The sequence below is a fragment of the Simochromis diagramma genome, unplaced genomic scaffold (assembly GCF_900408965.1).
Source record: "Simochromis diagramma unplaced genomic scaffold, fSimDia1.1 OVJJ01000802.1, whole genome shotgun sequence".
NCBI lineage: Eukaryota > Metazoa > Chordata > Actinopteri > Cichliformes > Cichlidae > Simochromis > Simochromis diagramma.
Genome location: NW_024387492.1, coordinates 2,183,008 through 2,737,213, shown reverse-complemented (window position 1 = coordinate 2,737,213; position 554,206 = coordinate 2,183,008). Strand labels below are relative to the sequence as shown.

At 41.9% G+C, this 554,206-nt stretch overlaps 4 protein-coding genes and 4 long non-coding RNA genes across 19 annotated transcripts; 6 read left to right on the top strand and 2 right to left on the bottom strand.

Moving 5' to 3' along the window:
- Window positions 1–30,958: 30,958 nt before the first annotated feature.
- On the top strand, window positions 30,959–34,028 carry LOC120725287. Of its 2 annotated transcripts, none has more exons than XR_005694079.1 (2): window positions 30,959–31,259; window positions 33,409–34,028. It is a non-coding gene; the product is annotated as an uncharacterized LOC120725287 (long non-coding RNA). The 2 variants fall into 2 exon arrangements; XR_005694080.1 differs by having other exon boundaries at window positions 31,246–31,342.
- Window positions 34,029–37,112: 3,084 nt separating this feature from the next.
- Window positions 37,113–38,535, top strand: LOC120725548. Its single transcript, XR_005694138.1, has 2 exons — window positions 37,113–37,618; window positions 37,755–38,535. It is a non-coding gene; the product is annotated as an uncharacterized LOC120725548 (long non-coding RNA).
- A 101,513-nt stretch (window positions 38,536–140,048) lies between these two features.
- nrxn3b (neurexin 3b) lies at window positions 140,049–471,593 on the top strand. Of its 5 annotated transcripts, none has more exons than XM_040017562.1 (29): window positions 140,049–140,331; window positions 144,338–145,449; window positions 150,543–150,560; window positions 150,956–150,982; window positions 153,212–153,223; window positions 214,219–214,520; window positions 215,910–215,933; window positions 217,539–217,700; window positions 231,012–231,450; window positions 235,984–236,367; window positions 265,927–266,130; window positions 267,713–267,739; window positions 268,886–269,005; window positions 269,396–269,508; window positions 270,290–270,558; window positions 270,926–271,116; window positions 271,563–271,736; window positions 272,523–272,549; window positions 274,619–274,738; window positions 373,768–373,949; window positions 406,943–407,114; window positions 416,557–416,646; window positions 418,240–418,550; window positions 440,429–440,507; window positions 450,870–469,074; window positions 469,431–470,917; window positions 471,097–471,262; window positions 471,375–471,457; window positions 471,556–471,593. In XM_040017562.1, exons 2-25 carry the CDS (start codon window positions 144,753–144,755, stop codon window positions 451,850–451,852), a joined length of 5,127 nt encoding a protein of 1,708 aa, XP_039873496.1. In that variant the 5' UTR covers window positions 140,049–140,331; window positions 144,338–144,752; the 3' UTR covers window positions 451,853–469,074; window positions 469,431–470,917; window positions 471,097–471,262; window positions 471,375–471,457; window positions 471,556–471,593. The 5 variants fall into 5 exon arrangements, with proteins under 5 accessions (XP_039873496.1, XP_039873497.1, XP_039873500.1 ...); XM_040017563.1 differs by having other exon boundaries at window positions 215,910–215,954; window positions 451,209–469,074; XM_040017564.1 differs by lacking the exons at window positions 450,870–469,074; window positions 469,431–470,917; window positions 471,097–471,262; window positions 471,375–471,457; window positions 471,556–471,593 and adding an exon at window positions 448,680–449,147 and having other exon boundaries at window positions 140,051–140,331; window positions 215,910–215,954.
- Window positions 180,541–206,165, top strand: LOC120724992. The gene is made up of 2 exons (XR_005694031.1): window positions 180,541–184,840; window positions 184,904–206,165. It is a non-coding gene; the product is annotated as an uncharacterized LOC120724992 (long non-coding RNA).
- Window positions 471,594–474,268: 2,675 nt separating the features above from the next.
- On the top strand, window positions 474,269–477,225 carry LOC120724991. The gene is made up of 7 exons (XM_040017567.1): window positions 474,269–474,584; window positions 474,689–474,757; window positions 474,851–474,945; window positions 475,364–475,490; window positions 475,647–475,758; window positions 475,843–475,919; window positions 476,057–477,225. The coding sequence occupies exons 1-7, from the start codon at window positions 474,561–474,563 to the stop codon at window positions 476,168–476,170; spliced, it is 618 nt and encodes a 205-aa protein (XP_039873501.1). The 5' UTR covers window positions 474,269–474,560; the 3' UTR covers window positions 476,171–477,225.
- Window positions 477,226–479,675: 2,450 nt separating this feature from the next.
- On the bottom strand, window positions 479,676–523,773 carry LOC120725090 (centrosomal protein of 128 kDa-like). Of its 7 annotated transcripts, none has more exons than XM_040017751.1 (25): window positions 522,897–523,770; window positions 522,070–522,156; window positions 521,178–521,298; window positions 520,907–521,025; window positions 517,988–518,088; window positions 517,019–517,091; window positions 516,304–516,426; window positions 513,685–513,771; window positions 513,106–513,180; window positions 512,813–512,942; window positions 510,454–510,647; window positions 509,131–509,202; window positions 508,723–508,920; window positions 505,179–505,367; window positions 504,457–504,918; window positions 502,628–502,792; window positions 501,052–501,216; window positions 494,976–495,035; window positions 492,827–493,019; window positions 489,380–489,429; window positions 487,911–487,934; window positions 485,687–485,764; window positions 483,694–483,807; window positions 481,563–481,671; window positions 479,676–480,884 (listed from the first exon to the last, which is right to left on the bottom strand). In XM_040017751.1, the coding sequence occupies exons 1-25, from the start codon at window positions 523,137–523,139 to the stop codon at window positions 480,811–480,813; spliced, it is 3,306 nt and encodes a 1,101-aa protein (XP_039873685.1). In that variant the 5' UTR covers window positions 523,140–523,770; the 3' UTR covers window positions 479,676–480,810. The 7 variants fall into 7 exon arrangements, with proteins under 7 accessions (XP_039873685.1, XP_039873688.1, XP_039873689.1 ...); XM_040017754.1 differs by having other exon boundaries at window positions 510,454–510,593; window positions 512,795–512,942; window positions 522,897–523,769; XM_040017755.1 differs by having other exon boundaries at window positions 510,454–510,593; window positions 522,897–523,769.
- A 188-nt stretch (window positions 523,774–523,961) lies between these two features.
- On the top strand, window positions 523,962–550,441 carry tshr (thyroid stimulating hormone receptor). Its single transcript, XM_040018200.1, has 10 exons — window positions 523,962–524,560; window positions 531,561–531,632; window positions 532,428–532,502; window positions 536,830–536,904; window positions 538,178–538,252; window positions 538,885–538,962; window positions 539,549–539,617; window positions 543,909–543,986; window positions 547,767–547,955; window positions 548,315–550,441. The coding sequence occupies exons 1-10, from the start codon at window positions 524,010–524,012 to the stop codon at window positions 549,768–549,770; spliced, it is 2,718 nt and encodes a 905-aa protein (XP_039874134.1). The 5' UTR covers window positions 523,962–524,009; the 3' UTR covers window positions 549,771–550,441.
- LOC120725357 lies at window positions 540,825–545,103 on the bottom strand. The gene is made up of 2 exons (XR_005694101.1): window positions 544,736–545,103; window positions 540,825–544,633 (listed from the first exon to the last, which is right to left on the bottom strand). It is a non-coding gene; the product is annotated as an uncharacterized LOC120725357 (long non-coding RNA).
- Window positions 550,442–554,206: the final 3,765 nt, after the last annotated feature.

Below are 554,206 nucleotides of genomic sequence, written 5' to 3'. Positions count from 1 at the left end.
TATGTCTAACGCAAAGCAGTAACATAATTTGCTGCTAAAAAAGAAAGAATGAGCAATACATGATGCATTTCAAATGAGTACATATATTCTGATTTGGCAGTAAATGTGTGCTTTGAATTTTTAAAGACAAGGCTGTTTTAAGTGTGAAATTGTTTATGAGAGGAGAAAAATTGTGCAACGATGCCTTGAAAATGTCTAGGTTTTATGTCCCAACTGATCTCTACTCTTTACAACTTCAAACATAAAAATATCTCTCAGAAATAAATGATGAGACGCTCCTCTTTTTTTCCACGCCTCTGAGATTGCTAACACGCGTGGCCTTGATTTCTTTGGTTGTGTCTTTTAGCTAGCTGATGACACATTCTCACATGATACACGTCGCTATCATAAAGGACATCTTTATGGAAGTCTTCAAGGACAGTGACTCTGCAGGATCTGTCTCGCTCTCTGTGCATGACTTTCGTTTCAGGTGTAATTCCCTCAGCAGGCTTTCGCGAGATCAATGCATATAGTTACACCCACTGCTTTTATGCTTTATGTTCTCATGTGATGCAGCTACACCTGGGTTGAAGTAACATTTTCTATCCCCCACACCACAAAAAAAGCCCATGGAAGAAAGGAGTCACTCGACATTGACTCAATTGACCTGGCTCTCCCACTGGAATGAGGTGTTTTTGGCTGAGTGAACAGTGTTTCAAGGTTATGGCGAGAGATGCAGTCAAACGTAATGGCAGCCTGTAATGAGTGTTTTCCTGTGGGATGGACGGTGACTTTGTGGATGGCAGGTGATTTAAGGCCTGAGGGAAAAAGGATTAGAGAGTCTTCTGCCATCTCAGGGTTCAGACTAATTTAAACTGATAAAGCACAGTTTGTTAATACCTGTCTTTCTGTTTGTGCTTCTGCACCCCTTTTGCTCCGCGTCAGTCAAATCTACGTCTCGTTTGTGTTTTTTCTGAATGAAATGTTTGCCTGTGCAGCTTTCTCTCAAGCCTGTTTGCCTCCTTTCGTGCTTGGCCTTTGTGATTGGGATATCCATTACATATTTTTGCGGTGCCTTAAAACGACGTGGCATGTCAGGTGCAGATGAAGCATTGTCACTACAGGGAACCGCTGGCATTGTGTTCAGGATGAAAACAAGTCAGTGTACGATGGCTTGATGCATGAGCAAAACATTTGCCTAAAATTTTCAGCTTAGCAATAAAGACCAACTCAGCTGTACTGAATACACAATATACTTATTGCCCACAGGTACATTTAAAGCAAATGTATGTGTGGGCTGGAAAATAACGTCCCTGAAAACTGCATCTTTTCTAATGGCCACTTGAGGCCAGCTTAAAAAACCTGAGTCAATCCCCCCATATAGCATTATGGGTCATTCCATCTCCAATTATTGTGGGCCTTCTGCTCAGCCGTCTCTGATTTCCCTGCAAATTAATAGTCCAAAGTTTGGATATGTGTAAAGATTTCTGTGAAATTTTAGCTTCATATATCAAATTTTTTTTTTCAAGATATATGCATATATATGTTTATTTTTGCATTTTGAAATCTGAGGCAATAATTCAACATGAGTATATCAAGAACTGTTAAAGGTAAGCCAGACATTTTCACTGGCTTTTATTAGTATTGGCTTGATCACTCCTGCGATATTATAAAAGGCATATAGTTCTAGTTCACAATAATGCAAAGTGAAACATGTAAAACACCTTTTGAAACGAAATTCTTAGTCATAAAAATGAAGAAAATGCTATTTTTATTCATTTTTGCATGTTGGATTGAACATTTATAACAACTTGTACCACAAAAACCAAAATATTAGTAGTAACCCAAATATATGCATATTTTACATTTTGGGACCCACTTTGTAAGCATGCACGTCCTATAATTTTACGTTTAAAATATACAAAGAAGCATTAAAAAAGCAACAATTTAACTGTTTTATTTTTATTACAGCTTGTGCAGCATTTATTCAGCAGTTGGCGTGCTGACTGCCTCAAGTTTGCTTGCATGTAGCAGTCAAGCCATCAGGGTTATGGTTAAGGTTGGGCTGCCAATCATACCAATGCATCATGTGGACATTGCAACATGGCTTTGCAAGACTCCCATGAAATGAGATGCTAATCCCTTTTTCACTACTTTTAATTGTTTTACTATGTTATTTGTGTTTATGAAAAGTTTTGTTATATATATATATATCTTGGGGAACATTGCTTCTAATTCTGCTCTTTAGGTATGGCTCAATGGATTGGCCATGCAGCACATATTTATATATTTCGTTATAGTTTCATAGCATGACTGTTGAATAATAATGGCATTTTCTTCATTTTACTAAGAATTTCATGTTAAAAAGTATCCGAGATGTTTTATTTTGCTTTATTGTATAATTCAGCTGTATACTTTACTTTTTTTCATTAGTATGTGCTCTGTATATTATATATGTTGTATTTCATGCCTGAAGATGGAATGACCCCATGTTAAAAAATTTTACAGGAGAAAAAACATTTATTGCTACCAAGGGTTTAAAAAAAATGAATAATTGAAAATGAATTAATTGGCTGTGAGTGACAGACGGATGTTACACAGTGAGCTTGACTTTATCTCAGCTAATTTTGTTTACTGAGCTGAACTGAACCTCTTGCTTATGTTTGTGGTGTTGTTGCCGTTTGCGGCATTTTTAATCCAATCCTGAGAAATATGATGTTTGCTGAGAGGTCGAATGTAACAGAATGCCCCAAAAGAGATTTTTATTTCTCTATAATTAACAGCTGGCTATGTGGTGCATACATTCCACAGTCTTGTGAAGCTTGCTAGGAAAAATGAACCAATAACTTTAGACTCTATTTAATGTGGCCACAAGGTTTGCAGAACTTTAATCTTCAGCATGGGACTCCTCCACTTATATACTGCATGTAAAAGATTAATATATTAATAATGATAGCTGAAGTGAAATAATATTTCAGGCTGTTAATCTAGGCTTAGGCATACAGTATGTATTATTTAGGGTTTTCACCATATCATATTTTCTCTATGTGATTAAAGTAATTAACTTAAAGGTGCTACTAGATGTCTAGTATAGACTAAAAAAACAGTGAATCGGCAAGCTGAGCGTTTCATCTCTTTTTGGAATCAAACACTGAGGTCACATGTAGAGCACACACAAATGTAAAGATAAAGACACTGACATACAAAAGTGATAGTGAGACACAGACTTAGATTAAATTTTCTAATGAATATCGTTTTATTTAAGCTTTAGTCAAATTTTTAGAAAATGTGCAGGTGTCTCAGATAATGTTTGTGATGCTTTTCATTTTTTCTCTTTCACTTCCATATTTCCTTTATCCATCCATCCATTACTCTGGCTACACACTCCATGCCTCACCAAGAGAGAGGAGGGCATGTGGTACTGCATCAGTGTGTGTCACTGTGCATGCCACTGCATGCTATGAACACTGAGGTGAGAGGAGGAGGGTGACAAAGTTGTGCCTTGTAGCGCTGTCAAAAGTCTTAAGCCACCCCTCATTTCTTTATATTTCACTAGGAAACTGGGAAATGGGTGCAGTGATTTATTGAAGCTTGTACAAACATACATGGAAATACAGTATATGAGGCAAAAACAGAGTCTGTACAACTGTAACAAGCTTGAAAGACAATATCTGGTACGACCACCAGATATTTAGTCTTCAGCCTTTATTCTTCCTTTGTCCTTTATTCTTGGCTGCCTTTTGTTCTGTTCCCTGTTAAGTTGATCCCACAACGCTTCAACTGAGGTCCAGGCTCTGGAGAGGCCAATCTATGACTGATAGTACACCACTGTGTGTTTTGCTATCCAGGTATGTTTTTACAGTGTTAAAGTGTGTTTGAGATAATTGCCGTGGTGGAAACAATGAATCTGTTCCCAATCGGATGCTTTCCATGGATACCATCAGAAAATACCATCAGATTTGGATGAAAATCTGTGTTTTACAGATGGCTGCAGACACTGGTGCACCTCCTCTGTATGTACTGATGATGATGCTCTGAAACAAAAAGTTCCCATTTGGATTCATGACCCTGTAAGTCCTGTTTTCCATAACTTTAAGTCCAGTTCTTGTTTAATTTGGCATAACTCAGCCTTTTTGCAAACAGGGAGATATGCTTCTTGGCACCCACCCTTCCCCAGAGACCATTTCTGATGAGGCCTCAGTGAACAGTTGATGTGTGCACATGAATTTCAAATACTGTTCACGTGCTGGTTTTTTTAGGCCTGCCACTTCTCCTCTGGTCCTCCACTCTCCCAGTTTCCTTAATTTTTTTAAAGACACAATGAACAGCATGTCGGGATACGTGTGTGTTTTCAGTTATTAGCTTTTTTTGTTTGATGCAAAAATACTTTTTTATGCCTGTCAGTCTGTGCGGTCTTTGGAGTTTTTCTTAGATTCATTTCAAGAATTGGAAACAATATGAAAGCTGAAACTGAAGCACAAATAACTTGGATGGTCTGCAACGCACCGCAGGCACTTGTTATTTGTGAGATATATCCACTAAAATTGCTCCAAAAGGTGACAGCACCACAGGTGCTGTGGAGCGGTCCAGTTCCAGGACTTGAATTAGTGGAAGTGAAGTCTAGCACACAGTGATCAGCTACAGCTGTCTGGCACCTGTCATTTGCTATGGAGGGGAGGATTACAGGGCTTCAAATCAGCTGTAAGCATGTATTTTTAATGCTGTTAGGGTGAACATTTTAATGTGAAATAGTCTATGGTGCACTCACATACAAACCTATGTGCCTTTTGATCTTAAAGAAATATTTTGCATTTCCTCAAGCTCAGATTCTTACATTATTTTAACAACCTTCCATACACACACGGAGCCTGCATCACTAGAAATGACACATCGCCCTCTCTGCATGTGAGACATACGCCGTGGCAGTAAACAGTGCAGAATACGATTTATGTGCCTCAGCGCTGTGGCAGGAACAAGTGATAAATCATGGAGTATTGTGAAGTGGACACTTCATCAGGCTATGCATTTTCTGAATATGTCTGCTGTAATTCTGAAGCAATGAGTGCTATTACTTTCTCCTCATTGTAATTAATGTCACCACAGAGAGAGAGACAGATAGAAGTATAGAGGGAGAAAGACAAAAATAATACAGAGACAGGAGAGGAAATGAGCAGCTAGCAAGCCCGAGAGGAGAACATAATTCAGGGCTGGACCGAGAGCCTCGGCTGTGAGATAACGGTGATAATACAAGAATTGGGGCTGTTGTTTCAGGGATAAGCTAACAGTGTTAATTCCTATAATTCTTAAAATTAGAGTTAAATTACTCAATGCATTACTGATTTAGCAAATATGTATTTGGAGCCTAACTGGGAGAAAATGTGAAAGTAATGTTTAGCACCTACTGGATTTTTGACCATTCAGGGGGAGTAGTGTCACACAGATCACATTTATAAACTACTGTTTTCACTATAAAGTTGGTAAGGCTGATGTTACCGACAAGCAGTTGCGTATTAAAAACCCAGTAGATACAAAAAAAAAGTTTAGTGAATTTTTGTTCTTCTTTGAGTCCCTCTCAACTTTAAAGGTACAGTTAGTGATTTTTGTAAGGTTATTTAACAGAAAAAAGGATACTGTACTCATAAATATACAATGAATACTGTGTAATTACATCTTCCAACAAACTGATGCATTCTCATAAACTTATGCATTGTTTTACTATTTCTGGAAAGAAACTGGCCACATAAGTGGAGGAAAAGAGAAGTCGCAGGCATTTGCTTGCCATTGAGAGACATGTAGATTAATAACTGAATCTTTGGACTCTAAATATGAATATGTCATACCTATGTTTTATCATCTGAGAAGGGATCGCCTTCACCAAAGAAGGGAAACGTGAAAAAAAAAGAGACAACACTACTGGCATCTTAATCAAATATCATCCTCTTCCTTCTCACCCCAAGCCTCATTTCCTGAACTGAAATCAGGGATCTAACACATGAAAATGTGCATAAACATGCTCATTTTTCCTGAAAATGTCACAGTTACTTATTGTCAGCAGGTTAGATATGTGACCCTGCCATCTCCTGCAGCTGACAAGAACTGGCTGGACAACAACAAGTGGCAATAAGCGAACATTATGCTAGCTAATGTTGGGCTGAAATCACACTTTCTCTCTGATAAACATTTTGATTAAATTCTCACATTGTATGACAGTGTATTTGCTAACCCTCAGAATCCAGCAATGTTACATCCACTTCAAAAAAGCTTCACAGCAAACAGCCGCTAACAGAGGCTAACAGCAGCTAAAGGAGGCTAACAGCAGCTAACAGAGGCTAACAGCAGCTAACGGAGGCTAACAGCAGCTAACAGAGGCTAACAGCAGCTAACAGAGGCTAACAGTAGCTAAGAGTGGCAAAAACAGCAGTGCTCACTAACAGTTCAGCATATCCTCAACAACTCACCACAGTATCTTTATCATTGATCAGAACTGAGCTTCTCTGACTAACTGACGTGTATCAGACTCCTTTCCCAAAGTTTCACAGCCTCTTTCAGAGTAAATAAAGGTGGACGCTGCTCACCTGGCATTGACGGCTGAGGTAAAAGTGGACTCACAACCTTCAACAAAAAATGGATCTGACCAGTTTATACTGGTAGCAGTATAAACATGCTGATTGGAACTGGCTGTTATAGGCTGTATTTTGATATAATGTTTTTGATCTCTCTTGACTAAAACCTGTTTGTCCTGTAGCTAGGATCATGCACCTAACTGTGATGGGTAAGAAAACAGACCTCAGATGACTACAGTCTGAAGCTACTGACAACTAGTGGTAAAAATTGTAAACACCATAACTCTAATTTGAAAGTCCAGGGTGACTGTCAGGCTAACATGTGAAATATTTTTTGGCAATAGTTAAAAATAGCAATATTGTTAAATAATATTGGGTTAAATAAAACCTTTCTATTGAACAAATGAAAAACCTGATGACCGCACTGGCATTGTGACCATAAACTTACAACTGTACGCCCACGCAGACTCACAAACCAAAAGAAGGTGACTGTGGAGTTACTACAGCCTTGAAGTTTAGAAAAGCCACATTCAGTCAAGAGACACTCTGTGAGAAAACCAGCAACACCCAATTCAGAAAAAGTACAAAGATGTAAAAAAAAAAAAAGAATAAAGAGATAATGACAACATCAAAACATCGATTGCTTGGTTTAAAGTGCTCAGGTGTTAAAGTGAAAAATAAATCAGACAAGGCAAATCTTCCACATGAACTATTATCGAACTAATTACAGTGAAAAGAAAAGTCTCAACAGCAGTGGTATAAACACCACACATACACGCACACATATCTTTCAGTTTAGTCTTTCACCTCCTCAAATTCCTTTCTGCAATTGTTATTTGCTATTATTACAAGCAGTTCATTTTATTAACAAACATGCATAAAAGGCTGTAAAAAATACAACTGTTAATTGGAAATTTAAAAAGTAAAATACCTTGCATCGCCCATCGGGCCAATTGTTCACAAATAATATGCACCAATAATTCTTTTTTGAGAGCTAGAATGTAAATGTGCCTGTCTCTAAAGCACTCTGGGTCAACTTCTGTTGTTTAAATGTGCTACAGAATTTAGCACATGAAACAGACGTGACAGTCAACGTATATTTTTTCATTTCCCCCCCAAAATTCAACACAATTCAGTGGATTACATAATAAACTTAGCAGATAGAAACAAAGTATCAAGCCTATCGCTCTTGTATCGATCCGATACCAATGCCTGCATTGGTATGGACACTATTGATATTTAGATCAATCTGCCCAGCTCTACTTCTTGTGGTGCCCAATTATTCCATAACATGTTTCATATATGTGTAAAAAGATGTGCTGTTTTTTTTAAAAAAAAAATCTACTTAATGTAAAGAAAATGCTTTCTAAAAGTCTTTTCTGCAAGCTGAAATGTTCACAGATGCATACTTGACACCTCTCCCTGACACTGTGTATTTTTGACTGCTCCATTTTGTTTTCGAGATGTATTTTGCTTCGGTCAGCCTTGGAAATGAAAAGCTGACTGAGTGGCTGTGTATATTACAGGCCTCCAGGTGAATTTGAGAGAGGAGGGAGCAGCAGAGACCAAAAGCAGATGCAGGAAGCAAGACCGTCTGTCTGAGAAAGCGTGAGCAAAAACAAGGTTTTTGTGCTATTATTTGAAGTTTTATTATCAATTAAAGATGTTCTTAGACAAAGGGGAACATTACTTCTAATTCTGCTCTTTAGGTATGGCTCAATGGATTGGTCATGCAGCACGTGTGGACTGTTACGAGTACGCATGCTTCCACTTGGAAAGATTAAAGATTAAATACTAAGAGTTTTTAATCAACTCTGGAAGAAGAGAGCAGTTTGAGAAGTCATAGCCTGTACTACTGGAAGAAAAGATTGATTTGTCGCTTCACTTTACTCTCGGTAATGAAATACGATAAAGACTTTAAAGATCTCATTTTATTGTTGCCAAAGGGCAGAAACAGAGAGGCGAGTGCACTTCGACACTTCATAGCTGCTGTGATCTGCAGTACCTGCATGGCCAAATCCACGCTGCATACATCATCCTGAGCATACAAGGAAAAACAAGATGCATGTCAATGCTCAAAAAGGCTTACTGATGCAATATTGTTCTGTTGGAAAAACACCTGGCGCAATTTCTTCACTCGTCGCCCCAAAGCTCAGCAGTGTTTAAAATCCAGCACACCTTTGATCGGCACGCGTGATGCATTTTCTCAGCCCCTCTAAACCGAAAGCGACAATGCATACTAAAAAACCTTGGGGAAATGCTACAAATTAAAAATCGAGTTGGAAAAACAAACACACACACACACACAAACGCATGCTTGCATCCAGCATTGCTCTCACGTCGCCTTCTCTCTCGCTGCTGTTGCGAGTTTCTGTTTGCTTTAAACACAGATATCCCTCCAGTCCCTCACGCTGCTGCACACTGTAGCAACTCAAGGCCTGTTGATCAATGCAGCCTTAATTTGAGAGCATGGATTATAATAGAGGCATTAGCATCCATTGATTGGAGCGCAGAGGGTCAGTTGCAGTATGAACGGAGAGTCGATAGAAACATCACTTACATTGACCAATACTTGCAAAAAGCCCCTCGGGGTGGGGGGATTTAAATGTCAAGAACAAGTTTGATGTGGGGGAGATTTGACCGGGCTCTATATTTGGTTTGTTCAATTTTTTTAAATGTTTTTTTTAATTAGAAGAAGAAGCAAAGTCCTGTGATCACGTCAAATAATTTAAAAGTGTTAGAAAAGCTGCTAAGGGGAAAGAGTTAAATATTTTAGATATGAAAAGTAGCGTTGATGAAGACACTAACTGTTCGTGAACTGGAAGATTGGTGCTGGGCTAGCGTATGGTAATTTAAGGGTACATCTGCAAGGTTAGGAGGAAAATTACAAATTGATTTTGGCGATTTCACAGGGTATTATAAGCTCAACTTGTTGCGTGCATTTAAAGATCCACACCGAGCGATTAGGGAAATGAGAGCACAAGTTCAATGAAAGTAAAAACACTTCATCTTGGAAATGTCTGTGGAATCAGTGCAGGCTTCAAAACGTCTGTTTTAGAACACCATCTAGGTGCCCGGGGCTGTCCACTGCAGGTATTTGTGGGTGATAAAAAAGTGTTTCTACATACTAATAAACATCATGGCTTCTTTATTTTGCATGCAAATTTCAAACACTTTGCTTGTACTGTTACATTCGGTCTGTGAGATAACATACATTTCTCCCCTGTAATATCCCATAATATCCTAACAGAGATAACAGGCAGTCTGGTCAGTAATCGGATTAATGAAGCAATCTGGCAATCAGTATTAATTAACCAAATGAGCCTAAGAATGAGTTTTTTGGGGGAGAAAAAGGCAAAAACAACAATAAGTAGAGCCAATCGTCTTTATCTGTGAGAACCACATTGCTCATCCACACTCTCTGCAGCCAATCATTCGAACCCTAATTAACTCTCTGGAATTGGCTCTGTGTGTGTGTGTGTGTGTTTTGGCCTAAATGTTCCTTCCCACTATTTACAGTGCAGGAGATTATCTTTTTGGTTGTTGTTGTTGTTGGTTGTTGATAATCTGAGTGTGCTGCAGGGCTAGCAAAAGCATGCCAGGGGCAGCAATATTTCCTCTCTGCTTGCACTTTTGTTGACTGTGCCCGAGTTGACAGAACCTGTCCAACAGTCAGTCACAGAGAGGTGTCCTCTGCTGCTTGTGTCAAACTACACCTAATCCTTTATATTTTGGTGGATAGAATACCTTACGATGTCCAAATGCTTACAAGCCCAGAGATGGAAAGGTGTTTGACCGTGGAGAGCGTGCACTGTCTGTCTCTTTTGCTGCACAGATTCCCAGCTGATCTACGGCATTGTTGTGCTCTCCATTCCTTTGAAGGCACTATCCTCCTTCCTCCTCCCTCTTCATGCTCCTCTTGTGAAGCATGAAGTAATAGTGGCTCAGTGAAACTGCTGCGCTAGCTCTTTCATCTCCCCATGGAGCATCTGGTTGGTTTGAGCCATGTAGTTGCGAGTACACACACCCCTGGCCCCAGTGTGAAACTTCACCCGCTAACACACTCTGATGGCGTCCTCCGACGGAACCTTTTTTGATTTTCACGGCTTATGCTAAATATGGCTCTCTCGTGCAGCTGGAAGTAGCTGCTGGAGACAGAGAGCGAGCAAGAGTGATGGGAGTGGTGGAGGGCAGGGTCGCAAATGGTGATGTGGGCACATGCGGGGCTTGCGAGAATGAGGGGCATGACAGAAGAGATGAGCTCGGGCAGGTGAAGGGGTGAATCATGTTGTTGTGTTTTGCAGCAGCTAGGGGTGGGGCAGAGGCTGATTTGGAAGCCCAGAGGGGAAGGGGGTCGGAGAGTGAATGCATTGAGGCTAATGTGGGGAGATACGAAGGGGGAATGAGCTGAACAGTAGGCTCAGTCAAGCAGGCAAGTTCACTCATTCAACGTATTCCCACAGAAAGCTAATGTACAAGAGAGGCAGACAGAGTGGGTGGGATAGAGAGAGTTATAAAAACGAGAGAGGAAAGAAGTAGAGAAATATGAGCTTAGGGCATAAGTAGGAGTGTTACATCATGGAATAGTAAAAGATTGGGTCAGGTGGGAGTTTGTCTCCTCTAGGACTGAATTCGAAATCTCTCTGCTGCCTTTTCAGCGTGCAAAAACAGCCAGCCCGATAACTCAGAGAGCTTATTATCTCACAGTCCTCCACTGCCAGGTCAAACAACAGTCTGCACCTCTGAGCCCCCAGGATGGAGCACTGCACCACAGGGGACCCAGGGCTGCTGCTCTCCCCCCTGCTGGTGGAACAAACTACACAGTCACCCAGGAGCACTTCCAACTGCGGAGACTTTTAAAATACAGACCTTGAGCCCTTTTGGTTTTAGCCATGTTTTTATTTTTTTAATGATTCATTAGGAAGCAGCTTGCCTCTTTTTGGCTTTGCTTTTAATCATTGGTCCTGTTGGGGTTTTCCTGCCCCTGCTCACGGTCTTGGAAGAATGATCCAGATGCTCCATTACAATTAAAAGTCACTTACACTAACAATTATTCTCAAATCAGAGCTTTTGGCCACTTGGGGGCAGCGTAAACAAATTGTCAACCTGTCGTCTTTTATGTCACTAAACTAAGAATCGGTATTTCTTTGTAGTGATGCTGCTGGTCATCTGCTGAAAGCCTTTATTGCCTTTTTGGTTTGTTTTCAGTTACCTACATTCTGAAAACAAAAAACAAAAACAACCGGCTTTTCAGATGCTAAATGCTCCTCTGTGTTTGCTGTCCAGGCACTGGCTTTTCATTTGGCGTTGCAGAACTATGCAATAGTTACATGCTAAGACCAAGAACAAAAGAACAGCCGGGCTGAACCAAAGCAATAAAATGGTCATCCAATGGTGTGAGATGGCTTTTCTATCACGAGCAACCCTTTATACATTTTTATCTTACGCTGTGTGTTTAGGTAAAAAAAAAGATAAACTCTTGATATTCTCTTCTATCTGCTGTGGCGTTGTTATACAATGTCCCTTGCGGGGTTCCGTAATACTACACATATATAGAAATAATAATAAAAAATTATATTTATTTATTTCAGTGTAACACATGCTACCTATGCCTGAAACTGTAGTTTATATTTTATTTGAAATGTTTATAACAACAACAACAACAACAACAATAATAAAAGTGTTACTATAATCATCGACTTTATAAACTTAAGGCAAATGATCACTTCTCTGAAGTGAAATTAAGATTCTAATTGATTCAGGATCAGTGTGTGGCATTATTGATCATATATGTAGATCTAAAAATTACTCTCTTTGTCTGAAGACAGATCTCAGAAAAAAAGACTCCTAAAGACACCAGGATACATCAAACTAAACTCAGCTCAAGTTAGCATTCGTCACACTCTTGATTATAATAATTGTCTAGTTTAGTTCATTTCCCTTCAAGGTGAATTTTGTAGACATTTCAAACGGCATTAAATGTGAAAACCGAGAAAATATTAATGTTCTGCATTACTCTAAATGGTTATGTGGACATCTTTAGTCTTTATATTACTTTAAAGTATTCCCTGGCAGTATTTTCTAAAGCCTGAAATAGAACTGAGAGTTGGTTGGTTGGTCTAGTCCTCCTGTGGGCCTCTTGAATTACAATATTGTGAAAGATTATCGTTGATTTTTTTAGCCAAAAACATCATATTTAGTCTAGAACACAGGTGTTTTTAAAAACATAAAGGGCTGTCAAGTGCATACCATAGACAATAACCTAACCATGGAGGTATGTTGGCCATTAAATGGCCAACAAACAACCTGGCGCACAGTCTGATGTCCAAAAAAAGAGATAAAGATGTACGTCTTTCAAAATTCTTCACCCTGTGTGAGTTTTCCAAAAACTACAGTAACCCAAATCCCTGTCTACATGGGAACGTAGCCTAGGTTTAAGTATTCACACTCAGGACATAATTGTTACCTAAATTAGGAAGTTTAGAAAGGTAGCAACAGCTGGTAAACCATCTCCACACAGGAACTCTGGTCTGGATTCAGGACGAATGGACCGGTTGACTAGATATTAATAAGTTGCTGCCTTGTTCATTAAATGTATTGTTCTTATTTTACAAATATGCAGTGTCAGTTACTGTTTCAAACAAGCAATGTAAGCAATGATTTTACAATGAACCAAGGTAAAATCATATAGTGTTTTGGGATGTGGTTGCTAGCGTAGCAGAAACAGTGGTTGCTGCTAACGCTATTAAGGTTAGCCAAAAAAGCCACACATTTCAGTTACATCTGAAACATGATTCTATAAATGGTTTCATATAAAATACTCACAGAATAGTCTGTTCAAGGTTTTGAAGGTTTTCTGGTTTTTAGTCAACTTTTACATTTTTTTTCTCTGCTTTAAACGATTAGCAACTTAGTTGCTAGGAACATCTCTCATCAAAGTTGCGCTTTCTTACATGCAGCGCACAACGGGAGATGTTACAGATACATTCTCACTACTCAAGTATTCCCTTTGGGCTGCGTAATGGCACCGTGGTAGAGTGTGCCCATATCGCTCAGCTGTTTCCTTTGAATTCTCCAGCTAATTACCCACTTTTTTTTTTAAATATGTGCTCAATCAAACTACTGAACAGCTGGGAGGGTTTAAAAAAAATACTTCATGCCCTGTGTGCCTAATTGGTTATTTATTTTTCATCTGATACACCTCATCATGGTGTGTTTGGCTTCATCTTCTCTATATATTAAAAAAAATAAATCTTCAGAAAAAAAAATGATACATTGAAATTTACTGGACTATAAAGGAGCATAAAATGTAATTATTCAAGTGCCACAACTCTGCTTGAAAGAATGTGACTAAGAAGGAAGACTACACAAGCTGTAGTGACAGCCAGACAACCGGCCAGCATACCAAACAAAGACAGGATCCCTTGCGAGCTGCTGGCGGGGCTGCTTTGTTGCATCCTCCAACCTGCTCAGGTGTGCTGCATCCTTAACTAGGCCAGCTTCACCCATCGGTTACCTTGGAAAAACTCCAATCAACAACCCTGTGGCCGTCACACAAGTAAGCCTAAAAGTTAGATGCAATGGCACCATTGCCTACTCGAAATCAGAGTTAGTGCATTATGAAATGGCTCATTACTAATTTAGCCTGCTTGTTGTTCAATAATTTGTGCTATTCATACACGCGCTTTCTCTATGCACTCAAATTCTTCTGAGCTGCAGACAGCCAAAGTCAAATACTTTATCCACACTGCTGCAGACAAAAGGTTACTCTGATTCTCCCTCTGTCATATCTGCTCACCTCTTTTCTCTCTCACTCCATCTGCCTCCATCTCTCTTCTTCAGTCTGTCTTTTCTTTTTCTCCGGAGAGCTCATTCTTCCCGAGCTTATTTCCCACGAGCCGTCGCTGATTGTATGATTGCAATCACCCCACGCAGCTGCCATGGTGACAGGTAGAGCGTATTCTTGCTCTGAGCGCAAATTTAACACCACATTTGATGACATAAGCAGAATGAGGTGTACCAGGATGTGTCCCTGTATGTGTGGGTGCCTGCTTGTGCAAGTGAGGCTAATTTATCTAACGGACTTATACCCATCACAAAAAGCCACAGGCGTCAGAAAGTCTTGTGACAGTGTGTTGTGTATTTCTCATTTTCTTATTACATCAGAAAATGAGAAATACCAGCAGATAGTGTGAAGTTATATGTCAATTTGTAAGCATTCTCTCCTAAGGGGCATGAGGTTTGTCAGTGAATTGGGGTTTTTATGAGTGTTGTCTGTCTCTACATCTTTGTAGCTTCTATGAAACCTCTCTGAGGGGTGGAGGGTGCCCTTGCTTGTGTCAGAGAAATCTGTTTTGACAGGCTCGGGGTGATGTTTGATGGTAAGGTGCCTTTTCTGTTGGAAAAAAAGAAAATTGTTTGGTCTGTGTCATACATGCCTCCCTAACTGGCAGAGTCATCGCGAGCAGAAAAAAAAAATGGTTTGCATTGTGTGACAGTCCTTGAGTAAATTATGGTGAATGTGGGGAGAAATAACACCTGGAAAACCCTATTTCACGGCACATAAAACTGCACATCAAGCAGCTAATTTCCATTCTGAATGTATTCTCTTGCATTTGTCGGCAGAGGCAGAGAAAGCCGGCGCAATATCACAAGTTTAAGGGCTGATGTCACCCAGTTATCCAGTTATGTCTGGCTTTTATATCTGCGCCGCCGCAGTAATGTACAGAAAGCTCCACTATAGCTCACCAGGTTGAGTGGGTGACCCCACAGACTGAAGGGTTAGTGTAGATGCCTGTGTTGTTTCGCTCTTCTTCCCTTGTCAGAAAATTAATTAATAAAAAAATTGTTATTATTAATCTGGTTCTGCTGAAGGCTTCTTTTATTACTGTGCTGGTATTAATCTGATACCAAATAAATACAGGGCTGGTATTTCCAATGCCGATACCACTACCAAAAGCTGTATTTTTAACCCATGTTAGCGGATAGCAGTGTGTCATCATTTATGAGATGACTTTTCATTCATTTTCCAAATTCTGAACACAATTTAATGACCAGTAAATCACTGTTTGTTTACTTTCCACAATAGTCAGGTAACACAGTAAAACACATCTTTCTGCTTTTCATGTATTTTTAAACTGCATTTTTTTGAGGTCACTGAGGCAGTTAAACAACTCCTTGGTGTCAGGGTTCTTGGGGTGGATGAGGTCTGCCCTAAGTTCCTAAAAGCTCTGGATGTTGTAGGGCTGTCTTGGTTGGCACACCTCTGCAATTTTGCATGAAGATCAGGGGCGTTACCTCTGGATTGGCAGACCAGGGTGGTGGTTACCATCTTTAAGAAGGGGGACTGGAAGGTGTGTTCCAACTGTAGGGGGATCACACTCCTCATCCTCCCTGGAAAAGTCTACATCAGGGTGCTGGAAAGGAGAGTCCTTTAGTTCGGCTATCAGGGAGGGGCTCGCAGTAGAGCCGCTGCTCCTCCACATCGAAAGGAGCCAGTTGAGGTGGTTCAGGCATCTGACAGGATGCCACCTGGGTGCCTCCTGGGTGAGGTGTTCCAGACATGTCCCATTGTGAGGAGGCCCCATGGCATGACAGTGTGTCCAGGACACGCTGGAGAGGTGATATTTCTTGGCTGGCCTGGAAACACCTTGGTGTTACCCCTGACAAGCTGGAGGAGGTGGCCGGGGAGAAGGAGGTCTGGGCTTCTCTGCTTAGGCTGCTGCCCCCACGACCCGGCCTCGGATAAGATGAAGAAAAAGGATGGATGGATTTATTTTGCAGACCTGGAATGTAAACATGTCTGTCTCTAAAACATTTTTGGGCAATTTCGTTTGTTTAAATGTGATATAGGCTATAAAAAATAAATGTGACAGTCAACAGATTCAGACATTTTTCATACTACAGATTTAAAAAAAATACTGACATTGGTATCAATACTATCGATATCAGTCTGCCCACCTCTAGTTTCTTCCTGTTAAAGGGCAGTTTGTCTTTACCACTGTAAATCTTAGATATCAGCTTAAATCACTTATTAAGTCATTAATTAGCAACAGGAAACCATCTTTTTAATCCCCATCCCATCTCTTCCCTTTTGGCTTTTCTTACATATACTCCTGATTTTTTTCTAACCTGCAGCTCTCGATCCTTTTCTCTTTTACATTCACACATCATCTCTCCTCTTACTTTGACTTTACTCTGTTCATTTCCTTCTTCCACCTTCATCTTACTCCCCTTTTCCCCCTGCCTGATGATGCTTTCACTCCTCAGGTTCATACTTCATCTCCTCCTTTCTTTCACTCTACCCTCCAATTTGATTTAATTTCCTTCTCTTTCACTTTAGTCTCCCCCCCCCCCACTAGTTTTTAATACCCATCTGGATATAAAAAGGACACCACGGAGCATAGCTTCAGCCAGGCTGAAGGAGATGTGCAAATGTGTTTTATTATGAGTAGTTTAGTAAATCTATTTAGTCACAAATAACAGATAACAGTTATACAGGAAATATAATTAAGAACTTAACTTGACTATTTTAATATTAATAATTCAAGCTTCTTTTGAATTACTTTTAGGGAAAAAATACACTTAATGGCCACTTTATTAGGTACACCTTTCTAGGCAGGTTGAGCCCACTTTTGGAGGCCGTTTGAGAAGAATGAGTTCACCTTTCTGTCATGTTCAAGGAACCAGTTTGAGCTGATCTGAGCTTTGTGGTGTGTTATCAGAGGATGGGTTATCCTGTAGTTATAAAGGATGGGCATTGTCGGCCACAATACTCAGTTGGGATGTTTTGTTTAAAAATGTGGTGTTAATAGCCAAGAATATATCTCGCACACTCTTAAACCACCAGCAGCAGCCCGATGCAAAGATTGAGTCAGACCGTCATGTTGTTTATGTTGTTTATGCCAGATTCTGACCCCTAAATCCAAATGTTGTAGCAGAAAGCAAGACTCATCATACCAGGCAATGTTTTTCTTTTATCATCCATTATATATTTTTTAACTTTATTATTACTTTTATGAACTCGAGCAAACTGTTTCCTGTTTATAACTGACAGGAGTTTCTCATTCTTGATTGGAAGTGGCAGTTTCTGGAATCCATCCTTAATGTTCAAGCCAGACTATAAGAGAGGGCAGCATCAACGCTAACAGCAGGATGTCTCTGTTTGGCAAAAACTATCCAAACTATTTGCTTAGGGTAGCACATCGTGGTGGATTTAGCGTTCCGGTCGCAGGTTGTTGTGGTCGCAAGTGACTCAATTCAGTTATCAGTACAAACATTTCAGTTGTACAATCTTTCTAATAGCTTATGGTTCTGCCTCCTTGACACTGGCCTTGTAACGTGTAGCAGCCTGTCTTTTAGCTTGGCTGTATAAAATTCAGTTTCAAACTGAGCTTTGTTGAGAAGAGTCCTCTGTGAAATGGATTGAATGAACAGACATGTTTGCTGTTGGCTGTTGTTGAGCTGAAAAAAGACACCATATCCACTGTTGCTCCGTGCTTTTCTTCTGTACAGAACCCAAATGAATTTTACTTTTCTTCACAACAAGAAATGCATTCTGAGCCAATAGTGAAATAACAATTCTGAGAGTGAGCAGGTGGATGGTGCTGCCGATGTAGGAAGAGGATGCGGTAGAAGACCAGTTCAGATATAGGCGACCCTGCTATAGGGGGCAAATGGTAACAGCTTTAGTGGTGTTTTAACTAAATAGTTTTATTGATTCTGAATTTATGTATAAAATAAAATCCCCAGCTGCTGCTGTTAAACTTCAAATGGCATTTCTAATTATATGTGGGGATGAATCCAATCTCAAAATGTCAAGTGTTAAGTGTAGAGAAAACAGAAATGTCCAAGGTTTGGTAACACCTCAAATAAGATGAGGTCTGAGTGACTGATACTGCTGTAATCTGATCATATTTTATGGAAGTTGTCTTTTTAAGAAGAGAGCCACTAGATTAATGAAACACACACACTTATAAGTCCACTGTTTAAAGAAAATCACTCAAACACCTTGCTCTCTATCAGTTACAGATTATTTTTGCGCACATAGCTGCTGTTAAAATAATGAAAAGAGTCAGTTTTATAACTTCTAGTTCATGGCACTCCCTGCAATGTCAGAATCCTGCTGCATAAATGTTTTGGAGGTGAGAATATTTCAACTGAAAGGTAAATTAATCGCAGTAGAGCACATGCAGCCACACTCTCATTATTGTAGAGCATTCATGGTGTCCACAAAGCGATGCACTACCCTTGCTTTATAGACTTTGATGTGTTGCACAGATCGGGGAGTCGGCCTAAACCCAGAGGCTCGTTCTCCTGGTATAGCAGTGTCATGAGAAAGCCTTTAAATTTAAACAGTCACTGTATCCAGACCTGATACACTGGGAGTGGACAACAAACAGATGTGGCTATTAATAACAAACAAACAACAGTCACATCGCCTCGGTTATTTTCTCCAGAAGATACAGAAGTCATCAAAGAATGTCTTCATTGACTCTTCGCTAAAATAGTCCCAGTTTGTGCTTCTCCCCTAGCATAATCTCCATCTATTCTGAATTTGGCTACTCAAAGGAAATTTGATGATCGCTCTGGCAGCTGTGAATGAATTTTGTACTTTCATGTATTATGCTATAGTGCTCTAGTGTGTTTGTCTCATCATGCGTGTGAATTAAAAGCTGATTCTCTGCTTGACTGCCACTAAGAGCCACGTTGTAATGAATGAATGAATGAATGAATGAATGAGAGATTTAAAATCTCTCATTCATTCACTACAACTTGGTTGTAACTGCTGAGCCAGGAGCACGACGGGCATCAGAGGCAAGGAGTGACTGAGCTGGTGAGTGAGGTTGTGGTTCACACAGGTCAAGTCTCCATCTTGCTAAATGAAAGACGCATATGCATAGAGAGGGTGTGTGCCATAAACTGGCTGTGTGAAGGCAGATGAGGACCCAAACGCAAAACTCACGGAGACAAAAAGCTGAACTCAAAATCACTGCTTTATTGCAGGCTTCACAAAGAAACAGAACTAAACTGGGAATGCTAACTGAGGACCGAGGGAACACAGAAAAGCACACAGGTTCAGGGAGGAGACATTGACGACGCGACACCGAACTGAAGGAGACATGCACATAAATACACAGAGGGTTAACGAGGGAAGTGGGAGCACACGGGAAACACAGCTGACACAGATAATCATAACGAGACACTGCAGGAGTAACACAACACTGACGGGAGACTGTCAAAGTAAAACAGGAAGTACACAGAGGTGCAGACAGGAAGAGAGAGAGAGACAGAAGAGCACAGGCATAGCGGGCTGGGGAAACATGGAATAAAACACAAGGAGGGGAGACGAGGGCTCACAGATACACAGAGGGGCACACAGGGGGTAAAAGTCACAAGGGGGAAATCAAATAAGGAACAACTTAACAGAGCAACCCAGGAACCATGGCCTAAATAAAGAACAAAATACAAAAATACATGAAAACTAAGAATGCTGGGCCAACATGGCCCAGGATCATGACAGTGTGATTTACTGGTGTTAATATTTAAAATGTTTATTATTATGTGTTTAGAATATAAATACTATCTGATAATATTATAATATTGTCTGTTTCTGGTCTCTTTCTCTAACCCGTATACTCATTAAAAAGAGACCAAAGTACATATACAAAGCTAAAGATGAATTTATGTGATGACAATACTATTATTTTATTTATTATTTTACAAACTTCCATTGGTATCAAGACATCAATATTTCCGATTCTTTGGAGAACAGTGTTGTAGCAGCCTAATCCCATGTTGCGACAGCCCTGCTCCAGACACTAGTCGATAGGAGAAGAACACTTTAGTTTTGGATTAACAAGAGTTCAAAGAAAACACAAAGTGCTGCTTGGCACAGCATTGCATGCATGCAGAAAGATGCTTGAAAGTTAAATGTTTGCTAGCTGGTAAGCTTCTTGCAAGCTGTGGGCACTGGCACACACACAGCAACAAGCAAGGAACGGCACGAGCTGTGTCATGTGATTTGATTCTGAGCGACGGATCCTCGCAATAAAAACGTTTCACACAGCTTTTCAATACTGAAAGATATTGGAGGTTACCTTACCTGCCCCTAGAGTGAGACGACTACACAGGTGTAGCGAGTTGAAGAAGTTTTGTTTCTCCTTTTTCACAAAACACAATATATCTAAAGCTGGGAGGAAGTCTCAGCATGACCTCTGTGTCATGTCAGTCATTGCTAACACTGGCAGCTAGGACTGTGATATTAAGTGACAGAGACAACCTGCAGTCTCCAAAGGAGTGATCTGCTATATGAAGTCTCTTCTCTCGAGTTTGCCAGGTCCACAAAAGACGGGAGGAGTGAAGGCTGGCGTCGCCCCTGATGATTCTGAAACACGAGCACTCCTGCACCGCCGTGCACTTTGCAAGGCTGTTGCTTTTGTTGAATCGATTTTATTTATTTTTATTATACGTGTGTGTTTAACACCACATGAAAGGCCGAACAAGGAGGGGTCTTTAGTGACCTTTTTGACTTTTTTATTAAAAGATGCAGCGAGGCTGTGTTTGCGGTTCTATGAAGCATATTTTTTGATAGAGATGTTCTGCTGTGCCACATGAATTTTAAATGGCTCAATAACAACCTTGTAAATGTCAAACGTCTTACTCCCATCTTGCTGTTTACCCCCCCCCCTTTTTTTACACGCTTTCTTCTTCATCCTTCGCTCATGTGTGTGTCTCGCCCATCCTATCCTGTCTTCCTCTCTCTTCTCTAATTGTCCCCTATAGCCGAGGGGACGGAGCCAGACAGGGAGACAATTATACAGAAGTTGCTGTTATGTAATTCATTATCCTGCTCCGTCTTGATTGGCTCACTTGGGTGAAGTAAGGGTAGGAGGGAGGGAAATAAGGCAGTTCATGCATGGCGCACAGAGTAAAAGGACGGCCGGGTAGTGATGTGCCTGGCACAGCATTCTTACATGCCTCAGCGCTTTCCATATATACACATATATAAAGAGAGATAGAGATTGGTGGAGTTTGGCTTTATCAGGCTGCACTCAGGCCAACTGCCCCTCCTCCTGTTTCCTCTTATCACCACGCCGCTCTGAAGGTCAAATATTACTCCGATGTTTGCTCAAAATGCTCGAATGAACACGCAGGCACAAGTACAAATCTGTCCAATTTATTACAAACCAGAAACACACTTGTTCATTATCCGTATGTCAGGAGTTGTAGATATGCAGAGTCCAGAAGAGCACTGAAGGCAGCTTTTTGGGGCTTACATGTAAATTAAATAACCGTTTCTTCACTCCAACATCATAATGCACGACTTCACAGAGCCTCTATCGCTATCCAGTGACACATTGCTCAATGAAGCTGTTCATTGTGCTTGCAGCAAACATAAAGTTAATCAAATTACGGGTGTTCTTCATTTTTCTAGGACACTTCAAAAGCACCCGTGGTGCCACTTTGGCCATTTCCTTCATACAGAAGACAACAGATGGGACAAAGGAGTCGTTTCATTTCAAGGCCGAGGACAGGGGCTTGATTGTCTCCCAGACAATTTTAGGCTTATTTGCAATAAAAAAAAAAAGAGAGAGAAAGTGGGAATGACTTTCAAATGCAGCTCTGCATCGTTAGGAAAAAAAGCAGTCTAGTTTCCTCTGTGCTGCTGACTGGATGCCTAACATAATGGACGGACACCTGTTTGAATTAACCAAAACGTTGCAAGGTTGCTCTGACACTATAGACATTGCATGGTGCATTTAAACAAAGGCTGTCTAAAAGAAATGATGCAGTGATTGAGGAGTGAGAGAAGAAGGGATAAAAGGAACAGGAGAAAGAGATGGAGGAGGGAGAAACAGAACAAGGAAGAGTCACACTGACGGGCGTCTTATAGCAGGGCCGATGTCCTCAACATTGTGCGTCTGTCATAATCTCCCTAATTCACCACTGTATTACATAATGCCAGGCAGGAGGCCTTTTTGTACTACAGGAAATGCCCGAGTCAGTGTGTGCTATTTAGTTTTGTATTCGGACTCGAGGAGCAGAGAACGGAACTTGGAACGTATTAAATGACCGTTCCACAGGCAGCACCTACGCAGCACCTACGCAGCGACACTCAGCCTCGATCTCTCACTTCAGGAAATAATCGCTGTGTTTTGTTTTACTAACATATTTACTTGAGCATTCCTGTGCACGGACAACTTGACACACAGTGCCGGTGTGTTCAGATTTCCATTATTTTTGTTTCTCCTATGTAATCTGAAACATTTATCCGTGATGCAAGGAGTCATCCCGGCAGCGTAGCTACAGAGATCGGTGCAGACTCAGTAAGTTGTCAGAATTGCTATGACACTTTATACTGACATTCATTGTCCCGACATCATCTTAAAAGCTTTGATAGTACCAGGATCTTTCCCCCTCCTCCATCAGGAGCTTGACATATGCAGTTTTGAGTAAAATATGTTGACATGTATTGGATGGACTGTCTTGAAATTTTTCCAGAGACATTCATGATCCCTTTGGATGAATATATAAACTTTGGAGATCTCAAGGCTTTGACTTTAGACACGCCTGGCATCAGGCAGTGTGAGGGGGCTCTGTGCTTTGGGAGAACATGCACATGCGTATCATCAACAGTGACAAGCAAATTCTTCCCTCATATAAAGGCCTGCATTTCAATCCAAAACCTTTTAAAGATGTTGAAGAGCTGGCCTCATTTGGCAGACTGTATAAACTGTAACAAGATCTGATGTGCGCTGACAAGCCTCTGCTGTGGATGTGGGCTTTGTGCAAAACTACCAGCTGTAAAACCGTTCTGCAAAAAGATGTACCAGGCTACCTTGAAAGAGTACATTAATTTGAGTAGTAAGATGCAACTAATGCAGTCCTGCTGCATCCTCTTTTCCGTAAGCCTTATTTACTGAAAACAATTTATACGAGCGTCTTAATTGCTATTGTATTTTTAAAGGTAAAGCACGTCTCTGGTGTTTTATCTCCAAGTTCCCTGCTAAATCTACAGGCCTGGCTTACATTTTAACACCTAGTGATTATAGCCAAGATGAGATGGCAACTTTTTTTCCTGTCTGGAGCATAGATTGCACATAAAATATGGAGGTATAGATGCCTGGATCTTAAAAGTGTAGCCAGTGCTGTGTCTTAAAACTCTTTCCAGTGGTTGTTGGGAGAGGTTTATTTTTATTTTATTTTGTTTTACAAAATACGTTGTGTATGTATTCAAATTGTTATGTATTTATACAATTATAACCTGTTACTATAATGTGCATGACACAGTCATTATAAATAACACGACATGCGGAATCACGATATGCCTGTATGTTGTCAAACAATGGCAGTAAGAAACATGGTTTTAATAGCTCCGAATAGCATTATTTTCACCTTGACACTCAGATTCATCTGTTGACGATGAAGGAGAGGTCAAAGGTCAAATGCAACATGCTAGTTTTAAATCTTTATACAGTACTTTCTACATATTGACAACACACGCCACACTTGTAGCAATCACGGCGTCTAAGTTATAAGGCTTTCTGACCATTTTTGACTAATAAATGATTAAACTGACTTTGAAGAGCTTGGTGGAAATAAGCAAAGGTGTAATGGATGGTTACCATGACTCCACTCTACAGCCGTACATGCAAAATTATTGTGTTCACAGAAGAAATGATGGCAAGCAATCAAAAATATAAGCTCCTTGGCAGCTGTAATTATCTATGGAGAAGTGACCCTTCTTCTCAGTTTATGATCACAGAAGATACTTTTCTAATAAGTTTAAAGTCTTAATCGCTAGTTTTAAACCCCCAACAAAGACCAATTTCCTTTTTATAAATCATGATCACATCCAGACACAAAAACTGACAAAAGACAAGAAGCCAATCCTGCATGAGTGTGCAGTGCTCTCGATTCCTCAGTCAGATCCACCCCTTGCTTCCATCGGTATAAATTAAGATACCGATGGACAAACTGATGAACTCATGGCTTCAATATGGGGTCTGCCACACACGAGGTGATGTCATCTTGCTCACGTCAACTTTTAACATACAGCCTATGATCAGGAGCTTGTCAACATCAAACAAAGTGTCCAGAGCTGATCTGTTTGTGCAGTCGACTACAGCAGCTTCACTGTGTACTGTGGGTGGGGGAAATGAATATGTACAAACCATCAGTGGGCTTTGCCAGAATTTGTCTCCTGACACCTTGTGTTTATCTCTTTGAATGCATTACATCTTGTTACTTCAGATAATCAAATTTGAATGTGAGGCGCCGATTAAGCAAAGCTCACACAAATATACACATTGCACTCAAATATTCATGCACACACACACACACGCGTGCATTTATTCTTGACCGTTTGAATTGCACCATTATGGTGATTGCAGTTTACATCCATCTTCTCTTTCTCTAGACAGCCACAGTCAAACCTAATGAGCTTTGCTCAGACGGAGCTCGTGGCTCTATTCAGGTTGTGCAAAATGTGTGGAACCTAATCCTTTCTTACACAGATCGCTAACTTACACTGATCAGCTAATAACTCTGCCAACTCTCTCATTAACCACTCTCAGTGACTCTGGTCCGGCGCCCATGAACTCACAGACCTGGCACACACACTTTTTTCCTCTCTCTTCCATACATGTAACAGTGCTGGGTGATAGCAAGCAGAGAGCTATATTTTAGGGTGCAGTTAATCCTTTACATACATAATGCAAACCAAAGACATTTTTATCACTACACCTGTAAGGCCTGGAAGCCTTCTCAATTTTAAGCTACTTCGATTTGGTCAGAAATGATCCAAATGTAAACCTGAGTGAGAGCTTACTGCAGCATCAATGTATCTTTAAACATTTTCAAATGTTGAACAAAGCTTTAGGCACAATGGTCACTGTCAAAGGCCTCTTCATAATGAATTTATGGTACTAAGAATGCAAAATGGATAACTGTTGGTATTCTTATCCGAGGTTTGGATCAACATTAGGGCACTGCATCGTTTAGCGCTGTTGCATTGGCTCAAGAAGGTCCTGGCTTCTGTGTGGAGTTCACATGTTTTCCCCACATCTGCTTGGGTTCCCCCGAGTACCCCGGCTTCCTCCCAAAGACAGAGCTCCTCCCATTCCTCCCAATTATTTGGTTTACGGTAACTGGTGATTCTAAATTGGACATAGGTGAGAATACGAGTGTGAATGGTTGACAGAGAAACATTCAACCAGGGTGTACCCCACCTCTTGCCCTATGGTAGCTGTGATCGCCTCTAGATCCTCTTGTGATCCTGCGTCGGATAAGTGAAAGAAAATGAATGGATGGATGGGTCAGCATTAATGAACGACTGCTACTTTGGAACCTTAGAGAAAATATATCTACATACAAACATATGTGCACATGGAGAGATGACACAGCTAGCTTTTAACATGGCGTCCTACAGCTCTTTGTAGCCAGTTCTTTACCAGTGCCAGTATAGTGTCACTGATTTATTATATATTTGTGATAAAGAATGCAATGTTGGGGCCAGTATGTAATGCTGTGTTTAACTTCCAAACCTAATGAATTATGCAGGCTGTGGCTGAAAAGTAGCCTGAACAGTAATGTAATATATATATATATATATATATATATATATATATATATATATATATATATATATATATATATATATATATATATGTACAAGAAGGCCTATCACGCAAGACCCCAGGTGCAGGCTGTGTAAAGATGCCCCAGAGACAATCCAGCATATAACAGCAGGGTGCAAGATGCTAGCAGGCAAAGCATACATGGAACGCCATAACCAAGTGGCCGGCATAGTGTACAGGAACATCTGTGCCGAGTATAACCTGGAAGTCCCGAGGTCAAAATGGGAGATGCCCCCAAGGGTGGTGGAGATTGACCGAGCTAAGATCCTGTGGGACTTCCAGATACAGACGGGCAAAATGGTGGTGGCTAACCAACCGGACATAGTGGTGGTAGACAAACAGAAGAAGACGGCCGTAGTGATCGATGCAGCGGTTCCCAATGACAGCAACATCAGGAAGAAGGAACACGAGAAGCTGGAGAAATACCAAGGGCTCAGAGAAGAGCTGGAGAGGATGTGGAGGGTGAAGGTAACGGTGGTCCCCGTGGTAATCGGAGCACTAGGTGCGGTGACTCCCAAGCTAGGCGAGTGGCTCCAGCAGATCCCGGGAACAACGTCGGAGATCTCTGTCCAGAAGAGCGCAGTCCTGGGAACAGCTAAGATATTGCGCAGGACCCTCAAGCTCCCAGGCCTCTGGTAGAGGACCCGAGCTTGAAGGATAAACCGCCCGCAGGGGCGTGCTGGGTGTTATATATATATGTATATAAAAAAAAACCCTAATGTTATTGGTTTACCACACTGTGTATGTGTGCAAACTTGAACAGAATAGCAATGACTGCTGAGATGTCAGTAGTTTTCCCTCACAGTGACACCTGGAACTGAAATGACAGTGAGGTTGGGGAGCTGTTTACTACTCACATCAAGACAAATGCAGTTCTTCACTTTAAGACTGTGGCCGTTTCCTTGTCATTCACCACAGTGGGTGTGACTTCAGAGAACAGAAATATGTTAATTTTCTAATGATATCATATATGACTGTAATGAACTAATCTGTCAAACGTGTGTTGCTCCTATCTGCCAATCGTCTTTCATCAAATGAAGTGTTTGGTAGGTGGTTATGTTGGTAATCTTTATAGCTATTTTAATAGCTCCCATTATTCCCCCGTTCCACTGCTTTCACAGTGATTCAAAACCTGCTGACAGCAGCAGCTGCCTGGGAAGCAGCAACTGGCGTACTCATTATTTCACAATCAGGAGTCTTTTATTTACCTCCATTCCCTCTCATGGTCTCTATGGGAGCTAATGGGAGGAGGAAATGTTTTTCTTATTAAAATGAGACCAAGATGGGATGAACTGACTGGCAGTGAAGAACTTGAGGTGTGGCTTCCGAGAGAAATCTAACACTGGTCGTTTTGTAAATAATAGCAAATATTTTTTGAGGTATAGTAGAAATTGTTTAAGTTGTTGCAAATTAAGACTGTTATCTTAAGCTTTTACATACTGAAAAGTTGGAATAAAGTAATGAACCTGACTATGAAGCTGGAGAAGTTAAGGGTTTAAATTCCACCTTCAGAATAACTAAAGTGATCTGTCAAGAAGTCTAAGGAGCTTAAAAAGAAAAGCGTCTGGACTTCTTTAAGTTGCTTGAAGATGTTTCACCTCTCATCTGAGAAGCTTCTTCAGTTCTAGGGTCAAATGTTGGGACTCCCCACCATAGCTTCTCAGATGAGAGGTGAAACGTCTTCATGAAACTTAAAGAAGTCCAGACGCTTTTCTTTCCAAGCTCCTTAGACTACGATGACCTGGATGACTGAGAACCTTCACAGACATCTGTCAAGAAGCCAATCTTAAGGAGGGGGAACGGGGAGAAAAAGTTGAAGTATGCCAACTTAAACAAGAACTGGACTTAAAATCAGTGGCAACCGATCTTATGGAGTAATGAATGTAAGTTTGAAATTTCTGGTTTAAGGTAGTGTCAATATCTATGGAGGGGGTCAAGAGAGAAGTGCAACGGTGAGTGTCTACAGCCTCTAAAGCACGGCGGAGGCTCAGTCATGATTTGGGGCAACATCTCAGCCAGTGGAATTGTGAACACAGATAATTACACTCAGATCACCATCTGACATCTTAATTTTTCAACACGACATTGCTGTAGTTCCATTTATTTTTGCACACATTTCAATAAATCACTGCTTGTATTTTCCAGACTTTGCAAACTGTTGTATAAGTCATGTTTCAGCTATACAAACAAGGAAAAAATAAAAATGAAAGAAAATGTTGCAGAAAGCATGAATGACTCTATCTACCTGTGAACTCAGAAAGTACCCCTACATCCTACCACTTTACTTACAAACTTTCTATTTGCATGTGTTTTAAGGTAAGTGAATAAGCTTTAATTTTATGGGGTGTGCATGCTGCAGTAACCAGAAAGAACCAGTAAACCGTCATTATGGATCTGAACGTCTTATTTCTTAAATCTATCTTTTAATCTTCTCCATGTAGAGATAGATGACTGCATCACTTTAGAAACAGAACCTGTTGCATACTACTGTCATTTGTTATCTGTGGTGCATGTCAGACTAATTATGAGAATAAATTGTGCAGCCTGGTTTATTTTAAAAAAACTGGCCTGCAAGAAGAAAACGTGTCTTCCTTGCTGAATAATGCACAGCGTTAAAAAAAGAAATCCATATGATCCTTGTAGGAAAAATGGGTCCTTGTAACATTTAATTATTAGAAATTGCTGAGTAGAAAGGTTTTGTAATAATAGCCCTTCAGAGAAATACATAAGCATTTATCCTGTAAGGGAGAAGGCCTTTGGTTGTTTGGTTTGTAATTAAGGACGGTACAGCTCCTGCAGCTAAACAGCTCTCTCCTCCTCTTCCTCCTCCTCCTCTCTTCCTCCCCTCTTGTCGGGAGCAGTGTTCAGTGTAATCTCTGGCCTTAATAAACACATGAAGATACATGTGTGTGCACACACCAACACACACTGACACACACATATTCTCTGTGAAATCCCTTTAGCTGGAAGAGCACGCTGTCTTAACAGTGGAGGCCTTCACCACGCGCGGCAGTGGCTATATATAGAAGTCATCATAGTCGGCTTTCAGGCCCCCTCATCTATTTCCCCTCTTCTTCTTTTCTGTATTAACCGCACCACTGGTTTTCTTTTCCTAAAGTGCTTTCTAGCCGGACAGCCCATCCTCACTGCTGTCCTTGAAAAGGTTGCACACATGTTTCATTCTTCTCCATTTTGACTGTCTCCTGCAGAGAAATCGGCGAAGGGCGACGGCAGAAGAGACGGAGAGCGGGAGACAGTCCCTTCTGATTGAGAATGATTAAAAGCAGCGGGATGTCACACCCTGCTGGTGCTGATGACACGACAAAATTACAGTGTGTTAAAGACAGTAAGCTGAGGAGGACGCCCGGAGCAGGAGGGAGAAAACGCTGGGAACGAAATTGCGATCCAAAATCAGTTTTGACAAATTGATGTTGAGGTGAGCCTGAAATCCCACACGTCTTGCCGTCTCAAACCCAGTCACCCCCCCACCCCCCCAGTTCAGTTGCCTCATTATACAGAGAGTGACCTCATTATTTCCTACAGAAACAAGCATTCCCTTTCACGACCCTTATATGAGGTGCCCCCAGGATCCCATTAAAGCGACGCTCTGTTTGAAGACCATTCGGAGACCGACACTGCTCCACTTGAATTGTTAATGTACCAACTGGTGGAGTGCAATGGCTCTGAGCTGCTTGTGGTGGTGTTGTTAAAGTTAATGTTTGATTATGGGGTCTCTGATTTGCCATCTGGACTGCATGGGAGGAGAAATTAGCACCGTTACAGAACTGTCGCTTCCTATGCTCATCAACAGCTCTGGCTTTAGAAGATATTTGAGGTTTTTTTTAATAAGGTGCAAAGCAAAACGTGGATTATCACTTCATTACAAATGTAGAGATCTGGTATTTCAGTGGAGACTGCAAAGTGTACGGTCTTTAATACCATGTAAAAAGTTTTATCAGACCAGCAACAGCCCTTTTTTTATTAAAGAAAAGATACTAAATAAATAATAAAATAATAAAAAAAAAAGAGCTCTCACATTAACAGTCTGAGACTGAATGCTTCCAGCGAGGACGGAGGTTCCCTTCCACACCATACAGGAAATGAGTGTCGTTCCAGAAAATTACCTAGATTTGGATTAACTTGTGATATTTTCTTGAAAATGAAGTATTTAGGGCTGTCAACGTTAACGCGGTACCGCGGAAGGATCCGTCATCGAGATTAACACAATTAACCCATCTGGAGTGCAGAATGACTCAAAATCCCTGAAATGTCTCTGTCAACACATTTTGGGCAGTTTGTCCATTTTGCGCTCCAGTTAAAATTGTTAAAAAATTTAATTACGTTAATCGTGATGACGCGTTAATGTTGACAGCACTAGAAGTATTGATGTAAATTACAGAAAGAATAATTATAAAAATTCCTGGATCTGGACCAACCTCCTAAGTTAAGCTGGGCCAAGCCTTATACATTAACTCATGCAAATTCGTCCTTAGGATAAACTGAAAAATCACATTTTCGTGGATTTTTGTTGGTTTGAGTCTTTTTTTTCTTCTTTTTCTAAGTTCTGCATCCTTGTAGAATGCAGAGATTTCCACCTCTGTTGTGCATGCCTGTGAGGTAGCATAACATAAACAGCAAGGCAGGTGATAAGTAGACAGCATCAGCAAACTAGTCATGTTTCTTTTAAGTATTCTTTATTTCTGGTATCTGCATTCTGCCATAAAACAACCAACCAGGTAGGCAATACACACACCTGAACCTCATTAGTCTCTACCATTGAAAAAATAGGTCAGACCAAACAATGCGATTCTAAACAAAGAACAGGAATACGATTATGCATCAAATTGACTCATTTACTCAGCTAAATGGTCTGAAAAGTAAAACACTGCATACAATACAACTCAAAAGGCTACATTAAAGAAAATAAACAATACTATACAAAATGAAAAACCCTTCATCTGGTTGCACCCAGTGATGCGATCGATGACCTCATGACCCTATATAAACAGGAAGTACTGGAGCAGCTCCTCCCACACACCTGTTTTAGATATAGGACCTGACTAAATAGACAAGTATGGTAAGTATAACCAAAGCAGCATAAAGAAACATAATTTTCTAGACATTTGCCTGTGAACAGAAGAAAATTGAAGTGACCTGATGGTTAGTAGTAATTGCTTTAAAAACATGTGCGTGGGTGTAATGGATGTAACTACTGCTACCACAAACAAACCTGGTATAGTATGTTAAGCAAAGTTACACCAGCAATGTCTAAATTAAAGCATTATGGTCAACTGCAAAATAACAAGGAATAGATTATCAGTATGGTTAATATGGTTTTGGCAAAGGTCTGGTGTTCATGTTTTTAGCATGATTTGTGGTATTTCAATGAAATCTTTCTCTCTCTGACCTTATTAAGCACTACCTCACCTGAGGTCAAAGTGCCAAAGCTACAGTTTGCCAAATAACGTGTGAAGATGCGTAATGGTTGCTGACACAGAATCTGCTAAATGGACCTCTTGATCATGTCTGTGGTGCTTTTGGAGCAGTGTTGCTTTAATTATCTGATTTGTGTGTGTGTGTGTGTGTGTGTGTGAGGGAGGGATATAATTTTTCTAGTTTTGGTGACTAAACTATAATGTAACTTTCCGTGTGGAGTTTGTTCTCCCTGTGCCTCTGTAGGTCCTCTTCAGGTAGTCATCCTTCCACACACATGCGTGTTAAATAAACTGGTGGTTTCTAATTGGTGATAGGTGTAAATGCTTGTCCATCTCCTTGTGTTACTCTGCAAAAGACTGGTGAGCTGTAAAGGGTGTACCCTACCTGTCAAGCAATGACAGCAGGGTCAAAGCTCATCCCATCTTGGCTGACGTGGCGAATATTAATGCAGTGATATTCCTTTGGTAAACATCTTGTGGAAGCCTTACATTTAGCACCGTCATTCTTTCCTATCATGAAAGTTAACTTTAGATTAACATTAGCTGTGTTACACTGGCAGTGATAGATTACCATCAAGTTACAGAAATCCTATGTGCACGCTGCAGGCTCGTGGTTTGTTTTTCCTGTTTTGTTGCTGCTTTTTGCCAGATTGTAATTATAATTTGTATAACGAAAGTTGACTTCAGTTTCTTGTGGTAACATAAAACAGCATTACTGACATCTACATAAAGATACTGAATACAAAATACCTCTAATTAACAGCAGTACAACAACAGACATGTGGCTAAATATACTTTGGGGAAGCTGAGGAAACTTGTACTAATTAGGAGCTGGAGTGTTATCATTTAGTTTTTACTCACTGATGAACAAAATGTAAATATTTCATTATAGTTCTTTTCTTGAAATCCCCCCCCCCCCCCCCCCCCCCCATGTTTTAGGTAAAAAAATAAACAAGTAGTACTTTTCATCAGTTTATAATAATCAGATCTTAGGTAACGTTGCACGATGTGCGAATCATTTCTACATGTTTCAGGATGGTGGCTGATGTCGCACTTTTTGTGGAGAAGACAAATTTGGTTTTAGTTTTTAATGGTTTATCAGACGACAAAAAGGTTAAATTTAGAAAACAAATTACTGAAAAATAAGTACAGAACTCCCGGCACTTTCAGTCGGTTCTTAAAAACAGAATGAATGCTTCTGGCATAACTGCACTTAATTCCATGGTTGGTGTGAACGGCTGCATTAGGAATAAGTGAGTCCGAAACTTGTATAAGGAGCAGGTTTATTGCTTGACCAACACATTTTGGCCCGTGGCCTTCATGACCCTGCTAAGGCCTCACAAACTTTTTCTTGCAGCTACCTCAGTTTAAAATGTATAAAACCAAAAAGTTCCCTTACAATGGAGAGTTCTTAAAAATGCAAAGTTTATAAACACTACAAATGTAAGATATCGGTGAAGTCCTTTACACACTTTGCAAACTTAATCTATTTGTTAGATTCCTGAGTTGTCATGTAACAACATGACAACTGGGAGTTCAGGTGTGCACACAGGGAGGGACTCGCTTATCATTCATGTCTTTGAAGCTGACAGCTGATCACTTACAGACTAGGCTCCAGTTGCCTTTATAACCCTCTGCTATATTTACTACCCTGTCATATTCAAACAATAGTATCCTGTAGTATCTTAAGACCTTTACACATAGGAAGGGTAAAATCTGTGTAAATATTTTGTGCATTAAAAATATTTTTGAGACTCTCCTATCCAATCAGATCTCATTGGTTTGCTCCAGGTCAGTCAGCTCTCTGAAATGATTTGGCCGGATCCTGAGATGTGCTCCCAACTCTGCCAGCAAGAACTCAAACTGCCACGCTGACATCCTGAGATATGTAAGAAAGTGGTCATGAAACAGCTTCAACTCCTGGATCAAACCATGAAATCCTCCCTGCTGCTGCTTTCTCCTAAGAATCTGCAGAATCTCTGTTTCTTCCTAGAAGATAGAAAAACACACGACAGAGCACCATCAGTCATGGATTGATCTCCCCAGAACTTGAACCTCCACATTGTTAAATAAAGCGTGATATCATCTCAACACAGAATGGGACAAAGTACAGTCAACATCCAAAGAAATGTTTGCACTGTTACTACTCAGCCATACCCAAAATTGACTTGGCAAGAACTGTACAAAAATATTTCAATAAATCACTCCACCTGCTATTTATTTTCCCAGCAAAATATAAGAAAAGAGTGACAGTTCAAGAATATTCCACAATACTGCGTAACGCAACCATATTTATTGTTTTAAGATGTTTTAGCTGCTTTGGAGTGATATATGAATGTATACAAAAAAGACTTTGGAGTCCTTTCAATGCAACTCTCTGATAAATGATTGCTTGCTGTGCACTTAATTGTGCTAATAAACTGTGCCCAGGACTTCTGGTAAGTGAACCTAAAGTAATTTTTATTTACCACTTATTATCAGGAATCAATGCCTGTGCTATCCTCCTGCACAATTTAGGAATGCAGTTTGCCAACAGTGCCCCCCACAAAAGCGTTCTAGCGAACAGTGTTGGGGAGTAACGGAATACATGTACTGCCGTTACATATTTAAAACACAAAATATGAGTAACTGTATTCTGTTACAGTTACCGTTTATAAGGGTGGTATTTAGAATACAGTTACTTTGTTGAAATAAAGGGATTCCACGGCGGTCTTTTCCTGTTTCATATGTTCGGCTCTGCCCTCTCTATTTTTGGTAATTCCACGCCGGTGGAAACCCAAACAAAACATTAAGAGGCTCAAAGTGTCTCAATCTCGCGTCTCATAATGACGTGAAGAAATATTTTTTAAAATGATTTAATATGAAGGCATGAAGGCAAAGTTACAGGCATCGCCCTAAAGCATGTAGCCTGATGGGCAGTGTAGTCCGTCACTGTCATACCCGTTATGTGTCTGTGAGCGAGGGAGAGAGAAAAAGGAGAGTGGAAAAGTACGAGCTGTCATCGAGCAGAAACGGGAGCTGGAAGCATGTAAATATAATAATAACCACTGCAGCCAAACAGAGAGCCTGACGAGCCCAGCTGTAAGTAAGCTGTTAAGACTCAGCTGTACACTGTGTTCCTGTTTTCCTCCGAAACAATAAGTTCCATTGAAGCAGCCTTTCAATGCCTCTCTCTGTCTCTCGCTAGCAAAGTTGACCCAGACAACAAAGTAAAGCTAGTTTTTGGCTACGAGCCCGACACGAACCCGACGTATTAGCCAGAGGTCCTTTACTACGGTTCAGAGCCACAGACATGTTTTATATACGCGCGGAATAGTTTTCTATACGAGATCGCTGCAAAAAGTGCAGCCTTACCTAATGTCCACCTACTGTTACTCATTTATATTAAGATTTAAACATCTGGTTGCTAATGGTATGGTGAGTAGCCTTCAGTAATAGTAATAAATCACAGTAATAGGACATTCATGTAGTTGTAAAAAGCATGATAATATATTAAGTAATCCAAAGTATTCAGAATACGTTACTCTCATTGAGTAATGTAACGGAATACGTTACAAAATACATTTTGGGGCATGTAATCTGTAGTGGAATACATTTTAAAAGTAACCTTCCCAACACTGCTAGCGAAGACTGTAGATTGTTATGATAACGGAAGCGATTTATCCGGACGGCTTTTCAAATGAGCAAATGGAGGCATAAACTCCTCGTTGACAGACAAGCGAAAGGTGGAAGGAGAGGAATGGGTTTTTCAGTCTAAGAGATGACGTGTCTACTTTGCTGTCCTGCCAGCGCTACCTGTTCCCTGGTAACATTTAAATTGCTACCTTGCTGCAGGCCCAGAGATGAGCAAAAATGTCAGTGTGTGATGACAAACAAACAGTGCCTCTACCATGTCTTGATTCTCTCTTTATTAGACAGAAACGCGGTAAGGTTCATTTGCATCGAAAAGAAATGTGGGCGAGAAAACCTCAGGCGCACACAAAGAACTGCCGGTGTGACGCTGCGAAATATGACATCGTGCCACAAATAAAAGTCAATCCCTCAAAGGCTACATGCTTTTTTTCTTGCTCTTGCTTTCTGTGAACAGTCTCTCTCTCACACACACAGGCCCAGCGGCCATTCGTTGTTTGAGCAGCATGTACCCATCAAATCCTACCTCCCCTCCCATCCCCGCCACCTCTCTCTCCAAGTGTATATCACAGGGCTGACAGACAGCGCTGGGGCTGAATCGCTCCCTCAGCTTCGGAGGTCTGCTCTAGTGTGTAATACTGATCTGTGTGCCATCAGCCACCATTGGCTTCACTTACACACCGCCTCACAGAAGCAAATTTTGCTTCAAAGGGAGAAACTATTTATTTTCTAACATTTGTACCAGAGAAGCACACGACTAAGCTCGCCAAGGATTGCTTTCTTTTTCCAGGTTTAAATCCAGGACATTAAAGCTGCTCAAATTGCCTTCTCAAAGCTTTCTTGGTTATCTGTCGACAAAGCAGTCCAACTCAGTAGTGCAGCATAAACAACATCTCATTTATCTTCGTTTTAGTCAACAGCAAACGTCTTGCTCTTCGATTCAATTTGCTTCACGCAGCTCCAATGATCAGAAATATAACTGCCAGGCATGTGAAGGAGAGCTAATCCAGAAATGTTTATTAGTGTAGCAATTGTACCTTTATGAGCTTTCAGCACCACACATCACTACACTAATCCAGATGCAGGACTCGCTGTAAATGAATGCTGCCTGAATAGCAGCCATTCATTTATCATGCAGGGAAAGATAATGTTTAATCTGTAAAAGAAAAGATATTAATCTGTTATTTATGTTGCTGACTTGCAGTCCCAGCTGGATCTGCTTTACTATTCATAGAGTTGAGCCTGAGCCTCGCTGCATGGGCCGTTAAGGCCGTGATTTGCACGAGACATTGCCCTGTGCGTATGTGTTTATACAATCATGCATGCATGCATGCACTTGTGCTTGAATGCATGTCCATGTGTGCTTGACCCAGCTCTATACATGCAAGGCTGGCTTTCAGCACACACAGGCATGTTTTTTTTTCCCCTACACAGCATATTTTTCTCTCTTAACCTCTGCAATCCAGCTGATTTGGTGACTCAACACTTTTGTTGCAAAAAGAAACACTTACAGTCTTCACAATAAAATGCAGTGCATCTCGAATTAAAAAAATAAATAAATGTGTGGACTATAAGCTAACTTGTAGGAATTTAATAAACCTTGTGAATAAGTAAAAGCCACCAGTACCAGTAGGTTTGATGGTGAAGTGCATAAATGAGGTTTTTTACAATAGCACAGTTGTATTGAATTGTCATCTAATATTCAATCAATCTGCTCTGCATGAAATTTTTGGAAATGAAACCTTAAACTATGACCTCAAGAGATGGTGCCTTTAGCAGATCCGGGATTAGCTATGTTGAGTGTACACAAACCCATAGTATGGTTAACTACTATATACACTGATCAGGCATAACATTGTGAGCAATGACAGGTGCAATGAATAACACTGATTATCTCTTCATCGCAGCACCTGTTAGTGGGCGGGATTATTATATTCGGAAGCGAGTGAGCTTTTTGTTCTAAAAGTTGATGTGTTAGAAGCAGGAAAAATGTACAAGGATTTAAATGAGTTTGACAAGGGTCAGATTATGATGGCTAGACAACTGGGTCAGAGCATCTCCTAAACTGCAGCTCTTGTGGGCTGTTCCCGGTCTGCGGTGGTCAGCATCTATCAAAAGTGGTTCAAGGAAGGAACAGTGGTGAACCAGTGACAGGGGAGACAAGGCTGAGGCTCACCGATGCACGTGGGAAGTGAAGGCTGGTCTGTGTGATCTGATACAACAGATGAACTACTGTAGCTAGTTGACGCTGGTTCTGATCAGAATACACAGATCATTGCAGTTGTTGTGTTTTCGGCTATACAGCCACAGACCAGTCAGAGTGCGCATGCTGACCGCTGTCACCACCACCAAAAGCACCGACAGTGGGGATGTGAGCATCAGAACTGGACCACAGAGCAACAAAAGAAAGCCTTCTCATCTAATGAATTATTTTTTGTTTTTGTTTTTTGTACATGTGGATGGTGTGGTGCATGTGCATCGCCTACCTGGGGAACACTTGGCACCAGGATGCACTATGGGAAGAAAACAAGCTGGGGGAAGCAGTGTCATGCTTTTGGGAAAGTTCTGTTGGAAAGCTTTGGGTCCTGGTGTCCACGTGGATGTTACTTTGACGAGCACCACCTACCTAAGCTTTGTTGCAGACCATGTACACCCTTTTACGGAAGCAGTATTTCCTGATGGCTGTGGCCTCTTTCATGTGCCCCGCCACAAAGCAAATATAGTTCAGCAATGGTTTGAGAATAGAATTTTTTTAAGGATATTTTTTTTTAGTTTTAGAATAGAAGAGGAGCACAAGATTCAGTTTGAGGTGTTGACTTGGCCTCTGAATTCCCGAGATCTCGATCCAATCGCACATCTGTGGGATGCACTGGTCCTGTTGCTTTCCTGGTCATAATGCTATGTCTGATTAGTGAATATGATTAATGCACTCTTTATCCTGATTTGCATTTCCCCCCCGCTGAGCCATGCTGGATGATTTTCACGTACATGTATTTAACCCGGGCTACAGTCTGCGCTGTTATATCTTGGATGGAAATTCAGGCAAATTACCTTAACATTTCCACTTCACTGCTAACTGGATATGTATTCTAGCTGGTCTCATAAAGTGGCGAGGAAAGTGGAAGGTGAAACTGATTTTTATTATTTACCCCTGCAGGCATCATTTCACACAAATCATGCACTCACTTTTCCTTTCCTTCAAAAGAATCTTAAATCTTTATTTTTCTTTTTTAACCCCCATGAAGATTGTTGTAGAGGGAAAAGCTAAACATATTCCCCTGACATCAATTCCAATTCCCTCAACTGTACTGTAATATCACTGCATATTTCATAATTAAATATTTTTGTTCGTATCACTAGTGATCTGTGCAATGAAAAACAGACAGGCAGCTGAAGCTCAAAGCAAAGTGTCAACCCTCTGTGTGGTACTTTTACCTTTACTTCCTGTTTTATTTTATTTTATTTTATTTTATTTTACTTTATTTTATTTTATCCAGAAGGCATGCCATTGCAGAAATTATAAAATCAATGCAGATATAATAAAAATGAATATAAATTATTAAAAAAAACAAAAAAAAAAAACAAGTCAGAGTCAACAAATACAATATTACAAAAACATAAAGTCAGACTTATGAATATTAATTGCACCAAAGTTTTTATAAAAAGTAAACTCGCCCAGGGAGGCAAAAGCATTCGGCTTCAGTGTAAAGTTTATTCCAAACAGAAGTGCAAAATAAGACAAAGCTGTTCTACCGAGTTCCCAAAAAGACACCCTAAGGAGCAGCCATCTAGACAAGTGCAAATCATAGCAGCTATCTGTAAGTTGTAAAGGATTGCACAGATAAGGAGTTTACCCAATATAGCACTGTACTGGGGAAAGCGCTGTTGTCTCCTTAGACCTAAAGAAGGCCAGAAAAAAGTGTGATGTTTTTGTTCTTAAAGCGACTCATGGACCGGGCCGCGAGAGTTGACGCTCGGGTGTGAAATTGATGGTTTTCAGGGTTTTATTTTGTTGCATTTATCTGCGACACCTTAAACGCCGGTCTGTGAAAACATTGTCAGACATAAATAAAAAGGTTGGGGACCGCTGTGTTAGACAACTAAATTGATGAGAAGCTTAAAGAGTTGTGATACGCAGTCCAGACAATGTAGTGTAGAAGAGGTAGTTTGCATGTAAGTAAAGTCACCATGAATAGTAACATTTAAGAATGTAGCCAGTACGTGGATTTTCTTAACTGGTAAATTAAGGCAGTTTTTCATTAGTCTTTCAATAAAACCTCCTCCTAGATTACGAATGCCAGCATTAACTAAGTTATTTGTGGAAAACATGTTGGCATTTAGAACCTAATTGAAAAGATGCTGTGATGCCTGAAAGGCAGTCTGGAGCTCCTTAGTTTCCTGACTCAGAGTAAAGTATTGTGTCATCTTCATAAAGGTGCACTTTAGCTCAAAAACATATTATCCCAAATTTTATTTACAGAAATAGATTTTTTGTTTGTTTTTTTAAAGAGAGGGCCTAAAATGGAACCAGGAGGGACTCCTTTGAAGAGATCCAGGAATTTTAACTGGAAATCCTTTCACGGATACACACAAGGTTAAATCTGCAAGGTAGCTCCTGAAGCACCATATTACCCCCTCACTCAAACCAGTATCAATGAGTATGCCTAACAACAGGTCATAGTCTTCAAAAGGTAAAGCTGCTGCTATACTGGGACCCACTCTAAAGCCAGACTGAGTTTTGTTGTCAGCCCAATACTGTTTTATTTCATACAGAGAGGCTACAGAAGTATGCTGTAGCCTCGGTGTTACCCACGGTGTTAATTTATCACTTTGAATTACAATGCTACAACTGTACACTGAACCACACGACATACACACTCACACATCCATTAAGTGGCGTGTCGGATATCCAGCCGTGAAATCAACCGCTGAATAAGGAGTGCTTCCGTCCGGGGAAAGAGATCCATCGATCGCTGTCTCCAGACATAAAAGAGTGTCTTGATGCAATACCCCACAAGGATTTGTGCTAGACATGCAGACAGAGAGGAATCTCATACTGTACTCTGCGATGGATCTGACCTGAGTGACTCCTCCTGCTCCTATCCTACCTAACAACTTTCTACTCAGACACGATTTCTGTTGTGTGAAGTTCATTGCATACCTCAAGTGATAAAGCTCATACCAAACAAGTGAAACATCTGACACAAAACCTTTGTGAAATTCCTTACAAGGAAAACTGATTTTTCCAGTCACTTCCACTTCCTCCACCCTTTGAACTATTGTAACATGATCTTTTTGGGTACTTTTTTCCTCTCTGTCTGCTAAGGGACAAGACCAAGAAAACCTGATCTGAATGAACCAAGTGTGTGATAATGAGGCGTATGATAATAGCCACGCTACACTGTGACCCTTAGCTCCTTATTCAAATTCAGTGTGATGATGGGATTGAATTTCTTCCAGCCTGGCCCCTGAAATAGAGCGAATAACCATGGTCATTAAAACAACCTTATCCAGTGGAGACCCATGAGAAAAATGACCTATTTGAGTCTAAAGTATAATAACTTAAAAGAGCCAAAGTATCCAACTGTTACGCTGTAAGATCCAAATAATTCATCTATAACACAGTGCTGCTGAAATGCTATGTATTCTTAAAAGAATAGATATTTTACTGGTATGACTAGTCTAGTGAATCTAAATCTATATTTAATAGACTTGCAATGTGGGCTTCAACTCCTATAAACTGAATTTATTAGTGAGGAAACAAAAAAGACAAAAAAAAGACTTGCTAAATATTGTGCCCACAAGCAAAGGATGTGAGTCAGTTTTCATGTTACACATCCCCAGTGGAACATTGGCTTATAAAGTGCTCCTCCATAAAATGTCTGCTGTTACGCCGTTCTGGCAGCCTCCAGGCAAAAGCTGTAGAGGTAGCTTGATCTCCTTAGACATTTAATTTTCTTCCGTGTAGGACAGAAAAACTTGTTAATGTGCTCTTATATGAGGTTTTTAGGCGCAAATCATCTACATAATCTGTTGTTTTTGTCTGAGGTTTGCAGGTTTTTGCGCTACATAGTCTCCTTTTCTATTTCAGTATGAAATTTGCAAGTAAGATGTTCTCTCCAACAGTCTGTCCGTCACTCAATTATCACCCCAGCACATGTTGTATACGTTTTAAGCAGGCAAGCTGCGATAACACGAGAAGTAGTGTCGTTTTTAAGAATCACTTTATTCGTCGTGCATTTGCACGGTATGTTGTGACACACAACACACAGGTGTCTGCACGGAGCAGAGTCAAAAGCAGCTGTGTTACTTCCTGTGGAGTGGGTTCTTGATAGCTGTCTGTCTACCGGTCTGTGTGAACACACATCAAAGCCTCCTGTCAAAAACTTCTGATGGAGTTGGAACAGTGACATATTTCAGAGCTATAATCAGTCACAATATGACAGAGAAATTACCACCTTCCCTCAAGAGCAATCAGTCAGTTCCAGTGCCAATCAGCTCATCTGATGCTCACACAAATAGACATGTCAAAAAAAAGAAAAAGGATACCACTCCCACTCTGCTGTAACGCTAGTTCTTTCCGTTTGTGGAGCTCCGAGGAGAACCGAAAGAAGCTTTGCACTCCAGAGATGTTTAAGTCGTTCAGCGAAACACCTGTGCTTGTTTCATTAAAACCCATTTGATTGTCAAAATAGGTGCACACACTTGGTGGTGCTATAAATTCTTTCAGTTGGTGTCTGAGTAACTTGTACGCAAGTGCGCGCAAATGATCGCAGCCGCATCTTTGTCAGCTCGCCTCGCTGTGCGCAGCAGGCCGGTGCACCTAGTCAGTGTTAAATGATCATGTTCCAGTCTGATGGTCTAACCAAGCTCTGCTGTGCAACCACGATGCCTGGAGAGACGAGGCTCCATTTGAGCAGAAAGATAAGACGGCCTCCTGCCGGTCTGCCAGCGCTTGGAGAGTGCAGCAGGGGGTGGGAGAGTTTGACGGTGGAGGAGCGGGGATGCATAAAGTGGGAGTGAAGAGTTTGTAGGGAGAATGTTTTCTGTCTCTTCCTCTGTAATCTGACCAGAGTAAAGAGAGGGACTGGAGGGTGAGGTGAGGTGAGTAGTTGTAAAGCAAATGTGCCACACTGGCAGGCCCCTGGGAAGACCCTGTAAACACTGCTCAGTCACAGCTCTGATTACAAAGGCAGAGAGGGGAGGGTTATAAAAAGAAGAATGGAAAACAAGGGGGAACTGGGAGGGTGTGACAGCAGGAGGGAAGGTGGGATGAAACCAAAGGGACAGAAAAGGACGTGGAAAACAGAAGAGGAAGGGAGAAATGCTAAGTGGATGGAGCATGAACTAGAGGTGGCTGATGAAAGAGTGGAGAAAAAAAACGTCAGAGAGAATGAAATCGATATCAAAACCCTTTGTTATTTCTGTTTAGCCGGAAATATTTTTCTCTACAGGTTGAATTGTTTGCTTCTATAGGAAATCATCCAGCCTTGTTGTGCAGCGTATAACTCCATCACAAAGTCAACACATGGATTTACCTTCTGGAGTCGATACTGCAGCTACATCTAACTCTGTTTCATTTGCATTTCTTTAACCGTGACTTTTGTGCTCCCCTCTGTGCTATTGATCCGCGCAGCCCGTGCAATATGAGGATTTGAAATGGCGGAGGAGAAACGTTTGATATAATTTTCCTTTAAGCCACAGCGCCTAATTATGTGGCATGAGCATGAACACTGACAAGAAAGCAGGAAATTGGCCTCGGCTTCTGAACTGGCAATCAGTGCTCTTTGATAGAAAGCCATGGAGTCATATCATTGCATCAATAATTACAGCTGTGGATAAGCCCCAAAAACAAGCACCAGCAGAATAGGAACCAACCAATAAAGAGAGGCAAAACAAAGTGGGCCAATCAAAAGGCGAGAAACATTCAATATGTCAGCGTTAAGCCAAAGAGGCACAGCAAGAGGGATTTTGAGACTGAGTAATGAAAGTCGGTGTTCGTCTGTGAGGTTGTTTGTGGTCCTGATAGCTATCTGTGACGTGGGGCAGATGGATTAGTTCAATATTGAATTAGAGCTGTCTTTTTAGAATGCCTCTCCGTGTTCACAGTTAGCCTGTTTAATGTCTCGTGCCATTCATCTGGAGCAGACTTCCTGCTGGTTCAACATGAGATTGTGTTCTTTTCTTTTAATGCATCCTAATACAACTTTAATAAAGTGATATATGGAAGTCTGTCGATTTCAGTTTTAAATTTCAGGTGCCTAATATGTGTTTAAAGTTACTCTAAGAAACAAAAACAAAAAATAAACTCACTTAGTATGCTCATAAATCATGAGCACACAGATGATAAGACACGGTGTTAGTTTATCAAATGTTCAACATTATTAATATACATACACTGGCCCCTTCAGTAGACCTTATGCGTCAGAACTGGCTTAAATTCACCAAGGTGCTGGAAACATTCCTCTGAGATTTTAGTCCAGCGTGATAGCAGTTAGTGCACGTTTGTCAGTGTCATGATCTGGAAAATTCCATCAGGCACCTGAGTTTCCTTGGTCTCCACCCCTGGGCGGAGCCATCATTGCTCCTGCAGTCCTGCACACCTGAAGCTGATTCTGGGTAATCAGGTTGAGGATTTAATCTCCACTCAGACTCTACTTCACTGCCAGTTTGTCAATGACATCATTTTCCCTGGACCTTCTTCACCACTTGCCTTCAACCTCAGCTTTTCTCGGGTTATCGCCGCGTTCCGGAAAATACAGAAAACCTCACCTGCCTGCCCTCCAGCTGTCGCTCACCACCTCGGACGCAGTGGAACTCAGGTCAGCCCTCTTCAGTACTCACCCAGATTCTCGCTGCCGCTCCCTCAAAGCCAAACTCACTCTGGCTATCAGTAAGCAATATCAGTCATACTCACCTTCCCTAAGTGTCCTGCACCCGCCACCTTTCTAACCTCATTCTTTTCTCTTCCCAGTCGCACCCGCTCCATTCCTGTCCCACCTGTCAATTCCCAGTTCACCCTCACTGACCCACAGCTGCATCGCTAGTAACACTTTGCTACGAATTAATCTGTTTTCTTAATAAAACACTAAAACGTACATGCCATCTCTGTGGTTCTCTGCATTTGACTTCAGTTTAGCTATCGGCCTCTGACCGTTGTGACAATCAGCTGCGTATTCATGATGCAACTGTCCCATTGTAACACATCCCAAAGCATGTGTGTGTGTTCTGTTGAGAGCTGGTGACTGTGGTGGTACGATGACCTTATTGCCATGATTAAGAACCAGTCAGAGACAATCTAAGATGATTTGAGGTTTGTGACAAAGCATATTATCCTGCCATAAGCAGCCATCAGATGTTGGGCAGTTTGGTAACAAAGGGGTGGACATGGGCCATGACATTTAAATAATACTCAGTTGGTACTAAGGGTCCTGAATTGTACAAAGTATCCTCCACACCGTCCCGAACCACTGATACAGGTCATGCTGATGTCGATGCTTTAACCGTGTATCAGCAGAAATCAAGACTCATCGGACCAGGTAACATTTTTCAAATCTTCTATTGTCTTACGTTGGTGAGCATGTGTGAATTGTAGCTTCAGTTTTCTTTTATCTGACAGGACCGGCATCCAGTGTGGTCTTCTTCTGCTGTAGCCCATCTGCTTTGACACATTGTGCATTCAGAGATGCTCTTCTGCATACCTTGATTGTTACAAGTGGTCATTTGAGTTACTGTTGCCTTCCTATCTGAGCTCTGGCATCGAAAGCATTTTTGCTGTTTTGCATTTTTCAGACCATTCTCCGTGAACCCTACAGATACCGACGTGGAGAAATCTTAACACGTTAGCACAACTACGTAACATTCAAAATCATTTTCTTCCCCATTCTGATGATCGATTTGAACTTGGTCCTCTTGACCTGATGTGTACATGCCTAAATGCTGTCAGCTGTTGATGTAATGAAGTGGCCAGTAAGTGTAACTGGCCTCGTATACATTAGTATCCTGTCCTGATTTAGTGTGCGAGTTTTTCTTGTACTTTGTTTGTATGCATCTAAAGTAGATTGCTTGTTTCTTATCCAAAAGGAAAAACTTCATGATGCACTGTTTTCTAACTCTGCTGCACTGACTGTGGTCAAAAAATCCAGAATAATTTTGTTCTTTTGTCACTAGAAAAACAAGCTGCACTGCATCTGTCAATCAAAAAAATGTGTGAAAAGCACTAGAGCACATTAAAGAAAAACTAAAAGTTTGACCAGGTACAAGACCTGAGCATCATTTTGTATGTCTTCTACAAGCTCTCATAGTCTAACTCAAACTTGTTAAGCGCAGAATTGCTAAAGAAAATGCAGGAACCTGGACTGTGTGTACTTCTGAATGTCATTTGTTTGCGCCTATTTTTTGGGGGGGGGGTTATAACTTAAGGCATTTCAGTTGCAGCCATCCTGTTTAAAATATATCCTTAAAACAAGCACTAATCAGGGCCAGTTGGATGTTCAGAAAACATCTGACATTTCCATGGGGGGGGGGGAAACAAAAAACAAAAAAAACACAAAACTGCTGCATCATGACCCAAATAAGTCACACATGAAAAATGGTTTGACGTACATGACAGATGTTAGGGGAGGGGAAAAAAAGGGCGAAGAAATTAATTAAATTAAAACATAGAACGCATCTATCTCTGTCTACGTCTGTGGACGCTCCACTTCTTACAGTCATCGCACAAACACACGCACCCTTTCCATTTCCTCCATTCCCCTTCCCTTAGCTGACTCCCCCAGAGTGACAGCCTGGATGATTTCTCTTGTCAGTCTAAGTGTGCGCTGTCACACCATAGCTGCTCCTGCCTCTCTCCACCGCAGCACTCCCTCTGCCCTCACCTTCTGTGCTGGCTGCTCTTTCCCCAAACTTTCTCCTCCTCCCTCTTGTTTTGCTTACATCTTCTTTTATCCATCCTGCAGACTCATTTGGTCTCAATTCACTGCTTAACATCTTCTTTCCTCGCAACACAAACCTCCTATCCATGTGGGCGTAGGGGATGGAAATGGGAGTGATATAATTGACTTTCGGGTAAAGCTCATCCTCTGATGGATGTGTTAATATAGCTGCAGTGACCTCAGATCAGTGTTTGGTGTTCTGATCTTATCTGCTAATAAGTGGGTTAATTAATCTTAATATTAACTTTGACCCATTGGAGGGGAAAAAAGATATATGTTCATAGGTCTCTGTAGGGACTAGTTCACAGATATGAGTTTCCATGCAAATGCTGAAGTTGAGCCTATTAATTAATGAAGCAGAGAAAATGAAACAACTGCTGCATCTAAATGTGAAACTGTGGGGAAAACATACCCATCTCTGTTTTTAAGCTGAGGCGGAAGGCAGGAGTCGGTGAAAGAACACTACGTGTATATTTTAAATGCCAAGTTTAAATTAAAGCCCTGCAGGTAAAATTAATGTAGAATATTTGAGAACTATAATAGACCGAAAGCAAAGGAACACTCATTCAAAGACGATAACTGTCAACATCTCAGTATCCCCATGTCTGTGATCGTTGGAGGCTAGTAACGTGCCTTACTGTCAGCCGCAGTCTGCCTTAATTGATAATCACTGTCAAACATGTAGAAATTAAAATTCAGTGACGGATTTCTTTTCTAGGATGGAGTCAGTATAGCTGCATTAAACATTTAAACCTGCTTTTCCTACAACCACGAGCGAGTATTAATCTATATATTTAAGGTCTTATCTCGACCTGTTCTAAGGAGGAAGGTTTATTTTATTTTTTTAAAAGTATAGTGCTGTCAGTTTGATTTGCAGCATGTTTGATTTTGTTTGGTCTGTTTGTGCTGGTTCTCCACACCTTACTGTGGTTGAGGGGCTTGTGTGTCTCAGTGATCCCAGGGGCTTTGTTGTTAGGGGCTTTTTGCCTCTGATTTCCCAGGAAAAATTGGGTAAGGGACCACAAAGAGTAATTCACTCCTATGTATATGGGGGGGGGGAATCAAGGGGCAAAATTACCCAGTCTGGAATAAGTTTACCAGGGCCCCACCCTGGAGCCATGCCTGAGGCAAATCGCCTACCTGATCTGAACCACAGTGCCGTTCTATTATTGGACTTCTCATCACATGATAGTTTGTCTATAAAGAGGACAATATCTGAACATAAGGGTGTCTGTAAGTGCATGTGGCACCAGGACAGCCTAGGTCACAGGTTTAACTCAGCTCCCAACTAATCATTATCTAGGATCCACCTGATCTTCAGTTGGATGTCTTCAGTAGAGGAACCAGGTTCTGGGGACGAGGGGGACAATCCACCCATCACTGGGGACGAGGTAAGTGGATTGGTTGTTATACAGCACTTTATACAACATGGCTCATTTACCTACTCACACACATTAATACAAGCACTTTATTCTAAAGAGGATTTAATAGTTGATTTATGTTCATCTATGGTCAAAGCTTTGTATAGTGACCAAAAGAATGAGAACATGGATCCAAGTGACAAAAGTGAGCTTCCTTTGAAGGGTGTCTGGCATCGAGGGGTCCCTGGGATAGAAGGACATGCTGGAAAGATTCAGCTGGTCTGGGAACGCCTCATTGTTTCCTGGATGTTGGAGGAGGTGGATGAGGAGAGGGGAGGGTATTCTGGGTTTCTCTCGTTAGGCTGCCCCTGCAACCTGGCCCCAGAAGGGGAAGAAAATAGATGAATTGTTCGTGCTGTTGGAAACTGATGTAATTAATCAAATTTAGAAATGTAAAAGGAAAAAAAAAAATCAGTGGTAGAAGTTGTAATTTGTTTAAAATGGGAACACCATTGTAAGGTGGTTATTAGGAATCTGTAATTCAACTTTTGTAAAAATAAATGAGATTAGCTGAAATTAAAATAAGATGTTTTCATAAGGTGTAAGTGCATAAACCCTAAAGATTTAAATATGAGTCATTTAGCCCATTGCTAAGTGGTTACCAGGCAACATGTTGTGTTATATATCATATGTGATCGAATGTTACTGCAGTGAAATAGAAATTATATACTTTTATAAGGTGTTAGAGGTGCATCATTGTGGAAAAACAGGCCTTTTTAAACCATTGTGACATGGTTGCTAGGCATCCTAATGACCTCATTACTATACAATATAGATAAGAACCTTCAAGAGCCCAAGATATACCTGTGTATCAAGTTTGGTTGCTCAGATCCTGATTGTGTAGAAGAGGTTTGTAGACAGGAGAGTGTGTGCATACTCTACCTCCTAGATTAGGCATGGGTTTTCCAGACTCAGGCTCATCTGTATGTCATTATCACTTACCTGCAGAATTCAACCCCAGCTCAGGTTTCCACTCATCACCAGATCGCTGACCTACTCAGTGTGGTGAGAAGTTGAGTTAAATGAGTTGCTCTGGCTCTTGCAGGATCTAGCTTTGATGCTTGCCTTTTTCACTTATGTACCTGCCTTGTCCTCCTCTTGCTGTGTGTTATGTGAACAAACAAAATGGCCTTGCAAGTTTGAATTTATTTTCTAAAACACGAGGAGGAAGCGCAAAATCAGTGGAAAGCAGGCTGCTCTTCCCATCCCAATACTGGGTCTGTCTAACTTTGGCTAAGAACCAAATGTTCCCAGCCGCCATGTCCCATGGATTAATCTCTTACTACAGCAACACATGGAAACTTAATATTACGAAGAAACTTCATATCAAGAGTTCTACAGTCACTTGTCATGGCTCTTAGCAGTGCCAGAAGGCTAATAACAGGATCTAATAGGTTTTAGACCCTGCTAACCATCTGCCTGCCCCAGCTCCAGCCCCTGCTCTCTTCTCACACTGCCTACTCCTCTATGAGTGGAACCAGCACTCAACACAAGCACAGCTCAGTTCAGCTCCCTGCTCTCTAGATTTTGCTCTGTCTGGCTTCCTTCAGGAAACCACTGATCCTGCTCTACTCTTCCTAACATTCACTCTAAGCTCAATCCAAACTCTCTAACTTCTGTTCTGAAGTACTCTCGGGTCATTTTGCTATCTTCTTTTACAATAAAAATCATATTAATTACAGCCTCCCCTTGGTGGATCTGATTTATCCTTACTTGTAATATATGTAGCATAACCATTCCCAGTCTGATGGGCAATGATCTTAAAAAGGAAAATTAGCTTTTCTAAGACCATTGCACCTGGATACTCCAGACCAGCAGACTTCTGCTCTTACAGAGATGCTCACATGCTAATATTCATTTAATCAAGTTACCCTCAATTCCTATGGAAGCAGTAATGGTGTGCTTAGTTTTTCACACACTGATTCTGCATTTAGCTTAGTTTTTAAGTAAATGTTACGGTGTAATCTAGTGTGCTGTTCATCTGAGGCTGAACCTAGCAGTGACCAAAATGGTTTGTTTGGTTTTTTGATAATCCTGACGCGTAAACCCTTAGGCTCAAAAGAGCATGTACTTTCCTTTTTGCATGACCGTATATAGGGGGGAAAAAAAAAAAAAACCTTGGTAAATATTTTTCAAAACAGGGCTGATGAAAAACTTATACCTATCACATCAGACAGAAGCCTCACCAGAATCCAGCCAAGGTTAACCCCTGGGCTAAACACAAAACTGACTTTGTGATCTGCACTGCGTCAGACTTCAAAAACTACCTTCAACACCTTTAAAGCAGCTCGGTCTCATGTGATTTGTTTCTGCAAATTTAGAAATATTTTTCCCATACCGTGTCTTCCCACAGGAGAAGCAGCATTAACATAAAGGAACAGTTGAAACTGGCTTCATTTTATGTCGATGGCACACTTACACAAGCTTGCTGCCATCAAACACTGCTACTTATATTTTCTAAATGTTCTCCCTTGAGTGCTACAATATTTGGATTGCAGCTCAGCAAACACCAAATTTTCAAATGCTTTCATTGTAAGCAGGTGAAACGGGGGAAAAACAAAACTGTGCTAAAAGAGACAGGATGGTGGAAAGGAATGAATAATGTTCAACAACTGAGGGGACAAAAGAAGAGCAGAAGCTGGCATAAATTGGCTTGCAAAAGCAGCGTACAGTCATAACGTACGTGTGTATCTAACAGAATGCGGATTCATTACTGGAAATGTTTGCGAGAACCTGTGCACTTATGGTACAACTGATACAGAAGCAGAAAACCCAAGGTGGTTAGAGTTTTTAGGTTCGCAGGCAAACCAACACAGATGAAGAATCAACACAAATCGAAGACCCAAACTTAACGACTCTGCAGGGTGTTTTGTTTTTTTTATATTTTCAGTTCAGTGCAGAACTAGGGTTACTGAGTGTTGAGGTACTATATATATATGGCTTTAATATCCTCTGTCTGATCACTTGTTAGGTCAGAAAAGATGATCCATGGCTATTCATTCTTATCACGGCTGCTTTTGTCAATTTGTCGTATTATTGATTGGACCTGGAAGCGAAATCTCTGCAGCATCCGAACAAAGATGAAAGAGGAATAAAGATGGTACATCTGCAGTTTGACCGTCACACAAGATGGCTTAGGCCTGCACCTCTGTCCTTGTGTGCGTGATATGTGTGGAAGAACACTTCTGGGGTTCGCCCCTTGATACATCCACAACATAGATGGATGAGGCACACCAAAACAATATACCCTCTGACCTAGATACTAATAGAACGGCCCCGGCCTTCAGTCGCTCGCTGCTGTTCATACCACACGGTCTCTCACGAGAATCTACACAGTAAGAGAAGGATTACTGTGTTCCTTATATGGAGTAAACATTTTTAAGTGGTGTGTTGCTCCTGGTTTTGTGGACATAACTTCCTCTTGGGGAACAAAGAACCAAGTCCCTGAAGATGTTCAGCCTTAGGGTCACAAACTAGTTTACTCCTTCAGCCAGTCCTTAGTTTCTTCTTCTTTGTCGTCGTCTTCTTATAAAAACATGGTGTGTGTGTGTGTGTGTGTGTGTGTGTGTGTGTGTGCCAAAAAGCCATTTTTGTCCATTTCATCCCTTTTCATTTGTAACACATGCCTTCATGCACGCTGTCCACATAACCTAGAGTAGTTGGCTCAGTGCATGTTTTCTCACACTGTGTTTGTGTAAATACCGGCATTCACAGTGAGACTGTTTGCCGTTATTAAATATTAACTATGGGAGTGTTTGCTCTGTCTGACAGACCAGCTACTGCTAATGGCACTGTGTGAGTGTGGTTTATTTGTGAGATGAGGTTCTGTGTTGCAGGAGCTGCTCCTCAACTTATTGACAGAGGGAAACAGAGCTTGGTGAGGGTGGCTTACCCCTGAATTATCTCTGTCTTGCCTTCACATGCAGGCTCTCACATCCTCAGCCGTCTCTCCTTCTGGTCAGGTCTTAAGAATTGCTGCCTGCACTTGACCCTCATTGGGGTTTGCTGGGGTAAAGAGGGGAATAAGTTAAATCCCATTGCTGAAAATGAAGTCCACTTTGTTCTAAGGTAGACTTTAATCAAAAAGATGGATGTGGAAACATTACAGTATCCATAGGTTTGTGGATTCCCAAGATTTTACTGATGTTGTTGTCATTTTCTAGAGACATAGGTACTCCACGGTTTGTGACCTCCCATTTTGAAGCCTCGAGTCAACCAAATATATTTCAGCATCTTCTTAACATCTTGATAACTCCATGGGAACTCTGAGTCACCGTGAGTTTGTTCAGAGGGACGTTTTGTCAAACAACAGAGGAGTTATCAGATGGAAGGACTGCTCATGCTCAACAAGGAAGAGACAAGAGGAAAAAATCCAGTGGTGACATTTAGCTGCGAAGCACTGCCCTTTAACAAAAGTCAATTGAACAGGAACACACAAAGGTCAGTGTGTTATAAACTGCAGCACAGCGATGACACGCAGGTGATTCACCTGTAAACAACACTGTAAGAGCTTCTGTTGCAACAAAATGAGGGGAAAACGGTTCACACAGTGTGGGCACATATTCCATATACACTGAAATGAATGTCAAAATCTTCAGTCGCTTTTCTCATTTAGGTCACCGGTCTGATGCTCTAAACTTTTGATCCAATCTAGTTTTGAAACCTTGCATTCCACGATTGATGCAATGTACACAGCAGTCTTTGTTAGCGCTTCTTTTCAGTTTCTTTCCACTTTAAGCTCCAGCAAAATGTTTGGTGTTTTTTTTTTTTTTTTTTTTTTTTTTCCCTTTTCATAGAAAACCCATTTTCAGAGGCTAGATGTCAGTATAAAACATGTTTTTACTGTAAGTGTTTGGCATGTGTTCTTGAATAGTAAACTTGTCTCACTTTGTCAGATGTATGATGGGAATTGTAACTGTTACTGGAAATCCACATTAAAGTGTTTGGTCCTGTTAACACTCAAACCTTCACTAATTTACTTTACAAAGGTTGTTTTCAAGAAGGCTACACATCCGCCTTGGCAGGCCAGAGAGACCTGGGAGGATACAATGAAACAGGAAAAGTATTGCTGACACTGGTTTAGGAGTGTTGTGCATTCACTTAACAATCACTTTTTCCTCTTTTGTACAAATGAAGTAATCATGCTAGAAATTTCAACAAAAGGTTTCTTTATAAATTCTTTCTGAAATTTCAAAGAGTCTCCCAGTGTTTTACATTGTATTAGATGAGGGGTGATTATTGCTCATGAGATCAGTTTGCAGTATCCAACACCTCCAACAATCGTCTTTGGCCCTGCTTTTTCAGGGAAACGGGGAATTTTTATTTATTTTTTTTTATTTATTTTTTTTCTGTCAAGTGAATGCATGATACTTTCATATACTTAGTCCGAGTGTATCTGTAAAGCTTCTAATATAACAGTGGAATAAGTCCCACTGTTAGAGATTTTGCCCCACTTATAATGTAAAAAAAGCGTTATGCATTGAGTAATCCACTCTGACTCGATGCTCTACAATGCAGACTGCAGACTGAACGATTAACTGTAATTTCTGTGAGACAGACGAGGAACAGACAGCTTTTTGTGTGGATTGATCCTTTTATGTGGCCTGATGGCTCACATTTATGTTTGTGGATTTTACTGCTTGTTTTGTGCTTTTCCTCCCTATTAAAGCAATAAAGTTTTTCTGTGTACTAAAGGTGAAACTGAAAATTTGGCTTCTTTAGAGTGTCAAACGTCTTCACAATTCTGAAGTTACCCGAGGCATCTGGCTGTAGGGTTTCTATAATTATGGATCATTGTCTTGCATATGTTTTGACATGCATCATATTTTCCAATGATATCTGTTCTAAAGTTTTATTTATTTTTAGTTTTTTATTATTTTAAAATAAGTGCTGCATTTTCAGGATCTGTGGGGAAAAGAAACTTTGTTCCTTCCACTGGCTTCTACCTGTGCAGAGACAGGCGGACACAGCGCAGTTAAACTGCTGCAAATCAGCAGTTTAACTTCAAAGATAATCTCATTTACACAACTTTTCACCTCAGGTATGCCGATAGAGGCTAAGCATCATTTCATCTGCAGCCAACACCTCCTCCTTCAGTTGACGAGCGATACGTCCTATTCATAGATGCTTTTGCAAATAATGATAAATAAGGTTTACATTAGCATACATTGAGCAGAAGGGAAATATAAAACACTTTCACCATAGAGCTGAAAAGCAATTTTAATTAACAATGTTTTACATTTCCATACTGAATACTTCCATTAATGTTCCAGCTATGGCAAACATTCGTCTGGGGCTTATTCAATCAAAAGTTAATTAAGTTTTGTTTGAATTAATATAAATGCATTACAAATAAAGGATTAGCATCTCAGATACCTACCACTTTTATCAATTACAATACTTTAGAAGCACAGAAATTTAATTGGAAACTAACCGGCTCTGCTGGTAAAAGCAGAAAACAACAAAGCCTTTATCGCACAGTGAAATGGCCTTGGTTTCAGAGTATGAAAAATGTTTTACAGCTCAAATTATCACTGCATAACAGTGTTTAGGATAATTTTCCCCAGAGGGTTAAACAAAACAGGTTCGTGACAATTTATCATAACACAATTTTTACGCAGGTTTGAACATAGCTTAAACCTTGACAGTACACGCTCACCATTACACACATTTGCTTTCCCCCATTTCACCTTTTTTGCCTCATGTGATCTGTCTCCTGTGTGGATCTCAGAAGTTTGACTCAGACTTACGGTTTCCTCAGCCTCCTCTCGCTTCTATCATCCGACTCTCATGCCGCCTCCTTTCTCTCTGCCCCACCTCTTCCCCATCTTCCTTTTCCTTTCTCCTTGTCTGCCATTCTTGCTGGTGATGAGAAGCATTATTTCTCAGAGCTTTTACACCCAGGAGGCCGCTGCCTGGCTTTTGGCAGACGTTGATAAGGGATGATGCTGCGGTTGCCAAGCCATACAAATTATTTCAGGAATAAAGAGATCAATAGCATCTTTTAGCAAATCCTCCCCCTTCCCAGACCACCGTTCATCCTGAGTTTATTTTTCACTGGCAGAACAAAAGTTAGAGGAAACAAAGAAAAAATCTGAGGGAGGCAAGTTTTAAGCTGCGTAGTGCACCAGAGGTCATTCATAAGAAGGAAAGGAAAGAAACAGGAAAACCAAATGTCAGCTTTTCTGTTTGCTGAAGGTGCCAAGCTACAACTCACACATGTAGACACAAAGGTGTGTTTCTGTTCAGTGTGACTGACAATGTAAGGATGCTGTATGTAATAATACTGTTAGGTTTATCTAAGTAAAACCCTTTGCTTAGATAATACACTTATATTTTTTTTAATATTATGTTATTCTTTAAGCCTTTTTGTGAATGAATTAGTGTAAATTATTTTGATATTTGTTTGTATGATATATTTGCAGGTTGTTGTAGCCAAGCTTAGTTTAAACAATGGAAATTATGGGCTTGGGTAACTGTTAAGCAAAGGATCAGGAACACATGGGCATGTCGATTTTTCAAACAAGCTTTCATGAGTGAATCATGGATCCTACAACTTTTCCGAATGTGTTCATATGTCGCCTACAGTAGTCCTACCACCAGTGTTGGGTCCGTTACTCAAAAGTAATGTATTACACATTTCTCCTTACTTTAATTAAACACAATGCCGTACATTGCTTAATTACTTGCCACAGAAAGTAATTCATTACACTACTTTGATGTTTGTATTACTCTGTAAAATGACCTGAAGGACACTGTGACAAAATTATCAGTTAGCAATGTAAACCTGAAGCTACAGGTCCACACAAAGACACAAACACAAAATTGACAACACAACAACGTTCAGCCCTGAAAGCTCATCACTGCCTTTGTTAGCTTTTTGTAGCTGCTGTTGGCATGTACTAGCTTTGTGTTAGCATGCTCTCTGTGCAGATGCTTGTAATATTCATGTGACTGCAGTAACATGTTACTGCACCCAACCCTGCTCACCACCAGTTTGATACTGACTGCTTGTGCATGAACACTAACGTTTCTTGCCTCTGGCTGAGAAAAAGTTTCTGTTCTCTACTTTTACATCATTTCCTCTGGGATTAATAAAGTATTCTGATTCTAGGGTTTCTGTTACTTTGTTTGGTTTTCCTTCTGTTTCCTTCTGTCAAAATGCTGCAGCATGAAATAGCGCAGTGTGCTCAGTCTGAGGAGACAGCTGCTCGAGCATAAGGCGATCAAGGATCTAATGCAGTTAGCTAGCAAGCTAAATGAATCAGTGAAATCCAGAAATATATTTTCATAGAGCATTTTTATTGTTTGCTCAAAATGTGGCCCAGATGTAAGATTTATACCCAGTCATGGCATTAAAAAAAAAAAAATATGATGGGGAATTGGAGTTTTAATTGATGCAGATATCACGGGAAACTGAACTGTGAACCCATGTATGTATTTTATTTAAATGAACTATTTATTCCACTTGTAAGACAAAACTAGTCAAATATGTTTGAGGGACTGCAGCTTACAGGCATCAGAGCATATATGTGTGTGTGTGTGTGTGTCAAGCAAAACAGACGAGACGGGTAAGTATTTCAACTGTGAGCTTTGTTGTTGTATAAGAGTATATATTCCTCCTTTAAATACGTGTAAAACTTTTTATTGATAGGATTAAAAAAAAAATCACAAGTTCTTGTTTTTAATGTCATGACTTGTTTACATTTTTAATAGAGCCTCCTAATATATCACATGTATAGTATTATTGTTGTAGTATTGGCTTTTCTAAAATAATATACCAATACTATTGTCTACATTGTGCTATGTAGCAATATGACAAACTGTTCAGCATCTCGGACGGACAAGACTGTGGGCTGATGGTTTCTGATGAGAGATTAGTAAGACATCACATTCAGTCAGAAAATACTATATATTGTTATACTATGCAGGTCTATAATTATTTTTGCTTAAACAAAAGGCACCAGTTTCCCAAAGGTTTATTCTATACATTTGTAATTGATTCTTTAAAAGTTACAATCTGCAAGTTCAACTTGCAGATTGTAAGGTAAGTCATCAGGTAAGGTTACACTGTCACGTGTGCACATATGCAGTAGCTGTATGATTTAGTGAAGTCTAAAGAGAGTGCACCTGTAGCTGTTTACCTGTTTAATGATCTCATCAACCAGCCTGAAGTGACATTTGCAATAATACTGTAGCTCAGTCAGATTTCTACAGCAGCAGATGCCTGCGACTACACAAAGTCAATTCTGTTTGTCATTATAATAAGAAATGTTTGGTCTGGTTACAGATTTTTCTTATTCTGGCATTTAAACCTATTATGTTTGAACAACAAACTTGGCCACAATAAACCGGAGTAGTGGCTGTCTGCACATTTCCACCAGTCGAGCAATGTGACACATTTCCCCCAGGTGTGAGAACAAAACCACTGTGAAACAATCAGGAAGACATTTCATCTCTTTCTGATTAAATGCTTTGTTCTAGCTAAACCCTCTACTCCACATCACTCACCCAAACACTGGTTCTTTTTATCTCTCCCATTGTTAAGTTATGAAGGAGGGATAAACATTTGCACAAGCTATTATTATTATCTAAACCCACTTGCATTATTAGGTTGCTAGTACGAGGTTGGGCCCCCGTTTGCTTTCAGATCTGCCTCAGTTCTACATGCCAAGGTGCTTGAAACATCCCTTGAAGATTGTAGTCCATGTTGGAATGAAAGCATCACACATGTGCTGCAGATTTGTTGGCTATATATGCATGATACAAATCTCCGATTCCTCCAGGTGGTCTATTGGATTGAGCTCTGATTGAGAACCAGCCATCAGAAGATGGACATGGTCAGCAGCAGTAGGGAGATGCAAGGCAGGTTCGATCCCTGCTGTTTACATCTCGTGTTGTGTTTTCATTCAATTCTGACCCTACCATCTAAATGTGGCAGCAGGAAAAAAAAAAAATCATCAGCTCAGACAAGAATTTTTCAATCTTCTATTTTCATATTTTCCCAAGCACATGTTAACTGTAGCCTCTGTTTCCTGTTCTTGGCTGACAAGATGAGCAGCCAGTGTGGTCTTCTGCTGTAGCTGATCTCCATATGGTACCATGTGCTATACATTCTGCATGCTTTGATTGTAATGAACGGTTATTTACTGTTGCTTGCCTACTAGCTTGAAACAGCCTGGCAATTACCACCTGAATTCTGGCATCAAAAGAACATTTTAGCCTAGAGATCTGCAAGTAACTGGTTATTTTTGCTTTTTTTGGACGATCCAGTGTAAACTCTAGAGATGGTTGTGTGGGAACATCCCAGTACATCAGTTTCTGAAATACTCAGACAAACCGTGCAATTTTTAAAGTTACTTGAATTACCCTTCTTCCCCATTCAGATGCTAAGTTTGAACTCCAGCAGATCATCTAAACCATGTCTACATGCCTAAATGTAGGGAGTTGTTGTCATGTCGTTAATGTAGATTAAATATCTACATTAATGAGCAGTTGCACAGGTATACCTAGTAAAGTAGATGGTGAATCTATAGTTAAATTTTAAGTTTGAATGACCTGTAGTAGCCTAGTGTGGTTAAAAAAATAAATTAAAAAAAAGTGCTGATGTCATTACCCTAAATGGGTGAAATGTAAAGAATTGCACTTTCTAATGTTTTATAATGTATTTTGCCCCTAAATGGGGCAAAATACAAACCAGGTTTTGTTCTTAAGTCTAAATAATCAGTAAGAGGTGGGAGGCTCATTAAAAAGTAACATTTGTTAACTCTTTAATTAAACATGATTCAAAATAAACAACTTCACATTCTGAGATTTATAATGATTTTTTGGAATTCATATTTCCTACTTTACAAACAAATCCTGCAGCAGTTAACAGTTTTGTTTTTTAATAATGAGATTTTTTGTTTCATTGTCAGTGGCACCAAATATTTGCTGAACTTTTCATCCAGCTCTCATAAATGGTTTATTAGTTAAGGTCATTCTGGTGCCAGTAGCACTATATTTCTACATATATCCTGCTTATGTGCCACGGATAATGATCTACAGAATCTCTCATACATCTTTCTGTGTAAATGAAAGAAACGGCTGGACATGATGGGATTTCTACAGCCCTAAATGAGACATGGGAATGAATGATGGAGCATTAGGACTGTAGTCTTTGTCATCTTCGGCCATGTTGCAGCTTCATATCAATGTGCTAAATGGCCCATTACTCATCATTGGAAATCAGTGAATGCGTGGGTGTATATGCAAGTGCGTGTGTGTGTGTGTGTGTGTGTGTGCAGAGAGACATAGAGATGCAAACAAAATGATGCCTAGCCTCTATGCATGCCTGAGGTTTCTGTGTAGGCAGGCTTTTGTAACGAAATACTGTACAGGAACTTATCAAATCACCCACTCTGGTTATTAGATTGCTACGTTTCCCTTTTCTTGTTACCTTTAATAAAAAAAAAAAAAAGTGAAATAAGAGACAGAATGGTATCCTTTGCAGTTTTAAAAATGAATGTTGACAAGTGAGGGCTTGGTATTCTTTTATTTTTCTGAGAAAAATCTTACATTGTGACAAGATACGGAGATAAGTGTGTGTTCTGTTTTTTAATATATCCATGTCTTTTTGTTATGTTTGCTACAATCTAAAAGAATAGTTATTGTGTCAAACGCACAGTCTGACAGTTTCATTACAAAAGAACAGCTTCTGGCAAGATGCCCTTGAAAATGGCAATTAACCCCTAGCTGCTGCAGTGGTGTTGAACACAACTCGAAGTGAAAAGTGTTAATGAAAAATATTAAGTCAGACCTAGGCAGCCTAGAGGTTGGATAATGACTGAAAGGTTGCCAGTTTGGGTTGAGAAAAGAAATAAAAAGAGCTCCCTGCTCCCTCAACAACTGTTGCAATTTGTCCTTGAGCTGAGAAGGAAACCCCAAATGGCTCCAGTGGAACTGCTCAGCAGCTAATGGCAGAAGATTGGTGACTGTTGTGGGCAGCTCCCAGATGGGGATGTAAAATGTGTGCTTGCTGCTGTGCAACACTTTACTGAAAGATTTTGCAAGCTTAGTCAAATTTCTACAACATATTTGAACAGTTTATGTAGAACACAGTGGAGTGTTTACTTGCAATTTACTAAAAACTGTATTATTATTTTGTCTGTAAGCAGCACAGTATAGAATTACAGAAATAACGTTTTAACTACCCATCCATCAGTTTTCTTCCACTTATTCAATTTACTGGGACCAATACAGTTTTCACTAACAAGTGGTATTTACCAAGTGTTTGGTCTCTAAAACCTGCACGATTGGGGCTTTAGTAGCCGATTTCACAGCAACTGCGAGTAATCTCGGCTAACAACTCTCAACCGGTCATGGAATACACATTATTTTTGTAGAAACTGGTGGTTGTGACAAACTGGTCTCATGGCCCATGTGACTGGCGTCACTGGTCTTGTTCCTGACCTGATGCGGCATCTTTTGGCTTGATCGCCACCAGAGATCCTCAACTATGAGATTGTGCCAGTTTGACACAGAATTTTGTGCTTTGTTACAGTTTTGTTTGGGAACACTGGTCAACAGTGGCAATAGTAGCAGCTGAGTTGAAACTAAGAAGCAACCCCATGTGTCTCCAGTAGCAGTGCCCAGCAGCTAATTATGAAGCTGGAAATTTACTCCTGCTAGTGGCAAGCACAACATTTCTGTGGAGCAGTCAAAGCTTATCCGTGGAGACAGGTGCAGCAGTGCACAAGGAGATTTGAAGGGGGAAACAACAAAATTTAAAGAATGTTTTACTTTTTTAAAAAGAACTACATCCTATATAATTTATTTCTATATTCCAGCATGGTGAAATCCAACTGGTGAAAACACACGATTTACAGATAACATGTATGCTTGTTATTTTGGCTTGTAAACACAGATGCTAACCCTAGCTTTAACCTTTTAATATGTCATTTTAATGCTGTGTAGTAACAAATAACCTCAAAATGCAAAATGCGCCTAACGGGCATATTATTCATAAGTTATCCCATGTTGTACAGACAAGAGTCAATTGTTAAGTCCTGGGGCGATCGTGGCTCAAGAGTTGGGTGTTCGTCTTGTAATCGGAAGGTTGCCGGTTCGAGCCCCGGCTAGGACAGGTTCGGTCGTTGTGTCCTTGGGCAAGACACTTCACCTACTGCTTACTGGTGATGGCCAGAGGGGCCGATGGCGTGATATGGCAGCCTCGCTTCTGTCAGTCTGCCCCAGGGCAGCTCTGGCTACAACTGTAGCTGCCTCCACCAGTGTGTGAGAATGAATGAATAGTGGTATTGTAAAGCGCTTTGAGGGGTCCTGAAAAGCGCTATATAAATGCAATCTATTATTATTAATTAGTTTAGCTTCACATAAGATGGGAATTGGGAGGGTGTGTGTGTGTGTGTGTGTGTGTGTGTGATTAACACACTGTATTTAATTTGTTTTGTCCATAGAAAAACTAACCTGTATAAATGACAGTTTTCCTAGGCGGAGCTGTCTGGCTTTTGAAAATGTTTCTCACAGAGCAAAGAGGGTGTTTTTGCCGTTTTTCTGCCTAAACCCATAATTTGAGGTGCAAAGCCCACTTGTCAAAGCAGACATACCTATGACCTTTCGTATGATTGAAACCAGCCATGGTAAGGCACATCATATTATTTGATGTCCTTGCCTTGATCGGTGCAATCATTCAAGCATTAAATGTCTACTTTATAGCTATTCTGAATGTCACTCTCCCTAGTTCATCTTTTTGAAAAGGAAGGTCTTCAGTTTTGAGTGAGCAACCCTGCGAAGCAGAGCACAACTCAATCCAACCTGTTCTACACAATTTCACAGCACAAAAAGAGATGAAATGGTCTGATTGCTTTCTCTACATTTTTGATTTACTATTAAACCAAACAATTGCTAACAGACGGTGTCACCCACTGTCTTGGTAAAGATAGCAGAGCACTTTCACAGGAGGCATAAGAGGTGAATTCAGTTCAAAGTCTATCATTATTTGATGCATTTGTCTCTTACAGCTTCTGCTGTAAGCACCTGTAGTGCTTTTTTTTTATGTTGTCAGTGCCATCTTAGTTCTTTAAATTCATTTCTTGACCCACTGTGACAACAAATTAGTGTCATCTAATGTCGTCGAATTAGACGAGTGTCGTCGAATGTTCAGTTCTGACACGATGACCATAAAAATAACAAATGAAGATAAAATACTTTTTCCTCAAAATTCAAATAAGAGTTTTAAAATTTGAATAGCTAAATTTAGAAATAACTCAATGAAGTAAGTTATTCATGATGTACAAAAAGTACAGTCAGATGACTGTAATAAACACCTTGTATTAGGTCAACTGACTCATTTCACTGGAAAAAAAATCTACATGAAATTTGTGAAACTTCTAAGCCAGAAAGATCAAAAACAGCACAGTGCAAAACACATGCACTACTTTATATGTATAGAAAAGCACCTCCAAGTCGCATTTGGCATTCATTGGAAGGCTGCGTAAAGCAGACGGGATAAGTGCCTTTTTCTTCTTCCAGAACCATGACAGCAGCGATTTATATCACCTTAGGATGTCTGCTGCAGGTATACTGGAGAATTAGTACAGGTAGAGAAAGATTACATTGACGGTCATTGTTTTACTAATTAAAAAGTACATTAGAATATTGGTTCATGGTAAAAAAAAACCCTGTTTGTAGTGTGTGGCTTTGCTATACTAATTTGTTATATGACTGTGTGTAATATGAAAGGATAAAGGGTATCATTTGTAGCTGTAGTCCTTCTCAGTATGTAGCATGCCTCGGCTAACTGTTGTGATTTTACAGCTCACATTTTTACTTTTTCTTTTGAATCTTCCGGTTCTATTTTTGGCCACAATACACATCCCACTGGATGCTGTCTGCTCAGCACTAGTTAAAAACCAGCTGATGAAGATGGAGAACCAGCTAGCACGAGCTAGCACCAGCTGGTTAGCTGCTAGGTGCTTGTTAGCTGCCATGTGCATCCGCTGCCAGGTGGTTCCCCGGAATTGGGCATTCATCTGATTCTGTCACATTGCAAACTAAATAGCTGTTATCATTTTATCCTTAGGTTATCTAAGTGTTTGTGACCTGTTGTTGTACATAACAGTTGATTATTCATGACCTTTGGAAAAATAGTTTGAGAAACAAATCTCAATTATTTTAACCCCAAAACTGGTTGATTTTTAAAGAAAAATAACTGCAATGTAACAGAATAAGAAGTTTTAAGTTACTGTCAGAGTTACAACCTTACCCTGGTTATTATTTCTGACGTTTTTCACAGCGGCTTTTTCAGATCTGGTATCACCAGTGTGGGTTTTTTATTTTTTTTATTTTTTATTTTATATCTTTATAAACACACCTATTGTATGTCCATCTGGCAAACAAGAATACTTATTATTCTTCCTTTTCAGCTCAACACTGGCAACTGGAATTATCATGTTAAGGACACAGCTGCTGCTGGGCAAAATGAGCCAAATGCCTGAAATGGTGCAGCGTCAAACCTTCTATTAAAACAAATGCAGAGAGTGGGTGGTTACACTTAGCGCTTATTCACCATCTGAAAATATAATTATAACAACAGCTGACACCATTGTTCTCACTTTAAACTTTTCTTTGAGGCTGCCAACACCTGCCGGGGTGAATTATACTAATGATGAGCACTCACAGTCACAGTGATTGACATTTATCTGAGTTCACTTCCACTACACATGCGTTTTATTTTTTTGTCTTCTTCTCTCCCACCCTTAAAACCTGGGCCTTTTAGTTTGCTTTCCTTGCGAATTTATTTATGCATCTCCAGGTGACTGTGACTGGCAGAGAGCAGAGGCTGTGAGACAAAGAATTAGAAAAGCCACAGTGAGAAGAAGAAAAAGTTGAGAAAGGGAAAGCAGAGGGGTGTGAAGTCTCATTTAGCTTCAGCCGCAACAGAATCTTTCAGCTTCACTGGTTGGTTTTGATAGAACAGGAACAACCGGGCTCCCCCACAGAGAAAGGGACCAGCACAGTGAGATGAAATAGCTTTTTCTAAACACCCTGATCACGCATTACAGCAAATTACTTCCCATCACACTGGGAAAAAAAGAAATAATAAATAAAAGAAATCAGTGTGCATATTCAGTGAACCATGGCACTACAGTCTGTGATGGTGCAATGTGGAGGCTGATTTGTACTATACAAATGAGGATCCGGGAAATGTGTGTGATTGTAAAGCAAAACTGCATATGTATAAGTTTTAAGAAGGGACTTCAAATAAAAGTTGCATTTAATAGACACGTCTATGGCTATTACGTCTTGCGATGCACTTCATGTATTCATTAAGCCTGATCCATATTGCTAATTAACTTCCCCTGTGTGAGGCTTATCTCAAATTGCCTGTGTGCTGCACAGCTGTTCAAGAAGCATCTTTAAAAACTCTACGCTTTGTAAGAAAGTCTCCTAAAAAATATCCTGCCTCGTGGAATTTTTAATTTTTTTATTTTTTCTACACCATGCAGTGACTTACAAGAAACTTGGATGAAAGCGGTGAATGTCAACTGTTCCAAAGTTATGAGTGGAAATTATGCATGCGTCAATGTGTCTGTAACTGGCAATTCAGGAGGCTCAAACTGGAAGGGGCTCCAACATTGACACGGCACTCCTGGTACTCACCCAAATAAGCATCCCCTGTTTTTGTGTGTTTTGCTTAATTTTATAGTAATGTTATTTTTCAGGGCATCTAAGAGGAATGGTTCATGTTAGCGCCCCATTCAGTCTTTGTTTCAATTTAGTGCATAATGCTTACTTAAATAAAAAAGAACAAAATTAAAGAGACCCAAGTGTTTTGTTCAGTTGGCATGTTGGTGCAATGGTTAGCACTGTTGTCCCACAACAAGAAGGTGAGCTGGTGTTCTCCTGTCTGCATGGGGACTTTGGCTTCTTCCTGTCTAACTGGTGATGGGTTGTTTTGGTCTCTCTCCATTGGCCCTGTGACAGACTGGTGACCAGCACACGGGGTATCCCCCTTCTTAAGAACTGGGATGAGCTCTGCATTAGTGTAAAAATATGAATGGGTGCTCTGTTTCTTAAATGCTCATATTAATTATGGCCAAATATTTGAATAATTAAAAAACTTAAACAGTAAAAAATGAATTGAACAGTGTATATCCAACAATTTGCTGTCAGCTAGAAAGCTGATTCTGGCTTTTTATGGTGTCCGACTAAAAACAACCATTTTTCTTTTATTATTAGGACTCTTTCTTGTTCAAAATTCTAAGATAAGAACTAATGCAAAAAACCCCAAAAGAACAACAACAACAAAAACCCTTTTTTCCATCTGAATTCATTTTTTAGTAATGAATCTTTCAGCTCATAATAACAGCAGCGATTATTGGACGTTATGTGACAGTTTTTGTTAAATTTGAATATTTGCTACAAAAACATGTTAAATAAGAAATTTATATACATTTGATTTATTTAAAATGAATGTTATCATGAAATACTGTTTTCTGTTACACTGTCACTTTGTGGTTAAGCATTGTATTATATATGATGGGTAAGTGCACATAAGCTGCTGATTGTGCCTACACACTGTCTAAAATATAGTCGGGCTTTCTCTCTCTCGCTCTCTGTTCTTTATCTTTGACTGACTGAATGTCAATGAGAACAGATGAATTTTAATGCGATCATCACAGCTACACACCTCAGTCTATTAGCCCCACCAACACTTGAATTTTTTTTTTTTTTTTTTTTTTTAGATTGCAAGGACCAGTCAAATGGCATAAAAGGCAGGTAAATGGGAACTAAAAACAACTTTTTTTCTTCTTTTTTTTTCAGACAATAGAACCTGCACCAACGCTCAGTATGAGATGAACAAGGATTGTCTTGAAGTGTTAATTGTGCAAAGCTACTCTAGTCGAGTCCCAAAATAAAAACAGCTGGGGGATGAGAATAATAATAATAATAATAATAATGATGATAATAATAATAATAATAATAATAATACACTTTTTCCTTTTTTTCCCACTAATTCTTCACTAAGTTTACCTTCTACAGTGTAAGAAAAAAGTCAGTGGATTCCCGTGCGATATAAATATCAATCGATAAAAAAATATTATCACTTCTTAGTATTTAAAAGGTACCAAACTCATATTTACATATTTGACTTTGCATTTTCCCTGACACCACACCAAAAGCCTCATAGAATAGAATAGAATAGCTATGTGCTTTGCAGTATATACATTTAAATCTAAATGAACAAAATCCTAATAAATGTAAATATTTTGCCAGGTTTGGGACACTTGTTTGCTTCACTCATGTATAAACACGTGTGTGTGTGTGTGTATGTGTGTGTGTGTGTGTGTGTGTGTGTGTGTTTTGTTTGTTTTTTATTTTTAGTCTTCAATATATCAGTCTTTATATCAGGTTTAATAAATGACATCTTTCAGGCAGATGAGTTACTGAAATTGGTTTCAGTTTTGGACATAAACCAGCAGGTGGCTCCATAAAAGCTGAAGGATCTATTGTGTTGAATCTACACAATCCTCTGAGCACCCTCTGAGAGAGCAGGTGAAAGCAAACGTCAGACTGCACTTGCACATTCAAACGAAACAATATTATTAATATCCACCAATAGTAGCGCAAATTGTTTTGTAACAAAGTATCATAAATATAAGCAGAAAAAAAGTAAAACCATCTATTTAAACAGCATTCGAGACAGAAACCTCTGGCTTACACCTCTGACTGAGCTGTGGCTTACACCTCGGTGTAAAGTAAAGGGAGCACTCAGACTGCCATTAATCTTTAGTGCTCTCTGAACATCTCCTCGAAAAGCCTTCATTATACCAATGAGGCTCGATTTTAGACCAAAGTACTCAAAAAACTTTTTAAGATAAAATGGTCAGCACTGTCAAATAGTTCTATTTGGTCTAATGAATCCAAACTCTGTTCCCTAAGTACCAGAGGAATCCAAACATTGCTGATTAAAGGCATAGCAGCCCTGTGTATACTTGGTTTTAAAATGTTTCTTGCACAGGCGGATTGTAAGTGGACCATCATGCAGAGACATAATCGTTCACACTGCGTCTCAAACTAGACTTGTCCAGTTGAGATTTCATCACTCAAGATGTCTTTGAAAAGCAAATATAAATGTGGCCAGAGCCTTACCAACCAGTCTGAGCCCTGAAAAATGCTTTGTAATGTAAACAGAGATGGGCCAGACAGTTCCTACTGTCCTCAAAGTCTTATTTCTTCAGAAGCACAGTTATCACAGCTCTTCTGCTCATCAGAGGTAGAATCAGCTATTCAAAGCTTTCACTGTAAACATCAATAGGATCTGGACTGAATTCACTGAAGAAGTTCTTCTAAAACTCAACTTGGAAGATCAGGGCTCAGAACAGAACTCGCAACATCCTTCCACAAGTCTCACAAGTTTCTGCGATTTCTTCTCCAATAGCAGACCAGAAAGAGGTGATGTGCTAACTCTATATATTCCCAATCTCTAGTCCCATAAAAAACTTGGACGGAGCATGTATCTGGTTGATGGTCTGGATTCATCAGCAAGGTCTAATAATGAACTGTTGACCGAGCTGAACTCTCTCTTGTCCCACAAGTGTCATAAAGAAACAAACTGTTCTTTTAAGGCTTTTCCTTTCAGAATATCTAAAATACTTTTTTTCTGCCAAACAATTAGTTACCTGGGAAGGGGAGTAAATTCTCTTAAATGAGACGTTACTTTCTGTCTTCACTATATAAACTTTTCCACTAATTCCTGTATTTCTACAGGGAGTGCAGAATTATTAGGCAAGTTGTATTTCTGAGGAATAATTTTATTATTGAACAACAACCATGTTCTCAATGAACCCAAAAAACTCATTAATATCAAAGCTGAATGTTTGTGGAAGTAGTTTTTAGTTTGTTTTTAGTTTTAGCTATTTTAGGGGGATATCTGTGTGTGCAGGTGACTATTACTGTGCATAATTATTAGGCAACTTAACAAAAAACAAATATATACCCATTTCAATTATTTATTTTTACCAGTGAAACCAATATAACATCTCCACATTCACAAATATACATTTCTGACATTCAAAAACAAAACAAAAACAAATCAGCGACCAATATAGCCACCTTTCTTTGCAAGGACACTCAAAAGCCTGCCATCCATGGATTCTGTCAGTGTTTTGATCTGTTCACCATCAACATTGCGTGCAGCAGCAACCACAGCCTCCCAGACACTGTTCAGAGAGGTGTACTGTTTTCCCTCCTTGTAAATCTCACATTTGATGATGGACCACAGGTTCTCAATGGGGTTCAGATCAGGTGAACAAGGTGGCCATGTCATTAGTTCTTCTTCTTTTATACCCTTTCTTGCCAGCCACGCTGTGGAGTACTTGGACGCGTGTGATGGAGCATTGTCCTGCATGAAAATCATGTTTTTCTTGAAGGATGCAGACTTCTTCCTGTACCACTGCTTGAAGAAGGTGTCTTCCAGAAACTGGCAGTAGGACTGGGAGTTGAGCTTGACTCCATCCTCAACCCGAAAAGGCCCCACAAGCTCATCTTTGATGATACCAGCCCAAACCAGTACTCCACCTCCACCTTGCTGGCGTCTGAGTCGGACTGGAGCTCTCTGCCCTTTACCAATCCAGCCACGGGCCCATCCATCTGGCCCATCAAGACTCACTCTCATTTCATCAGTCCATAAAACCTTAGAAAAACCAGTCTTGAGATATTTCTTGGCCCAGTCTTGATGTTTCAGCTTGTGTGTCTTGTTCAGTGGTGGTCGTCTTTCAGCCTTTCTTACCTTGGCCATGTCTCTGAGTATTGCACACCTTGTGCTTTTGGGCACTCCAGTGATGTTGCAGCTCTGAAATATGGCCAAACTGGTGGCAAGTGGCATCTTGGCAGCTGCACGCTTGACTTTTCTCAGTTCATGGGCAGTTATTTGGCGCCTTGGTTTTTCCACACGCTTCTTGCGACCCTGTTGACTATTTTGAATGAAACGCTTGATTGTTCGATGATCACGCTTCAGAAGCTTTGCAATTTTGAGACTGCTGCATCCCTCTGCAAGATATCTCACTATTTTTGACTTTTCTGAGCCTGTCAAGTCCTTCTTTTGACCCATTTTGCCAAAGGAAAGGAAGTTGCCTAATAATTATGCACACCTGATATAGGGTGTTGATGTCATTAGACCACACCCCTTCTCATTACAGAGATGCACATCACCTAATATGCTTAATTGGTAGTAGGCTTTCGAGCCTATACAGCTTGGAGTAAGACAACATGCATGAAGAGGATGATGTGGACAAAATACTCATTTGCCTAATAATTCTGCACTCCCTGTACTGTTAATCGCTCTCTCAAAGCCAAAAAGAAAAGAACTGCTAGTAAAAGTGTCACTTACATACTATCATAATTTAGACTCTAGAGGTAACAGTTGTTTTGCACTTTCTGTGACTGCAGATTTCTTTTCACATTACATCATGTCTGTATCTGCTCTTTCTGCCAGAATTAACTCTACAAGACATTGTCAAGTCCTTGTTGTAGTAGTTGTTCCAAACTGTGGATAACTCCTGTGAGACACTGCATGTTTAAGCAGAGGAGCTTTACTTTCTGATAGGAGTTTCTCGCTCTCTCTTTTTAAGCTGGGTACTAATTTTTTAATGTCTGGTAAAAGTGAGGGTGTGAGAGGGAGCAAGACAGAGGAGCCAAACCCAGATACATGGGAGTTTACTTTCTAATAACACAAGCCCATAATTCCTGGGAATGAGAAAACTGAGGAGTGCACAAACACACACAACATGATAAATATACCTTAACGCCGTACGGCTGTGTTCATCTGCATTGCAGGCTGACGCTAATGGCAACTGTCAGGGATGAAGGTGGCTGTGTTATAGGAGACAATGATCTTTGATGTGCCGTTAAAAACACCTGCTAGAGATGCATATAGCTGGAAAAACAATTTTCAGGTGACTCCAAAGCAGGAGCGCTTTATGGAGATGACTTGATATTTTATGCTGTGTATTGCTATGAATAGCATAAAGCTAGATAACTTTGCAAATTAAGAGTAATTATGATAACAAAATGACTTGATTGTTGACTATTTACTATTTAGTCTATAAATCTAAACTTAAAATATTTTTCAATTAATTGAAAATTAACTCAGGATTGATCACAAATTGATTACATAAAATTTTTTTTTGTAGATGTACCTTAACAGCATATTTGTCATGTTTTAATGTTCTTATCATCATGGGAGCATGTGCTTTAAAACAATGCCAAAAGTTATATATACTACCACACAGTGTAACTGTGTTTAAACTGCCACAGGGGGGAAAATTAAGGCTCACAAAACATCCTCTTCTAAGTTGGATTAAAACAAAAACAGAAATTAAAAACCATAAATAAAAAACGCATGTAAAAGTGGGGAGTGTAATACAAACTTAGGACTCAGCATAAAGTGCAGTTTGGTTAAAGCTTATACTTTAATAAAAAATTAAAATAATTATTTGATCCCCTGCTGAAAGAATCTCTAATTTTTATGGTAGATTGATTTGAATGGAAATCAAGTATGGATAGGGGCTCCATGACCTTAATGTGCTTCTTTTTTAGCCACACCTTTGCTGCCTTGGAAGTATGTTTTGGCTGATTGTCATGCTGGACGACCCATCGGCATTGCTCTAGCTGAGGAAAGGAGGTTCCTGTCCAGGATGTTATGGTACATGCCCTGTATAGGGCCATGTACTATACACTACCCTCTATTCTACGCAGTTAAGCCATGCTGGCTGTTCCCTTAGCAGACAAACAGCACCAAAGCATAATGTTTCCATCTCCATGCTTGACTGTGGAGGTGGTGTTCTCGGGGTCACACTCTGCATTTCTTTTCCTCCAAATTCTTCTTTCTTGTGTCCTTGTTGTTTAAAATGAATACTGCACAATCATTCCACATCCTTAAACGCATTGAGTTGCTGCCTTTTGACTGGCTAATTGGATATCTGCATTAATGAGCATTTGAACACGTGTAGTGGCCAATGAGTATTAAGATATTTTCACCGGAAATTTTGCCAATGACATTGTTTGCAGAGTTCTTATCAATTAGGTTAATGGCGTTTTAAAAGAAAGGCACTGTGTAAATAAGCCATTGATTTTTGAGCAATGGTACGTGCCCTTTTCCCAGTGCAAAGCAGTGTTTATTAAACCTACATTAGACCTTACTGAATAATTGATCTGTCTGTGACTAACGTGTCACAACATTTTAACTGTGCTTAGCTCTGCAAACCTGTTCAGAGTTCTACTGAAGGCTGTTTGCCCCGGTGAAGTGTGGGATCCCAGGAGATTCACCTCAAGGCTTGAAACATAAGCATTTCAAAATGCCCACGGCTTCTTTTAAGGTGTTTGTTGCTGTTGAAGTGAGAGTGTTTTAAAGTACCGAGGAAAAACAGATGGCTGCAACAGATTTGAGCCAGCAGCTGGGCATCACATGCCATTAGCTTTAAGCTGCCCTCTCTTGCTGCAGCACTGATCATATTGTCTCACCCCATCTTGTACATACAGATGTCTTCCTGCAGTACCAATAAATCCTAGACTCTAGCCTTAGCCTTCTGCCTTTGTGCGTGGTGTGGGGAGATGTTTCACTAACATTTTCTCAGTGTGCTGCAATATCTGCACAATTGTATTGGATGTACAAACATGGCTGATGATAAATGTGTGTATGTTGAAGTGCAGGTTCAAAAAGCACGTGTTAATCCGACAAAGCTTTTTCCTCCCACTCCTGTGGTGTCAGTTTGTCTGCTTTGAGAACATGTCTCCTGTTTTTCCATTGTGCTGTTTTTCACAGGCAGAAAAGCTACCAAACAAAACACAAGTGAATAAGCAATGCCAGCGACTACAAGCAGAACCTTTTAGAGTAAATAAAGATTTTTTTTGTGTCTCCAGTAATAATTTGTAATGAAGAAATTATGCATGTTTGAACCTTTTCCTCCAACTCACATGTGCACAGTCATCAGGCTTATGAGTGGGATCTTGTCAGCTCGATGCATTTAAAGACACACACAGCAGGGAACTCTATCAGCATTTCCCACTGCTGGTGTTTTTGCCAGGAAAAAAAATGATTTGGCAAGTTTTTTTTTTTTTGGACTCTGTAGGAAAAATATATTCTGATGAGGAAACATTGACCGAGAAAGAGGTGGAAACCAGCCGGTGGTAAACACAGAGATTCTGAATTTAAGTAGAAGTATAGATATAAGTGTTTAAAAATATCCAGTAAAACGTGAAGTACTGATTCAACAACTTTACTCAAGTAAAAGTAAAAAAAGTACAGTGAGAAAGTAAAAGTAGTTTCTTGAAGAATATTTCTACCAGCTATTTTCATGCAAAGCCAACCGAACCTTGTTCTATATTAATGTAGTAATAAAATATTAATAGCTTGCAACTTTATTTCAGTCTAAATTTTAATTCTAATAAAGGTACTCAGCTTGAATCAAGAAAATAGAACATGAGCAGAGAAAAAAATTGGAAAATTTAAAAAAAATAGCTCAATTATTTTGCCTACATTATACAGCATGACTTTGCCAATAAACAGGAACATGAGCAGGGAAGAGGGTAAAGTGGCATTCAGCAGGTCTGAGATCAGTTGTAATGGCTCAGTGTGTGGAAAGGGTCATAACTCACAATAATTTCTATTGAGAGCTCCGGTAGATTTTCTTTGCTCTTCTCTGCATCTGCACAACTGAATTCAACAAGACGTCAGCAGATGTTTCCTGAACTGTCCTGGCTGATTTCCATCCTCTACACTGACAGAATACTGTTTATGCTGTCTTTATTCTAGACATTATAAAGTTGGTATGAATTCAGCGAATGAATCTCAGCATCATCAGCTTAACTTCAAATTCATTGATGCAACCTAACTCTGACCATGAGCTCCACAGCCGCTGTGCACCAGTCACACACTGTTCTTTACTTTAAACCCATCACAGTGCACTAAACTGCAGAGTTTGTTCATACAGCTTTTAAATAGCTGCGTTTGTTTTACAGCACGTTTCACAGGGGGTACCCCACATTTATAGCGGTGCAGCACAGACAAAGAAAAGGGTGAGGAGGGGTTCTAACTAATGAGGAGGGAAACCGCAAACTTGGAGGTTCTAAGAGTCAGATATATCAGGATCAGTTTGTGGTTTAGAACAGAGTTTGTGTAATTATAAAACGATGTAATTTATAACCTGGCTACATTAGCTCACTTTCTTCTCTCTCCGTGTGAAATACAGCAGCTGTACTTCTAGTTAGCAACACACTGTGCTACAAACTGCACACAAACACTCTGTGTTTGCTGATGTTTGTCGAGCTGATAGGAACACTGAATTTGAAATTACCTGACGCCTAAACAACGTCACTCCCTTTATGTTCGCTCCTCTTCTCTATGGCTAGCTAGATGCTGAAGTACCGACACCTGCAGTCGATCCAGTGTATGATTTTAAAACACACACACGCCCACTGTAACCCCTGACTATGGCACACAGTTTTGCCTCTCTCATCTCTTTTTATGCGACATCCTCTGTTGATTTCTACATGAACAGGATTGCCTTTCATGTCTTACTGTTTAGCCTCAAATCGGTTTGATTTGAGACCCTGATTGACAAATAATAACTCTCCTCACATCTGTTAACCCAAAAATAACAAGCCTGTCTTGAAAATGTAAGAAGTAGAAAGAAAAGATATTTGTTTAAAAATGTAGGAGTAAAAAGTCGTCAAAAAAATAAATACTCAAAGTACAGATACCTCAAAATTCTACTTAAGTACAGCAACAAAGTATTTGTACTTCATTACTTCCCACCCCTGCCCGGGAGGATATGATCCTAATTACTTAGAGAAACAAGTACTGCATCTTCTTGTCTGCCACAATGTTTTTGAAGGAGGTAGACAGTGTGCACTTCAAAAAAAGGGTTCTTGGGTTCATTAGGGGCTCTACACAGATCAAAAGGGATCAAGTAAACAGTCTCTGTGTGCTGTGTTCTCACACACTTTGCAGCGTAGTGAAATCTCATTTTTGCATATATATACATATATACATGACCAGGGTTAATTCTTGCCTGCTATGTTAGGATGTTCTGCGAGAAATAAAATGTGGCAACCTTGTCATAAGCAAAAAGTTGTTGGTTTGAAACCAAATTCAGGTGCTGATATCTCCTCTCAGAGTTGGATTTATGCTCAAAGCTGAAGTACAGCCTCTGAGCATAAATGCATATGCACCTGCATATTTAGTCAGCATAGTTAGACTGCCTGATATTGTTTGTATGTACTTTCTTTATACTTTCACAGAAAAGCCTGTCTAGCTTTTCTGTTTGTCAGAATGCATGTAACAAAATACTGCTTTAATTCAACACACAGGCACCCCAAAAGAATCAATGGCCTCAGAGGAGAGGTAAAAGCCAAAAGAAAATAATAACGGTGTAAAAATGACATCCAGTGAAACAAAATTCAATGTCTTTACTAAATGTCTCACACACTAGTTTTTATGTGAATGTAATGATCTCTTCAGAGGATGACATAATGCTCATTAGGTCAGATAAAAGATACAAATGGAGGTAGATTTAAAAGAAGTATCATGCCTTTTTATCGGACAAAAGCCACCACGAAACACATGATTGTCTGCTGCTGCGCTAAACGTGCTGCCAGTGCTTAACCAGTGGAGGGAGACTTTAGAGTTTACCTGTAGAAAACATACTACAAAAATAGCTACACAGAACATACAGTAAAATTAGGGCAGAGTAAAAATACCTTAAACAATAACATATCAACTTAGAGTGTGTTTTGTTATAAATGCAGTGAGATTGTCCGTTCATAGTTATGAACAGACAAAGTCGCTTTTCTTACTCAATCATTTCTCCATCAATTTGCCTTAGAAAAGAAATGTTAATAAAACATTCAGGAAGGGGTTTTGTAATTGAACCTGTGTTGATAATGCCTATGAAGAAATAACAAATGTTTCTTGGCTGCCCCTAATTAACAGTAACTTTCTGACGGCAAGTGTAAAAATAATGTCTCAGGACTGGAACCTAGCCCAGGAACCATAGATGAGAGGCGGGGTTTACCATGGACAGGTGGTTGTCTGTTGCAGGGCTAGCACATATCGTATTCTATTATTCTGCCATGCCTTATTGTCTCTGTTTGGATTGCATGTTGAACAAGGCTCCACAGGGCTTGGGCTGGTCCAAAAGGACATTGAGAGACTGTCTCAAAGTCATTTAAGTGTCGTTGCTCTCGTCATTGTGCTGACAGACCAGCTCATGTCTCATAACTGTGTTGCAGCATTTTTCCATGTAGGTCTGCCCAGTCCACAGAGAAGAGATCAGTTTCCCTCTCTAATGTCATTTGAAAGGAGCTCCCCCATTTAAGATTTGTCACCTTTGAAATAGATTTGTTTTGCTTTATGATATAATAGCCTGCAGCACCACATTTTTACTTTTGCATATTTAAAAATCCCATTAGTTCTCATTTAAAATTCCCTGAATACTTCATTAAATTATGCTTTGTTCTTAGGATGAGATGAAATCGAGAACAAATGTTTTGCTTCCATTAATAGATGATGGCATTAAAAATTCTGTTTTATATTTTCACTTTATTGTTACCAGATGCCTTTCCAATTATTTGCACTCACTTTACATTTGGTTTCCGTAAATATCTGAACGAAGATATTTTTTTAAAATGATATGTTGGGGTTTATTTGGGGGGGGTTCGTCCAAAAGCGGTGCTCCACACTTAAAACTTTGCACACTGCATGATACACTTACGCACATAAACAGCTGTGGTTGAGTTTAGCTACTTTGCAACCAAACTAGAGCTGCTGTTTGAACATTCGGTGACCCCCTGAAGGAAGGAAGCCAAAGAAACGAAGGCAAAGGACTACTATCAATTGATCCAGTTTTTGCTTTCGGAAGTGCTGTAGGGACAAAAAGGTTCAGAGATAGTGTAGATCTAATGTCCCATTAGGACACAAAGTCTTTCCACATCACGCCCTTAGATCTGCTGTTTTAGACCTTCAGGATGGACTGATGCATCAGGCTCCCTGACTGGCTATCTCTCCATCTCACAGTTATCCTTCACTGAATGCCTCTGGATTCAGCTGGCTCTCTGATGCCTCTGATCAAGTGAGCAACCATGCTCACACTCTCAGGGTGAAAGCATTTTTATTTTTGGTTAGACATATTGTGAAATTTAGCCCCACAGATTTACACGACATGTAGCTCATCACTCACACATTAAAAAAAAAGAAAAAGTGTCACTTCCAGCTCAGATATGTGACCTTGATTAATGTCATATTGAAGGAGTGATGGTGGTGGGTCAGTGCAGAAAAATAGAAGACATTACTGTTGTTGCATATACAGCAAAAGCAAAAATGTATTTATTTATTTCCATGGAAATGAGCCGACTTTAATATAGAGTTGACATATCTGTAGCGTATGATTATTCTCCTGATTTTTGGTTAATAGCAACTTAACATACACATAAACAGGATAAATTTCAGTGGATACATGGCATATAGGCTTGTAAATTACACAATCTCCAAAGGCCAGACACTACCAGCTACTTTGTATTTGTGGTGAACGCAATTAAATGACAGGTGCAGTCTCCAGGCATCCTGCAAGCAGTTAAATGTGTGTTTTTCCCTTCTCTTTGGAGTAACATATGGATGTTATATCTGACATCAAAGTTTAGGCAAATCTGTTTTGCTTGGGTTTTAGAAATGTACCCACCAGCAATGCAACTTCATCTGGGATTGCATCGCATTTGCCAAACACATAGGTATGATTTTTTTTTTTTTTTTTTTTTAAAGGTATGGCTGAATACCACACTTTCATTTCTTTTACCAATACCACAGCCTTGATCTGCCAATGCAAGTATCAATCTTTCTCCCCTCTTGTAAACAACTGGGCTGTTAATAATTCATTTGTCTGGACATACGCCAGAGCTTAAGGTATCAGCTGTGCCTTTGAATCCTCATCTGTGTTATATTGTGGCAGGTAGAGGTTTAGATTTAACAAACGGTAACAATTTTGTTTTAATGGATTTTTCTCCAATATCTGATCCATAGCCAGATTTTAGTCAGTATCTGAGTCTAGTGAACAGTGTACTGTTTGTCATTGCTGTAGTATTATTGTATTGCTGTAGTATAGTAACGGGTACTCCGGCATCCTCCCACACTCCAAAGACAGTCAGGTTAGGTTAATTGGAAACTCTAAATTGCCCATAGGTGCAACTGGTTGTCTGTGTCTGTGTGTCAGCCCTGCGAACTGTCCAGGGTGTACCCTGCTCCGTGACAGCTGGGATAGGCTCCAGCCCCCCCGTGACCCTGAAAAGGATAAGTGGAAAAGGATGTTTCAAAGATGAATGAGTAATACCTGGATCTGCAATTTAGAGTTTTGCAGAAACTGTTTGTTGGTTGTGATTCAGATTGTGACCTTCAGATAAAGCAGCCTCATGTGCATTAATATGCATTAACATGCAAATAGCTCAGGGTCTGAGAGAAAGTAACATTCTGTGACCCTACAGGTGAGCTGTAAAACTCAGTTTATATACAGTAATTAGGTTTTGTCAGTGTGTCTGATGTGTGTTCCACTTAAACAGTATTTATAAATGTTGAGATTTATAAAACATCAGGATCAAAGAATCATTGCAGTTTGGTGGTGTCATGTAGGTAATCTGTCCCTGTACCCAAAGTTTTTACACAAACACAAAGCCTTCTTTTGGTTACCTCCATCTGAAGCAGTTTGAAAGATTGCAGAGAAATCAGATAATAACTCTACTTTCATCATCAACCACTGCAACAGTAACTAAGAGATGTGAGGCGCATCTAAAAGTCCATTAAGAACTTACGCTTCTACATCTTCCACCAACCTCTTGGCATACATCACTCCTGCTGAACATTTCCAATTTAAATTTAGAGTAATGGTTTGCCCTTTTGTTTATAGAAGTTGCACCGGTGAGGTTCAGGAGACAATTAGAGTTCAAGAACTCAATGTTCCACTTGACTGAGGACAAACAGACACTGAAACCCAGCGCCATGCAAATGAGTCCAATTAGCTGTGATATCACTGCATCGGGTCTGCCTCTTAAGCAAAGCAGTCTTTAAAGGATTTTGGCTCTTCTGCACAACACTGTGTACAAGTAGAAGTGAGAGCTCCCCTTAAAGCAGAGTCAAATATTTGCGCAGCATTTTATTTTTGTCACGATTTACAACTACCCAAAAAGCCTCCTCTTCCTCCTTTTTCTTTTTTTTGCCTGTCCCGTTTGGATCTTTAGCCATCAGAATTGTTGTCTTAAGGCCAAGAAAGATGCCAAGTGGATCATCATGGCCTTGCCATATTGGTCCATTTGATTGACCTTTATTTTAATTATGTATTTATTTTATTTTCGTTTTTTAAAGACGGGACAGACATGACTGGGGATAGGACAGGGAGAAAGAATGAAAGAAAGAGAGGGAGAGAAAGAAAACTAGAGGGGAGAAGAGACGGTGAGAAAGGGGGGAAGAAGAAAAAGAAAAACAAAAAAACACCTGGATCACCTGTATGGAGATAAAAAATAAAAATAAAAAAAAACCGAAGAGAAAACAAACAACAAAGAGCAACATAATAAAAACAACACCATCACAATAAACTAGCTAACAATAGATAACAGTAGATACTTTTTTAATTTCACCTGTTGAGAATGAAAAAAGAAAACAAGCAGAAGAAAACGAGAGCAACATAATAAACAACATCACAATGATATATGGGAATATAACGGTAAATACTAAATATTAAACATTATTGTGCAGCACGTAGGATCGACAGCGCACAGTGTGCTTTGAGGTAGGAGCCAAAAAGGGTGTCGTTTGTGCGTTTGAGCACCCGTGTGTACACCTGTGAGCATGAACGCGCTTGTTTTTAAAAGGTTCCTTCATGTAATGATCTGCTAGAGGGTGTGGGGGAGCACCTGGTGTGTACCTGGACGCCCACTCCTGGACACAAAGAACCACCAACGCATCGATGTCTGAGGGCGTCTGCCACTGGTAGGGGAAGTGGTGGGGGGAGATAGGCCTCCATACCTTGAAGGACCTGGGATGTCCCCAGAGAGGTGGTGTCTGGTACCCGACCTGACATATGGACACAGACAAACAGGCACACACAGATACAAACATCCATCCCCACCCTCATGCTCTCATATGCAATTACTCAACACTCACCCAACGTGGAGACAGACATAGAGACACTGTACACACAATCACACTCCCCAAGCGTACTCTAAGCCCCGGGCCTAGGTACCCTTTTGCACATTATCATATTCTAGTATGCCATTGTGGTGATGGGAAATGTAGTTCTCTTCTTGCAATAGCTGTCAGTGTTGTTTTCCTGCAGCAGCTCTCAGACAGCTTTGTTTACCAGCGTTAGCCCTCTTGACATCACAAGCTATAAGCCCCATTGTTTTGCTCATGGGGGGAAGGAGATGTAGACAATAGATCAGGCAGAGGAGAGAAATGAAGGCAGGAGTTTGACTATAGGGGTGGTGCGGGGAGGTGAAGACCGAGCTGAGTAAGGTTGTGCCACTGAAGAGAAAAGGTGAGAGAGGGAGCGAAGGGTGAGAAGTAAGAAGAAAGCTGGCAGGGTGAAAAGGATCTGAGAGGGGATATAGACTGAGGCGTGTATCCCGGTGGCTTTTGAAGTGGGTTATGAAAGTAGGCCTAGAATCCTGTGGAGCGTGTTCTTATACTACAGAGGAGGACAATAGGGGGGCTCAACACCTTTCTGACCGAAAAAACACACAGTCGGAGGTTCCTCAGAACATTAAAATACAACATAAACACTCGTGTATTCCAGTGTACATTTCTCCGTGTATGTGTGCTTATGTCAATATTCATCTCTCTCAAGCCTTTTAGTGAGTGTTTCCTTGTCTTTCAGTGGGTTTGCAGTACATACGTGTGTGTGTGTGTGTGTGTGTGTGTGTGTGTGTGTGTGTGTGTGTGTGTGTGTTCCTAGCTGCAATCTCTGAGACTCATCAGAAAGCAAAGAAATGAGGTAAAGAGATGAATATTTTCTAAAGCTGTTGTCTTGTGAACCCACTACAATCTGCCCACAGTAACTCCCAAGTCTGAGAAAAAAAACACGGTTTGTTTTCATTACACATGAGAATACGTTTCCATATGTGTCAGCACAACTACATCTCCAGCCAGCCAATGGATATCTATATGTAGGCCTAATTAGCCCAAAACTCTGATGGAAAGAGCTTCCCTGAGTTGCACTTTGTTTGCCAAGAGCTGATTGGATTGAATCGCCAAGCTGGCTGAACTTCACAATAGCACTAAATCAAACCATATTTTGCTGGGGACCTTTCCAAGTAACTCTCCCACCACCCCTCTGTTTCTCACACCTATTTCCCACTTTTCTTATGTTCATTTTCCTCCGATGTTTTTGTATCTGTTTCACTCACCACGCTTTTCCATCTCTCTCTACCTGATGTTTTCTGCCTCTAACTGTGCCGGCATTTACATGTCTTTTTGTTTGTGTTCATGCGTGTGTGTCTGCCTGTGTTTGTGCACGCAGCTCATTGCTTTGCATAATTATATTATCTTATTTTCCATTATTCTTTACAGTTTCTTCCCACAGGCGGTAAATATAGGGAACCTGTTATTCTTTGTTTTATTTTTTTAAGATTTAATTTCTTCGGGGAAGAGAAGGTGTAGGAGTCTTTCTCTATGGTTTAGAGATTCATTGTTCAGGTTATAACTGTCTCCTTAGGGTGTGAAGTTGGGAGCTTACGTCCACAGTTTCTGCTGATGGATGCAGTGTTTGTATCCTGGTATTATAATAATAATAATAATAATAATAATAATAGATTATTTATCTTCACTATGCTTTATACTGCAAGTGATTTAGGCAAAACTTTGATATATTATATTTGATATTAATAACAACAGCATCAACTTTTCTATTTATATGACACGGTTCCTAAAACTTGCAGAAAGTTATTAACAAATTACAAATATTAACAAAAAAAGAAGAGCAAGAACACAAGTTCTTAAAAACAAATAGATACAAAATAGACAGAAATAAAAGCCATATCAAGACTTATGATCATAAAGTGATTCAAGAATTAATTTAAAATATGATAAAGATGTTGCTGGTTTGTTCTCAACAGGCAAAACGCTCCCCAGTTTGGGGGCTTTAATGGAAAATGCCTGGTCAGATAGCCATGACCTATAAATAACCAGCAGGGCCCAGTGAGTGTCGCATAAGGGGTTAATGAGTCCATGATGTAATGTGAAGCAAGGACATTTAATGCTTTAAAAGGCACAAAGAGGTTCTGTTTTAGAGGTCTGAAGGACAGAACAGGTCACTAAAAACCGGCACATGGTGCAGGAAAATTAAGCTCAATTGTGGCCAACACGATGGTTACAACCAAACCAAAAATGAGAAAGCACTACCTCTCTGAAAGAGTCAAGGAAATGTTACAATTCAGGCTGCGGAGATATTCCATGTCTCAAATATAAATTAAATACATTTAAAAATTTCTTACAAAGCATCCTTACATTCATCTGTTGCACTTCATTCTGTGTTTCGGGGAGTATTACGTGGAGAGGATACAAGCTTAGATGTTACCAGCTCCCCACAGAGAACACCAAGAATACCATGTCCTGTTGTTGGAAATGGGATTCTAGAGGCAGGACACAGATACATGTGGGGGACTATCTACAGGTGTGACACTGACATGCAGAGTTCAAGTCCAAAATAATTATTGTCCAGTTTTTGACAGAAATTCTGACTTTTTCTGGAATGCACCGATACAGTCTTGCATTCCCAGAAGACTTTGATATTGGCTACACATTGACTGATGCATGCTGGGTCTCTGGAAACCACAAGTGGGATCAGGGAGTAAACAGAAAGAGCAAAACAAATGTGCAAAGATTTTTGGAGGAGTTCAGAGCGTTCTTTACAGATATCACTTGAATGTCTGGTTCATTTTCAAGGATCTGCTCTGTTTTGCCAACAGTGATAACTGGGAAGCAACTCGTTAATGCTGAACCTGTTTGAACATTATTGAAGATGGTATCACTAATCATCAGAGCTGTACCTTTGACATGGTTGTTTATTTGTGGATTTGTGAATTTGTCTGCATTGGTCTGGGTGAACTGGTGGGAACCAGAACCTTCAGGTCTTGAGCCTTTTCATCTGGGTATAAGAGTTAGCTCCTGTACACTGCAGGCAGCAGCACTGAGAGCTCAAGGTCACATCAGCCCTGTGAGCCAGCTGGATAGACCAGGATTCCAAACTGTGGGTAAGAAAATGATCATAGCCTTGCTTTGGGCAGCGGTTGTGCATGTGGATTTATATCCACTGTGGCTCTGTGGAATGAAGAGCAAGGGAAGAGCAGTGAATGCAAGTCCTATATATCTAGCAATTATGGGAATCCCTAATTTTCTAGAATCGGGTCAAACTCGGAGATCTGCTGCTCAGTATTGCTTCTGTTCACCCAGCTGATGGCATCCCGAGCAGGCTCAAATAGAGGTGAGTGGAGGCATTGATTTTAAAAGGAACTGCAGTCTAAGTTATAAACTACAGCTAGTAGTAAACCAGAGTGCCGACACGACCAGCATCTCATGCTCATCCCACAAGAGCACTGAACAAATCGCTGGGGCTGGCGTGTGATTTTAACACATTATGTGCCAGTGCAGAATGCAGTGTTAAGAGGTCGTACTTTTTACTTTTTTTTTTTCATATTTCTGCGAGACCAGGCTGAAATTGACTGTTGTGATAATGGCATAGCTTGGAGAGTGACAAGGTAAAATGTCATTCAATGTGTATGTTTATCTCCAACCGAGGTTGGAGCTATGTTTCTGTCTATCTCTCCACACGGAGCTGTCTTTCTGAGAAGAGCTCTGAGGGACTTTATGCTTGGTAATCCATTAAAAAAAGGCAGGCACATTACGAGGGCATATTAAATCTCACGCTTAAATTACCCCCTATCACAACCTCCTTCTTTTGCTTCTTGAGAGCAAAATGTAATGCATTCTCAGGCTGTTTTTCAGGGGGGGCTGTTGGGTTTTTTTTTGTTTTGTTTTTTTTACACATAATGAAACCAATTTACAGGTAATTGCCTCCTCTGTACTCCTTGTCCAGTGCCTGGTAATGACAGTGCTGTGTGTGTGGAGTGATAAAAACGCAGGAAAACATGAGCCAGAGTGTTGTCATGGGGAAAGCAGGGATGTCACACTTTACCGCGTAATTCCATGAACTGTACACACAGAGAGGAAACAAAATGCCTGTTTTGACATGTGTCTGGGTCTACTTTCAACTGATAAACAGGTCAATTTTTTTCATCCAATACACTCTGATTTGTGATTTTCTTTTGCCACCACAATAAAATTTAGCATATTTGTTTGCCTTTAATTACACATTTTATTAAAAAACAATTGTGAAACCATGGTAACTATGTAAATGTATTATATGTTTACTACATTGGATATCCCTTTACCTGTTCAGCCCCTGCTAACATAAATATCTAATGAGCCAGCTATACTGCAGCAACCCAACCCATGACCTGCTTAAGTTCAAACCGAGCATCAGAATGGAGAAGGAAGGTGACTTAACTGAATGTCGTTTAGCTGTTGGAGCCAGACGGGCTGGGCTGAGTATTTCAGAAACTGTGGCTCTACTGGGATTTTCCCACACAACCATCTTAGAGTTCACAAAGAATGGTCTAAAAAAAAAGAAAATATCCAGGGAGTGTCAGTTCTCTGGCCGAAAATGCCTTGTTAATGCCAAAGGAGAATGACCAAACTGCTTTGAGCTGATAGGAAGGCAGCAGTGACATCAAATGACCAACTTTTAAATCCAAGGCATGCAGAAGAGCATCTCTGAATTCACAACACATAGAACCTTGATGGACATATTGGCTGCAACATTGGAAAAACATTGCCTGTTTTGACGAAACTCGATTTCTGCTGCAGAGTTCAGTAAGTGTGGTCAGAGTTTTGCATAAACAGCATGAAATCATGGATCCATCCTTCCTTCTATCAGGTGTTCAGGCTGCTGCTGTTAGATTGTTATTGCTATCATATCGATATGGACTAAAATCTTTGAGGAATGTTTCCAGCACCTTGTTGATTCTTTGCTCTGAAGGCAAAAGGGACTCTAACCCAGTGCTAGCAAGGTGTTCCTAATGAGGTGAACAGTGATTGGAGTTATTTAAAAAATATATATATAATATTTTTAAATAAAATAATTCAACAGTGAACCAGTTACCAGTCCCATAACATTTAAAGTGTGGATTTAATACACTAGTAATAAGTTTTTTTGTTTTGTTTTTTAATACCACAGCTGAAGTCATTTTTATTCGCTGCTTATTTTCGACTACTGTTCCTCACAACAAGCAAGTAGATGAAAATATTGCTTTGTTTGGGTTTTTAAAGGGAAAAGGCTCAGGGGCTTCTGTCCGCTGAATGTTAGTCAGTGAGTCAGTGAGTCAGTCTGTCTGACTGACTGAACCACTGAACCAACCCCCAGGTGGATTTTCGAGGTGGCTATAAGTGATCACATCTCTTTGAAATTATATTTATATACCTCTAATTTTTAAAACAGTTTTCAAATGCAGGGGTTATGCTTCCAGAGAACTGCAGCTGCTTTCACACTCGCTACCCTCCTGCTAGATCAACCCAAAGACCTATATAAGCTCCCTTAACTGATGAGCAGTGTAATTAACCAAACGTTGCCCGAGTTGCAGGGACGACCCAGACATTTAAAAGCAATTTATTTTTGACTATTTTTCTACCTTACAGTTCTAATATGCACACACACTTAATCATATTAATACCGCACACATTACACTGATGAATGTTAATGGCTTTTTTGCTTCACGTCATCAGGGATTAATTAAAGTAGCAGAGGTCACTGACACAGCTGCCTGAGACAAAGATTTTGGGCGCGTTTATGTCTATGTGGGCGAGCATGAGCGCATGCAATTGCAACACTGCTTTGTTTTACTCGTCTTATCACTGTCAGAGCAGCTCTCTAACCCCCACCCCGCACCCCCTAAAAAAATCCACCAGCATAGCAACTGAGCTAAATACTAACCTCCTCCCATCCTGTCACCACACACTCCTCCTATCCCCGCCACTCACACATTCACCACCTTACTCTGTCACCAAAATGTCCTAAATTAGCTCTGACCTTCTCTAATGAAAAGTGAAAACAGCACCGTGGCTTATTACGGTAGCAGGGCTGTGAGCCCGTGAAATAGCATGCTGTTATTTACCAGCCCCCCAGTGGCAATTATGAGTCGCACCCAGGCTTTCCACGACACTTCCCAGCTAGCAGGTGGTCCTTTTAGATACAATAGACACAAATGACAATGAAGTAAACAACTCCTATTCAGCTTCTCTTGCTCTGAGGTAAATGGCAATGCCACTGCACCGAACGATAAAACCCATAAGGGGGGGAAAACATTTATGAGAAAACGCTACCTGATTTTATTTCCTTTAGCGATAAGATTACTAAGTATATGGAGGTTAAATATACTAGAAACTTCACTGTTTTCCAACAAAGAGCCAGGGTCTTCACTAGATAGATGCAGACTTGAGTGATGGGAAAGGTGCGGTTCAGCAATCTGTAAGAGATTCTGTAATCACATTTATTTGCATTTATTTTATTTATCACTCTACTTTTTCAATATATGTGATCAATTATTAGAAGTAAACGACAAAAATATTCTGAAATGACAAAACACAATGAACAAAATGTGCATTCGTCTTTTGACTTTGCAGTAATTTTCTGTGCAATCACTCCAAATCTTTTTCTAAGCCAATGGAAGGATTAGTGTATAAAGACAAAAAATATCGAATCATTTGTGAAGAAAAAATGCAAAACATTCTCTTCTCTTCTAGTTTTACTATAATTAAACATCTTTCTGTCTGTATATGAGACAAAGCAAACTGAAGACACCCAGACTCTGTGAAGCAGTGATGACTCTGTGTTCACAGCATTGTTATAGATTAAACTGTAAATAAAAAATACATTTTAATTAATATTGACAGTAATTTGTTTCCAGCCCAATTTTCTAAACTGCTTGACATAGTTCAGCCTGCCAGCACATGGAGATGGATTATTAGATCAATGAAAAATGTGCTGAGGTCGTATCCTAACACGACTATCTTCAACAGGGCACCAGAGTCAGTTAGTGGATTACATTAATTGGCTGTTCTAGCCGGCATTTGAAATATGGCAAAGGCTCAGAACATGGCTTCTTTGCAAGAACATAACTTGAATGCTAAACCGATTGACAAATTTATCTTGCTTACTAGTTTCTAAAGGTTCCACTTTGTATTAGTATTATTTCTTGTGGTAATGAACACTTCAAAACCCTCATAGCTTTATTCAGTGCATGTGCATAGTATGTGTCTCAAGGGATAAGAGCAAATGAGAATGTTTTAAGATCTTTCAGATCTTATGTCATTCCACCAAACAGCTGTCTAGCTTCGCTGAAGGAATAGTACTGTACCCGTTTCATCACCTTTTTAAACATTATCCTTGTTTCAGTGCTGCAATTAATTAAAGACGAGGGCCTTCTGGAACAGATGTATTCGGTGTCTGAATACATTTAAGCGTGAAAGCTGATTTGTTCAGTGTGTCGCAGGTAAAGAGGGTTTGCATTAGTGCTGTTTGCTTTCAGATCAGCTCGTGTGAGAGTGGTCATGAAGTCACTGTTGTAAACTGACTCTGCTCTTTCCCAGCAACGATGCACTTCTCTGCTCCTCGTCTCTTACGTTACCCATCTGTTGTAGCAAATTCTCATAGGCCCTTTTTGAGCAGCATTTCCACACAGCTCACACGTTTCTGCTCAGTATTGAGGGCAAATATAATCACCTAAATAAATCTGAGTCCTCTTGATGGCACTCTTCTTCTGAAGAACGAAACCGCTGCCACTTGAAAACACTCCAGCTAGTCTTGGTAACTTGTTTCTTGCAAGATACATTCTACTCTCCTAGATCTTGCTTTATTCAAGCATTCTAAAGGATTTGATATATAAGTTATAATGAAAGTAATGCTTACTGGGGATTTCCAGTCCCCTTTAGAGCAAGTGCACTGTTTCCTGTAGAGTTAGCAAAGACCTTGCATGAGCAGCAGGTCCCCATAGTAGATGACTTAAACTTTTAACAGTGTAGACCTTACACTTTATTAAAACTTCTAACAATAAAAAGAAAACAAAAAAATTGGGAAGCGTATCTGTAACCGGAAGGTCGCCGGTTCGATCCCCGGGCTCTCTGTCCTGGTCGTTGTGTTCTTGGGCAAGACACTTTACCTTACAGCCTACTGGTGTTGGCCAGAGGGGCCGATGGCGCGATATGGCAGCCTCCCCTCTGTCAGTCTGCCCCAGAGCAGCTGTGGCTACAACTGTAGCTGCCTCCACCAGTGTGTGAATGTGAGAGTGAATGAATAGTGGCATTGTAAAGCGCTTTGGGTGCCTTGAAAAGCGCTATATAAATCCAATCTATTATTATTATTATTATTAATGAAGCCAACAGAACCACATCATCTACGAAAAGCAGGGACAAGATGCTGAGGCCACCCAAGTGGAAGCCTTCTGCCGCTTGACTATGCCTAGAAATACTGCCCATAGAAATTCTCCAGAACATTCAATTCAATTCAGTTTTATAAGGTAAAGAGGTTCCCACCCTCTGAAAAGGAAAAAACCTCAGGCAGAACCAGACTCAGGGAGGAGCAGCCATCTGCATCGACTGGTCGAAGGGGAGGCAGATAGGATAAGGCATGGGGTAGAAGAGAGCCAGAGGTATTTTTATAATAAATAATGAGTAATTGCAGGGTGATGAATAAATCCACAGAGAATAAAGAGGTGCACTGAGTGTTAGGTGAGTGAAGAAGAGTGTTTCTTTTTCACTCACCTCATACTCAGTGCATCTTTAGAAGCCTCCAGCAGTCTAGGCTGCTGCAGCATAACCAAGGGAGGATTCAGGGTCACCTGATCCAGCTCTAAGCTTTATCAGAAAGGAAAGCTTTAAGCCTAAAGTAACAAATGTTTTGTGTTTGTCTCAAGTTTTCCTGTGTTTCAACTAGTAAATTAACATCACTATCTTTTGGAAACTGACTTGGATGAGACATCGCTTCAAACTTCAGTCCATAAAAATAAAACAAAACTCTGTCCTTATTTAAAAAGAAGGATCCTAAAATGTAAACGAGGCAATGTTTTTCATTTTTATGTGTAGAACTTTTTAAACACATATACTTCAGCTGCAGTTCAAAGCAGTGTAGCTACACGTCTGTAGGAACTAAGTATAAAATGCTAATACACTTAGTTCCTACAGTAAAATTGCAATGGTGTCCGTCAGCTCAAATCAGTATATTTTGTCTCTTTATTTACCTGTCAGCCAGTACCTTATCCTCTGTTTCAGATAATTCCACATCCAAAGTCACCCAATGAAACTCTCCAGAAACATACAACATATGCATCACTGTTTCTTTTAAAACAGTTTCTTTGGAAAACACATTGTCTGCACAAAAACTGCAGTGTACATTTCTGTTGCAAGAAAGAAGGTAATAAAATAGGGAGGTGCTTGGGTGGATGGATAGATAAGAACAATAGTAAACTTCAACACAAGAGAACAAGAGATGTGCTTCTTTTGTAGCTTAACCAAAATTCAAAGTTAAGAAAAAAAGAAAAATGAGTACAATGTCCTATCTTTAAGTCTGCTGAAGAGGGTTAGTAGTGAGTAGTGGCCTTGATCTCTTGGTATTAAACTCTCAAGATAATTAATTTGGAAATGTGAGATGCAGGTCATGGGAATATTGTGATTGGAACCAACCCTTGTACCAAAAGTCAGCAAAGTAATCAAATGCATTTGTTTAACTGATCAGTGTGAGCACCTCTGTACAAGCAGAAGTTTGAGCAGTTTGCTGGTCTGCTGTGTGTTAGCTCAATCCCACCCCTCCCAGGAGTGCTTTTCCCAGCAAAATCCCTGAAGGACTGTGTGAGAAATGGAAAACAAACAAACAAAACAAAAAAACAACATGTCTCAAAAGCCCCTTGTCCATTAGTACCTACTTGGATCGACTCAGTACAGTTCAGCATGGCATTCAGGATCCAAGCATATTTTAGAATATGCTCGGATCGCTTGTAACCCTCTACTGGGGCTACAAGCGATCCAAGCATATTCTAAAATATCTTTTCGCCAGACTGCATGTCATCGATTGGCTGGTCAGCAGTGTTAATTGATGAGTCATGAGAGCATCTCATTCAGGTATGCCCTATGGTCAGTCCAGCTATGGTCGTGCCATCAGTTAACCCTTCGCGTGCCAACTGTGGCACACGTGCCTAGGGTTGCCGACCCCTTTTCTTGACTCTAATGTGAAGCCATGCAACAGGACAATGATCTCAAGCACAGCAGCAAATCTACAACAGAATGGCTGAAAAAGAAAAAAAGATCAATGTTTTTCAATGGCCCAATCAAAGTCCAGACCTCAACCTATCAATGCCGTGATGAGAGCGATGCTTAAATGAATGACAGCAAACCTCAAGCAATGTTGAAAAGTAGAGTATGAGAAAAATAAAAACGATGTAGGAGATTGACAAAGTCATTCAGAAAATAATTACTTCAACTTGTTGCTGTTAAAGGATGATTCTACAGGCAACTGAATCATGGGATGTGCAGACTGGATTAATCCTGTGAACTCTCTTTGTCACCTAACTGAACACGTTTCCTTATTTTTAATTTTCCCTCTAGCAAACACACAAGCGTATTTTATTTTTGCCTTGTACCCCAAGGTTAAAAGCCTTTTGCCTTCATTGTGCTTGTCCCTTTTGATTTTGCTTTTTGGAAGTTTGCACCTGTGCCTGTCTTGATCAGGTAAACGGTTGTCAAACTCTCTGTGTGCCTCATCAAATTAGTGAACTTTGATTATAATTAATCTGCCTTGTCTATGATTCATGATTGCACTGGTCTAAATCAGAAGACTGAAAAAGGGGACGGCATTTGGAGTTTTTGGTTTTGTTTGTTTTTGGTTAAAAAAAATAAATTGTATGTTGTATTGTTGGAGAATAACAATTAATGCAAATATAATTTGTCACCGAGTGCTATATTTGCTCTGCTTTGATGTTTTACTTTGATGTTTTTGTTTTTTATTCATATTTTTATGCTGTATTTACTGGTTCAGTTTGTAGAGACTGACTTTTTTTTTGAACCAATGTCATAACAATTAACACCAGAAACAAAAGCACAATGTGGCAAAAGCACTTGTGTCATAAAGATTTGTTTGTTTCTTATAACTTTTTCAGCAGTTGCTATTTGAAATTCTAGGCTCTAGTTGATCAGGTACAGGGCCGTGCAGAGAGGTTTAAAGGGGAGGGTGCTCAAGCCCCTCTAGCCCCCCCCTCTGCACGTGCCTGATCAGGTAACCCTCGTTTATATTTCCAATCCTGTAACAGGTTTGTTAGCCTCTTAGCTGCAAATATGGGGAAAGACTATTTCGGTTCCTTTCAGTTGAACTCAACACCTGTCTATTATTTTGCAAGTCATTGTTTCAAATTGCCAAACTTCATCAATATTCCCGACTTCTTCCCTACACAGTTACAATTCTTTCTCTGTGTCTATTTGGGAAGCTCCGCTAGCCAGATTAAGAATTTTTAATTTAACTGTAATTTTAAATGACAGTACTACTGAGGTACCTGCACCGGATAGGCTGAAAATAGGGCAAGATATTGTTGTTATTGTAGCATCTGAAATGGGTACCCTCCCTCTGGCAATATCCATCTTTATCAAAGCCAGTACAGCCCATCTGAATTGCTTCCAAATGGTTACGACCAATGACTGAGGAGAAATACTCAGTTTTATGGAGGTGATATAGACATTGTAGTAAATGTAATGCCACACTAACACCACGAGTGTGACCTCTACCCATTCTTTTTTTATTTTTTATTGCTAATGTCTCAAGGATATGGGAGAAGCCTGAACTCAGATAAAAGTCGGCCCTGCAGTTATTGAGTGAGAGCGAGAACATGCCCGAGAGCAAACAAAGGGAGCGCATTTCACTCAAACTCTCTCTGTTTTTAATCTCATACAATACAGAGGTGTTTCTGACCCCCGTCCCCCCCGAGCCACACCATTACACCGTCAAGAATGTCAAAGAACTGCTGACAGGCCAGACTGCAAAACCACAGAATTTACATCAATATAAAGTACGTATAAAATATTGAGACAATGAAGTAGAGCAGCTGGAAAAAAGTGCTTCATACCTACCCGGCAAGACTGTATTAAGTGTGGCTCTAAATGTAGCATTGAACAAGTGTAAATCCCTTTTAACCCTGCAGCTGTATCATATTTGTTCCATGAGTTTTTGAGGCCCAGTTTTCTTTTCTGAAAACCCTGAATTCATTGCACAATACATTTGAAAGCAATAAATTGTGCATAAATGTCACATTTGGCCAAAATGATACAAATTAAAACTCAAATAGACAAAAAGCCTTTTTTTTTTTTTTAAATTGTCTGAAAGTTCAATAAACTCCCATTTTTTTAAAATAGTCCAATTTTCTGGCAATTATTTGACTGAACATGAGCAAATTGGACTATTTTCTTTTTTCTTATAGGAAATCACAGACTCAGTTGTGTAAACTGTTTCTACATGTCAGTCAACAAAACTCAATAAATGTGTGTACTTCTACAAAGGAAAGAAGTCTTTTTGTGGTTCTTGTTCTGAGAAGCACCTGATTTCGGTACATACTGTCAGAAGCTGTGCAAAGTAACTGCTTTCATCAAATCACTTGCACTCTGAGTTGATTCCCTGGAGCTTACTGTACATGTGTTCTCTGTCGCTGACATAGTTTTTTGCTTGTTGCAGACAGAATGCCTTGCCTTGAGTGCTTTTTTTCTTTCTTCCCCCTTTCTTTAAAACCAACACATGCAAGTTGATGAAAAGACGATCTATATTTGAATGGATTAGTTCTGTTTTGTGACTTCCACATCCACGTACAGTATAAAAAGCAGGGACAGCAGCAACCGCCTTTTTCAGACCAGAGTATCAGTGGCCATAGATGTGACATTGATTAAATCAGATAACATGAGAAGGAGGAGCTGGTGTAGAGGTGGGTTGCAAAGCGACCTGCAGATGAACAGCAGGTTAACAGGCTAAAGGAGCTTAAAGAGTGCACTCTATATGAGATTTGCCCCTGGGGTGCATAAAAGGAAATCAGCTGAGGGATTATCTGCTACCCTTCTATGCAGAGCTCGTCTGCCATGAGTGCAGCTGAGCTTGACCTCGTGGCCCGCCTGAACAAAGAAAAGCTGGATTTGTGTGATCCACAAATATATTAACTGATTAAACTGTTTTGATTATGTGGATTTTATGAGAGCTGTCAGTGCCAGCATAAAAACTAATCCGATGTTTTGGCTCAGATTTGATGAGACAAGAACTGTGAAGTGTATCCAGGAGACCTATTTGAACTATCTGCATCCTGTGGAGCATGTAACACTCCAACCAAGGAGGACTAAATATCAGTGAATTTGCAACAGAGCTAATAAGCAACTAAAGCTTCCGTCCATTATAGACTCTCCCACCCTTAAAGGTCAGCACTGTCAAGTTGATTTTCGATGGCTGACAGAACACTATGTGGACACCACAAATTACAGTTTTATTTAGAGACAGAATATCAACCAAAGAAAAATAACAAAAAAAAAAACCCAAATATGTTACATAAAAGTTATAAATTGAGGAAAACCCAGACAGAATTCTGGCCCTTCACAGATTAGCTATTATATTCAATCAGTCAATGACAGATACTCCTGAAATCAACTGTGTATAATGCGCATCTGTGCACAGACAGGCATCCACATTTCTCCACAGACAAGCTCTAAGAGCTGGGAAAGAGCGTCAGGGCCAAGACTGTAGACCTGCACAAGGCTGGAATGGACTACAAGACCATCGGCAGCAAACTTGGTGAGAAGGTGGCAAATGTTGGTGCGTTTGTTCAGAAATGGAAGAAATATAAAATGACCACCAATCACCCTTGGTTTGGAGTACTGTGCAAGATCTTGCTTCATGAGGTAAGAGTGGTCATGAGAAAGGTGGTGGTTCAGCTCAAAACTACATAGGAGGAGCTTGTTATTGATCTGATGGCAGCTGGAACAGTCGACAGGAAACGTTATGCTTTGGGGCCGTTTTTGTGCTAAGGGTACAGGACAACTTCACCACATTGAGGGACCAGTGGAAGAGGCCATGTACTGTAAAACCTTGGACCAAAAGCTCCTTCTGTCAGCCAAAACACAGAAAATGGGTCATGGTTGGGTCTTCCAGCATGACACTGAGCCAAAACATACCAAAGCAACACAGAAGTGGCTAAAAAAGAAGCACATTAATGTCATGAAGTAGCCTAGTTAGTTTGAGATGCTCATACCTGGAAATCTGTGGAGGGAGCAGAAGCTTTGAGTTAGCAAGCGGCAGCCAAGAAACCTAAAGGATTTAGAGAGTTTATGCAAAGAGTAGCTTGCAAACCACGTACTAAGCCATGCTTTGCTTGAGGATCATTTACTTTTTTCATTCAGTGACCTGCAATTTGTAACTTTTATGTAATGTATTCTTTCAGAATTTGTGATTGATATTGTCTCTCGTTAAAATGAAACTACCATAGCAACTGTACAATTCTTTGGAAGTGAGCAATCTTATAAATTCTGCTGGGGATGAAGTAATCATTTCTCTCACTGTACATAAAAAATAGCCACAACACAGAAAAATAAATAAATATTGGATAAAATATTGAATAGCAGCTTGATCACATGCTTTGATATACTTTCAGTCATACGCATATCATCTGTTATAGACAGTAGGATCAGTTTTCCCCCTTTGATTTGAGTCTGATTTGAGATTAGTTAGTATCCAACAGTGTATCATCATCACACAGTAATTTATTTCCAACAGGTCTACTGGAGCACTCACTGGGCAGTGACATCCATCTGCATATCTGCTTGGGTTTGATCTCTTCAGGCAGTGAGAGACAGTCAGGGAAGTGGCAGCTTTCACAGCATGGTGGCTCAGACTCACCATGCTGTGAGAAGGAGGTGCAAGTAGAACCCGTCAATCCCCAAAATCACCCAGCATAACACTTGCATCCAGTGTCAGGTTGCCATTCACAAACTTGCAGAAGTGTATTTTTACCTCATCATACTTTGATGATTCAAACTAAGCTAATACCGAGTTGGTTCAGTCGTGGGGGGGGGTTTCTTACTTCTTTAAATGATCCAGACTCCTCCTTTTGTTTTCACTTCATTTTTCAGCCAATTAGCTCTCTCTCTCTCACTTATATTCCGCTGGGATGGTAAGTGACACAGTCCAGTGGAAGCTACGTTACAGAGGCTGTCGACACCATCCAGCAGTCCTGACACATCACTGCCCAGCTGACAGGTGAGCTTCTCTCACAGAATGGGAGTAATGAAGACTCAGTTTTTATGCCTGGAATGGCTCCATGGTCTTACATGGTAAAACTGCGTTTTCACATGATAAGTACTAAACTTTTTATTCTCTTCACACTACTCTACTTCTTCTCATGGGTTTGTTTGACATTACTTTGAGTTACTCAGGAGTACCAGTGGTATTTAACTAGATTTTCACAGTCAAATAATAAAAGAATCCAGCAGGTAAGGACAGATGGAAAAGAATTATTTGCACACTATTTATTTAATTCCCGTGGCTTCACCTCACGTATTTAGAGTTGATGAGAGCAGGCGAAGGAATACTTGCACAACATTTTATTTTGCAAGACTACATTCAGACATTATACACATCGCAACCTTTAAATGGGGTTTTAGTGCAACATTTTGTTTTAAAAAGCAGCACACTAACAATAAATCTGTGCAAAACAACTTTATTTGTTCATATTTTCTAACTCTCACACACACACACACACACACACACACACACACACACACACACACACACACACACACACACACACACAGCTTTGGTTTTGTGCACAGATCTAGGCTTAAATCCAAAAACCCAAACGCAACAACTTGGTGCACACAACTGCACCTTACCCTAACCCCCACCCTGCATACACACACACACCACGACACACAACATTTTCAAACACACAATCTACTTAATATGCAAAATATGCACTGCAGTAAAACACTAGGGTTGAGCTAATCAAATTGTAATGATTTTCCCCAGGAAAACTAATTATAAATTCTTCAACTCCACTCATTCAATAACATAGCCATTAAATCATAATAGCAGGGGAAGAGTCTTATTGATATTTTCCTCACATGAGGAGGCAACATGCTCTCTTGTAAGAAATGAAGCTTTGATGCTGGTCTTTGAGGTTTACTTCAAAGAAAGCATACAGGCTAAATGATAGTGGTGCCGAGTTGAAGAGAGCACTCCAACAGGGCAAAAACACTGAAATACTGACGAAAAAAAACACGCATGTTGTATGTAAACATATGAACGTCCGTGTACCATCCATATGAAAACAGCAGTAAAAGCAGGCACTGCAGTACAAATGTAGCACACGAAGCCATAGTGACACAGACATACACACTGCTCTAAAAGTCAGAACAAAATGAACATTTGGGGAAAATATGTCGTGAAATCTTTTTCCTCATTAATAACATCAAAACCAGTGTGGGAAAGTGGAATTCTATTATTGTCTTTGGAAAACATATAGAAGAAAGCATGACTTCTGTAGTTTATTCTGAATTTTTCTGAATTGTTATAATAGAAGCCAAGAATAAGCAACTGCTTGTTTGCATTGTTTTGCTATACTAACAATAGAATGAATTATTATATTTTTCTTCCTGCCTGGGATCACAACATCAAATGAGAACAAAACAAAGAGTTTTGTCAAGTCAGTCATAGTAGTTGCAAATGAGAATTTGCATAATTCAGGCAGACATCATGTTCATTTATGAGTTACTGTGCTAATAATGTAGTCACAGTACTCAGTAATATTAGTACTTATGTAATATTATATAGGTTCATTATAATGAAAGTAAGAATTGTCAAAGAAGACCTTGTTCACACAAGCCTGGTTGGTCACAAGGGAAAATATTTATTCTACAACCAGTTGAAAAGTGGTCAAAGGAGCTTGACTAGCCTGCAGTTGTTGGAGACTGCAGGCTAGTCAGTCGCAAAGATGGTGCTGCACAAAAAACCTCGCTGCAATAGTTTTTTTGGTGTTAGCAGATTCCTGGGGTTGCCTGTAGTTTGCATGAAAGCCACCAAATGCCACCATTTAGTCTATGAGATGGACTGAAACTTGACAAAATTCACCTTCCAAGTAAAAGTTGCATTTCAATAGGCACAATTTTAACTTTGAAGGAATAGGTTTGGCTTGCGCTTTTCATAGCTTCACTAGTATTTTGCAAATGTTTGCAGAAAAGTCAGCTGTGGTAGCAGGGTGTGGTTTTTAGCAGGTTTTTCCCTACTGACTGGCGGCTGCCAGATTGTTCCAGAGTGGTCGAGACGCTAACTTAAGATTTAATGAGTCACCTGCCAGTGCTGAAGCTACCTGCAAATTTAAATGTGGGCTAGATCAATGCTTTCAAGGCTGTCAAGGTCCAAAACAATTAGACCAAAACTATTAAGAGGGTGAGAGCGTTAAGCATTACTGTTGTGTCTAATAATATTTATGCACTGTACTGTATGGTGGCATGAGTACAAGTGGACTTTTTTATTGAATATTTTCATAGATTTCTCTGGGTTTAAACAAAGTTCACTAAGTTGGAATGACAACAGAACAATGTTAATGTTTACTTAATGTAGGTTGACTTGAATCCAAGTGTGAAGAAAGATGAAATAATTAGCACAGCTGGCAACAAAGAAGACTCTTCCTTAATGTGATATTTGTCTTTTCAACATTCTTCTTCCATATTAAACTCATAGTGATGCTTGCTTTTAGCTTTATTCGATACATCCATTGTGTTCATATATGATAATTTTTATAACATGAAATGTTTTTTAATGTGACATGATGAAAGAAGACAGTGGGGAAGTGCTTACAACCTGCTGGCGTCTCAGCGATGTGCACTGGGTGCCCTTCTGCATCAGTGCCTTGATGCAGTGGCTATAGCATTTTGCATTTTTAGATGCAGAGCGATAACAGCCTTCTTTTGAAGAGTGAAAAAGTCTGTATAATGAGGTTGGAGAAGGTCACGGGTTCACTGGAGACCGTGGTTCACGTCCTGTTTGTGATCTATGTTTTTTTTCCCCACTTTTTTTCCTTGTTTCAACTCGATTTCTTTCTCTCTTTTTTGTTCTTTTTTTTGTATGTTGTTGCACCAAAAATTGTTTCACTAGGTTTAGGGAAAGGGTTGGTTTGACCCTGCATGTTGAAACAAGATGCTTATCCTGTGTGTTTATGTTACTAATTGGGAATGAGAATTCTTTCAACACCTAACCCCTAACCTGTCTCACTATTACCTACTGTGTCAGCACAAATGATCAAGGACACTGTGTGTGTAATTTTCTGATGCCAGCGGCTTTGACCAAACAGTAGAATTTAATTCCACGAGAAACAGGCTACACATACAATGCAAATCCTAAAAAAGACTAAATGTGAAACTCCACCAGCCAATGTGGTCTTTGCAGACATGTCTGATCAGATAGTGTTTTAAGTGCAGAGGCATTTGTGCCGTCTGAGTAGGTAACCTGAACCAACAACTTACACTGACACCATTCCCAGTTGGTTTCACACCAAGTCAAACCTCGATCTGTGATTCACAGCACTTCACTACAACACTTTCCCACCTGCTGTGTGACCTAAGTAAGAACATTCTGAGAATGGTGTCATGACTGTGAACAATCAGAGATGTTTTCCCACTACTCCCCACCTGATAACACAAACCGCAATGACCTGTGAGGCAATCAGATTCAAGTCTCCAAATAGTAGTTTCAAGCAGGCCAAAGGAAATATGAATGTGGAAGCTTAAAAGGTGGTTCTGTACACCTTACCCACAGACGTTACACCTAAAAATGAGACGTGCAGTTTAGACTAGTTGCATTCGCAAAAGACTCCAAAAATAATACTGCAGTTGGCAGCAGAATATTATGGCAAGAGCTGAATTCAATAATATTAAAAAAGGCATTAAGAGCATCCAGGGAACTCATTTTACTGAAGCCACTAACGCTAATGCCAAACATATTATTTGAGCACAATACACACACACACACACACACACACACACACACACACACACACACACACACACACACACACATTAAACAAGCTTTGTCGAATGTGGCAGTTATTTATCTAAGGATCTAGCCACAGTACACATGTTTATGCCAAACACAAACTGCACAATCCGTCTAGTGATTCCCTGAACCACTAGACTGTCAGATGAGTGTCAGGTGCGTCTCTTAGCAAAACAATGACACTTAATACCAGCATATAAACGGCAGGTTCCTTGTGTAGTGACGCACAGGGAGATGATGCACAAATTATAGCAGTGGCACTTTAATAATTCCCGCAGAAAACATCTATTACGTGAATGTGTGTTTTAAAAATTCAAGGACAAGAGGGAAATGTAGAAGAACCCGCTCTCTTTTTTTCTGTTTTCTGATCAATTATCGTGCATGTGTCAACCAAACAGCCAATAATTGTGCCAGTCTCAGACTGTCATCTCTAATCACTCATTGCTTACTTCCTCGTCAGTTTTGCGTTTCCAAGCTGTTTTTACCCCAAATGAGAAAATCAGTGCACATAATATTAATCTTAGCAAAAATATTTAAACTGGTCTGAGGAAGCTGACGATGGTAAAACGCATGTTTCTTAGAGGTTTGCATCTGTTTTCATTCCTCTTTGGTCTGGTTTGTAGTTCCACTTCACTCAATCCTCTGTACGTGTGTGTGTGTGTGTGTGTGTGTGTGTGTGTGTGTGTGTGTGAGAGAGAGAGAGCCAGTGTATGCATTTATTAATATTGCTGCAGCCTGTAAGTCGCTTACTCACAAATGTAATTTTTGAGCGCTTGATTTCAGATCTTCACATTTGGCTGTTTGTGCAGTTCGACAATCTGTGCTCCCTTCGGCCTAATTTGCACCTCACACTCTCAAGGCTTCTTGCCACTCACCTGCTTTTTCACACATTTTTCTTTGGCCCTGTGAACCTGTTAAGTCTGTTGCTGGAACTGGTGCGTGACTCTGCCACGATCTAACGCCAAAGGGACAGATATGAAAAAGTGGGGGAAAGCAGTGGGATAAATACAGCATAGCGTTTGAGTGTTGCAGGCAAGCTTATAGTGCATGGTTGTACTCATGGTGCTTGCACTGTCACTGTATAAGCTCTGACACATGGTAGCTGGACCGTGTTAAGCAAAGGCAAAAAAAGAAGAAGAAAAAGAAAATCAATATTGTAATCCACTACTTGATTGCATGAATACAGAATTGGAAGTTGAGGCTCCTGTGCCATCTGTATGGTGGTGCACTAAGAAAATAATCTATTTAATTTCCCTGGTGGCCACAGGTGCTATCATTTATCTCATCCAGAGAGACTTCTAAAGTAGATAAATGCACTTCTTAGAATGAGATAAATCTACCTTACCATATGTGCCCCGCTGTGCTGCCTTATGGGAAAGGCGGGGGGTTGTGTTCCCTCAGCCATTTAATACTCAAGACGCCAAACCTTGGCCAGACGAAATTCATTTCGATCAGTTTCAGTGGGAAACTGTTGCACGGCGATCTGTAACTGCAATTTAATACCACCACAAGAAATAAATGAGAAAGCAAAGTGGAAAAGTCTGCGCTTAAATGGGGTATTTTTGAAAGAACATCACATCATGTTAAAAGATTTGCAGCCATATCAGTTCTTGAGGGCTAATGAGCGTATATGTAGTCTATCTGCATGATCCGAATGAGGCGCTGGACAGCTAACATAGCCTGACAACCCTCTGCATGTGTGCTCGTGCATATACGCGGTACGTTTGATCCAGCCGCACAGAGATAGAGTCGTGATTCTGTCCTACGCTGTGCACACACCCCCTGGTGTTTTTGAGTTGACATTTTAATTCCTACTTGCGTGACTGTGCTAAAGACTCTCTGCCCCTCCTTTAACGTCACTAATGTTCTCTGTCTTTGTCTCCTCCTATTATTCCTCCCTGTGCAGAACTTTCCTTCTTTACTTGTCCTTTGTTTCCTTTTCTGCAGGGCTGTCAACACTCCTCACCCTAAAATCGTCTTTCCTCCTCCTCCTCCTCCTCCTCCTCCCCCTCCTCCTCCCTGAGGACTTGCATCTTGCCTATCACTAACATTTTCTGGCAATACTATGTACCTGCACTTGAATCTTTTGACCCCTCACCCTTTGGGACTATGAAGTGCTCTATAACCACTCCAGATCCTCATTGGTCACAGATGCTCATGACAGTTTTAGCTTATATTCTGTAGCTGAATATGAGCCTATGCATAATTCATAGAGTCAAGTCCTATGGCCTTGAGTGATGCTGCTGAGAAAGTTAAGTGTAGAAAGCACCCAACCATGGGGGGAGGTCTGTGTGCAGCTGCCAGCGCAACAGTTTGCGCGTCATAATATTTGATCTTGGAGCTAATTGAACTTGACATGCATTGGGGGAAAAGTGCATCATGGTGTGTAGTAAAGAGAAGTAGGACTGCTCTGGGTTTGAGCTTGTTCCTGAAATAAAAAATGCATTATTTTTTTTAAAGGGAAAATCTGGCTGCTCCAAGGGATTTCTAATGGGTCTGGTGTGTGAGTAAGTAAAGGTGGGCTTGCCTGTCGCATTCAAGTATGAACCTTCTCTCTGTTTTTAATGTGTTTTTGTTTTTTTTTATTCCTGCTGTAATACATTTCTATGTCTGCATACCTCACCCATACAACCCACTGTTTGACGGAGCAACAAATTTGCAGCAGAAGGCAAACAAAGGGAAGAGAAACAAATCACGTGGAGCTAAAGGGGTGCAGTGGTTAAATCAGGAGTCGGTACATGAGCTCTGGCATTGGATGTTGGGTTTTTTTTTTTCTCCCAAGCCAGTGGGCAGAAAGAGTGGGGTGAGAAGGGGAAGAAATTATTAAAATGTGCCACAGCCACAAAGTGCTCTTGGAGTAATTAAGTCGACAGCAGCTTGGCTTGCTGCTCCATTTTGAGTGTGTAATGTTTTTCAATAATGACAGAGCACGGCGGAAAACTGGCCTGTCGTCACGCTCTCTCTCCCAGCTAATCCTTTTACTGCTGACCACTCTGACGGGGTGTGAGTCCAGCCTTGCTGCCTGCCTGCCTGCCACTTTTCTGGGGAAAGAGAAAAAATAAGGGCGGATGGGGGAGGAGGGATGAGAAAAAGCAGCCTGTTTTCCAGTGTAATGTTTCACTGTGTGTGTGTGTGTGTGTGTGTGTGTGTGTGTGTGTGTGTGCGCGTGCATGTGTGCGCGTGTGTGTGTGTGTGTGTGCACACACGCTTGGGTTAATGTAATGTTTAATTTCATTTTGAATGTGTGAGATTTCCATTGCTTGCCTGTGGGGTTACGTGCCAGCAAAGATGTTGGTGCATATCTTGGGTAAATGTTTATTCGGTCCACAGTGAATACACTCCAGCCCCTTGTTACTTACAGAGAGGGTTTTTAGCATCATCTCAGGCTCCGAGCCCATCCACTCTGCTCTGGCCACAATGGCTAATCCTGACATAGGCAGCAGCGGCAAGCAATCAGCACTCGCGGCCCAAAACATAATGGAAGCCTGCCTGTCTGGCTAGATGTCTGTGTGGATGACTGGCAGGCCAACCCCCTCGTCTGGATGCTTGCCTTTCGTACCTCTGTGGCTGTGCTGATGGCTGAGTAGACAGTGTGTTAGACAATGTAAAGTTATTCTGTCAATAAATAAGAAGTCGAGCGCATCCCAGAATTGAAGTAATCAGCTAATTACAGAAAAATGTAAGAAAAGCTTTGGCATCTCTCAGATGGTTTGAAACACTATCTAATGAATACAGAGGGAGATTTAGTACGCAGCATTTCCATATGTATGTCTTTCTTTCTGCCTTGCTGCATTTTTTTGAGTTTCCGCAGGGCTGATGTGCTGAGCTAAGACAACTGGTCAGTCCAGTATTCCTAGTTCAGCATCTCTCAGGGATAATTCATGCTTATAATCTTTGAACGGTTAGGCGAAAAAAGAAAAAAAAAAGTAGTTACACATTTCAACAACATGGTCGGTTTATTCTCCTGTATCACAAAGCACTGATTTTCAGCATGCTAGCATCGTTGAAAGGATATCAAAGTCAGTAAATCCATCAGACTGAAATATCTCAGCAGCTGCTTAATGGATTGTCATGAAATCTGTTACATATGACAAGCATATAATCTTTAAAATGGTACATGTGATAATTGCTAAACTTGGTTTATGACCAACTTCCAGTGTAATGAAAATGGGTTTAATGCTGATTAACAAATATAAGCTAACACACAAAAATAAGATGGTGCTGTTAGTATCTTTTTGCCTGCTAACACTGGAAAGGTGTTCTTTTGAGAATATTAGCATTGTTATGCTACTTTTTTTATTGTCACAACCAGTGTTGGTCAAGTTACTTGAAAAAAGTAATCAGTAACTAATTACTGATTACTTCCCTCAAAAAGTAATCCCGTTACTTTCCTGATTACTTATTTTCAAAAGCAATTAATTACTTAGTTACTTAGTTACTTTTTAAAAACACGATTTACAACCTGAATAGGTGATAAAGCGATAGATCTTTCAGCCCAATTCTACTTTTTCTACATAATCCATCATACAAAATGTGATCAAATGGAAAAGTCTCCTTTTTTAAAACTTGTTTTATTAGTTTTAATCTTTTAACTTTATGCATCAAGCAAAAATTTAATTATATGCAACATTCTCTGACTGGAAGAAAGTTGTTTAATATTTAAACCTATTTTCTGCACATTCCAGCACATAAAATAAAATATTTTTTTGTGTTTACACTCAGTCTTTCAAATAGATGCAAGTAAAACACAGCAGAAAATAAATAAAGTCAAAGACTCAGCGGTCCTGTTGCTCTATTTTCACCTGTAAAGCAGGAGTGGGGTAGGCGGAGGTTTACCCTGGTGCAGGTGAGCCGCAGCGGTCAGTGGAAGAATCCGCGAGTTTCTCTGTGAGTTTCCCATTACGTCGTAGCTACTCGGTGCTTGTTCGGAAGTTTAGGGGTTTTTTTCGGTGTAAAAAGAAGTTTTCTTCCCACGCACAGCGGACACTAATGTTTTTGTCACTTTTTATGGAATCAAACTCAAAGTAAGGTCAGTACTTCCATGCTTTAAACGCTGCATGCTCATACTCTCTCCGCACTCATATATGATCCATTGTTGATCTGCACACAGCTGTTGTCATTAACGTTGCACTCGCTTACGTCACTGTCATGAGACATTCTCACAAAAAAATCACGATTTTAGTAACGCAGCGTTCCTACGGGAAAGTAACGGTAATCTAATTACCGTTTTTGCAATAGTAATCCCTTACTTTACTCGTTACTTGAAAAAAGTAATCGGATTACTGCCCATCTCTGGTCACACCTTTCCACATGCTTACTGAACTGAAGTTGCCTATTCCTGCAAACGCACCTATAGTCACATGAAGAAGAAAAAAACCTGTGCTCTTTCAATTTAAAGGTTATTCAAATTAGGACCTAATAAGAAAAAATGATCAGGTCCTTATCAGGTTCAAAAATTAACCACTAAAATGGCAGATATGGTATATGGTACATACATACATTTTTAAATCCTGACTTCTTTCATACAAAGCAGTGTATGAAAAACTGAGTACGTGCTTTCTTCTTCCATGGGAATCAGGAGGGCAGCAGTAGTAGCAGAGTAAGAGCCAAGTACTGATAATCAAATATACTTGATTAAAAGATCATCAGCAAGTGTGAGCACCGCTATAAAACCAAGGTTTGGCAGTTTGCTGGTCTTTAGGATTTAGGTGTGTGTTAGCATAAAAGCAAAAAGCTCTTTAGGAAGCACTAATTGCTGCCTATCTGTCTGGAAAGGCCTATAAAGCCATTTCCAAACGATCTGAAGTCCATCATTCTACAGTGAGAAATATTATAATACACAGCACAACATTTGGCAACAAAACCATATGAGCGCAAACACCTCATACCAGCTGTGAAGCACGGTGGTGGAGGGCTGAGCTTTTGGGCTTGCTTGAGCACTTTGCAGCAATTGAGTCGACCATGAATACCAAAGTATTCTTGAGGTGGATGTATCTGACAGCTAAAACTTGACCTGAAATTGAGATGTGGAGCAGGGCAAGGACAAGCACAGCAGCAAATCTCTAATAGCTGAAAAAGAAAAGAATCAAGGTGCTGTAAGTCCAGACCTCAACCTGATTGAAATGCTCTGCTGGGACCTTATTGGAGCTTTATTGGCTTTTATAACTGAAGTAACTTTGTAAAGAAGAGTGGTCCAAAATTCCTCCACAATGATGTGAGAGTGATAAAATCAAAAACAATACAATTACTTGAAGTTATTGCTGCTACAGGTGGTACAAGCTACCGATTAATGAGGTGTAATCACTTTTTCACACACTGCTCCTGTATTTTTATTAAATAAATACGATTTAAACTATGCTGTGATGATCTATGTTGTGAGGGAAGCAGTCAAAAAGCAGGGATGCCCAGACTTACCCTTTCCCAGAGTCTCCTCCCTTCAGTGTTTAGGAGTAGTGGCTCTAGTCGGAGCCCTTCTCACATTACATGAAAAGCTAATTTCTGCCATTTGCTCACACTGTCTTATCTTTTGATCACCACCCAATTTGCAGTCATAGGAATGTAAAATGACCAGCAAATCACTTAGAGCTGCTAATTCTCACTGCCCTGGTGCACATTGGAGCGCATCACTCAACTAAGGCATTAAAATGTCTCCTAAAATAAAGCGGTTTTGAGATTAGATTGCAACGCTCATTTCAGCACACATAAAATGAATAAGTGCTGAATTTTATTCAGGTGCTTCAGCTCCAAGGCCCTCACAGTTATGCAAAAACATGCAAGACCAAGGCCCGTTGTTCACAGTCAGTGTGTAGAAAGGCAAATTTTATGTCTCCAAGCCAAATGCATTCTCCATGTGTAACAAACCCTCGTATGGCTCTTTTTACTTCAAACACAAGCTCCTGGGTAATATTGCCTTTAACTTGTTGTGTTTTGCTTTAAAACACTGTAAAAGACATTTTTACCAGAAAGCTGAGCTGAATTATAGTAGATGTGTTTTTCCTGCAGTACCTTTCAAATATTGGATCACTGCAAATAGTCGTTAATGGGAGGAAATAGGTCTCTCCCTAGGGCTTGTTGCACTGAAGCAGCCCCAGTGCCTCAGACCTCTCTCTCTCTCTCTCACTCTTATTCACCCACTCTCATTTTCCTGTTTTGTCTCTCTCTATTATGATGCACTTTGATGCTTAGACTCCACTGCTGTTTGTGAGAATGCACCATTGTGCACACTGAAGCTTTCCCATAATGAGGCCAGAGGTTGTCAAGGGGAGGGGCAGGGCGGGGAGGGGGATAAATGGAAAGATGTGAGAGATTCCGGAAGAGGTGGATAAAAGGGAAGAGAGGCAGATGAACTGGCAAAAGAGCAAGAGCTGCGAGTGTTTATCGGGGAGCGGTTAAGAGCTCTGCTGCGTGCCCAAGGTCTGCTGTCACAGCTTGAGAGAGCCCAGCCAATAGGCACTGCGGTTGCACAAACTTAGAGTTCAAGGGTCGCCAAATCCTATTTAACCTTTCCATCTAAAAAGTGACATATTATTTAAGGCTCGCATCGCATCACCTGAGACGTCTCCATTCTCAGGGATTTAAGATGACTGTGTAGCTTCAAGGGTGAGGCCACAAAACAACACAGCGGTACACTCGGCTTCTTTGCAGAGCCACAAACAAAGATAAAGTCCTTTCATGCCAAAGATCTCTATTCCTGTCTTTCGTCGCTCAGAGGTGTGTGAAAAAGATACTGTGCATAATCCAGTCGCATCCGTATGCAGCCAGTTTCAGAGCGATAGAGCGGGAGTAAACAGGATTCCCTCCGGCTGTTGCTTTCACCTGCTGGACGTGGACTGTAAAAGAAAAACAAGGCCACATTCACAGAGCTAAAGGCTTTTCATGCAAAGGACCGGCTTACAGCTGAAAAACTTACAGAGGGATGAATTAAATATGACTGGATGAATACCACATGACTGTTTGTGCAAAGGATCCAAAATATTTATGAAGGAGAAAAACAACAATCGTCACACTTTTTGGTGATTTGTTTCTATTTTTTTTTAAGAAATAGAAACAAGTTTGACATGGATGGAGCTCACTTGTTGTTGCCCCATCCGTGCATGTGAAGTCTTTTTTACAAAGGCCATTGAAAGCTCATCGTTTGTTCATTTTATTTATTTTTTAATTTGTGGATTTGTTTTTAAAAATTAATCTGCAGTTATTAGATTTTCATGCTGGCTTCACAAAAATATTTCATTCTTGTCACATCAATTCTTCCTGTCATGCTGGCTTTAATTATGGATTTAGATATAAATGTACACATATAACACACACACACGTTTACCCCTTTTCCAACTTGTTTTTTCATTTATTTGCACTTTAGCAAGCTTCTGCCTTTCCTCCAGCTGACCATCTCTCCTGTATACCAATCTCTAACTACACGCCATCAACAGCACCCAGAGGGCTTCTACATGCAATATTGAAGATTTCCATTAGAGCTGAATTGTTTGTGGGGTGGGGTGGGGTGGGGGGGGACCTTCAAGAGTGTTTTGTGCATCAGGAAACGGACATGAAGCTTCAGCATCCTCACAGAAAGGAGAGATGTGTAGTACGGGAGGAGGAGGAAATAGGGAAAACCTCAAGGGTTTGATAAAGGAAACAAAAAGCAAAAAGATCAAAATTAAATAAAACAGAATGCAGTGTAACAGTACATAAAATATCAGCATGCGTTGCTCCCATTTCACTTTTATTCTCAGGTTTAAAGTGAGTTGTCTACCCGTGAGAGTGACGGTGAGGGAAAATCCAGCACAGCGGGGAACGAAACTCATCCTTTGTTTATTTGAATGGCATAAAAAGATTCAAATACACAGAATTATACTTGAACATATTGTATACTACTTAGTACAACTACCTGGTGATATATCTCTGGGGAAGAAAGGTGATTTAAGTGACTTTGAACGTTGCATGTTGGTAAAAGAAACTGTTGATGTGCTTGCTGGGTGAAAATGTCTTATAGATGCCAGAAATCAGAGGAGGATGGCCTGATTGCTTTGATCTGACAGAAACAAAGAGAAGCTCAAATACTTCAAAGAACTATTAAGTTAGAACCAAGGTATGCAGAAGAGCATCTTTGAATGCACAACACATTGAATCTTGAAGCAGCTACAACAGCAGAAGACCACACCATGGCATGACCTTAAATGAGGCGAGAATAGGTGAAGAATCCACCAGACTGTCTGTGGGCAGAGCCCACAGCAGCACCAGCCCAATACTCCACCTGAGAGTACAGAGAGAGGATGAGAGCAATAGAGGGTGGAAGTGGGAGAGAGGGCAAGAAAATCAGGCCTGCCTGGACCATGTCAGGTTCAATCTGGTAATAGCAAGGTGTGTCTAATGAAGTGGCTAGTGATTGTCCACGTTCAGCAAACACTGACCATTTTCATATCCAGTATCCACGTGGCACACAAATTACAGTCAATCAATTACAGATACTCCTGATCTCAACTCATTATGCATTTAAAGCACACCTGTCCAGCTTCTCCACCACTGTGGGCAAGACCAAAGAGCTGTCAAAGGACAGACCTCCACAAGGCTGGAATGGGCAACTAGACCATCAGTCACAAGTTTCGTAAGAAGGTGACACCTGTTGGTGTAATTATTCAGAACTGAAAGACATATCAAAGGACGATCAGTCGTTCGCATTCTGCATTGCATGCATTCTTGCATGTACAAGTCTTCAGCTTTCCAAATAATTCAGAGAAGGCTTTGGAAAAAGTGCTGTGGTCACATGAAACCAAAACTGAGCTCTTTGGCTTCAACTCAACCCGCTGTTTTTAGAGTAAGAGAAATACTGTGTATGACCCATCGAGAGAACACCATTGTCACAGTCAAGGATGGAGGTGGAAACATGCTGTCGGGCTGTTTTTCTGCTAAAGGTATAGGATGACTTCACTGCACCGAGGGACCAGAGGAAGAGGCCATGTACTCTAAAATCTTGGATGAAAAAATCCTTTTCTCAGCCATAACACTGAAAATAGGTCATGGATGGGTTTTCTAACATGACAATGTAAAGCTTATTTCAGTGGTTCAACCCTATAGGAAATGTGGAGGAAGCTGGAGCAGCCAAGAAATGTAGATTTAGATTTAAAGAGTTTCTGTAAATAGGAGAGGTCCAAAATTCCTCCTGAGATGTGTGCAAACCTGGTGACCAACTACAAGAAATGTCTGACCGCTGTGCTTGCTAACAATGATTCCTCCCCAAAGTTATAAATTGATTTGCAGGTCATTAGGCAAAGGAAATATGTGATCCCCAAGCAAAACATAACTTTAATGTAATGTGGTCTTTCTGGATTTTTGGTCGATATTGTCTCTCCATTAAAATGAAACTACAATAAGAATTAGAGACTGTTCCTTTCTTTGGAAGAGAGCAAACCTACAAATTCAGTGGGGGAGGGGTGTCAAATAATTATTTTCCCCACTTTAAGTGTTTTACTACCAGACAGGTGCTCAGTTTCTCTCTGTGCCCACTGATTATCAGCATTTTCCTGCATAAAACTGCATGCTGCTGCAGCTGGACACCAAGCTGAATGTTGTGAAAGGAAAACCAATTTGCAGTAAATTTGAGGTGCGCACAAAAAACAGAATGATTGGCTAAAAGATGCTAAAGCTAAGGAAAAATGCACTTGGAATTGGATAGTACTTTTCATTAATATTTTTCACATTACATTGCATAACTACATTGCATTTGCATTACAGCCATTTGATTAATGGCTGTAACAATTCTAACATTGTTAGAAATGTTATATACGTAATTAATCAGATGCAGACGGAACGTCCCCCAGGTCACAGTACATTAATCTCATTCATCAGCTGACTCATATAGCTCTCTTTGATTATGTTTGTATTTGAAACTCCAATATTTATACCTTCTCATTTCTGTTTTTATCTACACTTACCTCTGAGGAAAATCTGACTCTTAAGAAGAAGTGCTCCACTAATGGTTCATCTGTCTGCTGGCTGGTGAGTAGAGATTGTGTATTCTGTTAATCAGTGATTATATGCTTAAGTAGCAACCTGCAACCAATAGAAACAAGGCTAACGAAAGGTAACCAAAACAATGAGCTGAAAGACACTAAAGCTGCAACGACTGCAAAGTCAGGTGATATTTTGATACATTTGTCATCTTTCTTTTTTTTATCTTTTACACAGTCATTGTTAATTTAAGACGTATAAGTGAAACAGGCCACTAAATTCAAACAAATTATGGGTCAAGCAAATACTGATCAAACCAGTTGGGAATAAAGCCACGGGCCACGTCTTGATCTACAGAAAACAGTGAATTAAATTCAAACACAACTGGTACCTGTGCAGAAAAGGAAGCATAATAGTGAAACTTGCCGGAGAAAAACAGTTTAACACTGTGTACTTTTCACGCTTAATTCCAATGTTTCAGGGTTGGAGTGTCTTGCAGAACTTATTCCATCAAAGGCTTTAGACACAGTTATCTAACGAAATCAGCAATTAACTGCAAAGAAGCAGAGACAATTCAGTGAATAAAGCAACCTAATTAACTTCCACCATGTGAATGTTTTTTCCAGCAAAACACTTTTGATAGTCGAGCAGATTCTCTAAAACTGTGTGTAGATGTAGCGCGAGGCAATGTGCTTCTCTCTTTGTGTGTCTGCAGATTTTGCTGTTTTCATTAGACACATAAGGACTCACCACGTCCTCTGTCCAGCTGTGAAAGTAGAAACTAAGAAGCCTCCAGGTGCATCGATGTGCAGTTAATTCTGTAGCTAAATGCTCTTTCCTGCTCATACGGACGCACACACACAACCGCCTCCACAAGCACACACATAAGCGTGAAGGCAGTCTTTCCATTTACTAGCAGTATCAGCTCCTGAGAGGCACTTTCCTTGAATGCCTGAAGTAAAGTGTGGGCTTCTTTTCCCTACCATGTTGGAAGCTGGAACAGCTGCCTGTTTTTGCCCATGCATAATCACATAATGCATGTTTATAGTGTTGTGCAGTGAATTTGAATCTCTCACTCGACTCATCTAGCTTTCTTTGAATAGATTCAAACACATCCTGTCCCAGGCACACACACACACATCGGTAGTCATGCATTTAGCTGTGGCCCTTTAGGTGGATACCCATCTCAGCAGGTGACAGCTATCAATCGAGCCCCAGGGTCAATGGAGGGATAGAAGAAAACCCCTTTCATCTTCCTTTTGACTTCTACTCAGTCCTCTGCGCTTGCTCTCTCTCCTTGCTTTTAACTGCACCTTCTTGTGTGTGCAGAATTCTCAAAGCTCTAACACACTTGTTCAAGATTCTTCAAACCTTTTTACAATAGGTGTGCCGGCATGTCCTTGTTTTGCTCTCTCTTCTGCCCTCTTTCCACTATCACCTTTCATTCACTCAGATTTGTTTGAATTCTGGGCGAGGGAGCAAAATCCCCAGCAGATGATAGACTCGGGCCTTAGAGGGAGCAAGTCACTGGCGCCATGCCTCCTGGACCAAAACTCAGAAAGAATTCTCCAGTGATACTTATTCTGTGCCGTCGAGTACTTGTTGAATGTTTTGGCTCTGTGCATGGGCAATCACGCAAATCTGCTTTCCGCTGGGGCTCTGCGGGAGTCTATTTATGGTTGGCCTGATTGGAGAATAATTCTCACTCTTAAAGGGGTCATTTCAACTATTTGTGGTCTGTGACAGTTCAATCAATATGTGGAAATATGAGCAACTCATTCTCAGAGTAAGAATGCCTAAACAGAATGCCCTCCACAACGGCATATTTTTGCTCACATTTGAAAAGCACGGAGGGTTTTCGGATATTGAAAAACTTTTCTTTTAAACGTTGTACAAATCGCATCTCCATCAGTGCCTCTCTCCTGCCCTCATGAACAAGACAGTATCCAAGTGTTTTTCCTCCTCTCTTAGTCCCTGGGGAAAGGAAGCCCATTCCCACCCACGCACCCCCCCCCCCTCACCAGTTCATCATCCATCTGGGAGGCAGGATAAGCACTGCATGGGACATTAGGCCCATTACCCAATCACAACATGTTATCAGCCCCGGCCCACCAACTCTCCTCTTGCTCTCACACCGTGCTCAGATTTACTGGAAAGGACACTGTGCTTAACACAAGCTGCGAGGGAGCATCGGGGCTGTATCACACCACTAGATTGTCTTAGAAGTCTCTCCATGTCAGATGTGTGTAGCTGTATTTCTGCTTTCAATTTGAAAGTCAGATTATCTTCATGAATGTATAATGACATTTCTAACCCTCCAAAGGGTAAGCGAGTATAGCTAATGGCTGGATGGATGCATATAAATAATGAAAATAGGCACAAGCTTATATGTTTCCATTTGTAATGAGATCTTGAGAGGTTTAAAATACTTTTTTTGGAGAGGGGGCGGGGCATTTATAATTGCAGGCCTCTACATGTATGAAAGATTAGAGTGAGCAACTCTATTACATAAGTGAGTTTAATATGCAGAAATATGCCATGTATGCCAAATAGCAAGCGTTCCAGAATAAAGTTGATGTATGTAAGATCATAAAAATGCCAGTAGAAATTGCTTACCTGTTTACTTGTGGCCCGCTCTTAGCACCCAGCTGGTAGCCTGGACTAAAAAGTAAATTGACCTGCCTATTGTGACTTTTACATAATTTCCACCATGGCTGAAAGAGTCCAATAATTATTAGTATAAATGACACAAGGGGAGGATATAAAAAGCTTAAGATTGGGGTTAAAGAAACACACACACACACACACACACACACACACACACACACACACACACACACACTTTTTTCTTATCTCTTATTACTTACAGTTTGTAATATATAATTGCCCTCAAACCCGTCAACTGAATTTCTTTTCAGAGGCACAAAGTTTTCAAATCTGCAGAGAAAGTTTAGTACAACAATTCCTTCTCCTCTTAAATGTCCCTCATTTACTTAGTTATACATTATAAATTTAAATAGAAATTGCAAATATACTTTGCAGAATATGGGGAACGGACAGAGTGAGATTAAGTTTAGACAGGTTGCCCTGGCAACAGACCTTAGAAAGGGGAAGTTCTTGCAAGCTGCACAGGAAGTTTTAGTGCACAGGCATATTAATAAATAAGACACAGAAAAGAGGAACTTTGCCATATAAGGAATGTTGGTATCGAAACTGTGTGGCGTCTGAAGTACAGAAATAACACCATATAAGACACATGTTGAGATTCTAATGTTAGAGATCCTGCAACTGGCGTTTGGGCGGTGCAGGGGTCTCTCTCTTCCGGAAGATGATTGAATAAAAAGAAATATAAAATGTTTTGACCACTATGAGTCGGGTTTTCTCTGTTCTATCACGGGGACAAAAGAATCGGGGTTTATAGAATAGTAACAACAGCTAGATGTCTACAGAAATGTTCAATTGTAGCTGCTGCAAGAGCTGAATCGCAGTTTGTTTTTAATACTGTTAAAAGTGCAATCGCTATAACAACAGGGAGCTTCAGCACATCAGCAGCTGTTTTCATTATCTGCAGCGCTGCAAGATGCTGATGTTGGTAAGGATTGTCTTCCTGGTGCTGAGGCTGCTATATAGCACCGCATATGGTTGGAAATAGTGTTCCCAGTATGGGGAATGGCTGTTGCACGTTAACCAAGAAACAAGAAAACCCAAACAAAAAAAACTATTTGGTTTTTTTGTAACAATTTTGACACACAGAAAAAAAACTGTTTCCATAGAAAAAAAAAGTGTAAACACATTTTTGACACATTACATGACTCTGGTGTAGCTAATTATTTAATAGTTAACTAAATTAACATTTACATTTGTGTTGATACACACACAGGCACAGCTACAGTGCTTCATGATGATTTATACTGTAATGTACAGACCCTAAAACATACAGAGAAAACAATCAGATGACCCCCTCTGAGCAAGCGTTTGGCGACAGTGGGAAGGCGAAACTCCCCTTTAACAGGAAGAAACCTCTGGGAGGTGAAGCAACCAGTCCAGAGGTTAAAGAAACTTTGTTCAACATTTTATATTTTAATCCAATATTTAGGTCAGTTCAAATGTAATAAATTAACAAATCTTTTGCTAACGTTATCTCAGAACTCATTTCTGCACAATCCTTCCAAAAAGTTTTGTTTTTTTTCAATTGTCCATTCTATACCTTCGACAATGATTTCAATATTAACTGCTTGGAATTTTCTAAAAAAAAAAAAAAAAATTTAAATAAATAATAATCAAATAAATCCACTTAAAAGATTTGAATTCTTCCCAAAAACACATAGTGTGCAGTAGTCTGCCAGAGTGAAAAAGGATGGTCACAAAAGAAATGCATCAAGTGAAAAGATGAAAAGATACCTCCTACAATACATTAATTATTTAGACCTTGGCTAATGTCAGGGAAGAGAACACACAGATAAAGCTGAATAGACCCTGTTAATAAGAGTAAAAGACTAAAAGAGGACAATTTACCACACAAGTCCTTTAAGTTCCTGCTTTCTTCAAAGTTAGATTTTACTGTCGGACTGTGGGACTCTGCAGCGCTGCTCCCAAACCAAGAGATCCTGCATAGTCTGTTCATAAAGCTGACAGAAGAAGTTGTATCCATGAAATATTGGCTATCAACAAAGCTTACAGTAGGAACAGTGTTTATCAGCGTATCTCAGTGTGTATTTGTGTCTGTGAGTAGTGTGTCTGTGTCGGTTCTCGGGGGTGGGGATCCGACTGTCACTCTCTGACATTGTAGCCTAGATCTAGCGGGGATTTAGTGTTTTTGATTCCATAGTATGAGTGACCGTTGGGCACACAGGCAGGACAGAGGGTGTAACCGGCCTCAAACCTCCAACTAATCTACTCATGGAATTATCTCCTGCTAAAGGAGCTTATAGAGCCACTGTTTACCCCAGGGGGGACCCCAGATGTACAGTAGACTCCACAAACACACATTGATAAGGGAACCCGATGCGACTTGCTCTCAGAATTATAGCCTGGGATTTCATTTACCTATCCAAGACAAGCCAACAAGCAGATTTGGGTAAAAAAAAAATAAAAATAAATCAGATCTTCTTACATGTTTTAGCAGAAAAATAAGGAACCAAGGAAATCTGCACAAGTTCAGCTGTGCTTCTCACATACAGCCCCCTCCACTGCTGGATATTTAATACGTTAGTTCTTTAATGCATTAAAAAATAAATATTCTGTCCCACTTTGCATGCTGAGATGGTTGTATTGCAGTAAGCTTGTGTAAGCACAAGGCACACCAACTGAGTGCTGATTCCAGTTTTGCCTGTCCAGTATGTTAACCGGTGGCTAAAACACGGGCTAAATGAATAAAGTCTCACAATGGATTTGAACAAATTGCATATTTTGGGATTTTGCAAAAAAAAAAATTATCAGCATTTTTTGGGGTATCAGGCGATACAGCAGCAGCATTGAGCACTGACCTGATAATCCTTAAAACCTTCACATTTCAGTTAAAGGTTTAAAAGATAACAATGGCTCTGGGGATGGTAAAGTCTATTTCTCAGTCTACTGCTTTGCTCGGGATTGAAATATTTCAACAATACCTAAACAACTGAAACTTGGTATAGATGTCCACGGCACACACAGAAATAATGAATTTAACAATCTCCTGACTTTCACTCTAGTGTTACCATGAGGTCTTAGATCCCTTAAATAGCATCATGAAGGGAAATGTAATTTGAGCAGTAGACAGTAGCGGTTTTTGATACGGGCGGTTGCCCGGGGCGGCATCGTGGTGGGGGGCGGCATCACGGGCATCGGCCAAAAAAATAAAAAATAAAAAATTGCTCGTACTCATGCTGCCCCGACATCATGCCAGCGCATATTGGGAATGGCATAGGCACCGATCGGTTTTCTATCACCCATTTGCTGGGAGTAAGGGCGCCCTCCGTTTGCGAGGTGCGCAGGGAGGAGAGGGCAGGGCGGCGGGGGATTCTCTGGCTGGCTGGAGCAGCATCTAATAACCAACTCGTAAAATAAAACAAAATAAAAACAAACCAACAAACAAGAAAACAAAAATAAATTTAAAAAAATAAACTGCCCTCTAGTGACACTACACTACACAGGTATAGCATGAAGAACTACAGGCATCTACAGGCTATTGCACTGTCATGGTGGCACCTTCATGCAGAGGCTGAGTACCCTTGAAGTCCTTAAAGAAGCCAAATGCTGATTAGCTGGAATGTTGATATGGAAAGGAAAGGGCACAACCAAAGAGGAAGGAGAGGAAGAAGAAACAAACAATACCTTAATGACACTCAGTTTTCACTACTTTTTAAAGTAATTCTTTGTTCATTATAATTTCTGCATTTTTCATGACAAAAAAAAATCTCAGCGAAAAGACCAACAGCAGCACAAACATAATCAAGGGAAGCTTATGTTTTTGGCTGACATTTTTTTGACACCGCCTTTGAGCGGGGGCAGACAGCTACAACATGTAGACACGTGTAACACCAGTGCAGTACTATTGAAGATGCTGACTAGAGCTTTTAAGCCTAAGCACTGCTGTTTGTGGCTCCAGAGAGTCACTAGCATGGCTCTTCCTGTAGCAGGGTTAGTGGTGTGAAGATGATAGCATCTTATTAGTCTTTGTGCATTACCTACCCACTCTCTGTTCTTTCTTTATGATTTATGTTGTTATTGCTTATTGATCTTTTGTATGTTGTGTGCATGTGCATTTTGGGACAAATAATAAATAAATAAATAAAAGATCTTTTCAGTTTAGTTAATTTTCTCAAAATGTCAAAAAAAAAAAAAGAGTCTAAAATAAAAGTCACACTTATAAATACTTGCAATCTCACAGGTTCAACATTGCGGTTTTTACACAACATGTCTGTTGTGCCTTCTTCCTGGCAAGCTCCTCTCCTTCCCTGTAGTTTTCACACTGTGATTCAGCCAATTGGCCAAGGTGTTGATATGAGCCACGACAGCATATGAAAGCATGAGGTGATGAGAGCACGTGGGAGGCTTTGAGATCCAACATGAGCTGTTCATGGGTGTTTTCTGGCTGTTTTTGCTGAGTCCTCACTCCCACCCTTTGGAGGTGAAAGCCAATGAGTAAGAGGGAGAGGAGGGGGGAGAGAGAGAGAAAGAGTAAGCCAGGCAGGGATGACTCTCTTACATAATGTCTGCTGCTGCTGCATGACACGTTTGGTCACGCTCCGAATCACTACTCCCAAGTCCATCACCAAGAGGTGTGTGTGTGTGTGTGTGTGTGTGTGTGTGTGTGTGTGTGTGTGTGTGTGTGTGTGTGTGTGTGTGTGTGAGACTGACAAAGAGAGATGATGCTGAGAGGGTGGTCCGCAGTCCTGCCCGCGGCTGAATGTAGGGATTTGTTATTGATTGCACAGCTGTCTTCTTTAATTATGTTTCCATCCAATCAATGCAAAAGGTGACGAGAGCCAAAGTGACATTTCTCCACTCTGATTACTTGTGTCTCCTTTGTGGCTATTCTGTCCTCTGCTTTGACTTAGTGCCACACTGCACCCATCTGCAGTCATTTCACTGGACATTTTAGCTAGTGCGAGCATACGCTTTCATTCGTTTCGGGATGCACAATGGCACAAGTGAGATAAACCAGGAGTGTGTGCAAATACTTAGGCTGATCTATCTAGGATAAACAGTTAAGCCGAGAGGAGACGCTGTGCAGTTATCACCAATGGGGCTGTGAAAGGAGAACTCAGCTTTATTTTCCATTCACACCATGTTAGAGGACTGACTGGGACAGCATTCAGCGCTGCTGTTTGTATAATCAGTCGAAAACGTGACAAACCATGTTAGAGAATGTGATTCTTTGACAAACTTGCTTCTGGACATAAATGACAGAAGTCAGTTGTGATTCTTGTGTTTTAGAGGCTATTTTTAAATTCAGTGACAGGCCAGAGCTAACGATTATTCTCAGCAAACCTGGAAAATGCTTTCAGCTGTTTGGACACTCTAATTCTAAAAATAAAGTGTTGGAACGACACTTTAAGTATAAGTATTATCAGAGTATTTAGAACCACTCTTTTTTTTTTTTTTTTTTTTTTTTTTTACATCAAGACCCATAACAAATGTATTTATTTACATTTACTTTTTAATTTAATGCATAATTTATAATAATTATGAACTAAATAATGTATCTGCTGCATTTTAACACGTGCAAATATTAAACCCATATTCCATTAATTATTGGAAACTTTAATCTCATATTCTTGGCTGTGCGCTGCCCTGCATTTCACTAAAGACTTCCCGTATTGTGCTAATAATTACATGGAATGATTTGATGGGGACTGTATCAAAAGAAAGTCTATTTTCTTTATAAATAATGCCAAATCACATTATTCTGCCAAGCAAACTTTTTTGGAACATTATTCAGAATTATGCAAATTGCTGTGGCAAAAAAATGCATTGGAACAGGCAGCCTCTTCCACTCTGCAGCTTCAGTACTGTGCAGTGCAGCGGGTGTATTTCGAACACAAAAGTGCTTGGGTGTTCAAATGCTCAAGTTGGTTCAAACTTCATCAGCCCTGCTCTTTGGGCAAATACTGCAGATAACATAAGAGATATTAATGGATCTGTTCCTGGATTGGAAGCATATTTGACTATCCGCCTCCTAAAATCCTCTTCATATCAAAGCAGCAGTTGAATTAAATTTTATTTATATCCCACCAAATCACACCAATGGTCATCTTGAGGAGCTTTATATTGTGAGCTAAAGACCCTACAAACAGTAAAGAGAAAGTGCTTTGAGATACTGGAAAGCAAAGACTCCCTTTAACAGGAAGGACCCTCTGATAGAACCAGAGGAGGGGCATCCATCTGCTGCGATGCACTGGGGGTGAGGGGAGGGAGACAGGTCAAAATGCACAATTTAATAATAATTAATGATTAAATGCCGAATGGTGTATAAACACATGGTGAGTGAAAAGGAAAAACTCATTGCATCAGGAAGCCTAGACCTATTACAGCACATCTAAGGGATGGATCAGGGTCATCTTGTGCAGCCATAAATATAAGCTTTATCAAAAATGAAAGCTATAAACCTCACCTTAAAAGTAGAGACAGTGCCTGTCTCCCAAAGCCAAACTGTGAGCTTGTTCCACTGGACAAGGGCCTCCCAATCGACTAGGCCACCCCACCTAAACCAGCAGTCTGAAAGCAAGTTGCTCTATTTGGGCTGATATGGTACCATAACAAAGTGTATAGAGTGTTCACAGAAATCCCTTTGTGCATGGGAAAACACTATCAATGTAATTTCTATTGAGTATTATCAGGGCTTCAGGGCTTGTGCATGTAGATACCATGTCCTTTGAGTGGCAAAATGAAACTGACCTCCGCAAGCCAAAAACAAATTTAGCGAAAGAGGATTCACGACAGCAGTGTGTTTGTAATTGTGACTTTTAGTGTTTGCCCTGTTAAAATTGAACGTGGCACTAAATCAGATGTTCCTCTGAATAACAAAAGCTCAGGACATATGAAATGGACACGGCTGGATTGAGCAAGCAGTAATTGAGGTGGTTGCAGGCCTGAGCTAACAATGGAGACGGTGCAATGCGCTACTGTCCATCAAAATTAATGACAGCGCCCGCTGATTAATTCCAGGTCAAAGAATATTACAAACAAATTTCTGCAACCACCAAAACCTGTCTTTCATGCTCTGCCTCTCTTTATTCACGATTTATTACAAGCTCTCCTTGTAATGCTGTCTTCTTATTACTTTCCATCTTTTCTACTTGCTTTCCTTTTCTTTGTGCCCTCGGAATGAGTGAGGTGTAGAGGTAGCTGCATCTGAAAGGCATAATTGAGTCCTTGAATTCTTTATGGGAACAATATTCCCCTCTGACTCACCGCATTCCCACATTAGCGCCACAGGATTCTAAGAGCTTTTATATCGGTTAGTCTTTAATTTCCACGATATTAAATTGCTTCACAGCTGTTGGCAATTCATGTTCTGGCAGTATACATTCAGAGCTCAATTCATCACTCAAAGCAATTTGAAATTAGCTGAAGCATGTCTCCGTCTACAAGGGGAAACCACATAAACACCTGTCCAACACTTGAGACACAATCTTGACACTATTTATCCCATTGCGCTCGTTAATTTCATTTGTCTTGTCTCGTACAGTGGGGGGAAAAAAAGAGTATGTCTGGTGGAGCTGTAAATGTGAGAACAAAAAAAAAACAACTGAGGGACACTTTAAAATTCTTCTTCCTCAGCTGGAAAAACAGCGTGTTCTCCGAGGAGTGCCATGCTCCCTTCGTCTCAGCCATTTTTGTTGTTTGGGATCTCACCGGGACAGCGGCTAACTGACCCCCATCCGTCTCCATGGGGACAGAAAAGCCATTTCTGCTATTACTGAGATTAGAGTCTTATCTGCTTCTGTTCTATTTTGGAAAAGCTCATGTAGACTATCAGGGGACCTACTGCTGCTTCTCCAACAGCTATTATCATATCCACAATATCTACATCTCACATATCAAACATCAGTACCTATACCACTACTGCTAAACCCCAGAGATGCACTTTCTGGCATCACAGTTATCTGTTTTCCACCACTGCCGAGCCAGCGTGTAAGCAGTGTTCCCACAGTGACAACCAACCCACCTTTCAATACATTTGGGAGGCCCACTCCCACCCGATGTCAGTTGTTCCAACTTTGGCCCGAGCAGTTTTGTGAGGTCTCACTGGAAAAGGAATGGATTTAAATTTACATTTAAAATGATGCAGCTGAGTAAATGCGTTTTAAGGAAAACTGTGAATAAACAACAAAAAATAAGATTAGTCCAGTTACTCAATCTTTGGACATGTTACACCCAAAAATGACAAACAAATGCACCCCCCTCTTTAAATCCTGTTGTTTGGGCACAGAGTGCATTTCAATTTGTCACTTTTCATGGGCGGAGCAGTAACCAAAATTACATTTTGACCAATAGTGTGAAACGACACATTTAATCCCTACCAACCCAATTTTCCACATCAGTATGTTGGTTGAATGCATTCCTCTGCAGCAGGCCAGTGCATATGTTCTTTTAATTTAAAGCCACGGCCAGTAGAATATAAAATGTCTTGAATTTACCTCTCCCTCTGCAAACCGAGCCCCACGGTACGCCTGCTCTATGCAGTGATTTGAAAGATGACTCACCACCACTTGTTTCCCCTTTTGCAGACTGCAGAGTGGAAAGTCATTCTGTACAGTAAAGGCACAAAGGGGGTGATGCAAAGACGTTATTATAAATATTGAATACAGTGACTGAAATAAACTTGCACAAATATGAATTCCTTTTTTTTTCTCCTCACACTTTCTGCGAGCTTACTCACCAGCAGTGGTCAAGAGTCTTGACTTGGCCTTTTTGTGCGGAGGTTGCATGTTTGCACAAGTTTTCTCTTTGCTGGAAGTGTGATTGTGTTGCTTTATGTGCAGTGAAGATGAGAGGATATAAAAACTATGATTTCCAGTTCAATATGAGAGTAATTATGGTAATAAGTTATGACATGGTGTCATCATACTAGAACAATACTATCACCACTAAATTTGGTCTCTTCTTAAATGATATAACTCTTTCTGCCTATGTGAAAAAATTGATGTTTGGACATATAACATGTGCCAGACGTGTTAAACTGTATTCTGCCATCAGAATTCTTCTTCTTTTTCTTCTTCTTCTCTCACATCCTCCCTTCATGGATTGTCACAGCGGCTCCATCAGCCTCCATCTCACCTTATCCTTGGCATCTCCCTCTGTAACACCAACCCCCTGCATGTCCTCCCTCATGACACCCATGAATCGTCTCTGAGGTCTTCCTCTTTTCCTCCTGCCTGGTAGCTCCATCTTCAACTTCCTTTGTCCAGTCTCCACTCTCCCTCCTCTGCACATGTCCAAAGTGTCTCAGTCTGCCACCTCCAGCTCCGTCTCCTGTCCTTTTGTTAAGGGCCACCATCTCCGAACCATACATGGTTTTATTTTTGTAGCAACAAAAGGTGCCACTTGCCCTGCTCTGATAGAACAAGCTCATTACTGTGCCCTCTTATGTGACCATGGTAGCTTAAATACATATTTGAACAAGGGGTATGTTGATCAAACACTGGATAATGAACACCACCACACATCCTGGAACTGTGAAATGTGAATAGAAAATATGTATATACAATGTTATAATTAAGAACACCATGAATAGTCTTGTAGCTGGGGATTGTAGATGGTTATATGTGCTGCCCTCATTTTTACAGCTACTAATGACCTCCTCTTCACTCTCACTGCTCTCTCCTTCCCTCGCTTTGTAGACTGAGTTCTCACAATCCCCCGGGGGGCCCGAGAGAGAGTCTGCGTGCTCCGAGTGATGATCAGCAAGTCTTAGAGAGATCCCGACAGCCAATCATCTGTCTTCCAGTGGCGGGCGTCCTGCTTGGCTTCACATTTCAGGATGGTGCCATTTCTTATATTCCTGCCCGGAGAGCTGTTTCATATTTGGAATGGACTGGTGGTTTTTCTTTGCCCTGACGTGCCGCTGAATGTGACTCTGATAGATCTGTACTGTGTTTATTAGGGGGAAATCTGCAGAGCTTTGTCTGCAGCCATCTATGCATGCACAAAGTGTAAAAGAAAATGTTCACCCGCGCTTCCAGAATCAGGATAGATTAGTTACACAAGAAGTATTTCTTGTACTGCCCCCCCACCCACCCACCACCAGTGTGAAGAGGAAAGTTTCCCATTAAAAATCTTCCCAGACCCAGCTCAGTTAGTGTGGAAAAAATACATTAGGAGAGTTAATGTGATTTTGGCTGAGCAGATTAGAAATGTCTTTCATGGTCACATTCCAATATTAGTCCAGAGCTAAGCCTCAATATGTGTTTCTTTTGTGCTTAACCTCATAATGTCAAGAGACCCATAGTCAATTCTGGCATGGATATTCTCTACCGCTAGCAGCAAAGTTAGCTGCTCTACTCGTCTAAATCCGTGTGGAAAAGGAAAAGTTTGGGGAATAGCATGTGGCAAGGAGGAACACGAAGTGTGAAAACGGACGTTTTGATAGACAGCAACTGTCAAACACTAACCTCCGCAAAAGCCACAAGTGACGCAGCATTGTCACGTACTGTAGTGGACGTGTGCGCAAAACAAACAGGCATGGGAGTCGATGGCCGCGCTGATGATCTGTTCTAACAGACCGAGAGTCCCGACTGTCAGCGGGAGCCAAATCCACAGAATAAACACGAGCGGTGACTGATCCACTTTCAATTTAAATGACCTCCATGCTGCCCGACGCAACTCACTGAAGGAATCCAAATGCCTCAATCACGCCACACTCCCTCCCCAACTCAATCCAAGAGGGATTAAACAACCAAATCAATTAGAAGCTGCGGCTAAGAAGCAGAAGTCTGCAGCTATCTCTTCCTTACTTTCACTCGCCCTTCATCTCTCCGCATGCAGCTCAAAACAAAAGATGCTTAAGTACATTATGTATATTTGGTGTGGTCACTGCCTCGGAGCTGAGTAATTGGAGCTACTTTTAAATATGAACTTCTTTTCGGTGCCACAGAGCACATGTGACGCACAACCAAATGTCGATTTAATTCTATTAAAAGAAACACTTTTAACTACTACTTAGACAGTGCACCAAAGACTCGAGCGGCGCTGTTCAAAATCTCTTCTCGTGTTTAATCCCTGACTTTTCTACCCTCTGCGTGGCCCGCTTTTTCTCAGCGAAATCTTTGCATGCAGAGCCTCTCGTTGCACCTTTCCCTCCCCACCTCCGTATCTCTCCGGCCCTGGGAAGAATACAAAAGTTCTGAGGGAAACAAGTGTGCAGGATGAGAGGACCGGGGCTGTTGCTGAGCGATTCCTCCATTTCTCTCTCACACACAATCTGGCTACCCCCTCCTCTTCCACCCCCTGTCTGTCTCATCCTAGTCCATGTGAATCAAAGGATATCAGCTATCTTATAGCCCTGTCTTAGAGGGGTTTGACTACAGAGGAAAGAGAGCGAGGAAGTGGGTTGGTGGGGGTGGGGGCACTCTTCCGATAGAAGTAACTCAGAGGGCAACACGGAGAACATCAAATAAATGCATTGAAAATATATTCAGCCTTTTGTGTCATTTTTATTCTTTTTTTTTATTGTTTGTACATCTGTAGAAACTTTAAAGCAGTTTGTATTGTGTGTCTGTGTTTTGTTATGCACCCCTGCCTGTCAGGATATCTTAATAATGACTTGAGATAAAGAGAAAATCTTGGCTGAATTGATTTTACCACGGTTTATGGTTTTCCTCTTTATTTCCAATCACGTATCTGGTTGGGGTAATCATCTTACTCCGCATTGTCTGGCTTATGTATTCTATTAAAGCTTGTCCCGGCTCTTTATTGGAGCTACGGTAAAGGATGTTTAGCCACAGTGAAGTATTAAAACCCACAGTTTTCATCAATACACAATTCAATCAAATGGAAATAATCTTTCAAGGTTTTTTCTCACGTTCACTTTGACATATTTGATATCTTTGGAATTCGTTTGAGTTTAACAAAAGTTTAGCTCAACATCTCAGTCTTGTTAAGAAACATAATGGGGGAAGCTGGTTTTGAAAACTTGCTTGGAGTCATCTTGAGAGGTACATTCCATACATACCCATTTTTTTTTCTTTCCTTATCAAGTTCAAAATCATGCTGCCCATCTTGGTTGATGTAGCTTGCATATCTTTGAACTGCAGGAGGAAGCTCGAGCACCTGAAGAGTACCCATGTACAGGGAACAAGAACAGGGAGAACCACATGGCATCAGATGACTGTTGGATTCGAATCCAGGACCTTCTTTCTGTGAGGCAACAATGCAAACCACTCTGCTGCCACCCCGTCCAGGTTTTAAACGGTTAAATGTCTGTTTAGTGATCGTATATACTAATACGTATTAGTTAACAAATGTTCAGATTTATACTCACAGCTCTGTCAGGCTGTAGTTAATAATGTTAGCTTAAAGCTAAATGCTCAAGTTAGTATGCTAATATGATGGGGATGGCACAAGGTGTTCCCTATATATTATTTTTTATATCTTAAAAAACAGGTCATGCCTGCCATGCTATGTTATGTTACTTAGTGTAGTTCAGAGAGTATGCATGTTAACAAGCAAAGCATATCAAGAGCTATGGAGGATTTTGTCACTAACATATTGGATAAATAAATGTAACACTTACACTTAGACAATACCAAGTTTTTTCTGACTGTAATGCATCACTCGAATTTCCCTTTGCAAAAGATGCATTTTGTCTCATGTGTAAAGTTATGCGCATATTTTGTAGATTCCCTTCGAGGGCAATGTAGGTGAAGCAAAGCATTTTGCATAATGTTGGTTGTTAACCAAACAGATACTTTATAAGACAGAAAAGCAAAATACGTAACAAAGCTCATGTCCAATGAGGCCTTGGTTTGTCACAGGGCAAATGCTTAGGCTTTGATTCATGGTCTTACTGTGCTCAAGCCACAGTAAGCTTGTGCATTAAGGCACTAGTGCTCAAGTGCTGCTGAAGCCTCTGCAAGAACGTTTCACTGGGATTCTTGGCTCTGATTCCACACCAGCAGGAGTCTGCCATAAAGGAGGCAAGTGCTCCACTGGTTCCTAAATCACCGGCGCAGCTTAGTCCTTTTTTCAGAACCTAGTACTCCTATTGATGAGGTTGTCATTGCGAGGGCCAGTCGAGCTCTAACAGGAGCCTCTCCCTGTCATGAGTTGGCAGAACGTGCAGACGCAGTTTTACGTGGAGGACCAAAATGCAGGAACACAGAGGCAGGTAGAGTTGAACTGCAGCTGAATGGCTTGTTGTAGAAAATCAGAGAAACACAAAAGTCATGAAGGAGTAACCAAAAAACAACTGAAAAGTAAACAAGAGATACCTGCAAACTGAAACAAACCAGCCAGACTGGAGCTAAGAAACATTAAATGCCTTTTCAACAAGGACAGAGACAGACGATCTAACAAAGAACATGGAGAAACAGCGAGAACATACACATGAAGGAAACAAGGGAGGAGGAAACAAGTGGGAACACAGCTGACAGTAATCACAGAGACATGGGAAGGATGAGACTAAAGACCACCAAAGTAAAACAGGAAGTAACAGATGTCAAACTGACAACGTGTGAAACGACAGAGTCCAAAGGTAAACAAACACACAGGGGATGAGACTGAGGGGACAGGAAGGGAACACTAAAGGGCACTAATATACCAAAAGTCATCTATAACTAAACTAGAGACACAAACAATATTAAAGGAAACCAGTTGAGGGATCAGAAAATCTTATTAATACGAACTAGGAACATAAACCACTTTTCAAAATCCAAAACAATAATGAATTTGCACAAGTCCAAACACAGAAACTCTTGGTCAAAGATGAAAAACCATAACACTCCCAGCGCCATTTAGAAAGATCAACATGATATACACATTTAATCTAATAAGAAACACATTACATTTATGGAGGTCAAAGGAGCTTGCAAAGAAAAGCGTCTGGACTTCTTTAAGTTACTTGAAGACGTTTCACCTCTCATCCGAGAAGCTTCTTCAGTTCTAAGGTCAAATGGTGGAGAGTCCCAGATTTAAACCTAGTGGGAGAGTATCCCCCCACAGAGGGACAAAAGGACCCCCTGATGATCCTCTAATCGCCTGAGCCAAGGTGTGAAAATGGGTGTGGGTCCCAATCAGCCAGGGTTTCGGGTGAGCTCATTGTGAAACCTGGCCCCACCTTATCATGCAAATTCCTGAGGTCAGACTACGATGACCTGGATGACTGAGAACCTTCACAGACATACATTTATGGAGATTATGAAATGGCATCTATCCAGAACTGACCCCGGTGGCATTTTCTGGTGACCTTACCTCCTGTTTGTGTGGACTGCTGTCATCTGTCAGAGACCAACATCATTTCTTCAAGACCTACAAGAGATTGTTACCCGACTGAAGTACAACCATCTCTGTCTTCCACACTCATTCAAACCCACAGATGCTCTCTCTATATATCTCTCTCCCTTTCACACACACACAGACATATACTCTCTTGCTCTTCAAAAGCTGTATTTGAAACAGCTCATTCATTCATAATGCAAGGACTTCCATTCATGTTGGACTCACGGCTGTGTAAACTTAACAAAGAAAAAAAAGGCACATCACCTTCCTGCTGAGATGGAGGAACATATTACCGGCTGCCTGGTTCTCAGAGTGCTACCACATTAAGTGTCCAAAACATTCACTGTAATAATGATGTACAATATGTGGGAAATTGTTATTGTTAATCAACTGCAATCATTTACCAAAGAGCTGGAGCAGCTGCTTCGGGTAGGTTCGGTTGATCGTTAATTTAAAGCTGGTTCATTGGAATAAGCAGCTCCCCAGAGATCTGGGGGTTCTGGGTTGGTGGTGGATTTAGATAAAGGCTAAATTTAATTAATAATAGTAAAAAAAAAAAAAAAGAACATATCAAATGCAGAAACTGAGATATGAAAGGTTTCTGTGTTTGTTCGTGTTTTTTTTTAAAATGCTCATTTTGAATTTGATGCTAGTAACAAGTTTCAAAAAGTTGGGATAAAGGCATGTTTACCTCGGTGTTACATCACCTGTTCTTTAAAAAAAGAAAGCAAGAAAGAATAAAGAAAGTAGTTTAAATGTGAAATGTTTTCCCATTCTTGCCTGAAATAGAATTTTAAGGCCTCCTTTGTCATCTTTTTCATTTCACAACGCACCAAATATTTCTCACTTTCAGCACTGATATGTTGGCTTTGTACTTTTTTCAATTTCATATCATGCCATCCAGCATTTACTCACATATTACAGAAGTGCCCTAAAATTTTTAGATACAAGGTAGTACGCAGTTTACATATTCCTACATGTCTACGCGTGCTCTTGTTGCTGTGCCGGGTTTCATTTTTCTTTTTCAATGACTCAATCGTGCTGTTCTAGGTTAGTGTGTCTTTGAAAAATGTTACTTTAGTACTTTACATGTTAAATTTAGTATTATTTTATCATCTCGCTCCTGCAAAACCCAAACCAAAGCAAACAAAACACATTCAAAGAAAAAAAGGTTGATGTGAATGCTGAAAGAAATAAAGCAAATAATAAAAACCAAACTTTTTTTAAAACACAAAATACATAAAAGTTATCAGTAATACAAGACTTATGAAAAACAACCTTCACTCACCAGTTTATGGAGATACCAAACCAGTAGCTCTGCTTACTTTACGTCACTGTAGTGCTTCATTGTCTGCTGTACTACTGTCACCACACAGATGCAACTGCTTTAGCAGCTTTGTATCCATTACTAAGTAACACAAATCATCTCCTGATGGACATAAAGCACTGCACTGCTTATGCCCATATCATATCTTACTCTCAGAACCTTGAGAGAAAATCTGTGATGTACAAAAGTGTAACTTCACAGTGAAAATCAACTCAAATTTCAAATCTATAAATATGCGATTGGAGGACTGTGAAGGGTAATTGCAATGTTGTCGACAGCCACATCAGCCACTTCTTCTATCTGCAGGTGGCACATGCCATGCGGGGGCCTGTTCTCCCATGCTGGTTCCCACCCCTGCTCATCTTTTGTGCCGGGTTTCTGCTCTACATATTTTAGCTTTCCACTGAGGTGTCCATATGTCCATATGTCAGGCCTTGTTCTGTTTGAACAGGAGAATGAAATAATCGGGCTTCTTTTTTTTCTTTGCAAAATTTGAATTTGCAAATATAGCCATTATTAACAATAATCATTCTTCTTAATTATCACGAAACATTGTTTTTGGAAAGGAATGAGATGTAAACACACAATATGAGACACAAATATGATTTTTTTTAATGACCCTGTTTTTTTTTTCCCCCTGAAATTTGGCATGGTTCAGATGCAGTATGTAAAAATTGATTTGCCTTTCATTTTTCCATCTTGATATGATCCCTCCAACATACACTTTGGCTCTCTGCCTGTCAGCCTGTCTGTTGGCGTCGGGTCATCTCTCTCCACGCTTTGCCTTGTTTGTATGTTTATTCCACTTTTTGTCACAATTTCTCTGTTCATCTGTCTGTCCATCTGTCTAGCTGAGTAATCAATAGTCTTTTATTACACAAATGGAAGGAGATGGGAGGAAACTACATCAGGAAGTCAATCAGATAGCGTAAGAGGCAGGGAAGGACATTTCAGATTCAAATCAGCTGAAATGAATCACAAGGGCACAGCTGATTCATAGGGCAAGGCTTGATTTAGGGCTTCATGGGCGTGATTCAACAACAAACTGGCTCTGTTTTCTACCAAACATGCTTGTGTGTTTGACATTTACTAATAGTTACAAACTTTTGTGTTTACACATACACATTTGCTGCACATGGGCCCACACTTGTGGACATGTGCTAAGCAACAACCACCCACATTTTACATTCCCTGCTGGAGGTGTTTGGATGGGGAATTGTAAAGGTATGTGCATTGCATACTATGCAGAAATGTGCATAGTACAGTATATGCTTAAATACTGTACTTGTATACTAAATTGTTGCCACGTCTAAAAGTGTTATATCTGGATTGTTCCCTGTCTCGAACGTGACAGCTTACTTGGTCCTCTGAATTTGTTCGTTTAGCCTTTCGTTAGGTTTGCAGTGATAACTCTGTTCATTGATGAATGCATGTATGTGAATGGTTTTCCAGGTGGAGGCCACTGACACATTACCCCCCTCATCTTTTATTTGGCTAGATAGGGTGTCACTGCTGTTAGCTTGCGATGATACCTGCACCCTGCAGAGCTGCGCAGGTAGTCCAACTCCTCCAAGATGGCACATCAATACGTGTAATATGAAGCTTATCTGTAAGATCTGTAATCATTCATCTGCTAGATTTCCTTAGTGCTCGCCTGCTAGTCCATTCTTTACATCTCTACCACTTTCCCATGCTGTCAAAATCAATACTGCCATCATTACACTTCCACGCTGCGTGGTTTAAATTTCAGGGAGAGTGACAGTGCTCTGTCATTCTCCCTTTCATGCTCTCATTCCTACAACCCCCCTCCTCCCCATCTCCACCTCACTCTAGTCACTCACAGCTCCACGCAAGCCTCCGTCTTCGTCTTCACCACCACCAATGCCTAGAGTCCAGGGGCTCCTGTCCTAAATCATATCACTGCTTGGACACTGTTCTGCCATGATGGGTCATCAGTTTTATTGCCAAATAAGTTCATTTCTCTACCATAATAAATCATGTCCAGTTCTTCCAAATGATCACTCCTTTTGAATGCTAGAAGGCTTGCTGTGTCTCCCAGCAGAGTCTCAGGAGCATGGAGGAGATTTCAGGAGACAGGCAGTTACTCTAGGAGAGCTGGACAGGCCCGTAGAAGGTCAAACCTTCACAGGCTTGGCAGTGACACCTTAACTGCGTTAGGTATCGGGAGGAAAACCTTGGACCTTCTTTTAGACCCTACACTGGCAGAAATATGAAGATAGCTCCTGAAGAAATTGACAGATTACCACACTGGCCTAACCTAAATCCAATAAAACTCCATGGGGACATTATCTTTCGATCCATCTGACGCTGCCAGGTCCAAATCTGGGAACCATCTTTCATCCTTAACACATTACCAGTCCATATCACTACAGATACCCCCCCCCCCCCCCCCCCCAAAATAAGTTGTTTTTTTCCCAAAGAGCTCAGATGTGATGTTCCTTAACTTTTTTGAGCAGTGTATACAGCATGTACATTATACTATTCCTCACCTCCTCCACTCTCTCTCTACTAGATTGTACTGATTGCAGGAGGCAGATGTTCGAGCCTATCGTCTACATTTTTCTTCAGTGTACATTTCCTCTTTAGTTAAAGAAGTCCTCTGTTTTTGCCCCAGATTTCCTCTTTGTGCCAACCAACATTCTGTCAGCTCCTCTAATGTCAAGTGACCGACAGAGACAGCAGGTGGTTTAACAATATTTATTAGACTTAAGCTCTTGAAACGTGGCAAAAACAAAGCAATAGAAAGTGGAGCTTGACTTGGTGTGGCCGGGGAGACGTGGCTAGGGAAATGCAGAACTAGGGCGAGGGAACAAGGCCTGAGATGCAGAGTGAAGCTGGCCAGGAATCGGTCACACTGAAGGGAGAAGATAGAGTTAGGGAGGTAGTGGAGGTAGCCTTGAAGTGGAAAGTAGTAAGTGTAGCAATCTTACTTGCAGTTAGGGACACAGAGTGTTGGGGGGGGGGGGGGGTCCAGGGGTGCTGAATGGCGTGGCAAGGGCTGACCTGAGATCTATTTGATAGTCCCTCGCCTTGTGTGCTTTATGATCAGTTTGGATTCCCCTATCTCTTTGTGTCTAATTTGTCCCTGCTGTGTCTTTTGTATTTTCATGCTCAGCTTTTGGTTTTGATAATCCTGTCTCCAAGCGTCTGCGTTTGGGTCCTACACATCACGCACAGACCTGTGACAAGTGAGGTGAGGTGCAACATCCAGATTCAGCCTGTCTTTTGGTGTCACATTTGGAAAGGCTGATATAAAGCTCCTATACTGTATACAGACAACAGAAGTAATTACAGGGAGAAGCAAACATGTTATAAGTACGACGTCTGTGTAATATATGAAAAGAGACTTACACACTGAAACATATGAAGACATTCTTCTTTTCTGGCTCCTCTCCTTCTCTGCATCCGCTTCATTTAAATGCTGAGAAGTCAGCAAATCCACAGAGGAAGAAGGATCACAGCACATAAAATACCAAAGGAGGTGAACCCGAGCCCTCGTCGGGGAATTTATCCACGGGAGATGAAAAATGGCCGCTTCCCAGACTGCATCGCTTGTTCCCACCTGGAGTCTCTGTGGCTTAGTGAAGCGCTTCATCCCGAACTGCTCCATTTTGAAAGTCACTGCCTGGTTCCATATTCATAACTATTCCTGTATGAATGTTCAATTCCATTACAGCCTATTGACAAATCACCTGCTTAGAACTACCATTCCAGCCCCGTTCTCTATGCAGTGATTGATCTCTCTCCTATCTCCCGGCAGCAGCTTTATTTCAAATCTGAAAGCAAACATTAGCGGGCTCAAACATTACCCTTCTTCCTTATATTCTGTGCCTTTCTCCCTCTCAACATTACATCTTTCTCTCACCATTCTCTCGCTATCTCATCCAGAAATCATCAGTCAGCGCAATGAGGGAATAATAGGAGCTCCCCTTGCTAGGTCGAAGTGACTGCTCCATCTTCCATTACAACTGAGAGATGAATGATGGCCTTGAAGATAGAAGGTGGGGAATATGAATTAACTGATCGACGTTAGGAAGAGAGAGGGTGGTGTCGGGATTGCTAGCGGCTACTTTGTTTAAGGCTAGGAGCTGTGGGATTTTTCACACTACACATGACGCACTATATCTCCAGCTAAGCCCAGCATATTCCAGAGCTTTGATATAAGATGGGGCCTCTTCTTCTTCTAATACATATTTGCTTTATCTTCCAAAGGGGGACAACTTTGATGAAATGTGCCCGTTTCCTTTCTTCTTTCTTTGGCATCATAGCTCTTTTCCAAGGAGCCCCTTAAAAAAATAATACAAATTGTGTCCCCTCTTGAAAGCATACAGCAGTAGTGTTGCTTGGTGGAAAGAAAGAAATGTCCACATGATTTATGTGCCATATGATTTCCAGTACAATTGCGGGGAGAACAAAAGAAAAAATGACTTGCGCTTCGGCATTGTATTGCATGTTGCTTTGATAAGCAGGCATTCTTTCTGCAAATGAAAGAAATGTGTCATCTTTTTCAAAATTCTCGGAGCTTTCATCACTTTGTTTGTCCCTCCGTGCCTGCTTTTGTTTCACCCATTCTGCCTCTGAAGTAGTTTTCGAGGGGCAGAGGGCTTCATTGTATCTTTTTGTGTCTGTCCTTTTCTCTTTTTGTCATTCTTCCTTATTCAGAATCTAGAGCCTGGCCTTTGTCTCTGTTCCCACATGAAAATTTTCACTCTGACTACAACAAGGCAGGGGAGCAAATCTTGATGGATCACATAAGCTACCACATTTTCACGGCCTAAAGCACTATCCAAGTACCTGAATACATTACTTTTAAAAAGTTTGGGGTCACTAAATGTCCTTATTTATTTATATGTTTTGCGTGTTTGTTTTCATCTAATTCGACAGAGTTTTTACACCGGATGCCTTTCCTGACATAACCCCCACAGGGGTTTGTGTCTCCTCCTGGGATCGGACTGGGGTTCTTTTCCTTGTTAGGTGAATGTGTAAACCACTACGATATGGAGTGATGATGCCTGGAATCAATCAAAAATGAATTATTTCTAATGGAGTATGTTGGAGTACACAGGCCTATTTCCAGTGGAACACTGTGTACCTAATGCAGGTTTATCATGTTAAAGGCCTTCCTGATTCATCTGTTGACGAGAGAAGCAACAAAATCAAATAGCTGCGTGTCTGAAACATCAGTCTCAAAGCAGCCCTAAAGTAACTTTCACATAAAAATATCCATCCACCCACCCACACATGCTGCTAATCCAGCAGTCTAACTGGCAACACCCAGACTTCCCTCTCCCCAGCTACCTCTTTGAGCTTTTCTGGTGGGACACCAGGCCAGTGTTAAAAGCACTGCCTCACCTCAACTGGCTTCCTTCAAATTGGAAGAGGGGTGGCTCTGCTACGAAGACCCAGCTCCTCACTGTATCTCTAGGCGAGAGCCCAAACACCCTCTGGAGGAAGCTCGTTTCAACCACTTGCATACTCTCTCATTTTTATGGTCACTACCCACAGCTGGTAGTCATCGTAGTTGCATTTGGAATGCACAATTGATGGCTGCTGAAAGTAAGCCTCTGTGGGCCGTAGCATATATTCCATTAAAAGTCATTAATTATTTATGATACTTTATTTCATTAATCATAAATTGTCACTTACAGCATTTCCAGGTTTCATGATTTATTAGATAGACTTTTCTTCTTTTTTGTTGTTGTTGTTTTCCCAAAATAAGAACTTTGTCTTTGACTTTGTCCAGACTTTTGAGCAGTGCTGCAAATATATCATGTGAAATAGAGTAATTTAGTAGGTTTGGTTCATTTTATTGGCTATGTCAAGAAAGCAAGCAAACAAACAGGTGCATGTTTTGAAAAACAAAAAACGGTTACAGCTTAGGAAAGGCACGTTTTCTGTTCCACCCTTTATGCTAGCTGATAAACTGTCAGCCTTCAAGATAACATAAAACCTGAGCTACAAACTCACGTGTGGTATCGAATGCAAAACCCTTTCACCTTCCCATGAAGACACAAGCAAGCACAAGCGAGGAACATGAGCAGTATCTGTTTCTATGCATGTGTTTAAGACTGCAGATCTACAGTGCATCTGGCTCACATGAATAATTTGTGCGAGCAACTGTATGCCGATGTGTCTGCGGGTAAGCGTTTGTCTGCATGTGTGATCTCCCTTCACGCAACCATCTGGCCAGAGTCTGAAACGCTTAGGTAACACACGGCCGATCGTGCCAGGTGTCAGGGTGTCCTGGTGCCCAGGTGGCAGGGGTGTCTTGCCAAGCCCTTTGCCTGTCTGGATCTGTGATGTCAGCAGCAACAATTAAAGCAATATTTCACTTTTGATGTCAAGCTTTTTATTTTATGTTAGACTCACCTTGACAGAACTTAATGAGTAGTTTACCTTTCGCCAGCAAGCTCTGTACGCTCTTGACTTTCATTTCAAATCAGTGCCCAAACATGTGACTGAATAAATGAATAAAGTTTTCCGTTTCTGTAACAACAACGGTTCAAGTTGCACGGCACAGAATCATTGCAGGATGTAGCTCTGCGCTGTAGCATTTCAGCCGTCATGATACCCAATACATTTTTCATTTTATCAATGTTCCTGAAATCTGTGGTGGAGGTGGTGAAATATCAGCAGTCCATACAGTAGGTCGACTCCGGTTTGAAAACATGTATTTCCTGTTTGTGTGCGGGCAAAACTGAATCCTTAAGTTGGAAAGTTTAGTTGTGCTAATGAAGGAAAAACAACTGACATATTTATTCCACAGATGCTATGAGTTATAACCTTTGCGATTTGTAAAAAGTTACATTATTTCCATTTGCTTTACTGCAGTAACTTTTCAAACTCTTCTACTGTCTTATACACACAGCTATTTACTCAGTAAAACAGGGCACAGAAAGCTCCGGTGGGCTCCCACCTGAGGTTAATGGGGTTGCACTTGCTTTCACGCAATTCACAGCTCACAGTTTTCACAGGAATCATCCGAGCAGCAGAAAGACTACTTGAAATACTGTAATAAGCCTCAACGAAGGACTTTTGAACAAAAACATTTGCTCAAAAAGCTCGAGCTGTGCTTTGTGTTCTTCAAATGGCACATCTCAAAACTCTTCTGATCTAAGAGCCGCAATTTCTCAAGGTGGGGGTAGTGATTGATGCAGCATTACGGCACCAACACCTCTCTGGTGATTGTCTATTCAAGCTCCGAGGAATGTGGTTAAAAAAAACATGCAGGTACCCTGCAGTGCGGTGAGTGTGCTCTCGGTCTCTTTGTCTCTCCCTCGCCCTCCCTTCAGATGTATGTAGGTGTTAGGACTACAGTCCATGTGTCAACATAACAGAGTCTGACAGGTGCTTCTCCTCGTTATTCAAATAGATTCTCAACAGTGGGAGAGGGAGTGATAGATGATGTGCCCTCTTGTGTCGTGTTCTATAAGTTCCTGCATATACAGTATACTGATGGGTTTGTATATGTGTAGAGTCGGATGTGTATGCATTCCCCCCCCACCCTGCGCATTGATGGTTACATTAGACTGACATTTACAATGAAATATCACCCTCTTATCATCTGTATATCATCACATTTTTCCCCATAAGCAGGACTTATCGATCTAAATATCACATCCATCCTGCTTAGCACCAAAGCTGTGGACTTTGCACGCAACAGTTCCCAAACAACAGGAGATAAATGAGTGTCCATTAAAGAGGTTAGCTAGGACTGTTTGAGGACCCAACCTGGCCGAATTAGATTCTAATAGATGTCCTTGATAGCGTAATCACTTTGACCCGCTAACAGCCTCTTTACTGACCGGCTGGTCAGCGTGCAGGTGTTTAGGTAGCGGGGATTTGAGGTAAAATAAGTACAATTAGGATCAATCAGCAGCATCACTGTGTGCGTGTCATTTTTGTACGTGTGTGCGGGAGAGAAACATGTGACCTTCAGTGTGGAGGTGGCAGCATTATTAGGACCCTCGTGGATTATTGATAGCACTGTGGCAGGTGGCTCCCGCTGGCAGGAGGCTTGTTGAAATGTTTTGTTTTGGAGTAGCATTAGTGGAAACAGCACAGACATCCACACAACTTAATCAGATACATCGTATTAGCTTAGCTTAGCTTAGCTTCTGTCATAGCATAAAGATAGAAATAGGTGAAAGCGCTAATTTGTGCCTGAAAGCACATTTTGTGAGGTATTTGCACATTTGTCATGAAATATTATGACACATTAAATACAAAACATTTAATATTTATACACATATTTATATAATTGCAAGCTTAAGAGGTGCTCTGTTACCTTTATCTACTGCTTCCGCACAAACGATCGACCTTATGGCTGTCAGCCTGGTTTGATTTGTTGGCTGTTTGTCTCGGTATCATTCGCTCAGCAGAAATTAAAAAAAGCTTGGTTTATTATTTTGCATGCTGTTCATGTAAAATATCGCTTCACATCTTATCTAACTTCTTTGTGAGCGTGGGTTCAAAGACTGCTTTAAAAAAACACTATGGCTGCAAAGAATAATTGCCCCCCATAGGTTGTAAGTTGTTGTCAGTGATCTTTCCTGTCTTCTTTGATACGATAGAAGATGATATGATTTGATACTCTTCAAGCTTTTGCAATGACCAGGTTTGCCCTACAAAAGACATCCACGTGTCACTTCTCAGACACATTTAATAATCTGAAACTACTGAGCAGCAGTTACTAGATGAATATAAGGCAATAGGAACAGTAAATAAAGATAATGGATATTTTCAGCGTGCACAGTGCACACACACGCACACGAACAGCGGTGGCACAGTGTCATCTTTGTGTGGCTTAAATATAAGCCTTGTGCAAACTAAAGGCTAATAAGTCCATAGCTCATCTGCTGTATCGGTGGTAAGTGGAGGCTTAGCACTTCGGACTGCAGTTAGTATCATGCAGGGAAAAGTCAGCTAAGGATCAAACTCCGCTCCGAGTCTCCCGCTTATAGGGGCAGCTAGCCGAGCCAGGAGGCCACTGATCTGGCAAGAAAGCTGGACAGTAAAAGCCCTGGAAGCAAAGATACTACATTTTCTCTAGAAGTGAGTGTGCTTGTGTGCATGTCAGGAGAAACAACCGTTCTCTGAAAAGCGCACGGAATAAACCAGGGTAAAAACTAAGACAGAGATGTGGGATTAGTCAGGGAAAGAAAGAAATCTGAGAAGATGCTCTCTTTTCTCTGTGTGATGACTAAGCATGCTTCCAAAACATCTCCATGCAGGAGGGGAATTCTTCATCCATGATTAATGTGTTTTTGCATCATGGCATATATAATACATTGTGAATATTACAACAGTTGTTGTGGCAGCTGGAAATTCATTTCAAGATTTCAGAACAAGTGGCTGGGGTGTTATTAAAGTATGCCAGAAGCTTTTGCGCTGAATTCGGTTTGAAGACAGTATCCAATGGTTAGAATTCATTTATTATGCTTTTTTAGTACAGGGGACAGCAAGATAGAGAACCCTGCCTGGGAAACCCGTGACACTCGGGGCACTTCCATCTTTGATTCTAGGAAATATATTTGTAGAATGAACACTTCTGTTTGTCATTCTGTTTGCATGTATGTTTGGCAGTTTAGCAGCTCATGAATGTTTGTTCCATAATCCATCTTCCTTTAATTCCCAAGGGATGTAGCTCTGTCCGCTGCCTGTCTGCTCTTTGATTCAGCTCTACTGTAGCCAAGAGAGAATCGGTAATCTCTCATCACCCCAAAGACCTAATTAATGTGTCAATACATTCTCTTTAATATGAAACCCCTGGACGAGCCCCTGCAGGTGACAGTTTGGCAGAATATAACAGAATAATATGTGACACAAATCAAAAAAGACCACAAGAAAAAGCAACGTTTCATAGGTGAGTTTAACAAGGGGAAAATGTGTAGAGCTGTCTGCTGGATGGGCTATATTAAAATCGCTTTAATCATATTTTATAATATCCATCTTGGTGGTAATGGTTAGCTGAAGCTCGATGGGGTCTTTATTTTATCGAGCAAATAGGTGAGATGCACTCATCCCGGAACCATTCGATTCAATCATTCCTTCATTCTTTTCTCACTTTATCCAGGTCAGGGTCTCAGTGGCAACTGGGCAGCAAGAGTGGCCCAGATGTTGTTTTAGCCTTGCAGCCCTATTCAAAGTAACAAATGGCCTCAATTTTACAGCAGCAGCAGGAGATTGTTTCATTTACTATTAGACTTCAGTGCCTCATTTAACGCTGTTCGTCCTGCAGTCGTAATTCACCTTCTCTACCAGTGGGTTAATGTCTGTGGCTTTCTGCTGCTTTGACTAACACCTCGCCTTTGTTACAGAACGTATCCCTTTGCTACAACTAGTGCTGCGTGTTCAGACATCAGAGTCCCTTATGTTAATGCCACCATGCAAAATACAGCACTCTTTTAGGTTACTCAGACCATAACATTTGATCTAAATATGCATATAAATGTGCCAAAGGTATTGTCAGCTTACTCAATGTCAGGGAAATGGTTTTAATAATATGGCTGATCGCTATAGATGTCTTTAATTCTGTAAAACAACATTAGCTAAAATGCTGAAAACATATTGGGGCATATAGGTCCTTTATGAGCTACTTTGCATAGAGCAAGTTTCATATATCTCAGATCGTGTCACAGTTCTCGCATACACAATTGTAAATACATGTTTTTTTTCTCTACCACCTCTACAAATCCATAAATCTCACTTGTGTCTCCAAGTTCTTTTATTCTTCACAGAACAAGAGAAGGTCACCGATGCTTTTCTGCTCATCTCCCTCCAGTCCTGCCATGTGTCAAAAGCCACTTTCATGCCTTGAGCTATTCCTCAGTGCAACAGCTAAGATTTGAGCTGGTGCCAAAGACAGACAGACCACATATCTCTGGATTTAGCTTCCTTCCACTGGCTGAAAGTTCTTATCATGTTTAAATTTGGTCTGATGCCCAGATATGTATAAAATGACCTGATAGTTCAGTGTAAGGGATTAGGTGAAGACTCTCAGGTAGCTGATCCTGAGTCTAGACCTGCACTTGAGATCCCTGAGCCCTTCAGCAACACGCGCCCTGAGGAATTTTCAGTATGTACGTTTTACTTTGATGCAACTGTTTTATATCTCCTTTGGGGGTTTTTCACCCAGTCCAGTGTCTTGCTGTATTTAATGTTTCTTAAATACTATTGTTATTATTATTCAAGTAATTCATTTATCCTGTGACAAATATAACATTTCTATTCCCTTACAGGATGGCAACACCCTCGTTGCCATATCTGCCCTGCCAAACACGCATGGGAGATTTTTCAGCAAATGTGCTAGAAATATGGAATGGTGCTGAGTCAGTGCTTGGTCAGGAGGTAGAGCAGGTCATCTACTAATCTGAAATAGGATGGTTCAATCCCTGGCTTCTCCAGTCTGCTTGCCAAAATGTTGTTCTTAGACAAGAGTGAATTCCAAATTCACCTAATTGTAAATGTTAGATAAAAAGCATAGAAATAAGTGTTGTATGGATGCGTGCATCAGTGGGTGAATGACGCTTGTAGTATAGAGTGCTTTGAGTGCTCAAGCAAGGTAGAAAGGCACTATATAGGAATCAATCCATGTACCACATCATAATAAAAAAACTCCCAAAACTCCAGTGTTCATAACTCCATTTGAGTTGCAGAGATTTGGAGAAGCAGCACCAAGCACGGTGGCCAAACAGCCTACTACAGCAGCAGCTACTGTATACCTGTGGAAGAAATGCTACAGAATATGATGGCTGGTGGTGTACAGGTTGAGTCAGGTTGCACTACTCTTGCAAAACATTAATTATCAAATGAAGAATGCACAAAGTGAAACACTGTGGATCATTACCTGTATTGACAACACCTGGGTCCCAGGGCCTCATGGGAGAGCCCCTTATCACATTTTCCAAAAACAGTGCCAAAATATGTCAAACCAATAAAGCTACACAGAGCCTCTTTCAGCTGCTCCTTGTTTAACAAGGGGTCACCACAGCCGGCAGCTACACATGTTTTATTTAGCAGATTTTCCCACAGGTTGCCCTTCCTGAAGCAACCCCAAAGGGATTCGTGTCTCCTCCTGGAACCAACCAGGGATCTTTGGCTTGTTAGGTGAAAGTGTAAACCACTCCACCGTGGAGCCACAAACCAGTACAGCTGTTTGAGCATGTTAAATCCACACTACTACTAGCTGCATAATAGCTTGCTATTATGACTACTTAGTAGCAGGTGTAATTAGTAGTATCAATAGTGTGTAGAAAAGAGACTAGATTACAATAAAAGGAGCCAGTGACAGGCCGAACGGTCATCTCTCTAGTTTTCCTCTCTTGTCTGAAAGGCTTTCTCTCTTTTCGCTCTCATTTACGCCTGACAAGCCTTCAGGACCTTGGACAGCACCCTGGCATCAGAGCTGCTGAGGCAACACGCAAAAAAAAGAAAGATTTCCCCTCTGCCCAGGGTGCGGCTCGTTGGGATTTTGCACGTCGCCCGTAGCTGTCTCAAGACCGGGGGGTGCTGTCCAAGGTGCTGAATTTAAGCTCTAAACCCCTATGGTGAAAATTAAAAACAAAACGTCACATTTTCACTCTGTGCTCTCTTTTCGCCTGGGTTTGAAAAACTGCACTGAAAGAAACCAGACCTTCTGCCCGGAACAGCCCCCAGGAACATTTAGAATTGTGTGTATTAAACAAACACACACACACACACACACACACACACACACACACATACATATATATATATATATATATATATATATATATATATATATATATATATATATATATATATATATATATATATATATATTACATATTACATATTAGGTGGGCATGCCATGCACTACTTTTGCAGTACGTAATTTGCTTCTCGTAATGTCTCCTAAGCGCGCAAGCAGCCTGAATTACATAAAAGCCTAGCTTAAAAATAAGGAATAAATAATTTTCCTTATTGGTAATTTGTCCCGAGGGGCTGTTGTCTCTGCAAATGGAGTAACCCCCCCACCCACTGTGCTGATTACTCTGAAGAAGGCGGGTCAGATCGTCAGTGTGGGAGAAATCCAGGGGCCCATCAACAGTAGCGCTGAGTGAAGCAGAGCTGAGAGATGCGCGTTCACTGAGCCGGAGGAAGGAGCACGGCTGCCTTTTCCTCCACCGCGCCTCACTTATAATAACCGCCTCATCACCACCATCAGCATCCCACTCTCATCAAGAAAGGCTCGGGTTTGTGGATGGGATTTTGGTCTGGATTACTATAATTTGCAATATTTACGCGCGGGGCTTTTGTCCGTCCGGAGTCTCTGCGTGGAAAAAAAAAAGGTAGGAGCAGATTAAAACTGGTTTAGTCCTGTTTTATTTTAATTTTATTTATTTTTTTATTCTTTCCCTCCCCACCACCATCTTAATACGTTATTTGTTTCTGTGAGGATGCTTAAGTTGCGGGATTCTGAAGTTTTTCTGAAAATATTCTGCGAATTTGATGTGACTTTGAGCTGAGATGAGGAATTAGGCGCAGTGGGATGGCTTGGATCGTTAGAATTTTGAAAAGCCTTCACCCGCAGTTTAACACTAAACAGTGGGTAGGTCTGTGACGTGAGGGAGATAACGTGGACTTATTAGAGTTGATTTTTTTTTGTTGTTGTTGTTGTTCCTTTTTAAAGCAAACAAATTCGTAGGGAATGAGCGAAGCGCGTAGAGATGGAAAGTTTTAGCTCACCGAATCGCGTCTCTCGGTCGGAGAGAACAGCGAAGGAGGAAACTACCCCGAACTATTCCCGTTTTCTCGACAACTTCACCCACGAGTCCTGTTCAAATTTCGCTTCGTAATTTCCAAAAGCAAAGGTTCGTAAGCCCTCGAGCCACAGTCAGACTGCCACCGTGCGAGAGGCAGAGGGAAAGCTTGAGCGCGGCTGGGGGGGAACATGTAGCCCGCTGTTTTATTCATCCGTGCGGGCTTGCGGGTTGGGTTTCTGGCAGGTTTTAAATGTTTCCTATCATCTGAAGGTTTAAAATATTCCATTAAGGGATGAAATTACTCATGTGATCGATAGCATCATTTTCTGTTGCACTTACATTGTGAAAGCTCGGCCGTGCGGAATTGAAATGTCCACCGGGGCTTTCAGCAGAGACTACAGCATCCCTCTAATTTAATATTTCTGCGAGAACTTGTGTCTCTAAGCTGACTGCAGAGTTACCGCTGATCCCGTCTCTGTACCTTATTTACTCTAAATTATTGCCGGTGTTTTATAAAAGTCTGTTTACTGAAGCCCACGTTGGATTTCGTGATGCATTTAGGGGCCATTTGCTCATCTAAAATCTAAATACTGGGCTATTTTTTTCTTAACTGCAACATCTGGAGCCCTGCACAGATGTTCAGCGGGAGCGGAAAGAATCGTGTCCGTTCCTGCTGGTGCCAGATTGAAGTTTATGCTCTCAAGTTTTGCACTGAAGCTTTAAATGACTTCACTTTATTCCCGGTTCACCCTAAAATTCCCCTTCTGCTCCCTGCGCCCCACTTCCTCTTACCAGCAGTGGACTTGGCAGGTCCGGACACGCTTCTAATGCAGCATACCCTCGTCTGCTGTGACTGCTGTCGGATTAAATCGCTCCTCCGGGCTGCAGCTTGTGATGGACAGGGAGCACAGCAGGGGGCTGAGGGGGTCTCCAGTGCGTGATAGGGGCTCGGCTACATTACAAAACATGCCTATAAATCTGCTGCACCGAAGCCGGACCTGTCAATGCATCATTTATGGGCAGTCAGTGAAGGTATCCCATACAGGTCATCTCATATCCTGCACTATTTAATAATTCAATGTGTATATCCCGGAAAATATGTGCTTATTCTAGCAGAGCAAGGTAGCTATTTAGAAATTATTCCTATTTGTTTAACAGGAGGCAGAAAAAAACAGGTTTGGGTTTATGCTAGTTAAACAGAGTACTTAATTAAGAAGCCCAAAACAGCTTGTTAATTTTTCCTTTTTCGCCCTGTGGAGTGAGGACTGCTGGGTGCTCTCAGGCATGCTGTTAGCTGAAGGGCATCTTTCATAACAAGCCTGCGAGGAAAAGTGTCAGTAACATATTCTGGGTAAAACTCAACTTGGCACTACGTTAGCTTCATTTAGCTTAGCTTTGAGGTGGAAAGATTTGGATTTTGAGCAGGGCTTATAGTCAGTCGAATGTTAAGTAGTTAATGTCATGGTGGGCAAATGTTGTTTTTAAAGTCAGAATCAATTAAAGGTGGAAAAAACCCCTATTGTAAACAGCTGAGTTTAACACAATGATATCTCCATAACTGCTTGAAAGAGAATATGTTAGCATTGTTAGCATTCAGTGTTAAAACCATGGTTTGCAGGCTATAGGGACACCCGATATCGCAGTTAAGCAACACACACACACACACACACACACACACACACAATAACTCATGTTAATTGAATAGAGTCCAGGGCCATTTTTTTTATACCAGGCAGGCATCTCAGATTTCATGGGCATATTGAGCCTTGCTTAGTCAAGGGACACAGCACATAACACTCTTTTATAGTTGGTGGCTTGGGTTGATGCAGTAGCGTTCAGGGTGATTTCACCACACAGAACCTTTTAACCTCTCTGCTGTCTCACAAAGGCACTTTTAAGACAAAGACAGTCGTCCAGCCAGGCAACCCAGCGTTGTCAGAGAGACAGAGTCAGGTACACTCCTGCACAGGGACACACATGCATGTGTACACGGTGCATTAGCATAGGTATCAGTTTCTACAATTCAATAGCTTGCCTGCTGCAGCAAGATTAACTATTCAGGGCAGGTGGTTAAAGGGCCTATTGTGTTGCATGGGTCTGTGCTACTGTCATGATTGGACAATGCGTTTGTCTGGTGGGCAGCCCAATACCAAAACAATTGCAAGGGCAAAGGGCTGGAAGAGTACACACACGTATAAGGTTTCACCATGTGAATCATTCCTGGCTCTGCAGAGCAAAATCAAACAGAACTAGATGAGTACAGGTGTAGCGTACAAAGGCCAGTGAGCTAGTTAATATTCAGTACCGCTGTCATCTGGGTTTGGGTGATGTGAACAAGTTAAAAACGTATTCACTGAAGGAAATTTAGAAAAAGAATGCTAGTGGTGGGATTTGGAAATGAAGTAGCACCATCGTAACATCTTTCTGTTTATGATTGCAATCCCCCAAAGATACGCAAGTGAGAAAAGGAGAGTGGCGGCAGATAATTAGTCATATTTATCAGGATCCCAGCAGGCCCTTACAGACAGCAGGCTAACGTCTGAGGCTAAACACATGCTCCGGCTCACCTCCATGGATTTCCTCTCATCGTGGAATCAGCAAGGCAACCCAGCCCAGTAGATGGACTTTATTTATTTGTGTATTTTTGGGAATTCATCTCTCAAACGAAGGCTTTACAACTATAAATGATTATTTGAGTGGACCTTCAAATAAAATGAGTAATTGGCAGAAATAGAAAAGTGCATAAAATGGTTGTAAACCTTTAATGGGTGTTCAGTAGATATTTAGTGCTATTTAATGGCCACCTAGAGAGTCAAATCCGCATTGAATGGTGCTCTCAGTATCCCTTCTAATTCATCTAAACTCATAGGCACAATTTGCCTAATTGCTGTTTTCCCTATTCCACCTCCTCTGAGTGCTGTTTTACATCTGAACCAGCTTTATAACTCTAGTTTAGGTTGGCATATTTTAGCAACACTAAAGAAAATCCCTACAGTTAAGCCAAAAGCTCACAGACAGTGTTAGTTTGACAAATGATGTTTCCAAAATTCTACATTGTGTTGGCTAACTAGATATAGAACATTACAGGGTTTGTCAAATGTCTACAGGCAGGGGATCTCTTACAGAGGGGGTCATTTTCCAAGGACACCCCACCCCTCGTTGTCCTAGCAGTGATTTAGCTGGTCAGGGATTAGGGGTGTGGATCATTTGAAATATTTCCTGCATAGCTAACTGGCTAATAAACCAAAGTACACTACAACAGGAATGGTTGATTGTAGCCTAAGAGGAGTGAGTTGTTTCATGACAGATTGTCATGATGTGTCACAATCATATTAATTTCTATGGGCCCTAATAGGATGATGGAGTGGACACAACATGCTTGGCATGAATGGGTCTCATTTGTACAGACTTAATTGATACAACATTTTATAACCTTTAATAAGAATCTCTGGACTCCTCTTTGTTATGTTTCATTGGGTCACATATTTTATTTGTGTCACACATCCCCTTGCAGGTGGTTGCTTTGTTTTGCTAGAAAATAGAGATTCATCTTAAAGAAATGCATTCAGTGCTGTCTGTTCTTTCCCTGCAGTTTAAACCATGGGGCGTGGAACCGGACCAACGATGACTGTTCTGTGCTTCAACCCAGGAAACCGCCTTAAAGAAAAATCACAAGACACAGCTCTGAATCACTGACAAAACACGCTACGGCTCACCTTTACCATAGCAATTTTACGCGTTTATGTGGAAAGTGGATTTTTTTTCCTTTCCTTTTTTGCACAATTCTCCATAGATTTGGCAGTTGAGATAAGATCCTTTATCAACGTTAGATCTGCCTCTCAGATAAAAAAAAGGATATTGCGCTGTCTGCCTGACTAAGATTATCTATGTGGAATATAACATTCAGCAGAAAAAGCCCGGAACTAAACCATTATCAGATGTTCATATCACTTTGAGGATCTGTCCCCAGTTCTCACCCTCTTCTGAGCTCCCTGTTATTCTCTACCATGAATCCAAACAGCCTACCTGGATTTTTCCTTATGCTGCTAAGTACCATGCTGGGCCTAAGCATAGGCCTGGAGTTTACTGGCTCTGAAGGTCAGTGGGCTCGCTACCTGCGCTGGGATGCCAGCACCAGAAGCGACATGACGTTTCAGTTCAAGACTTCAGAACCAGAGGGCCTGATGCTCTACTTTGATGATGGCGGATATTGTGACTTTCTGCTTCTCGCTGTATCTGAGGGTAAGCTGCAGCTTCGCGTCAGTATCGACTGTGCCGAGACCACCATCACCTCAGATAAGATGGTTAACGACAGCCGCTGGCACTTTGCAGCCATCAACAGGCACAATTTGCGGACTGGCTTGGCCTTGGATGGCCAAACCAAGACGGAAGAGGTGCGGCCTCAGCGGCAGTTCATGAATATTGTCAGTGACCTCTTTCTTGGAGGCCTCCCAGGGGACATCCGCACGTCTGCCATCACCCTGCCCTCCGTCCGCGAGCTAGCGCCATTCAAAGGAATTATCACAGACCTCAGTTATGGGAGTAAGCTGCCCACGCTTATCAATAGTCAGAAAGTCCGCTTGGAGATGATGGGCCTATGCACAGAGAACCCCTGTGAGAATGGTGGGATCTGCTCACTGGCAGACGGAGAACCCTACTGTGACTGCTCCAGAACTGGATATGTAGGTCGATACTGCACTGAAGGTAAGAGGGCTGGCTCCAGAACCTTTCTGTGTCAAGCACGATTGCTGGTTAAAATTTTGAAATAAAAATTCAATGGGATTCCTTACAAATGCAGACTTCAACTAGCATCACATCTGCTGTCTGCTTCCAGGTATAGCGAAAAAAAAAAAGATTATATGATTACCCTTCATATTTGCTTTTTTGTTTTTTTGCATATGTTGCATCATTAAAATCATCTCATACCATGTGGCTGTAAGCAACGCAATAAATCTCAATACAAGCCTCTGAAAATTAGATTCAATTTCCATAACTGTGTTGCTATTCCCGCTGCACCTAATGCGATTTGTGCCACACCAAACTTCATTTATGAAATGCCTCGAAAAATGTGCATTGATTGCACAACAGTGTAATTTATATAAAGCAGGAGCATCTATACTCTGGTGTGTTTGAGCGGTTTAATGCAATTCATGCAGGACACCCAATGAAAATACCGAGGGTTTTGTTGCTCTTACGGCTTCTTTTAGAACGTCTTCGTATTTCACGTGGGAGTTAAATTGGAGATGATGTTCTCAGCATTTCTTCTCCCTTCACAGTTATTACTTTTGATCAGGCAGTGGTGGATATGGTATTAGCTGATATGACTAAAATTACAATACTGAGTTCTCTTTTTTTCCCCCTATTAAATGTATTCAGATTTTGCAAGGACCTGAAGGTACACAAAGTTTGGTTGAGAAATAACTTCATGTGTTTTTCTTCTGCTTCTGTGCCAAGGCCATCGCTTTATTTGGAGAGTGTAATGAGATCCAGCTCTTTGAGGATATTCCACCTTATTCTATCATCTTCACACCCTAAAAGCTTTAGTTATTAAAAAAAGTTGTTTTTTTCTAATTGATACCTACGTGATCTGACAAAACTTGCCACTGGTCTTTCCCTTTCTTTTCAGGAAATATATATATATTTAAAAAATAATTTCACTATAGACCAAGCTTGCTGCTGCTGCTATTTCATGTTAAAATCTCTCATTGTTCAGAACACCCTGCTGCTTTACAGCCTTGAGATCAGTGCTAGCTGATGCCAAAAATAAGTTGCTCGTTTTTTTGCTATTCCATTCACCACAACACAAAATTTTCTCTTTTTTTCCATATTCAAGAAGGGTAACCTTTTAAATACACAGTTTCACCATAACCTTACTCGCTTAACTATTTGTTTACGTGTATGGATTGCAGGAGATCCCTTTGTGTGAACAGACCCATGTCAAATTTCCTCCCCTGCTGACCCACTTCCTGCCTGTCTAAATCAAACTGACACGACTGAGGGATGACTCCATTTTGCCCGAAATCAGAGGAATGCTCACTGAACGCTAGAGCGCTAATGACGAGCTATTTTAAACTGTATCTAATACAATTAAAATGTTTGTTTTTTTAAATGTCATCACTGCAGCGTGCCTTTAAAATGTGATATTTTTTTTGCTGTCTTTTGCTTCCTAATATGCACCAAAATTTGCTGATCAAATGAAGCTGTTCGGACGTCAGATCACGAGTGCTAGCCTGTGGCGTTGTTGAGGACAGCACGCGATGTGCTGGTTGCAGAGCAGTCGAGCAAACGGGCTGGACTTGACCTCTTTTCGCTTCATCCCATTTGCCCGCTGCCTGTGTCGAACAGTCGATAGAGGAGGAGCAGGAGGCCTGTTGGTCTGAGGGCTGACGGTGGAACTGTGACATCTTTGTGTTAGAAAGGCCGAGGTTTTAAGACGACTCAGTCGGGCGGTGGTCATATCTTAGCTGCAGGGCAGAACGAGTCCAATGTGTGAATTTACCACTGGCCTGTTGTACCCTAATTTGTCACAGGAAATTAGCTGTTGGACAACAAACCAACTCATGCTTACTTCCTTCTTCGTCCTTCTATCCTTCTATTCAGGCATCTGTTCTTCATTTTCCTCCGATTTCAGGCTATAAAAAAAGGGGAGCTAGGGGAGGGTAGTCAAGTTAATTCCCCAGCTGAACTGACTGCTGCTCTTTTCTGCTCTCCCATTAACTGATGTGGCTGATTGTTGATTATGCCACAGAGACTGGGAACCATAATTAGGAGGATAATGAGAACAGAGATGGCTAATTTGCCTGGAAAATGCCTGCGCAAACACTGCCGTCAATTCAAACTGTCTGTCGGCAAACTCGTGAAGAGTTCTTTTACTGTTATGGCCACATGTCCACAAGTGGGCAAAGTACTTGTTGTTCATGCGGCGCTTGAGCACAGAATGTTTTCAGGGGATGTTCGCACACCTGTCCCGTCAGTATACTGTGATCATGCCGTACATTAATGAGCAATGAAATTAGCAATTTGTCAAATGTGTGAATATGTATATGTTACATTGTCAGATGCAGGAGTCCGGATGCATTTGCATTCACAGGCATGCGCGTGAATGCACGCGGATGCAGGCGAGGCCCTGGAGCTGCTCGTTAAAACGGGCAGATGGCTGACTGGCTGAGTAGACTGGGCCTTGGAAGAGTTTTCCCAGCCGTGTTTTTAATGGTAGCCTGCTAGCCGACTGGCCTGGAAGGGAAAATACAAGGACTGGGCAGAATTCACATGTGTGATGAGAAATGAGCAAATGGGAAAAGTGGGATAAAGCTTCTGTTTGCCACTTCACTGAAAAACATCCTTCTTGTTCCCACACTGGTATACCCCCCCCCCCTCTTTTCTCATCTGTCATGAATTAGTGGGGGTCAACCTTCTGCTAAGGCATCATCATTTCACCGCAGTGATAATTATGAAATGGTTCCGTTCTCTGAACGCCTGCAAGCCCTTCAATGCTTTGCACCATAAACAGTTGGCCATAAAACACATGCTCAGTCTCGCCTCCTGTGTGGATCAGGATGTATCAGTGTGGCTAACTGCGTCATGGCGCATGGAGTGAAATTAGACAGTACTCGCTCTCTGCATGCGTCGACCTTAGTGTGCAGATCTGTAGCTGTAGCTTTAGTACTTGACCTTGTCATTGATCATTCTTAAACTGCTTCTTTAAGCACAGCCATCGTTATTATTCTCCTGCTATTCCTTGTGCAAATATCACTGTCTTTAATAGAAACGATCTGGATGTGATATCTCTTTCAGTTCAGCTAACTTAGCAGCGGTGACATTATGAAATCTCTTGAATACCTTGTGGTTTTTCTGGTTACATAAAGGTATGCAGAAGGTCAAGGTTGTTAAGAGCTGCACAGGATTGTTTAATGAATATGTAAAAATGATCATCCATGTCCTCTTTCAGGATTCCACATCCTGCATTTGTAATGAGCAGTTTAAGGACCTCCTTTTTGCTTAAACAAATATGCAGGGACTCGGTGGAAGGTTAGTAATTGAAGGCTAGGGCAAGCAAACTGTTAAGTAAGTGCTGAAATGGTGCCTTCGGGCTTAGCTTTGGGGATTAATAAACAGACATGGAAAAAATGACAGTTACAATAATCTTACTATAAAAAGTAGGTCAGCGAGAAAAAAATGGTGCAGGGACTTGCCTGATGCCAGTGCACGGGGCATTTGTGTCTAGTGCCCATGCTGAAAATTATGCTTGGATTTGAGTGGTGAAGCTGCTGGTAAAATAGAGCCAGGGATTACGCTCGGACCACATGTCCTCCACAGCACATTGGCTTGTTCTGAGCACCGTCGCGACAAGAGAAAAGGTTTTATCTACACGGAAACTGAGCATTTAACACACGCGCACGCACCATATCTGGACACAAGCATTTGCACAGTCAGGGAAAAAAAATATGTGTACCTGCTGATTCAGGCACATAAATTCAAGCATTAAGTTCCCCCCCCAGGATCATCTCCTGAGAACTGGAACAGTGCTGCCGTCCATCAGCTTCTACCCTCCTTTCCCACACTTCCACCCATCGCCCTTCCCTTTCCTCTTCCAATGTCATTTTTCTTGTGTGGGAGGAGAGGCAGCATCCATTTTAGACTCCCTAAAGGAGACAGGAGGAAATCTTCACCTCGTCTTCACCATCCCCTGCTGCAGAATTTGCCTCCCTACTCCTCCTCTCAAATGATATATCTGTCGTGGGTTGAGTTTGTTAAATTTAACATTAAACAAGGACTTAAAGCTGTCAGGGAGGCGGGTGGGAAAAAAACGAAACACGGAAATCCCTGGATGTATCTAGTAGTACGAAACAGGCCACTCCTCTTTGTAGACTGGGCAGAGATCAAAGCGCATCGCTAAGTCACATTAATATCTGATATCTCGCGTTAGAGCCGATATTTAAAATGTCTGATGTAGTCTGTCTTAATTAAGATGTGTTTAATTTTCCTCTCATCAGTTTTTGATGCTCTTTGGGGGGCACCGATTACAAGCGCGAGTATTCCTATTAGGATGCGAGCTTCAGGTTTGTGACTAAAGAAGAATAATAAATATATAACAGACTCAACTGATGTTGAATCCACTCAGTCATCTGTAATGTTGCCTAAATCACACTGGCATGTCTGAGACCCACAAGGTGTCACTGACGGGTGAGCTCTCGGTGAGGATGTTTGCCGCGAGCGATGAAGCTTAACGTGCGGCTTTTTTTCTTCTGTTTTTGTAATGTTGCCGTGCTCCACTATTAGCTACACCGGGACTCCCACTGTGAGCATTCTTCTGAGAAACCACAAGGGGCGTGTGATTGTGGGTGAGCGATAAGTTGAAGAAGAGGAGGTGGAGGAGAAAGGCATGGGTCTGAGAACAAGCAATCCTGCAATCCATAAAACTCACACCATAAATCCTCAGCAGCGTGGATTTATGCATCATTTTACGTGTTCAAGGGACTCTGTGTGATGCGGAATATTATGCTACAATGACAATATTCGAAATGTGGAAGAGTTGTTTGCACAAATGTCGATCTGGATCCCGTGGGGGCGGGACAGATTCAGTTTTATGCCTTTTTCTTTCCACAGGTGTTCACACTGAAATAGTTTACAATCAGACATGTCAAGAGGGCGCCTCTTTGCTCCTTACATGATCGCAAGTGTGTTAGGGGTTTGGTTTTTTTGCATGTGCAGATGCAACATGCAAAAGTGGTTGTAGAGTGTTGCTAATGCGATGCTTCTCTTTGCTCTCTCTCTCTCTTTTCCTGACGTTTCCACAGCAGTCCTGAGAAAACCAGGTGAGTCTCCAGGCAAATGAGGTCACAGCTTCAGTTTAACTGCTGCAGCCATTCACGTCCCATCCAGTTATAAGTTATTTATGCATTCACCTTTAAAACGCAAGCAAATTTTTTTACCACAAGTTCTGTTTTAACTCTTAGATTTGACCTTTATTCAGCAAACACCCTCCACAGTTACTTTACATTCATGCAGACTGTTCCTCGTATAAGTCATTTGTCTGTTTCAGTGGAAAGCTTTCGAATGCACTTTGGGAAGCTTTGCCTTTAGTGTGATAGCCATTCTTTGCCATTATGCAAAGCATGCACAGTGACAATACAACTGTGGTATTGGCGTGTTGTGTTTTTTCTCAATTTTTCCTCTCTGTTCTCCTGTCTGTTTGATTTTTCTCTTCAAGGCCTCGCACACCTGAAGGCAGAGCAAGGTACTCTTTCCTCTTTCTTTGTAGATATCTCTTTTATTTATTTGTTTTTTAGCTCACTAACCCCTGTGTTGGTTGTGAGCTGTAAATTTACAGTGTGCGCCTGCACTACCTGTCCGTTTGCATTTGCGTGTTGCTGTGCGGCTACTGCAGAGAGGTGGGGTGGGGGTGGGGGGATGACTGTGTGTGTGTGTTTGGCGCAGAGGGGTGCACAACAGCATGGCATGTCCCACATCTCACCTTTGTGTCTCTCTCGCTGTGCTCGTGTGTGTCCTCAGCCTCGTTTCATCCAGGTCTCTGTGTATTACATAATTGTGTACTACTCTCACTTCCACAGCAAACAAGCAGTGACACGGTCCACTGTGTGGGAGCGGGGATGGTGGGGATGGGGTGAAAAAAACAGGGAAGCTCGGGGGTGGGGTTGGGGGTGGATAAGGAAATCACTGGAATTTGGGGAGACAGCTCAGAGGAGGAAGAAGCTTATCTGGGATAGAGAGGGGTGAAAGGGAACAATAAGGATCAAAGAGTGTCAAGGTAAGGTGCATGTAGGAGAAATAGTAGCAGGGTTTGCATTCATATTTGATGAATCTGCAGCAACACAATTTACACTCTACATCCACTGCCAGTGTAAGATAATATTGAAGTCTGGGTGGTGGATGGGTGAAGACAGCAGAGCCCATTTCTGAAGTGGCACATTCATGGAATGTGAATTACTATTACTATGATTAAAATGGACGGAGCCGCTTCCTTTCTGTCGGATCAAATTCAGTAAAGCTGCATTTGAGAATTTATTTTTTGGAATAAGCTTAAAAATCTCAGCGTTCACAGGCTCTTAGTTACTCTGCAATTTAGATTTTTTTTTTCAGATCTCGCTGGCTTGTTGAAAGGGAGTCTGAGACTTATTGTATTTCAAAATCAAATTCAATCTAGCTCTCCAGGAGTCCAAGGTTATTAAGTTTGGCATAAAGTAACTGTGACTTTTCTCTAATTGTGCCCAAGTGTTTTCAGCCTTCTCTTACCTAAACCGAAGTATAACTGTGTGCCGATATTACAGAGAAAGGATGTTCGTTCTTGTTCTTGGAAACAACATTTGGCCATGGCTTCCAGTCATATGACGAGTTTGGAGTTTGCTCAGCTATCATGAGCAAACTATGGCTTATTTACAGTACCGTGCAAAAGTCTTGAGCCACCCATCATTTTTTGAATATTTTGCTTCCAAAGAGCCAGACTTGTCATTTTTAACCTCCTAAGACCCGAACTCCTCCACAGCATGCATTTTTAATTTCTCTTGGATATTTGAGCTGATTGGGTCCTGATGAATGTAAAAACAGAATTACCAGATTTTTTTTTTTTTACCAAATTTTTGTTTCTAAGAAAAATGAGAGCCACATATGAGGATATTTGTTTCAAATTTCAATAGAACAGTAGCAGTATAATGTCCTCGTAAGTGGATATCAGGCCCTTGTAGAGCAAAATTGAGTATTTTGGTCTAAATAACCCAAAATGTGATGTCCACATATGTGGACGCAGGTCCTAGGAGGTTAAAGTAGTCTTGAGCAATAGTTCTCCAGGTCTTTCTTTGGACAATAGCTGCGTTTACACCCAGTTTCAGTCCAGTCCTTGTACCTGAGCATTTTCACAGCAATGTTTTTTGTTTGTTAATCCACTTAACAAATCTATGGACCTGAATGAATCATTCAAACATAAAAGCACCTCCTGACCTGTGTTGTGTCTGCACATAATGAATAACTTAGCAAACAACCCATTTTTAACTCTATTAGCAGCAGTTTAAAACACAAAAACATACATTTTTTTGAGAGTTTAGACACTCTTGAGGAAAAAAGGTAGTTTTCCCAAATAGTGACTTAGAAAAATATAAAGAAATGACTTTTGCACAGTTCTGTATATATACTTCAGCCAAAACTATGACAAATAGCCAGCGAAAACCTTAGCCGTAGACCTCAACTCTATTAAAACAACACACAACGGCATAAACAAAATGAAATCTAGAAAAAGAATTGTTGAGATTTTGAAGTGTCAGTTGTGTGCTGCCCGTGTGCGCTTCTCCCATTACTGCACAATTTGCATGATTGTCAACATGTTGCATGCAAGTGTCACAGGCTTTATGTAGACTAACAATAGCTTAAACCTACTTTTTGTTGTCTTTTTCTGGTGCTCTGCCTTGGATGACACTCTTCCTTCTTTTATCTCTACGGATCCTTTCTCCTCTAGGTAGAAGCAAAGGTACAGCAAATCCTTTTTTCCCTACTTTTCTTTCATCTAAGCTGCGAGAGCTCTCTCTGTGTGTTTACATTTATGGGCTGAATTTTCACTGCCGCTTATTTTTAATTCACTTTGAGTGATTATTTAACATATTCATTTGCTCATCGTGGGAGGGAGCCAGGAAAGTCACAGGACCTGATGCTTTCCAGCTAACGAGCGGCCACAGTTATCGTTGCGTGAACGATGAATGAGTGAGTGGAGAGATGAGAGAGGGTGGAAAGAAACACAGTGTCAGTATCGCATACTAAATGAGTCTCTCTTAATTATCACGTTAAATATAAATGATGAGAAAAAATGGATTAATCATTGTCTTAGCAAGCAGTAAATATTAATAATAGCCTGTCTGTGTAAAGATGCCTGTGTTGTGACAGTTCTGTGTCTCGGAAAAAAAAGAGTAATTGGTGAATTTGACCTAACATTTAACTTCATTTAAATGAGGCCATAGAAGCAACCTCTGTGTAGTGCAATTGTGCAGACAATATTCTCATTCTACACTGATCAAAGCCATGTGGCCCGTTTTCGTTAGTTGTGTGTGTTTGTGCGTTTTTACAGGATGTCCTGCCACGTTTGTGTGCTTCTCAGCGTCATCTTGATTGATATCAGTTTTAATGAAAATAGCATATTTCCTCATTTAAAGTAGCTTGCATGAGATGTAGTCATGTGCACAAGTGTCCCATGTTCACAACAGTGGATTGGTTTGATTGATTGTGAGCCCGCCTTCTTAGCTACTGTTGACAAACCTTATCAGTCTTTCTGTTCTTGCACGTTGCATATTGCTGTTTGCTCTAATAACGGGGGCGACTTTGACACTTGAAACTTCGAGTTATTTTGGAATCAGTCACTCCTTGCTTTCAGCAGAGGTAAGCAACAGCAGGTTTTCTCATTTTTAGCCTGCAGTCATTCAATTTACTGACTGAAATGACTGCAGGCAATTTGATCAGCTTAGTAGATTTGATCAGCACTGCTTGGCTAATTAAGCTAATGGTAGCTCCTTGTAATTAACACGGGTTCGTGTTAAAATTTCATAAAGAGAGTCTTGTAAAAAGGATCTGAAAGAAGAGCTATTTTGCTCATTTGCACCTTCAAATTTTCGTTTGTAGCTTTGCATGGTTAACAGTTCAAAAATAATCCTCATTTCTCTTTCACTGGGTTTTTGTGCAGTCCCATAGTTCATCCTCTGTTTTAGTTCCTCTCCCTCAAAGCCTCTGCTTTCAGACAGCACACACAAACACAGCTGTGTGCCATGTTCAATATGAGCATCCACCCTTTTAACAGTATATGTACTATACTGGTACCCTTTATATTTACCCTTGGCTTCATGTATCATATGGTCAGTCTGAGGCTACGCGTTCCTAAAGACAGTAGGCAAAAATATAGCATCCTACATGAAAAAGGCTTTCTGGATGAAACTTTGACAAATTTGACACAAACGTCCTCAGATCCATCAGTTCAGTCTGTCTCCTAAACTCTGATAGCGGTCAGGATCGGTTTTCACACGGTGGAAAAATGTTACAGTGGATGTGAACAACCTGTAATCTTACAAAGTGATGCAATCTAGTGATTTCCTTGGTCTTGGATACGACGCTGGGTTTCTGCTCTATGTAGTAAGCAGTCAAACACACTATATACCATCACTTATATTTTGCTTTTGTCTTTTTGGGCCACAGTAAACTCCATACCCCCCACTGTTTTGATACAGAGGTGATAGTTCTGCAACTTCCATCACATCGTTAAAAATCCCAATTCCAATAAAGTTAGGACACTCTGTAAAATTTAAAAAAGAAAAAAAAGACCTCAGAAATCCATAGTTTGTTCAACTGAGCTGACAGATAGTGAATTTTGAAAGTTTGCCTGAGCCAATGCAGAGATTTCCAGGACAGAATCCTCCCCGTTATCTATACAGTGCAGTCTGACAGATAATAGGCATCTAACATTGATCATTACTGTCCACTGTGAACAGAGATTCCTCCAGAATTTCTGAACCTTTTGATTAAATTATGTTCTGTATACGATGATATAGTCAAAGTCGTTGCAATTTCACGTTAAGGAACATTTTTCTAAGGTTGTTTTATAGTTTTGGATGCAATTTTTTCCCCCAGATTGGCGAACCTTTGTCCATTTTTATGTCAAGGGGTGTGCTGTGGCAGGCAGGAGGAAGGACCCAAACGCAGGACTCGTACACGAAGGAGTAAACTCCAAATGGCAGCTTTATTGCTGGAGAAACATGTAATACAAGAAAACTAGACTAGAAACTCAAAACATGAAGCCCAAACTAGAAAAACAAAACCGGGAAACAGAGAACCAGAACATTGCCAGAAGCATGGAAGAAATACACAGCACGGTGAGGGGATGACACAACAACAGAGAGCGGGGAAATAAAGGGCTTACATACACAAGGGACTAACGAGGGAATTTGAAACAGGAGGGAATCACAGCTGGGACTAATCAGATATCACGAGATGAGGAGGAAGCAAAACTGAATGCGCTGACATAGGACTATCAAAGTAAAACAGGAAACACAAGACAGGCACAGAGACACGGACTTGACGCTGAAACATCAGGAGCAGAAGGACAGGAGAAGAAAACTGCGACATGAGACACGACTGACTGTGGAACATGAAAAGAAACATGAAGACAGAACTAAACATGGGGGGCACAGGAACTAGAACCCAGAACTAGAAACCACGAAACACTGAAGAACTATAGAGCTAGAAATTACAAAAGACAGAACAATGAGAAAACTAATAAATTACGATATATAAAATAATTAAAACATAAACACTGGGTCACCAGACTCAGGACCATTACATTTTACCTCGGAGAAGCTCTGCTTCTCTAAGATACTCTTTTAATACCATATCACATCATATTACTGATTGTTGGAAATTAACCCATATGGAAAAGATATATATAAATCTTATAAAGTTTGTATCTGTCTTGTGTGAAACTTGAATGAAAAGCATACAAGAGTGAAAACAGATATAAGATCCCTTGAAAAATTCTATGAAAATGAAACTTGTATGTTTTGGATACTTAATAAAACAATATATGAAAGTAATGAGAAAGTGGCCACTTTCATGAGTAAATCATATGATTTATGATTCACTATATGAAGTAGGCCACATCTGATGCAAGTCTTTTATAAGCTTTTACTATTTCTTTTCCATATGGGAACCTAATTAGTTGCTAAATGTGTCTCTGTTGTTTTTTAATCTTTCCATCCTTTTGTCGCCCCATCTCAACTTTTTTTGAGACATCAAAGTCAAAAAAACTTTATTTATCCCCAAGGGGCAATTAAGATAGACATGTTGCTGTTATCAAATTCAAAATGAGCTAATAATTTTTTTAAAATCAGAATTTATGTTTTCTATGTTCTGTTGTGAGTAAAATATGGATTTATGAGATTTGCAAATCACAGTATTCTGTTTTTTCTTACAGTTTACACCGGCTCCCAACTTTTTTATATCTGGGGTTTTATGGGAAGACGTCTACTGCCTGCAGTGTCTAAATGATAGTTCTGATTGGGTAGTCATTGTTTTGATGTGACTCTATGTGAGCAGTTCAATATCACCAATTTCCCGGGACAGTAATGTATCTGCTGACTTTTTACACAGATGGAATTACAATGAAGCTTCACTGTAATGTGTTTGATTTACCCATTGCCTATCAGACTGACTTTTCCCTGTGTATGGGCTAAAACTGAATTCCCCTGCATTTATATCACTTAAGCAAAATAGGTTGTAATGTCTATGTAGTTAGAAATCCTAAAGCTCTGTTGCACAACAGAAGGAGCCAGATATGATACACGGGACTTTCTATGTAACTCCCTTGGGGATTTTATTTTCCTCCCACAATCTGAGTCAGTCAGATGGACTGATGATTTAAAGTTACTAATAGGTGTAAGTGGGACTATTGTCTCTAGACTTGTGTGACATATGAATCAATATGTAGCCTTTTAATCAAGGAATGCTTAAACATGATACAATATAACTCTAAAACAGAGACAGCAGCCAAGCCAGTGTTCACATTACACTGTGATGAGTAAAATGAGGACATGCCACAGTCCCAGTGTTATTAGATCCATGTCTCTGCAGTAGTGTGTGTGTGTGTGTGTGTGTGCTGTAAATGGCACAGCGGTCAAAGGGCACAGTAAACAGGAGGCTGGGGAAAATAGACTACACAAAAGACCCGAGTCCACCACAGAAAAAAAGGAGTAAAAAAGAAAAATGATAGCTGCAGCCAAAGGGCCAGGCGAGAGTGTCAGTGTTGCAAGATTATATATTTGTAATGAAAAATGTGGAGCACCTTGTCATCCCTCTACTCAGATCTGGGGCTGATATTGCACGTAACCGTTAAGCCATCTATAGGGAAAGTTTTAGTCGCTTGTAATCCAAGAGAACCCCATTGTTCTTGGCTCAGAGATGCAACTTTTTGATGCATAGCATAAGTTGACATGGCAAACTTTTTTACAAGCTATGGCAGTGGACTGTGCTCCAGTTAGTAACATTGCTCTAGTTAGCAAAATGCTGAACTTCAGGCTACAGATATTTTCAGATTTGAGTGCCTCGTTTATCTAATTAATGTAAATGTGTGGTGAAGATTTATTCTTATGAGCAACTTTATTACTGAATTTAACCTATTTTGTCTTTGGGAGATGGAAAATAGGGCAGCATTTATAACAATCCAATTTCAGTCATACTTTTATGTCTTTTATGTCAAAGGAGACGCCATAATGTTCATTGTTGGTTTCAATATTTTGAGTTTGGTTATCTGTAGATAGTAACTGTGCTTCAGCTGCCAGACACATCAGCTGTTACATGTATCACATCCAACACTTGAGGTGTTAATGTCAATCACAGATTGAATGTGCGCTATGTTTATTAACACGTCGAATTAACACGTTGAAACAAGGGTTATTTTCTACTGTGTTACTTTAACGCTTAGCTGTACAATGAACAAAATTTATACCCTTAATGGTAATTATTCCACAAGATCCTATTTTTAACAGAGAACAACCACTCAGTACATTCAGTTCCCTTTTACATGATGATTTTTCCCCCTATGTCTCATGAGAGGTGTGCCTCCATCCAGACATCTGGTGTTCATCTGGTGGTAACAGTATCAATATCAGAGATGAGACTGCAAGGCAGATTGCACGTTTCACTACCTGGCTTTTCTCTGAGTTTTAAGAATGTTAAAGCCCAAATGAATTGTATTCGAATCCAGGCACACACTTACGAGAGACAGAATATTTTCACAGTTTGTAATAAATGCAATGTAAAGTTGATTCTGTTCACACATAGTCAAAGGGTGGAAGTTGTCTGATACAGTGACCTTAAGAGCTCATCTCACCTTTATGGGGATGATGTGGTTTTGTTGGTTTCACTGGGCAGTGACCTCCAGCTCGTACTTGGGAAATTGATGCTTGAGTTTGCAGCAGCTGGAGTGAGAATTAGTACTTCAACGTCCAGGAACTTTGAAGTGCTAACTTTGAGGTCAGGCACGAGTTACTGTTCTAGTTGGAGGACTTGTTGATGATTGAGGGGAGAGATGGAGAAATGGATTGGTGTGGGGATCAGCAGTGATGTAGACTTTGTACTGGTCTGTTGTGGTGAGTTGAGCTGATGGTGAAAACAAAGCTGTCGATTTACCGGTTGATCTACTTTCCTACACACACCCGTAGTCGTGATCTCTGGGTAGAGACCGAAAGAAGAAGATCATGGATCCAAGTCACTGAACTGAGCTTCCTCTGAAGGGTGGCTGGGCTTCATCCTATATGGACAGGGTAAAGAGCTAGGTGTTTGGGAGGGACTCAGAGTCGAGCCTTTAGCCTTCCACATCGAACGCAGCCAGTTGATGTGGTTCAGGCATCTAACCAGGTGTCTCTCAGGAGCTGGTGTTGTAAGCATCTCGCACGAGGAGAAGGCCCTGAGGCAGAGCCAGGACATGCTGCAGAGATTACATCTCTTGGCCGGCTTGGGAATGTCTTGGTGGCCCCCCTGGAAGAGCTGAAGGAGGTAGCTGGGGAGAGGGAGGTCTGGGCATTTCTGCTTACACTGCAGCCCCTGTGACCCTGGACCTTGGTAAGTGGCAGAAAATGGATGGATGGCAATCCAAAGGTGGTAATAATACATCCGACATTACTACAGGCTATTGGACAGAACTGAAATGTGCCAGATTTCTTTTTCTATAATTGCACTCCCAGTACTGTGAATGATCCTGAAAAGGCTACTGGCTTTTTCTGTAATGGAACAGTATGGACAGAGCGCAGGCACAGCTACAGTAGCTTGTCCCCATTGCCAAGTTGTCAGCGGTCCACTTTAGAGAGCAGTTAGTCCTTGGAGAGCGGGAGAGCGAGAGAAAGGAGTTCAGCCCAAGTCTAATCCCTCAGCATGAAGGCTTAGGACTAAGAACTTATTCTCCACTTCTGGAGTCACTCTCCCTAATTATCCCCTCAAAGTCCTGCCGCAGACTTCCAACTGACAAGATTTTTGCTTTCTGCCTCTGCAGCACTCATTCTGTTTCTGTCTCCTCTGTATATACGCTCTCTCCCTGCACGTCACCGTTTACTTGATTCCTTCTTTCTCAGTTGGCCTCTCTGCCTTTGTCCCACCCCATTCATCTCTGTCTGCCTCGGTATCCTAGCCTTTCTCACTTTTGCTCTCCTCATCTTCCTCTTAGCTTTCTCTTCTGTTTCTCTACTTCAAAGTCATGTGGGCGTCACGTGTCTCAAATCACAGTCAGGCTTAAGATGGGAGTGCTTACTGCTGCCCACAGATGCTGCCAGGCTTCAGTGGCATTTATGAAGAGCTCTGTCCATACGCCTCTTAGCTTTTTGGTTTGGTCACCGGACTCGGACAGTACTACACCAGAGTACTCTAGTAGTCGCAGTGGTTTCAGAAAATACTGTAACTATACCTTCAGCACTCATGTAAGATTTATTTTAAACGTTAAAGGGCAGAAAAAAGATTGTATTTTTTGCTTCAGAACAAATTTGCAGCGTATGTGTTTTTTTTCTATTGCTGTGTTGTGTTGCATTACTTGATATGTCAATCCAAGGAATGATTACATTTCTCCACTTCTGAGTGGTTGATGTGTGTTGATGCTTGAAAATTTGTGAGTGACATATAATTCATGTCAGGATGTTAGCGAGTTAACACAGTGGGTGCTGGTGTTTTGAGACAAGTCATGAGCTGCCACTGAGTGCCGGACTTCACTGGCTCCAGCATCAGCTCTCAATCGCTGTCACCTGAATCAGTGCTGGTTAAGCATGAGGGGCAATAAGGCTAGCAGGCTGTGGCTAAGTAAGCCGCTGCAAGCCGCAACCTGTGACGCAAGGGAGTGTAGATCTGAGGGTAGTGTCGGCACAACTTAAGTTGTACGTTTGCAAGAAATTTTATGCTGAAATAATAATAGCAGACATGGAACCAATGGGCTAACATGCACCTGCTCTTATTCATGTAATTCCCAAATCGAGAACTATATGAATTAATTATCCCAGTATAAGTGCTATTAGGGAATGACATTAACAGTACCCGCTGTTTTCATAAAAAGACAGCTGCTTTTACTGGTGGAAGCTTGAGTCATTTATTTTTTATATTAAAGCTATTATTGATATAATCACACTCAAATTTGTCAGCGTTAAACAGGAAAGATTATTCTGATGTAGTTAGGTTAGCTTAATACTTTTAAATAATGTGAAGTGATAAATACTGTTTTACATCTTTAAAAATACAATCATGTGAAAAAGAAAGTTTTTCACTGGACTCTGTGAACTCTTGCTGCTTCCATAGGAATGAGAAGAGTAAGGAGCAGCCAGGTACTGCTAATCAAATGTACTTAATCAAATGATCATTAGCAAAGAATCTAGCAGTTTGCTGGTCTGGAGCATGGAGCAAGTGTCTTCAGTGCCACAGTCTTCCCAGAAATGACATGCCAGCAAATTTAACTCAAAACTGTACTGTGCAATGCTCAGGGAAACTGTAAAAACAAAACAAAGAGCCACGTTTCAGTCTCTACACACCTCACTTAGCATGTTTACTGTTAAACGTTAAGGCAATACAACGAAAAAAGACTGAACAAGTGACTTGTTTGGAAAGGTTGCCAGGAGGAGACCAGCAGTTCTCAAATGATAAATATAAAATATTGGCTGAAAGTGATTGAAATGACAAAAAAAGAAAAGAGTCAAAATGTTGTAATGGCTCAGTCGAAGTCCAGACCTCAAACTGATTAAAACGCTAAACTGGGACCTTAAGAGAGTTGTGCATAGATGAATATCTACAACCTTCAAGTGCAGGAGGTGAAGGAACGTTATACAGAAGAGTGGACCAACGTGCCTCCAGTGATAGTCAAACAGGAAACAGTTACTTCAAGTTATTGCTGCTAAAAGTGGTTCTACAAGACACTGACTGATGGATCTACTTAGTTTTTCACAGGACAGGAGTCACTGGACAACATACTGTTTAACATGGCTGTAACTTACAATCCAAACTACTGCAGTTGGTAAAGTTGGCCAACTACGGCGATTATTAAACCCCCGAGAATGTTGTTCAATGGGAACATAAGAACCAGTCCACTTGGAGTCTGTAGATAAATCTGATTTTCTGTCATTGATCGATATCCTTCTTAGCGGTCTATCTGTGGACTGTTGAGATGAAAGTTTAGACGAGGGTTTTCCATTAAAATTTAATCATATTTTGTGTTTGCTGTCTAAAAATGTGTTGGATTAATTTTTCCCCTTGTGAAATATCAAAGCTCAAGTTTTGGACAAATAATTCAAAACGTGCATTGAAAATTCATTAGACAGATGAAGTTTAACTAAAAGATTTTGGAATTATTGTGGTGTTGGCACATGTGTGAAAAATGTGTTAAGAGAACTTATGTGCTAAGAGCTGGGAAGGGAATATTACTGTATTTTACAGTCCTTTTTAGGGAAACACTTTGGGGAGCTAGGAGAAAACTCTGAGGAGATCCCTGAATGCTATATTTTACTGAAGCAAACTGACATTAAATTGATTTTCTGCTTCTAAAAAAAGTAAGGCAGAAAACTTGACCTCACTTTATTCAGTCCTTTACTGACTGATGGCACGTTTGAAATGAAACACTTGTCCTTTCTTGTCCTTTGTAATGCATGGCACCAACAGGCAATGCATGTCATCGGAGGCCTGGTTCATTCCCATCCATGCCACATAGACAACGGCTGGGAGTTTTCCTGTCATGCTTCAGACGCTGCATTCAGAGCACCAGCTGTCACTTATTGGCCTTGGCATGCGTTGGCTGTTCTGTTGATAAATAGCTATTTACGGACAGACGCTCACCCTGAAATTGAGTTTAACTTTGCCCATCCTCATTACTCAATCCAAAACTACACCACAACCCTCAAGGTGGGTTTCAAAGTTGCTACAAATTGAGGCCACTGGTCCAATTAAATTTCAGCACTGACCGGCTGCTCCTCAAAGCACTCAGGAAATATGAGTAGTAAATGGAGACCTTCTCTTCTATACCTGTGGCTTTCCTCCCGCAGCCCATTGTTTCTAAAAGAGGCTGATTGGCTGGGCTAAAACCAAAGAAATATCTGGGAGTCGTAACATAAATGGCTCAAAACTCCAACTGAAAGTGGAAGCAACAAGCAAATTCTGTTCAAGGATCAAAGGCATTAAAGGATTTGTTTCTAGAATCTGAGAGCATTGATTGTGCCTTCTAATTTCCGTTGCATGTTTTCTCCCATGTCTCTCCACATATCATTTTCTATGCTTTGCCATTTGCTTCATTTCTCTCATACTCTTGTTTCACTCTGTTACTTTGGCCTTTTGTTTTCCATTTAGTTTAAATCATCCTCTTGTCGTTTTATTTCTCCTCTCTCGCCCTATTTTTCCATTTCCTGCATCTCCGGTTCCCCCGGACGTTGGGCAGAAATAAAAAAAGTCAGCTACAGTGCAAACTTCTAACTCACTGATGTCATTACGATATTCGGTAGCCTTTCCCTCCTTCTCTTTGCTTTCCTCTCTGTCTCTCCCTGCTGCTGACCTCTGGGATCAACCGAGCAAAACTGATTCCCACTTTTTCACGGATCACCAGTACGTCAGCGGTTACACAACAGCGAGCGAGAGAGAGTGAGAGAGAGTGAATGCAAATATGCAACTGACGTATTTGTCCATCTTTATTTGTGTCGCTGTTTATCACCGTGAGAAATTTGCTTTTGGTTAAGCCTCGCTCTCATCACAGTAGTTAGTGAATTGTGATTATTAGCTGGCACGTGCAAAATGTGCACTGTTTCCTCTCCGTGACCAGTGAAAGATCAGCTGACACGTTACATAAATTCAGTACAACACATCTGCAAATATATACATGCAAATTGAAAACATCCTTATCATTCTTCCAAAGTCCGATTCGTCGACCACGTGATTTAACTTAAACTGCTTGTCCAGCTCAGGCAATCTGTCAGAAGTAGGTCAAATCATATCTCGTGTAAAATGAATAAATAAATAAATACTGGAGTACGAGTTCACATTGGGCTGAAATCTAGGAGATGCTGTGCATTGTTTGTGAAGTGCATGAGATCTTACAAGTGGGATTTATGCGAAGAACTAGGTTAAGATGTGGCTTGAAGGGCTGTATTGTGAGAGCGTAAGTATGAGTGCAGGAAGGCTTAGCAATATGCAGGAGCAAGTGCGTCTGTGCAGAGCGTTGTGTGATCGTGCAGACGGGTGACATGTGTAGATGTGATGGCTGCAGCCATGCATAGATGTTCACACCAGGGAGAAAGTAAACAAACATGGCAGCAGAACGGTTTACGAAAGCAGCAACCGCTGCTAGAGCACGTCACCTCTTTCTTTCCCTTCTCCCTCCTATTATTGTTTAATTCTTCCCCCCGTTTCCGGTTGTCCTTGGCTCAGGAAGTCATTTTTTCATGTGTTGTTTGTTAGTTTGTAAAAATCACAAGGTTAAGAAACTGCTAAATAAAGATTTCAGGTAAAATATTTAATTGAAAACCGCAGTGTGTGAAAAATTTGAGTGGTGGTTACAAACAGCTCTTTTCTGCTTTGGTTCTTTGATTTATTATTTATTTTTGGGGGGGGGGATGAAGAAAACAGGGAATAGATTTTCCAAAATGCAGTTTGGAAACCACCGGCTATCAGTTGATGATAATTTGCCTTTTAATTAGCTTTCTGCATTCATAAACTGCTATATGTAACTAGTTCTTAAGTTTCTTTTTGAAAACAACAACAACAAAATTCTCACTGTGCCCTATTTTAGGTTTGATTGCTGTAATTTAAGATTACAACCAAATTTAGAGTTCTTGTGCACAGACCATGACTCAAACATAGCTCACTCTGCTTTATGTGGTGCATTGGATTAACGAGGAACAGGTCTTACCACATGCAGTTATATGAAAGAAAACATTTTCAAAGGACTCTCTGCAGTCTTCTGAGAAACAAAGTATTCCCCGTGATTTAATAGCTTCTAGAACCACCTTTAACAGCAATAACTTGAAGTAATATTTTCTGTATGACTTTATCAGTCTCTCACATCGTTGTGGAGGAGTTTTAGCTCACTCTTCTTGACAGTGTTGCTGTAGTTCATTCACGTTTGGGAAAATCCATGTATACACAGCTCTCTTAAAGTCCCAGCACTACATTTCAGTCAGGCTGAGGTCTAGAGCATCACAACACTGTGATTCTTTTCTTTTTCAGCCATCCAGTTGGAGATTTGGTGACCCAGTATCAGCCGAGCTTTAGCTGTCAGACGGATGGCCTCACATTTGGCTCTAGATTACCTTGGTACACAGAGATGTTCATGGTGGACTCAATGACTGCAAGGTGGCCAGGACCAGCGGTTGCAAAACAAGTCAAAATCAATACCCCTCCAATATTGCTGAGAGTTGGCTTGATGTGTTTGGGCGGATATGCTGTGTTTGGCTTTTGCCAGATGTGGTGTTATGCATTATGGCCAAATGTCTCCAGTGGGGCCATGTTTGTGTTTTTTAAACACAAAAGGGGCTTTTTCCTAGCAGTTCTCCCAAACAAGCCATACTTCCATACAGACTGTACATGAACGTTATCATTTAACGTCCTCACTGAGGCCTGTGCAGTCTTCTGGTCACACTTGCTGATGATCAGTTAATCAGTTGCATTTGATTAGCAGCGCCTGGCTGCTGCTTACCCTCTTCATTTCTGCATCATATGTGTCCTAGCTTTCATAAGTACGTATGAGGTATAGATTTTTATGTTATGTCAATACTGGACTTTTTGGCATGTTTTTAAATCATTTTCTTTCTGTTTCTTTCTTTTTTTCTATGTATAACTCATGGCAGTCTTTACGCCTATGAAATGTAGTCGATTTTTCATGATTTCAGAATCATATTTGCACGTATCTGTATGAACGCTTATGTGTGTGTGTGATGATGAAGTGTAGTGCTCATGCAGTGTGTTTCCTGCAGTCTTCTAACACAGAGGAGTCTACAAAGGCGCTGTCTCAATTTAAAAACATTTTCTATCCTGGCTGGTGAAATTTTGACCCATGAACCATGAAGGCAGAGAGCTAATGGAAATGTGACTTCTATTAACTGCGGAGTTACAAAGTAAGCGATATGAAATGTTAAAAAGGTGAAATGAAAGAACAATTTTTTATACTAACCAAGGGCATAGTTATTTTAGATTAAGAATAAAAACCTTTAAAGTGACACCATCTGGAGACAATGAATATTCTGAGAGTCTTGATAATATCTGATGTCTTTTTAGGCCAGTGTGTCTGAAACGAAATACACGACACCGGTGACGCCCTGCTCACCCCTTTTCTGTGACAAAATAAGCAAATTCCAGTTGATTCGATTAACCATACCACCGGTTTGTTACGTAAGCGGATTCCAAGAGAAAGGTTCAGAGTGCTGAAACAGAAAAACTCAGGCAGTTAATATTGGCTGCGCAAACATCCGTGCCCACGTGTTTAATTTGCCTCCGAGACGACGATAATTGACTATACAGTAACTCCAGAGATTGTGCACAATGCAGAGAAATTATCTTCAGTCACATTTTTCTTTTATAATCATGCCCTCAATTAACCGGGCTGTTGAGACGTCTAAAGGAGCCATGTGACTCAACAAAGACGTCCAGCATATGCTTAGAACAGAAATGAAAGAGGATCTCTAACCCTCCACCACCACTACCCCCCCTTCAGAATGAGACATGGTAGAAGCCATGTAGCAGGCAAATGCCCTTGCTCTGGTTGAGCCATTATGCAGATGATATGCTAATGAAGTCATCTGATTTGATTCTGCTTAGGGTGTGCTGCACTGGGGGGAAGATAATCAAGCGTTGATCAGCTCCCAGTACTGCACTCGCTGTGTGCTCATTTGTGTGTGTGTGTGTGTGTGTGTGTGTGTGTGTGTGTGTGTGTGTGTGTGTGTGTGTGTGCAGTCCTATGCTGGTTGGCTTCAGGAGAGAGAAAATATAGTTGGTTACACGTTAAGTTTATGTAATTTTTTTTGTCCTTTTATGTACGCTTACTACACACACTGACTGCTTTACTGCATTTAAACACATCAGTGTACTTTTTGGTTGGATGTTGCTGCTGCTGGAAACTGCACCGTCAGCGGGGCTGTGGGTAGGACGGCAGAAAATCTTCAGTGCTCACAACCTGTATGTGTTACTTACATTTTTCTTTTGCTATATATTTATTCAGCTAGTTCCATGCTATTTACTAAAAGTCTAAAGGTTGTTTCATAGCCTTTTCTGAAGTACAATCTAAAAATATATATTTTAGTGGAATGGTAGCTATTTCTGGAGGACTGTCAAATCTCAAAATATTGCAAATGTCAACCAAAATAGAGTACATAAAGCTTTGCGAGACGTTTCCAGATTCAAATTTAGGAGCTAACAAAATGCTTTGACTTATAAATGTATAAACTTAAACGTATACACATATACGTTTAAGGATGCAGTCTCCATCGCACTGCACTCTGTCCTCTCACACCTGGACAACAACAACACCTACGCCAGAATGCTGTTTATAGACTTCAGTTCAGCGTTCAATACAATCCACCCCTCACAACTCATCAGGAAACTGACAGACCTGGGCATCAGTTCCCTCATCTGCAAATGGTTACTGGACTTCCTGACCAACCGCCCCCAACATGTCCGGCTGGATAACCGCTGCTCATCTACAATCACGATGAACACCGGTGTACCACAAGGCTGTGTGATGAGCCCTTTCCTCTACTCCCTCTTCACCCACGACTGCAGGCCTGCCGATGGTTCCAACACCATCATTAAGTTTGCAGATGACACCACGGTGATTGGCCTCAATGACAACGATGAGGTGGATCGTCTGGCTGAGTGGTACGAGACAAACAACCTGCTGCTCAACACCGAGAAGACCAAGGAGCTCATCGTGGACTACAGGAGGAATGCTGACCCACATCCACCCATCCACATTAAGGGGACGGCTGTGGAGCGTGTGAGCAGCTTCAAGTTCCTGGGAGTCCACATCTCCGAGGATCTCATCTGGACGACCAACTGCTCCAAGCTGGTCAAGAAGGCTCACCGGTGCCTCTTCTTCCTGAGGAAGAACCACCTGTCCTCAGACACCCTGGTGAACTTCTATCGCTGCACCATCGAGAGCATCCTGACCAACTGTATAACAGTCTGGTACGGGAACTGATCCGCCTCGGACCGGAAGGCGTTGCAGAGGGTTGTGAAAACTGCCCAGCGCATCGCCGGAGCACCACTTCCTGCCATAAAGGACATCTACAGGAAGCGGTGTCTGAAAAGGGCTGAGAAAATCATCAGAGACCCCAGTCACCCATCACATGGACTCTTCACCCTCCTGCCCTCTGGGAGGCGCTACAGGAGCCTCCAGACTAAGACCACCAGGTACCCGAACAGCTTCTTCCCCACAGCTGTCAGACTCCTGAACTCTGCCTCCTGACATCTGACCCACGTTAAACTCATGGACTGAACATACACCCACAACCACTAGCAGTTTATATAGCCTCTGTAGAAAGTAGGCACATATTTCACTTATCTTAACTGCACTACTTAATAATTCTGTATAAACAGTCATTCTGTACAATATGATAATTATAATTCTACAACTGTTTACAACTGTTTACAACTTGCATATTTCTGTATAGCTTTATATTTATGTCCTGTTCATAGCCTGTACAAAGCTTGTATACCCACTACAGCCTGTACATACTTATAGTTATAGCATATTCATAACATACCTTCATACTGTGTACATTGTAACATACCCATAATAAACCTATTTTTGTACCCTCATACCTATAACAGACCCATTTCTGTAATATATCTATATTGCTAATATATATTTTGTAATATATCTACATCATGGCTAAAGCACTTCTGGATGGATGCACACTGCATGTTGTTGCCTTGTACTTGTGACATGTGCAATGACAATAAAGTTGAATTCTGTTCTATTTTATTCTATTCTATATATCAGCTGAAACATTCCAAATTCTGATGGGTGTTGTGAACAACATCGATCATCTTGTTGCGATGCAGTGTTGTGCTGTAGTCTGGCATTATGTTGCTGTTAGTCTGACACAGCTACGCTGCAGAACAACTCTAGGAACATGACAGAGAGCCCAAGCTGTCTGCCTGCCCTCCCAGCTGCACAGTTTCCAATCCAGTTAAACAGCCAGACCAAGTTCTGGTGCCCAGAGGTCTGAGCTGTTTTTCTCGCATGGGCACACCTAAGTAAGTACGTAAGTAAGTCAAATTTGTGTTGCTGAAAAAAATATAATGAATATTTTAAAACCACATCAGATATCAATGGGAAAAAATAATGCTGCATGTCTATACTGATATGGCCTCGGTTGTGTGTTGGGAATGGAAGGATTCTGGAAGGATGGAAATGATACAGAGGGCTGAATTCAATACACTCAGAAAATCAAATTGGACAAATAATGTGGCGAGCTAGCCAAGTTTACCTGCAGCAACTCAAAATTGTACTCAATATTTTGTTGGGCCCCCACATGCTTGTTTTTATGCCTGACAACATTCGTCCCAACACTGTCCCAATGTTTCATTCATTGTTGGGGCAATGAATCTGGACATTGTCATGCAGGACACACTGCACCAGCTTATGCTCTGACAATGGGTCCAAGGATTTGATCCTGATAACTAAAGGTAGCCTGGGTACCTTCGCCGAGGCCTTAGAGGTCTGTGTGTCCCTCCATGGATAAGCCTCCCCAGACCATCACTGACCCACCACCAAACTGGTCTGGGGTGGCTGTAGCTCAGGAGGTAGATCAGGTCATCTACCGATTGGAAGGTTAGTGGTTCAATCCCTGGCGCCTCCTAGTCTGCATGCCAAATATCCTATTAACCCCAAGGTGCTCTCCATCAGAATATGAACGTTAGATATTAGAAAGCACTTGAAAGCATACAAGACTGTTCTTGTGTGACTGGGTGAATGTGGCATGTTGCTTGGAGTACTCCAGTAGAAGTAGAGTAGAAAAGCGCTCTATAAGAATCAGTCCATTTACCATCAAGCTGAACGATGTTACAGACAGCATAGCAGCTTCTCGAGACCCTTTCATGTCTGTCACATGGTCTCAGGGTAACCTGCTCTCATCTGTGAAAAGTGGCCTGCTGGAGGTTATTTTGTACCTCTGGCAGTACTTAACCTGTTCCTCCTTGCACAGTGGAGCAGATACCGGCCCTGCTGATGGGTTACGGCCCTGTCCAGCTCTCTTAGAGTAACAGATTGAGATTGTGTTGGGAGACACAGCAAACCTTCTGGTAATGTTGTGCCATCCTGGAGGAGTTGGACTATCTGTGCAACCTCTGGTCCAGGAATCACCTCATGCTACTAGTACTGACATTGACCCTACCAAATGCAAATCTAGTGAAGAAACAGTCAGAAAGGAGAAGTAGGGAAAAATGTCAGTTGCCTCCTCCTGTAAAACCATTATTGTTTTGTGAGTTGTCTAATTGTTGGCCCTCTACTGCACTTGCATAATTTCGTTTACACCAAAGCAGCTAAAACTGATCAACAACCCTCTCTGCTACTTAACGGACCAGATCAATATCCCAGAAGTTGAACTGACTTGATGCATTACTCTGATTAAAAAGTGTTCCTTTATTTGTTTATTTATTTTGGGCACTATATTAGGAGGGTAGTTTCTTTTTAAAAAAAATCATCTGTGTACTTTAGTATGCATGTTGAGAAATACAAATCTGTAGCCTTTCACAGGCTATAAACTTTGATTTTACAAAATACTGTTAGATTCATCACTTAACTGCTATTTTCTATTTTGATTGATTGTCACGTCGAACCTATCCTGAGATTAAAATCCAGCATGTGCACCAAATTTTAACCATAGGACATGAACTCCCTCACTATCATTGATGCATTCGAATTTCTAAAAAATACAGCGAGCATGACTTTCAGTGTCCTCAGTGGTAGCTACAGCCCTAGTGCTGTCACAGCAAATGTACTAAGAGGACTCGACTGCGAGGCTCTGGTCTTTATTTATTTCTTACAGTTCAGCTGCTTCAGCTTCTCCTGTCTCTGAATGATTTTTCTTACTTTTGCTTCGGATTTCGCTGTCTTCTTTCCCTTCCCGGTGCTCCGTTCACCTCTGCAGTTCCTCCTTTTGTCTGTCCTCGCTTTCATCTCTGCATCCCTTTTCTCCCGCTCGTTCTCTTGTCACTCTTTCACCCTCACTCATTAGTCACACACCCACCTCCACAATTCCTCTTGTTCGGCTGTCAAACACTCATCAGTTCACTTTGTGTTTTTCACCCCCACACGCGTCTCTCGTTCCACCCCGTCTTTTTCTTCATCACCTCTTTTTTTATATAAAATGTGAAAATAGCAATTAAATCATCCATCTCATTCTTTAAAAATCTATTTTCGTGATCTCCCACTTTAAAAACTATTACTTTTCCAGTTTAGCTAAAGTTCAGCACCAGTTTGCAACACTCCTCTATCTCCCCCTGCCACTCTTTCCCGTTTCCACTGCACTACCTGTTCCCAATCCCGTCTCGTCCTAGCTCTGATCCTGCCCCGAGCCTTAAGTAAACATAACATCCTTTCACTCTTTCATCTTTTCTCATTTTTTTTTCCGTTTGAATGTCGCTGAGCAGATAATGGATTCAACTTGCATGTTCTCGTAGGCGAATCTCAAAGCGCCGCAGCGCACCCATTAACCCCGATTGCCTCAGCGTCTGACTCGGGGTCCTCAAAGAGACTCGCAGACGGATTTGATCCCATTTGAGCATCATCTTCCCTTTCAGAAAAGCGCGTGCTGCTCGGACGAACACATCTTATTGATCTCCACTGCCCTGCGCTCGCACGGCGTGACAGATCTGTAAGAGGCAATAATCGCTCTGGTAATTGGCTGATCAGTTACATGGAAATTTGCTGAGCTGACACAGTTACTGGAACATGTTTAAACAGGTGTGGGTCTTTGAGGGCTTCCTTTTATGTGAGAGATGACACGCTGGGGATTCTTTCTAATTTCAGATCACACACTATAACATTCATTAAAAGCACAGTTTGGGGGTGATTAATAGAAATATTGAATTATATTTTGCTTCTTAATGAGATTTACTGTTTCGCATATTTTCTTTTTCTTTCTTGGGAGCAGGTGCTGCTCTCTCTTCAGGTATTTGATGAAATTCTTTTTTACTTGTTTTCAGTGGAAATCGATGGGGGCTGCAGTGTGTTTAAAGAATAAGCGCAATAATATTTTGTGTGCCTCTTGCAATGAACAATCTTTAGAAAAAAACAAATCCCAAACCAGCAAGTTCATCAAGATTCAACTATGTAGCCAAAGCTTAATTGGAGCTTAAATTGGATTTCTCTGTGCCACAGAGTTTCATTGTTATGCAGCAGCTATTAAAACTACACCACCTGAGCCACACAGTTGCACAGTGACATGTCCTTTTCTTGTATCGTAAACACACTCTAGTGTTTCAGACACATGGCTGAAAGTAGTCTCTGACAAATACACTCTTTTGTTCTGCTTGAGTAACACTAGCTTAAAAACTCCAGTCCAGCTGGTTCAGGAACATATTCAACCTTATTAAAAAATAAAAGCACATAATCGAGACCAAAGCTATTTAGCCATTTAAGCAATCTTTTCTCTCTAGGCTGAGCACATTCAATTTGAAGTAAAGTAATGGATACGTGAATAGTGTAAGTGAATATTACGTTAAAGGGTTCGATTTAACTTTAATAGACTTTAAAGTATAATCTGTTATTTTACATTATTGGACCAAACGTGCATGGCCGCACTTGTGAATCTTAGAATTCAGTTAGTTTTAGTCCTATCTACATAGGTGTGTAAAATAAAGCTCCCAGTCATGCACTCTGCTTTTACAAACATTGGTGAAAAAAAGGGTTTGAGCGTGATGTTATCACAGGATATCACCGTTTTAACAAGTTAAGTGGTGACATTTGTTTCCTCCTACATATTCTGCAATCAGCTTTAAGTGGCATTAATGCAAAGTGGAAGTTTGCTTTGTAAAAGGAAAAGTCACCATCGCTCTGCTGCTTTAATATCTGCAGAGTTACAAACATCGGCACAGAAACCGTGTGCCGTGAGTTTCTATGCCCAAACAGCTCAGTTAGCTGTAATGTGTAGGTGTGCCTGTACTTTTATGCATGTAGCGTGCTTTACTGGACATTTGCAAACCATTTTATACTAAACTTTTATTTTTTTAAATATGATTTTCCGTGCAATTTTTGTTACATAAGTACAGATCAGAAATCTGTGAAATTTCCATGATTGGTATATATTCAGTTTATACCAAGCATATTTTTCCTAATTACTAATTACTTGAAAAGATAAATCCTTGATGTGATATTTTCACTGCATTTTATTAAAAATTATTGAGGACACAGAATCGTTTCTTGAATGTACAGAAAAATATTTCTATGCTGTTATAACAGCCCCATCGCCTGCGTGCTTTTATTTATGTCCTGTTCTTGTAGTGAAATGAAATAAAAAGGGTTGGTTATAGCCTCACTGGTAAACGCACTACTGAATACCACTGGTGCTTATCGCCTGTCAGAACAAAGGTTCACCCACAGGCTTACTTCTAATGTAACAATCATGCTTTCTCCTTACATGTCGTCAGTGCTACTGTTGTTCCACGATTGTTATTTCCTCACCTTTAACACTGCCGGATGGCTCTATAGATACATGTGACGATGCTGGTGTAGCTCTGTGAGTTCATGAGTGTAAACAGCAGAGCTCGTTCTTGTGAGTGATCAATAACTCTTTAAAGCATAACAGCATCACTATGCAAGTGAGTGTGTGCGTGCATGTGTGTGTGCGTGTGTCTACAGAGACATTAGAGGCTAAAAGTAGGTGATGGACTCATGAAGGGAATACTTGTCTCTAACAGTGGCTAACAGACCTGCTGGGTGAGGCACTGGAGAACAGATCTGACCTTCTTCTGACCTACGCTGTGGAATGTTCACACCATTCAGTGATGAATGACGTGTGCACAGACGTGTTAACTTGTCAAAGTATGATCATCTATGTCCTTGAACATGCTAGGCAGAGAGACGTCTGCTTATGCGTATGTATGACTGAGCGAGCGCCTTGCTGAATTATAGAGTATGTTTGCTTTTTAACAGATCAGCAGAAGAGGTGATGCCACAGTCAATGTCACAGCCTTCATGCATAATTGCTCCACTTTGTCATTGCCAAGGGCTGGGCAGAGCCACATCTGATTGCTTCCCCCTTTTCTCCTTCCCTTTGTGTCTTTTCATCTCTCCCCTTCAGTCTGTATTCTCATTAGGCTTATTAACTTATCCTGCAGAGACAGACAGAGCGAGACAGACAAAGAGCGAGCATATTGAGTACACTGGAGTCAAAACGAGTAGTCTGCACAGGGTGTCTTTTAAAGGTGCTCTACAGAAAGAGATACGTCACAGCATAAACCAAGAATAGCATCTTAAATCTAAATTAAGTCATGTATGACCTCATGTCTGCTACAGCAGACCTAGTGTGTGTGTGTGTGTGATAGAGCGGGCATAAGCGTGCGGGTGCAGCGGTGTTTATTTGCGAGAGCTTACCTGTTGGCACGGGAGTGATGATAGTAAGAAGACACTGAGCCGCAGAAAGCTTACCCCATCTGTGGTGCTGAGAGGTCACTGTTAGCCGCTGACTCACTGTCTGCCACTGGTTAAAAATGAATAAGAAAAAAAAAGAAAGCGCAGTGCAACTTTCTGGAATGACTTGATTTGGTAACATTTTATATTTATATATTTCCGCATGAAAGATAGATGCCTTGCTTTCCATTAAGGTACTGATGTGCTTCATATGAATGTGTCATATGAAGCTCAGATAACAGGTACAAACAGATGATTTTTTTCAGTGTGTATCTGTGACGGGATGACCCAGCTCTGAAAGGCCGGCAATGAGTGAAGTTGGAGTGTCTCATAGTTAAATGATGGGCCCCTTTCGGGTACTCGGAGGGCTTTGAAACACTAAGTAATTGGTTTTCCTGGCAGAATGGGGCCACAGCTATGGCTTTGGGCCAGTGTGAGCTCCACTGTAGCTCAGTACTTGTCAGGGACTAAACACAGGGTAGAGGTTCAGTAAGAATTGGAAAATATAAGTCATGTAAATACCTAGATTAAAAAAAATTGAATAAATACTTACATATCTGTTCAGTATTAAGAAAAAGACCTAATATTAATAGTCTAGGATTTGTTGTAAGTTATTACAAAGCATTTACACTTACTAAGCTTTACATATGATCTAAAAGTGTGGATGATGGACTGCCTCTGGTCTCCTGTGTGCCTCAGGACTGCATTACCACGACACTGTAACATGACGAGTGTGTGTGCACAGTAATGACTGAATGCCAAGAACATGGCTCGGATATGCACACACACAGAAACACATGCACACAGATTTAGCTACTCAGTGTTTGTCCCTAAAAAGTCCCAGTTCAGCAGGCTTCTCTAACATTCACTCTGATAAACACACACACACGTACTGTACTTACATCCCCAGGTCTCTCAGCTGATAAATTTTCCCATACTTGTGTGTGTGTACACATGTTCATTTTTGTATGTTTGTGGGCAGATGCAGTGGAGCTGGCTGGCTGCAGCTAAAGGCTGGCTGGCCTCAGGCACAGCAAAAGCTTAATATATAAACTGGCCTACATGTCACGAACTCTGCTGGGAGACTGTCAAGGGCTAATTTTTGAGACTGATAGAGTTGTGTGGTAAAGATATGGGGAGGGGCACTATAAAGCTTTTTATGAATTGCACTCATCTCTTTTTGCTCTTCTGTTTCTGCATCGGTGCTTTTATAATTCAAAAAAGGATATATAACACAATGCATATATTCTTCTTTCAGTTGCCACAGTGGATAGATCTCTATGTTCGATTTGTGGGGTTTTTTTGTTGTGTTTTTTTTTTTTCTTGATGCAACCCTGTGAGGAATTTGTGTCTCCTCCTTGTCCATGGAAAGTAAATACAATGCCCTAACATGTATTTTTATGCTATGGCTTTAAAAGCTAAAGAGAAGATGGATTTCAATGCAAACCACCTGATCTTTGGTGTGTACCATCATGCCATTGTGAACCTGCTCGCAGTGCGTTGAAGGGCAGAACATTTTTAAGCGACGCCAAAACAGCTGTCCCTTACCACCTGAGCTACCAGCCGAATAAGTCCCCGCAGAAGGGTCCAGCAGTCATGCAAATATGAATCAGAATGGGCCTTCCAGACAGCAACGCAAACATATTAGGCATGTTGGCAGTGGTGCAACACTCCATAAAGAGGTAGCCAAATATGAATTGGATATGTTGGCTCTTTATATTTTCTGTGTTTTCTCACTGATTAAGAAAAAAATGTTTATACATTCATCAAAACGTTGAACATGATCAGGCTTTGCACGTTTTTCAGTCAAATATTGCAAATAGGAAGTCAGCGTATTTCTACATGTGCCCTCCAAATCCTTGAAATGAAGGGGAAATCACTGTCCTCACTGACCTTTGGCACTGACAAAGCTTGGTGTGATTTAACCAAGTATTGTGTAGTGTCATCTTTAAAGGGCTTGTGAAGCTCTGATTTTCCTCCATGACTTTCAGCCCTTGGTTACTAATGGGTTGTCTGTCAAAATCTCACTTTGAAACATTCTTTCAAAGCGTTTCCAAATTGATGGAGCTTTTTAGTGGAAGGCCTCCGTTTAATCCACAGGGTTGTAGCTAATTTGTGCAAAAAGTTGGGAAACTTAGTTATTTGATGTGCAGCAGTTACACTTTTAGCTTTGGATCCCTTCTCGACTTTACCTTTATCCCTTTCAACATTAATGCTGTCCTGTAAAGTGGAAAAGGTGAATGTCTTCACATTGAATAGAGAAAGAATGCACATATGTATGTGCTTTAAAAGTTGTCTCAAATGGGCAGCTGATTTGCCTCCTTAATGCCTGTCGGAATGGTGTTTGTCTCTCGCTAGGAATATTTGATGAAAGCTGCATTTCTAACTTACCTAAGCGGAAGAGTGAGTGAGAAGTATGTAGACGATCATCATGGGACTGTGTGGGAGTGCAGTTTGTAATATAAAGTGGTCCAAGGCCATTTAGAGCTCCATATAGTGTATGTAAGCAGAGGAACTTGAAAATCAATTCCGAAATATACTGGAAGTCAGAGCAGTCTGACAATAACTGGCCTCACGTGATCCCTGTTTTCTCTCGGCTAGTTGGCTTTCCAGAAGCAAAGTTGTGAATCAGCTGAAGGCATCAATAGAATGTTTTGGAAGGAGTGTGAATAATTTAGTCTGTTTGACATAAAGGTGTGACTTATTTTCTCTGCAACATCTCAGATAAAAAAGGTCAAACTTTCAAGGATTTTCTAGTAGGTTTCACAGTCTGAGCTGTATTCATCGGCTCACGGCGTAACACACAATCGCAACTACAACTCTTAGCCTGCAATGCAAAGCACTGATCTCATGAATGTGTTTCACCATAGATCAGCAGCCACACAAATACCCACTCCTCAGATTATTTTTTTACAGTTTGTAGAGGGATGATCTCTAGCTCAAGGCTTTTTCTGGTGCAAACGTTTAAGCCGCGTCTCACCCCGTTCCAAATTTTCTGAAAATCCTTGTTTTCCACAGTGGATAGAAATAGGAGACCTCTGGCAATATAAGGGACGAAGCTGTCAGTTCAGCTTGACGCCTGTCAGATGTTCCCTGTTTGGGGCTTGAGGAGGAACAGAAGCTGCTTGACAACAGATTCCCACTCTTGACCGTAAACTGGTGTCTTTGACTGGAAAAGCAGTACAATGGATGAATTTAAGTGGCTACACTAAGGTCAATCAAATTATCTGTGTGTATATATATATATATATATATATATGTTACAAGTTACAAGTACCTGGGGATCCCACAGGCAAATGGGAATCATGAAGAGGTCGCTAGAAAAGCTGCAACCACCAAATACCTGCAGAGGGTCAGGCAAGTCCTGAGGAGTCAGCTGAACGGTAAGAGCAAGATCTGGGCTATCAACACCTACGCCCTGCCCGTGATCAGGTACCCGGCTGGGATAATATGGTGGATAAAGGAGGAGATAGAAGCCACTGACATCAAGACCAGGAAGCTCCTGACCATGCATGGAGGGTTTCACCCCAAGTCCAGCACCCTGAGGCTGTACGCTAAGCGGAAGGAAGGGGGCCGGGGACTGGTGAGTGTCAGCACCACAGTCCAGGATGAGACAACGAACATCCAAGAATACATTGGGAAGATGGCCCCAACTGACCGAGTGCTCAGTGAATACCTCAGGCAGCAGAAACCCAAGAAAGAGGAGGGAGACGAGGAACCACCATGGAAGGACAGGCCCCTGCACGGTATGTACCACCAGCAGATAGAGGAGGTGGCTGATATCCAGAAATCCTACCAGTGGCTGGACAAAGCTGGACTGAAAGACAGCACAGAGGCACTAATCATGGCAGCACAGGAACAAGCTCTGAGCACAAGATCCATAGAGGCTGGGGTCTATCACACCAGGCAAGACCCCAGGTGCAGGCTGTGTAAAGATGCCCCAGAGACAATCCAGCACATAACAGCAGGGTGCAAGATGCTAGCAGGCAAGGCATACACGGAACGCCATAACCAAGTGGCCGGCATAGTGTACAGGAACATCTGTGCCGAGTATAACCTGGAAGTCCCGAGGTCAAAATGGGAGACGCCCCCAAGGGTGGTGGAGAATGACCGAGCTAAGATCCTGTGGGACTTCCAGATACAGACGGACAAAATGGTGGTGGCTAACCAACCGGACATAGTGGTGGTAGACAAACAGAAGAAGACGGCCGTAGTGATCGATGTAGCGGTTCCCAATGACAGCAATATCAGGAAGAAGGAACATGAGAAGCTGGAGAAATACCAAGGGCTCAGAGAAGAGCTGGAGAAAATGTGGAGGTGACAGTGGTCCCAGTGGTAATAGGAGCACTAGGTGCGGTGATTCCCAAGCTAGGCGAGTGGCTCCAGCAGATCCCGGGAACAACATCGGAGATCTCTGTCCAGAAGAGCGCAGTCCTGGGAACAGCTAAGATACTGCAGGACCCTCAAGCTCCCAGGCCTCTGGTAGAGGACCCGAGCTTGAAGGATTGACCGCCCACAGCGTGAAATTTTTTATATACACACACATATATATATATATATGCACAGTTTATTTCGTTCTTTCTTGTAGTCACAATAAAAAAAATATGGAGTTTCTCTTAAACTAATGGGATTTGGATACTTTGGCTCCCAATTGGAGCAAAGTAAAAATAACGGAGCCTTTTAAAAGCTGAGTACCTTTGCAAAACTGACAACACAGTTTCATTAAATGCAGAGCGAAGTTATGAATTCAGCTGTTTCAATTAAGTTTAATTGAAATTTTCTTTTTTTGATGCTTAAATTGCTGCTTCGAAAGTCCAAAAGAAACACTTCAAAGATTTTTGACATTGCATAACCGTATTCACATAATCAGATGTGGGGGCTTTAAAACACAATGCTGCCACTGAATTCTTGTGTTTTTTCGCCACACTTTCAGTTTGCCTGTATCTGTCCATTCCTGCCCCCCTCTCCCCAGTTCTCCGCTCTGTGCCTGGTGGTAATTGAGTCATTTTCTCCTCATTCGAGTACTGTCTCCGGCAGGCAGCTGTATCAAGGTGACCTCCCGCTATTGTTTGGGCCGCTGTGTTTTTGTCTCGCTAGCTCACCAACATAACCACTGCCTTTCAAGCAATGTTATGGGTCAGCTGTGGCAGTGAGACATCATTTCTGACCCTGGATACCTTGCTTCACAGTTGGAAATGTCAGTGAAGAGACAAGCAGGTACGACAATGAATGTAGTGATGTAATACTGCAGTCAAACCTTACCTTTCTTATGTATCCCTCTCCCTCAGAGCACACTGAGGTTTTTCGCTCAGCGTCTCCCTCGTCAAAACAGCCAAAGGGAACGTTAGGATCTGTGTGGAGTTGGTCCTCTCCTTTCCTCTCCTTGGAACACAGTTGCTCAGAGGAATAATCTCTGTCTGTTTAAAGCACTAATCCATCTGTCAATTCCTGTCTATTAATTGTACGGTTAGTGTTTTGTAGGGGAAGCTGGACAGGCGGGGTAATTAAATTGATTTCACTGCTACTTAACCTTTCCGTGGCCGCATCTTACTCAACAACAACATTTCAATGACACAACGTCACATTTATCATCACCATCAGCTCGAGTGCACATGACTTGTGATGTTTTTGAAAGTGTAATCTCTTATCCTGTACTGGGTATCCTTCTACTTCACATCCATAAGTTCTTCTCTAACTGGGACATAGTTCAGACAGCAGTGACTGTGTTCCACTGCCTCAATGTCATGCCGTCCTTTCTGAGGATTAACGATTTCTGAAGACTAAAGAGGAATCTATAGACTGTTGCAGGATTACTGATCATGAGGCGGACAGATCTTTACCCTCAAATCCTTTGAGATGCTCTCGATAGGGGGCCGATCATTATGTGCAAGTTAGAAAACATACTTTGATACCACGAACACGATACACATAATAAATGGTAAATGGCCTGTATTTGTATAGCGCTTTACTAGTCCCTAAGGACCCCAAAGCGCTTTACACATTCAGTCATCCACCCATTCACACACTGGTGATGGCAGCTACATTGTAGCCACAGCTGCCCTGGGGCGCACTGACAGAGGCGAGGCTGCCGGACACTGGCGCCACCGGGCCCTCTGACCACCACCAGTAGGCAACGGGTGAAGTGTCTTGCCCAAGGACACAACGATCGAGACTGTCCAAGCCGGGGCTCGAACTGGCAACCTTCCGATTACAAGGCAAACTCCCAACTCTTAATAATAATAATAATAATAATAATAATGAAAAACGTTCATGTAAATGCTGTTTTGGTAACTCTGTTTTTGATAACACATTCATGAAGACTCATGAAAAGAGCAGTAATTCATTTACATGTCTTTGCTTCTCTTGCACAGCATCAACAAAACAAAAGAAAAAATGAAACAGGTGAAATCAGCATTGCTTTTGGTTGGCAGCAGTTAGATAATTTGGTATTTCAAACATCTATATTGGCTCAAAATTTTGCAGCATCACAGAAAATTGTTGCACTCCTACTAAACACTTTGATCAGACTGGGCTTCTGTTTGCCCACAGTGTCCAACAGTTGTCTTAACTGCTTGTCCAGATCAGGGCCCCTGGGGACCTATGCAAGCTGCAGTAGGACGAATGGCATGGACATCATTTGTGATGACCCTAACCATAAAAATATTCCATCATCCATCCACCTTCTTCCGATTATCCGGGGCCGGGTCGCGGGGGCAGCAGCCTAAGCAGAGAAGCCCAGACCTCCCTTTCCCCAGCCACCTCCTCCAGCTTGTCCAGGGGAACACCGAGGCATCCCCAGTCCAGCCAAGCGATATAATCTCTCCAGCATTGGAGACGCTGTCATGCCACGGGGCCTCCTCCCAGTGGGACATGCCCAGAACACATCCTTGTCCAATGCCTGAACCACCTCAAATGGCTCCTTTCGATGTGGAAGAGCAGCGGCTCTGCTCTGAGCCCCTCCTGGATGGCTGAATTTCTCAGCCTATCTCTAAGATAGAGGCCAGCCACCCTTCAGAGGAAGCTAATTTCTGCTGCTTGTATATGTGATCTCGTACTTTCCTTCACTACCCACAGCTCGTGACCATAGGTGAGGGTAGGGACTATATAAAAACATCAAATATTCTTATTGCGCAGTGTCAGGTTAGGGAGTAGGTGGTAGAGGTAAGACAAGAGAAACTGACAGATCAATTTTGCTATGATAAATTGTTTGCGTTCATGTCAACATAGTTATGTTAATATTGTTTTTCTTAAATGTCATTTTACCAAGAACGATTCAAGTTCCAGATAAACACGACAGAGTTTGAATTCAACAAAAATGATAAAAGCATGGAATGAAATATACAGTGAAATTCAAAGAGTTTTCTCAGCAGCCTTCGGGAAACACCTCTAAAACTTAGACCTCAGAGGCTTAAGAATCATTTTGTTCTTAAATGTTATTAGCAAAACGAAGCCCCGATCTGCAGTTGGGGCTTATGATCTGATTCAATTAAAGAAATGAAACAATCACCCTTACACTTTAAGCTGTTGGCTACGCCAAATTAAAAAGCGGTAAAGCGGTTTGGATGATGGAGAGACCACACTGCCTCTGGCTAAGATTGTCTCTGACCTGGAAATTCACCCCTGCCTTCTCTATTTAAAAACAGCATTCAGGTTAGGAGTCACAACAGCTACAGTTAAACCATACAGTAAGGCTGTTTGATGGGAGGATATAGCGCTGTAAAGCCCTACACAGTATGGTTGCTCATGTCCACTAACACATGTGTCACCGACTGTTGGCGAAATACATGATCCCTCACTGGTCAGTCATGTAACCTGCAGTGTTAAAGATGATGTGCTGTGCACCCTAAACATCTGATAGTGCTTAGGATATAGGGAGGGAAAAATAAAGGCGGCGATTCATAACAAGTGCAGTTCTGAACTTTCCATTGGATAGTCCGTTATCATCAGAGGAGTGAGGACACGGAACAAGAAACGTGTTTATTAAGAACAAAAGAGAATAAATGGATTACTGTCACAGGCTTTCTACAGCTGAGGAAGACTCACAGTTTGAAGGCGTAACTCACGAGCCCTAAGAAAAATAGTCCAGCCTTTCAAATAACCTGTATTGAAGTATTGTAATTCGCATTCGACTTCAGTGAGTGATATGTGATCGCCAGGTGAGCACGAGTAAGCTGGCTGTGACAGAGTGTGAGGGATGCTTTGTAAGTGAAGCTGAGCCACGGGTGGCAGTCAGAGCTGCGTTTACAGGCATTAAGGATGAGAGGCACTTGTCTCGTTCTGTCACTCCCTCATTTCTTTTCTTACCCCTTCTCTCTCTCGCTCTCTGTCTTTTCTTTTTTTCGGTCTTGTGACTGATTTGGCTCATTAAGATCGGGAGAAGGAGAATTAATTATTGTCATTAAATGAAGCGTGTTTCTCCCCCTCTTTCAAGCACTCCAGGGTTAGTGAAGTGTGGACAGCAGTGAGGGAATGAGGAAGGAATAGAAAGTAAAAGGATTGGGGGGGGGAGTAGGGAGTAATGGAGACTTACGCAGCAGATGTAAGGGAAAAAGAAAAAGGGTTCGAGAAAAGGAAGAAGAGCGAAAAGGAATGAGACGAGAGAGTTTAAGATGGTGAGAAGAGTGGAAAGGGTGGATATGATTGGATGGAGGCCTCGTGGATAAAGAGAAAGGGACAAAATGGAGAGTGACCAGAAAGCACACATGAGAGTCAGGCATCATAAGATGGAAGGCTAAGGCCGCAGGAAAGGAGAGGAGAGGAAAGGGGACAGATACAGAGAGGCGGAGCCTGAGCAGGATTTCATTTTTTTTTTCTTTTGGCTGGGCTGCATGCTAATACGCTGGAGCGTATTGTTCAGCTCAGGGAGCTGAAAAAATGTATAATCCAGGTCAGGCAGGGATGGAGAAGGATGGGGAGGGGGGATGGGAAGAGTGGGAGGAAGGGAAAAGTGCAACAGAAAGACAGAGCAGAAAAAAAATACAAGAGGAGGTCAGAAAACCCAAACCCAAGAATGCAGAGAGGCAACAGAAATATCACGCAGGAGACGCTAGTCACCTCCGTAATTAACGGTACGGCGGCTGCTGTTTCTGTAATCGCTGAAATAAGCAGGGAAGTGAGACAAAAGCATCAAAGAACAGCGGGCGAAGTTTAGTTTGTGCTCGCTCTCACTCGCCTGTCACCTGCAAAAATTACATTCAGATTTTTACACGAGAAGCCTCCAGTGGCTGCTGCACTGCCTGTGTTTGTGTGTGTGTTTGTGTTAAAGCTAATATTATTGACTGTTGAGGAGGAAGCTTGAATGCACAATGCCTAAGGGCAAAGCCTCTCAAGAACATCCCCTGCAATTCAAGTGACCTGCTTTCCTGATGCTGGCTCGTTCCCCATTACCCAGAGTGGCATTTCATTTAGCCTGTGTCATTCATCTTTCCTTTTCCAGATGGGATAGGGACTCTTGTGTTGCTGACACCTCCCCCCTCTGTTTTTTGTTTTTATTGGGGGGATGTTTTCTTTTTAATTTCCCTATCGCTGCCTTCCTCTTTGTCTTGCTTTACGTTTGTTTGCTCATCAAATGTGGTCTTTTTCTCTCCATCTATTTTTAAAAATCACGAGCTTCATATATTTAAGCAGTTTTCCATGCATGGAAGCTATTTGCCACACAGAGTAGAAACACACAGCTTAGGGCGCACGTACGCAGCCAAATTCGTTACACCACAGTCGTGCACCTGGGAGGGAATGGTATTTGAGGTGAGGTTCTATTGAGTGCTGCAGTTAGCATGACTCAGCCGACAAATATCCCTAAGCGATAATCTCTGCTGCCCTTAAAGTGTTTGTGCTTCAAGACCAACTAATGCTGACAACCATATACATTCAGATGGAATTTATTAAGTTGACACACTTGCTCTAACATCAGCAATAGGCAATGGTGAGAATGTGTTCTGTTGATACTGTGTTCATATTGAAATAGACGAGAAGATAACAAAATGATTTTATTGGAGAAAATTAGTCGGGAGTTGCCAGGATCAGAACAGCAGTGCCAACAGTTGAAAGTTGGGGTATGCTGTTATGTGTAAGGTACAGGTGTGCGCAGCGATAGCGATTTGTCTCTATTCTTATGTTATTTGGCTCTAGTCAAGGAAGCGTGTCTTTTGTCTCTTTTTGTTTAAGTAAAATGAAAAGAAACTTTCAAAAGCAAGATTTAGATTTTGCACACTAACAAACTGAATTGCAATACAAGCATTCTGGGATACACCAGAGCTGGATAAAATCAGACAGACAGACGGTATTAATGAAAGTGGTATTGCCTAGTACTTCTATCTCCACCACTGAATATCTTAAAAACTGGAAAGATTGCCTTGAGATTTTGTGCGGACATTTATGGCCGCTTTAATGATGAACTGTAATACTGTTGCTGATCGTTTTCACGTACAGCTATTATCAGTTCAGGATTTTAATTTATCTGCTGCTTTCCAGAAAGCTATTGTGGTTGCAGGTTGGGCTCAAGGCTAATTAGCCATTGTTGCCATGCTAACACTAAAGAGAGTTGAGAGACTGTCCTCCCCCAGAAAGCAGCTTAATACATTGTTTTGTGCAAGCTGTAATTATGATGTGTCCGTTTTAATGTTAAACAGCCCTTCAGAAACTAAGTGCTGCATGTAAAATACAGACTGTTGTGCTTTACATGTAAATGAACTACATGAACCTTTAAAATTAAACTTCTTCTGTTCAACAGATGCAATTAAACTCAAACCACTCTAATCTTTTTCTGACCCTAATCAAGACGTTTTTGTGCCTGATGGGAAGAAAACAGCGAATGCGGTTCAGGTGTCCCGTATGAGGTCAGGTGCGTGTTTGCGTCACAGTAACGTCATCTCCACCCTTCCTTTTGTTTCAGGAACGATTACAGGGGGTGTTATCACGACTGACGTCGGTTTAGTTCATGGAAGTCGTTGTAACATTGTAAAACTGGTCCTGCTAATTATTATGTTTTACCTAAGAGAAGTACATACACTCACCAGATGTTTCATTAGGTATACCTATCTGTTCCACTCGTTAAATCTCATATCTAATGAGCCAATCACATTTCACCAACTCAGTGAATTTAGGCATGCAGATATGGTCAGGTTGGCCTATTGAAGTTTAAACCAAGCATCAAAATGGGGAACAAAGGTGATTTAAGTAACTTTAAATATAGTACGGTTGTTGGTGCCAGACAGTTTGGTATTTCAGACACTGCAGGTCTGCTGGGATTTTCCCACCCAGCCGTCTCACCAGTGAAAATGTCCTGTGCGCGTCCGTTCTCTGGGTGAAAATACCTCGTTGATGCCAGAGGTCAGAGGAGAAGGGCCAGACTGCTTTGAGCTGCAAACAATAGTAACTCAGATAACCACACTTTACAACAAAGGCATGCAGAAGAGCAGGTGGTGATGGTGTAATGGTGTGGGAGATATTTTCTTGGCACACTGTTGGCCCCTTTGTAGCAGTGGAGCATCATTTCATTCCCTTTATGATCACAGAGTACCCATCTTCTGATGGCTGCTTCCAGCAGGATAACACGTCATGTCTCAAAGCTCAGATCATCTCAAACTGGTTTCTTTAACGTGGCAATCAGTTCGCTGTACTCAGATGGCCTCCACAGTCGCCAGAGCTCAATATAACAGAGCAGCTTTGGGATGTAGTGAAACAGGAGACTGACATCATGGATGTGATGCTGTCATGTCAGTCAAATCTCTGAGGAATGTTTCCAGCACCTCGATGAATCTATGCTACAAATAATTAAGACAGTTCTGAAGGCAAAACCCAGTGCTAGCAATGATGTAGCCGCTGAGTGTATAAACACAAGCAGAAATCATTGCAGTGCCTCTAACTGACAGCAGGTCGCTAGTCAAATCTAGTCCATTAGGGTTATTCACTCAATACCAGGATAGATAGATGGATATCAATGGAAAGAGCAAAACGAGGGAGAAATACTGATTTCTGGAACATTTCGTCATTTGCTGTGATGGCATTAATAGGTTTCTTCACTGTATTTTTATGATCTGAAAATACAGGATGTAATAGTACTTTTAACCTCCAACCAATGGCACAAGTTTTAGTAGAAGGCACAAACCCAAAAGCAGACTAAAGAAACCTTTGACCATGGATCATCTCAGGCAGGTCTTGCCCAGGGGTCTGTATGGGCAGCTGCTACAAAGTTTGAAAGAGAGCTTCCTCTTTTTAAGATCTGACATATAATTTGACCTGAGTGGGGTACATGAATACACCAGCAGTTGGACTAAAACTGCTTTATCTACTGTATGCCTGAGGCAGTCCATCATTGTCTACTGCAGAAGACATATCATTTTATACACCATTACACAGCAATAAATGGTAAACCATTATTTTCTGGCAACAGCAATCCAGTTGAATTTTATATTTTGTGTACTCATCTGAGATATTATCCTGCAACACTGAAGCAGCGTGCACCATCTCACATTTGTAGTCGTCTCAGCCATTATTCTGCAGTCAATACCACTAAAGATCTAAGTTTTCAGGCAAAACTTACTTCACAATTCAAACCTTGAGTCAGCAATGAGCAGTGAAAGTCAATATTTATTTCTCACCTTCAGACTCTCCTCTCCGTCTCCCATATCTGTCTCTTAGTTCATTCATCTCTTTAGTTATGTAAAAAAAAAGAAGAAGAAGAAAACAAGGCAGCGGTTTTACTGTGTGCCATCGCCTTTTTATAATATAACACTGCGGTTGTGCAGACAGTCACCACAGGTGTCTCTGGAACCAGTGCAATCTAGAGATAGAGATGTAACCACACAAAGCGGAAAGGGAGAGACGGGAAGAGATGGGGAGACAAAATTGAGTAGAGCAACCAGAGGGAAAAAATAATGACACCAAGCCGAAGAGGGAGGGGGTGAAAACAAACAACGAGAGCAAAGATCAAGAGAGAAGAAAGATGGCAGCGAGCTAGAGAGAAGAGTTTGTGCTTTAGTGGCTCTGGGGCTTTGTTTGCTACGTAGATGCTCATATATGCCAAAGGTGCGCTCAAAGTCATGCTAATAGGTGCAGCGTATGCGAAGATGAAACAGTGGGAGAACAAACACTCGTAGCTTTAGCACGCCTTGTGCCAACATCTGTGAGAGAGCTGGGACTTTGGTATGAATGCAAATTATCGCTGCTGTCCTCTTCTGCAGTCTCCCTGTGCAGAAATAGAGTGGGATTGTCTGAAGTGTCTCAATATTCTGTTTCTTTTGTGGGTAGAGCATCTGTGAAAATAGCATGCATTATACCTACCAGAGAAGGACACACACTTGCACGCTTTACACCATCTGCACCCAGAAACAAGCTTAATGTGCTACACACGAGCTCACAAACCGTCCTCCACGTACACAAGAGCTCATAAAATTACTGTTTCCACACACAGACACACACACACATGTGCGCACACTCCAGGGTGGAACTTAATGGAGTGTGATTTGGTCTGAAGTCTCGGCGTTGGGTCCCTCATCTGCATGCAGGCGGTATTCGCCAACGTTCCACGGCCCATGATAATAATAATAAATCCAGACTGAGGAATTGGCACACCTAATCTGACAGGCCTTTATGGATCGTCTCATTCATGTAGGACCGGCGTCACACTGTATTATGGTTCTGTAACTCTTTCATATACCCTGCACATCACCAATTGTTGAAAACTAAAGATTAATGATTTGAGGGAACATTATTTCGGAAAATTGGATAAATCATCTTTGACACATATAGATCACATAGTGAGATTGGGGGAAGTGGGGGAAAGAGTCGATAGCGAACAAAATGAAACACCGGCAACGCACAAAGCCAAAGATTTGATGCGAGCGCTCGCATTATTGGATCAAACCAAATCTTTAGAGAGGCTGGTGTTTTGTTTGACTTCACATAATAAGTGGAATAATTTGCTCTTTGATGAAAGTCTGTCTGGACCGAACGCGCTGAATTAAAAAAAAATCTCTTAACAGAAAAGGCACTCTTCAAAGTTAATGATCTCCCCGATACCACATCTGCATGAAAGCTACACAATGGTGCAAATGATAGTGTGTGTATTAGGCGTATATATTTATAACCTGGTCTGGACTTTGCATTGCAGCACCTTGAGTCTCTTGTTTTTCTGCCATCCTGTTGGAGATTTGCTGCTGTACTTGGGCTCATTGTCCTCGAGGTTTAGCTGTCAGATGTCATATTTGACTCTGGAATACTTTGGTATGAAGAAGAATTCATGGCCGAATCGATGAGTACAAGGTGCCCAGGCGGCTGTAAAATGGACCAAAAAGATCACCGCTCCAACACTGAGCTTGAGGTGCTTCAGCCTTTAGCCTTTCATTTACACCTTGTTCATGACAGTCATATGACCCCCCTATGTGCAAGCACTTTGGCGACAGTGGGAAGGAAGGAAGAAAGGACAATTCCTGGGAAGATTTGCAGCTGTCTCTCACCATGGCTGCTACCTATCCTCGTAATTGCAATGGAAGCAGTAAAGCATGTACAGTACGCCGTTTGTGTTGTGGTTTGGTTTTTCTTAAATGCATTTATGTCATGCTATGTCATTTATCTGAGATTCTATTTACATAATTTTAAGAAATAGATGAAAAAAAGATGGAAAACGATGTGCATTCAAAGTGCATAGTCTTACATTTTTAGGCCTGCTTCATAAGTTTTATTACTGTTATTATTTTGCAGATATAGTCAGCATTAACATTTGGGGATCCATAAGCCATTAATTTTCATGATGTCATTAAAAAAAGGAATTGAGTTCAAGTAGCATCCTGTTTTTCTCTAAGCGCTGTTGCTGTTGCATATTAGTGATGCATAAACATCATTTCTTAGAGACAGAGTTGCTGCAAACACCCGCTCCCCAGCTTTCGCTTATACAATGCACGAGCCAAATGCTGTGAGATTTAATGTCACACCTGGGTGCTGTGTTAGATAATAGTGTGTGCGGGTAATGAGATATGAAACATCTTTCTATATGTACGCCTTGTCGCAGTTAACGCTCAGTGTACTTTTTTTTCTGGCCATTGACTCGGTATATTCATGCCACTTACAGTGGAAAATATATATATATATATTTAAAATAATATATAACGTAGAAAAGGAATTGAGTTTCTGTGGTTAATCTATCATCCTTTTCATCATCGGCTTCATCGTTATCTGCAGTCCCTCCTCTTTAAAGTTGCCGACCCGCAGGACAAGCTTTGACCTTGGAGCGACAGCCGTGGCTTTCTCCGATGTCTCCGGGTCTGGTTGGTAACAAAGTCCCTCTCCGACAGATCCACGGCTTAATGAACTTCACCCAGATGCTAAGGGGAGGAAGAGCCTCCCAGTAGCCCACAGTCCCTCTCCAATCTCCGCCTCATCTCCCAGTCCTCCCTGTTCGAGCTGTCTTCTAGCATTTCTCTCCCTCTGTCTTTGTCTCATTCTCGACTGGAGCTGGTTGTCATTTTGATTATAAATGACTTCCATTACCCGTTTCCCTCCTTTCCCTTTGCACAACTTTCCCCGAGAACCGTCTTCTTTCTTCTTGTCAGGGGTGTTAGGGAAGACGGGACAGTTTTCTACACATATCCATGTGTGCGCCGTCACGGCACGCATGCTGTAATAAAGACTTTCCCCGCCCCATCTTTGTATTCTGAAGAGAAAAGGTAAATATTAAAAGGCTTTTGTAGTGCCGCGAGTCTGCGAAGAACAAAGTCATTTATCTTCTAACATCGTCCCTCTCTCCACCAGCAGCCAAAACATCGAGCGAGCGAGCGTTTCCATTCGCCTCGCCTCGTCTCCCCCCGCAGCAAAAATAGCTGAACTTCTCTTAGCTCCCGTGAAGAGGGAGGGCTATAAAAACGTTTGTTGTTGGAATTTTTCCCACACACTAAAGCACAAAATGGATTCATCTCCTTTTAGCACAGGGGAGCGGGGGGGGAAATACAAAAAACAAAAAAGCAAATAAACAAACAAACAGACACAGAAGAGTAGGCCAACCAAAAAGAAAGGAGGAGAAAAAAGGAAAGAAAAAACAGGAGCATGACAAATGGTTCTTCTGAAAGCTGCATAATTCTCCCGTTCCTCTTTGCCTGGGAGCGTTAGAGCTATTATGTCACTCAAATAAAACATCTTCCAGCGCCTTGACCCTTGTTCATAATGGACTCCATATGCCGACGGTGATATAAATAATGGGGAGACGGCTATGGGCTCAAGAAGTCTATAAGAAGAGGTGTAAGTACATTACCTCTGCGTATGCGTTTTTTCCCAGCTGCCATACGTGATAATCATTCGCCCATTTTTCAAAGGGAAAACGTGCATCTTTAAAGTCAGCACATTTGCCTCGAGGTCTAATTTGTGATTCAGTTCAGCTGAATGACTCAGTAAACAAAACCCATGTTGGCATTTTCAAAGAAACCCTCACCGTGTTCTGACGTTTTCTGAGGCCATTTCGATTGTATTTACTGACCCTCGATGGCCACTCATCACACACCGGGCAAAACGTACCGCTGCAAAACCAATGTGACACAGCGCGGTCCATGCTGTGCTAATTAATATCCTCCTGCTCTCATGCTGTTTTGGATATGCTGCAGAGTGCACTAGCTGAGAAAGAGTGCCAGAGACATGAAGTGTTGGTTTATTGAAAAAGGGATTCCAAGTCTCTTTGCTGTCAACAGGGGTTGAGCCCGTGTTTCTCCTCTTATCTCGCCTCCTCTGTCTCTAGTGCTCTATTTGCATTCGGGTGTGCGACTTTTGTGCACAATGCATGTGAGTACACAGGCATGTCTCCCTGCATGTGCCTTCCGTGTGTACATATCCCTATGTACAGGCACAGATGGACCTGGGATTCACCATCCATTCCTTTCCAGGGTGTTTGCATGGTGCCTGCCCACCACAGATGGTCTTAATCATCGGCCATTTTGAGCGTGACGTGGCACTGAGAGCGTGGGTACGTGGGAAATCAGAGAGCGAGCGGATGGACAGAAGTCGTGGCAAGAGTTAGATAATGGCAAAATGGCACATGGCACAACTGAAGAAGTGTCAGTTACTCTGTTACTTTTTTTGATAGATTAGACAGTAGGATGTGATGGGATGAGACTGTTTACACAATTGACCATTGAACCAGTGATGCTTAGTAGTTGGCTGGCCTTCAAAGAGAAGATGAGACCTCTTCTCTTGAGGCACAAAGTCTGCCAGCTTTCAGCTCTTAAGACCACACTAGCTGCCAGGAAAAGCCATCGTTTGTCCTGCACACTGTGCGAATCGCAGAGGTGACAAATTAAAGGAAAACATGAACCCTTGATATCCACGGTGAGATGATCGAGCAGCTCTGTTATTCTGTGAGCGCCGTTTGGCTTCACTTGCTCTCTTAAAGTAAAGGGTTGCTGTGTATCCTCACCGTGCTGTACTGAGTGATCAACAGTCATAGGATCTCAGCACCATTAAGCACCTTTGGGAAATATTGGACTGACGCATTAGGCAGTGCTCTCCACGGTTATTCACAATACCCTGTATAAGAAGAATCATATCCCTCGAATTAATGCCTAAAGTAAAGTCATGCATTGAAGTTATACGGTGATCTGGGATTCTTTTTTATGAAACAGTTGCAGTCTCATGCCAATGTCAGTGTAGTGAGAATGACTTGAAAAGGGGACAGACTGAGATTACTTTCAAAGGAATGAAATCACTTGGCTTCAGAGATGGTTGGTCGGCGTCTTTATTACAGAGTGAACTATTTAAAGAGCTTTTTTTAAAAGACATTCATAGGTCCCATAGGATAATGCTATTAGATACAATGTAGAGCTATAGTAGTGGATGTGGTCTAATGTTACTACCATTACTACTCTTGGATTTTATGATGCCATTGAGAGGGGATATCATATATATGCCCAATCAACAGGTAAGTGGGGCCAATAAAAGGGAAGCTGGTATAAAGAGGCGTGGCATTAAAGGGAAAGGCGTTAAAACGGTTCATTTCGTACCGAGGGCCGTCCCCACGGAGCAGCATGAGATAAGTGAGGATAATTTTGAAGTGTAAAACATGCACAGCTGCTCTAGCAAAGTAGCTGCATATGAATAAGAGATGCACTTTAATGATACGGAAACTTTTCCACTTTAAAACTGGAATTTTGTGTTTTTTACCACCATCTAGTCCAAAATTTGAGAACGCTTTTAAAAATAAATATCATTATTTATGACTCATGTTGGAAGAGTCGTGCACAACATTTGTACAGTTGCACAACAGCGTGATTTAGATCCAGGTTATGGTAAATGCTCAGTAGCGCACAGTGCGAAAACATTATCGCCAACACTGTGGAGCTGACCAAGGTGCTGAAATTTCATATGCAGTTCTCTGCAACATAGTTGGACTTTAATGCTGGACGTTAAAGATCCCACAAAAGCAATGAGGGTGGTGGTTGTTTAAACTGTCGGTGAAAAACAAGATCAGAGATTTTATGGATGCTTGAAAACTGTTGTTCAGTTACACGGAACAATTGGAATTGTGATTATGACACATTTTGGTAGCGACTTCAACACATCCAAGAAAAGTAACAAGTTTGCTACATAATATGCGTTTTCCCTCTGGAAAATGTAATGACAGCGTGTTAAATCCTTGTGCTCTATTTTAATCCATCTGTTATATATTTCGAAGCCCCGTCTGAGTCGGCGTGAGTGAATCTAACGCTAGAAAAATTTGCTGTTAGGAAAAAAAGTGCAGAAAAGGAAGCTGTCGGAGTCACCTGGCATCATTTTACAGAGCAAATGGTCTCGCTGAAAATGTCAAACAGGTGCCAAAAGCATCGCTTAGGTTAGAACTCTTTTCGTTTGTAGATTCAATGCATCTCAATTTTTGCAGATTAATGAAACATGCACTGCTGTTGCCCATTTGCCCTGAAATCCCCTCACAGCTTTCCAAAACAATAACCCTTACAATTTTACTCGGCATTCTTCCAATCCACCTTTTTTTTTCTTGCAAACCCTGCACTTAATTTTAACTGTCTTTTCTGTCCGCTCGCATTCAGCAATATTCTACTATGTGGAGCAAGAGAGGGACATAGACCGTGGGTCTTAAATTATCCCTGCTCTACATTGGCTCTGAAGCCTCTGAAGCAATGTGGGTGGACTGATTTTATGAGTGCAATGATGGTTTGACGTGGCGTAATCCTCTTTCGCTGATCTCCTCTCGTCCATCTGCTCCATCTTCATCCCTCTTTTCTCTCCTCCCTCAACATTTCATCTCTCCGTTCAGATGCACACGCATGTAGATACTCTAACATAAGCGTGTGCGTACACATGCACACATACCCTGCATATGCACAGCATTCAGCAGATTACATTTGGATGTTTTCTGCCGTCCCGGGGCAGCTCTGCGAAGTAATCATAGGTCAGCGGAGCAAATTTCCATCCGTCTCATACTCCATTGGCACCCTTGTGTTTTCTGATGTTTCTGCTCCATCACTGTCGCTCCAGTGAAATTGGTAAAATAAAACTAAGTGTTCCTATCTGATGAGTCTCTGCACTCGTGTGCCTCTATTTTTTTTGGCCAGAGATTGTATCACCTTCTATCTTTTTTTTTAGATAATCCTATCCACTGCTAAACAACACAAACAGTCTCAGAAGAAGCCACTTGCACTGGCAACATGTAATTTGTCTGACAAGTGGAACACTTGGTTTTCTGGTATATTTCTGGTGGCGTGGCAGGGACTTTCTTCCTAAAAGACAGCCAAGAATATCCTCTTTCACCCTGTTTAAAACAGTCTCAGAGCCCCTTGTTGTAATTTGATGTGTTTAAAAGAGATAAATATAAACCGAGGGCAGCATTTCCATAATGCAAGGCTTATCATTTTAACAGAAATTACATTTTAAGAATGACACGTTCTTTTAAGTTTTCATTTGCTATCACTGGAGAGATTGCTTTTTCATGTACGCACAGATATTTGCATTCATGAAAGTTAATATTTCATGCGTCACTTCTGCTACTTGATTTCTTCTGACTTGGGTGGAAGTCTGCATTTGGTGGCAGGGAATACTCACAACTCACAAACTGCACAAGTTTGCATTGAAATTCTGAATTTCACACACTACCTCCACTTACTCACCTTTGATGATTCCTTTGGCAATTTTCCCCATTGTCTCTCACCTCCCCCCTTAATCTTTTTTCTTTTCTCATAGCTTTTATCTTCCCTCAGTTTCTCTTTATCTTTCTTTCTCTTAGCCTCCCTTCTCATCATTCTTACCCCCACCCACCTCATCTTCTCCTCTCCTTTTCCCTCACTCTCTCCTTGCCATAGCAGTGGGTGTACTAAGCAGGGATTAGGCGTGATTGAAGTGCTGACGTGAGAGTTCTTCCGCCGGGGCCTCTTATCCTCTGCAGTTCCCCAGAGAGACCTCTCATTGCTAGGCTTCAGTAGCAGGTTGGGTCTGGCCTCTCCAAGGACTCCCCATGGAAATAGCCTCTCTTCATGCCTCCGTGCTTTATCCCCAGAAGCCTTAGTGCCTTTTTCTGATAGATGTGTGGCTTGGCCCTGATAGAGCTCTCTGCCTGCCCGACTCCAGCTTCTAATTTATTTATTTATTTCTCTCTCTCTCTTTTTATTTATTTTTTTAAAGAGAGAGGCCATCCCTGCCACTGTATATCAAAGCCTGGACTGGAAGACTTGTCTTCCTGTCCTTCCCCGTCCTTTTTTCCCCTGTGCCTGCTTTGCTTCACGGTTTAGATGGAGCCACATGAGTGACAGTTGCTGAACTTACTCAAAAGACCCACTAGTTGAGTTTTCATGGAGGTGCCCAGCTTACCCAGCTCATCGTACCATTTCAAGATCAAGCTCGAAAGGTCAGAGTGTTTTGCTTTAATGTGGCATATGCCCGCAACACTGTGTGATAGTAGCAGAAGTAAACTCATAATGTGGAGCAAGCAGATGCCAGAGAGTCGGGGTTGGGTGAGAGGTTGTGCGGTTGCTGGGGTGGGTGTTACGCCAGTCACTTCCCACGACCTAAATCTTCATTACATTCTCATTCGTCTTCCATCTGCTGCTGTGCTGATGGTGATTAACACATAAAAGAGTGTGAGATGTGTGATATGGCATACACTCAGCATATTGTGTGCGCTTTACCCCCCACCCCCCAACCTGACTTGGATTCTGCAAGAGCGCTAGCCTTTGAAGTTGAGCTGTAGAGAAGAAGAGAGGGGAGCGGGCGGAAAAAAGACTCCTATATTCAGAATGTAGTGTTGCCCTCAGGGGCGGACGGGAATATTCATGGAGCCACTTGTTTCAAGTTTGTTGATTTAGCCAGTATTTGATTTCCCCTCTTTGCTTTTTCTTTTCTTGGCAGTGTTTTTACACGGCTTGTGTTTGCTCAAGAAAATGCTGTGATTACCTCTTTAGCCCAGAGTAAGACCCTCATCATCATTTTCGCATAGCAATCTGTGGCAATCGCAAAGCTCCGCTTTTGACCTTTTACGCCATCAGCTTGTGTCCTGTTGGGCCGCCGCGTTTAGAGGCGATGGTTACTGCGCTTTTTGAAATCACGGTGAGCAAGTCACAGTATTACTTTTGACTCGTTGCTGTGATTGATGAGAAGAAAAGGCAGAGCCTAATGTGAGCACAAGCATGCGTAAACTGAAACGCTTTGCAGCCAGGCGACTCAAGTTTGAGATGATGGATTTATCCCAGCAGCAACACTCCCCACAAACATGCTACATATAAACCTGGGGAGTGATTAGTTAAATATTCCCCCTGAGCTTGCAGGTGAATCCAATATAAGAGCTAAATAATGGGCTAATTTCAGCCTGGTGTTCATCTATTATATGTTCACTGTTTGGCTTTTGGGGCTTCGTGGTAAGGCTGAGAATGTTTTTTTTCTGGCATCCAGGTTTAAGTTTAAAGAGGCTGCTAATGACATCTCAGCACACTGACTTGGACACAGTGTGTCTTTTGTCCTGTCTTCCTCCCCTCAACACCAACCAATCACAGCAGATGGCCCCGCCCCTCCCTGAGCCTGGTTCTGCTGGAGGTTTCTTCCTGTTAAAAGGGAGTTTTTCCTTCCCACTGTCCCCAAGTGTTTACTCAAAGGAGGTCATTTGATTGTTGGGGTTTTTTCAGTCTTATCATAGGGTCTCACTGAATTGAACTGACCTGAGTAACCTATGCCCATCCAACACCGTGCACGCACTTCCTGTAGCAGGAAATTGAGGCTCCTCTCCTCACTGCTGTGGACTGTCTTGGCACATTAACCCTTTGAATCAGAGTGTGCAAGAAATCCTGCTCTTTTTGCAGAAACACCTTGGAAAAGAAACACAGCAAAAGAACTGTCAAACAGCTCACCGTTCTCTCCCTATGTTCTTTCAGAAATAAAGCTTTAAAGGAAAGAATCACTGTCTTTTTCTCCTTTTTTTTGAAAACCTCTTCCTCAATACTGCTGAGAGGAAAAAAGGCTGCTCACAGGCAGCGTTTCTCCAGCTTGTATTGTGGTTGGGGGTCAATTGTATGTCCACAAATGAGTAGGTGAGCTGCAGTGACACTGCAGGAATGCCTCTGTCTCTGAGAACTCGAGTTATTTATTGGTTGCTTTGCTGCTCTCTGAGTCAACGAAGACTCAAAGGACAATTTTGACTTGTTTACGAAGAATGAAAAAAAAGGACTGGTTGAGCACTGTGTTTGAAAATAGGTGCCCACATGCACACGTGTAAAAACTGCTTGTTTACTACGTGGAAACGTCGATGTTACACAGATCCATAGGGATGGATTGACTATGCATCCAGCATGATGGGACTGCTGGATGAACCTCCACTCTATACTAAAGCGGGTGTCAGCTAAATGCCACATCATAGACCGGAACCACACTAATCGCTGCATTGTGTAGCTGTGTGGCCGACTTCTAAACGCCCTTTCCCTTCTCCTTCTCACTCTCCTTGCTGTTGATTCTCAGGGCAGCCGGGAACGTATGGCACTTATTACAAGTTAATGGATCATAAATTGAAACTGAAAGTTCTATAAAAGAGCTCCAATTCTATGCGCATGTACTCACAAACACACACACACACACACTGCGCACGCTGAGACTTCTTCCAAAGAATCCGACCTCAGTCTTACTCATTTGTTATGCCCAGCCGATGCCTGGTTTGAGGTCATCGTTTATGAATTACCAGCCTAAATTTACAGCCTAATAGGTTTTGGAGCATTTATGTGGTGCTCTGCCCTTCATGTCCTCTACAGGGAAGTGCTAAAATAGGCGTCAACCTCCGGAGATTTTACTTAATGGACTGTTTCAGTTACTCCTTGCTGGTGATGTCATCTGGTTGTGGTCTGTGAGCATGTCGTGGTTGATATGTGTTTATGGATGCACATGGAGTGGCACAGTGCGGCAGCGGTCCCAATTTGCGGGTGGCGCTGTCGTGAGGATTTGATTTGAGTCCAGTGAAATGGGGAAAAGGGTTTAATGTTGAGGTTTGATGTGGATGACTATATCAGCTAATAGTGAATGACTGAGTTCATTGATCTTTACCTCTCAGCCATGAAAGATTGATGGGCGAGTGTGTGGCGTGGACACCCAACTTTTTCAGTTTGATAATTCGAGAACGAGGCAATGTAGGATTTTCACATTGATGCCATACCTGCACCTACTAAACATCCACTAAAAATCTCTGACCTTGACCTCAGAAGCTAGATCAGGTCATTTACTAATTGGAAGGTTGGGGTTTGATCCCTGTTCCAGCTACAGTCTTCATGCCAAATATCTTTGGGCAAGACACCCCAAGTTACTCTCTGGTGCATTCGTCAGAGTGTGTGTGAATATATATAATATATATTAAATAAAAAATAGCTAATAGATAGGAAAACGTGATTGCATGAATGGGTATGAATGGGTGTAAATGGGTGAATGAGGCAAAGATGTATAAAGCCGTTTGAGTGCTCAGTTAGAGCTGAAAATATAGACGAACCAGTCCATTTAGTGGAAACCAGTCCATTTCGTGCTGTTGGACTGTCGTTGTTGTCGGTGGAGAAGTCGCACACCTCCACAAACATATCCACAGCCAGACGTTGCTTTTGTTTGAAAATGTTAAAATATTTAAATATGCATTTAAAATATGCAAATATATTTTCACGTGGTTTATCTCCGTGCAGTTCAAGAGGAAACTCAAGCTGAAGCAGCTAGCCCATTTGTAGCTCCGATTGAAAGGCCACAATTCCCTGGATCATCAGCTACATCACATTAAATGTGTCTCTGTGAATAATTGCAAATCACCAGTGGTCATCATGATGGTTCAGTGGTGTGTGGTGTTTACAACATGTCCGATTAGATGGGTTCTTTTGGTTCCTCCAGCTGTCTCATTAGATACGTGATTTGAAAGCTGCTTTCATCTTCAGTGACATCCAGTGAGGCACGCAAGGGTTCCCTATGATTCGCTCAAGTATATACCCGAAGTATAGCTGAAGGAGTAACAAACTGATGACCAAGCAAGTGGACAAATGAGTGAACGCACTGAGACGAGTACTGTGGTTTTGACTGAGATGCATCATGTGCTGGTGAAGCATAGCCACCGAACAAACTGCTGAAAGAATCTGAACGAATATTTTACATCAACAGAAATGTTGAAATAAATCAACTGTGTCCAAAATATTTTGCTCATCACTACTCCCCTTCTCCCCAGTGCTCATTAATGTTTCAGATATGGCACATGGATGTTCAGCGTTCGACAAAGTACATAAGAACACGCAGATGCGCAAATGTCCAATAAACATGAACCACGAGGACTCGTGTTCGTCTAATGGCGATTTCATGAGCTCATTGGAATACTTTAAATTCCCCCAATGAGATTAAGAAACCAAAAAAAGCATTGCACCCCTCCTTCGTGCTCCTTTTTTCATTTTATTTTACCCTCCTCCTTGGCCGGCGTCCTCAGCGTAAATTAGCTTCTTGACACGAGCTCTCTCACATAATTCCACAGACATTTAAATAAATTGTCATAGCCATCACCATCATCATCATTCCCATCGCTATCCACTCACCCAAATAATGGAAGTGTGTAAAATGTGTGTGTGTGCACATGGATGTCTTTATTTGTTCTCTCACCACATGGCCATTGTGGTACAATAGTCAATTAACAATCTGTGAAGTGGAGGAAGCAGTAGCATAATAAAGCTAGAAACCACTTAGGTGGATACGACACTAAAGCTAGCTCATATTCTTTCTGGACTATCAATTCAGTGAGCGTGCATCACTCTTAGCTCTGTAAGTGCCACCTCACATACACGCACCATTGTACTAAACCCAGCTGTACTCAAACCTCTTATCCATCTGGGTTAGCCTGTGATCGAGGAAAAGAGTCATACTCACCACCGGCTCTAACTGGTCAAACACAGATGCGCGCGCTCATGCAGATTCCAGAAATAGACATGTGGAGTGATAGCCTGCAGATTGGAGCTGACCAGTCTACCATACAGGCAGCTGTCCCACAGGAATTGGCATTTACTTAGACTGGTGCACACACAGTCGCACACACACACAAACATACACTTGTGTTTGCATGAGTCACGTGAGTTTCAAGTCTTATGATGACAGCTTGTTCTGGATTGGTGTTAAAACAATACTGAATCCCCAAAGTAAATAATATATAAATAAAGCTATTAGAGCTGTTCCTCATCGTAGAACTCTTTTGAAATGTTTTTATTAAGAAGTAGAAGCTAAAGAGTGTCAAAACTGAAACAGTATTTAAGTATTTAAGTTTTCTATATGTGCTAATGGTAAGGCTTCAATTGATTGTAATGACAAGTAGTTGAATTTATGTCTTTAATGATGAATAGAAACTACACTTGCACTTGTCTTTTTTAATCATTTGCACTGGACACTACACAAAGTTATTTCAAATGTGATATTAAGAATAGTAAATGGACATAGTCTCAGGATAAAGAAGGCTTGAATGTTTTGCTGACTTTATGACAAAATGTTTTGCTGTCGTTAGTTAAAAAACCTGAAAGTTTTAAATGACACTCGTGCTTTTTCTGACAGAGCTAGCCGACTGTGCAGCTGGCTACTCATTCCCTTTTTGTTTTTGCTGTTATTTTTTTTTCTTGCGCCATGACACGATGTTGTAAAAATAAATAAAATATGTCAAAATTAATAGTGCTGACATTCCGAGTCCCAAATTTTGTTCTTTATCTATTTTTCTGTCCTCATTGGTAAGAAATTAACGACTGAGTTTGTGAAGTGGCTCCAAGGCTTGAGAGGATCCTTTTCTCTTTAATTTTAGAATAGACCGGCCCTTGCATACATAACATGGCTTCTCCCTCTTTAGACCGAAAGCTGTTAGCCTTATCTGTGCTGATGAGATATAGATGTACATGTTGTTTTTGTGCGTGCACCTAACCCATGCTTGTCCCATCGTTAAACTGAAACATGTTTGAAACAAGGATCTGCAACTGTGCTAGAAGCAGACAGACTCCTCCCTCTAACAGGGGGATCTGATCAAAACAACGGGGGGTCTAAACAAAGATGTAATTTGTTGGTTAACTTGAATGATTTCTCGAAAATTCGATCAAGTGAGTAGCCAAATGAAGCCAAACACCAGGTGTACGCTGATGTCTCAGTAAAAGTGCCTTTACTTTCAGTTCAACTCTAAAATACTTTATTCAGGCTTGTCAGTCAAAGTTCTGGGCTAAAACACAAGGACACTTAAAAGAAATAAAACAATTCAGATGCAGAGATTCAATAAGCTTCGAGCTATAATTCATATCATGGAAATATAAATGCTAATGCAATCTCTTTTGTGCATGCAATGTGAAACACAAAGCACTGCAGTGAGTCATTCCTTTCTCAAATTTCTGGAACCAGCCTAAAGTTGTTGATGTAATGTCCTTAGCCCAATGAAAATAGGCCACTGAAGTCCATGAGGTGTTCACTAGTGTGTTATTCAACTAGCAGTAGGCCTTCTGGCGTTTGTTCCTCTCCTTGTATTTTGAAGGGTCCTGTGGGAGAGTGAGCCGGTGAAAACGGAGAGAGGAGTTGGTGGCGGGGTGGGGGGAGACAGCGACAAAGAGGATGCTTTTAGTGTACCGGGCCAAATAAAGCACCTTTTCTCTGATAAAGCAGTGATGAAGCTAAAGAGAAGGAGACTGTGAGTGTAATAGAAGAGAGAGAGAGGGGTTCAGGGGTTTGGTGCGAAGAAACAGGAAAATTAGCTAAACCTCGTGTTTCGAAAAGACGTGTCTTCGGATCATTTCTAATGTAGTGTAGGAAAAGAAAGTCATACAACCTTGACTAAGTTGTCTCTCTGAGTATTCTTACTCTCATTCATATTCCCTCTCACTTCTCTTTGCACACTCATCCTTTCAGTGTGGTGATTTATCCCTTCATCTCCAGAGTGTCACTGAAGAGAGCCGTTTGGCTCTCCAGACTAATAACCGTCACTGAGATGGAGAGAGGATAATGTTATTGACTTCCAAGCTAGAAAGCAGCTGGCAGTGTGTGTGTGTATGTGTGTGCGTGTGCGTGTGTGTGTTTCCATGTGCCATGTACTGTCATTCTGGGTTGTATTTTTCCGTGTTGTTTAGATCTGGTGTGCGTATTTAAAATTTGTGAACATCCGTGTTGTGAAAGCTGCTTCATTCACCAGTACACCAAACAGTTAGCTATGCTGCTGCAAGCTTGCATTAGCATCGTTGTGCTAAATGTAGGCAGACCTTGCTTCACAAATAGTAAATACCGCTTTCCTCAATGACAATAATTCTGTATTTACCTCCGCATGTCAGGATCAGTTGATTTGATTGCAGCCAAACAGGATTTGCTAAAGCGGCTGACATTTGTTTTTCATAAAACACCCACTCATGTTGCCATATTTTTATTATTATCACGTGCAGGAACCTGGATCACAAAAGTTTACAGCATGTGTTTATTAAAAAAAAAAAAAAAAGCTATGTATGAAACAATGATGGTCCAGATGATATGGTGGTCACACTCAAAGCACTGGAAAATCTATGTAGGCAAGGCAAGAAAGAAGAAGAGAGATGGCAGAGTTCAGAGTGAAAACTGATGCAGAGACACGGTGGCTGGGCATCCAGCATCATGTTTGCTTCCACGTGATAAAGAAAGCAGATGTGAGAGTGTGAATGCGTCAAAAAAATCCAAGCTCACCTTTTGCCTGTTGATGCTTTTGTGCATCTTTTTTATATATATGTCTGTGGTTGTAAACTGAGACGTACTGCATTGTAGCTTATTTACCTTCATGCTTAAAGTTTGCAATCAGCCCTGCAGTAAGGTTAAAAGGAGGAAGCTCAAGGAAGGTGAGGGTAATCCATCGCTACTCTTATCTCTTGAAGGAGCAAATCGTTGCAAATGCTTGCACACACTAACACACAAACACGTGGGCGTGCACGCACACACACACGCTACCGAGTGAGAATCACATATTGTTTTGGCTACGGGCTGTAACTGGTTCTAGCTGGATTTAAAGCTACAGAAGGGGTTTTTTTCTTCATTTTGTCAAGCTCAATGTTAAATGTGCTTCCCTGACTCGTCTCCAGCTTTGTCCCCGAATCTCATCTGCTCTCCAAGAAATAATTATTACACTCAGCCCTCACATATATTTGTAAATGAGAAGGGATATACTTCTTAGTTATCTTGCAGCCCGTGTTTCATGGTTTGGCTTGAACTAAATACTCGAATGTCTGCGTGTAACCAAATTGCTGTTTCACCGCCTTCTTAAAGCGCCACTCAACAGGATTGGCTGTTGAGATTAGGTCACAGATCGAGCCTGAGGTTTGGCACCTTGCTCTTCCTCGCCATCCAAATTATATTGGCTTTGAGGGCTCTTTCACAGTGAGTCATGTTTATTTCATTGTCCCTTTTATGGCACCGCTGTTCCCCTTTTAACCCCTCGCCTCCCTGCGTGCAGCTAAATGTTCTGGCAGTACACAGGAGAGTAAGTTATGGAGGTAATAAATATTAGAAGACCTCAGCTCCGACTAGGAATGTGTGCTAATCTGTTTCAAGTGCTGTAGAGGGACTTTGCCTCTCGCCTGCTCTCATCAGTTTCATCCAGGAATTGCATTAATGCTATATTAAACAATTTAATATGTTATTTAAAAACTGTTTAGTTTTTTTTAAGGAACAAATGCAATGACCGGGAGCTGTCTCTGCTGTTTCTGGTTCCCAGTGCTGCTTCAGATCTGTGCGTCATGTCATGTTTAAAATAACAGCACAGACAAAGATCTTAAAAGCACCACCCAGTTAGTTTCTTTATAGCTGATTCTTTTTATAATGTAATTTCATGTATAAATGCAACTGTGACAGTTCATCAAACGTCTGTTTGCTTTATTAGCATGTCATTCCAACAGCAGCGGTAAGAGCTACACAAATCTACTTTTCTAATTGCGTATGCTGTGCAATCTTTAATCGGCGTGTCACGTTATCGCAACTGCACACGTTGACTCGCATGCAAACTGCAGAAAAAAGCCTTCACATTAAGCGCACAGTGTTGCTGTAATTACAAGTGTGAATTTTGATGTGGGCCCACAGATTTCCCATGTGGCATTGCAAATTTAGAAACTGTGTCAATATAAGCAGTAAACATACTGAGGAATCCATGAATGTCCTCGTAAATCAAAATTAACTTGCGGTGGGATTTTATTTTTGTTGTTCTCTTTTAATTTGAACGAGTACCATTTTGCAAGTGTTGACTCTCTTGAATGAAAATAACTTCTTTTTCCTTAAAGGTCTGATGTGTAACTGCTAACTGCCATTCCTGCGATGTAAAAATGATTCAGGTGCGGCTGGTGACATGTGCTGCAGTGTGAATTCACTTAATTAATCGAGGTTCTCCTGCATGTGGACAGGAGCAAAACGGCATGCCGCAGCTGTGTCATTTTAAATAGTAGCGCTCAGAATATCTACGTAGCTGTCCCACTCGTTAAACAAGTCAAATGATTTTATTAGCAAAAGCCTCAAAATAAGAGGTGACATTTGGGTTTGGAGCTGAAACCGAGAAGTGGCAGTAAAACTAATGATAAGAGTAGCGTGCAGCTTCATGCTCCGTGGCTCTATCCACAGGCAGGTTGGAAACTGACAGAGACTGATGTGGTGAGGTGGAGACACAGCCAGGCTTCTGACAGGAAAGATAATAGCCAATAAGGCAACGCCACTCTGGATGACTGACAGGCTCCAGGGAAGGCCTTGCCTTCCCGCAGTCCTGCTCCATGGAGCAAGTCTCTGCTTAGATATAAACATGATGAGTAGACACACATGCACAAAGGCACACGCTGAGGACTTCTCAATCCAAAGTGACATTTCACCGACTACACAAATTACCGAAGGACAGCTTATTATGAGTTTGTAGTACTAGGGCTCAGTCTATAGTGTACATACAGTGATCCCAGTATGCTTTTATTACTCATTTTAAATTGAATTCAATTTTAATCTGATGACAATACAAAAGAAAAAGCACTATATTAACGACATGAAAGAAAAAACACTCAATTTTGATCAAACAGCATTTTACATCAAATTAGATCACGGACGGCTTTTAGTTTTGGCTAAACTTTAGTTTGTAGAGATAAAAATGTCGTGATAAAAAACATAAATGATTGTTGACATTTACTAACAAATTAAATATGTATAATGAATTCACAAAATTGAACTATGTCACCAACTAAAACTAGGCTGCAGAACTTGGGGGCTATGAAACAGGCCACTGAATACTGAGCCGCAGATGGATATGGAAATGAGACAAAATCTGATTGGATGACGTGTAAAGCGTAGAAATCTGTAAGAGTTAGCGATACTGCCATGTGTGCACAATCTAAAGGATTCTTTCATTGTCACAACAGTGGATGGACGTGCTGAAGTTCCTACCTCGATTACATTGAGGACCTCTGAATTCCAGCTTCAGACATTCTGCATGTTTGCTTGCTCACATTTGTGGTGATTCTCATGAGCGAACAACAACCCCTACACAGAGGAGCAACGGCTTTGCTCTTTTATGTAGCAAAGCCATTTGATTTTAAGATAAAAGGGTTTGAGTGGACTTAGAATAAAGTATGTGTTAATTAGGGATTCCCCTACATATTGCCTAATTAACACATACTTGGCTTTTTCACTAATATCAGGCTGCTGGCATAGATGATGGCTTATAGACAAGAAGCTACTTTTAGCTGCTCCCTCATCACAGAGGACGGCCACAGTGATAGCTCCACATTTTTTTGATTTGGCAGCGTTTTATGCCCAAAGGGCGTTTGTGTCTCTGGTTGGAATTGAAATAGCGACCTATTGACCTATCAAATGTGTTTGCTGTGAAACATTTATAAGAAAATCAAGACATTCTTACAGTCTACAAATCTTTAAAATAAGCTGAATGTCAAATAATCTAAGTGAAGGATGGATTGTAGTCCTTTTACTCTATTTATATCCAACAGTTTTAATCCCAAGCAGAAAACCCCTCCTAATTTTTACGGTACATGTAGCATATAAAACATATGTCAAACCAACACAGATGCAGAGTGGTGAAAGTTTATAAAGACGCTGCCATGCAGAGCAGCGGAGAATATGAAACCAATGCAACGTGCTCACTGCCGTCACTTTCCATTTGGGTTCAGGATGGCAGCTGTCAGGCTGACGCAAGAGTCGGCATTGGAGAGACACTCTGTCAAAGATCGTTTGATTGTTAAAGGAATAATAGCGATTGCAGATGACGCCATAGTATCATAACACACACTTATAGACATTAAAAAAAACGGAAACAAAAAACCTGCAGTGCATAAAGATTCAGTCAGCATGTGACAGTATTAACCAGATGCTAAAAACACACAAGTAAAGAGATAATGACATCAGCTAAATGTAAAACCTCAAACTGTGTCAGGATGTCAGGACTTTGAATGCATATTGCACATTTAAAGTCAGAAGCATGGCTCAGGTGTCTTTCTCTTTTTGTTTGTTTGACTAAGGTTTCCACCGTTTGCAATTTCTGTTCAGTTTCTCAATAACCATCACTGTCTGTTATGCTCTGTGTGCACGTTATAACTGCATTATGCTGTCACACTCGGCACAAAAGTTGAAAATTAGCAAAAGGTTAAATGTGCAGCACATCTATTGAATGTTCTGCACAGGAATTAAGAAAAACAGTGCTAACTAACAGTTAATGTAGCTATCTTAGCAAAGCATTGACATTGATATATTGCTTACAGAGGCCACTATTTACTGCTTTGCACTAAATCCTTCAGTAGAACAGAGTCGTGTTTTACTTACTTTTTTAAATTTAAATTTAAATAGCTTTTAACAAAGTCAATTAACTCTTATCAGTACATAAGGCTTCCCCGTGATTTTAGCCAGTTAATGCCGACATATAACTTTGGAAAGCCAACGTTAAAGGGGGGCGCCATGTTCTGAGATTTCTACTCTTTATTGTATACTATCACAGACTCGTGGTGGTACTTAATAATGGGAATGCAGGATTTCTCCCTTTCTCCCCTTTGCAAGCTCATCTTCAACCTCCACCTCCTCGCTCCAGCATTCGCTCCGCACAATTGCCTCAGTTGATGGGATTGGACCTCAGGCGCCTGCCCCCATTCTTCAGACACCCTCCATCCCTCCATCGTTCACTCCCACCATTCGCACCATCCCCCGGCTGTCATTCCAGACCTCATCGCTCACTCCATGGAGACTTCACCATCAGGAGCCAATAAGGAGCTTCACACACACACACACACAGACGTAGAAAAACACATTGAAGGTGACAGTGACTCTTTCAATCGGTAGCTGGAAAGAAGCCTCTGGCCATGTCTAAACTAATGCAGATAAATTAAACAATAAAATGTATCTGTCCAAACATTTTCAGATCCTTTTCCTTTGGACACCCAGTACAAAAGTGAAATCTTTCACATTCTTCTTTTGCCCATTTCACTGCAGCTCTGTGTTTTTTCTGCAGTTGCTTGAAGAGTAGCTGCATGTCATTCTCTCGTGGTATCATATCAAAGTCCACGGGAGAAGTAGCATTTTTAAATGTTACGCTTGAATAACTCACCCCTTTGTGGGCATGAGAGACATTTTTAATCATCGTTAACAATTAAGTCATTATAAATTCAGAAGACACAAAACGGCACAGTATGTGTGTGCACGTGATTCATTTCAGTGCCATATTCCCTCTCCTCCTAGTGCTGCTTTTTTGACTTTACTGAATCCTGAGGGGACAAACACTTCTCTATATCTGGTAACGCTACATTATATTTATCATCTAATTTAGAACTTTTTCAGTTGCCCTTTGACCCTTTAAGCATAATTTATACAACTATGTCGAATCCCTGCATCGTTGTTGCGTGCATTTCTACGTATGCCCTCTTGTGTCTGCGCTGCTCGGCCATCATGAGTGAAACTGAGCTGTTGATGTTGGCACTAATACACTTTGAAGTTAGTTGTTACTTTTACTGAAAAGCAGTATACTGTCCATGGCTAGTAAAAGAAAAAACTCCAGAACGCTCACTACTTCATGGTGTAATAATCAAACTAGATTCTGTACAATTACAACCTATTCGATTTTTTTCAATAAAGCCTTTCTGCTTTTGCCAATCAATAATATGATCCATAAATAAAGCATTGATGCTAATGCTGTGTTTATGGACCATATTACCAAACAGTCTGATTATGGTTGACTTCAGTGTCACTGCAACGTTAAGTTACATTTCTGGTAAGCTGCTCGTCGTAGCTTTAGCTCTATGTCATAGATTTAATGCAGCACTATTAATCAAACATTAGTGCTTCCGGAAGTGCTACAGAGTAAGTTTGCATGTATATTATTAAAATAGGAAATGCTAAATCTAGCTCACATGCAATAAGTGAAGTGGTATAGTATAGTGGTAAAATATAAATTAGTTTTGCTGCTACTAATTAAAGGCATGTGGGTGTTTAAGCAAATAAGACTAAGGCCTCGCCCATGCATCCTGTGTATTTTATCATCATCATTTGTAAAGTGTGATAGATAATCTGCTGTTATTTTATTATTTTTTTTATTATTTTCATAAAAATAATCAAGAACATGTCCGACAAATGGAATTTGCACTCTCATGCAGACACTACAGAACAGGGGGAGTAACTCCAGGCCTCAAGGGCCGGTGTCCTGCAGGTTTTAGATTCTCACACCTGAATCAAATGATTAGTTCATTACCAGGCCTCTGCAGCACTTAATTTAGCCATTTAAATCAGCTGTGTTGGATCAAGAACACATCTACAACCTGCAGGACACCGGCCCTTGAAGCCTGGAGTTCCCCCACCCCTGCTACAGGACCTTGAGGGTAAATAATTGAAATAGCCCTTGGCACTGACCGCTAAAGTACTGGACTTCTAGACAGCCAAACCATGGATACACACATGACTTTATTCTTACATGAGTCTCTACAAGTAGTTTAAATGGTTTAGTATGCATATCACCAGCCAATAAAGAGAAACACCAATATCATCTCGAGCTTGCTCTCCTGGCAGTTTGTGATAATGAAATTGCCCGTCCACTGAGAATAATATGGTGTCCCGCTTAAGTGTAATATAAAAAGGAAGTTGTTTGCTCTGCTGCCATTCCATGTGCATTACTTGCCTTCCTACCAATAATGAGCCACATGCTCTCACAGTCAGGATGTTGCATTCTTTTAAGTCTGCCTCGTTTCTCCCTTCAGCAGTTTCTATTGCGTGAAGCATTTTGAAGTTGAGAGGGGTTTATTTTATTTATACTACGTGGTAAATATTGCAGTAAAATGAGCATGTACTGCTGTATAAGTAATGATGGTTTTGAAACTCTAAATGAAACATGGTTTTTTTTTGCAGTGGGAGATCTTAGATACTAATTTAAACAAGCCATTCATTGGGGACTGTACTTTTGCAGGGATGATCTTCCGAGTGTAAAAGGCATCGTGGAAAGTGTTGGATTGGCGGAGTTATTTGTGTTTTCTGAGAGGTTAAAGGAGGTAAGGAGAGACGGGGATTTGGTGATGTGTTATCAGGTGCAGTAATGAAGAATCGCAAGCCGGAGGGACACCTCCTCACTGCTAGTCTTAACACACAGTGTCACTTTGTTTCTCTGGAGAGCCATTGGTAGCGTCTCTGTCTCTCCTTGCTTCCATCTGCCAGTCTCATTCTCCTGCTCTGGCTCTCTCCATCTTCCAATCTCTGCGTCCTTTTTTCTTTTTTTCCCATCTCAGTCTCTGCTTCCATCTCTCACATCCTTTTGTCCTAGACTCTTTTTGCTTCCGCTGTGTCACTTCTGTTTATGTTTATCTCTCTCTTTGTCTCGCTCTTTGTCAGTCTTCCTTTCTCAATCTGTGAGCGCAGACATCAAAGGCAGTCTCAGACAGGCCGTCTGCCACGGCTTCACAAGGTTACATGAAATACGAGATGAGAAAAGAAGTGTCAGGGTGACAGTTCAGTTTAACCTCTTAGATATGTCGTGTGGCATCTTTAAAGCTGTCATGAAAAGGACACACTAAATGATTTTTATGTGTAGTTTTTGTCTTGCAGATAAATCCCTGAAATCTCTCATGTGTTGCTTTTTTCACTGCATTTTTGTATTCTGAATGAATGTAATTGTTGCAGAGAGTACGTCGGTCATAATTGGCCGGTAAAATATTAGCAGGGAACACATTTCCCACCAAATCTCCCTCCAACATAAGCCTTTCTGACAGTGCTGCGTGCTTTTGAAGAGAGACATCACCCATGGTGCTCCAAATTCATTTGACATGTGATGGCTCACCACTGAACCAGAGCCGCACAGTCGCATAGTTAGCATTAGCCTTGCATTGCAGTAGAAAACCATATGGTTCATATTGTTTGGGGTTTTCTGGCTAATTTGGGCTAAATGTAGTCTTTTAGCAGTTTTCAAGTGATCCTGTTCTCACATATTAGGGAAGGAGGTACAAAGTGGTGATGATTTTTAGGCTCATTTTCTTTTGAGTGGATGCAACCTTGGATAATCCCTAAGAGTACCCCACAAATGCTAGCAGCAGATACTTAAATCTTCTACGTTTAAGTTTCAATCTTCAGGCTTGTTTATCTGAAAACACAGTGCGAACATGTATTTGATGTGTCGCACATCCTGTTCACTTTGCCAGTAAAGTGTCCTTGGGACTGGTGGTCATGCTTACTACCCAGCTCGCTTCCTTGTGAGGTTTGGGGGTTTGGTGGCTCTGCAACTGTAAGTGAGGATTTTTGCCACAATCACAAAGTCTCAAATCTGATTAACATCATCTTGTTTCCCTTTTATATGTTCCAAGTCTTTTTGCCAACAAACGATAAAGGGCAGTTTGGTGTCTCGCAGCGATCCTGAGTTGGCTGAAGGTTGTGGGCAGTTGTTTCATAAGACCCTTGAGGTCAGACTGGAGTGAATTCAGCGCGTGTGACAAGAGGAAGTGGAAGAAAATGGGAGATGGTAATGAAGGAGCTAATTGCTTCCAGTGGATTTTGAAATCGAACGCCAACCCCCAGTGCATACACCAGGCATCACACAAATGGAATATTGATGACTAAGGCGAAAATAAGAGAAAATGACCCCGCTATGTGATCAATATGAAAGCCACAGATCTGTGCAGAACATGTCTCAACAGGCAATACATTTCCCCTGGTCTTTATGGATCCGTATACACTTACCGCAAGCTTTGTATTGCTGAAGTGCACAAATAATGCATATCAATTTGCACTCTCTGTTATTCAGAGCAACAATGCTATATTAATGGCTTTTTACAGCTCTACAGAAACTTTGTAATTACATCATTGTAGATAACGCTGTAACACATCATAGTAAGCTTCTATTTGGAATTTACTGTCAGTGTAATTTATGATAAACTAGCTTTGACATACACATATATACATTTCCATTCATTTTCTTTTTTGCTAGCTGTAGATTCAAACTATATAGAAATTTGTTTAGCTTTAAAAAGAAACACAACACCTAAGCTGTAAACCTTTGGTTTGATATAAACATAGAATACTGTTGGTATAATAATAATGTTGACCTCTAATTTTAAAAGAGACATTTAAGGGACACAGTACATATATTTTGACAATAATTTTAGATCCTAATATGCATTGTACCCTACTGGATTCACATGTCGGTCAGGCTGATCATTTAACCTCAAACTTCTGCCTCCATAATTATTCATTCATAATGTAAATTAAAAAGAAATGAAACTTGCACATAAGATGATGAGCATGATCACATTTTATCTGCCATCAGTCGTTAGCGACATTAACATGATGAACATTTTGGTTGACATTAAAATGTTGACCAAAAGTTTAGGAATTGGCAACATTATGTCAATATGATACATCCAAGGCCCCTCGGTTTCCCTCATTTCTTTATATATTACTAGGAAAATAATAAAATAGATGAGAAAGTTTAGCGATTTATTGAAACGAGGGATAAATGGAAATAAATAAATTGAAGAAAAGAAAAAGCTGATTCTAATGAGCCAAGTCCATTATTTGTTATGATCACCCTTATTGTTCAACACAGCCTGACTTATTATAAGCAAGCTTTCTTGTAATTTCTTTAAATAGGTTTCAAGAATAGTTTTCCAGGATTCTTAAAAAACATTTCAGAGCTCTTCTTTGCACGTTCGCTGCCTTTTGTTCTGTTCTTTGCCAAAATGATCCCTCATTAGTAATCAGCAATGCTGAGGTCCGGGTTCTCAGGAGGCCAATCCATGACTGATCATTGTGGATGTTTTTTCATCCTGGTATACTTTCACTGTCGTGCTTATATAATAGTCCGAACAGGTGCAAAGAAACAGTCTCTCTAGGCTTGTTGTGCAATTTGAGCAGCATTCCTGAGATAGCCAACCTAATTAAAGTGTGCTGTATAGTAGAGGGATGTTGCCATGACAATAACCTTTCTACCTTAGGTCAGGGGAGAGCATACTAGATCAGGTGTCTGGAGATGATCTAAAGGATAACACTGCTGCATGCCTACAAAGAAAGCTTGTACACAGAGGTAGTTTCCGTGTACCTTTCGGTTTCAAATCACAAGTGTTCTTCGTTTAAATGCGTTCATTGCTGTGTATACAGTAGAAAGGTTGCTTAGTATTCAAGCGAGAACAGCTTCAAGGATAATTGATTTGGAAAAGTGAAAGACGCAGCATTTTATGCGTCTCAATCAGTTGGGAAAATTCAGCCCTGTAACCATTTTTGCTGTCAGTTTGCCATGCAAGAGGCCTTCAGGCAAGATGTGACAGAAGGCCCACAGAACATATGGCGCTGGCTCTCTCTGATGCTAGTGTTAATGTTCAATAAAGCCAACCGGAGTGAGGGGCTAGACTCTCATTTTATTGCTGTGGATGTAAAAATCAATATTTTATTAATAATCTGAAAGTGTTTTGAAAGAAATTACGGCCCTTTCTGGGGGAGCTTTTGGATGCGACATGCCGCTGTCTGTTTTTCTTCAGTTATTACAACACTATCGTTTTGATTTTGATGCCCAGCACAGTGTAAAGCTTTTGCGAAGAACAATATTACATGAATATACAATCAGGCGAGCTTCTCCACGCTGTCAGTGCTTGTGTAATTTCTAAGATGAGATGCATAAAATCAGTAGAGATGGGAGGAGGGCTTTTTTTTTGATCCTCCAATGTATATTCTTTTAGCTCTCTGTGTTGTGCTGTCTCAGTGGTAATAATGGGTTTCTATTTATTCCCCCGGCACATGGATGAGGGCTTTCACAGTTCCTTTGTTTCCTCCCATACTATTTCCTCCTGTTTCTTCGCGCAGTGCAAAGACACAAGTTTGACATCCCACAGCCTCGCTCCCCTTTTTCATTTGTTTCTATCTCAGTATTGTCGTTCTCATCCTTCCCTCCTTTCTGCCAGCTTCTCAGCACCGCTCCCTCATGTTTACATATTGCCTGATCCGAAACAACAAAACTGAAGCTCGCAGCGCTCGTGTTCTCCCCCTCTCTCCCTTTTCCTTTCTCGGCTTTCTTCTTCCACATTTGTCCATCATGACTTGTCTGCGAGTAACACAAAGGAAGAACCGCAGGACAGTGAGGAAATGAAATGACACATTGAAATGCCTTTTGTTGGCAGGTAGCATTGTAGTTACCGTCACAGCAGTGCCAGAGCAGTTAGTAGGTTTGGTTCATGTTGTTCTTGAGGTTGAACAGTGCGCCTTCGGAGGAGGAATTATGTAGTCGCTGCAGGTTGCTGTTGCCAGCTTAACAGAAATGATAGTGAGGGTGTCTCTATTAGATTCACCCACACCCACATTGACCATGCAGCACAGAAAGCTACACTGAGAAACTGGGAAAACAGATTTCTAGAGTCCTCCCTTTCCCCGTCTCCAGCTGTCTCACCTTACTTATAGCGTCAATTTAAAAAAAGGGGCTCAGGAAGTCACTTTGCAACAGCCGAGTGACATAAAACTGTAAAATCAGACTAAGTTTGATTTATGCGCCCCATTAGCGGGGAATAGTGTTCCATCATAAGTAGCCTGTCTGTCTGGAGGCTGTACGCGAAACCCAAACCCACGGTCGTACAGATAGGATTTTATGATCTCAGCTGAATGATGGGATTATCATAGCTGTAATTATAGTGCATTGTGTATGTGTGTGCTTGCCTGATGGAAGCTTTTGTGCAACATGCAGCGGTTCCCTGTTTACTCAGGCTGACTCACGATGAATGAAGAGAACAACACTCATGCTTGTTTCATGTTTAGGAGATTTTATAACAAACGGCAGAATAAATGCGGTAACGACCGGCTGTGGTCTTGTGGAAGAGTGCGATGAATCATAGCACGGCACCGCAGCAGGGGGCTTAGCTGCTAGACGTTAATGCCGAGCCTCGTCGTCTGTCGGAAGATGCATAACGCCCTGAAAGTAACACTTTGCTTCTTTTCCCTTTCCCATTCAGCGAGGGAGGAGAACGTGGCCACCTTCCGCGGCTCGGAGTACTTCTGCTATGACCTGTCACAGAACCCCATCCAGAGCAGCAGCGACGAGATCACGCTGTCCTTCAAGACCTGGCAGCGCAACGGCCTCCTCCTGCACACGGGGAAATCCGCAGATTATGTCAACCTGGCACTGAAAGACGGGGCAGTCTCGCTCGTCATCAATCTAGGTTCTGGCGCTTTCGAGGCCATCGTCGAGCCGGTCAATGGAAAATTCAATGACAACAGCTGGCACGACATCAAAGTGACACGCAACCTGAGACAGGTAATCGGGGGTAGCGGCGATGGACGGAGTTTGGAGACAGTTTTGTTTTGTTGTTTTTGCTTTAGATAAGCTGCTTCTGAGAGCTTCTGAGAGGGAGCTGGGATTAAGAATGTCACTTTGTTCTGATTGGTTGTCATTCCATTGCTACAATTCAGACAGATGCCATTATACTTTTACAGAGATATCTTTTATTTTAATTCAATGTCATTGTCTAATTTCTTTCTTTCTTAGCAACTAGTCAATAAGAACATGGAAAAGCAGTTCGCAGCATATTCTAGGTACCGTCTTTCTAGGTGTTTTCCTCTCTCCTGTTTAGCGGCGTATTGAACTTGAGCTCCCTGTGTTGTCAAATTAAAGTTATCAGATATTTCTGTTTTGCTTCACATTCCTCTAAGATGACACTTCTGTCAGGCACTGTCACTATCGCTTTCCTTTGGGAAACTGTTCGTATGCTTGTGTAGACCACACACTTCCACTTTAAAGGCAGACACAGTGTTTGCCTTTCAGCCGTCCATTAGCACTGTATTTATAGCACAGATGATCGTCGGGCTTTTTAAAGGCAGAGATACATCTGTATGGCATAAACAGAATTAGTAATGCGACATGTATTGTTTCCTATCATATTGTAGTAATTTATAATTAGCTTTTCTTACTGTTAAGTGCATACATTAGATCTGTCTACAGGCAGCTATATAAAGAGTGGAGGTAGTAGTAGCGACACGTGTGCGTTTGCTCATTGTGTCGGCCGACCTTTAGTTTGTCGGCAAGGTGACACAGCCTTTAGTGTTGCTCTCAGAGCAGCGGAACAAGTAAGTGTTGATTTTCTGACCCTCCCTGACAGTAAGCTTTTGTCCCACAGGTTAGTAAATAGTTGTTGCTGAGAATCCCAACAGGATAGCCCGTAGTTTAGAGGTTAGAAGCTAAGAGTCAAGGGCTGCTGGCCTGCTTTCTCTCTTTCTTTCTCTCAACAGATCTGTCTTTCTATCATTTTCTTTCTTCTTCTTTGAAAGGCACAATTTGTTAGACTACAGGTGAAAGAAACACTGCAAGATTTGTGGGATTTAAGCCGTCCTACACAAATTTGATGTGAAAGTCCTCTCTGTGGTCCTCGTTGATGTTTTCATGTAGGACTCTGGTGTCGAATATTTGGAAAGGATGGCACGATGCCTCGGATCTCTGGCAAATCGCACAGTGTTTATTCACTGTAACACTAACTCATCCATGATATAAGTCATTTTTACTACTAACCAATATCTAACCAACTAATGTACTAACTAACATCCTAATTCCTCATCGTTGGTTTTGGTTTTTCTTTTCTGTCCATCCTTATTAACAACCTTTTTTGTTCACTATTCTTTTGATTTCCTTTCTTCCCCTTTTTCTGGAAAGCAATCAGGCATTGGACACGCTATGGTAAACAAACTACATTGTCTGGTAGATATCATTCTTATTGTCTTTTTTTTGGGTTTGCCGTGTGTCCCCCCCCCTCTCTTCTTTTATTCGTTCTCTTTGAGTTCCATCCTAGACACTCTTATCAAAAAATGAGGAGATGGGTTTGTATTACCAGGCAATTCTTTCTTCGCTTCTTCTCAATTTCCTCCCTGACCTGCCAACAACCTCCTTCTTTACCCCACAATCCCCATCCTGTTTTTTTTCACTTTGGCTTTTACTTTTTTCTCTTTGTTTCTTCCACATTACTGCAGATTTACGACAAATAAAAATAATTGACTTCTTTGCCTTTGTCAGGGCAACTTACTTTTTATTTTTATTTTTTTCACACAAAAAGTCCCCATTTTTTGTGAGGACTGTCGTCCAGAACTGACAGAAGCTTGCCACAATCCCAAAGATGGTGACCTCGACAACGGGCCCTAAAAGAGAAACTATCAAAAAATGGCAACCCCTAACCTTCATTGCGGGAGCTCTGACAGTTGTTTCCAACACACAGTGACGCATGGCATGCCCACACCTCATTGACCTGTCACCACCCAAAGTCATATAACAAACATGTCACCCAGAATAACCACTAACACTCTAATTCATCCGCTCACCTTCCACCTATCACCTTCTCATTCACTTTGCCCTCCCCGTGTGTGTTTTCGTAGCATGCTGGTGAACGTGACGTTCTGTGTGTTTTGACTAACTCCGATCACCCTTGCCCCCGGGCCCATATGCGTAACATATCCAAGAATAAGCAAACTGATCTAGGATTATTGGTCTGGTGTAGTGACACGGGCACTGCAAAGCATGACACCTGAGCTAAACCTGATCAAAGATCAGCATGAGCTATTCTGAGAGTGTATATGAATATGGGCTCTGGTCTTGATTGTGCATGAGCGCAGCAACCTGTGTGGCTTGCTCCAGCTTTGTATGGCACCATCGATCCACTTACCCCCCTTACATGTCCAGTTAAGTGTGTTTAATTTGCCTTCTAACAGTGATGACCTTGGTTTGCACATGGACGTGGTGTGAAAAGCCTTCCCTTTGTTTTGCATGTGCGTGGGTATATACATGTAGTCGTCTGCAAGAGAGGCGAGAATGTGAAGATGGTTGGTGTGAGAGAGAACGTGTGGAACAAGTGAGGACGTGCGTGTGCACGTCTGTGTGTTTAAGTGCAGTCACATAGTGTACTGTAAATGTCTGTGTCTGCAGTTACAGATAAATCCCGAAACCTAAGACAAGTGGAATCAATTTGTCCTTGGTTTGAACATTGTACTAACCCTCCCCCAACCTGAAGTTTCAGAACCAAACCTAGAATCCATTCTCTTACTCCCATCAAAGATAAAGAAAATATGCCTCTGCCATATTTTCTTTACCTGTCCTGTGAATCCTATGGCAAAAATTCCATTAACAAAATCAAAAAACGCTGTCTTATCCAAAGGTTCAATGAAAAACCAACCTATCGTCAGGAGTCTTATAGCTCGTTTTGAATGCAGACCAAGGAAGGAGGTGTGTTGTATCCGCAGCATAGAATCCCAGAGTGTAATAGCTTGGCTTTGGCTATGTGTTGCCCCTCAACAGGTCACAATCTCCGTCGACGGGATCCTCACCACCACTGGCTACACCCAGGAAGACTACACCATGCTGGGATCCGATGATTTTTTCTACGTGGGTGGGAGCCCCAGCACTGCAGACCTGCCTGGATCTCCAGTTAGCAACAATTTCATGGGCTGTCTGAAAGAGGTAGGAGGGGCTCGAATGGGAAAATAGGTGCATTATCAATTAGCGTACCATGCTGGTACTTCACGGTCACGCTCTCTCAATCTGTGCAGTTGTTTTCAAAGTGTACAAAATAATAATCATTATACTGGCCCTGAAAGGAGAGAGAAGAAGAAAAAAGAAAATTACATTATCAATTAAAGCTGCTGAGTTGGCAGAGGGAGTATCAGACTTTCAATATTCGCCCCCTTAATCTAATTCATAACACTTACTGCAGTTTGTATGTGAGAAAATATTCCAAAATTGCTTCTGTCACATGTAATTTGCAGCATCAGCTTGAGTGCGCTGCTAAAACGCCTCTCAATAGGCGGCAATCTGAAAGAAATATTTGCTTATGATGAAATACGAAAACGCATTGTTGTTTTGGGACATTTAGAATGTATTTGCTGGCTCTTTGAGTTTGTTAGAACCAGAAGACATATAAAGTACCCCATTATTTTTATTCTGCTCACCATTACTTATCCTGCAGCCAGTAATAATAATAATAAAGTGCGGGCTGGTGGCTCTTCATGGCTGTAAAAAAGTCTGCATTGATTCCTGCACTTCAGCAGCACCGTCAGGAATAACCTTCGCGTTTTACTTGTGATTCAGTTTGTCTTTATATAATGATACTTCTTATTATAAATTATATTTTATTGCTTTTTTAAAGGTATTTCTGAGCTCTTACTGGGCGGTTACACTATTCTGTTTGAAGGCTGTACTTTTCTACACTTAAAATATCTTTTTCTGTTTTCATATGATAACATTAAAGCTGCTGCTTTAAACTGTTGAAATGACAGAAAACCAACTCCTCATGATGGGAATCCTACCTGAAAACTGTTGCCATAGTTATAGCACCAGTGCTGAAAACGTGAATAACAACAGTGGCTCTGAAAAGATGCAGGCAGTCGTTCAGTGGGGGATATAATTATTTAATCCCCTGCTGAATTTACAAGTTTGCTCACTTACAAATAAATGAACAGTCTCTCATTTTTATGCTAGTTTCATTTTAATGGAGAGAGACAGAGGGCGCCAATATGGAGGCCGAATTCTGGCTGTGATATAGGGGATCAAATACTCAATAGATGTTTCTCTCCATTAAAATAAAGCTGCCATAAAAATTAGTGAATGTTCACTTATTTGTGAATGTGTGAAAGTGAGAAAACTTACAAATTCTAGCAGGGAGTCAAATAATTATTTCCCCCACTGTACATAAAGCGCTAATTGTGGCTCCACGGTGTAGTGGTTAACACACTCTTCATCTTAGACATAAAAGAGACACATTCCCAGTGTCGGTCCCTTCCCTAGATGAACGCGAGGGTTGCATTAGGAAAAACATCTGCCATAACGACTGTGCTGAATCTAACATGTCCAAAATGTCGATAGGGCTGATTTCTAGGCCAATATTAGCCATTTCCTGGTGTGTTAGTATTTTGGATTGTTATCTGTGTATCTGTGGTTTGCCATAACATGCAGTATTTCAATAAGAGGTAACTATTAGCTGGTATTTTATTATTGTATCTATTGGTATTACTGTTTCTAATGGCAGATGCATGAAAATTAAAACAATAAAGAGGACAGGAGAAACACCCTTCAAACGTGTTAAGAATGTTGACATTTCCCAGTTTTTCCACCAGGGGGCACTCTGTAACATCCCTGCTGGCAACGTGTGTTTGGAAGCCACACACAGCGGACACAAACACAACAACCAGCTAACTCTACTTGGATAAACAATGACACATAAAACTGTTTTAGGAAATCTGGTTATTTTTCATGGTTCTGATATATCCAAGTGTCAGGTTGTTGTTTCTTGGTCCAAAAAGAGATGCCAATGGAATAGTGACTTAAATTGGAGTTTATAAAGGCCAGCAGGGAGCGACTCCTTCGGTTGCCCAAAAAAATACAGTCGTATAGAAGACTATGAGTCATTTGGCCTACAGCTCATTTGACCTGTGAACCTAATGAATTTTTTCGGTGAGTTTATGATCTCAATTATGAATTTTAAGCGTTATTGAACACATCATCATGTCCATTTTGTAAATGATGTTCTCATTAGTGTCCAAAAGGATTATAAAGCAGAGCATGCTTTAGTTCTATGATTGACAAGTTATTATGTGAGAGTGCAGTGTGCCCTCAGTTACCCAATCAGATACATCAGTCCCTTGTCATATCCTATTTCAAAGCACCAAGATGGCGAGAACCAAAATATACAGCTTTAGACTAGAAAGTGAGGTCTCACTAACCAAAGGGGACCTCCCCGTGGCTATCTCCATCAGTTTTATCCAGTTTATGGAAATATTATACAACCTCATTTCTCACAGGACTCACTCTATCCTCTCATCCAGGCTGTTTTTCTCTTCCATTACAATCTTCTCAATTTTGACAAGGGCTAGTAAAGTGTATGATGTGCTGGCAAACTCACTGGGCCACTGTCCAACTTGACACACACACGCGCAGGTTTGGGTGACGGTTAAGGGGAAGGTCACCTTGTCTGGACTGTTGTATGTTTCGACTGAGTGGCTCAGATTGCTGTTCCTTTAGTCATTACCGCCCTGGCTAATGCATCCCTCATCAGCCCTCAAAGTGCCATGACCCTTTGTGTGTGACTCTCACACACACAGATACATGTTTATGGAACATGCTGTGTGATTAAATAGTTTTCAAGCTTTTGATTGATTGCCAGTGTTTGTTTTAGCACCAATGTGCCAAAACGATACACAGTAGAGAGAAGAGGACTTATTCTACTTTATTTTTATAGATTAATTAATGCATTAATGGGCTACCTGGCATGAAGCAAGAAGGAGTGATCCAAATAACCAAAGCACACATCCTGTTATAAAAATTCTCTTCCTAGCTGCGTCGTGTTTCCATGAAAAATGAGCATCAGTATGTATATTGTCTTTTTTGCAGCCTGTGAAAATCTGTTGATGTTTAGTTCTTGACAGTACTTTACAAAGCATGAAATATAAATGAGCAGTTTGGCCAGTTTGCTGCAAAGCAAGTCTCTCTACAGCGTTACCGGTAGTCTAAATACAGTTCGAATTTTTTGTATCAAAGCAACACAAAGTGGATAACAGTAATATCTGACCTGTGTGATGGATATCAGGGAATGTACCTGGACCCACTGTGTTTTTTCCAAAGCTTGCAGTTCAGTGTTTGACTCATTAATTGAATATTGATTTGTGAACACAAACGTGTCTCCTGTGCTCTGCAAGTTTGGCATAATTGTTTGGATTTCAGTCAGGACGGCTATAATCGAAAGAAGAAGACGAGTATTTGGCAAGAGCTATGACACTGATTAAGTCAGGAGGAGCATTAAAGAGGAGCTGGTGTGGATGTGAGCTGCAAAGTGGCTTGCAGTTGCGCAAATTGCTAAAGCAGCTTAAATGTTGCTCTTTATAAGATTCGTGAGATTTGCAGAATGGATGTGGGAGCTGATGTGGCTGTCACCAAGATCAGCTGTGCTCCAGGATTGCAGCTGAGTTTGGTTTTGTGTTTTTGCTTAATCTGATTGTAGATTTCTGGGTATATTTCATTACCATTGGTGCATTACCTTGAGAGCCAGTACACAGAGGTATTCAGTAGGTACACGTGTGCATTCTGAGTGGCTGCTGGCAGTTTGTAAGTGAAATAAGGTGACAGCACTGTACAAAGCATGAAAAGAGCTATTCAGTGTTCAGTGACAAAAACCTTATGATTGCTTCAGAAACAGAGAACGTTCACCTTCAGAGTAAAACGTTGTGACTTACTGCTGCAAACTAATCTGCCATCGTCCAAAAGTTGATTCTGTTCATCTGGACGTTTTCAGTGGGAGAAACGTTTCGTCACTCATCCAGGTGACTGCAGGTTTCCCCAACCTTATAAACAGTACATCTGCATAATGACTGAAACCCGCCCACTGAAGGAACAATAGGCTGGGAGGTCAGTTCCTTCATCATGATTATGCAAATTGTCATGACCATTGATCAACAACCACTGATCAAAGTCTTACAGTATTGTAAGATGGCGATCTGCCAGTGACCAAAGCAATCACCAGGAGGTTTTTGGTGCAGCACCCTCTATGTGACCTCCTGCAACCACTTGCCAAACGGTTGGGGAATGCACATTACTAGCAGCAAGTAGCTGTCAGGAACGCGATGACTGGTCTCTACATCTTTGCCACTGAGGTCACACCAAGTCAGCAAAGGTTTTCAAACAAGTAATACAGCAAGTGCTGGAGCCGTGCTACCTAAGCGTGCTTACCCTTCTTCAGATGTAGGCAAAAATGACAAGCCCACAATACTTTATTAATAATGTATACTTTATTAATCCTGTAGGAAAATACTTAGTCCTCTGCATTTAACCCATTCACTCAGTGGGCGGCTACCGGGGAGTAGTGTAAAAGCGGTACCTTGCTCAAGGGTACTTCAGGGTAGCCGTTCGCTCATGGGGCAGACACTCCACCTACTGAGCTATCCCTGCCCCCTAAAACTGAAGGGCCACGGGTAGGAGTTGAACCCGCGCCGCCCACTGTCAGGGCGCCTGCTCATCTTGCTTGAGCTAAACCGGCGCTCATTAACCATGTGTGTTATGATAACTTGTCGTATCTCAAACCTCAGTCAATCATTTATTTATTTCCCAAAATTGTCCACCCTGCTTAAAATTATTTATACATTAAAAAAAATAGAAAAGTATATGAATGAACTGTGTAGTATAATAGTGCTAAAGCGTGAAAGAGTTCCCCCGCCCATTTTAAATAAAGTGATTAATGACAACGAGCAATACTTACTACTTGAAGCTGGATCACTCTGTTTGGGGGGTTTGGCCTCTACATAATAATAATAATAATAATAATAATAATAATAATAATAATAATAACTTTTTTATAGGCACTTTTGAGACCCTCAAGATCACCTTACAATAGTACAATAACAGTAAGAACAATATAATATAATAAAATATTGTACTCCATAGCAAGATTGGATTTCGGAAATATTTTTGCCCTTTTTAGAAAATAAAATAAATAAAACCTACACGTTTGCTAGGAGGTCCTTCTTGGTACATAAAGAGACAAGGATCCATTTAAAATCTTAACACGGACAATGCAAATCTATTATTCTCTGTCCTTCCACCACTTGTCGAGGAAATATCTTTTTAGCTGTTAAATCTTCATCAGCGGTCATCGGCTAGTTTCTAATTGGAAACACCCCAAACACTGTCTCTGAAAAACGCCACCGAGCTTTTAAAGAAGCAAATTTGAGCCGATAAATAGCTTGCGTGTTTCCTGAGCCACGACGCGGAGACGGTTGTATAAAATGTTTGTTTCCATTATTATCTCAACAAGCGTGACTCAGCATTAGCTGGCACTTGAGTGTTAGGTGCACAGAATCACGAAGTGATTCACGGTGTGTTTGGTTAGTGGTAGTGTCGTGTGATGCTCAAGTGTTCATCATACATAGCTCCATTAAGTGGGCACGATGCCAGCTGCTACTCAGCACCGTGCAAATTGCTCACAAGTGGCACCCTGATCTCCCTTTCATACTCTTATTTATTAAAGGTATTTCTTTGATTGTTCCATTAGTCCCACATTGTACGCATGTGTGCATTTCCCCTGCGTGTGCTCCCTGTGTATCATCCCTTTGTCTCTCAGCCTCTCTCTTGTTGTCCGTATTTATTCCTTCCTGCCCCCTCCGCCTCTTCCTGTGGATTCAATATCCCCACATAATGAGCGAATGATTCAGTTGAGTTTGGCCCGCTGCTCAGATCAAGATGCGTCAGTGTTTCTGTCTGCGTGTGTAATGTCTGGCTCGAGCACTTTGAAATGCTGGTGAAGCAGGAATGTTGGTCTCTGTTCATTCTGAGACTTTTTAGAAATTTTTTTCAAAGAACACCTTTTTAAGCTGATGAATACGCTGGTGGAGACATGTGTCGCCACAGCGAGCAAATGCTTCCTTTTCTTGTCTGATAACAAAAGAGATGCCTGCGTGCTGCCATCACAACCCCTGTCCTGTTCAGTCTTCGCTGCACTCATCTGCGCCCGTAGGCTACATAGGATCTCATCCATACACGATGCAAGCACACATGTCCCACCCACACTCGTGTTCCGCCATGTGGGCTGCGGTGTATCACGTGACCGACTGGCCAGCGGGCACACTCTGGTCAGCCTGATGTTTGGTAGTGCCGTGCAGTCTGTGCCTTCTGCAGCCCCTTTGAACTCTCACTCCAGGCCCCTTCAAGCACAGGGCGGCACTGCGTAGTGGCAGACTATGGGGGCGGCTGGGGAATACAGTGTCAACCCTGTCAGGAGAGGAGGAGCAGGATCCAAGAGGTGGAAGCAGAGAAAGAGGATGTTGAGTAACAATCAGGGAAGCGAGTATGTCAGGCTAGAAAGTGGGAGTGTTAAAAAAAAGAGAGGAGGTGGGTGACAGAGTGTAGGAGAACAGAAGTGAAGTGCAGGTGGAGAGGAGAGAAAATCAGGATGGATGGACATGGAGAGTATGATGAGTAAGTGAGAAAAAGAGAAGGGGCAAGAGACCACTATTTGACATTTGAGAGAAACGATGTCGTCATCAGTTTTGTGTTATTCACTGCTGCATGTTCAGGCAGTGCTTCTTTCCCTTTATTACAAATGCAAATGTCACCCTGTCCTTTTAATAATTTGACTTTTTTTTTAATATCTCCTTCGAGGGGAACACAATGATGGATGGGTGCAAACAGAAGACTTTAATGGAATACCTTCACCTTTCCCATCACCCTCCCCCACAGGGCTAAGCTGTGCCACTGGTAAACAGTTTCTGTTTAGAGGATTTGGCTCCAGGTGACACCTTTTGTACAAAACACCTTATGGGGCCGAAAACACAGGCTACCTGTAAATCTTATATAATGTGATAAAAATAAAATTGCTGAAAGATATTTTTAAATTCTACAACCACTTGCTCGGGGAGAGCACAGTTGTGGCTATGATAACGGCGAGCATTTGAGAGGAATGATGTTTTTAGAGTCGATAAAATTAGATCTGTTTTGTAACTCTTTTGAAGGAGTGCAGCTAAAAACAGATGTCGTTTTTTTGAGTTATTTGGAGCCATTGGGTAACACGGGTGAAATTCTGTACTTGTTATGTATGAATACAATACAGAAATCGAGTTCACGACTCCATGCTTCAGAATTTGCTGAAGTATTTCACACATGATGATCCTGTGCAGACTTTGTAAGGTGCAACCCACCACCATTTCTAATGACCTATAAATGGTGGTGGTCTCTGTCACATAGAGACTAACAACCATCTGCACTCACATTCAGACTTATGGGTAATTTAGATTTACCAATTAACCTAAATCTAATACTTGCATGACTTTTAACTGTGGGAGGAAACCAGAGTACCCAGAGAGAAGCCACTGCAAACAGCCAGACCTTCTTGTTGTGAGGTAACCACCACCATGCCACCGAGATGTCGATCCAGGCTTAACAAAAGTAGCAAAGCTATGACTGCAGGGCTTTTCCTTTTTGTCCTCGACAGGTTAAACCACAATAAATAGCAGTAGCATACAGATGGCGTGTGTATAGTTGTTTGCCTCTTATAACCCTGGTGATTTTCCTGTGGTTGGAAATCTTGTGTGATGTTGTGAATTTTGTGAGTCCAGGCAACTAACTAGTCTCACTAGATTGCATCATGTCACCTCAACAAGAACAAATTAAGTTGTTGAATTTCATGCAGATCCTACATGATTTAATTATGTTCACCATAGAAACGTGAAACTATTTTGTTCAAACTACAAGTTAGACTTTTGTAAATGTAACAACCACCCAATTTACTTTTTTTCAGTATACCCTGATATTCTTTGATGAGTAATGATGGAGAAGTATTGAAAAATATTGATGTTAACACTTGTTAAAGATCATTGACTGACAGGGATAACAAAAATGTGCATGTTAACTGTGACGCAATTGATATAGAAAAAATGTTAACAAAAATACCAGAATCTCCAGCACCCGGAGATTAGCCTGTGTGACGCAAGCCCAAAGTGTACAGTGCTGCAACGCTTTAATCAGCTGAAGAGCAAAAGTGTGATCGTAGATAAAATGTTTCAGGTTCAGTATTTGACAGATGACACAGCCGAGTGGATTTAGGTCAGTAAGCTTTAAAAAACTAAAAAACACATTGGTTAAAATCTGTGGTCAGAGTCAGTGAGAGTCCTCTATGCTGCACACGAGTAGTGAAATGTGCTTAGACTGTAATAGTGATAGCATGCTGCAGTACAGGAAGGATTGCATGGCACAGGTGGGTGGTTTGGGTGTTGCCCTGAAACAGGAGGGATACGACTGATTTAACAGTAAGCATCTCTAAAGCACCTCTGATGAGCACAGTGTGTACACAGGATGTGTTCGAGCACAGCACTAAGTGTAGGTCGTCAGCATTCGGTTCTTCATAAAATTCTTGTAGATGTCCTCATAACATTAAAGCAAATAGACTTCTGTTAAAAGTGATGTCCCGTCATGTTTAAGGCTTAAAAACACTCCTGTGTGATGTACAGTATATGCAGTTAAACCACTCAACTTGTACTGCTTTTGCTATGGTGCCACGTTTGACTGTTTATTTGACTTGATGCTGCAACAGAAGGAAGTGAGAGACTAACAATCCCCACAGGTGTAACCGTCAATAGTGCTGAGGGGGGGTAGCCATAGAGACAGGGCTTTCACAATGTCATATCTTCACTTCACAGTTATCTTGGTCAAAAAACGATAACAATAATGAAATACCAACATTTTAAAATGAGGAATAATTGCAGTATTACTGTCAGTCAAATTTGGTGAATTAGTTGAACTAAAATTACAATAAAATACGAGTGCTTGGTGCAGAACGGTATGCACTGCAAAAAAAAGGACAACTGCACAGTTATTTATGATAACATGTGATATGTGTTACCATCATTTGTATGGTTGTCATGTCATCCCTGCACGCAGCCAGAGGACAGTATTTTAAACAGGAGGGTCAGTAATGACTCCATGACCAAGATCATGTGACAGCCCAAACAGGAACGCCTCCCTGTGGATGCTGCAATGAATAATGCACCATGTCAACAAACTGAAGTGCTGTGCCTCAGTTTTGCCACATTAAGGGTTCGCCCAAATCATAAAATATCTCTCCCACGGAGTTACCAATTCATTATTTCTTGAAAGACGTGTCTCAGAAATGTCATGCTTTGTTACTTTGAGAATCACAATGCTACATTTGCACGCTGCCTATGTTAAATGCACGTGTGACAAAACATCTGTTTGCTTTCCGCTTTGCACTTTGACTATCTCGACAAACAGATTGTGTGCATGTCTGTGTACATGGCGGCTTGTGCGTTTGGATCTGTTCACATCCAAAAGAATGTACTGGTTGTGTGGGTCTGTGTGTGCACACTTGAACAAATTGCCATGTCCCCCTGCGAGGCTGCCTTTGTAAGTGTGTGAATGTTGTTGTGTGTCTTCACTGCACTTCACTGGAATTATCCTGCTCCTTCATTAACACTAGGGTAAATCAGCAGCTGACAGCAGCTGTGTTTGGGGCCGAAAGGACATGAGCACTCATCTGAAGTAGATTAGGGAGGAGAGCGCGTGTGTGTGTGTGTGTGTTTGTGTGCGCGCGCGCGTATGCACGCATACACATGCCTGTTTGTGTGCACAAAGCCTACACTTCCACCAACCTACCCTTGCTCTGTACCCTTCTTCTTGTAGCTTTACTGTGTCCCAATCAATACTCAATCCGTGGAGGATCTGGACTTTATGGAGCTGTTACAGTCCCCCTGTGCGTGCATTATGAATGAGCCCCATAAGGCTGTTGGCTAAAAGATAGCGTAACAAAGCACAGCAATAACAAAGGGAAAGATGAAGCGCGTATAGCCGCAGTAGTCCATTCTTCTGTTATAACAAAATTTCGATTACATTATCGATCAGCCTGCAGCAGGACGGACGAAATCATAATTCCAAAACAGATCAGGGATGGTTGATTGGAAGATTATCGCACCCTCGAACAACACCGCTGCGCCTCGGAGAGTTTGTAAAGACTTCACACTGTCAAGAAAATGAAGCCGGAGGGCAAGTTAGTCATGAGTTAAACAAACTGAGGTTTTCAGAGCACAAGACAAACCGTTGTTCCTCGGATAGAAACCTGAAGGAATCTCAGGGCTTAATTCCTCTTTCCATGTCTACTTGTTATTTCTCAAAGATATAGACATAGTGCCTTGGAACTTTGGCAAGTTTGAGCAATTTACATCTAAGAACTGCACAGTCACTATCCCTGTACTATTAAAGAAAAAAGTTCTTCATTGCAAATGAGTAGCATTAAAGCATCTCTTTCTTCTTCTTTCTCTTTTCATGTAATATTCAGTTTGTTCTCTTGCCCAAGAGTGGTCTTAAGCATGCCGGAATTGGAATCCAAGGTATCGGGCTTCAGACGAAAACATGGTAAAAACGTCAGTGTTTCAGAGAGATCAGTAATGATGGTTAAAGCTCAAATATGTTGGAGCTACAGGGCAGCTGCAGCATTTCAGTATTAAAGAAAAAAAAAAGAAATTCAAAATCATCCCCCATTTTTCATCTGGCGCTTATCATCATCTCAGAACGTGCGTTGCATTTACTTGGGTAAGTACAGCAGAGCAACAAATGTTGCTGCTGCTGATTGATAATTACCAGAGAGCAAAAAAACACAAACAAAAAAATCTCTCAGATCTCTCAGAACTGAGTGGGGGGCAGAAACGACCCCCCAAGCCATGGGTCATATTAGCATATTTAGCATATGCAAACACTTTATTGCTTTTTACTGTTTGATTTATTGCCTAAACCTTCTTCTGTGTAGTACGGAGGACCAAAGCTGCCAACATCCAGAATAAATAAAATGCCATGCATTCTCCGTGCTCACTTCTGTTCCGCCAATACGTGAGGACTTGACCCTGTGGCGTACTTCGAATTACACTCTCCCTCGTTTGCGTAGTGAAGCAGAAAGGCACAAAGACATAAATAACTCTGAGGAAATAAATTGGCAAAGAAATAAAAACATGGCTAAGTAAACGGGGGCATTAATGCAAAAAGAAATAAATACAGAAGCAAATTAAAAGAGGAAATGTATTTTTTCTTGTTTTTGACAGGATGGGAGACAAAAAACCTGATTTTGACATGTTGCAGTAAAAGGGGAAAAAAAGAGCACGGGATTAATTAACGATGGCCCAGTTCCATTAAGTGTGCCAGTAAGCCATGACAGTGAACCAGTGCACACAAAAGCATTCGTTTAAGTCATGTCTGAAGCACCAAACAGTTTCTAGAAAATACTTCTTACTTATAAGCTTTTGCTTTTATTTATTTTATATTGGAAGTACTGGGGACTGTGTGTTTGACAGATAAGCATTTGGATTTTATTTTTATGTATTTTTCATACATGTTACTTGTATCTTTGCTTGCATTGCAATTTTTTAGCATTCTGCCGCAAAGGTGGGCGCAGTAATAGAAATGCAGTTTGAAACTACTCGCAGTTATTACATATTAATTATTTCTTTGCCAGTTACATATTTATATAAGTGTATTTATTGACATAAAAGCTAATCAAAACTGCTGTTAGGAAGCAGTTAGTACCTATTAGCTATTGACGTTTGTGTCTAAGTGGCAGGTGGGTTACACAGTGGCCTTAACACTTTGCATATGACTAGATAGCATCTGCAATTTATAGCCACCAGCCTGTGTTGTTAATGTTTTTTTTTTTTTATAATTATTTTTAAACAAATACACAACCTTTGCTTTTGATTAGATTGAAAATTTAAGACTGGGTGGGCCTGGTTATCAAGTAGTTTTTGAGTAGTTTTAAGTAATCTAAGAAACCTTTTATTAACCCTCACCTGTAAAAGGCTGTTGGGGTGTTGTCGTCACGCTGCTAGACGGCCCGGCGGTGCAAGATTTTGAATGCAATAAGTCAGAGTTTGAAATTGATAACATAGGTGTATCTACTAAAGGCTGAGGGGTAGCACTGGCGGCTACCAGTATTTCCAAAATGTGTCTCAGGCACCTTTTTCCAGTTTGTGTTCTTACTGAAAGTTAAAGCCACAGGCCTATACCCCACGAACTCTCATTTTTACAGTAAACGTCTCAATTAAATCGCTGCGTTGTGTTCCAGTTGGCTTTGGTTTTCTTTGTTAGTGTACTTTTGTCTTCTCTTGCTATTCTGTATAAATGTTCATTTTTAATTCAGAGGGTTTCTTTTACTGTGTATTTGAAAGTCAAATCACCTGTAATAGTACATAACCAGTGGATTAACAAAGCTTGACAGTGAGCGTATTTTGTTGTGTTCATGTTCAGGAGATTACATGTGGTCATTAACTGCACTGACATCTGCACACACACACACACACACACACACACACACACACACACACACACACACACACACACACACACACACACACACAAACACACACACATTACACCCCTCTCAACCCCACCCGCTCCCCTCCTCAGTCCTCCTCAGCGCTTGGGTCACCTGTGTTGATTTACTGTCAAATCTTCCAGGATTATCAGTAATCCCACAGAAGTACAATCTGTTGGCTGACAGCTGTGCTCGCTCTAACAGTGTTGCTGTTTCCTGCGCATACACTGCCCTATATACCCGAAAAAGCCTCTCTTCCTCCTCAGAAAAAAAGAGGGAAAAAAAACATTAATTTTCTGCATCAATGGATTCCAATTGACAATATTCTGCAGCCCATATCTGTGGTATTTTGTTGTATTTGACTATAATGTGGCGCTGCTTTCTACTTTGATGGATTAGAGGGTTGGTGTAAATTTATTGCTGGTAAATAAATATGATATTGGATATATTCTCACACTGTCACAGATCCTCCTGTGGGGTTTCACCCTCGGTTTATCAAGGCTGGTCTTTTTGAATATTACAAGGAATGACTCGCTAATAATTTAGCCATCACGTCTCACAGTTCAGTCAGTGAGTAGGTGTTCAATCAAGCCCAAAAGAAATAGTCGTGCATCTCCTTTTTGTCATAGATGAATTGAAGCGGGAATAGAAAAATGACTGAGACAATCAAAGCTTTACATATATATTAGTTGTATTGATCCAGCTGCCCTTTAATTTGCAGTATATAATAATGTCAACATGATGCTATACTATTGCACTTTGAAATGAACTGCAATGCATTTCCATAGAAGTTATTTACCGTTGCTGCACCGGCAAATCATTTCATATACTGAAACATTGGAAATAAGCTTTGAAAAAGGACGAGAAAGTACAGTAATCGTACAGGATTCTTGGTGATCGTTTCCCCCATATATCTTCCACAGGTGGTGTACAAGAACAACGATATCCGCCTGGAGCTCTCCCGCCTCGCCCGCATTGTCGACCCCAAGATGAAGCTCCAGGGTGACGTGGTCTTCAAGTGCGAAAACGTTCCCACCCTCGACCCCATCAACTTCGAGACCCCGGAATCCTACCTGGCCTTGCCAAAATGGAACACCAAGCGCGTGGGCTCCATCTCCTTCGACTTCCGCACCTCTGAACCCAACGGGCTGATCCTCTTCACCCACGGTAAGCCTCAGGACAGGAGGGACGCGAAGGGCCAGAAGAACAACAAGGTGGACTTCTTTGCAGTGGAGTTGCTCGATGGAGGGCTCTACTTGCTGCTAGACATGGGCTCCGGGACTATCAAGGTCAAAGCAACGCAGGCTAAGGTCAATGACGGCTCCTGGCATCATGTGGATATCCAGAGAGATGGTCGCTCAGGTAAGGATGAAAGAAAAAAGACGGATAAAGGTTGAAATGTCTGTTTTTTGTGTTTTTAAGTTATCTGTGCTGAACTTTCACAGATGTTTAACATCCCTGTTAAATCAGCTCTGTGCTTTGAGAAGGCACAGTGGTCCTGCCATGTCACCGGTGTCCTGTTTTCTCTGATACACACAAATACATAAGAAAAAAATGGCTTCAGTCAAAAGAATTGAACTTCTGCTTCAGTTCAAACCGTGTTGCCTTTGGCTGAACGGTACAAAGTATAAATTTATAGGCAGAGAGCTGACAGGGCAACTAAAACATGGTCAGAAACAGAGTAATAAATACAGAAGAAAAGAGAATTGCAACTGTGCAATATTTACTTATGTAATACACAGTGAAGCATATCTCGTTTTGTTCTATTGCTATTGGGACTTTTCTATTTTTAAGCAGTAGTCAGCTTTTTAAAATGCCAAAAGAATTAAAGACAAAATTGCATCTTTAATGCAAAGACATCAAGTTTACATCCACTCACCATGGGCATGGATGGAATTTGGATTTTTGGATTTTAATGATTTCTTTGAACGGTGCTTTTTCCAGGCTGAAATGACTGCACGCCATACATCTTTAATGAATTTGAAAAGCAACTCTTTCAATTTATTTTGGATTTTCTCCACTCCACACAGGGTCAAAAGCATACGTACACACATCCACACTGATATTTGTGTCACTTAGCACCAGACACTTTTGCCATGAACAAGTTTCTGGCATAATTCTGGCTGGATATTCATTAGTTTTTTTCTTAGCACATTTGGTAGAGTTCATTTAAATTCATTGGTTTCATGGCACAGACCCAGCTTCAAGCTTAGTCGAGCTTGAAAACTGTTGATTTTGGAGCACAGGCTTCTTTCTTGATTGGTACCCACTCAGCCCACGAAGGCGTGGACAAACTCTTGTCACGTTAATCTGGATAAAATCCAAATCTTTAGTGAACATGCTGAGACAGAACATAACACAAGGAAAAATACTTGGAAACACAACTGGAAAGCTTGACTGCACAGTAGACGAAGAACGGCAGGTGACAGAGCATGGATATATTATATGTGTATATAAATGAACAGGACAAAGTGAATCTGACAGCAGTGCAGAAACATAAATGCAACCAAAATCCAAAAGCATGGCCAAAACTGCAGAGCTGCTCGCTTGACTGTTCACTCACATTTTGCAAAAACTGACAAACTCTTCAGTCAATTACAAACAAAAACTAAAAAACTTAAAATAGCAACTACAAATAGGGAAACATGAATTCATTTGCATAACCATTTATCTCTCAGTTGACTACAGTCTTCGTAACACTAGTGAAACTAGCTTTGATGTAATGAAATTGCTTTGCTTCAAAAAATACAACTTGTGCATACTTACAGTGAAATTATACCAGCTCAAATGTTGCAATGCTGCAGTGATTCTACGTATTCCAGCTTTTCCTGCATCCCCACAGCGAGATGATGGAAACCATCTCAATATATTAATACAAGCATTGATTTATTGCCAGGATAAAAGTCGTATCTCTCTCTAGATAGCTACTGAGTCCATTTCCCCTTACCTACCGCTATCTGGATGTTCTCTGACCTCATAACATGGGCAAATACACAGAAAGTACTAGAAGAAGATTATATTAGAGAAAGGGGCTCGAAACTTCTTTCGCCTTGAGCTCCAAACCCAACACAATCTCTGCATTAGGTGAGATCCTCCAGAGGACTTGGTTGTGTTAGACGGCATTACAGCCCATGTTATATATCAGGTTAGAGCAGCCAATTTAGCCATGTGTCAGAGCTCGCTGCTTTGATTAATCACCGGCACAGCCCCCAGTGCGATAGCAGAGTAAAAAGTAGGATTTTCAGGGGGAAAAAAAGAGGAATGAGACAGATATATGGATACCAGACTGAGGGATGGTTAAGAACAGCCATAATCACACTTGTGGCTTGAGTGAAATGTTAATAGGAGTTGCAAGTGAATTAAATTTTCTGTCCACAAAGAGCTATATCCAGGATCTCTCTCTGAAGGACGGCAAGGTGAATATAACATAAAGTGAGAACTCACAGTGCACCACTTTCAGACAAGCCAAGTTTAGGCTTTGTAGTGAAAGTGATGTTTTCATCTGTTGTGTCCCTCGCATTAAAAAGAGCTGATAATGAGCTGCGGGTAGAGGCAGTGTAGTAGAAAAAGAGCTAATGAACCTGTTTATTTCTTCCTGTAAGTTCATAATCATCGAATAAGGTCATAAAAGTGTTAAAATAATTAAAAATCTTGACATAAAATATGAATATATGGCCTTGGGTAATGACATTATGTATGCATGATGTTTTATAGACACGCAGAGCAATCTGGGGGATTTTTATGGAGTTTAAAAAAAACACACACACACAGAAAAGTCTATAATTTGGGAGACAAACCAGATTCTCTTTGCTTACCTTTGAGTTTGTTATTTGTACGTCTAACACCAAATGTTAACTTGAAAAGATCTGAAGTGTGAGGAAAATAACATGAACAATATAACACAGTCTACCACAGCACAAAAAGAGTGTCTCGTGACTGCAGGGGTTATTTCACCTGTTGCATTAAAGTGCAGCTGTAAAATGTGATCTATTTCCTCTGGACCCATTGCTAGGACAACGCAGCAAAGAACCAGTGTTAAATCTTTAGGCACTTTGTTACTAGCAGCCTGCCACAAAAACACATAATTTGTCCTCATTTCTTTAGTTGAAAGAAAGATTACACAGTTTGACAGGCATATAATGGTATTTTTGCACCGGCAAGGTTATTTCAAATAACTGTTATTACAAAATAACAAGTGGAGGAAGAAGTGGCTGGCCTTAAAGGGTATCTGCTGCTGATGAGTCGTATCTGAAAGTCATATCCTCAAGAAAAGGAAAATCCAGCAAAAACCTCACACAGGACCTGATGCATCTGACCTCCAGCTGATTAGATAGATGTGAACCCAAAGGCAGACGATGGAAACAGAATCTTATTTTAAATTGAAAGTGTACCGTTTATTTTGGCAGAAACACAAAAACACGGATTTCAAACCAAACTGGGGAAACTAAGCAAAATAACACTAAAACCAGGGGGATGGAAACCAGGAGGGAAACACAGCTAGTGCTAACTGAACACACTATACACAAGACAAGGAACTATCCAAATAAAATTGGAAACAGGAAGCAAAAACAGAAACGCAGACTAGACACCGGAGCTGTGGAAGAGCAGACATGAAAACTTAACTAGACGTGGAACACAGGAGGAGGCACAGTAAACGAACAAGAAATCACTAAATACAAGAGAACGTAGGGAGCTAGAACTACAAGAGACTAAACCATGGAAAACACTAAATCGAAGAATATACAAAACCCAGAAAAACACAAACGCTGGGTCCCAGACTCAGTACCATGACATCATGAGATTTTGATCCACCTTGAAGTGCAATCTGGAATGCATCTGACTGGCAATAGCTTCTGTAGATAGAAAAACACACAGTGGAACACCATCAGTCATGGATTGGCCTCCCCAGTGCCCAGACCTGCATATTACTGACGCAGTGTGGGATCGTGCTGACAGAGAACAGAACAAAAGGCTGAAATGTCCAAAGAAGAGCTTTGAATGCCTGGAGAACTGTTCCTGAAGACTACTTAAAGACGTGACATAAAAGCTTGGCTAAGAGCATTCAGACTGTGTTGAAGAATAAAGTTGGTCATACCAAATATTGACTTTCAGGCTTTTACACAGTTTCTGCCTTAAACACCGTTTTTCCACGTATGTTTGTGCATGTTTCAATAAATCGTTACACCTTTTGTCCTTGCAAAATAAAAAGAAATGAGGAGTTTCTAAAGTGTTTTTCGGCAGTACTATATGAGCGATCGTTGAGTGTCCACAGGTGCAGACAGTGACCTGCTCCGTAACCTTTTCCCAGGAGACGAGTAGTTTTGTCAGATTTGAGGGTTTTTTCTTTGATTTTTTTTTTGTTCAGCCTTCTTTTCTGTTATTTGGTGACACAAATAGAGTTTCCCTGAAGAGCTTGTTAAAGTCTGTGATCAGTGCAATTTTGGCTGCCAAACATAGGTTTGCACCTCCACTTACTCAGCCCACATCTTTAGCACGGGGTGGTGTGCTGCGCTATTTCTATCTTTCACAATTTTGCTGAGTGCATCTCTACTTTGTTAAAGCTCAGGTACAAAATTACCAAAAGAAATCTGTCATTTTCAGCTCTGTCCTCACCTTGATGAATGAAAAAAAGGACTGTCAGTCTCTTTGAAAGGTTCTGGAAAGAACTATAGACTAAAGGTAATAGATGTTACTTGGGTTCAAGAACTGTAGCTGAAGCAGTGTTTTTATTTGTCAGCCAGTAGAACATGGCAGATCACTTAGACTGTAAAATACGAGGCCTGCTTTGAAAAACACCACCAAGAAACATGTCAGAGTGGATACCCCAGCATTTTTCTAACACAAGTCGATTAAATGATATTTTATTTGTCAGTAATCGCCTTTTTCCCCCTTCAGGCATCATTTCAGTAAACAGCCGTCGGACCCCTTTCACAGCCAGCGGGGAAAATGAGATCCTGGACCTGGAGGGGGACCTTTATCTGGGCGGTCTGCCTGACAGCCGAATGGGCTTGGTGCTCCCGACTGAGCTCTGGACAGCTATGCTCAACTACGGCTATGTGGGCTGTGTTCGGGATCTGTTCATCGATGGCCGCAGCAAGGACATCCGGCAGATAGCTCAGTCGCAGAACATGACCGGCATCAAGTCTTCGTGCAGTAAGGTGACGGGGAAACAGTGTGACAGCAACCCCTGCAAGAACAACGGGGTCTGTAAGGAGGGCTGGAACCGCTTCATTTGTGACTGTACCGGGACCGGCTTTTGGGATAGTACCTGCGAGAGAGGTGAGAGTCCTTTCCAGCCACTTTCTGCGTACTGTTTGTCTTGCGTCTTATGGTGATGATTTTAAAATCTTACTGCCTTTGGCAGAGGGTTTATCGGTCTGAGAGTACAAGACCTTTAATGCGGCTCGCTCAGCTCTCCTTTTATATTCTAAAAACCATTTCTTCAGTGAGCTTATGGAGTGGTGTTTTGCTGCTTTTAGACAGTATATTGTGCATCTTACAAGGTGCAGTGGTTGACAGTGAAGTAGCTTTGCAGAGTTCAAGTATCTTTTCTGTCTGTTTTTCTAAATATGGTTGAAAAGTGGTGGCGGTGTAGCTGCTGCTTACTAACTATAGATTTTCTAATGTGTGGACAGCGCTCTGTTACAACAGAAGTGTGACTTGGCACACTTGGTTCACATTATTTATGGAAGGATTTGCTGAAAGATTTAATAGGAGGGTTTTCAAGCATTTTCTTTCCTGGGAAAGATTCTAGAGAGAAATTGAACTTTTCCCAGTTGGTGAAATGGGCTCTCCTTGTCTGAGTTTTAAGAGCTTGGCCACATAAAGGTTTTATGAGATGGAAAGAATAGGGACACTCCAAGCTGTGGGAGAGTATATTATTGGACTATTGTTCAGATTGCTCTTGACTCTTTCACTATTTTACAAAGATTTTCAGGATTCAGTGGAGAGATTTAAGTACTTTCCCAAGAACTCGAGGCCCGTAAAGAATCGTACGTGTATGACGGATAATGAGCATCTAGAGAGTAGGTGCTTAAAGCCAGCATTAAGTGTGAGTGTAGCATGTGGGACAGTATTGACTGATTAACGCATTCAAAGGGGGGAAATCAAAATGTACCCAACGTAGATGTAGGTCTGTTTTGTAGTCATTGGTTTGGAAAATGCATTCAGGTGGAGACAGAAATTTGTTCCTTTTTTTGTTGCTGATACTGCATGTTTACAAAAAGAAATCATAAAGTAGCTCAGAGTTAGAAAAGACAGATCAATATTCAATAATGTACTATCATAAATAATTTTTCTGCAAAAGTAAATTTTGCATTGCAGTAATGTGGAGAATGTTGAAATGTGAAAGAGGTGAAATTCCAGTGGGAGCTGGCTCTTTTCATCGAGTTAACCTTGTGCTAGTCCGACTGCTGCGCCTGGCGTAGCGTGGACGTCCGTCATGTTTTATTTGCACAAAAAAAAGGGGAAAAGAAAAAGCCAGATGTGTGAAGCCAGCTGTGCCTGGCTAAAAACCACTCAGTCAGTGAACTTCAGTCACTTTAAACCTTCGGGAAGAAAACTTATCACTCGTCTTTGTCCTGCTCTGCTCCTTCCCGCACATCAGTTTCTTAATTGTCATATCTCTGCATTCATGCAGACCGTTTGCCATTGTTTGACAACTCGGCAGGTCTGCCTGAGAACAAAGCTTTACACTGTTCAGCAGTGGATTGTTTTGGGGGGGTTAAATAGTGAGGCTTGAAGTGTGATGACATGGTGATGTTCCTGATGCTGTTATGACTGAGTGAATGCATCATCTTTATGTGTTATGCTGCTAGAATTTGAGATAATGTTGGACTGTGCAACACACACACAGCAGCTGAAACAGGTACTTTTCATGGCCACTCCATAATGGTTTGTTTCCTGATCCTGGTGAGAACGATGTCACTTCACCAAATTCCAAAACAGTTGAAATGATGCAGTCTTTTTTGGCTGTGGAGCTTTTTTCCTTGAGGGTATCATTTGGATTTTCATGGCTTGGGTTTGGAGACTAAAGTTTTTTGTTGTTTTTGAAAGATAAGCATTAACTGTTGATGACTGTTTGTCCGTTGAGTGCATCAGGCAGTGCTGTTTGTTGCAGGCAGCTACCACATAATAGGATGTCAGGATATCTTGGCCTTTAGTGCTCCAGTTTTTTAATTAGCAGGTAACTAAGAGTACCACTCCAACTTCACACTTGCCAACAGCAAATATCATGAAAAAACAAACAAACAAGCAAATAACTGTACAGCTGCATATACAATGAGCTCCGACGTACACACAGTGTTGTATAAGCAGCCCACTCACTGCATTAGCCTTAACAAGCTAAAGTTATTGTGATAAGTAATGAAAACATCTCAGGTTATGAACATTTTACTCCATACTGTTAATTTAATGTGAAACTCACACTGCTCTTGTAAATGCAGAATTCATCACCGGCTTTGAGGTGCACTGATGGTGAGCGTTCAGATTCCCGTTTTTTTTAATTCTGGTCCATACTGTTTGCTTTCTGCCTTTTTGTTGTCTATAGCCTGTCGATATCCATCCTCCTCAAACACAAAATATCTCAATACCCAACTCTTAGTCATACGCTGCATAAAAACATGGATGGATCTGTTTCTGAAAGGCAGTGCACGAAAAGCCTTAAAGCTGCGTCTTCAGACTCCTGCAATACAGCGTGATGATCATTTAGTAAATTATGGTGAACAGATAATTGAGCAGTGTCGTTCTTGGTCATATTCACCCACTTCAGGACTTCACAAACCAGCACGGTTAAAGAGTCCTGTATATCTTTATGTCTTTCCTTTTTCTTTCACTGACCTGCTGCTGGATATTGTACTACACAAAAACAGTTTACTTGCGATTCCTCCAGCCTTCTCTTAAGAACTCAGTCTTTCTTCAGATGTAGAGAAAATTTCAACCCAAAAACTAATTATATCAAATCGGTGTCTTTAATGGTAAAAACATGGACGGAGCTGCCTCGACATCCTTCCCACCCAGTGTGTTGTCCTTGTGGTCTGGCCTGAACCATGTCAGCCAGAGCTCCTGTTAGTGCAGAGGCACCACAGCTCGATACTGTAGCCCTCTCAGTTTGCGGCTCACTTTCTCATATTGAGTGAGGCTAGCCACCCCGCAGAGGAGTCTCATCTCGGGCTGCTGGTATCAGTGATCTAATTCATTCAGTCGCTAACCAAAGCCCGCGACCACAGGTAAAGGGCCGTAAAGAAGGCTGAGCAATAAATTGAAAGCTTTGATTTGTAGCTGTCAAAGTGAAGACAGATCTCAGTGTTACTCCCTAAAGGTGAATTATTGCATTTAGGTCCTCTGCAGTGCTCACTGTTTGTTTTGAATAGGAACTCATTTGATTTGAGCTCCTTGTTCTTTTTTAGGTTTTGTGGCTTCATACTCGTGTTTGACCTTTAGCTGCAGGCTAAACATGGGAGGTCACAGTCACATTAAAGCCTCTTCATTACATCAGTGGTAAAAAAAAAGAATCATTTCTCAAGGCGTGGATGTTAGCAGACGGTCTACTACTGCATATTCTCACACTGAAGAAAAGAATACATCTGCCTGTTTAGAAAACAGTAGCCCTTGATTTAAGTGATCCTTTGATTTGAAATGTTGGGCTTGAAACGGCATGAGGTATTTTCTTTTTCTCAAAATGAATGCGCGACACTTTAGACTGAATGGGATTATATTAGTCATGCTGGTAGAGGAATTTATTTTCCTTCTCCTCCATGCTTTTAAGCAGACCCTGGAGCTCCCCGGTGACAATATCAAACAACCACTGAGATGTATTTGCACATGGCGCTCGCTATTGATCTCAAGCACGCTATACAGTACAGCGGAGAAGTGCGCGTGTGTGATGAGACAAAGGGTGAAATGATAAAGATCAGCACTCTCCCAGGGAGTGTAACCAGGCTTATGCATTTACATCACAATGTTTGGCCTTTGCTGGTGACTTTTCCATCTAATGTAAATAAGCTTGTCTTTTGTTTGTTGGGATCAGCCTTAGACTTTTGTTTTGTGATATTTTAGTCAAATAGATTTCAACTCCTGAAGTCAGAGACTTCTCACACCAGCAAAGTCAGAGTTGGGTAAATCAATAAAGTATGTACACAGGTTTCTCAGATAATGACTGTCGTAATGCACCGGTGGTGGGAAGCACAGTCAGTTTATTCTAGCCAGGCAGCTGAACAGATTCATGTGTATTTGGGTATGTGACGATAAGAAGGGCAACGTTTATTCATCGCCTCCGTGTGGTCTCAACAGAAGAAGCCACTTTCTTCCACTTTTTTCCCTCTGGTTCTGTATTAACATCTGAAATGCGACGGATTGTTTTAGATAAGATCCAGTTTTGAATGCAGCTTGTTGACGTGCTAGAAACACTTTGAGATTAGCTTCAGTCCCATTCGCCACAAGTGTTGAAACGTCTTAACTGCAGCTCTCTGCACTGACTCACAATCAAAGAAAAGTTACTTTAATCACTACTGACCAACAGTACTGCACAGTGATGGTCAGAAACAACCAGCAAAATGGAGTAGTACAGGAGCAAGTTCAAGACACAAGCAAAGCCAAAAACAGAAGGATTAATCAAATTAGAGAGCAGCACACAAGCAGGGGAAACAGGCCATTTATATATTGAAGCCAATGGGAAACAAGAAACAGGGGCGGAACAGGTCACAGGTGAACGTAATCAGGATAATCAGACTGCCTGTCAAAAATGGGGAAACGACCTAACAGACACATCGCTAAACACAAAGACAAGACAACTCGCTCTAAACATGAAGAAGGGAGAGAGGAACGCTGAAAGATGAGGGTGCAAAAACAGAAGGAAGAAGCACAGAGGGAACGAAACATGCCAGAAATAACAAACTCGGTGCAGCTGAAGCTAAATTAAGACTAAGAATTGGAAAAAAGAATTAGAGGAGTAAACCATCCAGCACTCCATAAAAACTAGAAACTACAGCTCAGCATGTTAGTTGAAAAAACATGAATTAACCTCCTAAGACCCGAACTCTTCCACTGCATGCATTTTTAATTTCTCTTTGATATTTGGGCTGATTGGGTCCCGATGAATGTAAAAACAAAGAATTTACCAGATTTTGTTTTTTACCTAATTTTTGTTTCTAAGAAAAATTAGAGCCACATATGAGGATATTCGGTAGAACAGTAGCAGTATAATGTCCTCGTAAGTGGATATCAGGCCCTTGTAGAGCAAAATTGAGTATTTTGGTCTAAATAACCCAAAATGTGATGTCCACATATGTGGATGCAGGTCATAGGAGGTTAAAAACAAATAATGGAAACTGGATCCAAATATAAGAATGAAGCCTTTAAACAGGAAACCCAAACTGCAGTATATAGCCAACAATGCAAAACTCCACAGAACCCCAGGACCGTGACAGATTTTGTTTTACTGATTAACTAATTCTTTGCGGAAGTATTCTGCAGCACCACGGGTGGAAGTGGAAAACCTCCTCCTTATGTACCACTGTTGGTTTTTAGCAGAGGAAAACCCAGGTCCCATGAAAGTAGTTTCAGCCCATTTTTCGCTGATTATATTTTTGGATCTCAAATAATGGAATCATCAGAAATGAAAGTCTCACGATGATTTCATCACAGTTGTATTGAATGGAGCACATCGCTCCGTGTAATTCCTTCTCTTCCACCGGGAGCTAAAAAGCAGGCAATTTTCTTGCTCTGTTTACTAGAACGAAAATGCAACCTGACAGATATTTTAGACTCTTTGAGGAGATCAAAGATCGTACCAGGCGACATTAACAGACAACAGCATTGCTGTCTGCTTGCTGCTTTCTACCTAGTATCAGTGCCGGGTTTAGTATAGAGATGATTTCTGCCTTTTATCTGTTTTTTTGTTTCGGTTTTCCTATCATATTTGTTCCCTTTCTTGTTTCTCTCTTGATGTTCTTCCTTCTCTTTTACCTTCCACATTTCCCATTTTATCACTTCCCTCTCTCTTCACCCCCACATATACTCCCACCTTTTGGCAAATCTGCTTTAACCTCACCCATGAGACATGACAGCGCCTGTGATCAGAGGCTTGCCGTGGTATGGCACAAACAGATGTAGTGTCAGCATGGTAGCTAGTGTGTGTGTGTGTGTGTGTGTGTGTACGTACTATGGATATGCACCTGGTGAATATGATGAATAAAAAGCTTTAAGTCTCATCATTTACAGTTTCTTGTGACCATATGTTTCTGTGTCTTCACACTGTATATATTTGCATCCATTATTATGATTAACTCCAGTAGGCCTGTGTGAATGCATGTTTGTATATGCCAGCCAAGCAGCGCCAAAGCCGAACAGTATGCAGGTGTAGTAACAGGGCCGTAGCCCTGATAGGCCCCATCATATGGGCTGTGACCAGGAGCTTGCCCCTGCCAGCAACTGTCTTCCTGTGATCTAAATTCAAATGGGGCCGCTTGGCTTGGTGCAGCCCCTATAGACACGCATGGCAAACAGAAAAAAGAGAGTCTTGCTTCGGGCTAAGCAAGCTGACGATCCTGGCCGATCTTAATTTGGCATCAAGGAGCACTGTCCAAACTTTCCTACTGAACTGAGAGAAAGTGTGACTGGTTGTGACAAAATTAGGACAGCGTTCACCGGATGCTCTGGAGGTGTAGCTTCCTCTTATAGGTAGAAGACAGAAACCACTTTTAACCACAGGGCACGTTCCACAGGTCATGAGTTAACCTGTGTCCAAACAATCACTGCCCAGCTGGGGCTGCAGACTGCAGTCACTCTCAGACAGACTGGTGAAGGTCTGCAAATACTGTTATCTAATTTATAAATGCAGACAGATTGCCAACACATTGCAATCAATCTGATTCACTCTGTGCCAAACACATCGCGTCTGTTAAGCATCTCTTTTGAGGCAACTTGAATCAAGTGGTTGTATTCTGGTTACATTCACATATAAAAATCGTTTTGAACTTTGAACTGCAGCAACTACATCACTGTTTGTGGAGGAAATTGGTGAGGTTCAGGCTGGACTCTAAATGTAAGTAGTTAATGTGAATGCTCTGTGTGTGTAGATTAGCAGACAGCTTGATAAACCAAGAGGGCTTTGAAGAGGCCAAAAGACTGCGTGTCCTCAAAGACACGGCCCCCGTCTTCAGAGTAATCAGTTCAAACGCAATGAGACCGCTAGTTCATTGCAGATAGTCACAATAATTTTGCTTGTGCCACGGTCTCCAATCACTCTTTTCCCTAGTGTGACTTGTAGCCTTAAGTTTATTTAAATCTTTAGAAAATCAGCCTCAAAAGACTCTCATGTAATCTTTTAACCAGATCCTACACCGCTGATCCTGCTTTAAATACAGGCATAGTAAAATGGTTCACCCTTAGAATAAGAAGAAATTCTTCTTCTTTTTTTAAACTTTGTTAGACTACTTTTATTCATCTGCGGTGCCAGCTTTAATCATTTGCCAAACCATGAAAAAGTTATTTTTGTAACTTAGCTCTTGCTGCGTGGGAAATGTCTAATTGGGTTGAATCGGGCGTGCAGGTTTAGTTTGGTGTAGTGCTTTAAAACTGATGCTGAGAAATGATTTTCTTCTCGCCTGCAGTCAGATCCACAGAAAGCAAAGAGGAAAAAGGAAATCATTACCCTCCTGTAATAATAATGTTTCAAGGTGGGCTTTGTCCTCTTTCCCGTCTTTGGGAGACAGCTCGAGGCTTTATTTCTTTTTGATTGTTACATTCCATTACATGAAAAGGTTACCCAAATGTTATTCCCCATAAGGAAAACTCTAGCACAACAGATTATTCAGGTCGTATTTGAGTCTAACTTGTAAGAGGTGACATTAATTCAAGACTACAGGGAGGTATATTTGATGTCATCCTCTGAGTCTGCCGAGCGAAGGAGAATGCCATCTTAGGCTTTGTTTCAGCAAGCTAGTCAGTCATCCAAACAGTCAGTCGGTAAGTGGAGGTTTTGTTTGAGTGTGGGTCTGTTTGTGTGGGTGTGGGAGGGGAGCTTTTAGGGAGCCGGGGCGCTGCTGACAGTTGTGTGTTGCAGAGTGCTGTGCAGCTGATAAAGTAGCCCAGTTAATCAGGTAAATAGGCCTGTAATGAAGTGTGTTTGTCTGATGGTGTGCCAGCCAAGCGCCAAGTGATCCCACCGAGACTCTCCGCTTTCTGTCTTTCTGCTGCATTTACACACACACACGCACACGCGCCGCACACGAATACACAGCGAACGCCAGTTGGAAGCGCACACATACACTCACACAAACACACATCAATCCACTGGAGACAGATTGGATTGTGTCTAATGCATATTGCATTTTCCCTGACAAGATGCCACCGCCCACGTACAGTAAGTGCTTGTGTTTTCCCTACTGTCAGTGCAGAAGAGTAGCGATGGCTCCAGGCCCAAGCTGATGGCTGGAAGTGTGTCCACCGCAGATCAGTCAATGCATCACTCAGCACAGCACGAGCTTCCTCTTTCCTAATGTTTTCACCGGAGGCGAAAAACATAATTTGCACGTTGTTTAATTATTTGAATTTAATACTCTTTAACTTGTAGGCACGCTGAAGGAGTTGTCCTCAGTTGGTCCTCATGCTGCCATCTAGGGAAGGTTTATTTTTTTTGTCATTACATTACTGCCTAAACTTAATGACAGCAATCACACCGGTTCTCAGAAAGACCGAAGCACCAGAACACACAGGCTGTGCAATTACCTGCTCACTTTCCTCGCTGTTCATTCATAGTGGCAGTGAAATAATGGGTTGCCACACGGCTTTTACAGTTTAATCACAGGTTATAATTGCAGAATGTCAACCGGGTGACATTGATGGTTGCCACCTTTCGGTATGAAATTCTGCAACCTGGCAGTGATGTTACGTTCTTTTACCTTTTAGGTTATGCGCAAAGGCTAAAAATGTTCTGTGTTGTGCTCAAGATTTGCACAGATTCAAGTAGATTTACTTTTCTAAACTATTGCCGCTGCTTCCATAACTTTGTGAGGTCACACGGCGAATAGCCAATCAAAAACATGTATAAAATAAACACTCATTTCCATCTAAGGAAGGAAAAGGGTGGAGGGGAGGCAGCAGAAAAAAAGTTTTCAATCAGCCAATCAGCATACAGCCCTGTTTGGGGGTTACAAAGTATCAAAATGTTGCAGTAAAAGAAAATTAGCAGACAGCTGCAGTTCTCACTGATGCCCACTAATAATAATCAAACTGATGCAGCATTACCCCCCCCTTTTTTTTCTCTTGCAACACTAGTGACATCATCAAAGTTAATTTTTTCTGACATGTCAACTTTTTGGAATGTCAGAATCAGGATGAGAGACGTTGCGTGTTCGGTAAAAAGAGGCCAGTGAGGGTGATGGTGGCAGATCTTCACTCACATTCATCGTGAATAGTTTACTCTAAATCGACGATTGTTTTCTATTGTGTCTTTCACAGTGTTGTCTGTTTCTAAGATGATACAGAGACGTCACGGGAATATACGGTTCCAAACAGGCCGCGATCTCCTGCTGCATCATCTCTGCACTCAGAAAAAAAATCTTTCCCAAAGCCATTTGTATTCAGATGAGCTCGGTTCTCAGCTATGCTAAATGCCGCTTCCACTGGTGTTAGAGTGGCATAATTTAAATGCTTGTCTAAACGCCTTTTCCACCCACAGAGGGAGGGGAAAAAAATCTATCTGAAAGTCTCTTTAATCCTCGAGCCCTATAATAGACCTTGCATAATTGCCAGACTGCCTTTGTGTGAATAATTTCTTGAGGTCAGGTACCAATTACTGCCACATACGATTTTGATTCCATATGTCAAACCTAGCCTATGCACACTGTGTTTATACAGTACAACAAATCCAAGCAGACAGAAAGAGAAATCACTGCACCATTATGGATATGCTATACAGATATGAGGCCTTGTTCTGCCATATTAATCTGCGTCTTCTGCATATTTTTAAAGCTCTGATCTTTTTTTTGACACCTACCTGCATATTTAAATATGTGTTCCCATCAAAGCCTCGGGACGAAATGTAAATTTAAAGCGTACCCTTAATTTAGCAGTGTTTTTACCCTACAACATGCAGGTACAGTAGTGCCATGTTTTCAAATTTTCCGTAATTAGAAGTGATTGAGTGCTACTTTTATATTTAAAGTGGCAGCAGAGACGTGTTTAAACTCCAAAACATTTCAAACTAATGGACGGAGAAACAGCTCGCTGTTTCAAACAGAAGTTAACAGCACGTCTGTAACTTTTTATCATAGATGGAAAAAAAACTTCTTATTTTGTATTAATTGAAGGGAAGTACTAGTAAATATTTGAAGTGCCTCCTGAGCGTTTTACAAAAGTGTTTTTACATGCCTGCCATTATAAATGCATTCAGTGCTTTTTAAAGGTTTCTCTATTATTTGTTTTTTTTTACCTTTTATCAGTAAAACACATTGAGTTTTGTATGGTTTCTCCTGAAAACCGTCGTCTAAATTTTTCTTTTTTTACTCGACCTTTCTTTCTTCTCCAATTTTTCAAGTTGCTGCCATGAACCTAAAGTAAAATGGCCGACATCAAAATAGATGTGACATGTGTGGATTTTGACCTGACGGAGTCTGTAAATCTTCAGTCGGATAAAGCACTGGGGAGGGCGGTGCCTTTACTGTTGCAGAACGGGGGGAAATTAGTGAATCTCCAAGGTCACGTTTCTGAATGGCAGCGTGCGTCGATGCTCGCAATAGAAAGCTTCGGTCCAACGCTGGACGATTTGGCTTGAATAAAAGAACATCTCTTCAAGGTCGATAACTGTGCAGCTGTCTGAGTACGCACTAAACAGTGACTCACCTTTTCAGCAGTTTTTTTTAGTTTAGCTGTCGGCATTTGGAGGAAACCATTATCACCTAGTGAGATAGAATGAGATGTACAACTAGGAGCCTTCGAGATACCTTTCCAGTGTAAGAAAGTAGATATCCACCCAAACACAGAAGGATAAGGAAGTCTTTAGAAGTAAGAGGAGGGATTCATGATTAAGGGTTCTGCAATGCCCTCAGTTATGTCACTTTGAAGTGAAAATAATTTAATCTTGCAGTTTTAGAAAACAAGTGAGTTCTCTTCTATCTTTTGAAAGAAGAGATGTTAAAAAAAGGTCCAATCCCATTCTCTTCTGTTCTACTGGTACCTCCTGTCATCTTGTTTGTTCTCGTGCCTTTCCCTGCTGCCCCTACTTCTCATCATAAATGGGTGATGAGCACCTTTGCTAAGACATTTATCTCAGCAGAGAGAGAGAAAATGACACTTGAAGGTCTGCCCTGACTAACTGGCCAGCTCATAGAAGAAGGGTAAAAAAAGGAGGATGGCAGTAAATACATAAACAGATAAAAACGAGAAGAGGATGAGGCTAAAAATACAAAACAGGCGGGATATTTTGGAAACACTGGCAAATTAAGAATGGTGGTAGACTAGTGCCGTGCAAGTCTGCAAATTGCGGTAGACGTCCGACACAAAGTATATACAGAGCCGGTATTGCTGATACATACCGATGGATTTAACCTATAAAGGCAGCTTTTTTAGCAGAGAGCACTGTGTCGTCATTTTTCAGATGAGTCATCATTAGTTTGCTAGTTCTGAACACATTTTAACGACTAAATCACTGTGATTGTTACTTTCCACAATAATTAGTGAACAAGAGCCGCATAAGTTGAGGCTTGAGTGTGAAATTCATGGTTTTCATGGTTTTTATCGTTAACTCGGTTTCCTTGGGTCTTTTCCCGTGTGTTATGAATAAATCTTCTTTTTTTTGGTACCAGTGCCGATTTTATTCTGTTGTATTTATCCGCGACACCTTAAAGGCCGGTGCGTGAAAATATTGTCAGACATAAACCGGTCTGTGGCACAACTTGGGGACCGCTGCTGTCGGCTACCCAAATAGCTCCTCAAATAAATGTGATAGTCAACACAGAAGGCTCAAACACTTTTTAGTGGCGCATGTTTGAGATCTGTTTTCTCATTTCCAAATAAAGTATTTAACACAACTCAGCGTATTTAACACATAGATAGAAATGCAGTATCGACCTCATCGCTTTAGTATCGATTCGATACCAATACCAGAGTTGGTATCGATACCGTCGATATTGGGGCCCGCCCACCCCTGTCTCGTACGTATGATGTGGGAATTACTGTTTCCGTGCAGATGATTTAATTTTTTAATGATAGGACATGCTTTTTTCATTTCAAATAGATGACTAGACTTAAAAGACCCAGTCGGACTGTTTCCTTATTTATTTTTTAATTTTAGTATTTTTTTTGCCTGAAAGGGCATCATCTGATGTTTTGTTTCACATAAAGCAGTAAAGGCTCGCTGGTCGTGGATGTGGTAATTGATTCGCATCATTTAGCACACAATGTCTCTGTGGCGCACTGCAGGTGGTACATTTGGAGCAACATTAGCAGCTGCACCTGCAGTTCACTTTGGAGCAGCAATAACGCTATATGTCTCTGTCTATTACTTACCAGCCAGACAATGCTAGCTCATATTTTATTTATTCATCATGTCTGTATGCTGTGAGATAAATCACCTGTCTCCTTCTCTTGACACAGGAGATATATATATATATATATATATATATGTATATATATATATATATATATATATATATATATATATATATATATATATATATATATATATGTATATATAAAATTTATTTTTATTTATTTATTTATTTTCCTCTGGCATGTAACTAACAAGCAGATGGCAGGACTGACATCCTCGAATATATGTACGTATATATACTTAGGTGTCAATATACCAAGATGTCAGCAGTCGCCAAAACACCAGAAAGTGTTTGACTAAGTTTAGAATAGACGTGTCGAGGTGACACACAGCTTGAAATTTTTAGTGCATGCTGAGCTTTTGAAAACGCAGAGGCACGTCAACACGCACAGATCTGATCCTTCCTGTGTGTTGCGTCTTTAAAAAAAAAAATCACTCGCTTTGACAGGATTTCTCAAAAGCCAAAGTCAAAGTGAAGCACTTAAAGCTCCTTTGGTTGGTAAATAAAAAAGAGAGAGATGACCTGACGGGTATGTGAGTGAATGTGCTGTCCTGAATTACACGACTGCAATTTGCCTCTTTTCATTTAGCTTTCTCGTCTAGCTTATGGAATGTTAGCTGCGCGTATACATATCTAAGCCTAACTGTTTGGCAGCCTAGGGAAGCATGCTAAATTAATCCTTTTTTCATTTGAAGCTGAAACACTTTGTGCTGGGTGCAGAAAAACCCTGGTCCTGCATTTTTTCTTCTTTCTTTTTTCCCCACCAGCGACGACTCTCATTCACTCTCCCCATCTGAGATTTGTTCCATTTGTCTTTTAACACTTATCTTATTTGCTCTTGTTGAATAATTGTTAATTGAGCAGAATAATGGGTTTGGTATCTTCTGCACTATCAAGCAAGTCTTGTTTTGTTTTTTGTTTTTTACCCAAATTAAGTGGTTCAAACTGCATCAGGTGAGGTATTTTTTTTCCCATCGAAAGAAAAAGGCTCCACCCTAAATCATGAGCCTTTTATTTTCTCCTTTTCCGTCTGCGGAAAAGTCGATAGAAGAGATCGACGCCCGTGTAGATTGAATTTTAATTCTTGTGGTTGCCAGCTGTTGTAGTTTCCCTGAACACATGCGGAAGAAATGGAATAAAACGTCTTCTCCTTTCTTCTCCCGCTGAGGAGATTTGAGTTGCCTGCCATTAAAGATTGTGCTTCCTGCCTCCAGTGCCAGAGGACAAGCTCGTGGCGAGCTGACAGTCGGCCTCCTGTGCTGGAACACTACGCCAGCGGTGCCAGACTCATCAGCTGATCTGCACAAAATCTTACAGTGCAAGAAAATGGATAGGAATTAGAAAAAGGCTGACGTAGTCGTAGATAGAGGGAGAGGGAAGTACAAACTGTTGACTGAATCACTGAAAATGCCAGAGAGGCAGTGGTAGAGAGCCAGAGATTTGTTTGACAATGTTTACCCGGGAGAAGAACAGATCCTCGTGCACTTTAAAACGATCTGTTCGTTTCAGTTTTTCACTGCTTGGAACGTTATGCCGTTGCTCCCTAATCCCCATTTGTAATTAAATGTGTGCTTAGGAAGTGTGCTGGGTTATGTAAACTCAGGCTCTCATTGTGGCACTATGCAGAGCGGGAACGATGGGAGCGCGTCGCATCCATCTTCACCGTACTTTCTGCATCGTGTGATTCGTTTCATTTGCCTTTGCCTCTATATATATTAATTTTTTTCTTTCACTTCAAGACACAGTCACGGGCAACTTCCCCTCTTCCCTTCGTGTGGTTTTCCTGTCCACTCCCCACATATACAGAGATAGAACGAGAGCTAGAGCGAGAGAGGGAGAACACACAGAGGAAATCAAGCCTTCAGTGTTCGGCCATCTGAGAAATTGACAAGTCTCCAAACCTCTCGGCAGCAGGGAGGATGGTTTCCAGAGGGACTTTTTTCTGGATGAAGTAAAAATAAAAAAGGGGGGAAAATAAGATTGTACACTGTACTCCTTTGCTGGAGATAATACTTTATCCTCTTAAAGTCTTCGTAGTATTTGAGAATACATAATTTAGCATTTTCTAACAGTACTTTCGTGCAGCACGATATTCAAGGACCGATTCTCACGTTTAATGATTCTGTTATTCGAACAGAGACTCGATTTCTTTCCTCATGCTGCTGTACTTACATCTCAGTTTGCTGTTTCTTTTTGCCTTTTTTTTGTTTCGGTAATCTCTTCTCTTTGTTTATGTTCCCAGCCTGCTCATCTCCACACTGCTCATCCCCTAACAAATCAAATGAGAAGCTGGTGTCAGCAGCAGCTGGCTGCCTTTGACTTTGCTGCCCCCCAATGGCCTGATCCTGGTCTAGTTCACTGCTTTTGTGTACATGCAGGTGTGCTCACGACACATTTGCTGCTCAGACTCGAGGACTTTCTTTGTAGCGATGAGGGAAAGAATAGTGCAACGTTTTTTGAATGTTTGCGATGCGACGTTTTTCACAACCAAGAGTGCAGTGGTGCACGCCCACTGTGTCAGGAGGAGAATCACACAAGTGCATGGGGGGATTTCTTCCTCCAGAGTCCAATAAAGGGAGCTGCTGTACATTTAATTTGCAAACTCAGTGGTTTGAACACAAAGCAGGAGGTACAGCTCCAGAGTACCAGATGTGAGATTTGTTAGATTTACAGCAGTACAAGGTTTTTTCATTTGTTGAACATGTTGCTGGAGTTGCTGGAGATAAATCAGATAAAATTCTCTCGGCACTAGAGTATGAGCCAGACTTTCAAGGAAGCACAGTGAAAAACCACACTGTTCCCCACACGCCATCTAATTTACATATATCTAAGAATTTTACTAGTTGGGCTCTGACTAATAATTCATTTTCTTGATTAATTAATCAGCCATTTATATTGGCTTGTAAAATGCTCATTTTAATTTCCAAAGCACGACAGCTGTGCAAGGCTCCAAGATGTTAACTTGACAATATGAAAATCTGTGAAAAGCAGGAAATAATCTCAGTAGCACGTCAGCAGAGAAGAATAAAGTGGTAAAGGGACTGCTTCTTAAAGAGTACTCTTTTCAGTGATTTCTAACATTCACACTCTGTATCAGAGATTAACTTCAGCTTAGCATCTTGCCCAACGATATTTGGTATGCAGACGGGAGCGGCCAGGGATCAAACCACCAACCTTTGTTTGTAGATGACCCGCTCGACCTCCTGAGCTACAGCCACTAAAAAACCCAGTGAGGCTCGATTTCCCGACCCCGGGTTTACAGGACCAGTTCTCTCCCTTTATCAGCATTCAGAGAATATTGGTCAATTACGTATCAATTGGCCAATATTAGGTATTTGCCACTACCTGATATTGACTGGCCGATTATGATGATTTATAACCACTGATTAATGACAATTTAAACATGTAAAAAGTAGAGAGGAAACATGAAAAACACCCTAAGACAGGGGTCCCCAATCCCAGTCCACGAGGGCCAGTGTCCCTGCAGGTTTTAGATGTGTCCGTGATCCATCACAGCTGATTTAAATGGATAAATTACCTTCTCAACATGTCTTGAAGTTCTTCAGAGGCCTGGTAAAGAACTGTGTTGACCCAGGGTGAGATCTAAAACCTGCAGGGACACCGGTCCTCGCGGACTGGGATTGGGGACCCCTGCCCTAAGATCATGTTATGAGGGTTGATGTCATGCAGTTTGTCCACCAGAGGGCACTGGTGGACACTGGCTATTCTCTGTCAGAATTTATAAACACCAAAAAATGAAAATTAAAGTAAAGAAGAAACGGGAGAAACACGGTTCCAATGTGTTGTTTGTTGATGTTGCAGAATTCGTCCACCAGGGGGAAGGCTGCAGGTTTTGTTTTGTAAACGCATGAACAGAACAACCAGCTGATCCAAGCGCAGTCAAACCAAGGCAAAGCAAAAACAAGTAATCCACAACTTATAGTAAGGACTCATAAATAGCTACACTTAATAAATGTTGGGGAAATCTGTTTGCTCCTGTTTGTGTCGTGCCCGAAAGAAAAAAAATATCGTTGATCTATCCGATTTTTCAATCACTAAAAACTGGTATCGGTCTTCAAAATCCTTTATCAGTCAGGCTCGGGTTGCTTCAAAGTGGCCCTCCATGTATTAGCTTCACACACTCATTCGCTCCACCACACTCGCCTTGGGTTAATCTTAGGAACTCGTAAAATTGATCTTTTTCTTTATCCCACACACCCAAACACACCAGCGCTAAGCACGTTTACTGATGTATCTTTGTCCTCTCTTGCCAGATGCAGTGACAGAACGCACAGTCGAGTTGGGGAAACTCAACAAGGGCAAAACAATAAATCAGACTTACTTTATCAAGAAATTCTCCTTGCAGAGGATCACAGGGGCTGCTAGGATCTGCAGAAAACACAATTCTGTGGCTTTTTTAAGTTTCTAGTGAGATTATAGTTGTGAGGAATGGCCATTCAGCCTGTTCTGATAAATAAATTTTGTTCTATTGCACTTTTCAATTCATTACCTGTGTCCATGTCTGTCCCCAAATTATCATTATTTGTGTTGATATGTGGGGTGTTCCTTCAGACTGACCTCCTTGGTGGCGTATGGGCTGCACTGACAGCAGTCTGTGGATGGGTTAATGTAAAGTTTCATGTAAGGTATTCAGACTTTGCAAACTTTGTTTATGTGCGTATACTGTATGAGACCCAGCGTGTGCCCATGTGTGTCGCTATACCAACTAAGCAGGAGTTTTACTCCCATAAATCACTGTGTACTGTCATTAATCATAACTTCAACATCCTTTAGGTCAAATATAGCCGCTTGGCTTTGAATAATCCATCTTACAGTGGCATAAGCTACCACAGAGACTGTTGCAACTGAGTGCTGTTCCACGACTTATATCACCGGTGGATTTAAGCCAACAACACCGCAGGAATGATTTAGCCTCTTTTCTGTCCTAAAATACAGCACGGAATAAATAGTACAATATGATGTCCTTTATAAAATTATACTTGAAATTAAATGTGTAGCAGCTTGTTTCAGATACCAGTGTTATCTGTCACATGTTGATAAAGCTCCACGGATTTACCTCATCCCCATGTAAAGCCTATTCAATATGTCTGATGCACAAAACCGCTTACTGTTTCATATTGGCGCTACATTAACCCCTGTGATTTTTTTTTTTTTTTTGTTGATATTCTGATAGATTCATCTTGGCCTGCTTAGGTTGAGCATGACAGGATATTTAATAATCCCTGCACTGACCTCATCCTGAGTTTTGCTGCCTGAGGGGTGGAGGGGTGTCATTCTTCAGAGTGTTTGCTGTGGACGTCTTCTCAAATCTGGGTTGAGATTCAGCATTGTTGTGCACGTTTTTAGGGTTTTTCTGCAAAAAAACCAAATCAAAAATGGAAAAGAAATGATAAAAAAAAGCCTCTGTTGTGAACCACAGACTGCAGTTATTTGTTAAGTCCTCCATTATTTGACTTGTTTTTTTCATTGTTCCACCATCAATATTTTAACAGTGGATCAAACGGGTGTTTGTAATTCGAGACGGGTCTCTTTCAGGGAAAAATAAAAGAATTCTCTCTGGACTCGGGAGCATTTTGATTTCATTTAAAGCAAATCAGTCTTCAACTGTGAAATACTAATAAAAAAAAAGTGAACAGGTAATTAAAAACAGGAACAACCACAAAATGATCAAAGATTAAAATAAATTTGATCATAAAAAGGAAAACTTGTAACATGTGGGTCTTTTTTCCTTTTAATTTTAGAGCACTGAAATTACAACATTTATGAATAAACAATGCTGGCTTTTACATCAGCGTTGGGCTTCATGATTGATGTTTACATTTATTTTTAAACCTGATTCTGGGAGCACAATCACTTTCTAGTCCTACAGTTAGTAATAAATGTCCAATTTCTAACCAAGAAATAGTCTTTTTCTCAATTAGCAAGTGGTGAAGATCAAAAAATAAATAAATAAAACTGAATGCTCATGTCAAAAGAGTATTCAGTTAGCATTAGCCACAAATTTGGCTAATACTATTAAAAGCTTTGACTAGCAAACCAATTAAATAAATCTGGCTAACAGCAAACCAAACTTTGATAATTTAGTTATTATAGTACAGAAATTATTAAAGAAAAAACTCTCTTACAATTTTTTCCATTTAAACAAAGGCATTTTTTTTCCTTTATCCGCTACATCGCAACGTTATAACATCACACCAGTGATTGGTCAGCTGTAATATTGATCTGGGACCAACATTGTTATGATAATGGAGGAACAACGCCAACACGGGTATGTCTGATACAGCGTCTATATCAGGGGTGGGCAATTCCAGGCCCCGAGGGCCGGTGTCCCTGCAGGTTTTAGATGTGTCCTTGAACCAACACAGCTGATTTAAACAGCTAAATTACCTTCTCAACATGTCCTGAAATTCTCCACAGGCCTGGTAATGAATTAATCATGTGATTCAGGTGTGTTGACCCAAGGTGAGATCTAAAACCTGCAGGACACCGGCCCTCGGGGCCTGGAATTGCCCACCCCTGGTCTATATGACAGGTACTGCCCCCTGGTGGCCATTAAAAAGAGTGTAGGTTTAAATTCCTCTGTTTTGGCTTTAATTTTCAGGTCTTGAAGCTTCAAGTCTTCTAAGCTGAACTAAAGTGTAACATGTGAATTATTTTTATTTCGTAACGGTATTCCTTTATTTAGTAGAAGGTGGAGTTTTCTTATAAAGTAACACAGTGAAACACAATGCATCTAAATTTTGACATTAAAACAAACACTAATTGTAACTATTGTAAGTAATCAGTGACATTTAGATCAGCACACTTATAAAATCCCTCAGTGATATTTCCAAGGTCATTTGGTCTTTAAGGGAAGCCAAGTATCATGTAGTAAAACATTCAACAGGAACGACAGGATTGAAGTCACTTTGTTGGATACACTTTGTGACTTAATGTAAGGACACACTAAGAGCTTCATACTTGATCAGCCTAATGAATGCACAGTATTTCAATTATTTAAAGTGCTTTGTTCTTTTCTTTTGCAGAGATTATTCAGCTAGAGCATCCTTTAAAAGTCTAGTCTTGTCTGTTGGGATATTTTTGATGGTTCTGGTTATAGCAGCACTTATGTGTGTGTGCAAATAGTGAATCACATGGCAAGGATTGCTGTGGATAATGTCCGAAGCCAAGATTCTCTACTTTCAAGTGCAGGCATTTTATGCATACATAGAGTACACAAACACTCGGCTGTGGATGTGCGCAAAACACATTGAGACACACTTAGTGCCCGTAAGATTCTTTATCAGTGTCCTTATACTTGCTGTCAGGATGACGATATGATTTTTGAACTTTAAAGACTCTTGACAGCACGCTGTACATTGTGTGCCCGTGCACGCACGTGTGTGTAAGGCAAGAGAAGGCAAGTTTATTTATATAGAGCACAATTCAACAACAAGGTGATTCAAAGTGCTTTACAGAGACATTAAAGAACAAAAACAAATAAAAAGCATGATTTAAAATTGATTAAAAAAACAGTAGATAAAAATTAGAACAGTAGATAAAAATCAGTAGTTAAAATGTAAGTTTTGGAATTTAAGCTTAACAGTGTGGATTTGGTGTTTTATTCAAATGCAGCTGAGAACAGGTGAGTCTTCAACCTGGATTTAAATAAACTGAGTGTTTCAGCTGATCTGAGGCTTTCTGGGAGTTTGTTCCAGATATAAGGAGCATAAAAGCTGAATGCAGCTTCTCCGTGTCTGGTTCTGACTCTGGGAACTGATAAAAAACCGGATCCAGATGACCTGAGGGATCTGGAAGGTTCATACTGGGTCAGGAGGTCACTGATGTATTTTGGTCCTAAACCATTCAGAGCTTCATAGACCAGCATCAGAACTTTAAAGTCTATCCTCTGACGGACAGGCAGCCAGTGTAAAGACCTCAGAGCTGGACTGATGTGGTCCACTTTTTTGGTCTTAGTGAGGACTCGAGCAGCAGAGTTCTGAATGAGCTGTAGTTGTCTGACTGATTTTTTAGGTCGACCTGTAAAGATGCTGTTACAGTAATAATAATAATAATAATAATGGATTGGATTTATATAGCGCTTTTCAAGGCACCCAAAGCGCTTTACAATACCACTATTCATTCACTCTCACATTCACACACTGGTGGAGGCAAACTACAGTTGTAGCCACAGCTGCCCTGCCTACTAAAGATGAAAGCATGGACTAGTTTTTCCAGGTCCTGTTGAGACATCAGATCTTTTATCCTTGGAATATTCTTGTGATAGTAAGCTGACTTTGTTATTGTCTTAATGTGTTTTTCTAAGTTTAGGTCTGCATCCATCACTACACCCACATTTCTCGCCTGGTTTGTGGTTTTTAGATGTATAGATTGAAGTTCTCTGGTGACCTGTAATCGTTTTTCTTTGGCACCAAAGACTATTACTTCAGTTTTGTTTTTGTTTAGCTGGAGAAAATTGTGACACAACCAGTCATTAATTTCCTCAATGCATTTACCAAGAGCCTGTACAGGGCCTCAGTCTCCTGGTGACATTGTGATATATATTTGTGTGTCATCTGCATAGCTGTGATAGTTTATTTTGTTGTTCTTTATAATCTGTGCCAGTGGGAGCATGTAAATGTTAAACAGAGGGGGTCCCAAGATGGAACCTTGGGGAACTCCACATGTGATACTTGTCTGCTCAGATGTGAAGTTACCTATTGATACAAAGTATTTCCTGTTTTCTAAGTATGTTTTGAACCAGTTTAGTACAGTTCCTGAAAGACCTGCCCAGTTCTCCAGTCGTTTGAGTAATATGTTGTGGTCAACTGAATCAAATGCTGCACTGAGATGCAGTAAAACTAAGACTGACATTTTTCCACTGTCTGTATTCAGACATATGTAATTAAACACTTTGGTCAGAGCGGTTTCAGTGCTGTGGTTCTGTCTAAAACCTGACTGGAAGGCATCATAGCAGTTATTCTGTTTTAAGAAGTAATTGAGCTGTTGAGAAACTGCTTTTTCAATGATCTTACTTAAAAATGGGAGATTTGAGATCGGCCTGTAGTTGTCCATTTGTGTCTTGTCAAGATTGTCCTTTTTCAGTATAGGTTTGATTACAGCAGTATAGGAGAAGAGTTGACAGGCATTCACATGAAACACCACAATGACAGTCAAGGCCCTTGTTGGATTGTTTATCAAACAAAGACTTGTCACTCCGTTAGGGGGGGAAAAAAAGATTAGATAACGCAACAAAGCCGAGGCAAGTAAATAATGGAAATGGTGGGAGAGGCAAAACGGAGAGGAAGAAAACAGATTGAGAAGGACTGATGTGTGTATGTGTTTGTGTGCGCGCGAGTGTGCCGAAGAGATTTGCCTGGCTTACTCCCCGCTCCATACCGTGAATATTTGTGGAGTTTTTCACTTAATAGCTTTCCTCCTCCTCCGTCTTCTGCTTCGGTTGGACTGCTAATTATGTAAAGTGCGGGGCTCATTGGAAAGCACACACATACACGTTGCACACACAAACACACACAGAGTGACAAGCAGCGGCTTAATTACCATCTGAAATGACATCCTCATTGCCGCTGATATCTCTCTTAAGAAATACAAAATTACAGAGAAGAGCGCGCTGTAGCTCCAACTGTGCCTCTCTATTGTGCGTGCCGTTGATGCTGTATAGTCACGCATGTTTGCAACACTCACCATGTGGCTGTATTGAGTGCAGTCACCTGCAGTATCTCACTGATGCGCATTATTAGCCTTGCACTTGGCGTGAATGACAGTGATTATAGAAGAAGTCGACTGAATATTTTCGGTTTTTACCCTCTAAAGTGGCGTTTGGTTCAGCTTCTTCTTCGCTTCTTCCTAACTCTGTTCTTGCAAAGGGAACTACTTGAGCTTTGCAGAATCCCACAGTGTTCTCATAACTTACTGTTATACATTAGTTAGACAAATAAACAGCTGCAAAGACTGAGGATTGGATTGAAAAGGAAGTTTTGATGTCGTACAGCCTGACACCAGGTTTTGTAGGTTTAGCGCTCATTCCTGTTGGAATGATAAACCTGCACACATGGAAGAGGCGGAGCTGGGTGAGATCTAAAAAATCTGTGAGAGATTTGATGTGCTGAGAAGTGGAAGCAGTCTGGTGAACCTCTCGGGAGAAAACAAAGGCTTAAAAGTAAAAATGTCAGTCGTTATCTGCCTGTGAGCATCCACTGACATCCAGTGGTTTGTGCGTGCACACCATTAACACAGAACTACACATGAAACAGGTTGGCCCAGCAACCTACTGCTGTGTCTAACCTCATGTTGTTCTCTCCATTTCAAAGCTTTGGAAAATAAAATAGACGATGAAACACAGTTATATTTAATCTCATTATTTATCTAAACCTGGACACATTAACCCCTTTGGTGCTGATGGAACACGCTGACATCCTATCACCTAAAAGGGAAAAAAAATCTTTAACATTGCACCTTGTTAAAAATATCATCCCACGCCAATAAGTTCAGTTTGACAAAGGCAGGGTGACTGTTCCACAGCACAGAAGTGTGCCACTTGGGGCTTTTGTTTTATGAACAGGAAGATGTGTTCAGCACTGCAGAGCTGGAGGCAGGACACCAGTATGAACCTAGAAAGGAGGACGCTGAAAAGTGGAATACAAATTCAGTGACCAAAACAGGTAAGGCTGCAAGGCTGGTCTTAAAAAATACATTTTGCTCCTTCCACTACTGCTGTAGTTAAAAGTTATAGTCCACCAGTATGTTCATGCATTGAGGCTGAAAGGCAGCAGCAAAGAACAGAGTGCGCATCACACAGATTAAGTCCGATACAACATGAAAAGGAAGTACAGGGGTGAACATGGGTTGCAAAGTGGCTTGCAGATATGCAGCAGCTTTGAGGAGCTAAAGGATATGAGCTGAGCTATTAGCTGGTCAGTGCCTCTTGCTGCTGTTATGTGTTACGGTATAGGTCAGTTGGACCACCATTATTACTTGAAAGTGCTGAATGACTGAGAGGCAGGAATTTTCTCCTGTCAGTCAAACGCTGTCAGTTATCTTGGGAGTTTGCACTTTATTCTATTTGTGTCTTTTCCTCTTTCTCTTTCTTTCCCCTTTTCCCCTCTTGGACCTATCCTCAGTAGTTCCAATCTAAGCAGGTGGACATCTTTAAAATGAGCCCAGCCTTTCTTTGGGTAAGGCTTTTCTGCCTCTCAGTGCAGCTAAAGACCTTGGGACAGTGGGAATAAAACACAGCAAACAGTCAACTAAAAGCTGGACTTTGAAACATAATTTCAAAGTCAGTGGAAACAATTTAACACAATCCCGAGCCAGATAAGATTGATTCATGTTAGAGTAGATAACACAAAAAGGGTTCTGTTGTCTAGTCCAAAATATTCATAGGTTTAGGGTTTACAGAATTTTGTATTACATTTACATACATACATGATTGACAGGTGGAGAAAGATATGGACAGTGAATAATTAGAACTGCTGGAACAGATGAACAAAAGGCAAAGCAAATAAAATGTGGTGATTTAAAGGCTCTTTCAGTCATGCTAATATTGTGGCACAAGGAAGGGATAGTAACGGTGGGTCTGCCAATTGCTCACTTAAAACCTCAGATAACCATGAAATTTTGTAGTGACGTTCATGATTCCCTGCATTAGTGTTTTTATACAAGCAAGCAAGCAATAGGGCCCACAATGTGCATGACAGAAATGTGCAGCTGACAAAACCAGAATGCAATGCAATAGAAAACAAAATAAAAGAAGACGTGAAATAAAAGAATGTGAAAAATTAACGGAACGCTTTCGTTTCAAGCAGTGCAAAAATTAAAAATTCATAATGCATCAAAGCAGAACTGGTGCCAGCAGTATTAGCCAAACACTTACATAAACGGATACGTCTGTAGTTGACTTTTGGAGGAATCCACACAGCGAACACAGTCAAAGCATTTCTGTGAGGGACTGAGTATAGTTTTTCCATTTTTGACATAAGAGTGGGAGCTGAGGAGGGATGTTGAAGGAATGTGGCCTGACTGGAAAGACTTCTGTGTGAAGGTGACAGTTTTAAACTGACTCCTGAAAACAGCAGGCTGGCAAAGGGGCAGCATTGTGAATTGCCAGCAAGCGATCCATGCCAGATGTACTAAGCTAGTCATTATGCTAGTTAGTATAGATCAACATGAATGCATGTGTGCACATATCTCTGCCTCTTCTGTTGAAACTGTATTGCTCTGTTCTTACAGTCGAAAAATAGAGTGGAAAGATTGTGCAAGACCAAATTAAAGCTATTGAAGTTTCTCAGGTGGCATCATGGTCGCTTTGCTCGACAGCTGTCAACCATATTGAAGGCAATAGAACAGCCAGTCAATTGGGAAAATGTGCATCCCCTGACTGGTTGGCTATGGTTCCTGGAAGTGGCTGGCTGTCACTGGCTGAAGGAGGTGCTGCATCAAAAATGTGCTTCTACTTTTTTATGCTCGCTACTAGGGCGATATGGCCTAAAATTTATATCGCGATATAATTTGAAGCATGTGTGGTAACGATATATATCGTCATATATTATTTTCTTCTGTATAACGTATTTTCCATACTATAAGGCGCACTTAAAATCCTTTAATTTTCTCAAAAATCGAGAGTGTGCCTTATGTATGAATTCTGGTTGTGCTTACTGACCTCTAACCGATTTGGGCGTGCAGAAATCTGTTAAAAAATGTTTTAGTACAACTTTGGTAAGCAGCACTGCTGATTGTCAGAGCATTACGGCTGCCGTAGTGAGGAGCTTCGCGGAGTAATCTGAGTCCAAAACTTCGTCCATTTCAGGTCCCAAAGTTAAACGAACACTGAGAGTTAAAAACGGTCTAAATTCTTTAGTCTTTAATAAAATCATCAGCGTTGCTGCTTTACCAGGTGTAACAATTAAGTTTTACATCCATGAAAACAGAAGTTATTAAATTTAACGGAGTTAGAAGTTAGCAGGAAGTTAGCTCGCTAGTTTCCACCTAAACACAAGACCTAACTATGACATACCATGTTCTGGCTGAGAGATTTCTGAAACTTAGAGCTGGGCGATATATCGAGTTTTTAAAAAATATCGATATATTTTTATATGAGATATAAGATGTGACAATATCCTTTATATCGATATAGTCTATGTTACGTTATAATTATACTTGTGGAGCTGCAAGTTTGCCTCTCTTTCGTCCACTTTCGTCTTTACGCAACGTTACTCGGCCTCGCCTCTCCTTCACTGAACACAACTCCCCCTCCTCCCCCATCGCTTCACCTGCAGGAAGCGACAAGATGGACACTGCAAATCTCCGTTAACGAGTTACTGGACGGCGTCAACGTGTTAGCTAGCTAACCACGCTAACGAGTTAACTACGCTAACGCCATGCAGCCCAGAGGTGCTGCACGGACTAAAATCCTTTCATTTTCTCAAAAGTTGACAGCGCGCCTTATGTATGAATTCGGGTTGTGCTTGATGGCCGCGAACCGATTTTATGTGGAACACGGTGCTCAGCAATCTGTCAAAAAATGTTTTAGTACGACTTTGGTAAGCTACGGAGCTGCACCGCTTGATGGATTGTTGGAGCATTACGGCTGAGCCTCGCGGAGTGATACGTACTGTGCTTCAACGTAATATTACCCTGTTGTGTATAAAGACCATAAATGGCACCTGTTAAGAGACGTGGTTGCGAAGCAGATTTCAAACTCCAGGCTGTCAGTCACGCAGTAGAAGTTGGGAACAGAGCAGCTGTGAAATCTGTCTTTGTTATTGTGCTCAGCGTCTTTTAGTTTACATTTTGACTGCACAATTGTGAGCTTTTTGTTATGCAGAAAAACAACATTGTTTTCTTTTATTTATGGAGCATTATTATTTAATAAATGCTCATAATTTATTTTTGAGTAAATTTTATGTACATCTGCTCTATGTTAATAAAAGTGCCTGTGTGACATCTGGGACACAGCTTTGACTAAGAACTCTCTTTTTGTTCTTACCTTATGGCTTTAAAAAATATATCGAGATATATATCTTATATTGCCATCCAGCTAAAAAATGTCGAGATATGAATTTTGGGTCATATCGCCCAGCCCTACTGAAACTAATTAAAACGTTATAGCTCTGCTACCACCACAGTCAGGAGAACAACTGAGATCATTCATCCACAATACGAGGTTAGTTATTAATATACTGCAACAACATGGGAACAGAGCAGCTGCGAGAGAATTCAACATTAATGTATCAACGTTACAGAAGTGGAGAAAGCGCAGTTTTTGGCTTTCCCCATATTTCAAAAGTGCTTCATGTCTTTGCTATGACTGTCTGCATAATTTGCAAATGATAATGGTTTTTCAGCGGCTATCGCTGCAATACTTTTGACCAAAACAGGCGCAGCTTGATGACATCATCAACATGCGCTATCGCGATAGAGTCAAAATCTCTATCGTTGGCCAAATGTATCGTTTCTATCGTATATCGTTTATATCGCCTACTCGCTACTAGCTTAGAAGTAGTACAACTTGAAAAAGTGTGACGCAATCTGGAAATAGAGAAGGTTTACTTTCTAGTAAAAGCTCAGCCTCAATTGCTGCAGTCAACGTCTTTAAAAAAAAGGTAATCTGTCTTTATTTCTTATTTTTTATTCATTTTTCACTCCTTACAGCTCAGAGACTAGCTGGCAAGCTAGTCTCTGAGCTGTTCGTAGTCTATGAAACGTCAATTACGGCTGTAATGTCAAAATGTTATTTGGGCCTATCTCCATGTGGTTGGGAAGAACACACATCAGCATAACTGTGCAGTTTTCTTCACTGTTGTCTGTTGTGTATTTCTGCCACTTATTGGTTCCAGCGGGGCAGAATCCAACAGAACTCTATTTCAAACCTTGCAATTAAAGAGAAAGAGAAAAAGAAAAGAAAGTTGTTCACTAAGTAACATGTTCACTTTTAATAATGGCTCCATAGCATCCCACTGCCATATCTGCAAACATCTGGGAAAAACTTCCAAACTAAATCTGTTTCAACTCCAGAGTGGACATCATAGTTTGTTTCAAATGGTGCTTTTTATGTTCTCCCTGGTTGCAGATTTATTCTCACCTCATTTTATTTACTTTTTTCTCTTCTACTGTGAGACCAGGACCAGACCTGGCTCACAAATCAATACATGCACTGCTAGTTAGGACATCCTATGTGGTACGTATGCATGTGTGGATGTGTTTTTTATGTGTACGCACAAGAGAGCAGAGGAGATACGAAGAGGTAGGGAGCCAGGGCAATTTAAAATTGGGAAGAACAATGTTGAGCCAAGGTTTCATTATCCTCCAGGCTACTGTACCCACACAGTCGACAGCTTGTTCATAGAATAGATTTTTACAACAGCCCTAAGAGCAACACAGACGAAAGTGGGATTTTTATAGCAGTGTGCTGTTTGGTGGGATGAATGGTTGAGTGATTTCACACTGCTTATACATGAATTTTGCAACACATCACACAAATTTTGACATTTAGGTGAGGAAAAATCCAATATTGCTTATAATGCATTACCTTTTGCATGGGTAAACATTCGCCTCTAAATATCGACCTGGAAATGGCACCTTAGTCTGTAGTTGAACACAGTACGTGACAAGGGAGATTTCATCGTTTACATGTACAAACCGTCTGTGGTGTGATGCCCCCCCCCCCCACACACACACAGCCAAATGGTGGTGCATTTCTTAGGCCACGGGGCTATTTTTTCTTTTAAAAGCTGAGGTGTCAAAACAGGTATTTCATGGTTGGATACCCTTTTTAATCTGTCTCTCTCTTCCCAAGAGGCTTCCACTCTGCTGACAGTCTTCCTCTTTCTCCACCACACTCACTCAGGCTTTCTCAAAAGAATAGAAACAGAACAGTGTGGCCCAGCAGCCATCAAACCATGTTTGTATTGTCTCTATTTAACTGCAAAATATTTAATATTATTTAGCACGGAACGGTAGCTTTTATATGATGTTAGCATATGACTGATTTTACATTTACAAAACGAGATCCTGTGATGAAAGTAAAGGCATCATCTAGCTAGCGCACATAGTGGGGAGTTGCCGGGGAAAGGAGGAAGTAGCATGATGATTTAATTTTCTGCAGTCTGAGCAGCATGTGTGTGACACTGACTTGTCAGCTGATGGATGATAACTACAGCAACTACAGCTGCAACTAGGCATGAGGGACGTGTGTGTGTGTGTCTTAGTTCCAAAAAATGAGCGCATGCAAGGATTCCTGTTCCAAATTTTAAAGTGGATGCTCTTTTCATAACAGACGATGCATAGTGGGGTATATCAACCAAAAACCAAGAAAACTGGATGTCCACAGAATCGGTTTCTTCCATTCCAACCTCCTCAAAACAATGAGACAAGATTGTAGACCTGCACAAGGCTGGAGTGGACTACAAGATCATCAGCAAGAAGATCGCAATCTTTCAGTCTCTGCAAGGTCCTCCTGCTTAATGGATAGACCTGTCTTTACATTTTCCAGTGAACGCGAACTTGGTATGATTCAGACAAGGCTTGTGAGAAAGCGCTGTGGTCAGAACACCATCATCACAGTCGAGCACAGAGGGGGAAAGATTATGCTTTGGGGCTGTTTTTCTGCTAAAGGTACAGGATGACTTCATCGCACTCAGGAACCAGTGGAAGAGGCCTTGTAAATCTTGGATGAGAACCTTTTTCCGTCAGAGACAGCACTGAAGATGGATGTAAATCCAACATGACAATGACCCAAAACATACTTCCTACTACATTTCTTGTAGTTACTGAAAAACTACAAGAAATGTCCTTGCCAACACAGTTTTCTGCTCCAATTATTAAGCAGTCAGTGACCTGCAAATCAATTCATATCCTTTATGTAATTTGATTTTCTAGATTTTTGGTTCATATTCTGTTTCTCTCCATTAAAATGAAACTGCCATAAACATTAGAAATTGTTCATTTCTTTGTGAGCAAGCTTACAAATTCATGCCGGGATTAAATAAATATTTCTCTCACTGTATTTGTTTACTTTCAGGGCACACGTTTGGTTTTTTTTGTAGATTTCATCTCCTGGTGCATAAACAGCTGTCTGAAGGAGGTGAAACATATGGAATGATTTGATTTGTGCCATTTATCATGTTATCTCTTGTTTTTGCACCCACGCGCTTGCCCGTGTCACTTTTGCTAATTAAATTAAATCCGCTAATTAAAGGTGTAATTAATATTTATGCCGAGTCGAGATCAGCATTTGAGCTTTCTCCTGTATTTTTTTTTTTCCCCACAGAGGCGTCAATATTGTCTTATGACGGGAGCATGTATATGAAGGTGGTGATACCTAACATCATCCACACTGAGGCTGAAGACGTCTCCCTCCGCTTCATGTCCCAGCGAGCGTTCGGCCTGCTCATGGCCGCCACGTCTCGTGAATCTGCAGACACGCTGCGGCTCGAGTTGGACAGCGGAAGGGTCAAGCTGACGGTCAACCTAGGTATCGTATTAGCCGTCACCTCTCTTCCAGTTCCTGGGGTGGCCTTCCTGTTTCGCTATTTCTGTTCTTTTTGTAAAGATTTTCTTTATGGTCCAGACCTTCTCTCAGACCTAACACATACTAAACCCGTTTTGTAGTTTGTCTTTGTAGTTGCATGGATTGTTTTTGACTTGCCTGGACTGTAAGTTTTTATGCCTTGTTGCGAAGATGTCTTTGTAGATTTTATATCCATCAGTCTAACTCTTAACACACTTATCCATGCACCGCAGCACATCTTTTGAACTGGTCGTAGATCACTTTAGTCATGCCCATTATTGTGCACAAATGGATTTTCTTTCCAAAGACACACATTTCACTTTTGAATGATTTCAATAGATGGCATCTGTGACACATGCGTTAATTCAAATACACAAACACTTCACTTTATCTTCTGCCATCTATTCTCAACTGCAGGTAGGCGTTACTGCATTGTAGTGCTGCCCTGATAGTTTGCATTTTTATCATGTGGTTTGTTTCTTTGTCCGTTTTATTTGATTTGATTTCCCTCATGATAGCAGGTTCATGTTTCCCTCCATCCATTAGTAACCCTTGGTCTAGCTGGCATCTCCCATGCCTTGTTCAAAGATGGCACTCACCCCTTCAAAGGCCCAGAGCCTGCGGCCCGTCTGGCAAACAGCCCGATGCCACGGCACCTAGCTCGCCTGCAGATGGTGGCACGAGTGGTACATTTAAGTAGAGTGCAGGCCTTTATACCAGTAAGGCTGGAAGAGATAGACTTGACAGAAAGAATATGTCTTCTTGTAAAGTATTTGAACATAATAAAAGCTAAAAGTATAGAACATTTGTAGAGAATTTTCATGGTCATTTCTAGTTTATGTTTGAATCTGAATCCAGTGTTATTGAAAATTCAGTTTAACTCATGTAGCTCATTTTCCACAACTTGCGTAGGATCCTCTGAAAGGGGGGGTCTTAAGGCCTCTGTGTGGTGTTGGTGCTGAGTGGCACGAGGCTGTTTGCACCCACTTTTCTGTTGCGGTTGACGGCACATGACCAGCCTGGTCACATGGATTTCAACCCGCACCTGACCATCACAGGCTCCGTTTTCCCCCTTAGGTGTGGATTTGAATCTAAGATTCTTCTTCTCCTGGCGTGCCATCTAAAACGGCTTTGTTTCATACAACTAGTACAGTATTTTGGACTCTGGGTGCTGGGTTGCAAAATCGATGTGGCCAATAAGTTGCAAGTGACCATTTTGAAACATGATGGGTTTTTAGGGGGGAAATGACACAGGTTTAAAAATGGAGAATAAAAAGCTTCAGATGGTTTATCCAGAGCAGTAATATTGACCCGTGTTGGTCCAATATTGCTGGGTACAGTAATACTGATTAAAAGAATTGGACTGGGGATTACTTTTCCAATGCTAATATAGAAACGCTTAATGTCAGTCGCCAGCTAAGCTAAAATGGTCGCCAGTGTCATGTGACCGTCCCCGGAAGGTGGCTTTTTTTGCTCTTGGATGTCTGCAGCTGTAACCTTGAAGGATGCGATTTCATCTGTCACTTATTCTCCCCTCCCCATCTAGACTGTGTCAGGATAAACTGTAACACCAGTAAGTCAACATTCTTCTTCTGCAGCCTTCTTCCTTCAGTCAATGTTTGATTGTAGCCTGTGTGCTAGATGTAGAGGCAGGGATGTGTGAATGCAGGGGACTGAAAAGAGGATTTCTCAGATAAAGGGGGGTATAGCCAAAGTTCAAAGCTATGCAAATCAGACTTAATGTGCTCTATATATGTTAAATGGCCCATGTTTCCAATTTAATTCAGACACTAGTTGTAAATGGTTTTTGTTGGTTTGTATCTACTCGTCTTTTGCACTTTCAGACTTTGTGGGCTGTATTGTTTCTCAATTACCCCGTAATAGATTGCAGTGTCTCTTTTTCCTGTTCTTCTTATTTAACACATACTGCAGAATATGGGTTTATAATGCGAAGTACAGCTGGTGTCAGAAGTCATGCTGTTATTCATTAAAAGGACCAATAGTTTCAAAGTGCTCACAGTCTTGTAGAAAGGACAAAAGACAGAACACAAAGAGTCCTTCAGCTTTGTGTGTGTGTGTGTGTGTCTGTACTGAAGTGCTACATTGTAGATGCCCTTTACGTTGATAGCTGCAGCTGTATATGTAGTTCCTATTATAGTAAATAGTGAATATAATGAAGCATTGTTAGGTTTGTGCATTTATGATCAGATATGTTCAGGATAATAAAATCACCAATTGAAATGTGGATTGAACCAGCAGCCACAATGCAGCAGACTCTGCTCTGAATCAGCCGCTCTGGCCTCTTCATCGGCTCGATGGGGCTGCATTGCCCCCTCGTGGTTACTTGGATGAATTACTTCAAACTAAAGCGCTCAATTAAAAGTCACAATAAAAAGTGTGTTTCTGGCAAAGTGTAAATTTAAAAATGATTGAACACTAGAAAAAACACTGAGTCTTTGTATGAGTAACAGCATTGCTGCCAGTTTGAATAACTTTTTTCCTCTGCTGTGAAAAACAAAGCAGATTTTTTTGTAAGTATTTTCTTTTTTGTTTGAGCACCTCTAATCTCACTTAAAGCTCAGATGGAGGAGATGTTATCTGTATGTCGCGAGGAAGAATGCTTGGTTTGAAATTGAATTACTTTATTTATGAAAACAAAGATTTGGTTTATGCTTGTGCCATCCCCGCTGTCCCTTCACTAACTAACCCTCATCTTCAGGCAAGGGCCCTGAGGTTCTTTATGCTGGACAAAAGCTCAACGACAATGAGTGGCACTCAGTGCGAGTGGTCCGCCGCGGTAAAAACTTCAAACTCACTGTGGATGACGACATGGCGGAAGGTAACGCTCTTGAAATGCATTTCTTTATTGTTTTGCTGAGATATACCAAACGTACATGATCTCGCATCTTTTTTCTTTGTTTGTTGGGCTGAATAATGTGCTTTTATTTCTACTGCTGATTTTGTTTCATGAACAGTTTACATAGTAATTACACATAGTGTGAAGAATTATGCCTTTCTTCACTGGAAAAGGCATGCCTGTTGCATTTATTCCTAGTATTACTCATCCAAAACATTGTAAATTATGAATATCCTGGAAGTAAGTTGTGCTGGGTATGAGAGTTTTTTTCATTTTGTTCCACTGGCATTCATTACCCACACAACCAGGGCGTCTCGCTTCCTGCTGCTGGGTCATTCCCTTTGCCTCTTTTTCCTTTCTCTTCCCTCCCAGGTCAGATGGCGGGTGATCACACTCGTCTCGAGTTCAACAACGTGGAGACGGGGATCTTAACTGAGAGACGCTTTGTTTCATCTGCTCCTTCACCATTTATTGGTCATCTGCAGGTATTAAGAGCTTATCAGAAGCTCATGTCCTGTATTATTCATTATATAATTCAAAGTCAGCAGCGGCATGTATCTGTGAGAGGAAATCAAGCATAGCTTGCAGGCTGATAGCAGATGATGTAGCTGACACAATAGGTGGCTGCAAGCCGCTTTGCAACCCACATCCACCCAGCTCCTCCTCAACAACAGATGACATATTACATTATTCTGTCTTAATTTATTTACCAAATAAGTTTTATTTTATTACTCTGAACTTGGAGCTCTGAACATATTAACTGAGGCTGCTGGGTTTTTTGTAGTTGCTCTGAGGATGGGAAGGTCAGACTTTGGGGCAAACTTTGGTCAAAATGCTAAAATCTTTGCTTTTATAGAAATGATCTGTCTGTCTAATGTTATGAGTCGCTGTTATGGGTCAAGTTCATTCCAATGGAAGCAGCAAGTAGCAGTGAGGGTGTACGTGTATTTCGATTTGTTTTTTCAATTTAGTAGATTTTATTTACCTCATTTTAAGACCTGCTAATGACATTTTTTAATATGTTCTAATATGTAAAACTTTAGAACTTGAAGAGGGTGTACTTTTCTTCACACTATAATTAATGTAAGGTCTGCTGTCAGTGCTGTGTGAGAACCACACCAGTCATACTTTTATTCCTTGTGTATGTTTTTAGAGTTTATTAACTTGCTATGATTCCTCCAGTCTTCGGTTGAGGTCTCTTGGCAGTTTTGCTCACTACACAGTCGTGCTTCACAGGTAGTAATAACAGCACCATCTCTCCCCCAGAGCCTAAAGTTCAACGGCATGCAGTACATTGATATGTGCAAGAATGGCGACATCGACTTCTGCGAACTCAACGCTCGCTTCGGCATGCGTTTCATCATCGCCGACCCCGTGACTTTCAAGACTAAGGGCAGCTACCTGGGCTTGGCCACTCTTCAGGCGTATACCACAATGCACCTCTTCTTTCAGTTCAAAACCACCTCACCTGACGGTTTCATCATCTTCAACAGCGGAGATGGGAACGACTTTATTGCCGTGGAGCTGGTTAAAGGGTGAGTGGGACGAGCAGTGTTCATGTTTTATTCAGCAGTTGGAGTCCAGATATGGATTATACATTTTAAATAGCAGGGCTGATGTGGGTACAGTTGGTACCTTAAGGCTTTATGAATTTAACAGAGAAGCCCAAACAAATTGATCCCAAATCTCCTTTTGCACATAAACACGATTGTGTTGGGAAGAAGATTGTTTTCTCTGTCAGTTTAACTCCGATTAGTGTCAGAGCAACGTGAGGTGATTGTGAGAGTTTTTCCATTAAAATTTAATCCCTATTGCAAGATAAAAAGAGACCTACTGCACACACAAAATACCCCCCTCCCCAAATACTGATGTGTTCATCTGCTTCTTCTTCTTCTCTGCCAGATTTATTCACTATGTCTTCGACCTGGGAAATGGGCCCAGTCTGCTGAAAGGAAACAGTGACAACCCACTGAATGATAACCAGTGGCACAATGTGGTCATTACCCGAGACGCTGCCAACACACACACGCTCAAGGTGGACGCAAAGTCAGTCACCCAGAATGTCAACGGAGCCAAGAATCTGGACCTCAAAGGTACCTGATCTCACCTTTTCATCAGCTTTTTCACCTGAAATAACATTATGTCTTCATCTAAGGTAAATAGCAAGTAAATAAAAGCACAAATGAACAGTTTACTCACATAAGTATATACACTATACTATGAGTCAGGGGTTACCTGAACCTAGAGTTACTTTTATATATAACCCAAAAAAGGTTTGTAAATGAATTGTATCAAAACAGTTCAATATCAGATTATTCTTTTAACCTGCACCAGTAACGTCCTGGAATATCTTGTGGATATGCTATAAAAATTATGTTTTTCAAGTATTTTAAGTGTATTTCATTACATTTAGATGAAGTCAGCCCACAATTGCTGGCTGGAGCTAAATAGTGACACTATATGACAAATCGTACCACTCTTCCTCTCGGCAAGAAAGTAAACAACAGTGATGCAATCGCCTATTTTCCTCAATTTTCAGGCGACCTGTTTATTGGAGGTTTGGGACCTAACATGTATCAGAATCTCCCCAAGCTTGTGGTTTCTCGGGAGGGCTTCCAGGGCTGCCTGGCCTCGGTTGACCTCAACGGCCGTCTGCCAGACCTCATCAGCGACGCCCTTTTCCGCAGCGGGCAGATCGAGCGCGGCTGTGAAGGTACAGATGGCCTACAGCATAGGAGATTCCTGGCCTGCTGCGTGAGATTTATTAGACTAATTAGAGAGCTCTTCTGTAGCCCCCCCTAAAGCCATTTGCTGGCACCGTTAATCCTCATTCTGCTTTCCTTTGCCAGGTATTTGTCACATTTTAGGATAATACTTGGAGTAGAATTTGTCAGTCTGTTTATCTGATAGCAGCTTTCTGAGCTTTTGTGTTGCATTCGTATATTTAATGATAACGATATGTTGTAACCTCAGGAACAATTCTAGATTGCTTTACATTGTAACTCATTTAAACCGAGCACTTTTCCTCCTAAAATTCACGTCCTAAGGCTAAACTAACGTATTGCTGTTACAAAATATAAACGAGCTGCTGCTAAGGTTGTATTTTTTACAGTAAAACAACCCATAGCTCTTTTGACCTATATCTATAAATTGAGTGCTTAATAAATACATTTTCCCATGCTAATGCTTTAACTGTATTGAAATGGAATTGATTATTCATGCATATGGAAAAGGTTTCAACACATTTCCTCTAGAGGGCAGCAGAAGATTAAGATAACAAACACTGCCATTATGGTGAACTCGTATAATTTAACACCTTTATTTTTAAGCAGCTCAGCCCTCACTAAAAAAAAACCAGTCAGCGCCCCTCTCCTGCTGCCACAGTAACAAACTTGTACAAGTTTTACGAACACTAACGATGCTGCTCCCCACTAACCTCTACTCTTGTTTTCCGCTCTGCTCTGTTCTGTTTGTTATTTTTCTTTCTGCGCTAACAAAGTTGGTTTCACCAAAGCCGACCTGCAAGGTAGAGGGTTAAACTCCGCCTCACGGAGGCCTGCTCGCCTGAAAGTCTGCTGTGTGCAATGCATCGTGGGTGTCACCATGGCAATAAGGACCCCTGTGTGTGCTGCAGAGGTGGCTTGCTCTCTGAAAAAAATAGACAAAGAATGCTGGCAGGGCAAAAATGAGTAATCAAGCAAGTGTTAAATTATTACTTTTTTTAATTATTTGTACTTTTTTATACCACAGCGCGGCAGCAGTGTGATTGTAACCACATCTGATCAGATATGTGGCAGAAACTGGCAAACTCGGCTTCCTTCAGGAACACATCTGATAACGTTGCGCAGCGACTTGGAGCGCACGTGTAATTAAAGGGAGTAAACAGATCGGGTCAGATAAGTGATGGACTCGTGTCGACGGTCCAAAAGTCTGGTTAAAAGCAGAGGCAGACAGTTTGTGGGAGTGCTGTGTTCTTGGATAAAATGCCAGTTGTGACACATTGCAGGCTGGCGCAGAAAGAGGCTGTCGCAGCACATCTAAACACTCAGTGTGCTGCTGATGGATCAGACCTCTCTTTCTGTCTCCATTTTTTTTTTTTTTAATAAAAAATCCATCACATCTGCTGCTTTACCCAGATGAGTGTTGCTATTATTTTTTTTCCAGAGAGGAAGCAGCCTGCTGCCACAACACTGGAGTTCAGCAAAATCCTCCATCTCTAACAAAACAAGCACCGATGTGTTTGATTCGCGCTGATGAGCCGCTCGTGCCCGTGCGGTCTCTGGGTTGCCTGGTTGACCACCGGTACTGTCCATTACACAGTAAATGCACTTTCAGCTGGCAAACTTGCTCTGTTTATTCCACCTCAGATGTCTTCTTCTCCTTCTTTTCACATTGTCTTGCACAAGACAACTGCTCTTAAACAGTGTTTACTTGCATTTGTCTGCCATGTATTTGGACTGTTTATTTAATTTTTGCTTTATTTAATTTTGTTTGTTTCTCTACGGTTATCAGAAGGGTTACTGTCAAGTTTTTTCCCCCCCCTTTTGTCTGTCTAGACTCTCACGGGGGGGTGGGGGGGTTGTTTATCTCGTTATCTATGCTGTGCGCTTGTCCTTATCTGCATTCCCTCTCAGTAAAAGTATTCAAAAGTAAGAGCTATGTGTGGCGTGTAGAGGAATAGCAAACACACATCCAGTTTGACTTTGAATACCCTCCTCAACTCCTGTCTGACTGAAGTGCATACACGAGGATATGCACTGCGTGTTCTCGAGTACTCTTTCCGTTTTCTCTTCGTGAATTCCGTCTGTCCAGTGTATCCAGTGTTCGCCGTGTATTCTCTCGCAAGTATTTGTCAAGGAAATGACCGGGCTCGCTTTTTTAATGCCATTTTTTTTTGTCTGTTTGTTTTTTAAATGTGGGTATTGTTAAATGCAGTTTTGAATCCATGAGCCGTCTGCTAGGAGGTTTATGTCTTGTCTTGCCTGTTTTATAGAGGGAATGCAGCGAGTTTTACTCTGATAAAACTATTTGGAAACATGTTGGAATGAAATGAAGTGCATGCGCGTCCACCCGCACACACTACCAAAAAGAAGGAAACTTAACAGTGTCATCACATTAGCCCAGACGGGGGTCCAAGTCATTTGCAGCAACGTGTCTTAAGTGCCGATCGGAGTGCATCGCACACGCTGCAAGCGGCGTCTTCTACAGCACTTTTTGCAGTAATTAACTGAGAGTATATGCTGATGTTCCCCCCAACCCTGCTCAAAGAGCGTGCAGTCGACGCTGCGAAAACCTGGCGCCTGTGCGTCGCCTTCCCAGTGCTACAGCAGCTTTACCCAGCAGGAAGCAGGATTCATCAGGCAGTATTTTTTTAAACTGCATTCGCACTGCAGGTCAGGCCTCGTGTGACGACACTGTTTGCTCCTTGTTTTTTTTCTTCGAGGCCCACATGGTGTAGACCTGTCTTTCTAGAGTGCATTCCTTCTGCATGAGTCCTGCATTGTTTAGCCTCAGCGGTCAATCTTATCGTTGCTTGACTGTGCACCTGTGGTATCTCTCTCTCTATGTTTCTTCTCCCCTTTCACCCTTTTTCAGGGCCCAGCACCACCTGCCAGGAGGACTCATGCGCCAACATGGGCGTGTGCATCCAGCATTGGGAGAACTTCACCTGTGACTGCTCGTTGACGTCCTACTCGGGGACCTACTGCAACGACCGTGAGTGCTGCTGGCTTTAAGATTTTTCTGCATTTGCCTTACATGTGCATTAAAGGGGGACTCCAGAGAGAAGTAGAAAGCCTTTAAAGGACAATGCCTCATGGGCTTTGAAGGACAGTTGATTGAGGAAAATTAAAGTATGGAAGGCTCAAAGCCAGCTCATCTCCACAACAGTGTTATCATGTGGAGGTGCAGCACAAAGTTGATGGAATCCTCCTTTAACACATGATGCACGAGGTGCACAGAACAGCACAAAACTGCACAATACTGCAAGGTTACAGTTCATAAGTCGTACCATTATACATTCTTATGCACATGCACATTATTATATTTCACACTCTCCATGCTAAAAACTGGCTCGACCCATGAACTCACGCCGTCCTGTGTGCAGCACTGAGAGCCGCATCCTTGACTCAAGGACTCGTTGGTTCAGGCCTGTTAAGTTAAAGCTTTGTTAAAAATGCTGCATGAATTCAGAGCTGAGAGTGTGTTGTGATCTTTAAATGAAGCACCTGAGAGATGCCGGCAGTTGTTAAGGGCATCTATTTTTTTGCTTTGTTGCAGGTGCTTTGACGTAACAGGTTTGCTTGATGTCGTGAGCTTTCGCGGTTCGGGCTCGGGAGTTAGCCCGACCGCAACTGATGATGTGTAAAATATCCACTTCTGCCTCAATCGCCTTTTCATAAGCGTCCTTCAAATAGCTTTCGCTAAAGACGAATTGCGAGTTTGTGTGCGTGTGTGTCTGAAAGTGAGAGAGAAAAGGGATCTCTTATCCCCATGACGACAAGGGACTTCCCCTCAGTAATCACGGTTGGCGGTCTTTCATTTAGCGTTTAATAGTGGGGGCACAGCGCTGCTGGGCCAGACTAATGAGGTGGTGGAAGCTGTTAGGAGAGCTGCTATCTGTGAGTGCTGGCATCCCCTAATCATCCAGACCTTTCTGATGTCAGGCCCTGCTGCTGTGTATGACTTTATATCTCTCGGTTCCACATTTCTTTCTCTCGCTTTTTTTCCTTCTCTCCTTCTCACTTCCCTCTCTTTCACGATCCTCTGACGCAGTGTTTTCCACACGGGGGCCAAACAGCCGACCTCAGCTCTCACTCGGTGATGGGAACTGAGTGTTTATGTGTTAATTAGTGATGAGAAGCCCTCATTAATTCCCCCCCGGCGCTGCCCGGGATGACATAGAGGGAGGTCTCATTGATTTCATATCAACAAAGATGTAATTCTTCTTGAGACACAGGCGCTTTTGACGGTGACATATTTTACATCTTTGTGACTCTGCAGGTTTAGGTTCGCCTGCTTCTTTTGGAAATAGATGTGCACTAATATTGACTAGGCTGTCCAAGCGTGTAATAGTATTTTTAGCCATGCGGTATTAGTCTTAATGAGAATTTCGTGGCTGATTTTCTTTCTTTGCGTAACTCTTTCGAGCAGTTTCTCTTTACTTGTTTATGGCAGAAAGGAGATGAAGAGAGGTGAAAGCCAGGCAAACAGGCACGCTGCTGCGGGAATACTCCAGTGCATTGGAGTTGTGCTCGTATTGCACAAGTGTGCATGACTCCGTCTGCCTGAGATAAAGGGTCTCGTTTACGTTTCTCGGATTGAGCCAATCTTCCGACGTCCACTCTGATGCCTTTGCTTCCTGTGAGGTTTCTGGAGCCCCTACAGAGTAGTCACGCACCACCAGGTGGCAGTAAATCCACAAGCTGGACCGCACACCGTCTCCCTGTGCTGGGAGAAAATGAGATGCAATCCCCCGAGCATGAAATCAGTTTTCCTGTTATTTTCCTCCGCTGCTTTGCCTCTTGTCGTTCTCTCTTTCTCTATACATCCCACTGTACCAACCCACAGCCCTCTCGCTGGCTGTAGTTATTGATCACTGAATGAATAATATCTTCCGGACATTGCAAGAATCCAGTGTATTACATGTACAATTTGTGATTACAATACAGGCATGTTGCCAACAATTTTCTTAAGTCCTTGCCTTTGTGCGTGCATGTGTGTTCCAGGCATCTTTTATTCAGCAAGCGCAGCGTGAGAGAGGGAGAAAGATCTTCTAATTAACAATGTGGGAGTGGAGCTTCTCCCTCGGTCTCTCTGCCTCTCCATCTCTCTTTCTCCAACAGATAGCTGCTAGCAAATATCATTAATTGTCTGTTTCTGTGGCTTCATCTCTACCCATTGTCCAAATGAAGAAACTTGAATAAAGTAAAGTGAACACTTCTGCCAATAAAACCACTATTTGCGATTGTTAGCACTGAGCCTCTGTGCCCTCTTCTCCATCATAGCTAACAGGTCGCTAGGTGGTGGAAAAGATGAAAAAAATAAAGGGGAAAAAAGCGCCTCAGCAGGCGAGAGCTATCCACACTGCTTCCATTTATTCCTGTGTACCCTTGCAGCCTGCACATTGTGACTGCACACCTTCACTTATGGGAACGTGACTGTGGAAATTCAGAGGGCTCTTTGCACCTCGCAGGCTGTTTTCAAAGCCTCTCGGACAATCTGTAGGTACATGTTGTGCCCAGCACTGCTTTAAAAAATGGTTGGGGGGTTGGAGGGGGTTTATCCTGCTGGGTTCTGGCTCACTGCTTTTGTCGTGCTCATTTCCATCTCCTTGTCGTCTCACATCCTTTCCCCTTCTTCTGCTCCGCTCTGCTCTCCTCTGCTTTCGGAGCGGACCCTCTCCACGTCTGGTTCCGTGAATGCCGCAGAGTTTCATTTAAATCCAAGGACATGAGAGCTTTGGGCCAAGCAAGAGGAGCAATCGGACACTCCTCTTCCACATCCAGAGCAATTACTCAACTTACGTAATAGAATTATCTCTGCAAAGGTCGCTGCATTGTTCTACTGTCAGGGGCATGGTAAACAAACAGAAAGGAGAAGTGGAAGAGGGAGCAGGAGGCGGAAGACAGGGAGCAGAGCACTGTTCGCCAGTTTGACGCTCACATCAGTAATTGCACAGATAGATTTAGTGATGAATTTCACTGTCAGTGCAGTGATTCCTTCACAATCCCTCTGCTCCAGCTTTTAGCCAGTGTCCTTAATTTATTTTTCCAAGGCGTGCACAGAGGGTTGCGACCATATCTGCCTAACTGCTTACACAATTGACAACAAAGCAGCTTTATTACTTCGTTCACTATTTATAAGAAAATGATCATGGCGTTTGCCACGTATTCATTTCTCCTCCGCTTGCTTAGCAGAGGAACAAAAGAGGTCGGGGCACAATGTATTTGCCTGCATTCACAATGTTCTAGTGAGTGGAGAATACACAATAACCACGGCATTTTCCCACTATTTACTGATGTATCTGCTCAACAGTATTAAATCCCGAGGGGTAGGGGGGAAACGGGGGCGGCCACACAATGCAGCCTTTCACTTTGATATGACGTCGATGATGAAGTGATGAAGGGTTTTTAGAATGAAAAAGCAGGTGAACGTGCAACACACACCCACGTGCGCACATGGAAATACCATCTGTAGATATGTGAGAGCGTCGTGTGAATATTGAAAGGATTTTCATCGGAGCATTTAATATTTTATCGTGCTGTCTCTGTAAATAGGATTGAGTAGCTCGAGCTGGCCGGGGCCGGCCAACAGGTGTGGAGCAGGGTTTGTTATGCAGCGCCCTCCGACAGCCGTTGGAGCTTGGCTTGGTTTCAGCTGGGCACAGATGTAGCACCTTTACATCATAATGCATGGACAGCGATTTCAGCCAGCAAATGCATTCGATTTGAAGATGTATCGGAAAGGTGGAAACGAGCACGCCTTCTTTCATCTTCATCTCACAAAAGCCCGTGTTTTCATGCAGAGTTTGACAGCACCTTTCTGGTGAAAGAGGGCTTATAAGTGGAGCATAGCAATACGAGAACATTTGCCTATAAATACCACAGGTGGATCAAAAATGGGCCAAAAAGAGCTCTACGGAGAATGATTTGTCCTCAGGGCACAACCTATCCCAAAAGCACACTTTGGAAAAAAACTGTCGTGGTATTTGAGGCAATCGTTTTAGCTAGAAATGCTCACGTGATTCAGCAGCCATGTAATCAGGTGGCTTAAAGACTGCCTGCAGTATCATCGAGGTTTGGGAGGGGGGTTTAGATGCCGCTTTGAAGGAAGTTGTTGTTGTGTAGCTGTGGCTCGAGGAAAAGTAATTGCCCGACATCAGCCCAGTGGAATTGCTTGAAACACAAAAATACAGAAGAGTGCACAAACATAAAGTTGCTCCTTCAAGGTTTATAATCTCCTTTCCGCTCTCCATCACTTTGTCACTCGGCTTCTTTGTCCTATAATATCTGTATTAGAACCAGAACTGCATGTCCAGCCCCGGAGGAGGTCTAACGAGCTGCCCCGCTATTGGCTGATCAGGCTAATGATGCTTGCTCCAGCACTGCATCGTGTCACTGTGATAAGACTGGATGTCACTCGTGTCAATCGATGTGTCACCGTCGTGCTCAGAGCCGCGGTATAATTGGATATATGCAACGCCGTGGAGCCTAAACGCCCCGGGGGCAGAAGAAAGAGAATGGATAAAAAGATGGAGGAGAACAGTGGGAGATGTTCATCCTCATGAGTGTCAGTAAATGGATGTGTTGAAGAAATATGCACTTTTCCATATTCATACATTTACAAAGTATTGCTGTGGTTCTGAACCATTACTTGTTTTGTTTTTTGTTTGCAGAATTATCATAAAGAGCTTCCAAATGTCAAGTGAAAGGTGACGCTTGTGATGACAAGCCTACAAAGTTTCACCTGATTGTGCACTTTCCCTTAGCTCAGCTCTGCCATTTAGCTGCTTCAGCTCGTTGTTTGGCCGGCTACATAACTTGGGTCTCATTAAAGGTGCCCTGTGGAAGTTAGTTGGGGACTTGGCATCTTTTTTTTTTTTTTTACTTTTTACATTGTTTATACTGCTAGAAGTCAATGTCACTTTTTTTTGCCACATCAGCAAAGTATGAAACCAACCAAGCGTCTGTATGTCTATCACACTCTACATCCCACCCAGACTGCAGCAAAACTGTGATTTACCTCTGCTTTTATTCCACAAAAACATCATCTTTTTAATTGGCATTCCAGCCACTTCCATGTAATCTCAGAAATCCAATACAGCTATGCTACTGTGTAACGCGAGCTCAGTCTCAACATTCAAGTCAGAATGTGACTTTTCCATCACTTCCTCTCTTCTTGAGAGAATCTTGCGGAGTGGCAATGGCAGATGTAGTTAAAAGTAGCCCCCGACGTTCTGGAATAAATGTAATTAATTCATTAAATTAATGAATAATAGTTTAATTCACGCTACAGTGCTGCCACTTGTAGCTTCGTAGCTTCCACTTATATATCCCTCTATACAGAAGAAAGCCTTGAAAATGCTGAGAAAAATACTCCTGTCGTTTGCTTCTCCTGCATGGCAGCTTATTATTGATAAAAATCAGATCTGAGCAAAAAAATCTGAATTTAAAAATGAGTCTTGTATCAAAAAAAGCAAAAAGCAGCCTTTATGTGCTTCAAAATTAATTACTAGCTAGTAAAGAGATGGCTCACCGGTGCTGTGGATGGGACGTTGATGCCAGCCCTGGCCAAGAACTAGAAAATGCTTAACTAGCCATATATATGAGAGTATGTCAGTGTTGTGTGACTGAGGTTTGTGGTGAGGTGGAGTTGTTTTCGCCGGCTTTCATGCTTTTTCTAAACTACATAATGCACAGAATTGTAGTCCGAAAGAAGAGTAAGCTAGCACACGCTAAAAAGGCCAAGCATATAGCGTGGTAACGTTACATCTCGGTTACTGCACCCAGGATAAGATGTTGAATTTCTCCCAGCATGGCAAACAAAATCACGATTTCGACTGCTGGCTGTGGATGCACAGTGCAGCTCGGGCTTTCTGCGAGCTGCTTCCATGAGTGAACGAGGGAGATGTTGCACGGGACGGGAGAGGGAGGGAATGATTGAGTTGAGCACATTAGAGACAGTTACGATGAGGGGCATCCATCTGTTTTGGTGCACGGCGGGTAACCTTGAGGCTGTCAGAGCGTTCCCAGCATCCACCCTGTAGCCCTCACAGGCTGAGCCCAGCCACAGACACATCCATCAACACATGTTCTTAGACACATTTCAGCTGCACCAGCAACACATACAAATCACCCAATCAATACCTTGAACACACAGCCTGAACTGAAGGGTTTCGATTGGGAAGATTTTTTTCTTTTGCAGGTGTGTAAGGTGCATGTTTGCTTTGTTGTAGTTAGAGTATTAATTTCAGATTTGCATCACATTGTCACATGCACACATACACAAACACACACATATAAAATATATAAACAAAATATACAACACTAAGATAAATGTGGATGTTTCGCTGCTGTTCACCAAGCAGCAAAACAGCAGTAAAGAGCTTCAGTTAAATGAGTGCGTATAAACGGCCAACTAGCTTAATGCACAGGACTGCACTCCGCCATCTTGCTTGTAGTCACAGGAATGGATTTATGCACACTAATACAGACTGCTCATGGAGCAAACATACATGAAGCGAGCTTGGCTTTAAAATTTATTTAAGTTTTGCATCATTTTAATGGGGTCTTATCACACATACAGTGGGGCAAAAAAGTATTTAGTCAGCCACCGATTGTGCAAGTTCCCCCACCTAAAATGATGACAGAGGTCAGTAATTTGCACCAGAGGTACACTTCAACTGTGAGAGACAGAATGTGAAAAAAAAATCCATGAATCCACATGGTAGGATTTGTAAAGAATTTATTAGTAAATCAGGGTGGAAAATAAGTATTTGGTCAATAACAAAAATACAACTCAATACTTTGTAACATAACCTTTGTTGGCAATAACAGAGGTCAAACGTTTACTATAGGTCTTTACCAGGTTTGCACACACAGTAGCTGGTATTTTGGCCCATTCCTCCATGCAGATCTTCTCGAGAGCAGTGATGTTTTGGGGCTGTCGCCGAGCAACACGGACTTTCAACTCCCGCCACAGATTTTCTATGGGGTTGAGGTCTGGAGACTGGCTAGGCCACTCCAGGACTTTCAAATGCTTCTTACGGAGCCACTCCTTTGTTGCCCGGGCGGTGTGTTTTGGATCATTGTCATGTTGGAAGACCCAGCCTCGTTTCATCTTCAAAGTTCTCACTGATGGAAGGAGGTTTTGGCTCAAAATCTCACGATACATGGCCCCATTCATTCTGTCCTTAACACGGATCAGTCGTCCTGTCCCCTTGGCAGAAAAACAGCCCCATAGCATGATGTTTCCACCCCCATGCTTCACAGTAGGTATGGTGTTCTTGGGATGCAACTCAGTATTCTTCTTCCTCCAAACACGACGAGTTGAGTTTATACCAAAAAGTTCTACTTTGGTTTCATCTGACCACATGACATTCTCCCAATCCTCTGCTGTATCATCCATGTGCTCTCTGGCAAACTTCAGACGGGCCTGGACATGCACTGGCTTCAGCAGCGGAACACGTCTGGCACTGCGGGATTTGATTCCCTGCCGTTGTAGTGTGTTACTGATGGTGACCTTTGTTACTTTGGTCCCAGCTCTCTGCAGGTCATTCACCAGGTCCCCCCGTGTGGTTCTGGGATCTTTGCTCACCGTTCTCATGATCATTTTGACCCCACGGGATGAGATCTTGCGTGGAGCCCCAGATCGAGGGAGATTATCAGTGGTCTTGTATGTCTTCCATTTTCTGATGATTGCTCCCACAGTTGATTTTTTCACACCAAGCTGCTTGCCTATTGTAGATTCACTCTTCCCAGTCTGGTGCAGGTCTACAATACTTTTCCTGGTGTCCTTCGAAAGCTCTTTGGTCTTGGCCATGGCGGAGTTTGGAGTCTGACTGTTTGAGGCTGTGGACAGGTGTCTTTTATACAGATGATGAGTTCAAACAGGTGCCATTCATACAGGTAACGAGTGGGGGACAGAAAAGCTTCTTACAGAAGACGTTACAGGTCTGTGAGAGCCAGAGATTTTCCTTGTTTGAGGTGACCAAATACTTATTTTCCACCCTGATTTACGAATAAATTCTTTACAAATCCTACCATGTGGATTCATGGATTTTTTTTTTCACATTCTGTCTCTCACAGTTGAAGTGTACCTCTGGTGCAAATTACTGACCTCTGTCATCATTTTAGGTGGGGGAACTTGCACAATCGGTGGCTGACTAAATACTTTTTTGCCCCACTGTATACAAATAGACATGTATGCTGCTGCTGTTTTGCTGCTCTCCTCTGTCTGAGGCTGTCTTAATTCTCTGCTAAAGATGTTGTTACTGCACTCTAATTTTGCATAGCAAATATTTCTTAGCTGCTATAATAATGCTTAAAATTTCACTTAATGAACTCCTAATGAATACTAATCATTCAGATTGTTACTTTACCAAAATTTTACAGCCTCTATTCACTGCTTTTGCAGCTGTTATGGCTATTAAGGCATTAATTTGACTCCCATGATTATTTAAGCTCTTAAGTGTGTTTGGCTGGACTGCAGATGGTAGCGTGATTGCATTTTCTCTCATTGCTGCATTTGTCTGTTTTTGGGCAGGCTTCCTAAATTTTCTTTTTCCATGTGTCCTGTTTTTGTACAAATACCTAGTGAGCTTTAGTTTACGTATGTGGTCACAAGGGGTTGCGGATGAAGTTGTTTGTTTACCTAACAGTGGGGAGGATCAATAGGAAGCTTCTCATCACTTTCTTTCCTCGCTACACTCAACAAATGCTTGTGCAGTGTGGCGGATGGTTTGGAAAGGCCACACAAATTCAAGTTATTTGTCACTGGCCGACAGCATCCCCACTCTGTACTCAATTGCAGCAGCGAGTGTCTGCAATAACCCTCTTTCCTCCCTGCTACTGAGGCTTCACAACACCAGTTTAGCAGATTGTGGATCAACAAGTAAGGTGAATTAGTCTGATTCTGTTCTATCACTCTGTTGTTCTCGTTCTCTCCCCTTTTCTCAGCAGTGTCATCACAGTGTCACAGTCTCTCCACTCCAAGCACTTCATGGACTTTACTTAATCAGAAACCAGGAGAACTGGACATATGTTTTAATTTGTGTTCTTCTCAAATCGGAGTCAATCTGTATGTCACACTGGGTTTAAACCAGGCTTGGATAGACTTGAAAATAAGTCGTACTGTATGTCTGATTCCTTACTGACACCTTTGCACACAGGCGTCTACAAGGTCCTCTCCCTTTCAAATAATTCTTAGCACCTGGTTTTGCAATTAGAAAGGAGCGATTTTAACCAGAGGGCAGTTATTCAGTCAGTTCAGTTGCCATAGAGAGGTCACTTAGTTATTGCATCATTGTGGGAGGAAGCAGTTTGGCCCTTCAAGCTAAAACAAGAAAGAATTGGCCAAATTGCGCTGGCTGATAGCTTACAGCCATTAATTTTAACCATTTAACAGCTCTCAACAAAAGAACCCCTGAAGGGCGCTCATATGGCGAATACAGTTCTTTGAGAAGAAGGCCAGGGCGTTTAGTTTCCATGTGACGAAACTGATGGTTTTCATCAGGTACAGTAGGCATTTTAAAAGCCAATTACCTCTGACATTTTTATTTTCAAAGAACTGACAGTAAACTCTCCAGAGTGTGCAAGAGTTCAACGCACAGGAAGAGCTGGATGTACAGGATGCACTTACCTCAGTCTAACGACCCTGAAACAACAAAGACTGTGATCTAAATGTATTCAATAAGAAAAGAAATATATAAACTGTCAAAGCATTTCTTTGCATTTTAGCAAATTGCCTCCTTTATGCTAATCACAGTAGGGAAAACAGTGTTTCACACTGCAGCACACACAAAAATGATTGCAACCATGTAATAATGATTGCATGTGTAATGAACTGTAGCAACAGGTTTGCTTTAAAGATGCAGAGCATGTCTGTGTCCCTTTGCAGTCAGTTGCAGTTGATGTTTCACAACGGCAATAAAGTAGCAATTAGACAAAGTCTGTCTGCTATCAGTTTGTGAGCGTTTAGCGTCACGAGACACGTCACAGATAAGTTGCACAGACTGACTCTGATTGGTTGCAACATGTTTGCAGATTAGATTACAACTGTTTACAGACCTTCATCAGTTTGTTTGAGAGTGACTGCCGTCAGCCTGAGTCAGACCACAACTGTTTGGTGGCAGGTCGCCTCCCACCAGGCAACCTGTGCAACTGCCTTGCGATTGAAATTCGTCACTCAGACCTTTGGGCCATTAATTTTTCTGTCTCCTTCAATCACAAAGAGGCTGCTAGGTCCTATTTTCACTAGTGTGACTGAGACGTAATGTTTGGTCATGAGGTCTCATCATATTGCCTTGAAAATGCACATTAAAGATCCTTCATTTCTCAGCTGGCCTACCTCGAAGTAGAGTAAGTTAGCCATCTTATCTTATCTTGGTAATGTGTTAAAATCAGGGTTTTGCAGCATACAAATGTCACTTTCTTGGTTTCCCTTTGCTTTCACTATTTTTGTAAACATACATAATGTAGTGGGCTTATACATAGGAAGCATTAGAAGGCTAAAGGATCTCAGGCTGACATCCTATGTTGTCCTCACCCACACGAACAGCATCAGCATCTGTTAGTTTTGCCTTGAGTGTAACTTTTCAAATTTGATGTGACCCTGGGGCTGCAGTGTGATGACTTCTACTCAGATCTATTTATTGTTTTGCAGCCAATCCTTAAAAAACCCAGGTTTGTTGTCGAACACCCACACAATTCTCTTTTATTATTAATAAAGAGGATATGGGATTACTGTACTGTAGTGATTCGTATTTCAGCATGCTTTCTCTTTGCCCTTTCCAAAAAATAAGATCAAGCAGATTGAGATGGTTCATTCACCTGTTGGATGCTATGTTGTGTTCATCATATGGATTTCTAGCACTCCTTTCTGGTACTCAGTTTATTGAGGATATTCCTTCTTGGTATCTGAATCTCACACACACACAAACTGGGGATGACTCATGTTCTATAACCGACATCTGACCAAACACTGCTTTAGTAGTTTAAAGTTGAGAAATACCACATGCTTAGTGCTTCATGTTCACCTCCTCATAATTATCAAGCTCTCAGCTCAAGTTCTCGTCCTGTCTTTGCCTATGCTGTCGCTTACTACCACTTTACTTCACACCTCTTTTTTTTTTTTAAATTCCTCTTTTCCTCAGCCTCTTTGCTAGATGTCAGCAATTACTGTGTCAGCAGCTTCCCAGTTCCTCACTTAGACCCCTAAAAATGGCACTCACAGACTTTTCACTGTAGATTTTACACTGAGGTGCCACAATATTAAACTATGTAGGTTCCCTTTCTGCCAGCAGCCCCGTTGACACCTTGGAGGATAGACACAAGGCTGTGGTTCTTCTGGGTCTTCTGGATGCCGGGTTGGGGCATCTGTGGATTGTGGATCCCGTGCACCGTGTAGATGTACATTTAGATCGGGTAGATTTGGGAATTAGACGAGGGAATTTGGAGGCCAGGTGACTTTATCTGAAGGGATGTTTTTTGTGGTAGCATTTTAAAGACTTGCCCACAAACATCCCTGAGCATTTCCATTTTAATAGAAGGGTCGTGTTTTGGGGTTGAGTGTGAGTTAGATGGTCAAAGGAAGGGGTCTAGGTGTGTGAAACCCCGTCATCCTAGACTGGTTTTTGGTATGGAGGAAAAAAAAAATGAGCTAGAGCATGTATTTCTGGGCATGTAAAGCTTCTGTTATCTTTCCTGTAATGAAACATTACCTTTTTATATTTTCATATATTTCCACTAAAGTGGCTCATCTTCAGCGTGCTTTAGGAATCATGACATGAAAAAAGCTTCCTCTCTAAAGGTCATCATTTATATTCATTATACAATGGCCTGGATGAATAAGTAATCCTGATTTGCTCAAGGGTTGTTGATTAATTTCACATAACAGCACTCTTACATACTATACTAAGTCCTTGTCCTTTTATTCTTTATTATCTAGATTCATGTACCTTGTTCAGGTATGGCTGCTGCTCTAGAGCAAAGGAAATGTGGATTCAGATGAATGTCGGCGGTTCCAAACATGCATGTGACCACAATCAGACTTGAGTTTTGTCTTTGGACTGGAAATACATTGAGTATGAGTTACTAGAATTCACTGACAACAGTTTGCAGACAACAAAAATAAGCTAGTTAAAAAATTAGCACTCATATATGTTTAGACTTTAGTTGAAAATGACTTTTAATTTTTATCTGATTATGTCTAACTCTCGTAATGTTGCCCAGTTTCTGTTCTGGCTGTGTGTTCTAAATCACACAATAAATGATTGAGTTGAAATTTTTAGAGAGAAGATGAACAGAATAAGTAGCAGTAAAATGATCAGCCATAGCTTTGCCCGTGTTTTACCTTCTCTGTATTTACGTTTTAGGGACTAATGGAAAATAAGTAAACCACATTGTGTGTGCAGTTGTCATATTCATAGCAGGGCCCTGCTACAGTACAGCCCAGTGACAACCCTGCACATAACATGAAAGCACCCTCTGCTCCTCAAAGTTACTGCACCTTTCTTGCTTTCCATGGGTCTTCTTCTCTCTCGCACGCACACACACACACACACACACACACACACACACACACACACACACACAAATAGGACACTGATGCCATTTAGATTAGTATCCCATGTGACCAATGCTGACATGAATTTGCTGGGTGACAAGGGACCCAATTACAGCAGAGAGCTGATCGTCCACGGACCAACCGTTTCAAATTGTCTCCCAGGCGTCAAGCAGAGGGAACAGGAAAATGTGTATTATTGAATGTGTGTGTGTGTGTGTGTGTGTACTGTATTTGTCTGTAACTGTGTCACTCTGGTTTCACATCTTTGAGAGAGAGGCTAGGATAAACACCAGGGTCAAATACATCACTGTGGCTAAGAGTAACTCAGAGTGACTGCTGTCAGTCTTGAGATGACAAATACAAGTTATGAGCTGAGACACACACAGACACACACATGTGCACACACACACACCTTGCATTGCTATGTGGGCTTACTCATTGACATTATGCATTACTTGAGCCCCTTACCTTACGTTAACCATAATAACTCAACACCTAACCCTGAAGCTCAACCCTAAACCAATCTCTAATCTTCACCTTGAAACCAAGCCACCTTGAAAAAGCAGTCCAGGTCCCCACTGTGACACAAGTCGCCATGAGTTAGTGTCCAAGCAGGTTAAAGGCCCTGCAATACACACACACACACAAATGTACCCACTTTAGGTGGTAGTGCGGTGCCAGTGTGCTCTTTCAGCCATGATTAGTGTCTTGGTAACTTTTTAAGAAGTAAGAAAAAAGAGGGGGCTGGAGGGGGTCATCATAAGTTTATCGCTGTTTTTACAAAGCAAAAAGAGGCACACTGCTCTGCTAGTTGGCATGTTTATACCAGCTGGACCTCGCAGACGAAAAACGTACTCTCTCGGTTCAAATTTGAAATGTTAATCTTTTCTGCTAAAAAGCACTGCTTCAATATAACGAGCAATTTCCAAAGGTCACGACGATGCAGTGCAGAGTAATCATCGCGCCAGACACAACATTACACTGCTGAGGTCCTTTGTATATATCATTTTGTTTAACCGCTCTCTCGCTTTTCTCTGCTTGACAGCTATCTTAACCAAATCTAGCTCGGCGCATTGATCAGTTGGCCTTTAACGGCCAAACAAATACTTCCTGTGGTGACATAATTGATTGTAATCAATCTTTCTCGGCTGCAGCTGTCCGGCGTGCTGCTGGCTCGGACTCGAGGGTTGCATTGCGACGGTTAAGCCGAGCGTCTTCGGGTTTAGGTGTTTTGCATTTACATGCTCTGTGCACGCTCACTTTAGCAGCTGTGCCGTCTTTGTTCTGTCTCGGGCTATTTTCAAACCTCGTTCACTTCAACACGCAGCCTTCTCCTCTGCCCCACTTCTTGAAATGTCTCTGCGGCAACGTGAACCCCGCGCTCTGCAAGTACCGTTTGTTTTCCCTCCTCTCCGCCTTTGCTTCGGTGAATCGAACCTCCTTCTCACTGAAACGTCTGCCAGGATAAAAGTGTCTCCCATCGCCCGGGTAATGCTTTTGAAAGGCCTTGCGTGCATATTAGAGGCAGGCTCGGGGAGCACACTGGGATGTCATATGTGCCGTCCTGGCATGAGACAGAACGGCTGAGGGAGCCAGAACGTCCTCCCTCCTCCCCTGTCTTCCGTTTACTGCTGCTCCACACTGAGCTGACTCACCTCAGCCGGGCCGGGGTGTTTGTTTGTTCTAAATAATTATTTTACAAAAATGGTGCAGGTAATACACTTTCGGCAGGTCTTATTCTGCTCAGCGAGCGGCTGACAGTGATGGTGGTGGTTTCCCTCTTTATTATTCACCATGTAGTGTGTGGTGAATGCGTATGTGTCAGTGAGACTGGCCCCAGGCTTTTGCCAGCCCATTACTCCCTCGCTGTTCTACATGTGTGTGTGTGCGCGAGTGGGCTGTGTACACGGCCCTTACTGATTGTCTGCCCGTCGTAGGGACCCTCATTACCGCCCCCACACTGTCACAAGCATCTGCTTCCCTCCCTCTTTCTTTTTCTCCGCCTGCCATGCACTGCAGTGGGCTCCTAGCATCCGCTGCTCTGTTCTGACACCCAGTGAAAAAGAGATTGGAAAACACATAAAGAGTCTATATCAAACAAAGAGGGAGAACTCACATTGGGGGAACATGGAAAGTAGGAACATATGAGTGTGTCCAAGCTGAAAGTGTCAGCAGGTTCTTGGCAGGGAAACAGACCTCTTATCAGACTCTGAGTGCTAGTCCCTAGACGGAGATCGGTCTGTGGCCCTGGTTCGACCCTTGCCAAGCAGGTCCTTCACCACATGTGACCCCTCAGAGATAGGCGGCTTTTACAGTGATCTATCTCACAGCCTGGCGTGGAGGAAGGTCAGGGCCTGAAGAGGAAGAAGAAGGTCTGTGTGAGGCAGAAGAAAGGCAGGCAGAGAGAGAAGGTATAATGAGTGTTTCAGAATTAGCCTGGCTCACACAGAGAAAAACAGCAGTATGTGTTACTAATGATTTGTTCGAGTAAAGCCCAGCGAGAGGGGAAAAAACCCGGGAAAGGGCACAGGAGACGGAAAATGAAGAAGAGGATGGAAGGGAAGATTTTTCTCAGAGCACAAATTGGAAACATGGCTCTTTCTTTTGGTCTCTGTTATTAGGGATTACAGTGACAGGCAGACACTTGGAAGGCTCAGTTTTGTCAGCGCTCAAAGTCTTGACAGCTTACGGATTTGCAGACGAATACGAGTAATATCCCTTTTAGATGAAATATTGATTTAGACATTTTGAAAGTGATCAGCTGCATATTGTCCTAACGACGCATCAAGTAGCATCCTTCTAATCCCTTACAGAGAAGCATGCTTACGCCACTTTCAAACTTGTTGACGCGCCTGTGAATAATAAATGTAGCACGTAGCATGTTCATTCACACGTTCTGTCCCACAATGTACATATTTTAAAAAGAACGATACACACGTACTCGTTTCGTTTTTAACTGCTTAAGACCGGAGTGATGGAACGTCCTACTTTAAACATGTGCTCTTAAACCTACGACAAGATAATTATTTAACAACCTCAAGGGGAAAGCCATCCATTATCATATCTGCAGCTAGCATTGCGTTCTGCTGCCTCCGTGGTGGTGTGGGTCTGTTTAACTTGGGCTAATTCTTCAGAGATGCAAAATGAAAGTGATTAGTCTTCCCCGGAGACTTGTTTTTTTTTTTTTGCATTTGCAGAGATGTAAACCCGCTAGCTTTTCTGCTTGCTTTTTGCCACTCCTATCTGTATCCTCTTGCACACTCTAAATCTGAGAAGGAATAATTGATGGGGAGATGATATTGCTTTTTCCCAGCTGTCGAATCACAGTTTATTATAGCGCTCACTATACAGTAGCCAATTATCACATGGCACAGTTTCACACCTGTTTAAGACATACACTTGTTTTTTTTTTATCCTGACGGCGTCTAAACGTCTCAGCTTCACGAACAAACTGATGTTACTGGGTCTGATCCAGCAACATTTACGTATCACTTTCACCACAGCTCCAGTCTGAATGCATTCAGTCACATTAATGGATAGGCCCGTATAAAATACGAGTGCACTTGTCTCCAGTGCATCTTTGTGAGCTGCACATCACTGTTTTGACCTTGAAGCTCTATAACACAGCGCTCCTTTAAAGAAAGCAGTCGCATGTAATAAACATGCTTTATTCTCTACATGCAGCATCAAGAATTTGCACATTTGCAAACTGTTCGACATGCATGTGCAAAACACACACTGGGTGACGTTACATGAAGGAGAAGCACAAAGAGCTCGACTGCCATATTTCATCTATGTAGTTTTCTGCCTTTGTCTTACAGATTGAAATCCTTCTAAAGTACAGGGTGGGCCATTTATATGGATACACCGTAATAACATGGGAATGGTTGGTGATACTAAAGTCCTGTTTGTGGCACATTAGTATATGTGAGGGGGCAAACTCCTCAAGATGGGTGGTGACCATGGTGGCCATTTAGAAGTCGGCCATCTTGGATACAACTTTTGTTTTTCCAATAGGAAGAGGGCCATGTGACACATCAAACTTATTGGTAATGTCACAAGAACAACAATGGTGTGCTTGGTTTCAACGTAACTTTATTCTTTCATGAGTTATTTAAAAGTTTTTGACCGCTTATAAAATGTGTTCAATGTGCTGCCCATTGTGTTGGATTGTCAATGCAACCCTCTTCTCCCACTCTTCACGCACTGATAGCAACACCGCAGGAGAAATGTCAGCACAGGCATCCAGTATCCGTAGTTTCAGGTGCTGCAGATCTCGTATCTTCACACCATAGACAATTGCCTTCAGATGACCCCAAAGATAAAAGTCTAAGGGGGTCAGATCAGGAGACCTTGGGGGCCATTCAACTGGCCCACGACGACCAATCCACTTTCCTGGAAACTGTTCGTCTAGGAATGCTCGGACCTGGCACCCATAATGTGGTGGTGCACCATCTTGCTGGAAAAACTCAGGGAACGTGCCAGCTTCAGTGCATAAAGAGGGAAACACATCATCATGTAGCAATTTCAAATATCCAGTGGCCTTGAGGTTTCCACTGATGAAGAATGGACCCACTATCGTTGTGCCCCATATACCACACCAAACCATCACTTTTGTTGTTCCAACAGTTTTGGGGGGATCCATCCAATGTGGGTTAGTGTCAGACCAGTAGCGGTGGTTTTGTTTGTTAACTTCACCATTCACATAAAAGTCAAAGAAGCTTGCAAAGAAAAGCGTCTGGACTTCTTTAAGTTACTTGAAGACGTTTCACCTCTCATCCGAGAAGCTTCTTCAGTTCTAAGGTCAAATGGTGGAGAGTCCCAGAGAACCTTCACAGACATTCACATAAAAGTTGCCTCATCACTGAACAAAATCTTCTGTGTCAACTGAGGGTCCTGTTCCAGTTTTTGTTTTTCCCATTCTGCAAATTCTGTGTCATTCTGTGTATCTGGGGCGTCCTCGTTGAGATGCTGCAGTAGCTGGAGTTTGTAAGGGTGCCATTTGTGAGTAGCTAATATCCGCCGAAGGGATGTTTGACTAATGCCACTCTCCAGTGACATGCGGCGAGTGCTACGCTGTGGGCTCTTGCTGAATGAAGCTAGGACAGCCACTGTTTCTTCATTAGTGACAGTTTTCTTGCGTCCACATTTTGGCAAATCCAACACTGAACCAGTTTCACGAAACTTAGCAAGCAGTTTGCTGACTGTAGCATGGGAGATGGGTGGTCTCGTAGGCTGTCTGCATTGAAATCTGCTGCAATGACCCGGTTACTGCGTTCACCGGATATCAACACAATTTTGATCCTCTCCTCACGTGTTAACCTCTTCAACATGTCAAAGGCTATGAAGAAAGAGAAACTTGTAAATAACTCATGAAAGAATAAAGTTACGTTGAAACCAAGCACACCATTGTTTTTCTTGTGACATTACCAATAAGTTTGATGTGTCACATGGCCCTCTTCCTATTGAAAAAACAAAAGTTGTATCCAAGATGGCCGACTTCTAAATGGTCACCACCCATCTTGAGGATTTTGCCCCCTCACATATACTAAAGTGCCACAAACAGGACTTTAATATCACCAACCGTTCCCATGTTATTACGGTGTATCCATATAAATGGCCCGCCCTGTACAGCTTTCAAAATATATTGTGTTGTTTGATGTTTTCTCACATTTTTTGCACAGAGCACATGAAACTTGCTGCATCATGACCCACAGGTTTACATTCTGCTTATGGATGCAGTGCTAGAGGTCCATATTCTTATATGTGCACAGCTGGATGTATGCGTGTGATTAAAGAATATTATATATGCGTTTCCCCCTCTGTAATTATTTTTAGATTACAAACGCATCCATCCATCATTTCCTCCCGCTTATCAAATTTAGGGTCATGGTTGGGCTTGAGCCTATCCCAGCCCCGGACAGGTCGCCAATCTGCAGCAATGACTTCAAACCCCGTTCTGAAAGTGGTGGGATTGTTTACACTAAGAAATGGACCATTTTAAGAAAAAATAAGGTAATTTTGAATTAGATGAAGATCAAACGCATCCGGTATTGATTTTGATTATTTTGAGCTCTGCTGTCTTGGATCATAGCTGCCTTAGCTTAGCGTAGCACACATGAGTCAGTTCACCTGCTGCAGGTTCTCGTTTGTATGGGTTTCTAGGCTGCAGTAAATCCCTCGAGCAGGTCTGTAGTTGCCAGCTGCAGTCCAGGAAAGTGCAGGTACAGTATGTCCACACACAGAATAAGACTCTCTGTGGTAGAGCTGAAAGATAATGAGCTCTGCTAAAACTGCAACCTGGCAAGGAAATTTCAAAATAAGAGCAAGAAGATTGTCATTCTTTCAGTCCCCTACACATAACTGGGAAAGGTTAATATCTGGGCAGCTTGCCCAAAATAGGTCTGTATGTGGAAAACACTGCACTGTGTAGATGTTGTATTTATATCTGTTAGTGTTATTTGCACATAAAGCCATGAGCAGCAGTAATGTAAAAGTGACCCAGAACGCTGTGACTTTTACAGATTGATGGTGCCGGCAGTGTTATATAGTCCTTGTCTGAAAAGGGCTTGAGTCATAAGTTATGGATATATTTAATGAAACTAAATAGGGGTGTGTTCATGCCCACAGCAATGGACCGGTGTAAGTTTGTATGCACACTCACTTTTAATTCTATATTCCTGGCAGAAGATCAATGCTTTATCGCCTGTATATTATTAGCTGCCCGCTGTTAGTAATGTGATGCATGTTGGTGGTAATGCTGCTTGTCAGACTTGCATTGATTGGTGCATCTTAGGCTCTGAGAAGGATGCGAGACGATGACATCCATTACATGTGACCGTGCTCATTAAACATTAAGAAAAGGAAGAAATCAAAAAGCAGAGCTGGTTCCGTTACGAGGATACTGCGTAACAGGTCAGAGGTCACGATGCAGTTCGACACCACGGCTCATAATTAGGAAGGTACGTAATCAAAGCTGTATGAGTAACCTTGAGAGGCATCAAACGCTGAGCATTAATGGGCTAATAAGTGACCTTAAATCTCGTTTGGGTAAAGTTGGAGTTATATATCCCGAGCAAAGTGCAGGTGACTCTCCCTCCTAAATCATTTTTATAGTTAGTGCCTGATAGTTATCTGATCTTTATCCTTAAGTTTATGCCAGCCGGCGCACAATAAAACACTGCAGACAGATTTATGTGACGGAATAGATAATTACTGTTCTTGCAAAGTGGCCGTGGATACCTTAAAGCAATTTTTTATGCCAACAATGGGAGCTCAGGTTTTGCATCTGCACTATTCTATCACAGTTACACAAAATGCTTCATTTAAAGTTCCAAGAGTGAGAATTAAGTTCCTGCTAAATCCAGAAGATTGGCATTGCAATTACACACCCCTGCACTCGTGTGAAAATAACCTCCTCAGCTGAGGTATTTTGGTGTTCTACCTTGCTAAACTAATGGACTCCTCATCTCATGTTTTTCCCCTTTTTATTTATTTATTTATTTTACATTTTCAGCAATTTAGCATGTTTCAGCAATAAGCATCTGACTGAAAATCCATAGATATCAGATTTCTAGTGCCAGATGCAATTCCAACTAGGGCAGCCTGTGCTAAAATTGTATTCCCGGTTGCTTTAAATGAAAGCACCCAGTGTGAATAACAAAAAAAGTGATGATTTTGTATTTCCACTAGCACTGCTGCTATCAAAGCTTCTCTAATCACACAGGACATCCCTGGATGTTGGAGGATTCTAGCGATTCCTTAATCTCTACCTTTGTGATTGGGTGGTTTGAGCAAAGCCACCTGGCTTCTGCTAGCTCGTGCGTGGAGCCTCCTTGAGAAACGGCACAAAGATTTTCTTTTTTTGTTTTTGCAGCTGACTGCGGTCTTTTATTGTAGGAACTTTCTCCTCCTTTCTATTCTTTCTGTTTTCGGATTTGAAACTCACAGAGGGGGGCAGACTGTGCCATATATATATTTGTCCTCCCGCTATCACCTCAAGGTGTCACGTGACATGCATTGCCATAAGCAGATAATTCTCACTTTGCGTTGCCTGAAAGTGCACCGTAGCACATGAGCACAGAGTTATGTGGAGCAGCGTTTGCGCGTCCACGTTTTGCAGGTGTTTTTAGAAAGTTTAAGGTTTGAAATACGCAGTGTGAGCGTCGTGCTGGGGGTTAGGAACACGGGGATGTGTGCTCGAATTGCATTTTTACAGCTGTGTGCTGTAAAAACTAATTGAAAAGAAGGGAAGCGGGTGTTCTTTCACTTTGTTGGTGCTACAGTGTCACAAGCGCTGACCTCCAGAGCTTACATCATGATGCTGACCTTCTGCTAACTGCCTCTTTGTACGTTTGGAGACATAATTCCTGGGACCCTCAACAGAGTCAATATGCTCTTTTTCTGCTCCATTTCTGCTCTCCTCCTCTGTGAATCATCGCCGTCGTTATATAAATGACTTTAAAACACGTTGAGACACCATCAAGAGAAATTACGCTCGATTCCTGAGTCACGCCTCATTTAATGGGCTGGCTGATTTTGTTTGGGCTCAGCAGTGTTGCTATCCTTCGCATGTTCTGTATCCCCAGGACACGTTAGCCCAGCACGTGGCGGCTGTGCGTGCGTGCGTGTGCCTTTGTTCACTTTTTACGCAGTTTATTCCAGAGAAACAGGACTGATGTGTGTCTGCTCGAATCCAAGTGGGGTATGTAAATCTCTGTGTATGAGGATTAAATGGTTGAGGGGGCTGCTGTGAACTAAAGCAAAATTTCAGTCTCCCAAGGTTAAGTCTATCTGAATAGTTCAATTTATATTAGCAAATACGCCTGACCTCTTTACCCAGAAATACATACTGATGTGCAGCTTTGTTAGGGAGGATTCTCAGCAAGGGCAAGCTCTCGCAGGGATTTCAAGGATACATAAATGACTCCAGCTGAAAAGCTTGAGGTTCAAAAGTGCAGTTATTGGCATGGATTTTCTGATTTTCATTTTTAAAATGTTGAGTAGTGCCATATCGTAATTGAAATTTCTATTTAAAATTTAACCTGTTTCTTTTCTCCACTCTCTACAGTCCCAAAACAATAGAACCGCTCCTATTTGTTCTGCTTGGAAACATGTTAAAAGAGTAATGAGCTTTACTTTTAACTCACTGAAATGAAAATATGGTTTCAAAAGATGGAAAGTTGCTTTAGAGTGCAGACACTTATCCCGGGGTTTATTGACTGTGAAGAAGCCAGGGGATAGATAACGTAGCGGAGGAGATTGTTCTGTGATAGCAGCTGATACGTCAAATAAAGTAGGCTGTGTTGTGTGAACACCAGCATTTGATTTAATAATAATAGGAAACGCAGTAATATATTGTATCCCTCCTGTTTTTCCCCCAATATCATTTGTAGTAAATAAAGCCACTGTGGAAATGCAATTTAACTTGAAACTTCTGGAACAGTTTTGGTTTGAATTATGTTTTAAAAAACTGCTGTGTAATAACTCCGCTTTAAAAAACCACAACAAAACAGTGTGAATGTAGTAATATTTAATACTTCTACAGGTGTGTACTGTTTTGAGGTTTGGGGCTTTTTTTTACTTTGTTTTCTTTCGACCAGAACAATGTCCTTAGTGCACGTTAGGCTCTATAGGAAAATATCATTTGTGTCACAATAATACAAATTTGGTTGCAGACTGCAACAAATTATTGTGTCTGTGAATTAGAGTTATTTTGGAAATGGTTGCTTCAAAGACCGGGACCAGGTCTGCGACCACTCACAGCTGCTTATCAAGTGCTCATCAACCTTGTTTCAATAGGAATATATACCCAGAATACAAGCACCTGCAACCAGTTGAGTCAAGTCCCCTCTTGCAAAGAGACAAGCTGCTCTCATTGGTGCAGACTGACTCAGATTGATTGCAACAAGTTTGCAGTCTGTCTGCATTTCTAAATGAAATGGCAATTATATGCAAACCTCAGCAGTCAGCCTAAGTGCGTGAAATTCAGTGTAATCACTGGATCACATTATTCCTAGGTTGGTGTTCTTTTTTATTTTAGCATGGCTGAGCCTTAAAAAACATAGCATTTCATTAATCTGAATGTAACAAGGGTTTCGGTGATAAAGAGTAAAAGCTTAAATGCTCCCTTCTAAAAGAATGCATAGAATTTTATGACATGTCTTGAAAGGCTCAAAGTGAAATTATGCTCCGCTTTAGCAGCACTTACATGACTTAAAGTTTTTCATGTTATTATGGTCTGAAGGTTCTTATTTCTGGAACATTTTACTTTAAAAAAGTAACAACAAAAACTTTGACCCTAACAATCCAACAAAGTGATGAAGATCTGTTGAAAACTCTCGTTACAAAGAAGATGTACAGTAGCTCCCAGTGTAGAGCAAGTGTTGAAGGCGGTTGCAGAAGTAATAATAAAAGTGCAATCAGGCTTTAAAATGTTAAAATGTTATTGCAGTTATTACAGTATGAGCAGGTTCACAGGTGGATATTCTTGTGTTCATGTGTATTTGATTGGTCTACTTGTGTGGTCCAGCCAAGCAATACTAGCAGACAAAATCTGGAAATGTTACAATCGTCCATTGTTCTCAGACAATGAGTCATCGTAGTTTTTGTTTTTTGCAGTCAGGTGTGAAATGAAAGACAGATGCCGTCATTCAATATCAAAAAATAAAATCTGGCTAATACTTCTCACTTAAGTGCAAAATAACAATAAATATATTTTAGCCCCTTTGCATAAATAGATCCTCTTTGAGTCACTGACATTACAGTAAGAAGTTAGTTTAAGAAAGTGAATGTTGCATTTCTAAAATTTCGTATATATCTTACTTTCAAACAGCGATGATCACTCACAGACGTCAGAGTGGGTCCTGATTCTTTTTTACTTCTGAGATGTCAGTGTGGATGCGGTCGAGAGCAACTCAATGAACAGCAGCTTTGCTATTAAGTTCAGCTACATCATGTTCCTCTCCTATCTTTTCAGCGTTCTACATCTACTACACTGGGTTCAACTCACTGGGATCTGTTGTGATAGCAGATGAAAGAAGAGATCCCCCTCCCCGTCATGTCCGCCGCTGCTCTGGAAGCCTCTTATCATCGTGTAGTTTTCCGGTGTAACCGTATCTTCATTTGTGCGTATCGTACGTGTATAGTTGTTGGAAGTGTGTGTTCAGAATTCCAGCAACATTACGTGCTCATGTAACCCTCCAGCAGTGGAGATTGACAACCAAGATCGATACTTGCACTGGGATGCGAGAGTAGGGGCCATAAGGAGGAAAACGATATGTTTAATACATGGAGATCTGACAGATTCAGCACGTTATTTGCCATCTCCATTCCACCCCCCCACCCTGCATAATGATGCTAGCAGAATACGTTATGATCTCACACCATATAGTTTGCTTTACATAATTCAAATGGATTTTCCTGACATTAACACAGTGTACCATCCTGTTAGTCACAACACATTTGTTCCAGAATGGCTCGCTGTGGCGGCGCAGCACAATGCTCTCGGTTGTGTTTGCTGTGATGTTTTCGGAACAATATTTGACATGATGCAAAAATATCAGCGCGTTGTAATTTGTGCATTTAGAGGCGCAACCTGCTCCTCTTCCTGTGGAAATTCACAAGCTTCCATTTTAACCTTTGCGTGCCTAACTTCTTCAGAAAGCACTGCTTTGTGCCTCTTAGCATTCTGCATGGCACAAAGTAGGGAGGAAGCGAGGAGAGTGCCTTATTTGAAGTAAATATTCTGCTCTGTAGTCACAGGTACACCTGCTATGATCTTTTTCCAAACCCAGAGTTGCACTGATTGGGCTTGAACGGGCTGTAATGAGTCTGTGTGTGCTTACACGGTGCCAGCAGAGCCTGGGCGCTCCGAGGGGTCTGCAATCAGGACGGCAAACCTGTAATTCTAACTTCTGACTTCTTTGGACTTTGGTGCGTGCAGCCGATTCTGTGTACGTCTGTGTGACTGCACGTAAGTGGTGGTTATTACAAGCTGTGTCCTCGCCATTTACTGTTAGGGTAGAGGGGGGCGTCTACCGTCTCATTTTGGTCAGCACCCCAATCAGACCTCTCAGGCCAGCTCCTGCAGGGTTACCTGCCCGGAAGGCGCTGTGGATGCACGTTACTGTATGTGTGTCTGACCTCGAGCTCAACCTCCTTCTGTCCGCATCACATAAACACCTCCAGGAACCACAATGCCACTCTGGGCGACTATTCATCAATTCCATATCGCGGCCTTGATGAGAAAGGCTTTAATAATACATGTTCGAGGAGATAAAATCAAGGGAGCGAAAATTAATATTCTCTGGGCTTGTCAGGCTCATTTAAGCAAGCCCTGTGTTTTGTTGTGTGGCCTCTGACACAGATGATTGCGTGGGCAGCTATGCAGTTTTTCCTCATAATTACTTTTCACCATGCCGCTCTTGTCCATTGTCAGCCTCAATAAGGCAGAGGTCTATGAAAGAGAGAAAGAGAAAGCGAGACGGAGAGGCTGAGATATCGGCTTTGAAGCACAACTCTTAATGTTTTCGACCAGACTTCCTCGGTGTTCAAGCGCAGTCCCCTGCCTTAAAAACATTTCACTTTGCCTTTTCTTGCTCTCTCCTATCTACAAAGCTGCATTGGGGTCCACTGATAATGGCTATTACCGAGGCTTCATCTGCTGAAAACGAGCTAATTAAATCGGGTCAAATTTATTGAACTAATTAACCAAGCACAGTCAAAATATCAAGATTTGGATGCTTCCTGAAGTCTTAAAAAGTACAGTTATTTTCCTTTTTTCCTCCTCTTCAGCACATTTCAGGGAGAAACAAAAATGATGTCAAGCATCATATGATATAACATCCATATACGTGGCCACACACACGTATCCAGAATTCAGCAGTCAAGCAAATAAATAAATCATAGAATAATAATTTGCTTACTCCCGTGACAAATAACTGCTACTCCACACTTATCTATTTTACTTCATCTCACTCCTGCTCAGCTGCAGACCCAACAGCAGATGAAAAGCAACAAGGAAAAAAAGAAAAGTCAGCTAAGAAGCATATCTGTGCACAAGGCAGAGTCATTTTAATTGAGTGTGCTGAGCGATGAGCTTGCTTGGAGGTGCTTTAATTTGCAAGGATGGCTAAACAGATGTAGCATCATAAAGTAATGTAATGGATTTCCCCTCTACCCCTTGGCGTGAAGGCATGCGAATAAGCCTGCCTAAGTGATGGCAAACTTGGAGAATGAATTGGAAAGAGGATTTTTACACTAAAACATACTTAAGCAGGATGACTTCTCTCCCTTTTTTCTTTTTTCTTTTCGTTTTTTTTTGATGGGGCCTTGTCATTAAATGCTGCAAGGCGAAAATAGATGACTGGCAGCGTTTTTTGCTGTTTGAAGATATCAGATGTTTGTGGAAGTCTTATTTTGCCTAAATGTGGTGCATGCATGCATGGTACATGTCTGCAGCATGCAGAGAACAGTGTGCTCCTTTGAAGTGTGTTTGCATGCATGTTTTTTCAATGAGTGTGTGAGGACTGTACAGTGTGTCTACTGTATAGTATGTTCCTGTTTGCGTGTGTGTGTCTTTCTGTGCTTGTGAGCTAGGCGGCGGGCTAGATAAATCCAAGGTTAACTGTTGTCAAACCAGCCTTCGGGCCATGGCAGTGTAGTAGACGCAAGAGCCATGAAGTGCTCCCAGAAGAGAAGCCGCTCAGCCCAGCTCCAGCTGTCGAGCTGCAACTGCACACGCCTACCCCACAGTCCCGACCACACAGACATATGTCACACTCCCGGTTCGAGCCACATCGGGGAACTGTGGCACGGAGGCAGTGGCATGCTTTCTCTTGGCCGGAAAGCGCTCAGCCGGGCCGAGTGCAAGAGGCCATGTTTCACAGTAGTGCTGTTACAGGGTTTTCACAGCATGCGAAAAGAGACAGACACACACGCGCGCACACTCGGGGAAAGGTCGAACGTGATCCGCCCTCTGTCAGCGAACGAAGAGCTGGCAAGGTGAATGTTGCGTGTGTCTGCACTGGCTTGCAAATGACAGATGGAGCCCAGGTGCCATTAGGCAGACGAACGACGGCTTCATTAGGACGTGCCACTGGCAAGTGATGAATGCTGCCCTCACCGAGCCATATTTGGAACGAGATAAAAACTGGGAAAAGAGGTGCGAGATGCTATGTAGGTTGTTCAGAAGGCAGCTTTGTTTTTCATTTCAAGTCTGTGCTTTCAGGCCACATTAAACGGGAGGGGGGCATCAAATGTGGGGAAATAACATCAAATAGCTGAGATGAAATCAAAGACATTTGTTGTCTATTTTAAGGGTATTTTTAATGCAATTACCAAAATGGCTTACTAGCCAAAAGCAACGCGTTGCTGGGGATGCTCGGTGCTTTTCAGGGTTCTATTTATGCAAATTCCAATTCGTTGCGTCAGTCCAAAATGTCACTCACCTACTTTAATGAATGTTCTGAGGAAATGCAAGCATATGGCAGAGAGCTGTTGCTGTATGAGTGGAGCTACTCTTCGCTCACACTTTACTCTCGACATCATCAGCACAGCTCACAGTGGCTCTTGCTTACTCACAGAGGTAAGACAGACAACAGAGGGGGGTGTTGGGGTTGAAGTGACAGCGGCGGAGAGGGCAGAGAGAAGTTAAAGGGGAAAGGAGGACAGGGAACGAGCTTGAGAGAGATCACGAGAGACAGAAGCGGAGGGAGAGAGAGACGGGGAGGGGGAGGGAGCTGTGCCAGCGGCCGCAACCGCTCTCTCGCCCAACTCACATCCATGTGTCACCTCACCGTGTTGCAAATTAGGCTACACATGCTCCATGGAGATGTCAGAACATATATCTTGACTGTTGGCTTGAATTTGCATAGGTGCACGGTGGTCATTTTTTATTCAACAAGATTATTTGATGCTACAGCTAGAAATCTGGACATTTCAATAAATAAAGAATTCCATTTTACATTACACATACATATAATGACCGGAGCCACAGGTACCAGCATGAACTCCACGCTTCCATATTTACCTTAAAGTAATAGCGTGACATTTTAGGAAATGTACTTACTGATATTCATGCAGGTTTGAAAAAGCATTTTGTGGTAAGGTGAAGTGATAGCGAGAGCCGGTAGACGGTACAAATGTTGGGACGTAGCTACTGTTACGTCAGCCACTGGTTTCTGAAGTCCTGTTTTGAAGCCTTGAGCGTTTCCATTGTTTAAAAAATGGATCTGAAGAGGAGGTCAGGTCAGCATGACAGCATGCTAACACTAAGCTAGCCTAGAATCCAGAGAGGAAGCAGCCGGACCCTGAACTTCAACAGGTAACAAGCAGATGAGCAGTCAGGCTGCAGCCTCCCTTTCTACCTGTTCACGTTGCTAAAGCAGAATCACTGCAACGATCGCTTTTTGTGCTGGTTTTCATCTTTGCTTTGTGCAGCCAGCTTTGTATTCTACTAAGAGAAAGATCTCAGAGACGTGTGTGTGTCCTCATTAGGGATTTGTGTTGGTGTGTGTGTCTGTAGCCTCAGGTTTGTGCTGTTAAATGGTGATTATGAGACAGTATGTTTCAGCTATTTTACAGAGTAATGTAATGAATTACTTTTTCCAGGAGTAATTAAGTAACGTACTGCATTACTTATGAAAGGTGTACTTTGTAATATGTGTATTAATGACGTTTTTGTGTAAAAACTTTTTATTGCTGCTTAGCAACGGTGGTGACTCTCAAAACGGGGCCAATGAAAATCGGTAAGGAATCAAATCGATAAGCGATATGGAATCGGAATTGCTAAAATCTTATGATTTCCCATGCCTAGTAACCACCGTATCACCGCTTTTTTTGTGTGTTTTTTAAACACTGTATGACCAAAATTTCCCAAACTTAAATTTTTCTTAAATTTCACAAAAACAAGCGAATAATCCCCAAAACTCATCAGTATAAAAGTTTTCACAGAACTCGACAGCTAAAATCTTTTTCCCACTTTTATAGCACCAGAAGTCTTTTTGCAGCCACCTGGTGGAGTTCAGGTGCAGTAGGAGGCAACTTTTAAGGCACTTTTGCACTGGCTTAATTTTCCATCCTACTTTTTGAACTGCCTTTGCTAGAGCCAGAATCCAGTTAGCTTAGCAACCCTGAAAAGCCAAAGAGCAAAAATTCCTCCTCTTCCCTAAATTTACTTATTGACGTATCATAGCTTGTATCACCTATCCAACACGTTCTCTCTCCCAAAGCGTAACATTTTACGCTAGGTGGCAATTCGTCGATATGTTACTTCTGGGCACCCAACACGTCGCTAGATTACGAGATTGGAAAAATGAGGAAACATGAGAACCGTTTGGAATGAATCTGCACGTGTACATTTTACTTAAATCGCTTTTGGAAAACTCTATCTGACATCATTAAAGTGCTGGTAAGGTTAGGGATTAGCTTATGGTTAGGGCTGGAATACATGGCTGAAACATGTAGCATCATTCTGCTGGATTTCATCCATAACCCGGCACATAGCATAAGAACGAAGACAGTCACCTGTCGTGTTCCTCAGGAACGCCGCGGGACTTGACAGATCGTCAGGATATTATGCCTCAGGAGTGAGAGCGGGCCGACCTATAATATGGACAAACTGTGCTCTCTCTGTTCCTCGGTTGAAACCAGTTACTTTCTTTTTCTTTTTTGGAGTCCCCACTGTTGACTAACAAATGTCTGAAATAAACAGTTTGGCATGAAATGCATGTATGCATGTTTCAAGCATTAGCTCGAGGTTAGCTAGCAATGAATGTGCTGCTATGACTACATGTTGTGTTTACAATGACTCGCCCCACGGGAGGGTTTTCCGGCGTCTGTGAAAACACAGACATGTTGAGTAATTATGTTATTCTTTTCATTATATGACTGCGTATAGTGAGATGGCAACAAGATTTTTCATAGACACCAAACAAAATAAATAATAAATACATATATTTATTATTATTCACATATTTAAAGAAAAAATATAAACATTTATTCACAGATATGCATGACGACACATTCCAGTGGCCCCAAAGTGCCACAGCACTTAAATTAACAAAATTAATTTACAAAAACCAATATACATGTACCCATAAGGCACACGTTTGTGAACAAGGTGCATACACATGACTTGGCGTGATGTTGTCATTCGTTTTGAAAAACTACAATCATCATCAGTAGTAAATCCAGATTGATTAAGACGGCCAAGAGGTTAGCTAACAGGCGTGCACTGTAGTAACAGACAAATGACATGATGACACACAGAAGAGGCGATAGCAGATTCAGTCACTTTTAGCTAAGCTAAGCCAAATTCTAAAGCTTTCACTACACGCAGTATTTATACAGAAGGCTAATAATTTGAACTTGATATGCAAATATGCTTTTCTCTTTAAAAAGTTTATATTTCTGCACAGTCAGATTTACAGTGAACTGCCTGCTGTAAGAAATAAGCTGTACACGATACATCATAATAGGCCTGTAATGTTGTATTTAAGGACTTCATTGTGGAAAAACTGCCATTAGTGATAAACATATTACTCAATCACTGGCTCCTGTTATTTCACTAATAAATAGTGTTTCAGTCACAATTCTCCCTTGGAAACCTTGCTGTAATTTGACTTCATTAAATTTGTAATGTTAGGGGAGAACTCATGAAAGGGAAGCACAGAGCCGGGTCTGCCTTGTGATTTCACCCCCCCGCTGCTCAGGAGAAATATGCTCTTTGATGTGCCTGAAAGAAGCAGGATTCCACATTTTCTTTATAAATTCTTTCATTTGCTATCTAGCTCGCTTTAACAATTTAAAACTAGAGTCACCTCGAGCTGCACTCAGGGATGACGAGCACATGATTCACTATTTATAATTGTTTGTTTCTCCCTCTCCCTCTACCCCGCTCTCTCTCACTCAGTTTCCTTCCCGGCCCGTGTCTCTAACGCAGCTCCGTGTTTGGGGGCAGGTGTACGGGTTATGGTTAGCGTTCTGCATTGTGGGCTCTGATGGGACTGGCGATGCATTATATTGTGAGCCAGATATGGCTGCAGTCAGACGAGCAAATGGATACTGCCTGTGAACCCTGCCTGGGGATAAAGAAAAAGACAAACTAGCAGAGCGAGGAATCTGCCCAAAAGATATGATTGTGCCTGACACTTAACCCCTGAAACCATTTAACTTCCTGCGAATCTCAGTAAAAGCGTAACTGCAATAATCATCACATCATTATCCCACAAGGAATTGTGGTTGAATGAAACCACACACAAGAACTCACTCTGATGCTTTAAAGACATTTTCGCTCTGTGGTGTAGCCAGACATGACTAAAGCAGCCTCTCGCACTGGCTTTGAGTTAATGGCGGTGTTGATCAATGGCATTTGTTTCCATTACAAAGAGCCATTAGGGCAGTCTGACATGTTGTTTGGACGGCAGGTCTGCCTCATTGGCACAAACTATTTGATTTGGATGGACAAAAGCCAGCTGGTGTGGCGACAGGGCAGCACTTTTTTTTCCTTTTTTTTAAATTTAACACCTCATGCATATTTAGGTCACACACACACACGCACAAAATAAATGTGCTGTCAGGTGAGCGCCCACATTTTCTCAGTTTGAGGTTAGATAATAAGAAGTGCTGCGCAAGTGAGAGAAGATTTGCAGCGGTAGCCGTACCATTGTTATATAATGCTGGTCGAAGAGGTGAGATGTACAATTTTTAAGCCAGGTATGCTTCTTTTGGCCAATTATAAACACATAAATGGATACATGAATGGCAGCAAGATGAGCAAGCGAGAATTTGAAAATGATTAGCATCTGATGTAAAAATGAATAGTAATGTCCACGTCTAATCAATACAAATTTGTCACATCTTGTGCACGTACGTGCCGCACTTCCTTCCCTGCAATCTAAAATAAGACTTCTCTCCAGGCAGCCATGACACACGAAAATGCAGCTCAAGCAAGCAGGAAAGAAAAGTGTTCAATATGGTGATCTGTGTGACTTACATCTGTCCTACTTTTTCAGTGCAATTCGACAGGACGCGACTTCACAGGCAGTCGCCAACGATTTTCAGCTCCTTTCTAAATTGTTTCCAGTTCTATAGAGATCACAGCCTTAGCAAAACCTGCTTTGGTCCACTTTGTGCTGTCTGTGACAATCACAAGTCTTTCAGCCACCACATCATTGCCACTGAGATTACAAAGCCAAAGGTTGGCTTGTATGTGTGTGGGTGCGCACATGTGGCTCTCTAAAGGAAGCATCCATGCAATGTCTGGCCTGGCCAGGTGTTGTAGGGTGACGGTGGACCTATTTTCCAGCTGGCTGCTCTTGTTAGAAGTCTGCCGGGCACACAAATCGCACCGATTGATTTTGCTCACCCACAGTAAAAAAGGAGGGCTGTGATTACAATGCATGCTTCAGCCAAACTTGAACAACTTTCAAAGTCTCCTGTCCTCCCTTCTGCCGTCTCTCCTTGCCTTTTTTTTTACATTATTCGGAAGGTAAACTATTCTTTTCTTGTTACAAGAGGAGCCTCTGAAAGGAAGAATTATGTTGTGGGTTTAAGCGCTACACCCAACTATTTACTTTCCTCGGAAGTTGTCGCAGTTAACATTATTTGACTGTATAATGCATTGGTAGGATTCAGTCACAGGGGCCTCTGTGGGTCGGGCACGTTGCACTCAGAGTTAGTGTTGTTGCAATAAAAGGGTGTGCTTGTTCTGGAGCATTAAACCAGCATGTTTTTCAGTAGCAGGAGAAACCAGAGCCTCTAGAGAAATGCAGTGCAAACTCTGAACTTGTGTTTTTCATGGAAAAATGGGAGGTGCATGGGTGACGATAAGGTATATGCTGTAGCTCACCTAGGTTGAGCAGGTGCTGCAGGGGCCTTGGTTTGAGTCCATCCCAGACCCCATATCCTGTGTACCATTTCCCCCTCTCCTGTCTACTCTGAGCTGTCCTTTCAACCAAAGTCTAAAATGCCAGAAAAAATCAATCTCTGGAAGAAAATATGAACTGTATATACTCACAAAACAGCCTTCTATTGTTACCCAGCATTCTCTATTCTGGACCTTCTTCAGGATGTCAGTATACTCCAAAGACAATTGAATTTGGCATGCTCTCAAAGGCTGTCGAACTGCTGTCTAATACGGCTCAGTGAGCAAATGCCAGTATACTCGATGTAACTGAAGGTCTGTTCATTTAATGGCATCCACACCAGATAGATCTAGCAAGTTGTGGTTGGAGGAGATGCAGTCAAAGACAGCTCCCTGGAGAGAGAACACAAGTCTCTTATCTTAGCTATTGGAAAACAAAAAGTCAAGCAATGTGTTTGCTTTTCTTTTTTCTTCCAGGGAAACGTCTTTGACAAGATGAGAAAACACGAGGCCTAGAGGGCTTTCTATTAAAAAAAAAAAAAAGCCACACAAACAACATATTTGACCAATATTTATTTTTTTTTTCTGGTGAAAGTGTATGAATTATGCCAGGCAAAATTTCTGATGAGATCAAAGCAAAATGTGGGTGTGCATTTTCCTCCCATTGTTGTTTGTTTTTGGAAGTTCTCCATTTTGCCTTTGTTTTTGGGGGATATTATATTCTGTTTCTGTTACAAAATCCCTCGTTGCTTTCAGGCCCGATGAAAAGGTTTCACCACTGACGGCGAGCCTTTTCAGCCGTGTGGCGCTGTGCACGAGGACTCATTGGTCTTCATCCTCCTGGCAGTTTGGACAACTTGATTTCTTCCTAGTGGAGGCCTGGTGAACAGTGTCTAGGAAATGCATCTTAAGAAGCTGCTTGCTATGACTAGTTCTAGGCTATCACTAAATCTCTTGGAAGGTATATGTGTATGATTTCCATATTAATAGAAAAAAACTGAAAAATGGTCTCCTGATACAGATTTTTTCTTGCTTATTTATGGGTGCATTGCAGCTTCCCGTGCGTGCTAATGGTGGCTCTGTAAAAGGCAGCTCCTTCTCACCCTCAAACAACATGCATCTCTTCAGCTTTCTGCCAGGGCCCTGTTATTTAGTCTTCAAAGCAACTCGGCGTCGGTGTAGAAATAACTGTTATCAATATGCCAGGGACATCTGTTTCTGCATTTTTTTTTTTTTTTTCTTTTTGTATGTGCTCATCATTTTTTTCTCGTCACTTGTGTTCCTGTTCTGCAGCAATGTAGCAACAGCGTGAGAACTCGTAATTAATCCAGCACGTATAATTGCGGTGCATCTGGGTGTTCTCGTGTCGATGCCATTCCCCTGCATCCAGATGTGTCTGTTCCATCACGGGCTAATTAGCCTCTGCGAAACCCTTCTTAAATACAACCTGAAGATGTGAACAAATCAATTTAAACTGCTCAAAGCTTGTTTGGATAGCAAACAACAATCAGTTGGGTTTCGTCGTCTTCTTCTTTCCGTCTTCGGGACAGCATCGTCTGCGATGTTAAAACGCCGTTTTGGTTTGCTCCCATTTTGGACCTCTTGTTCCATCGATTTCCAGTTTTCGCTTTCTAAACCTCGACTCCATTAAAACTGTGAACCGTGACCAACATGGAGCCTTCCTCTTAACACTCCATATCACCGCAAGGTGAAGAGCGGGCCAAGAAGGCTAAACAGAGAACCGATGGCAGAAATAGAATGGAGGAGAGGAACAAGAGTGAGAAGATGTAGAGGTTTGAGGTTCACTCGGGGTAGCACTTTATCAGCCGAGCACAGCTTCCCTCCACCAGATTGGTCTTGTGTGTTTACGTGCAAAAGAAGAAGAAAAAAAAGTGCCTATCTCGGGGCTACAGCTCAAGCTCAGGAGGGCTACGCCTGCCCGCCCTGCTTTGCGCGCTCACTCAGCACGGAGTTGAAGAGTTCACCCAGCGGGCTGAGAGTTGCTTCTGATCCAGTAATATGGAGCGTCAACCCCAGGCAGGTCTACAGAGAACTCAGCAGCAAACAGTGCTGAGCCTAGCCTCCCCCGTGTAACATCCCCCTGTCGCCTCCTCTGCTCCTCGCCACACACAAACACATCTATAGTGAAGATATTTTGCACTCTGTTTACTCCGTTTGCTCTGCGCTGGCAAGGTGAAAAAAGTTGGGCCATGAAATCGACAGAGATGAGCAAGGATTGAAAGTTGGGGTGGGTGTTAATTATTTATATTTCTGCAGTCTAGAGAAGTGAAAAGTGTTGCGTGCAAATGTCCTTCAGCCATCAGGTATGCTCCAGTCTTCTGAGCGTTAGCTTTAGTGCAAATATATTTAAATCAGTATAGAGGATTTGGATATTTTTTTTCTGTTGTTAATTGTCATTATTATTATTGTAACCAGACAGAAGTCCTGCTGAAATGAAGGGAAAATGAGCTCTGATTCTTGGTTGCCTCGAGCGGAGCTTGGCATCATTGTCCCAGAGTATCAGGAGCAATGAAGGAACAGGAAGGAGGGACACAGAGATCTGACTGCATGGAAAACTGCAGGATGGGGAAGCAGACAGTTAGGCTGAGAGGGACACTCTTCAGATTATTAATAACTAGTATCGACTAGAATGATGCCACACCTTGCTAACAACTTGTGTGTTTGTGTGTTCCTTCCTGTTAAAAGGGAGTTTTTCCTTCCCACTGTTGCTCGCTCATAGGAAGTGATCTGATTACTGGGGTTAATGGAGGTTCTTTGCCTTACCATATAAAGCACCTTGAGGCAATAGCTGTTGGGATTTGGTGCTATATAAATAAAACTGAGTTGAACTAAATATTTTAATTACAGAACAAACATTCTGTACTTTCAGATAGGTGCTATGAAAAAGTGCCAATTTCTTTTCCCAGTGTATGTTTCTTTCTGCATCATCTATCTGTAGCATGTGTTGATGGGAGGCCTTTTTAATATGTGCTTCTCACTAATGCTACTTCTGTACTCTAATGGTGATTGCACTTCTCTGCCCAGTCCTTTCATTTGTACCAGAGGAGCGGGCCTCATCAATGATTGAGCACGGGCTTGCACAGAAAGACGAGCAGTGAGCCGACAGGAAGGCTGGTTTTATTTTCAGCGGCTCTGCATCTGTGTGTTTGCACGCATGTGTGTGTGTGTGTGTGTGTGTGTGTGTGGGTGTGTGGGTGGGTGGAACAGAGGCCATTTTCCGGCTGAAGAGACACTGGTTTACGTTTTGACCTGAGAGACTTGGCAGAAAAGCTGGCTGAAGAATGATGGTGGGGGTAAACAGAAATTGAGGTGTGTATGCGTTTTCAGCTGAGCCCTGCTGTTATCTGGCACAAAATACAACAGAATCTCAAAGGTGTGTGTTTGCTTCTATTAGCCTGGGTGTCAGTTCACATTCTCCTGCTATCTATATGACTGAGATAGACTGTGTTGGCCAGCTCGACCAATGAAGCGTTGCGGGCTCTGCTGTCTATGATGGACCCTGTATGGCCTTTCCGGGAGAAATGCATGTATCAATAGTCTTATAATGAGAGACAGGGGAGGGTGGATACACTCACTGGTCTTAACAGAGCCTCACCTTTATTTATGAGACAAGACACTGTGGTTTTCTCACAAAGAAGAGACAGATAATGACATCACTGTCAATGTTGCATCCTCCCCTTTCACAGAGTGCTATTACTTCTACTGTCAGCTGCACAAGGATATACCGTGAGCAGATGTAAGTGTGTGTGTGTGTGTGTGTGCTGGTGGAAGCTGAAGTGTATCCATTCAACAGGGGCCACTTTATTGGCCTTTTTTCATTTCATGGATGGGAAATCCTTCATTTGAGCCTCACTTGCTGTCACCTAGTGTCCTGTTTACCATCACTCTCCTCTACACAGCCTTAGTGAAAATCAGTAGTTGATCAGCTACACCGGGTGACAACCTCAGCCATGTTGGCACATTTCCTTCTAATCTTCACCAGTATGGCTCTGGTCCAGTATTATGACTCATGGTCCATAAAAAGGAAATAATGAGAGCGCACTAAGATAGTAGAGTCAGCACCCAAACCCTAGAGATGAACTACTGTTTGGTCAAAACCACCAATTTAAAGAGGTCACCAGGTATACTGTAGTCTGTGATAATATCACGCCGGTCCACCGTGTCCATTTAACTGTGTCCATTGCCTCTGCTAAACGTGAAATGGACAAACATGCAGACGCTGCATGTAGTGCAGTGCAGCTTTAATTTTCTCCCTCATAGGCAGCAGCATATTTGAACAAAGCTTCTCCAAGTTCACTGTGAAAAAGATGTACATCTAAAATTAGAATGAATATCTTGTGACCTGGTACTGTAAGTACTGTATTTAAATTTAAGCAAAGAAGAGGCACCTCTGCTTACCTAAAACCTGCTGTGTGGTTCTTTCCACTAACAATGGACCAAAGAAATCGGCAATACGATGTAAGGCATCAGCCAGACAGGTGGGAAAACTGCACTATCCTGACTGTGGGTATGCAGCGTTTCTACTGGTGGATTTCAAACGTGGATGTCTGCCAAGCTCGTATTGTGGGATTTGTTTTTCCCTTTTTTTGACAACCAGGCAGATGTTGCAACTTCATCCTGTCATATCTGTTTAGAACATATCCATTCAATTATACCTACTAATCAAGGTATGTTGGATGGTGGCTGCATGCAAGTAAGGTTAAACCTAATTTGAGGCTTTCACTTTTCATGCTGGCAGCGTGATACTCTCTAGAGTCTTTCACTGTCTCCTATCTGCTTCTGAGCTTCAGATACAGCCCAGCTTTTCTGTCTGCGTTACCACACAGTTAGCGATTAGCACCATACCACATGTTACCCTAACTGAATGTAAAATTAAATTGGGTCTAATTTCAAATATCTAAAGTAAAAATCACTATTTGGCTTCTATTTTTCTATAAAATAACCTGAAGCATTTAGACAGAGTGCATGAGTAGTTATTATGTTTCACAGTGCTTTACCCGGCTACAGCAACTTAGTAGCACTTTCTAGCATGCAGCTAGTATTAGCTGTATGCTAATACTCTAACAGCCAGCTTGGATGCACTCATCCAAGCTGGCTGTTAGAGTTACAGCCCTTGGTTTCATATTCTTCCACTGGGTCGGTGGGGTGCTCTGTGGCTCTGTCTCTGTGGGTCTATTCCACAGCAGTCATTTTGACATGTAATTATAGGGAAACACAGGTGTTGCTAATGACATCAATGAAGGTTTTGTTCTATTTAGATTCAGAGCCTTAATTAACACCTGTGTTTATGTCAGAGCAGCTGCTGGGGAAAAGATCCCAAGCTTATCTAGCTTATATAATATAAAAGATAGACAATTTAAAACACATGTATGAGTATGAGGTGTTTAATACATCACTGTACAGTAGTGTGTGTTTTCAGACTCGCATGCATATTGAAACCCTTGCCTGTTTGGCTATCAGCCCTCACATTTCCATTTTCTGCAGAGTGGGATTCAAAGAACATGTTAGCAGGAGAGGCAGAGCTGCACAGAGAGGCACACGGCCGAGCGAGTGAAGCAGAGAGCGAGAGTTCAAGGAGGCTGACCTCACTCGATACGCTATTGATTTGCTCGTTTGGGTTCACAGCGAGAGTCTGACACTGGAACTTAACAGCTGAAGGCTCCATCTTCAGTAGCCAATATGAATAAGATCAGCTACTATCACTTTATTTTCTCTGTCTTGTCCCACTTTAAAAGAAAAAAGGGCGCTGTTAGCGTGTAGCAGCAACGGTTGTTTGATCACACTGGATCCACATTTTTGGGTCATTTTGTTTGTTTTATGGTGCTCATAATTTATGTTCGCTATGAAGTTGTTCTGTCTGTGTGCAGTGCTTTCGAGTGTGAACTGTCCTTTTGTTTATGTTTGCCTTAAATCCATCTGCCCTGGCTTAAAGCTGTTTCACCCCACTGATATTTCATTTTCAGTGATGGGTTGCTCAGCCACTAGTCTCAGTAATCTCACACTCTCAGCTTTTCTCCTCTCTTATTTTCCGTCTTTTCTCTCTGTCATTTCTTGTGTGCAAATGGGATATTCAACATTTATGGTTTACAGAGGCTGTCATGTATAATTCAGGCGTGATAACTTTGGTGATGAATTTGACCTTGAGGCGCAGCGAGGCTTTTGATTACAGTTCAGTAGCCCCACGCTTCAGCTGCTTGAAGGTATAGTGCGGGCTATTTAGGAGAGGCTGGCCTCGCTTTCTTGCTAATATGCACCATCTTCTTGCTATTGTTCACGTGCAACACGCATCTGTAATTACTCTAACAAGAATCTGCATACACATACATGTCTTTTGTCTTTTATCTGTGTGATTTTACAAGCTAAATTTCTCAGATGGAAGCAGTACAAACACTCGTATCTACTCCAGAAAAGGAATCAAAGCCAAAGCACAAAATCCCTACCTCTCGGTAAGTGTACAAGAGAGAAGAGTGGAACAAGATTTAAATAGACGAACAAAGATTGGTGACGAGCCAGCTAACTGCTGTTGACAGTGCCGTGTTCCCCATAGTTTTGCAGCCCCACTTTGAAGACAGATTACTGTGGATTAATGTAGCTGGCAAATGTAACGACTCTGATGGTGTCCTCTGGCAAAACGGGGACAAAATGTACTTGAGGTGAAGAACGGTGTCTGGAAAGTCACTTTGATTACACTGAGAGCGTCTTGGGTTTCACATCACAACTATTCTGCACCTTTCACTAACTCAGCCCTTATTGGTACCAGGCATTAACTGTTAAAAGCAGAACAGTTTAAAGGAAATCTTTCATTTGAGATTGTGAATCATGTATGCAAGGGAAGTCAAACTTTCCTGCTACTTTTCAATTTGCTCTTGAGATTTTTTCACCTTCTATTGGCTTTACAATGCTTTGGGTTTACATTTGGAATTTGGTGGTAATAGAATATCTCCTGATGAATTATTTCACACAGCTTGGCTAGAAAATCTTGTGGACTGCAGATGAATAATGGCAAAGGCTAGTCATCTCTAAGCTTTGGTTGTAGCACTGGCCTGTTTTGCTGATGCTACAGTCATACTAAAGTAAACAGTGGTTGGAGAGTGCAGTATGACCAAAATTATATTGGCTAAATGTAATAAACGAAATCTTTGCCTTTAAAATGGTTCCTTCAATGACAGGGACTGGGTATGACACTAGTCATTTGGCATCTTCAAAGCACTTTGGTGAATCAAGATGGTGACAATAGGCTAATAAGATGGTACAGCCTGCTATCAGTTTATGACTGTTGCAGACTGATACCAGTTACATTCAATCTGGTATTTCCATGCAGTCTGTGATAATATATAGATAAGAATTACAAGTCTGCATTCACAGAAAGTCATATTAAACAGAAATTCACATTTCAAGCAGAAATGTAGAATTTCCTACACAAACACTGAAACAGTTGCTGCAAAATGGCTCCAAAATAACATGGACGCGACCAGATTGAAACTATTTGAGTCGAGTCTCCTATTGCAAGGAGACACACTGCAGACAAGCCACACTAGTCAATGCAAACTGACCCAGACTGACTGCAACGTGCTGGGAATGTGTCTACGCCAACCTGTATGACAGTGATTGCATTCCATCCAAGTCAGACTGTAACTGGCGGGAGACAGGCTGTCTCGCACCAGGCGACCTGTGCAGGCACTTTGCAGTTAAAAGGGCAACCAGGTGGTTTATGCAAGCCTAGTGCAATCACTGAAGATGCACCTATTTTTTTTTCTAGTCACAAGGAAGTTCTATTTTTACTCCAGTGTGAGTGAGGCATTACTCAAAAAGATTTACTTGTCATCTTGGAGTCCTTTGCTTTTATCTGTATGTAGTTTGTTGAGCTTCTGAATTAGTGTACTTCAATTTGCACACCAGCTGGGAACCACGTGTCTCACTGCCTCGAGCACTTCCTATAGTGGCGTAAAGCTGTACAGTTATTAGTGCGGCTCCTCCAGTCGCTCTATCTTCTGTCTCATTATGTGAAAAGCTGTTGATGTTGATAACATAACATTGCACAGCCAGCTATGGCATTCCTCTGGCACCATCGCATGTGTTTTCTTGTGTGAGAGAAGTGATAACAAGAAATATCAAGTTCAAAAATAAGAAAATGTAATTGATAGCTGTTGTGAGTCATTTCTTTCACTCAGTGGGTAAAATTAAAGGAGAATTGGAAGGGGTTTGCGTTAAAAATTCCCAATATGAAACTGCAGTCAGACATGTATATATATATTTTTTTAATCCATTATCTGCTTTGCATTATTCATGACTTATATAAAGCGAAACACGTTTTTCCTTTGCCATGTTGCAAAACGTCCAAAAAGTCGGCATTCAGAGGACTGGGTAGGAACTCTGTGGTGATCGGGTCTTGTCCTCTTCAATGGTGTATTTTTAACAGACTTTCAAAGAGATAATCACTAAGTAACGCGCATGGGCGTTATCCTTTACCGTATGTGCTTGTGCTTTAAATGCCATGTGATTACTCCTTGCGGCTTTTATAGTACAGAGCAGATTTAGACGGGAGGCTGTAACGGCCTATCAAGTTCTGTGCGGTAGTTTGTTACGCCCGCTGCACATGTGCAAACATCTGCATATCATTGGTGTAGCTCCATTTATCCTCGCAACGTTAAATCCATTTACCTCTTGCATGCCATGAGTCTAAATCTAGGGCAGAGTAATTAAATGCCATTCTCTTCCTCCATTAGAGAGATAATTAAGTAGGAAACCAGCACTCGTCTCATTGCTCTTTTATATGGAGGTAAATCGGAGCTGAGATCGGCTGAAATAGGTGCTACCTTGACTGAAAATTTCCTTATTAGTAGAGCCATCTGTAATATCGTCACCTTTGCCTTGCAGCGTGTTTTTGCAGTCTTTCCTCCTCCTGCCTTCTCTGTAATCATCTCAGTGTTTCTTTCCTTTTCTCTGTGTTTGTTCTAACACGATCATCAGGTGTGAATACTGTAGCTGATTTGCATCAAATGTTAAAAAGTTCCAGGTTTTATTGCACCTTTGCTTAAACAAATAACTTGCTGTGCCATTAGGTGTCTGTCACTGAGGGAAAAAACAGGCCATCTGTTCTGGAGAAGAAATACTGACTTCATAATCTTAATTTGACAGTAACAATTCACAGTTGGTCACAGAAGGGTGCCGTGGTTTCCATTTTCAGAGTTGCTTGAAAATCAGCGACGGAAAGTGGAAAAAGAAACGCTAAAAAATTTGAGGAGGCTCACAATAGGTGTGAAATCCAAATAAACCTTCTTATTTTAGCACAAGGGTGCTATTCCACTGGGGATTATTGGAGATTAGGAAAACCAGTGAATATAGAGTTGGAACATGCACTGCAATCCTGTTATCTGTCTAAAGAAGCATGAAGGTAGTGTGAGATGAGATCGAGTGATATCCATTTCCAAGATAAATGTTCTTTGAACATTCATCCAGGCCAACATGAAAAAAGTAGGATTTTTATTCTATAACAAAGCTAACTTTAGAATTTAGGTTAATGGAAGCGTTTTATTCTGCGAGACCACTTTCGTGTACACATTTGTGTTCTTGTATAGGACACAAACTCTCTCGTTTCTCTGATTCAGTCTGAAAGCTCCTTTCGTCTGCTCCTTTATTCAGATGGGTCAGCACGGTGGATGAATCAGCATATTTGATTTAGCACAGATTGGGGTTTTTTGTTTGTTTTTACATCGGATGCCTTTTCTGCTGCAAGCCTCGCTGGGATTTGTGTACTGTAATGCCCCAAATACAAGAAACATGCTTTTTATTTGTTTTTGGTTTGAAAGGTTTCAAAAGGCTGATATTCAAGAACTAGACAAATGTTCATATTATTAGATCAACCAGCTTTTTGACATGAGAGAGTTTCAGTTTGTCTTCTACAGAGACTGTTTAATTGATTGTTTGTAGCTCCAGTTTTCTGTCTGTTTATAGGCTTTACTTATTACTGTACTTTGATTTTTCCCTATTAAAAATTAGCTGCTATAAGGAGAAGACTTCCCTCAACATTAGAGTATAAATGGGGGGAAATTTCCCAGAAATTAGAATAAATCTTCGGTTTGTTGGTTGGTTGGTTGGTTGGGTGGTTGGTTGGTTGGTTGGTTGGTTGGTTGGTTGTCTGGTTGGTTTGTTGCCTGGTTGGTTTGTTGGTTGGTTGCGTAGTTGGTTGGTTGGTTGCCTGGTTGGTTTGTTGGTTGTCTGGTTGGTTTGTTGGTTGGTTGCGTGGTTGGTTGGTTGGTTGCCTGGTTGGTTTGTTGGTTGGTTGCGTGGTTGGTTTGTTGGTTGTCTGGTTGGTTTGTTGGTTGGTTGCGTGGTTGGTTGGTTGGTTTGTTGCCTGGTTGGTTTGTTGGTTGGTTGCGTGGTTGGTTGGTTGGTTGTCTGGTTGGTTTGTTGCCTGGTTGGTTTGTTGGTTGGTTGGTTTGTTGCCTGGTTGGTTTGTTGGTTGGTTGCGTGGTTGGTTGGTTGCGTGGTTGGTTGGTTGGTTGTCTGGTTGGTTTGTTGCCTGGTTGGTTTGTTGGTTGGTTGGTTGTCTGGTTGGTTGCGTGGTTGGTTTGTTGGTTGGTTGGTTGTCTGGTTGGTTGGTTGGTTGGTTGCGTGGTTGGTTTGTTGGTTGGCTGGTTGGCTGGTTGGGTTTGACAATTACCAGATGAGCAAAGATTCAAAGGAAAAGCTCAAAGTGAAACAGCTGACCTCTTAAACCCTTCAGCAGAAGAGAAAGGTTTGGTCCCCTCACAGGCTACCTTAATGACTCCACTTTTACATGAAGGCAGGCAGCTCGCATTCCCTCTAAAAGGCAAAGGAATGGCAGGACAGGGCACAACATAGGCATGAGACAAGGTATGTTGCAAGTGTATGGGAGGCAGTGTCTTTTTAAAAGCCTAAAGCTGTCGTCAGCATGCACAAAGTTTAGAGACATTCAGGCAGATGTCCCTGCTCAGGCTTGATTGCCTTCACCAAGACCCATCAGGGATTGCACTTAGCCCAGCTCGAGTTGGCAAAAAAAGACACAGAATCCGAGTTATTTTTGCTATGCATGGTTCCTCCATTAGGTACAACTGAAATATTGACGCTGCTTGCTCTTTACACTGCTCTCCTCCATGTATCTTGCATATCATAGGTCAAGAATTAGCTGAACTAGATTTCTCTTTTAGCCAATAATGGATTTTCCACTTAAAGTTAAAAATTTGGCAGCGCTCGATAGCTTTTTTTTTTTTTTTTAAATAATTTTTTTTTACTGACTGTATGGTTTGTTTCCAGGCCCAGAAAGGCTCTTACAGAGAAATTTTCCACATGGCAAAGATTTTTAAAAAAGCACAACGCACATGTCTGCAACATTATTGCTAAACAACTTCAACAAGCACATTTCACATGTGATGTTAAAAAGTGATGGAATCAACTAAAGGTATTTATATGGGTCTTGTCTGTTTTGTGTTTATGCTACAATATTTACTTGGCATCAATTAATTGCAGGTGTTTTTCACTCTCATCAAATTGTTTGTTATTGTTGGTGTTTTAATTAGCTCTACATTAAATAGTTAAAAATCATGTACAATCAGCATATGCAGCATTCAATTAACAATGATAACAAGCCAATAAATGAAAAAACATGTTTTATGAATAGCAGCATATGGAAAGTACCTGGCCTGATAATTAGAGCTTTATGCAAAACAAACTCGATGTAGAAACATCATCTAATCTTGTTGCAAACAATGCTCCTATGAGAGTGAAATAAGTGGTTTGAATACCTTAGATAATTCTCCCTGATGGGTGTGTATGTGTGTGTTTTTGTTTTTATGCTCTTATTGTGTATCTGCCCATCAATAAAGGTGAGTGAACACATGTTGTATCTACTCATGTCTTCTTACCTGCTTTTTGTAAAGCCAATTACTGCATGTCAGTAATTTAGAGTTGAACTACATGGACAAACATATTGGCCAGTCTACATATTGCTCCTCAACTGCTTTTATGGCATCGCATTCTAAATCTGTAGGTAATAATATGGAGTTGCTTCTCCCCCTTTGCAGCTGTAAAAGCCTCCACTCTTTTGGGAAGCTTTTCTTACTAGATTCTGGAGTGTGTCTGTGGGAATATTTGCCAATTCTTTCAGAAGAGCATTTGTGAGATCAGACACTGATGTTTGGCTTGCAGTCTCCCTGTTGGTGCCTCCCAAAGGCCTCGATGAGGTTGAGGTCAGGGCTCTCTGTGGGTCAGTGAAGTTCTTCTACATCTAGCTATCATCTATCAATGCCTTTAAGGACCTTATTACTTTGTGCACTGGGGCACACTCACACTAGAACAGAAAAGGGCCTTCCTCAAACTGGTTCAACAAGTCGGAAGCCTAGAATTGTCCAAAATGCCTTAGTAAGCAGAGCATTGATTTCCCTTCCCTAGAAATAAAAGGCCAAGGCTTAGCCCAGAAAACAACCCAATTGCATTGTGCCTCCTCTATCAAACTTTACAGGGTTAGTGCAGGTAACATTCTCCAGACATTTACCAAACCCAGACTCAAACATCGGGCTGCCACATAGAGAATTATGATTTGTCTCGGTGTAGAATACTTTTCTAGAGTCTACTTGCAGTGTGCTTTTACAACACTTGCATGACCAAAACACATTTGGCATTGTGCTTGGTGACGTAAGGCTTGCATGAAGCTACTTGGCCATGGAAGCCCAGGCAATGAAGCTCTTGGAGAACGCTTTCTGTGCTGGAGGTCTTCCCAGAGGAGGTTTAGAGCTCTGCAGTTGCTCGAGTAAAGAGAACATCGGCAAAGTTCCCGTACTGTGCACCTCAGCGTTCAGTTTCTTTGCAACACTGACTGACGTGTTGCAACAGTGGCGTCATATTACAGTGTCACAGTCGATTTCAGTGAGCTCTTTACAATTATTTGTTCTTTCACAAGTGTTTGTAAAGACTGCCTGCATGGCTAGGCGCTTGATTTTATGTGGCAGTGGCACTGAACACACTTGGATTCAAAGATTAACCTGCAGCCTAATCCATATAGAGCATATTTTGTGAATTTCTTGCTATTGGTTACCACAAAAGCAGAGCGAGCCAGGCCATTATGAAATAGGTTTATGTCAGATACAGAACTTTATTCAAAATTTCCTCTGTTGGGTTTGTTTATATGAACAAGTTTCTGTTCAAAATAACTTCAGTTTTTGATTATTTGTTATTTTTGCTTGGTTGCTTTTTGGTTTTTGTATTTCATTTTTACCTGATCATTTCAGGACAATACACTTAAATACCGCAGCAGCAGTTACTCACCACTCGGTTACTTTGCAGTTCCTCCTTCCATTTCCATTTACAAAAATACTACACAAATTATCGAAGCTCTTCAATCTGAATGAAGAGAAATTGTTGTTGTGAAAATGAAAAGTTTTTACCGTTAAACTGTGAGAAGTGCTGAGGCTGGCAGTACACAAGTGTGTAAGAAATAGCAAAATATAACCACAACAGTAATTGTGTGGAAAAATAGCGACTTGTTATGTTGTTGTTGCCATGAAATTAATCCTGCAGTAATGCTGCATTCAACAATCATGCCTTTATAACACAGGCAATTGGACGGAAATAATTAGAGACCAGTCTTTATTTGTTTGGGCTGTCCGAGCAACAAGCTGGTATTTGCAGGTATTCATTGATTGGAAAATTGTTTTTCAACTCAAATGACTGAAAATCTCGACAATTTTAATCGATTTTCTGAACAAATAAACATTCATTATTGTTTTTTTTTTCTCATTTAAAATGTTGCAAATATTATTTCACTTGTCAGGCTTGTATTTCAAATCCAATCCACACCACAGTTGTTGACCTGTGGGTCATCACGAGTCCCCTTCAGTGCCCAGCTGCCTACTGCCATATCTTTACCTCCCCTGAAAGTGACCTGATGTCTGTGCATCCACACGTGGGAAAAGGCAACGCGGCTTTGCAGCCGTAATTACGCTCCTCCATATTCATGAGAAAGAGAGAGTGCCCGGTGCGAAATGTCAGTGTTTTTCCCACAATGCTTTGTCCTGTCCTCATCCAGCTCTAATTGGACCGGTGCAGGTAGCCTAAGCAAATAGGAAGATGGAAACCAGCCTGGATTGTGGTCAAAGGGGCCTATGGTTGAATTTTATCGCCCCACCACAGTATCAGCACAGAGTCTCACCAGGACAGGATGGCCAATATTCAGCTACCCTGGGGTAATTAAAAATGTCCTCCATTTAATTTACACCCGGCTGGCGAAGCATGATATCATTATTGGAATGCATTATAACTCAAGGTTATTATGGGTTTTATCTGCTGTGTTTTAGAGCAGGCAATTGTAAGATAGCGGAAGCTACAGCGCTGTGATATTACAGAGAGAAAAGAAAGGTGCAGCAGTCCTCTGCTCCGTGCATTATGTCATCGTTCGTACCCCCCTTGGGATATGACCCAAAACATTTCTACACATCATAAGTTCCAGGCCGTTGGTAATTTTTGCAGTGACAGCAGTGTTGTCGAAGCACACCTGGCGGAGAGGTTTGCATACCTGCTGTACACCAGCATATGTTATATAGTCTAGTTTTTTTTGTCTTTTTTTAAACACCATGCCAGGATGCTCTCAACCTCACCGAGAACACAAAGACAACTCAGCAAGTGAGCATCGTCCCTCCTGTCACTTTGTTAGCAAAGTGAGACAAGGAGCAATATAAGTGTGTATCCGTTTATATATGCGCGTGTGCGTGTACAGAATGCAGGAGCAGAGGGTAGTAGGGGAACGTCTATTGTTTTACAAATTAGCTGCCAGTCAACCTCCAGATGGCCGGTGGGTGACGCACGTGGGCTGAGTGGCAGGTGCGAGGGATTCGAGAGCTTTGTAGGTGCCCCGTGTTTGCTTTTGTCAACAAAAAAAAAAGCAGAATTGAGGTTGTGAACGATAGCAGAGGCGTCAGGGTTGCTTTTGAATAGTCACTCTGCCAGCACTCGAACGCACAATGACGCTGTTTTCAAACTACGCTATCTGTATTGTTGTCCTCTCACAAGTGGAGTTGAGCCTGTGGAATCTTGGATAACACCATGATGGTTTTTAGAGGAGGCGTTGAATTGAGTTTTTGACTTTTCGTTGCTCAGAGTTATGTAGCTATTTAGCTTTCTTTATTCTCTCTCCCTGTGAAGGCTATTTTAGTTACACAGCTCCTTTGGATGCAGTACTCTGTCAGGTGCAAACACGTTTGTGCCCACGCATGAGAGAATGCACCTATTTGCATCGTAAACTGCATATAATACAAGAATGTAGCCGTGATGATGTCACCCGCTCGAAGCAGCGACTGCGTGCACCACGATTGGAGGAGGGAGTGGAGTTTTTAGCACATGCTAACAAGCTTTGTTAGCAAGGTGCAACTCCAAGCAAGATTTGTTGAACAGACACAGATTTGGGTGGGCTGTACCTATAAACAAGCACAACTACAACAAACTACACACATTTTCAGATGACTATTTAACAATATAATGTGCTCCAAAATGCACCAGTCAGGAGATAAACTGAGAGGTGCAGACATACAGCTAGCAGGCTAGCCAACACCCATCTGTCTCTCACGGTGCACACACTGCTTATAATTTAAGCATTAAATACAATTTAAACAGGATATGGCCACCAGTGTAGGGACGAATGCGTTATTAAGTAACGTGTTACAGTAACTACGTTATTATCGTGGTAACGAACACGGTAACTAGTTATTATGCCCAAATCAGGCACACGTTTATCGTTACTGGGTTTTTTTATAGGGTTGTTATTCATTACTTCGTGTGTTGCGTTCGACTTACCTCGGAAATCGGAACACGGACGTGGAAATGATGTCACATTCAAGTAAACGGCGTTCTGCTTAGCCTCGTCAGAGAAATTGGGATTCCAATATGGCGACGCCCTCGAAAACGGTTGTTTTGCTAGCCCTCTACAAAAACAAATTACTACTAAACACATATGCAGCTCATTTGCTGTCTGGAGTTACCTACATCGTCCTACTCGGAAGGCCGAATTTCAGAGATCCGAGTACAATCGAAAGCACCACGACTGCAGTTTCCGTGTTGGACATAAAAAGTGCACGCGACGCTGTGACTAGAATCATGGCGGCAGTCGACGGCGGTCCAGGCGTGGGATTTCTCTCGTGGAAATATGCACATTCAGTTAGGGAAGCAACACATTAATAAGAGAAGTCTGAGTAAAACCAAAATTACTTTCCCTAGTAGCTAGTTACTTTGAAAATAACGAGTAACTTGAAGTAACTGAGTTACTTTTGATAGAAGTAACTAGTAATGTGACTAAGTTACTAATTTAAAGTAACTTACCCAACACTGATGGCCACTGGCCTTGGATATCAACACATGTTTATCTGAGATTTAAAACTGAGAATTTTAACGTGGGATTCCAGGATGATCGACTTGCTTTTGAACCGAGCCTCAAGTGGCTCTTTTGAGGAACTGCGGTTTTTAGCTCTCCTACACCAGCTGCATTTTTCAGCCTGCGACTTCGCCGCTTGGTTTGCATCGGTGTGAACACACGGGTAACTGGATGGCATCCATACTTAAGCATGTGTGTTCATATAAGCACAGGCAACATAAACACCCGACAGTGGTAATGGTTTCTCATTCCTTTGCCATCCCATAAGCAATCACCTCAGCCTCTCACTCACTGAGCCATCACGTTTACCACACACACAGCACAAAATCCTTGGCCTCTTTCTCCCTCAACGAGGTATGATCCATATTTCATACATTGCCTGTAAATCGCTTGGCCAGAGCTGTTGTGACAAAGCCCTGGAAGTGGCAGGGGGCAGATTGGCTCTGTGCCTGACGCTGACTGTACCTAGAATACAAACAGCCTCCACAGAAACTGTAAAATGCTGTATATGGGTGTTTTTAGTGTCAATTTTCAAGGTTGAAATGCTCCCTATTACTATTTCATTGCAATCTGGTGTGTTGCAATAGTTTATCATCATACTGGCAAACCAGTGTGTATTCATTGGAACCAATTTGCCCGAGTGCATTTAGATAGGGATTAAAATGTTGAGAAATGGAAAAAGGCATCATCGGGCTTCGTGAAATAGAGCAATCAAACTCCCATTCTGCTGTAAAGCGGTGCTAATTCCACAAGCCCTCTCCACCCTCTGTCTTACATCAAATAACGCAGCCTGTGTGAGGTAAGCATTTATAAAGTGCGACTAACACAGAGTCTGGGTAGTACTTCCCTACAATATACCGGGATATGTTTTTAAGTGCATAACCATTAAGTCAAGTCATCCGAGTCTCTGAGCTCTCCGAGTGTTACACTTTGATCCTTTGGCGTCAAAGTTTATCACTTCTTCTCCTTTGATGGAGGAACTCGGTTGTGTGTTTGTGCATGCACGAGTGCCTGTGTGTTAATACGTACTGAGTCTTTGATCCAGGATCACCTTGAGGACAGCGGCTGAGGCAGCGTTATGTGGGTGACAAAAAAAAAGATATATGCCATAAGCTGCTCTGTAATATAAAGTTAGAGCCAGCAACCACTTAGCTTATCTCAAAGATTGGAAATCTGGAGGAAACCGCTAGCCTGGTTCTGCCAGTTTAAACAAACAAGATATATTGCACAACTACTGAACTTTTTAAGGTGCCAGTAGGCAATGCTACGGAAAGCCAACTGGCTGCTGGCTTCAGCTTCAAGTACATATTGAACCAATACAAGCGTGAGTGGAATTGAGTTTCTCATCTAAGTCTCGGCCAAGAAAGTAAATGCATAAGTGTATTTTTTCAGAATGTTGAACTTCAATCAAATGAAAATGTATCGATTCCAGCAAAATGCACATGTTACAATGTTACAAAGAGATGAGTGTGAGGACAAAAGCAGCACTTTTTAAATTGTGCAGTCCAGCACAATAAAAGCTCTCTCTCTCTCCCTCTCTCTCCTTATTTTTAGATATATAGAGATATGTAGGTTATAGTCAAGATGTTAAGGTAACTCTGTTCGTTGGGTTGCGCTTTACCATTTTCATGCACTTGTTTCTTCCTCAGCTGGCTCTGGGTTAAAATCATATTGAACTTCAACAAAAACCACACACACACACCCACACACACACTAGCCTTTTATTATGGAGTGAATATTTATTGCTGGGACCTTTGCTGGGATACCGTCACATTCCATCCCATTACACAAAATGCCACATAATAACATTGCCCTGTCACTTATTCCTGTTTTTGATGAGTATGTGGCAGGATGTGGGTGTAGGGCGCAGTATCAATGGATCCATCTTTGCCAGTGAAATGACAGAAACAGCAGTTTTTGTGAGTCGTATAAAAGACCAGATTTTGTCAAAGAGCATTTTAAGCCTGACACATGATTGTTTGAAAGCATTTTTGTGTGAAATGCTACAGTAAGAGAGTCATACAGACCTGTCCCTCTGTCTTTTTCCATTTGAACGCAGAGAGCTCGATGAGAGATTTTACCCAATCAAGGAGGAGGGGAGGTTGAGCAGTGCAGCCCCACAGAGAGCATTTTATCTACTCTTTTGGGGAATGTGCTTTATTTTCACAAGGGTGCAGTTAGTGCTCTGTTGCATAACTTTGATGCACACAAATGGAGATAGTCTCCCTCTTTATCTAATTTATCTCCCCACACACCCTGCTTTTTTTCTTCCTCTTTTGACAAAGCCACCCGAATCAATTTAACTCTGCTACTGCTCAAAGTAATATCTGTAGGCGAGGCTATGCATTTATGCTGAGCTTGGCCTGTGTGTCCAATGTGCTGCCTGCTTACTTGTGCATATTGCATGTGTGGAAAGTCAAGGCCGTCAGACAGCTATTATAAAATCGAATGTCTAAAGAATTAGACCAGATTATTTCCTAATGTGATGATTTTACTACCCTCTTCATACGTAGAAGTGTGGCACGCACTACCCATTTGCTGTTATATGCTTCTGTTTTTTTAGCTAAGACCTTTGTGTGTGTGTGTGTGTGTGTGTGTCTGTTTGTGTGTGAGAAACATGATGCAATACCATCACAAAACACTACTCTCAGTAAGATGCTGTGGGTGAGGGGAGGATGACAAGACAAAGACACGCTGAGGAACCCACGGTATCCGCAGCATGTTGCCTCTCTCTGAGTATTGTTCTGCTGGTCCGTCTCTTCCTGTTAAAATGCTGTTCTTCCTCCTCACAGTCGCCAAGTGCTCAAAGGGGACTCTCTCTCTCTCTGTAATATTTTACATCTTTACCGCTCAATACAAAGCACCACGAGATGACTGATGCTATAGAAATAAAAGTTAATTGAACTGAATTGAGTGGTTTATTTATTTTGCTTAAACCTTTATTTGAGTCATATATATTTTACTGATTTATATATGACACCATTCTATTTTATAAATTATAAATGCATCTAGTTTACACATGCTTCTGGTCTCTGTTACAGCAGGATTTTGTTCTGTTGTCAGTGAAATCAAGATTTTCAGGCGCCATTATCTGCTTCAGTCTCTTGTCATTGTTTTCATTTGAATTTAAAGACTGCAGGTGTTGCAGGTAACTATATGAATATCTGCTCCAAAGATGTCATAAAAATTGTAGGTTGTAACTTTGTACAAGGTTAATGTGCCGGTGCAGAAGTCTGTTGCATTGACAGCTTAATTCCTTACAGTTTTTTTTATTTGTGAGATATAAAAGGAAGAAACAGACATCTCTATGTGCAGAATAATTTTCTGTGCTGTAGAAACAAAGTCTGTGGGGATTGCATCGTTCCAAGTGCCTGCACTCAAGGGAACACATTGTGATGTGGGTTTATCTTGAATCAAGTTTTGTATGAAACCCAGAAGAAATTTTAGCGGTTCAGTCATTTATTTTTAGCAGATTTCCACTGGAAAAAAATATCTTTACTGCCGCTTCACAACAGCTCGCACGATTTCATCGCACGACCTTGTTGTTTGACAATTTGATGCAGATCTCTTCTCATCATGCGTCACGTATTCTCATTTGTGACAATTTGGAAGTCTTTGCCTGCATTTTGTGCGTTCGTGGCACTCGGCTTGGTTCAGCTCAGCACAGCTCAGCCTGAACTGTCGTCCAGTTGAGGTTTCAGGCTTCATTCATAAGTCATATGGGGGGGGGGCTGCTGCATTTTTAATCTTTCAAACAAACAGCCACGTTTCAATTGCTGCTTGTCAGTTTTGATTTTGTGATTCATTCATTATTAAGTGTGTTAGGCTGCAGTGCAGTGCAACGGATGGATTACTGCACTTTAGCCATGGGCGCGGTATGGCTGTGTGTGTGTGGGAGAAGAAGACAGATGTGCGCTTGCACATGTGCATGTTTTCATCCCACCAAGGACGGCTCTCTTGTCCGTTGTATCGTTTGAGAGATGTAAGGCGACACAGAAAAACAACAGCCAAAGTTCGAACACGTCGAACGTTTATTTTGGACGTGCTTTTTAATCGGTCTGCTTGATTCCTCCATCAAAATGTTCCAGCTGTATCAGTGCTCTGAAAGTTGGCTGATTTTTTTTTTTAAGCTATTTTTTTTCCAAGGACAAAAATGAACCTTCAAGCTTGACCTATCTTTGATGTTACCAGCCGTTCTTATTTGCGAGGAGATTGTTTTTCACCCCACTGAGAAGATGATTTCACTGACTATGGTCTGCTGTTTGACAAAGATTATGTGTTCAGAATAAGTTATCCCAACAGCCACTGACCAGATTGCTTTGACATTTCCTAATATTTATGGCAGCTTGTTGAACCTGTACCTCCACCTTCAATAACACTTCTCCACAGCCATCCTTCTGATGTTTCTGCTGACCTTTAAGCTATTCTTTTAGCACCACCATTTCAACATCGCACTGAATAGGTTATCATACAATTTCACCTGCTGTAATTTTTTATGGCTTATTGGGGATAACAGAAAACATTTGTGAACGCACCACATCATCAGCGTTTAGCAAAGGCTTGCTTATTTAGGTGACCGACAGTTGTAAAGTAATAAGAACATTTATTTTGAGCTCTGGCCTCTAATAAAAAGTTGTGAGGAAATAACTGGCTCTTTAGCTAAAACTCATAAGCTGCCTGTGGAGTAAGATTTGAAGTGGATTTTAAAAACTTATTCTGTGGTTGTTTTTTGTTTCCCACATCTAAAAATGGTAATAGCAGTAGAATGAGCCACAACAATAAAACCAGGATCTACACAGCGAATCTGTTAGCTCAAACTTTTGTTTGTTTGAGGCAATGATTATGATTTTATCCAATTATTTTCCAATTTCATTTGTTACATATAATATTTTAGATTGCAGCTTCTTTAACTTTATTACATTCAGTGAGATGTTGTTTACCTTCAGGCCAAAAAGGCCACAATTACACATTATTTACTTTGCAAATTGCTATGAAAATGATAAAAATGATAACTGGAAAGTTACATCTGCGCTCATTCTAGAGCCATCTTCTGGACACACGTGGCATTTTTCTGCTGCTTAGCAATAAGGCTTTAGGCTTTTATTTTATTATTTTTTCCCCATTGTATCCTGTAGGGGGGCTATTCTTTAGATTTTTCGAGGTTATTACTTCTGCATATAAGAATAACAGTTGAATGTGTAATGAGTTGATGCCCTTGATAGAAGGGTTTTGGTGAATGGATGCTTTAAACACTGTTTGTTCCACTGCTGTCAATATTGTTGATTTCCTTTATCTGCTGGGGAGCTGGTCATGTGTCTCCCGTGCCAGGCTGCGATCCTCCAAAATGCCATGCAGTGCTCTTTTTCCACTGCCAATCCTCCTTTAAATCCTGTCACTTCAGACGAGAGGAAGTTTGTGTGTGGGTGCGTGAATGTGGAAACATCCAACTCCACCAGTTCTTCTTTTTTTTTATATATAATAAAGGAAACTAAAAGAGCAAATCTAAAGAAACTTTGATTAACCTTGAAAGTCAAAGTAAAATCATGAGTAGGTATAAAAACAAGCTTTTATGTTTCATAGACATTTACATAGAATTTTATAGAAAGTCTCATTTTCGAGATATTCAGTGTAAAATGATTCATTTTGAACACGAAGTAAATTTTGTCTTTTCTTCCCACCAAACATAAAATAACAACAGTTGTGATAACAAATTAATTAATTACAGAAATGCTGCTGTTTAAATGCATTTTTAATATATTTTCATTTTAAAAAATTTTCTGGACATATTAATAGATTCGTTTAATAAAAATCAGCTGATTAACTAAAACCATTATTTGCAGTGCTCCTCTCATATTTCAGCATCAACACAGCAGTAATTGTGTCACTTCAGGCTGCCGTTGAATCATACAGAAGATGATGAATGTCTTGTTATGGGCTGCTACTCTTCAGTTATGAATCATGAGCTGAGGTTAATAGAGTTAAGAGTTCTTATCCTGCTTTCTCCCGAGTCCCCACTCTTCTGTGACATTAAGATGTTTTTGCGCTCCATTTGCCCGTGTGCAGGGCAGGCAGAACAGGCTTCATCTGTCACAGAGAGACACCGCAGAGAAATCAGAATGTAAAACACTAATTAGCCCTGATCCTGACGAGGGTTCATTACCGAGTCAGCGTGAGACTCCGTGCTCCCAAGGTTCCTATTGGTTGGGAAGTTGGGAGCAAAATACGCAGCATTTGGGATCGAGGCGCTGGGTGTGGCAGTGCAGCAGAGGATCAAGTTGTGCAACTGCTACTGTATAATGTGTGCGAGTGTTTATGTAGTGTACAGGTGGCTCGTTTGCTTATGCCTGAGTGCATGTATGCAAATGAAGGAGTGGCTGGTGAGCGGCCGTTGTGGCGGCGGTGCAGATGAGCGAGAGCCTCCATCTGCAGTATGAATATATCTTATTCACTGTTGAAAGGCAGAGCACCCCCGATGGCTTGTTTCAACCACACTGTGGATCAAGTGCTCACTCTCCTCTACTGTGCTATTAAGAGAATAAATAGTCTGGATTATCCACTGTAACCGTCGGGGAGTGAGTGCAATGAACATACTGGACATATTGGTTGTTTCTGATGATAACAGCACATGTTGAAAGTTTGTATTTCTTTGTCAAATGTTTTTTTTTTTTTTACGCAAGCGCAGGCTGGGTGTTGGCATAGAAACAATACTGTCGTTATTTACAAAAAGCATGTTTCATTTCTTGTGCTTGATGCTGAAATGAACTGTCTCCACCTTTTATTTAGAAAACATCACCCATGACAGAGCGCACACCACCGATGAGCCCTAACTCAAGATTGCGCTTACACACTATTCTGCCCTGTTTAGTTAATCTGCATTTACAACCATGCATGTGCCTGAAAGAAAAAAATATATATCGGCCAACATATAAAATTTTTAAATCACATAGCATTTCAAATTATCGGTTGAGCTTTATTAAAGATGAAGCAACTTGTTTCCCTGCATCTTAAAAGATTTTATTAGAGATGTACCAAACAAAGCAAAAGGATTCAGACAGCATATGAAATGAAGCCACACATGTTGTGTTACCAGATAAAAACCAAAAATCATCCTGTGATTTTAGATTTGAATTCTAAGTGATTAGAGCCCAACTGATACATCGGCTGATATTCAGCCGTTTGCTGATATATCGGTATCTGCATTTTTATCAGCTAATAAATACAATAAATAAAGTGAATTTAAAAAGCATAGGCGAGAGAGGAAAAATCATTATCTAAGTAAGAAGTCATAAATAAGTACGCACGACAAAGCTTAGGGAAATCTGTTTATGTTTCATGTGCCAGAAAGATATATCGGATTTTTAAATCACTAAAGATCAGTATCCGCTCAGCCCCAAATGACCCTATGCGCCTCTCAGGTTTTATTAGAGCTAAAGCAGCTGGTTTCCAAGAAATATACCAAACAAGGCAAAAAGTATTTACACAGCATGTGCAATGAAGCTACAGGTGTTGCTACCAAATGGAAAACAAAAATCAATGTAGCTGTGTATTTTCTGTCAGCAAATTTGCTCGACTCTGGGAGCTGATACTAATTAGCACTGTGGCAGGATGATTGACATATGTTCACACAAAGTCACAATCTCAGCTTCCATCAAGGTGTAAATGACATATAGAGAAGGTGAAAGCCACAAAACAAAAACCATAACGATATCAAAATGTAAAAAATCGTGAAATATTGGGGCGTCTTTCATCAACTGAAAGATTGACACGAACAGATAATTTGGATGAAATGTCAGAGATGACATACCTCTTTGTTGACTTGTCAGCTTTCGTTACGTTCTCTTCATAAACGATCAGACTCACAGCATGAGAATGACAGTCAGTCTACCCTGAGAGCAGACGTGGAAGCACGACGATAACTCTTCTCGGTAAAAATGAAACATCAAGTGAAGCTTAAAATCACTGCATGCAAATTCAGTTTTCACTATAAATTCAGGGCAGACTGTGCTCTCGTGATGATATACAGTACTTAACAAAGGCACAAGCTGCTCTTTACCATCGATTCACATTTTACTTACTTGACAAGTAACACAAAAAACACTCAGGAAAAAGCTACCGTTCATCCCTATGTCAGGCACTTTGAAACACAAAGTAACACAAAAATGTAACCATTTTTTGTTATTTCATGTTAGCAAAGTAGAAGTGGGTGGGGCATAGTGAGAAAAAAGGGTGATATCAGGAACATCAGTGCGGTAGTAAAACAAAATCATGTGATAAGTTGTGCAGTTGGTGCTTATAGTGCTTTCAGCCAAGTCTGATCAGACATTACATTTTGAATCTTAAACTAATAATTTAAAATTCAATTCAGTTTTATTTACACAGCACCAAATCAAAACAACAGTCGCCTCAAGGTGCTTTATATTGTAATGTCGACCCTACAATAATACATACAGAGAAAAAACCCAACAATCATATGACCCCCTGTGAGCAGCACTTTGGCAACAGCAGGAAGGAAAAACTCCCTTTTAACAGGAAGAAACCTCCGGCAGAACCAGGCTCAGGGAGGGGCGGGGCCATCTGCTGTGATTGGTTGGTGTGAGAGAAGGAAGACAGGATAAAGACATGCTGTGGAAGAGAGACAGAGATTTATAACAAGTATGATTCGAACTCACCAGTGTCAATAGTTAGCAGGTGGTGGTGTGGACTGTATCTAACTAATTATGCTTCTTGGCTGCTACTCGGCTACATCTTATTATATCTGGTAATATAGCACGGTGGCACAGAGCTGCAATGCTAGCACTGTAACAGCAGAGTTTGACTCCCCTGCCTCAGTACAAAGGACAATGAGCCTAAGTGTGGAGATGAGCATGAAAGCCCATCTTTCTGTGTTGGTAGAATGGATTGATAGTTGTACAGACAGTTATGTGGTACGTGAACTGCTGCTTTCTTTCAGCATAGATCTGAAACTCTTGTGCATTTGGATCACATTCCCTCATTTTAGGAATGACATGTATTGTGTAGCGCGAGCAGACTCTGATCTCTGTTCCCTCCCTGCTCTTGTTCATTTGCCCATGAAACAAATCCAGCAATAACTGCGCCACCGTGTGCCTCAGATAAGGACTCCTCTTGAATGGGGGGGGAGAAAAAAAGTACAAAGGGACATCTTGACAAATGCAGCAAACCAAAGCAAACTGAAGCTGTGAAGTGGCTGTGCTTGGCGCCTTCTCAAAGCTAACAATGAGTCACACGCTGGAAAAGTTTTGCGTCACTTATAGCACATTGATGAAATGGCTTCCACTCAGCGAACATGCGTCCCCCTTGCTGCTTTGGAATATCTCAGTGTTGATCCAGAAGGTCAGCAGCGAAAACGCTGAACGCTCGCGTCAAATCGCATTACGGCTTGAGAAGAAACGTGATTAAACTGCAGTTTGACTTTGAGTGTTTATTTCTCCTAAGGCCTAGAAGACAGTTCCCCCTTCAGAAAACAGAAAGAAAAGATTGACAGAACGGGGACTGGAAGCCTTTCTTCGCTGTCATTTATATTTGAGTGGGGAGAGATTTCACCCTTTTTTGAAATTCACTAAATCTGTTTCCATGTGCATTATGCATGGGATTTTTTTTTTTTTTAGTTCAGTGGTTTGGCTTCAATAGGCTTTCAGAAGCATCAAAACATAGAGGGAGACGAGGTCACATGTAGTTGCAGGGAAAGTGACACCGCGTCACCCCGAGCTGGGCTCCGAAATGCAACTCTAGGAATAGCAGCTACACTGGTCCCACTACTGTTACACATTCCTTTCGCTCCCTTCATTATTGTTTTTTGCCTCCCATACTTCCATACTTCTTTTCCTCTGCTGTTCATTCCCCCGCTTTTCCCCTCTCTCACATCTCCTCTCTCTGTGACTAAAGGCAGCCCACTCCTCTGCAGTGGCTGCCTGCCTCCCTGATTTGCTCGCTGCTCAGGGAGGATTTGCATAGGCTGGCCCACTTGCCGCTTCTCCCCTCCTCCTTCCCCTCCTCTCCCTCCCTTCCTCCGTCCCATCATCTTCGCTTAGTTTCACCTGAGCCCGCTCCCATCCTCTCTTTCTCTCTCTCTCTCCCTCCGTCGTTCTCTCGTTCTCCTGCCCCCCCCCCCCCCCCCTCCCCTTCCTCCATCTCGCTCCCTCCCACTGGCTTCTCATTTTCTCATCCTCCTCTTTTCTCTCTCTCTCTTTATCTGTCTGCAAATCTGTCTCTTTCTCTCATGGAGTGATACAAAGAGCTATCAGTCTGGGTCTCCCTGGGTTAACAAGCCAGACCACTTCACCTCTCCAGGGAAATTTTTTAAAAAAAGAAAAGAAAAGAAAGAGCTGGAGAAAAATGAGAGGGAGGGGGGGAAAGTCTGACAAATACTGGATCGAAACTTAAGGATGGAAATAAAGAACAAGTGGAGATCTTCACCTTGCACTGATGCTCTGTAGCTGAAGAGTGAGGAAGGAAAGGAGTGCGCTGCAGCCGAGGCGATAGAGAGACAGAGCGCTGACAGTTTGTCCGCGCCGGAGTGCGTGGAGCTCCTCATCTTTCTGTCGTTCCCTCCCATCATCTCTCCCTCCTCCCCGGTCTCGTAGCTGAGGCTGTGTGTTATCTGTGGCTTGACAGAGCGGGGCTGTGCACAGCAGAACGAAGCGGAGCGAGCGGGCTGAAGGCTGCAGCGTGGGCTGTCCCTTCCTGTCACTCACTCTACACCCGCAGGTGAGGAAGGGCGCACGGGGACAAATTCCAGGTGTCTCCCACCATTGAGTGCACGCTCTGTCTTGTCAGTTGCTCCCGCGCGCACACAGACACACACACACACACACGCAAGCAGGCTACCTGGTCATCAAAGGAACAGCCACGGGGTGATCCTGCCGAGAAAAGAAAGTAAATACATATTGGATTCTGGTTCAAAGAGCCAGCAAGCAAACGAAGAACAGCGGGATATCTGCTGCCTTCCAACCAGTGGAGTCCAAGAGACGAGCCCGGGCTGCATTTTGTTTGGGGGGAACTGCTGGATCCTACCTTAACAGGGAGCTTTGTTGATTTCTCTCTGCTATGGAGTTTGCTGCTGTATTCTGGCTACGGGAAGGTCACTTTTTCTGAGATCCGCGCACATCTCATTTACTCTCTTTCAAGCATCCAGTAGGGGGGGGGGCGTGAGCCATGCTCCCCAAAGGAAAGCCCCAGGAGGGCCAGCTGATCTGGATGTTGCTTTTGGCTGCGGGATGGATGGTGCTGGGTTCTGCTCGGGGCTCCTCGTCCTCATCGTCAGATCTCCATCTCCTATCTCCTACCTCCGGAGCCCCCCCACCCCCAGCCCTGCCTCGACCCAATCACCCGCAGGGCCCTCAGGGGCCCAGGCACCACCAGCCACCTGTGTCCATATACCGCTCCCCGGCCTCTCTACGAGCTGGCCACGGTGAGTCCCGTCACCTGTCACCTTGCTTCTATCTCCCTCTCTTCACCGGCTCTCCTGCTCGCTGTCCATTTATCATTATGAATGATCAGAGTGAGAAGGAGCCATCTGTAACCAGCTCTCTGTCATTTTCTGTCTCTCTCTATATAACTAGCTCACTTCCTCCCTCCCACTGTCCCTCCGTTATTGTCTTTCTTCTTCACTCTCCCTCTCACTCATCTTTCCACCACAGCTAACGATAGCTGACAGCAGCTCTGCATCATGGAGCTGTACATCGTCTATGAAATTATAGGTTTAATTGTCAGTGAAAGGCACTGACAAGCAAAACACCCACGGTGACTCTATCAGCTGAGGAGCAAGCGGTGACTCTGTCTTACCACGATCCCTGTAGGATTAACACTTTGGTAATTGATGATTGATAGAGAGTAAAAGGCTTTCAGATGGTTCTCCACATGCTGAAAATGTGCTGTAGCAATCCTCTGTTTACAGAGGAGCTTAACCTCAGAGCTGTTAGGATATCGTTACACAAAATGACACGCAGGGATTTTTTGTTTGTTTTTTAAGTCAGGTTAAATTTTGCAACCTTTAAAAGTGGACTGATATAGGATTTCATGCGTCTAGCAGCAACATGAGCGTCTGATCTCTGCAAGAGAATGCACACGCCCAGGAGGGGAAAAGCAGCGGTGGTCAAAATGCCTTTTTCAATATTGACTTTTGTTTTATAGGTATTTAATGCGATCTGTTTGCACCATTAGCTGCAGCCCAGACATCAGTTGGGGGATATTTAGTTTCTCTAATAGTACAAGGTGCCGCTTACTGTATGGCCATGTCGTCATTCATTTGAAGCATTTATACATCTCTCTGGATTGGTTCTCTGTTGTAACAGCCTGGCTTTCAATGAAAGGCCGTAAATATAAGTGGACAGTTACCGTATGCATGAAAGCATGCCATAAATAAGTTTGAACCTCGGTAAATGTTTTACATCTGTTATTTTAAATATGTGTAGATGACTGCTTGTTCTTAAGGTCTTCTGTGATGACAACAACTCTTTATGTGCCAAATGCTTTAACCTCCTAAGACCTGCGTCCACATATGTGGACACCCCTTTTTTTTTTTTATTTAGACCAAAATAGTCAATTTTGCTCTACAAGGGCCTGATATCCACTTACGAGGACATTATCCTGCTACTGTTCTATCAAAATTTTAAACGAATATCCTCATGTGGCTCTTATTTTTCTTAAAAACAAAAATAAGGTAAAAAAAAAAATAAAAATCTGGTAATTCTTTGTTTATAACATTCATCAGGTCCCAATCAGCCCAAATATCAAAGAGAAATTTAAAAAGCATGCCGTGGAAGAGTTCGGGTCTTAGGAGGTTAAGACAAACTGAATTATCAACTAAATTCTGCCTGTGAATCATGGCTTTACGCTACTGCCTCATAGTAGGGGCGAACAAAATCAGCAGGCCAAATGCAAAAGGCCTGAGCTTTATTTTTCACCGGCAACGTTTGGGATATCCAGTCTGTGCCCTCGTGTCACACTAGATCGATCAATCCCTGCGCGGGGATCGAATCTGTTTAAAAAGTAAATTTGAGACAGGTCTGTGCTTGACTCCTTTTAACACATCGAGGGCTCATTTTTAGCACGTTGAGGGCTATTGGAGCAAATGAGCCTGACAGACCGAGAGGTGGTGGAGAGAGAGAGGATCTGCATTACTAATGTGGAATGTGCAAACCATACAAAGTGCAAGTCTGGGCAGGGACTGGGTGGCAGCCATTTAAAAAGCTGGTGCATTAGAGATCGAGTTGGCAGAAATATTCATTTTTATTTGTTTTGCTTTTTGCTTTTTGTCTCCACACAGATGCTGCTTGAAGAAAGCAACATGTGACTTTTTTATGTACGAGCTGAACAGTTTTGTTTGTTTGTGTTAAAACCTTTAAATCTAGTCGGGGGATAAGGACCTTATCTAAATTGTATCCACATGTTATAGGCACTTTAATTCGCTGCTCTCCACCACACTTCTCTATGCCTCAGTTGCAGAATTATATAACTGCGCGCGAGTTGGTTCAGATTGGTTCTGGTTGACTTTTGTGTACATTTGCATGCAGAATGCGGTGACTCAGTCTAGGGCAAGATAAGAGAGAGGATAAAAATCAAGAGATTATCAGACTTGTGTGTCTGTGTGTGTCTGTGTGTGCGTATGTGAAGGCTATTTACAATTCAGCAGCAACCGACTGACCCTGGTATTGGCGTGATTGGTATTGCAGATTCTGAGGTGCACTTTGGAAAACTACACAGACACAACAGTTACATACTAATGCTCACTTGTGTAACATATGTATAGTATGTGAAGGCACGCTGCATGATTCATGTGCATACATAATTTATCTGTACAGTATATTAATCCTTGCACTAGCTGCATACAGTGTGTAAACTCTTAATTAGACACAGTGAATTGGAATGATTGTCTCTGTCACAGAGCAGCAATATTAATAAATAAGTAGTTTGGTCAGGCCATTATATCCATGAATATCTAGTAACAAATTATTTCTGTGTTTGATTTATTTATTCAGCAGTTGCTGTTTCTCAAGAGCCTTTAATTGTTCACAGGATGTTGCATAAGCATAGAAATTCTATCATTCCTGAAAGCATAATAGCTTTTATTCCACTAGACGAGACTTTTATAATCTCCCAGGTGTTGACGAGATCGTCGAAGGTTTTATTTGTTATTTTATTTTTTTATTTATTTATTTTTTTAAATGAGTGAAAACATGACAGACCGGATGTGCTGTCACTGTCACTGCCTCTGCCTCGGGATGTGTATTTTCTGAGCTGACATAAACAATATTCAGTGTGTTTCATGTTCCCCGTAGCTGCTTTTCAGTCAGTGTTCTGATGCTGCCAGATGACCTGCTGTATAAATTAATCAACGTTTAAAAATTACCCAAAAATATCTCTGCTTAAACTGCTTACATTATAACACGCAATCATCCCAGCAGAGGCGCATGTGTGTCTGTGCTTCGTATACAGAGTACGTGCACAGTGGGAGCGCTGAAAGTGATAGTACAGACATTATTGTTTTACTAGAAATTGAACAGACTTTGTTTAAAAGTGAATGAGTCAACTGAATAACAAATGTGAGAGTGGTTTGACCTGCTTTGAAGCTTTGCCCTCAGCACTTAGGAGGAATAATAGAGAGAGGTTGAGAGAGCGCGTGTTGTTTGCCTGTGTGTGTATGTGGCAGTCGTTTGATGCGGGATCACCTTGAGGAGATTGGCTTTGGCACCACACCGCGTAGAACGGCCCTATGCTGTACTCGAAGTCTCAGGAAGGTTAAAATGGAGAGAAGAAGGAAGGCAGATCTCTCATATATATATTTGTTTCACTTTCCTGACGTAAGCTGTAGCGCTGTGGTTTGAATAAAAGTATCAAATCCTTCCTTTCTTTCACAAATTATCGAAGGATTGTTTGTTTCCTTCTTGAGCCCTTGACACAGTGTGAAGGAAAAGTGGCAGTATTCACAGTTCAGCTTGACTGAAGAGTGGTTTGTTCTTGCTGCTGGGAGTATAATTCAAAAGAAGCAAAAGAGTCTAATGCAGCCTTTGGATCAAGACTATGATGTGGTGAACATTACCATAAATATATTATAGGTGCGTTTCAGAGATCTCATGTAAAGTGGGAGGACCACTGTGACATCAGTAATATGCACTGGAATCATGCTGAATTATTTATGTCGTAGGTGTATTCTCTCTTCTCGTTACTTCCTTTTAGTTTTGTGCCCAGCCAGCAGCACAGCCTGAGTGGATGCTCTGCTAGTCCAGCTGATCTAGGGTAACATATTTAAACTAAATGATTGGTCGTGCAGTTTAGTGCATTCATTTGCCTAGATCCCCACATAAGTCAAGTCGTAATAGATGATGTAGTAGAGTTAACCAATACCCAGAAAATTGTATTATTCCTTGTGCTTCTGGTCATTTTGGCACCATATTTTTTACTGATTAAATATAGCTGTTAGCTTCCGCTCCAGTCAGCTTCAATCTGGGACCGTACGGGAAACAAAACAGTTTTTAGATGCTAATAATGTTGTTATCCTGCTAAATTAATGCTGTCTATTCATTTCACAGGCAGGCCTGATCACATTTGCTGCCTAGCTTGTTGGGCATGTCGCCTGTAACCATGTGTTGACAGTAGGTGAAGACGGCACTCTTATTATCTGCTGTTGACAGCAAGAAACATCATGTTTTCAGAGTTTAGGTGTCAAAATGTCATTTTATCATGACATCCATGATAAAATGATACACTTTTTGCTTGCTAATTGTAAGTTTATAGCAATATGCTAGCACTGTCATGATTCCCATGCTGTACACTGACACTTTAAAGGTCATCATATTAGGGATGGGGGGAAAATCGATACTGTGTAGTATCGTGATATTTTGTTTGCTAATAATGTATCGATACAGGGACAGCAGAAATCGATATTTTGTTACAAAAAAATGTTTTTGTGGACTGGAACTCTGACTTCAGAGCATGTTGATCAGCTCCTTTTTCTGAGCAAGAATCCTGACATTCCTTCACTGTCCAAATGTGTTTAACTTGTTTTTTGGCAGCAATAAACATGACAGTTTACTTATTTTAATTTAAGACATGTTTTATTTTAATTAAGTTCAAAACTTTTTTATTTAATGTAAAATTATATTTTATTTTAATTTACTTTCAAATTCTTCAGTTGCTGAAGGGGCTGCATAGTTATCATAAATTGCATAGTTCAGAATAGCTCGACTAATACAAACCGTTCAGTTTGTCAACAATAAAACTGACTGAAATGAGAGAAAGACTGAGTGCGAGACTTTGATATTAGATAAAATGAATATTGATAAAGTTTACCTTTATGTACAGAATCTGAATATCGCAAAATATTTTTAAAAATCGCAATAATATCGTATCGTGCGTTAAGTATTGTGATAATATCGTATCGTGGGATGTATGGTGATTCCCACCTCTACATCATATACACACTAATTATCTTTATATTGCCTAATAAACATGTTAGCGAGAGTATAGCACACATAGATGTAAACAGGGTTATTTTTTATTATCATTCACATGTATGTGGAAATAATTGCATTTAAATCAAAAGAAAAGTAACAAATCGTGAACCGAGAGTGACTGCCTCAAACCTCTTGGGCTAATAATGCTTTTATTAAAAAATGTTAACTGTGACATTGGCACTGTTTCCATATATGAAGGGCAACAGCTGAAATGTATTTTTCATATTGTAGCAAGGGCAAAAAAGAAAAAAAGAAAATTTAAAATGGTAAAGTATTTGCTTTCCTTCTCAGTAGGTTCAGTAACTTGTGGCGATAGCATAGCAACACACTGGAACACTTCCTGTTGTCACAGCTGAAGTTATGAAAAATGTATTTGACCCTTCAGTCTCCTGTAAAATGTATTTGTCCAGGTGTGGTGGCTGCATAATAACTTGTCCCACATGTAGCACATATATGAATTATTCCAATGAACCCGGAGCACTGTACACTTTGTGTTGCTGTCTACCTTGATGAGGCGTGCGTGTGCAGGTATTATACAGCACATTGCTAAATGATTTTGCCCTCTGGCTGTTCATGATGGGCACAGAATAAAATAAAAAAGGAGCAAAATAATTGAACGATAGAGGAGAAGAAACTTGTGGATGTTCTGTTGTTGTGTACAACTGAAGAAAGACACAAAAAGCTGGATTTTCATTTGAAAAGATTTCCCTCCTCTTCTTCTTGCTTGACTTCTCGCCCTCTTTTCGACTTTTCTCCCTACTTCCTGTTTTTGCTCTAGGCAACAAATCGATAGGAAAAGCTGTTTTGGGGGCTTAATTATGTGGTTATTTCAGGTTTTTCCCTTCCTGGCCTCTGTTTTTTGCACTCACAAGCTTAGGCATTTTATCTTGGAGAAAGACAAGCCCGTTTTTCAGGCTGCCACAGAGAAAGGAAAGGAGGCGAGGAAGGATGAGGAAAGGAGAGGGCAAGCGACGAAATGAAACAAGATGAAAAAGAAAAACTAAAGTGAGAAGACACAGTTGAAATCATTAATGAGGTGACAGTGACATAGCAATGCCTCCTCCTGCAAACTCTGACCTTTATTCCTCTATTTTATGCCTGCTCAGCTCACAAACTCAGTTTTTACCTTCCTCCGCCTGACTTTCTCCTTTCAACCTTGCCCATATTTCTTTTCTTTTACCACATATAGATAAACAGCTTCTTTTTTCTTCTAGAATTATTCCTTTCAGTGTATTTTTCTCCCTAAATCTGCTTGCTCTGCAAATGAACCAGAAAAAGTCTGTTCTCAGAAATTCATCCCGTGGAAACTCAGCGCTTTGCTTTCTCCACCATGCTCGGTCGCTCCAGCCTTAGCTTATTAATTATATTTATGCTCTCTAGCTCTTCCAATTATGGTGGTGGCTCTAACAGGAAGTAGTTGAACACATCTCATAATTATCCATCAAATGATTATTTATTTGAGCAAACCCCCACTGATTGTAGATCTATCTGAATAATATAACTGTAAATGAATAATCCATTCAGCAGGAATTGAGCCAAGCGAGGAGAAATTTTATATTTAATTCCTTTTTATGTTTTTTATTATATTCGTCTTCCACTGAATTCACTTTTTTTCTATTAGGATTTTTTTACTACTATCACACACATCACAAACGTAAATGTAGAGGAGTTTTTTTTCTGTCTTCACCCTTTCTGTTTTTTTCACTCTTTAGTTTTGAGCCCAGAGCCAATTATGTTGAATAACTGTCTCTGTGTGTCACATCTGTCTCTGTGTGTCACATCTGTCTCTGTGGAGATGGTGACAGAACCTCCAAAGGTTAGATTTCCTACGGAGGTCATGAATCCTGTTGGATGTGACCTACAGTGACATCATGAGGTTAAGTAATGGGTTGTTCTCTGGACCTCACCAGCGTTTAGTGACTTCACCCTGAGCTCATTATATTCTTGATCATAACTGCAACTGACACTTAAAAACATCTTCCAAGGGAAGTGCCTCATTTTCTCATTTATATCTGGACATACGAGGTAACATGACCAGTTCTCACCACTGAAACCATCAGGAATTATTAGAGGATTTTGCACCGCAGACTGTGACCTTGAGGCCACCGAATGAATTATTTAAACATGTTATAGAAAGGACCATCCTTCGTCATGCTTCCACCTATCCTCAGATGTGAACTAGTCAGCATTTAGCATTTAAGTGATTGATTCTTGATTCTGTCGCAAAAGTTATTGCTTCTGTTTTTTGGAGCACATGGAATCCACTGCCTTAGTAGTTTATACCACACTATTACTTAAAAAAATCAGCACAATTATTTCTTTATTCTTGGTATGAATTTGAGTACATTGCTCCTATACCAGCGGTCCCCAACCTTTTTTGCGCCACGGACCGGTTTATGCCCGACAATATTTTCACGGACCGGCCTTTAAGGTGTCGCGGATAAATACAACAAAATAAAACTAGTACCTGTACCGAAAAAAATTCATAACACACGTGAAAAGACCCAGGAAAACCGAGTTAATGATAAAAACGATAACAAAATAACACTGAAAACCGATAAAACCCTGAAAACCATACATTTCACACCTGAGCCTCAACTCTCGCGGCCCGGTACCAAACGACTCATGGACCGGTACCGGTCCGAGGCAATTCACTTGTATTTTTATTTTTATTTTTATTCCTATTTATTCTATTTATCCCCTTCGTATATTTTATTTATATATGTCTCTGTATTTATATATGTGTGTGTGTGTGTGTGTGTGTGTGTGTATATATATATAATATTCTCCTCACGCTCTGTAACTTCTGTCGGTGCTGTGCTTTTGGAAACCGAATTTCCCAGAGCAACCTACCCGAGGGATTAATAAAGTTTTATCTTATCTTATCTTCTATATAATACAGGAAGAAATGTTCCTGTTCAATTACAGTATCGGCAGCATAGGTTGCCTACTGCAATCAACAATCAACAGTTTCTTACTGTGAAACTGTTACAGAGCTGCAGTGTATAAAAATAAGCTCTACAGCACAATCCTGTGTGATCGCTATTAAACTGTTATTTTAGTGCCGTCTCAGTAATTATCACTGTAATGTATAACTCTGTATCCTTCTCCTTTTAGCCTGAATCCAGTTTCTTCTCTTCTATTATGATGATTTTTATTTATGTTCAATTACATTTTATTAATGTAGCACCAAATCAAAACAACGGTCACCTCAAGGCACTTTAAATTGTAAGGTGAAGACCCTGCAGTCATAAAGAGAAACCCCTAACAACCAAAGCAAAGCACTTGGCAACAGTGGGAAGGAAAAACTCCCCTTTAACAGGAAGAAACCTCAGAACACTTACAGCACATTTCACAATTAGTAATGTAGAAATGCAATTGTATTTAACATTTTAATAACTGCACTGAAGATAAAAACTGTGCGGATGTGATTGAACGCTGTATTTAAAATCATGCTTTGCTGCTCGAGGACAGAAGCATTTATAGTAATCAACTGTGTTCACAGGAACGGCACTCTGTGTTTTTTTTCTTACGTGTGCGTAAAACATTTATGACTGAGTAAACAGTCTGCGTGTGAGCTGGGATGCTAGCCCCCCGTCAAAGGTGATTTTTGTTACTGCTCAGCGCTATAGAGCTGGGACAGCTAGACAAACATGTTTTTGCAGACACATGCGCAACCAAGTGATAATTCATCCCCTGATAAATATGTTTACAGCCAAGCAAATATAATATTTGTAATCCTCTCCATCTTGCCCTGCAAGGTCTGGATAAATATCTCTTGCTCTGCCAGGTTTCCGGTGCAGTATTTCTCATTCATTGTGCTTTATCAGGGCAGAAGGAAAAAAAACTGCACAGAGAAAATGAAACATGGTGACGTAAACCGTGAATAAGTGGGGGAGATAGAGAACTATTTGGAGAGAGGTGGCAGATAAAGTGAGATGAAGATAGAGAGAGTGCACATGTGATGGAAAGAGAGGTGCAGCAGAGAGGCAGACAGAAAAAGAGAGATCGGGATAGCCTCTCCAACCCACTCTAGTCTAGGCTAAAGTAGCTAATGGGCTTGCCCAGACGCACTGAGTGGATATTGCGTTGGGACTTCCTGCAGTCCCACAGCAAACAGACTACCAGGGTTGGCTAAGAGGGCTGCTGGCCAGCCGGAAACATGATATCATCTTGCAAGCACAACTAATATGGACACACAGGCAGAAAGCGAGAAAGACAGGGAGGCAGGCACGAACCCAGTTCTGATAGATTCCAGGAAGGAACACCTGTAGGCACAAGTGAATGAGCAAGTCGATGGGTCAGTGGAAGTGCTCCGACATGCATATATTGTGTCCTGACATGGACTGCCGACACTGTAGCTTGCTGAAGGACAAGCATGTGTGGCGAACAACTGGCAGAAAACATGTGTGCCCACACTTCTCTCACATACAAAGCTGAAGGACATTTTCACTGGACAAGAATGACCGTTACAAAGCTGAGGCGTATTTGGAGGACACTCGACTTGCAGTCATGGACATAGCTTAGACACTAGAGGCCTCAGTGGACTGTTAAAGTTTGATCTTGCTCTGCATACAGAGGCACGCGTGGCATCGAATTATTGCGTCAGCCCTTTGTCACATACACATTCCACTTGTTTGCACATAAAAACAAAAACAGATCCATAATCCAGGAAGCACAGAAAGAAAACCTTGATGTAAGAACAGACACTTCGTGCTGCTTTTAGTGCTGAGAGAGGTTTAGAATAAAAAGAAAAAAAGGTATTTTAGGTGCTGTGTAAGCACAGTGTCCTTGTTCGAGTCGAGATGGATGCCCTTGGTACATGTCGCCTCTTTAATAACCACACTGCCTGATTAAAAACACCACTTACCAATGCTTATCTCATTATGCAATCTTGTCACATAAAATATACATATATTTTCACATAAAATAGTTAGTATAAGCACGTTAATTTACATAATTATTGCTGAAATTGCAGAATTTATCCTAAAAGTCACGCATTTAAATTATGAATTGCATTGGTTTCAGTGTTACACCTCTGGGATGATTCTGCAAATCATTGCTACCTAACCACACTTCCCTGTGCAATCGTTAGCACTCTCAGAGGAGCACTGGGCCACTGCATGTCACGAGTTTAAGTGCAGGTCAGAGATCATGAGGTTTTTTGGGGGGTTATTTTTCCTGCTCCTCGTTTACTGTGCTGAAAACTGCTTTTGTGAAGCAACTACAAGCAGCCTTCCTCTAACCACACTTAGGGCTTCGAAGTAAAGCTCAGGGACTCTGCATTAAGCAACAGATTTTGTTTTCTGCAATACCAAATTTTAATGAATTACCATTAAAAGGCATGACTGGGGAACGAGGGAAAGGAGGCTCACCTCTCCTTCATTCGAGTCTTATAAGCGACTTTATAGCTCGTTTTAACCCGTGATTCATCCTGTTTTACTGGGCACTTAGTGGATATGGATATTTCTTATGGATTCCGAAAGCCCCCCAGGGTCCTGTAGATGTAAACAATATATGTCCCATATTTGTCAGGATGAAGAGTGCAAGGAGCAATTTAGCCTAGCTAGCAGGATGAAACTGCAGCTACCCTGCCTGAGTAAGATTGATTAGATGCTCATTACTCCATGCACGTATGTGTGTGTGTGTGTGGGGAGGGCTGTGGGGGGGGGGTGTTTCCTTGATTTGATTTATCAAGTGTTCAAAAGCAGGCCAAGGGATTAATCGCAGCAATGATACCGTGCCAAGTTATTATCTACATTGCCTTATTTGAAGATGCTGACTTGCACTGGGGACTGACTGCGGGTACGCGTGCGTCTGCCATTGTTCCTCCACAAGAAGCAGCTTAAACTGAAGAAGAAACTGCTGTGCCCATGTGCTGATGTGTCTGTTTGGCTGCCAAGTCCTTTCGCCTGATGTTCACGCACTAACTTTCTTCCATTGATCGACTGACTTGTCGATGCAAGCCAGGACTTTTTTTTTCAAGTAGACCTTTGCTCAGTGTGCTTTAAAGATGCGCTTTGAAGTGTGCACCCAAACGGAGAGGTCTTACATGATGCACGCACGCTGCTGCAGGTATTGCGCCATCTGCGTCTTCTCTCACGCTCAGTGCTGTGAACCTGATGAGACCGTCACACACATGCAAAACACGCTGCCCTCGCTCTCAATCCCGTTACTCCGTTTAATTGAATTCCTCCTCTTTGTGGCCGTCCTCTAGCCACCACATTTGATCTTTACTCCCCTCTCACCCCTGCCTCCCCTTATCACCGCTGACTGCGGCAGATTTTGTTTGTTTTATGGAATTTATGCTAATCCATGCTAAATGCTCACAGGTAAATGTTAATAATACAAGACAGGATTGAAAATTCAAGGCATCACACTATCCAGGTAGCTATTTATCTATTTCCCCACCTTAAAATCTGCTATCAAGATGTCTTGTTATCTTGCTATCCTAGCGTGCAACAATACAGCCCTGTGTTTCTGTAATTCGAGTAGAGGAAGCTCTATTCACATTCTTAGAATAAGCAGTATACAGTGCAAGATTACATCTGTGAATGCAGCAGATAGAAACAGGCTTATCCCGATACAGTATCACGCTCCTGCATCCATAGACAAGCGTCCATGTGCAGCTTGAATCTAACACGCATGATTAGCCACCAGCAGTAATTCCACAAACCAACGTGCCCACTCGTTCATTTTCATAAATAGCCCCTGTTCGTGTTTTATCTCTGTCCCTTGTCCAGTCATCGTGTCGTTTTTCTCTGCTTATCTCTCAGCTAAGTCTCCCATTTTATCTCTGCTTTTCGTTCTGTCTGTCCTCTCAATCCAAGCGCTTTTCACTCTCCTTTTTCCCATCATGCCAAGTAGCGGGCTCAGGGCTACTTTGATCCACATTTGAAACGGCGTCTGAATGAATTAACGCAGTGCTGCCGCTGTGTGCAGACATGTAGGACATGCAACAAAAAACACAAAAAAACCACAAGCCCTGTCCTGTCTGTCAGGCCAAGCTGGAGCAGAGCTTATCAGGCTCTGCTAGAGGATATTCACCCTGCTGCAATGCTAGAGTGTACATATCAGTGCCAGTGCAGGCGACATAGTCCCAGTTTTCAAATGTCACATGCTTCTGTATGTGTGTTTGTGTGTAAGTGTAAAGCTCCAATAATACTGTAGAATTAATGCTTCAGCTGACCTTATTGTTGTCTGTGTGTGTGGAAGAGTGCTCAGCATCACTGCTGAATATGTCTTTAATACCAGGACTGACTTTGTTGACACCAGCGCTATTATGAGCTATGATACACGGCCCTGCGTGATGCTTAATTAATTTCTGTTTTGCATCACTTTCAGCCATTTGTGCTCACCAGTCAGGATTTACCCGAGACCTGCGTGCAAATTATTAGACACTATATCATCTAACTTTATTATCTTTACTTATAAGAACTTCCTAATTATTGTGACTAATCCCAAGTGGTGCTTTCAAGTGGGAGGGGAAAAACATTTTTTATTCCTTTTCCAGGTGGAAGTGATGAGCGAACAGTGGTGATTATTGGAGCTGGCATTGACCGCGGAATCAATTCCAAAGTGCTGTATTGATCCTTATAGCGGCTGTTGATGAAGTGAAGAGGCGCATTGTGCCAATCGCTGGACAATGATTCAGTGAGCTGATGGGTTTTTACTGAGGGCTTAAGACTGCTGTCCAGCGGGCTTTGTTAAAGTTCAGAACCTCTGCTATTGATTCGGCTCAACATTATGGCCACGATCGCCTCCTTGGCTTTATGGTATTTACCTCGGCGTGAGCGGGTGTTTATATCTCTTTTATTTGTTAGGATATGAAAACAATGCCTTTTCCTCCCTGGGCCTTAAATACAGCTGTTTAGTTACTGTGGCCCACACTGTGGGCAATATTAGACACAGACACGATTGCCTTTGTCCACACACACTGTTTGGAGGGAAAGTGGTTTTACACAGGTTAGTGTGAGCTGTATGGTTTGCATGTTATTTATCATGGATCTCTTTGGTGGATACGAGGTTAGGATCAGGCACTTTTTTCTGTTTACTCTTGTTTTCTTACGTTGCTGTGCATTTGAACTCTCAGGGCCACCGTACATTTAGCCGGCATGTTTAAACATCCCAGCAGGGGCCTCTTTACAGCTGATCCGTATGTGATGAGTTGATGATATGTCTTTAAATTGAAGGCACTCGAATTCTGTCACAATTTTTGTTGCAAATTAATATTAAGAGTTTCAATTATCCCTTAAATATAATATTTTATGATAGTACAGTATAATTTAAAACATAAGCAGATGTGGTTAACAAAAAACATCTATTTTGTTACAGCAGACAAACTTGGCGAGTCTGGTTAGTTCTAGTTTCCAGGAAGTTGCCATCTAGATAGGAACTGGCTGGCCTGCTGCCTACAGCCCACTCTCCTGTCTCGTGGAATACTGTCAGCCCTCTGTTTTCAACTGCCTCCAACTGTGTGTGTCCATGTGTGTCCTGTATTTGTCTGCAGGTGTGTTTGCCCTGTGGATCCTTTCACTGTGCTGCATAGCTGTAGTTTTGCCAGGAGCTATCCTCCTGCCATGCAAAATGCACCTCAGTGTGGATCCACTTCAAAGCTTCTCCACGTTCACATCCACCCCGTAGCTGGGCAGTGCAAGAGAGGTTTTTTTTTATCTCTTACAGATGTATTTGCACTGCTGACCTATGTTAAATAACTTGTACATCAAGACAAAAAAAGGACCCAAATATATTCAGTGATGTCCACTTAAACCTCAGTCCCAAAGCAAAGGTCCGAGTACAGTGACACAGATTTTAAAAAGTGGATTTTGCAGCTGAAAAAGTCTGTAAACACTGACACCCAGATCACAAGAGGATACTTTAATTCTGATCCTGCCAAGGATCATCATAACGGTCATAAACTGTCACAGACATAAATAAAAAGACACGAGTGGCCACTGATTAGAGCTGCAAAGAATCAGCACATCTACATGTGCATCTTATACACCGGATATTTCTCTCTTTAATAGCGCCGAGCTTTACCGATCATTTATGAGGCGTTGGAGCCGAGCAGCCTTCTGCTTTGATGCTACACACAGTTGAGGTGCGTAGGTGAATAAATGGATGTGTTTATGTGTGTGGGGAGGTACGGGATGCTTCTGTGTTTCCACCTGGAGTTGAAGGATACATCAAATCCACATGCTTTACCACATTGACTCACTTTGGGTTCCAATTTGTTGCAGGACTTTTAGGATGTCTGGTTAAACAGGATTAGTCAATATTATTCACAGTATAGAAGGACTGCTGTCAGGCTCTTGAAGAGAAATCACCATGCACTGTAGGAGATGGCAGCATCTCTCAATGATTTGTTGCTGTAACCGTATGATTTTTCTAACAGCAGTGAAGGGAAAGAACGACAGAAACAAGACACAACAACATTTCTGGCACCACTCAGAACCGCTCTTTGAACCACTAGGACATCTGCATCCCCCAGTTTTTTTTGTGTGTTTTGGTTTTTCTGTTGGCAGCTTTGCATCTTTTAAAATGCTTGGATGAGATTTGAGAGCAATGAAGGAAAAAAAGAAGAACAAGGACACCGGACGGACAGTTTTCTATCCAAAACCATTAGACTCAAATCTCAAAGGAGACACTTCACTCTCCATACAGTCGTCGCACATTAACGTGCGCCTACTACCTATCATCTGTTTTATTGGCACTCCAATTCAACTGGTATTCATTTATCACGAATATGATGCAGAGCAGTGACCATTAAAGCGTCTCCAGTTGTCTAGTTAGAGGTCTATGAACAGGAAGCAAAGAGCCTATCACTTTGTCTTTTCATCTTCCTACTGCTCTCAAATGGAGTGGAGACATTCAATTTAAAGTCTAAGGTCTCGTAGAAGCCGGTGACTTTCATTAAGTTCATCTCTCTGAAGTAGCTGAAGGAGAGGTACGGCATCAAAGAACTTTAATTATCCTGCCCCTCAATGAGAGACAAAGTGATATAACTGATACAGAAGAGAAGGACTATATACGGGAAAAGAGACTAAAGAGGCAAAAAAGTATGGATCACCTCTGATATATTGACAGAACTTGCTTTATTTCTTGCATTTTTATTGTTTAAAGACCCCTGTAGGTTTTAAATTGCCTTCCTTGCTTTTATTACCTGGCGTTTGATTGGTTTGCGGAGCCCCGCTGAGGTACGCCATCAGGAAATAATGGCCACATCCAGTTGCATCATCATTTTATTTTGAATTGATCTCCACCCCACGTTGAAATTCACCTGCAACTCTGGAACATGTTCACAACTGTTAATACCTTTGATCACAGAGTCGTAATGATAGGCTGCAGGATGCTTGAAGATACGAGAAATAAGTGCGAACCTCTGCGAGACCAGAACGGCCGAGGAAAAGGTGAGAATTTTACAGGGATGGATTGCTTTCCACGGAAGTGCAGAAAAGGAAAAAAAGACAGTATATTTCTGTTTGGGTTTTTTTTCTTTCTTTTTTTTTTTGAGTGGGCCAGCCAGGAGTGATAGTGGGACAGACATTCAGACAAAGTGGTGGAGTGGAGGGCGGTCTGTTGGGAGCTTGGCGGTAAAGGTCAGGGACGGGGAGATGGCTCCAGCGCAAGGACATAATTGGCTAGGCAGAGAGCCAGTTCAGCACACACATCCACACACAGGTTGGAGATAGTGGCCTGCTGAGGGAATTTGAGCCTACCGAGGAAATCAGAGCCACCTGAGAGAAATGTATAAAAGTCTTGACAAAGACTGTTTGGTTCTTCATCCGTCATTCCCTTTCTTTTTCTTTTCTAGCTTTTTTTCGACCCCTCTGCAACTCCCGGGGACGCCTGCTGCAAGCTTTGTGGCTTTGCTCTCCTTCTCTCACTTTTTGTCTCTCCCGAGCTCCCTATCCGATCTCTCTCGACACTTTCATATCCAAATCAGTTTTTGCAGGTTCCTCTCTCAGCAGTATTTCACTGTTCGTCATCGAAACTTTAATGCGATCGACTCTCTTCTCTCTCTTTTCTCAATCGCCTCCTCTGTCCTGGAGTAGCTGCAGACTTCCAGCAAGCCGGTTCCAACGGAATACCAATGCTCTTAAACGGTGCAGAAAGCACCGAGTCAAATCCTAATCTGCAGTATGTGTGTGCTTTTTGATAGAATCAGAAAGTGCTCCATAAAGGGGGCAATTCATCATTTATGGGGTTATTCTTTTTCATATATGACATGATTGTTTTATCAAGGACTTCCAGGAAGGTGTCTGCTGTCCCTTCTGGCGCTGCTCAGGTGGCATTGATAGCTTTAGCCGGCCTCATTTGCAATACAATGAGCGCTAATAAAACCTTAGATAGGGAGCTGTGACTAAAGCCACGACCGCCACGGTGCGCTCCTGTCTCTGGGCTTTCTGCATTTAGGTCACATATGTGTATGCGCATATATAGAAAGCCCCAAAGTTTGATTGCGTTTCACATGTTAATGAACCCCTCAATGCCAGTGCAAAGAGAAATGGAGTAGGCAGGGAGAGATTAGGGTTAAGGGCACTGTGTTAGATGCCTATCATCAAAGAGAATTAAAATCTTGTAATAGATGTAAAAAGCACCCTTGGGCAGGAAGAGGAGAAGCGATTTGGCAGAGGGCAATGTAAAGTAAAGAGTGTACTCAGGATATATACTAGTAGACAGGCTTTGCTTTGGGGAGGGTGGGGAGGTTTCTCCAATCAAACTATCCACAGGCATTGATTCAATGTGACTGCTGTAAGTGGCTGTAAGTGAGAAAATAGTCAAACACTCATTGGCTTGTACTTAGAGATAGCTCTCTTAGGCTTGCACAAGTTGATAGACTGTCAGCACTGGGGCTCAGCACATGGTCATTTCTGCACCCGAGGGTGCATTAACGGGCCGTCCCTCTTCATGGTGTTGTGTAAGCTACATAATAGTGAATGTGAGGGTGCAGTGAGCCTTTTTCCTGGCCTGTTAGCGAGCAGTGCTCATTCAAGCACACAACTGAGCATTTTAATTGGTGCGCGCACGCTGATGCAGGTAAGAAAACGAAATCAAATTCTTGTTTTATTCGAGCTGAAATCATCCATCATATAGACAGAACAAAGATGCGTAACTGAAAACGTCTCTCTTTCATGTTTTCATCCCACTCCTCTCCTGTTGAAAGTGGGCTAGATGAAAAAGAGGCAAAAAAAGCAAGACAGCGGTGGCGGCTAGCCCCTCCCCGCCTGTCACGTTTCTCGTGGGAACTCTTTTTGCATCAGCGTAATGTTTTATTGATTTATCGGCAGCGTGAGAATGATCCATTTATCCCTGTCTCGGAGAGAAATATGAGTGTTGTTGATGTGTTCTGGCTGAATAATCCTGGTATTAATCGAAGCCAAGGAGTGTCAAGATGAGGCGATTGGGCTGTTTGAGGTCTGCAGTTGGAGTGGCATTTGAATGAGGCGGCTTGGCATGGGGATGGCGAGTCGGGCTTAACGGGGACGCCGCGATTCATCACACTGGGACAGCCTAACAAAAAAAAGCAGGAAGAGTCAAACACATCAGCTTGTCGCCTATTAACACGAGCTTTGAATACATTTCGGTGCTATAAAGGATGCTGCTCGTTTCATTTGTAAACACTGAGCAGCAGAAAGTGATTGGGATTTTTTTTTTTTTTGGCGGGGTGGGTTTGGTGTCCCGGTGGTGCTGTGGTCGAGGACGAGTTAAATGTGGCATTTCAGGGAGCCCTAAGTGAAATCTAATATGGCATTTGTTTAATTAAAACCCAGGCAGTGTTTTGGGGGCAGCAGATTAGCGCTAAAAGATCCAATTAAAGTGTTTGGTGAGAGAGGAGCACTGGAGCCTGTTGGGTTTCCTCTCTGATAAGTGAAATACCTCGCAGCCAAACCTGATAGTGCTGATAGCACATAATGAGAAAAGAAGCCTCGGTGTAACGAAGGGCTACAGCAAGCCGCTAAGTGTAGCTCCTGCTGCTCATGCTCCCCGACTCCCCTGCCCCTACTTTCATCCAGATACGCATCCTTGCGGTGCCACCTCTCAGCCCAATCGTTATCCCAAAGCGAAAAATATCAGAAGCGCCTCGGCGCTCCTCTTTTGTTGTTTTTATGGTTTTGTGTTGTTTTTTCACACGAAGCCTGATTTGCTCACGTTCTGCTGAAAGATGCTGGAAAACAAAGTGAGATAAAGGCAGAGAAGAATCTTCTTTGGAGTTTGTTTGTTAGTCTAATCTCTCCCACTTGGTTTCGAGAGCTCAGATAAATGTCTAAATCTTTTATTAGATTCCGAGGATGCTAGAACAACTGCAGTCTTAATGGGATAAAATGGGGATATTTAGCATGCAACTAATGTTTCCTCTTCTTTTTCCTTTGTGCGAGTAATGCTGGCGTAAATTATTCCCAATGAGTAACACTTCTTTTTTCAGCCATGTTTGCCTACAAACGCAGCTGGCCAGGATGAGCAGGACAGTTAGTCATGGGAGGCGTGTGCAGAGAACATTTGTGTGAGTGAAATTTGCAGTGGGTAATGGGATGCGAGGCTTCATATATTCCCATTTCTCCATGCTTTTCTTTTGTTCTGTCAGCCTGGCACATTAACAGTCGTTTCAACACTAGCCCTCTGACTCCTGCCACCCTTAGTTACTACCCTGGAACCACATATCTCGCCTCGCCGGCCCCTTCATCTCCCCACGATAGAGCGCTGTGAAGCAGCCATTAGAGAAGCAATCAGCATACTGTAATGTAAATATTTGCCCGAGGCTATTTCATAAGGACCCACAGCCAACAGAATAACTACGAGAGTCTCTGGATGAAATTTACACTCGAAGCCTGCATGTGCAAACACGCACCTGCACGTGCGCACCTGTGTATCCACGCGCAGCCACAGAGATAATGTTAAGTCACCGGCGCTCGCCCACGCAAAGCTTTTCTTTTCTCTGTCTCGGCAGCGGTTACATTCTCCGCTGCGTGAATGCCTCTGTGCCATCAGTCTGAAGAACTTCTATTGTACTCGCTGGCAGGGTGCTTGTGGTGCACTTGATGGAACAAAATAAAAGTTTAAATTGATCAAGGTAATGTGAAATTTGACAGAGCAAAACGTTCTCCGCGAGACAGCTTTGATGTTTTCACTTTGTTTCAATGTTTGATGTCAGGGTTGCTCGTTGAGTGGATGTATACATGCGCCGTTAAGGCAGAAAGATGCCTCCCAGTCCTATCTTTCATCCCGCCTCGCTCTCTCGACAAGGTTTTCATTTAAAATTCCATTATTGTCGTATCCGGGGTTTTGTTTTTGTTTCGTTTTTTTGGGAACTGAATATGTTTTGGTGGTAACGAGTAGAATTTGGGTCTTCCACATCACAGTGCTTCTATGCAAACGGTCAGTGTTGAAGCACTTTTCCTTTAACCCTTTAAGACCTACCATAGAACCAAGTCCGCCAGAGCTTATATTATATTTTTACATACTGTGGAGCCATTTTTGGGAGCATTTCAAGTTGGTATACATCAATACAACCATTATAGCCCAAATTTTAATAATATGTCTGCATTAAGTGCATAGTAATTACATAAATTGCAAAAAAGTGCAATAAGCTACAAAAAAATTGAAAATCGTTTTTGTTTTTTAACATATATTTGTAGTTAGAGAAATTTAAGAGGCTTATCCCTCAAAACTGCAAATACAAAAAAGTTGCACAAAATAGTTTCCCACCACAGGAAATTTATTTTGAGTGTCTTTATAGTTTTATTTTTGAAATACACCAATATTTATATACTGCAGAAAAAAACGAAAATAAATATTATGATGCAAATTTGCAAAAAAAACAGCATATGCATCAAAATAAACTATTTCCAGCAGTGCAATTTAAGTTCTAAGCATCCCAGAAACGACACAGAAAGTCATAAAGTCAAACATAACTGTTAAAAACACCAGTATAGGCTCATAAGGCCCTGAAGGCAAAAAACTACATTTCCGCCAAACGACGTCACTTCCGGTTTGGGGCAGGTCATCAAATATTTTCTGGCCATTTTCCACAACGTGCTGCTTAAATATTCAGTAAAAAGAGAACAAACAGACAACAGTTCATTTCCAACTTCCAGTGTTAGTAACCCCAGCACACATGCGTGCAATCACAATCCATTACCTCACACTGCTTCTTTGAATCAGTCTCAGACCTCTCACCGAGGATCTACACCCTCCTCGATGGAGCTAAGGGTGGGATGCGCTGATAGGATGGGGGGTGTAGCCAGGTTGTGTAGGTAAGATAAGAAAAGCCTTCCTAAACTGTGATTTTCAAATGTGCACGAGAAGCGCTGTGCAGTGAGATTCTAGAGAAGCCTGAGATTCATTCTGTGTTGGTGCACGGTGCTCCGGCTTCTGGTGAGGAGAAGTGATGGACTCGCAAGAGCTGCAGTGACGCATTATTTTAATAATCGTCCAATAAAGGGTTAGGTTGCACATAAAGTGTATTATAATTGTACTTTGATACCTCAAGGTGAGCAGCCAGCTTTATGTAATGTAGACACATGCCTTTTGTCCACAGCGTCAGCCGGGAGACCGTTATGGGAACCTCCCGACCTACATACAAAGCAGTAGAAGTAATGCTTTATATACACAAATAAAGCCACAGTGAGAGTTCAAACACGTCAATGGTCTCCTGGCATTGTCTGTTCTGCTATTTGTGCCTCCTTTGGCACAGTATAAAACGTCTCTATCAGTATTCATATCCAGTGTTGCGGTGAAATGAAGTCAGACCCTGATAGGCTCTGTGTGACTGTGGCACCTGTTGCCCTATTGGCTCAGCCCGTGGATTGATGTCTTCCCTTTGATGAAACAAGCGCTCATGTCTAGACTCTACAATGGGCTCTGTCACCTTGCCTTTTTTTTACTGCAACATACTTAAAGTGTGTAGGTCACTGAGCGTTTACAGTTAACAAAACGAATCGTGTGCCTATAGGTGGGTCCTCCGTGTAATGGGGAGTAGCAATATGTTTTAATGAGCTCGACTCCCCAGGGCAGTGGAATAAATTTCTCAATTTGGCATGGAAGTGGGAAAAAACCCCAATAGAAAAGCCATGCTTTGTTCTGATCTATTGTCCCACGGCAAGGAGAGAAAAAAGCTGTTCAATGAAGATATGCCAAAATATATTTGAATGATTCCTTTTTGGTTTCTGTTTTTGTCAAAGCTAGCTCAGGGGCCCTGCTGGCTGAGACTTTGTCTTTCCTGTTCACGTGTTCATTTTTATGTGTGCCATATGAGCCGAGGTGTGTGCGCCCGGGCTGAAGGATTGAAGTAAGCTTTGTACAGAGGTTTTTCCTATAGTCCCCCGTCCCCGTTACTATGCCGCTGCAACAATTCCCCCATCAATTTGACTCACACAGAGTGGCAGATTTCTTCTGCCTTTCATGAGCTGTTGAAAGCCACCAACGCTTTCTTTAAATTTCTTGTCAGTTCAGCTAAGTACATCTTCAAAGGCAGAAACTGGGACTGGGTGGTGCGGGTGGGGTTGAGGTGTATGAGCGAAGGGCTAAAAGAAGAAGAACAGGGCAGAAGAAAAGGAAGAGAAAGATGGAAACACTTGGTGTTCCACGAGGCACCAAATGTTTCTTCTTCACTCACAACGTTTCACTCTCTACGTGTTTATACACCACTCTGCGTTTAATCAGCCGTTATTAATAATCTCTGGCTCACATAAACAGCGTCTCTTTCGTGGTGTCTTTCTCTCCTCACCCCAGCACAGCAGATGGTCTCCCCCCTCGCTGAGCCTGGTTCTGCTGAAGGTTTCTTCCCGTTAAAATGACGTTTTTCCTTCCTTCTGTCGCCAAGCGCTTCCTCATAGGGGTCGTCTGATTGTTGGGGTGTTCTCTGTACTATTGTAGCATCTTTACTTTACAATATAAAGACAACTGTTGTTATTTGGGGCTGTATAAATAGAACAGAATTGAACTACTTAACAATTCTTTTACGCAGTATGATGTTTAAGACAGAGAGTTGAAGCCGATGAGCTTGAAAAGTTTCGTGTGGAGTATCAAGAGTAGCAACAAGACACAAATTAAATTTTGAGGCTTTCCTTGCGTTTGTGTGTTCATACTGTCAACAGACACACTTTCTTTTGTGTGCACATGCTTACACACACAGAACAGCATCAACAAAACAGAGAGCTTTCTGGCTTAGCCTTAATTAGGCCGACTCGAAGAAGCACTGAGAGGCCAGTATGTTCCATCCCACTGCCCTGCAAAGTCCCGTAGGCCCTCTCAAACTCACCCTAGGCAAATTCAGCTAAGCCTTGGCCTCCGACCAGCCAACGCATCCACGCACGCATCCTCATGAGCTCACGTCATACTCTGAGGCTCGCGTGCGGATGTGCTCCTTAAATGTGCGCTCACTTGACATCTTTGTCCTCATTCCAAATTGCTTACACCCTGCTGCCTATCACCAATCTTTAGCTCCTGCTTCGGGATTTTGTTAATTACAGCTTTAAAGAAGGAGCCTTTACCCCACATTTGTCCTTTTCTTCCTTCTCCTGATCGATTACAACTCTCCTTGCGTATTTGCAGATAGGCTGTGTGGTGGCAGCTTTTAGGCATCTGTCTTCATTGCTCTCCCCTCCCCTCTTCCGTTCTCCCCCTTCTGATAAAGGATTGGAAACAGATAACGGAGGAGGTGGTGCAGGACCGACCTCTCTGTGGCTCTGTGGCTAAGTCGCTGCAAGGAGATGGATTTTGCCTTCGCGGCCAAATATTCCTCCCATGGTTTCACTGCTGTATTTTGCGTCTGGCTCAATGTCCTTGGTGCATTGGGTGGAACTACAAGCACGACTCCGTTAAGGTGGCTGGTCAATGGTGGAAGAAGAGGAATTGGGAGGAGAAGAATGGAGAGGACAGAGTGGAGGTGAATTAAAGTGAGGGAGGGTATTAATTATAAGGTTGACACATTCAATAGAGGGCTGAAATCAAACCGCCTATTGGAGGGGATTAGAAAACAGCAGCTGCAGAGTACGATTCCAATATTGGAACCCAGTTGCAGTGATAAAGAATATCTCAGTCAGACAATGTGCTATCTGTCTCAGTGTGTGTGTTCATGTGCATATCTGTGTGGCTCTGATATGAAGAGACAGACTAAAATAAAAATAAAAATGTGTATGAGCGCTTAAGTGAATTAAGACATGTACAGATGGCTGGTAAATTAAGTGAAGTTTTGCTAATTTGTCTTGTTTGATGGAGGAATTTATTAAATGTTACTATTATGTGTTGATATCAAAACTTGAAAAAAGGTTTGGATTAACCAAAGAGGCATTTCCAGCGCTTTTGTTTGACAATTGTAGCTGAAATAGTTTTGATTCTGATATCCCTTTACTTCATTCTACACTAGCCATCTTCTTATTTGCTGAACTGTATTTAGATTTATAAGGCAGTTGTGTTAACTACAATTCCCTCATCTGCCCCGCCTTGTAAAACCAAACTCGATTCACTTCAATTTTATTTTGTACAGACAACAACAGTCGCCTCGAGCTGCTTTATATTGTAAGGTAGACCGTACAATGAGACATACAGAGAAAAACCCAACAATCATATGACCCCCTATGAGCAAGTACTTTGGCGAAGTGGGAAGGAAAAACTCCCTTTTAACAGGAAGAAACCTCCGGCAGAACCAGGCTCAGGGAGGGGCGGGGCCATCTGCTGTGATTGGTTGGGGTGAGAGAAGGAAGACAGGATAAAGACATGCTGTGGAAGAGAGACAGAGATTTATAACGAGTACTGGATGTACTGTGGCCATCTTTCCACCAGCAGCACTGATAAACATTAATGACCCTCTCTTTAGTTCTACTTTTCATGATTCATAATTGTCAGAAACTCTTCCTCAGCAACAGCCCTGGATGCATCTTTACTACTTCAGTTTCATCTATTTTTGATTAAGAAAAATTAGCATATTTGGATGGTTCCAAATGTTAGCAGATGGAGAGAGACCTGTCTCCAAGTGTTTCACATTCACCCTCAACTGGAATAAATAATTTCTTCTGTCTTTATCCAACAATGTGTGAAGTTGCATCAGCAAGGTGTTGAGCTACATCAGAAAGATTGTTACCATCCTTTGTGTAGAATCGATGGAGCGCCGGTCCAAAAGCTGTTCTTTGTTTGGCACTTTGATGATGGCAGTGCAGACCTTTGTCGAAATCCAAGGACTCCCATAGTTGTTTGATTTTGAACCTGACATCAAAAGTCATAATTTGTATTCTCATCCAGCCATTCAGTGGTAGCCCTTGCCCTACATAGAAACTTAATTAGATAGGGTTTTTTTCCTTGTAAATTTTCACTAGTCTGTCTGTTCTTCATGTAAACTGAAGTGATTACCCAACTTTACCTACATCTCTGCAAGCTTTCATAAGTTCTCACTGATTGCTACCTGAACTCTCACCTATTGTTACAAAGGGCCAATCTCAGCTCAAAGTGTCACTTCAAGTCAACTTATCAGAGACTTTGCTGTGAAATCTCTCACCTCCCGCTGCATGAACCGGTACTGGAGGACCACCATCAGCCTTAGCGAGGGGTTCGCGAAGATGAAACCCCGCAGAGCGATAAATTCTGAGTCCCTTTGATGAATGACCATTACCATGTACTGATTGCTTCCATAAAAGAATGGCAGGCTGTGGCCTCTGTGAACCTTAAATGTTGCAATGCATGTCACACTGAAATAAGAGCCACCTGTAAAAACCAATCACCTCATCAAGGCTGCGACTGATGGCAGGTCTCAGCTTAAATTGGAGAGTTGTTTAGTGTGAACAGCGGGACCACAGCGAGTGCAGCCTTAAATGTTACTGGGGAATTGAAGTCCTTGGCTCAGAGGGTGGTGGCTGAGTAAACTTCAGAAAAGTACAAACTTGATTGAATTTTTTTTTCTTCAGTCTCACACACCAGCCTTCATTTTCTCTGTGTGATGGAGAGGACGCAAGAGATGTGGGAACCGCATTGCAATGCGCAGTTGAAGCATTTCCGTCCATCATTAGTGGGGAGGAGCGGTTTGCGAGTTAATCAGTGAAATGTAAAGGTGTTTGAAGCAGGTAAGGTTGGAAACAATGTCAGGTTTGTCGCAGACGTTCGTGGCTGAGAAGTGGGGTTGCTATGCCAACCGCTGGCACAGCTGGTCTATCTTTAGAGAACACAATGAGGCTGTGTTTGAGGCGGGCAATCATCAAATTCAGACAAAAAAAGAGGGCACAGAACGAGAGAAAAAAGGTCATTAGACAAGTTTGTCCACAGTTTGAGTTTGATCTCAGAAGCAGACATCCATATTGTCAGCTTACTTGCGTTGTTTATTTTCCCCCCGTGAGGACGAGCCGCCACCGTGTATTTCAAGTAGGTTCAAGTGTTTTTCTATTTGATGTTGTCGATATCAAAGGGAAGATTAGCCCCGCTTTGTACAAGACACTGATTCCTTTTAGCATCTGTCCGTCCATTTCTCTAATCCATATTCTTCAAAGGCAGGTAGGCATGTGAGACAGCGAGTCTCGGGTCGTTTTATAAATAGAACCTGGCTGTAATAGAAATACGCAGCCGGCATGTCAGAACAATGGACGATTTAATGAGGCTGGCATGAAAAATTAAAGCTGCTCATTTCTTCACTTTGCAACATTTGTTTGTACCTGTAACTTTCCATTCAAAGCTACAGGGAAGACTGTACACAGGGCGCCACCTTAATTATCACCTCTCACACTTTCAGACTTTCCGTTGCACCCAAAAGCGAGAAAGATGTGAAACACTTCCGTAGCTTACTTTTTCATATTTGTGTGTGTGTGTGTGTGTGTGTGTGTGTGTGAGTGTGTGATTTTATGTCAAATTTCTATACTATTTTTGAACTTTGGCTATGATGTATGCGTAGTCAAAGTTCCAAACCCTAATGAAAAAAGCACAGCCATCAAGTGAGTCAAGCCCCTTCTGCTTCCAAACTGAACTGACATTAGAACTACCTGACATCATGCAAATTGCTAACAAATAGCATGGTGCTTTTTGTGTATTGGCACAGTTGAGCAGTGGTTAGTACTGTTGCCTCACAGCAAGAAGTGTCCTGAGTTTGAATCTGGCGCCTTCCTGTGTGGTTTGCATGTTCTTTCCGAGTACTCTGACAGTCCAAAGACATGCACTTAGTGATGTTAGGTTAACTGGTGATTCACCACCAGACAAACTGGTGACCTGTCCAGGGTGTACCCTGCCGCTTACCCCATGGTACCTTGGATAGGCTTCAGTCCCCAACCACGAGCCTACATTGAATAAGTGGAAGAAAATGGATTGAAACTTGAAATGACACTTAAAAACTTCCAAATAGGCTTACTTATTTACTTAATGATGCCACATTGGTTTGAATGTTTGTCCATGCCCATGAACAGTCTGAGAGCCAACTTCATAATGGTATTTCTCCAGTTACTCCAGAGTAACTGTCAGAGTCAACCAACAAACATTGGACTTAGAGACAGAGTTAGAAGTTTTTTTTTGTAGCCTTGGGAGCAGCAGAGATGTCTGCAAAGGGCTTCGGTTGGCCGTTGATAACCAAGTGGTTGCACTCATCAGGGAGCCTTAAAGAGACAAGAACAGAAATGGTCATAGAGGGCTAATATAATGCCTGATGCAAATACAGCTTATTCCCTTGGAGCCCTAGTGGCAAGAAAAACAGGGCTAGAAATGAGCATATGTCACCATTAAGAGTAGCTACCCTACCATCAAACAAATGCTGAAACGGCTTGCTTGGTGTAGCAAATGTGGCAGCCAGTTGGACAGATAGTCAATCCCTCCTGACTTATTACATTCTGTCCACAACTAGTCTGAGGCAAGCAAACAGAACTAGCAAAATCCATTTGCTGCCGTGGTTTGTTGACATCATGTGAAAAATAACTCTGCAAAACTGTCTGAGTCTCTGGAAGGGTCTGCTCTTTATTCAGCCAACATGTCTCAGCAGAGGGCCTTTATCATCTATACAGTGGGGATAAACAGCCCTATCTGTTCACCAGGAGAAGATGGACCACAAAGAAGCTTAATAACAGAACCGTCTAATGCAATGTTCATCAGTATAAATTAAGATTATGGCTTGGATAAAATGGTAGCATTTAATGACTCAGTTTGTCTTGTAAACAAGCTTCTAGGTGTTTGAGTGTCACTAACCAAAATGCGCTGTATCCTAGAGTTCTAATAAAACATTTGGGACACTTCCTTCCATTTCCACTGAGCTTGTGCAAATCCATTTATTTATTTTCTTAAATAATACTTTCAAAGGCATCAATAATTGTGAGGCCATTAGTTTGTGCACGAGGCGCAAAATAGGTTATACCACTCATCCTGATAATTAACTGCAAAGGTCTCCTTCGTTTTATTAAATAACTATAAAGGAAATCTGGAGTTAGGAGGCAAGCTTTGGAGACCATGAGTCCTTAAAGCGCATCTCTCTATTCCACCCTCCTCTTTCCCAAATGAATCATATCAGTGCCACTTCAAAATACTGACTGGGTATTTTATGAAAACTATCTTTTCTTTTAATTAAGTTCCTGTTTGTCTCTTGTTATCCTGCCTTTTAATTAACTTTGTTTTCATCTTAGCCCTGATTGAATGACTGAAGCCAATGCACAGTGTGAATCCATTCTAACGGCCAGTGGGGGTTAGGGGGCACCTTAGCTGGTTTCCAAAAGGACTCTAGGTGCAGAGAAGTATATGAGAAGAAAATGACTACACTTCTTGCCTAGTTTAATACCTCATGCCACTAGCTGGGACCACAGCCTCACTCACATTTGACAGCATTTTAATGGATAATGGCAGGTGGAGTAAGCATGAATTGGAGCTGTGGTTTGGAGAAGGACTCTGAGGACTGGTGGCAGCTCCTGAGCCCGTGCATACTCCCATGTACTAATGTGAGGTGGATGAATTAATGAATTCGGAAAAAAAGGAGGAGGTGGAGGACATATATAGACAGAAACAGGAGGGAAGTATATGAGGTATGGTCCCACTCCTGAAATTCAGATGAGTTTTCTCCGATTAGTGCTGCTCCAGTTTGTTTCTGGTCTCAATTCCTGGTTTTCAACACGTGACACGATGACGATGATGATGTTTTTACGCCACAGCAGCTACACAGGTCTGTCATATACAGTGTAATTATCCAAATTAGCTTTTCTTTTTCCACTAAAGGGCAGCACACAAAAGTGTAAAGTCTCAACTTTAGCCACTCCTTGGACCAAAAGTTTGCAAAAAGTTCAGAAACGAGTAGATGTGTCCAACTGGGGTTTGAGTCATAAAGGCCTTAGGATAAGATCAGTGGATCAAGTTGCAGTGTTGTATTTATGTATCAGGGCCTTTCAGTTATTGCAGAGAAAAGGGGAGAGAGAGACAGACACAGGCTTTTGCAGAGTGAGGGCGAGTGGAGCTACGGGCTCTCTCCGTGAAGCCTTGGCTAAGACAGACAGGCTGCACTGCCCTCTGGGGAAGATTCAATTATAAATGATGCTTCCACTCGGAGCCATCTTGGATTCCCTTATTCTTCAGGAGGTCTTCTTCACCTAATCCTCGCCAGGGTTCGGTGTGGCCTGTCTCTGAAGTGATATGCCTCACACACATGGCGTGTCGTGCATTATGAATGATGGGAAGGAGACGCTCATATCCTAATTTTCTGAGAGCGGCGGGAGCGTCAACACCGGATCCGACAGAACGTTAATATTCACCATGCAAAAGCACGGCATTCAGGTTGTACAAAGCTTTGGAGAGAGATGTCACGACTATTTATTAGTGATATTTTTGTGACTTTGAGCTCCTACAAGCTGACTTGGCTCCACCTTTGCCGTCCATCTGACGGTGTCAGCCTGTCTCCAGCATCCTTCCGCATCTTTCCTAGCTCGTACCTCCTCTCCTTTCATCTCTCCACAACGTCGCTCTCCCCTCTCTAAAAAAAACCCCACTGGTGGCAGTGAGCAGCATTAAAGTCAGCAGACAGGTCTTCTTTGTAGCCTAGAGAGCTGTGTAGATCTCAGCTGCAACCCCACCTCCTCCCTTTCTCCCTGCTCCCCCAGCCTCTGAAATCCTCTTCAGACCCCCTTCCCGCTTCCCCTTCCTTTTACAACCAGAGAGAATAGGAGCTGACATCTCCAGAGAACCGAGAAAAAAAATCATTTAAAGCCCTTCCTCTCTGTCCGCTTGCCGCTACAACAGAGAGGAGTGTCAGTAATGCAGCAGGAGGAGAGGCAAGAGGGGGTGGGGGGGGTAGGAGGGTGAGACTGGCTGGTTTCGCGGTAATGAGAGGGGAGTTGTTATGGCTCAGCTTCTGCTGTTCAAGACTGTGTGTATGTGTGTGTATTTTCACTTCTGTGCACTCACATTTGCACCTTTGCAGTGTTGCATGAATCTGAAGTGAGGCTACATGACTGCTTTGTTAATGGGTGTCAGCGAGTCGATCTTCCCGTCCTTCTATGGCGATCTGAGGATGCTTTGACATGCCTGTGAGTAAGGAGCCAGCGTTACAAAGCCTTTTCCTGTTGCTCAGAGAGAGTGGGGGTGGAGGGGCTCGGATCATCTCGGGTTCCCATCGACACCGCTTGACTCTCTCTCTCTCCATCTGTGTTTTTCCTCCCTTCTCCGTGTCTTGCCTCCTTCCCTCCCTCCTGCAGCAAAAAGTGACTCTTTCCCCACTCGCTCCCCGTTCACCATCTCCACATCTCGTCGCTTCTGCCACAACCACACGATACAGATGGCAAATCAAGCTGTTCGTCATGGAAATATGTCAAGTATGTCCAATCAAGGGTGACAAGAACGGGAAACTTTTCGATTGAGTCCTTTTACTTCCTGTTGTGTTGTTGGAAGTACTCGTTCGGGGTTTATTGTTGTAGTTATGTTAGTAAAAGGAACAAAGTCAGGAAAGTAGCAAAGGGTTGGTGATTCATTAGGATCTGGTCAGATTTGCAGACTAACACTGGGTAACATGTTCATGTTACAGCTGAGTTATATGTTATTATAGTAAGTACCTGTATATACAGGTATGGGTTTCTGTTATTATGCTGTGTCCCATGAGTGTGAGAAAGTGTTTCTCATAAATTAGCAACAGAGTAAACAGTGGGTTATACAAGGAACAGTTGGTCCTAAACTTCTAAGTTGAAATTGAGTTTGAGTGATTTATCTGCAAAACCAATATATCTGAAATAATAAGTATCCGATAAAATGGTACTGATATCATATCATTCATATTATATGTTCATTTCTAAGCCTGTGAAGTGGCAGATCTATAAACATTTGAAAGAGATGGGAGAAACACCCTTCAGCCAGAGGCGGAGCCAGACATTTGAAACACCCGGGGCTTAGCCCAAAAGGGTAGTATGCATGTGGGATTTTTTTTTTTCCCTTGGGGTGGGGGGTAGAAATGACTGAAAGATTAATTGGCTCTGTTTTGAGTTTTGTTCAAAAAACAATGACTTCATATAGGGAAAAATATATATCACATGTGCAGGACACCTTAAACTAGTTTTTTAATTAAGCAGCGAGGCAGAACAAAATCAGGGCTGTATGCAGGGACTAAACCCCAATTCAACCAGACCCAGAACTGATCCGGAATTAAAACAGGACTACAACACTTCAAAATCAGGACTACTTGGGACTTAACCAAGACAGAACCAGAATCAGAACTAGATGATAGTAGCACTAAAAATCATCATAGACTTGCACTACATTTATTTTTTAATTTTACCAAAGTACAATATTTAGATTGAGAAAAGTTTATATAATTATTTAGCCTTGTTGTGCAAACAAGTCTGCATAACTTAATAAATATAGAATTTGAAAAATAACAAACCTAAAAAGAAACACTAGGTACGAGATACATGAGTACCTATGATACAGTGATACTTTTGGCAAACGACCATTTGACTAACATGTCTGTCTCACCTGCTCTTGTTCCATCTCTGTTCTGTCCTCATTCTCCATCTCCCTCTCTGTTCCTCTCTCTCTCTTTGTGCTGACAATCATCAAATATACAGATATTTACAAACTCTTCAGATAAAAACACAAACACTTTTTAATTGTAACATCAAATCAGACTAAATGTTTATTTTTTTTAGATTGACAAATATAAAAAACATATTTGTTAACTTTAAGAGTAAAGAGAGAAACTGTCTGTATTTCTTAATTGCAAATGGCACCAAATTGTATTCAAATTGAGCCACACTTATGGAGCTCCACAGTTCTGTTCCTGGTGTTTTGGTTGACATCTCTTGATTTTCCCATGTCACAGAAACAGGCTCTGTTTTGCCTTATATGCATCCACAGCTGTGCCACCAGTTTACTCACATGGACTCTACTAACCTATCAGAAGCTTCTTCAGCTCAGAATGGAATCGTCTGGAGTTTCTTATTAATTAACAATAAACTTAGTGTACATGTACTCCTAATTTTGATGAAAGTGATAAAAAACAGAAAGCTCTGTCTCTCTTTATTCTGACATTTAACTAATTCAAAAGATATTTCAATATTTATCTAAAACAAAAGTTTACTCTAAATTGATGTTGTACAGTAAAAATGTTTTATGTTTTATCCCTAAAGTGTAAATATCTGGTTACAAATGTGAATATCCTGCTGTGTACTCAAATCCCTCTTGTTTTGCATAGAAATATACTGAACAACATACAAAGCATAATATATAAAATAACATTTACCTGAGTTTTTTCTTTGAAAGAAGCCTCTAATGTCCATTCTTATATTTCAGTACATAACTGAAACCGATTTAGTCGGGGAGGGTAAGAACTGAAAATATGAAATAAACACACGTAAGCTAAGACTCTCTAAAAAAAAATAGCATTTGTTCAGCTTTTCATTTCGCCATTTGTTGATTCACTTGAAGAGCAAGTAACGTAATATTGGTCAAGTGATCAGTTTGATATCAATCTTTCGTGATTCCACCGTCATATTTACATTATTTGTACGGTACGAATGATTTGCCTTTGTACCTGGTCAAACTGAAGCTCTCCTTAGTAGGTGATGGCTCCGTTTCTCTAACGGCGCACTCACGGGCAGCAGCTGCCCCCGCCCCCTCGCTCAGTCGCTAGTGCCTGAGGCTTGATCATACCAATATAAGGGGGGGATTCACGCAACAGTCTAAATTCCACAGTGGTTTGCCACTATGTGCTTCGAATATGTGTGTACTTTTGTTTTATACAATTGTCAGCCCAGGCATCGAACGATGAGAAAATTACACTCCAAAAGACCCCGGGCTTCTGACAAAACAACCCGGGCTTAAGCCCAGTAAGCCACCCCCACGCTCCGCCCCTGCCTTCAGCTGTGTTATTAGTGTTGACTGTTGCATGGTGTGTCCACCAGAGGGCACTCTGCAGCATCCCCGTTGGCATCATGACTTTTGGATGTTACCATAACGACGACAAACTGAGTTTAACTGAGTTATCTGCCACTCGGTGTGACAGTAAAGCAAGATGCGTTTCAAACTGCATTCATTTAATATCTTAGTGAGGTGACATAAATTGCTGCACATAACAGAAGTTACAGAAATTTTATGTGTTTCGTTAGTCTGAAAAAATCAACTGTCAGATTTACTGCACCTGGTATCTGTTCTAAAAGTCTTGTGTCAGTCAGGCTCTACTTGACAACAAATTAGATAACTGATAAATATTCTTCAGGCAAATCCTTCACTGGTCGCACCTCCGGTGTGAAGATGTGATGCCTGGAAAAAAAGGTGAAAAAGAGGCAGCTTTTCTTTTTTTATTTAACACACTAAACAACTTCTAAGTTGACACACAAATCAGCAAAATAAGAGAAAATGAAAAACATTTTGGCCACACTTCCACAGACACTACACAGAGCACAATATGTTCCTGTTTACCCTCCTGATGTTGCAGCTTCTTCTCCCACAGCTGTGCTCCATCAGAGCTGGCACCAACAGCCACCTCCAACATAACTGGCACTAGCGCTAAATCCCACCGCAGCACAAAGGCCTCAGTTTCCCTTGGTGTTTTTTGGGCAAGTGTAGTACTATAACTGTAGTTTTTGACTGTGGAGCTGCTGCCCAGCGGCTCAGACTTTATCATCTTGGCTGCTGGTGCAACTTCGCAGCCCAAGCAGAAGCTGCCTAAACCTTGGACTCACTGCGCTGCATTTGTCAGTTTAGCCAGGCTCATAAAGTTAGAATATGACTCTGACAAAATGTTATACAATGCAGAGCAAGCTGTACAATGCTCTGTACGTACTGTGTACACTGGGAAATAACTCTGTAGGCCATTATCGCCGTTTGTACTGGTGCTTCGTATTTTTTCAGCCAGCTTTTTTGACATTTATGTACGTTTCTTTAAGAATACACACAAAAGCCGTCCTCCCTATCCATAGCAGAGCCCAGAACACGCAGCACACATAAAGTTTAATTAGTCTGAATTATTAGAGTTTTAAAGAGCGATATTGCTATAAGCAAAATATGGTGGAAACCTTACATCTTTTGTTTGTCGCAATCCCAACGCTTTGTGGGTTTTTACAGCTTGCTGTTTGCACATGCATCATAATACAGCTCTGGCTGCGCGGGTAAAACCACTCTGTGCTATATATGCTCAGTCCATTCTGTGTCTAGTTTTAGCTTTTCCCTGCTTCCATTACCCCTGGTTTTTGGCGCGTGAATCCATATAGTGCGGTAATGCTACAGCTTATTATAACGGGGAAACAGACAGCGTAAATCATTCGAGGCTGCCTGTTTCCTTTACGTAGCCGTTCTTCACGACACACCGCCCTTCATCCATCATGTTCTGCATTTTTTTGTTCGGCATTGCTCTTGAGAGATGGGACACATGGCCACCGTGTGTGATGACAGCAGAGACACACACCGGCCGCCACAGAAGTCCTTTAAAGCACAACAACACACACACACATAGGTATCGCTGTAAAGCATTTTAGCTATTTCCTCTAAGCTTACTTCTGGCAGCTGATTGAGGAGCGGCGGGGAGAAGGAGAACGTTCAATCATTAGTCCTCCTCTCACTCTATCCCAGAGGGGAGAGGCAACAGTTGGAAATATGAATTATGAAATGATAAGAGGTTGTAAAATGGAGATAAATCCCAGTGATTACACAGCTCAGTATCTCACAATTTGATTCCTCTGCCAATGATTCGTTATTGTCACTGTGTGAAGGACAGCAAGCCTAATAATTCCCTATGTATGAAGCACAGCAGGGGAAAGTATTGTAATGATAGAGTTCTTTTGAACATGATTGAGGAGGCAATTACATTTTGCATCTCACTTCCAGGATGTTTTTTTTTTTCTTTTTTTTGAGCTCCGCTTTCTTTTCTTCGTTCTCCGATGGCAGAAAATTCGACCACATCAAACCGTGTTTGTCTTCTTTCTCCATCCCCTGGGGTGCCAGTGCTGCAGAAAGCCCAAGAGATAACAAGGGGAAAAACATAAAAGCACATAAACAAGACACACACACACACACAGCAAGGAGAAAGGAGAGAAAATGTGTGCACTTGCAGATGTGCGCATGTGTGTGTGTGCATGCTTTAAGACTCACACTGGTCTATGCAAATGACTCTGAGCGTGCATGTGTGCACGCTTACACAAAGAGTTGGAGTTTAGAGCATTTACCCGCTGCAGTTGTGTGTGCCTTGTGGGTAGCTGGTAGTGCCACCTTCTTCTTAGTGGTGTCTAACACACATGCATGCAGCACACACACACACACACACACTCCCAGTACTCCATCCAACTTAATCTGAGAGAGGAAAAAAGCTCGACTAGCACCTCGCCCTGGCTTTTACTGTAGGTCTGCTGCCTCTAAATAGAGGGTTTTATCACAGCATGGTGTGAAGTCTGAATACAACCAATATAACCGACATGCATCACGGCAGCTGCTCCGCTCCTTTTGCTCCTTTCCAGATATCATTGCTGGCTGCTGAAGTTCATATGTGCATGTAGAAGACAGACAGAGTGGAGCCAGAGCAAAATTCTCTTGTTGAGGTTGAAACAGGGAATTGAGAATTCCAGCATATTTCCCTCATTTCTCCCCACACTGGTCAGGTGCATTGAAAGCAGTGGCCTGCAGTGATTTCTGGCTCTGTGTGAAAATCCTGTGTCCTCCTCCCTTTTCTCCGTTCATCCCTTTAGTTTTGTAATGTCATGTGGGGGCTGAAGGACAGAACATAGCTCTGTCCTGCAGACAGGTGTCCTGACCTTCTGTCTGCTCTTCCACGCCTCAGGGGACCTCTGTGAAATAGAGGCCAAGGCTTTGACCTAGTCTCTCATCTACAGTTTGTCTCTAAACGGAGCCATGCTGCAGATGCAATGAATCACAACTCCTAGGGAGCAGCGCATTAGTATGTGGCCTTTATTTTCACAGCTATACTCCCTCCATAGGTTTTGGGGGTGTTTTTGCTTGTTTTCTTTAAAGAGAAATCGTTTGAAAAATTCAGCATTGGTCATTTTTCTTGTTTCAGAGATCTTCTTATCTCCAAGTCAATGTAGCACCAGTGTGTTACAATTAGATTTCAGATGGCCTCCCTCCAGTACCCAGTGGCCATAGCAAGATTGCATTATTCAAAGCTGGAGATGAAAGTCCCCTCTGATAGACTAAAATAACGCTCTCTACAGTCTGTACTGTGTGTAGATTTGATTCCTTTGATGATATTTCCCCTACAGTTAGCTTTTCACCAGGCTTCGTGGCTGTGAAAGCCCATGTGTGTATTTTACACATCATTTCTGCTATTTATTGCTTATTAATCCTCCAACCTTGTAAGCACTGATGGAGGGGGGGGGGAGTTGTGGCCAAAAGTGATGGCTCATCTCTTAGAGAATGCCAAGAATGAGCACAGCATCAGAAGAAATAGTCTGTGGAAATTACAAGAGAGAAAGGAAAGGGACATTGGAATAGTTGGAGCGCGCTGAAGTGAGGAGGACTTTCAGACATTTCCAAGAAGCAGAGAACAAATTAGCCTGCTTATCACCTCTTTTATGCAGCCGAGTGAATTAAAATCTTAGATGCTGTCTCAAAATCTTTGTTGCATTGTTACCAAGAAAATCAAGGCGAAAATCGGTGCGCCTGACCCTCACTTTGGTGTTTTGATCGGTCTTAAAATGCTTGCTGGCTGAAGTGAATATAAGAAATCAACATTTTCATTGCACTCAGACAACTTTCCCAAAAACAGAGACCCAGAAACGAAAAAACATTGAAGATTATTGTTCTTTAACAGTTTGCAGGACAGGTAAATGTCCGAGGACGTTTTAGTAAAGATATCTGAGAGCATGAGTGTGAAAATATGCTAGAAATGCTATAACACGCCATCGCTTACCCCTCCGCCCTCTAATTAGTCTCTTTGCAAAGCTGCTGAAATTTATATTGGTGCTCAGTACATCCACACTTAAATGGAAAGTCCCAGCAGCTCTAGCTTCAGTGAAATTATTCAAATCAAAGTCTTGACCTTGGAAATGTAGCCTGGCATGTGCATTCTCTCTTTTCAGCTGCGTAACAGTCACACAAATCTTTTTTTTCCCTTCATATGAGCATCAGAAATGATGCCATTCCCAGTACTCTTGCATGCATAGGCTGTTGATATGCAGTGGACTTCCTCTGCGTGTGGAAATGCAGCTGGTGCAGTCTGGGCCCCGGCAGGTTGTTAGGGAAATGTGCTACATCTCGGCGATCTCGGGTTCTTTCTCTTCTCTGTACTTGTGCAGATAATCACCCACTTGTGTGACTGAAAATGTGAGAAGGCATCATGTTCCCAGTGTTTGTGCGAATGCGCACGTGTTTGCACACTTTTAGACTGCATCACGATGTGCATTTATGTCTCCGTCAGCCCGCCCGCTCTGTGTGTGTGTGCGTCAGCCCGTTGTGCGTGTGGCAGCCTGTGTGTACTTCATGCTGAACATTGTCTTCTTGAAACACTAAGCAAATCTCCTCAATGTGATAATTGGCTCCCCGGGGTGCTTGTATCTTTGCTGCTCATCATCGTCATCCCCTCCAAAAAAAACCGAGTGCGTGCTAGATGAGATAGGCGAAGTTTGCTCGTTTGCCGGGGAAACTGATCCCTAGTCTGCCCGAACTCTTTTGGCAAGAAGAAACTTTGAGGCGATGAGACAGTGCAGCCAGATCGGGTGCAACCTGGCTGCAGGCTGCTGTCTGCCGCCTCTCGTAGCATCAGGGGCTTGTTTTCTGATGCACTGCAATGGGTGAAATATGCTATTTGAGGCAGGTGATACGCTCAGTAGTTTCATCTGCAGTAAAGTCTCTGACAGAAGCTGAATGATTTTATCACTTCTGTTCAGGAAAAAGAAAAATATCTGCGTTAAAACCGTCCGTTTATGATTATTAGCTATACGAAATGAGGCGGATTATTCGAGGCTCGGCGCACGGACGACCTTCGCTGGTGGTTTGCAGTGCTGGCGCCTGAGTTGTGTAAAATACAGACCTGTTTGTGTGCCTGAAGGCAAATAGAGACGCTCATCTGGTCACTAGAGTCTCTCCCTCTTTTTTAGTCCCTCTCATCCATATGTTCTTGGAGTCCCCGGGGTATTATAGACCACAGAGCAGATTGTTGGCCGCTTCATTGGGGAAACAGTGAGACAGCTGGGCACCCATCACACGGCCAAACAGATGTTCAGGTGACTTGCAGAGGAAGTGAATGGAAAAGAGAAATGGCGAGGGGCGGGAGGTGATGCGGAAGAAAGGGAAGCCGAGAGTTGATGGAGGCAGCAAAAAATGAATTAATACATTGATGCCAGAACTCCGAGACTTCATTAGGAATCCAGCGTAGCCCTCTGAGGTGGGCCACACGCTTTCCGCTCTCCTTAGGCCACAGGAACCGGTTTTCTCCCATATTGATTCACCTACTAGACTATCTGCTGCAGGTCTAATGCCTCAGATCTCCCGATTATCTTTGGCTAAATGCGGACGAGACGGCTAAGCGGCTCAGGGAATCAACGCTTTAATTCAAACTCACCTCAGGGAATATTCAAAAGTTGGAACTGAATCCCACCCTGAAAACAAATAGCTTTGGTCTTTCTTGCCAGTTTCACATAATGATAAAAAAGGAAATCCACAAACAGTTTTCACAGATTCTCTGGCTGAGGGCCGAGCTTGATCCAGGCAGAGGCTCTAATCTGACACAAATCTGCATATATATACATACATACATACAGATATATATATATATATATATATAGATAGATAGATACAATTCCCTACTGGTACTGACTCCTTTTTTTCAACACTGCATTTGTCAAATTAAACCAGACAAAAGTTCTTCGATCCCCCTCAGTCCCCCTTCTCTACTTTCTTGGGCCAACCTTTGTTCTTTGGTTGCAGGTTTCATGTATAATACATGAGGATTGGGAGACTTATCCGTTTCTGGCCATACCGGCTGTAATTCCCTGGGAAGGGGCTATATTTAAGAGCTGGATAGGTCATAGATGGCGTCAGGGGAGCAGCTGACTTCTACCCGAAAGGTGGCGGTGGCTGAATAGCATTAAAATCCTAAAATAGAACTCGACACAGTTACATTGTTGCCCCGGCGAGGAAGCTGTAACGGAATTACCGTAGATTTAGCCCCTAATGGAAGAAGCGCTAATCCAGTTTTGTCAGAAACGTGTCTTGTTTGTGACAACACGCTGCTCCCTGGCATCTAGTTAGTCTCTGTTTGTACATCACAGATTTCAGTTTTCACCTCTTTCTATCTGCCTCTATTTATCGTACGACAAATCTAATTCCTGTTGTTGTTTTTTTATTTCCACAGCTGGCACGACCTACATCTTTGGCAAAGGAGGGGGTCTGATCACATACACGTGGCCCAATAACGAGAGGCCAAGCACCCGGACGGACCGGCTAGCCGTGGGCTTCAGCACGACCATAAAAGATGGCATCCTGGTCCGCATCGACAGCGCCCCACGTCTGGGTGACTACATCATGCTCCACATTGTATGTATTATTCTTGTCCATTCAAAATTCAGTGTGTTTCAAGTGTTCAAGGCATTACAACCAAGGTGATGACCACAAACAAACCTCCGATTCATTCCTTTCCTTGTGGCAATCTTCAGGCAAAATTCATCCCACGGTGCTCCGACTGATTTATACGCACGATGTAGACCCAGTGAGGAAAAAAACCTTACTGCTCTACTCTAAGTCTTTGCTCATCCAGAATAACCCCACTTCTCCACCACAGTCAGGCTAACTCCCAGCATCTCCATACCTATATATACCTATATAGACACACACACACACATGTTGGAGAACCATAGGAAACTGCGATTTGGAATTCTCAGCCAGTCGACTGTGCACCCGTGCAGCATCTTAATACTTTCACATCGCGACCTTGCATTTGGCTCGTTTACATAAGCATTACGCATTTACATAATCATCAACAGCAGCTTGATGAATGCAGTGTGGAATCACTGCAGCGGATGCATGTAGAGGTAGTGTGGTCGGGAAAAGGGACGAGTAGCTGGTGACGCCATGCAAAAAAAATACAAATAAATTAAGAAAGAAAAAAAAAAGATGCGATGAGGAGGAGGAGCTACAGTTGCTAAAGCAGATTGAAAGTCTTTTTCTTCTTAAAGAGCTCCCCTCATCTCCTGAGTGCTGGCCATGTGGTGCAGAGAAGCAGCCATCTGCTCTGGAAAGATGAGGGCCAACAACGAGCAGTTTGGAGCTGCCTTTACAGTATAGAGAGATAGGAGTGTGTGCACGTGTGTGTGTTTCCTTGTGCGCACAGGTGAGAGAGGAAGTGGAGTGGCACAGGCAGAGGGAAAATAAAGACGTAGAGTGGGTTGCGAGGGTGATGTGGGAAATGCCTCCCTGCGTGGTTCTAACTGATTGAGTAATTGCAGGAAACTCTAAAGGAAGGAAAAGGGATGCGTTTTTAATTCTGCTTCTTAGATATGGCGGCACAGCTAGCCAAGCAGGGTATCTCGCATAATTTGGCTGCGAGTCATTGGCTGATGAATGTCTTCGTTCCTCCAGTCTAACGCGCTAATGAATTTATTAATAGACAGAAAAGCAACTGGAGACTTCACCAGTTCATTCAGAGAGGCAGCGTGTTCTGAACACAGTGTCGGTTCTAGCTGCTCGCGTGGGCAACACTGCAAATATTTCAGATGATTTATTGACAGCCAAGGGTGTACAAACAAAGTGGGTTTTGTTTAATATTAAAAATGATTGTTGCCTTAAACTATAGAATAGTTGGCAAAAAAAATGCTCCATTACAGAGCAGAAAGCCGATGAACAAAGCGAGGCTTTTTGTTCGGCTGTGAGCTCGGTAATCGTCGTTGTCAGGAATAATCCTCTGCATGATCTCACCTCTAACGACTGCTGTTGTTACAGGGAAGCATAGATTATCATTTGCCTCACACTTTGAACTCCTCGTATGTGCAGTTGTGGGAGTATCAGAGACCCTCCTGTCTCAGGGAGTTGTGTACGTGTAGTAGAAATGCTTAGAAATTGAGATTTGTTATTAAATAATATTTCCTAATGACATCTATAACATCTTTGCTGTTAGTGTTTTTCATTTCGCAGTAACTCTGGAGGAAAAGGTTACGGGCTTTTTGCCTGTCGATTCTGGATTTATGTAGCTTCATCTTTACGGTTTATTAGACCGCTTCCTCAAAGGAGCGCGCTCTCTTGTCAGACTTTAACGTCTTTTCGATGACAGGATGTGGTCAACAAAAAGTAAAATAGCTTTTGTAGTTTTCTACTCCAGTTTTCTAACTGTGCAAAAGTCTTGAGCCACATATTTTCATCCATGGAAATGCAGAATACAAGGCGAAGGACGGAAGTCAGTATTTGGTATGCCCAACTTTATTCTTTACCACAGCTGGAACTCTCTCATGCAGCTTTCTTGTCTTTTCTTTAAGTAGAACTCAGGATTAGTTCTCCAGGCTTCTTGAAGGACATTCAAAGCTGTTCTATTCTATGACCCCACACTGCTTCACTAATGTTGAGGCCAATCGATGACTGATGGCGTTCCACACTGATGGTTTTTTATTGAAGCCGTCGCCAATCAGATGCTTTCCTACGGAGCCCCGCAGGGGACATGGGGAAAAAAAAAATTAAGACGGACTTTTGCGAGATCTCGCAAAAGTTTTAGCCGCATTCTTCGAAGCCGACCGGGAGGTCGAGGCACGATGTGCCGGGAGAGCGGTGTTCCTCCCGGCTGTAGTAGGTCTCGACCTCCCGTTAGCTTCGAGATGGTGGGTGTCAGATCTCCGAAAACGTCGGAGCACTTTTGCAAATATGTGATGTCTTGTAAACCGAGCAGATATCTGACGTTTACACAACTACATTCACGCCTCAAAATATCTTAAAAGTGTATTTTGTGACCCAGAAAGAGTAATATTACAACTAAGTAGCTGCCGCCATTGTTGGAATTCAACTTTTGCGAGATCTCGCAAAAGTCCGTCTTAATTTTCTCCCATGTCCCCTGCGGGGCTCCGTACTTTCCAGGTGGCATGATGGAGTGAACTCTGATGATAGTTTTTCTGTAGACCCGCGCTATTGTATCTCCCTCCTGACCTCCTCCAGACATACTGATGATGATTTAAACCACAAATTTAGATTCATCATTAAATAAGACCAGTTACTGCTGATTTTGAGTCCAGCTTCTCAGTTTCCACCATTCCACTGACACCGTTTCCAATGAGCAGATGGATCAACTGAAGGACCGGAGGCATCTCTCAGGTCCTTCATCTCTCTTAAGAACATGACTTTCAGATACTGAAAGCAGCAGATGCAGTTTTTTCAGCCCTGCTACGTCTTCCTTTGTCCTCCATTTGCCCATTTTCCTCATTTTTAAGGACAAACTGCACACCATGCTGAGATGTGAGCTTTTAGCTAATACCTCTTTGGGAATGACGTTGTTGCTGCAAATTCCAATTTTATCTTTAGGAATTTTGGTAGATTCAGCTGCAGAAATGGGAAAGAATGACCCGTTTTTATGAGTGACTAATATTAAAGTCCCTAAAAATACAGTTTCACACTGGTTCTTTAATAAGTTATCTGTTATGTGACACAACACTGGTTCATCCCTCGAGTTCGGTGTGTTTTTATGCTTGAATAATTTGTAGGTCAGTGTTAAAGGGCTCAATAATCAAGACTGCAACTTAACTATCGCTCAAGACCTTCAAAATTACAAGTAAGTCTGACTCAGACTTGGAAGCAAAATCTAAAGCAAACAGGGGTGGCTCAGGACTTTTACAGTTTACTGTAAGTGAAGGATCATAAACACCGTGAGTGTTCCTCTGACCTTGATTTTAACGCATGTGTCTTCTGCTTTCAGCGTAGATAAAACAGCACACATTGCATTTTCTCTGCAGAGCCCAGAGCACTGAGACAAAACAGGCATCTTGAGGTGAGACCTAATCACAGACTCCCTCCTTAGTCTTCCTCTCCCTTCTTGCTTTCTTCATTATCTCCTTTCCGTGATTAGCTTACGGCTTGTTTGGCAATCATGAATTAAAATACTGATTGTAGTGTTTACATTTTAACCGCTAAGAACAACTGCGTGCTTGCTTTGAAATGCGAGGAGCAATTTGGCATAATTTTGGGAGGTGAGTGCGACATTTTACAATCGCCGGTAGCTCATTTAGGAGTTCGTCTGACGCGAATACAAAGAGCAAAACAGACGAGAATCCTTGTCAGCTTCATGTTGATAAGATAAAAACTGTCATATCATCGTGTTTGAATCGCAGATGACTTTTAGGTGCAAGACAAGTCAAATCTGGCTTGTGGTAAGACTGCAGTGAGGTAGTAGTAACACACGTATGCGGGTACACGAGGTGCACATTAAAGTCACACGCGAGCAGAAGAACTTTCAGCCGTGGGCCAGATATATGATGGTTGTGTCACACAGTTTCTCTCTAGAGACTGTTTGACTGCAGCTGAAGATTACCCACGATGTAACACACACACAGGCTCAGCATCAAAGAGTGAAATGCTTCAGAATCTCACCCGCACTGCATTTCTTTATGCCAAAAATCATCATTACAACAGCAGCTGCCACAGACAGACAATTAATGGCACAAAGTTAAAGAAGCTGCCTAATAGACGTTGACAAAACCTGTTTCTTTCTCTTTACAGCGATGACTCGGCAGGTGGTAACTGTTGTTAAAGGCTGGAATTTCGAAACTGTCAAAATATTGTCTGGATGTTAAAGGGAAAACATCCCAGTCTGCTGCTTTGAAGATGCAGTCTCACATCGTCTGTTTTAATCATTAGTGACTGCAAAAAATAAGACAGACGTTATTAATTCAGCCACTAGTAATTTACATACGCATCATGTTCTTCAAAGTGGTATTCTGCTGTGTAAGAAGCTAAAGGGGACCTATTATGCTTATTTCCACTTGCATGTTTTTCATTCTTGAACTGCACAAGAGCTCACAGCTCTTATATGTTGCAGCCTCTCAGTTCATCCACTGTCGTTGCTTCCTCAGCCTGTGGGCCACCTTTTCTCTGATTGGCTCTCCTCAGTAGACAGAAGGTCTGACCACATTAGGGCCGTCACCTCTCACTGACATCATACACAGACAGGAGTACAAACACCTGTCTGAAACAAGGTGTTTAGAGCAGTCTGAAGCTTTTGGCTCGCAGGAATTACTGGCACAGCCGCTGACCTCATTATTTGAAAACCAGAGAGAAGTCCAGGTCTGCGTTCTGATTACACGACACAACAAACACACTGTGCTCAGGCACCACAGGCATTCTTTGTTTTCTCTCCGACATTGTTCAAATACTACGGAGCGAGTGAGCCGAAGCCTGGTTAATCACGACTCGGCCGAGCCCGGATAAACTCGCTTGGGTGGAGATGCTGTAGGTGACAAGTTGGAGTTGTGCGAAGCTGAAATTGAAAACGATCCATCAGGCTTCATGTCTGGCAGCTCTTTTGGTTTCTAATCAGGGGAGGAAAGGTACAGTAAGGCACCTGACGAGATAAATGCAAATATATGTTCAATGCAAAATCGTTACCGTGCAAAATCCAATTACAAGTTCAGACATTTAAGTATTGACTGATCTCAGAGGCTTCTGTTCGAACCATAAAATTAGTCTTAGTAATGCTGACATTATTATTTGTTTGCTTTCTCAAACTTTGAGCTTGACAATTTTTTGTGATAACAGTGACGGGCTCCATAAAATGCCTCAAACACATAGACGTATGCTCCAGATGCGTACCAGATGTCACCAAGCACATGCAAAACACCTATATCCCGCCACCATCCATCATCCTCACTCCCTCAGAAAGATTCACCAACCAGCCAGCCTCGTCTCATCTAATGAAGAAACGGCACATGGAATTCCATTACCCACTTGAGTTTTCCCCTCATGCTAATTCACTGGGAGAAAAGGTGCGACTGCTGGATAATTGAAAACCCCAGTGCAGGCACTCAGTCACAAGATGCCGACCGGGATGAGTGGCAATGGATGGTAAATGCACCAGAGTGGTGTGTGCTTTTGCAATATACACGTGCATGTGCAAATACATACAGAGTTTATTGATTTCATGCAGGAGAACAGTCCATTCAGTTTTACACACTTCGCACATCCATCAGGTTTGTGTTTCTGTGTCTAACAGTGTCTCGTTGCCTCCTTCCGTCTCCTTGTGACAGAGCTAACGTAAGATGTTGGATGTGTACCTGTGTGCATCAGCGCGTATAGGGCCAGCAATGTATCGCTTCTATCAAGTTACTCTTGGCCCGGCAAGGAAAGATAGATATTATCTTGGTTACGGTTCACGGCCTCTGATAACATTACAGCTCCTTATTTTACTTTGTATTCCACCATTTGATTCCCTCCACGGAAATAAAGAACAGAGAAAATATACCTCGCAGCTGTTTTCACATCTATTTGCTTGGAGTACACGCAGTCAGCATTATGGTAACCTTGTTGGTAAATAAGTATTTTTATGAGGCTGAACAGCAGAGTCATTTTTATCTCCACTGCGTTATTGTTATTCATATTTTCCAGGAGATGCAGCACATTGTTTTAGCTCGTGGCTGCTGCCTAAACGCACAGCAAAAACATTATTACGAGAATAATGCTGACTTTCACTTGTATCCTATGAAGTCAACATATGACACCAGATTATTAACATTGGGTGAATATTTTGGGTGCTCGCACCTGAAGATAGCTTGCATGCTTGCTAGCAGATAGCGTTTGGACAAGCTGTTGTGTATATATACAAAAAGAAGCTGGATTTTGAAGGAAATGAGGTATTTTGACACGATTATTTAAAATACAGGACGAGTGGCAGGCTTCTTTTGTGAACTCGTAGCAGAATTGTATGGATGATGCTGAGGCAACGCTGATGAAGCGCACAAAACAGAAGCTAGCTTTGTGTTGTTGATTTAACTTGTTAGGAGGCCAAATAGATTAGATGAATTACCTGAGCACTGTAGGCTTTATATGCACTTTATTTCCCATTATGTAGAGAGCACTAGCAGCTTCTTTTATACACTCACAGTCGGCTTTTGTTACCTCTGCTTTGGCCGTTTTCTAACGCCAACACCAGTCTGAATTTCCTTCAGCTGTTAGTCTCTTCCACGTCTTACCAGAACACTCGAATAGAGCGAGGTCATCATTAATCATTTCTGCAGCACCCGTTCTTTTATCACACTGCGCTGTATACTGTAGTGACTTGAGATGTACTATAATATCCCATTTAAGTAATGTAGTCAGTCTTTTACTTAGCTGAATGCACAAAAATGTTAACATCAAAATATACTATAAAACTGACGAGTCTTAGCTTATTTAAATAAATTGAAATATTGATACACTGTTACTAGCACATTCACTGTGGACACATTATGCACACCTAAAGGAGCTTCTCTGCCATAGTAACGCATGTCATGAAGCTGCTGGTGCTCAGTTTTTGTGCTGATGTTAAAGCTACTTGTTATTGAATAAATGTAGCCGAAACAAATGTATCCTGGAGCTTTAGCAGACTAGAAGATTATAAAATGTACGTAAGGTAAAAAAAAAAAAAAAAAATCCCCCAAATCGTCCCTAAACTGACTGGCTTGGATAAATCTAGTGCTCAGTAATACGAAGGTAACATGGGACCAGGTCAAGGCTGCAGGTTTTCAGCATGACATCAGCTTTTTGTGATTAGGTTAAATGCAGTTTCATTAAGTACAATGCACAGAATAAACTAAAGTCTTAAAGGTCATACAATTACACTTTGACTCTGTGTCCCTCAGTGAGACAGACAATAGTACAGAGCCATTTAATTAATTACTACCAACTGACAGCAGTGAACTCGGGGCACCGAGGGCTCCCGGGAGTCTGGGCCTCGAGGCTGCTTCACCTGCTTGCTAATCCAACCTCGTGTGCAGCGCTTACTAATGAAAAAAAACACATACGTAAGATTTTGTTGTGCGTTAAGAGAAGCGGAAAGCTGCCTACAGTGCTGCAGTGTGAATATGAATGGGCTGAAGTCACGCACGATTGCATATATTGCAAAGTACCAGGAAGTTGTTTTTTTTACATGGTTTTCTGTATATTTATCGAGGGACTAACCCTGAAAACTCAATATTGTACTGGCAGAAAATTACCAGGACTTTGATTTACTCTTGAGAGCTCTTTGCATTCGAGCTACAAGGTATCAAGTCGTACGTTAAAGTACTTTTTTGTGTCCTGATTTACAGTTACTTGCTCCGCCAGAAAAATATTTTCCCTGACATTCGTGAATTGACACAGAATAATCAAAGAACGAGGGTGGGAATGTGGTGCTTGCGGGTATTAATAATTAACAACATCAGCAGGCACCTTCACTGTGACTGAAAACACAGGAGAAAAGGATGCTCTGACACACTTAAATGCACATTACAAGGAAAGCCTTTTTGTGTCTTGTATTTTTTTTCCAAACAACACATGCATGGATACACCCAAACATATGTAACACGGGTGCTTGTACTCCTCCTTTCTCTCTTTCTGGCTCAGCACCCACATATTCACCTCGTGCCTCGCGTTCCGCTTTGGCCACGTACATGCAGAAACACGCACACATGTTTCCACAGGCTCCTTCAACAAATTTTCACACCACGGCACACTGACACTCCAAACATGATACGAAGGCTCTTCAGAGACATCTGCCTGTCAGTCATCCATGTCATCCAAAGGCACTTTTGGGAGAGCAGTTTATGTAGCAGACCTTCTGGTACACACACACAGACACACACCACATTTGGGAGAGCTACAGCAAGTAATAACTGCTGGGGTTAGACAAACAGGGCGCAGCATTATTACAATGTACCCATGTGGTCTGTGGCCTTAGCCCTGGCCTCAGCGATGTATATTTCATGGATTAAGATGAAAAATTCAATGAGCTACAACAAACTAGTGTGCCTGCCTCGGTCTTCTTTGCTCTGTGACAGCCAAAGCCCTGGGGTATGCTTGTATTTTCACAGCTTCATGGTAGGACATGAATTCCATTCGCACTGTGATGAAGAGACAGAAGAAGAGGGAGATGAAAGCGAGGTGGAGCCGAGTGTCGCGCGCATTCGAAAATGTAAAAAGCTGATACAGGAATCTGAATGAAAATAAAAACTAAAGAAACAGAAAAAGTGTGAGTAAAGAGGCAGAGTTTGGGAGAGAGAGCGATGTTGGGTATTTTAGAATTCAGAGCAGGATCAGAGACAAAGTTGGCTCAGATAGGTCTCGGCACACGAGCACATTGGCTGTGAATTCGGAATTACGTGTTGCCTTTCTCTCTCGCTCTGACGCCGCCGCACCACCACCACCACCCGTTTTCTCCCTCTTATCTCCCACTCCTCCTTATCTCTCTCGCCCTCCCTCTCTCTTTTTCTGCACTATTGTTTTCACACTGAAGGCTAGATCGAGTGCCGGTCATTCAGCTGGCTTCAATCCGACTGCAGTGTGAATAACAGCGTTCCTAAAGCTCCCGGTACAGGTTATACTGACTGAGGAGGTGGACAGAGTCCTTTCAGTGGCAGCCATTTTCATTTCAAAACCCTGTCCTCCTCACTAAACAACAATTTGTTATAGCAACAATATTTGAGAGTGTTCGTCCTGACACATTTTTGGGAAGATACCTTTGGTTTCTCACTCCTTCACTAAGCACTCGGTGTTAGATCTATCACAGGGCGCCTGTGGCTCAGGAGGTAAAATGGATCGTGCACCAATCCGGCGGTCGGTTGTTCGATCTCTGCCTCCTCAGGTCCACATCCTTGGGCGGGATACTCAACCCCTCACAAAGCGAAGCATCAATCACAGTGTTAATGCATATTTGTGTATATATGTGCTTAAGCCATAGAATAAAGTGCTGTATGAATGTGTCTGAATGGCTGAAGCATCTTCTTTATGTTGTTCCACTCAGCGGTGTCAAAGGTATCTTCCTACAGTTTCATCTGTATAACACTTAAACAAAATAGCCCGTTTAGAGACGTTTGTGGGCTATAAATAATTAGCATAGCCACTGAGTGTGCATGGTAGCAGTGCAAATCCTTCACATTCATTACATTAGAAAGTTCTTAGAAAGGCTGTTATTAAACATCGGTAAGCAAGAAGCAGGACGTGTGAAAAAGTGATTGATGAGCTGATAACAAAAATTTAGAAAAAAAAAAGACGGATATTTCCCTCAGATCAGCTGCTTGATGTGTGAAAAGGGCGACGGTCTGCTAACTGTATGTAAAAGATGGTCATAACCACCATGTTGTCACCCTGTAATAGCGTTGTGCTTTCCCTATTATGGGAACAACATGTTTGCTTGTTTGTGTTGTGTTGTGTGTCTGTATGTAGATGGTTGCAGTGTAGGATCTTCATAAACTGAAGTAAAGCTAGTGTTTGTTTCATCTTGGTGTTTTTAAACCGGACGTGAGGAGGGAGGTCTGAACCTGACCGAGACACTGAGGGATTGTAGCCGCGCCCCAGAGTGTAACCCGGTTTGTTGTCTGTTGACTCCATCATTTGGACTATATTTTACACATTGAACATCAGATTGTATTTAATTAGACTTGAAGCATAAGAATATGAGTAAAAATGTTTATTGTGGTCACAAATCCAGTGAGAAATATGAGAAGTTTCCTATTAGGCCTCTAAACTTTTTGTATCCCACCTCTGGATGTTGGTGAGAATGCTTCCTAACTGCAGCTTCACTTCTCAGTTCTGGCTCTATCTACCTTTTATACGCAGTCTACTAAGTCACAACATTTATCCTAAAAACAAATGAATTTAATTAGCTTCACTTTCTTATATGACACAGATGCTACAGTATCTGAGATCAGAGCGCGTCACTTCAGTCGGCAGCATCCTAATTTCTTCTGTTTATCCAGCTGCAGATGCAACGCTATGCGTACTTGAACGCTGAGCGGGGATATCTTCTGACGAACACCTAATGAAAGATCAGAGGGATTTGGAGTCGACCGGGGTGTCTCTCACGCACAAGGCTAGGAGCCGTGTCAGCTCCAAAGACACTCCTAAATCCTCCCGCGAGGCTCGGCATTACCCCGTTACAGCCACTTTCTGCTCCCCCGCCGTCTCTCACCTGAGCCGTCACAGGACAAAGAGTCAGACAGAGAGTCAGAGATGGAGGGAGAAGGAGCGAGTAAAACGAAATAAAAGAAAGGGATTCACATTTAGGCAAATTGACTCTTTCGGATTATTGACGAGCAGGAGGGATGATGAATTGCAGGCCAGCTCAAGTGATAAACGTCAACATTAGAAAATAAATCTAGCGGAAAGAAGGCGAGAAGAAAAAAAAGTCTTCTGCCTTCCGTATCAGCAGCAGCGTGGCAGATTGGCTGCCTCGCAAACACGCGCACGCTCACGTGCATCCACGTACGTGCACGCTGCAAATGTATTCATTGAGGATTAAGGACCTGCTGGTATCAAGAAAAAGCTGCATGAAGTTGTTTTTTTTCTCACTGATAAAAAATAGAGGGATCAAATTTGAGTGTGAAACTCACAGATGGAGTGAGAGTGAGTACCTGTGCATTTTAGAGCGTGCCAGTTTCTATTTATTTAATCCTGCCGTTATTGACTGTCGCCATGACAAAGCCCTATTGACAAGGTGACAAAAAAAGACTATCACTTTTTTTTAAGAAGGAAGGATCATCACTATACCAATCTATATGGATAAAAGATATTTCCTACTGGATGGCTCGTATACAGGATTATTATAAACACTGAATCACTGAAGGTTATAGAGTTTATGCCAGAGTCATATTGATCCTCAGATGTTCTGGGTAGGCAGCGAGGCACATGGCCAAGGACATGACAGGCAAGTCTTCCATCCTCACATCTCTTGTTCTGCTCTTGCATTGCCCTCAGCCATTTTCTCTGTCTCTTCATTGTGGTGAGAAAAAAAAGAATATTTTCTATTTTTAGCCTCAGCTCCACTTCTGCAAAGCCCTCTGTCTACGTCCCAGCACACACACACACACACGGACAAAGAACGTTTCCTGTCAGGTCAAAGTTTTCTTTGCAGAGGCCGTGGCCCCCAATTGAGTCCAGTCTGATTGGGTGTCCATTTCTGGTGATGACCTTTTTATCCTGATGCCTGGGGACTGTGGGATGTGCATGCGTGTCGACTGGTTTGGAGATTTTCTGGCTGGTTTGAAGTTTCTCACGAAGTTTTTTTTAAGGTTAGGGATCAGGGGTTAAATCAAAGAAAAACGAGAGGCAAAAAAATGCGCTGCAAAACTTTGAACTCGTTTTTAATCAATACGTGATCCTCATTGCATTCTGGTAGTTATTTTCTGGTAGAGTGCTCGAGTTTAATTTTCTGCTCTTTAAATCCAATATAAGCAACACACACACATGTGGTGGAAATATCGCAAAGTAATGTCTTGTTGTCTGAATTTGGTTAATCTTCTGGAGAATACAGATACTTTATTTTACATGGTTTTCTAATAATTAAAAAAACATGTATTGCTGTTTGTGATGTTTATCTTCAGGGTTCTTGGGAATATCTTTGCTCGTTATTATGCATTTTCAAATGAATGAGTTTTATCAATATCCAGGAAAAGCTCAGTTGGATGCCAAAGCTGTCAGTCTGTAGCTCTGCAGGTCGACTTTATGACTACAAAAGTCTAGAAAGTGTTTTAAATAAATAGTTTAATTTAAATTGATCCTTTTTTGTGCCATTTTCATGATTCTTCCAACTGAATTACAGTCATGTGAAAAAGAAGTATTTACAGTACACTGTGTGCTCCTGTGTGCACCCAGCTATCCACTAACTTGCAGACCCACATTTAGCAGCAATAACTTGATGTCCTTGTTTTCTGCATGACTGTATCAGCCTCACACATCATTAGGGATGGGTATCGAAAACCGGTTCTTGTTGAGAACCGGTTCCCACTGTTTCAATCCCTTGGAATAGTTTGCCATTTTTGCAAACGATTCCCTTATCGATTCCAGTCGCCCCGAATGACGTCACCACGTTGCGGAGCGTCATTTACCTGGCAGGAAACACGGCGCCTAAGCGGCTCAAACGCTCAAAAGTTTGATTATACTTTACGAGAACGGATGACAACAGGGCAACTTGCAATACTTGCAAAGTAGATATTTCATTTAAGGGAGGAAACACTGCGAATATGCAAAAGCGTTTGCTCACAAACACGCGATGACCATAAATGAATGTCGTGTTTTTAATTCTGCTCCGGACTCGTGACTCTAGCCCAGCAGCAGCGGTAACGTCCTCTCCCGTTAATGCGGCAGGTAAATAATCAACTAACAGTGCATATTATGTTAGCACGATCTGCCTTATTACAAACCTGCCATTACTGTGCATTTAGGTGACCATGATGAGAGACAGAGTCTGGCTCAGATGCTGGCAGTTCTCGCTGCAGTCTGCCGGTAGCGTCTCCTTTCAGGCCGGGATAGACGAACGTCACCGAGCAGAGACTCAGTTTGTGGTCAAAGGTTTGCACCCGTTTGCCACAGCAGATGATTTTCAGTCAGTGAATGTGTTTAATTGTAGGCAGGGACATTACTGGATATTCTTGTGTAATTGATACAGAATAGTTTATGTTATACTTTGTTATTGCTACAGAAGAATATTTATTTTATTATTTTACATTTACATTTTGTTTTCCTGGGGACCCTGTGACACCCATTGAAGAGCCGCAGGCTGGATCTCTTAAGATCTCACTGCTGGGTTTGTAAGGCCATGTTACTCCTAAATTTCTATCTTGTTCAAAGAGAAGATATAAAACAAAGTTCTAAGCTACTCGACCTTAGTGTTCTCCTTTTTTAAAAAGAATCGATAAAGAATCGAATCGTTAAACAGAATCGAAAATGGAATCGGAATCGTGAAAATCTTATCGATACCCATCCCTACACATCATTGTGGAGGAATTTTAGGCCACTGATCTTTACAACATTGCATCAGTTTATCGAGTTTTCCAGGCATTCGTTGATGCACAGCTTTGACCAGCACGGCTGAGGTCTGGACTTTGACTGGGCCGGTGCATCACCTCGATTCTTTTCTTTTTCAGCCATTCTGTTGTAAATTGGGCTCATCGTCCTTCTGCATGACCCAGTTTCAGCCAAACTTTAGCTGATTGACGGATGTCTTCATATTTGATTCATGGTAGACTTGATGACTGCAAAGTGTGCAGATCCTGTTGCTGCAAAATAAGCCCAACTCATTATCCCTCCACCACCATGCTTGATGAGAACACTGGTCCAAAAGGTTTGCGGCTTGTTCAGATGTAGCTTTACAAACCTAAGCTGTGTTGTCATGTTGGCTTTAGAAAGAAGAGGATTTCTACTGTAATGAACTGTAACACTAACATGCTGAGGTCTATCTGAAATGTAGGTCTTTGGTTTTCTGCAGTTTCTGGTATCAGACAAACTCAGAAAAGCAGAGAATAAAGTTACTTTTTCTTCACTTATGTGCTGTTATGTCGCAGATTTATTGTTTAATTAAAACTGCCAACTGTTTATGAGCATCATATCAAGATATTATCTGTTATAAATTTGCAAATGTTCCATATTTATCAGGAATGCATTAACTGGGAAATTTTCTAAACAGGTGTTTACACTGATGAAACAAAAGAACAGTAAGTCCTCCAGCTCTTTATCTGTGAACGCACATTCAATTATTCAAAGCCGATTCAAAACTGATGGGACACAATAGATAAACATGACCCACCGGCATGTCATTGGCCTTATTTACTGACAAATAACACAAAAAGTATATTTTGGCCATTACGATGCTTGGCAGATAAACTAGTCTTTATGAAAACAAATGAATCAGGTGGTTATCGCTTTGAGCTGTTTGCACACAGCCAGACAAGTTTTCTCCATTTATTTATTTCATTTCATTAAAAACAAAAAAGGACCGAGAGCACTTGTGTGTGGCGTGCGCAGTATCAGAACACCCTCTCATATTACCAAAGTTTCTTCTCTAGAAACGTCCTTGGAGATCTTTTTAAGAGGAACTGAAAGTACAACTGGATATTTTGTGAGTGCATTTAATGAGAGCGTGATTCATCCTGAGGGGCTTTTGCAGTGAAGTGGCCATTTGCAAAGCAGCAGCGCACAATGAAAAGATGCTATTAGTTACATCAGGATTCAGTGTTTTTTGTGCTTCACCTGCATCTACCGTGGCTTAAAAGTCAAGATGTCTCAGCCTGTGCTGCGTTTGACTGGTTTATGGAAGTCGAACGCTAACCATGCGCACTAGAAATACATAAAGAAGATTAAGTTAGATTGCGGTGATCACATATGAAGTAAAAAATATGCACAAAGCTCACCAAGCAGGATTTAAAAAAACAAAATTGTGAAATTAGTGTCCGCGCACCCTGCAGTCATGCCCGGTGCGAGATCTAAGGCTGTGGTCGTGACAGTATGAGTCAGCACAAAGATGGCCGATGTGAAGCGCAGCTTTCTTGACCCCCTCTGATCCTCCTGCTCTGAGTTTCACAAGATCCCTTTGATTGAGTTGGTTTGAAGGCTGAAGAGCACATGCTTAATTCATTCTTCCCACATTATCTTTAATTCATTCACATCTTGTGAGAACATGGCAGGCAGGCCAAAGAAGAGAAAGGGAAGACATGCTTGCCCCGACTTTGATGGTTTAACCAGCTCATTCGCTTCACACAGAACTGCTTTATTCATCATATTCTCCTCTCCCCGTGATAAGACACATTGTCTTTGATAAAGGGATGTGCTTGTCACACACGTGATGTAATTGCACACAATTTAGGACCAAAAAAAATCCGTATGTGGCTGTTGTTGAGTTGCCCTAACCTGCACGTGTGTTGGCTGTTTCCCAGCAGGCTTCTGCCTGGACGGCAATTAATGTCATTTGGACTGAAGAGGGACCTCGTGACTCATTACATATGCCTTATGCTCAGAAAAGCCTCCGAGGGGCTTCTCCTCTTGTGTAGCAATGCTGCCTCTTGGGGGATGGCACAAGTTGGATAACACTCTAATTATAAAATTCACTATGAAAAATGTCTTGTGCAGTGCTGGCAGGGAGGAGATTAAACCCTGTTTTGGCTTCAGTTTACTTTAACTTCTAGTGCCTACAGACTGCTTAGCTGCTCGCGTGGATTCTGTTGGGTTTTGCCATTTGTGCAAATATTGTCTCGACGCCGGCAGTGCAAGTTTTTGAAGTTTTATTTCCTGAACGGCTGCATGTTAGCCACGTTATTGTGGAGGACTACAATAGGCCTAAGTTAAAAACAACTTGCCTTGCATTTCATTGTCAGCTGCAGGAGGAAAAACAAAGAGTTTTAACAGTGACTGGTGCATTTTTATTTTTGGCATTGCAGCGAGCATTATCGGACATTATTTAGCTGTCAGGAAAAGCTCGAAGGAAGGCGTGAAACACATCATGTGCATTTTTATGCTATAACCTGTGTCAACAGTTCTCACCGAACGGACAGGAAGGCCCATCTGTGCCTCGCATGGCTGATTCTGGTGGGCCTCCCCTCTTGACTACTGTAACCTGTTCACAGTCCTGGCTCAGTGGAGCGTGCACTGACAAATAGCAGGAGGGAAAGGTTGGCAGAATGAGATAGAGGACAGAGACGGTGAAGGCGAGGAAATGTTGACGGGGAGAGAGAGGAAGAGGGAAGGGCTGGAGGTATGGACAGAGAGAGAAAGAGAGGGAAAACACGCGTAGATAGAGGAAGAGCGAGTCGGTGCAGTGTGTCTAATCTCCCTCCAGGAGCGACAGTGTAAGGACACCTATGACAGATAAACTTACCCGACAGCGAGCCCAAAATGACAGACACCCACTGGGACAGTCTAGGCTCCAGAATCTTCACAGCATCTAACAGAGGGAAGGAGGCAGCACCTGGTTTTCATTCAGCACCGGTGGGAGAGGCAGAAGAAGGTGGAGGCTGGGTGGTTTTGTTAGTAGGGCGATGTAGCAGGGAGGTAAAAGGGAAAGAGTGAGTAGAGCCGTGTTTGCTCTGGTGTGCTGAACACAAATGGGGACGAGAGTAGCAGCAGGTAGTTTTGTTTTCTTTGCTCAGTCTCCTCCTTTCACTCCGCTGCAGAGATGTTAAAGTAAAAGCTCGACTAGACACGTGAACTATTTGTCACCAGTTCTTTTTGGATTTGGACTGAAATTGCACTAATCCGATTCAGATTTTGTTGGCTTGCTGTCTCTGCAGTTGTACAAAATGTACCACACATCTCATTATTTGGAGCTTTCAAAGAACACGGACGTTTGAAGATAAATTACACCATAAGAAAAAGTTTCTGACCTTGCGTTTCCACATATGAATTTGGGGCCAGAATAAACCAGAGTAGTGTTCAAGTTGCGGTGGGTCTACTTTATCACCTAGTGCTCGCAAGCTTGTTCGACCTGCTGGTGATCATCTACTGTAATACCTTCTTGCTGTTGCTTTGGTTACTAGCTTTTCACAGTGACCTATAGTTTGTGTAAAAGCTGATAGTAAATGGTAAAACTCAACTTGCCAAGTTGTAGTCAAAGTGTAAAAGGTGTGACACAAACCAAAAATGAAGAACATTCACAGTCAAAGTTGACGCTTTTGAAATCCCTGCTTGCAGCTACAGTAAGAGATGGTTTTTACTTTAACCTCTTAGGACAGGGGTGTCGAACTCCAGGCCTCGAGGGCCGGTGTCCTGCAGGTTTTAGATCTCACCCTGGGTCAACACACCTGAACACATCTAAAACCTGCAGGACACCGGCCCTCGAGGCCTGGAGTTCGACACCTGTGTCCTAGGACCTCACGTCCACACATATGGACATCACATTTTGGGTTGCCAAGACCAAAATACTAAATTTTACTCTACACGGGCCTGATATCCATTCGAGTCGATGCAAAATTAGAGTCGCTCCGTTTTGAAGTCAGCTTCAAGTGGCCGTTTGCAGAAGTGTTTGCAGAACTGTAGTTTTTGCCACCTCAGCAGTTGCTTTCGCTCAGGACATCTTCAGTATTAAGTCAGTGTTCCTGGAAACTTCTGAACAGTCACGCTGGCAGATGCTCGAGGGTTTTAGTGAGCGCGTGTGCGACTTTTTCTTTTTTTTGTTCGCGTGACCGGGTGATGATTCTCCTGCAGTCGTCTTTGAGAGCACCAGCACAGGCCGACCTGGGACAGACCCTGAGAGCCGCTGTGACATTTGAAAACGACCTCCCGCTGTCTTGCAAGATAGACAATATATTTGTCACTTTTCCCCGGCTCACTATTTTCTGCCCTCTTTGCAAACCTGTATGTAGTTATCTCCAAACGGAAAAAGACAAAGATGTATATGTGTGCCAACATATCTAGCTATAAGTGTTTGTCTCTCTCTGACCTTTTCATGTTGCTACAGTGTGGATAAAGCATTTAGCCTCACATCATTTACGTCTGTTGGAATGCCCTCTGCGGATACAGTCTTCCAATCTCCTAAAATAAGAATCCCAGAAAAAGGATGAAGAACAGCTTCTGTGGTTGTGCACTTTGATGTTCTTACAGCACCCGTGCAAGGCTCCCAACATGGAAGAAGTCACCTGCATAATCAATCATTTGGATCCCCTGATTACCTCTAATGGTGTTTCTCTGAATTATATTGGCATCTCCTCGTATTCCAATCACCTAGATTTCATGGCTGCTCTCTGCAGGCAGCCCTGTTAATTGTGAGAGAGGAGAGCCGCAATAAACGCTATCTGCTGAGCCTTTGATATGCACTTATCTTTTAGCAGTTTCATATTATGGGAAAGAAAATTGCCTTTAAAAAATGATTGGTGCTTTATTGCTTTTGGGCCAATTAATTTCATGAAAAATAATGCCTTTTTGAAATAGTGAGGAAAAAATAATTATGGAGAATAATTGACAAGGAAGGACAAATACAGAGGGAGGACGTAAGCAGACGTGAATGCAAATGTAGCATTATTTTGCAGTTAATAAGTCATACTTGGTGATCTTTCTCAGAACGGGGGAGAGGGCTTTGACGACAGCTTGGCCTGAAAGTGTCCAAAGCATTCAAGAAGTAGGGCACTTGCCTCAACGTTCCTTGAAGTGGGAGAGACAGACCGACCTAGATTTCCTCCTGTTTATTCAGCCATTTTAGGTGCTGGCTATTCACGTCTCCATTTCAGCGCTCCCTCTTCTCTAGCGCCCCGTGCTCCTCAACGCGACTGCTTATCTTTTCTTGATTGGTCACTTTTATGTCTTACCTGCCCTCTTTGCCCTCTGTTTATATCGCCTCACAGTCTCAAAAGTAACTCTAAATGCCACCGACACGTTTCGACAGCTGCTGAGATACCGCATGCTGTTTTCCAGCAGGGGGTCTCATTGTTTGACTCATCTCTCCAAAGCTGTGGTGTGACCCAGCCCTAAATTTCACAGAAAACAATCCAATTTTTCCAATCTTGCATTCATCCGCAGCTGATAAGTTAAATGCAAGTCCTCCCCATAACGCAGAAAAAAAAAGTCGAACAATTGGTGAGACAATTGCTTCAGAAAGCACATCTTTAATCAATCATCAGTGCTCATCATCTCTTTATGCAGTCCAAGAAGTTTGGTGCAGTTCTGCTTGATTTAACACAGCTCTAATGCACCGGATGTGGTCATGAATTAGAGATGAATAAATGCTAAGTGAAATTTGGACTGTAGACCAATATCAAGCTGATATGACAGCCATGCACACAGAGATGGCATATGTTGCCCAGTGTGGCTTCTGAACCATCACCACAGGAGAGTTTAGACTCTGCTGCGGTGTGCCCGTTCAACTATACAGCCATACATTAGATTAGATCTGTCAGGGGCTGCTGTGTGGAGTGTACAGCAAGAGGCCTTTGACTGGTTGTCATCAGCGCTTTAGCAGAACCACCTTTGAGTTCGGACTATCTGCAACAACCCGTACACCTCTGTTTACCCATATTTTATGTCTGCAGTGAGCTCGGTGCAGGTTTCATTTCCTAGTTTATAAATTTGTTTGATAACTCGTTCACGCATCGCTGCTTTGGTGCTTCGCTTGAAAAACATCACATCCTATTAATCTCTTAATTTATATATGCTGCACAGTGTATACCTACCAAGAGCCAGGTTCATGCAAGACTTAGAGGAGAGGTCATATCATTAAGTGCACTTTTAATGCCAAGTAAAAAGATAGAAATACTGCATGCTATCATGCTTCACTGTAAACTTCCTCACGTATTAATTCTCAGTGAATGTAATCTTGGAACTGCCTTAGAGGCATTCGTGAAGACATAATAACATGCAGGGCTCAAAAACACGCGAAACCACAGACTGTATGTAAAAGATGGTTTGAAGTTGCGTGAACCTGCATTCTTTACAGTCACCAGCAGGGGGCTCCAGACTCAAAACAAACCAGAAGTTTGTGAGAAAATGACACCGCTTTTCACTCGATTTATGACGTTATACATGATTCCTGACGAGTTTATGATCTCAGTCTTCAAACAACATCATGTTCATTTTTTACAATTGTGGTCACATGAGAGAAAAGAAGGCACTAAAGCAAAGTATTTGTTTTATTTGTTTTTCATGATGTTGTATCTATTCAACAACAAACTTTTCCAGCTTATATTGACGTTTATTGCTCAAGAGTTGTCCACCACACTGAACATGATACAACCACTGGTAGCTAGGGGAAAATGTGTATTGTCTGAGTGGTTAGCAGTGATTTTGCTGGCTGTTGCTGGTAAATGCAGTTGCAAAGAAGACGCTACACCAAAACCTCCTAGTGATGGCTTTGGTTGCTAGCAGATTGTCAATCCAACCTGTATTTTTTTTCACATTTCTCTGCAAATAGTAGATAGCTACTAGCCGAGTGGTAGTAAAAAGGAAAGTTACAGTTCACCTTCAAAGTATCCAACAAGTTCAAAGAGGTGCAGCTTTTACTTTGAAGGTGAACCGTCTGGTTTGTGTCTCACTTCTCATAGTTTTACTACAGCTCTGAGAGTCGTTGGACAGTGTTTATAGAGTCTATCACTTCTATTCAAACTATGACTGCAACATTAAATCCAATAACCTAAGCAATCACAAGGCTTCCAGTTGGGAAATGCACGTGTTTCCCTAGCGACAGGTGGTTTCCAAGTGGGTCAGTGTCTATAGGCCTATACACCTGGGGCTTTTTCAAAGGAGTTGCCATAAACCACCAGCAACAACACCCAACCAATCAAGAAATACTCAATTTTCCCTCATGACCAGTGGTTGCTAGTCTCTAGGCCTGTGTGCCTGGGGTTGTAATCACTTGATCCTGCGTAGTCACCATAATTAGCATATGTCCAAAATGGCACAAAATTAACATGATCTAGTTAATGGTTACTTATCTTAAAAACTACATATACAGACTGTGGCACATCCTGTCATCAAGATAAAACAATAAAGTTGCCTCAGCAACACATTTGAAATCACAATCCTTTTTAGATTAGATCAAAGGGCTGTAGGATGAGGTGCCCTACAATAGCAGATCATAAAATGCTGTACAAATTACACACCGATTGACTCTCTGTGAAAAGCACCCTGACTCTGACCTTAACCTAAATCCTAACCCTTTGACTTTAAGGCTTGGGATGGCGTGCAAAAATCTAAAGCTGCACCTTATTTATACGCAATCCAGCAACATCCAATCAGCCAAAGAGTAACACTGTTAGATGGCAAACAGCAGCTATTGCAGAAGCATTGTTTTTGCACAGATTTCACAAGCTCCGCTAATTTATCTCCATTATAACAGTGTTTATACCAACTGGAGATATACTTTATCTTCGTACTAAATCATAATCTCTCCAAGTTGAAGCAATTACGCTGCAAATGGTGTGAATTTAAACAGCGGCAATCGGTGTCTTATGCGCTTAGTGGGAGGGAGCGACCCACGAATTGATATTATCACAGAGAGACTTGGTGGATTTGAAGCTAAATGAATCTCAAATCAAAACCAAATGAGTCTCCTCTTCAGCAGACTCTCAAAAACAGAGAAATTGAAAGAAGAAAAAAATGAGTGTGGTTGGACCGGGATGCCTAATGCGCTCTATTCTCAGTTAATCATTTTTCTCCACCTCACCTCATAGCCTCTCTTCTTGTGTGCTTTTCTTTTTCTAGACATTCACTTTCATGCTGCGCGTCTTTTCTCCCCTCTTTCTGTTTTTTCGTTCCCCCCTCTGCCTTCATCCCTGACACCTCAGCAGGCGAGGTGGAGGATAGAGTCTTGATCCCAGGCAGGTTACCCTTGGCAACAGACCACCCACCCCTCTGGTAGTCGCACGTTCAGGGCAACCCAGCTAGCGCCAGTGTTGGTATCTGTCCCCCCCTCCCTGCCCACCAACCCAACCTGCAGAGATCAGAGGAGGCAATTTCTTATTTTTTTCTGTGTCATCATCTCCTGTAATTTAGGAACAAACACCCCTCCTTTGTTTTCCTTCACTTCAGCCTTCACAATCTAGCCCAGACGCCGCCAGCGAGGGATCAGAACACCGTCTACTGTAGATGCCAGCCATTAGCATTAGCATTTTTAACACCTGTTCCAGCGCACGGGGGCGTTAGCACTTCTAATTTTAATGCATCTCGCAAAGACAACATTGGGCAAACAAGGGCTGTGACAAAATTTTAAAAAACAACCATCTGTGTGTGTGTGTGTGTGTGTGTGTGTGTGTGTGTGTGTGTGTGTGTGTGTGTGCAGGCATACAAGAGTGTGTGAGTTCACGTGCACACTCTTGTGTTTACATTCATCAGTCTGTCTGTTTGTGCCTGGAAGTGCGTGCCCAGAATAGTATGTTTGTATAAACAGATGGATGAGAAGCTGTGCCTCTCTCTATCCCCGTCTCTTTGTCGTCCCCCAACACACACACTCACACACACTCTCACACACTCAATGAACTGCAGTCCAGGCTTTGCTCAGCAGTCAGAGACATGCTACCACAACATGGGACAGAGAGCAAGCGTCTCCGTCCTGTTATATACGATATATGAGCGTCTGTGTAATAATAAGCCTCCCCCTCAGTCTCGCATTTGTCTGTCTTGCTCCAATAATCGGCGTCCTTTTTGTTAATTGGGACTGCAGCTATCTAAAATAGCTTCTGCCCCCCCCCAAAACACACACACACACTTTTTCTTTGTCACAGTTGTGGTTTTGTTTTTGCATATTACCCGAGACATGGGAAGGAGAGCGTGCAAAATACGGAGAGCAGCTCTTCAAACAAGCTAAAATCTTTTGTGTGTCTATTCAAATAATTTCAGCCCGTGACTCTTTACCAAGCAGCTGCAGCGATGCATGCGATTGTGACTCAAGGTATTCTCTGTGGGGAAAACACAAAGGTCAAAGATAAAGTTTGCCTGTGATTTTTTTCCCCCCCGTTTTAGTCTGGTATGTCTGTTATCTCGTTTTTGTTTCGACTTAAACGCTCAGCCTGTTTCTGTCTGAGAAAATGGAGCGGGTAGGCATTTTGTGAATACATTAGAAAGTCGTTCAGTTTGGAAAAATGAGGGGAGGAAAAAATGTAGGGTAAATTGTGTGACCGCTTGATTTATTGTATGCTACTTTCACTCTGGGGCTACCAAATTGAAAGTGCTCAAATTCAGCAGCACATTAAATTAAATATCTGCCGAACAGATTCTAATTTGATCACCAAGCTGTTTCAATTTCATTAGCCTAGTCCCTAATGGACTTTCACAGCATATTATTCCATCTAGCACAAATCCCATTCATTGACTTTTTTCTCCTTCTTTTAAATAAGCCCGTGGTGTACAGGGACCACGTGGCCCCACATGTGCAGTGTGAGGTCATATGAAACCTGCTTTTTCTGTTACGGACACTTGATCAGGTAACTTTGAACCCAAACTGAGTAAATCCGCAAGTAAGCTCCCGATTTATGTCCGGCGACTTCCTAACAGCTGCTGTAAAGCAGTCCAGGAAGTATATGAACACAACCGTGGTAGTGTTGAGACTCTGTGTTTGTGTGTGTTTGTGTAGGGCACCAAGGCCCATTGCTTTTGCTTACGGCCTGATTACATGTTGTTGAAGTCCAGCACGCGCTGCATCGTAATGGTCCGAATGAAGTAGTGCAGCAGCAGGTCAGGCAGATGAAAATTAATGGCAGAAGTTTTACTGTGTTTCTGTGGTTTAGCACGCTTTTAATTATGCAGTCTGCATTATAATAACGTGTGTGTGTGTGTTACTCTGACTATAAACAGAACAACACTCTTTCTCAGCTTTGCTCTCCATAGATGTAGTGCAGTGCAGTACTGTGCAAAAGTCTTGAAACACCTCTCGTTTCTATATATTTAGGTCTTTCGGCTACTTTTACATACGATCTCAGGTTTACATACAACCTCGTACCAGCACAATTTCAGAGGTTTGTTTGTATGTTTGGCACTTAACGCTGACCTAACGTTAAAAAAGAAGCCTAACCCAAGTGATGAACCACAGTTGTGTCTACATATAATAGACAACTTGGCAAAGAATCGATTTTCAATTTCCATCTTTTTCTTTATAAATCTATGATAAATGCCAAAAGATAAAACAGGCAAATTTGACAGACATGAAATGATTTTTTTTTTTTTACCACTGAGGTGATTCCCCAAAAAATATTAGCTGAAAATGTGGCATATCTCAGCATGATGTGCAGTGTGTCCTTGAATATTTAGAGGAAACAAGTGGAGGACAAAATAAAAAGCGTTAGGCCTAAAAAGCATGTGAAGCAGATAAAAAGCATCTGAAAGTCATTTCCTTAAGAAATAAAGTCCAGCAAAGACCTGATGCAGGAGCTGAGAGATGCACCTGACTCTTTAGTTTCTACTGTCTGCAGAACCGTCATCAGAAATGGTCTCAGTGGGAGGATGACTGTGGAAAGCGAGGAGAAAATGTTGAGGTGTGCCAAATTAGACAAGAACTGAAAATCAGTGGCTTCTTATTGTTGTGATGAATTCAAGTCGACATTTTTAGCTCATGTCTGACTGGGAGAAACTTCATTTTTTTAGCATGACAATGATCCCAAACACACTGACAGTGTAGTAAAAGCATGGAGAGTCATGGATTGGCCTCCCCAGAACCCGGACTGCAGCATTATTGAAGCAGCGCAGCATCATGTTAACAGAGAAAGCAACAAAAGGCAGCCAAGACTGAAAGAAGAGCTTTGAATGGAGAACTTTTCCTAAAGACTAATTAAGGAAATTACATGAAAGCTTGACTAAGAGAGTTCAGGTTGTATTGAAGAATAAAGGCGGCCATACCAAACACCGATTATTCGTAGCAAAATATAAAGAAATGAGGGCTGCTCAAGGCTTTTCCTCTGATATGCATGATTTAATCCTTTTAGGGTAAAAACCACAAGAAAAAACAGTTTATTCTGGAGGAACCACAAGGTCCAGGACAAAGGTCAAAGAGCAGAACCGATCAGCCTGATTGGAGTTGCTAAATGTAAAAAAAGACCTGAAACTATATTAAACAGAAGCGTTTTAGGCAGATAACGAGCAACATATTCACTGGTAACGCAAAGATGCAGAAGCCAAAGGTTCTTTGAGGTGCAGCCACTTTACTGAGACAATGCAGCACTGTCGCAGGCAGCAGAGCACGCCGGTGACGATTAGGATCAGTGCACCGTCAGTACTCTAAGTTCCAAAAGGCTGAAAGTGATAGTATAGAACTCGAGAGGACTCTGCGGTAACATTGATAAATGTTTTCACCAGGCCGTCCGCCATTAGTGTCAAGGCAAGTTACAGCCACAAGAGCGGACAAACAGGAAATAGAGAAAGAGTGGGTGTAAATAATTGATAAGGCTGACCCTGCGCGATTCATATTCTGCAGCAGAGGATCAAAGAGCGCGGAAGAGAGTTTGACATTGAGCCTGAGCGCTGAAGTCAAAGCCATTACCTTCCACAGTAACGCTGCTGCTTGTGTTTATATTAAAAATGCAATGTCTCTTCCTCCTCAGTCTGGGCTAACACTAGCTGGCACTCCTGGGCATTAACCAGCTGGCTAATGGACGCTATGGTATAATCCCGGCAATTACAGTAGCTCTAAGTAGCGCAAGGTGGAAGCCATTTTGTTCCTGTCCATCCGATGAAGCTGTTTCTGGCTCTCTCAGGTGTGAGATACAGCCCGTGTTAGACCTCAGGGTTCTTTTAGGCCTGATCAATATTTCAGAGGCACCCAGGCCTCTGCACGTGGTATCCTCCCCCACGGCCTCGCACAACAGCTCTGCAGCCAATTATGAACATCTGAATGAACATTTGAGCCAATTAATCATTTATGAAATTTCACAGTTTTCAGAGGAATGTTTATTTGAATAGTGCATTAAGATTGTCACTGTACAAAGCTAGGAAGCCCGGACGCTGCAGCTTTTAATATGAGAAAGTAAAACCGTGTCTGCGGTGTTTTATTCGGCTCCACGGTAGAATAGATCTATCCCAAATTAGATCCTATTTGTGGCGCTCGTCTGTCTGCGGCGCTGCGTACGCGGCGCTGCCACGAGGAGCCGCATGTCCTGTGTAAAAACAGAGCTTTCTTTCTTATTCAAAGCTCTGTGCCCCTTACAGAGAATCAGGGCAAAACAAATAGCTGCCCAGTACTTACATCTGTTTAAGTAAATCCTTTAAAAGTTAACATTTTGGTCAAATCGTGACCAGACAGGGCAAAATGTTTCGGTTTGTTTGCCCAGTTGCCTGATGGGTCTTTTAACCATCGGACTTGTTCGTCTGTGTAATTCACACAAGCTTTACTCTTGTATGATAATTCTGCATTATTAAGCAATAAGAACAAGCAGTCTGATGTCCTGTAATCATTATGAAGCTATAATATAAAAAGTTTTTGTACAAAGTATCGGTATCGGATCAGAAAGGAAATCTGTGGTATCACTACCAGGTACCACAGCACACCTTCAGGGGTCTGGTGGAGACCATGCCTCAATGGGTCAGGGCTGCTTTGTAAGCAAAAGAGGAACCAAGTCAACCAACATTAAGGCAGGTGGTTCTGATGTTGATGCCAACAGTAAGCTGAGTGTGTTATTGAATTTGGAACAGTGAAGCTCAGTGAAGCTCTCTGGCACATAGGGATATGATACATTATGCTTTGGATACATGGGAAACCATTTTAGCAGCTCCATCATGCTGCTTTTGCTATTTTCTAGATAGACACTTATTCTGCATAGAAGTAGGGCTGCCACGATTAGTCGACTATCAAAATCGTCGACGACTGATTTAATAGTCGACGCGTCGTTTGAAGCTTTGTAAGATCCCAAAAGACGCAGGAATAAGTAGCAGGATTTAAGAGTGTAATAACGGACTGAAACAGAAGATGGCAGCACTGCATGTACAAGGATGCCAGCTGCCGTTAAACCCCGAAGAAGAAGAAGCTGTGTCCCAGAATTCATAGCGCAGCCCAGCTCAGTTTCCAACAATGGCGGCAGCTAGTTAGTTTTAATATTACTCTTATTATTCTTTCTGGGTCACAAAATAAACGTTTAACATATTTTCAGGCGAGAATGTAGCTGTGTAAACCTCAAATATCTGCTCAGTTTATCAAGACACCGCATATTTTCAAAAGCGCTCCGACGTTTTCGGAGACGTCTGTTACCCACTAGCTCGATAGCTAGCCGGGGGCTAGGTCACTAGAGCCGTGAGAACACCGGACTCCCGGCAAATCGTTTTCAAACCCACCGCCGTCTTTCGCTACTCAGGTTAAACATGATATATAAGTCACTTAGATAACTTAAAATGTTTTGTTTGGCTTTTTTTTAGTATTTTATTTGTTCCTGAGTAAATCGGTTTGGCTGAGATTAAAGTTATAGTTTTTACACAGCTGAATAAACGTCAAGCAGACAGCTGATTATCAGAAGTGTGAGATGCTGGAGAATTTACTCCGGTGTCCTGTTATATTTTAGACAGCAAGGAGTTTATTAAACTTCACCGAAACAATCTGCAGATTTCATTAAAATTTAATAAACTATCATCTTGTCTTTATTTTTAGTTAGCACAGACCTGAAACACTTAAAGCTGTAAGCTAATGATAGTTATATAAGAGCAGATGCTGCTGGTGCAATAAGCTGTACGTTTTACATCCAATGGATGATGATCTGATTAGTCGACTAATCGCAAAAATAATCGGTGACTAGTCGACTATCAAAATAATCGTTTGTGGCAGCCCTACATAGAAACATGCTTCAGATTAATATAATTTTCACAGATGTATGCTACTGAAGATAATATGTTTTCTTGAATGTTTGTAATAGGTAGAGCAACCATTTTCTGGCTTTTTTTTTGTAATAGAAAGTGTGGCTGTGCCAGGGTTTCTAAATTATTTTTCATAACTAGGTGTGATTTGCTTTGTAGACCTAATCAATTTAATCTATTGTAGAAATAGAGACATTCTTTATGTAATTAGGGCTTTCAATTTCGCCAACAGCGCTTGCAAGACCACAGAAAAATATGCCAAGCTCTCGACAAGCCCATGGGCTTGTCGAGTTGTCAGCGCGTTCTGTACATGAAGAAACGACTAGCTGCAAAGGCCATCGCACACTCGCACACACAAACCTCTCTTTTACTGCCTCTAACATCCTACCCTTTAGCAAATTTCTGACTCTAGAGCTTGATGTGCACAAGAATAGACAGCTACAAATCACCGCGCCGTCTATGAGTTATCTCTGTCAATTACTGACGATAAATGGCTTTGGCAGTGGGAAGGCCAGGCGCATCAATCCTGCATGTGCTAGCTTCTCCACTCTATTGATTCTGCTTCCACTGCGTCCATGATCCAGTTTTGTTGGCCTCTGACCGCGAAAGCTAACTTGAGCGCTGATGTCAGATGAAAAGAGGGATATGTAACCCAAACTCCCACCCCGGGACATGTTCACATTCCTGGTATCAGATATTCCTCCCTCCCAAATGAGCCTTTATATAGATCTGCTGGAGTCATCCCGCTACAACTGCTCTGTACCCGTACTAGATTACAATCAGGGTTTGATTGTAATGCGATACTTTTTATTACAATTCTCTTTTTCTGATAACATTGTATTTTGTTCTATTCTTATTCTTATCATCCTGTTCCAGTGTTTTTTCTTAATTTTTGCTACTGTAACTTTGCACTGTCCACTTTCTGCTGTAACAAAACAAATTGTGGGACTAATAAAGATTATCTTATCTTTTTGTAGCGAGACAGGTCCCCACTTTTAATAACAATGTCTGACCTCAGAGTGCGTTCAGTGCACATCTTCTTATTGAAGATATCTGGGTCATAACTACTTATTTTTATGCATTTCTTTCTCCATCTTTCTTTTCGTCCCCAGCACAGCTAAGCTTATTGCTTATTCTGTCCATATCACCTGCATAAAATGGCTGTCAGATGTATTCATCTGTCTCAGGCTTGTGGCTTAACAGAATGACCATTCGGCGAGCGGGCGATGGCGTCTATTGTGAGCGGCTCGTCCTCCTGTACAGCAGCTGTCTGATGAGGGCTGTCTGCAGGCTCGCCCACCGCTGCCTTGAGTGATTCTCTCTCCTTCACTCTGCCCCGGGCGCTCCATGTGTTGGAGGCATTGATCGGCCCTGAATTGGATTGCAGCGAGCCTGATTACTGATGTCAGTGTGTGCCGGGACACGTGGGAACGCCGGAGATCCTCGTGCCGAGCTCAGGCTAGCTCGCAGCGGAGGGATGAGTCGGAGGGAGGGGTGCATTCGCTCGCCTGGAATTACATTTATCACTCTTAGTTACACAGAGCGTGAACACAACATGCCCACACATACTGTACGCCTTAAGTGACCCGCACACGTATACTGCAAACATAATCGTGTTTTTGATCCTATAGCGGCGAGCAGTCAGTGTTTGTGGCTGACATTAAATAAAGAGTGTGGGAGTCTGTTAGTCTATAAAAGGGCTTACGCGCATCATACCAGTAAATTACAACTATACTGCTGTAATTTGATTGTTACAACTAAATGTTGTTACACTGTATTTTTCCTCTAACACGACACTAAAGACACTAAAGATTCTTTTCTTTGTGAGGTTACACTTCATCGTCCGTGTGCACGTGCGGCGGCGTCCGATTTGAGCGCGCGCGCGGGTTTGGAAGTGATTTTCCGCGCATCATTTGTTTACACCTAGAATAGCCGGCCATCATCTTTTCCACTAAGAGAACAATAGCCATTTTTTCCCCTCTCCTTTTGCTCGGGAGACAATGAAGTGCCTTCCCGCCTCGCGAGCGACAGGCCAATAAAAAACGTAATTGGATCTGTCAATCAAACACTGCTGCAGCGCAGGGGGTGGGCGGGCAGGTGGGTGGGCGGCGGTGGCAGAGGCGGGAGGGTAGGCCGGACACTGGGAGTAGTGCAGATAGAGAAGAGAGAGAGAAACGGGGAGGTGTGCCATTGCAACGCGCTAATACACACAGTTCCTTCTTTGCACTGCCCGGAGGCGCTCAGCAACAGTTACAAAGGTGTACAATTGTTGTGTTTTGCTGTTTGTTTGTACAGCGGCCGGGGGGATGACGATCTGTCTTTGTTTGTAGGTATTAGTGGGTCGCTGATGTGGCTTTGATGCGACTACGCAGGAGAGCCAGGGCTGCCAGAGCCTCTGAAGGTCACAGTGGATGTACTCGCGCTGATGTTTCTGTCTGTGCTTTGTATGCGCTCGGCCCGTCAGACATGTTGTTTTTTCATACCAGGGAAAGGTCTTGTCTTTAGTCAGGAAGGCCACGATGCTTTAGTAGTATTTTTCACGGTACAACAGACACGGCGAGCATCACCTTGTCACATTAAATCATCTGCATACTGGCGCGTGTGCTTATCTCGTCTCGGTGCTCGGATTATGTGTATTTGCTGTCAGATAAGCAGCGTGCGTAAACGTACACGTGCGCCCCCACACACACTTTTGTTGGAAGTGTTGCACTAAGTTTTAATGACAACTGCTTAAATTAAGAGCCCATTTACAAGCTCTCTGACAGAGAAGTTAAGTGCGCGTTGAGGTATTCTGCTCGCCTACTCTGCGCCCGGGCTCAGCTTTTAGGAGATGGCTTTCTTGTGTCTTTGGTGACATTGTTTTTCCATTATTAGCCGAGCTGCTCCATCGTTCCTTCCATTACGGTCTCAAGCACATTGAAATTCTGTATCTCTTTTTATGAATAGATAAAGGATGTTTAAACTGTAAGTGTGAGCGTGGCAGTGAATACTGTTCAGTGTCTTTTGACCACTTTGGCAGTTAAAAGGAGCTGAAGAGGAAACTACAGTATGCAGAGTCACTGCAGGGGTTCATTCGCTGCCTATTTTCTGGGCTTTCTACCTTTTTTAAAACTTTGAAAGGCTCCTCTGGAGGATGCTCCGCGCCTTGAATCATGACAACTCCTGCCCTGTGCACTTAAAAACGGTTAAGAAATAAAAATGGAACCTTAATTAACAGAAATCAAAAGAAGCGCCTGCTTTCTTCCAGGGTTTTTAAGGTGCTCGAATTAAGAAGATGAAAAACAAACTTAATTAAAAAGTTGTTTTTTTTTATTTCCTATTGATGTCATGTGTATTTTCAGCCTGTTCTCTTGCCCTGGGTGTCAGCTAATACTGTTTCGTCCAACTCCATCGCACTTACACACAAGGCATTGCCAGAGGGAAAGGTCATAACATGAATGTTTCAGCTGGGCATCTTTCAGCAAGCAGGATGACTGTTGTGAAGGGCTGGAGTTTGACCATCATCTTCACCCCGACCTTATTAAGACCAAGAGAACAGTGAGTCGTGGCAGCTTTCAGTCACGTGGCTGTTGTCAGGCTGCTCGGAGTGTGTTGCACTGAAAACCTCCTGTGGTTGTACGTTTTTGCGGTCATCTTTAGTTTGTGTTACACTCTTCACAATTTCATTACTGCTTGGTGATTATTTTGTGCATCTTTGCTACCGAGTTGGCGTCTTCCATGCAAACTGCACAGCAGTTCACTTACGACCAAAGTAATTACAAGCAACTGCCCACAACCTCCAACAACCACTGACAACTGGCTGTAGAATTCCCTAGCAACCCCCTAGCAACAGAGGTTCACTGATTGGTCTCTAGACTTTACTCATGAAATTGATTGCTAAACTCCAGTCTTTAGCAATCAATTTCATGGTAACTTCCTGCAACCTACAACGGCCACTTGAAAGTGGTTGTCAGATGGTCCCAAGGCCTGTGTGAGTGGGGCGTTTGTAGCTTAAGCATCTAACCAGCAAGTAAAATATAAAGTAAAAAGCAAGTAGTGGGGGAAAAAAGATTTCGACAGTGCATGATCCACATTCTCCCAGCAGATGAATCAGCAGCTTATCCAACAGCAAACCTCCAACCTGGTAATGTGGACTTTGTAGTTCTCTGAAATGGAATCACAGCCATTAAGGCACCTGCTCCAGTGACATCTGACCAAACAGCATGAGGACGCACTGCTGTTTGATTTGTTGTTAAACTAACTTAATATAGCAAAATGTGTCCGGGAAAAAACATGACACGCTTCCTGTTTTACTGTAGAGTGAAGCTTCCTTTGGTAATCGGGTGGTATAGTCTCACCATATAGTCTCACTTACAGCAAGAGGAACTGCATCAAGCATAGCTTGGCCTTATTAAGTGCTCCTCTTAGGTATGAAGAGCCTGTAAAATTAAATAGAGGTCAGCAGGTTTAAGTGTTGTATCATTTAACTTGTAGCAATCCTGCAGCGCCTTTACACCGACGAGCACTGTCAAATTCAGCCTGACATTATCAGGGTCTGTATAGTCACAGTCAGCCATGCAGGGCCAGTGTCTCTGCTGATCAATTAGCAATACGTGTCTGCCCTGTGTTCAGGCTTTCCTAATTTTGGTTTTGTTATGAGAAATAGTCCCACTGCTCTGGGCTTCTAAAGAAGGTAATTACACTGAGAGATTCCCTGTGGGGGATTAAAACAAATGACACAGAAAACACAGCCTTTCCCCATCGCCACTCACTCAAGCCCTGCCTCCGCTTTAAAACCTTTTGCTTGTAACGCCTGCATGACCATGAATACACAAGCAGTCACAATAAAACACACTCTGGCAGCTCGTGAAAATTAGTGGGGTCGAGGGGAGAGAAATCAGAAAATGACGAGGGGGCATCACGATTTACGGACATGGTATAACTGGTTTAGCATTAAGAGCTAAACAAAGCATATGGTATTCATGCATTCTGTAAGGACCGCGGCAGAAAAAGCATCTGTCCTGCCAGTTTTGTGGTGACAGGCTGCAGGGAGCATTACTCATCATTACAATCTCTGCTGGCAGCCTATTTTCATCACATTACAGTGGTATAATGAAGCGTAGCGCGCTAGCGTCCTCAGGTTCTCTGAGTAGTTCACCATTAGCACCAGCCGGGGGCATTCATCCAAGTAGCTTTATTGAACTTTTTACAGTTAGTTTATTGTATAATTAATTCATTACGGCACAACAATACATGTGGGTGGAATCTGCGGTTCAAATTCATCTCGCGCTGACAGCGGCGCCACACAATTTCGTATCGCTTGCATTTATTAAGCAGCGCTCACTTTGTTTGATGGCGTCAGACCAACTCTTTCGTGCTCTTTGTGTCTGTTTCAGGAACAAGGCAAAATAGGTGTGACGTTCAACATCGGAACGGTGGACATCAGCGTCAAGGAGGTAAACACGCTGATAAACGATGGCAAATACCATTTGGTCCGATTCACCCGGAACGGGGGCAATGCGACCTTGCAGGTGGACAACTGGCCGGTCAATGAGCACTTTCCCACAGGTACCGACCTCATTTTTAACTCAGTCTATTTGATATTTGTTATTAACCCAATGAATCCTTTCTGGAGTAATTCAAGGTAAATTAGTAGTAATAGCTTTAAAACCACTGGACACCATCTATTTCATCATGCAAAGGGCACAAGCAGGAAGAAAGGATTCACCTTCACTTGCTCTCCGGGGTAAAATATGTGAGATGACTAACAAGCATGTGGCCATCACCTGACCAACATCATACTCGTACTGTAACATGTGCTTCAAAACCCTTCAATAAACACGATAACGCTTGGCTCCACGGGAGGGGGGGGACACCGAGCTTGAAATCTTTTGTCTTGCAAGACGCATTAACTGCGCAACATTCGGTCAGCGGGCAGGCAAGGAGAGCACTGAAGGCAGAAACCAAGGGTGGCCTGTTGGCCAGATAAAGCTGCTGCCTGCCTGTATCTCTCATTCCCAGGTCAGCAGAAGCGGCGCACCAGCAGAATACAAATAGGGTCATCAAACGGAGCGCGCTCCATTTGGAGACTCAGGCACTCCCTCCATTTGGAACAGATATGTGCTGCTCAGCTAGCTAGGTGAGAGAGTGTGAGAGAGGGAAAGAAGGAGGGGAAAAAATCCTCTCCTGCTTCTACTTAACAGTCCATTAAATTGAGTTGGCTCTCCTCAACTTTGATATCTGTGTCTCCATGTCAGCCGGCTTAGGAGAAGCTACCTTTGTTTGCTCGTTTCCTATTACCCTCCTCTTCAATTTCACTTAGTCAAACAGAACAGACACACGGGGAGACAACATGGGAACAAAGTGGCAGTCGAGCCAAGAATGACAAAATATAATATGAAACGTCATTGATCTCTGTGGAACAATTGTGCCGCACTGGTAGGACGAGAATGTACAGGATTACACGTCGACTAAAAAGCCAACGTTAAATTTCCTTGAGATATGAGCTCGGCTATATCTAAGAAGCCATCACGCATCAATAATTGAGATATTCTGTTCTGAAAGCTTTAAAAAAAAAACATATGCAGAAATGTTGATACCACGTAATCATAGGAAGCCAGCAAATATGAGTCGATCCCTTTCACTATGCCTCAGCAGCCCTACAGCATGCTCCTTTTGCCTGCTTGCCTTCACCGATGACAGGCCAGCATCCTCTCCTGGCGTGACCTGGCACGCTGTTGTGGTTTGGTTCAGTGCCAGCGCAGGTGACGTTAATCTCTTCTGTCTCTGGCTTTCTTTTGCCGCCGGCTGTCTTTCGCTTTTCTTTGAGCAGATAAGGTCGGACGGGTTTCATAACCGCATTTCAGCTGCAGTAACGCTGCGAAATACTGAGAAACTCCGCAGCGCGCACACAAGTGACATCTCCGTGGCGTACACATTGGCGCTCGCGTGTGCGCAGCGCTCGATGAAGAAATTGAATTAATCAGGCAGAAGCGGGCGCGATTGCTGCACAGAGGTAGTGTCATGTCCCTTATGTTCCCGACTGTGGATCGCGCAATAGTTCGACCGTTCTTCATCTTTAATAGCCATCAGTTTGGGATAGGAATTGAACGCCTACCACCTTCATAATTACCTCAAAGGGCCTGCTTGCATAAGCATGCAGTGCTTGTTTCCTTAGCTTCTGCCAATACGTATGCCGGAATCTGTGATCCAAAGCCAGCAAAGCTCAGGAGTCACTGCTAAATGGTCGTTAAGGTTTACATCTCCGCTTCAGGAATGCGCAGCAGAAAGAAGTTTAGCTGTGGATTTCTTTCAAGCGATCCCACTGAGGTTTGTTCCCTTTTCTGTCCGCCTGCCATTGTCTTGAGATGGAGTTGAGGTCGGCGGATCGAATGCGTGGTAATTTCTTTTTCTCTTCTGCACAGGTAATTTGCAGGACATTCAGTGATAGTAATTCAACGATGATTGATTTTTTTCCCTCGCCCTCCCTCCTTTGTAAAGTTGTCATCTCGTGAGTAATTACATGTTAGGGTCCAGACTCATCGACTGCCTTCTCACACTTCTAATGCTTAACTTGAAGGCAGTAGCTGCCACGAGGCTCTCAGGCCGCTCAATAAACAGTTACCGGATCTGGGCATGCCCTCTCCCTGGTGGGGGAATAGGTGAGGACAAAGGTGTTGGTGGTTTGCTTGTCAGTCAGAGCCGCTTACAAAATAGGCCTGAGGTGTGTAAATTGGACGTCTTAACAACAGTGTTTAGAGAGTTGGCCAACAAAAGCATTGAGACATTAGGATTCACTTCAAATGGCAGCAGCCAGTTCTGACAGCATGACGTGCTTCTAAATAACGGACGATTTCATAACTCCACAACTTGGGTCTTTCTTTGCTTATTTCAGCCTCATTTTTTACACCGACTATGAAATTGCACCAAATCTTCCTTAAGCAGCAGCCACAAGATTGTTTTGATTGAAGCTGTTGTAAGATTCAGTCTTTGGAATAACGTTACAGAAAGCCGTTACTCTGATGAGCTTCGGAAGGAAGTTTGGGTGGGGGACACTCAGCGAGGCAATTTCATTCCTTCTTTAATGAGCTGAAGAGTTTTCATCTGCGCCAGAATAATTGGTTACGAATTCTTATAATGATCAATTAGAATTTTTCAAATGATGAGCTTACATCACGTAAGTGCTATTTGAACACCGGAGGTGAGGATCTCCGAACATGGGCGTCTGTACTCCTACGTACATGTTCCATTAAAACGTGCACTCAATTTGTCATTAAGTGCACGTTTGTATATTCATTTATTTTATTGGAAATCAAGGAAAATTCTAAGTGAACACAAACTTTTGAGTGGTAGCATGTTCCAATATAACATGGGTGTCAAATATAAGGCTCGGGGGCCAGGATCAGTCCAGAAATTATATTCCAATCTGGCCCACTGAATTGTGGGAAATGTGAAGAAGGGCCTGTCATATTTTAATTGTGCTTTCATGGGTTTCATACTGATAAACACCTCCTCGCATGGAGGGGACAGGACTGTCCAGGCAATGAGCTAACTTCATTTTTTTTGTTTATGTTAAAGATTGTCAGTTTACACCCTGCTGACAGACGTCTGTCATTTTCTACACAAATTACACTTTTTTCTTATATTAATATATATGAGGGATTTAATGTATAGTTAAACATCTTTACACTGACAGAAAGGCGAGTTTCACTTATGATCAAAGTAAGCTGAATGTGGCGCACGTACACGGGTATTTTTGAAAACGGAGATTTTCTGTTTTCGTTTTAAAAAATAATCCCGTCCACACGTAAAGGCAGAAATGAAGGAAAACGCTGTTAGGAACATGCCAAAGCAGCAGGTGGCGCTAGATTCCTAACCGTGTAGAAATGTTGGCCAATCAGAAGTCTAGAAGCCTCGGCGGGAAAGAGTAAACGACAGATGGCGCATAGAAGCAGAACCGAGTCGTATGTGTGGAGGACAGTAACTGTGTGTGTATGTAAGCATTTAAACACTGCAGAGAGTGAAAATTAACAGTAACCGTATTTTGTCTACGTCCGCCATGGTAGAAATTCATTTCAGCGAAACAGTAACCCGGCGCACAGTGTGACGTCAAAAAAGGCGCACACCTTTGACGCTGCCTTTTCTCCGTTTTCCTCGTCCACACGTAAACGCAAAAGCTGAGTTTTCAAAAATCTCCGTTTCCAGTGACCGAAAACGGCGTTTACGTGTGGACGAAAGGTGCAAACGCACAGAAAAATCTGCGTTTTCAAAAATATCCGGGTACGTGTGGACGTAGCCTGAGTTTGACATCCCTGCACTTGGATGCTAAAGCCATATTAACATCGTTAACTGTAAGAGAACCAGTCACAGTAAGCCGGTATGGTACAGAAATGTAATGGATTACATTAGATTGTAATTTTATTATAAATATAAATAATAACATAATCATTTTACTATATAGCGTCAAATCACAACAAAAGTAACCTCAAGGAGTTTTGTATTATAAGGTAGAGACCCTGCAACAATCATATGACCCCCTATGAGCAAGCATGGCGACAGAAGGAAGGAAAAACTCCCTTTTAACAGGAAGAAACCTCCAAAAGAACCAGGCTCAGGGTGAAAAGGTCACAGGTGGCCCTGCTGTGACCTTTTTGGGTTGAGGGGAGGAAGACAGCATAAAGGATACGCTGTGGAAGAGAGGCAGAGATTTGTAATAGCTAATGATTAAATGCAGAGACGTGTAAAAAGGTCCAGCCCTAACTATACGCTTTAGCAAAAAGGAAAGTTTTAAGTCTTAAAATTAGAGATAGTGTCTGTGTCCTGAATCCAAGCTGGGAGCTGGTTCCATGGAAGAGGTGCGTGAAAGCCTCGTCTTCTAAATATCCTAAGAAGCACACGTAAGCCAGTAGCCTGAGAGCGACATGCTCTATTGGGGTGATATGATATCTGTCTCCTATCCATCCATCCGTAATCATAACCATTTATTCAGTTCGGGGTCACTGCGAGACCGCAGCCTATCCCCGCTGTCATAGGATGAGAGGCGGCGTCCACCCTGAACAGGTCCCGTCTTTCTCCCAGTGAAGCAAACAGGTTGAAGGGTTCCCTTTGCAGTAAGATTAAACACAGGCAGTGAAGCTAATTCTGACAGGAACATTTTATTAAATAACTGAATGAATTATGCAAACTGCTACACACTGTCTGATTGTCTGTTTGCTTTTCTGCAGTGTTACTGGGCTCTCCTCTCAGCTTAGTTCTCCTTTGTTCCCGTCTCATTATTTAGCATTCAGTGCTACCATAGCTGACAGCCAAAAATATAATAAATAAATAGTTTCAATAATTTAAACTGTCTTTTCTTCCATTTCTGCTGAGGTCTGCTCAAAACATGGAAGGCAGTGCACGCTGTACAGAGAGATAGGATGGATAACCTTAGTGTCAAGCTGAGCGTGCCCGGTACACAAGCGCTCACAACTTGATATTGTCACTATCAAAGGTGACTTAAACAAAACTGCTTTCACTGATAAAAAAAAATCCACACTTTAATGCAACCAGTGTTAAGAAACAAGACGGAAAAGAACTTGTGCACTTCACAGCCCCATTCTTCTCTATAACAGTGCACCCGCTCTGATCCCACACTGGAGCGTTTCCACGAGGCTTCGGCAGATTACGCGCGCGCGTGTTTGCGTGTGGGCGTCGAATGTATGCGTTGACTGCTTTTGTCTTCCTTTCTCTAATTATTCTCCCCCTCTAACAGTGCCCTCTCAGATCTCTGTTCTGTTTTTGTCCTCAAATTCCTTTTTATCCGTGTTTCTCCGCCTTTTTCGAGTCTGTGCTCATCGTGGCTGCGCATCTTTCTCGCAGTCCTGTGTACTTGTGTGACAACCCACATTACTGCAGGGACTTGTCTTTGTCTAGTGAGAGGCTTCCAATTTCCTTATATAACACTCCGAATCCCTGCACTCTTTGATTTCGGATTACATGATCTCTTTTTTTATTTGCGTGAGTTGGAATCTTTGAATCAAAGAATTATTAGACCGAGCCAGGCGGAGATTGTGCATCGCACGTTGCCTCGAGCTGGCTGAGGTCCAGGCGTTGTCTCAGATGAATGACCATTGGCCTAACTACTCTGCTAGTGCCTTGGGGAAAGTATGTCCGTGTGCGTGCGTGTTTGTGTGTGGTCCATCATTTGTGATGGGTACAAGGGGGTTGGTCATAGCCAGAACAGCCTTGTGTTCATTTTCAGACACACGAACGCTCGAAAACACGATTACTTTCATCCACACGCTGATGCGCACAATGTAGCGACTCCCACAACCTGAAACAGACACAATGAGTTGCACGGTTTCAAAATATCTGCCAATCTTTGTCTTGAAATACAGACAAAACAATTCCTCAGGAGCGAGATAAATCCCCACGCGTCCCTGGGGCCAAACATGATTAGCCCTATCTGAGACACAATCTTTGTCGCTCTCACAACTCAGACTAAGCCGAGTGTACAAGCCGCCAATCTAATTCATCTTTTCAGCACCATAAATTCCAGAGCGACCTGATAAATGATGAATTTACTCCCTGGCTTCGTCTGACGCCCGAGAGAGAATGGAAGGAAGATCGGGGGAAGGCGTGCAGGAGAAAAAGAAGGGACGTGGGTGAATAGAAAAGAAGTGCAACCGGTGAAGGAATACAGAAGCGTTTAATGGAATACGTCGACAAAAAGTGAGAAAGAGCTGACATGTAGACGGGCGCAGAAGAAGAGAAAGTGAGTGAAAAGTAGATAAATTGTGGCTGCAGCTGTAGAGGCCGGATTCAGCCAAGAAGAGCAAAGAGAGCTGATTGCTGAGTCTGGGAGACGGAGAATAGCGGGAGCAGATGAAGGAGCTGGAATATCGCTGGATGGACAGTGTGCCGAAGAGAACGAGAGAATGGAAAAAAGCTTGAGTGCACGGATGAATAACCAGGGAGCGAGGAGGAGAAACAGAGATGAAAGTCAGGTGTAGATGGGAAAGAAGGTGGCTTGTGCGAGATATTCATTACCAGGGGGCTGCGGTGGCGAGCTGTGGAGTTGAGCTGTGGAATGATGATTTCTGGACAGGGCCACACTATATCAAATGTACTCATCATCCCCAAATAGAGAGAATGCCAGGAGCCTGTCACGGTGGCCATTTTCACAGTTTTGATGCGCTCTCGGCACTGGCCCTGTGATGGAACCCCGGTGAGATTAGTCTGGCAACCAACTGCAGAGAAGGAAGCAACCGACCAGCAGACGACTGTCACCGTGCCAGTGTTTGTGTTGACTGAATGGCTGCCACCAAAGGGAAAAAATCGAGACACTGTTTTGGCTAGGAGGAAAAAAACGGTGATGGCATGCAGCGGGGCCGAAGTAAAAGCCGGCAACGTGCGCATAAGCTCGCAGCAAAATAATATAATAATGATAAACATACGTAAATATTTATATTCACCTGGTCTTCTCTATAAGGGCTGTGTGGTGTTATCACACTTTACCTTTTAAGGCCCTGCAGAAACACAGAGAGAAGAGACGGACGACAAACTCACCCATGAGGCGGCCTTCCTGTACAAGCAAAATGAAAGTGTCCTGGTTGGGTTAGCTTTCGACTGACTAACACCAAAACCAAAGCAAACATAGCTAAGTTAGCTTGAGTTAAGGTAGGCCACAAATTTAAGGTAAGATTCCTGGAAGATCAGCTGATCACAGAGCTGCTGCTCCATCTGCAAGCCCTTTTGTAACCCATTTCCAAAGTAGCTCCACCTTCCCTGCCTTACCTGTCCGTACTGATGGGTGTTGGTTTCTCGCCCTACAAATATAAAGTTTTTCTTTTGCTTGTTTTCATTATGGACGTTGACTGAAAATGAAACCGGTTCTCTGGCTTTAAAAGAACATCAGACATATTATAATGTCAGATTGCTCATTCGTCTCTCTCCTCAGTGCACTGGCAGGAAATATCTGTCCACTATATTTAGGGGAAAAAACCTGAAACCCTTAGTAGACTGACTTTTTAATAAACAGTAGTGCTTTTATTGGCAAGGTCATCCATTCTGAAGTCACCTCTAGAAATTGAATATCAAATTGACAAACTAGAGAGAATTTTCTCATTAGTTGCACAATTAGCTGGTGGTGTATTCATTACGTGGGGACTGTCACCTCATTAATCACCTAGAACAATGTAAGAGCTATACCTGAGACCACGCCATTAGCAATGCACAGCAAACTTACAGCTTCTTCTCCGTCTTCCTCTCAGTCTCGTGATTCCACTTCGTCTAAAGGACGACGTGAGGCTACGTTTGAGACTTTATGGAAAAGACAAAGCAGAAAGAATGCGAAGAGATTATTTGTCGATGGCACTCATCCACCCTCCCCCCGTGTTTCCCGGCTCGTCTCTCGGCTCGCTCGATCAAACTCCAAACCTTTTCCGAGCGTCCTCTGATTTCAAACACGAACATCTTGCCTCCCTCTGTGGCCCTTGTCCAGAGGAGAGTGTATTTGGCTGCCACCTGAAACCTGCTTGAGATCAAAGGAATGGGGAGGGAGTCCTGCTAGTAGCTGATTAACCTGCTGGCACACTGCAGAAACATTCGTTTAGCTCCTTGAGCTCCCTTGCAGCCATATCTACACTCCATCCCAGCTGGCTGTAAACTGAGCACTTGGATGTTTTTTTTTCTGTGAAAGGTAGCAAAGAACGCAAGGAAGACAGAAAAGAGAGAGGGAAGGGAAACTGGTACGAGCTCACGGTTTTATGCAGTTGTGACGCGTTCGCGCGTAATGTTATGGAAGTTTAGTCAGCAGGTCAGAGCAGTGGTGACTTACACCGAATGTAGCTTATTGCCAAACCAAGAAAGAAAATGAAATACAACCCGGGCGGGTGTCAGAACGAGGGCGTGAATGTAAGCACGTTCAAAAGCTCCAAACTAAACACACTGGCAGGTGAAGCTTTGCCCTTTCAGTTGTATTATACTGTAAATGAGTCAGTGCCAGTGCCTTTCTTCTTTCTTCCTCCAAATCCCTTTCCTTCTGGATACTGAGTGACATCACACTGCCATTCGTCTCTTTTGTTAGACCTCAAAATGTTTGAAGACGGACTTGTACGTCTCCATTCTCGCTGTCGACAGATCCGCGGCACCTTTCAAAGGGAGAGGATCCCTGTTTGTCAGACAAAATGTTGCATCCCGGCACATTCACAAAGGAAATTTGTAAATGATGCCAGAAATACTCAGTACAGGCTCCAGATTCCCTGCATAAGTGAGGCTTTTATTATTACACTACTGTTATATACCTCCAGCCCAACAGGAACATTCCCAGAGGAGGTGGTTGCGTTCTTTTGGTGTTTCTTTGAACCCAAAAAGCCTCCCACTATGTCAGTAATGATCTCATTTGTATGCATTGTCCTCTTCAAATCTGTGTCACTGTGGGACTACCACACCCCCCCCAAACAGGTCTGCTGTGCTTCAAATTACCACCTCCTCATCTAACGTTGCCTCCTTTTCCCCTCAAAAGCTGCTACACACTCCTTCCCTCCAAGTAGCTACCCCACCAAATCGTTCCTTGGCCCTTGAAATGTGAAAGCAGGTGGTGTCCAGTGGGAGAATTAGTGCACATAAATTACCTCCAATTTGCTTCAGAGAAAGGTGCTTTATGCATGTCTGCCTTTTTAACCACTTGATCTCCTTCCTTTTGTCTCTATTATGTAAAATGACGTAGATGTGATGCATTTCCTGTGTTTTGACTTCTTCTTGCAGGATTTTTCTTTCCCTACAGTTTGTTTTTCCTCATTGCTGCTGTGTGTGGAGTGTGCTGTATAAATATGAGTTTTAAAAAATTTCCACTAAAGTAACGCTACTTTGGGGTAAAAGAAATATACATATATATACATATATATCATAAAGCTTTTATAAATATTTCTAAACAAAGATAAAACTCTTCATAAACCACTGTATAAATGTGTGATGTCTGTTGCTGTTGCCAACTGTTTGAAGCTGTTTGTTAAACTTTCAAACTTTAAAGGCAACAGCGACATTGAGCGCTATCAAATGGCAAATAAGAAAATCCCGTTCAAATATACCCGGCCAGTAGAAGATTGGCTTCAGGACAAAGGTAAATCTTTATCGAACTTCTAGAATGTTCTTTATTTTCTGTCATTTCATCGGCTTGTTCCCTTTCAACCTCTGAGAATGAATAACCATCCCTTAAACCCTTTAAAAAACCAGTAAACCAAAGCAATTTGTTTTATTTTGTTTGTGTTTTTAGCCTTTTCGTCCTTTCCCTTTGGTTCAGTTTTTATGATGCTTTTTTTTTTATTATTTCTTGTCCCTTTTTCTGTCATTGTCATCTTTAAAAAAAAAAAAAGTTGAACCATGGTGTTTAGTTAAAGGGACTGGGAAGTGATTTTGTAAACAGTGCAACAACAAGATATGGAATATCAAGTGCTGCTAATCTTTTGTGCAAAATTGACTAGGCGGAGGCATTATGCATTATTATCTATGCCGCAACAGTCGGCCGATTGTTTTGAGAGGAGAATTAACTCCCTTGGCTCAAATCCTCTGCAATGTTTGAGAACAAATTAATCAGTGGGCATATCCCCCTGAAAAATTTCCAGACAGCAGGTGCCTCTCCCTGCTGTAATTCATCTGATTGTACTTAAACACATCAAACACAATAAAATTCTCACTTGTTTGGCGATGGAGAGCTAATTGGAGCCTTTTTGACGGCAAAGCGTCACAGCGCGCCTGCCAAGGTGCACTGTGCCCTGATAGAGCTGTGCTCTTTTTCTTTTCCAGTCGTTAGATTAAAACCAGCACCTTGTTCGTATCGAACATTTTGTGGGGATTTTCCCAGAAAAAGAAGAAGAAGTCTGTTTCCCCCTTTGTTTTTTCTGGTGCTTAATCCATCATAAAAATATCATAAACTGCTTTTAAAATGCATTGCACATAAACATCAGCATAACTTCATCATAAAGTCCCTTTAACAACTGTAAAACAAGGCAGGTTTGGAAAAAAAATCCCATTACCGCTGCATGCATGACTCCACACGTGCTATTTCATTTTTCTGTGATATGAACGTTGCCCCTGCCATTTCATACCTAATGTATTATGTATTACATAACAAACAAATGTAGCGGGCTTGCGGTGTTATGTGTCTGTAAATTATACAATGGAGATTTTTAATTATGATTCCTGCATTGTGAAAGTTTGCTGTGCTTTTCTTTCATTGGGAATGCATGAGCAGTGTGTTTTGATAATGATATTTGGGCTTCTCCTAATGAAAATCACATGAATTGTAGCAACTGGGCATTGCACATTATTCCCCATATACATGCTGTACTTATTGCTCGAGACCCTTTTGTCCACAGAATAACAACAAAGCTGTGGAAAGTGTTACAACACTGCTGCTGCTGTGACAAGTGTATCTGTTTCAGCTCTAGCAGCAGTTTGAAATCTACTTATTGTACAAAATGTGCTCAGCAGTAGGTAAAAAGTAGGGCAGCCGTAGATACTTTTTTCAGTACAAAGCCAGGTTGCGTCATCATTACAGTTTGAAAACCATCTGCAACTTCTTTTAATCAGGGAAACAAGACATTTCATCAAACGTTCTCTATCACCGCATCTGTCTTGCAATGAAAGTTTAATGTTATTGTTACATTAGATTATCATCTCTTAAGCTTATCAACGCTTTTCCCTCCCGCGCCAGGCCGGCAGTTGACGATCTTCAACACCCAGGCCACTATCTCTATCGGTGGAAACGACCGGAAGCGGCCCTACCAGGGCCAGCTCTCCGGCCTCTACTACAATGGCCTCAAAGTCCTCAACATGGCCGCCGAGGGCCACGTTAACATCAAGGTGAACGGCAGCGTGCGGCTGGTGGGCGACGTCCCCACTAGCCGGGGCGCGGCGCGCACCACCACCTCGGTACCGCCAGAGATGTCCACCACCTTTATAGAGACTACCACCACCTTGTCTACCACAACCACCCGCAAACAGCGCTCACCACCCACTATCCAGGTAAGGGAGAGGGTGTATGTGGTGATGTTTCCAGCAGAACTGTTTGTTACCTGTAGACATTCTAGTGATTTATGGAAATTTTAAAAAAGCTGCGTAGAGATCTTCAAGAACTCTGCACAGGCTTAGAGTTTTCCCATTCCCACGCTGTCACTGGTGTTGTCCTGTCAAAGAGCTGGTGTTGCACAAGGTTGCTCAAGGCTTCTCACAAAGAACCCGTCAAGACATCTTTTTGTGCCAGTGATGACTTAAAGGGTGTATTTCAGCCTAAACTATGATCTTCTATCTAACCTAACCAAGTAGTTTTTGGTGCTTTCGACCAATAAATCTTGAAGCTGACCTTGAAGATCTTGGAAAGTCAACGTGACTCCGCTCTACCTCCCTGCAAAGTTCATTCAAAACTTTTTGAGCTATCGTCTTTACAGACAGACACGCACGCATGCTACCAGAGACCAAACTTCCTTGACAGAGGTACTGAATAAAAGAAATGACAAATGAATAAGGGAATGAAAACAAAGACCAAACCTGAACCACCTTGTCTTGGATTTCAATCTCGAGATTAACTCCAGTTCTGGCCCTGCAATATCCAAATGTGGATTTTGTCCCTGTTATAAAAAATGACTCTTCTAGCATCTAGTACTTAACAATCAATCTTTATTTATAAAGCACTTTTCATACAGAAATGCTTTACATGGTTAAAAGCAGCCCGCCCCATCCCGCCCTCCAATTCACTCCCCACACTCTCATTAACATAAGCCGTCATGGATACATACACACACATCCCCTCCCCCCACACACACACATAAACACACATGAGCCAGGTGAGGGAACACTATCACACGGAGCCGTCTGCACCGGGAGCCGGTCACAGACCGCAGCCTCCAGGCCGGGCACACAGCTGGAGGGAGCCAAAGAAGCCCCCCAGCCAGGCTGAGAGGACCCACAGAGCCACAGCAGCCACGGTCGATCACAGCCCCGGTGCAGAGAGCGCCCTCCGAGGAAACCTTTGTGCGTTTCTCTGCAGTGACAGCAGCATCTGACAGTGTTTGACACTCAAGGATGGAGACGCACTGAATAAACTCACTTGGTTTCAAAATTCTCTCTCGAAAAATGATTTAAGTCACTCTTAAAATAATATTTTGTTCAAGTCAGCTAATGCAGTACATGCAATAATCGTGCACCGCTGTAATTAGAGAGCTTTAAAGGTTCTGGAGTTGATTACCTAGCCAAATAAGGTTCAAGTCTTATTGCTACATAAGCTGAGCAAACAGTCTTTAGAGTGGCCTCTCCGGACATGAGAGTGTTGTTGATTTTCTCATTTAACTGTCAGCAAGAAAGTGACAAAGCCTACTGTGTTTCCCACCGTGTCAAACTAATGCTAGGAATCTTACACCGTTGGACACATGTGGCACAGGTGTCTGTGGGTTCAGCGTTTCCGATATGACCAGAGCTAAAAATGTGACAAAAAATGTCCCTTTTCTGCACTTAACAGCGTTTCTGTGTCTTCTTTGTGACTTTGCATGGATGGATTATAGGTTTGTTTCTCTCCTCGATCAGTCAAGGTCAGGATACTGTATCTCTCATCCTATGAAGGATTGAATGCCGCTGTTCACTGAGGCGTGCAAAGCCGGCCTCGCCGCCGCTCCCTTTCTCTACCTGTCTCTCCCTTTTCTCCTTTTTCCGTCTCTCACTGTCACTCATCCTATTCCGGCCTGACGGAGGCCTTTCTCCCAATACGTCCTGACCAAGCCAATGATTGTCACTACTGTGCCAAGAAAGTAATCACCGAGCCAGTCCTTTGACGCGCACGGGACAAATTGAACCATTCATTGTCCACATTAAAGCAGTAAGTCTCCCTCGAGGGTGAGATGGAGTTGGGGTTGCTTGTTGTATGACAGACAGGGACCACTGTTATCAGCCTCTTCACCTCAGCGACAGATAGCCTGCCTTGCAGCGATGATGGCCCTTCGAGTCAGTGCTGTCACTTGTACGTCTGTATCAGAGCGGTGTGGAGGAGGCCACTGCGAGGGAGTCCTGTGATTGGGACTGACATAGCCTTCATATGTGAGGTTTGAAGATCTGGAACAAAGGCAAAGCAGTTCATATTCATTCTGGCTGTGTGGCATCGGTAATCTGCAATGATGCCCGAGCTGAGATACGTTACAGCACCGTGTCTGGCACCATCAACAAGGTCACATCAGATAAGAAGTAACGTGGCTTCGCTGGGAAAATGGCATTTTGTGTCACAGGCTATTAATATCAAAGGAAGTCAATAAAGTGTGTGTTTTGAAAGAGCTTTTATACAAAGCACTCTCCTTTTCAAGGTGAAATGATGAACCGATACCTCTTAATCAATAACCAGGATGCAGCTGTCGGATACCAGATGATGCACTTTGCTTCCTTAAGATTATAATATTTGTGGGGGGGGGTTTTTAGGAGGTTTTTTGCCCTCACTAACTTTTCACTTTATTTTTGTATTCCTTCTGAGAGCACACCTTGTTCATTCGTCTTCCACAAGCTCCCAATGCAGGGCCTGCTTTGATTCATGCTGCCATGTCACAGAATTTCATTTGCCAAGGCCTTTAATTTTACAGTTCCCTAGTTGGTTGTCAAATACCGTAGTGTGAGAGGTAAGGAGAGGACCTGTACCAGTTTGGCAGATTTCTCCACCCCTCTGGGTAGTATAGGGGAGTTGAGGGATTTGAGCTATCATTAGTGATGTACTGCAGTGCTGAAAGAAAGCTATAGGCAGCTGGACCAGAACATGTGTGCAGGAGCTTGAGAAGTATGAAGGCTAAAATGTGTTTTCTTTTGTATCTGGTGTGTTCTCACACATCTGTGTTTTGTCCATTTTACCAACACTGCCTGTTTCTTTGTCTGAGGTGAGAAGGGCGAATCCCCCTGACAGCTCAGGATCAGCAGAACGAGCGACGGGGGTGGGACGCGGAGGGAACCAATCTCACGGTTAATTAATGATAGCTCCGCGGGGACATAACGACACGACGGACATGTTTCGCTCGCTCTCTGTCACTGTGTTATGCGATTTCACTTAATCTCAGCTCCAATTATGTTTACGCGTAATGTTCTCTGTTTTGGAAAATATAGTGGGAATTTTACATTTTAACCTCCTAAGACCTGAACTCTTGCACGGCAGCATTTTTAATTTCTCTTTGATATTTGAGCATATTGGGGCCCGATGAATGTAAAAAGAAAGAATTACCAGATTATTTTTTTTACCTTATTTTTGTTTTTATGAAAAATAAGAGCCACATATGAGGATATTTGTTTAAAATTTTGATAGAATAATAATAATGGATTAGATTTATATAGCGCTTTTCAAGGCACCCAAAGTGCTTTACAATACCACTATTCATTCACTCTCGCATTCACACACTGGTGGAGGCAGACTACAGTTGTAGCCACTCTGACCAACACTAATAGGCGGTAGGGTAAAGTGTCTTGCCCAAGGACACAACAACCAGGACAGAGAGCCCGGGGATCGAACCAGCGACCTTCCGGTTACAGATAAGCTTCCCAACCCCCTGAGCCACGGTCGCCCCGTAGCATATAATGTCCTCGTAAGTGGATATCAGGCCCATGTAGAGCAAAATTGAGTATTTTGGTCTAAATAACCCAAAATGTGATGTCCACATATGTGGACGCAGGTCCTAGGAGATTAAATGAAAAGAAGGAAAGGTTTATCATTTAGCTTAAGTATTCATATAATTTACTGAGTAGCAGTTACATCTCCAGTACATAATAATGGTGGGACCACTGAAGAAGCTTCTTGGATGAGAGGTGAAACATCTTCAAGCAACCTAAAGAAGTCCAGACGCTTTTCTTTCCAAGCTCCTTGGACCCTCCTGTCTCCTTCCAGCACATTGTGCACAACATAAAAATAGGAAATGAACACTCAGGTAGTGATGTCTATAGTTTTCTCTACAGCACCTTTATACATCACAATTTGTTCCTCGTTGCCTTGTTAGGAACGGTCTACGAATGCAAACATCAAATATTAACTACATAATGTCTTGTTTACACGATCCTGCTACACTGTTTACGTTAGGCAACAGTGTGCCCCTCCTACTGTTATCTTCAACTTGTCCTCTTAAAATAAAAAGTAGTAGCCTGCTGCGTGAAAGACCGATGCAAGGATGCTAGATGGTTTCTCATTAATGAAGAACACCAGTTTTACACATGAGGTCACGGTTGCTGGAAGTTGTTAGGTACTGCTTCTACATCTGCAGCTCCAGATGGAGCGTCTCAAAATTGAAAACTTTGAGCGGCACTATCATCTGGGAGTGCGACTTCAGAATGAAGTGAGTTTAGCAGGCTTCCACGGCACGCTGCCAGTCTGTGCTTGAGTGTAGTGGCCCAAAGTTACATTAGCCACGACTTACATTAGCACCGTGTGTGTGCATCAGAGTTTTTTGAGTTTGGCTTCATGCTAAGTTTGGGGGAGAGTTGTATAGTGTTATGAGATACTGTGGACAGAACATATGAAGCTGGGCATGTGAATGTTTCTCCATGATGCAAGTTCCTCATGGCCAGTTCTTTCTTAAAAGGGGTTAGACATCTCTCACTTACATTTGCTGGTAATCTAGAATATTCCCGATGCAGAATCGCAAAACAAACACACAGAGGCACAGTTTAAGGCTTTACCAAAGTCCTTCAGCTCTGCCGAATTTTTGTTGGACCAAAGAATACATTTCACGCTTGCCGATTTAATGCGGATAGTCGTTTTGGGAATACTCATTAATGCAAGGTTCTCTATCATGGGAGATCAACTTCTCTCGTTCCCAATTAACTCACGCTGCCGGCGTGAGATGTTTGGGAACAATTAGGATGGGAGGCTGCAATCTACAGTACCATGAGGGAAAACGGCTGAGGGAGAGAGACTGAGAGTGATTTGCATTGTTGCCGTGTTCTAGAAATTGCTCCCGTCCATCATCTTCAACAGGCTCGATGCTCAGGAGACGAGAAAATGAGAGGTAAATTGTTTGTCGTTTAATTGGGCTTTTTTCTGCTGAGATGCAGCAATTGTTGCTGTATTGATGCGTTTAGATACGCACGCCACAATTATAGTGACGCTGCGTTGAATGACACAGATTCTGATGTTTTCTGATTCATTTTGGTGTTTTGGTGGAGCCTTAAACGGAAGACAAGAAATCCATACAGCACAGGTCACGAGCCAGATCCACCTCACACTGTTGCTGGGTACAGTTTTGCTCGCTAAGCTCCATCGCAACATTTCCTCACCGCTCTCCTCAAATTGCTTCCATCTCTCTGTCGATAAAGTACATCAGGGATGTTGCTGAACACCTGGGGTTATATGATAATCACTGATTTATTCTCTCTTCAAGCGGTGGGGAGGAAGACGCTGCGTGGCGTGCTGGTGTCTCCACATGGTAGCCCGCTAGATGATGTTTGATGAGCGTGTTCATCTGCTCATGTGTGAGAGCAGCGCAGGTGTGAGCACGAGCAGGCAGGCGCGCTCCACTTCTCCGGTCAGTCTCTGTGATCACCTTCCCACACTTGCCAGTAATTGTGTGAAGGTCAAACTAGTAGGCAGGTGTTCCTAGGATTTCTTTCTTTATTCCTTCTCTTCCTTTCCAATTTTTTTTCTTTGTCGGTATCTCTGGCTGCTCTGCACAGCACCGCAGCTCACTGTGTATTCTTGGAGATGAATGCTGGAGGTCCGCTAGTTGCTCGGTGTAGGTCCAATTAGGAGACAGCAGACTGATGGGGATCATGCTGGCGCGTGTGGCTTCATTAAGGCAGGCACACACTGACACTTACACACAGACCCACACTCAGAGAGTTTGTACAAGGATCTCTTAATCTTTGTCTCTCACATTTCCAGCGTGCACAAGCAAATTAAGCTGCCGTAATTTGCATAAGTCTGTGCACACATATAAAAAACATCACTCAGGCCTGCTGTGGCCACATCCACTCACACTGTCAAAACACTGAAGCAAAGCTGTCAAAGATTTTTCATCATGTGCCACCAAATATGCCCCCCTACCACCAACATGACCACCTCATTTCAGCACTGTCATGGACTGTCTGTCTTTTCTGTCACCGGAATTTGTTTCCAACATCCGGCTGTAATTCCCTCGGTGCTTGTCACCTACATAAGACTGTTTCTATTAGATCTCTCTGTGTGAATATATTTGTTTTATGTCCACAGATCTTGTGTTTCTTTTTCTTCTGTCTCTTTGTGAGCAAGTGTGTGTGTGTATGTTTGCATTCAAGGTAGTTTGTCTCTCAGTGTGTGAGAACCAGCAGCTAGCTCCAGGGGTTTTGGACCATGGGAGGTTTTGTAATGGATGTCCCCCATGCCTCATAACACATCTTATCTGGATCCCCCGGGAATGTGCGTGTGTGTGTGTGTGTGTGTGTGTGTGTGTGTGTGTGTGTGTGTGTGTGTGTGTGTGTGTAAATCTGTCTTGTCAGCCGCCACTGTCACAGCAGGGCACTCACACACCAAGAGGCAAACAAAAAAAAGAGACACATAGCAGCTACACACCCACACAAACACACACGTGTTGTGCAGTTTGTTTCTGCAGGACATCTAGCACATGCGCTGGGTGGTGTACGGGCTCACCGCATGCTGTGCTCCTCCGGAGATGGCTGACTGGTTAAAACATGATACACATGTCCAACTAAAAACTTTAACTTACAACTGAAGCAAGAATGTGACAAGAATGTGACAAGAATGTGACACCACCCAACTGAAACTGTTTCATGTTTGAGGCCAAAGAATCTTTCTTTTTACTGAGTGTGTGAATGTTAATGATCAAATATGCAAACCACTAGTCAACCATAGTGCTAATTTAAGCAGGCCATGATGTCAAGCTCAGCCACAGATGCATAAGATCAACTGATCTTAGCTCAGCTGATAGCCGCCTGCACATCTGCACAATAAAACACTTGCGGCGTGTCTTATTTAAGCTGCTTTAGCCTGCCTATGTTGATATAATGCCATTGCTAACACATTGGGTTTGTACGGAAATAGATCCGCGGTTTGAGACCAGAGAGGGGACACAGAACCCAGCTTTGGTTGGTTCATAAGCTAGCGTACTCCTGGTGCCAGTCCCAAACCTGGATAAATGGGAGGCTTTCATCACAAAGGGAATCCGGTGTAAAATTGGTGCCACATCAAACATGCAGATCTATCTGCTGTGGGGACAGTTTGGGAAATAAGGGAGAAGCTCAGAGGACCCAGCCTCCCAACCGCTGCTGCTCTTCTGTAAGCTGCTGTCCAGCCCACCTCCACGCCGGCTCCATTCATTCTGTTTCTGACTTAATCAGAGTCATATCTGTCATAACTGATTCGGGGTCCAACCACTCTACTCCTGCTTTCCTCACAGGCACGTGGAAGAATGGGGACAGTCTTCTTTAGTCTATGTTTGTCCTGACAAATAACTTTAACCAATCGTTTCAGGCAAAGGATGATCGGTTACGGATGCCTGAGTCATCTTGAATAGTTATTCCAAGCATAACATCACAAATCCATATTCTCCTTCTTATTACGGTCATCTCTCCCAGCGTGCTTGAATGGTCACGATGGAGCACTCGGTATTAAATCCTGCTTTTTAAACCCTTTTTTTAAAATTGCGAGGTTGCTGTGAGATCCCACGCTGCACTCTTTGTGGCTTTTAATTAACTTTTTCCCAGCACAACAGTTCTGGGAACAAAACGATTCTAAAAGTTAAACTTTATATTCATGAAGGTCCCGCTTTCCTGTTAAAACGCCGCCTTCTGTCTTTACAATAAGAAAGGTCAAAGAGATATTTTATTAAACACAAAACAGACACTGGTTATTGCATGTATTTTTTTTTAAGTGTTACTATAGCAACACCATTTTTTTTTCAGGTGCAGTTAAGGCTTAAGTTACAGCCATATTCACAGGCCTGGTAACTTTATTCCCAGGAATAAAGGATCTACACACACTGCTGCAGTGTGACTACATTTGCAGCCAGCCTGTGATACGCTCTGGAGTTTATGTCTGCGAACGACGGAGGAAGAGACTAGATGTATATACGCAGCACTGCTGTATCTGTGCGTGCAGATACCACCGTGTGTCTGTGAGCGGCAGTAGGATTTAATTAAATATGTATCACACAGACAAAGCCTTTGATGTTGCGGAGCAATAATGTGTTCTGTTTCATTGCTCAGCTGAGCTGTTAGCAAAGCCCAGCGATATTTCTCCTCTGTGACCACCGAGAGTCTGTGCAAAGTCCAACCAAACCTGTTGCTTTTAATAGTAGCGAGTCGGGGATAATTATAAGGACGGGTAGTCATCCTTACGTGTGTGCGAGCATGTATACGACACTGTGAGAGGGCTCCGACGTACAGAATATTTGGAGTAATTTCTCTGTTGGTTAGTGATTATGTTTCAACTTTCATCTTCAAAAACGGGGCAAAATCAAACGCTTAATTTGGTTTGTGCTCATTAAAGTACTGGAACCAAAAGGGATCGCGAGCTAATACGGGACGTTACATGATGCCTCCATTGATTTACAGCTGTGAAGTCATAAAAGCCTCTGACTTTGAAAAGTACTGTAATGAAATGAAAGAGGAGACCAAAATGTAGTCGACAAGACGAAAGAGCAAAGTCCCGCACCAGCTGCTCCACACCTTCTCAGCTGAAGGCGTCGTCCTACTTATTGAGTGTTTTCTTCCAGCTGATGAGGTCAGCTGAGTTTTTCTTATAAAGCTGAAAATACAAGCCTACCAAGCTTTAGCCAGTCATGCTTTGGGATGATATGAGACTCGTGAGACACCATTACAGCTATAATGTTATAGAGGTCTTAAGCTGTTAAACTCACTGGTGTTTTGCACAGGATGAAACGGAAGTTGCAGATCACTGTGAAAAGCCTGGATTAAGAAGACTCATCCAGAATTAAATTTCTCAGTAATGTGATTAGATTTACTGCGAACCTCGTTAAAATATGTATATTCATGATTTAATAAGACGGAGCCCAAGAGGACATCAAGACCACATCAATACACAATGAAGGCAGAGACGTTAAAAGGATATTCTGCACAGCAGCAAGTGTTAAACTTAAAAATGCATGTGCGGAGAATAAAATTAGGCAAAAGAATGAAGCAACGCGCTTCCATTAAAAATGGCGAACATTTGGCGGCACTTGAAATTCCGACAGTGAACACAGAACTCGAGACAAGAACAGATGTTTGCTCCTCTTTTAAATGATCTCGCTGCAGAGCTGTCGTAATCACGTCATCCTGGATTCAAGCCCGGTGTGATTAATGTGGACTTAAAATGTACTAAATTAATTGATTGGCAACAAGTGCGATAACCATTTTGGTAGCTGGAAAATGAAAAATGCAAAGTGGAGACTTTGTGTTGTGTTTCGGGGGTTTAACGGTAAATTTGCTGTTTTTGAGTTAATGATCAGAAAGAAATAAGAAGAGTGCTGCAACAGTCTTGATAAAACACAAGCAGCTGTTCCTCGAGGACATGGCCCGAGTTGTCATCGCAGAGCAGAGAACTCCGGTTGATCCATGTTTTAATAAACAGGCTTTTATTTTAAAATGAACCTCAGTACTTTCATTATTAACAAGCAGAGAGTGTTCTTTTTTCATTCATAAGCAGAAATAAATAAGTCAGCTTGGGTTCTGGGAAATGATGAACGCTGATGATGATGTGATGAGCATCGTTAGCAATTTTCTGGTATTTTATAAACCAGGCAGTCAACAAGTGGTCGTGGAATAACCGCCCAGATTCATAAAAACCTCAAGTAAAAACTCGTCAAGGAAATTTACTGCCTGGATGAGGTGAGCCTGAACCCTCCGTTAGCTACGCAGTAAAAGGCCTAGGCTGCTGGGGTTTCCCATGATGCACAGTGTTTCTCCTTCACTCTCTGTGTGCTTACACGTGCATTTAATCATTAGTTATTATTCACCTCTGGCTCTCTCCCACAGAGCGCCTCTTGTCCTGTCTCCCTCGCCCCCCGGCAGCAGATGGCTGCTCCTCCCCAGCCTGGTTCTGCTGCAAGTTTCTTCCTGTTAGAAGGGAGTTTTTCCTTCCCACTGTCACCGAGTATTTGCTCATAGGGGGTCTTCTGATAGTTGGGATGTTCCTCTGTATCATTGCAACATAAAGCACGTTGAGGCAGCTGCTGTTGTGATTTGGTGCTGTATAAATAAAATTGCTGAAATATTAAATTCAAGTCAACAGTGAGTGTCAGGGAATAACTGAGGGCTTAAATTAATTAACTTACTTTGAAAAAAGACAAAGTGATCTTGTTTTAACTGTGCATTATGCAACACAACCTGGTTTGAAGTTAGTTCTGTTGAGCGGTCCCAGTGTCTCGTGAACCTCGATAAAATGAAGCCTTTCCCATTTCTGTCCTGACTCCACTCACACACATGCACACAGTCTCATCTTCTCCCAGCTTTTTTCTTCGGTCACAGCTTTCAGCGAAGCTCGACACCGCATCCACACGAATTCCTCACTTCCACTTTGAACTGAGGACCACAATTGGTAACACAAACCGTAACTCTGACCCAAAATCGCTGCTACAATTTCACCTGAGGACGGCAGGGTCTTGCATAGAGAGGAGAAATTTCTCCACGCGTCCTGCCCGCTCACCTCAGATCTTCTGCCCCTTCCTCTCTCGTGCCCACCCTCTGCCTTCCGGCGGCTTTGTTTCCGCATTTGTCTGCATACATGCATGCGGGCGAGCGTGTTTGTCACAGGGCTTCCCTGATGACCTTGCGCGCTGCACCAGGGGGGTGATTAAGGATCGGGGCCAAAGACCATTTCCTTTTCATGGGAAGATGAATGACCCTGTTTGAAAGTGGCTGCCTATGGCCTCAGGGCAATTAGAGTTTGCTGTGAGCCAGCAACGCTCACTGCTCTGTGTACAAAGGCAGGTCCTTGAGAAAAAGAGAAATACTCGGCACATAACCCATTCTGCTGAAACCAGCCCGCCGCAGTAACGGGGAACAAATTAAATGAATTTTCTTTCCTTTTTTCCCTCTACCTTTCCAGCTGTTCCCCACCTCTGCTCTCCTCTTGCCTCCTATCCATTTCTCCATACACTTGGGAAGAAGAAAAAATGTGCTGACTGTAGGGGGGCACTAAGAAAGGCCCACCAAGGGTGCTCATTCGAAATATCAATATTAGATCTAGCAAACCATTTAGCATGTGACTTCTGTTCTCGGAGCTCATTTCACTGACGTTTGTAAACTATATTTTAGTGCTATTTGTTTTTGCTTTCCTTCTCCAGCAGTTTGATTACTAATGAAGACAAACTGATGGAATATCAGACCAGGTTCACCGCTGTGTGATATTTATAACATGCTTCTGTGCTGTGCTTTTTTTTCCTGGATAAAGCATCTTATCTGTCACAGAGCAGAAGCAAAAAGAGTTGTGGCAGACTATTGATAGGGATATGGCCTGCTGCCATTGATTCCCACTTGTAATACAAGCCTCTCCCTTGTCAGCCTGTCAAAGCCTAGATCGGACATGATAACGCACACATCGGGCAGCCGTCAATAGGCGAAGCTTCCACCGTCGAGATCACTATCTTGTTTTGGTACGAGGGCCGATGGGAACCAGTGAGATAGAAGAGATAGCAGTTTGTGCGACCTGTGATTTCTGCCACTTTCTGAGCCACTTCTCTCATATATATATATAGTAGGGGTGCAACAATACTTGTATCGATATTGAACCGTTCGATACAGTGCTTTCGGTTCGGTACGCATATGTATCGAACAATACAAAATTTGTAATTTATTTTATCAACTTTCCTTCTGACGATGCTGTCTGTGTTGAGCGCTCAGTGGATCTGCGCTCGACAGTGCAGCCTAGGCGGAGTAGTCGAACGCAGATTCACTGAGCACAGCGCAAGCTAGCAGACAGAAGTTAAGCTCTCCTTGCAACATGGCAAATTGAACCTCCCCCACCCTCATTCAGATCTGGCGTTTGGAACTATTTTGGTTTTCATGTGACGTATGACCCTGAAGGTAAGCGCGTCATGGACTAAAGTAAAACAGTATGTTGGATGTGCCACGCAATGCTCAATTACATGGTGGGAACTAGTGTGTTAGCGCAGTTAGCTCGTTAACGTGTTGACGCCATCCAGCCCCATGCACGGGGCGATCCGCGGTAGCTCGTTAATGGAGATTTGCCGCGTTATGGCATTAACCTCATTTCAGATTAACGCTGACAGCACTAGTGGGAACACAACGAATATGACTGCACATTTACTCCGACATCATCCTAGTGCAAAGACAAGTGGAAGCAGACAAAAACAACAAGCACACATGCTACAAACTTTACCCGAGTCATTTAGACAGCCGTTAGCACATGATTCTCCTTATGGGGACCTGATATGTTTAATATGCTGCTGAGAATATAGCCCAGAAGAAGCGTATAGTATAGCTTTTATTTTGGAAAGAGCCATTTCTCTGTAATAAACTCTCTTTTCCAAAGATGAGGGATTTCTCGATCAGATAGATTTATTATTTTTCTTACTTTGTTGTTTCAGCAACATTAAATTTAAAAAGTGTACTTTTGAGTTAAAATATATATTTATAATTTTAATAAATGACAAATTAAAAAGGCATGAACATTTTTTTTGTATCGAAAAAATATCGAACCGTGACACCAAAGTATCGAACCGAACCGTGAATTTTGTGTATCGTTGCACCCCTAATATATATGTATGTATCCAAGCTGACCATGGGGGGAAAAGAAACTGCTTTGAATTGTGTCTTTGATTTGCCCTTGCCTTTTTTGCGTCATCCCTTTGATCTCTGAACGCACAGCCACATTGGGTATCTGTTGCTACTGGCTGCCAGGATGAGGCGCTCAAGGAAAATTGATTTGTTTGGGGTTTATTCCCATTAGTACAAAGAAAATCAACTTTAGCCACCGGGCACAGCGGCATTGTAAATAAACCAAACTGGGTTTGATAGCAGCGTTGTAATGTGGCTCTATAATGTGGTGTCTCTTCTCTAATTCTCAAAAGGCTTCGTTTCTCAGTGTTTCCTTCAGCCTCTGGGCCCGAGCTGTGTGAAGGTCATTTGTTATGATAAGACTATGTTGTGTTCAGGAGCAAGCCTCCCGCACCCCTCCCCTCACGCTTTGTCTCGCATACTGTACTTAAGCATGTGGATCCAGCGCCTCTCCGAGACGCAGCACTGCTCGTGCTCATATTTCATGTTGTGTTTGTAACCCGGGGCCGTGGCTGAGCTTTAGCCTTTACTCTGATATTACTGACCCAGGGGAAAACTATAGACAGCAGTCCCAGTACATTGTGTCTTCCTTTTCCCTCGCTGAGCGCGAACCATTGCTTTGATGTGACCGTTCAAATCACTGTCATGCTCAGCAGAATATTCAACCGTAGCCACGGCCGCAGATGCAGCAGCTGCTCTTGTTACCATCCATGTATTTGACGAGTTTTTTTCCCCCAAGTTGAATCATTCACTGCTTAATTAGCGCGACCCCTCAGACGTTGGCTGTCAGCGCACGAAACTTTAGAAATAGTTGGTTATTATCTCACTGTGTGGCATTTTTCCCAGAATGACGCACAGCATTGTTGAGCCTGTTTAACATCAGCGTTGTGCTGATGTTTCATGTTCTGCTTCCCTCTTTATCTGTGCCGCATAGACAGATTCAGGCGCACGATGTTTCGTTCACCATCAAGGTCCGTAGTCGGAGAACTGACTCGCGGCAGGGCTGTAAATGGCGAGTAGCGGGTTTAAGCTCGCCGCTGAACTGAGTTCACTCATATTTATTATCTGGCACAGGTGTGAAGAGATGGTGAGCATGCACTTTGGTTCCTGCCGGCACTTTATTAGACAGAGCGATTCAGCGGTTATGCACACTGGTAAAAATAATTTGATCCCTGCACCCTTTTATTCATGCAGTTGCACACTTTATTTCTCAACAACAACGACTGGACTCTAGGAGAAAGAAAAGCTGAGCTTTTTTTCTGTATTGAAAAGTGGATTTGATTTGACTCTGGAAGAAATCTGTCAGACACCAGCCGCATTTATCTACTTGATGTATCAGAGCTTGGCAGCCAGCAGCGCTACTGCTGCTATTAATATGGCAAGAACGGAGAATTTAAGAATTCTATCTTAAAACAATAATCTCGTGTCCATATGTCCTGACATGCCAATTCTTTCAATACGTTGCTCTTCTTTATACTGGGCCTGTAGACACCCCTGCCTAATGTGGCTCCAGTCTGAACCGCTATGCTCTGCCACTCGCACTCATGAAAAGCACAGAATATAGCAGACATCAATGACGTTGATTAACCCTTTAAGACCTACCATAGAACCAAGTCCGCCAGAGCTTATATTATATTTTTACCTGCTGTGGAGCCATTTTTGGGAGCATTTCAAGTTGCTATACATCAATACAACCATTATAGCCCAAATTTTAATGATATATATGCATTAAGTGCATAGTAATTACATAAATTGCAAAAAAAAGTGCAATAAACTACAAAAAAATGTAAAATCGTTTTTGTTTTTTTTTAACATATATTTCTAGTTAGAGAAATTTATGAGGCTTATCCCTAAAAACTGTAAATACAAAAAAGTTGCACAAAATAGTTTCCCACCACAGGAAATTTATTTTGAGTGTCTTCATAGTTTTATTTTTGAAATACACCAATATTTATATACTGCAGGAAAAACGAAAAGAAATATTATCATGCAAATTTGCAAAAAAACAGCATATGCATCAAAATAAACTATTTCCAGCAGTGCAATGTGAGTCCTAAGCATCCCAGACACGACACAGAAAGTCAGAAAGTCAAACATAACTTTTAAAAACACCAGTATAGGCTCATAAGGCCCTGATGGTAAAAAACTACATTTCCGCGAAATGACGTCACTTCCGGTTTCAGGGCAGGTCATGGAGGACATGCGATAGTTCGCGCTGATGGACGTAGGAAGTGTTACAAACAGCTGATCGGATCGGCAAAGCCTGTTTCTGGAATATTATGTTTTTGTTGCTGCAAGTGCTTTTTATGCAGTTTTTGCAAAGCTTTATGTGGAAGGAAACTGTGACCGAGAACAAGCTGATGGCATAAGATGTAAGTACAACTCCTCCGGTTTCATATGCAAAAAAAAATTATTGCGCTAGCTTACGTGTTTGCAGTGCTACCGGGATTTAAAAATAGTTACGCAAAACGGAGCGTGCCCACTCCGACCGGCTTTAAAGGGTTAAGGTGGGTTGCAAAGTGGCTTGCAGGTATACAGCAGCCATGTACCATGGGCCAGTTTAATCCCAGACAATTTTTCATTAGCTGGTCGGTCACTATATATTGGATGTGGAACATGTGAATCACCTGTTGCGATGAACGCCTTAACTTCAGTGGGATTCTTGATGTTTTCTTTCTTTTTGTTGGCATTCTGAGACTCTTCTGGTGTCTCATCTTCGGCCTACGAGGGCTCCTGGGTCGGGCTCCTGTGCTCTGTATGTAAATAGAGTGCATCCATCAGCTGATGTGGGATGACATTAAAATCAGTTGATCTACTGGGATTACAGGAGAACTTGAACTTAACGCCATGTTCAGTTTCAGCACTGCGATGAGGGTCAAACTCTAGGCCTCACTCAGCTTTATGCTGACTCAACGTTTCAGCCGCCAGAGTTTGTCAGATTTATGCGGTTGTCTTCCAGTGGACTCTTTAGAGTGAAATTCCCTCTTGTGTTTTGATGTTTTGTCACACTAAAGAGGTAATTCAAACCCAACAGTGCTTTAAGTCTGGAAAATATCCATTTGATTTGTGTTACACGATGTCTACGCAGGCCCGTAGCAAAACAAAAAAGAAAAACCAGACGCATTAGACAGAACGAATTTAGGCGCAACACCGAGAGTAGGTCACTGATGTTTTGGCAGAACTCGAAACCCAATACACAATCGCTCTAATTATGCGCATAAATAGAACGAAGGAAGATCTAACACACCTCTAACACACCTCTGCAGGTTGTGTTAGACTTGCAAATAACGCGTGTAAAACATAAGGCTTTATTCAGACTATGTGAACAGCTTGATTCATTAAAACAGAACCACGTGTGTTTCAGTAGATGGCAGAGACCAGTAAGGGAAAACATCTTCATATGAAGTACATTTAAAGGCTGATAATGGGAGAAATGCCTCACACCTTGGCTTATTTAAGCTATAGAACTGCCCGTCGTGTCAGTCCTGCTGTGGCCCTGCCTGGTGTTTTGGCCCCTCCAACCATCGCGTCATCCCCCCTTTAAGATCCGGGGTGGATATTTACGTATCGCTCCCCAGTTTCTATATGTTGGGTATTTGTGGGGAGTGATGAGCTCAGAGCCTAGACACAAAACTCTGACTGCATTCTGCTGCTGCAATACATCATTTGAAACCGGAGCTGTCTGACTGAAATAGGTTCTTGCAGTGAGAAAGAATTTTAGATTTTGCTCCTTATCTCTCGCACTGAATCACTTTCAGAAAGGATTTCCTCACTGCCAGAAAAGCAACTGTGAATCAGCGCAAAGCAAAAGGGTTTTTAAATGTCCACGGGGGAGTGTAGGGGGGGGGGTCTGTGTATCGTTTCATTCAGGCCTCATGTTCAGATAATCTTAATTCCCAAATTAAGAAAAAAAATGTAGTCTGAGCAGGTGTAGCTTTTTTATTCTGCTGCTGAAGAAGTTTTTAATAAAAATGTTGCTTTCCCAGCTTCGCGTTTATTGCTAATCAATCTTGCATCCTCTTTGTTCACTCCCGAGGTCAAGCCCGACTGGTGATGTAGCATGCTCTCCATTCGCTTGCAGAAGTAATTGCAGCTTGGCCTGATAATGGCCTCTGCACCACTGCTGGCGGATTCACATCACAGGATTCATGATTAAACACCAGAGGAACTTTGTAGAGACAGACGCCCGGTTTCTTTGCAGACTCTGCATTCTGTTTGTGTCGGTGGCGCTACTTTTGAAACTGAAACTGTCACTTTTTGAGACTCGTCTCCCAAGGAGGCTGTCTATCTTTATCGATCGCCGGGGCGATCCTTTTAGTTGATGTGCTCTGTGGTGGTCGGCGGTAAGAGCTGCTTTAATGAAGTCTGGCTATTGATTAGGCCGTGGTGTTTGTTGGTGGAGTCGGGAATTTCAGCGTCAGTCGAAGGCACGCTAATCGGCATAATCGAGCGTGATGAAAACGGCCGTTTTATGTACTGAAGTCATTGTGCAGAATACGCTTTCTTCACACACAGGAAGTAGCGGGCACGAGCATTTCCAAATTTCCCCACACGTGAAACAATGTGGGCCGTAAATCCCACAACCAAGACTCTTAAAAATGATGAGGATGTTTGTTGAGAATAATTAGACCAAAAAAAGAAAATGCCTCACTGCCAAAATATATCCCACTCTATGTTATGGAGATTTAGCCAGAGAATTGGATTTTGCCAGCTGTGAAATCAGTTTTTGTAGTCCCGCTGGCCAACCAAATCATTATGCTATACCCCGCTGTAAGCTCCCATCAGTGCACACACATGAAGTCTATGCCTTTTCCACTCTGTGAGTGGAGCGCCATACGCCGTTCTCCCCTCCGGACGGCCGTGAGAAGACTGCGAGCTCCATGTGACACTTGATTGCTTCTGCATTAGTCCAGATGTGTAAAAAGCCCCACATGACAAGTGCTTCACTCCGAACCGCTGTGACGACTGAGATACGTTGTATGTTTGCGGAAAGCCACACAACTAGTGGATCTACACATGTCACCTTTTTTTTTTTAAAAAAACCCTCTTTCATTCATCTTGGAGTGGAAGCAAAGTCGCTTCAGTGCAAGGGTCTCTTACTTCGAGTTTGAGGATGTAGTCATATGCAAAGTGACTCCGTTGAATGGAGTGTGTCCTCCTGCCTTTTCATTGGGACTTTTACACTACGCGAGGCTCTTTAATGTGGAGAGGATAAAATGTGAAGTACATGGGTTTTTTCTTTTTTACTGAGTTGCTGGCAGAGTTCTGGCCTGTGGATGCCGAGACATCAAGAGATGTTACTTGGGCTTACCTTGGGGCTGAGAGGCTTGCCATTTGAAGACACTTTATCATACTGCAGTTAAGGTTGTCAAAGGTATTTTTACACAGCTGTGTGCAAAACCTTTGAGCCACTCCTCATTTCTTTATATTTTGCTGGAAAAATGGGAAATGCAGTGATTTATGGTAACATGTAAATGGAAATACAGTATATAGGGCAAAACATTATGTACAACTCCACTGTGCTTGAAAGTCAATATTTGGTACACCTGTATTTAATCTTGAACACAGCCTGTTCTTAAACAAGCTGCGTTGTTATAGCCTTCAGGAATAGGAACTACTGCACCGACAGGGTGTTTGGGCTGCTGAAAAATGAAGCGTATGGTGTTGTTTCATCAAAATCTGATGATACTGAAATCAGTTTTGACAAGATCCCCAAAACCTGACTGGAACACAACCACAACCCACAGCAGAGCCTCCACCGTGTTTTACAGATGCCTGTCGACACTCACTGCTGTTCCTCTCCTGACCTCTGCTTAAACACTGACAGCGATTCATCACTCCATCTCACCTCAGCCTCCTACTTTCATCCCTTAAGAACAGTGTTGGTCAAGTAACTTGAAAAAAGTAATAAGTAACTAATTACTGATTACTTTACTGATTACTTAATTAGTTACTTAGTTACTTTTTAAAAACATGGTACACAACCTGAATACATAATAAAGCAATAGGCCTTTCAGCCCAATTCTATTTTTCTGCATAATCCATCATATAAAACTGAATCAAATGAAAAAGTCTCTTTTAAAAATTGTTTTACTAGTTTTAATCTTTTAATCTTTTAATCTTATGCACATTGCATCGAGCAAAAATTCAATTAGTGCAACAGTCTTTGACTTGTTATGTTCTGCATGTTCCAGCACATAAAATAAAATGTTTTGTGTTTACACTCTTTCAAATCAATGCAAGTAAAACACAGCAGGGGGGGTCCGGGGGTTTCTCTGTGAATGCCACATTCCCGTGGCAGCGTGCTCGCTGCTCGCTCAGATTCAGTTAAATTTTTCGCTGTAGAAAGAAGTTTTCTTCCTGCGCAGAGTGAACAGCGGACGCTGTTTTTGTCACTTCTTACAGACTAAAACTCAAAGTAATGTGAGGACGTCCACGTCGCTGCACCGTCTCTCCTGCACTCCATGATATCTGCACACGTCTGTTGCTGCCACGCACGTCGCACACGCTTACGTCATTGTCATGAGACACTCTCACAGATGTGAGTTACTTTAAGGGAAAGTAACAGTAATCTAATTACTTTTTTGCATTAGAAATCCCTTACATTACTTGTTACTTGAAAAAAGTAATCTGATTACAGTAACCCATTACTTGTAACAGATTACTGCCCATCTCGAGCTTCAGAACGACTTCTTGAAATGGGGATAAATGCTGTGTTTTTCTAACAGGCTGCAGGTAACAAAGCGCCTAAAGATACAATTTAAAATCGGTTCTTTACTAAAGTTGGCTGTGATGTGGAGACACGAGGCTCTAGCGACCTAACTCTTCCCTTGACTTAGGTACCGTTTTATGTTTGATTTTATAAGTTGAGTAGCTTAACAAAGGTAGGAGACCTGAAAATGAGTGAAAAGGTTTTGAAAGCTTGGTAAAGTTGGTCAAGGCTTCTTTGAAAGTCTGGAGACTTTTGCAGTGACCTGTAGAATCTGCGACACCAAAACTAGTACTGAAGTGTTACCCACTGCAAGTATTCATTTCCCAAGCCCTTATTTCTATTGTATTCACTCAGATAACAGGAAGCCCGAAGTGATCTAAAAGCCAACCAGCAATTGGTAAGAAGTCACCTCATTGTGAGCTTTCATTTCCTTGTAATCCTGTTTCATAATCTCATTTCTGTCATTTCCTCTCTGTAGTTCTTCAGTGTTTGGTGGATGCTCGGCAGCAAATTGAGGTTACAAAATTTTTATATTTTGCTTTTTCGAGATCAAATCACGCTGATTTCCCTCGGTCACATGGAAATGGAAATTAGCTGGAATTTATATCGCACTTTAGAGAACAGTCTGCATTTACCCTTACACTCACACAGCACCTTATATCCACTACATTACATCCACAAGTTAACCTAATGTGCATGCCTTTGGGCTGTGGAAGAAAACTCACACAGGAGCAGAGGAGAACATGTAGACATCCCACAGCAAACGAAGCCTAGATTTCACGTCATCTTTAAGGCTAATGTTAGGAGCCCCGTCACGTGTTCGACCAAATGGCGTCCGCTTGCTCGAGCCAGCCCAGGTCACTCAAAGATCCTCTAATGCAGGACTACTTTCTCCATAACAGCAGGTAAAAAAAAACAATGGCCCTCAGCAAGAACTTCTAAGAAACACCACAGTACCCGCTGCATCTAACTGAATGCCAAGTAGCTGCCTGAGAGTCTTCGTGCGTGTGGGTAGCTGCGCACAAATTGGTGTGATCTGTTTAACTAAAACGTAGCATTTTGGAGACGCGCATGGGCGTGCAAGGCTCCGTGAAGCGAGCGCATCCAAAGCAGTGAAAATATTCACCGTGCGGAGACGCTGCCGCCATCGGCATGAATGGACGAGAGAAAGGCAGTGTTTTCAGTCGATGCCGGGTTATGGCGTGATGGTCTCGGGGCTGAAATTGCTGGAACAGACTTTGAAGTGGCTCGGATTTTTCATCTCTCTCTCTCTCTGTGTCCCTGCCTCCCACATCTGCTGCTATCATAATAACAAGCAATAACCCTCTTTCAGCAATAACCAAGACTTTTACGCCCGTAATGTGGCTTCAATAAATAATGTCATGTTTACCAAGGGGCTATATTTTACAGCAATTTAGTTTAAAGCATCCCCCCCACCCCCACATTGCTTTTTTGCCTCCTCTTGATGGAGTACAGTACATAATGTGGTGCATTAAGCACACCAGCAAAAACGCACATTAACACATTATCAAATGTGCTGATAGAGAAAACAGCACAGCCCATCATGCATAATCATAGCAGACATTAGGACAAACAAACAAAAAAACCAGCGAAAAATCTGCCTCCTGTGTGAGCTTTTGCAGACACGCGTGTGCTGCACATCAGCATACGGTGGGAAGTGGACGGCTTTTTCTGGGCGCCGTTGAAAGCGAGCAGCACAAGCATGGGGGCGCGTTTCATTAGTCTGTCAAACTCAATGATATTTAGAGCCCCACACCCTTGGCCAGGACTGGAAAACTCAATCAGCACTCTGATTTCATAACCCTGCTTGGTGACAGGGCTTATTTTATCGCCCCGCTGATTCATTCTAATAAACGCCGGCTGCCCAGCGCGCCGCCACTGAAATACAACCCTCTCCCTCCCTCCTGCTTCTGTCCTCGACGGGTCGACCTGGAAAAAAAAAAAGGAAAGAGAAAAGGGGAAGGGAAGGGTTGGTCGGGTGGGAGGGATAAATCAGAATTGTGGGAACTGGAGGGTGCAGATAATCCATCGCCAGGCCGGGCGGTGTAACGTGTGCCACCCCATCCCCATCCCTCCTCCTGCACCCTTTAGCACAAATCAGGGGCCGGGGACGCTGCTGATCTGTGTGGGCTTAGTGCGTCCATTGATTGCGGGCGATGGAGGGGAGGGGCGATAAATAATCGGAGGCAGAGTGCGGAGGGTGAAGGAAAACAATTATCTGCGGAGGTGGAAAGCACATAAAGCGAAGAATGATAAACGCTGTGAAATATGATTGACTCCAAGTGATATATGGAAGCCGAAGGACGGGCGAGAGAAGTCTGCGCGTGCAGAGATATCCTTGAGTGGCTGAGGACTCGCTCGCGCTGCCCCTGGCCTAACCACAATTTCTTCTGTGTTTGTGTTCGTGTGCGTGTTTGTGTGTCTTTCTCCGCAGACGACAGATGACATTGTTTCATCAGCAGAGTGCTCCAGCGACGACGAGGACCTGGAAGAGTGCGACTCCGGACATGCAGGTGGGATGAGTGTGTCGAGTTGTGCTTGCTCTGAAACCTGGTCTATTTCTCCTTATCTTTCTTTGAGTTGCTACCGAGGAGCTTCTCCTCCCTTAGCATCATGTCCCATGGGAGCTTCAAGTGTAACTTAAAAAAAAAAACGCCCACTTTCCCCCTCCCACCCAGAAAAAGTAGCCACAGTAAGCACAACGGGGTCCTCAGTGTCTGCCAAAAGTTTAAAGAACACTTTTTGGAGACGGGCGAAAGCAGTAAGAATGCACTTTCTACACCCTCGGCATGCTCTGCTGTAGGAAGTCCCACTCGGAGCTTGTACTGTGTATAAGTAAATGCACACAGCTTCCTGCCGGGACGTGTTAAAGCTCACGCCTTTCATCTCTGAAACAAGTTACACTTAGCTATGGGGCCACTGGTTGCAGACATGACGACGCGTTGATACTAATTTTGTTCTCTCGGCGTTCAGCTGAGAGCAAAACTTTACTCAACAAAGTACGAAATTAGTATCAAGCCCCATGTCGCCCGCACTGATGCTTCAAAATGTATCTGTCCTGTACTTGGTTGATTTCCTCTTGCTGTGCGTGTGTGCGTCTCTCTTGACAGAGGATACATTTTGAGATTCTTTCGAGAACAAAGATGCTTTCAGCCTAGATACTGTGATATGTAGCAGACTAACTGCAACAGAGCCTCTTCCTCCCTACTCCTTCTTCTTCTCTTGTTTGTACCTCTGTTTCCTTCGTCGGAGGCTTGCCTTACCTGAAACATTCTAATAGAGAACAGATATCCTCGAATTTCTGTGCGCATCGTCTCTCTTCCCTCCCTCCCTTGACACACACACACACACACAAACACGCACATATCACTTTGTGATTAGATCAAAGTGATAAGACACTCACTCAGTGGAAAATAACAACAGAGCTGGAAATAATGCCGCAGATTTAAAAGGAATGGTTATTTTTGAGGCAACTTGGGTTTGGATGAGTCGAATAAGCAGCTGTCAATCACGCTCCTGCCCAGGAGCTGTTGGCACGGATTCCTAATAACGCGGAGCAAAGCAAAGACTGTGAGCTGTATTGAAACTGGCTCACTATTTGAAAAGCAGCTCCCCTTAGGCGCTCTGGAAATCATTAACAGCTCCGGCTATTTGATTGCTTCAGTGTCCTTCAAAATACCATCACAGCCGGCTAATTGACGCCGCGCTAATCTGGTGAAACACAGCTCAGCTTAACACCGAGCATATGTCCACTTTTCACAGCTAATAATACGCCACCGCCGTGTTGCCCTTCCACGTCTGCGGTTGTGGACGATCGAGCGTTTATTTTGTTCTTAGGGAAAATCGGGTCTTTCCGCTGTGACGGATTTAACCATTTCTCTCCCAGTCTGAGAAAAGAAGTCGTCTATCGCTCGCTGATGGCGTTTGTTTTCTTGAAATTATGACCACATTTAGGTCTTATGGCTTTTTGATGTGGCTGGGGGGGAAAAAGCCATTTCCTTTCAGCATTTTAGGTGCCTTATCTAGCGTGAGTTGCTTGGGTAAAGGCAGAGATTATTGAAATCGAATGGGCACGCAGCTCACATGTTTCAATTTATTTATTTTTGTATCTCTTCAGACCATTAAAACCTCAAACCCAAGTATTCTCAAAAAGAAAGAAAAGTGAAAGTGCAGTCAAGTGAAGCGCAAGAAGCTTTTGCTGAGAGAACACGGTACCCTCCCCTCATATAGTGGCAACATACACACACTTACGCAAACATACCGTACATCCCATCATGTGGACACAGAAATTCATATCCTCATTCCTCGCCCCCACCTCCCCCTCCGCTTCCAGTCGTATGAACAGTTGTATGACATGATGTTGGGTTTCTTTTCCTTTTTTTCTCGTGTGATGCACATATGAACATCTCTCCTCTGTATCGATTTGGACCCAGCTGCTGGGTTTGTGTTTTTCTTTTCTTTCGTTCTTGTCTTCTTTTTGCTTTCCTTTGGGGCCTGGGAGGGTTGGGTGCGGGCTGATTTTACTTTCCTTGTTTTGTTGTTGTGGTTGTTTTCAGTTTTCGTTTGCTTTTCTTTTATTATTATCACTCTTATCGTTTCTTTGGCGTCCTCCTCATCATCCGTCGTCCATCATCCAAGCAAGGATAGAGCCGCTCCTCCCGTTTTTTGCCTCATCTTGTGCCGCATGAACTTTTGGTGGTTGGAAAAGTCAAAGTTCTCCTCCTCATCAAGTTTTGTGTTTTATTTGTTTATTTTGTGCCATATGGCTTCTAAAGGAACATCCCTCCCCCCACCTCCCCATTTTCGATACAACATAGGGAAATGAACGGCAACAAAATCTTTTCTTGCCATCATCCTTTTTTGGCCTTGTGCAGGCAACCCCATTCTGTCTCAAGAAAGTTGTGTGTGAGAATGACTCCCCCCTGTCGCCCCTTCCGAGCGTTACCCCGACCCCACCCCCTCCATCCCGTCTCACCCCACCTTCCTTCTTTTAGCCTTTCTGCATATACATGTCTGTTTGAATGCAGATGGCATAAAAAGACTTTTATTGCCACAAAGTATATCTGTTTTTCTATTCTATCTGTTGCTCCAAGTAGAAGGCATTTGTGGCATGCACTCTTGTACTGGACTGTACCGCAGCTCTGTAGACTAACCAGTAACCCTCTCCTCCAACCATCCCCTGCTTCAGCGTGGATATGATTGGCGTCCATTTTTACGCTCTGCTTCTTTTTCCCACCCATACGTCCCTCCACTCGGCTTCTACATGTCAGCGTGTGCGTGCTGAGGGGAGGGGGGGGTCTGCCCCCAGCAGCGGCAGCTCCTCCCTCCGAGGCGTCCCGTGTTCGTGCTCGTGCCTGCTGTCTCTGTCAGTGCTCCGTCTGCGTCTGCCAAACCAGCCTGTGTTGTCCGCTGTGCGTGCTCGTCTTGTGCTTGTGTTGTCTCCGTGTTGAAACCAAAACTGTTAAAACCTCACCTTGCCCCCTGCCCCCCCCCCTTTTAATCCCACGCGGGTTCCACGAGAGGGCCAATAGAGCGAATCCCGTGAGATGACTCACAGTCCTCTGCGTGCATTTACAGAATTGTCGGTTCAAGCTAAAGAAAGCGCCACGTGCAGAAATGCGTGAGCGCTGCGAGATGCTCAGTTTTGGAGGAAGGCAAATAAGTCGATTTATGATTTCATTTCACGGTGATTAACGGCGCCGTGGCTTGTCATTACCGTGCAATCAGAGCAATTTTATGATTAATGTGTCATTATATTGGGGTAATTGATTCAAATGATTTCAATCAATCCGCGAGTGCATTTCAAAATGTTTGATTTGTCCGTACAGCACCTACAAGCTGCCACGAGTCAGGCCTGATGGAACTAGGGTTTAATCTGACTCACGATAGGCCAAATTAAAAAGTCTACCTCCTAATGAGACGAAGCAGTGGATGTGGAAAAATGTCTTTGTCGCAGCAGAACTGTTTTTTTTTTTTTTGTGAGAGCTGCAAAAGCAAAGGTGTGACTAATAACATTAATGATGTCGTTGCTCCACTCTAGCAGTGCCCAAAAGCCATACCAGGCAGGCAGCTTTCATAAATCTTGGAACAAAGCCATCATCATTGTTATTAGTTACACCTCTGTCTCTATGCTGTGTAAAAACGTCTTATCTTAAGTCAAACATGGAGCGTTACGGTGGCTCTATTACAAACCTACTAGTAAATGTTCATAAAACCTGTAATATGTGAACCTTCCGAGCCCATAAAAAACACATTTCCACCTATTTGTGAAATGTTTGATCGACTAATGCCACAATATTTAAACGGGAGCAGCTATTCTGTTCCTTAAGATGCTCGATCTTCATGTTAAATTTCGGCCAAAGTTTCATATACAAATGAACCTGTTTCAAACAGCCTGTTCTCCTATCTGTAATGTCAAAGCAAGTGGATACTAACATGGTCACCCCAGGCACAGAAGCTCCACCCACCTCTTCAAACCTTTTCGAGGGGCAGCCAATCAAAGGAAGGAAGGCGCTTAAACTGCTTTTTTTACCCAGTTTAAGGTAAATAATAGGATTCGATGTTTCAAACTATGACTAAGCGGGATCCAAAACATCAGCTGCTTTAAGCTGCTCACTTATATATATTATAACTTTCACAATACCTCTGGATCAGATGACTGCGTTTAATGGGCAAGTCTACTTATACTGAAACTCATAACTCAGAGAGGATTATCACTGCAGCGTGTGTTAGTTTCATGCACCTGCAACTTTACTGCTTTGGGTCAATTTCACACTCGTCATTAGCGTCGTTTCCAGCTGCAGCATTGAAAAAAAGGGACAGGCACTGAGCTCGCTGCGGCAACAAGCTACTGTTAGTGAACACAGTTGCTGTATTGACTTTATAATATGAAGTTATCTTAATTTTTGTCTTCAAGGGGCCAAAAGAGAGTTTAGTGTAGATTCAGGAGATGAGATTCAGTGGATTTTGTACACTTCTTGCACCCCTGAAGCACCGCAGCTCCCTAACACACTTACTTTTTGCTGTGCTATAAGAATGACAGACTACCTGCTGAACATTATCGCACAGATAGGTTGTTTGAGCCTTTCTGAGCAACAGCCAGTCCAGGCGTTTTCTATAAGAGACGGCTCTCCTGCAAAATTGTGCAGCAGCAAGCACGCAGTGTAACTGTTGCATGCCACGCTGCAGTCAGCTATGTCATGGGAAGAATGTTTTTCCATAAAAAGGGCATAAATGATCCTGCATGCACTGTTACCCTCTGCCTTTGATCAAGTGCAGCGCAGATCAAACAGATGTAGTGTATTTATAGATGTTTCCTCATCTCGTTTGCCCGGGGTAGATAAAGTCCAGGATCTGGCGTTCAGATTAATCTTAGACTGGAGGCTGGGATGTAATGTTGTGTGATTTCTTCACTGCTGTATATGAAGAGCAAAGTGCAGGGTACGGAATGAAGTATGATAGGGATGGATCGCCGAGTTTCCTTGTGGCATCGGCTATGGATTCCGTCAAGCCCCGCCGGGCCGGCTGTCACTTCGACACAGGCCTCGGATCAGTTTAAAGGTTATCCAGCTGACACACGTCTGCCGAGTGTAGAGGTGCAGCCTAATGGCTGTACAGCAAATCGACCAGCTGACAGGGGCGAGTCGCCACGCCTGTTGGAGACGCCAATTTAATACACCGGAATGCGGCCCAGCCACATGATGACGGATTAAGAGCTATCCGCCATGCGCCGCGGCTACACAGGCGAGCACCTTCTTCCGGGGGTGCTTCGCGCATCCATGACAGGACAGACTTCTCCATCGGAGCTGTGAACGGAACATCGCTTAATGTTTAGAAGAGAAATGAATGTCCATCAGTGAGAAATTAGGTTTCTTCTGGCAGACGTGTGCGCAGACACGATAAGATGAGTTTAATGGTGGGGTAAAGTGCTTTGAAACGACATGCTTCTAGAAAGCTCCGCCGCTGCACGGTACACCCTTATAATCCCTGGCAAGTGTATCCACGCTGAGAATCTGTGTGCTGCTGGCCTTCTGGTAATCAGTTCCCTACCTGTAGTAGGTAGGAATGAATGAATCTGCTACAGCAGGTGTCTGGGCACAATGCTTGCACCACAATGGGATTTCAGGGCCCCAAACCACTGACTCACCCACAATTTGCGTCAAAAATCCCATTCAATCAGTTCATCCGCGGTGCGCCGGCTTTTCTGCTTCTATGGCGGAGCGTTGTCAAATCCCTGACACACCGTCAGGATTCATCTCCATTCGGAAGCCTCAGCAAACTTTTTGGATGGACACGGGGATCAAACCAGGGAGCGAGGAGAAGGAAAAGAGTGGGGGGAGAGGAGGAAAGTGAAGAGTAAGTGCTTTCTTGGAGATTTCTGCATCTGTAGCTCTCAAGCTGCTGAGGTAGTCAATCAGCCATTTAGTAGTTACTGTATTTACTTTAATTCCTCTTCAAAAAGCCCGCACACAGGCATGCAGCCTTTATTACATGGTGGGATGAAAAGAGGAATGGCTTTAATATTGAGTTTGTTTCATATTTTCATTTTAGTAGATGGGTTTCTCTCGTTGATGCAAAAGGAGGGAGAGTCAGTAGGCGTGCAGAAACACACTAGTCACAAGTCCTGACTTCCTTTGAGAAACTGGCTGCGGCTCTATCGGAGCGGAGAGTTTTTTGGGGGGGTGGTCTTGCTAGGATGGCAGGGTTTTAGAATAAAATCCCCATCCATCTTGATGAGTTTCGAAAAACAAACGCAATCTGGTTGAGCAAACCCATTAGAAAGCGGCGTGTTTGTCTGCTTCTGAAATGCAGCAAGACGTGCGGCGCTTGTGCAAGAGCTTACACAGGATTAAAGTGTTTACAAAACATCAAGGTCCTCTGCGCTGACTTTACTAAAACGGGGGGCTTCACTGCAGCGTCTCCCCTCCCATCCGAGTGTTTTGTTGATATAGCACAAAGCTAACAGTAGCCGAAAGCTGTTAGCCAAGAACGGAGTGAGAGGATGCAAACAAGGCCAAGACAACGAGGGCAGAGTTGGATAAATAAAAGCCTCGGATGCAATCGCTTTACTCCGAGACGCTCCTGTTTATTTAACAGGACAGCGCGGTTTTATGGCTCTGTTTGCTGGAACGTCACAGGTAGCGGCGACGTAGCGGCTTCTTTCCCCCTTTTTTTCAGTGAAAGACGAGAATGGCAGCGATGCAGTGCGAGGCCTCCGCTGAATCATGTCCTATGACATCCTCTGAATCAGGGCCGGAGCAGTGACAGGGACATTCGCATTTTAGATGCCGGCGTGGATAAGGAGCAGTCAATACAGTGTGACAGATGCCATATTTACTCAATAATGCTTCGCTCGCAGAGACGTGCTTTAAAAAAAACAAATGAGGTTTCTGTAAAACAGCCTGCAGAGGATTAACCCAAAGCTGATGTGCAGAGATAAATCCACCACGTGCCCTCTTGTGGAACTGCAGATGCTTATCTGTCAAACGAAGGCTGTCGGTTATGCACGTAACACAAAGCATCTAAACGTCCGACGATCTCTCTCTACCCCGTTCTCTGTATTAATTAGTGAAAGTGCTGGTTACGTACGGTGCACCGTAACTGCTAGTGAATGACTTCTTTACATCAGGAAAATATCCCACAGCCCTTTGCTGGCAGTCACCTTTACTGACCATTGGCCCGCCCCTTCTTAAGCCCCTCCCCCTCCCCCCACCATACCTGTCCCCCCTGGCTTGCTGTATTGTTATTGTATTATTACTCTCCCTAAATGCAACTTACTTAAGCATGCATTAACCCAACTTCTTAGAGTGGAACTAAAACAAACTCCAAAAGAAAGGAAAGAAAGCGTTTGTGTGATTTGCCTCTCTTTCTCTGACGTACATCCAGATTGCACGCCCTGTCCTGTGTTTTAAAAAGAAATACTAACAAGAGAAATGTATTGAGGTAACTAATAATAACCCGCTTATTATTAGTTAAACGAAGGTGGCGACACTTTCCTATAAACTGTCCCCCCCCCCCTCCCTCTCTCTCTCTTTGTCTGCCTCAGTGTGTGCTTTCTGGTTGTTCATCTTTGATAGTGTGAGAAATTTAATGCCTTTCTTTCTTGCTTGCTAATCTCTCTTTATCTGTTATTTTCCTCCTTTTTTGTACATATATGATAATCCACATATATGTGAACCTCTCTGTTTCTTTTCTGACAATGTTCAAATTTAAACTGCTAATTTGTTGCGAATCACAATTGCGATGTTATTTTTTTTATGACCCCCCCCTCCTCCTTTTTTAATTAGAACAAAACTTCCTCTTTTCTCTATGAACTAATTAGCGTTTCGTAAACAGCAGAAGGCTCTTAAGATTGGGTATCAAAACCATGCAGCTGCACTGAGATTTTCATAGAGAAAAAAGAGAAGCTGCCTCGAAAAACTGCTAATCCTGGCCCCGATCTGAAAACACTGCTTTCCAAAACTGTTTCCGTGCCGATCTCGAACATCCACCTGTGAAGTTAAGCGCTTGTCTCCGATTGGAAATTGGGATCGAATCGATTAACGAGTCTGAATTCTTTTTTTGTGCATGGCAAAAGAAGTTGCAGCTTAGGGTTTGTAAAACTGTCAGTGTTGAGAGTGCTGTTCTCTTTTGTAGATGGGCATGTATATGCTCATTGTTTGTATATCCCCATCCCTTCCTTACAGCCAAAAGCTCTAATGCCGCCCGACCGCTTCGTGCCGCCTTTACATGGACATGGCAACTGATGTACACGTTCACCCCCATCTATGTCATTTCCTTCCTAGTATGTTCATAGGTCCCACCCCGTCTCACACTCCCTCCTCCCGAAACCCCCTTTACGTAGAGATTCTAAGATATGTACAGTCATCCAATTTGTTCGTAGCTGACGAGCAAGCTAAAGCCGAGCGAACGAGCAAAAAAAAAAGAAGAAAAGAATGAGAAAAAAAAAGTCATCTAATCCGGCTGTAGATATTTATGGAGAGACTTATCAATCAAAGCAAGAATTATAGATATACTGTTTTCTTTTTTCTAATAAAATGATTCTGAAAAATCCAAAAATAACAACAAAAAAGATCCTGAACAGAATGGTGAAGATTATTTTCATGTCATGATGTGTGGATGTATGTGTTGTTGCCTCCCTGTACCATCCTGTCTAAGAACAAAAGAGAGAAATATATACTTACTTAATCAGAAAATGTTAAAAAGAAACTAACCTAACTTGTCCAAAGGCATTCTTACACAACTTTCTTTTGTAAATTTTTTTTTTCTTCCTGCCAAAATCATGCGGGCAATTTGTTGATGTAAGTTGACAAAACTGATGGTATGCTTTCTTCCTTTGAAAACTGTTTCATCTTTTTTTCGTAGGCTTTTTTTCCGAGCTGACTTTGTTTGGTTTTCTTTCTTTCTTTTTTTAATTTTCCTCTTACTAATCCTTTCTCTAAATAGCTCTATCTGTGGCTTTACTTTGTGAATGTTTCTTACGATGTTTGCTCTAACTCTAAACTCTTTTCGTTTGTTTTTTTTGTAATGCCTTAATTATTATTTCTATTTTTTTTTCCTTTTTCATTTTCTGTTGTGTTCTTTTTTTTTTTCTTTATTGTTCCAAAAGGTTTGCATCTCTTTATAGTGCCCTGTTTGTGAGCCTTTGCAATGTACAAACAATCCACCTTGGCAAGAGGATAAGCAGCTTCAATAGACATCTGAATGTTTCAAAGTCTTTGTAGTCGTCCAACAACAGGTTTAACCAATGAAAGGCAAATGACTTTATTATAAAAGAGGCAGACACATGTGGAAGCATGTCTCTGTCTTTTGATCTTACGTGTGAATAATTAATAACGTCCAACTGCTCTTACAAGCTGTTACAAGCCAGCAAACATTCAGGTGTCGCTGAACTGCCCGGTGACTTTGTGCCACTGTGGTAACTGTAGGGGTCAAAAGGCAAGAGGCTAGGGCAAGTAGGGGAGCCCGCTAATGTCGAGGGAAGGACAGGCTCGCTCATCTCCAGCAGCATTTCAGCTGTGACTGCAGCGAGTAGATCAGTCAGCCAGACCTAAACTTGCCTATCAGCTTCCTAAGAGGTGCGAGATATCGTTTTGGGACTTTGGAGACCATCCAGCCCAAAGACACAACCTCTCATTTTTCATCATTGTGATGCTTTGTGAAGCTTGTTAGTATTTTCCAGCCCGTGTAGGTCAGCAGGGTTAAAAAGCGTCGCTCCGAGCAGCTACGGTATAAGAAACACCTTACAAATAGCTTCTCATTTCAGACTTAGTTAACTTGCTTTCAGGCCCACTGGCTTGCACTTGAATTGCAAAACCAATGCTAATACCCTCTGCTTCTTTTTTATCCACAGAGCACATCTCTCGGTGCTCATAGTTTTAGGCTAAAAAGGATTTACACTTGAAGATAAATGAAACATGCCTCTTAAAAGCCCGGGCTAGTCATTTATGTGCAGATATATGCAGAATTACGAGGTAGAACTAATACGAGGGCCACAAACTCCACAGCATCACAAGTAATTCCCGCTTTCCTATGCAGCAGCAGCTTATATAGGAATTAATTTGAGGCGTCAGTTTAACGTGGCTCACCCTTGTGCATCCCTCAAAGCCTTTTGATGCAATGTATACTTATTTATGGCTGTTGTTTTCTTTCATTTGGGTCTCGTTTGGTTCTGAGTTTCATTGTTTTTGCACTGGTACAGTGTTTTCTGTTTGATTCTTTCTTTCTTTCTCTTCAGTACTTTTGATTCCCTACGTTGAGCTTTGCTTTTTCTACTTTTCGTTTTCCGATTCTTTTTGGTGCTTGACTGCTTCTTGCTTTGCCGATGGAACGCTTTCTGCCGTCTGACTGGCGCTTGTTTCTGTTTCACTTTCCAGGAGGGGAGCTAGTTATCCCCGTGCTAGTCGAGGACCCCATAGACATCCCTTCTGTATCCACCCGTTCTCCCTTCATCCCCCTCCCCCCAACCCTCCGCCCTGTCCTCACCATTATTGAGACCACCAAAGAATCCTTGGCCATGGCCACTGAGGCGGGGGTACCTTGCTTGTCGGACCGAGGCAGCGATGATTGTGATGATGGTGATGGTGGTGATGATGGTGATGATGATGATGATGATGGCATGGTGATTTCGGGGTTTGGCTCTGGCGAAGCTTTCGACTCTAGCCTGCCCCCGACTGACGATGAAGATTTTTACACCACCTTCTCCCTGGTAACAGATAAGATCTTGACCACATCGGCCTATGAAGGCAGCTACAAAGCCCTCGCGCCCAAGTGGGAGGCCAAGGACTTGAGGCCTAGCAAAGCCTCTGAGGCAGGTAGGACTGCACCCACCTCGCCTCTGCCCGACCTCCGGGGCACGCCGCCGGCGGCGGTCCCCTCGGACACGCCACCCAAGCTGCCTGCCGGGAAAATGAACAACCGCGAGGTAAAACCCCCGCAGCCGGACATGGTCCTGGTGTCACTGCCCACGTCCTTCGATCTGGACGGCACCAAGCCACGAGGCCCCTTCATCACCTCGCCCATGCTGCGCACGGTGCCTGCCGCCCTGCCCACGGTGCCCGGCGTGCAGCGGGTGCCCCCGGGGGCCTCGGAGGTGGTCCGGGAATCCAGCAGTACCACGGGCATGGTGGTGGGCATTGTCTCAGCCGCCGCCCTCTGCATCCTCATTCTCCTCTACGCCATGTACAAGTACAGGAACAGGGAGGAGGGTTCCTACCAGGTGGACGAAACACGCAACTACATCAGCAACTCGGCGCAAACCAACGGCGCTGTGGTGAAGGATAAAGCACCCAGCGGCAGCGCCAAAGGCAGCGCCAGTAGCAAGAGACCGAAAGACAAGGACAAGGAATATTATGTATAGAAATCCAGTCATTTCCCGACCCATAAAGCTACAAACTGTTTGGAACAAAGTTAAGAACACTTTGACAGTACCATATTGGCAACTGTGATTTAAAAAGAATCAAATCTCTTTAGAACTCGAGACTTACTGAGTCGCAGAAACATTTACAAAAAAGAACTTTGGCTTATGGAAGCACACTTACTATTGTAAGCATTACAGAGAGACAATGCAGTAACAGCTGCACCGGGACTCAGCGTGGACACTTTTAAGGAGTCCCTGCTGGAGACATCCGGCAGTGTGAATAACATCACTTTAACACCCACACGACCCCAAGTGACTGTCTAAGAGGTGTGTGATCCTTGGAGTTCTGACGACCTTGTCCATTGTAACCCTGTAAAATACGATCACTGTCATTTCGGCCATTCTGAGCATGCATGTGAGGTGTATGTGACGTGGTGCTGGCATCTTGTGTAAGTGAGGGACCTCAAGAAACAATGATTGTTGGGGAAAGTTGGAAGTCAAACCCTGATTTTGCGTTACAAAGCGGTTTCATTAAATGTAGCTTTCATGGATGCGATGTGAGGTAACGTATACGTGTTTCTTGTTTTTCTTTTATTATTTTTTATTTATTCAATCAATCAGTAGTTTATTTATTTATATATTGAATTTCACTTTTTTGTTTTCTTTAGTTTGTTTTTCTAAGGATGATGGCCAGTCAGGGTCGACTAGGCAGAGCTCAGCAGGATGTAATACAGTAATGTATTTCAATATTTTTCTCCCCCCGCCCTCACGTCTCAGTTAAGGATTGGACTGCTATGCAGGGCATCCAAATTCTAGACGGCATTCAAGCGTGCAAGAGTGGATCCACCAGGCAAACTGTACAATGTTAATTCTCAGAGTTTCAAACGTCTGATAGCATTTTTCTTCTTTTCCCTTTTCATTTGATTTCTTTTTATTGTTTCGGTCGTTCCTCTGTTTCCTTTTACCGATATGACGCCGTGGCAAAAATGCATTACCATAAAATGTGTCTGATGAAGATGTAATTGTCACAATCTTAACGAAGAAAAACAAACACAGGCTGAAGATTTACTCCGGTGTGATTCTATCTGTTCAGACGACTGTGTCAAAAACATGTTTACATATTTTACTACATCTAGCCGTCGTGCTTTGCAGGTCAAATGTTGTACAGAAGATTCCAGTTCCTGTTGAGTTATTTTTTATCCTCTTCTTGTATAGATGGACCGTTTGATTTGATTTTTCTGCTGTAGCAACATGACTGGAAAAAGGAAAACAGCAAAAAAAACGAAGCATTTTTATTCTTTTGCCTGGAGATGAGAAAGTGATGTGCACAGGAACATTTGTTTAGGCAGGGAACAAATGCTGTTAGACGACAAGTCTGGTCTCCCTGGATGGTGTTTGTCTTCAGTCGCATGAATATTTGACCACCGGAAGCCGTCAGTCGGATAGAAGACGCCTCCCTCAGATCTTGTCTTAGGGACTCCTCCTTATTCTGAAGTTGCTTTCATCATGTCATTTATTTATTTTTTTATTGGAAATTCAAAAAAAATGAAACGAGAATAAAGACAGATTATGATGGATTTGGAGATCTATTGCTAGAACCTTACTGGCTTACAGATGTTTTTTATTTTGTTCCTTTTTTCTGTCTTTTTTTTTTACTGTATCGTCTTGTCTGATCAGCTCGTCACTTTTTTTGCATTCGATTTTTTTCTGTCGTTGTATAGCTAATTTCATGTCTCATTTATACGACATTATCTTCCGACAATATGTCGGGTTTTTCTTTTTTAATGTCATTTATTTATTGCTGAAATTATTTGTCCTCTTCTGTTTTCATGCAAATCAGTCGGTGTGTATGTTCACTTTGATTTTTTGTGTTGGTACTTGGCTTTTTCAGCCAGTTTAATTATCGTCTTCTGCTTCTCCTTTTTGACTCCAAACAATTCCCAGAAATAAAAAAGGAAAAAGTTGTTCCCAAACTTATTTTGGGTGGTTAGACTGCAGGATGCTGTCACTCGCTTCGTCCCTGTTGTGCTAAGAAAGACGGGAGACGACGCTGAAAGAGGATGGAGATAGATTCTATCTGAGGCCATTCGCCGAAGCGCAGTTTCTCATCCATTTGTTATCACTTCGCTGATTTCCTTTTATACCAAAAAGTGGCACCATTTCTATTCAAATGAAGTCCGGAGCGGAGCAGCTCAACGTTATCATTTACCTATAGATGATTATGCAAATTCATACACTGCTCATTGAAGCAACAAGAGAAAAAGGGATGAGGGGAGAGAATGATTATTAGAGGGTCCAGAGTCTTCACAACACTGGAGGAATGGCTTTGGGTTTTAGAGTTGAGTCTTTGTGAGAGCGCGCAGCCAAATGAGATTCTTCACGACCATATGGCCGGGTTATGAGCTACTCAATGGCGGCAGCACCTGCTTTCCCAGCTCGTTTTTACACTGTCCATATTTCGTGCAAATGGGCCTTCACAGAGCTGGTCATTAACTTGCAATAGCCCATTGATGTAGGATATCAGAGTGCCGTGTGTGAGTATATCCAGCTCACACAATGACTACATATTAACTCATTCATCCTCCCAGGCTATGGGAACAAGGAGGCCAGCAGGGGTTTCGTTCAGCTGAAGGAGGAGTGCCTTTTTTATTATTATTATTATTATTATTATTTATATATTCAGAGGCAGAAGGATTCTTCTTTTCAGTCCTCCGCCAAAAATCTGAGGAAATTTGCTCTGCATAAGTCAACACAATAAAAAGTTAATGTGTAAGCAAACTGCATTCATTTTAACAAGCAGCAACATTCACTCCTCACTTCATCCTGCTGCCAAAAGGCGAGCGGCAAAATCACCGTGAGAAGGGCGCCACTCGTATAACAAACCCCATTCGGCTCAGTTCGCCTCAGCTTTATGGTGCACGCTGGTGTTTTGCATTCTCACTGCTCTCGTATTTAAAACATTGCAAGCAGCTGATCTTTGCTAAAAACTGTCAAACGACAAAGGTTCAAGGTTCTTTATTTGTCACATGCATAGTTATACAAGTATAACACACAGTGAAATGTAACCTGACACTGGGGGGGTGACACCATCTATTCTGCACCAAATAGCAGAGAGCGGTAGCAACTTAGTGGTTAGTTTTATTTATATAGCGCCAAATCATAGCAACGGTTGCCTCAGTGTGACGCGACAAATACAGAAAACCCCAATGAACATGACCCCCTCTGAGCACTTGGCGACAGTGGGAAGGAAAAACTCCCTTTTTACAGGAAGGAACCTCTGGTAGAACCAGGCTCAGGGATCCTGGTGGTTGCCTCTCTAACTTTCTCCAAACTGTCCCTCAAAGCACTCATTTCTAATCTTGTCCACCAGGAAGAGATTTTACGAACATCTTTGCATCTTTAACTCTGCTGCCGCCAGCTGACCCCTCGTGTAACATATCTAAGAAAGGGACATATCCAGTTTATAAGAGCATGCCCTCCAAACAAATCGATAGCCACCCCAATATATTTTGTTTTCATTATTATAGGCCTAGTCGTAAAGACCAGGTCGCTGGTTGGTTGCCTTAAAATATAAGTCAGCTGTTTCACCAGTGTCTTCTCCCATGGTTGATGTCAGCTCTATCTTACACTTTAGCTGGAGGCCCACAGACCCTGCAGCAGATGGAAATGCTACAGTGTTTCAAGGCTTGTTATCCTCCTGTTACATCACAAGTAACATTTTAACCAGGACACCAAGAGCGCTGCACACTTTTTGTGACTTGTAAAACAAACCGCACTGTCCTGTCTGACTCTAAAGGTACCATAATTTACTAAATGGACTTTGTACTATGATAAATAGGATTTAAAAGTAGATACTGAGACCATAAGCTCATCAGACAAGTATTTACTGAGGTCATATTAATAAGACATAGGTTCATTTTCTCGTAGACTTCTGTGCAATGAGATTTCTATTTGCAAGCAGTTGAGTCGCCACCTGCTGGCCACTGCAAAGAACGTGAGTTTCATGCAGTTCCACACTTAGCTGGTTCTCGTTGGTTTGTGTAGTTCAGGCTCACTCCAGGCTGTGATTTAGCTCTGTTTTGTACTTGATTCAACAGGATATTAGCAGCAATTAAATGTCTTTATCTGTGATAATTGTTTAGGTTTTTCTAAGAGAGAAATCTGATCTTTATAATCTTTATATCGCCGTTCACCATTCGCTCCTTTATAAGCTCTTTTTTTTTTTAAATCACTAAATATTTATCTTGTCTTCTTTTTTATTGAGCCGGAGGCTGCAGAGCACCGTGCACCAGGGGCAGAACTTCTCTACCTTTATCTCTCAGCTGTCAGAGCTGATTTATGTTCAGGAGCGTCTGTCACAGCCTCTTAGCCTCATTTACAACATTACACTGGAATGTGAATCTCAGTCTAATTGCAAGCTTGTTTGTAAAGAAAGGAGGCTGGTTTCATGGCAGTCAACAAGCAGAAAATCCCCTTAATCCAAAATATAACTGTCTTCTGCATATTTTTATGACGTGCTGATAAAAAGTCATTTTTTCTCTCCACACTGCAGAGGCCAGAGATTAAAATAAAAGGCCAGCACTGTGAGCCACTTAACATGACACTTAGCAATAACATCGAGAGAAATGAGAAGCAAAACAAACACCGGGGAAGGTAATTACAGCATAAATCACAGCAGGAAATACAGAGGGTAAAGAAAAAGCGCTCTTATTTTAGTCAAATATTTTCCCAAATAAAGAATAAGTAAATATTTGCAGTTATCGTGATCCAAATGAATACCCCCCTCCCCCCAACAAGCAGCGTGTAGAAAAAAGAAACCGGGTTTAAAACATTTAGGTGGTGTAATGCCCACTGGCACACTTACTGAAAACAGTGAGGTATTGTTATTTTCACAACCATTAGTCACTTTCAGGTTTACACCAGCAGGGTGCCAGTGGAGGAAACATATCCATTTGATATTCACAAGCCATTTGCTTACACAGTTGTTGGCTGACAAAGTTTATTGATTGGATTTTATGTGTAGCAACTACTTTTCCTTTTAGTCAAATTAGTAGAAGTAGATTACATCAATCCCTCTGATGTCGGCTGGATAATTCATATCTTAATTGACAGAAAAACAATTTACATTTGCTAATGGCTTTTCCAAATGGGTTGCTGCGTGCATTTGACTGCATTAGCTTTGCTTTCGCGCCGTATAGGGCCCGTGGAACGACAGCGAGGGAGCAGCACAGCTCCCGTTGGTGCATTTAAAGGCCGACAGTTGACCTGTCATGAAATTTTACTTCAACTAATGAAGTGGTTAATTCCACTTAAAAGCTTTATGGCATGTTTTTTCCCTTTCACATAAACAGCAGCTTTATAAGGGCAGCACATCAGCCCTTTTGCTGATTACAGGTGGAATGTGTTTTGCTGCTTCCCACACTGGAGCAGGATGCTGTAAAACACCTTTGCGCACTGGGAACGTCTGCAGCTGTGGCATTTTATAGATCCCCTGTATAGATTGTAGAGATGCAGGATCTCGGTAAACATTCAGGAGAGATGCTGTATCCTCCCCGGGAACGAAGCAAAGCAGCTGTGAAGGCGACGGTGATCAGTCCTGACAGGTAAAATATGAGCCTGCTGACCTTAACTTATGAAGGGCGCACACGCACGTTGACACACACTCACCCACACACACACAACAAAAAGACGAGCGTGTCTCTGTGGGTGTAGGTGTGCATATCCATTAGGTATGCTTAAGCCATATCAAAGTTTGCAGAAAAATGGCTTAGCGGTTGTGCTTGTGTGGGTTAAGCATTCATATTCATATGTCTCAGTGGGTGCACGCTGTGATACATTAGCAGAATAGTCAGGTGTACATATATGTGTGTGTATATATATATATACTTAATTCACTGTCTCGTTGTGAGGGGCACACCACCTCCTATTCTTCTGCTCCATCGCTGTGCAGCCAAAGCTTTCAGTTAGCTCCTCAGCCCTAATTAACTGCCAAGATATGAATGTGCTAATCGGGGCTCTAAATCTTCACTTCCATCGACAAAAGCTTTTACAGGCTGTCACCGCTGCATGATAAACAGGGGGGCTGCTGCTTTCTCGACCAGTGGACACAGTGCCATCTAGGGACCGCCTCCAGGACCTCAGGAGTTTTAACACGTGAAGGTATTTGTTTCCATGCATACATAATCATAATGGCATGAGTATATATACTTTTTTATTTGGTGCCATTTATTTTTATAGACTAAAATCACAAATAATTTCCAGACACTTTAAGCTGTAAGGTCGCATTATTGGCAAAAAACTCAGTTTGACGAGAGGAAACCTTTGGTGGAAGCGGGCTCCGGTGAGCTCCCCCATGGAGGAACTAGGACATCCTGATAATGGATGGCATTAGGACAGTCCAGCCTAACTTTCAATTCAGTTTTATTCCTACAGTAAGGTAAAGACCCTACAATAATACAAAGAAAACAATTGTATGACCCCCTCTGAGCAAACACTGTGACTGTGGGAAGGAAAAACTCCCTTTTAACAGGAAGAAACCTCCAGCAGATCCAGGTTCAGGGAGGGGGCGGGGCCATCTGCCGCAACTGCTAAGATGAGGAGAAGAAGAGCGGACAGAGACATACTGTTGGAGAGGCAGATAGTAACTAATAATTAAACGCAGAGAGGTGTATAAACACATCGTGAGCAAAAAAAGTAAGTGAAGAAGAAACACTCCAGGCATCATGGGATCCCACAGCAGCCTGGACCTATTGCAGCGTACCCTTGGTAGGATTCAGTGTCACCTGATCTATATGCTATAACACAAAATACTCTTGGAGCCGCAAGTAAGCCAGCAGTCTGAGAACCAGACTGCCGCCTCTAATCTGGTGATCTGGTATGACAAGGTCATTAAGATGAGATAAGATGGGCCTGATTATTCAAGACCTTTTATGTGAGCAGCAGGATTTTAAATTCAATTCTGGATTTAACAGGAAACCAGTGAAGAGAAGCTAATATAGAAGAAATATGTTATCTCTTTCTGGTCCCTGTCAGTATTTTTACTGCAGCATTTTGAATCAACTGATGTCGTTTCAGTTAGTTTTTTATGTCGTTAAGACATAAACACCTGCTGTTCCCTGCAGTTTAACTAATAGATGGGTGTTATCTGGCTTCATGCATTGATAAAATTGGGTGTCATCTACATAGCAGTGAACATGTATGCTATGCCTTCTAATGACACTGTCTAAGTGAAGCACGTATAATGTAAACAGAACTGGTCCTAGCACTGAGCCCTGTGGAACTCCATAATTAACGTCAGTGTGTGAAGGATAGTGTCCATTTATTTAAACAAACTGGAGTCTATTAGATAGATTTGATTCAAGCAAATGCATTGACTAGTTTTTCAGCATCACTTTTGCAATATTGTGCAGCAGACAGAGTGAAGTCCCTAAAAGGTTTATATTAATATATTTTGGTCAGAAATTCTTTACAGTTGCACTGACGGGAGTTTAGAGCCAAATACAACAACTTCAGTTTTATCAGAATTTAGATGTAAACAATTTTCGGTCTTCCAGGCCTAAATGTCTTTAAGACACCATGTGATTTGTTTCACCTGCTTCCACAGAGAAATTTATGTGGTATATGTCACCTGCAAAGCAATTAAAATGTACTGAGGCCTAAGACCAGGATTACATTAGAAACAGTGGTATTTTAGCTCACTGGTTGAGCAGGCACCCTTATAGCATTTGGCTGGGATGCCACGGCTTACGTTCAAGTCTGACGTGTCTGTGTTTCCAGTCGTATTCACTGAAGGCAAAAAACCCTCAAATAAATAAATAAATAAATCAGACCTGGCATAGAGCCCTGTGGAACTCCATGAGTAGTTTCCGTGTGCATACAGGAGTCACTGTTTGCACAAACATAAAAATATTTTTTGTGAAGGTTTGAAGACTTGAAATCAGGATTGAGAGTACACAGAAGCAGAGAAACGGCTCTAGTGAAAATTACCAGACAAGGGAGTTAAATGTTTTTACAGACTACAACCTAGCATTAAGATTTAAACTTCTTTTGTCTGATCGATCTCTTTGAGCATTTTAGTGAAATACATCTACTCTGTTTTAATTTACTGACACTGGAGAAATATTACCATAACATTGAATTGATTACTACTGAGGTGGAACAAAATTCAAGCAGGCTAGTTTCCTCGGATTAATCTTGGCTGCAAAAGATACAGGAGAGAGGAGCCGTGCACCAAAACAGCGCTCCGCTGTTGCTCTGCAGTCAGGAACATCAGCAGGCTTGTGATGATAGAGGTGTGCGATGCCAGAGGAGGGTGTGTGAGTACGTGGGTGCACATTTATACTGTATGTCTGCATCTCCATCTGTAAGTGTCAGCGAGTCATGTTCAAAACTCTGTGAGTTAGTGCGCGCGCTGTATCCGCTGCCTGGGGAGACAGGCCTCGTATCCAAGCTTGACAGTGTGATTGGATCCAGCGAGAATCCCAATGAAGCAATAAGTATCTCAGCGTCAGCTCTGCTCCCTGGGGTTTCTGTGCGCAGCCCACAGGCCCGGGCCCAGCCCTTCCTGTTCAGTCCAGATGGAAAGCGAGGCGGGGTGGGATCTGGGGATGAAGAAAGGCAAGTGAACTTCAAACCCTTTCAGCTACTGTGAAGGTGACTGCAGCAAAACAGGCAGCAATGGATGGATGAGGGTATGGGAGGTCTTTGAACTAATTTGGAAACACCAAATGTAAAAAAAGAAAAGTAATTTTTATCACTACTGTAACAAAAACTGGGACATGAATTTGACTCCTAAATTCAGATACTTTTGTTTCACGTCAGCCTGTTTTTAATTGACAGACAGCTGAAGAATTCTCTCTCTCTGAGTTGAGATGTGGTCCTGATTGGTTGGGGCCCTGTGGAGCTGTGGTCCCACAAGATAATATTGTGTCCTTTGACTTTTACTACAATAACTTTCTGTAATAATTAGGGACATCAGCAACCGTCACACATTTTACAGCACCCACAATTTGTTAAGCTAGCAGCAGCGACCTGAAAGCAATCAGCGTCAACCAGTGCAGCCAGTTGTTTCTTTTGCTTAGTTATTGTTGTGGTTTAACATCTGGCTATGGTTTAGAGCAGTGTGTGTCATTATGGGTGTACATCGAATGGTCATAAAGAGGCTCATCAGCAAACGTAAGCAGCATGCTAGCTAGCATTTTGTAGGCAAAACTGACTCATGTTTAAGTAAAACCAAAGGACATTAGTGTTGTTTAACACAATTTAGACATGCTGTATGTAAAAACACTACATCCAGACTCTTTGGTCTGGAAACAACCGTAAAAAGTTATTTAATCTGTTTAGCATTTACCTACAGCGAGCAAAGACAAACCTCCAGGCTGAACCGCAGCCAGGAAGTAATGGCTCTCTTACTGCACATCGCTCCTCCCACAGAAACCTACTGCATAGGTTATTTATGAAAGCTGCTGTTATAATCTTTACATTGTAAGTTAAGTAACTTAAAGTGCTGTCACCTCCAGTTACAAAAAAAGGAAAAATAAAGAAGCGTATCCTGTTAACATCAGATTAATGTTATAAAAAACTGTATTTTAAACCCACTGACCATTTCCTAACTTTACCAATGAAGCAGACCTGCTCCTATTCAAGATTACAGGGAGCCAACTTACCATTTAAATACAAGCACCAAACGGCAGATATCATAGGAAGTGTAGCTTTCCTCACACATCCCCATTATTTGACATAGATGTCCACCCATCCACAAATTTAAGTGTTAATTAAGCATTAATCTCCCCATTCTCCACCGTGCCAGCTTTTCTTTAAACATCATTTCCCCACAGCTGTTCCAATCTGTCTAAGGTAGCCAAATTCTATTCCTGCCTGTTCCAGTTGGTCACTCATATCGCGGCAGCTGCACAGAGCAGGTTTCATCATTTGTTTTGTGTATTTCACCGAAACACTGTTTCAAAATCAGTGCTGTATGAAATTAAAGTATAATAAACTAATTAGAAATGTGCACAGGTGAAATCTAAAGAGAAGTTCATGCTCTGCAGAGGGGCCTGGGAGCCAGTACCCTTATCTCCCCTCTGCAGGCTACACACACACTCGTGTGATGCAGGGAGTGATAATGACACTGAAGCTATGGCTATTACAGCTACATCACTCAAGTTAATTCACAGCTAGGTCTTAGCATTTCCCCACCAGTTGCTGTGAGCCTATGCAGGGCTGCTCCATATGATTTAACACAGGTCCTCACAAATGATGACACTTGATTGTTGCATAAAGGACGCCATGAGGCTCCTGCTCACCGTGCCAGGAGAGGTCATTGTGACATCACCGCTGGCAGCCTGAATAGCTGCTCCTCCACCTGTCTGCCATTAAACATGGAAATCACTGCACTCATCCGTGACTGTTGAATATTCAGTGAGCAAACACAGTGTACAGCACTTCATCTTATTTTAAAATGGGTTATAAATACAAATTGTTGCACAACAATTGCACAAAAACATGATTTTTTTTCTCCCCTAAGCCCAGGAGAAAATGAGGTTGATACGGAGACTCAGCTGCAATAACCCATTCACTTATTGAACGACAGCGGCTGGATACACTCTCAGCCTCCGGGCTTAAACGAAAAAGCAGAGCATGGCTGCCTGATTGAATGGGTTTGTAATGCAAGCCAAATAGGTTTGTTCTAATGGGAATCAGCCTTGGTGACGGCTGCAGAGGCTTATGCTAGCACTATAACAGCAGTAAGCAGAAGGGGCAAACACCCCATTGCTTCTTGATTGGCTCTGAGAGGCAGAAGCAATAGTAAGGGTTTGCTGTGTTTACTAATGGTCGTTTTAGTGGGGTAATATTCAATGAGCCTTAACTTTAGGAATCTGTAGTTCAGAGAAAAGGTGCAAGTTTGTGTTGCGTGCGTGTGTCACTTCCCGCTCATGATCACATGTCTGTGCAACTTAATTAGGTCCAAAGTCTGCTCTGGTTTTAACACTGGACATCCTGCTGTCCTGCCTTGAGCCATACAAACGTTTGACGAGCTGGAGTGATGCAGAGGTCGCCCAGTGATCTGAATGTCCCGTAGAGGTAAGAAAGGTAAGAAGTTCATACTATAATGTAAAGACGGTACGATGTTGGTGAAGTTCAACCATCCACCAAAAACCTCTAGAAGTAGGCACTTGGCAACAGTGGGGAGGAAGAACTCTTTTTGAACAGGAAGTGACATCCAGCAGAAGCAGATTCAGGGAGGGACATCCATCTGCTGCAGTGGGGATGGAGGGAAAACTTGGAGACAAAAGATTAGCAGCTGTGACAAAACAAACATCTAACAATGGAGACAGAATGGAGGGCGGAGCCTTCAGCTTTCAGACAGCTCAGTTTGGCTTTGGGCGACAGACACCCTCTCTACTTTTAAGATTAGGCTTCAAACTTTCTTTCTGATAAAGCTTATAGTTAGGGCTGGATCATGTGACCCTGAATCCCCCCTTAGAGCTGCTGCAATAGGCCTAAGCTGCTGCAGACTTCCCATGATGCACTGAGTTCTTCTTCACTCAGTTCTTTTTATTCCAGTTTGACTCTGCATTTAATCATTAGTTATTCTTCTTCTCTGCACTTCCTCCGACGGTGTGTCTTTTGTCCCGTCTTGGTTCTCTTCTCCCTTAACCGCTCTTAGCTGCCCCTCCCCCTCCCTGAGCTTCGTTCTGCCGGAGGATTCTTCCTGTTAAAAGGAAGTTCTTTCTTACCGCTGTTGCTCATTGGGCATCGGAGTGAACATTGTTTTCCTGTTGGTGTTGGATTGCAGACATCCTGTTTAAGTGATAAGCTTGCTCTTTCTTCATTGTCAGACTCTGTGACAACTCCACAACACCATAAAACAGAGAGAGAACCCCAACCATCAGATGATGCCTTATGATGAAGCACTTGGTGAAAGTGGGGAGTGAGAACCTTATTTCCACAGGAAGAGAACTGCAGGAGAAGCAGCCTCGGGGAGGGGCAGTCGTCTGCCACGATCAGGCATGAGGAAAGTTTTTCTTGGAGATAAAATAACCCAGGCGTGACTCTTGGCAGTCACCGGTGAACCAGTGCATGTCACATACTAGAAAATGTTTCCTTTCATGCATTTATTTTGTCTTTACATTTTTTACATTTAAAAGATTTTTATTTGCCAAGATTTTTCATTTATCGCCCTGTTGTCATACTACCGTGAACATTTTTGCTTTTACAGACCAGAATCGTCTTCTGCAACCATGATGCAACTGAGGTAAAACATATAAAGAGAGAAATTAACAAAATAAAACAAAACCTATGTTTTTTTAGTAGGATTGTCATGGGTTTGATTCACCCTTTCACTCAGCTCTATAACATTGGTGATCATTTGTATGTGCATGCTTTCCTTCGGCATATGTAGGAACAGATTGGAGGGTCAGAGCTGATGTCAGCACATGGGGGTGGAGGAGTGGGGGGTGTCTGCCTCCTAATTAGCCACAGACCGGAGGGAGCACTGAGGGGGCAAAGGTGAAGAGTTGAGCTGCAGGACACTGAGGCTGCAGCAAAGAGGAGGGTTAGCAACATTCTCATGCAATTGCATCACATTCATGTGAGCAGAGATGTCATTAGTGTTTGTGCGCCATTGTCAGCTCTGAACATGCATCATGTATGTATGAGAATCAAAGAGCAGGTCCTCGTGACCTGATCTGAATACTGCTGGCAGATGTTAAATAACTCTCACTGTCACACTGCTGCAATCTCTTTGACAAGTGCAGACAGATGTGCGTTCAGTTTCTCATACATGTGCAAATGCAGATTATAGACTCTTTTTTTTTTTTTACATTTAGAGAGTGCATTTGCTGGAAAACACAAACCAGAGGAGCGCTCTGAATTTATTCATTACCACCCCAACGTGACAAACTGGAGCAAAGCTGGACTAATGATGGGACAGAATGCAAATGTGGGGAAACTTAGTCTGCTGGGAGCAGCAGGCCTGATCTATGAGTTTGCATGTGTTCTGCAGCCTAATACAGCTCAGATAAGTAGACACTTTCCTCGGGACGTAGCTGCAGCGCAAAGCACATCAGGAAGGCAGCTCGTCCTCGGGTTTGTGCATGTACACATAAGTGAGTGAGCGAGTCGAGCCTGCCAAATGTGATTTATTTAGACAAATGCGAAAATATCAATCCAGTGATGAATGAGCGGCTGGATAAGCAAAACTCTTGAGATTGCTCATCATCTTCAAATTTAAGGCCGAGCACAGGTTCCAGCCCTTACGGAGAACAAATAATACAGCTGATTCTCGTTGTGCTCTCATCTGACAGGTGAAATTGGACTTACACAAACTATGCAGGGTTTTCAATCCGACCGTCTCCGGGTATTTGTTAGACTTTCAGGACTACTTGAGAGATCAGCGTGCGCGTTTAGCGCTAAATCCTATAATTGAACCGACTGCAGCATATCAATACAGAGCAGTAAAAAAAAGAAATGTTTGAGACTCACGTGCACACATATGCATTCGATCTGCAGCCGAGTACGTGCTCACAGAGTCGGTCAATAGTTTCTCTGGACCTTGACTTTTCAAATGTGTTCAGAACTTAAGAGGGGAAGCAGGGATTGAGCGGAGGCTTAGTAAAGCTCCACAGTCTGTTTTTGCTGCAGGTTCTCCTCCACATGCTGCTTCATAAAACATTTTGGCAGACTGGACACATAATTGCCCGCACTGTTTGAAACACTTTGTTTCCTCCACTTCTGTGTTATTAAGTCTAACGAAATCTCTCCTTTCCCCTCCACTTTCACTGTGACGTTTGGGTAAGGTGGTATTAGAAGTGCAGTGTGTACAAAAAGACAAAACACACTTTTTTATGTAGAGGGGAAAAAAAGAAGCACTTAGCTGTCAATTATTTTTCTTCTCTTAAATATTACAGGCTGCTGCACAAAAGACACCAGCAGGAGCTTTTAAAACAGGGTTTGAGTCAGACAGCTGCTGAACACAGAGCTGCTGTATGTGTCTGTTTGCACATTTTTAAAGTACCACCAGAAATTCTGAACTCCCTACCAAGCGGTGTCATACATAGTAGAGAGATGCTCATTTTACACTGTGGGCCACATACAGCCGACTTTGATGTGAAGTGGCCTGAACCCGATCTGGTAGACTGTCCTTAATTATAGGTTTAGAATATAAAGTTTTCATTAATTCTTTTACCTTTTTGCAGTATGGATGGCAATGGGGTGATAAGATGTAAAACTTACGAAAATACAGTTCAAAGTTCTAAATCTGTGCACTACTTCACATTGGATTGGAGTCTTTGCCGAGCCTGGCAGCACCAGACAAGCCCTAAAACCAACATGCAAAGACAGGCAGGGCAACTTTCATCCTTCATTCTGTAATATAACACTAGATAACAATGAAATGTTTCAAATCGACTTTGTAAAGAAACGTAAAAGCTTAGTGAGACCCCTTTAACCTCATTCAAACGTAGCTGGTTAAAACAGTCGGCTCTATTCATCTTCCACACTCTTTAATCCTCACCTCCTTCATTTGTCTATTATTTGATGTTGGCACACACACATTTGATAATTTGTCTAATCCTCATTTCTCCCATGCAAACATTTCCAATTTTGCTAATGATGAAATGATAATGAGATGGGCGTACCCATGCATAAAGAGAGCAGCGGCGCAGTCATCAGCTGCTGCTAACTAACATGAATTCCCTGACTTGCGTAGCTTGACAGGCCAGAGTGAAACACTGAAATCTGCACAAGCTGGTGGGGAAGCAGGCTTCAAAACAACACCTGCTGTCTGCACTTCATTAGGAGGTGAAAGAGGCATCGGCCCCGTGACACTGCTGTACAATCAGAGTGGGCTGAGGGTTTCATCAATCAGCAGAGCTTTATTTGTGTAGCATCAGTCATGCTCAAGTTAATGCGGCTCAAAGCGCTCGGCTGCTGCTTTATTACGACCAAAAAGATGAAACGGGGAAAAAGAAAAACAATCAAATAGGATAAATGAGTGAATGAAATAATACAACGACTATAAACTGAATGCAATCAGAGGTCGAGTCATAGAGGCTGGTTTTCAGTCACGTTCAGCATCCCAATGCACTCAGGTAAAGTTTGGGGTCATATCAGATAATAATACGGTGGCCCTGAGAACTGCGGTCAAGTGAGCCCTCACTTACGAAGTCACAGTCAAGCTAGCCGCACCTAAAATGTGGTTGCACTACTCTTACGTATATTACGGTATCGGTGAAGCCCGGCTTAGAAACGCAGTCTTTTCTGTCCTGACACTGTTTTACTTCACAATCCACTCCCAGTTTTAGTGTATCTCCACTCCTCCCCCTGTGATCCACAGCCCAAATTACTGTATGATTCAGAGAAAATTAACAATGAAATTTACCCAATTTACTCTACTGTACTTTTAATGTCCTCATCTTTGAGCTCAGATTACAGGAAAACTGTAAGAGGTGACGCAGATGTTTCACTGGATTCTGACTCTGGGTGACCCCCACTCTTCACCCTGTGATCCACAGCAAAAATTACTGTACGGTTTCTGAGATTGCTGTGTTAACAGAGTATGACAAAGGCTAAGAAAATATACTGCCTAAAATAATATCAAATTTATACAACAAATTACAAAATTGCCACATCTGCTGTTATTGCCATGTGTTAGAGCATTATTTAGTCATAGAAAATACATATCATTGAAATTTCATCAGTAAAAGAAATACTCTCTCTATGTAAGACATGTTAGCAAATTCATTTAATAAATATTGTATCGAGTCTGTACAGATGTTTAAAGGCATGATGCAAAGCATGTTTGTTTCTCGTGGCTTACAAATGTGTTTGCCTTTAACATAATTTACATTTCATTTATACAGTTTCACAGACGAAACAATAAAATAGGTTTCCTGAACTGTTCTTCGTGGCCCAAATTTTGAATCCTTTTGAGGGTGATGCATTATCCATGAAGGTGGGCAATCCGTTCATCGATCTCTGACCCTCGCTGACTCTGACGCCTCCTAATTCTGCTTCCAGCCTTGCTGATTAATTTGTTGTCACTGATGCTGTCACCAGTTGTACACAACATCTCTGTTTGTCCACCAGTCTAATCTGTAATTCAGGTGAACCCAGAATTACATGTATCTTTGTAATGTTTCACAAAATATACATTATATGTTGATGGGCATTGTCACACTTTTCTTTCCTTTATAAGTAAGAATCTCTATGGTTTTAATGACAATTCATATACAGATTGTGGAGGACATTTAATTCAACACTCAAACAAGTTGCTCATCAGCAGACTGTAGTACAGTTTCAGCCCACCGTTAATAAACCCATCCAATGCAGGGTTATCAGAGAAATTATGCAAGTGTTATGTCTTTATGTACTGGTAATCTATTTATCATTTATCATGATTCCTGCTCTGATGATTACTTTCTTCTACTTCTGTAATTTTAATAGATAAAGGATGTTGAACATTAAGCTCCAAACAGGATGAATGAGGAAGACCACAGAGGAGAATCATGGATGTAGTAAAAGAATACATGCAGTTGTTTGTTTTCATGGTGGAGGAGCAGCTTCTGATACTATCTTAAAGAAAAAACACATCAAATTGAAGAGTAAAAATAATGACAACAATATGTCAAATTTTTTTTATTAATTTCTTAAAGTAAATGCAGTCTTGTCATGGTCAGAGTTGCCCACTCATATTTAACTAATTCAAATAAAATTACTGCATGTCAATGCTTATGTTCTAATAACAGGCATTGTTTAACACTTCTTCCATGACAACCCAAATAAATCAATGATAGGGAAACGGGAAGATTAGTCATCAGGCAAGGTTTACTGTTCATTTACCATGCCCTGATAACAGTAAGCTTAACAAAAGAAAAATGTTGGGGACGAGAACCGGGCGGCTGTGTGTTAACAAAGACATACAGAAATTTCAGTCTAATTGTTATGTTTTAATTAATTTGTGATTCGTTAGAATGAGGAAGACGTTGTTGCGCCAAAGTCTCCACAATCTGTAGGAAATGTACCTTTACCTTCAAGAAACGAGGTAATTATTTGTATTTTATTCAGTATTACATTGTGATGCTTTGGAAAAACATTAATTTGTAAAGAAACGAAATCGCTTTCTCTTCCCAGGATGCACTGCAGAGAGCGGCATCCATACCCCAGACACACAATCCCTCGAGAGTGACTCTAAATCTTCGTCTTCAAATGCAAATGCTAAGGTAATAACTTTCACTGTTTTTAATACACAACAGAGAAAGAAAACACAGAGTCTATATGTTTGTTAAACACTATCATGTAATTATTATATTAAAAATTTCAATTATTTTGAACTGCAATCCAAAGTTTAAATTTAAAGTTAAAATCTTTTTGTGATGATCTTTCGAGGTAAAATAAACATTTCTTAGTCATATTCACTTACTAAGACAAATTTACTGAGAGATTGTGAAACTTGTCCTATGGGTTCGTTAGTGAAATTGTAACATAATGATGCTGTTGGATTTTCATAGAGACACTGTAGTGACAAACATTGAAAGTGTTTATATATTTTTTTAAAATGTATATCTGAATGTTGCAGAGGAATGAATCAGATGAATCAGCTAAAGTCAACACAGACAGCAGCAGTTCTGAGGAAAAGTTTTTCACATCTGGTTTGCCACAGCAGAAAACTTTCTTTTTCATAAATGAGAATGAAAGGAAGGAGTTACGGCAACATCAGTTAGGAAGACTATTTAAAGGACTGCAGTGGACAATTATAATTCCCAGTGGAGTCAGAACCCTTAATCCGTACTGCAGTTTTGGATTTCGGAGACACAGTGTGAAAAAACTCTCTTCAAGATCAAAGGCACCAGTTTTCAGGTGTATGGGGTACTGCAGATTTCAGGACTGCCCTGTCACTGTGGCTGTGGTGGTTTATGACGAAGAGACACTGAAAGCAGAAGTCGTTTTCAAAGGAGGTGAGGTCTGCCATAATAACAAAGAGCTGAAAAGGCGGCCTGTGCGTGCACAATCACGTCAAAGTGCTGGAGAACTCCTCAAAAACAAATTACCAAGGAGCCTGTACTTGGAGTCTTTACAGAAAGTGCCACAAAAGGTGATCCAATCTGGCAACAGGGATGATGCTCCAACAAAAGAAGTGTTGAAAAACATCGCATGGTCTGAAAGAAAAGCCAGCAGAGCAGATCCCAACGAGTCGATTAGCTTACGAAAGATAATTCAACAGTATCAGGAGACTGAAAAGGACGTACTGCAGAAGATTCTGATGCATCCAAAGGGCATAATGCTGTGGTCTAAGAAAACCTTGTCAGTTTTTCATCAAAGATGCAAAGAAGACATTGTGTACTTTGATGCCACTGGAAGTATAATAAGAAAAGAAAGTGCTGGAACGCCACCTTACTATGTGTATGAGGTGGTTGTCAGAAACCCATCCAAAGGTGCTTCTCCTCTTCCAGTTGCTACATATGTCACATGTGACCACACTACAACCTCTGTGACATACTTCTTCCAGGCCTTTCAGACTGATCTGGTAAGAGCATTTGGTAATCGGGCCTACAACAGGCCTGTCATGTTCATGTGTGATGGATCCCTGGTACTCCTCCGATCCATTTCCATGACATTCTGCAGAACAAGTCTAGAGGATCTGCTGCAGAAGTACTGTCATACTCACTGGCCAGCATTCAGCACAGCAATTCAACATTCCCATTCTTCATCGATGTTTGAGCCATGTCGTGAAAAATGCCAAGGACCTTTGTAAAAAACAGTGAGTACATTTATATCAATAATTAAAAAAGAATACAAGATTTGTAATGTAAAGGTCCTACTAACAGTGATTTCATTCGTTCATTTTCCCAGCATTCCAGAGAACCACAGGCTTGGAATGCATGTGTTTGGGCTCCTTGCATGCTGGGATAACTTAAAAGACATGGATGATGTTGTCCATAGTGCAGCAATAGTGTTTTGTAGTGGAAGGAACGTAACAAAACACTACAACAACTTGAAAATCCTTATGCAAAAACAGGGACCCTGGATTTGGATGAAAAGACTGTGATTGCTGAAGATTACAAGGTTAGCTAAGATTTATTTTTTAAGTAACCATATTAATAACTTTTTTACTTGTGTCTGTCCCAAATGAATTAATGAATTCACATTATTTTAAAAATATATATTTTAAACCACAATAACATTTTATATAATTAATTTTTCTTTGGTAACTTGCTGAATACAGATATATATCTGTTTTACAGACTGACGTTCAGAATGCCCCCTTGAAGACCCATTTCCAGGCAATTGTTGACAATGCAACACTGGACTGTGAGGGCGAAAGAAACAGCTGTCATGCACCCAAATTTATTGCCGGTCTGGTAAATCACCTTCTACCACATGCAACTTTGTGGTCATCAATGATGCTCGGTACGTTTTTTTATTATTTATCTTAAATTGTCAGTTATTCATTAATGTAAATGTGCTAAATGTTGAATTATCTATTTTAATTATGTTTTTGAATTACTTGTATTCTCCTTAGGGGATCTTGGACGTCATGGTACTGGTCCTGCTTACCAGCAGCTCAGTAAACTCTATGGTGACATTCAGCAATCCAAGAACCAGGTATCATAGCGAGAAGAATACGTGAAAAAGAAACATAAATTGTACATAAATTTACATTACATAGATACTGACTTAAGCAATGTACTATTGCATTTAAGAATTTTACACAAGACAACAGAACCCAAGGAGTCATGGAGAAAAGCCAGTGGGATTTGAAAAACATCCGTATCCAGAGAAGGAGACTGACACGTCTTGATGACTTTGTGGAAATTTATCAAAAAATGCACGATGCCCTCCTGCTTGAATATGCAGACGTGAAAAAATCAAGACAAAAGGTATGAATAACTTCCCAATAATGAAAATTGTGTTTTATACAACTAGAACAAGAAACTAAGAAAAAGTGACTATAGAATTAAGAGATGATAAAATAAGTAAGCATTAAGAGTATGTATGTGTAATCAACAGTCTTTTCGCGTGGAAATGGAGAAATGGAAAGACAAACGCATTAAACGAAAAGGTGTGTGCGTGTCACCGTTAGTGACAGAACTGCCACTGAAGAAAAAGAAAACTGATGTAAGTCATCATGTTCCCATTATTTTCAATAATTAAACCTTGTGATGTCCTCCCGGTTGCCATACTCCTTTTGTCCTCTGGGGTAAAGCGTCTGCTTTGACTATTTATAAAGCATCAATTATAAATTATCATCCGTCTCCATGTTTCAATGTTTTATCAAACTGTATTACAACTGATTACCTGAAATCTTTATGTGTTTTGACATTGTATTACACCTAGGCATGGGCCTTAGTGAACCCCCACTTTAATGCCAAAAAATGCAGGAGGAAGCTCAGGTTTTTTGCTTTTTGCTGGTCACACCATGTACAGCTTTGTTTTCAGCAGTTGTAGGCCAAGGGCATATGAATTAAACAAGCTTTCAAGGCTGATTATTGTCTTTTGGAGACCTACTGTATTAAGCACGGCTCGCGTGCCCTGACTGCAGGCAAGCAAGTTTGCAATCATACACTAGCATGTTCTCTGTACAGCTGGACCGGGCATCACATACTGCCTGTGTTTTTATCTCATAGTTCCTCTGTTTACTTGGGATGTAATGTTGGACAGAGTCCTTTAAGGGCACTCATACACAGTCATATCAGTTCCTGTGTGGTACACCAACAGCAGGACAGATGCTCACTCGTTACATACGTCTCAAATCAGAACACGTTTGTCTCATTCATGACCATATTCTTGTGTATATTATATTCTATTATTTAAAGTCATTCAAAAATGTTATCTGTTAACAGAGAAAAGGGAACACCACTGTTCAAACCTTTAAACAGGAACAGCACAAACAATATGATGCTCATCAAAACCAGGTATTTTTAGAAATGTTTTTAATGTCTACATTTATCTTTTGTGTGTTATTGTCATAAATGACTCTGAAAATTGACATGTGTTTATCTTTGTAGGATGAGAGCCAGGAACAAATAGCCGTTTGCCAAAAAATAGCAACATACATGGCTAATAAAGCATCGGTCACAGTATGGAAAGGAGATTTATGTGCCTTCAAAGTGGATGCAAATGTTAATGCAGCTAATGAAAGTCTCTCTCACATGGGTGGACTTGCAAAGGCACTGTCTGCTACTGGAGGACGCACTGAGAGTGATCTCTTCATTGCCAAAAATGGCAAATTAAAGGCTGGACAAGTTGCAGTTACCACAGCAGGCAAACTAGCTTGCATGAAGCTGATTCATTTGGTAGGCCCGTGTCTGCTACAGTGCACATGATAGCCCATGCAAAGAACCTTTTAACTAAAGGTATTTGGAACGTCATGACATGTGCAGAAGAGCACAAATTTTCCTCTGTTGCCATTCCAGCAGTGAGCTCTGGAATATTCAACTTTCCAGTCTCAATTTGTGCTGATGTTGTAGTCACCACAATCAAAAAGTACATCGAACATAAGAACCCCACAAGTCCTCCATTTGAAATACACCTGGTAAACAACGATGATCCAACCGTGAAGGAAATGGAAAGGGCCTTCAAAGAGATCCTTTTGGAGCCACTCTCTGATGTCAGGAGGACAGCGAGTACACCCAATTTTTCCTTAATAAAAAAATTACTTAAAATGATCACAGCAGTAACAAATATGTTCTTTTAAATTCAACCCACAAATCAAGGGGCCAGAGGATTCTCCATCCACACTGGAAAGGACAGAGCACCTTGAGAGAAACACAACCGGCCCGACAAAGGACACTGCATCACAGGTGATGTTTCACAAACAAACTCTAATTCATTAACTATGTCATCTGTTTGAAAAACCAAGTTTGTTTGTACATATTTTTGTAATTATATTAGATTTTATTCTATGTATGTGTTGATGAATGAAAAATAACAGACCACAGAAAAATGACAAATGTCAGTCCAACAATAAATGTAACTTTTACACGTTACTGGCCTTAATATTACAAAAACAGCAGTAACTGACTCAGTTTTTAATTTCTTAATGTAGTTTAACATCTAAAAAAAATTACATTAATGTCTAAATCTATGTCAAATTTGGAGATGTTTTCGTGTTGTTGCGTTAGGTACATAAAATACTTTTAAAAATCAGATTTAAAACCGTTGTAATCGATTACAATGAATGTTCTCATAAGAAGAATTATTTGAATTTAGTTACTGTTGTCTTGTTGAAACACAGGTCGCATATTTGTGGAAACAACAGGAAACGGAAGTTGTTGTTTCTGTGGTGCCATCTCAGATTAGAGGTAACAACGTTGTCATACGTCACAGTGAGTTCCTGACCCGTAGACCACACAGCTGGCTTGTTGGAGAGGTATGTAATCCAGTTATTAAAAAAAAATAAGGTTAACGTTAAAGCTGGGGCAGAACATTAGTTGTTCCCTACACATTCAGTAAGTGCTGCTTTAGATCGACATTCCAGGCATGTCCTCATGACTGAATACTGAGTATACGTAAGTAAAAAAATCTTTATTAACCTTTGTATTCCAAAACTTTATCATGTTTACAAAGTAATAAAAGCTTATTTATTATACTCCTCAGGTCATTGAAAGTCTCCTGCACCACTGGGCCATTCGGCTGATTCTGGGGAATAATATCTACATTATGAACCACTACACGAGCGATGTGATCCTCTGTGCAGAGAGAACTAATGAAGAGACAAAGCTTGTCCAAGGTAAAAAAAATTTTAATATATTCTAGAATTAATTTTTTTAAATTTAATTAATGTCTTGAAATGGAAAAAGTATCGTTGCAAATTTGTAATTCCTAATATGTCAGGTGAACTTTGACAACTACAGAGCCATTTTATCCTTTGTGAACATTGGAAATGTACATTGGAAGTTTCTGGTTAGTACGAGCAGCATTTCTGTGAAAACAGTTTGTTTCAATAACACATTATTCATAATTTATGTACTTTTTATATTTATATATCTATCGCAGTACATAAATGCAGATGACAGCTGTCTGTATTTGGTCGATCCTTCAAGAAACTCTTTGGAGCAGGAAGAGTCCGACCGTGCAGCCAAAAGATTCCGGTAATTATGCGTTATTACATGTATATAATAACATGAAATATTAGAAAAGTGACAGGAGGACTTAGGAGGTCTTTTTCTAAAGGTGAACGTATGGTTGTAGATGAAAGTTTAATAAAATCTGTGGTTATCAGTTCTTTAAAGAATTTAAAAAAATAATTCAAAATTACTCACATATGTAATTTTAAATAATAAAAAAAAAAACACTGACCGTGTTTAAGCAGTGAGACATTTGAGACAGGTAACATTTGTAGATTTAAAAGAACATGTTAATAATTTTGATACTTCATCTAACATAATGTAGAGCACAGGGCTTTCTGACACACCATTAAAAACAGTGATATGTACTATATGTGTCTTTTTCTGTGTGACTTTTATCTTTCATTTGTATATAAATGTGATGTATGTTATGTTCACAAAGTGAATACTTCAAAATGAGGAGGACATGCTACAACCAAACAGACTGGGTGAATGTGAGACTTCGAGGAGGAGTACTGACACATCCATTTCAACGGGATGGTTCTAGCTGCGGAGTAATGGTCATCATGGTATGGCACCACATTAACGCAATAATATTTTTCTGTAAAATTAGATAAGAAGACGGGGTGGGGGAAGTTAAAATAATCTTAAAAGGTTAAATTGTGTAAACAGGAAGTGTAACATTTGCAGATGTTTTCGATTAATTAATTTATTTTTTATTTCAGATGGCCAAAGAAGTAATGGAAGCATTCCCAAATAAACCAGAAATGACATTTTTGACGACAAAAAACGAGATGGCACGAAGGACATTTGCACAGACAATACTTGAGGCCTCCGGTGTGTAATATCTTCTTCAAATGGACATATTTATTTGTGTCAAACTGATGAACACTAACATATATATATATATATATGTTTTAGTATTTGACAGTGACAACAACTGTGCCATGTGTGCAACGGTGAAACCACCTAATCCAGGACCCTCCATCACTGACTGGGTATAATATTTTTAAAAATAGTTTTATGTTATCTACAACAAAGTATTTGACTCTGTGTCTTTAAGGATTGTAATTGATTAAAACATAGAATTATTTACGTAATGTGTTTATGAAAGTTCATATGTTTTTGTTTACAGTTCCAGTGTGATAACTGCAACCGCTGGTTCCATTCTGAATGCCTGGACATGACAAATGAACAGCTCAGCAGTGCTCAGAAGACAGAGTGGAAGTGTGTGCTTTGTGTAACCTAATTCCACATGCAGTGAAAGCTACTTGAATAATCTGCTTATAGTTGTTATTGGTGTTTTGAGGAACACATGTGTAAAACACAATGTGTATAACATTCTTGCTTTGTGCACGTACTTTAAGTATTTCCTTTTAGATTTTTTTGGGTTGATTTGTGTGATGACAGATAATGAATAACAATATATCTAAACTGTGTAGTAGTAATATGAGAAATCAGTAATCTGAGAAATGTAATTTCTCACCCTGACCGGTCGAGGCAGATGGCCCCGCCCCTCCCTGAGCCTGGTTCTGCCGGAGGTTTCTTCCTGTTAAAAGGGAGTTTTTCCTTCCCACTGTTGCTCATAGGGGCTCATATGATTGTTGGGTTTTTCTCTGTATGTATTATTGTAAGGTTTAACTTATTATGTAAAGTGCCTTAAGGTGACTATTGTTGTGATTAAGCACTGAATAAATAATGTCTAAAACTAAAGTTGCTACTTGAGGTGGTGTGTGAATGACATTTTGAAAAATTTAAATTGTGTGTGGAAAGAAATTTCTTGTAGTTAAGCAAATACTTCAATGAACTCATTTTGTTCGGTAATGGATTAGGATTTAATTTTACAGTAATTTTGGCTGTGGATGACAGGGTGCAGAGTGGAGATGGCCTAGATTCATAATCCAGTGAAACATCTGCGTCACCTCTTACAGTTTTCCTGTAATCTGAGCTCAAAGATGAGGACATTAAAAGTACAGTAGAGTAAATTGGGTAAATTTCATTGTTAATTTTCTCTGAATCATACAGTAATTTGAGCTGTGGATCACAGGGGGAGGAGTGGAGATAAACCAAAACTGGGAGTGGATTGTGAAGTAAAACAGTGTCAGGACAGAAAAGACTGCGTTTCTAAGCCAGTCGGCACCGATACCGTAATATGCATAAGAGTAGTGCAACCACATTTTAGGTGCGGCTAGCTTGACTGTGACTTCGTAAGTGAGGGCTCACTTGACCGCAGTTCTCAGGGCCACCGTATTATTATCTGATATGACCCCAAACTTTACCTGAGCGCATTGGGATGCTGAACGTGACTGAAAACCAGCCTCTATGACTCGACCTCTGATTGCATTCAGTTTATAGTCGTTGTATTATTTCATTCACTCATTTATCCTATTTGATTGTTTTTCTTTTTCCCCGTTTCATCTTTTTGGTCGTAATAGCAGCAGCCGCGCTGGAAGCGCGCAGTTACAGTCCAGCCGCGCCGTAATATGCGTAAGAGTAGTGCAACCACATTTTAGGTGCGGCTGGCGGTGCGGCTAGCTTGACTGTGACTTCGTAAGTGAGGGCTCACTTGACCGCAGTCCCTGAGAGGCCAAGCGGACTGCAACAAACACCAGCAGAAAAACGCGGCAAAAGCACTCAAAACACAACGGAAATAGGAAAAATCACAAGGGAAATAGGAAAAAACAAAAGGGATGTGTTTCTGGGGAGACAATAAGAATTTCGCTGGAAGACACTTAAAATAAGTGGAGGATCTATCGGTTTTGTGAGGAAAGATGAGAGGTGTGTTAGCCTAACTATTAGCCTAAAAATCCATCAGTATTATATGAATCATGATAAAACACGCCTCCCAAGTTTTGGGTTCCTGCAACTGGTCCGTCGGGTTCAGTGTTGCCAACTTAGCGACTTTGTCGCTACATTTAGCGAGTTTTCAGACCCCTTAGCGACTTTTTTTTTCTAAAAAGCGACTAGCGACAAATCTGGCGACTTTTTCTGGTGTTATTGGAGACTTATATATGACGACTTTTTGACGGTGAAAGAGCGTGTTGCTCTTACTCTCAACAAGCAGCGGTGCTGCCGTGGGCACCTCACCCGTACTAAAGCGCTCACGGGCGGAGGATAGTCCTCCCCCCGCTGGAGGAGATGTTCATACCTGTGCGTCCAAACTGCAAATGAGTCGCGCATGAGCGAAGCCGCCGCTCCCGCACTGACTGTAACGCAGTCAGTTCTTCTTTTACTCTTATGCTGTTTTGTGGATCACAAGGTTTAAAACTACTTATAAACACACACTCTCACACACAAAGTAACTCCACCAGAGTGTCTATTTCGGGTCACTTTTGCCGGTCCAGGCCCGGATAAAGGAGCGGGGTTGGAATTGTGACATTAAAAAACAATAATTGCTAAAAGAAATTTAATTTGTAGTTCTAAATAAACTCTAAATGCATTTAGGACGTTTTTTTGCTCACTTTGTCTTTTCCACGATGTTATTTCTCTCTCCAACAGCGTAGGTTACAATTAGATTAGCATGACCAACTATGCAAATTAAGTGATGACGTCATTTAGCGACTTTTAGGACAGCCAATAGCGATCTTCCTTACTGAGGAGTTGGCAACACTGGTCGGGTTATTGTCTCCCCAGAAACACTTCCCCTGTGTTTTTTCCTATTTCTGTTGTGTTTTGTGTGTTTTTGCCGCGTTTTTATTATTGCTGGTGTTTTATTAAGTTGCAGTCCGTTTGGCCTCTCAGGGCCACCGTATAATAAGCTCAGGAGTTTCAGTGTTTTGAGAAAGTGGAGTTACCAAACAAAAATAAATGAATGAATAAATAAAATTTAGCATTTGATACCAGTGAACAAGAAATCAACTTGATGCCATTTTCCAGCCACAAACTGTATATAAAAGATGGAAACAGCTTCCAGGACTGAAAGTTAAGCCTGTATTCTTGACTCCTGCAAAAAGGAGTGAATGGGGAAACAGTCCTGCAGGTCTCATGTCTGCACTTCACTGATGAGTTCATTGTTCTCAGCTTGACACTTCACAAACCAACGCTGACGTTGCAGTGGCTACACCACTCTGTTATACTGTGGTTGTAGCTAAAGGTTGCTTTTATTTCATTTTGACTTTTTGTTTTTAATTCGGTTTAATTTCAGTTAATACAAGTATTACAATATAAACACAGTAAACTATAATAACCTTGTTTAGAACTCCTTTTTTCTTCTCAACCTGTGTCTTACTTTAAAGTTTCAGTATTTTGTCACAGGTCAGAGGTCGGGCACAGCCTGTTGCAGGGCTAACACAGAGAGGTGAACAACCATTTGTACTCTCATTCACACCAAGGGCCAGTTTGGAATCACCAGCTAACCTGACCCCACTAACTGCACACCTTTGGACTGGAAGAAGCCAGAGTTCCCAGACAGAGCTCAGACAGCCACACAGGGAACAAGCAAACTCCACAGAGAAAAGCCGTGGCGAGCTGGTAGATTCAAACTCATGACCTTCTTCCTGTGAGGCGTAACCACCACATCACCATGCTGCCTTATCCTAAATATACAGGCAGGGTAAAGGCTGTTTGTAAGTGGGCACATCAATAGACTACAGTGCTTTCCTTCTTAAGTTTGACGTCTTCTGTTAAGTCCTTCTTATCCACCGTCTTATTCATACTACACTGTATGATTAATGTTAAATGTTTACTCTGATCATTTCAAACTTTTTTTGCATTTCTCATAAAGTTACAGCCGTCACTGCAACAGAAAACAAACACACGTTAATAGCATGTTTTATTAAGGCTGAGAGGAATAAATGACATACAGGCAGATAATGACAGAAGTGTGACAGGCCGATAAAACATTGCAAATATAAAAGACGTTTTATCAAATCAGTAGTGATGAAAAAAAAGTAACAGTATTTAATGTATTCACTCATATACGGAGGAATCTTTGACCTTTGCATCAGTTTGAGCTTCCCTGCTCTGCCAGAATCCAGTGACATCTGGTTTTATGCTGTACACAACCAACCCGTGCAAACACAGAATGTCCAAACAAAGATTATGTAAACATTTTTTAATATTCACGCACCGGGGACTGTATTTCTGCCTTAACAGCCGAGCAGTAAATTAAAAGGACGTTCCTCTCGTGTGTGGCTTTAGGTTGTCCCTCTGAAGGATTTCAGCTGAAAGCAAAAGATACCGCTGGGAGTAGCTGGAGTCTCTCAGCTGCTGCAAAGCAAACACTTCAGTCTGAAATGAAGGGGACATCAAGTGTGCATAGAAAACTAGACATTTAGCTCCATGCAGATTTATTCACAGTGCATACACTTCCTTCATATTTCATGACAAAATAACCATCTAACTGTGCTCGTTTCCTTCTTTCTTACAAATATAAATACTGCAGTATACAAAACATAGAAAGAGTTTCTCATTCATCAAGAGTTGGATGGAAACGCACACACAAAAACATTTGTCACATTGCGCTAGTTTTAAAAAACTGCATATTGTTCAGAAGGCACTGCGAGTTCATTTATGGAGTTTGTGTTTTAGCAGAAACACGATGATAAGAGCAGAACGTAGACATTTAACCACATGTAGAACAAGACAAGAACATGGAACAGTGAAACCGTTTTGCTTTGAAATACATTCATGATTATAAATAACAGTTAAACTCTTTACAGCGTGCAGATATTTAGCTCATGTTTTAAAGTGTTTATAAAGTTTTGCTTTAATAAAACGTCACAGTCTCGGTCCCGAGCACATTCGCCGACTGCCTGGCTGAGGTAGTCGTGGAGGATTAGCATCGAGTGCAAGGCCTCTCACTACGTTTCGCTCCGGATGAGCACCAGCAGGTAGAGTCGGTGTGTGTGTTTGTTTGTAGAGATGGATAAAGGTTTGCTAAAGGTTGAACTAATCTGCGAGAGGTTTGGCCCCGTCGACTCTGGAGTCGTCCAGGTCTGAAGTGGTCAAGCGTTTGAGAGGCGCTGTGGCAGAGGAGAGAAGAAAGGATACACAGTTACAGTCCCGCTTCATTTACTAACCAATCACAGCGCGACATTTGTGAACAAGACATTTCTCACTAACAAGGCGCATAAAATATGATTTGCACTACCTGCTACAGCCGAGGAAGTCGACTATGTGTGGTAATTACTCTGTGTATTAACACCAGTGTTAAACAGCCACGAACATGTTTTGGCCTCCATAAATCTCGGAGGTAAAATGGACACAAAGCCACAGAAAGTACGCTCCTCTCGCGCTGAGCCAAATATTTGTAAGCGGCTTAGGAAAGTGCTACAAGTGATTTTGGCTGGGAGCCACTGGCAGTGATACAGGCAGACTCACTGATGGAAAGTTTCAGCGCCGGCTGCCATGTTTACATACTAAATGAAAGCGAGACTGTGCCCTGAATGTAACATGGTGAAATTTGGGTTATTGGTGAGCGTTATACTGAAATGAATGCAGATCAGAAACACCGAAACATCCTTTTCACTACAGTCTGGATGCAGTTATTTAGAAAAATAAGAATACTTTGACAATAATTTTACTCCAAAATACCGCCGTACTGTATATTTTCAAATGATCAGCAATACAGAGATGCAGGAAATACACGACTCCCATCAAAGCACAGAACAGAAAGGCTGTCAGAGCTGCTCCGTACTCACACAGTGTGTCAGATCTCAGCGAGCTGCTAAGGAACGTGCTGGAGCCTTTGATAGTGGAAGAAAGAGCAGCCAGTTTGAGGCTCCTGGAAGTGGCATCCAACTTCTCGTGCTGGAAGAGGAGGACATGGTAACGAGAATGTAGGCTACACACCAGATTTACAAAAAACAACCAAACACACACAACAGCTCTTTGGGTGGAAGGAGAAAGAAACCTTCAAGAGATTTATAGTCGTAGTGAGCCTGAGGATGGCATCGGTGCATACACTCTGCTGTCAGGTTATGATACAGCTGGATAAAGATAATCTAATGCAGCCGTCCTGCTATAAATCCAGCCTCCGTGAAGGAGATAAACTCCAGTTTTTATTGAAACTGTCTTAGAAAGATGTCGAATCAGCTGTATGGTTGTTTTGGAGGCTACGGTCTGTGCTGCCGATGCATTTCTATTACTTTATTCAGCCCTTTACATCGCTGAGCCTCAGACGGCAGATTGCTGATCTGCAGTGTTCGTGATGTGAAGATGCAAAAAGCCGGTGAACTGAACGAACGGACAATCCATCAAGAAGCTGGTGAGACATTATGAGTGTGCTTAATTTAACAATAATGTAAAATTTCCTTTACGCCATGCAATGATCAACATGGACAGTGAAGTGTGCTGTGCAGGATTCTTAGATTATGCACGCCAGGCCATTTTATTATAGCGAAAATAAACCATCTGAATGAGTCTGGGCTCACGGAAGGGAACAAGGCAGACAAATGCACCACGCTAAAGGAAAGGGGCTGCTGTCTGGGTCCCCAAAATACCTGTATGCATATCAAAAATGCTCGACAAAATGATTTACATAAGCAATCTCAGTCTTTCCAGTAAGTATACGCCAAAAAGTCATAACATTAAAACCTGGCCACCTACTTGATCACTCCTGCAGACAACAGAGACCACCCCACCTGCACCGCCTCAAGGCACTGACGCACAGAGGGCTTCCCTCCATCATTTTGCAAAAAGAAAAACTGCTCAGAAACAGCTCGAGTAATGCAAATCAGAGTCTTGGGCATACCAGCATCTACTGGAACAAACCTGATCCACAAAACATCCCAGCCCGAAAGATCCGCTGCCAACGTCCCAGTGCCAGACACCACAAATGTCAGAGGCTGTTTAGGAGGCAGGAGGAAAGCAGGTGTTTTTAACGTTGTGGCTGAATGCTGTGTACCTGCGCTGCCACACTTGCAAGTTTACAGGTCTCCAAAAACGCTGGTGTGCAGTTTGAAAAAATCCCTTAATATTCTGTGGTTCTTTTGCAAGGTCCACAAAGGTGCAGCGGCTGCTTAAAGTATGACACGGAGCGCTTGTTGTCTTTTATCCTCAGGATATGGATCACTAACTTTCCAGATGTCCTACGAGGCCAGAGCAGCGGCGGACCAAAGAGATAATCTGAGCAGAAAAGTCCGAGAGCCTCGGCTAAACGTGATGTGGAAGCTGTTTGTAAGCACTGCTGCCTCTGTTTAAGATGGAAGTCTTATAAAGACATTCATCCATCCTTTTTCCTTAAACAAACCCCGAGTGGGCAGCAGCTATTAAGCTAATGCAATCGCCACTTATCACTCAACGCAGGAGTCATTTGGCAAACCAATGGGGTAATCTGGCAGATTAAAGCCATTTAAAAAGCGACTGTATGGCTGTTTAGGGGAGGCTGTAAACTGCTGATGGCAATCAGCTGTCAACGACGATGTCTTGATGACTCCCTCGGCTGCTTTATAACAGAGAGGATGACAGTAGCAATTAACAGTGAGTGGCAAATTCAAGTTGGGGTTTTGTTTTGTCTTTTGGGGGGGGGGGTGTACATTAGTGGCACCCCCAGAGCCTGTCCCGCTCTGTCCATCCATGCTATGTTACCACTGTGCGAATTTATTCATTTATTCATACGAGCTGCAAATGAGGTGCAGTGCACACACCGGCACCTGTGTGGGTGAGCCAGACTCATAACCGACTCTCAAAGTCAGGCTATCCTTATCCAAACAGCTGCTGTTTGAACAAAGCGCCGCAATTAGTGACTGAAATAGAAAAAGTGTAGGTTGTTGTTCTAAAGTATCGTCTCTTGCTAGGCATCAAGGTACTGCAACCGTGTGTCTAACATACTCTGTACTCTTGGATCCTGCGTTTGGACTCATCCAGCTGGTGCTGCAGGTCCCAGACGATCTCTTTGTATTTGGCGTGGCGCTCCTCTACCATCTCCCTCTGCTGCTGTGAGTCCTGAACACACAAGACAGAAGCTGTGTCATCAGATTGTGCGACTATTTCTAAACAGGCAGAAAAGAAAAGAATCGAAACAATCTTAAACAGTTTTTCTTTTTGGGTTAATTAGTCAGAGAACAACTGAATAAATAGTAATAATAATAATAATGGATTGGATTTATATAGCGCTTTTCTAGGCACCCAAAGCGCTTTACAATACCACTATTCATTCACTCTCACATTCATACACTGGTGGAGGCAAGCTACAGTTGTAGCCACAGCTGCCCTGGGGCAGACTGACAGAAGCGAGGCTGCCATATCGCGCCATCGGCCCCTCTGGCCAACACCAGTAGGCAAGTAGGGTAAAGTGTCTTGCCCAAGGACACAACGACCAGGACAGAGAGCCCAGGGATCGAACCGGTGACCTTCCGGTTACAGATGCAATTCCCAACCCCCTGAGCCACGGTGGTGTCAAAGTGCACAAGCTAATCTTTTGAATTCACGAGTGCTTCCTATAACAGTAAATTGGAGCCTGGCAGTCCATTACACTCACACACAAGTGTTGCAGGACGCAGCAAACTACACAATACCTGGATGTGACAGCACTACACATAGGTGGGCGTGATTGTGAAACAAGACAAATATTTAGTTATTTAAGGTTCAGTTAGAGCTCTGGACTTATCAAATAGATTTACACTGACTACTGATCAGCAATGAGAATAACAGAAAGAATTTAACACGTAGATTACCTCCCTATCAATAATAAAAGCCCAAATAAGCAAAATCAATCAACTAACCATTAATTATTTAGCTAAAATCTAGTATAACGCACATTGGCATTGGTGTGCATGGAGTCAACATGACATAACAGGCTGTGTCTCTGCCAGGTTAGACTGAGTCACTCACACAGATGCAGTTAAGCTGTTGTTATGCTGCTGAGTGAAGCAACCTGCTGAGGCTCAATTCTTCATTTACTTACTGAAGTCTTTCTCTGCTCTCAGCTCTCAGCACAGTCTGACCTGAAACCAACGGCTCCGTTTGGCTGACTCACAGTTTGGTGCTCGTTTTAGCTTCACATGGATGTGATCCTGCTCTTTGTACTGGTTTTAATTTATTTTTACACTATTAAAGTGTTTCTTAAAAATTTAGTTAGCTTCATTTGTTTGAGACATTGTTCTGGACATCACATCACCACTGCCCCAATTGGTTCCTTTGGCAGTCCTGGTCTTTGCTTGTTTTGTGCATTAGCAAACAGATTAGCAACAGCTAAGCTTATCTTCGACAGCTGAGCAAAGGAATAAAATACTTTTAGGCCTCTGACAATAAACTGAGCAGTGATGATTCTGCTGAGTCATGCTGCTTCATGATGCGGAGCTTTAACCATGGAAGATGCAATTAGTCACATCTGCCCGGTGCTGAGCCTCCTCCAGCTGTTTCAGTGCTTCACTGTATGTGTCAGGAACTTGAGACTGACAAAGGACTAAGAGGACCTTCGCTGATAAACATCTGTCATTATATTGAAAATGATGAGCAGGCCATTTAGGTTAGTGCTAGAGTTTGACAATAGGGAGATGCAGACAGAACTTTTTCATGTGATTTTGTGGCATTTTGACTGTCTTGCTGCAGCAGCTTAATGAGGGAATCCTCCTTATGTTACGATGATTGAAAGTTTAACTGGCTCTTGTGTTTTGTCCATTACGTTTGCCTGCTAATCAGTTGTGCAGTGGTAAAGTTAGTAAAGCATTAATTCCATGGTTTTGCAATTAATAATCCATAATTATAGGATTTAATCCTCTTATATGTGACTCAGAGCTAATTGTGCAGTTACTCGGCTAATTTTTGCGCGTTCATTAACAGTCAAATAAAAGAAGTAATCTAGATTATATGTGATCCCCACCTCCAAATCTCTGAAGTTCTCCATAAGAAGCTGTTTTTCTGGAATAGACTCCAAGTGATCCAGGGCTGCTCTTGTATTCTTAAAAAAAAGAAGAAAACACACACACACACACACGAATATTTAACAAATGTAAATGGAAGATACTGAAAACTGTGAGAAATGAAAACAGCATCTGTGTTTTTAACATCATAATTACAAGTTATCCAAGTGATCCCGACGCAGATGTCAGTAAATCCAATAACACAACGAGGAACCCCAAAAATCATAAACACGTAGACACACATGCTACAAGACCAAAACAACACGTGGAGATTTAATGATTAATAATATTGGGGCCACTTCCCAATTCCATTAATTGCCTCTCCTTTTCCCTCGCCACGTTTTCCTCTTTCGTCAGCACTTCCCACTTACAGCCAACAAAAAAGATCAAAGAACAACAGCGAGGAAGGAAAAGTCGATGAAATAAGAGTGAAATGAGACGTCGCTCCGAGTCGAGGTTCATCTTAAACGATAATCACCGATGAAGGTTGCACAGCTGGATGTTCGTGGGTTTAACTGCTCTGCAGAGTCGACTGACGCCTTTGTATTTGCACACATAATGGATGAACTGGCTAAACAACAAGGGTCCGTGGCTGATACTGTTAGCAGCACATTTATGTATTATTTATACCCTCCCACATGACAGTACTGAATGTGGAGTAGCAGACACTGCATACAAAATTAACCTGAATTCCAAAGTTATTTTGTAAATGCATTTATGATCCAGATACCAGATCCATAATGGACTTCAAAATAAAAGTTTCAACACATTTCAAGGTGAAAGCACGAGAAAAATATGATGTTTTTCTGTGCTTGACCACATACGCCCCAAAAAGAGCCGACACGTGGCAGACAGCATCAAAAAAAGCCAATAATCTATCTACATCCTGAACAGTGTGTGAGGCCTAAATCTCTGCACAACGTGTGGAGCTGAGCTGTGCCATATTGTGCCCATTCTACATGAAACGATGCTTTCTAACAATTTATTGGCAACAAAAACAAAAGCACAGTGGCATTAAAAATATATGAGAGTTCAGAGTATGAAGGTGAAGGTATGAAATCAAATGTCCCTTCATGGCACACAGCGTTTCCTCTGCCTTTGGTGCGTATGTAACCAGCTACAAACTTAAGACACCATCAGTTGAAAGGGAGACGTCCTTCCTGGGCACCGTACTCAAACATGGTGGAGGAACGTGATGGCATCCACAAACTGCAACCCCTCTGTGTTTTTAACAGATTCATTATAAGTTTCTGAGATGAAATCAGTTTGTTAGAAGATTAATTACACACAATTTTATGGATATTTATGAGTACAGTAACCTTCTTTTTCCTGTAAAAGAACCTCAAAAAGTTACTGACTGTACCTTTAAACAGACATGATGTCATACTGCTTGGTCAATTCAAAAGCTAATTGAGGACTTGTTACAACACACTCAGCACCATCTTTAATTAAGTACTACTCTAGCTGCACGCCCTTCTATTCATCTCTTCACTGTACCTTCAATAGCCTTTTGTTCACATTCAGATGGAGCATTTAAGCATCAAAAGAGCTGGCTGTTACAAGGCGTCACACTGATTGCTACGCTGAATGGCACGCTGACATACAAGTAAGATTTACTTGATGGTCCCCATTTCCCAGGCTGGTGACAGATGGGTCGATGTGTCCTGCCACTTTGTGATTGCAGTAAGCAAAAATGATGTTGGCGGTCCGGCTATTTCTTCCTTCTTTCTTGTAACAGCTAATTGAAGCCTGAAGTAGACAAGCATGCTGCATAATAGTGATGGATGGACAGCGTGGCTTGGGTGGCTTCGTTTATTTATTTTTTTAAAGAGAGTAATAAGTGATTGGGTCAATACACTCTTTCAGCGGTGCTAATTAATTTCTGGCTGACACGTAATAGCTTATTAGAGATGTTAGTGGTAGACGTTAACCGTTCGGATGGTGAGGTCGATGCTGCATTGTCAGTGCAGCCTGGTTCTTAACCTCATCAGAAAGAGTGATGATGATTAACAGAGCTCTGAGCCTTGACTAAAGAAATCATTTTCTGTGTTAGCCTCTATGGGCTGCTGGGCAAACACAGCCTTAGGTGAACCTGCCTACACGGCTGAGCCAAATACAGCTGACAACCTGGGAAAAAATAATAATAAAAATAACAGAAAAATGATGTAAAACATCACATCTTACCAGCTCCAGATCCAAAACACGGTCCTAAAGAAAACACAAACACAGTAACATTACTGAACTGTAGCACTGGTCTTTAAATGCATATAAATGCAGACAGTGAGTCCGGGGAACGGCTCAAAATGGTGGCTGAGCAGAGAGAAACCACGTGTTTGTGTTAGCGTGTGTAGGAGGAACAAATTGACAAAAGAGAGAAAGAGTGTGCTCCAACAAACGGGTAACAAGGGAATGAAATGCAGGGGCTAGGGAGAGTCTGTAGCACACAACTGACTTCTTATCACACACACCGACACACTCGCACAAAGACAAACCGCTCTCGCCGCTCATCCAGCTCCTGACTGATGTTCCCTCTCTAACGATGCATAAGTGATGCTATGCCTCTTATCTGCCACTCAAACGCACACCTGCTCTTCCCTCCAACCGACTGCTTCTCCCCCTGTGCCTGTAATGTGTTGATGGTTTCTAACAGGGGGACTTTTTTTCCGCCTCAGCCCACCCCCAACTTTTTTTTTTTAAACTCTACGTCCTTCACACCGTCTTTTCTTTTTACATCTCTGTCTCCTCATCCTTCATAATTAAAAGCTCGGTGGTGTCTAAAACGGTGCACAAGCTCTGGCAGGTGCCATTATGAGCCCGCAGACTCCGTGCACAGTCACACAGAGCTAGACGGTCTCTTCTCAGACGGTTCGCTGCCTGTGTGTGTGTGCGTGTGTTTCTTGCTGTTTAATAGTGAATAAAGGACCAGTCCACTTGAGACTAGGTGGGTTGGTGTCCTGCCAAGTGTAGCTGCTGCAGTATTGAAAGACAGAAACAAGGCCTCGAGTGGCTTTTAAACTCCGAGCCATCTTGTCCGCAGTAATTAGCTACTTGTCCAAGCTCGGCAGCAAGGAGTCTGTCAGGCCTACAGCTGTGAAGTAATGTTTGTAACACACCCTCAGAGAGCTCAGATGACCAAAACCCAGACATACAGCACTGTGCAAAAATCTTGAGTCTCCAATTAATTTCTTTATATTTAGCTTCCAAGGAGCCATACTTTATTTTAAAATTGTTTTTATCTATTTTTAATTAAGACTTCTTTAGCAATAGTTTGTAATGGCTTCATTTTCCAGCATGACAATGATCCCCAGACACACTGCCTATTCAGTAAAAGCATATCGTAACAGCAAAACACACTGTGTTCCTGTAGACGACTTAAATAAATGATAAGAGAGTTCAGGCTGTGCTGAAGAATAAAGATGGTCACACCAAAATACTGACCGACTTTCAAGCATGTAGAATCGTACAAACTCGGTTTGTCTTATTGCTGTATTTCCATGTATGTTTGCATATGTTCCAATGGGTCTCTGCACCTATTCCACATTTTCCCTGTAAAGTTAAGAGAAATGATGGGTGGCTCAAGACTTCTGCACAGCACTTTGCCAGCTTAAACACAAACTAACCATATTATATATATATATATATTTTACACTAACCTGAAGGCTTCTCATTTCCTCCTCTTTCTTGCGACTTCTCTCCAGCAGCTCTGGAATGACATCAGTGTGTAAGAAGAGATGGTGCAGTTGATGGAGTGAGTTGTCAGATGTCACAGTAATATCTGTGGTCCATATGAGCTGTGTAAGGCCAGGCCAAATAATACTAGCTTCTATTGTGATGCCTGGTCCACCTGTGCAGGTGCTTGATGTTTTTAATATCTGAAACCAATACAGCTTCTTGATGAAACAACTATTGCTAATTGCATCATTTTGCAGTTTAAGTGTAACAGGATGCTTCATTCACGAGCTGCTCACTTACTATATTTTGCCTTTTGACTGTTGTTTCAAACACAAGCCTGCTTGGGTTTTAGTTAATAATAAAAAATATCATTTCTTTTTTAAATGGAGAAGTGATTTCCTGACATTTAACCTCCAAGAACACAAGAAAAGATGATTTGTTTTATACTGATTACATTCTGGTCATGTGATGAACACTAATCCAAACACAGCTCGGTGCTGTGCAGTGCTGATGGATTATTTTTACCCCGACAGGTAAATGAGCGACAAACTGCTTATGTCGCTCATCTTGATTCTGAAGACTGACAAAATAAAAGCTGTATTTTCTAAAAGGTATGTAGCATAAGTGTAAATAGCATAAAACATCATAGCAACAGTGAAACATGGTGGTGGTAGTGTGATGCTCTGGGGCTGCTTTGCAGCTTCAGGACCTGGATGATTTGCTGTAATCGATGGAAACATGAATTCTGCTCTCCACCAGAAAATCCAGGTAGTTTTAATGCCCTAAAGATTGATTGGATTATTCAGCAGGACAATAATCCACAAGTGGAGCACACTAGTCTGGACTTCATTCTGATGGAGATGCCGTTCATTCTGGGAAACCCTCCAATGTGGCTGAATTCAAACTATTCTGCTAAGGAGAGCGGACTAAATTCCTCCACAGTGATCTCAAAGACTCATTGCCACTTATCGCGAGTTAACCAGTTATTAGGTTTATGGGGCGATTACATTTTCACACAGATCCAGCTTGGTCTGAATAGCTTCCCCTGACACTAGAACTGCCATTATACCCTAACTCATAAGAAGCACCAGGAGGGCTAATTTTGACTCCATCCTACCACAGCACTAATGGCAAATAAATCATTTCTTGAAGAAGTTCAGTTACTAATTTCCTTCTAATTATTGAAATTTAAGATTGAAATTAAATTTAAGATTCAACAAAACAAGTATTAAAATAACATTTTGAGGGTTTTCATTAGTTTTATAAATGATTTTGATAATTTCATTACAGATTATAAAGTTAAACAGGGCAAAACAATTAACTAATAAGTGATAATAAGTGATACAGAATAACTAGCAAATAATTGAAGTATTACAGAGAAAGAACATTATGAAGAGTTAAGTTTATTCTGGATGTAGCGCAGCTACACGTTTGTAGCTGAGCTACAATAAACACTGTGACAACGACTGAACAGCTGATTGCCTCCTTTTTAAATCTGACCTCACAGTTAGCCACAAAAATGTAAGAAACATTTTTTATTAATTACTGTAAAAGTAGAAGAGTCAAAGTTTATCATCTAGTTCACGTCTGCCTCTGATCACCAAACCTGCGACCACACTGCACGACCTCGTCACCTCGATCAGCTGCTCTGATCTGGATTTATTTATGTTCTTTATATTTAGCCACTGTAGTTACATATTTATGAATCACATCCAGCTAATCTTGGAAGCCTTAAAGTTTAAAAAATGTGTGTAAACCATTGTGATGTTAGGTAATCGGTAATTTCACAGCAGCGTCTTTGGTTGTTCTAAGTATAAGTTCATATTTTTTTTACCCCCCCACACACCCCAAATTTCAGTACTTTACCAATAAGCCCATTTTAGAAAAAGCCATGAAATATGAGATTCTGTGGTTTTAATTTAACAGAATTACACAGTTTTTAATGCCATGCGGTCAAAATCATCGTATTTACTCGAGCTCTCTTTACTAATCTAAAAACTGGTTTGATGATCTGAAACGTGTAACTGTGACAGACGCTACGTTTTCACAGCTCAGTGTCTCCGCTGACCGACACGTCCAGCCCGTCTCAGCTGCAGGAGGAGCTGTAATACTAGAACAGCTGTTTCCACACATACACTGCAGACCTGTTTTTAAGGGAAAGGGCCGACAGGGAGCAGTGCACAAGTGATGAAAGGTCTTAGGAAAAATACACAAACCGCAACCGCAATCTGACACAAATCCTGTACACCACACAATGTCTCCGCTGAGTGCTGGCAATAATGGCTAATGTGTTGAGATAAAAACAAGCAGCTCTCAGAGCTCACGAGAATACAGCTCCCCCTTTGAGAATATTCATTAATTAGTATTTACCATAATGCATGGTTGAGGATAGTTGAAAAATGCACCACCATGTAATTACAGCCGTTACTGAGAAGAAGAGTTTATAGCAGAGGTGATAAAATCCACCCCTTCAATACTCAGATACTGCTGCTGTGACAAAAGATTACTCTCAGCTCTAACTACTAAAGAGACCACATCACTGCTCCTGCCTGCAGTGCAGACTCAAACTGCTGATCCAGAGACGGGAGGAGCTGATTCCAAAGGTGATCGAAATGATCTTGCGTGTATCATTAACTGAATTGTCCAATCACTTTACTCGAAAGAAAAGAAAAATGTAAACAGATAGCTAGCTCTGTTTCCATCTCCTTGACCATACCCAGCTATCCAGCTGTCTCCAGTCCCCCTGTGTCTTTTAGATCTCTGGTAATGGAACACAAATTAGGTTCATTTCCCCGTATTGTTCAGACGACGCGCTGAAAACAAGCTTCTCTTCCTCTGCCAGTTACAGCTCATTAGGAGAAATTCAGTCAGAAATGGGGCTCACATTGGGAAAAACAAGTCATCTTTCCACGCGAGGCTCAAAGTTCACAAACCATTAAGATTCTTTCTCAAACATCTGCAACTACAAACAGTCAGACCCATCGTAACAAACAAAAAACAATGATTCAGGCACACACACAGTCATTTTCACCAGCATCCATTACAGCAAAACACAACAAACAGTGAGCAACAAAAACACTTCTGTCACACGCCTGCACTGAATTACTTTCTTAATGATGGTGTGATTACATGTAAATGTGAGAGGATGAAAACGGGAGATTGGAGTCTGACAGCTGTGTTAATCAAAAGGAACCATTAGAGAGAGAGAGGAGACTTTCATGGAGAGCTGGTTGTGATAAGTACAACTTCTCACCCTCGTGAATGCTGAGAGCATGGAGAACTAAAGGACTTCTCATCCTGTGCACTCTAACAGCTGCTAGCTGCCTTTACAGGCAGAATGACTGTGATTTGTGTCGCCTGATGCTGTGCAGGGGCATCCCGAGTGTGAGTGAAATCAACATGAAGGCGTTTCTCCAATTAGATTCTACCTTTCTTTTCAGTGCTGAGAGAGTGCATCAGCTTCTCCTGTTGGTCCAGGCGCTGCAGGAGAGCTCTATGCTCTGAGTCGCGGCTTTGCCTGAGGGCCTTCAACTGATCCCTGGTCTGCTGATGTTGCCTCCTCAGGCGCTGTTCTCTAGTGTCGCGCTCACGCACCTCCTCACACAGCCAGCGCAGCTTGGTCTGGTTGGTTTAATAAATACAAACATCGTTGTAGTTAGGCTGAAAACTGTGGAGGGGATCAGGCCAGCCAGCCTCAGGCCCCACCATGACACACTACATTTAATACACAGGTTGGAACATGAAAAGGGATTTTCTGGGTTTTCTAACATAGAATCCTGCACGCCAATCAATGCAAAGGACACTGAGCAGGAGTTTAATTAAGAGGACAAAACTTCCTGATCCTTATTTTCCCTGTGCAGCCAAATCATTTCAACTTAATTTTTCATTACTTTCAAAGGCGTTTTCCTGTCTAAGCTGGCAGTTTACAGCTCTGCTGATAATTCAGCTCAAATCTCAACATCATTATTTTTTCATTTTGTCTTTTAGCTGAATCCAGACCCAGGTTGTAAAGTCACGTCAGAAAAAAAACCCAAACCACACAAAATGAGCACAGCAGTGTAAATTTACTGTTTCCTACAACAGGCTTCCACAGCAGAGCCAAATGACTGGTTCAATTGTTATTCCAACTGTGCACTGTAAGCTGTAAATCATACCTACATTATACTACCATAAAAACTCTTAACAAGGGAGCTAATTACCTCCCTTGTTCTCCAGCGTTTTACTCTTGTAAATGCACATTACTCTGAGAGAATTTCTGACAGGAGATACATTACAGTGATAAACACTACAAATTGTGCAAACACATTTTAACACGGTATCATGCATCACAGCCACAGCCTTAATTACACATTTCTTTTGAAAGTTTACAACAATAAACGGGGATTGATTTGTCTCGGAGAAAGGCAGGTGGCAGCTAAAAGGGCAGAGGACGACAGCGAGCATCTCCTCTGTCGCATGAGCCCCGCGAGAACATCATGGAAACTGCTAACTGATATAAAAGCACCGATGATAACAAGATATGGCTGCACGTCTGTGAGAAGTTTAATTTACAGCTATCGTTGGGGAACCTGGTAAAACTCAACTCTTATCTGACTTTCATTGACATTCGAATGACACTGACATTTATTACAAACTCTAAGCACACATTGGTGCACAGCAAAATAGTTCAACAATGAAGCGTCATAGTTTTCTGAGAAGTTTTTACCACAGTAAATGTTTGCACAAATATCTCTCCACATCTATGGTGGAGGGCTTTCCTGGCATGAAGACATTTTTGGCATCGCTTAAAGCAGTTTTATCCAGACATGAAAGACTTCGTGCAGTTTTGGTAACTGAGGTTTTAACTACTCAACCATTGTTGTTCAGAACTCTTAGCAACTTATTAAGAAAATGCACACGTTTCTGTCAAATGAGGTAAAGCCAGATAACTAGAGGCTGCCTCTGACTGCATGCTGCTCACACTTTCCATCTTGCCCATATTTCATGTTGTTTAGCATGTTGGAGACAAACTGAGGAAACAGTCACTAAAGCACAGGAGTCTCTTTATAAAAAAAAACCTTAAAAAAACTGGACAAAAAAGTCTGGCGAGACGTCATTTAATGAGTCTGAGAAATATGAAATCATTTTCCGAGATGTGTTTGGTATTAAAGATCTTAAACGGTCTGGCAGCTCCTCCACCGCCTCATTTTTTAAACTTTCGCACAGCAGAATCTGTCAAATCTACAAGGTTATCTTCAACTTAAGACTGCGCTGTACGTTTTCATCCCTCTGCTTTCTTTTTCATTAAGAACTGCAGCTCTAACACCAGCGTTAAAAACTCACAGAATATGAACACTGATGTCTATTTTCTCATAGGTGTGCGGACGCTTTGTTTGTTTTGTGATTTACGTTCGTGATCTTCGCCATGTAACCTGGCAAAGAACTGCAGATGCAAATTAGTTTTAAGCCAACTCTGGCAAACCCTTATGTTAATATTGTATATAATCCCTTGTTAAAACAAAAATCTTCACTATGTCTTGACTGTATTATTTGTGTGTGTAAGAATGGTTCTCTCCAGGGACAAAAGCTGAATCAAACCTTAGTCTCAGCCAGCCAGCGGTGCGAGTCCTTCACCAGTTCAGGTCTCTGAGAAATTGCCTGTTAGAAAATTACAAAAACAAGCAAATAAATACAAAAGCAAACTTTCCTGTTGCTGTTACGTGTATATGCTGTAGGACAAGGCGAAGTTAAGTTAGATAGACAGCAAGTGAATCGAAATGCAGATGGACAAACAAGAGGACAGGAACCAGATCGAACAGCCTCCTGTCAAAACTCTTAACTTTAGTGAAGAGGGGCCTCTGCCAACTTAAATTGGCGTGCGCATGTTAAACAGCTTATGACACAACACACACACACACACACACACACACACACACACACACACACACACACACACACACACACAGTTAGTGCGTGTCATAAAAACGAGCTCAGGGAGTATGTTCCAATCTTTCCCAGACAAGCTTGTCAGCATCAGCAATACAAACTGACTGCCTGCCAAGTCCTAATGACTGCTGACACACACACACACACACACACACACACACACACACACACACACACACACACACACACACACTCTTAAGGCAAAAAGATAGACACAGATAAACGCAGTCACATAACTAGACGACACTCAGTTGAGAGCACACCTCTGCCAAGTGCTATGCAGCCGCTGAAATGTGCCAGCTGCACATGTGGAGTTGTCAGCAAAGATTAATAATCCCTCTCATGTTTCTTTATCTCTTTGTTACACATGAGGTGGTGAATTCATGTGCATGCTAATTAGATTTGGCTGTGCTGAGCCACATTTAAGTTTCTGCATTTCTATGTATAGAATATGATCGATATGTCTTTAATAGCCACTGGGGTTGCATTTCAAACACAGCGATATGTTTCACAATGCATAACCCCCCCCCCCCCTTTTTTTTTTTGTTAGTTAGCTACTGGTGTTGTTAGCATGGAGAGTAAGCTCGCATAAAGGAAGAATAACACACTCATGACAGAGAACCAAAAGATGATGTGGTCATGTGACACAATTCTTAACCTCGTGGCCGCTTTAGGTTCACGCCAAATTCAACTTTGCTTTTTCTTATTTGGCTGTTAATGGGGGATTTGTCTCTCCTGTCTCTGCTGATGGTTAATCGGGAGCAAAAACAAGGTTAGTACTTAAGCACAGTGGTGCTTGAAGATAAAAGATAACATCAGTATTCTAGTACGGTTATAAACACTGCAGCATGTTTACAGTGTTCGACATCTTTGGTTAGCCTTTCATCCTTTGCTATTTAGCATTAAATACAACATAAAACAGAGTCCGATGCTGCAGGTTATAAAAGTCATCAAAGTAAAGCTTAAAAAAAGCCAAATAGATGAAGAGCTCACTGAGGCTAACACAGTCCATTAAGGTACTACCAGCTCGACATCAGTATCGGCCAACATTTATCACTTGTGTTTCATCAATATTGCGCTGCTGCTACTTTCTTCACAGATAGTGTTAAGTTGTTGTTGTTGTTGTTGTTGTTAAGGAATTACAATTCCTTTGTTTCCTTGGAAACAAATAGCAACAAAAAACAAAAACTAATAAAATAAAACAACTGTTATTTTTAATTTCTACATTTCAAAGTCTGCAATTCATCCTAAGACAATCATTCACAAAACTGTATTAAAATCCCTGCACCAGCTGCAGCCTTTAGCCTGCACTAAGAGTAACTTTACATGCATTTTTACCTCTGCTAAGGATGTTTCTGGCAGCATTTGTGTGCACGTCATCTGTTTATAAACACAATCGCTCAAAACGTTTTGAATGAATCCTAATAAAACTTTGTAGCCAAAGTTGATATTAGAACAAGTTAAAGTTAATCATGTCGAAATACCTTTTACTCCTACATAATGTTTGAGTCATCATTTCTCAACAGCTGCCATTGCTACCTTTATTACTGCAGACTCACAGACTTCTTAGTAGTAAAAGCATTTTAAAAACAGAAGAAAACAAAATGAATATACACATAATACAATAATATTCCCTTAAAAATAAGCACTGTCTATAGAATGAGCTGCCTCCCAGAGTGTTTGTTGTTTGTTTCCCCGGAAAAAAATGGCTGTCCTCTCCTTCCTCTGATTGGCTGGCCCATACAAACAGAGGGTCTCACAGCAAGGGGGTGGGGCTTCTGTGCTTATAGCCCGAGCCGGTGCTTGAGATGACCATATTAATTACTAACAGCCCCCCCCACACACACAGACAGTGAAAATAGGGAAATGCATTCTGTCAATAAGTGCCCATTCATTTAAAACAGGAACTATAGTTTTAGATTATGATCACAAGCTTTTTAGGCTCCAATGGCCGTGAAAGCTGCAGTACCACGTTTTGGAAAACTGGGATTTTCCCTTCATCCAAAACAGAAAAGCCCTCCTGTGCCTTCTGATGGCACAAAAACATTTCTTTAGACGTTTCATGACTGGTAGAGTGATAACACACTCCAATGGATTTTATAAAGGTAAAAACAAAAAAAAGCCAAAAAACAAAACAAAACCCCACCCCACCCCACTCTCCTTGACAAACCTTTTCAAATAGCTTTTTGAGCGTGTTTATAGAGACTTACCCACCCACCCTGCTAACAACGTGAAAGCATACCTCCTCCTCCCACCTACCGAGGAAAAAAACAGAAAGCCAGCAGATATAACAAACATGAATTCACATGGACGAACTCACACACAGCAATGAACAAAGTAGACAAAAGCAGAACCCCTTTTTCAAGTACACCCTTGTGGCAAGGTGTTTACACATGATCAACAGACATGGAAAACACACAGCAGGAGTTTTTGGACCCTTTCTGTCCTGCGCCTTGGCGAGCAACGTCGTCACCGCGCAGGTGTCAGGCAGCGTTTTCAAGCTGCCACTCAAAACCAGATACAAACAAAAACGCATCTCCCAAGTTGTTGCCACGGCAGCTCAAAGTACGGCAACAGAGCACCGCTGTGCAGAGGTCCCCGTCTCAGGGAGCGTACAGCCATACACCGGAGCATATGACTGTGTGGGAGGATAAAACATGCCTCTGCGCTTCTCGCTCACGCTCTCTTTACTTTTTTCAAAAACATCAAAGGCCGCACGGCAGAGTAGCAGACAAAAAGGAGGTGAAACTGTTGAAAAACTGAACAAGTAGGCTGGGAGTTGAAAGTGCTGTGAAAGGCCTGAAGTGAAAGAAACACCACTATTCCTCACAGCAGCACTGCAGCGGATTCCAAGCATCTGCCACCGCTAATTTAAATGTGTGACTACCCGGTTTACATCTCTTTCACAACGCGAATAAATGTGTGGCTGTGCGTCTTTGGTTACAGTGTGTTTGCTGCGCCTCCCACTGTGACGACGGAAAAGCTGGGAAGAATTTCGAGAAGCAAAAAGGCAGAGACGTTAAGACCAACAGCAAATGGAGAGGACACAGAGAGATGTTTTCATAGAGATTACCAGCATTACTCTTCATTAAACAGTTTATGAAAAGACGAGGAGAGAAGATGGAAGGGAGAGAAAAAAATAACGACAGATGTCTCGAGTTGGATTTAAACACAGATCTTTGATGCAGCTCAGCCCAAAACAGAAGAGTGGGAGCATAAAATAAACCACAATTGAAAGACAAGACACACAGGGATTTATTATAAAAGGAGATGACTCACAAGGTTAGCGTTTAAGGAAAAGAACCAAAATGACTGTGTTGCCATGCTGTGGTAAATTATGAGACTAAAGAGAAGAAGAAAAAATGATGCCTATGTGGAAGTGCCAAAAAGACGCAGTTCTGGTGGCCACAGAGACAATCCCACAGACGTCCAACTAGCAATTAGAGACATGTTTACAGACGGGGCCTTTATGCACACAGGTCACAAGGATACCAGCTCAGGTCTCACTTACTGGCTTGACTTTGACAGGCGTGCCACGTGTCTGCCATCATCTGTCACCTCAACCAGTTCAAGTCGCTGAACTGGAGCTCTCAGGCATGTTGGTGGTGCTGGTGCCTTTTTTAATTGGTTTTAATGGAATTATCTAACAACAAACATGACGTGTCATCCAAGGAATTCTTTCCTGCAGTCCTGGTGAGTGAAACTGAAATATTATATTTGTCTGTTACTTCAGCGGCCCCCAACAGTTTTTGCGCTACGGACCGACAATATTTTCATGGACCGGCCTTTAAGGTGTCGCGGATAAATACAACAGAATAAAACCAGTGCCGGTACCAAAAAAAGAGAAGATTTATTCATAACACACGGGAAAAGACCCAGGGAAACCAAGTTAACGATAAAAACGGTTAAAAAATAACGATAAAAACCGATAAAACCGTTGAATACCATGAATTTCACACCCGAGCCTCAACTCTCGCGGCCCTTAAACCTTTTGGCTACAACCTGTTAACGTTTACAGTTGAAACCTTTTGTGAGGTCTCACTGACCGTAACCGTAACCTGTCCACTAAATTCTTGTTAGTTGATTAATGTGTCCAAAGCACCATGAAGAGGTGAATGAGACATTTTGCATAAAGGTGCTTTCAGTGCTCAAATACAGTAGAAAAGCCATATATGAGTCATTTTGGCATAAAAATATCGCCTGACTCGTCTTAAAATTAAAGTTGTATTCAGCAAAGTTTGGTTTTTCTTGAACTTTAAATATCTTTACACCACATTCAAACTTCCTGCTTCTTAGTGCTTTTAAAATCAAGGAAGGAAGGAGGGTATCATAAGGTAGCTGAAACTTAATGCACCCTTTAACCGTTAATGATCCCCCCATTAGCCCGATCGCTATAAGTTGACTTCTTTCGGCATCATGGATTACAGAGGAGGAAAGGTGTTGGCTCGCATGTTTGACTGCAGCACTGCAGGACCAGCTTGAGAAATCTATAAGAGCAGATAAGAGCAGCCAGGGTTCATTAGCCTGGAGCAGCAGAGGAAAACTAGCTTTAAGCGAAGTGGGTGGTGGGGGTGGGGGGTTAAAGAATACACTCAGTAGGCAGTGTGGAGGCTTTACAGTCTAATAAGCAGATTTATAGGTGCATGGTTATGTACAGGTGGGTGATAAATAAATAGATCAAATAAGATACGGGGTATGGAACGTGGATGCTTCAGTCTGTTAAAAGGCAATGACACAGTTCACTTTTATATTCATTTTCCTCAAGACTTCATTCAAAGATGCTCACATTTACACAATGAGCCACAACGCTCACTACTACTATTTTTCTCCCCATTTTCATTTCCTGTCTCACTGTGCAGAACCTCTTCTCAGCTCCTTTACTTTGTCAGACTACAGTCGTAGTTGTTATTAATGAGCCTTGTCAACCGGACCTGTCACAGACGCTACGCTAAATATTTGCTTTAGAAACGTTTCCATCTGAAATAGATGGGACATTGTAGAAAAACATGAAAGACATGCAAACTTGATCTTTTGCACTTTCTGTGACGTTAAAGAAAGTCTGAGCTTGATTTTCATGCTTTTTTTTTCATGTGTGTAGAAACTGTTCATCATGGATTTTTGGACATAAGGACAGAGGCCACAGAACAGATGAGTCATAACGAGTATTTCCTTTGGACTTTCTGTCTCTGGTAACACACACATGCAACATTTATATAAGCACAACAACAACACACACAAGATTATCAGGTAAAACTTGTAACCAACTGTAAAATACTTTCCAAGGTTCTCAAAATAGTTGTTATTCTTGCCACTGGCAAATAAACAGAAGACACAGCCTTATGCAAAATCACAATACAAGAACAGGTCTCTTCAGCACAAGTCAATGTTATTATTCTGACAGTTAACAACAACTGAGCAAACAGTGGGACAAAACAAGACTGCTGCTGTCACTAACACTCCAGCCTGTAGAGACCTACTCTTGCCACACACCGTCCAGCATGAACCGACAAGAAAGGCAAACCTAACAAGAGACTGTTTAAGTTTGCATCTAGTGCAGCAACGACCGGAAGGACTATACACGTTTCTCCAGAGTATGTGGACTGGCAGGACTAAATCGTTACTTAGAAAATGATCCGTGCTTGTCAAATGTGCTGTGAAAGTATAAAAGCAAGCTGACAGTATTCAACGCCATTCAAAACACAAACAAAATGTAATAGGCGGGAAATACCTGGAGCTTGTCTTCGCCGTTCCTAGCCAGGCTGCGACAGGCTGCGTCTAGTTCCTCGCCCAAAGATGTAAGGACTGCCTCTTGCTCCGATTCCATTTCCAACACCTTCTGCTCCAACTTAACAAGTTCCGACTCCGAAACACGTCTCCGCTCGGCTGACCTGACCTGTGGAGAACGGCAGACAGCCGAGCGGAGTGGAGGTGCTGCAAATTAGCTGGTGTTTCAATTCATGCCATTGTAGTTTAAAAGACACTGATAAGAACTTTTTTCTTCTTCTTTCGTAGCATAAATGACATTTATGTCACCTGTTACAAGATTATTGTCAGATGTTCTGGTTTTCCTCAATAAACACATTCAGACTAACAAAAAACCATCAGAGACTTGTTTCTTTAGCTACAGTAGTTTCAGGGTCTCTACCAGGACACAGTCAATCAATACATTCAAGGATGGAAACCAAGTGATCAGTTCTGCCCTGGGAACATGGATCATTACCCTGTCCCTGAGATAATAAACTGCCCATGTTACATTAATAAGAGCCCTTTTTCTGCATGCAGACGATTTCAAATCAATAAATGGTTCCTGTGAAAAAGACCCATGCAACTTATCAGGGTCCTGTCAAAGAGGTGAATTGGGATTCAATACTTCATCAGCTGTTGTGAAGCCACTAAGGACATATTGATAAAGACTCTTTAAAATAGTGCTGATTTGGCACCACTTAACCCCTGGAACTCTTCTTATGTTTGGATTATCTGTCCTGAACACCTTCTTCTGAACAGTGGAAAGTCGAAGCCTGATGGGCTCAGATTTTACCATCTGACTAAATGATACACACACGTTAAACAGCTGGATTGAAATCACTCAGCGGGAAAGTTAGAAGCAGCACAGTGTCTCTCTCACAAACTGAACTCAGCCTCAGTGCTGCTGGAAGCTGTGCCTCACTCTGAGCTAAAGCAAGAATTCCCACAGTTGGGAATTTGAAAAAGAATCACGAAAAAGGGGAATGAAATGTTGCAGCACTGAGTTATACTTTTAAGCGTTATTATTGCTGCTGGAGAGCAATGGGTGTAAGGGCTCCGTCTATAGATAACAGTACTGTCTATAGATATTCCCTGCAGCCACTTTTTGGGGAAGAATCTTGCGAAAAAGGTTATAAAAAGTCACCAATTCTTGGGGAAAAGTGCTGATGATGATGATCTCTGCTGAGAGTGAGAGCGCCGACATGTAGAAAATAATCCCATTTCTAAACAGTTAATGCAATAATTTTGTTAAACCCTGTGAACCAAAGGTGAAAGGCTGCACCTGAGTCATATTTGATTTAAAATCCACTGTGGTGGTGTACAGAGGTTAAATCCTGTCAGTGTCCAGAAACGTATGGACCTAACTGCAACAGCACCGAGTTTCTGTCACGCAGTCGCTGACTGCTTGCTCATAGCCAAATGTCTTGTGTTTCTATCAAGCAACAAATATCATATATTCCTAAAACGTAACATCTGCACAGACACACACTTATTAACAACTGGCCCGTAATATTAACCGAAGAATTTGGAAAAAGCACGCCCAAAGAGGCCAGGCTTACTTTGTCTTCCACTTCCTGTTTGAGTAGCTGGTATTTTCTGTGGAGAAGTGCATGCGCCTCCTCTTTTGTGCTCAGCTGTGCTGCCAGCTTATCACATTCATCCTTCATCCTGTCCAACTTGATGCGCAGCGCCCCACACAGCTCTTTGTCTGACGCTGCATCTGCCTAGAAGAGAGTGGATGTTTTTAATGCCATGATACACAGGTAATATTTCGAGATCATAAACACGGGCGGTTTATCCGGGGCAAAAATTATCAACACTAAACAGGTGGCAGGTTCTGGGAATACCATGAGTAAACAGAACAGATACAAGTTCTCATGTCACTGATTTGAACCCAGATTTAGGGATCAGAATTTATGCGCCAAATTTATCAGTGGATCCAAACATCTTAAGTCAGTTCTTGCAAGTAAAAGCTGATTTCACAATACAACGTGACATTACGTGCTGCAAAGCCCGAGAACATCAAGTAACAGGTCAAGAGAACGAAAAACGAGTCCTGCTCAAGCTCGCAAAGGCAAGCCTCAGATTTTAGCTTTCTATATATAATAATAACGTAATAACTACATAGGATACAGTAAAGTGGAATGAATGACAATTATTCAGGACCGAGAGTGACACAAACAGAGGAAAAAAATGGAAAAACATTAAAAGCAAATAAATTCTAAGTGGAGGGAAGCAGAAAGAGAGCGATTAAGACAGAGCGAGGCAGGGGAGAGGGAGAGGAGGAGAAATCATGAGTAAGAGGACAAGGACATGGAAATGTGAATATTTTAAGCCATTTCTGACAGTTGACTGTGTCATAACTGTAATACAGGCTTCTGGCTATGATACGTGAATATTGGGTGGGCTTCTGAGGGACATCTGCCGCCCCTGTAGGCTGATATTCAAAAACATTCCAGCAAACGCCCTTGTCCTTACCGCACTTGGAAATGGCACCATTACAATGAGCTATGTCAGATATTAATGCCATTCAGCGCAGCTAATGGGCTAAACTCAGCCATATCAGGGAGGACCATGCCCCTTAAGAAACAATGTACCCGGGAGGGCTCATCTTTGGAGATACTGAAGGTGGGAGGGGGGGTGTGGGTGCAGTGGGACCGAGTCAAGTGAAGTTCCTATCTCCAACAGTGCCTTGATGAGACTTTAGGGGGTCTGATATCTGGGTTTTTAAATATTCACGCTTGGAGCTGTAGAATGGCCCCACAGAGCCACAGGGCACCACACACCATTAAAAGCTCAGCTATCCTCGATTCACCAGTGCTCAGAGGACAGGGTCACGACCAATGAAGAAAATTACGCTAAATGAGAATTTAGTCTGTGTCTCACTGGGTCGGAAATATACCAGATGTTTAGCTGCTGGGGTACGTTACCCTGCACTGAATTTGTAGAAATGCCAATTAAAGTTTGGCGCCCTGTGATCCATGCCTGGGTAGGGACACCTTGAACATCTGAAAAGGTTTGACAAAATAAAAGCATTTGATGCAGTTTTTAGAGTTTAGCTTTGATGAGGAATATTTAAAAAGAGAGAATTCTTGGATTTGGAGAATAAATCGCTACAGCGAGCAGCTTAGCCCAGAACAAAGACTAAAAAGAGCAAGAAGAGTTTTGTTCAAAGTTAATAATGTATTTCTTGTATTTTGCTTAATCCTCAAAAAAAGCCTGAAGATTATGTGTCAGATTATTTCTGGGCTGTTAACAGTTACCACACAGCTACCTGACACTCATGTAAATAATGCCTCTGGATTTTTTCACTCTTGCTGATACCAGTGATTATACTAAGCTATCCATTTCCACATTAGCTGTACAACATCTTAATGATCACAGCTACCTTCAGCTCTCTCATTTGTGCCTGTGTTTCGTCTCGCTCCTGACAGCAGACCTGTAGCACGTCCTGCACTTCACGAGCCTTCTTTGCATTGCTGTCCTCCATTGTGGCCTTCAAGCCGTCTAGCTCCTTCTGATGCACCTCTCTCTCGAGCTGCAGCTGCTTGCTGAGCACAGTCCGTTCTTCCTGTAGCGCTGTCAGCTTGGCCTGAAGCTCTGATGTGCTCTTTTGGAGCTCCTTCCTGCAGTTCTCCTCTTCAGACAACCGCTGGGCGAGCTGGGCGTGGGCTGCAGTCATCTGCTTCAGGGCAGCCTGGAGCTCAGCATGTGCGTCCTGGTCCCTCTGAAAACGGCGAGCTTGGGTGTCAGCTTGTTCTTGCAGCCTCTGGTTCTCTTCTTTCAGTCTTGCTCGGACGGCGGCCTGACGCCGAGTCTCATCCTCGAGGGTGGCTGAGGCCTCCCTCACCTGGGGTTGGGAGTCCTGTTAGGATCTTATCACAGCTCTTTAATGACTCTAATGCAACATCTTATATGGATTTTTGGATTTTACATGAAAAATAAAAAACAAATAAGCAATTAAAAAGGAATTACTCAGATTACTCGATTGAGATTTTTCAATAAAATCCCTGCAGTGCTAGACATTTGAAAACACTGCTGCATATTTTAAAATCCTAGTAATTAAAATAATAAAGAAGGAGAAATCTATCTGGGTGTTGGACCCCACACCTCCCGGATTTCCTGCTGCAGTGACAACTGGCGCTGGTGTGTCTCCGACAGCTCCACGTCCTTGCGGTGGAGCTCCTCTTCACGTTGGGCCAAGCGGCCTAGGATTTCAGCGAGCTCCCTGCGGGCTGCTTCAGTCTGCTGGCTCAGCGCCTTCAGCTGGGCTTGAGAGTTTTCCTTTTCCCTGGCTGCCTGGAGGGAGAGAGAGAGCGGGAGCAATAAAGAGAACGAGCCGGGTAGAGGAAGAGGAAAAAAAGATGAATGAAGAATGACAAATGAAGAAGAGGAGGGAGATGGTGTACAAAGAAGAGCTCTGACAATGATGATGAGTGCATGAGAAAGAGTGACAGAGAGACGGAGCGGGGGGAAACATATGCAGTACCAGCTCCTGCACTGATAGGAAAATGCTTGCACTCAGCTTCTCGATAAGGGACAATGGTCAGGTCTGCTCAAGGCAGATTGCTTCTAATACTCCGGCTTTGACTGGAATTTGCAGAGACTTTGCAGCAGCTCAGAGCCTAATCATTTAATTGAGCACTTGATTCTCTCCCCTAATTCATTAAGAGGGCAAAAATGATTTTGTAATTAATTCGCATCACGTCGAGTGTGCCAGGTGGGAGTCGGTCTGACTGTCTGTCTGTGAGGCACAAGGTGCTGACTGCCAGTTTGGAGGTGACTCCTTCAGTCCGAATGGGATGGGAATCGATGGGGGGTGACGTCTAAGCTAATAACAATAGACGGGCGTTAATTATTTAACGAAACACGACCACTTTAACATACCAAGCAACGGTAATCTATTTGTGGTCATGGCGGGTGAATTCAAAATGCATTATTCAAAAGTTTAAATTGGACGATGACACAAAGTCGTCCTCTATGACACGAAGACAAAATGAAGGATGAATGAACACGAACAAAGAGAGGAGTCAGGGATGCAGTGATTCTGATGTTTATGCTTTTCCTGATTTCTTTGTCTTATAAATATTGTTACAATGGAGGATGCTCATATTAATGTCACCAGACTTTCAAATGATGTACTTGTAATCCCTAAGAGGTCAAATTTCTGGTGTCAGACTGCGATTAACATCCTTTCACATTCAGTTTTTTCTACTCCTCCTTCTCCTTGATGTCACTAAGCACTGTATCAAGGCCCAGTAAAAGGTAAATAAGGAGTATTTTGGCAAAGCTACTTTAGTGAGCCCAAAAATAAAAGGTTTATATAAATTCACTTCATTCAATGAAGTGGCTCAGCCAATCACAGGGCAGAAACTCGGGGCATTTTGGCACGTAAACATGGTCATCACAGCCGAGTCAGGGAATAGGGGAGAAAGGTGATTTAAGGGACTTTGAAACGTGGCAAAGCTGTGGTCTGAGAGTTTGAGTAACTGCTGATCTGCTGGGATTTTTCTTGCACAACCATCTCAAGGGTTTATAGAGAATGGCCCAAAAAAGAGAAAATATCCAGCGAGAGGCGGTTCTCTGGGCAAAAATGCTTGTCGATGCCAGAAGTCAGAGGAGAATGACCATCATCAACTCCACTTTAAACTCCACAGCCTGCCTCAGTGGTGTTGCTGAATGTGTCCGTGCCTTTAGGACCACAGTGTACCGATCCTCTCACAAAGATGCCACGAAGTTCAAATAATCTCTGGGTTCTGGAACATGACAGTGAGTTCACTGTACTCAAATGGCCTCCACAGCTGCCACATGTGAATCCAGTCGAGCACCTTTGAGATGTGGTGGAACGGAAAATTCACGTAATAAATGCAACTGAAAAGAAGCTGCAGGAACTGTGTGATGCATTAAAATCTGTGAGGAATGTTTCCAGCACCCTGCTATATCGTGTAGCCATGAAGCATTAAGCTGAGTCTGAAGACAAACAAAGGATCCAGGTGAGGTATACCCAATGAACTGTCTGGTGGTTACACGTTTTCTTGTCTACAAGCAGCATCTATCACAATCAAGCCTCTTATGAGGATTTACAATTGAAATTTGGGACAGGAAGCTGATAACATCACACCATTAGCATGTTCTTGATTACATTTGCTCACCTTACACTTTACAAACACTTACATATTCAGGCTCCTCAGGTGCTCAATGACCTCTGGGGTCTGGGCTTTGTAACACATGGATCATACAGTGGGAATTGTGTCATTATGCAAATCATTAACTGGACAAATACTTCCTGTTTGTGCTGGATTTTGGCTCACAGGGCTTCATACTCCTGTTGTAATGTTCTGTCTATATTCAGATTGTGCTTTTTGTTGACTCCTGTATATTTGGTTTAAAAGTCCATCTAGATACAAGAGTTATCTCAGATTAATTGCAATACAAACTTCCCAAATATGTTACAACAAACATTTAAACAAAATAAACACATTTTACAACACAGCTAGAAACACAAAGTTGCTAACAAACATGAAACATCAGGAAAACAGGACAGCCTGTAACTAGTTTTGTGGTGTCTATAACGTCCACATTAGTTGCCAGTATTATGTATGTAACTGTAGCCTTGCACCAACCAACCACGTATCCTGACCTCACTGAGCAGCACAGCTACAGTTTTGTTTCTCCCCGCTGCCCGAGGCGTCACTACTGAAGCTGATAACTGCATTTTAGTACAGACATTATTGAAGAACAGAAGTTGTGCGTGAGCCAGACTCTGCTGCTAAGACAAAGCAACAAAGAGGCTTGGTTCTAGCTAACAGTGGTGCCAGCTGTAACACAGCCTGTACCTGCAGCAGCAGCAGCAGCAGCAGCAGAGGGCGGAGGTGGAGCATTTAAGACACAACTGCCGCTAATGCTGAATTTATGCTGCAGTTTCCCACCAGATCCAGCTAGATTTCCCACAGTGAACCTTTGGCGGTTCACCTGAGAGCTCTCACTTTGATCAATTATAAACCGAAAGCACTACCAGAGCCAACAGAGCAAAGTGGTTTTAGCAGTCCTGGTTTAACTTGCGCTAATACACATTAAAAGCTAACCGGTGGCACGATCTTGTACACAGTACAATGTACTCTCACGTGGTTTTAGAGTTAAAAGAACACATTAATATGAACCTAGGCTGGACATTCACACATGATTCATGAAAAATGTTGTTTTGCAGAAGCAATCAAGTGATTCAGCACTCTGCAGCCGTAAGGTTATTCGACCCACAGTGGGTGGATTAAAGAAAACAGCCAAAATCAATGCAGTGGATGCTGAGATATTTAGATTTTCTGGCCCTTAATACGGGTCAAGCTCTTAACGCTGACATTTCCCATAATGTCACTCATTAGCACCTTTCATTAGACCCCGGCTGAGTCCAAATCAGGAGAGCGAAGCGCTGCTTGAGATAAGGAAACCAATTTTGATGTGTAAAATTGGCAGAGTGCCCATTTTGAAAAGAGCAAAGATGTAGTTTTACAGACAGGGCAGATCAGTTCACTGGAATCAATGACGTTTTAAGATTCTTGCTTTTTATTTCAGCGCTGAAAGTCAACATTAACAGGATCAGCTGCTTCTGTGAGCTGTGTCCAAAAAAACTGCTATGAAAGCATCTGCTTCAACCAACCTGTGAGGCCTTGTCAGTATGAAGTTGAGCCCGAGCCCTCGCCTCCTCCAGCTCCTTCTGCAGTCTCCTGCACTTTGCCCTCCACTGGCGCACAGCCTCTTGGGCTCTGGTCTTCAATTCATCTCTGCTCCTTGTGCTCTCGAGGAGTAATGCCTCCGTCTCTCTCCTCTCTGCTTGCCCTCGGCTCTGAAAGGACGACTGAATTTATGAATAAAATGTATATTCATCCTTTAGAATATAAAATCGTGTGCAACCGTTCCCATACAAGAAGAATCTCAAGCATCTTATTACCACAGGATTAGTTTATTCACATCTTAATATTAAAATCTGATAAAGTTGTGGCTTAGAATAAAGAGGTAAACATCATGTGAGTGTACTTCAGTATAAAAGGTTGATTATTTAAGCTACCTGTATGTCCCTCAGCTGTTCCAGCATTCGCTGCTGCTGTTGTTCTCGCACCGCCAGGTCTGACGATAATTCCTTGTATATATAGAAAAGAAAGGTCAAGGTGTGTGTCTCTGTGGAGCAGAGAATTGCATTTTAGATTATTTCAGTGAGTGACTATTGCTAGTGTGAGGGGGGGTTGGGGAAGCAGGAAAAAAGGAGAGTGGAATAATGGGTTTATGCTGGGTAGGAAAAAAGAAAAAGGAGGAGAGAAGCAAAGAAAAAAAGGTGTGATATATTTAGAGTAAAGATAAAGAATAAAGGGTTGGCATGACAGAGCTAAGAAAGAGACAAAACACAAAGACAGAGAGAGGTCAGAGGCGGCTGAGGGTGTTTACACGCTACGTACAATTGGATTATCTACATCGCTGGTCTGAAAAGTAATCTAAAAGAAGAGTTGCTCTGGATTAACGTAATATCCACAAGAAAAACACAATCTCTTTGAAGTTGCAAGTTTGAAGTGGAAAGCAAGGGTAAATAAGGTAACCCTGTTGCCGCTTAGGCATTTATACTGAATAAGGCTGTCAGTTAGGAGTAATTAGTCATACACTGATTAGTCATAGACCTATTAGACTGTATATAAATTCAGCCACTGAAAAATTGAATCTTCCATCCCATTCTCCTCATTATACTTCATTTTTCTCATTTACCACTAAAAATGAAACACTTCCAACGTCTATTTCGATTTAGACATAAAAACGGCACGAGACGCCCCAGGTGATACATGCAAACACCCGCATATTCTCTCAGCACCTACTCTGCAATAGGGGAAGTGTGGGTGTTTAAACACATTTTCAGCAAAAGAAACATCAGAGATTAGAGAAATGTGCCAATGCTTGAAGTGCAGCTATTTCTACTAACAATTTATTGATACCAACTGCAGCCTTGAACGCCCCTACTTTGCAAGGAATTGCAATACTCTTTTTTTCCCCTCCTCCTTCTTCTTCTTACATCTTGTTTCAGTGATGTGAGTGACACATTGCACCAGTTTGAGAAGGATAAATGACTGCCTGTTGACTCCTGATCTATTCCAAATGTCGCTTCATCTGACGATATAAAAGGGATCAAGGGGTATGGAGCAGGCAGGGGATGCGACCGTGGAGGAGAAGCAACAGACCCACATACATAACCTCAGCACGGGGTGGAGACAGCAGCATGGGCAGAATCAAAAGCATGCTTGTGATGTGTTCGTTTGAACTCCAGCTGAGACTTCTTTAGTCTTTGGAGTAAGACGACCCGAGAAATGCACCGTCTTTCTTTTTTGAACCACCTGTGACTCGCACACACCTTCAACTGTAAGCTGAGCTGGACCCTCTCCCTCTCTTTACAGTCCAGAGCCCTCTTCAGTTCTTCGACTTCACCACGGACCGAGGCTTTGCACAGCTGAACACGCAGTTCTGCCACTTCCTTTTCCAGGTCTGAGCGATCTATTGACACATGCACACCGCTGTCAGCAGACGTGCATCCACAGAGTGCTGTTACTGCACGGTGGAAACAAAACATAAAAAAAGTGGAACAAAAATGACAATCAACAGGTAAGCTACAGCATCGGGTTTTTGGGTTTATTTTTTAAGGGAAACGTAATAAGATTCACTCTCAGTTTATTTTCAGAATTCTTTTGCAAACTGTCCGTCAGCAACAGCTGGTCCCCCCAGGTGCCACACGGCGTCGTCCCACTGCTCCTAGAGCTCACAATGGGTATAATGCCGTGGATGATATTCTCTACATGGGTCACTAAAGTTAAAGACTTGGTCACTTTGGTCACCGACCAAACATCTGGCGAACAGAATACAAAAGTAGTGAAAAGTTGTGCGACTCATGAAGGATTCTCCACAACTTAAATGCTGATTTGTAGAAGCACGCTATGAGGATTTAATGAAGTTATTATAAACTAAGAAATAATCTTTCACTCAACCTAATACTAAACAGCACAAACCCTTACATAACCTAACCTTCTAGAAAACGTGAGACACTTAAAGAATCTCTCATTTTGGAGCTTTCACTGCCTTTAAAGACACTTTGATGTCCTAAAATCAATGTTGCAAAAAAAAAACCAGACGCACAGAGTTGGATTTTCAATATTTTTCTCAAATATACACTCAATTTTCTCTCCTTTCATGGTAATAAATCTTTGATATTCTGTGTAGTTCAAACCAATTCTCAGTCCTCTCACCAACGTTTAAGTTTTCCTTTCACCATCTTGTTTCTTGCTGGCACTGAAGCCTTTTTACTTTGCTCTGCATTAACCAATCAAGCCTTCAAGACAGAAACACAAAAACACGACACGAGGATAACGGGGGATGTAAGATAAGCTTCTAACTGTAACTGTTACCGTACATTTTCTAAGTAGAGTTTCAGTAATTACAATTATATTTAAAGGGGAAGCATTTTGCTCATTTTCAGCGCTTTATTTTTATTCTTGAACTCAACTAGAGTAGTTTTACACTTTGCATGATTTACTGTTAAATATAAAAAATACTGTTCTTAATCTTTTATTGGGCTGCCTCTGTGTCCATCCTCTCTATGAAACACACAGTTTTAAGCCCCAGTCAAACACGCCTACAGACTGGTCTGCAACCACCTCGCAACCTCTGGTCATGAGAGAAAAATGTGTATTCCTGCTTGCAAATTGTTCCTGGAGGTTGGTGGCAGCTTGTGTGAAACTAATTGCTAAAGCACCACTCACGCAGCTCTAGAGACGGGTCAGTGACTCCCTGGTAACCACCAGTTGCTAGGGAGAAGTGCATATTTCCTGCACAGTTGGCAAGAGGTTGCACGAGATTGCAAAAAATGTCATGTTAGAATGGTTGCACCAAAAACGTCCTGGAGACTTGTCTGCAAACACTCAGAAACTTCTTTCAAAGGAGTGGAACTGAAAAGTGCAACGCAAATTGTGAAAGCAATCACAAAAACGTGCAGCGCCCTCTTTGCACAACATCTGATTTCCCCTGGCAACAGCCTGCAACCCCTTTCCAGACATTCAGGGAGTACACAGTTGTTGATAGTGATAGGACCCTGCTCCTGTGGTCACTGACCGCCCTCTAGGCCTGTGTGACTGAGGCTTTAGCTCCTCTTTCTTCTGATTTGCAGCCCCCCCTAACAACAACAGCAGAGCCATCGTGAGTAAAAAAAGCCTAGTTAAGTATAGATCGAGCGGAAGCCCAAGATTTTGGCTGGTAGAGATGAGCTACACACACTGATGTTATTATTTGAAAATGTTTAAAACGAGCATCCATGTGACAGATAAATCATCCCACGGTTTAAAAATTTCAGTATATCTTGTGAACACATTGTGAATGAATGTAAGTCCACACTCAAGTTTCCACAGTGAGCAGGCTGCATTTTTTGTTTTGCTCTGTTGTCTTGCGTCACCTTCTCTGCGTTTCATTTCTGCTGCTCGCTTGTAACTGTGCTGTTTTGCTGTGTTTTACTGAACACCCCGAGTATTGAGCAAAAGAAGGAAACAGAGCTGTCGGTGTTTCATTTCACAACTCTGTACATTTAAAACCCGAAAGTTGTCATCCTAAAAAACAAAATCTTAGCATCCATTTCCACTGGCACAGCAATCTTTAAAACCATCCATTTAACTTGCATCCATACACTCTCTTCTCCCCTGACAACCGAGTACCTGGCCCTTGCAGCCCACCTCTTCCACCATCCTTGTCAGCATAGCTGCCATGTGGCTGAGCACTGGGCCGAGAAGTCTCCAGCCGTGCCCTCTCATGCCCCGTCTTCTCCTCCCTTGTCCTTTGCAGCTCGCAGCGCATGTCCTCCACCTGGGGATCATCAGCCGTGTAAGAAAACGCAGAAAAAAGACATCCGGCTGTCTGACAGCAGGCAGAACAACACTGAAGATTTCCAAAAAGTCTCTTCTCATCTTACTGTTTTGTCTCATGAGCTTTACTGGTTTACATACAATCAGGCAGAGGACAAACAAACCTGTTGAACGAGGGACTCTCTGCTATCTTCTGACTGTTCCAGCAATCTTCTGGCTCTCTCTAGTTCCTGCCCCATCTGAGGACAGCGAAGCAAAAACAATTTACATGAACAGGTGTTTCAGAATTTGAACAGTATCAGGGTTTAATCCAGAAACTTACAGCAGAACGAAACAAAAATCATCAAAACAAATTCAATGTTTTAAACTTAACTTTCCTTGCCTGGAAAATAATAGACATCTCTGTTCAACAAAAATTCCCAAATAAGAGGAAAATGAACAATCTGTCAAATAAGTACAAATCATAGCCTTCACATTTTGAGCCACAATTAAGTTTTCTAAATTAGTAAATAAAAAGTAAACATTATAATTTGTATTACTGCAATTATGAAAACTGTAACATTAAATAGAAAGTTTCAATGTCATTTTCAGCTACAATGCAATAATGAAGTCTCTGCATGCCTTATTTAAAACGATCGTTGAAGCAGTAGGGCAAAAACTGAAACCAAGATTCTCGAAGGCGTTTAGATCATCCCAAATCTTCTCTAATGCAAAAACGCTCCTTTAACACTCAGTTTCTTTACCTTGGATTTCTCCCTGTCTGCTTTGAGCAGCCTGGCTGCCATCTTCTCCTCTCTTTCACTGGCTCCAATTTGGCATCTCCCTAAAGTCTAAAACACACAAACAAAATTCCATGCAGGAAACACCGTGTATTATTGTGAGACACTATAAAGATGACGCATGAGAAGTGCTATTGCATCACAGTATCCCCTGCCCTCCCCCCATCATCATCGCCTTTTTCTTGGAACGAGACACTGGCACCATGGTGGATTTGTACAAGAGCTTAGATCCCACTCCATCCCACTCACTCTAAGCGGGCTGTGGTGATGAATTACCGGCTGCTAGCAATAACATCTACCCAAGTGACTCATCATCTATTTGATTCACATCACAGCGGGCCCATCGGTGGGGAATAAATGTGCCCTCTGCTCTCCCTCCTCTCCTGCTCTTTAGTAGTGAAAGAGATTATTTTCCTCTTCATTTCCTCATGCTTGTTTATTTACCCTTAATTTTTGGGCAAATGCATTATTTCCCATCGCCCTGGGCCCCGCTGGTGTCCCATTAGGGCACGACAGAGGAGAGGGATGCAAATGAATTGGTAGCTACCATCACTACACAGCGTGTTGAAAAACTCTTGCTCACACAGGTTATCAGTCTGGATACACAGCGCCCCTCTGTGGTTCACCGGTAAAATACAACAGACGTGACAGATTGGGAGAAGATACAGATGAACCAAGAAATATCATTAAGCGGCATTTTGCTGATGATCTATAATGTGGAGGGTTTGTGTGGTTAAATGTAAAGTAGCAATAGAAATGAGTAATAACACAAGATAATGCGCATCAAGCTACATCACTAAAGTGCACCTAATGACAGCGCTTTCACAGCCACTTGTGCTTTTAGACAAATCACGTCTTGACAACGATCGTGATTGGCATTAAATATAAGAAAGCAGCAATTTCTTGCTTAGCAACCATCTGCACTATAACAACGCAATTACTTAGTGTGTTTTATAGTCTCATAAAGCAGAACGAGCTTTAAGAACCTTATAGAATCTGTTATTGAAGGTACAGTAAGCATGAAAGCCACTAGAAACCTCGACGTTTTCCCTGCTCTGTAACTGTATTTGTGAGGGAGAATAACCATCCTTGTATCTAAACCTGTAGAAGCTCACTAATCCCACCAAGTATGCTTATTTTGACTTCCCACAAATTCTGAACAGACAACCTGTTTTTGTTTCTATGGTCCACTATACTTTCACTGTAATATCTCTGTACCACAGATGGCAGCGTTATTATGTTGGGAAAATCCCAGTGTAACAAAAGACTGCCTGAAAGCCCCGCGCTGTTTTGTGGAAGGTGCTACTGACATGCTTTCATCAGCCAAATTTCTGCATATGTGACAAAGAAGGACTAAAGAGAGATTTGAACGTGTAACCTTTCCAACTGATCTCAAAGACTATTTTGGTTAAAGGTGAAACTGCTGATGAGCCCGTCTGTACATAATAAATCTGATTGTCCAGTGAACCTCAAAACATCTATTATATTTTCATTGAGTGTTCACTCTTCTGATGAATTTGAGCTCGTTTTCTTTATGCTGCGCAGCAAAACAAACTCTTCTTTATTTGCGCCTAAAATGCCGTCCAAACTTTTCTAAAGCAGTTTCCCATTCACAGACTTTACCTGGGTAAGCTGCTGAGGTGTATTATTGGTAATCCAAACACATTTGGCACACACTCCTTTCAGCACTTTTGTATCAGTCTTAAATGGCCTGTATTTATAGAGTGCTTTACTAGTCCCTAAGGACCCCAAAGCGCTTCACATATCCAGTCATCCACCCATTCACACACTGGTGATGGCAGCTACATTGTAGCCACAGCCACCCTGGGGCGCACTGACAGAGGTCTTAGACAGTCTTAGACAAAAACACCAGCGATTTAACACCGGACAATCCCCTCGCTCTTATTTGGTAAAGAAAGTAGGTACTTTGCTCCGACCCTTTCCATCTCTTGTTCGCCTGCTGGCTGGCTGGGGGCCAGGTTGTGCTGGTTGCTGTCCTCCATATTAATGCAAATGCTTCCCCAAAACATGGAGCAGAATGATCGCCGTCGTTATCCCTTCTAAACTGCAATGATTGATGAAAAGCTGGACTGAGAAGCAGCTCATTGTGTTTAAGTGTTTGTCCAATTAGATATCTGCCAGAGAAACGTATTATTTTGGTAATAATTCCATTCTGAAAGTGTGTGCGCCTCATTTCATGACACACATCTGTGGGAAACACGGACCAACACATTCTTATGCAACGGCAGAAGGAGCACGAATAAATATATAATCACATTTGCACGAGGCTTGTATTACTACAGGAACTCTGTGTTGCTGTATAATCTATTGTAGAATTTGCATTTTTAAAATCTTGGATGAATTATAGATATATTTGTGATTAAGATCAACTTTGCTGATCACCAGGTAACACGGATGCCAGTCATAACTTTAATATTCACTTGGCGCTTTTAAGTGTTGTCTCTAATAAATGAATGTGGTCATTAGTTATGGTTAAATCGTTCCACTGAATTCATGTGCCTCCATCTTGCCCCTAGCGATAGGAGCCAGGTGTGGGAGGTGAGTGGCGAGGAGGAGTGTCACCTCCTGCGGCTCGTCAGACGTGGCCGCCCGCTGCTCCGGCCTCCTCTCTCCGCCCGTGCTCCTCTGCTCGCCGTGCATCTCTCTCTCCAGCTCCTGCAGACGCCGCTCCACACGAGACGACACCTACAGATGGCGAGAGAGAGAATGAGCGCTCCTCGGGTCACGCGAACATTCGCGCCGGCGCAGGAATGGCATCAGCGTGCGATAGATGAGAAAACAGGAAATTAAAAGTGCGGATGATAAAAATATCTTTCATAACTGACTGAGTGTATTACATTCGCGTTGCAGCGCCTCCCTGCCTAATCAGGAAGCATCATATCCACCTGTAAAAAGCTTTATCTTGTCACGCCCACAGACAGGATGAGATAAAAAATATTAAACATATTGGGCGTCATGTGGGGCTGTGTATTTGTCACAGTACTGATGGTGCAGTAACAAGCTGTGTGCCTGGAAATTAAAGGGAAATATTTGCTAAAGTTGGAGCACTATGAGCCTACTTTAAAAAAAAAAAGAGGAAGCCATTTGTCTTTTGCCATTTTCTATTCCAGAAACTCCAGCTATTTGCATATTCCATGCTTTATACAGCAGCTTTCATCCATCAAAATTTGTGATGCGATGGCCTTAAATTCTGGATGCCTCCGCTTTTCTTTACACATTCACAGAGCCAGAAAGCACACTTGAAGTACTGGCAATGAAATACACAGCCACAACTCACTGAGTCCTGTCTCAGGGAAGCTGTCATGTGCTCTGTGAGGCTTTCCATCGCCCGCCTGGTGTCAATATCAGCCCTACAAAAGAAGGGAAAAAACAAAAACAGACAAATCAAGCTGGCTGAAAATATTTACACTGCAAAACACTGGAAATACTATTCCAGGACCCATAAATGCATTATTTGACAGCACTAAAAAATAATTATGCAGCTTCGGATGCTGAAATACGACGCTGGATCAATTTGCTCTGGTCAGCGGCGCTGGGTAGGAGTGATTTTTAATAACTTCAAAATGTCAAATTCTAATCCGTTTTGACTGCGCGGCGCCGTCTCTTTAAGTTCCCTGTGACACTTTTATCACCTTTTCATTAAGGAGACTTCACAGAGATGGAAACCGTGCTTCTGTTTGCAAACCCCAAGCAAAAAACTTTTTTTATGTTCGGTGCATATGAAAAGTAAAAGATCAATATTCCAACACTGTCTTCCCAGAGCCGAGAACTTAAACTGATGACTCTGTGGGCAGAAGTGAAGAAGAAGAGACTATAAAAGCCTGCTTGCATTCATTGTGGCTTACTAAAACAGTGCGACATACATAGTAACGCTCTTGGAAACGTATCGCTCTTCAATTTAATAAACTGTAAGAGAGCCGTCTGCTGTTACTAAGCCACATTTGTTTTTCAAAAAACAGCCTATTGTAATGAGCGTTTTTTTCAGAGGTCAATGCAGTCAGACTGAATACAAATGAGAATAAACGTATTTAGTGTGTCTGAACGACTCTGCAGCTTTTCTAATTTGGCAAAGAGAAACTAGCACCAGTGCTGCTCTGGCTAACGGTTTAATTATGCTACTTGACAACAACAAACCATTATTGGAGATTTGGCCATAAAATGACTTTTGCAGTAACATAAAAACAATAGCTGTCAAATTCAATTGTGAATGTGTTGTGTGAGAAGGTATGAGCTTTTATGTTCAGACTTCAGATACCGGTTCCTCCGGAGGATTTCTCTATCCAGGTCATCAGACAGTCTCTGCTGGTCACAACGCAGATCCCTCATGGACTGGTGCAGGGTATGAATCTGTGTGAGACAGCCACAAACCCACGCTGAATACAAAACGCGAGACACGAGCAGGGCACGGCTGAGCGGCGCTCCACATCGCTGCGTCGTAGAAAACACACTACAGATATCTGAAAGGGGAAAACTAACACAAATGAAAACCCATGTGAATAAAATGATGTTGATGGAAAATGCTGCAGTGAGCGCACTCTCGCTGACAGGGGCTAGAAACACAGCATATTTCTCCCATACTGGCGACTCTTCATTGGCTGCCAGTGAATTTAAAATCCTTCTCTACACATACAAGATCTTAATAATCAGGCCCCATCTTATATTAAGTACCTCATATCACCATGTTAGAAGAGGTCATGTGGAACCAGTTTGGATTCGGGACACAGACACCGTCTCTACTTTTAAGATTAGGCTTAAAACTTTCCTTTCTGATGAAGCATGTACAGTAGTTAGTGCTGGATCAGGTGACCTGCTGGGTGTTTCCCATGATGCACTCAGTATTTCTTCGTCACTCATGTCTCTGCATTTCATCATTAGTCATTATTAATCTCTGGCTCTGCCCAGTACTGTTTCCTTTATCCCGTTTTCCCCTCAACCCCCAGAAGGTTGCGGCAGATGGCCGCCCCTCCCTGCTCCTCCAGTCCCGCCAGAGATTTCTTCCTGTTAACAGGGAGTTTTTCCTTCCCACTGCCAAGTGTATGCTCATAGGGGACTGTGCTATCGTTTGGGTTTTCGCTCTATTATTCTACAATCCTTACCTTACAATATAAAGTGCCTTGAGCTAACTGTTGTTGTTATTTGGTGCTATAAAAAGACTTAAATTCAACTGAACTGACACATTAGGCCAAAGGTGGCGTAATAAATGTCTTATTTACAGGTGATTGCTGCTGTCCAGTGAAAACATGCAACCACACAGATGCCATATTGGTTCAGAGAGCTGTGCCTCCTGACAATGAAAGTTTCAGGAGGCATTTTGGTTTGTTACAAATACTAGAACTATATTTATTATACAGGATGCAGAGGTAAGTTTACACCATAATCCTCATCTTATATTAACAGTAGCTCAGGTGATAGACCAGTAAGGTGAGCGGTTCAATCTGCTCCAGTCTGCATGCCTTGGGCAAGATATTAACCCCAAATCTCTCTCTGATGCATCCATCAGAGTGTAACTGTGTGTGAGTGTTAGATAGAAGCACTAGAAAAAAGTGTTTTTTTAAGGCAAATTGTGTAAAGCACTTTAAGTGGTCAGCTAGACTAGAAAAGCGTATATAAGAACCAGTCCATTTACCATTAGTAATCATAAACAGTTCAATGATATAATGTTTAAAAAGAGTAATCCAATCCTCCGGCTCCTTTTTGTGTTGTTGGGCCATCAAACTAATGTGATTACTCCCATCACTTAAATAAATTTACAGTCTGATTCTGTGAAACTCTGACTTGGAATAAGAGCTGTAGATGAGTTATTTACTCTCTTATCTTCAGTTCTGCTGTTGATAATCGTCTCTTAGCTTTCTCAGTTGGGACTCAACAAACAGGACGGTCTGTCTGAACTCTGCCTCAACCTCCATGTCCCATCAGTGTCATTAAAGAGATTTAACACACATACAGATTAATTAAGGACTAGTTAAGACGATAACACATAAAAGTGACATAGCCGACTAACAAATAATAACCAGCTTTCTCCTACACTATGAAAAATATTCATGAGATTCAAATGTTCATCTATTTTTCTAATTTTTGTTAGCCTCATTTAGTGTCAGACTAATCCCCTGAAATACTGGATTTAGGTTACTGGATTATCATAACTATCCATCTCTCTATCCATCCTCTTAACTGCTTACCAAGTTCAGCAGATAACCTATTGTTATGTATCAAATGAAAGAGGTTTATTCAAATAGGAGATGATAAATCAGCATATCACCTGATGCTTTCTTTCATTCAAAAAATTAAATAGCAGCAAAAAAGTCTGTCAGGAAATCGTCAGTAGCCACAGTCAGAATCCCTGACCAAGACGGCAGCAGCAGAGACACATCCACAGAACCCGATACTGCACTTATGGGTTGTAATTGAACAGCCAATTTTGCTTAGGAGGTTTCTAATTAAGTTAAATGACCCAGAAGTATTGTTTTGGCAGTCACAGTAAGAGCTGCACAAATTCTACAAAAACTGAATAAAAGTGCTTCAAAGCTTCCTGTATTACCTCCATCAGCAGAGGATACGTTACACCATTCTTTAGGAAAGTAGGAGGTCATTCCCATAATCTATAGCGACTGAAAATGATCAACAAATCTGACAAGATAGCACAGCTCATGTATTAAACATGACATCCATGTCCACAACCTGATCCTATGTTTTTAATTTTTATCACACAGCAACAACCACAGTTTAACTCTTACACGACTACAATAAAATTGGCTTCTTGTTGAGCTTTTGCATTGTTAGAAGAACGCAGATTTATAAAAACTTTCTAATTTCAGATTATGAGCTGTATTAACTGATCAAAGTGCCTTTAAGTTCCACAGCTGGTAAGAACATGCTGAGGTGGAGTAAGTTGTGCATTTTCTAATCTATGTTGTGGATGTTGTACTTTTCAATACAGCAGACATCCGCTGTGACACTGTAAAGGAGTCTAGCGTACACTATCCTCCTCTTTACTTATCAAGTCTCCTTCACACCTTTCCTTGACCCCATGACATTTTCCACTGTGGCCAGTGAAAAGTAACTTTTTTGGACTATACAACATACTCTATGTGGATCTACCCAATATGCCCTCTAGTGGCAATATGCTGAACGTGAATGAAGCACTAGCTGGTCTGTTGTTCCTTACACCGTCTCCTTCCAGGCTTGTTTCCTTGAAGCGAACATTGGCAGATTGAGACCTCCTCCTCCTTCCTGGAGGGCTCGTGTAATCCTTAAGTGGAGAAGTGGGGTAGAAACGCTGGCCTTCTGAAATCACAAGCATACATTTTATCAGAGGTTTGCTTTGCAAACTAACAAACAATATAAACATATAGCAGGAAGTAGAACACTTTCATACTCTGAAAAAGACTTACTAAACAAAACTCGATCACTGGTTCTACTGGTCATTTTTTTCATACCTGATCCTGAGGAAGCTTCCAGGTCGCTGGTATGCAGGGTGGAGGCTGAGGAGCTCCGAACCCCGTTGGATCGCCTCTGTGTCTGCAGCTGGCTGATTGACTCCTCTAGGTTCTCCCTAAGCTGATGCATGAAAAAGTATAAATGACTTAGAAGGAGGCAGAGAGACGTTTTTGTTGTTGTTTTTAAGCAAAAATGGGAGTGTCGTATTTGGGGCCCTTTCTTAACATACTTAGAGAGAATGGAGTTGACATCACTGTCAGCATCTGATGATCCATCTCTAACCAGCCATCTCTGACTGCTTAGTGTTGCTACCAAAGGCCCCATGCAGCTGTGTATGATAAATGGGCTCAACTGGCAAACTGACCCTTAGAAGTCACTCCCCATTTTTCTATTTTTTTGGGGGCTTTTCCTTCTTTTCCATACAGTTTGTCCTTGTTGATTGCCTTATGTATACTGATGAATAATGCTGTCAGCAGAAACTGATCTAATAAACATATAGTTGGCAAAAGATTGGGAGTGTCATTCACTTAAAAAAATCTGAATAAAAAGGCATAAATTAGTTGGTGAAACTGCTAGAATTAAGATGTGCTTTATTTATCACAAACTTTGGGAAATTCTTGTATTATAGTAGCTTTAACATAAAACATACAGCAAAACAGCTTAAATAAAAGACAACAAAACAAACTAAATAAGGAAAAAAAGGGCATCGATCATCAAATTCCAAATAAATAATTTAAAAAAATGAAACTAAGTTCAAATGTAAACTCAAGAAAAAAACCTAAATGGCTCTATAACGTAAAATAGCTAAATAAAGCAGAATAAAACAGCCTTAACATATGTAGTGCAGCAATAAAATAAAATAGAAGACATCTAAGAGAACAGGCATCTCACCAGTGCCATGGCTTCAGCCTGGTCGTCTGTGTGCTCCCTGTACTGACCCAGCATCTTGTCTACTTTGGTCAAGTTCCTGCTGGTGTCCTGCCATTAAGACACTTCCAGTTAAAGACTGCTGAAATGTGTTAAGGATTCAAAACAGGCTATGCATACAGAGCTATCCATCCATCCATTCATTTTATTATACATACAAGTGCTTTCATTAGCCGGAAACCACAGGTGGAAAAAAGCACATGAAAGACAAAAGGATGTCTCTGACACCAGTGGTTGTTTTTTCATTCCCAAACTATGAATGTTAATTATGAATTTATACCAACACTAAATCTTTTGTGGCAAGTTTGACTGGTATCCATTTATTACTCATGTAAATAGGGAATACATGCCATTTAAGCAGGTTAACTCTCCAAAGAAGAGACACAAAAACAGGAGCACTCTGAATCACGACAAACACAAGGAAGAGCATCACTGCATTATACTTCAATACATGCTGCCTTCTCACACCGCAATTGATTTTTCTTTTCTTTTACATAATAACAATTGAACCATAAACTGATGGAAAACCCTACATTTAAAAAGTGTATAAACATCATTTAAATGCAGTAACTAAAGAGTCTGATACTGAAAATTTGCCGGAAAAAGGCCAACAGATCATTGTTCAGTGTGTTCCCAGCCCATGATGAGATGAAACTTATACCTAAGTGATTTGTTATCTCCCAACACCTGACTTGGTCGTATGGTTGGGGACAAACACAGGTGAATGCTTGCAGGTGGACCCTGAACAGATCCACATAGCATGTCTTTTGACGCAAACCTGCGCAAAGTACCTGTAAGGTGTTTGCAAGAGTGCTGATTTTCTCGGAGATGTCTACGGTTCGCCCGTCGATTTCTCTCCCGTTGCCTCTGGCCCTCTCCCGGCCAGGTCTGCGGTGGGCTTCGCGCCGCCGTGACCGGTGGTCCGGGGTCCTGTCGTATGAGTCAGAGTCGCTGGATATATCCATACTTTGAGACGAGGAGCGGACACCGTAAACGGCTGACTTCGCAAAGTATGGCGCAGGCACTACTTTCATCAGCGGAAAACGCTGTTAAGTGCACCGTTAATCAGATTAAGAACGAAAAAGGGATGCCTGTAAACTTTTTTCTTTTCTTTTTTACAATTGATAACTCTGTCACAACAGCCACACATGGGAGCCGTGTCACCATTGTTTTGACCACACATAAGGAAACAGATATCTGTCAAGGAAACCACGAGAACCAAGGGTATCCTGGCATTGTTGTGGGCGATGCTCCTCCTGGCTAGCAACAAGTGGAAACTCCTGTAAACGTTAGCCAGCTAGCTAACTAAACGTTAGCCAATGAATTTAACCTTGCGATAAGACTACAAAACAAAAACTACAAAGCAGAATCACATGGAATACAAGCGACCGTTAGATGCTAATTAAAGAGAAGAGGTTGAATTCACGCTATGCGGAAGACAGCCATCAGAAGAACAACCCTCAGCTTCTCCGCGCTGTGGCAAGTTGAACTAGCCGCGTCTGAGCAGCAAAACAAACGGACCAGAGCAACTCTGAGGAACGCTGGGAAGTGTAGGCTGCCCATCATGGAGCAGTGTGGGAATTGATTATGTAAGAACTACATTGTCCAAAGGTGTGTTTTTTGCGCCAGTACTGCCGCCCTCGAGGATAGAAAAGGGGAAAAAAAGAAAATTTTGTCCATATGCATACTGAAAACCACAAGGTGGTATTAAAAAAAAGAATTGTGTTAAAAACGTATACATTATACTTTAGGTTGTATTAAAATAATAATAGTAATAATAATAATAATAATAAATAGCATTATTATTACTATTATTATTATTATTATTATTATTATTATTATTATTATGTGCTTATAACATAATTACAACGAACAAAAAAGTTGTGTAAAAATGTAGTTTATCTATGAGCAAAACTTTTAAAATTCCTGCAAATCCTAGTCAAGAAGGGGGTGGACTACATTCTGCACAACACCAGACTGTCTCAATAATTTCACCCTCCCCTCCAGCAGCTGAAGAGAACCTCCAAACCCACCAGAGCCGCAGCTGCCCGTCCTACAGCATCCCCAGCTTCACAGAAAACTCCTGTGGCCCGGTAAAGCAAACTGTGCACAACAGTGCAGTGCAGCTCCACTTGGTCACTCTAAGGATTATTCATGAAAAACAGCAAACAGTACAGGCTATTAGGGACAGCTTGACTCAAACTGGTAGATTTCTTTGTGGCTGTGGACTTCAGGGGGACTACCATCGAAACCCAACATTTGCCAGTGTGCAGCAGCACTTCAGCATGCAGGTGATAACGTGCGCATTGTTTACGCTCGTCACCCTCCCTATCAGCACTGCATCTGAGGCTGACTCCTGCCCTGCCGTCTGCGAGTGCTCCGAGTGGAAGACTCTCACTATCTCCTGCTTTGACATTGATATTCTCCCCAGGTTCCCAGCGAGCACGGAGACGCTGTAAGTAGGCGTTCAAAACGCGTCTGTGAAAGTAATCCTGCTGTTTTTGTTTTTTTTTCTTCCAAGCACTGTGAATGTAAAGTGTTCCTAACCCCGAGGAAAAATCATTATAATAGCATGAATATTCCAAAGTGCACCCAGGGGATCCTGAGCCTGTCTATGTTGTTAAGTAGTTATTCTTTCATTTTCAAGGTATCATTTTTGTCTGTTATAGCATTACTGTGATCTGCAGTTGTCTGTGTCACTTGTATTTGACTATTTGTTATTGTAAAGCCTTAAAACATATGAAAAAGAACACTGATATTTTCATTTTTCATGGAGATGCATTTAACAATTACAAGATTAATTGTGAAATAATATGACCCCAGTTTAGTAGGTTTTATTTAAAACGACTCAGTTAAGCCACCTTTATAACCTGAAACTATACAAATAATATAAACAGAACATTTCAAAACACGAGTGAAAACCTCTCTTGGTTTTATATTAAAAGTTCATGCTAATCAGTTTTAATGTAATATTTGTTTTTTACACTCTGTCTTAAAATAATCACATCTGCACTGGAATATTTGGAAATCACCTTTATGGCTGGATCTCTATTTGCTGACTAGGCTATATGTATACCACATCGAGTGTGCCTTTGTCCATAGTTTATTTTTAGTTTGCTCTGGTAAATCAGCTGTAGGACTTTTCGAGATAGGAAGAAGAAAGAGATAATCTTGACACCAACGTCTGAGGAGGGTTTGAGCTACCAAGGTACTGACAGCTTTCAGGTTAGGGTCCTGTATGTGAGACCACTGCATGGCACAAATACTGCAGACACCAGAGATGCTCTTTGGTGATAAGAAATGTTTTAACAATCAATAACAGGCTCATATTTCCTCACATAATTTTTTTCACTTTCTGCTTTGACCTTTAAAATGTGCTTCTGTGTGTATCTTGTATTAATTTACAGTGCTAAACCGCCACTGATGATGGTATCATCAATGACAAGAATACTGCTAAAAGCCAACATTCACTCACTTGTTTTCATTTTGCAAAGACAGTGTTTCCTCTAGCATCACTGCCAGCTCAGGCTGCAACTAATCATCATTTTCATTATCAATTTTCTGCGCACTGCTTTTTCTAAAGCTTGTCTTGTCTGTGAAATGGGAAATAAAAGTGGAGTTTACTCCTAATATTTTCTCAGAGACCAATGTGACATCTTTAAATATCTTGCTTTGTCTGGGAAAGTCCTAGTTTAGGAGGGAAATGAAGCAAAGCAAAGTTACACTAAAAGCTTTATAGTTTGTTGCAATCATGTGCTGACTGTAAAAAGTTAAAATATAAATAAATAAATAAACTAAAAGTACAATAGTCATCTTGTTATCTGAGACCCCAACATAATCTGTCCTGGGAGCCAATGATGTAATTCGTAAGGATCACCTCTGAAAAATGTAGCAGGGCTTTTACATTTCCCAAACTGCTTAAGTAGAGGGTGAAAATTATGCAATAGAGAGCGACCCGTTTGCTGTGGCCTTGACTGATGGAAACACATGCCCCTCAGATGGACTCCATCGCAGATGTGGAAACACTGGAAACATCAGAAAGGGTATTTCCACTGAAATCAGCAAACAGTAACGTTTAATTGTACACGATGTACAGCATTTTAGTAATGACCTGGAACATAACCAAGTGGGCTTTTTTTTTTAAAATATAATAATATGCCAGAAACATCAACGGAGAAACATGGTGCTCAAAGAATCTTTGAGATAATTCTGCAACAGCAAAGTGGCAACAGCTTTTTATCACCTTATTTTGGGGTAAAGTCTGCTTTTTAGCAGTTTTAATAAGATTTGACAAGTGATTCTATCCAGGTAGCAACTCCGACCTGGTGAAAACTGAAAGAAAACATTAGTTTAATTAAAAACTTTTAAAAAAACGACCTCGTTTGTAGAAGGACTTGCGCTGTACTTCAACAGTTACTATACCTAATACTTAATAATGACTTAATATGCTTTACTGTGCTATAGGTTATTACTTTGAATGCTTACTATGATTGTCATTTTTGAAGTTTTGGTCTCACAGGTCAGTCGGCTAAAATTCAACAACACTGATGTACTCTCTTTGTCTACCACACGTGTTGGGGCAAGCAAATTATTATAATGTGTCCACTATCATCATACACAAATCTTTTTCTTCTTTTTTCACCCCAGTACTCGCTATATAAATATAATTCTTATCTCTTTCAGTTTCATGCTAATTCTAGCATCTATTGCCATTGTTAGTATGGAAATGTTAGCATTTAGGGTAAAGCAGCCTGGTTAAACACACCTTCTCAGAGTTCTTATCATTTCATGATGGACTTGAAAAATCCACATTTTCTAGTAAGCTATGATATAAACGGTGATATTTACACCTTATAATTTGGTTATTGATTTGATATTTTAAACTGTTCCTCTTCCAGCTATCCCTGATGTAGTGTTCACTAAAGCCCAGGAGAAGGCTCTGCGCTGTGCCGTGATAATCCCTATTCCTCACTTCCAGTTACTAGAGCGTCCCTCCATCTCAAAATTCCAAATACTTTGCATTGCCTTCATCAGCACCCATCACATAAAATTACCTCCCCGTCACTGCTTCAATTCATATGTCCACGTGAATCGATGTCCTCAATGTTCTTCACATTCTTGTTCAGTTTGCCCAGCCTAGCACTGCCAGCGCTCCTGATAAAAATATCTGCCAAATAAGCCCAAAATACACCGGGTATTGAGCGGGATGTTCCAGCAGATGAGGTGTGATAAAGTTAGATTTTCCTATAGCCTAGACAAACACAGAGGAACAAATCCCCCCCAATGCCCTCGTCAGGCCAATACTGTCCACTTTTTGCGACTCCAACTAGGTCCAGCTCTGCGTTTATTTTGGCCTTTCGCCTCGTGGCTGCTGCCAGAGATGTCTTTCACCATTTGGTTTTCCTTAGAAACTGTCGTGATAGAAATTTTAGTTAAATTTAGTTAGACCAATACCATTTACTACATATGTTGCCATTATAACAATGTTATAATAAGGGATGGTACTTATTAAAAACTTGTATTCATTTTAGGGTCAAAACTCAGTTCAAAGCACTCCCATTACATGATTTTGAACTGGGAAATTGAAAGTTAAGAATTAAATATTCGTATATGCTTTTTGAAGCATAAAAAGAGCTTAATGCCAGGAAATGTAGCTTAAAAGCAGAGGCCAAAATAGAGCTTTTGTACGGTTTATACAACTAAACCATATCATTATTCATATTATTAATATTTTACAGTCTTACGTTATAATTGATGAACCTTTGAACTGCTGGTTTGCAGACCTTCATTTTACTGGACAGAGTTAAGCTGGAGTCGCTGGGGTATTAATTTAGCCATACAATCTGTTCATCTCTGCCAGAAAGCAATCGAGTGTGTTACTTACTCTTCTCAAGCTTTCCTTTGAGACATTTGTGAAGCTGTGAGCTATGAACTTTTATAAAATGTCCCATTGTGGGTAAAAGCCTTGAAGCTTTCTGTGCTAATTTAGCCATTAGCATAAGAGTTTGGTTAAAGATAGTTTTGTGCGGGACAACGTGTAAAAGTTCCCACAAAACGAAATGGGACTGCAAAGCAGCCGTCTGAGTGTGTGTGTGTGCGAGAGTGCACATGTGGATACTTGGAGTTTAGAGTGCTTTGTGTGTGGAGGTTACTCCGTGTGCCACCGGGACTCTGAGAGGTGGAAAGGAAAAGCACAGGCGTGCTGAGAAGCCTGCCTAGCGTGACACCCGCCTGCGTCTGGACGTTGCATTCAAATACAATATTTACCTTTTACAGCACATTTTGCAAACACCCCAAGAGTTCCATTTGCGAATAATTAAGAGGGAAAAACACTTCAATGGAAACGCAGCAGTTCCAATTCTTCAGAAACCTCAGATTTTATTTATTTTTTTGATCAGAGTTTAAACATGTGACAAGTCAACGTCTAATAAAACAGCCCCTCACAGTGAAATCCTAATGCCGTTTGCTGAATGGTAACAGATGAGCACCCTGATTAATGCAAGAGGAGAAAAAGCAGGATGTTGAACGTGATGAGATGCGATTAATGGAAACACTGACAATTTACCAGCCATTCTACCAATGGGTCATGCAGTGGAAATTGTTAGTGGTGCATTAATTTCTGCACGTGTTTATGAGAAAACAAATCACTTTTTTAACAGCGCTTCTATACGTGTCTATTGCAAGACACGACTGAACATTTAAATGTCAGAAAGCAAGTGTGCAGTGGACACTCTTGCGTTTTTATGGAACTTTTATTTTTTTAAATGATTCCATCTGGAGAAAGGTTTGTAGCACAATATGTAACAGAGCCTCTCTACCAGCCACCGCACAAAATTAAAGAGAGCTCATAGTAAACACAGCTATGTTGTCAATCGGGCGATGACACCACTGTGAATTATGTGGCCTCTCCCCACTTCAAAGTCAATTCCCAGCCTGTTTGTTTTTTAGGTTTTCTATCCAAAATGACAAATTGGGGTAGTAATTCTCTCCTTAAGCCCTTCAAGATGGCCTCACCGGTCTTCTCCCTGTACTCCTGAGGGAAAATGCATTCTGGTTGGAGTGTGGCGGTGAAACTGCGTGGTTCTGAGCGGGGTGTTTGGTGTCAGGGTCTGCTCTGTGTCGCTGTGTTTGTTTGAGTTTGTCAGAGCGCGTGCAGAGTGCCGTGCGCCCGTGTTTGCAGACTGACAACCCCGCTCCACGTGCGAGCGTGATGCGGACTCATCGGCCAAATCTCAGCCTCTGAATTAGTCTTTTGTTCCCCTGATGAACCAAAGGTGCGTGAAGATGCTGGCTTTGGCTGAGTCATGTTCTTTTCCCCAAATGCTTGCGTACACTGTTGCTAGTTGAATCAGGATGTGGTGGAACAAACTCTAAATGTGCATCCCATGAGCCTGGAATATAACATGACAGCAACACATGTGGATACCATCTTAATCCCTTTCCTCTATTATTATGTTATGATTCCTAAGTCCACCGCAATAAAGTCTCCAGCAAGGAAAGAAATAACACTTTTTATTTGCAAGGTCGTGTGTCCTTAAAGAAAAGGTTGAACATTTTAGGTGATGCCCTGGTGTAAAGATTTAATGATTATTATCACTCATTTATTTCCTATGAAGTAGCGAATTAGTTGATTAATGTCAAAAAGGCTAAACTGCACTTTTTAATAACACATTTCATTTACTAGCACATGTCAACACATTTCTTGTTTCGCAAAAAATGACAACACCCTATCTATTAATGTGCGTGGTTTTTTTTAATTTTTTATATATATTGTTGTTCGATGTTCCTGGACATAGCCACCGCCCATTTCGTAGTTTTGTTTAAGCCCCAGTCACATAAGGCTAGCGAGCAGTGGGCGACCCCCTGACAATCACTTTGCCGTTTAAATGTTTTGGCGTTTACTGATTGCTGAAGGTTGCAAAGAGTTTGTCTTGCCAGGTGGTCTCAACTGGTCACTAGGTAGTCACCAACTGGTTCCTCAAAATATTTTTTGTATACTTTCTCAATAAATCTAGCCTGCTTGATGAGGTACATCGTGACAGGATGACACGTTCCCCTCTGAAGAGTCTCAAAAAGATATGTGCAACCAACATCCATACCAGCACATAGCTTTCTTGTGACGAATTGATGGTTCCATGGTGTAATGGTTAGCACTCTGGACTTTGAACCTAGCAATCTGAGTTCTAGTCTCAGTGGGACCTGCTTTGTCTGATTGTGTATGTGATGGATTTGAGTTCAGTCTGGGTAAATTGTTGTAGGTAGGCATCCATGCATTGACGTTTAAGTAGAACCATGCAAGATGTTTCGCCATGAATGTTTAAAGATACTTTTTAAATAGGCTAATCACCTTCTGGCTAAAGCCTAAAGGCTAAAGTTTATGAAGCAAAAAAAAAAGAGAGAAAAATTCCCATAATCCCATTCTGAAATTATTTCTTATTTTGAAATATTTTCTTTTAGTGTTTTAAATTTCATTTAAAAGATTCTCTCTTTTACAAAATTAAAAAAATATATATATATATTTAAAATGGTTCAGATTCCATTATTTTCCCCATAACATAAAAATTGTTTAACCGTTAGCTATTCTTCCACGTGAATCACATACCTTACCAGCTTTTTTTAGTTCTCAGTCTTGGTCTTTTATTTCCTAAGAACTTTCCCACCTGTTTTCTTCTCCTTCATGACAACTTACCCATTAAATCTCCTGAACTCTAATGTCTCGCACACTACACTTTCTGAAACATCATAAACACACCCAGACATTGTTTGATTTGGTTGCCAGCTTACATTCATGTCCTTGTTTTCCTTTCTGTTCCTTCAGGGGGGATCTGTTTCCCCATTATCTTCAGAGAAAGCTTTCATCTTTTTCTCTTTTTTTCCGGAGACCCGCTAGTATTTGGACTTTGTGATATTGCTTTCTTTCCCTCATTGCCTGTACTGTTTGTTTCCTTCTTTCTTTCAACTGAAATGTGAATATGTAAATAAACTGCTATTTTGGGAAATGCACTCCTGACTTTGCTGCTGACAGAAGATGGGATGGAGGGAATAGAAAGGGATAGCAGATGAGCATCTCTTTTGTGTATAGTTAGCTAAGTGTCAATACTGGAAAAAATAGAGAAAGACTTCTCTGACTTTTACCACAGGTAACAAAACCACCTTTAAATCACTTGTCCATTATATCTTCTATCATTTGTTTAGTCTGTAAAACAACTGAAGTGTAAAAATAACCACTAAACCAGGCTTTTTCCTTACATCTCTAATCTTTATGCTAAGCTAATTTGAGCTAACTTAGCTTAGCAAAGTGACGTGCTGGCTCTGGCTACTTACTGTAATGTCATTAAATGTAATCTAATCATACAATTACAAAAGAAATTACAAGTAAAATTGGAAGTAAACTTTTTTGTGACAAATTAAATATTCATCATTATGGGGTTTTTTGTTTGTTTGTTGTTAACCAGGTGGCTTTTTGAGACCAGTCTATCATCTGTGCCAGCGGATGCCTTTGCCAACGTGGTCAACATCTCAAGAATGTGAGTGCAGGTTATTCCCCTCACACCCAGCCACCCCTTTCCCTTTTGTCTCTCACCCAAGCAGACGATATGCTCTCTGTTTAGTGTCACCGCTGGCTTCTAATCAGAGCTGGAAGAGCTAATGCGTTCCTGCAATAGGAATGTTTCTCCTTCCACCACAGCAGGGCTTGGACATGGCCTAGGTATTCCAGCAGAGACTTTTGGGTGTAGAGGTGGAGTTTTTGTGCTGAGGTAAAATATACACTTGAGCCTTGATCCTCAGCTGCTGAGTTCCACATCTGCGTCCAAGTCATGCATAAAGAGAGACGGATGTGTGGAGGAGAGGTTTTCTATAAGCCTGAACCACACAAAAGTGCACACGGCCAGCATTTCGACTGACTCTGAACGGGCAGACTTCAGGACAGAAAATCAATAAAATGTCAATTATATTTTCAGATACACAGAGGTGTGTTTTATCAAGTAATTCATAATAACTGTAAAAAAGTAGGTGATTATTTTCAGAGCATGCAGCCGAGTGACTGATGACTAAGTAATGTATATGCGAGGTGCATGCCTGTAAAATTACCCACGACTTTGGAGGCTTTACACAAGGTGGACTTATAAATTCAGGAAAGACTTTCAGGCTTTAGGATGATTTTTAGAGCCACAAACTCATTTGTGAAAACATGTCTTATGTTCCCCCCCTCCTAACACGACCACAGTACCTTCATTCTTTAAAGTCATGTGCTACAAAGAAGTCGTTTATGTTTATATTACACAGACAATTTGTCCGATAGCTTTGTTTATTTCTCGTAGATATATATCTGTGGACACGACGCTGCAGAGGCTGGAGAAGCACTCGTTTTACAGCCTGAGGAAAATTACCCACATGTGAGTAACTAAAGGAAAAGGGCACACTCTTTATTGATCTTTATTGATCAAGCTGTTCCATTTGCTCTCTCTCGGGAGAAAAAACTGCTTAATTTTGAACCTTGCCAGCAGCAAATGAAAGCAGGGAAAGACAGGAGCTTATTTCTCCCTTTCACACTGCTCGCCACTTGTAATCAGAGCGCTTTTGCCAGTTCATGAGGCTAAAGAAATAACCCTGTTGTGGGAATACTAAATGCAGATTAGATAAACAATTCAATTCAATGAAATAACTCATTATCTTGGATGTATTTGGTGAGCTACTACTGAGTTCGCTCTAATAAGATGTTAGAGCAGAGAGGCTAAACAGCAGCCAGTGTTTGGCTTCTCTGCTCTTTTTCTTCATGCTCCAGCTCTCGTTGAAGCAGCTCAGGGGAAAAAGTCTAGCAAGGTGCACTCTATTCTCAATTATGGGATAGAGATTTATGGCTGAGTGTCTTGCGTGGACCACACACTTTCCAGCAGAACACCTCCCAGCACTTCATATATTACTGCAAGACTTCCTGCTCATGTGAATGATTTGTTCCAAGGTATAGCATCCTGTAACACAGGAGCTTGTGCACATGCCAATTTGTTTCCACTCTTGAAAAACGCGGGCGTGTGCAGTCGTTTGAGACGGAAATTATGATTAACAGCTAGAAAAGTTAATTCGACATGATTTGGATGTCTTTTCTATCCGAGTTCTTTCCTTATTAGCTGTTGAAATCCAGATATCAAAACACAGACAGAAGCAATAATTCAAGCTGCTAGCTGAGGGTTGTATGTGTGTTCTGGGGGTGTATTTTGGATCTCTGGGGCCTATTTGCCGCTGATTGGTGTGGTGTAGTGCCATCCATAAGATAATAGCATCTCTCTCAGGTTTCCTTCAGGGTCAGACACAAATTAATGCTCTGCTTCCTGTTGGCTGCTTGAGGCCGACAGCAGCTGTGGATCAAGGACTTGCCATTGGAGCTAAGAATTCAGAGGGGGTTGGATAAAGTTTCCCTTGTGCCACCATAACATGAAACTACCAGTGCGATGAATACTTGGTTTTTTAGGGAGGTAAAAATGTTGAAGTCTCTCAACGCTACACTCGAACTATACGGCTCATATGTAAACTTTCACGCTGCTTCAGTCTGGATATGACTTTTTTATGAAAGTGTAAACTCTTGTTTGGCACAAAGAAAACACATTTCTTTACCACATAAAGGCTAAAGCTGTGCTAATCAGTATTTTTATTTGAACTATGGTCTGAACTCACTGAACTGGAATTCTTTAGCTCACTGCTCTGGCTCATCGTGTGCCTCATGTACAGCTACAGAACTGTGCAAAAGTCCCGAGCCATCCTTCATTCCTTTATGTTTTGGTTCCAAGGAGCAGGACTTTGTTGTAATTTTTAATAGTGTCTTGAGCAATAGTTCTTCAAGCTTTCTTTCAGTGCCTTTCTTTGGACATTGGCTGCTTTTTAAATAATTTTCAGTCCAGTCCTTGTACCTATGAAATAATTCAAGCATAGGCACCTAACTTAAGGGATAAACCAGTGCTGTGTCTACACATAACAGACTTAGCAAGGAAGTCTACGGAGCTTGGAAAGAAAAGCGTCTGGACTTCTTTCAGTTGCTTGAAGACGTTTCACCTCTCATTGAAGAAGCTCCACATTGGAGAAACCAAACAGCCACTTCATAAGCGCATGGCACAACACGGAAGAGTCACCTCCACAGGACAAGACTCGACTGTCCATCTGCATCTAAAGGTCAAAGGTCACTCTTTCGAGGATGCCAATGTTCACATTTTGGACAGAGAAGACAGATGGTTTGAAAGAGGAGTGAAAGAAGCATCTATGTCCACTGTGAGCGACCTCACATCCTGGGCCCTGATAGGGTGGGGCCAGGGTTTCACAATGAGCTCACCCGAAACCCTGGCTGATTGTGACCTACACCCCTTTTCACACCTTGGCTCATGTGATCAGGTAGGGGATCATTAGGGGGTCCTTTGTCCCTCTTGGGGGGTGGGGTACTACTACAGGGCTTAAATCTGGGACTCTCCACTATTTGATCCTATAACTGAAGAAGCTTCTCGGATGAGAGGTGAAACGTCTTCAAGCAATTTAAAGAAGTCCAGACGGCTTCGTTTCCAAGCTCCTTAGACTACGATGACCTGGATGACTGAGAACCTTCACAGACACTCAGCAAGGAAGTGATTTTAAATTGTATCTTTGTTACTAGCAGCCTGTCAGAAAAATGTTTCATTCGTTCTCGTTTCTTTAGCTGAATCTATGAAAAATGTCTGATGGGCATAAAATAGTATGTTCCCACCAACAAGGGAATATCCAATGAAAACATGGCACATCCTGGCATAGTGTATCTTCAAGAATGTAACGAACTGGGGCAAATGGAGTACAAAGAAAGTGGCAGGCCTAAAACGCTTTTACAGCTGATGAACAGCATCTGAAAGTCATGTCCTGAAACAGCAAAGACCTGACCCTGGACCTGAGAGATACATCTGGCCCTTCAGCTGTCAGCGAATCTACTGTTCGCCAAAGCCTCATTAGAAATAATCTCAGTGGAAGGGTGGCTGTCAAGAAGCCATTCTGAAGGAGGGGAAACATGGAGAAAATGAGGCGCTATGCCAAATTACACAAGAACTAGACTGAAAACCAAAGAATTCCTCTCCTGACTTGAAATTGTCAAGTCAGGAGAGGAACAGCACTGACTGTCTGCAACCATCTGTGAACACGGTGGAGGCTCTGTCATGGTTCAGAGCTGCATTTCAGCCTGTGTGGATCCTCACAGGTGTCATCGGGGTTTGATACTCCATGACAGTTATCCCAAACACTCTGCCAAAGCAGCCAAAGCATACCTAAATATAACAACACACAATGGAAGACTATCAGTCGTGGACAAAGTCTGAGCCTCAATATTATTTAAGCAGTGAGGGATCATTTTGATTTTGCCTTATATACTGTTTTTATATTTACATTTGCACATGTAAATAAATCACTACACCTATTTCCCATTTTCCTAGCAAAGTATAAAGAAAGGAGGTGTGGCTGTACAGAATAAGACATAGAGAAACACAGATGGTATAATCAGATCTGTACCATGATTGAGTATTTTTGATCCCCGAAGTCTGGCTTGTTCGACCAGTGTATGAACTGCATGCCATGACTGAGCACAGTTTAAAGGGTGGGCTAGAGTGCAGTATGCATCCTTCAGTCTGGGGTTAAGAAAAGCCAGGGGGAAGAGCAGCGGGGGAAATTCTGGGAACCAAAGAACAGAATACAAGTGAATAAAAAAAACATTTTGTCAGTGTATTGCAGGTTAGCTGAGAAATTACGGTGATAATTTGTAAATGTAGTATTTCTAGTTTGTGCTGGTGCCCCCAAGTGGCCAAAAAAAAAAAAAATCAATGTGTTTGTCTGTGACCAGAATAACACCTCTTTGTCTTCTCTTGGCTTAAAATGTCATTTTCTCCGTGTGTCCTTTATTTTTATGTACAGGGCAGAGCTGTTTCCTCTCTGTCATGATTGTGCCGTTTACCTTGGCTATGTAAACCCAGTTCTAGTTTTTACTTAGGCTCGATGCAACAGCGCAAATTGCACGGTTGACATCACCCGCCAAAGACGCTATGGCTGAACAAAGAAAAGAGGACCACCCACAGAAACACAAACTTGATCGACCAGTAATCCAAGTAAAAAGAAATCAAATCCCCGACCGTGCTGTTTGCTGCATATTTTGGAGTTCAAAGGATAATAAGAAAGACTCCGACTCTTCAGCTTACCTGGTTTCCTCGCCCCACTGAAGTGCTGCCACTCATCAGTTTAGTAGCCAACTTAACGGACTATGGAAAAGTTGTATTTGCTTATTTAACTGCCTCCGATATTTTGCTGTAAGTCCCGAGTTTCTGCACAACAGCACTGGGAAGATGAACCTCATCTACCCGGGAACTTTCAATGAGGTTTGCCAGGCGTGTGAAGAAAGGCCAGGATACACGTTCCAGATCACCTCATGGCCTCAGACAGCAGTGAGAAGAGTTCAGTGCAGCACAGGGCGCACCAGAGTAAACACACTAATGAAACACTAATTGGACTTTACTTCCGATCCTGGCTGTCTGCACCAAGTTTCCCTTCTCTTGCTCACTGCATCCACCTTGCTCTGTTCCCTCGGCAGGTCTGAAGATTGTAAAGCGCGTGTGTTTCTGAATCATCATGGCGTCGACACACCTTCGTTTTCTACCTATGCTCTGCATTCGTTTGGATTCAAAGGTGAGCACATTGGCAGCAGCTGACACCTCTCCGTGTTTGCTCTTTCAGTGAGATTCGGAACGCGAAAGGTCTGACCTACATTGACCCAGAAGCCTTTAAACATCTCCCAGAGCTCAAGTACCTGTAAGTACTTTTAGAACAGGTCTTTAAAAACGTCAACATTAGAGTGAAGTCAAAACATTGGGGGGGATCATTTAAGACATTTTTCCTTTCAGGAGGCCAACGTTTAGCAGTTTGACATGATGTCTTTACTCATGGTTAGCTTCTGTTAAAAAGCCCATTGCCTCTACTTGGCTATTAAAAGCTTATATTTTAAGGACTGTTTATATTAAATGATACAGTCTGTCTTTTCTTTCCTCTCACTTTATGATGCATTTATAATGAATTCAGCAGAGAGTCAATAATGAGAGTAGCATGCATTGAACTTTTAAAGTGGACATATAATGGTTTTCTTTATTTTCTGTCATACATAGCAGACTAGTGAAAGCTCACATGGCCCAAATGTTCAAATAATGAGGTTTGCACCTGTCACAGTAATCCCTGCGAGGTCAGGGTGCTCTAAACACTGTTTCACAGGGTTGTTTTCTGCTCTTGGCGCTGACATCAGTGAGAGTGGATATCTAAAATATGATCATCTCAGGCACACAGCCCTGTTTGTATTAAAATCACAGATAGTATAAAAGATGGACACAGCTACTGTGACTCCACCAATTGGTTTCTGAAGTCACGTGTTTCCACCATCAGCATTTTCATTGCAGAAAGCGGGAACGTCTGACTGTGAAACTGCACGCTCATTGGCTAATTACTTGTGATTGACAACTCATGCACCAATAAGCGTGTCTGAAATTTACAAAACAGACGTAACTTTTTATCAATGTTAAAAAAATGTATCCAGTAAGTGTCAGAATAACAAGGTTAGATCCACTTCAAAGATAAGGTGACTGATGCCGGCCAACAGCAGCTAACAGTGGAAACGTTCCCAATATCCTCAACATCCTGTCATAGAAGTGAGTCACTCATCGTTTCGTATCCTTTCACAAGTTTTACAGCCTCCTCCTGAGCAAACAGACATATTGACAGCCGAGGTAAACAGTGGACATCTAGTGATGAGATTTTACACACTGTAACTTTAAGGCATTTCCACATTGGCATCGTTTTTCTGACCCGGAAGCTACATCAGTGTTTTATACTGTCTGTAGTTTCATTGGTCTGTGGGTAGCGAGGGGCAGTTAGCTTAAAGACAGGGAGTAAAATAAATGGTTTCACCAAAGCACAAAAATCTAGTATCAAGGATGCAAAAACACTATTAGAGCCCAGGAAGTGGATAACGAGCATAGTAGGTCCCCTTTAAAGGTGATCAATTACTGATGAATGTAACCTTCTCTGTGCCATTCAGGGGGATTTTCAATACTGGCCTCACTTTCTTCCCTGATTTGAGCAACATCCACTCTAACGACATGAACTTCATCCTGTAAGTTGCTTCTTAAAACTCCTACTTTGAACATCAACACAACTGATTACTATAATATGGTAAATCAATAAGACTTAGAAGGATACTTGGCCATTATCATCTCCTCTCTTTGCTACATTGTTGACAGAATAATGTAGTGTTTTTATTCTGAAAAGTTAGCATCTCATGGTTCGTGGTTATCGTTTGTGTGTCAAAGCAGACAGAATGAAAAGACTGATAATGCTCCTTTGTACTTCACAAAACAAGGCTGGGCAAGTCATTCGGAACACAACCCAGCGGGAATAATGGGAAGCGTGGCCACGATTTTGTGAAATTCTACCACTTTTCTTTGGATTTTTTTTTTTTTTTGTAAGTTATTGACATACAAAATTTGCCAAGTCCTGTGTGTGTGTGCTCGTATCTTATCTGCCTCCCTGGTGTTGTTTAAAATGAGCTCCATCCACAGTCTCATCTCTCTTTGTCCTCACCCACTCAGTCAGCTCCTTTATTTCCTAAATCTAATTTTCCTACCCAGCTGTAACACTTGCGAAACAATCATCAACACCACATTTCTCCCCATGCCTCTTTCCAGTGAAAGGCATTTATTTACAACACCACTTCATTTCCTGCCCGTTCTCCGTCTTCCTTTGCAGGGAAATTGTTGATCAGCCCTACATCACCGAGATCCCAGCCAACGCGTTCTGTGGCATCACCAGCGAAGTGCTGACAGTGTGAGCTATATGAACCGCACTCACAGGGGGGACCACACGCAGATGCACATATATGCTTTGTATTAAAAAAGCTCAATCGCACACCTGATGCAAATCCATATTAATATGTTACGCTTGCATGTAGCTTATAGCAGAAAAACTCTGTAACATTGTTTTCACCCAAGCAAAAACCTTAAAATAGCCACCAGAGGAAATGGGGGCCGTGCAAAATGACCTCACTTTAAAAACATGTCCTCACCCCGACCTCACTCGAGCTGACAAAGATAGCAAAAACAAGCACAACGGGACAATCACTCTCACCCACCACTGACGGGCAATCACATGCATGCGGTTGGATTTGGGAATGAGGGAAGTGAGGTAAATGTTGGGTTTAAGAACCGCTAAATTGCACGGACAGACAAGTCTCACCATAAAAAGTGAAACAAGTAGGCCCCACTCATCTGTCACTGGTGCAGAGGAGCGGATGAAGGATCAACATGTGGAAAGTATTTTCATTCACCAGCTTGGTTATTAAACCGAAGGAGACAAGTCCTGATGAGTGCCTTCTCCTTTTTTCTCGACGTTACTATTTATTCCTTTGTTCCAGGATGCTGTATGGAAACGGCTTCAGATCCGTACGACATCATGCCTTCAACGGGACAAAGTTAGATCAAGTGTAAGTATTTCTGGCGACTGAACACCACGCTGAAGTAAAACTGGTATGACTGGTTATAGAGCTGGGAATTTTGGGAAATGTGCTTTTTTTCCCATGCCTTCCAGACTTTAATGGTGAATGGTAAGGTAAATATGAAGCTACAGCCAACGCAGTAAAGAACGGAAAGAGTAAGAAGGAAACAGCTTGTCTGCCAGGTTTTAAATTTAAACTGTCCCATTTAAACTTTATAAAAGCTGAAGAGAAACAACAACACTGGTACTGTTTCATTTGTTCCCTTCTGTTTCCAGCCTTTAGGCCAAATTCAAGATAACCGGCTGCTGGCTTGAGCTTCACTGGCACCTGTTTGGGGAGAGTGTAGTTTTTGCCCCTACGTATTCTAGTTTTTACTAGTTTTGAGGAGGATACACTCGCTGCATGTGTGTGATAGTAACTGCTCAAAAAGTCAGGGTTGGTACTGTGAGACAGATGCTCCTCAGCGCGGCGTCTCTCTTAGTGCAGTATTTCTTTTTTAACCTTTCCATGTGAAATGCACATTTCAAAATAAAATAAAATACAGCCTCTGTCTCATCTCGATATTTCCATCTCTTCTGCTTGTACTGAAGGCACTTTTGCGAATGATACCTTCAATTTCATTGCTTAGCAACAAGCTCCACCAGCAGCAGTATCTCCTTATCAGACACAACTCATCTGAACCTGTCAGGCTGATTTCCAGGTGCCTCCACGCTGTTGTTTTGTTTTTTGTTTTTTGAAAATATTTTTATTGAAAAAAGAAAACAACAGTACTTGCAGTTACCGGAATACAATCAACCTTTCTTCATTTTCCTAAGTAAATAAACTTATATATATATATGAAAAAAAACAACGCTTTCTAAAACAAAGACAAAATTTTTTCAAGTTTTAAAAAAAACATGACATCTTTAAGCCGCCGGGAAACAGTAGGATACTTAACAGGCTTCCAATGCAACAATATTAGACGTCTCGCTAGCAGGGATGTGAAGGCTATAATGTCCTTTTGTGTGGAATCAAGTGTAAGTGAGCGAACAGGAATCCCAAATACAGCAATCAGAGGACAAGGATGAAGAGTTGCCCCAAGAACAGTTGACATAATAGCAAAATACCCTGTCCAGAAACCTTGTAGCTCAGGACACAGAAAAAGCATGTGGCTGAGGTGACAAGGAGAACCGTGGCATTTATCACATTTATTTTCCACTTCTGGATACAATTCAGAAAGTCTAGACTTAGAGAAATGCACCCTGTGTATGACCTTAAATTGAATAAGTCCAAGACGAGCGCAGGAGGTGGAAGATCGTACCCTCGCTATAGCCTGTTCCCAAGACTCCTCATGTATTCGAATTCCTAGTTCTCCTTCCCATGTACGCTAAAGCTTAACATTAGAGTGGTTACTAAAAGACAGAGTAGCATCATAGGGTTTCAAAATGGTTCCTCTGTGATGAGGAACAAATGATAACGTAGTTTCCCACTGCTGTTCTGGAGGTAAAGAGGGGAAATTTGGGAAACACTTGGCAACAAAATTTCGAATTTGAAAATAGCGAAACAAATGGGTAATAGGGAGATTATAACGAGAAGACAAGTTGGGAAAACTATCGAAAACACCGTCCACATATAAATGTTTGGACTGTTTTATACCCTTGTCACACCACACTGAGAATGTCGAGTCCGAAAGTGAAGGGGGAAACAAATGGTTGTCGCTTAGAGGACCCGAGGAAGACGGCATTACAAAATCAAAGTGAAACTAGATTTTGAGTGTGTTAAGAACCACCTGATTATCAGTGTACAGAGAGGGTTTTACGGCTAAAGAGGAATAGAGCAAAGTTGTTGTTGTTTTTTAACTCCTTCCAAGAAGTGTTTAGCTGAAGCAGCTCTCACATTAGTTTCTCCTGCTAGTTTTTGTTTTCATCAGGTGGCTTTATGTGGTTTTCACCACACAAAGTGATCAGTTTAAACTCTTTGAAAAAGTCTATCCTGGGTGCTGGTTTATCTCGCTGGGATGAGCAGGCGACCATGTGCCGCATGTCTTCCTCTCTCTCCCTCTGCTTTCCTGTCACTCTTCACAGATTGTCATCCTCCTCACTCTTAGTCAGGGCCTTTTATGTGCACTGATACAGTAAACTGGAGTTGTATTTATTAATATCTGTGCTGCTACAGTAATAATGTTCACACCACAGTGCCATGTGTCATGGTGAGACATTGAAACGACAGCAGGAAATCACTCAATCCCGCACGCACAGCATGACTGAATGTTAGCGTCTCACAGGAAACAGAGACGATGACTGAAACAGTTACATGAACATGTCCATCTGAGATAATATCCTGAAAAAAAGATGTTTTGTTGAATGTGCACTTTTCTTAAGGTTAGCCATCATCTGCTTTCTAAGTGAACCCCTCATTAAATGAGAAGAACAGTTTAACAAGAAAAAAAACTTTTAAAGAGAGTGGGGTTCTTCCCTGGACCCTGGTTGTCCTGGCTGCTGTCCTTCCAGGGGCTTTGGGTCTGTTCGCTGTGCCTTGGCTCCTGTGGTGCTGTGGGCTCCTCTTCCTGGCTGTCTGGGCCCTGCTGGGTCTCAGTGGGCCTTCCTGCATGTTTCGGGCTCGACACCCTGGTGTCCACTGCAGCTTGGTGTTCCCTGTATGTTTTGGTCCTCTGGGGTGTCTGGGCTCCCGATTTAGGTGGCCTTATTCGGAGTGGGGATGTCCTCACAGCATGGAGCTCCACAATGCATGCTGTTGTTTTCTCTTAGTTCTCTGTTCTTGCTCGAGGGTTTTGGTTTCTGGATTTCATTGTGCTGCATTTGGTTTTCTTTGAAGGTAGATGGTTTTTGGTTGGGATGTTGGTGAGGACTTTGCACACATGTTCACAAGAGGGGAAAAAGGCCTTAAGATGTATCTGAAGAATACAAGGTGACGGATGTCTCAACCTGTAGCTGGTGGCGCATATGACATCATCATCATCATCTGTTCCACCTGTCAGCACTTTACTGAAGCCCAAAGAAGGAAAAACAACGAAACAAAGGGGTGTGGGTTTGGACCTTAGATGTGATGGTTAAAGGGATAAAAGGTCTAGGAATTCATTAATGCTGATAGATAACCAAACACCCCTAACTCTGTGTTAGACCTCTGTGTTTACACAGAGTTAACAGGCACTGGAAACACTGGAACGCAACCAGCCATCCAACCCACTGGGTTGGATGAACAGCTGTTAGGCAAAGAAACAACAGTGATTACTTAAATTATTACTAAAATATTGAGAAGCTAAAGAAACCTTCTTAACTCTGACCAACAAAGCAAAAAAACCTTTTCCCATCACTTTCAGACGCTATCACACTGAATAATCAAAACAATGGTTTAAGAGCTTTTTTAAAAGTCTTTTTTAGCGTATCTGGGTAACTATCTGTCACTGGGGCCCTGAAACAGTTTATTGGTCCTCTATTTTCCCACAAATTAGATTATGCAGCATTTTGCCTGGGTTAAACACTTTCTGACATCTGGGATGTCTATTTCCTTACCCAAACTTGCGCTACAGAAGGATCATAGTTGGGCCTTCTCATATGCACTCAAAAAGTCCAGCTCTTGATTAGCAAGGAGGAGCTCTCACGGGGAAATATGTTTCCAAATATGTCTTTCAGGAAGTCTGCATTAAGAGTGGCCTTCTCCCAAATACTCGGTGACACGAGTCCTCAGGCTTGTAGAAATCTATTTCATGCTCCTGCATTCAATAACCTCATAAATCACCGAGCAGAGAAAAGGTAACAATATCGCCTTTTCCCTCCTTGTCGCAACATGTTTTCTGCTTTTCACCTCTGGTCCAGAATCCTGCATAGTCAGGATATGAGATATTAATGATATTAATCTAAGACCCCTCTCCTCTTTTACAACACCTACACTCAAGTCCACGTCCTTATAACAGCCCAATTAAGCCATTGGTCGGTAACTAGTGAGTCTTACCACACGGGTGTTTGTGTTGGCGCCTGATCTGCGCTGAGGGGAGAACTGATCCCAGCACAGCCTGACCAAGACAAACACATCCCTCACATGTCTATTATCCTTATTAGATTTAAGGGATTCAGGGAGATGTGCACAAGGGTGAGAAGTAGGTACCGTCAAACCGTATACTTTCGAATTTGAATCAACAATGCAAGTGAGACGTTTTCTGTGATGTTTTGACCCTAAAGACAAGAGAAATATGACCCCGCACCTCACCTTTGTCAGTCTGACTTCAACGTGCAGGTTTTCTTTCTCTCGAAAAAACGTAATTTTGTGCTTTCCTGTCCAGCGACCTTCACAGGAATAAGTATTTAACCGAGATGGATGACAGATGTTTTGCGGGAACCATCAGCGGCCCCATTCTCCTGTGAGTACCTGAAAATTTGAGCCACTCTCATCAACTCCTTGTACTTCTACACACTTATATTATATTATTTTTTTTATTATTGCATAATATTTTATTGCATATTGATAACATAGACTGTATATAAAAGATGGACATGACGTCAGCCATTTATTTCTGGTCTCCAGATTCTTCTAAATGATCAATATTTATATTTTTGCTGTTGTAGGGAGGGAGTGTAAATACCACAAACACAGTCAAGAAATGTACTTCAATTATTCAAATTAGCAAAGGCAAAATAAAAAAAGCACAATCAGCTACAGCAGCCCTATTTTTAAAGCAGCCTCACCTCTACCTCTAAGCCTTACATCACTCCCACCCCTGCAGTTGTTGCTAAAGCGGAAATGAGGTGTTTATAAAATCCCAGAGTTGATTCTGTTCATCTGGACGTAGAGTTTCATCACTCATCCAAGTGACTTCAGTCTGAAATCTTTTTGGGATTTCCTTACCTGAATGATTGAGCATGTTTTGACTTCTTCTCTGTTCCTGTGTTAGCGCTGATGTAGAGGTTTTATCTGCCACCTGCACCATAACGATGAGCATAAATGGAATCAAAGCGACCACGCTGCAGGCATACTGGGGACTTCAGAGAGCTGTGCATAAACAAATACCTGCAAATCACAATGAACTAAATCAGTGTTGTCAAGTAGATGGGGCCAAAATTCCTCCACAGCAATGTGAAAGACTCACAAAGTCATACAGAAAATGGTCACCTTTCATTTTTAAAGGTGATTCTACCAGCTCCTGAATCGTAGCGTCTACGTAGGTTTTCACACTTTTCTTCTGTTTCTGGATAAATAAGGACACAACCTGATACTGAAACTTTTAGAACTGGCGATAATGTTAACAGACCTCTCTGCACTGAATCATACTTGTTATTAATCTCTGCACTTTCGGTTTTATATGGCTGTAGGTTTTAAAACATGAAAAGACAGAACAGAACAAAGATTAGAAAATACACCCACAGCAAACCGTTTTGAGGGATATTTAGCACCAGAGATGTAATCTGATTACTTTTTTCAAGTAACGAGTAAAGTAAGGGATTACTATTGCAAAAACGGTAATTAGATTACCGTTACTTTCCCGTAGGAACGCTGCGTTGCTGCGTTACTAAAACCGTGATTTTTTTTGCGAGAATGTCTCACGACAGTGACGTAAGCGAGTGCGCCGTTAGTGACAACAGCTGTGTGCAGATCAACAGTGGATCACATATCGAGTGTGGGAGAGAGTATGAGCGTGCAGCGTTTAAAGCGTGGAAGTACTGACCTTACTTTGAGTTTGATTCCATAAAAAGTGACAAAAACATTAGTGTCCGCTGTGCGTGGGAAGAAAACTTCTTTTTACAGTGAAAAAAACCCCTAAACTTCCAAACAAGCACCGAGTAGCTACGACGTAATGGGAAACTCACAGAGAAACTCGCGGATTCTTCCACTGACTGCGGCACACCTGCACCAGGGTAAACCTCCGCCTACCCCACTCCTGCTTTACAGGTGAAAATAGAGCAACAGGACCGCTGAGTCTTTGACTTTATTTATTTTCTGCTGTGTTTTACTTGCATCTATTTGAAAGACTGAGTGTAAACACAAAAAATATTTTATTTTATGTGCAGAAAATAGGTTTAAATGTTAAACTAATTTATTCAAGTCAGAGAATGTTGCATGTAATTAAATTTTTGCTTGGTGCATAAAGTTAAAAGATTAAAACTAATAATACAAGTTTTAAAAAAGGAGACTTTTCCATTTGATTACATTTTGTATGATGGATTATGTAGAAAAAGTAGAATTGGGCTGAAAGATCTATCACTTTATCACCTATTCAGGTTGTAAATCGTGTTTTTAAAAAGTAACTAAGTAACTAAGTAATTAATTACTTTTGAAAATAAGTAATCAGTAAAGTAACGGGATTACTTTTTTGGGGAAGTAATCAGTAATTAGTTACTGATTACTTTTTTCAAGTAACTGGACCAACACTGTTTAGCACTAGCCCTGTTTAGGAAGTTACTGACGGTAAGTCCAGTTAGAGTTCAGCAATGTGCTCGTTCACAGTGTGTGGACTAGATGAGACGTGTCTGTGAAACAGGACAGAGGAAAAATCCTTCCTCCACAGCTGCGCCTGTCACCAGGAAACCTGACACGCATTGTGTGCGAGCATGTGATGGAGAGACTTCCGACGTTTCTCCGATACCGTTTTCTTTTTTGCTGTGACCTCATATATAAGGACATTTGATGCAAACACCTTTAACCACAGCTATCCGGTTGCTGTTGTGGCTCGGCTCTAGCTGCTAAGTGTCTGTTAAGGTAAACTGGTTTTGTGTGCAGGTATTCTTCCTCTATTCCACTGAGGAACATGTCCTGAGTTAGGTCACCTCCATGAGGTCATGAGCGAAACATCTGGAAATGACAAAATCGGACCAACACTCTCAGGGTCTGCGCTGCTCTTTTGTTATTGTTTTCTTTTCTTAAAACGGCGTTTCACAACGAGCCCCACGAGAGAGACCAGAGGACAGAGAGGAGCGGAGACTAAAAAAAGAACAAATGAACTCTTAGAAAACATCTGATTTAATTAAATGAATTGATGACTTGGAGCAATGTAGGGTTAGGAAACTACAGCAAAGCGGAGCTTGGACTCTACTTGGCTCGTGGAGGGAGGGGGGGGCGTGTGCGGCACTGTAGGTTGGAATGTCCTGATAACAGGATCACGCAGGATGTTGGTGAAATTGTCAATTCCCTGGACGTCTTCGTCCCGAGGAGGTTGAGCTGGCTTTGGCATGACAGCTGAGTGCGAGAAATACCGCGTGTAATTACTTAAAGATGATGGGCTAAGGAGTCCACTCCAGGAAACAGATGCAGGGTGTTGTTTAATCCATCCGTGAGCTCGCTGGTCTCATCATGTCTAGCTTTTTTTTCTGGGTTGCTCAAAGTATGTCTGTTCCAAAGTCTGGACTTGAAAGTCGCCGAGTGTTGTTCTTTCACTTTGTGAGATTAAAGTATTGTGCTTGGTATTATTTTAGCATGCTTATGTTATGGGATACAGAGTTTTTTACCTGCATGTTATCAGCTGTATCACGGACGTAGCCTCATTTGCAGCCTCTGAGCTCATAATGTCTTATTTGGTAATTCCATTTTCAAAGTGTTATCCAAGACGCGGCTGCATCACCTCTCGAGTAACCTCATAGCCCCACAGATGTGTGGGATTTTTGTGGGGGAAAACAATGTTTAAATCCCATATTTTCCACAGACTGTGGACCTAATGTAAATTCCAGCAAAGAAAAGCAGCAGCAGAGTGGAAATATAGCAAATATTTGAGATATCGAAGGTACCTTTGAAAACAGAGCCCACCATTGGGCAAGAGCATTTGTTTGGCTTTCTCCCCAACTGTTTCTGAATCGTCTGTGCTGTGTGACTGACTTCCATCCCTCACACTCTCCCATCATGACCAGTCTGCCACTAATAAGGTCAAAAATCTAGATCTATGGCGATCCCTTCGATACACCCAAGTGTCAAATCTCCTCTGTAAGCCTCTTTGCAACCCACCTACACCTCAGTTCCTCCTTTTCATGTCATGTCTGTTGTAATCAGTGTCAAATCTTTTGTCTTGCTGCTTATTTCTCCATCTTGTGCATGTGGAAAGCTGAGGAGGTCCGAGAAGATAACGTGCCAACAAATATAAATTACTGCAGATGGAAATAACCATTTTCTTTTGGCTAATGATTCTGAGGTCTTTTATTCCCCACCTGTCTTTCAGAGACGTGTCCCAAACAGGGATCACCTCCCTGCCAACCACAGGGATGGACTCTGTCCGGGAGCTGAAGGCACGTGATGCCTGGGCCCTCAAGAAACTGCCACCCATCAAGACCTTTAAGCACCTCACCGTCGCCAACCTGACGTACCCGAGCCACTGCTGCGGCTTCAAAAACCTTAAAAAGAAGCGAGGGTGCGTTTGTCAGTTCTTATTTTTTGTAGCTGGTAGAGTGTAGAAGGCAGCATGAAAAATGTAGTCCTTGAATTTCGTGTAGTTGGATGATCCGCCACAGCGAGCGGCAGCAGCTGCACTTGCATGATGTAGATGTTGGCAGGGATTGAATCAACTCTCCTGACGTGTTTACCTATAATTCATTACAGTGCTTCCATAATTAGTGTCACTCACTGCTGTTATTGTAGGAACGAGGTCGAGCCAGACTAGTAATGGCTCTCAAAACAGGATTCCCTTTTCCTTCAAGTGGATATAAAGATGACTGCATCATTATTTTATGGGCTCAATGTTCTGTGCGTTTGTCTGCATGTGTTTTTCAGCTTTTTGGAGTACATCATCTGCAACCTTACTGCTTTGTACGACCAGCATCAAAAGCGCTCCGTGGGGCCCCTGCCCATGCCGTCCCTCCAGGAGGACAGTGTTGTGGAAACACTCCCAGACCGGGAGCTAAAAGACGGGGGTCACAGAGAGTCCCAGCAAGACTGGAAGAGCGGTGACGTCCACGGCAGCCTGCACTACCACGCCTACTTTGGAGGCCACCCAGATGAGGATGTGGGTTTCGGAGAGACCCTAAAGAACCCCCAGGAGGACAACAGTCAGGAGTTTGACAGTCGTTACGACTATGTGGTGTGCGAGGAGGGAGAGGAGGTGGCGTGTGCACCGGCGCCCGATGAGTTCAATCCTTGTGAGGACATAATGGGTTTTGGCTTCCTGCGGGTGTCTGTGTGGTTTGTGAGCTTGCTGGCTGTTCTGGGAAACGTGGTGGTGCTCCTGGTGCTCCTCACCAGCCACTACAAGCTCTCAGTCTCCCGGTTCCTCATGTGTCACCTGGCCTTTGCAGATCTGTGCATGGGGATTTACCTGCTGCTCATCGCCTCTGTAGACCTCCACACGCGCGCCGAATACTTCAACCACGCCATAGACTGGCAGACGGGCCCCGGCTGTGGACTTGCTGGGTTTTTCACAGTCTTCGCCAGCGAGCTGTCCGTCTACACCTTGACGGCGATCACTCTGGAGAGGTGGTACGCCATCACCTTTGCCATGCGGCTGGATCGCAAGCTGCACCTGCACCACGCAGCGGCTGTCATGCTAGGCGGCTGGGTCTTCTGCATCCTCCTGGCCTTGCTCCCACTGGTCGGCGTGAGCAGTTACCAGAAGGTCAGCATCTGCCTCCCCATGGACACCGAGTCCGCAGCGGCTCAGATCTACATCATGTCAGTGCTCGTCCTCAACATCTTAGCATTTTTCATCATCTGTGCTTGTTACTTCAAGATCTACTGCACGGTGCATAACCCTCACTACCACTCCGGATCCAAGGATACCAACATTGCCAAGCGCATGGCTGTCCTCATCTTCACTGACTTCTTGTGCATGGCGCCAATTTCCTTCTACGCCATATCAGCCGTGCTGGACCGGCCGCTCATCACCGTGTCCAACTCCAAGATTTTATTGGTGCTCTTCTACCCGCTCAATTCCTGTGCCAACCCGTTCCTCTATGCCATCTTCACTAAAGCCTTCAGGGGAGACATATTCATCCTTCTCAGTAAGGTGGGCCTGTGTCAGCAGCGAGCACAGCTGTTCAGAGGCCAGACGGTCTCGTCAAAGGGCAGCAGCGGGACATCTCAGATAAGGAGAGACAAGGATAAAAGTCGCAAAGGAGGGAGCATAGGCCACGAAGAAGTGCCTATCCACCTGAAAAGGTCCGCAGGACATACCTCCCACCAAGCAATCAGCCAACAGAAGAATCCTGAAGAGAGCCAGAGGTTGGACACATGAGGCCGGCTCAAGGCAGTAACATAAGACAGGCTCAGGTGAGAGAGGAGAGACCTTGAAGTGTTGGGATATTTAACAGACAGCTCCAGCATCCTGTATCTGCTTCGGCTTTCAGGCTGAGTTCAGCTGTTTTCACAATTTCGCCTGTGATGATTTTATGGTTCCAGTTGTTGGAGAATATCAAGTGTCACGGAAATACGAGCCTGACTTCATCTCACTTATAGTCCTTTGCAGAATAGAGATCATTTTAAGGGGAAAGAAATGGCAGGATTAACACTCATTTATGTTTTCAGTATCTTAATTATACTTTGAGGCTGATACCAAATGTGTTGCACAGTCTGGCACTGAGACAGGCAAATATTACTCATTATCTGACGTACTTCAGCTTCCAGTGACACGAAGCTCTTTCTGAGGAACTCTGTTTATATGTGATTATCGTGTTCAAGGACAGCCTGCTGGCTCAGTGCCGTTCAGTGGAAACTAAACCCAGGATGTAAAAAAACGTATTTTCAAATCCATTGTATTAATACCTCTGTATATACTATAAATATATGATTCAGAACAGAACACATAGCCTATTGCTATTTTTTGCATTTCTTGCCTAATTACATTTGGTGATTACAGTAATTTACTGTGATGTTGGAAAGTTTTTTTTTTACAAAAAGTGCATTTATTTGCATATACCAACAACAAACTGATGTATCACTTAATTAGATTTATAAAATATGTTTACTTTTGCTCCATGTGTGATTTACTTTAACTTTATCAAATGTTCGGTCGCTAACTCGTTCAGAAACCCCCTCCAAAAAACTCACATCTCACATCGAACCATGCGATCCAAAAACAAGACCTATTTGGATTATTGGCAGTTTCTGCAAATCACACAGTGGTATGTTAATCACTAATGCATACTGTTAAAGCTGTGTGTCTCCTTTGGGATGTCCTGGTTGTTTTTCCAGCGTTATCGTGGTATTTTTCCATCCCTGTGTGGAAACCAGTGACTTCTACAATCAGCGGGGAGCTTAAAGCTAGCATACCTGAGACCCATGTGAACTTCTGTGATGCTGAGCTGTTAGGCATTAAAGGAAACCTTCTGCTAATAGTGGCTAAACATCAGGTTAGCATTTCCTCTCCTGAGTGACTTTAGAGATGAACAGGGCGAGTGGGGATTAGTTCACATCTTTTTCTTTAAAAAAATAAAATACATTTTGCATCCATATTTGTCTTGAAGATATTCGATCAGTTTGCTGCAATTTGTGTCAGCATGGAAAATATAGTGCAACATTCCCAACTTTGTATCACTCTAAACCTCACAAACTGGAATGGTCTCTACTTTCAATGTCGGGAAAATTAAGAGTGGCATCTGCTGACTGCGTTCCAGACCTCGCTTGGCGGTGAATTTCCGAACGGACGGGACATCATTTTCAGTTGAACGTTTTCCACGGCTTCAGGTCCATCTCTTCCAATCACGCATTAACAGCGAGCCAGTCCGGACCCTTCAGATGCAAAGCACTCTGGAGCTGGAGCACGTTGGGCCTGGCTGCCTTCATGAGAGGACGTCTCCGCTGCCAGCTAGTGTTAACTCACTGTTCATGAGTGTGTGCACGACAAGACTGATAAAAATCAAAGTCTATGCACATTTGTGTAGGTGTCTGGGTGCACACAAAGCGACTGGTGGTAGTGGCATATACCTGCAGAATCCAGCGTTTTCCCGAATGATTACATGGAATTGCAGGTACGGTCATGGCCCAAGTAATAGGCCGAGCCAAGCAAACTGAATGAGACTGTGAAATGGATTTATTTTGATATTCTTCTTCTAGCTGGGTCTCAGGCCTGCCTCATTCCTCTCCCAGTATTGCAAATAAACTCATCTCCAAGCTGTTGCTCAAATAAGCAGGCCCGTCCCCGACGATGCACCTCGATAACACCGGATTAGGTTGCCAAACTCAAATAGAGTGGGAAAAGGAGTCGTGAACAGAGGGACTGACGAGGTCAAAGCCTATGAGTATGCATCCAGTGTTTGGTTGTGGAAACAAAAAGAAATCTCTTGCATTTTTGGCGTCATTCCTTGCGTTGGCCCGGTCGACGTGGATGGCCCTCTTAAAGAGTCAAGTTCCTCTGTCTCCTGGAGAGCTCTTGAATGATGACCAGAGCGAACTGCAGGGTTTTAGTCAGTGAAAACATTCATTCTTCTGTTGTTCTGCAGGTGGTTTCACTCATCAGGAAATGAGTTTCATATTTAGGATCTACAACCTTTGCAGACACTTGAGTTAAACCAGGAAAGAAAAATGGCTCCAAGCCTTCAACAAAAAACATTCTAACACTTTATACACAGGATGATGTGACCAGTGCTACTCTATACTACTGTTCCTGATAGTAAACCTTAGTTATTGTGCAGGTGTGTATGGAAGGCAATTTAGAACATGTGTCTACTTTGGATCAATTGTTTCTAATAAACTGGAAATTGTTTTTATTGAGAAAGTTCCTGCTGACAGGCGACGTTTCAAATTATTCACAGCTGTTGCCGTGTGAAGATGATCCTAAACCAGAAATACATGAAACAGTGATGCAACTCCACCTGCACAACCCCAATAATAAAACAAAAAGCAGAGAAGTGCTGGAGCGTTCATGCGTACTGAGGTGAACTAAGACTGCAGACTTTGCAGCACCGCACTTGCAGATTTAGCCGAAGATGATTCATCGCAGGCTTTCTGCCCCACGTGGACTTAAATCACATGACTTTTACTTGAGTCAGACACAGGTATTAAAACTGATGACTTTAGGGTAAGATTGGGAATATGCTTAAAACTAACTGCTTCATATAATGTCGAGGGCTTCTTTGGTTTTATAGTGCAAGAAACCAAAACAGCTCCAATATGGGGACAAAGCTAAAGTGCCTCCCCACCTAAACTAAAAATGACCAATTCTGAAAGGTGTTGAAAGGTGTATCAGACACAATAAGGTTTCACTTTAATACACCTTTGTTCCCTAGTTTTAAATAACTTACCCATTCGTGTAAGAATGACTGAATCAACTCGGTAAGTACTCCACAGAGGAAATCACCCCATAACAGCACAGATAGCAATTATATGGCATTGGCTTTTTGAAGCAGGCCTATAATAAAAAAAGAAAAGTGACAACCTGTTTAGAACAACATTCACAGCTTGACGTGAGACAGTCTAGGATACTATAAAAGTCATGCTGCAGCCAAAGTCCGGATAGACAGAATCTCTGCTGAAAACAGATGAAGGTTTTTTGTCCCGTTTTTTCTGTTTTGTCACAGTTTGCTGTTTTCTAAGACTTTGGTAAGCTCTACATGCCACAGCCAGCAGGCCCGGCTACTCCACTTGCTACGTAGCTGATTGGCAGTCACCACAGGTTAGCTGGTAAGCAGAGAAAGCTGTAGAGTCTGAGCAAGACATCTCCAGGGTCTCATTATAAGCCTCATTCGCCAGCAGCTCAGATTCTTATGTCTGAGTGCCCAGGAGTAGCAAAAGGGCCCACTTCATCAGAAGCAGCCAGGGATACACTGCTCCTCCGCTACGTCTATTCAGCGCTGAAGTGTGATATATTGTAGAAGTGACAGTCTGCCCTCAAATCCATTTACAATCAAGTGCAAAAATCTCCATGTAGTTTCTGATTCAGCTTTGATCCCCGACTGCACCACACCTTTATCTCATAATTACCTGAAAGGAAATACGCTGGGATTGTGTCGGTTTGGGTAGGAATTAGGGGAAAAGCCGGGAAAACGCCCATGCTGTGCAAACCCTGACAGTCATCCAGATGGTGGGATATAGAAAAATGGAAAAGAAGATTGGGCGATGCAGATTCGGGGTCTCGTGCAGGTTGCAGCAAATGCATGAAAGTGATCCTACAGAGCTGTTACGCAGCGACAAAGACAGAATGTGCAAGGATTATATTTCAATCAAGAAATCTGAATCGTGCTGAGTTAAAGCCGTATTACAGCACGTTCCCGGAGCACGTGGGCCACACTGATGAAGACTTGGATGGTTGGTCCTTGCAGACAACCATGTCTGCCCATATGTTTGTGACTGTGTGACTCATCCACAAAGACGCCTAACATAAACACAACTACATACTTCAGAGAAGTGTCACAGAAAGACTTATGAATGGTGTTTACAGATACCCATGTCTGCAAGGAGGATAATCCCCGCTGTCTGTCAGACAGTAAGCCTTTGACACCGAGCGCCTTTAGCTGGTTAGCAAGTTAGCAAAAAGATAACGGTTTGCTAAAGACAAAAATAACTGTAGTTAGCTACAGCTTAAGACAAGATAGATTTAAGACATTTCATGCTCCTTTGAGTTAAATTGAGGGCCAACTTTACAACTTAAACCACAGAAAGAAAAGAAGAAACAAAAAGTGTTTGGCTCCTGATGTTTGTCCGAGGCGCTGCTTAAAAGAAATTAGTCCTTGTTGT

What these genes read in the sequence shown, in the direction of transcription:
- LOC120724991 (XM_040017567.1), top strand. Translation starts at nt 474,561, where the DNA reads ATGAAGAGACAAAGCTTGTCCAAG. An exon ending in GACAATACTTGAGGCCTCCG is followed by an intron (nt 475,759 to 475,842) that starts GTGTGTAATATC and finishes TATATGTTTTAG; the next exon opens with TATTTGACAGTGACAACAAC. An exon ending in GACCCTCCATCACTGACTGG is followed by an intron (nt 475,920 to 476,056) that starts GTATAATATTTT and finishes TTTTGTTTACAG; the next exon opens with TTCCAGTGTGATAACTGCAA.
- nrxn3b (XM_040017562.1), top strand. Translation starts at nt 144,753, where the DNA reads ATGAATCCAAACAGCCTACCTGGATTTTTCCTTATGCTGCTAAGTACC. An exon ending in GCCGTGGAGCTGGTTAAAGG is followed by an intron (nt 270,559 to 270,925) that starts GTGAGTGGGACG and finishes CTTCTCTGCCAG; the next exon opens with ATTTATTCACTATGTCTTCG. An exon ending in ACTACATCATGCTCCACATT is followed by an intron (nt 373,950 to 406,942) that starts GTATGTATTATT and finishes TGTCTGTTTCAG; the next exon opens with GAACAAGGCAAAATAGGTGT.
- tshr (XM_040018200.1), top strand. Translation starts at nt 524,010, where the DNA reads ATGAGCAAAACTTTTAAAATTCCTGCAAATCCTAGTCAAGAAGGGGGT. An exon ending in CTCCCAGAGCTCAAGTACCT is followed by an intron (nt 536,905 to 538,177) that starts GTAAGTACTTTT and finishes TGTGCCATTCAG; the next exon opens with GGGGATTTTCAATACTGGCC. An exon ending in ACCAGCGAAGTGCTGACAGT is followed by an intron (nt 538,963 to 539,548) that starts GTGAGCTATATG and finishes CCTTTGTTCCAG; the next exon opens with GATGCTGTATGGAAACGGCT.
- LOC120725090 (XM_040017751.1), bottom strand. Translation starts at nt 523,139, where the DNA reads ATGAAAGTAGTGCCTGCGCCATACTTTGCGAAGTCAGCCGTTTACGGT. An exon ending in GAGAGTCCCTCGTTCAACAG is followed by an intron (nt 512,943 to 513,105) that starts GTTTGTTTGTCC and finishes GATGATCCCCAG; the next exon opens with GTGGAGGACATGCGCTGCGA. An exon ending in AACAGGAAGTGGAAGACAAA is followed by an intron (nt 501,217 to 502,627) that starts GTAAGCCTGGCC and finishes CGTTCTCCACAG; the next exon opens with GTCAGGTCAGCCGAGCGGAG.